Raw genomic sequence first — 574,028 nt, 5'->3', positions numbered from 1 at the left:
AATGGGATATTAAAATAAAGGTACGAAAAATGGTAGCCTTTTCTTGTTTTAGGAAGGGAGTACTCTTGAGTTTTGATTACGTTATAGACAGTCTGACAGCAAGAGCCATTGCAAAATATTAGGAGGAATGATGCATATGTTTATGTAGGCCCTTTGAAAATTGTTTGAGCACTTTATACCCTAGCACCCCACTGACCCCAATGTACATAATTTTAACCTAGTTTTCAAATTTTGATTTTAGTGTCAGTCAGGATGTTGACACTGGCTAAAGCATGTTATTTTTAAAATCCGATTTAAATCTGTATCTGAAAAAAGATGCTCTTGGATGTCAATTGAGGTATGTTAACCCAGGTGCAGTTGGATTATGTTCCACTAGATTATGTTGACACAGTGTCGTAGATGCGGGACTGCCACGGTGATGTGTTACACAAATTACAGAAGGTGAAAAACAATTACTGTTAAAAATAATGCTAAGCTTTCTCATTTTGTCTTAGCCACTTAGCACAAACTCGTTTTGTAAATTTCCCCATATTTGCCAAAAAATCTGTCTGTATATATACTTATATAAATATATATAAAGTTTGTATTTGTAATAATAAAATACTTGAACTACTGTGGTTCCCCATAAACATAAAGAATAAGATTTAAACGCTATTAAAATATGTACTAGTTCATCAAAATATAGCGCAAGGTGGGTTGTTTGTTTTTAGGATTACCATTGGCTTGTTTCTCTTCTCTCTTATGGGGGGTTGCTTATCTAAAGTTAACCAGGCTTTCTGTCTGCCTAAGGTACACTTCTTCCCAGGTCTTTTGTAGACAGTTCATGACATGAATGACTCAATGTACAGGGTGGGAGGGGAACCTAAGTTATGACAATATCCCCAGAGAAACGCCTGCTTAATTGTATTTAAACTTGTGAATGCCTATGCTATCGCTGTGTTAAATTGTGTGCCTTTAATATTAATAGCGTTTTCACACTTCTAGCATACCATTAGCAATACTATGTGCAGACTAGGGCAGTAAGGCAATAAGCCTCATTCTGGGATCGCTGTGTCTATGGGAATAAAGTAGCTCCTCACATTTTAAGCACACGGTGAATACTGAAGATGACCACTGCTGTCATGTGTAAGTCTAACAGCCCTCGTGTCTGAATATTATTTGAACCATCAGAACTTCTGCCTTAGTCTCGTTGGTAAATTGTGCTTGTCTAACCCTTTGCACCCCACGGGGCGCGGGGGGAGCTTGGACCTCGTGCTGGCTGGGCGGGGTGACAGAAACCCCCCCCGAGCCACACGGAAGGGGCTTCTCTTGCCTGGGGCTTTTGTTTGTTTTTTAATAGTAATAATTAAAGATGCCAGTTTTGTAAAACCGCTGCCTCGCGTTGTCCTGCCTCTCTCGGGCTCCCCGCGCCCGGCCCGGCCCGGCTGCCCCGCAGCGCCCCAGGGTGCCGCGTCCCCTCCCGGCCCGCGACCCCCGCAGCCGCCCCGGAGCCCTGCAGCCGGCGGCTCCCGCCCGGGCCCGGCCCCGGCCCCCGCCGCCCAGGAGCCCCGGGGCGGGCCCGCCTCGCGCTCGGGACCCCCCTTCCCCCCGGGCGTGGCCGTTACCCGCCGGCCGCGCGCAGCATGGGGCGGGGGCTGCGCCTGGCGCTGCTGGCGGCCCTGCTCGCCGGGCTCGGTGAGGGGGGGACGGGACCCGCGCTGCCCCCCAGCTACCCCCCCGTCCTGCCCCACGGCCCGTCACCCCCCCCCCGCTGCCCCCCGCCCTGTCACCCGCCCCGCTCCCTGTTACCCCCCGCGCTGCCCCCCAGCTACCCCCCCTCGCCCTGCCCCACGGCCCGTTACCCCCCCGCTGCCCCCCGTCACCCGCCCCGCCCTGCTCCCCGTCACCCCCCCGCTGCCCCCCGCCCCGCTCCTTGTTACCCCCCGCGCTGCCCCCCGTCACCCCCCTGCTGCCCCCGCCCCGCCCTGCTCCCTGTTCCCCCGCGCTGCCCCCGTCACCCCCCGCTGCCCCCCGCCCCATCACCCGCCCCGCCCTGCTCCCTGTTACCCCCCGCGCTGCCCCCCAGCTACCCCCCCTCGCCCTGCCCCACGGCCCGTTACCCCCCCGCTGCCCCCCGTCACCCGCCCCGCCCTGCTCCCCGTCACCCCCCCGCTGCCCCCCGCCCCGCTCCTTGTTACCCCCCGCGCTGCCCCCGTCACCCCCCCGCTGCCCCCGCCCCGCCCTGCTCCCTGTTCCCCCGCGCTGCCCCCGTCACCCCCCGCTGCCCCCCGCCCCATCACCCGCCCCGCCCTGCTCCCTGTTACCCCCCGCGCTGCCCCCCGTCACCCCCCGCTGCCCCCTGCCCTGCCCCATGTCACCCCCAGCTGCCTCCTGCCCCATCACCCCCCCCGACCTGCCCACTGTCAACCCCCCCCCGTGCTGGCCCCCCCGTCACGTCACCCCTGTCCTGCCCCACAGTCCCCTAACCCCCCCCCGCCTCATCACCCCCTTCCCTGACACCCCATCACCTCCTTAGGTAGAGATCCCCCTCCACTGACTGCTCCCTGACCCCCTTCAGCCCCTTGTCACCCGCTCTGTTGACCCCCACAACACCATGACACCCCTATGCTGATCCCCCACAGCCCCATCACACCCTGCACTGACCTGCATCACCTCCCCAAGGGAGAGACCCCCCCAGCCAGCCCTGCACTGCCCCCCACAGCCCTGCACTCCACAGTCCCCTGCACTGATCCCCCATCCCCCCCAACGGAGAGACCCCCCCCGCGCTGACCCCCACAGCTCCTGATCAACTCCTGCATTGCCCCACATTATCCGTTAAGGAAGAGACCCTTCACAGACACACACCACCCTCCAGCCACCCCAAGAGGAAAGACCCCCTCCACAGTCACTGACCCCTGACGTATAGTCACCTGCTTCACTGCCCCTTCTCACAGTCACTCCAAACTGGGAGAGATGCTCCCTAGTTACCTCCAACGGGAGAGAACCCCCGCCTCCCCTAACGTGAGACTACCCCACAGTCGCCCCATCAGGGTTCCCTCCCCACTCTGAACTCTAGGGTACAGATGTGGGGACCCGCATGAAAGACCCCCTAAGCTTATTTCTACCAGCTTAGGATAAAACTTCCCCAAGGCACAAACTCTTTTTCCCTTGGAGGGTAAGCTGCCACCACCAAGTGATTTAACAAAGAATCAGGGAAAGGACCACTTGGAGTTCTTATTCCCCCAAAATATCCCCCCAAGCCCTTACATCCCCTTTCCTGGGAAGGCTTGAGAATAATATCCTAACCAATTGGTTACAAAGTGATCACAGACCCAAACGCCTGGGTCTTAGGACAATAGAGAAATCGTTCAGGCTCTTAAAAGGAACAGAACTTTATTAGAAAGAAAAAAGGTAAAAGAAGCACTTCTGTAAAATTAAAAGGGAAGCTAATGTCACATGTACATGTGCAGCGGTAACGATGCAGCTGCGGTGCTGCAGCACATCTGGCAAAGACACTCTATTCTGATGGGAGAGAGCTCTTCCGTCGGCAGGAAAAAACCACCCCTGCAAGCGGCAGAAGCTGTGTGGACAGGAGAGAAGCTCTCCTGCCACGTTAGTGCTGTGCACACTAGTGCTTATGTCAGTGTAGCTTGTGTCGCTCAGGGGGTGAAATATTCACACCCGTGAGTGACAAATTTTGCCAACATAGGCAGTAGTGTAGACATAGCCTAAAGTGAGGGGCAGTGGAGGATAGATAGCTGTTTACGGAGTTATAGATATACTTTTTCAAAGCAAATATATTTACAAAGTGGATGTATTTGAATGTATCTCTCCCACACCCATCATTTATCTTTTTAGGCCCTGATCCTACCAAAACTTACACGTGCTTAATTTTTGTTAAAGTTAAGCATGCATGTAAATCTTTGCAGGCTGAAAAATTCCTTGGGGGCAGGAATCTATTTATGTCTGTGCTTGTACAGCCCTTAGCACAGTGGAGCTTTGAGTCTGATTCAAATATTTAGGTATGTTTGTAATGGTATTATTACATAAAAATAATAACTAACATATTTCCCTCCTTTAGGTTCTCAAATATTTTTGCACATCACAGATCCACAGAGAATATCCTCAAATATAACTGGAGATCTGGTACTTGTAGTTAAGGAATACAGTTGTTCCTATATATATAATTAGATATTAAATTATATAACCTAAATATGTGCCGATGGAGGTACAGTGAGAATCTGTTAAAATCCTTTAAATGCTACAAGCCTTGTAGCACATTTGTGGCTATAGTGTATAAGGTGTTTCCAATGTTGCAGTGAAACATCCTACAGTCCCTTGTTGGGCCAATGAGTCTTTGAGAAGAGATGTATATTTGGCAAAGTGCTTGGGCACTCAGAGCAGTAACCTTAAAGTGGAACTACAAATGTTTTATAAAATAATTTGGTTGCTAAATCAATAATAAAACATTTGGACTCAAAACTACAAATAAAAGGGCAAGTTATTATAATCTATTGATAAATAAATGTACAATTTAAGGCACCACTCTTGCAAAGACTTAAATGTGTATAACTTTTTGCACATTCTAAAGCCCATTGAAGTCAATGGGAGTCTCTTCACTGACTTGCTTTAGCTCAGGCTTCAAATATGTAACTTGGCAGCATGGGCTACATAAGGTTTGAAAATAGTTTTTTCTTCAAGTTTGTTAAATCTTAAATTTGGGTTTCTGTGTCTTTCCTGTAATGAGTCACAATACCCCAAACGTTATAGGTGGTGATACCTGCAGGCAGGGTGGATTTGATTTCATAGAATCATAGAATATCAGGGTTGGAAGGGACCTCAGGAGGTCATCTAGTCCAACCCCTTGCTCAAAGCAGGACCAATCCCCAACTAAATCATCCCAGCCAGGGCTTTGTCAAGCCTGATCTTAAAAACCTCAAAGAAAGGAGATTCCACCACCTCCCTAGGTAACGCATTCCAGTGCTTCACAGATCTTGGGGGACAGGCCAGTCCTTGCTTCCAGACAGCCCCCCAACCTGAAGCAAATACTCACCAGCAGCCACACACCACACAACAAAACCACTAACCCAAGAAATTATCCTTGCAACAAAGCCCGTTGCCAACTGTGTCCACATATCTATTCACGGGACACCATCATAGGGCCTAATCACATCAGCCACACTATCAGAGGCTCGTTCACCTGCACATCTACCAATGTGATATATGCCATCATTGGCCAGCAATGCCCCTCTGCCATGTACATTGGTCAAACTGGACAGTCTCTGTGTAAAAGAATAAATGGACACAAATCAGATGTCAAGAATTATAACATTCAAAAACCAGCTGGAGAACACTTCAATCTCTTTGGTCACTCGCTTACAGACCTAAAAGTCACAATTCTTCAACAAAAAAACTTCAAAAACAGACTCCAAGGAGAGACTGCTGAATTGGAATTAATTTGCCAACTGGATACAATTAACTTAGGCTTGAATAGAGACTGGGAGTGGATGAGTCATTACACAAAGTAAAACTATTTCCCCATGTTTATTCCCCCCCCCATCCCCCACTTTTCCTCAGACGTTCTTGTCAACTGCTGGAAATGGCCCACCTCGATTATCACTACAAAAGGTCCTCCCTGCCCCCCTCTCCTGCTGGTAATAGTTCACCTTACGTGATCACTCTCTTGTTACAGTGTGTATGGTAACACCCATTGTTTCATGTTCTCTATGTATATAAATCTCCCCACAGTATTTTCCACTGAATGCAACTGATAAAGTGAGCTGTAGCTCACGAAAGTTTATGCTCAAATAAATTTGTTAGTCTCTAAGGTGCCACAAGTACTCCTTTTCTTTTCAAACTCCTAGTGAAATTTTTTTTTTTTAATATGCAACCTAAACCTCCCCCACTGCAACTTGAGACCATTACTCCTCGTTCTGTCATCTGCTACCATTGAGAATAGTCTAGATCCATCCTCTTTGGAACCTCCTTTCAGGTAGTTGAAAGCTATCAAATCCCCCCACATTCTTCTCTTCCACGGACTAAACAATCCCAGTTCCCTCAGCCTCTCCTCATAAGTCCTGTCCCCCCTAATCATTTTTGTTGCCCTCCACTGGATGCTTTCCAATTTTTTCACATCTTTCTTGTAGTGTGGGGCGCAAAACTGGACACAGTACTCCAGATGAGGCCTCACCAATGCCAAATAGAGGGGAACGATCACGTCCCTCGATCTGCTGGCAATGTCCCTACTTATACAGCCCAAAATGCCATTGGCCTTCTTGGCAACAAGGGCACACTGTTGACTCATGTCCAGCTTCTCGTCCACTGTAACCCCTCGGTCATTTTCTGCAGAAAGCAAGTCAGGAAGACTCGATTTAATCATGGATTTCTACATACAAGTGCATTCTTGTTGGTTTTTATAACCTTAATACATATTCTTCACAATTCAGAGATAGATGTAGGTTTCATTTTTAGAAGGTACACACTATACATTTTTAAAGTGATTTATTTTGAGAACCTTTCAGATTAGTTTTACAACTATATAAGAAAATGAATGATTGTTTGGTTATTTCATTTACCAAAGGTAATTGAAGCAGATATTTATGAAGTCATTGGGAGGTGAACTATCTCTAATTCAACAGGGTAATCATTAATATTTGGGGGATTTTCTTGCCATTCTGTATTAGGAGGAGAACATCACCAGACAGACATTTAAATTGTTTTATTTAACTAAAACAACAACGTTATGTATTCTGGATTTTTTTCTTCGACAGCAAACATATAATATTTTAACAAAACAAGCATATGAATTTTTGAATTTAGTTAAACATTCAAGTTTTTCAAAATCAGGTTTGTTTTTGTTAAAATTGTTTTTAACTAAAATAGTTCAATGAATTTAAAAAAAATTAAACCGATTATGTCAGCCAGGTCAATATGAGTAACTTAAAATATTGGCTTTTGAAGCTAACTCAGTCATCTTCACCTTCATTTTCCTGTTTGCTCATAATCTGGAAAAGAAAAACAAGCTTTCCTGCTTTTTCAGGTCCCAAACAATTTCTCAATTTGGAATGAATTAGTCCAAAGAAAGAAAATATTCTTTCTACACCGGCAGAAGAAGCTACTGCTGTTAAAAGTGAGATTATCACTTCAACAGTCTCTGAATCCAAATGCTTAAGTGACTTCCACCAGCTCACTGATATGACTTTCTTTAAAACATCATCAGCAAACCTATTTCTTGAATGGTTCACCCTTAGCTCTGAAGTTCATTATAGTTGGCATTATGGAGGGATGATTGCTGGATGTCCATGTCATAGCCAACTCCTCCTCTTCAGCAGTTAAGGTTTGACCCTGGTACCAAGTATTGAGAATATTTTCAAGAAAATGAGCTGGAGATAGTGTTTGTCCCATTTGTTTTAATGCTTCTAATTTATCTCTGTCGTTGCATATTTCCCTTTTTAAGATCTCACTCAGTTCCTTCCAAATTTCAACAGCATAAGCCATAAAACAGCTATTCCCCTGCATTTTGTTCAAGGCTACAGAAATAGGCTACTGGGTACTCAGCACGTGTTTAAACTTTTCTCTTAAGTCCAGTGTTGAGAACTTTGGCTGTGACGTGCAATCTGTTTTTTCACAATTTTGTTCACAAACTGTCATCAGATTAGGCCAGTTCTTGATATAGTGCTCAAAACAGTCCACTACTGAGTTCCATCGCACATCTTGTGGGAGGGTTATCTTGGTTCCTCCCACTTTTTTCAAAGCAGCTGCTGCAAAGTAGTTGTTACAGAAGTAGTTTGCAATTTCAACAACATTAGCCTTTATTTCTGGAACACCGAAGTCTTTGGCTAGGAGGTGCATCAAATGAGCAATGCAACCGTATGTTATTAGCTTGGGACGCTCTTCACTCTCTTCTAAATAATTTCTTCTCATCTTGGATACATTTGCAGCATTGTCTGTGACCAAGCTGCATACTAGACATTTTAATTTTTTTTCACAGTTTGTTATAGCTTTTACTGCTACTTCTTGTAAGTATTCTGCTGTGTGTGCATTTCCTGATGTGTCAATTGTTTCTGTAAGGAAAACATTCCCTTCTTCTGTTGTCACACAAGCACATACAACAGGATGATTGTGGACATTGCTCCACCCAACAAGACTCAGGTTAACAATTTCATCCTCTACACTTCTTGCACCCTGCTCAGTTTCTCTTTCATACACTTTATCCAGCAATTTGCCTGCGACATCTGCTCTGTTGGGTGGACTGTATCCTGGTCTTAATGACTGAAACATGTTAATAAAGTGTGGGTTCTCAATCATACGGAAAGGAGAGTTTGTTTCATAAACAAACCGGGCAATTTTTTCATCAATTACCTCTTTTTGTAATCTGCTGGTTCTTATCACAAATTTATCTATGGTTCTTTCTGGATGACGGAGTGTTTTTTTTTCTTTTTGCTACAAGTGGTATACTATGGCTATGTGACATACATGATGTGACTGAAACACTGTCATTGGCAGATAACTCTGAAACTACAGAAAATGATGGTGATCTTGAAGGTGGATAGTCTTCAGAATCCTGTATGTTGAGGATGGATTCTCCTAAACAAAATAAGTCAATGCAGTTATTTAATTATTATTACCATACTGCTCATTTAGTATTACTCATTGCATTCACTGACACTCAGTACTACTTTAAAGGTGAAATTGTAAAAGGAAGATCTGCCTATTTCAACTATTTATTTTTTATCACAGCTGCATCTAAAATGATAGTACCAGAGAGTAACAACTATATTTTTTGCTCCAACATGAGAATTCAAGAATAGTCCAGAAGGAAGACAGGCAGTCCTTCGAAAGAAGTATGAAATAAAAAAGTCTTCAGTCACAACCTGAAGATCCTGCATCACCATGTTCAGACATGTTCCCTTCATCATCTTCAGTGCAGCTTCCTCCTGAGAAGGAACACTTCTTATGATGTTGTTTCATTTGGGCAGTCAGGCCTGGCATTTCTTTGTTGCACGGTTTGCATTTTGCATGCATGCTACAGGAAGAGGAACTTCATTAAAATATTCCCAAACTGGGTCTCTTTTACGGCCTGCTGCCTTTATAGGTTTTCCCTTCTAGTGAGAGAATGGTATGGTAGATCTCAAATCAATGAAGGCTACACTCAGAAAGACCTCAAGACTTCTGGAATATGCTGCTCCAACAGTTTCACTTCTGTTTCTACTGCCTGTCCCTCCCTTCTGACATTTATCTCCAGACTTCTTCTTGTCTATTCTGCTCCCAACAATCTTCTATTCATTGAACTTTTTGAAACTTTGCATTTTTAGAGAGAGGTAAGGGATTGACTCTGTCTACACAAATTTGCAGAGGGACAGTAGGGTTGAGGTCTGTTATTTCTCACGTCTATATATTATTTATTTATTTTATTTTAAAACATTTTTGCTGTTAACAAGCATGTTATCTCTGGAGACCCAAATGCACAGTTTGAGAACTGCAAAACTAAGCATTTCTGATGGTATCTTCTAGACTGAGCACTGAGTCCCACTGGGTAGATAGAAAGATTAACCTAAATAATCTATACAGAAGCCCCTGGAACCCCATAAGATTGGGTCCCTAATCCATGAACTATTGGAACTCATTTACAAAACTTTTCTTAGACTTTACTTGAATATATTGTCTCATACTATAGAATCAGAATGTATAATCCCTATTCCATGATGTCTTTGAGCTATAATGTATCTTAATTAAAACTATCTTTAGATAGCTTTTTTCCTCAAAAAGCATTTTATCAAAAAATCTGATCTAAATTAAAAAATCAGATTTTTAATTTTTTTTTTAAAAAATCATTGATTTTTATTCACCCTTCCTGGAGGTCAGAGTAGGAGACAGGCTAGAACTCCCAGGTTCTATTTCTGGCTCTAAATTCTCTTTGTATAGTCTGTTTTGGGGCAAGTCATGTCAACTCTGTGCTTCAGTTTTTCTATTTGAATTTTTATAAACAGTTACGAGATCCTGGGATGAAAGGTTCTGTTGACGTACACCATTTTATTTTTATTAATAACAATAGGAGAGTGGCAATGAAAACTTATATTTACATACATGTCTTGGAGATTTAAGGAAGGGGTCTTAAATCATGTTATACTTGAACAAGAATCTTCAGTAATTCTCCCTCCAAATTAACAAGAGCCTTCAAGTGTTTGTTCACAAAAGTAAGAAGCAGCAGCTGATTCTAAAATGATGAATTCCTTCATGTGACTTCAGAATGATGCTCTTCTGAATTAGATGAAATGTGTTATTTCTACTTCCATCCTATTTGTCCACTGGATTCCAGGTTCTAGATTCCAGCGGTCTATAATACTTTCAGCAAATTCCCTCACCAGTCCAAGCTATGATGTATCAGTTTCCATTTTATTTACTGCAATGTCCATCACCTGGTCACTATCACTGGCATTTTTTGCCTTTGCACACATCTGGCTATCTTGAGATGGAATTGGCTATTAAATTATTTCTCCTGTGTGTTGGACATAAAACACAGACACACATCTTGAACATGTGGAATACAGTGTATGTCAGTCAAAGGAAGAGTGGTGGATGAGCCTTTTTAGGAAACCACAGACAATCATTGCACAGAGTATTGGAACGATACAGGGCAGTTGTTCTGGTAGCTGTCGAGATGTCAAAACTGCGCTGATAACCATGTTACTGTCCATCCATTTCCCGTTAAGAAACATTTGTGGTGCATTTTTAATTTACGTTCATGTTTAATAAATGCAGAATTACTATGCGTTGCAAAATATTGTGTTACTGAATTCTTTTTTTCTCTGTCATTCTGGCTGGTTTAGGACAAAGTGTCCTATGTCATTACAATAGGAGGGACACCGTATACTCTTCACCTGAAGCAACAGTAAGTGATTGACTTTGTTCCTAACCCTTTGGTTCTTATCTGTTATAAGCCAGTCATGTGGCTCAAAAAAGGTTCTAATAAGGTTTATTAAATATTGGATAATTTGTCTTCAACTTCCCTTTCTTTTCCAATCATTGGTTATAATTTTCAGTCTGTAACAGTCCAAGCTGATACTTCTCTATCTTCTTTGCTGTAGCCTCAGTTATTACTAGTATTGTGCACTGACAATGGGAGAATCTAAGATTCTGTAGTAGGAAGTATTTTCAGAGATCCATGTATTCTTCAGTTTCAAGACTTGAGCAGAAGATTGAGAAGCTGACTGGCAAACAGCAGAAGAACTTGGAATCCTCAGAAGGGTTTGTATCTATGTGATCTGAAGGCTGCACATAACTGGCATCTCATCTAGCTCAGCAATTTTCCAGTCTGAAAGAAGCAATAAAACATTAAATTGTAACTCAAGAAACAAAACTAAGGGGTGATACAAATCACTGCAGCATGTTGAAAATAGTGTGGGTGCTCTTTAAACTTGCAGTGATGTGTAATCTTTATTTTTTAATGCAAACATTTTTTATTCTCTTTTTATAGACTATTTTTATCTGATGATTTCAGGGTTTATACTTACAGCAAAGGGGGGGCTGTTCATTCTGATTTCCCACATATTAAGGTAAGATTTAATTACTTTGTTTTGCAGCTTCTTAGCTTTTTCAGAACAGAGTTCCTGTTAGAAATACTCTCTGGGGATTTTACATTTTTTTAAGTATCAGAAAATCTCTCCCTATCTTTACCTATTTATTGCTGACATTCTACTAATCTTGGCATGAGATTTCTTCAAGGAAACATTCTCCATGGAGAATTAACAATAAGATTACTTACTTCAAGTTTATTTTGGTTGGCTAATTATCAAATTTTTCAAAGAAACGACTAGTTAGACTGAAATGTGCTTACAGTAGTTAACTTGCAGAATGGACACTAAAGGAGCAAACATATCACTTGTGCTTAAATTCAGAGGGGAAGGCCAGGACAGGAAAATTGGGGATTTTCTACTGTCCTATACATTTACCTAAGGTAATGTTTAGATCCTCCATCACAAACTGTCCCCCTATAGATTCTCTACTCCAGGATTTAGCTGAGGCTGGTGTCATACTAGTTGCCTTTTCTCCTAATGTAATCCATTGCTTAACTTATTAGGATTTCCTCACACAAGCTAATGTGCTTTTTCTGAAAACAATAGGAGTTGAGGAAGTGCAGCATCTTTCCGGATGGGTCCCTTACTTCCTTCTCTCAGACTGCTTTATTGTGGTCTCCAGGGTAGATCTGTGAAGGATCCCAAGAGGTAGAAAAGAGGGTCACTAGTTGCTCTCCCATTGGGTCATTCCATCTAGATGCACGCCCTTCCCTCACCTCCATTTAATTTTTAAAGTGTTTAATCTTTTTCCTTTCTCCTCACGACTCTTTTGTTTACTGGTTTGGCGTCTCTCCAGAGGTGGGGAGGAGGAGGCCAGGGTGAGTATGAACATGCTGGGGAGCGGTCTGGGGGATCTGCAACGCAGATCTTCCCAACTCCTTTCTCCTGTCCTACCAGGGAAACATGTAAAGGCCTTGCATAGACTACTTTAGCCATTAGGATGAAGTATCCTGTGCAGAACAGCTGCGGAGCCACTCTGTAGCCTTGGGGAAAGGTTCCTCCTCCTATAGTCCCTCACTCATATCTCCAGCTCCCTGCCCAGTTGCTCTGGCGGGCACTGACCTCAGCTTTTGAGTCAGAATAGTGAGATGTGTTCTACCTCCACACTTCTATTTTTAGGTGGTTTCAAGTTCCATATAAGTGTCTTTGGAAGCTCCAAAATGTACTGATAAGTGGAGATGACCTGGTTGGAGAACTATACTTACGGATAAGCAAGCTATTAATTTTTCTTTGATTTTTTAATTTTTTTTATTTAGGATGATTGCTACTACCAAGGATATATTGAAGGCTTTCCCAATTCACTTGTGACACTCAGCACCTGCTCTGGGCTCAAGTAATGAAATATTTTAATATAATTTTAATATAATAATACCTTTAGTAAAATTCAGTATCCCAGACACTAGTGTGGTAGCAGTTGGAAAATGCTGACTTTTTAATGGTGCCCACTATATATAGTATCTAACATTTAAGGTCTCAAGCTGATGGCAGATCATTTTATAACTTTATGTAACCTGCACTGTTTGCTTTTTCAGAGGGCTATTGCAGTTTGAGAATGCCAGCTATGGAATTGAACCCTTGGATTCTTCACCTGGGTTTGAGCACATTATTTATCAAATAAAGAATAAAAACACTGAGAGTCCACTTTTTGCAAACAACTACACTGATATAGGGAGAGAAAAGGTGACAGAAAAGGTGTCTTACAAGCTGCATACAGATATTGAAGTGAGTTCCGCTTTTTATCATAATGATAGAGATTATGTCTAACCTGAAATCCAGGGCACAGGAAATTCACTGTGATGGTCTTGAATCTGGATTTAATTATTAATTATGTGCATGATATACAGAAAGTGGGCATATGAGAGCCATAACTTTGGTAAGAAACAATAGTACTGGAAATAAGTTATTCATAAAGAAGTATGATCCATTAGCCTGAACATGATGCTCTGTGCCACCAAGGTATCTGCAGACACAATGTTACTAATGCTGTCCCATATTCAGGGGAATAGTTCTATCTCAGTCAGGATGGCTTTAACCACACATGCACAGCTCCGGCCTCAGGTGTTTGAATGAGGATAACGCCTGTAAATCTCCCTGAGTAGAGTCTCACTGTCAGCATTAAACTGCAGGTCTAATTTCCACTTGCAAATGTAGACAGTCATGCCTTATTTTTGGCTCCCTACTTCAACTTTAACTACTCACTCTTGATGCCCTTCCACCGTGGCTTGATTAGAGGATGGATTTTCAATCTTGGCCTTCCACAGAAGAAAATCCCAGAACTTCATGTGTAGATCCTATTTGCTGGGTCAAAGAAGGCATTGAGGACCACAGAGACAACAGACAAGATATTGCTGGTGCCAGTGTTGAGAGTGGAGACTGACTGGAGGGACATTTAACTATCTCACCAGAGAACTGGTGGCATTTCAAAGGGCAAAAATAAGACCCAAATGGCATAGGAGGCATAAAGTTCTCCAGAGATGTTTGGGGCTTAAGATCTTGGTCCCCCAGAAGCTTCCATTGGACGAGGGAGACCAATTCATAGAGTGGAGTGGGAGGGGGAAATTATTTTTGATTGAGACTAAAATTTGGCATCAGAATATCCAATTTTTCACTTTTCAAGTATCTGGAAAGTGATGGCATTTGGCTGGTTTGGCCAGCTGTGCATATTACTTCTGCGGCTCCTTGGTTCAGAAGTTTTGGTAATAATGAAGAGTGAGTGTCATTATCAGAGAGGTTATCAGTTGTGTAGTCTGTTTGTTTTATACTCATCTCTATTTTCTTAATATTGTGGTACAGAAATTTTAAGACCAAATTATGCTGAAGTTTTTGGAATGTTATTGTTATTTGCATTACTGAATCTTTTAGTCTAACAAATAATGTACCATATGTTTTTAAGGTTATGATTGTTTTCAGAAATATAGAACTCTTTCCATGAAAGGATGATGGTGGTGGTTTTGAGCAGCACAGCTGAGCATAGGTATTCAAGCTAAAAATCTAGTGTTAAGGAATGTACCTCATCTTCACAGTGTTAATAAGTGATACAAAAGGTAAAATGTTGAAATAATTACAAAATGTTGAAGGCTTTTTTTTCAGTCAATGTCAGATGTCACTAAATCCCCCAGATACCTGGAAATGTATGTCATTTTGGACAAGGGTTTGGTAAGTCCATATCAGTCAAATTTGCTTTACTTCATATATTTCCGCTACTTTTTAAAACATGTCATAAAAATGCATCGTTTTAAGGCTGTCCTTCTAAAGGTCTGGGATGTAATAATCAGTAAAGTTAAGATTTTGTCTTGGGAATTTTTATTAAAAGTCACGGACTGGTCACAGGCAATAAACAAAAATTCACGTAAGCCTGTGACCTGTCCTTGACTTTTACTAAAAATACCCTTCAGGGGGTGGGGAGGACTAACAGTGAAAGCCGCACCGGGGGCTGACTGCTTACCACTGCTCCAACCCCAGCTGCTGCTCCTGCAGTGGGGACTTACCAAGCCTGGTTGCTGCTCCAGCCCTTAAGGGCTACTCCAGACCCAGCTGCTGCTCCTGAGGCCACTGCCCATGCCCCAGGCTGCTGCTCTGGCCTTGGGGACTGCTCCATCCCCAGGCCGCTCTCCTGCCGTTGTTCCTGGGCAGGGGCTGACAGCTACTCCAGCCCTGCTGCTGTGGCGGGCTGAGGCCAAAGAAGTCATGGATGTCGGTTAAAGTAATGGAATCTGGAATGATCAGATATATAGTATCCATTTTGTCAAAGGATCAATGCATATTTTGTTTATGGAATTGGAAGGAAACTGAGAATTAAAATAATTAGACACATTTAAATGCTCAGAATTTGAGGCTCATGTGAACATTCCACTGCTTCATCAGGGAAATGACTGACCAAAAAAATGTTGTTCTGTAATGATTTTTAGCTGTTACTTAAAGAATTGTGTTATTTTCCAGTACAACTATCTGGGTTCAGACAAGGATGTTATAACACAGAAAATAGTCCAGCTTCTTGGATTTGTCAACAGTGTAAGTTACTGCCTTTTTTGTTTCATATTGAAATGAAATCTGGATGTTTTACTTGGATGTTATTAAAGGTCAAAGATTTTCTAGATTTTCTCATTTTCTCCAGGGAGTTGTTTAGTCTTGATTTTAATTCTTGGCTCTCAAGTTTTTGGCTGATGATAGCCAGGAGATCTTTATAGCAATTAGAGAAAAAACATTTAAGTGCTTCACCTCAAGCTTGTGTTGTATTTCTCTGAAGTCTTGTCTAGATTGGTTAAAAAGGTGGGTTTTTTTAAGCTTGTTGCCTCAGACAGATATGTTATGTAACGTTTTAATTCAGTGCTGTTTAAAAACACATTAGCACCTAGTGTGGGCAGGTTTAGCCTCTTTCACAATGTTAGCCAATCATAATCAACCCTAGATTCCACCTACAGACTCTGGTGCTCTCATCCATCTGGGAGTGTAGGAACTCTGCAGGATACCGTCCCCAGTTTTTGTCCATTTGTGTCCCTCAGGAAAGTGAAAATCTGTCTGCCTGTCTACATGGGGCAGTTATACCAATATAAGGTGGCATGTGAATATAAACCACTAAGTTATTTCAGTGTAACCTCCGCAAGTGGACACTCTTATTCTGGTATAAGAGTCCCTTTTTCTGGTTTAGTTTATTAGCAGTTTAAGCTAAACTGAAAAAAGCCGCCCTTACTCCAGCATATGAGTGTCCACACAGGGGTATTATACTGTTAACTATACCAGTATAATTATAACAGTATAACTGGAAAATTTTCCCATGTAGACAAGCCCTAAAACTGTTTTATTCCTCTCTCAGCATTTGTTTTGACTCTTGGTTCTTTTGTTTTTGGTTTATAATTTGTATTTTTCTTTTATAAAGTTTTTTGTCTAGCTTTGTTATCTTTTTTTCTGTTTGCCATAAGTCATCTTGATTCTAGGTGTCTGCTTGTCTCCAGAGATACAAACAGTAACAGATCTCCACTCTGTAATCATTGGTCCAGAGCCCTGATATCACTAAATCTGTTGATACCAGCCAGGGTTGCTCCTCAGTGCTTCCAATTTTCAGTTTCTTCCTTATTTCTCACAAAGGAGGAGGAGCTTCGAAGAGATTGCTGTATTGGTGCATCTCTAGGCTTATTAAACAGCTGCCAATCGGAAAATCCTTCCCCTTCCCCTCCCCCCCCATCATTCAGCCTTTTGTACCAAAAAAAAGGAAAATTTTTGTTTGCCTCTGAAATTGTAGTGTTGTGGACATGATCAGGGTTAGGGCTTAAAATCTGTTATTTATTTGAATATATGCTTTACTTATGAATCCTCTTTTTATTTACAGAAACCCCTCCTCTCAGAACTTGGGTTTGGTCTGCTGGGCAAGCACTATGTATTTTGCTTGCATTTTTCTCTCCCCATTCCCCTTTTAGTTTTACAGGTGTTGGAGAGAAGTGCCCCCGCAACCAAGTGCTGTTGTGTGATGTCCATTTTGCTAAGTTGGGCCTTTAGCTTATTTTTTATAAAATTAAAATACTGCTATGTATAAAACGTAATTGAACATCTGTTTCTTCTGTTGTATTTTCAGATGTTTACACCCCTTAATATTACAATTGTACTGTCTTCCTTGGAGTTTTGGACAGATAATAATAAAATTCGCACAACAGGGGAAGCTGATGAGATACTACAAAGATTTTTACAATGGAAAGAATCTTACCTTGTTCTTCGGCCACATGACATGGCATATTTATTTGTGTAAGAAGAACATTTCTCTATTATTAAAATAAGGCACACTGGAAATCTTTTAGACTGTCATAGCATGGACCAACACAATTCCACATGACCAAGAAACATCTCTTGTAAAAATAATAGAACAGATACTATGAATTATTATAAATATAATTCTAGATGTACTGTGTTTACAAAATATTTTCAGATTTCTCAGAGTGTTTATGTGGTAAACAATAGAAAGTAAAAGTTAAACTATAAGACACAAACAACATTGTCCTTTTAAACACTGCTACGAAGAACATAGTTATATTCAAGAGTCTGTTTTTGTGTTTTAGTTACAGGGACCACCCTAATTATGTAGGGGCAACATTTGCAGGAAGGATTTGTCTCAGAAACTATGCTGGAGGAGTTGCTCTGGTATAGTATTATTGGATCTACATTGCTAGTGAACATTGTAACGCTGGCTTCAGAAGGAGCGGTGGTGGGTGCTCAGCACCTGTGAAAAACAGCTCATTTGTATTTAGATGCCTTAAATATGCATTTGGATGCTTGACTTTAGGCACTTGGTTAGAACAATTTGCAGTAGAACTTTGAATGTTAGGGTTTTACTTGCTCTATAGTCTCCTCCTAGCCCTTTAAAGTACTTTAGAGCTTTACTTTGCACGGTGCTGAGTACTCTGGCACTAATCCAGCAAAACACTTAAGCAATCCCTTTATCTTGGGACTGTTCATGAATTAAGGTTAAGCACAAGTTTAAATGTTTTGCTACATCAAGGCCAGTTAGAACTTTGCAGGATTGAATCTTAAGAACAGTTACCATACGCATATGCATTTCTTTTACCATATGGCATATCAAGTTCTGCACTGTTTTTCACACCCTGGGCATCTTCATTGCTTTCATTTGAGTTTTCCAGAATGTAAGTCAGCATGAACTTCGGCCTTGCATTGAAGACAAGCATCTTGAGGTTCTTTACATAAAAGCACAGACATTTTTATAAAATATGACCTGACTACATTGGCAGGAAACAGAAAGGTTTAGAATTTTATCATAGTTTTTGTTTCTTATTCTGAGTTACTTCGATGATGATTTTCAGTGATTTCTCTTATTTAGTATCAAAGGGCTGTAACACTGGAGACATTTTCAGTCATCATTGCACAGCTGCTGGGGCTTAGTCTGGGAATAGCATATGATGATTCTAGGGACTGTCAGTGTTCTGGATCCATCTGTATAATGAACACCAAAGCAGTGTAAGATTTTTTTATTTATATATCTCATGTAACATGACATTATTATTATTGAGAACTGTTTTCCTGTGGCATGCAAGTTCAATCATTATAAATGACCATGGATTAGTATTTAAGTGTTTGTGTGAGGTGCTGAGTGCCTCCTGTGAAGTGTGAGATTCCTCAAATTAGCCTGTTGTCAATGGAAGTCTTGGGTGCCAGTTATGCATACCAAAAAAATAACTAATTTCTAAAGAACATATCTGAAAATAATTTTTCACATCTGAATGCAAGTATACATTATTCATGTTTATATTGAAAGTTTCATAGTAGGCTTTGATTATAGATTTTTGTTACCTTTTCCTTGTATTAATGAGCTTTGAGTGGAACAGAATTCACTGTTGGCTTGTTCATATTTTTGTAATGCTTTATTTAATTAGTTTTCTGTTTATATGATACTGCATGGAAAGGGTTAATTTTCAAAGTCATAGAATCATAGAATATCAGGGTTGGAAGGGACCTCAGTACGTAATCTAGTCCAACCCCCTGCTCAAAAGCAGGACCCATCCCCAATTAAATCAAAGTCTGGCATGATCATTACAGTTACTAGCAGTCATGTGCTTAATATCCTTTCAACCCTTAAAAGTGGTGGAAAGAGTCTAAACTCTGTTGGACAAAGTCTGCAATAAGGGGGCAATCTCACTGAAATCTGTGGGATTGCATGCATGTAACAATGCAAAATTTGTTCCATGGCATTCACTGGGCATTACTTTGCTCTTTTTCCAGGAAACAGCTTTTAATTATTTTTTGGATAAAACATACAAGGTCATATGACTAAGCCTCAAATTGTATTTTCCATAACATATGTCTTATCAGACATTACTTATATATAGTCAATTCAGATCAGATCAAGACAAGCTAAAAATGAGCTACTCTGTACTGCTCTAGAAAGCTTCTGAAAGTGTTCACAAGCCAATAAGCTAACCAGTGGCTCAAGGGACTCTCAATAGGATCATTTAACCCTGCTGTCACTCAGTCAAATCCAGCCAAAGGGCCCTATGGAAACAGATGCCTGTGACTAACTCAGTGAAACTGTTCACACGCTGAAGTGTTTTCAGTATTGGGGCCTAGGTCAATTGTGACAAATAATCATTAGTAGCTGGTGGCAATTAATTTATATGAAATGAGTTCATAAATCCAAAAGGAGCTATATTATGCTCATCTGTTCTTGCATTCTGCATAACACAGGCCACAGAACCTCACCTGGTAATTTGTTCATCAAATCAATAACTTCTGTTTGAGCTATAGCATATCTTTTCTGGTTTTTAATGGACAGATGCCCGTGTTACAAAAACCATCACCAGAATCTAGCTCTACAATGAGATTGTTCAGCTTCAGTTTATTTTTCTCAGGTACAGGGAGATTTGAGCTGTATATTGATAAAATGGCTCAGGATATTGTAACACTTTATAATTTATGTAATGTTTGTGTATATGTGATTTAAAGGAAACTAAGGCAATTATAAATGATCCAGTGATGTGATTTTGTTAATATTTCACATAAAGTTTTAGTTTATAAGAAAATAAATGAAAATGTATTTCCATTATCCGTTAATAACCCTAATGTATTTAGGTATCCCATGTTTTACCTCTGGAAAGATAAAAGCACAATTAAGTTAGCCAATATCTCTGATAAAGGAATATTAATATCTTTCTCTATAATAAAAAAAAGGATGATGTTCTAGTTGCTAATTTCTGCCAATTTTTACTCTTAAGACATTATTTGAATGCAGATTTACAAAATGAAGTGAAAGACCCTCAGCTGAATATGTTGGAATGTAGCATTAATGATATTAAGTACTCCGGAATCTTTAAATATCCTCAATTGGTATAATTTTTCATGGATAATTTATTTTTAGACATTCCAATGGGGTAAAAGCCTTTAGCAGTTGCAGCATTAGAGACTTCGAAAGTTTTATGAAACATAGGAGAGAAGACTGCCTCTCTAACAGACCCTATTTGAATCTGTCCTACAAGAGGGCAGTCTGTGGCAATGGTATTGTGGAAAGAGGAGAGCAGTGTGACTGTGGCTCAGCAAAGGTTAGTACTCAACACCAGAAAGCCTAAGTAGTGTAAAATTCCACTGTTCTCAGTTTAGAAGAATGGAGCTTTGAGAGTTAGTACCCAGCTGAAATTTAGGAAAGTCACTGAAGATCTTACTTATATTTATAAACAGTTTTCATGTTGGTATTAACCTTGTTGTAGCTTGACACTCATTTTTCTTTGGGGATCTTTCAAGTTGTTATTCTTAGGGGATGAGAATCTTGGACAGACTCTTTAGAGAAGGAAAATTTTAGAATATCTAATGAGTCTATGGTTTATTTTTCAGGAGTGTGCAAAAGATAAATGCTGTACTAACAAATGTAAACTTAAGCCAAGAGCAAAGTGTGGTACTGGATTATGTTGCCAAAACTGTAAGGTAAGGTGTATATTCAGGATTATCAGATGTTTAACACAATTTCTAAATTTTGGAGAGACACTGTTCACTGCATAGTTAAAGATGAAAACCAGCTTTCCATTTGTGTCCACCCATACTCAAACCTTGTGAAAACTGTCCTTCGTACTTGACATTTGCCTGGGTGGTCTTTGGCCAAAGGGAGCATTTTACCGAGCATTTTTAATTTCAGTCCGACAACACTTTTCTGATATGGATGTTCAGGGAAAAATATTATTTTGAAAATTCTTTTATTCCTTTTTTTTAGTCAATGTCTTGGCCTAGAAACTTTCTGGTGAAGTTCATCAGCTTTGTCAAAGCTCAACAAATCTATGGGTTTAGTAGAACTTAAGTGCCACAATGGGCTCCACTGGAGCTCCTGAGTACTGCATGGGTGTGGTGGGGTGAGCACCCTGCTCCGGAGAGAAAGGGGTTAAAACCAGCTCTGGGAAAGGGCTGCCCCGAGGAGCCAATCAGGGGAAGGCAGGTAGCAGCCAATCCAAGCCCGGTAGGGCTGGTATAAAGAGGGCTGTGAGTTAGGAGGCAGGCAGTCTCACTCCAGCCTTAGGGTGGGAAGGACCAAACTGCCTGGGATCACAGGGGTACCTTCAACAGAGCAGTGCTGGGGATGGGGCAGGCTGAGCTGGGGAGCTCAGGCCTGGTGAACTCCCTGGCTGAGGACTGACAGGAAGGCCTAAGGAGGACTGGGGCTGCAGGGAAAGGCAGCAGATCCAACCCCCTAGCCAATTATGAGTGGCCATGGCAGACTGCAGTTTGCCCCTGAGTAAAGGGGCTAGATGAGGACTGGCAGTGGGTCACTGAGGCGAGGTGGGCTCAGGGAAGTGGGGTTCCCTGAGTGAGGGGCAGCACCCCAAGGTAAGGGGCACCGTAGTTCAGGAGGGACGTGGGGCCTACGCGTGGGGGAGATAAAGGGACTGCAGAGGGGTAGGTAACAGAGGGCGAGACACTGGCCCATAGAGGACGCTCTGGGGCTGAGAGAGCTAATTCCTGGATGACCAGCAGGTGGTGCCGCGGTGGTGAGTCAGCACTATGCTATAATGGGCTTGTCTCGTGACACACTATAAACCAGTCAGAGCCAGGATTATAACACAAATCTTCTCAATCGCAGTCTCCTGCATGACACTAAATAATCCTGCCTTCTTTGAAAATGTGAGGTGCTATGCGAATGTTTTTACAACTTAAAGAATAAGAGGACAGTACCGCACAAGGGAGCGCAAACACCTCTGTGTTTATCTTTATTATACAGATTTCTGTACAAAACATAGTTGACAATAGTCTCTTCCCCAGAAAGTTTACAGACTAAATAGACAAGACAGACAAAGGTTGGGAGAGGGAAATATTATTATCACCATATTACACCTGGGGCAACAGAGCACAGAAAGATTAAGTGACTTGCCCATGGTCAAGGCTGTCTGTGGTAGACATGATAATTGAACATAGCTCTCCTGAGTCCCAGTCCAGTGCCTTATCTACAGTTTGTGCTTCTGCTTAGTTCCCTTACTTCACCTATATAAGGGTTCCCTTAGCACTAGGGTTTGATGATCTCTTCCTTTCTTTGAAGTTCAGATTGGTATATATCCCACCTCTGCACCTTCTAGTGGAACAAGTTCTCCAGACAGGGTCAGCGGACTATTCACGTGTGTAAAATTAAGCATGTGCATAATTTTGCAGGATTAGGGCTTTAAAATGAAATATTTCTGAGATTAAGGATCATACTTTTACATGTCATCCAAAAGATGACACCTCTAACAGTATGATATCTCCTGGCATTGTGGTGGGACAGCACCCCACTCTGTACTGCTGTAGGGGAAGAGTGCCATATGCTAAATCACCAGGGCCACTCTGACAGAAGGCTTGGGAGTCTATCAATTTATGTTTCATGACAAGGGAAAAAATGATGAAAATGATTTAAAAGAACCCTGGGTGACCTGGAGTCATACATATAATAGATAAGAATTTTACAAAGAATTCTCTCATTCATCACAGTCAGTGACAACCACATTAAACAGCATATATGTGGTGGTGTTATTTACTTATTTTCTTATTCACTGTAAGTATCTTTTCTTGTGCTTTACATAAATTCTGTTATTTAAACATTATAGACCATAATCTTTGTAAAACATGCACAGTCTCCTTATTCTTACTTTTTTCTAGTTTAAGGCAAAGAATAAGAAATGTAGACCCATGGTTGATAGTCAGTGTGATCTCAGTGAGTACTGCAATGGGTCATCTGCATTCTGTCCAGCTGATCTTTATGTTCAGAATGGACACAGATGCGAACACAATACTGCCTTTTGTTACAAAGGACGTTGCCAGTCTGCTGATAAAGCGTGTCAGAAGATCTATGGAAAAGGTAATGGAGACAATTATGTTCTAATTTGTTCTAAAATCCAGTTCCACTAAATGCTGTAATAATAATAATAATAATTAATAAGAGAGACTTACATGGCCACTTCCATCCATATATCCAAAACACTTTATAGCAGTGATTAACCATGTTTATTCCTTTTTATTGATGATGGGGACATGAGGTACAGAATGGCCAAATTACTTGTCTGAAGTTGTCCAGTGATATTAAATATTGTTATAAAGGCATGGAGGTTACCAGAAGCTCAGATTTTATAGAAGTAAAGTAAAAATGAAGTGGTGACTGTAAATTAAAATTCATTTGTAAAATATGTCTTCTTTTTTGCTAACCAAATAGCAGACTAGAAAACCAATTCCGAACAGATCTCACTGTTTGCTGCAGGGTAGCTTAATTTAAATCATTATTTAAATCAGCAAGCAGGAAACCTTGATCTAAATAATCAAATTTAATCATGTTTTGCATTTGTACTTTTTCACTGTTTTCCTAGAGAAGGGTTGCTTCTCACTGATTTTAACCATTAAAACATGTTGAATTGCAACTAAATGTAGCCTTTACTTTGAATTTTGGTACTACCTGTTGCTAATCAGGAGGATATACAATATATGTACATTTATTTAAGCAGTTATATAACTTAATATACACTTATTCAGATTCTTTATTTTTTGCTTTTTTGTTGTTAGAAAATTTTGAATGATGCATTTAGTTTTTTAAATAAATGGTGATTAATTTTTTATTTCTGATTTGTGTCAAGCTCTATTTGCATGAAAATTGGAATTCAATTAAAACTGCACAAAACCAACATTTACAATTTTTAAAAATTAGTTGAATAAAACAACCCTAAATGTGCTGGATACACAAGAAAATGTATCAAAACATGTTTTACTTTAAAACTAATGGATTTGTTAAACAAAGGAAATATTTTAGTGAATTGAATTGATTGCTTCAGGTCACCATTTCCTTCATGATTTTAGAACCTAGTAGATCTTATCCTCTCACACCTAGTTTTTATTCTTAGATTCAAAGAGGAGAACAAGCTTTTCTGCTTTTTCATCTGCCAATTGGTTTCTCAACTTTGAATGAACTAGTTATGGGACTGAACTAGTTGAATAAACTGAAATGTATAAATTATTCTCTTTGCACCTGAAGAAGAGGCTACTGCTGTCTAAAGCTTGTTTAAGACTTCAGCAAACTCTGGTTCCAGGTGCTTAGTCAGTGACTTCCACAAGTTCAGTGGTTTGACTTTCTTTAAAACTTCAGCAGCAAATGTACTGCTTAATATTATTTTTGTATTTAATTTAAATGATTAGTAGATTATAGTAAATTTAGGCCTTAAGATAGGTTGTTACAATTTGAAATTTAATTTTAAAATAAGTTACTTTTTTTCTTTGTAAAAAAATAATTTAATTTAAATAAAAATACAGTTTGAACAGAAAGATATTTATCTTTCCTGGTTTTCTCTAATCCATGTGTAGCACCTAGGTACGGCAATGATAGGCATGTTAGAAGTACTGATAGATTAATAAATGATTTAGTGTTCCTTTTAATTATACTCAATCTTATCTCAAAACTTACAGGTTCTAAAAATGCTCCTCTTGCATGTTATGAAGAAATCAATAGTCAAACAGATAGGTTTGGACACTGTGGGAATGATCCGAAGAAAGGATTTCAGATCTGTAGTTGGATGTATGTTTTAAGGAAAAAACATATTTCTCTTCTGCTTTCCTCTACTGTATGGTGCAAATGCTTACTATCTGTTCATTAGTAAGGCTGCTTTAATTTCTTTATAAAATTTCCTTCTAGTCTCAGGTGTTCTGTATACATTAGCCTTGGCCGTTCTCAAAGAATGCGCAGTTGGTCAGCATCTAGACCGTGATCCTATAGCATGGAGAGCAAGGATTAGGCGAAGCTGTGCTTGGACCCAAGTAAGGTTATTGACTAGGTGTAATGCTCCACACTGGACAGAATAGACCTCTGTGCCTTGCACACCTGCTTCCTCTTCCACCAGAAGAGCACATGGTACACAAAGGTTGCGGTGTGGGTGTTATACCAATAAAATAAAAACCAGCGGGATCTTATTAAAGGGGAAAAGGCAAAATGCCACATTTATTGTGAATACAGAAAGAATCATAGGGTATGTCTACACTATGAAATTAGGTCAAATTTGTAGAAGTCGTTTTTTTAGAAATCAGTTTTATATATTCGAGTGCGTGTGTCCCCACAGAAAATGCTCTAAGTGCATTAAGTGCATTCACTCGGCGGAGCGCTTCCACAGTACCAGGCTAGAGTCGACTTCCGGAGTGTTTCACTGTGGGTAGCTATCCCACAGTTCCTGCAGTCTCCGCTGCCCATTGGAATTCTGGGTTGAGATCCCAATGGCTGATGGGGCTAAAACATTGCCGCGGGTGGTTCTGGGTACATATCGTCAGGCCCCTGTTCCCTCCCTCCCTCCGTGAAAGCAAGGGCAGACAATCGTTTCGCGCCTTTTTTCCTGAGTTACCTGTGCAGACAACATACCATGGCAAACATGTAACCGTCACCGTATGTCTCCTGGGTGCTGGCAGATGCGGTACTGCATTGCTACACAGTAGCAGCAACCCCTTGCCTTGTGGCAGCAGATGGTACAATATGACTGGTAGCCGTCATCATCATGTCCAAGGTGCTCCTGGCCATGTCGGCCGGGAGCGCCTGGGCAGACATAGGCGCAGGGACTAAATTTGGAGTGACTTGACCAGGTCATTCTCTTTAGTCCTGCAGTCAGTCCTATTGAACCATCTTATGGTGAGCAGGCAGGCGATACGGATTGCTAGCAGTCCTATTGCATCATCTTCTGCCGAGCAGCCATGAGATGTGGATGGCATGCAGTCCTTCTGCACCGTCTGCTGCCAGCCAAAGATGTAAAAGATAGATGGAGTGTATCAAAACAGGAAATAGACCAGATTTGTTTTGTACTCATTTGCTTCCTCCCCCTCCCCCGTCTAGGGGACTCATTCCTCTAGGTCACACTGCAGTCACTCACAGGGAAGGTGCAGCGAGGTAAATCTAGCCACGTACCAATCAGAGGCCAGACTAACCTCCTTGTTCCAATAAGAACAATAACTTAGGTGCACCATTTCTTATTGGAACCCTCCGTGAAGTCCTGCCTGAAATACTCCTTGATGTAAAGCCACTCCCTTTGTTGATTTTAGCTCCCTGAAGCCAACCCTGTAATCCGTGTCGTCAGTTGCCCCTCCCTCCGTCAGAGCAACGGCAGACAATCGTTCCGCGCCTTTTTTCTGAGCAGATGCCATACCAAGGCAAGGATGGAGGCCGCTCAGCTCACTTTGGCAATTAGGAGCACATTAAACACCACATGCATTATCCAGCAGTATATGCAGCACCAGAACCTGGCAGAGTGATACCAGGCGAGTAGGCGACGTCAGCGCGGTCGTGTGAGTGATCAGGACATGGACACAGATTTCTCTGAAAGCATGGGCCCTGCTAATGCATGCATCATGCTGCTAATGGGGCAGGTTCATGCTGAGGAACGCCGATTCTGGGCTCGGGAAACAAGCACAGACTGGTGGGACCGCATAGTGTTGCAGGTCTGGGACGATTCCCAGTGGCTGCGAAACTTTCGCATGCGTAAGGGCACTTTCATGGAACTTTGTGACTTGCTTTCCCCTGCCCTGAAGCGCATGAATACCAAGATGAGAGCAGCCCTCACAGTTGAGAAGAGAGTGGTGATAGCCCTGTGGAAGCTTACAACGCCATACAGAAACCGGTCAGTTGGGAATCAATTTGGAGTGGGCAAATCTCCTGTGGGGGCTGCTGTGATGCAAGTAGCCCACGCAATCAAAGATCTGCTGATATCAAGGGTAGTGACCCTGGGAAATGTGCAGGTCATAGTGGATGGCTTTGCTGCAATGGGATTCCCTAACTGTGGTGGGGCCATAGACGGAACCCATATCCCTATCTTGGCACCGGAGCACCAAGCTGGCAAGTACATAAACCGCAAGGGGTACTTTTCAATAGTGCTGCAAGCTCTGGTGGATCACAAGGGATGTTTCACCAACATCAACGTGGGATGGCGAGGAAAGGTACATGACGCTCGCATCTTCAGGAACTCTAGTCTGTTTCAAAAGCTGCAGGAAGGGACTTTATTCCCAGACCAGAAAATAACTGTTGGGGATGTTGAAATGCCTATAGTTATCCTTAGGGACCCAGCCTACCCCTTAATGCCATGGCTCATGAAGCCATACACAGGCAGCCTGGACAGTAGTAAGGAGCTGTTCAACTACAGGATGAGCAAGTGCAGAATGGTGGTAGAATGTGCATTTGGACGTTTAAAGGCACGCTGGCGCAGTTTACTGACTCGCTTAGACCTCAGCGAAACCAATATTCCCACTGTTATTACTGCTTGCTGTGTGCTCCACAATATCTTTGAGAGTAAGGGGGAGACGTTTATGACGGGGTGGGAGGTTGAGGCAAATCGTCTGGCTGCTGGTTACGTGCAGCCAGACACCAGGGTGGTTAGAAGAGCACAGGAGGGCACAGTATGCATCAGAGAAGCTTTGAAAACCAGTTTCATGACTGGCCAGGCTATGGTGTGAAAGTTCTGTTTGTTTCTCCTTGATGAAACCTCCCGCCCCTTGGTTCACTCTACTTCCCTGTAAGCTAACCACCCTCCCCTCCTCCCTTCGATCACCGCTTGCAGAGGCAATAAAGTAATTGTTGCTTCACATTCATGCATTCTTTATTCATTCATCACACAAATAGGGGGATGACTACCAAGGTAGCCCAGAAGGGGTGGTGGAGGAGGGAAGGAAAATGCCACACAGCACTTTAAGCACAGCACTTTAAAAGTTTACAACTTTGAAATTTATTGAATGCCGGCCTTCTTTTTTTGGGGCAGTCCTCTGTGGTGGAGTGGCTGGTTGGCCAGTGGCCCCCGCACCGCGTTCTTGGGCGTCTGGGTCTGGAGGCTATGGAACTTGGGGAGGAGGGCGGTTGGTTACACAGGGGCTGTAGTGGCAGTCTGTGCTCCAGCTGCCTTTGCTGCAGCTCAACCATACACTGGAGCATACTGGTTTGATCCTCCAGCAGCCCCAGCATTGAATCCTGCCTCCTCTCATCACGCTGATGCCACATTTGAGCTTCAGCCCTGTCTTCAGCCCACCACTTACTCTCTTCAGCCCGCCACCTCTCCTCCCGGTCATTTTGTGCTTTCCTGCACTCTGACATTATTTGCCTCCACGCATTCGTCTGTGCTCTGTCAGTCTGGGAGGATAGCATGAGCTCAGAGAACATTTCATCACGAGTGCGGTTTTTTTCCTTTCTAATCTTCACTAGCCTCTGGGAAGGAGAACATCCTGTGATCATTGAAACACATGCAGCTGGTGGAGGAAAAAAAAGGGACAGCGGTATTTAAAAAGACACATTTTATAAAACAATGGCTACACTGTTTCAGGGTAAACCTTGCTGTTAACATTACATACGTAGCACATGTGCTTTCGTTACAAGGTCGCATTTTGCCTCCCCCCACCGCGTGGCTACCTCCTCAACCCTCCCCCTCCCCATGGCTAACAGCGGGGAACATTTCTGTTCAGCCACAGGCAAACAGCCCAGCAGGAACGGGCTCCTCTGAGTGTCCTCTGAAGAAAAGCACCCTATTTCAACCAGGTGACCATGAATGATATTTCCCTTTCCTGAGGATAACACAGAGAGATAAAGAACGGATGTTGTTTGAACGCCAGCAAACATACACTGCAATGCTTTGTTGTACAATGATTCCCGAGTACGTGTTACTGGCCTGGAGTGGTAAAGTGTCCTACCATGAAGGACACAATAAGGCTGCCCTCCCTAGGAACCTTTTGCAAAGGCTTTGGGAGTACATACAGGAGAACCGCGAATGCCAGGGCAAATTAATCCTTTCGCATGCTTGCTTTTAAACCATGTATAGTATTTTAAAAGGTACACTCACCGTAGGTCCCTTCTCCGCCTGCCGGGTCCAGGAGGCAGCCTTGGATGGGTTGGGGGGGTACTGGCTCCAGGTCCAGGGTGAGAAACAGTTCCTGGCTGTCGGGAAAACCAGTTTCTCCGCTTGCTTGCTGTGAGCTATCTACAACCTCCTCCTCATCTTCTTCTTCATCCCCAAAACCTGCTTCCGTGTTGCCTCCATCTCCATTGAAGGAGTCAAACAACACAGCTGGAGTAGTGATGGCTGAACCCCCTAAAGTGGCATGCAGCTCATCATAGAAACGGCATATTTGGGGCTCTGACCCGGAGCGGCCGTTCGCCTCTCTGGTTTTCTGGTAGGCTTGCCTCAGCTCCTTAAGTTTCACGTGGCACTGCTTCGGATCCCTGTTATGGCCTCTGTCCTTCATGCCCTGGGAGATTTTGACAAAGGTTTTGGCATTTCGAAAACTGGAACGGAGTTCTGATAGCATGGATTCCTCTCCCCATACAGCGATCAGATCCCGTACCTCCCGATCAGTCCATGCTGGAGCTCTTTTGCAATTCTGGGACTCCATCATGGTCACCTCTGCTGATGAGCTCTGCATGGTCACCTGCAGCTTGCCACGCTGGCCAAACAGGAAATGAGATTCAAAAGTTTGCAGTTCTTTTCCTGTCTACCTGGCCAGTGCATCTGAGTTGAGAGTGCTGTCCAGAGCGGTCACAATGGAGCACTCTGGGATAGCTCCCGGAGGCCAATACCGTTGAATTGTGTCCACAGTAGCCCAAATTCGACCCGGCAAGGCCGATTTAAGCACTAATCCACTTGTCAGGGGTGGAGTACGGAAATCGATTTTAAGAGCCCTTTAAGTCGAAATAAAGGGCTTCATCGTGTGGATGGGTGCAGGTTTAGATCGATTTTACTCTGCAAAATTTGACCTAAAGTCCTAGTTTAGACCAGGGCATAGTAAGCAGTTAGTTATAGCTATAACATTCCATTCAATCTCATATTTATTCACTCATTCATACACACACACACGCACACACACACACGTTCTGCAAGGTTGTTATCATAGTTACCAGCCTTAGAGTTGCTTATGCCAAGCCACTGTCCAGGTGGCCTGGACATGAAGAGGGAGCAGGCCCTTGTCAGATGCACATCTGATGCTCCTAGAAGTTGGTTTGCAGAATCAGACCCCAAAGTTCTCACTTTCTAGAGTTCATTTTTATAGGAATTCCTTCCTATGCTAGTCTATGGGAATTGCTTCATCATGCTGTTGCTGAATCAATCAGCAGATGGCACATTTCTGACGGCTCCGTGCTGCCAGATGTTATCTTGTTCTTTGGTTCTCCCATTCTTGAGGCTGTGGGGTGGATTCCAGTCTGCCATCCAGGGTTATTTCCACTTGACACCTTCTTCAGACGATGGACACTGGATTCTTAGGCTGGCACCTCCCTGATCATTCAGTTATTATCCACACCAAGCATCCATCCACATACATCTTCTATCTCTATTTTAATCACAATTGTTAACAAAGCGAGATGAATACAACACAAGGGCGGGGAGCCTCTGGGTGCTGTTGTTACAGAGTATTGCTTTGAGTCTCTCTCTGTGTGAGTAGTTGTTATTACAAAGAATTGCTTTGAGAACCGACTCTGTCTTAGAATGTACTAACACAATTAGCAGCTTGCAAGTTTCACACAGAGAGGGAGAGAAACAGTACCAAAAACCAAGAGACCTCTTAATTAGTAATACCCTGGAATTTAAACTATGGGGAATCAAACTCATTTGTGATTTTAATACAGAACTTCTTTAATATGATCCAACATGGGCCGTGAATGAACATAACTGAAAAAAAACCATGACCTTAAGTGTAATCCTTGCATGTCCATGAAGCACATAACTACTGGGGCAGGGATGGTGTCCCTAGCCTCTGATTGCCAGAAGCTGGGAATGGGCGACAGGGGTTGGATCACTTGATGATTACCTGTTCCGTTCATTCCCTCTGGGGCACCTGGCATTGACCACTGTCGGAAGACAGGCTGCTGGGTTAGATGGACCTTTGGTCTGACCCAGTATGGCCATTCTGAGGTTCTTATGTGTTCCCCACTATGGCCTCATTCTCATTTGCAGGCAAGAGTAATCTGGTGGATGTGCATCAGTTTTCTCCTCATTTCAAAGATCAGTTTTCTGCCTTCCTTGCCCTGCTTATGGCCTTTATATCAATCTAATATGTGCAATACCTCACTCGTTTTCGGCAGTTTTGTTTTTCTAATGTATTGATCAATCAGATGTCACATGTATCATTTTATTTTCCTTTGCTATTGAATTTTATAGGGATGTCACATGTGGAAAGTTAGTTTGTACATATCCAAGTCGCATTCCATTCACTAAAGAAAAAGCTGCTATCATTTATGCTCAAGTGCGAGAGCATGTATGTGTATCTTTAGATTATATGAAGCCACCCACAGAGACTGACCCTCTACTGGTTAAAGAAGGCACAAAGTGTGGGCCTGGTAAAGTAAGGAAATATTTTATAAGCATCTAAAATGTTAGTATGTATGTGGACTTTATAAACTTGTTAAGTTTTAGAAATATTTATCCTTTGGCAACATAGCTCAAGGTTATTCATTACCAATGTTTTATTTACTTACTCTTTTAACACCAGAGGAAAATTTTCAGTCTGGAGTGGTTATGGATGATTATTGTAGACCTTTAGTGTTAGCCGCATGACTAATCCCTGTGCCTTGTTTTAATTCACTATAATGTATTTTAAACTGTGTTAGAGAATTACTTTATTACTACTTAATCATCATTATTATTTGTTTTACAGTAGTGCCTAGAGGTCCTATTCACATTGTGGTCAGTGCTATTCAAACATATATAAAAAAGACAGTCCCTTCCACAAATTGCTTACAATCTAAGTACTTGTCATTAGGGAGCTGCAAAATAGTGTTACCCTAGTTAAGGGTACAACCATGATCATGTTCTAAGCTTGATTTTGGATTCCTCCCTCCACCAACATAAAAAGTAAAATCTAGGTAGAAATGTGGTTTTAGAGTAGAAGATAATTGAAAAACAAATATTTACTAAAATAATAAGCAGTGGTACAACTGGAGGACAGAATTGTGGCCAACAGAGGCACTGAAAGAGGCCTGATTTATGAAGGAGTTCAAGTACAATGTGACTCAATAAAAATTTGCTATCTCTCTCAAAAAACCCCCGCACCGACTAAACCGGAGGATCGGAGAGTAGCAAATGCGGCTTTTAAAGGAGTCTAGGTGTGATCCAGGAAATTGACAGACCTGTAAACTTTACATCTGTACCTGGTAAATTGGCTGAAATTAGATGGAATAGTAAAATATCTGGAAGATCATGAGATGATAGACTCTAACACTGTTTCTGCAAAGGAAAATCATGTCTCACCAACCTGTTAGAATTCTTTGAATGTGTTAATAAAGTAGTGGATAAAGGAGAACTAGCTGACACAATTTATTTAAATTTGACAAAGTGCTTCCCAAGAGACTACTAAAGATAATAAGTAGCCACGGGGTTTGAGGCAAAGTGTTGTCAAAAATCACTCCCACTTATAACAGCTTATAACAGCAAAAGTCTGCTTTTTCAGGCATAGGTTATTCCAACCCTCCTGAGTGAAATATACTTTACTGGCAAAAGTAAACTGGCACAGTTTTGCCAGTACAGGGACTGCATCTACAGCTGGAGCTTTTGCTGGTGTAAGCATGTCTGTCACAAACCAAAGCCTATCACTCTTCTGAACAGAGCTACGTTGAAAAAATGTGTAGTGTACACCTGGCCTAAAAGACAGGAAGCAAAGAGCAGTTTTAATCCCCGCAAAAGATTAACAGTGGGATGCCTCATAGTTCTGTATTAGGTCCAATTTTGTTTAATATATTTATTAATGATATGGGTGAGCAATGAAGTAGCAAATTTGCATATGACACAAAGCGATTTGTGGTAGTCAGGACCAGAGAAGACTATGAGGAACTTCAGAAAGACATAACCAAGCTATGTAAGTGGGCAACACAATGGCAAATAAAGTTCAGTATTGGCAAATGCAAAGTAAAACATATTGGTGGGGAAAATATGTACTTCTGATACACTGTGCATGGTTCTGCATTAACTGTGTCAACTCAGGAAGGGACCTGGGCATCACTGGATAATTTATTGAAGACTTCTGCTTAATGTGCAACTGTGGTCAAAAAACTGAACAAGATGTTAGGATGCATAAAGAATAGGATGGAAAATAATATGGAAAATATTGTAATGCCATTATATGAACTGATGGTAAACCTTTATTTAGAATATTGTGTGAAGCATTGGTCACCCTATCTCATAAAGAATATTACAGAATTAGAGGGAATTCAGAGTAGGGTGATGAGTATTTAGCGGCAAGAAAAACTGTCATATGAAGAGAGATTGAAAAGATTAGGATTGTTTACTTCAGAAACTAAATTAATAAGAGGGGACATGATTAAAAAGGTAGAAATTGAACACAGCCCAGAACAAAGAGTGATGCTAATCCATGCCACTGAGGGGGAGGCTCAGAGTCAGAATTCATGAAGCTCCTGAACGCACATGGGAGCTTCCTGCTACTGTACCCCATTATGGGGTGCAGCATATTCTTCCACACTTTTGCCCTGTGCATAGTCTCTCTCCACAGATCACTGCAGAGGGGGTCTGAGGCCATGGCCCTCTTTCCCTTTTGGGGTGTACCCCAGGATTGCAAGGAGGAGGCAGTCCCTAGACTCTTTGACTCCCTTCCCCAACTCGGCATTGCAGGCAACTGCAGTTGTGTGTGGCCCATACTGGAGCTGTACAACAGAATAAAAAAGGCACCTTTTCTTCCTCCCACATCTCATGCACCCCCCTAAGGGCAAAGCACAAAGTGGCCCTTAGCAATGGACTCAGCAGTCTATGGAATATAAACTATACCAGAAGAGGGAGAGAACACCAGCAGTTACAGTAGTATTCAGTTTAAGAAAACCTATGTATTGACAAATCAAAATGCTTTTGCCTTGTTTTTCAAAGTAGAAACATACATGCCATTTGTAGATGTGGTTATTAACAGTATCTTTCCTGAGCATCCCTTCTTAATCTGCAACTCCTATAGGATACAGGCAGCAACAATGAAACTGGCTTCATTCTGCATTGCCAGTTACCTTTTGGCAAGCATTAGGGTATTTCCATACAGCTGTAATATTTATGGCCTTTCCATCCTAGGCTTCTTTTCAGAGCATGCAGCAGATATACTGAATGCTAAGATTGTCGGACTCATTTGAATTGGAATTTTATGCTGTGGTTTTGTTTGTTGTTTAGGTTTGTATAAACCGCACATGCCAGTTCTATGCAGTCCTGGGATATGATTGTAATCCACAAGTAAAATGCAACGGTCATGGAGTAAGTAACAATACTGTTACTATTCTGGTGTTACTGCTTCTATTAATATTGTTCAGGAAGTTCTTTCTTTATAAAACCCCGTTTTGTAGTATCTGTGGTTTGGCTGTAAAAGCCCTTCTGGGCTTATACTTGGGGTCCAGAATCACTATGCTACTGTCAGTTATTTATGGGAATAATTGAGTAAAATAATTTAAACTATTTTTCTTTCTCAGAACCAGTAACAAAATTAGAATGTGAGAAAGAGATTGTTATGCACAGTATAACTATGAAATGAATTGCTTGGGCAGATTAGTAAAAGGAAAAAAAATCAAATAAGGGCCAAGATCTGTATCTTTGAACAGGAGGGAGCTGCACATGACCAAATTAGTGTAGATTTATAAAAAAAATTAACATGGCTGCAAACAATGGGAGGAACCATGCTGGTGTAGTGGATTGAGGACAGCAGGGAAAACTAGGAAGTCCCTGAGTTCTAATTTCAGTTTTGCCATTACCTTGGTGTTGACCTTGGGCAAGTCAGTCCACCTCTCTGATGCAAGGAATAGTACAGTATAGCATACTTGCCTCACAGGGGTTTGTGCTCTATATTTATACAGCTTTTTGAGGAGCTTAGATGCTGTCTTATTTTCAGCTCATTGTCTGGTGTATTTTCTGAAGTGTCAGACTATTCAGTAATATTTGGGCCTGATCGTATCCCACTAAAGTAAATGCAAAATTCATATTGATATCAGAGCTGATCCTGCTCCCACTAGCAGGTCTAGCTAGAACAAGGAGGTTGACAAGAAAAGTGTAATCTCAGAGCAGTAGTCTTCAACCTGTGATTCGTGGACCCCTGGGAGTCCGCAGACTATGTCTAAGATTTCCAGAGGGCTCTGCGCCTCCATTTGAAATTTTCTAGGAGTCCACAAATGACAAAAGGTTGAAACCCACTGTCTTAGAAGGTACCCAATAGTACTAATCTCTGAGGAAAACTCACTAAATGAGTAATTTTGCTACGTTCCCCTGTTTTTTCAGGTATGCAACAATAAGAAACATTGTCATTGTAATCCTGGCTGGAATCCTCCAGATTGCAAAACGAAAGGCTCTCCAGTGGGGGGAAGTGTTGACAGTGGGCTTCGATTTTTGGACTTTGGTTAGTAATCCAAGTAAATCTGGTAAATCAAATGCCCTACATCTCACTGACCTGAATTCAGAGATCTTCTCTAATGGAAAAAGAGTGGGGATATGATACTCTGGGGATGGGCATCTTAGAGAAGCATACCATCATAATATCCACAAAATCACACCACCAATGATGGGGGTAGCTAAGAGAAAAACCTGTAAATTGAAATTCTATATTTTTGTGAAAAAAGAAAACATTTGTAATATAGGAAATGGGGAATTTGGTATATTTTTTGTGCTATGTGCTTACTAAATATTATTATATTACTACTGACGTTGCTGGGATTTTTTTTTAATTTATTGAATTTTTGAGGTTCACAGAGTGTCCAGATATGTTCTAGTTTTTTTAATAAATACAAATAAATAAATAAATACTACTAGACTTCATTTGCTTAATGACATAGCATCAGATTCTAGTCTCAGTTATTTCTGATTTACACAGACACAGTTGAGAGCAGAGTCTGACCTATACTTATTAATAGGTACTACCATAATACAAATAAATAATAAGAATAGTGTCTGTGTTGAGAAAATGCTGAAGTATTGTATTATCTTATAAACAGATATACAGCCTCTGTTGGCAGATAGATGGCACACTGGGCTAATACACCAGGCTCTGAATCATCTCTCTCAACACACTGCTAGTTTCTCCAATTCAAGTCATATTGTACAATGTTTTTGAGATCTGGAAAGATATCTATCATCTGAGGATCAGACTGCATGGAAAAGCTTTCATAATCCCTGCCTGCACTCTGTCCACTTTAGTTAGCACAATCATTTTCTCTCTTTTGTCATTGTTAAAATTGATCCCTAAATATTTAAACTACAAAATTATACAAATATTCACTTTGTTTTGAAGTTAATTTTAAAATATAATCCATGACTTTGATTTCAAAACTGTTAAGTCTAAAGAAAGTAAAAAAAAAAAACTTTAGGGAATACAATTGCATGGAATTAAAACTTGCAACCAAAACTGAAACAGAAGCTGGATAAAAAAATTCCAGTGTTGGTGGTGAGGAGGGTCTGTGATATCCAAGCTTTCCTGGGTAATCCCCCATTTTACAGATCTTCTTCCTTTTTCTTTTCTGGTTAAGCATTGTCAATGTGCTCAGCCCTGTACAAGGTACATGAATAAAGATAATCTCTGCACTAGAGAGCTTTCAGTCTAGAAGGAGAAATTGGTGCTGCTGTGAATCTAAAACTTTTACCGAAGATGGTTATTGAATTCGACCTAAACCGCAGTATTATTATAATGTCAGGTTTTTTTCTAAACCATATAGTCTCAAATGGGGAGTCAAAATTTCACAAGCTCAATGTTAAAGTTGACCTGCAAAGGTTAAAAAAAAAAGGGGGGGAGGCTTGTGTCCTTAATTCTGCTTTATGATGTATAAAGAAGGTCTGGAATTGAATGTTAGTGTATAGTGGGTCTTTGTTTGATTTGGATTTTTTCCTTTTAATTTATGCCAAAAATTCAGATCTTACCAGCCTTGTTTTTCCTAGAAGACACTATTGATGACCAAGTACATTTGATGTCACAGATGTCAAGGAAGTGAAATATGATTGACTGGTCAGAAGTGACTCTATTCAAACTATTTAAAACTTTACTTCAAACACCTAACAAACATTCACGAGAAAAGCTCTTTTGTTAGTTATTCAACATCCTCCTGAGCTCCCAAATCCACTGCTTTGGGTCCTACAAGTGAAACTTCCAGCAAAAACAAGGGAGAGGGACAGAAGACTTTATATTCCTGATATATCTAAGATAAAAAAAAGCAAGGGAAATATATTTCAGGCCTTTTGAAAGATGAGCTACTTTCTTGAGTTGGGAGCTATGTCAGATGCCCCTTTACGGAGAGCAGTATTACAATTTCCAGTCAGTTGATCCCACCCCATACCCTTTTAATTGGGTAGTAACTGCATGTTAATCTTCCAAGAGCAAGGATGTGCCTATGCAATTTCATGAACAAGAAAGGAAGGTTACTGGAGTTCCTCTGCTCATCCACACTCATGCACCCTACTTCACTGGAGTTTTCAATCAGGCTTACAACTGTATGACTGGAACTAAAGGACGAATGAGTCTGTCAACTTTCAGGAACCTCAGTTCTGAATGCTAGGTCCTGAGGGTGTAGGGTGACCAGATGTCCTGATAAAATTGGGACTGTCCCGATTTTTAGTTCTTTGTCCTGTGTCCCGACCGATGCGCGGTCAGGATGCCATTTGACCCGATATTGCGGCTTTGACCACTCCGGCCGCTTTTTTTTTTTTTTTTTTTTTTTTGCTTCCCCCATGTGTCCTAATATTTTGTCTGTTTCATCTGGTCACCCTATGAGGGTGGTTGTATGTGGTCCCAACAATTTTACTGCTCTAAATATTTATGCCACAGACTGTGGGTTTGCAGAGGCAATATACTCTAAGAACTTCATTCCAGTAAGTAACCCTCATTTATTATTAAGCCATGACTATAAAGAAGATTCAGGAAATGAGTAAACTTGAACACAAAGTTAGCACAATTTTCATTTTTTAACCAAATGGAAACAATATTTTATTCTAGAAAGGACTATATGCTTTTATAATCTCAGATAACTTTCTCTCTCTCTTTCTCCTTATAAACGACACAGAATGATGGGAGTTGAGCAGCTTGGACTTGTGAAATCTGTTATGTGTTTTCCTTTCTAGATATGGTTTTAGAAAGAGCTGCCCAAGACACTTTGAAGAATTGGCTGCTGCTAAGTTTCTGTATCTTTCTGCCTGTCCTTGTTGGTTCTATCATCATGATTGTAAAATGGAATGAATTGAATAGATTCTGCTCAAAGGAGGAGGAGGAGTCACAAGCTGATGAGTAAATAATTTTTTTTACATAATTAACTAATTCCAAGCCTTCATTTACAGATCTGGGATCTCTCTAGGCAGTGGTGGAGGTGATGAGTTCATGAGCAAGATCATGATGAATATGAGATGGTTGAATGTACAGTCAATGGTGTGCATTGGGAACTGTATGCTTTTACTTCTGAGACGGTTTCATAAGCATACACGTGAGCTAGGCAATAATGGACACGCTATGCTAAAATACACTGTTGCAGTAGAAAGGACAGTATCAGAAAAAACTGATTTCAGAAAGTCAGGCTTGTAGCTGTGTAAAAGGAGTTAAAGAAAATTGGTTTGAATTCAGTAATACTGGGGAAAATCACAATGGAAAAGGGAGAAATTAAATATTTAAGATACATACAATTGTGGCTCCATATGCCAGTGAAAACTAAAAAACTTGAAAGGCAACCAAAATCCACCAGTCTAAGTGGAAATGTGAAGAACAGTGTAGGAGACCAACTAAGGGCATTTAAATTGTATGAAGAAAGAGAGAAATGTGCAAATTAGTCTTAGAAAGATGGAGCCAAACTGTGTCTCTCAATCTACTGGCTTGGGCCCATGTGCCTGTGCCTCCCATGTAAATAGGCTTGGAAGGATGAGATTTCCATTGGTGTCAGTAAATGTCAGTTTCACCAAACACACACCAAACAACAACAAAAATTTCCATCAATGGTAATCGACATTTGCCCCTAGGCAAAGTAAGGAAAATGATTGAGAAGTTATTAGACTGTGATTTAAAGGTATTTAATTTGGCTGTTTTGACATGTGATGTTGACAATTTGTTTTAATGATCAGAAAGTTTGAAATTATTGAATCTTAGTGGCTGCTGTCATTAAATAATTATTGCCTGACCTCCACCATAAATTTCTACAACTGTGAAAATGTAAAGGAATTCAGATTGAAAAAAAATTCTTAAAACCCATAATATTGCACAACTGTGAACACTTAAATAGATAAAAGTAAACATTGATATTTTCCATCAGTTATAAAAAATAAAAATTTAATTCTGCCAAGGCTACATGTAAGTCATGGACAAAGGGGTTTGCACGACTGGAACCTGATGCAAGACAGGGGTCAAAATCAATATATGGCATTTTCATAATAAATATTTTTTTTTACAGAAATTGCACTTTAAAAGTCTTCCTGTCCTGCAGGAAAATAATGTATTTTATAGGAACTCTGTATTCGTCAGTAGAATTCATCTTTGATAGCAAGAAATTCTCTTCTGGATTGCTAGAATTTTAAAGAGACAGAATTGAATACACTCTGTAGTTTCGAGACTGTGAAGCATTTAATTTGTTTTAAATAATCTTCTCTCTCTCATTTTTTAACAATCTAAATCTAGATCAGAAGACTTGAGCCTGCCAGATAATCGAAGGTAAGTTTCAAATATGTAGCACACTCTCTCTCTCACTTACCATTTACACAAGTACTACACAAGTATTACACAAGTACTCCAAGACTGTAATCAGGGTTGGATCCTATTGTGTGAAGCACAGTTCAGGAAAGAGGATAAAACACAGATTCTCTGAGAAAGCTGGTCAGAAGTGGTGTCGTTTCAATACACACCAGTTTATTCTTCAAAATACGATCTACTCATTATGCAGTAGGTTTTTCTAAACGTCTGCTCTGGAATATCCATAATTATATTTGTATTGGTGAAAAATATAAACCTCATAATGCTATGGTTGCATATTTTTATAAATAATCAGTGGCATGCAGTGAATTTGATCAAGTCCATTTTGTTAAAACTATTTGTGCTCCTAATGCTAAACTAGACACATTAAGGAAATGCATAAACATAAACAAACAAACAAACAATCCCTTTTGAAGAGTCTAGCCAGGTTGTTCTATTTACTTGTTGTTGCTATATGCAGTGATATGTCTGTTCCCTTCCCCCACCCTCTGCTTTTCTGCCACAGTATGTAGGTAAAGAGCAACAGCTGGCAGAGACCTGAAGACTAAACTGGACCAGGCATAAACCGAAGCTAGGAAAAGAAGGCTGAGGTCCTGGTTCCTGGGGAAGAAAAAATGAGACTAGATTATAGCTGCAGTGACGTATTTTATAAGCTGTTTGCTTTTGGTGAATAAAATCTCGCTTGTCCATAAAGTGCAGTGTAGTTCGTGCCTTCAGGTGGCTCCGGGTGAGTTCTCCTTCCCACATGCACTGCACGGAGGGTGGATGTGTGACAGATTTGCCAACATAATGGGAGCGATGCACGTGTTAGCACTTGGCATCCCAACTTTTACACAGACACCCCTGATGCTGCCCCACGCCTCCCAACCCCCCCCCCCCGTCTCCACCTCCCATACTGCCCCCAACGCCCCTCCACAGTGTCCCCACCTCCCAACATGCTACCACACTGCCCCACAGTCCCCTCCCCACATGGCCCCCAACACCCCTCCATACTGCCCCACGCCTCCAACAACCCCACAGCCCCCTCCACGCTGCCCCACGCCTCCCAACCCTCCCCCCGTTCTCCACCTCCCATACTGCCCCCAATGCCCCTCCACAGTGTCCCCACCTCCCAACATGCTTCCACACTGCCCCACACCTCCCCACATGGCCCCCAACACCCCTCCATACTGCCCCACGCCTCCCAACAACCCCACAGCCCCCTCCACGCTGCCCCACGCCTCCCAACCCCCCCCGTTCTCCACCTCCCATACTGCCCCCAATGCCCCTCCACAGTGTCCCCACCTCCCAACATGCTTCCACACTGCCCCACACCTCCCCACATGGCCCCCAATACCCCTCCATACTGCCCCACGCCTCCCAACAACCCCACAGCCCCCTCCACGCTGCCCCACGCCTCCCAACCCCCCCCCATTCTCCACCTCCCATACTGCCCCCAATGCCCCTCCACAGTGTCCCCACCTCCCAACATGCTTCCACACTGCCCCACACCTCCCCACATGGCCCCCAACACCCCTCCATACTGCCCCACGCCTCCCAACAACCCCACAGCCCCCTCCACGCTGCCCCACGCCTCCCAACCCTCCCCCCGTTCTCCACCTCCCATACTGCCCCCAATGCCCCTCCACAGTGTCCCCACCTCCCAACATGCTTCCACACTGCCCCACACCTCCCCACATGGCCCCCAACACCCCTCCATACTGCCCCACGCCTCCCAACAACCCCACAGCCCCCTCCACGCTGCCCCACGCCTCCCAACCCCCCCCGTTCTCCACCTCCCATACTGCCCCCAATGCCCCTCCACAGTGTCCCCACCTCCCAACATGCTTCCACACTGCCCCACACCTCCCCACATGGCCCCCAATACCCCTCCATACTGCCCCACGCCTCCCAACAACCCCACAGCCCCCTCCACGCTGCCCCACGCCTCCCAACCCCCCCCCATTCTCCACCTCCCATACTGCCCCCAATGCCCCTCCACAGTGTCCCCACCTCCCAACATGCTTCCACACTGCCCCACACCTCCCCACATGGCCCCCAACACCCCTCCACACTGCCCCACGCCTCCCAACAACCCCACAGCCCCCTCCACGCTGCCCCACGCCTCCCAACCCCCCCCCATTCTCCACCTCCCATACTGCCCCCAATGCCCCTCCACAGTGTCCCCACCTCCCAACATGCTTCCACACTGCCCCACACCTCCCCACATGGCCCCCAACACCCCTCCATACTGCCCCACGCCTCCCAACAACCCCACAGCCCCCTCCACGCTGCCCCACGCCTCCCAACCCCCCCCCGTTCTCCACCTCCCATACTGCCCCCAATGCCCCTCCATACTGCCCCACGCCTCCCCACAGCCCCCTCCCCACATGGCCCCCAACACCCCTCCACACTGCCCCCACCTCCCACACGGCCCCGACTGTCCTCCCCTTCCGCCGTGTGTGTGTGGGGCGGGGGGTGGGGGGGTCTCGGTCTCCGTCACGCGCTGCCCGCGGGCTCGAGGCCCCAGGGGTCGTTTCGCCGCCCGACCGTTCCCGGCTCCAACCGGCGCCGCCGGCCCCGCGCCATGGGACCCGTCCTGGCGCTGCTGCTGGCCCGGCTCCTCCCGGCGCTGGGTGAGACCCCCCCCGTCACTGCCCCCCGCCCTCCGGGACCCCCCCCCCGTCACTGCCCCTCCGGGACCCGCCCCCCGCCCGCCGGGACCCCCCCGTCACTGCCCCCCGCCCTCCGGGACCCCCCCCCGTCACTGCCCCTCCGGGACCCGCCCCCCGCCCGCCGGGACCCCCCCGTCACTGCCCCTCCGGGAGACACCCCCCGTCACTGCCCCCCGCCCGCCGGGACCCCCCCGTCACTGCCCGCCAGGGAGAGACCCCCCATGTCACTGCCCCCCACCCCTCCAGGAGGCATGGCTCATGTCACTGCCTCCCTGGGAGAGACACCCCCACCCCTTGTCACATCCCCGGGAGAGACCCCCATGTCACTGCCTCCCCACCAGGGAGAGATCCCTTGTCACTGCCCCTGCCTCTCTGGGAGACATGGCTCATGCCACTGCCCCCCAGGGAGAGACCCCCCATTTAACTCCCCCTCCCGCCAGGGAGACACCCCTTGTATTACTGCCCCCGTCAGGTGAGACCCCCCCCTTGTCACATCCCTCCCAGGAGAGACCCACCCATGTCACTGTCCCCCTGCCAGGGAAACACCCCCCGTTGTCACATCCCCCAGGAGAGACCCCCCCTTGTCACATCCCCCCAGGAGAGACCCCCCTCATGTCACTGCCCCCTTGCCAGGAAGACACCCCTTATATTACTGCCCCTGCCAGGTGAGACCCTCCCCTTGTCACCGCCCCCATCAATGACCCCCTGGGAGAGACCTCCCCCCCACTCAAGGAGAAAGACTCCCCCATGCCAATTCTCCTGCATTGCAGAGACCTATCCTGTATCACTGCCCCCTCCTTCCCGGGAGAGAGATCCCCATTTCACTGCATGGTCTTCTGGCAACTGCCCCTGCTTCAGGGATAAACGCTCCCGCCCCCCCCCCCGTGTCATTCGATATGGGTGGGTGCTGCGAGAGCTCTCCTGATGTCACTGGCTTCCTGGAGACAGACATCTCCATGCCGCTTCACCCACAGAAACATCCAGTCTGTCCCCGTGTCACTGCTCCCTCAAGAGCCACCCTCTGCATTGAGAAGCCCTCTGCTGTCCCTCCTACAGCTCCCCTATCCCTGACCCTCCAGCTAAGAGAAGAAGGGAGGGGCTTGGTGGAGAGCCAGGCCTCTGAGGTAAATTACCCGTACTCAGGGAGTCCTGTGGGTCCCAGGCCCTGGCAGATTTTGTTCTCTCACCCAGGGTTCATCATTATGTGTTCCAGGAAAGATATTTTGTGTTGCATATCTCCAAGCAGTGTAGAGCAACAGGCCTTAAGGGAGGTGACACTGTAGAACTGGGGACAGTGAGACAGGGCATGATGAGCCGAGGGCCTGCAGAAAAGGGGAGAGCTAGAAATCAGGGCATTAATAAAACAATTTCACATTGGACACAAATTCAAGGAAGGGAGCAAGGCATTTAGCTAGGTGAAGGGAAAAGTTTTAAACCTGCATTTGAAGAAGAAACTTGACTGGCTCAGAGGGAGAAAGTGCCTGGTAAACAGGCAGCAAAAACAAAAGAGCTTAAAAGCGCTTCCTCCAGTTTGCTGAATGAAGCGGAAAGAGAGGAAGCCAAGATTAGGGGAGTAGTGTGCGTTTATATGGGGAATAAGGTGGGTGTGGACACAGAGTAGATTGAAGAGAGAGTCAGTCAAGCATGCCAAAGCCAATATGGCAGTTTTATAATGCATTCAGAAATGGAGAGGAAGCCATGGTTGGTGATTGAAACGGGAGGATAGATAGGAAGGAACAGTTTAGGCAGATAGTGAAGGGTGATGTATGACAGGGGGAATATTAATAAATACAGTTAGTGAAGATTTTTTCTTCTCTAGGTTCTCAACGAACATTTATGCAAATCATGGTTCCATGGTCAATGACATCAAATCAAAATGGAAATCGGGTACTAGTGCTTATAATTAAGAAATTTAATTATTAAAAAACTATGGACTGGAATATAATAATTTTGCTTAGCTGAAGGTACAACTAGAAATCCTTCCATGCACAAATTCTTGTGGCTTTTATAATTTCTGTGTACCATCATGAAATATTGTACAGTCAACCATCTTGATATACTAAGCTAGATATGGCCAAGTGCTTGAGCATTTAAACCTTTAGATTTAAAGGGGAGCTGCAAATCTCTTGAACAACATTTTTTTTAAAGTTTCAGATTCCAAAATCTTACAGGTATCGGCTTGAAATGTACTGGCAGTCTTAGTCTTGTCAAATGCAAAGTAATGCTCAATGAACGAATAATTTAAACTATTTGCATGTATTGAAGTGTTTTAAATTAATGTAATGTCTCAGGAGAAAGATCCCCGTGGTTCATTGTGAATATCTCATTGAAATCATTTGCTCAGAGCGCAGCTCCAGTCAAAAAAACAAATAAAGTGTATATAAATAATGGGATAGAAATAATGCTGAAACTATTAGCCAGTTACACAAACTGATATCACACTCTCTCCTGGAATATTGTGTTCAGTTCTAGACACCTTGTCTCTGAAAAATGTTACAGAAATAGAAGAGGTCCAGAGTTGGGCAACAAAACAATTCGATACATGGGAAAATTTCTGTATGAGGAGAGATTAGGAGAGTTCAGTTGAGAAGGAAGATGAACAAGAGGGGACGTGATGATGATATGTATAAAATAAGAGTAAGCACAATGAAATATTCAGTGGAAATGAAAGGCAACGTATGTGTGACTGCTAAAAGGAAACAAAAGTCTTGTTGGATAACATAATTTTTATAAGGGATATAAACCCTCCTTATTCAGGGTATAATCCAAACACTAATGAAAGGGGGCTAGAAATAAACTTAATTTATGAGCAGGTTATTCCATAATGGTCCACTATACTTCTTGTACCTGCCTTTGACATATCTGGTACAGGCTATTACTGGAGATAGGATAATAGACTAGACTACAACTGGTCTGAACCGTTATGGCAATTCTTATGTAAATAATTTGCACATAATGTACTTGTCTTTTAAAATCTAATAATTTTTATTGATGGGTGTATTTAATTATTTTTAAATGGTTTTACAGTCACTTTTGTGATAACTGTACATCATGATATTATGAACCCTGGTGGGTTTGTGCTCACTTGCACAATCAGTATAATTATTTGGCTTCCATGAAAATAACTTTCCATGCTGTATCACTTTGTATGGAAATTATATTGCCACATACAATATTCCTGTAAATTATATAGTGTACACTGATATATGACTTTGTCCCCTGTGGTAATTGGAGCAGGATTTCACACAGTTTATTGATTGTAACTACATTTTCTCCTCCTCCTTAGCTGTGGTTGCTTATAGCCAAGGAGCTTTTAAAAGGAACATATGATTCAGTTTAAGAAATCAAAGATTGAGTCACTCTGCACTGCATAGAGCTTTGGAAGAGCACAACACAATACATTTTGGTAGATGTCAAGAGGGGCTAACCCTAGTCTGGCGTGTTTTAATCTCAATTTGTGTTTTAATCTCTATTTCTCTTGAGAAACACTTGCAGTGTAACAGCCGTGTTAGTCTGTATTCGCAAAAAGAAAAGGAGTACTTGTGGCACCTTAGAGACTAACCAATTTATTTGAGCATGAGCTTTCGTGAGCTACAGCTCACTTCATCTTCATCAAGCACTTTAAATTTATGTTCATGTTTAGTAAATGCAGAATTATTGAGCCAGTTAAAATACTGTGTTAGTAAATCCCTTTTTCTCTGTCATTCTGGATGCATTAGAATCAGGTGTCCTATGTTATTACAATAGAAGAGAGGTCATATACCCTTCTCCTGAAGCAACAGTAAGTTATTGACTTTCTTCCTCACCCTTTGGCTGGGTACTGTGTGATCTGTTACTATAAATGTTTCTAATAAATCCTGTCAGGTATTGGATGACTTGTTTTTAACTTCCCTTTGTGTTCCAGTCTTTAGTTATTATTCTTTGTCTGTAAGAGCCCAAACTTATACTTCTCCATCTTGTTGCTTTAGCCTGTTATTCTTATTAGTATGCACTGACAATTGATGAATCTAAGATTCTTCAGTAGGAAATACTCTCACAGATCCTTGAGTTTCAAGACTTAAGGAGAAGATTGAGAAGCTGACTGGCAAACAAGAAAAGAACTTGGAATCCTCAAAAGGGTTTGTAGCTGTGTACCTTGAAGGCTGAACATTACTGTCACCCCATGTAACTCAACAATTTTCCAATCGGAAAGAAAACATAAAACATTAAATTATCACTCAAGAAACTGAACTAAAGGGTGGAAAAAATCATTGCAGCATGCTGAAATAAGTGTGAGTGCTCTTTAATTTTTCGGGAATGTATAATACTTATTTTGGAATTCAAACTTTTTTCTTTTCTTTTTTTTTAATAGAGTTTTTTTACCCAATAATTTCAGGGTGTATACTTACAGGCAAGAGGGGTCTGTTCATTCTGATTTCCCACGTATTAAGGTAAGATTTATTTACTGTGTCTTGCAGGTTTTGCTTTTTCAAAATAGACTCGCTGTTAGAAATACTCTCTGGGGATTTTACTTGTATTTTTAAGTATTAAAATGACTCTCCTGTTGGAAAGTACCTTAGACTTTTCTTATTTATTGCTAATCCTGGTATGAGCTTCTTCAACGAAAGGTGCAAATATCCATTAGAATTACTAAGATTATTATTTTCAAATTTAGAACTGTATTAAATGGGCAGCCTTATCAAGAAAGTATCTGTGGTAAAGGCACTATAACAGAGTTTTAGAGTGGGATTTTCTAAAGATGTTGGCATTGGCCTAACTTTGTTCCCATTAAAGTTAGTTGGAGTGGAGTTATGCCAATGCTGTGAACATTTTTGAAACTCAAAAAATCAATAGCATAATTGTGAAGATCTCAATTGTATGTAATATTAAAAGAAAAACATAGATGTAAAAGAAATATGGGTTTCTTACAATCCTGAGCATTTCACTATAGATAACATTGGCTTATTATCCATAAACTGTTCTCCCCAGATCCCCAAAGTAGGATTTAATCTGCAGTTAATGGCAATGGCAGATGCTAGTTTCAGAAGAGCGATGCACCCTAACGTTTTCTCTTTAATGTTATCGACAGGCTAGCAGTACCGTCTCAAAGTACTTGCTCATAGTACTGGAATATTGGAGAGGAAGGGTGGTCCAATGATGAGGGCTCTAGTCTAGGACTTGGCAGACCTAGTTTCAAGTCTCTCCTCAGCACAGGCTTCATGTGTGGCTTTGGGCAGGTTACTTAGTCTCTCTGTGCCTCAATTCTCCATCTGTAAAATGAGGATAATAGAACTTCCTTACCTCACATGAGTGTAGGGTGATCAGATAGCTAGTGTGAAAAATCAGGATGGGGTGGGGGATAATAGGCACCTATATAAGGGAAAGCCCCGAATATCGGGACTGTCCCTATAAAGTCGGTACATCCGGTCACCCTACATGAGTGCCACGAAGATAAATACATTGAGGTGCTCAGATACTATGGTGATGGAGGCCATATAAGTACCTAAGATAAATAGAGAATAGTTCCCGAAGAGTGCAGTCCAGTAGAGCAGTGGTCCCCAACCTTTCTTGGGGCACCACGTTGGAGACCCCTGCAGTAGAGGGAACAGTACTGGGTTTACAGTGGCACCCTGGCATCAGGCTCACATTCAGAAGGGGCCCTGGTGCCTGGACTGTGGCCTTGCCCCTGACTCTGTTTGTGCTCCGCCCCTAGGCTCCGCTCCCACTCAGCCTCTTCCCCTGCAAGACCCCTCCCACCGCTTATTCTTCTCTGCCCCACCCCTAACCACTGCTTGTTCCTCTCTGCCCCCCCTCTTTTCTGCTCCCTCCCCTCTCTGTTTGAGGGGTGGGCGGGGCCTTGAGGGAAGATGCAGAGCAGGGGCACGGCCTCGGAGCAGAGAATGGGCTGAGTGCGGTGTGGGGTCCACAAAAGTTAATTTAGCCCTGAGAGGTGTACAAAGACAGAAAAGTTGATCATTCAGAGTTTTCCAATTCACTCGTATCTACTCACATTTATAGACTGTGGTCCCCTTGTCCCCATATACTTTGAATCTTTTCATTGGGAGCATGTCCTTTAAAATTAGGGTGACAGCACAGCCTAAATAATTATCAATGTGCACTTCCTCAACATGTCAATACTGAAATGATTTCCAGCTCTTGGCTGGTGAACTCCCCTTACTGATGAGTAAGCCATTAATTTTTCTTTAATTATTTTTTCTAGCGTGATTGTTTCTACAAAGGATATATTGCAGGTTTTCCAAATTCAGTTGTGACACTCAGCACCTGTTCTGGACTTAGGTAATAACACCACTTTTATTTAAATACAGAAATTAAATAATTCAGAAGGTGTTTTTGCATTTACAGTATCTGTTGCCTTTCAGACTGACTGTGGTTTCATTCAAACTATGTTAGAGCTTCACATAATTTTGGCTTTTTCAGAGGGATACTGCAGTTAAAGAATGTCAGCTATGGAATTGAACCTTTGGACTCTACACCTGGATTTCAACATCTCGTTTATCAAATATGGAATGAAAACATTGAGAGTCTGCTTTTTGTAGAAAATGATTCTGTTATATGGAGTGAAGGGATGACACGGAAGCTGGATACAGGAATAAAAGTAGGTGCTCTCTGGTTTGTTTACTTTGCTGAGAAAATGTTTCATAGGTTAGTATCTGATCTACTTTACAATCTCTACCCTCAGTATTTTTAGCCAAATTCTTTTCTCAGTTACACTTGTACATCCTCAATAAAGTGTGTGGGGTTGCGAGGATGTTACCGAGGGCAGAATTTGTCAGTTTGTGTTTTGTCTGAAAGACAAGGCAAAGCTATTACACGGTGGTAATTTTGGTTTATTCAGTATGTCTGATACTTAGACATTGGACAACTCAGTTGTGGTAAGAACAGTCTTTTGCCTCTTCTGGTTGGGCATTGTGGTAACACACATTATCTTCCTGGACCGTGGATTGAAGCACGGGGCTGCTCCACGGCAAGAAGAAGCCATTACTTTATTAGGAAAGAATGTAGCTGGGAAGCAGTGATTCTTGGATGCTTGTGGGAATGTGATCCAGTGCCCTGAACTGGTTTGAGAGATCATGATGTCCTATGTCACCACCTTGCTCAGAGATGTAATATTACTAAAGGGGACATTCCCATCTCGATGGGGAGGGCTTTTGGCACACAAGCCCAATAACAACTAGTGGGACAGCACTCCTAATTTTTCCTTTGGGTGGGGTGACCAGTCCTTTAGACTCCTAAATATCCTTCCTGGATCCTCACTCTGTTCAGCACCTGACACAGCTCTGGGCACCTGAAAATTGGTAGTTCTAGATGTAAAGTGTGAGTCTAAGTACACATACATATGTAGACAGTCTCCCACTTTCACTTCTCAACATCAATGCCGCTACACGACTGGTTAGGAGAAGGGTTTTCAGCCATGCCCTCAGAGAACAATATAGCTTTATCTCTTCAGACTTTGTGCTGATCCAAATTACTAGGTCAAATTGGGAACTAAGGTGAGAAATTAAATGGTGGTGGTGCCAGTGACTTGCCAGTGCAGTATGCATGGCAGGACACCTAACTATCCCACCAGAGAGAGAGTTTTGGCGACATTCAAAGGTCAAAATATGGATCGAGGGCAGATGGGATGTGTAGATTCTGCACAGATGTTTAGAGTTTGCAGTCTTGACCTCACATAATTTTTCCTTTGGGCAGGGGGGACCAGTTCAAGTAATCTTTGACTGAACAAATTTGGCTCCAAAATGTCAGATTTTTCACTTTTCTAGAGTCTGTGATAGATTTTGGCTGGTCTGAACCAGCTGTACATGTTGCTTCCGCAATTTTGGTTCAGAGGTTTTGCTAATAGTGGAGAGTGAGTGTCATTGTCAAAGGGATTCTCAGCTGTGAGATCACTTATTAATTTAATTTTTCCCATTACTGTTCTCCTTTTTTTAAATTCTAGTAACTAAGAGAAGTCCAACTCTGTTGATGATTTTAGAATCTTGTACATTCCTTAATTTGTGACTTCTCAGAAGTCCAGGGCTATTTCCACAGTTAGATTTAATTGTTTCTGAATAGCACTAATTTAGCTTGGCCATTCGCTCTATCTTATTTTGTGACTTCTGCTCTCTGTGTCTCATTCACACTGCTAGTAATCAGCACAAGAGATATAATGTAGAAGTAATTCCTTAATATACTTTTTTCCTTAAGTCAAAACAGAGTTTCATCAGATACTCCAGATATCTGGAAATGCATGTGATTTTGGACAAGGCTCTGGTAAGTCTAAACTAATTAATCATTTATATTTTCCTATGGTATTGTCTTAATTTTTATTGCAAAAGCTGAGTCCAGCTCTAGAAACTTCCTCTCTGTCTCTACAGCACATAGTAGGAGCATACACACTTTCCAAAATGTAAATGTGGCTTCTCTCTTACCCCCACTGCTGTCTTAAGCATTTTGATTAATCCTATGGCAGGTTCAAAAATTGATGCATATTTGACTGTCTAAGGTTAATGTCCCAAGATTGCCCCCTTTCAGAGAGAGCAGGCACCTCACTTAACTTGTTCTCTGGGCAGCCCCAGCCCTGTGGTCTGGTTCCGGGGTATAGGTACAGCCTTCTGGCTGTGCCTTTAGTGAGTCCATCCCCTTTCAGGGGATACAAAACAATCCAAACAAAGGAAAATATTTACCTGCCTCTCTTCCTTGTGTAAGGGAGAGGGAAGCAGTCTTTCAGGCAGTTTCAGTTCCCAGTCCTCAGTGCAAATAAAGGTCAGGGCCAATGTTTCCTCTGAGTTTTTCCATCCATGTGTGGAATAAATTTTGTTATGTGAAGCAAGGTATGTGGGAATGTGCGCCACCAGTAGAAACAAAAAACCTAGATATAATATATATTTTTTAAAAGTTACCATAGGGATAATTACTCCAGCCAGGACAGGTTAGGCATTTTAGAACTCACCACTCAAAGAATTAAATGTAAGTGTAAGAGAGAAATAAAAAATTATGAAATGCATAGACCAGTCAAAAACTAAAATAACACACTTTGAAAGAATAAAATTACAGAGAATATATGTGCATTGCAGGAAGTACCAAGAAGTAACAACAACAATCATACAAGTATGTGTTGGGAGGGGAGTGTGAAAGACTGTGTGTGTGTGAGAGAGAGAGAGAGAGACACACACACACACACACACACACAGACTGTGTGTGCGCTGGCTGCTGGGGAAGTTTCTGAGAGACACCATGCACTGTGTCTTTAAGGCACTCACTGAAAGGTCTCCTGGCCCTGACTTCCCTCCCCCACTCTGCGGAGATGGACATGGGCAGGAGAGAGACAGAGATAGAAATTGTGTGAGCTGTCTGCTGGAGAAGTCTCAGAGACCATGTGCTGTCCCTTTAAGGCACACTCACTCACCCAGAAAGCTAGTTCAGACCTCCGACCACAGCAGCTCTCTCCTGCTTCAGTCCTGGGCCCTGTCCCCTCTCCCCGGCTCTGTGGAGATGGGGGAAAGAGGGCAGGGACACCCTGACATCAACACCCTCTCCTTTCTCCCCCCCACTTTGCACAGCCGGCAGGAGGGTCATGGGAGCAGCTGCAGGAGCAATGTGGATGCAAAGTAACAGGGAGGAGGGGCACCTGAGCATATGCTGCTGGATGTGCACAGCACTTGAATCACTCCTGGGTGGCTGTCCAACCATGTAGCTTAGAGGGAACAGAAGTCAGGGCTTAATCCTGGTGGGATTTCAACAAGGAAAATCAGCCCAACCTGTCTCCTTTCTCAGTGGGCTTAGGCAAGTAGCATTCACAAACTATAGGTCAGTTAGTGACACAGGGCCTCCAGTCTGGGTGCCTGAGCCAGGGTCTACTTGCTTCTGAGTGCCACTGCAAGGCTTTCAAGGGCTTGTCTCCAGGCCTGACCAGCCTCACAGGTGCAACAGGTTGGGGTTGATTATGACCACAGGAGTTCCTTAACACTTGCTTGGCTTGTGGCCGGGTGTGTATGTCATCTCCTCCACCACAATGCCGCAGTACTTTTAACCCCAGCAACAAACTTTTAATGGCATCGCCATGCTTTAGAGAACAATTGTGTAGTTCCCGTTTTAGAAGTTAAATATTACTGTGGTGGGTTTCTTTGGTGTTTTCCCCCCTATGAGGATGAAACACCACAACAGAGGCTCAAACTCTGTGTATACCCCAAATTAAAAAAAAAAAATCTGTAAGAGGACCAAAAAATACCACCATGGCTAAACAACAGAGTAAGAGATGCCAGGTCACCGGGGCCATTGCTTCTCCCCACTTCTAAAGCATGTGCTGCCATACCCAGTGTTTTCAAGGAGATTTCTTTCTTTAAACAGAGGTTATCAAGCAAACAGAAAATAGTCTTAACTCCATCCTTGGCCCCAGGCTTCAGGGCCACCCTTCCCAGGGGTCTCTGGCACTCCAGCTCCTGGTAGCCTCCCAGCCTCAGTCAGCTCTGCTCCTCTTGAGGAGCAGCAGCTGCAGGGCTGCTTCTCTGAGCCTCTGACCTCTCCCACTCCAGTGTGGCTTTTCCTCCCCAGGGCTCAGCCTGTTTCAGTCCTTCCTCCTTCCAGGTGCCTATTAGCATAGCAGCCCTTTACAGGCCGAGGTGTAGCCCAGCCCTCTTTAACTAGCTGGATTGGGCTCACCGGCTGAAGTCCAGGGGAGCTGGGCTCAGTCTATCCACAGAGACAGGCAGTTACAGACAAAAAGTCATCTTTCAAAAACCGGAAATCAAATCCTACAGAGGAAAATAGAAAAGAACATAAACTCTGGCAGGTCAAGTGTAAAAATATAATTAGCAGGCCAAAAAAGAATTTGAAGAGCAACTAGCAAAAGACAGAGAAACTAACAGCAATTTTTTTTCAAGTACATCAGAAGCAGGAAGCCTGCTCAGTAATCCGTGGGGCCACTGGATGATTGAGGTGCTAACGGAGCACTCAAGGAAGACAAGGCCGTTGCAGAGAAGCTAAATCGATTCTTTACATCGGTCTTCACCGCAGAGGATGTGAGGGAGATTCCCACATCTGAGCCATTCCTTTTAGGGGACAAATAGAGGAGGTTTGGGAACAAATTGATAAATTAAACAGTAATAAGTCACCAGGGCCAGATGATATTCACCCAAGAGTTTTGAAGGAACTCATATATGAAATTGCAGAATTACTAAGTGTGGTATGTAACCTATTGTTTAAATCTGCTTCTGTACCAGATGACTCACAGATAGGCTTACTGGCCTGTAATTGCCTAACTTCAGTATGAGGCAAACTGGCTGAAAGTATTGTTAAGAACAGAATTATTAGACACATAGATGAACACAATACGTTGGGGAAGAGTCAACACTGCTTTTGTAAAGGGAAATCATGCCTCATCAATCTATCAGAATTTTTTGAGGGAGTCAAAATGCATGTGGACATGGGTGATCCAGATTTCAGAAAGTCTTTGACAAGGTCTCTCACCAAAGGCTCTTAAGCAAAGTAGGCAGTGATGGGATAAGAGGGTCCTCTCATGGATCAGTAACTGGTTAAAAGATAGAAAACATAGGTAGGAACAAATGGTCAGTTTTCACAGTGGAGAGAGGTAAATAGTACGCTCCTCCAAGGATCTGTGCTGGGAACAGTGCTGTTCAGCATATTTATAAATGGTCTGGAAAAAGGGGTAAATAGTGAGGTGGCAAAGTTTGCAGACTATATTAAATTACTCGAGATAGTTAAGTCCAAAGCTGACTGTGAAGAGTTACAAATGGATCTCTCAAAACTGGGAGGCTGGGCAACAAAATGGCAGAAGATATTCAGTGCTGATAAATACAAAGTAATGCACATTGGAAAACATAATCCCAACTACACATACAATATGATGGCATCTAAATTAGCTGTTATCACTCAAGAAAGAGAACTTGGAGTCCTTGTGGATAGTGGTCTGATAACATCTGCTAAATGTGCAGCAGCAGTCAAAAAAGCTAACAGAATGTTAGGAAACATTAGAAAAGGGACAATAAGACAGAAAAAATCATAATGCCATTATATAAATCCATGGTATGCCCACACCTGTAATACTGTGTGCAGTTCTGCTCGCCCTGTCTCAAAAAAGATATATTAGAATTGGGAAAAGTACAGAGAAGGGCAACAAAAATGATTAGGGGTATGGAACAGCTTCCATATGCGAGAGATTAAAAAGACTGGAACTCTTCAGCTTGGCAAAGAGAAAACTGAGGGGAGATATAATAGAGATCAATAAAATCATGAATGATCTGGAGAAAGTGAATAAAGAAGTGTTATTTACTCCTTCCATAACACAAGAACACAGGCTTGAATGAAATGAAATGATTAGGCAGTCTATTTAAAACAAATGTAAAGAAGTACTTCACACAATGCACAGTTAATTTGTGGAACTCATTGTGAAGGGATGTTGTGAAGGCCAAAAGTATAACTTGGTAAAAAAAAAGAATTAGGTAAGTTCCTGGAGGATAGGTCCATCAATTAGTCCAGATGGTCACTGACACAACCCCATGCTCCGGATGTCCATAAACCTCAGATTGCCAGAAGCTGGGACTGGATGACAGGGGATGGATCACTCGATAAATTGCTCTGTTCTGTTCATTCCCTCTGAAGCATCTGGCACTGGTCACTGTTGAAATACAAGATAATGGACCAGCTGGACCATTGGCCTGACACATTATGACCATTCTCATGTTCTTATGATGGCTGCTTTGTCCATTCTACCAAATGATCTGGGAGGATATGACATGAAGAAAAACAGATAAAGTTTCTCTGAGAACTGGGAGAGAATATTTTAAGGCAGGTACCACAATCTGGAAATGGCACAAATAGAAAGAACTCATTTGGACACTGCATCAGTTCCTAAGGGAAATGTTACATTCAAAGAAACATTGCACAGCAGTGATATGTTGTTGTAATCTAAAAAGTTGTGTTATTTTTCAGTATGACTATATGGGTTCAGACAAGGATGTTGTAACGGAGAAAATAGTCCAGCTTATTGGCTTTGTCAATAGTGTAAGTTACTGTCTTTTTCTGTTCAATATTCATATGGGAAATGTGGCTGTTCTGAGTCAGTTTGCTGGTAGTCATAGCCTAGCAGGTAGAGCAGGGGGCTGGGATCAGGACTCCTGGGTTCTATTCCTGGTTCTGTCACCGACCTGCTGTGTGACTTTGCTAAGTCACCTCACATTTCTGTGTCTTTTTCTTCTGTAAATTCAATATAATACTTATCTGTGTCCTACATCACAAGGGTTATGTGAGACTTATAATGCTCTGAGAACCTTGGATGAAAGATGCAGTAGGAGAAGAAAATATTATTACCTCATGAAGTCCAAATATTTTATAGATGATATTATTCTCTGGTGATTATTTAATACCAGTTTTCACCCTCAGGATACTCAGTCTGCAGCAATTAGATTAAAAACCATTTTATATTCCTCATCACCAGGATTAGCTCATTCACCCCTGAGAGACATCAGAGACGCCAGGTACTCTGAGCCATCTGAAAATAAAGGGACCTGCAATGTGTCCCCCTTTAGAATTTTTTTATTGTAAAATTACTCTGACTACCTTCATTGTGGGCACTTGTTACTGTTGTTATGATATCCGTGAATCTTTTTCTGTCTTAAACTTCCTTAGGTTATGTTTGTAGTGTATACAGTATTGGTAGGATGATGAGCCTCAATCTTGGCACGAGGATTCCCCAGATGGGCAATTTTCCAAACTCGACTTTTTACGTGGGTTAGCAGTGCAATTTAAAGTGTATAGGGTGATCTGGGGTTGAACTCAGACTGCTAACCTCAGTTGAAAGCCAAATTGCTGTGTCTGCATTGGTATTTTAGCCTGAGTTAACTAACCCGAGTTAAGAATGCACCTGTTGTTTTTTTTTTTTCAGTGTAGACATAATCTTAGTTATTTTAAGTTAACTTGGTCATAAGAAGAACTGTATGCATCATTGTAACTGTGTTGGTCCCAGGATATTAGAGAGACAAGGTGGGTGAGGTAATATCCTTTATTGGACCAGCTTCTGTTGGTGAGAGAGACAAGCTTCTTGAGCTCACACAGAATTGAAGAAAAGCTCTTTGTAAGCTTGAAAGCTTGTCTCTCTCACCAGCAGAAGTTGGTCCAATAAAAGATATTACCTCACTCACCTTGTCTCTCTAATAAAAAGAACTGACAGTTGTGATGCACTAACTGAGAATTTATTTTGATTGACTAGGTTGAAAAGGATTGATATGGACTAAGATGTTGGATTTTAGGATCTTTCAGTACTGTGTTTTCCTTAACATAGATTACAACATTTTATTGTGGGGACATCTGTGGCTATACACTCTGTGACAGTCCAATCCATAGTTTGTTACACTCATGGCCATTGCTTATAGATCTTCCAGTACTACAGTGCATATAATGTAACTGATCTTGTATTTCCTCTGTTACATTTTCAGATGTTTACCTCTCTTAATATGACAATTGTGCTGTCTTCATTGGAGTTCTGGGCAGATAGTAACAAAATTCCTATAACAGGGGAAGCTGATGAATTATTACAAAGGTTTTTACAGTGGAAAAATATCCATCTTATTCTACGGCCACATGACATAGCATATTTATTTGTGTAAGAAGAACATTACTTTATTATTAAAGAAGATGCACTAGAAATCTTTTAGACTGTCATTGTTTTTAGAAAGAATATATTTATGATCAAGAATCTTTTTTGTGCTTTAGTTACAGGGACCAACCAAATTATGTAGGGGCATCTTTTGCAGGAAAGCTGTGTCTGAGAAACTATTCTGGAGGGGTTGCTCTGGTATGATATAATAGAATTTACTTACCTGTACAAGTAATATACTGTATTGGTTACTTACAGTTCTGACCTTTGCTTGTAGGGGCAAATCTTGCACCCACCTCTACAACTAAGAAGAGTCCCCTGGCAACAGAATCAATGCAGCTATGCTGTGCAGGGGGAACACAGAATTTAGCAGGGCCATTCAGAAGTTAAACACCATGAGAAGAGGAGCCTTGTCTCACATGCTGTGGAGCAGCATGCAGGGGATGATGAAATAGAAATGGAGCCAAAGGATATCCTTGTCTGGGGTCCTCTGGTTTTCTGCTCTGGGTGGTGGCTCCAAAAAGGCATCACAGATTATTTGAGCCACTGGGCTCGGTAGCCACTCCATAGGATCAGATGGAAAGATTCTTGCCCCTGCACTTCTACTCTGCACTCAACTTGTCTACTTAGACTAGGCACTGCACAGAGGATTCGGCCTCTGGAGAAAAAGTACGTTAATGAGTGTTTGAATTCAGGATTACACATGTTCTTTGTAACTTCCTTCTAGTCCTGGAAGTGGACAGAGCAGTTTCCTTACAATGGAGTATGCGTTCCGTTCATATATTATGTCTAGTGCAGATATCTTTGTGTATGTTAGGCAGGGCAGAAAACAAAAAATTTAGATTTTTATCACAGTTTGTTTCCACAGTTGAATGAACTTTTAGCACTTTCTTTCTTATTATATTAGTATCAAAGAACAATAACACTGGAGACATTTTCAGTCATCATTGCACAGCTGCTCGGGCTTAGTCTGGGAATAGCATATGATGATTCTAGGGATTGTCAGTGTTCAGGATACACCTGCATAATGCACACCACAGCAGTGTAAGTTTTTTTTTAATTATTATTAATTTATGTACCTCACATAGCATTGCATTATTTATTATATTTAGAACCATTTTAATATGCATACAAGTGCTATCATTCTAAATAATGCCATATTAGGATATATGTAGACTTTTGTACCTCTATATCACTGTTTTAAGTCCATCCCAGTTCATTAGTAGCTAGAAGTTGTCTGTGTGTATGCCTATGTGTGTTGGGATAGTTTGGATATATGGAAACATATCAACAAAGAATAGGACTGTGACCTATAGATGGATGGATGGATATCTAGATAGAATTAGGTTTCAGAGTGATTGCCGTGTTAGATATAGATATAGGTCATATCTAGATAGATATAGGTATAGGTCACAGTCCTCCTCTTTGTTGGTATGTTTCCATATAACCAAACTATCCCAACACAAATGTCATCAGCTGGGAATCTCTGCAGAGGAGCCGACAGACTGACTTACTTTCTCATCCCCGCGATGGCCCACAAGATTTAAAGCAGATTAGTGACAGAGTGCAGGAAAACTTGCACTGTTGCTGCTTGTCATGTGCATAAAGGGAGTAATTCAATCTGAGGCTGCCTGTCAGTCAGGTACTTGCCATGAACACTAATTTGATGTAAAAATCTAAAATAAATAAATAGTACTTTCAGAGATTAACAGTTACAGGAAATATTTCGCTTTTCACTTAAGAACAAAATCTGTCTCCTACCCTCATCTTTTAAGTCCTATTTCTCTATCTAAGCAGTTGTTGATAACTATGTGACTTTTAATGTCTATGTTCCCGCTGAGCTACAGTCTTGAAATTAAATACACTAATTCATTATGTGCCACTGAATACAGGAAAAGCCCTAACTTGGACCTTCAGAGATCATAAGGTCTTTTATTATCAAATTTCAAATGTTCAATCACTCTTAGTTTAAAACTAGTCCACACTTCTCCATTTTCTCCACCCTTTTTTTAAGCTTTCCAGTTTATGTTATGTACAGATGTGTACTCACTATGGGACCAATCATGCAAACTCTTATGGATGTAAGTAACTTTACTCACTTGACTAGTTCTACTATGTAAAATTACTCAAGGGCCTAAATGTTTCTAATATTAGTATAATGTAATGTGTCATTAAAATTAAATTTACTGAGAGTTCCGTCTTCTTGTGAGATGCTTTATTGTCTGTGATGACAAGAGGAGGGAAAGGGGAGACAATTGTACCAGCCCCATAAGCTCGGCCCCACCCCCCAATGTTTGTAACTGGAATGTCTGGAACTGGGGTGAAATGGGAGGGGATGGGGCCACAGCAAACATGATATACTGGGGCTCCAGACTTCTCTCAGTGGGCTTGTAGGTGGTACTACACTCAATTCAATATAACCGCTGATGACAGGAAAGAAAAAAAATCTGGTATTTATATTATAGGTTTCCTAATTGTAGCTGCTAGATTGATTACTATTAAACTAACCTCAATTGCTGTCAAGTTTTCACTGAGGAGAATAAACAAGTGTTCTGGAAGAGACAGAAAAGGTATGGCCTGCAGTATCTTTAGTGGAGAGACTGAGACAATGACAGTTTAGAAAGGTTTTGCTGTTCTGCTTGTGTTTTCCTAATTTAACGAGGGCATCCTCCATTGCATGTTATGCCTTCTTCTTGCCCTCAGTTGGCTGCAGCATGCAGTCTGTCTGGGACCCAAACACCATTCTAGCACAAACTTGCAAAGATATTTTAAAAAATTATATTTATTCCTTCATTGAGGCAGACATGCTGGGTCAGAGGCCTCCAATTTGGAGAAATTATTTTAATTTGAGGTTGCCAGTTCTATTTAATTTATTTCAGCCAAGAAGAATGTTGAAGGCAAGTGAATGCACTTAAGGTGCCAGGTTAATAGCCACATTCACCCACAAGGCAAACAGTTGACATATTTTTAAAAATCCTTAATTTTGCAACCAAAGTCATTTTTGTTTTATTAAAGTATTTCAGTGGCATGAAAGGATATATATTTTACAAAGCATGGAGAATACTTTAATGATGATATTGTACTTTATGTTTTAGACATTCCAGTGGGACAAAGACCTTTAGCAACTGCAGTATAGGAGACTTTCAAAGTTTCATTGCAAGTGGAGAAGGAGAATGCCTTTTGAACAAACCGTATTTGAATGCATCTTATAGGGCTCCCGTCTGTGGCAACAAAATAGTGGAGGAAGGAGAGGACTGTGACTGTGGCACACGAAAGGTTAGGAAATAAATTCCTGAAATTTAATATGAATAAATAATTCACAGTTCCATACCTTGAGACGGAAGAGAAAATTAAAAAAATAAGAGATACCTTATGGGTCCAAGAAGTGCTAACAAGACCTCTGGATGAAAGGCCACCTGGAGCCCTTGAGAAAAAACATTCAACTTGGAAATGCTATGGAGGTGCTTTTTCTCAGCCTCATAGTCAGGGTTGTGTTCTGAAATGGGCTTTAAAATGGAACATAAATTTCTGTTTTTCTCTAAATGTAGATAGACGTTCAATATGAAATTTCTCTTTGAATTTCAAATGTAGCTTTATTTGATTTTTTAAATTTATAATAGAAAGCATTTGAAATTACTGTTGTTAAAATTTGTCCATGGCATTCTGCCTTTTTGATTGTTAAGTGACATCTTCAAAATTGATAAACTTGAAGGAAGCTCGTGCAACAGATGTTATTTGTTTTAACTGACAGTTTATTCACCAACAGGTAGCTGACAGATAAAACCGCCATCATTAACTACGCTTTTATGCCATATTTTATCCCATATCTAAGTATGTTTTATGTGCAGCTTCTGACGGATAAAACCTTTTCCTTTGGCAGCTATACTTCTGTCGCACAGCTCCAGGAACCACCCCTCCAGGCATACCTTTCCTTCACTCATCTGTCTCCTCTCTGAAATGTTAAGACAAGTGTCAATCTCAATGTATCTACAAGGTACTGTGTACTCTAGGTCCAATCCAGGGAAGCATTTAAGCATGTGCTTAACTTTAAAAATATGAAAAAGTCAATGAAACTACTCATGTAATTAAAGTTAAACACTTGGTTAAGTACTTTGTTGGCTCAGATCAGAGAGCTCAGCACCTTTCAGGATCAAGCCCCATAAAAGCCCTACGAAATGAATATATACAAAAAAATTCATTGTGAAAACAGTTAAGAACACTACATGCTGGCTTTCTATCACACCCTTCACCAACCTCCCTCCCAACAAAACATTCCTCCCTCTACAAGCACACACCTTGACTCTACTACAATTAGTATACAGCAGAGACCATCTACCACAATGTTATCTGCCCCTTCTGGGGATGACAGCCTTCCATTACTAATCTACTCCTTCCAAACACAAAAATATACTATATTAGACATTCACAACTAATAGCATTGGGATGGGGACGTTCCGTAAAAGGATGTGCACAGAAGGGGAGGTTGAGGAGATAGAGTTAAGGATGCGATTCATGATCTGTGGTGTATGGCTGTTGTGATGAAGATAAAATGTGTGCCTGTGGGTAGAAGAGTAGAGGATATGTACTGTAAGGTGACTTGACTTTTAATTTCCTTGCTTTTGTGTTTTTGTATTAGGTATGTTATATGTGTAACAACCATAACCGTTTTTATATTCTAATAGTATTTGGTTTGATACTGGTAGGTCAGCAAATGTTCTCCAGTACTAAAGTTTTAAAACAGTGTAGTGACTTTCTGCTTATTTCAGAGACAGTAGCCTCTCTGTAGTTAAGGTTGGAGCTACTGCATGATTCTATTATAAGTGCCTCCTAACTTCACCAGAACTTAAACCAGTGTAGCTGAAATTGCTTGGTAAACTGGGTGCAAGCAAACAATATGTATTTTAATACTGCCAGATGTAAATGTATACATCAAGGAACAAAGAATGTGTAAGCCATACTTATAGTATAGGGGACTCTACCCTGGAAAGCAGTGATTCTGAAAATGATTGGGGGGCTTTGTGAATAATCAGCTGAACATGAACTCCCAGTGCGATGCTGTGGCCAAAAGGGCTAATGTAGTAGTTGAATGCATAAATGGGAATCTCGAGTAGAAGCAGAGAGGTTGTTTTACCTTTGTATTTAGTCCTGGTGTGACCACTACTGGAATACTGTATCTAGTTCTGGTGTTCACAATTCAAGAAGGATGTTGAGAATTGGAGAGTGTTCAGAGAAGAGCCAAGAGAATGATTAAAGGATTGAAAAACATGCCTTATAGCGATAGTCTCAAGGAACTCCATCTATTTAGCTTAACAAAGAGAAGGTTCAAGGGTGACTTGATCACAGCCTATAAGTACCCACATGGGTAACAAATATTTAATAATGGGCTCTTCAGTCTGGAAGACAATGGCTGGAAGTTGGAGCCAGATAAATTCAGATTGGAAATAAGGTGCATATTTTAAACAAAGAGGATAATTAACCATTGGAATATGTACAGGGGCGGTCACCCCTCTCCCGTGGGGCAGGGGTTAAAAACAGTCCTGGGAAAGGGCTGCCCCGGGGAGCCAATTAAGTGCAGGGTTGAGGCAGCCAATCAGGGCCAGGCTGGGAGTATAAGACGGCCTAAGGGAGGAGCTGGGTCACAGTCTCTCTCCAGCCTTGGAGGGAGAAGGACCTAGCTGCCTGGGAGCACAGGGTACCTGATGCAGAGCAGAGCAGTGCTGGGGAAAGGCAAGAGGAGCTGGGGAGCTCCAGGGTGAGGCCTTGGTTAAGGCCTAAGCAGGGACTGGGGTTACAGAGGTGTAGCCCAGGGATAGGCAGAGGCAGCTGGTCCTACCCCCTTGCCAGTGATGAGCGGCCATTACAGACTGCAGCCTGCCCCAGAGAACAGGGGCTAGATGACGACTGGCAGTAGCCACTGAGGCAAGGTGGGCTCAGATGGTTGGGGGTTCCCCTGGGAGGGGAGACCCAGAGTGTGGGGGTACTGCTGGGGCAGAACCCCATGGTAAAGGGGCACCAGGGTATGGGAGGGACACGGAGACCAGAAGCAGGTGAGCCACCGGCTGGCAGAGGGCGCTCCAAGGCTGGAGAAGAGCTAATTCCCAGGGCGACCATCAGGAGACACCACACCGGTGAGTCTCGACCTTGCTACAGAATAACTTACCAAAAATGATGGTGGATTCTCTTATCACTGTCCATTTAAAAATCAATATTGGATGCTTTTCTAAAAGGTTTGCTGTAGTTCAAACAGGAAATATATTGGGAATTTCTATAACCTGTGTTATGCAGGAGGTGTTGTAATAATTGGGCCTACAAATTAAAATTTACCTTATTTGTGGACTCAGCTGTGAGAAGTGAAAGTTCATAAAATGTAATAATGCCTATAACAAAATATTGTTGGAAAAATATGTAAAAGGAGACAGAATGACTAAATTAGTCCAAACAAAAAAGCCTATTAAAGGACTGTGTTAAGATCATGTCTGGCAAATGAGAAGTGTGGAACCAGAAAGTAACGAACAAAAATTGGAGTGTCAGAAACTAGGCCTAATTGGTGTATTGAATAAAGAGAAGATGAGCTATTCTGCCTACCACTCCATTTTGGGGTCCCTAGAAGAAGAGACTTTGGGTGAAGAATCAGGCTGTTTGTCAACCACTACAGGCTGGGAGATGGGAGAACTGGAAGGAGTGAGCTTCACCATGATGGTCAAACACATACAGTATGTGGAGGACTGTTGCACCAGCCAGACTGATCATGGTTGATAGCATCGCACCAGGCATTGTATAATGAAGTTCCCAGATCTGGCTCAGTAATGCGAATCCATGAATTTCTGGGGTGGCCTCATGGATGGCGCCGGGTAGCTCAGGATGTACACCCCTTCATGTATCAATGGAGAGTTTGAGAGCATGCTGTGCTGGGGTGTTTTTGTTCATTCTGATGTCTTGGCTGAAGAGCATGCAATGTTGCTTTTGAATATAATGAGCTATTGAAGGAAGGTCGAATCTCTGTCAGATTGTGACATTTCGCACAAAGTCAAACCACTTTGTACTCAGATTTGGCTCAGACAGCACATATGGAATGCCTCTAGCTGCTCCAAGTCTGCCTGCAAGAGGCTCCAGGTTTCTGACCTATATAGCAATACAGGTAGTACACAGATTTGATAAATCCTGAACTTTGTCTCAGTGCAGTGATATTTTTGCGTTCATAATTGAGACCTGGATTTCATAGAGGAGGTGGCAAGACCTATTTGTCAAATAACGTCTGGTTCGCTGTGGCTGTTTGAACTCTGTTTGTAGTCTAGATAGATGAACGCATCAGCGCTTTCCATGTTGCATGCTTCAGTACAGGGATTAAAATATCACTGTGGCCTCAAGTGCAGATGTTAAAGTGTCAACTTCCACCGCATGCAACCTTTGGAACTGCTACTACTACTGATACTTCCAGAAGCTTAGTGACTTCAGATACCTGGGTCCTTGGCATTATTCAGTAAGCCGTGAGCCGAGGCTTTGGGAACTTCCTCCAAACCGCCCCCTTGAGAATGTTTTTGAAACGCCTCCTGTCAGAAAGGGACTTTTAATTAACTTCTTTCCTTGGGGGGGCGGGAGGGGAGAGACTTCAGTTTCCAGGGCCACCAAACTGGTCTCTTTTGCCAGGATTAAAATGTGGTATATTCTAAAATCTATAATGTTTCTATTGTTTGTTTTTCAGGAATGTCTATGGGATCCGTGTTGCCAACGCACCTGTAAATTTAGACGAGACATCAAATGTATCACTGGAGATTGTTGTTGGAAATGTAGGGTAAGCTATACATTCTGAGTGATCAGAACCTAACACATTTTCTAACTATAACCCACATATCTAACAATAGCCCCGATACTGCAGATACTTAATGCTTAACTTTTAAGTATGTGAATAATCCAGTTCAGTATTTAGGATTGGAGCAAACTGTGCATACTATATATTATTGCTTTCTATACTTATATACAGAAAGAACCAGAGAACAAGTCACTGTTGACATATCGAGTTACCTAAAATATTGTCAAAATGATATTGATAATTCAAGGCAATATTGTAAATGAGACCTGATGGAAGCAGTTGTATAAACATGTACTTAATACTCTGTCTGAGCGTGCACATGCCATAGGAGTTAAGCAGAGGCCAATGACTCAAATGACCAAAAAGGGAGCTGATCTTCACTTTGTTTCATGGGATCAGCTTTTTGTTACTCAAGTCATCAAAGCAAAAACTTGTTTTTAAAAACAAAAAGCTGAAAGACTTTTAGCTTTTTTATATTTAAAAAAAGTGTTTCTAGTTGTTAGGTTTTCTTGTTATGTTGACTAATCAGTATAAATATCAAATATTGTGATTCGCATAAATTCTGTTCCTTAGTAGTTATAATTAGAGCTGATTGGAAAAATGTCAGTGAAACCATTTTCAACCAGAGAGTGCAGTTCTGTCAAAGTCTAAATGCTTTGCAAAATCATGTAAATTTTGTCTAAATTTAAAAAGAAAACAAGGGAAAAGAATTCTGACAATATAATTTCAATTTTGTCTTTAATATTTTTATTTGATATTATATGATATAATATTAAAATAAAAATTGTGAAATCAAAATGAAACATTTAAATCAACTTTAAATGATTTTCCCCATGCGATTTTCTTTCATAGAGAAATTTGAAGTGTAGGGGTGTTGTTCCTAATCAGAAGATAGGTATGAAAATCTTGAAATCCTTTGCAAATTTCTGTCCTCCACACAGCTCTAGTTATAACCTTTCTATATGTCATGCACAGGCCTCCTATTTCTGTTTTTTTCCTACTAGTTTGTGCGAAATGGTACATTATGTCGAAGCACTAGCGAAGATGAGTGTGATCTAATAGAGTATTGCAATGGTTCCTCTGCACACTGTACACCTGACTTCTGGGTCATGGATGGACACCCATGCAACCAGAACACAGCCTATTGTTTCAAAGGAGTGTGCCAAACTGCTGATAAACAGTGTAAAAAACTCTTTGGTCAAGGTAATAATGATAGTTATTTGTTTCCAAAATCTAATTCTAGAGACTGCTGTCTTCAGTGTTTCTGCCTTATGAAGGTGGATAATTATTATTTGTCACAAATGACATAATTAGGCACAGATACTTGAGGCAACTTGCCTGGACGCTCTGTGGTCTGTTGGATAAGACTTGGGTTTATTGCATCAAAGATCTGGGTTTTGTTCACAGCTCAGCCACAAACTTTCTAGGTAACTTTGAGTATTTCCCTTAACCTTTTTATGGTTCAGTGACTACATGGGTAAAATATGGATAACTATATTTTATACCGCTGGTGGTGCTGTGAAGCTTCCTACATAAAATACATGTATGTAGTGCAGAGATTTATTAAGACCAGTCAGTGTAAAGGGTGAGACTAGAACTCATGACTACCTGTATCCTAGCAGCCTGCACATTCCCCTAAGTCCAGATGGCATTTTGGTTGGGGGGAGTAGAGAGGAGATAATGGCAGTGGTATTTTGGTATGAAGAGTTTTTGTTTTTTTTAACCATATCATAGACTTTCTAAAATCATTTAAGTTGCTTTGGTTGGTTTGGAACAATTAGAAGGCCTGGTTAATTCACTCTGAAGCTAATTTAGCTTCAGGTTAGCCTGTAAATTAGAACATTTCCTATTATGTATGTGACTGAACAGAGTTTCTAGTGGCCTTAAGTGTGTTATCTTACACACACATTTTATGAAAATTAGAAAGATGCATATCACACATTAAGGCTATCATGCAAAGTGTTTTGCAAGCATAACTATAGCAGTTGTTGTAAACATTATTATATTAGTAACCCTAATGAGATGATCTGATGGTTCTTTGCCATCCTTGTCCAGGCTGATCTGGTTCATAAAATGCTGTCAACCTGCAGCTGCAAGGCCCCCTGCTCCATCAGGGACAGGTTATTTACTCCTGTTGTATGGAATAAAAGCTGCTTCATGCCAACTCTTGTGATAACGACTGGAGCCCTTTCCTTGTCCCTAACTGGAACACATCACAGGTTCCACATGAAGGCCTGGTTAAATCCCTGTGAAGCTAATTTAGCTTCAGAAACTTGCTGAGGATACTCCAGGTTAGCCTGTAAATTAGAACATTTCCTATTATATATGTGACTGACCAGAGTTTCTAGTGGCCTTAAGTGTGTTATCTTACACCCACATTCTCCATATCTTCTGTTTAATAGGAAATCTCCATACCTATTCCTTTAACTCCAGAAACAACTTACACACATTTTTGACACATTTCCAATGGTTGTCAAACACTCTCAGTACCACACCTGAGACACATACCTTCCTATAGTAGAGCACTGGACTGGCTTGAGGTTCTGCTGATCTAGGTGAATAGATACTTCTACCAATCTATAGTCACCCAAATAAATAAATACTGTACTTTTTTCTGCCACTAATTTTTGCTGCTCTACGCAACTGCCTGTTCTGCCTGTGTCTTGAAGTCAGCCTTGGCAGAGCATTTTGGGACTTATGAAAAAGAGACGGTCACCCACTTGTTCTAGGAGGAGGCCATGACTGAATAGCTGTGAAGGAAGCCCGAGTTTGGCTTGAAGCAGCCCTGTGTCTATGACCTGCAAACTCGACTCGACAGTGCAGAGAACAATTCTGCACTGGCATGTGCTAGGTGTTCCAGCAAAGCATTTTCCAACTCTGACTTCTATAAGTCTATGACGAAGTCTAATCAATGTTATTGTATTTGCAGCTTCAAAAAGTGGCTCTCTCGCATGTTATGAAGAAATTAATGGTCAAAAGGATAGGATGGGACACTGCGGCTTCAATCAGGACGGTTACCAGGCTTGCGAATGGAAGTATGTTTTGAGAAATAGAAATGTCTCCCTATAGGGAGAAGTACAAGATGAAGCATGGCATCTTGGCTGATTGTGTTGAAAGTAACTTGGATTTTGAAAATTTTTATCCGGTTTGTTTCTGAACTTTTACTATATGTAAACAGCTGCTGGCCTGTTTTCCCAGCTCAGAAAGAGTTCACTGCCATGCCCATGTTTTTTTTTCAGGGCACAGCTTTATTCTTTAGCAGAAAACTCAGGCAAAGTATCAAACCAAAACAGTTTCTCTGCCCACCATAGGCTACAGCTCCTACAGGCTTTTTCCCCATTTGGTTCTCTCAGCACTGAAAGGAGGACACACCATGCACTTCAATCCCTCTGCTTCAGGTTCTATTGCAGGAGCCTCTCTCCTACCTGAAGCGCCTCTTCAGCGAAAAATGTCATTCCTAACCAGTGACCCAGAGAGTCCTTGCAAACATAACCACTTTATTTCAAGCAGAAGTCTGAGTAGATTGGTGGACTTTGCAGCATACCCTGAAGAGTCAAGACTAGCAAATTCTACTCCTGGGGAAATTGTGCGCCACTGCGCATGCATAGAATTAATGTCCCCTGCAGATTTGCTTCCCAGCAGAAAAATGACTTTCTGATGGGGAAGCAAAGGGAGCAAAAAAGAGTGGTCATGCAACCCTCCCCAGCTGTATGTTTCAGGGTGCCCAGGGAACTGGTTGAGAGGTATTTCACTGTGGGGCTGGGGAAGACCTGGCTGGTGGCTCCTACCCTGCACCATGCTCCGCTGCTAGTTCCGGCTGGGCTAGTGAGGATGAGACTTCCTCTTCCCCTGCACGATCTGGACCCAGGCCAGACCCACCCCCAGATTTCTCCCCCAGCTGCAGGAAACTCTGCAAATTCCTCCCCCACCACCACCACTTCCTGCACCCATAGCTCCTTAATTGCAGGGGGAGGGATCCCTGTACAGGAAGCTGCTCTCCCATCTGCCCAGCCCCCATGCAGCCAGACCCTCCTGCCAAGCCTCACCCCCCTGCACTCAGAACTCACTCTGATGAGCTTCACTTCCCCTGCACCACCCTGACAAGTCATCTGGACCCCCTCACTGAGCCTCCCCTACCAGGCTCAATCTCCCCCCCCAGACCCCCTCCCCGCTGAGCTCCAACCACCTTCATCTGGACCCCCTGCCAGAGTCCCATTACCACTGCACCCAGAACCCCCCAAGAAGCCCCTGTGCATCCAGATCCTCCCCACACTGAGCCACCCACACCCAGATTGCCCAATGCAGAACCCTCTCAAACCACACCTGGGTCCCCCCACGCTAAGCCCCTCCACACTTGAATCCTGCCTTGTTGAGCCTGCCTGCCCACATGGAAGGGCAGGGCTCTGGGGAAAGCCTGGTCTTTGTGCTGTGTCAGGGTTGGGTGCAGCCTCACTGCTGAGTCCATGTCCCGGGGGGGCTGCACAGTGATCTCCCACCTTTGTGCTGCCAGTGGCCTATGCTCCCCAGTGCCATGCCAGAGCCTCCATATTTATTTGACAAATAAAATTTGCAGAATTTTAAAATATTGTGCATGGCTTTTTTTTTTGCGCAGAATTTTTAATTTTTTTGCGCAGAATGCCCTCAGGAGTAAAATTCACGCTTCATTGGGCCAACACAGGAAACAAATTCCAGCATTGTGGTCCCTCTAGTAAGAACAGCCTGTCCTCAGTCAGTGATATGTAAATCTAGAGACTTCTGGCAAGAAAATATCAGCTATCATTGTCGTATTATGTGGGAAGAAGTGTTCTCTCAGGTGTCCCTCTGGTTTTGCCACAGTATCGGGATGCTTTGGGAAAGTGCTTCACATGGAGGAGGAACCTAGACACTAATTTTTTAAAACCCCTTTTTTTACTGTGCATGGAATATTTCACATGTGCAACAGTCTCTTTGCCTGTGTTTTATATATGTCGTAGCAGTACTTCTTTAAGTAATACATGGGGAATGCAAATTTAATAATAGGCTCTTCAATCTAGCACACAAAGGTGTAACAAAATCCAATAGCTGGAAGTTGAATAGCCAAATTCTGACTGGAAATATGGCACACATTTTTAACAGTAAGGGTAATTAGCCATTGAAATAACTTACCAAGCTTGAGGTGGATTCTCCTGGAGAATCCATTCAAGCTTGGTGTTTTGCTTGGTGTTTTGCATCAAGGAACCAAAGCAAACCTCTGTACAGAGTATAGTTATCCCTTCTCACAGAAATTATGGTATGCTTTAATATCTAATATTTTGAACTGTCAAATGCCAAATATGTAGTTTTAATTTTCTTCTCATATGTTTGTAGAGATCTCCAGTGTGGGAAGTTAGTTTGTCAATATCCAAGTCATAGACCATTCATTAAGGAAAAGGCTGCTGTCATTTATGCTAGGGTGCAGAATTCCTTATGCATAACTTTAGATTATATGAAGGGGCCTCGAGTGAGGGATCCAATGTTGGTGAAGGATGGTACTCTCTGTGGTAAGCAAAAGGTAACAAATCTTTTTTTTTTAAACGGTTAGCAATGTAAATGTTTTCCATGTAAACATACACTTTTTTTAGAAGTTGCTACTAATATTGGAGCAGTGATGAGCTGCACTGGCTTACTGAGTTATAAAATTAACTGTTTTGTCCCCTGGTTTACTCTAAACTAACCAAGAACTATTTCCAAATATTTTGAGGTAAAATAGGATCTGGTAAACAGCTTTCTGCTCTTAAACAGCCTGAAAAAGACCCTTAAACCTAGAGAATTTTTTTTCTATGCTTTCTGTTGACCTTGAACTGTATTTATGTTTGGGTTTTAGATTTGTATGAACCAGAAATGTGGAGATGCTGCTGTCCTGAAATATAATTGTGATGTAAAGAAAAAATGCAATGACCATGGAGTAAGTAACAGCAACATTATTATAATAATACTGTTTGGATTAATAATATTTTGGATTTGCAGATATTTTTCTTATAAATCGTCAACTGAAAAAGCTACTTTAGGCTGACACTTGGCATGCAAAGTCTTCGTGCCATGGCTGATTGGTTTGGTTTTTCCTGATACTTAGAGTCGTATTCATGGTTTTCTTTATAGACAATAGTCTGTGGTACTTTACATTTGATGTATTTTCTGAAACAGACTGGTTAGTTTTTAAGAACTGAGAATGTGGTTATAAAGAAGAGAGATCTCTAAGAGAAACTGTTTCCTGAAAGCATGTATAATGGGATTTCCTCATATTTTGAGACTTCCAACTACAAAGTATAATAAGTAATTAAACAGCATTTTCCCCCTTTTATTTCAGGTGTGCAACAACAGAGGAAATTGTCACTGTAGGTCTGGCTGGCTGCCACCAGATTGCAAAATTTCATCAAAAGGATTTGGAGGGAGTATTGACAGTATTTTCAAAAGTGGTTAGTTATCTTGGAAAATTCTGTACCCTGTGTTGTTGTTTTCCCAGTGCAACATTTAAGAAAATAAGAATGGCCTTTCTGGGTCAGACCAATCGTCCAGCTAGCTCAGTATCCTGTCATCCAGCAGAACAAGAACAATTTATCGAGTGATCCATCCCTGTCGTCCAGTCCCAGCTTCTGGCAATCAGAGGTTTATGGACGCCCAGAGCACGGGGTTGCATCACTGACCATCTTGGCTAATAGCCATTGATGGACCTATTCTCCAGGAATTTATCTAATTCTCTTTTGAACCCAAATATGAGTTCCCCAGGTAGGCTGTGCGTTATGTGAAGAAGTACTTCCTTATATTTGTTTTTAAACCTGATGCTTATTAATTTCATTAGGTGACCTTGGTTCATGTGTTATGTGAAGAGATAAATAACACTCCTTTACTTTCTCCACACCATTCATGATTTTATAGATCTCTATCATAAACTGAACAGTCCCAGTTCTTTTAATCTCTTGTCCTATGGAAACTGTTCCATACCCCGAATCATTTTATTGCCCTTCTCTGTACTTTTCCATTACTAAAAAAAGCAAAAAAATATCTGAAATATATACCATGGAACAGTTAAGAGTTTGAGTCGTAAGGGGAAATACATAAACTGAGGTTCTACATTTTAAATGTGAAAAAGAAGAGAAAAGTTTAATACTATTCTTTCTTTTTATTTTATTACTTTAATAGTATGGATAACAGCATTTTAATAAACAAATTGCTATTGGATACAAGAAAGTGATCATGTATTACACTATCTTGATTACATACAGTCAACTGGCTGTTATAAAGTAACAATGTGGAATCTAAGACTCTTACTATGACAGATCTGATTTAAAATCTAATCTCAATTACATGTTAAGTGACTTTGTTGATCATAGCTGTGCTAATGCATTTCAGTCCTACAATAAAATAGTGTGCTATTCTGGTCCTGAACTACTTTTGAATACCAGCTGGTAATTGTACCATGTTTTGAACATTATTTGCAATCATTCCTTAAAGTATCAAAGTATCTTGCTTGTTCAAAGCATCCTTTTTGAAAGTGTGACAGTTTGGGGAATCTCATGTTTTCAGGTTTCACGTGTCTGCTATGTTCACATTTTTGTTCCATTCCTTTCTATCACTAACAGGTAAATACAGGATAATGTCTCCTCTGGTTGGAGGCCCCACTTCCCAGATCATAAAGATCTGTGATATATTTCTTTCCTTGATAGATGCAATCACTGACGGACTTTACCGGAACACTTTGAAGAACTGGCTTCTGCTAAGTTTCTGTCTCTTTCTGCCTGTCCTTGTTTGTTCTATCATCATGATTATAAAACGAAATGAATTGAATAGATGCTGCACTAAGGAAGAATCACAAGTTGATGAGTAAGTTTATTTTGTTCACCTGTCTAGTTCTAACCTTTCTTTTAGGGATCTGGAATCTTCCTGGGCACTGGGGAAGGTGGTGAGTTCATGAGCAAGACCATAGGAGTGGAATAGTTGAGTGGTGCTGTAATGGGCACACTTGTTGTGATGCCTCCTCATGGCTGGGTCTAGGGATCAGCTCTCATCAGGTCTAGCACCTCCTTCCATTGCTCGTTTGGCCCGTGGCAGCTCCAGCTCTCTATTTGTGAGTCAGCCCTCCTGCTGGGTCACTATAGTCTTCCTCTTCCAGGGGTATCAAAGTCCCACTGGACAAACTGTCTGTCTGAAGTCTCAGGCAGTCTTCTGATCCACTTCTGTGTCACTTTCCCAGTGGCTTATAGGGGAACCTGTGCCTGCCCACTACTTCAGGTCCTAACCCAGGGACTCTATGCCCAGCAACCACAGTCTGCTCAAATGCCAACCCTGTTGCTGTTCCCCTGGATTCCCTCCTACCTCTCTTCTCAATCTTCTGGATCACCTCTTGGTTAACACTAGTACTTCCTACACTCCCCCATGCCTACCTAATCCCTCCTATCTTCTTGCCAAAGTCTGTAGCCCAAGGCAGGATTGAAGGACTAAGATCTTGTCTACGCTACAGGGGAAATTCGATCTAAGTTACGCAATTTGAGTTACCTGAATAGCGTAACTCAAATCGACGTAGCTTAGATCTACTTTCTGCGGGGGTCCACGCTATGCGATGTCGATGGGAGATGCTCTCCCATCGACTCCCCCTGTTCTTCTCGATCCGGTGGAGTACAGAAGTTGACGGGAGAGCGATCTGCAGTCGACTTTAGCGGGTCTTCACTAGACCCACTAAATCGACTGCCGATGTCTACAGTTACTGACGAGCGGCAATGGATGCAAGCCCTTATAGAACTCCTCCTTGTACTTAGCCAACTTACCCTTCTCTAGAGAGTGACTTTAGAGCTCCTCCGTGCAGCCATCTTCTTGTACTTCCAACTTCCTCTCTTTCTAAGGCCTTGTCTACACTGCAAAGTTTTGCTGGCAAAAGTTGTACCGCTGTAATTAAAACCACTGTTGCATGTCCACATTAGCTCCTTGTGTCAGCAGAGTGCATCCCCTCTAACAGCTCTTGCATCACCTGAGAGCAGTGCACTGTGGTAATTATCCCACTATGCAACTGGCTGCAGAGTGCTTTGGGAAGGGTTTGCGGTGCCCCATGGGGCAGGTGCAACATTATGTGTTGCAGGTTTCTCAGTCCCATTGTTCCAGGGGCATCCTAATAGATTGTCAGGCGCTTTCACCCCTGAAGTGTGTGTGGGGGAGGGGGGAAGGGAGGGGAGGAGACTGGGGTGCCTGGGGTCAGGGAGACAGCAGGCTGACCCGCCTATTCTGAGGCGGGGGAGGGGGACCTCCCCACATCAGCCGCAGGCTCTGCACAGCACAGCAGTCTCTCCAGAAGCAGCCCGCTCTGCCTGCCTGTGGTTCTGTGATTCCCTCTGAGTTCTCCCACAATCTCCTCAGCTGCTGGAAGCGGCATCCTGAGCAAGTCTGGGAGCTTTCGGTGCTGAGGAATGTCGAAGCAGCACAGCATTTCCTTCCTTTTTCTCCCTCCCCCCACTTCTCCAGCTCCCTGCAGCAGCAGTCTGCCTGCTACTGTGTTCCTTGTGCAGGGAAGAACAGGACCATTCCACATTCTTGATTTGCTCTTTTTTCCCCAAAGGAAGCAGCAAGCTCAGCTGTCAGATATTTCTGAGTGCTTTGAAAGGTGTGGGGTGCATGCCTGCAGGGCAGCAGAGATCAAAACAGTGAGCAGAGCGGTCACGGCAGGCATTGTGGGATACTGGTGGAAGCCAGTTCTGTTCACAAAACAAACAGTAGTGACTACACTGACACTTTGCCGCAAAGAGCTTTATGCCGTTGTGGGTCACAGCAGAGAATACCAAATTCAGGACAAACTGCTGAGAAATAGGGCAGGCTCACCCCAAACAGGTGGTTCTTCAACTGCTTGTTCATGTCCATTCCAATCAGGTGTGTGCGCGCGCATGTGCACGTTGGCCAGAAGATTTTTTCCCTAGCAGCATCCGTCGGGTCGGCCTGCGCGCCCCCTGGAGTTGCGCCCTCATGGTGCCTAATATAGAGCTCTGGCGACCCTCCACCCCTACAGTTCCTTCTTACTACCAGTGATGGTGGCTGGAACTTCCCTTAGCTCTTGCTCAGCAAGCTCATTCTTTCTCTGGTTGTATACAGTTAGTTAGTTAATGTTCTTAGTATAGAGATTGTTGGGGTTCCCTCCTCCCTGGAACCGTGGTATGCTGCAATCCCCGGGTTTTAAAAACTGTGTGGCCTGCGCGAAGCGCAAGCCGAAGAGTGTTTTGCACTCGTTGTGTTTATGGTGCCTGCGGGAGACCCATCAAAAAGATCACTGTAAGATCTGCGGTGAGTTCTGTCAGAGAACTCTTAAAGAAAGGGAACAGCAGCTCAAGGTGATCCTCGTGGAGGCAGCTCTACACCCCCACTCCGACCTGGGCTCAGGGGACCTGACCCCTAATACGTCATCCTCGACGTAGAGCGCCCCGGCACTGTCGTTGAGCTCGGTGCCGAGAAAGGACCCCTCCCAAGATGCTCGGCAGCAACATGGCTCCTCACGTGGCCCGTCTGATAGTAGGCACCGTTCCCACTTGCCGGTGCCTCTAAAGAAGAAGCTGGACAATTGCTCCTCTCTGGCTAAACCAAGAGACGTGAGACCCCCAGGCAGGCCACTCCTCTGGATCTCCTGCCGGGGCCGTGTCGACTCCTGCCCAAGTGAGGCAGTCGAGTCCGGCCCTGTCTTGGTCGCCGGTGCCTACACAGCAGCTACAGCTCCCTTCGACGCCAGAAGTTTATCAAGCTACTCAGGACCTCCTGCATCTTACGGCGCCGTTCTCGCCCACCAGGAGGGAGGAACCTTCAGCGCTGGCGGACCTGCCCCATTCTCCAGTGCAGTGGAAGGGGAAGCCGGCTATGATGACGAGATGCTCCCCCTCGCCATATTCCTTGGCGCCAACTCACTCGGACAGAGAGCCTACCCGCTCCCCGAGCTCTCGACATTCGAGGCACCGAGGATTGGCTCCTCTGTGGTCTTCAGTCTCAGAGACCTCGGAGTCAGAGTCTGACTCCTATAGCTCTGGGAGGAGCAGAAGTCGCAGATCGAGGTCTGGGAGAGACAGGAGAGAGCCCCAGACATGGCCTCCACAGTGGCAGAACCCACCTCAGTGGCCCTTCTGGACCCCTTGGGCCTTTCACCAAGGACGGAGGAACCCAGGGTCACTGCTCTGCGATGTCTTCCGTGTCCTCAGCCACCTTCGTTCCGCCATCCACTGTGCACCTGCCTTTGGCACCTGCAGTCCCGACACCTCCGCCTCTGGCACTGTCGTCGACTATGGCACCGTGCTTGGCTCTGACCTTGGCATCGCCCTTGGCAGCGTCTTCACACACGTCTCACATGCTGGCACCGTTGTCGACGTTGACCTCGATGCCAGTACCGGCAGCCCCGGTGCCGATGTCAGCACCTGGCCCTCCACTTCCCTTGGCTCCTGTGAGCGTGCAGACACAGCTCCCTCCCGTCATACTGACGGTGGGGCCAATGTGTGCGCCGATGTCTACAGCCCTGGCACTCTCGGTGGCGCCACTATCACCAATGCTTCCCCGAGAGTCTCTTGACCCTTCAGGGGTGGATGACAGGGAGTTTCCACTTCTAGTAAATGTTTCCTCCTCTTCGTCATCGGACGAAGCATTGGCGGGGACAGCCATAGCCCCTGCTTTAGAGGACAACAGGGTGCTGCAGCAGTTGCTGCGTAGGACCGCCCAGGGTCTGGGCATTAAGGCCGAGGAGGTGATAGAGGAGGCTGATCCCATGGTGGACATCCTAGTACCCTCCAGACCCTCGCGTATCGCCCTTCCACTTATAAAGACCATTGTGGATGCCACTAAGACCCTGTGGCAGACGCCAGCTTCCTTGCCACCCACTGCCAAGCACAACGAGAGGCATTATTTCGTGCCCTTCAGGCATTATTTCATGCCTTCGAGCATTTGTACTCTCACCCACCTCCTGACTTGCTGGTGGTCGATGCAGCTAACCAGCGTGAGAGACAGGGCTTCCAAGGACCCTCTGCAAAAAACCGGGATGCTAAGCGACTAGACCTTGTGGGGAGAAAGGTCTACTCTACAGGGGGTTTGCAGCTCCGTATCGCGAACCTACAGGCCATTGTAAGCAGGTATTCGTATAACACCTGTGTGGCAATGGCAAAGTTTACGGCGCTTGTCCCTTCGGACTCCCGGACTGAGTTCACAGCCTTGGTGGAGGAAGGCAAGCTAGTCTCCCGTGCTTCCCTAGAGGCCACATTAGACACTGCAGATGCCACCACTAGGGTTGTGGCGATAGGGGTAGCTATGAGGAGGGGTGCTTGGCTCCAAGTTTTGGGGTTACTCTATGAGGTCCAGCAAACTGTTCAGGACCTTCCATTTGAGGGTGACACCCTTTTTTTTATCTGAATTTTCAGATAAGAGGCTGTACAGCCTGAAAGACTCTGACACCCTCAAGTCCTTGGGCCTGCATACCCCCTCCACGCAGCAGAGACACTTCCGCCCGCAACCTCCTCAGAGATTCCAGCAGCAGAACCGACAGGACGGTTCTCGGCGGAGGAACAGGAGTGGCAGGAGGAGGCAACACCCATCCTCGAGCCAGGGCTCTGGCCAGCCCAAACCGCCCTCTGGCCCTAAACCAGCCTTTTGAAGGTGCGGTCGAGGACGGTGCACCAGATCATGAACTGAATCTAACCTGCCTTACCTTTTCCTCCCGACTATCCCCTTTCTACCATGCATAGTCCCGTATCACCTTGGACCGCTGGGTGCTTTGCACAGTAGAGAGGGGATACTCCATCCAATTCTGTGCCCTCCTGCAGTTCCACCCCCCTTCCCCGTCCCTCTTCAGGGACCTTCTCACAAGCTTCCTCTCATACAGGCGGTGCAGTTGCTCCTGTCACTAGGGGCAGTGGAGGAGGTTCCTCTGGAGCACAGGGGCGAGGGTTTCTATTCCCAGTATTTCCTAATACCAAAAGCCAAAGGCAACCTCAGGCCTATCCTGGACCTGCAAGAGCTCAACAAGTTTGTGAAGAAACTCAAGTTCCGCATGGTCTCCTTGGCCTCCATCGACTTGAAGGACACATATTTTCACATTGCAATCTCTCAACCACAGGAAGTTCCTCAGGTTTGTGGTCAATGGTTTCTCACTACCAATTTACTGTCCTCCCGTTCGGCCTGTCAGCAGCGCCTCAAGTATTCACCAAGTGCAAAGCAGTCGTGTCGCCGTGTTCTTGCGGAGGCATCAGGTACAGGTGTTTCCGTACCTCGACTGGCTGATCAAAGGCCGCTCCAGGATCCAAGTGGAAACTCAGGTCATATTTATCAGAGCTACCTTTGAGAACCTGGGTCTGCTCCTAAACGAAGCAAAATCGACTGTGTCTCCCATCCAGAGGATAGAGTTCATAGGGGCAGTACTGGACTTGACCCAAGCCAGGGCATTCCTCCCACAGGTGAGGCTCCAAGCCCTCAACAACATGATCTGGGGAGTCATGCAGTTTCCCACCACTACGAGAAACTGCCTGAAGCTTCTCTGGCACATGGCAGCCCGTACATACGGGGTATGACATGCCAGACTCAGGCTTCGGCCGCTCCAGTCTTGGCTAGCATCAATTTATCACCCAGCCCGGGACAACTTGGACAGGATCGTGACCCTGCCTCGCCCTATCCTCGATTCGCTCTGGTGGTGTATCGATGCCCAGCAGGTGTGCTCAGGGGTTCCCTTTGCTGCCCCACAGCCATCCCTGTTGTTGGCGACGGACACATTGGACTTGGGCTGGGAAGCTCATTTTGGGGACCGCAGAAATCAAGGCCTCTGGTTGCAAGCAGATCACATCAATGTCAAAGAGCTCAGAGTGGTGTGCCTGGCGTGTCAAACATTCCGCCCTTACCTAACTAGACAATGTGTATCAGTCATGACGGACAATACGACTGCAATGTTCTATATCAACAAACAGGGGTGCACGCTCCTCTCCCATGTGCCAGGAAGCCCTTATGCTCTGGGACTTCTGGGTAGAACATTCAATCCACCTACAGGCGTTGTACCTCCCCGGGATTCAGAATGAGCTAGCAGACCACCTCAGCAGGTTGTTCCACAGCCACGAGTGGTCCCTTCGCCCGGACGTTGCAAATTCAATCTTCCAGAGGTGGGGATTTCCCCTGATGGATTCGCCATGCGACGCAACAGGAAGTGCCAGCAGTTCTGGTCCTTCCAGAATCACAGCACAGGCTCCACCACGGATGCGTTCCTCTTCCATTGGGGAGGGGCTCTCCTGTACGCCTTCCCACCGATACCGCTCGTTCACAAGGTCCTGCTCAAGATCCGCAGAGATCGTGCTCAGGTCATACTGATAGCACCGGCTTGGCCCCGTCAGCGCTGATACACTTCCCTCCTAAACATGTCGGTAGAAGCCCCGATTACCTTGCCGCTCTCCCCGGATCTTCTCACACAAGATCACAGACGTTTCCAACACCCAAACCTTCAGTCGTTCCATCTTACAGCATGGAAGCTCCGTGGTTGAATCCGTCAGAACTTTCCTGTTCAGACCAGGTCAGACAGGTCCTCCTTGGCAGTAGGAAACCCTCGACGAGGGCCACGTACCTTGCGAAGTGGAAGAGATTTTCAGATTGGAAAAGCGCAGCGCGACTTGCCCTCGACGCTAGCCTTGGTGCCGCACATTCTAGACTACCTTCTACATCTGAAGCAGGAAGGTCTCTTGTTGCCTTCTATAAGAGTGCACTTGGCTGCCATCTCGGCCTTCCACCTGGGCATACAGGGCCACTCGGTTTTCGCTAACCCTATGATTGGCCGATTGCTAAAGGGGCTCAACAGGTTGTACCCTCATGTCTGTCAACCAGTCCCTGCCTGGGACCTCAACTTGGTCCTCTCTAGGCTCATGGGGGGGGGGCCCTTTGAGCTTTAGCAACATGCTCTCTGCTCTCTCTACAAGGTTGCGTACCTGGTGGCAATAACCTGGGCCAGGAGGGTGTCTGAGCTCAGGGCCCTGACTTCAGACCCGCTCTACAACGTGTTCTGTAGGCTTGCACAGGCTTCATTGATGGCATTCCCACCCAGGAAATCTGCGGAGGGGCAACATGGTCTTCTATACACACTTTTGCTGCACATTGTGCAATCACCCGGCAGCCAGAGATGATGCGGCCTTCAGAAGAGCAGCACTCCAATCAGTGGACAGCTCTGACCCCACCTCCTAAATTTGGCTTGGGAGTCACCTGATTTGGAATGGACATGAACAAGCACTCAAAGAAGAAAAAACGGTCACTCACTTCTCATAACTGTTCTTCGAGATGTGTTTGTTCATGTCCATTCCAATACCCACTCTCCTACCCCCGTCGGAGTAGCCAGCAAGAAGGAACGGAAGGGGTGGCGGGTCGGCAAGGCTCTATATTGGGCACCATGATGGCACGACTCCAGGAGGCGCCCAGGCCGACCCCCGATGGATGCTGCTAGGGGAAAAATCTTTTGGCCAACGTGCACGTGCGCACGCACGCACCTGATTGGAATGGACATTAACAACACATCTCAAAGAACAACAGTTGCGAGAAGTGAGTAACTGTTTTTTATTCCTCCATAAGATCTACCAAACCAGCAATGAAAGTAAACTTCTGTCTCACCACACTGGCTAACAAGAAATCCGGAAAGCAGTTTCCTTAGGCATTCCAGTCCTTGCATCACCACCAAAAACGCTGGATTTAAAGATGTGTGGTTCTTTAAAACCAGGCTCATCAAACAAAATGTTCTTCTGATCCCAAAGGACCAGCCGCACACCCAGGTCAATATAAACTCAGATCTTACTCAGTCACGCTGTTGCCAATCCTTTAGTATCTAAAATCCTAAAGGTTTATTTACAGAAAGAAAGAAAAGTGAGTTAAAATCGGTTAAATGAGTCAAATACATACATTAATTGCAAAGTTCTTGGTTTAGGCTTGTAGCAGTGAACCAGTGCTGGCTTAAGTCAAGTCTCTGGGTGCTTCCAAGTCATTGGAAGGTCCTCAATTCCTTGGTTAGAATGCCTCCATTTGTATAAGTTCATAGTCCAAGAGGCTTGAGCAAGAAAGAGACTGGAGCAGGATAGAGACAAAATGGAGATGTTTCCAGTGCCTTTTATATCTTCTGCCATGTGAGGGAATCCCATTGTTCTTACTGTGGAAAATTACAGTAACAAGATGGTGTTTGAACTCGCATGGACAAGTCACATGTCCATGCATGATTTTGCCTAGTCACAGCAGGAAAGTCCATTAAGAGTAGATAGGCGTCTTCCATTGTAAGTTAAGTGTTCTTTAATGGGCCATTCTACTTGAATAGTTCCTTCAAGATGTGCAGGCTAAATACCTTGTGGGCGTTACCCCAGGAGCAAACATTTGAAATATAGGGATAGAGCCAATACTCATAACTTCACATACAAAAATGATACATACAAATAGCATAATCATATTCAGCAAATCATAACCTTTCCATAGGCACCTTACTTGACAACCTTTGTACAAGATTTGTTGCAAATATATAACAGTGGTTACAACAATGATCTATACGGTCCTATTTTAATCAGATAATATCACAGCCTCTCATTGAGGTGGTTTTATTTTGTCAAGTGTGTACATCTCCTGTTTTGTCAGCGAAAGGCTTTGTATAGGGAGGTAGACACACAGGTGCATATTGGAAAGTACTTGTTCTTTAAAGTGTGTAGGGCATAATAGATGGAATTTCCAGGCTGACTCTTTCAACAGTGGATGTGAGAGATACACAAAAGGTTGGTCCGGCACCAAGGCAACTTTTTTAAGGTAAAATGAAACCAGTAAAAAAATGTAGAAAAGAGTGAAAGAAGTAAAGGATAAATGTCCTTGCTACAAATGCTAGTAGCATATTGAATGTTTTCAGGAAGTGTGATATAACCAGAATGATAGAGACTTGGTTAAACCAAGATATTCAGTTGGGAGATGAAATTAATAATAAAGAAAGTTTACTGAAGGGGCATAAAAACAAAGCAAGATGAGGGGTTGCAGTACAGGAAACCTTGTTTACAGAAGGAGATGCTATACAACCCTGCTAAATGGAAGCTCAATTATATCCTTGAGGTTTTCAAAGTTGGATGGGATACTTTTACTTTACTGCACTCCAGGGCCAAACCCCTGTTTATACCAACTATTTTTGTGTCTCCCCAAACGTTAGGATACATTTATTTATTCTTGATTAGAGTTTTGGTTACACAGCACAGACCATTTGGATTGAAGAATAAGATAAAAATAGATGATCCTTGGTTGTTCTCTAGATTTCTTGGAGAAATTAGATGGGAGACTAGAAGGTGTTTCTACAGATAACCCGGACCTTGTAAAAATAATGTTGTGAAGAAGTGGCGCGGGCTGCAGGGACATGCTGGCCTTAACACTGCTGTCCTCTCAAGATGGAATCAACCATAATTCCATCAGGTTGTAAATTCTGATGAGTTTCTGTAGAAAGAATTATAACAGCAAAATACTGGACTTCAGAAAATAAAACTCTCTGAGAATGCAAAAGGAGTTAAAGAAAATTGTTTGAATTCAGTAATACCTGCAAAAAGCACTTAAGATACAAACAAAGACTACATGTTCCAATAAAAACTGAAACAGTGTAAAAGGCAACAAAAACCCACAGGGCTAAATAGGAAGGTAAAGAGAAGCATGTAAGGCCATTTTAGCACTGCGGAGAATGAGAGCGTGTCCTCTGGTTAAAGAGAGAGCCACACTACTTGGGTAAAAGTAATCTTCACAATAAATTTACTGTATGCTGAAGAGCTACGAGACTATGTGTATGGTATGCTTTACTCATAGCACTCTGTTTTATAATCTAGATTAGAAGACATGGATCAGTCAGAAAATGTAAGGTAAATTTCACATGTCAGTGCAGTAGAACATGTATCTAGTTTTCTTTTATTTAGAATATGCTTAGTATTTACATGTCAAAATCTGCATTTGATAGTTGCAATGTGACTTTGAAGCACATTTGAACGTTTCATTGCCAACTTGATTTTAAAGTACAGTTTGAAAGAAACAAAATAAGCAATCAAATTCAATGCATTGATACCTTGTGTGGCTAAAACCATGTTCTTTAAATTTACCAACTGTGATTAAGAAAGATAAATTTCATCCCTAAATTATTTAGAAAAGTTAGCAGTCTCTATAAATAGCTCCTCTACCATATTATAGAATAGTGGTGTTGGGCCAGATTTTTAAAGGTATGTAGGTGCCTAAAGATGCAGATACGCACCTAATGCAACGGCTCTCAAACTTTAGCAACCCAAAGACCCCCATTTTGATTTAAAATTTTTCACGGACCCCCAAGCTCCCCACTCAGCCCCAGGCCCCGCCCCCACTCCACCCCTTCCCCCAAGACCCAACCGCCCCTCTTTCCACCCTCTCCCCCAAGTATGCCCTGTCCCCGCTCCTCCCCCTCCCTTCCAGCGTTTCCTGCACACTGCTGGAGTGATAAGGTACACTTCCGCCTTTGAGAGTGGAGCAAGCTGTGTTCACAATACTCTCAAACACTGTCAGTCTGAGAGTTGTCTCCACCCCTATCATTAAAGTAATAATCTAGCCTGTTTCTTGACTATTTGTCTGAAGATATTTACTAAATTATTTCAAAATTAATCTGATCATCAATATTGGTCATCTGTTGCTGTATTTTTAGTGCTGAACTGTATCCTGCTTCAAGTTCACCACCATGTATCTTTTGAATTCAGCCATAATAAATATGTCGATCTGTCAGAGGGTAAACTCAAGCCCAGTTATAACATCAAATATAGTTTGCAGTCTGAAGCTAGACTGGTACTAGTGAAAACTACCTTATGATGGAAGTGGGCTTGAGTCTGCCTTTTGACGGACAACAGACATACTTATTAGGGCTAAATTCCCAGCTAAATAATTTGCTTATGTTACTATGTTTTGTTTTATTCTTGATTCTGTTAACAGCAATATGTTTTCCCCCTTCTTCTGTCTGGCACAGTGTATAGCCAATAACACCAGAAGGCTGGAAATCATTTTAGCAGTCAGTTTAAAGCAGATGGCAAAGTACTTCCCGCATGGAACCTCTGAATGGACAGTGCAACATGTAACGAGCTTTTAATTTGGAGTTGTTTTTTTAATTATTCAGGTTAACTATTTCTGTCCCACCTTAAAGATTGAGTGTTTTGTTGTGTTTTTTTTTAAGAAAAAAAAAGTAATAGTACTGTAAAGCAAAGACTGAACTTAAATTTGTTGTATTTGTACATTTTCCTGTACATAACCATTAAACGTATTTACTGATCTCTATCTAGTGGTCTAAATTCATGCCAGACATAGGGCTTGAAAATTGCACTTTTCCATTTGCTAATGATGGGTTTGAAGCTTTTGGCGGTGAGAGTTACTTCACTTTCTGCAGAATTCAAGCTTTCATTTGAGGGTGGGATGTTTCTAGTCCTAGTTGCAAAGACAGCTCGACAGATATAATCAACATAGTGCTCTCTGAGTCTGTCTCTAGACAGCCTGAAACAATAGCTTGGTGTTAGAGGTTTGAGCTCCCACAATTATCTCAAAAGGGTGTTCAATTAACTGTTCTCTCATAAACCACTTAAGGAGCAAACCCCACAAGATGAGGATTCGGAAGAGGCAGGATCATGTCATCACAAGCACTAGCCAGCAGAGCTGGCAAGCATTTGGGGAGAGTATGCTGCATCCTCCTTTAGGGAATGTAGGAGTTCCCAGTGAGAACTCCATTCTGCCTAATGTAGGCTAGTGCCTAGAAGGCATGTATAAGCCCTTAGGAATTCCTGTAGTTTAAATAATTTAGTTTAAAGGGTAGTAATTTGATTACTCATAATAATTGCTCTAGACTTGAGTAGTTTTTTGACCTGACTTCATTATATTTTTTTCTTTGGGCTATTGCAATGAAAATTGGGGAATATTTTCTCTTCCTGCACCTCAACTGTGAACTTTAATGGATTCTCAATTTGCCTCGGAAATGTTTGTAACCTTTTGATTTTGTTTTGGAGGCGTCTTCTCCTTATGTAATTCTCAATTGGATGTTAATTACAAAATAAATTTTTTTTTTTAAAAAATCTGGAAACAGCTACATATCTTATTTGAGCTGGGTAAATCCAGAAGTTCATGTTACTATTTTGACTTGGATTATTTTTACTGATGTTAAATATTTCTCTAAATGAGGTGAAAGGAGCCTTTTCTGGTGATCTGCAGAATACAATAATTTGAGAACCATGTAGCTGAAGACTGGGCAATTGAACAGAGCATGCTCTCAAACTAGCATAAATTCTACTAATTTAAGCACTTTTAGACTGTCATAATTGCATCCACACTAGAGGGTTTTGTCAGTATAGCTATACTAGTATAAGTACACAGGCAAAACCCTCCTAGCATACACAAGGCCTTACTCGGGGTTTGTCTACACTGGAGCTGGAAGGTGTAACTTCCAGGTAAAGGAGACATACCTGACTAGCTTTGATCTAGCTAGTGCACTAGAAAGAGAAATGTAGCCATAGCAGGACTAGCCACTCCAAGTATGATCCAGTCAGAGACCAAAAGTACATATTCAGGGCAACCAGCCCCTTGCACCACCTTGGCTGCACTTCTGTTTTCAGCATGCTGCTTAATCAGAGCTAGGGCAGAATTCACACGTTCTAGCTCTAGTACAGACATACCTTCTGTGGCCAGCAAAATGAAGAAACCACAGCTGCTCTCTTTATACATTTGATCATGCAAAAAGAAATCTAATACCCTGCCTTTAGAGACATTAAAACCAGTAATAAAACAAACATTGAAAGGGAAACATCAAAGTTTTCAAAATGCCAATAAGGAGCTATCTCACACAATATATGCAGGGCGACATACCCATGAACCCTGGCTAAGAGTACATCTACACCACATAGGGTGACCAGACAGAAAGTGTGAAAAATCGGGAGAGGGGGTGGGGGCTAATAGGCGCCTATCTAAGAAAAAGATCCAAAAACCAGGACTGTCCCTATAAAATCGGGACATCTGGTCACCCTAAGACCACAAACCAAGGTACAATTGTGGCAGGGGTAGGTATACCTGCACGAGCTTTAATCCAGCGAGCGCAGGCAACAGTGGAGTGTAGATCTGGGGGCATGGCGCACTGAGGACCCTGGCTAGGTACTGAGGTTGCTAATCTGCACTGGAACCCGATTCTCTGCAATTGTTACCTGTGCCGCGTAAATTGAAGCTGGGTTGGGTGTGCCGGCCTGCCCCTGCTACAATTACACCTTTAAATCAGCGCTGTGGACGGACCGTCTCTTCCATATGCCAGATGGCAAATGTTAGAGTTTGGGCTGTGGCGTGACCGAGCACTGTGGGGGGAGAGGAGACGGCAGAGGTGGGCCTGTCTCTCCCTTGCACGCTGGGAGAGGGGGGCGAGGGCACCGCCAGCACGCTCTGCTGAGGTGCTGCGGCCTCACCCTCTCGCAGGCTGCCTGGGCCAAGCCAGCCCCCCCTTCCACCGTGGGCTCAGCTGCCTGGGCGGAGGTGGAGGCGACGCGAGGGCAGGGGTCTCTGCCTGGCCCCGAGGGACGCAGCGGGGGCTCCCCGGAGAAGCAGGGGGCGGTTGGCCAGGCACCTGGACCCCACAGCGCGCTTGGTAACAGCGGGCGCTGCCGCCGGCGGGAGGGGGTGCAGGGGGGCTGCAGCCCTTGTAGATGGGGGGGCAGAGGGCCAGGCCCCCCACTTTTTAACAGCTGAGGGGGCAGGAGACAGTGGTACCGTACCCCCCCAACTGATACCGCTGCAAAGGCTCGCCGGTGGAGGGGTCAGGGGTGACCCTGCTCCCCAAAACTATACCCCATCAAAACGTGGGGGGCATGGCTCTCCCCCTTTTACGAATGGGGGGCCCTGACCCCCGGTTCCATCACCGGTGGGTGGGGGCAGTTGAGACAGGGGAAGCTACGGGGAGATGCGGGGGGACGAGAAGGGGAAGCCGCGAGCCGGCACGAGCGGGGGGCGGAGCTCGGGTCGGGGGCGGAGCTCGGGTGGGGCGGCACGAGCGGGGGGCGGAGCTCGGGTGGGGCGGCACGAGCGGGGGGCGGAGCTCGGGTCGGGGGGCGGAGCTCGGGTGAGGCGGCACGAGCGGGGGGCGGAGCTCGGGTCGGGCGGCACGAGCGGGGGGCGGAGCTCGGGTGAGGCGGCACGAGCGGGGGCCGGAGCTCGGGTCGGGGGGCGGAGCTCGGGTGAGGCGGCACGAGCGGGGGGCGGAGCTCGGGTGAGGCGGCACGAGCGGGGGGCGGAGCTCGGGTCGGGGGCGGAGCTCGGGGACCTCAAGCCGCAGGCCGGGCGGCAAGCAGGTGCGGTATGATGAGAGGAGGAGGCACCTGCCCGAGCGGGGAAACGGGCGTCTCCGATTGGGTGGGAATCTGGGTGGGGCTTGTGGGCGGAGGGCGGAGCCTGCAGAAAGGGGCCGGCCCGCGGCCACAACCGGCGGCAGAGAAGCGGCGCGGCGGCCGCTGTCGGGTCTCCCCGAGCGCGGGGCAGACGGGCCCGGCCCGGCCCGCCCGAGGAGCCCCCGCCGCGGCGGGAGTTGCCCCGCTGGGGCAGCTGGACGGAAAGGGCCCCCGCGGGCGGGGCCGGGTGGCAGCCCTTGCCGGGGAGGGCTGGGCCGGGCCGGCCGCCTGCGGGCTCCAGGGGCGGGGCCGGGGCAGGACGCAGCCCTGCGCAGGGCACCGGGAAACGTGGTGCCCCAAATCTCCGGGGGCCCTGCGCGGCCGCGGCTTCCCGGGCTCCGGGAGCGGCTCCCGCCCGCCCCGCTGCGGCGCCGAGCGGCCCCCTGCGCGCAGGGAGGCGCCCCTCTCCTTGGGGCGGGGGGGAGAGCGCCGGCCTGAACCCCGCAGTGCCGTGAGCGGCGGGACCTCCCTGTCCCGAGGGCGCAGGTCCCTCCCCCTCGGCTCCGTTAGCCGCCCGCGGAGAGTGACCGCCCTGTAAGAAGGGGGCAGGAGACGCCCCCGTGCCTCAGTGAGGAGGTCGAGCTCGGTAATCCCCGCGGTCAGCGTAGAGTTCAGTCTCCCCTTTTGCCCTGGTGGGGTTAAGAACCGGTGGCATGCTACTCGGTGACCTCCCTGTAATCGGGGTCCGGCTCACGTCCCTGTGGCTGGTGGGGTTTAGGGCTCGCTTACTAGGCTGGAGGCCAGTGACCTGCCTGTAACTTTGGGTTTTGGTCTTTTCCCCTTTTGGCTTTCTCGGCACTGTGGTGCTCCAGCCAGGCAGTCAGGAAGACCGCTCGCTTCACAAGAGTTCAGGTCTGGATTTTCATTCGCCGAGGATATTGAGCCCCTAAGTACCTTGAGACCGAGTGACCGCCCTGTAAGTAGGGTTCTTGTCTCTCAGCATGTGAGCTCCAGGTGCTAAACCCTGCTGGCTGGCTAGTCAGCATGGCCCACCCTGTATCTAGGGTTCTTGTCTCTCCCCGTGTGAGCTGTAAGTGGGAAACCGTGCTGTCTGGCTAGTCGGCTGAGCGCCCTGTAAGTAGGGTTCTGGTCTCATTCCTCTGGCATGAGCAGGGTGACCTTTTGTGCCTTTTTTGAATACGCTGGGCCCATAGCCTTTCCCAGTTTGTTCTTTTTCTGTTTTGGGAAGTGCTGTTTCATCTGGTATGTCTGTGCTGGAGAGCGAATGTGATGTGCATGGGTGTGGAAGGTCTTTAGTTATTATTTATTTGTAAATTGCTGCAGCTTTTTTGGTTTTTTTTTTTGGTTGGTTTGAATGAGCTCTTCCCAGAACTAGAAAAAGAACTGTTGGTTATTTTGCCCCCCATTTACCCGTATAGTGGCACGATTGATGGTTTGGGTCTCATGCCTTAAGGCTGAAAAGGTGTTTGGGCCCCTTACTTAAGTTCCTCTAGATCGTGTGATCTCCCTGTATCATCCCCCTCTCCCTTCTGGGTGAATGATGGACTTCCAAGAACCTTAGGTCTGCGGGACCTCCCTGTAACCAAGGTTGAGGTCTCTTGGTATTTAGGCTCCATTAAGCCAGCCGTTGAGCATGGCCACCCTGTAAAGACAAGCCCTGGTCACATCCATGGTCCTTGGTGGAAAGGGAGATTAGAGCTTTCTAATACCTTGAGGATATGACCTCCCTATAATTTGGCTTCAGGTCTCTTTTTCCCTTTGGTATGTTAGCTACCTTGTTTAGCCATTTTCCCGCCCCTCTTCCCCCACCCTGTATCGAGGGTTTGGGTCTCATCCCTGACCCTCCCAGCTCTTTTTTAGTACCTTGGCCTTGAGTGGCTGCCCTGTAATTAGGTGGCAGGTCCCATCCCTTGCTTACGGGGGGGTTAGTGAACCCTTTGGGGACCTAGAGCAGCAAGACCTCCCTGCAACTGCAGTTCAGAGGTGTCTCCTTCTTGCTTTCTTGTGACTCTTCTCCTTTTTGGCTTCTGAGTCAGAGTGGCCGTCCTGTAAGAAGGGTGCAGGTCACCCGAGTGGGGATCAGGAACCAGTGGCAGCTAGAGCAGTGAGACCGCCCTGTAACCACAGTTCAGATCGTTCCTCTCTTTTTCTCTTGGGCTTGTGAACCCTTGACAGGCTGCTCGGTGTGACCTCCCTGACTTCTTTCTCGTTTATGTGGGATTAGGGGGCTGTCTTGGTCCCCTGAGAGCTCTCTGTAACTTAGGGTTTTGGTCTCTAGTCATTAAGCTGCTCTTGCAGGCTGGCCAGAGTGACCATTCTGTAATTGGGGCTCAGGTCACGTCCCTCTCGCTTATGGGGGGAATTCAGGTCTTAATCACGCAGGTCTTTGGGACCTCCCTGTAATCAGGGTTGTGTCCTTCTTTTTGCTCTTGTGGGATTATGGCCCTTTAGGCTCAGCAGAGAGATCTCCTCCACAGTTAGGCTGCGAGTCACATTGGCCCCTTTGACGCTCCAGGCACAGTCCTAGTCCTCTGGGGTGAGTTTCAAGCTCGCCCTGGGCTCTGCAGCGACAACTCCTGGGTTCTGGCTTGCTTTTGATCGTCTGAGTCCAGAGAGTCTGCAACAACTGCTGGCGAATTCAAGGTTCCGTTCAACCCTTTACCTGGTTTGTTTATTTTGTTAAACCAGTCAGTACACAGCACCTTGTGTCTGTGAGTCTTGCTGTTTAAAGTGCATTTCTCACTACCCCCTCCCCCACCCCAGGCATAACATGCTGCTGATTTATTTCATAGTGAGGAAGCTGCTGGCTCCACAGTAGGGCATCAGTTGAGTCTTTGGCACTTTGGGAGAGTTGGAGGCCTGGGCATCGAGTGTGCCATCAAAGCACATGATGGAGACAGCTCAGAATTCCCTGCCAGCTATAGGTCGAAGGCTGCCTCTGGAGGCAAGAAGACAAGGTAGCAACTTTAATGCGCACTGTTTATATTTGAAGATCTACAGACTCTCTTAATCCTGTCATAACCTGTCTTGCACACTCCCTCTCTCCATTTCCAGCACGTGAGGAAGAAAATGGGAAGGAGGAAAGAAAAGATGATCCGGAAGATGGAAGAGGAGGAGAAAATACACACCGGGCACAATGACCGTCCTGTAATTAGGGTGGAAGTCCCTCTTCTTTGTGGGGTTGGCGGGGGAGGGGAGAGCACCAGCCTGAATCCAGTAGTACCTTGAGCAGTGAGACCTCCCTATAACTAGGGTGTAGGTCTCTTTCCCCCTCGGCTCCGTTAGCTGGCTGGGGAGTGGTAAGAAGGGTGCAGATGACATCCCTGTGTCTCAGTGATGTCATTGAGCTCTTTAATCCCTATGGGTAATGTAGCCTCCCTGCAAGTAGAGTTCAGTCTCCCCTTTTGCTGTGGTGGGTTTAAGAACCGTTGGCATGCTACTCGGTGACTTCTCTGTAATCGGGGTCTGGCTCACGTCCCTGTGGTTGGTGGGGTTTAGGGCTCACTTACTAGGCTGGACGCCAGTGACCTGCCTGTAACTTTGGGTTTTGGTCTTTTCCCTTTTGGCTTTCTTGGCACTGTGGTGCTTCAGCAAGGCAGTCAGGAAGACTGCTCACTTCACAAGAGTTCAGGTCTTGATTTTCATTCACCGAGGATATTGAGCCCTTAAGTACCTTGAGACCAAGACTGCCCTGTAAGTGGGAAACGGTGCTGTCTGGCTAGCCGGCCTGAGCGCCCAGTAAGTAGGGTTCTGGTCTCGTTTCTCTCTCCTATGGCATAAGCAGGGTGACCTTTTTTTGCCTTTTTAATACGCTGGGCCCTTAGCCTTTCCCAGTTTGCTCTTTTTCTGCTTTGGGAAGTGCTGTGTCATCTGGTATGTCTGTGCTGGAGAGCGAATGTGGTGTGCATGGGGTGAAAGGTCTTTGGTTATTTTATTTTGTAAATTGCTGCAGCTTTTGTGTTTTTGGTTTGGTTTGAATGAGCTCTTCCCAGAACTAGAAAATACTGTTTGTTTGGTTTTTTTATGCCCCCCATTTACCCGTATAGTGGCACGATTGACTGTTTGGGTCTCGTGCCTTAACGCTGAAAAAGCGTTTGGGCCCCTTGCTAAGATCCTCTAGACCGTGTGATCTCCGTGCATCACTTCCCTCTCCCTTCTAGGGGAATGTTGGACTTCCAAGAACCTTAGGTCTGAGGGACCTCCCTGTAACCAAGGTTGAGGTCTCTTGGTATTCTCCATTAAGCCAGCCGGTGAGAGTGGCCACTGTGTAAAGACGAGCACTGGTCACATCCCTGTGCCTTGGTGGAAGGGGAGATTAGAGATTTCTAATACCTTTGGGGATATGACCTGCCTGTAATTTGGCTTCAGGTCTCTCTTTTTTTTTTTTTTTCCTCCCCTTTGGTACGTTAGCCACCTTGTTTTAAGACTTCCCCGCTCTCTTCTCTTCTCTCCTACCCCCCCCCCCCATTCTCAAGGGTACGGGTCTTGTCCCTGGTCCTCTCGGCTCTTTTTAGTACCTTGGCCTTGAGTGGCCTCCCTGTAATTAAGTGGCAGGTCCTATCCCTTGCTTGCGGGGGGTTAGTGAACCCTTTGGGGACCTAGAGCAGCAAGACCTCCCTGCAACTGCAGTTCAGAGGTGTCTCCTTCTTGCTATCTTGTGACTCTTCTCCTTTTTGGCTTCTGAGTCAGAGTGGCCGTCCTGTAAGAAGGGTGCAGGTCACCCGAGTGGGGATCAGGAACCAGTGGCAGCTAGAGCAGTGAGACCGCCCTGTAACCACAGTTCAGATCGTTCCTCTCTTTTTCTTTTGGGCTTGTGAACCCTTGACAGGCTGCTCGGTGTGACCTCCCTGACTTTTCTCGTTTATGTGGGATTAGGAGGCTGTCTTGGTCCCCTGAGAGCTCCTTGTAACTTAGGGTTTTGGTCTCTGGCCAGCCTGCAAGAGCAGCATAATGACTAGAGTGACCATTCTGTAATTGGGGCTCAGGTCACGTCCCTCTTGCTCATGGGGGGCGGGGGGGCAGGGTTCAGGTCTTAATTTTGTGGGACTTCTCTTTTTGCTCTTGTGGGATTATGGCCCTTTAGGCTAAGCAGAGGGACCTCCTCTATAGTTAGGGTACAAGTCACATCAGCCCCTTTGCTGCTGCTGATATGCACTCCAGAGGGCCAGGACTGTGTCCAGCTCATCCTGGGTTCTACAGCGACGCCTCCTGGGTTCTGCCTCTTTTGATCGTCTGAGTCCAGAGAGTCTGCAACAACTGCTGGCGAGTTCAAGGTTCCGTTCAACCCTTTACCTGGTTTGTTTGTTTGTTTTTTTTCTTTCTGTTTTGTTTGTTAAACCAGTTAGTACACAGCACCTTGTGTCTGACTCTTGCTGTTTAAAGTGCATTTCTCACTAACAACCCCCCCCGCCCCGGCATAACATGCTGCTGATTTATTTCATAGTGAGGAAGCTGGAAACCTGGCTCCACAGTAGGGCATCAGTTGAGTCTTTGGCACTTTGGGAGAGTTGGAGGCCTGGGCATCGAGTGTGCCATCAAAGCACATGATGGAGACAGCTCAGAATTCCCTGCCAGCTATAGGTCGAAGGCTGCCTCTGGAGGCAAGAAGACAAGGTAGCAACTTTAATGCGCACTGTTTATATTTGAAGATCTACAGACTCTCTTAATCCTGTCATAACCTGTCTTGCACACTCCCTCTCTCCGTTTCTAGCACGTGAGGAAGAAAATGGGAAGGAGGAAAGAAAAGATGATCCGGAAGATGGAAGAGGAGGAGAAAATACACACCGGGCACAATGACCGTCCTGTAACTAGGGTGGAAGTCCCTCTTCTTTGTGTCGGGGGTTGGGGAGAGAGAGCGCCAGCCTGAACCCAGTAGTACCGTGAGCAGTGAGACCTCCCTATAACTAGGGTGCAGGTCTCTTCCCCCTCTGCTCCGTTAGCCAGCTGGAGAGAGTGACCACCCTGTAAGAAGGGTGCAGGTGACACCCCTGTTACTCAGTGAGGAGGTTGAGCTCTTTAATCCCCATGGTCAGTGTAGCCTCCCTGTAAATAGAGTTCAGGTCTCCCCTTTTGCCGTGGTGGGTTTAAGAACTGGTGGCATGCTACTCGGTGACGTCCCTGTAATCGGGGTCCGGCTCACGTCCCTGTGGCTGGTGGGGTTTAGGGCTCGCTTACTAGGCTGGAGGCCAGTGACCTGCCCGTAACTTTGGGTTTTGGTCTTTCCCCTTTTGGCTTTCTCGGCACTGTGGTGCTCTAGCAAGGCAGTCAGGAAGACCGCTCGCTTCACAAGAGTTCAGGTCTGGATTTTCATTCACCGAGGATATTGAGCCCTTAAGTACCTTGAGACCGAGTGACCGCCCTGTAAGTAGGGTTCTTGTCTCTCTCAGCATGTGAGCTCCAGGTGCTAAACCCTGCTGGCTGGCTAGTCAGCATGGCCCACCCTGTATCTAGGGTTCTTGTCTCTCCCCGTGTGAGCTGTAAGTGGGAAACCGTGCTGTCTGGCTAGTCGGCTGAGCGCCCTGTAAGTAGGGTTCTGGTCTCATTCCTCTGGCATGAGCAGGGTGACCTTTTGTGCCTTTTTTTAATATGCTGGGCCCATAGCCTTTCCCAGTTTGTTCTTTTTCTGTTTTGGGAAGTGCTGTTTCATCTGGTATGTCTGTGCTGGAGAGCGAATGTGATGTGCATGGGTGTGGAAGGTCTTTAGTTATTATTTGTAAATCGCTGCAGCTTTTTTGTTTTTTTTGTATTTTGGTTTGGTTGGTTGGTTTGAATGAGCTGTTCCCAGAACTAGAAAAAGAACTTTTTTTTTATGCCCCTCATTTACTCGTATAGTGGCACAATTGATGGTTTTGGTCTTGTGCCTTAAGCCTGAGAAGGCATTTGGGCCCCTTGCTTAAGTTCCTCTAGACCATGTGATCTCCCTGCATCATCCCCCTCTCCCTTCTGGGGGAATGATGGACTTCAAGAGCCTTAGGTCTGAGGGACCTCCCTGTAACCAAGGTTGAGGTCTCTTGATATTTATGCTCCATTAAGCCAGCCGGTGAGCGTGGCCACTCTGTAAAGACAAACCCTGGTCACATCCATGGTTCTTGGTGGAAAGGGAGATTAGAGCTTTTTAATACCTTGGGGATATGAACTCCCTGTAATTTGGCTTCAGGTCTTTTTCCCTTTGGTACCTTAGCCACCTTGTTTAGCAATTTTCCCTAGAGCAGCAAGACCTGCCTGCAACTGCAGTTCAGAGGTGTCTCCTTCTTGCTTTCTTGTGACTCTTCTCCTTTTTGGTTTGAGTCAGAGTGGCCGTCCTGTAAGAAGGGTGCAGGTCACCCGAGTGGGGGATCAGGAGCCGGTGGCAGCTAGAGCAGCGAGTCCACCCTGTAACCACAGTTCAGATGGTTCCCCTCTCTTTCTCTTGGGCTTATGAACCCTTGACAGGCTGCTCGGTGTGACCTCCCTGACTTCTTTCTCGTTTATGTGGGATTAGGGGGCTGTCTTGGTCCCCTGAGAGCTCCCTGTAACTTAGGGTTTTGGTCTCTAGTCATTATGCTGCTCTTGCAGGCTGGCCAGAGTGACCATTCTGTAATTGGGGCTCAGGTCACGTCCCTCTCGCTTATGGGGGGGAATTCAGGTCTTAATCACGCGGGTCTTTGGGACCTCCCTGTAATCAGGGTTGTGTCCTTCTTCTCTTTTTGCTCTTGTGGGATTATGGCCCTTTAGGCTCAGCAGAGAGATCTCCTCCACAGTTAGGCTGCGAGTCACATTGGCCCCTTTGACGCTCCAGGCACAGTCCTGGCCCTCTGGAGTGAGTTTCAAGCTCGCCCTGGGCTCTGCAGCGACAACTCCTGGGTTCTGCCTCACTTTTGATCGTCTGAGTCCAGGGAGTCTGCAACAACTGCTTGCGAATGTAAGGGTTAGTTCAAGCCTTTACCCCTTTTCCTGTTTTGTGTTTTGTCTATAACAAATGTCTGATATATATCCTCTGTGGACATGCAGATACTATACATTGCTATGATTTATGCTTTATACTACGCAAGTGAAATATTTTGGGTGTTTTTTCTTATTTGCAACACAAGGTATATGGAACCAATTTTTAGATCTCTGGCATTATTACTTTAAGTGAAGGCCTTTGTTTTGTATAGTCGTATTTAAAAAAAATACAGCTATACAAAACAAAGTACCTCTTAGAAAGAGGAGGTTTTTAAATGCTTGCAGTTCTAGTATTCTCTTTCAATTCAAACAGAACTAAAACTCAAGAGGTTTGGAACTAATGTCAAATTTGCTGCTGTTAAATGTTAATAGGAACAAAATGAACTTTAACAGAAGTCATCAGATTTAATAGTAATATTAAAACTATTAAATCAGTCATACTTATCCATATTAAATTTCATAATCTTTTTGGGTTATTAAACATTTGTACACTAAAGTATAGTGTAAAATTATTGTTGCATTTTGGTCAATCTTTTTAAGACACACCCTTTCTAAATCAAATCTCTGACAAAAAGCTATTCCAGACTTACTGTTTTTTTAAGGAACTGAATCTTATTTGACCTTTTAAGTTATTTGTATACTGAAGAAGGTGGTGGGTGTTGTGTTTTTGGTTTTTTTAGGTCTCTCTTAGGTACCATATTTATATTCCCAAGGGAATTCTGCAGATTAAATGTTTAAACTATGGAATTGAACCTGTTAAGACTCTTAAACTTTAACACCTCCTTTATGTAACAGAGGAAGCTGGATGCTCACCCAGGTGATATGGGGTAATACGGTGAAGCAATCCAGCCTGAATTAGTTGAGCTCTTTAGTGTATAGTGTTGCCAACCCCAAATGTTGAATAATCCTGTCAGGCTCACCAAAAATCCTGAGGTTTTCTAAGAATAATAGATGATGATATGTTCTTTGTAGTTGCCTTCTGCTTTTTGAGCTTTTAGGGTGCCCTGGTGACACATTTTTTGTAGCTTTTTGCACAGCCACGGGGGCTAGAAGGTTCCATCTTTAAGAATGGAGGCTGAAATTGTCATCTATTCACTTGACTGTAGGAGCTGGGGCTTTATAGTCTCCAGATCAATATTCTGGGAACAAAGATGAACAAGTTAGTTTAGCGTGCTCTATATCCATTCTGCCTGGATGCAGATAATTATTCTTAAACTGTTTTAAGACTCATGTTCATTATTCAGATTAACTTTTTTTTGTTCGGCCATGGTTTATTCATCCATAGGTTTGGGGGCTACTTCATGGCTTTCCTGCCTAACTGCTGTGAAGGCGGCACCTTTTCAGCGTCCTGGAACTTCTGTGCTCCAGACTCCTCAACTGAGCTGTATTTACTGAAGTCAGAAAGCTAGCTCTTTCCGTTTGCTCTTTTCCCTGCCACCCCAGCAATTTACCCCTCTGTTTCCTAGCTCTCTCACTTACTACTTTCTCCATGGGACAGATCACAAAATAAGTTAGCCAGGAGAATGACAAATAGGTTTGTTTGTTACCTGGCTAGTTGATTTCATGTTCTTGTTTCCGCCTTTTTTTTCTTTTGCTGGCTGCCAGCAAGTCCAGACTGTCTGACTAGGCCTTCAGGTATGGTTCAAATACTGAGAGTATCTTACATTCTTATTTGTACCAGCTGAACTTGGCACTGTTCAGTTCAGAAGCTCAGAATTCAGGGGCTGTGTGCAAGAGTGTGGCTTTGTACCATGAAGCTCTATTTAGTTTTATGTTGCTGCTGCTGCTGCCAGTAAAAGTGCTACTTTGCTGACTCACATGGCATATGGGTGTTCTCATACAGGAGAATGTGGGAGCAGTGCTGAATTTCAGTGATGCTGTAGACAGTTTAATCTCTGGATACATGCCACTTTGCATAACTACCTTATGGTATGTAGTTGTAGCCCTCTTGGTCCCAGGATATTAGAGAGACAAGGTGGGTGAGTTAATATCTTTCATTTAACTAACTGCTGTTGGTGAGCTGAAGCAGTGCTCTGTATGGCTCGAAAGCTTCTCTTTCCAACAGAAGTTGGTCCATAAAAGATCTTGCCTTATCCACCTTGTCTCCCCAAAAAAGGTGTTAGAAATAGTACCCTTAGTACGAAACTGTTTAATCTTAGAAAAATGGTGTCACCCCTGAATATATACCAGATATTAGAGTGCTTGGTTACGTCGATTCCAATCAGGCGTGTGCTGCATGCACTGTTGTCGGAAAGGTTTTCCATTAGCAGCTCCCATCAGGTTGGCGAGGGAGTCCCCTGGACTGGTGCCTCTGTGGTGCTCAAGATATGACCCTGCCGACCTGACCTCCCCCTTCAGTTCCTTCTTGATGGCTGTCGGAACCGTGACTTGCTTGCTTCGCAAGTGTTGCCTTACCATAATTACCTAGTTCTTGTTTTGTAGTTAGTATAGTTAGTCTAGGTGTTTGTGCGTGGGATATTTCCCTATCCCCCTCAAAACCTTGGGCTCATGGCATGTCCCAGCACTCGAGAAGGGGTAAGTCTCGCAGAGCATGTAACAAGCCCATACCAAATACTGACCCCCATGCCTCTTGCCTGAGGGGTCTAGGGGAGGTGCATCAGACCCAGCCCTGAAAAATCTGCAGGGCTTTTAAAAAAGCAGGATTTCCGTGTGAAGCAGCTGCAGCCTGCTCATGGAATCCCCACTTTGTCAAGGATCTACCAAGGATCAGGCGGAGCACTCTGACATTGGTTTGCAACTCTGGGCCGAGGAAGGACTCTAGTGTGAGACTCTCTGCATCGATGATCCCTGGCACCGCAACAAGGAGCAGCAGCCTGGCACCACTCTACTTCCTTGGTGCCCCACAATCACCATAAAAAGACAGAGGGCACTCTCCTCAGAGCTGCGGAACAGCCAGGGGTTGGTTTGCTGCACCCGAGGAAGGCCAGGCTCCCAGACGGCGAGAGTCGGTGCCGTTGACACAGGTTGGGCAGATGCCAAAGGAACTCATGGGTAGTCTGGAAGCCATTGTGCAGGGGGTTACTACTGTGGCTGTTTTTAGACCCCCTAAGCTTACCATCAGGCCCAGGGTACCCCTTCTAGGGGCTCTAGGTCTGTGATCTCAGGACGCCACCCTTCCCAGTCTTCTAGAGGCCTGCCCCTCAGGGAGCTGAAGCTGCCCTCTCCAGGCCACCCCCTCAGAGTGCAGAGGCAGGGCCAAAACCAGCTCAGGACCTGCTGCTAATGCATGGGACAGTCATCCCTGCTGAGCCAGTGGCCAGAGCCTGGTACAGTCCAGGAGCAACCCAGGCAGCTCGAGGGCCGGGAGGCCCTGTACCACCACTTGCCACCTCATCTTCCTTGCCCAATGAGGCGGTAGCAGGGGCGTCAGCCTCAGGGCCCCTACCTGTTGAGCGCAGGGCACACCAAGACCTGCTCTGTCGCATTGCCCGCAACACTGGCCTGTAGGCGGAGGAAGCAGTCGAGGCAGAGGACCCTACGATAGACCTTCTTGCCCCAAAGGTCCCTCCTGGGTGCCGCTACTGGTAATAAAGACCATCCAAAACACTAAACGCCCTGTGGCAAAGTCCAGCCTCCATTCCGCCCACCACTAGGGGCATAGAGAGGAAGTAGTTTGTCCCTTCCAAGGGCTACGAGTACCTCTTCTCACACCTGCACCCTTGCTTCCCGGTTGTCTCAGCAGTAAACAAAAAGGAGCATCAGGGCCGACAGGCACCGGCGCCCAAGTCTATGGAGACTAAAAACATGGACCTCTTCAGCAGAAAGATCTATCCCGCAGGGGACCTCCAGCTGAGGATAGCCAACCAGCAGGCTATCCTCAGCAGGTACAACTGAAATTCTTGAACTTCCATGTCGAAGTATAAGGAGTTCCTTCCAGCGGAATGAAGGGTGGAATTTTCCGCCATAGTCGAGGAGGGGAAGGCAGTAGCAAGGACTTCCCTACAGGCCTCCCTTGATTCAGCTAATTCAGCTGTCCGTCCCTTTCCTCGGTGGTAATGAGAAGAATTTCCTGGCTCCAAGAGTCCAGGTTACTTCCAGAAGTACAACAGTCCTTGCAGGACTGTTCTCAGACCAGACCGACTCAAAGCTGCACAGCCTGAAACACACGAGGGCAATTTCGAAGTCAATGGGGATGCACACGCCAGCTGCCCAGCACAAGCATTTCAAGCCTCAGCCGTAGCATCAGCCCTGCCCTAGACAAGACCCCTGCCACTGAAAGGGGCAGAAATAACAGGCGCAAGCCTTCAAACCATCCGTCAGGGCAGGGACAGGGCCCGACCGAGCCATTGTTGGGCTCCAAACAAGGTTTTTGAAGGGAGGCTCGAGGACGGTGTACCTGCCGCAATGCCAGATCCTTCCCTGTGCTTCATGAATCGTTCGTCCCACTTCTTCCATTCTCGGTCACAAATAACGTCGGACCGCTGGGAGCTCCGCACAGTAGAAGTGGGATATTCTCTCCAGTTCTGCTCCTCCCTTCCCTCCTACCCCCTGTCCTTGTCATGAGCAACTCCTTATCCAGGATGTGCAATCGCTCTATGACATAGGGGCAGTGGAGGAGGTTCCTAAGGGGCAAGGGATTCTATTCCTGATGCTTCCTTTCTTCTCCCCAAGGCAAAGGGGGAGGGGCCTCAGACCCATTCTAGACCTTTGAGGACTCCACCAGTTCATGGTCAAGTTGAAGTTCTCCAGGGTCTCTCTGAGCACGATCATACCTTCCCTGGATCTGGGAGAATGGTATGTCGCCCTCGACATGAAGGATGCATGTGCAGTTATGGTCTCCCATGTTTAAGGATGAATTCAAACTGGAACAGGTACAGAGAAGGGCTACTAGGATGATCCGGGGAACGGAAAACCTGTCTTACAAAAGGAGACTCAAAGAGCTCAGCTTGTTTAGCTTAACCAAAAGAAGGCTGAGGGGAGATATGATTGCTCCCTGTAAATATATCAGAGGGATAAATACCAGGGAGGGAGAAGAATTATTTAAGCTCGGTACCAATGCGGACACAAGAATGAATGGCTATAAGCTGGCCATTGGGAAGTTTAGACTTGAAATTAGATGAAGGTTTCTAACCATCAGAGGAGTAATGCTCTGGAATAGCCTTCCAAAGGGAGCAGTGGAGGCCAAACGACATATCTGGCTTCAAGACTAAGCTCGATCGCCTAATTTTGGCAATTAATTGATCGTTGAATGTTAGTAGTAAATATGCCCAGTGGCCTGTGATGGGATACTAGATAGGGTGGGATCTGAATTACTACAGAGAATTCTTTTCTGGGTGTCTGGCTGATGAGTCTTGCCCACATGCTCAGGGTTTAGCTGATCGCCATGTTTGGGGTCGGGAAGGAATTTTCCTCCAGGGCAGATTGGCAGAGTCCCTGGTGGTTTTTCGCCTTCCCCTGCAGCGTGGGGCACGGGTCACTTGCTGGAGGATTCTCTGCATTTTGAAGTCTTTAAACTATGAGTTGAGGACTTCAGTAGCTCAGACATAGGTCAGGGCTTTGTTACAGGAATGGGTGGGTGAGATTCTGTGGCCCGCCTTGTGCAGGAGGTCAGACTGGATCATAATGGTCCCTTCTGACCTTAAAGTCCTGAGTGTTGAGTCCACATAGCGATTAATCCGGCACACAGGTGCTTCCCGTGCTTTGTGGTCAACCACAAACATTACCGGTTCACAGCCCTTCCCTTTGGCCTTTCCACGGCCCCCCGGGTGTTCAGCAAGCGTATGTCAGTCGTGGCCGCCTTCCTCTGTCGATGGCAGGTGCAAGTATATCCTTACCTGGAAGACTGGCTGCTTTGGGGCCCTCTGCCTGGTCAGGGATACATTCCTTTGGCTGGATCTCTTCCTTAATGTAGCAAAGTCGACCCTGGAACCAACCTAGAGGATAGAGTTCATCAGGGTGGTCCTGGACTCCATTCAGGTGCGGGCCATCCTTCTAGACTCTCATTTCCAAGGTATCGCGGGCCTCATTCAGGGCCTTCAGAGCTTTCCGACCTTGAGAGCAAGAGGTTGCCAGAGTCTCCTCGGCCACGTGGCTTCATGTACATACGTGACCCACCGCACCCGGCTCCGGCTTCGGCCCTTGCACCCCGGGCGGTAGACTGAGGCGAGCCATGCTTGTAACAGCCTGAATTCAGCGGTCACCATCCCGGAGCGGGTCCTCACCTCCCTCGGCTTGTGACTCGATCCCTGGGTGGTGTGCGAGGGAGTCCCCTTTCACAGCCCTTAGCCTTCCTTGTCCCTGGTCATGGATGCATCCGCTCTGGGGTAGGGCACTCATCTGAGAAACCTTTTGGAGTCAGGGGCTGTGGTCTCCATTTGAGCTCTGCCATCAGCTCTCTCATGTTGATATGGAGGGAGTGTGTCTTGCTTGTTAAGACTTCCAGGCGCACCTGTGTAGTTTGTCCGTGAGAACTGCCACACAACACCATGGCCATGTTCTACATCAACAAGCAATGGTGGGGGCCCATTCCTCCCCGTGCCAAGAAGCTGTTCGGCATAGCCCGCTCCATTCACCTGGTAGCATCCTTTCTTCCCGGGATCCAGAATATGCTGGTGGACTGCCTCAGTAGGTCCTTCCAGTCACAGGAGTGGTCCCTCTGGCCAGATGTCATCCACCTCATCTTCCACAGGTGGGGGTTTCCCCAGATTGACTTATTTGCCACCCGCAGCAGTGAGAAGTGCCCAGCGTTCTGCACCTTCCAAGGTTGCAGCCTGGCTTCCCTCACAGATGTGTTCCTGCTTCTCTGGGCAGGCTACCTGCTTTACACCTTTCCTTCGTTCCCCCTCGTGCACGAGGTTGTGCTCAGATCTGCAGGGATGGGGCAAGGGTGACTCCGGTAGCTCCAGTGTGGCCTCGCCAGCATAGGGACAGCAGAGGGTGCTGGTGCGCCTCATTTTGGAGTACCTCCTGCACCTGAAACAGCAAGGCCTGGTGATGTCCTCCATGGAGGTTCACCTTGCTGCCATCTCTGCCTTCCACCCGGGCTCATCTGGCTGCTTGCTCTTCACCAACCCGATGGTCGGTCGCTTTCTCCAGGGCTTGGACCGTCTCTCTCTTCTGATCTGGTAACCTGTCCCTGCATAGGACCTTAACCTTGCCCTTTCAAAGCTCATGGGGGGGGGGGGGGCCCTGTTTGAACCGCTGGCCACGTGCTCCCTCCTGTATCTTTCCTGGAAGACTGCTTTCCCGGTCGCCATTATGTTGGCGAGACTTGTCTCCGAGCTTGGCCTTTCACACCAGCCAGGGTATTTTCCTGCCTGTTTTTTACCCTAAACCTCATGCTGGTCCCGGAGAGCAGTGGCCAGATTCCCTCTATGTCCACAGGGCCCTTGCCCTAAGCTGTTCATTGCAGTGGTGGACCAGATGAAAGGCCTCCCTGTCTCCTCTCAAAAGATTTGTTCCTGGATCATGTCCAGCATCCGCGCTTGCTATGAGCTGGCTGCGTCGTGACCTCGGCTCTCACCGCACACTCCACGAAGGGCCAGGCCTCGGCGGCGGCGTTCCTGGCCCAGGTACCGATCCAAGAAATCTGCAGGGCAGCGACTCGGTCCTCGGTGTGTAGCTTTGCTTCGCACTACACCATCGTCCAGCACAGGAGAGATGACGTGGCTTTCAGTAGAACGGTTCTGCAGTCAACATTCTTTCACTGTGACCCACTGCCTAGGTAAGGCTTGGGAGTCACCTCATCAGAATCACCTGATTGGAATCGATATGAGCAAGCACTCGAAGAAACGGTTACTCAGCTTCGTAACTGTTTGTTCTTTGGGATGTGTTGCATTCCAAATGTGCCCCGCCTTCCCCCTGTCAGAGTAGCTGGCAAGAAGGAACTGAGGGTGCGCTGGGTCGGCAGGCTCATATATAGAGCATCATCTAGGCGCCACTCCAGGGGGCTCTACAGCCAACCCGATGGATGCCGCAAGGGGGGGAAACTTTCCGACGGCCATGCACGCAGCGCGTGCCTGCCTAGTTGGAGTGGACACGAGCAACATGTCTTGAACAGTTAGTTACAAAGGTGAGTAACCGTGTTTTTCCCTCTGATATTGACCCCTTCTTTCAGCTGTTGGAAATGGGCCACATCCATGCTGATTGAATTGGCCTTGTTAGCGCTGACCCCACACTCGGTAAGGCAACTCCCATCTTTTTATGTGCCGTATATTTATACCTGCCTACTGTATTTTAGTTGGGCATAAGCTTTTGTGGGCTATAACCCACTTCATCGGATGCATGGAGTGGAAAATAGTTGTGGCACCTTAGACTAAGAACGCCTCGTTTTTACATTACAAGGTTTGTCATAAAATGTACTGAATGTATTTCTGATTTAATTTCCTTAGCGTGAATAGCTGTTCCAGTGAGAAAATGCTAATGTACCATCAGTGCCTTGTTTGAATGCAAGGGAAGGGGTGTGCACTTTTTTTTTTTCTCAGATGTCAAGGGATCGTGGGTGAGTCTGAGTGTAAGAACTTTGAAAATTTACCCAGTTTTTAGCCTGGCAGAAGATGTGAAATCTCAGATGTGTAGGTTTAACGTTCGGCACAATAAAGAGCGGGGGCGCCGATCAAACTTACAGCGACGGAAGGCCATTTCAGCCCTACCCCTGGAGACGAGCGTGTCTCCATAGTAACAGATTACATTGAGTTAGCTCACTGCCTGAACATCTGCAGAGCATGGTCTTTTGCACGGCGGTGTGCATCGGTTCTGAATGCTGCTGCTCTCACTACCATGCTGTAAACATTTGTGAGCACGAGTGGCATCACGGGACTAAAGACCTGCAGTATGACCAAAGGAAATGCCATAAATACGGTGTTGGGTTCTTAAAATTTTGCCGACTTAAAACCAAATACCCCTGTAAGGAGGGTGAAGTCAGTTTCCTGAAAATCCCCTCCAAAGAAGTAATGTATTTTTTTTTTATTGTTAAAAAGCCAGTGCTCTGTTTTACAGCATTGGTCATGTTGGGAAATTGACAAGTAATAAATAACCTCTGGCTTTCTCTACTTTGTGAATGGACTAAAAAGTTGTAAGGAGAGCTTTATTCCAGGGTAGGCCAACAGGAGACCACCGATGAGGTGGCATCATATTGCGTGCTTGTAGGACTGCCAAAGGGGTCCTTCTTGGCAACCCAATTGTAAATTGAAGCCAGGTGTTGCTTAGACCAAAAAGCATATTGTATTTGTTGTTTCATTAAATAGAATGTTTGGTTAAAAAAAATCACAAAATATTATGTAAACTTTCACTGTTTATATATAAAATGTTTATACACACAAAAGCCAAATAATGCTAAATAGTCAAACTAAAACTGATTCCCTTCGCTATTAATGGCAGAGCCTGCCTTTTTTTTCTAACATTCTTCAGGTAATTCCAGAATAGAAATGGGAGCGTGCTACTCAGGAGAATGAAACAGACTTTTCTATTGTCTTTAAAGTCTCTGGTTCACACTATTGCATGTTTACACTTTAGCCATTTATTTTCAAACACATGCAGAATGTGCTCATAGTTTTGCCTGTACCGAACTATCAAAAGACACAGACTCCTTTATCCTCCACTTGTCACTAGCACATCGGATGCCTTTAAAGCTCATCCTCATATGGCCTGAAGCAGCAAATCCTGAACGATGGCACTGGGAAACAAGCCACCCGTGTAAGGCCCACGTTACAGCAGGGGTCCCCAAAGGCAACCCTTGTTAGGATGTTAAACTACAGCAACCAGGAAATTGACCCCTTCCTCTAGGAACAAGAATTCTCTATCTTGTATGACTTCTACAAGGGAAAGTATGCCAAGCAAGTCTTGATGAATGTGATATTCCAGAATATTGCAATAGATTTTCAGTGTGGTGCCAAGATGATGATGTTTCATCGTACACAGATGTAACTATAGTAATGGCCCTGGCTTTGGCCTGGAGTTCCATCTCCTGTGACGAACGGATACCGCGCGGCTCTTTTGCAAAGGCGAGGCTCACGGTGGGTGTTGGACCAATTATGGCAACAAAAACAGGTTTTGCCAGATGCTGTCCGTCCTGTAGGTACTGTACCACTAACACACTGATTATGGTAGCATTTCTGTTAATGCTACTGTGTCTTATAGTTGCCTATCATCGTATATAGCAGCTGTTTCCATTATATGTACTATTCGTCATTGCGAAGGATCCCAAAGCCCTCGGTGCTTACTGATGTGTTATCTTAGGTAGGGATTTCCACATCCACTGCTGATGTGCAGGTGTGTAATGACATGCAGCAGAACATGTGGGATGGGGAAATAAGAATAATTTTGCGTCCTATGGAAGCTGCAGGGGGAATGTAGGTGTGACGTTATTGATGTGAACTGGGACCGTATAGATCCTTGTCGGTGCGACCGAGATCCTGTAGTGGTGCCGAATCTCGTATAAAAGGTGTCTAAGATAAGGTTATGGTTTGCTGGTTATGATGAAATACAAACATGATACACGCGGACAGCATAAAGTTATAAGTATTGGCTCCATACTGTCTGTATTTCAGACTTGTGCTATGCTTCTGGGTGACACCCCAGACAATGGGCCATCGAGCAGGCTACGCGGTGCTGATGCCAAATTAAGGCCCAATGAATGTCCATTAAGGACCGTGGGCCATACAGTTGACCCTTGTGACTTGGCAAGGTATGCAGCGACCCGCCTATGGACCGAATTCTTAGGGTTTTTCAATGCCTTGCGCTAGATAGCATGTCTTTGAAGACAAGATGGGGGAGATGCATCAGCCTTTTATAGTCTCTTGCCATGTGGTCTCTGCTTTCTTTATCCCAGTCCTGCTTCTTGCCACTTGGGGAACCTTGCTAGAAACTGAAGCTCTGAACAAAGGACCGAATGACCCATCCCAGCTGCGGATGTACTCCGGAGACTTGATTTGAACCTGCAGTTAATTCCATTGCTGCTACAAGCCTGAACCAAGAACTTTGCCATTACTACATGTCATTGATTCCATTTAACCGATTCTAGCTCTCATCTATATCTTTTTCCTTTTCATGAAAAAACCTTCCGATTCTAAAGGATTGGGAACAGCGTGATTAGTATATCAACCTGGGTCTGGGGCTTGGCCCTTTGGGAGCGGGAGAACTTTTTATTTATTTATTTCCTTCCCCTTTGACCGGGGTATTGGTTTTCATAACCATTCATCCCCATAATGAGCGGCACTGGTGGCGATACTGGGAAACTGGAGCGTCTAAGGGAATCGCTTGTGTGACTTATGGTTAGCCAGTGGGGTAAAACCGAGGCCTTCTCTGTTAGGCCGGTTCGGTTTGCCTTCGTCTGCAAAGGAACCCCAGCCTTTGGCTGGAACAGCTCTGCTTTAAGCAGCTTGTCCCGAATCGGCATTCTCCGTTGGGTCCCACCAGAATCGGCATTGGTACAGTAGGCAAATGTCACGTAGGCTTTTTTACTTCCTTGGAGGTGACACCCCTACTCTTACAAAAACACCAAGGGGTCTTTAATGACCAGAAGTAGCCAAGAGCAGGGTGTTGAGTCTCTCTTGGGGAAGTCAGCGTGGATTCTGAAAACAGAATAGACATTGAGCACAGATTTCTGACAGGACCAGCACCCAGGAAGTGGGAGGTGACTAAGCTTTTCTGCAGTTTACCCAAGCTCCTTGTGGCTTATACCGGTGTCAATTAACCTGTACAGCAACAACAGGCACGTCCATATCGAAATAGCACCGGACGGCTCTAGGCTCGGACGATTCCTCGCAGTTGCCGGAAATGACTGGATTAATCGGCGTTCTGAATAACGTGCCCGTTTGTCTCTCCCGTCACTTACGCTTTTGCTTTGCTCCCGCCAGGCACAAACCAAGTTCCCCCGGTTCGCTTCAGAGAAGCGAGCGCTCGAAGGGACCAATTTGGCAACTGCAACGTTACATTTCTGGTATGCACATCTGCTCTCCGTAAACTCAAGTAGGTTTTACATGTTAATAGGTTGGCTCTACTGGAAGGCTGAAGAGCTACTTAATTTAAAGAGTGAATAAATGTTTGTTTATAATTAGGGTCATATGAGGAGAGAATTGTAGTGGCAAGCAGTGAATTGCATCTGTGAAACAGTGTGGGGTCATGAGTGAATGAACGTTTTTGGTAAGGAGGCGTGAATTTGTTCTTAAATGTATGGAAGTTAAGCTTGCGTGCGTGGTGAGATCGCGGCTTTCGTATCCCGTAACAAGAACAGTGGTAGGAATACATCAATAGTGTAGCCTTTCCTCTTCGGGGGACTGAATATTCAAATGGCTGGCCACGGTCTGGAATGTTTAAAAAGCTTACAGCGCTCTGAGGTCCGAACGCTAACTCCGAGATGCAGTTTCTCTTGGCTTAATGTTCAAAGTCAAAAAGGATCAGGAGCCAGAAGGGCTCTCATAGTTGGTAGCGGGTCTCCCTGAACCCTGAAGCAGTGTGAGTTCAGGCCCCTCTTTTGTCCTCCCTCATACTAGGCTTTTAACAGCCAGGAAATTGAGGTTCTACTGTACTTCTCTGTTATCACCAGAGTTACGAACATCTTGGGAATGGAGGTTATCGGAACTGTGGTCAAAACGTTACAGCGGTTGTTGCAAAGGTGTACAAGTGAACATTGACACATTTGAAACTCTACTCTGCTGACGAAAAATGCTGCTTTCCCTTTATAGCACTGGGTAAAACTGACTACTTTTTAAAATGAATTTTTTTTGCGGTGGGGTGTCTCTGCTGCTGCCCGATTGCGTACCTCTGGCTCCCAGTGAGGTGTCGTTGACCGGTCAGTTTCTCACTCCAGAAGCTTGGAGTTATGAGCACCACTGTATTGAAAACTTAGTTATGAGTGGGGAAAAAAATGAGTTTGGTTAAAGCACCCCAAAAAAGGGGTAAATCTATGGCTCCGTTTATCTGTGTGTGTGTAAAGGAGGCCAATTTTAGGAGACACGTGTACCCAAATTTAAGTATATAAGCAGAAAAATGTGAAGAACAAAAGGGGTGATGTGGTCTTGAGAGTGTCTTACTCAATCTTTTCTTCCAACATCCTTTGTATAAGAGAAGATGAGAGTTTTTATTCAGACTTTATTAAATGATTTTAAACTGGATTTATTAGCAGCCTTTTACAAGCATCCTCGCTGCCTTGACGACCGATGTAAGCCACAGACAGGTGGTGAGCTTGGAGGGTTATGACGACGGGGGGGGGGGGGGAAAAGCTGGATGAAGGCTGAATTTCTAACGTAAAATTAAGCATAGTTGAAAATAGTTCTGTAGCCTGAGACTAAGCACAAGTGTGTTTGTTTTCCAGTCAGAGCTCCTGTAGTCATTCAAAATAAAATTGCTTGTCGGAGGTGTTTTTCCCCACCCTCCGATTCAAAATGTCACATGTGTCTGTCTTCTGCAGGCAGCGGTGCCCGTTCCTAAATGGCTTTGGAGTTTCTGGTATCTCCCCTTTATACCCATGTATTGATAAGTAGATCATTCACCCCCCTGGATTTTATGTAGCGGTGCAAATCTGCTGTACGATGCGTAACTACTGTGTAGTAGACATTCAGTCCGTCTTACCTAGTTACGCAACCGTAAGTTTGGAGTAAGACAGTTAGATCGTGACAAACTCTAAGATCTTGGTTTAAGAGGAGAGTCATTTCCATAGGTTGTTCTCTCCTTTAATGGTGGATTGTTTTTAGTTCCTCCTTGTAAACAGATAAGCATCAGCTGATTTTCTAGGGGGAAGAAGTCTAGTAGACCGGTATCTGAGAGCACCCTCCATGTAAAATCGAGAGCAATAGCTGGGGGGGTGGCAAATCACGAGACCTATAGATATGAGCGAGCAACACCCTCTGATAAATCCCACTCCATCTTCGTGTCCTACAATAACCAGAACTAAATTAGTCTTTATCTCCTTGAACTAAAATAATGTGGCTATAGCTGGGGGCAGGGACAGTGAACTTTCTCACAACTGTTAGGTAGTGCATTTGTTTCTTCAAGCACGTCCTTTGTGGCAGAGTGCAATGACAAAAAGTCATCCTATAGTCCCATGTGTAGTGTGCTCTTTCGGGGGGTCGTCTACGGGCCTGATCCTCAGCTAGTGTAAATCAGGAAAACCACATCGATGCCCAAGGGAGTCTGTCAATATACCTCTGTGGTGGTTCTAGCCTGACACACGTGGGTATTCGTACTGCAAGTCTCTGAAAGGGGGACTGTCTAACGGTAGCTGTGACATACGTATCATTTCAGTTTGGTACGATAAAATGCCAGCTGGGAGGGGGAGGAGGTGCTGGGTGTTTGTTTTTGTTTTTTAATTGATTTCTTTTCTTTAGAAAAACGTGTCTCTAATTTTAAATTGCATAATCCAATCACATGCACGGTCACCTCAGGCGTGACTAAAAATCAGTCAGAGAAAGCAGTTTCCTGTTGTACCGACTGGATTTGTTTGTAACACAAGCTTGCCTTTTACTGCTGGTTGGGGTGAAAAAGTATTAAGAAATTTTGGTTTTTATAAGTACTATGTGCAAAGCTTGTTTCAACAAGCCTCTAAAATTTGACTACCGAGCCCTAAATCCTTGGGTTTTCTATATTAATGTATCAATGTACAGAAGTAAAACACATTCAAAACTGTAGCCATTAGAAGGTTGGTGAATGCCACCATTTTTATTATTTGGGGTTTGTTCTGCTACTCATGGACTTTAATTTCCAAGCATTTCAGCAATGCACTGTTGGTTTTGGTTAGAATGAGGTGGTTGGTGGGGAGGGGGAGAGAGACTAGTACAGGAGTCCCGAGTAGCAAAACTTTGCAGTCTTTGCTCCTATTAAGAGAGACAGGTATAAAGGGAAGCTCTTCTTGGGAAAAAGTTCAGACCCTTTTCTTCTGGAAAACAGACAGTAGTAGACCATTGTTTCTTGTCCTTACTCCTGCTTTAATAATAAAAATGTAATAAATACGGTCTATTACTAAAACTTGGACATGTCCTTTAGTTCATGTTAAGTGGACTGGAACTTTGTCGTTTAGTTATGATGGGAGTTAAATGGCATAATCTGTTTTCATTAACAAAGCATTATGGGGTGCAACCTCACAGGCAGCGAGCCAAATTCTTGATTGTTTTTTTTGTTTTCTCCCAGTCAGTCGTACTCAAGAGGATGAATATTCACACTTGTACACAGTTTCATCATGTTTACATGCATATAAATATGACATATTTCTATATATTCATCCTAAAGATACTTTATGCTAGATATTCCAGCTGGCTCGATGAAGTTTGAATGTTCCTAGGAAAGCTCAGATGTGCATTGGTGTGTCCCAAACACTCACGAGCATAATGCTTGTAAGTAACAGTGGACTGTGCTGTAGGAAGCACATATGTTCTCTACATACAAGCGTAGGGTGAAGGGGTTATTCAGGTAATCGTTGACCAAATCTGTCTTGAGTACTCCCAAACTAATAAGTAAGTACACAATGGCGTCTTCTACGAACGATTTGGCTTTTTGCAGGCTGTGTGACTTCTCTAGACAGGTAGAGACTCCATCTTGCGGCCGTGATGTTGCGCACGAGAGAGATTCTAAAAGGCCCCGGAAACCCCTCCATTTGGTCTTCAGCTGGCTCAGAAGATAGCCTCTGCACCCAAAGAGATGCCTGAAAGAAACTGGAACAAAGCACAGTAACTACAGGGGCGATCCAGACCGGGAAGGCGTCTAGTCTATCAAAGAAGCTGATCGGAACATCTCCGTGGGTGAGATTTACTTTTGTTTCATAAGCAGACAATGTACCCCGCTTATTTTGTACAGAACAAACACTACAAGTCTCCTACTGTATTAGGGTTAAAGAAACACTTTTACCTGCATTTACTTTAATCCTTATATATGCACAGTTGTGAGAACCAAATTAAAGCTTTATAACCCACAGCAAGTAATTTTGTATAGAGGGTGGACAAAGGCGTTGAGTGAATTCCTGGGGGAGCACAGAGAATTCGATCAGAGTAGTGTTAAATACTCTAATAAGTAGTAATTGGGGTTTGGAGCCCCCAGGGAGCGGGGTGCGCGTTTTTCCGTTGGGGCTGCGGTTCCGACCCAGGTCAGTTTTGTAGCAGGTGCAACCAGGCAGGGTAGTGACGTCCCAGGCTGCTGAGGAAAATGGGCTTGGGGTAGGCTCAGCACAGCAGGTGGCAGTCCGGAGGGGAGGGGGTCGTCTCTGACCCAACTTGTCGCACTGCCTACCCTGACGCCTGCTTTCCCTTTAAATCGAGCGTCTGAATGGAACTTCAGAGTGTGCGTGCGCCCACAGCCTCGTAATCCATGTTGGGGGGGGTGTAATGTACATTCTGCTGTAACAGCTTTCATAGGCTTGTGCAGTTCCCGTATAAACACACAATGGGAAAGGTGTGAGTAGTGGAAGGTGTAGGAAGTAAAATATTGGGACTTGGTATCAGTGGAAGAGCGGCTCGTTTTATTTAATTTGTTTTTTTGTATGCACAAGAAAACCATTCCTTACTCACTGTCTTGTGGGGGGATTGTCAAACTCTTTGTTTTAAGATTACACCGCTTTCATACCCCATAGCGGACCTCTGTAGTAGTCCATCCAGGCAGGCCCGTGTGTAGAGAAACTTCTTACAGGAAGTTTGGCCACTAGGGTCATTGATCAGTAACATTACTGACCATCTGGTTACTTTATTTTGACTGACTTCTAGTCTGATAATTCATTACTTTAAGGTGGGGGGGGAGCGGCGGTGTGTAAGGTTCCAGTTCATCTACGAGTGGAGGTATTGGGAGACTCCTCTTACCCATTCATCGAGGGGGAGAGGAGTTCAGTGTTCTCCTCGCAGTTGCCTCTAGCTGGACTGAGCTGGCAGAAAGTCTGGTGCGTGTCTTTTTTTGCGTAATGAGGAAATAGTGGCGTCACTGACCCGCCTGCTCCCTGAAGACATGGCTTGTGAAAGGGGAAGTTTCACCCCTTCATCTAAAGGGGGGGGAAATACACCTCTGTGGTGTTCCCACTGTAATCTGTGTTTGTGCATCCTTCCCCCTCCCATATACTGTGGGCATGCAGCAGCAAGAACAGTGATTGTGAGCAGGGCTGGGCCCTCCCAGACTGTAAAATCAGAGGATTGGGAGGCAGTGTTGGCAGTGGACCTCCTCCTCCTCTTCGTCCCCTCACAGATTTCAGTTTTTACAATGCTTCTTACCTGTCAGTGGAGCATGGCACCGCTCAGAAGCTCTCTCCTTGTTGACCCCTGAGAGCAACATGCCTGTTTAGCAAAGAGGCTTTTGCCCTTATCTTGAAGCCCCTTGGCCTGTGGGAGACTTGGTTGTACGCTAAGGAGAGCTAGAACACCTTTGCTGTCTGCAGGGTACGTGTTGAGGAAGATGGCTTTAGTTTTGTACTTTGCCTGTCCCCATTGCAAATACTGGGTAGTGATGTGCTGTTTTTATGACCTACATACTGATATGCCTGTTCTGCAAGGTTCAGCAAACTAGGAGCGGAGGTGTTTCTTCAGGTGTTTAGTTTAAAAAAAAAAATATATGCCCAGAATCACTCAAGCACTTGACCTAGTTGTTTTGTACAAGGATTCAAATGTGTGTGGCACGCAGTGGTATGCAATTAGAGTCCACTTATCAATCTAGAGCTAAATATGGATGTGAAATGTGGCTGTAAAAGATTTTAGGTGGGAGTAGCTGTAATAGGGCCAAGGTGGTAGATAAAAATGATCATAGAAACAGTTACATATTTCAGCCTACTGATGGTCAAACCAGGCCACATTTGGCATACCGGTCCAATGACCAAGGAAATTGCCGCTGTGATACATCTTCCTCAGATCTCGGCGCACGCCATCTTTGTCTGTGTTTCAGGAGGTAGCCTTGGCATTTGCAGCCTCTCTCTTTCTATGTTCCAGATCTTCTACTGGCTCCATGAGGTTGCTTTTTCAGTCATAAAAACACAGTCCATGTGTATTGAGCAAATGACCCAGAAAATCTTATGTACAGTTGCAATTTAATTGCTCATGAATCTATCTTGCTGTGTGAAAGAGGAGAGGTAATTTGTGTATCTGTTTGTATGGTCAGGTTTGACACATGAGATTTAAGTCCGTGTACACACAGATTGACTGACTGTGTATAGATTAGCTATTTTGAGTAAATACCAGGTAGTAGAACGCTATCACACCAACATTTTTATACTTGAGTACCATGTTGTGTTCTTACAGATGAATCTACATTAAAATTTGTCATGCATGGATAATTGGGATGGTTTTCAGAGATAAGAGGGAGTTACTACAATCTGAGTTGACTTTAAGACCGATCTGCGTAAAGCGGATAGTGTAGATGGGATGTTTCAGAGTAGCAGCTGTTAGTCTAAGGTGCCACAAGTCCTCCTTTTCTGTTTAATGAACATAATAAGTTGATAGATTTTTCATGTAGATTGGTTTAGTCTGTATTCACAAACTGGTAGGTGATAAACTACTTGATCAAGTTGAAACTACTCCAACTTCTATCGGAGTAGCAGGTTTGTTAAAAATGCAGGGGTGAACTGTTTAATTGTAAAAGATCTCCATTGTGTAAAGGGACTCAACTTGATAAACCATCCCAAATGGAACCATCAACCTGACTGAGCCAGCATAGTGTGAACAACTACATGGTTATGCTCATTTTACAAATTACAATCATTTTATCCTCTTCATTGTTTGTTCAACTTGCTATCACTTGATTGATACAATTATACCATAGCAAAACTACTACATGCTATCGCTGCACAGCTTTATTAACTAGGTTGTAAACAGTTTAGGTCTTCTGCATCACTATTTCTTTTCTAGTAGTACTCTAGCTTGAGATGTCAAATTAAACAAACTGATTATAGTTAACCATCTATTCGTTCTCTTTAACTGTTTCCTGTGTGGATCGAGTTCACTGCTGTCATCTAAATACCAAGATCTGTTACACAATTTCTTAAGCATGATATGTGGCATAAGCATCTAGACCATAATATGAGATTGTACACTAGTAGTTGAATGAGCAATTAGGAATTGCTCAAACATTATACACTCAACAAGAAGTCACACCAGTAATGTAACAATTGGTCAAACTACAATTAAAGTATGTAATCAACTATCTTGGCAGCTTACAAACCATACTTCAAATACTTGATAACCTAATACCTTACTTTGGGTATGATGACCAGCCTAAACCTAAAGACCTGTGCATGTTAGTAGTTTGATACCAGTTTAAGAATTTGAGTACATGCACAATAGCTGTGTGTAGTTAGTGTGCACTACTCAATTGAAAAAGTATCAACCTACTACCATTTACACTCTAACCCAATTATTCCTAAATAATATACTGTCAAATAAAAGGTCAAGTGATTATAGATACTAGTATCTATAAACTAAAATCAGTTGTTAAATCAGGTTAAGATTAGTCAGACAACAAATCTTACCAATATCTGCTTATCATTTCTGAGATTAGGGTAAAAATGGTCTCAGCAAATTGATTAACTGTCTAACAATGAATAAAGATCAGGTCATGCAGATTACTGAATTCAAACCTGACTTGTCCATTCAGTGAGATTTATGGTTGAGTTTCTAACCAACAGATTAACAAGTAGCTGTAAATTAACAGGGAAATTGTACATCACTCACATTAACTGTCCCACTGTTTCATCGGATTAGTACAGTGGAAAACAAGATCTGTAACAAGGATTACAGATCTAGAGTAGTAGCTGTGTTAGTGTCTACAGTGGTACAAGTGGTCATCCTTTTTGTGGATACAGACTGAACTATTCCTTCTAGTTGTTGATAGAAGTGTTTAACAAATTTGAGCATAAGCTGTTTGATCACCAAGGGGTTTAAAGTCAAGAAACAACACATCCACTGCTTTCCTTTACTTGAACTTGCTGACAAGAATACTTGATACTCAGTAAACACTGTTAATACTTGAGTTACTTTATAAGCAATTGCTTATAAAGTACTTTGTTGAGTTAGTCTAATTCATAAGTAAAGTACTAACTCAGCACAAGTCACTTTGTCTTGAAGGTTAGTTTACAGTACTTAAAAACACAGTAGTACTTAAATAGGAAAGTACAGATACATGTACATTACTAGGTCAACAGTTCCATTTAATGTACATTAATCCAATTAAATGACAGCCTGTACATGTAACATACAAACTGTACTTGTAATCTGTAGTTTAAACATTGTAAATGTTTGTAGTTTCAAGTGATGAAATAGTTAAACCATTAAAACTAAACTAACTATAGTGAAGTATAACTATCATGGTGTACACCATGATAGTTCAGTTTCAACTAATTACATTACACTAGTTGTCATCTAACTTTATAGATGACTAAGTCACCTTTAGTTAAGTTGTGACACTGAAGTTGAAACTTTAAGGTACTGGCAATGTTTAGGGTTAACATGTGAACAGTAACTTGAAGTTTTATGTACAGGTACTGGTGAACAAAGTTTGTACAGTTATGTGAACACTAATGAAATTTTTAATGAAGTGCAACTTAAGCAGCAGTGTTCAAACAAATGAACTTTGTGTAACATAGTTTAACACTGTACACAGTTAGGTGTACTTTTCCTTGTATAGTAACAGTTTGTTAAACAAAGAAAAGTACTGGAGTACATAGTGAGTGAGTTTAATTTCCTTGTAATGTTTATACTCAAACTCAAATTTTACACATTGTGAATAAAAGAAAAGGAGGACTTGTGGCACCTTAGAGACTAACCCATTTATTTGTGAGCTACAGCTCACGCTCAAATAAATGGGTTAGTCTCTAAGGTGCCACAAGTCCTCCTTTTCTTTTATTCATAATGTGTAAAATTTAATTTCCTTTATAAATATATTCTGACACACTCAAATTATACAAGTGGAACATTTCAAACACTTTAAAGCTTGTTCAGGTGTAATTATGTTTGTACTTTAAACTACCAGTTGTACAGTAAGAAGTACCAGTAAACAGTATTATTTGAGTATAAACTCAAACTCAGTTAAAACTAATGAAATGTAATTGTGTTTTGACTTGGTAATTGTGTTTTGACTTTTACATGTACTCTTGGACACAATTACCAAGTACTTCCTTAAGTCAACTGAACACTTTTCAACACTGAGTACAATAGAGTCTCTTTAACATTAAAGAACAGTTAATGTACTTGTAGTTTGACATTCACTCAACTCAAAACAGTACATGGAGTACTGTTTGAACTGAATAACTTTATTTCATTTGGAAACAGTGATTTAACTTTACTAAGATAGACATTTTACTTCAGTTCATATGTAATTGTTTTTGTAGAACACTGAATTGAACACATGGTACTTACAAGAATAAGCTTATTCTTACCAGCTTAGGGGGTCATTTTCTCAATGATCAGTTTCACTTATTGGTTTGTTGTAAACATGTGAGTAAAGCTTAAACTTCCCAAGGTGCAAAATACGCTTAGTGGTGGCAGCATACGGTTCAACAAAACTGGGGGATATTTTGGAGGGAAGACCTCTCCAAGCGGGCTCATTCCCTAAGCCCTACAGCCCCCTTTCCTGAGGAAGGCTTGATTAAGATCCTCACCAATTTGTACAGGTGAACACAGACCCAAACCCTTGGATCTTAACCTTAAGAATCACCTCTGTAGCCTACAACTCTCTTTCTCAACACTCAGGTATAGTCACCATCCTTACTTGATTCTTCATTTACCCTGTAAGAATGATCACATCAGATTCAAAACATCATGAATCCCTATAAGCTACATCTCAACCTACAAAAAGACACACAAATAAGTGTGCTGAATGGAATGTATACTCCTATTTTATCAGCCACTTTAGCTAGATTTTTTCAAACCTGGAGAGGGGGAAACAAAGGATCTTGTCTCAATGGTTCTGGCCAGGAGGGATTTTATAGCACTGTAAAAAGTTTGAAGGGTACAATTTATACTGTACCCGACTACAAACACCAGTGTAGATGTACATGTTCTAACCAAATTACATTTTATGGTTAGTTTGTTACACTTACTTAAACATTTCAGTCTAAAGTATACTAAGTGTCTTCATATAGAGTGAAATGTGAAAAGGTCACTCCACACATTACAGTTTAGTTTGATTACACCAACTTGACAACAGTTTAATGTACACTACTTGACCTTTATAGTTTACACTTTACGCACTTAAATCTGAAGGTAGTTTGTCTTGTACTTTGAATAACTTGAAATATTCACATTGTTAGTTATAAAAACATTACAAACTTGGTAACAACTCTACTTGTTAAAAGCAAACCTTCCTTTATTTGTCACTTAGTACATTAAATATTGATAATGTAGTTTAGGTAGTAATGTTCTGTACAGTTTACAGAAGTGTGTACGTAACATACTTTAGTTTTAATGTACAGTTTTAAGTTACTACTAACGTTTTATGAATAGTAAAACTAGGTAAACCAAATGGTTTAAAGTTACAAGGAAAGTGCACTTTTGTCCTAGAAATGTGTTAACCAAAACACAAGCATAAAATAGTTTACAGCACTTTTTACTAATTTGGTTACACTAGTTCATGTCAGAGTTATATTAGTACTACATACAATTTTAATGTTAAAACCTAAGTGTAGGTTTGGAGTTCAGTAGTTTTGTTTAGTGAAGTCTGTTCTACGCTTTAGGTTTGTGGTTTACATTTGCAGGCTTTTCAATAAAGTTCACTGGTTAGTAAACTGTACAAAATGCTACCACAACCTTCAGTTTCAGTACTGAAACTGAAGTTACTTTGAACACCTTACTGTACTGTTGTCAACAGTGAAGTTGAAGTGACCTAAGGTAATTTGTACATAAATGTATGTTATACTTTGCATTCAAGTATAAACCTTAGACTGTAAAAGTATAAGGACAACTAAACTTTGTTATGTACAAAGAGTGAAGTACCAACACACTGTTCATGTTAGTGAACAGACAGACTAGTGTGTTTAAACTACCATCAACTTCAAACAAAAGTAGATTAAACTGGTGTGTTTAAACCCAGAAACAAGCTTTAGTCTAGAAGTAAACTTTCACTTAAACTTTTTGTACTTAAACTCTGACTACACTTAGTCTGAAGTACAAACTCAAAGGCCAGTAAAAAGTGCAGTTAGAATACTGAACTCAAGCTTCTGTTAGTGAAAGTTTAACAACAACAATGTCTGTTTACAAGTAGTACACTACTTGGAACTAAGGCCAGTCAAAACTACTTTACAACTCAACCAACTACTTAACATCCAGACTTTATTAAACAGAGAACACTTTTAATAAACAGTACGTCCTAACTAGTGGAATGTTCTGTTTAAAGCAAACAAAACTAGGTTCACTGAGTAGTTTGAGACTTGGAACTAACATAAACAAGTCTCAAAGTAGTTGTTTTAACATAACATGTACAAGTTTTAGGACTGTTTTAGTTTTCACTACAATCTGTAAATGTTACTTTAGTCTAAAGTTGTTCTCTAGACATAAGTATGTTAGTTCACTTTAAACATTAAATATGTATAACTGCATAACACAAAACTGAAAAGTTCAAACTTGAAAGTAAACCTTTGCTGAACTGAGACAAGTAAAATACTGTTTAAGCAAACCTGTTGATGTTTAACAACTAAACCTACTGTTGAAGTTTAACTTCGGTTGACATTGTAAGTTAACTGAGACTACTAAGTAAACCTTAAACAGTACACTTACTTTACTTTGTGGTTTACTTGCCATCAGTTCACTTGGTTCTCTGTTCATCAGCCCTAAGTGTCTTACCAGACCATATGTGCTAAGTTAAGTAAACTCTTTAAGTGTAACCTGTAAACACGCAGTTGGTTTGTAGTTAGTTATTAACCGACACAAGGTAACACTAAAGTGTACTCAACTTACTCCTTAGGATGTTCTCAAGTTACCTTTTAAAGAATACATAACGTTTAGTTTACCCTAGTGTCCAAATGAGTATAAACATTGTTCTAAAACAATCAGAACATGTGTACACTGAATAGTATTCAATTACAAAAACAGTTTGAATAATCAGAACATGTAGAAAGTAGTAAACTATATATACGAATGTAGTTTACTATTCAAAGTTACTTCAGTTTAGTTTATATACTACAAACTATACTGTATTGTATAGTTTAAGGTTAAATGTATTAACAAGGGTAAAAGTTTAACCAACTACATAAGATGGTACAAGATTTACCCTTTAAACCACATCAAACTAGTGTACACAGATGATGGGGAAAGTACTTTCCCCAATACTTTACTTGCTTACTTGACATGATCAAATATATGATTATTAATATATCATTGGTCTGGACTGAAATCATCCATGATATAGACAAAATCACTCTCTAAGATCTGATCATTGATGGTATGTAAACTTCATAATCTGATCATGAATCTATAGAGTACTCTGCTCTAGTTTACTCTAGTTGAGAATCACATTTAATTGCTCCTAGTTACTTTCCGTAAGGAGAATCTAATCATGTAATACCTGCTGGAGATAATACAGTAGTTTACAATTTAGATCCTGACAAGTTTACACAATTACTTTGGATCTCTGCAGAGATCCAATCACAAAGTTTAATCTAGATTAGAAATGACATTAGATTAGTTTTTGTAATCATTTATAAAGGTCTAAACAATTTAACATATCTAAACTCATATCTGATTGAGATTTACACAGAGTTAGAAACATCAAGCAGTTGTCAGTAAGTGCTTTCAGACTTCAACATTAGACATGTCTGTCATTCAAAACTAATGATTATGAACTGTAGGCAGAATTTGAAGTCTGTCTTTAATTTATCCTAGAGATCAAAGATTTGAGATAGATAGCTGTTTGAACATGTTACTGGTGTTAACCTTCTACAGTCAATGTGTGACTACAAAACGAGTTGAAAACCTTAGCTGTTTAGTGATATCCAATGACTAGAAAAACTAAAATCAGTTTGAAGATACATTAAAAACTAGTTTTTAGTTTACATTGAGGTAAACGGAAAACTAGTTTAGTTTTCCATTTACAAACTAGCTCCAATGAGTTTGATATCAGAGTTCAAGAGCTGTTGAAGTAGGGTAAATATACACAATCTACACAGTTTAAAATGTAAATGTATAGTTTTACAGTACTAAAACTAGTTTAGGTAAAACTGCTTTCAGTTAAAGTAATGCTACAAACCAAATTAATTTGTAAGTTTACATGCTTTGTAAGGTTTATACTCCAAGCATTTGTACATGAAATGATTAAAACGTGCTTAAGCTAACAAACTATAAACTTTAGCTCTGTATATCTAGTTTCTAACTACAGTGATTAGAAATCTTTGATATCAAATTTGTCATCTAGTTTTTGTAAAGTTTGAGAGACATCTTCCAGAAAACATTATGTAGCGTTAACCAGATTCTCAGAGTTGTAAGTTTCATATTAAACTACAAAAGGGAAACTGAGTTTGTTGTAAGTTACGCAAGAGAACTCTATGAAACAATGAACTCTAATGAAATTGTTTGAGTTGTTTAACTAGATTTAAACATCTTATCAAGTTTATTCAAAGGGTGAAACATTTCTGTACTCACCTAAACAAACTAACAAGATGTGTAAACAAGACTTAGTACTGAATCAAACAGTGTAAACAAACAGTTTTTAATCTGTTCCAACTACCTAACTAACAGTTTAGTTATATGAATGTACAAACTCAGTGTACAAAAACACAAACAATCTAACAAACCTATAAAATTGTAGATGTCTAAAAGACAAATTTAGAGTAAACCAGGAAACTCCTTGTTTTAGACATCTAAATCAGTTGTTTATACAGATTTACTTTAAAACACAATGTATGTGTGAATAGATTAAAAGTTTCTATACTAAACTCCATTGAATGAACAAAACACTGAACTCCTTGAGTAGTTTGAGCCAGAACACCCATTTTTTGGCTGTAACACCCATGTTACAAAACATGGAATGCATGCATCAGGAAAAGTGAAAGCCTTCACAAACAAACAATCTCTCACAGAAATGGGGCTTCAGGCCCTCAACATTTCTCTAATTGAGTGTCCGTCTTTCTTTCTTGGGTTTAGCATTACAGAGGTTTCCTATAACTTAGGATTGTGTCTTGTGAACTAAGTAAATGTTTTGCTAAAACAAAGATTGAGTATATAAGACTTTTTGTAGGATAAAAGTTGTATGGATTATTTCTGTGATGACTTTTAAAAGTCTAAGGCAGGGACCAACCAGAACAATCTTTATGGTCACCCTTTTATTAACTATACAGTTAGTACCTTTTATTCTTGTAGGAGCTACCAATATCTTTGATTCATGTACCAATCTTGTGCTGTACTTTGTGACAAATCAGTTGAAAACTAAATTACTACTGGATGATCAGTTCAACTTTGATTATGGTATTGTTTACTTCAAATTCAACAAGTAGAATCCTAAAGTATTTGTTAGAAATCATACAACTTGTTTGTGTCAGTACCAACTGTATTTCTCAAAACAAACTCTCAAATGTTTACAAGATTCCATCTACACCTCATCCAAATTGATATCTACTCTGGAATCAGAGTGTAAAGTAACTTTATCATCTTCAGTTGTTTGGATGTAAAGGTTTGGGTAATATGAGATGTTTAACTGCAATTGTAGTAAGAATATCAAGATATGTTGAGATTCGTCTGTTCAGAGTTTTTAATCAAATCATCTGAGATTCTCTAGTATTCAGATAGTGTTACTTATGATTGTACCTGTACACTAATCTAAAACTGGATCTCACTGCTTAATTCCAAATTTAAGTGATCAAAATGTTTTCAAAACATTTTGATCCCTACTGACTCACTAGGTGAGTGTAACATTTCTACTTCTTAAGTAACCATATTTGTTTCAGTTTTGAGATTTAACTATGACTGTCAGATAAGTAATATAAAACCTTAGTGACTAGACAACTTATTCAGGTCAAACAGTGACTCAGTTTTTGAGAGAGTTTGTAGTTAAGTAAAAGCCAAATAGTTTAAACTATTAACTAGATTTTAAAAACAAGTAAAACCCAGTCAACCCTGTCCTATAAATGTAATCTAGACACTGAATGCTGCTACTCAAGCATAAACCATGACAGAAGTATGTAAAGGGATGATAGTAAACATCTTTAGCAAAACCATGTTACCAAGATATCCTATCCTTTGTTTTAGTTTACTATTGTTTAAAGAATCTTACAAATGCTTTGAAGACACAGAAGTGGTAAGCATACTCCTCAACAAGACTCTTGACACTGTTTTAGTGTCTATATCACTTGTCATAAGATTTGTTACTTTCCAGATTGGTATACCAACTTGAATGTTGATTTCATGATACTAATTTAAAACTGAGACATGGATATATCCATCTATCTTCTGAAGATTGATAGATATATCCATCTATCTTCTGAAGATTGATATATCCAAGAGACTAATGCACATGACTCTAATGATAACTACAAGAACATCTAGATTTAATCTTTGAATTTGGCTGAACTCAACAAACTTGTTTTCCAAAGTGCACTATAGTTTTGTAAAAGATTGTCAAAAAGAGTTAATTGTTCATGTTTGATTTAGTTTTCACACAAACTCTTATCCAAACTAAAACAATCAGAATCTATGGACAGTGTTTGTCATCTGATTATGATAATAAACTCCATATTAGAAATTCAGCTGAGTTATCATAATCAGTATTTATAGGGAACAAACATCCTAGATTCTCTAGAAAAACACTGTCCATAGATTCTGATGACTGGTAACATCCTAGATCCTGGTGTTTATTCTAATAAACACATAAACATTTTTAAACACATGATTCATTAAATACTGATAAACACATGCCCAAGGTGCCACTGGACTCAGTTAACTACTGGTAGTAACGCAAAATAACTTTTACCCACAAAAGCTTATTGGATCAATACCCTTAAACACACAAACCACTTCAGATGCAATGTTACAACAACAACAGTCTCAACTAGAGTTTAACAATCTCCATATCAAAGTTGAGGATTAGTGAGCAAATTTATCAGTATCTGAACACTGTATTTCCTGATATCTGAGATTGAGGTGCTTTGATAATATACAGATCTGTGAGGTACAAAGTGTTAAAAATAGTTGATCTGTTGAACTTAAGTTTTGATCAATAAGATTAACAACTGACAAGGAAAGAATCAATCGTATCGTGAGACAAAACATCAGTCAAAATCCATTTTAGTTGATATTGTAGGATCTTACTGAAAACAAGATTGCTATATTTAAGTAGGGTGATCTAGTTGTAATATTACCTGATGTTTCATGTTTGTTTATTTTATCACCCTACATAGTTTTAGTTCTCAAGTGTGATCTCAACCAATCAGTTAACAGTAAATCCAGGTAATATTATATCAGGTGACAAACTCATCCATCTAAAACATATGAATTAACAGTTTTACTTCTGAGATTAAAGATCAGACAAATCTACGGTTTTTCACTCTACATCATTCTTGAGAGAGAGAGTCTAAGAAACAAAACATAATCAGTTAACAATCTAGTGTTGATCACAGTCTGCATAACTGGTTGATAACATGGTTGATAAGTGTTTAGTGTTGTTGAAATTTCAACACTTTGGAGATGAGATGTTCTCTAGTGTTTAGTTTTCAGAATATTCTCAACCATCATGTTTCAGTGTAACTGAAACACCCACATGAATAAGGTTGAACCACCCTGATTGTTAATTTCTAACATATTAGTTCATAAAAAGGATTGAGGTAGTAGAAATTAGATTATTACACCAAGATTTGATGTTATCAGACTAGAGTATTAAACATCCTTGTGACAAAAAGTTCCTCTAAACTCAGTTTACTTGGATCTTATTAAACTAACTATTTGTGTTTCTTGTTCTTTAGATAACTACACTAAGTCTGTTTATTATATTATGGATTAAAACTTGTTCTGCAGTGAAATAAATGTTTTAATTTCTAATTGTTTAGTTCATAAATACCACACTTAGATCTCAAACATACAGATTGTGTAATAACATATGAAATGGTTTGTTCCAAACACTTGTAGCACATGCTTGTTTGTATCTTCAAACAGATTGGTATCTACATTTACAAGCTCACAACTAATTGTACATTTATGAATGGTGTTTGTTTGTTGGAAAAAGATAATGTGTAGAGATCTCATTTGTACCATGTGGTTACTTTGATCAACAAACGAACGAACAAAACACACAATCTCTACAAACACATTCTCTACAACTGAATCTCTACAATCTTGTGTGTTTAGACATACAAAAAAAGTCAAGCACTTATGAGATGTACCAATGACTAAATAGGTCTTTGACTTTGTGCATTCCTGTATATGTCAAGCACATCAGACATATATAGCACTCAGCAGCACTCAATGCCTGTCCATGCGAGTGGCAAAAATTCATACGTTATCAAACTATTTAACTTTGTAAAACAGTTGTATCTGTATGTGTGTTAGCATCTGCAAGCAGCCAGATCTGTCCACTGGATTGAACACATATTTAGTCACACCCTATGATACATAAGGTGCACAAAAGTGCACGCAGAACACCATTGCATACATACACATTTGTGATTGTCGACCATGATGCTGCACCAATACAAACATTTTCTCATCTGATCACACATTCAGGCTCTCAAAGAATACACATACATAAACTCAGTCAGTAGCCTGCAGCATCCGGTAACCATACCCCCATAGAGACTTCTTCTAAATGCAGGACACACCCTACAGTAACATGCACCATGGAACTTCCAGTGCAAGGAGGCACAATTAAACACAAAGTGAGGTAATCGACATCTACTTCTGTTGCATTCTTTGCAGCAGCGGCTTGTGGTGTAGACTGACTGACAGTAAATGTGTCTGAGTATACTGTTAGGAACAAGCACTAGTTTGTCATTATACCCATCTCAAACAGTCACAACAAGGGTGAATGAAGAACGGAAACGTGACTGCATGTGTGTGGGTATGGCCTTTGTGCTGTGAAACTCTTCAGATTCTTTGTTTAGTGCACCAGGAGTACGGAATTGAACGATCGCTATGGGGAGGCCCCCGCCGCACTCGCAACTGAAAAGAAAAACAACAACAGGCCCCAAAAGAAGAGCGGTGGCGGTGCAAGCTCTTGGTAGACTGAAATTTCGTGCACGTGTTTGCTTATTGAGGGATGAGAATTGCCCTTCTTGAGATTTACATGCTGCACGTAGGTCTGAATTTAGGGCCTGGCTTTGTACAGGATGGAATTTAATCTTTTCTAGCAAATTGCTGTTTATTGTGAATTGGACCCAGCTCCTTTAATTCCATTACCGTGCCTTATGGCACGTTTACTCAACCGGCACGCAAAGAACTGACCAAGTTACGAGTCGTCCCTGTGGTACACATGTGCTCCATCCACCCAGGACTGGAAATTCCTCCTCCTTTGGAATGGAATCCTCCTATTAGTATGTCTTTTCCTCATCTACTATTTGCAGACTCTGTATTTCTTCTTCCACTCAACATTTACCTGTAAAATATGGAATTAGCTACATATGTTCAGTTTTTGCTTAAACTAAAGTCAGGGGAGAGGGGAGGTTTCTTCCCCCTGACACACAAACTATAAGGCCCTTATCCCAACAGGGCCAGGTGTCAAACCTTGCCTCCCCTTCCCCATGGATCTTCCCAGTGAGTACCCCTTGTGACAGGATCCCCAGGATGCAGCCTGGGACTGTGGGACCGCTGTGCCCCCTTAACTCACAAGCAAAGCATTGAGAGACAGCCCAGGCGAGAGACAAGCAGCAAGCCCCTCGAGGCGCTGTGATCGCTCAGCACAACCGCATTTGGAGCCCCGCACCCTGCTAGATCGCATGAATGCTCCCATAGCCACTTACTTATGAATCACACGGAGAAAAGGCACCACCCAAATCCCTCCAGCTCCCGGCTCTCTACCTCAGGAACGTACCATCTTGTGCTGTTCAAGACAAAGCGGTGAACCAATTAGTATGACATGTCACAAAGATAAGCAGTGCAAATTTATTATTTCCATTGATGAAGGCTGGTGTATATCCAATCATCTCAAACTTTCCAAACTCTCTCTCTAATGATACTTTGCTCAGGTTTGCATACTCTGGAATGACATCACATTCAGGAAATCATATCCATCTTGCAGAAAGATAATATTCCTATGGGTGAGGCCCCTGCTATTTTCAGAACTCTCTCACAAAGTCAAACTACAGACATACAAGTTGGCTCATATACTAGATATGTTACTATTTCTGTATCTGAAGTTAGAATATGATTGTAACACTTCAGGTACAACAATGAAAAAGCCAGACAGCGTTAATGGCCAATCAATCACCAAGAGACAAGGTCTTTTACAGTGGGCCTACAGAGGCATGTGACCATGTCACCCGATACTGGAACCCATCTTGCATTCTGTACTTAGCCTCTTGTGGAAAACAGGTAGGATTTACATTAGGAAACAAGACTCCTGGAAGGGTGGGGGGGGAGGTCTATTTCAGGGTGGGGAATGAGGTAATCCAGGTCATCAGTTCTCCCGTGACCTGACCCAAGATGAAAGTTGTTTTCAGTTCTTTCTTACCCTTCCAACCTGGTTCCAGCAAAGTCTGAACTGGGGGAAGTCTGAAGAAGATCACATGCAAGTTCCCACCCTGAATGTGGTTCTAAAAACCAGTTAGCAGACAGAGCAAGCCAACTCATTTTCTTAGAACAAGGCAATTTATTAAGCTTAATACACTTTCTTATAGGGCAGAAATAATCTGTTTTAAACACACCTTACTTTACTAATACAAACAGAAATCACATGTAAATTACAGTCCAGGTTAAATTCCTCCTAACAGGGGGCAGTGGGAGTGAAGTTGTGCGGACCCTCTTCCGCATTGAGGGAAGAGGTGAATTTCATATACATTGTCGGTTTGTACTCTGAGGGGGGAGAGCAGCACCTGGGTGCTGTGGCAAGCCCTTTAAGCTGAGCCTTCCCAGAGCAGATGTCTGGCACTCAGACAGGGCCACACCCAGCTGCACAATGTGCTTGGCTAGAAAACGCTGGGGAGCCTAGCCCAGCACCACTGGGTAAAAGACTAATCCGCCAGCCTGGGTCCCCTCACGGTGGCCTCCTGGCACCCCAGGGGACGCCCGAGGGGGGGGCCAGCCTGTCACAATCTTTGGTACTGATCTTTTGTAGTAAAGTTTTTACCGGTGTGTTTACTGTTTACGTGTTTATATGTTCTTTTAACCGTTTGCCTGAAGTAAGTATGTGGTAGTCTAAACTCTCAAGCACCATTAGACTGGGCAACATCTAGTTTAACCCCGTCTTAGATGCACTTAGATTTCAAATTAAGCAAAAAGTCAGTTTTTCTCACACACCCCCCCCGCTATGGCAGTCCTTTGGCCCCGGTTGAAGGGACAAACCTGTGTTTTGGCTCCACTGTTGGAGTCTTCGGTCTTCTTCGGAGCATCTGTCTTGCTTGCAGCAGAGGGGGGCGGGAGAAAGGCCCAGCATGTGGCCATTGTGTTGTGTTCTCCAAGCATGTGGACTGAGGGTATAAAACAGAAGTCCAGGCATGTCGTGGGGGCATTGCTGAGTAAGTCCCCAGGCAAGGTTGAGCAATTCCCCTGGGGATATTCACAACAATTATCAAGGTAGGGAAATACATGTGAGTTACAGCTGGCTCCTCAAGAGCCAGTCCCACCAAGAACAGATGGCAGCGAGCACCCTGCTGAGCCTGCGCCAGTCCTTGGGGCCTCAGTGTCACTCTAGTGTGCGTCCGGTAAGCTAACAGCGTGTTCTTTGGAGCAGCTCTGGACTGGACCATGGACAAACCATACTTACCGCCGGACAGGTTTCTACCCTTGAGGAACCTCAGTGTCCAAAGCCATCTCAGCCCTCAAACAATAGTTTGTTCCTTCCCGATGCTGTTGGGTCAATTAGTGGCATGCACCCACGTGACCCCATTTGCCAAACCAATCTTAACCAGGGCTGAACACGTCGCAGGTGCAGTCTCTATCCCAGACAGGGATTCCATAGAGAAGAAAGCCTCCGTTTCAGTTTGGCACAGCTTCCTCCTCCACACGGGGCAAGGGCACAGTCCACAAGGGCACAAACTGCCTCAGTAGCATCGCTTTCAGAGGTTGCTGCCCTCTAAATACCAAGCAAACGTGGAGTTCCATCCACACGTTCACAAGACATTACGCCGTGGGTCCGACGCTTCTCTGCCGAGGCATCCTTTGGAGCGATGGTTCTACAAGCAGCAATCCCGTCAGCATCCTTACTGAGGAAGAGATAGTGAGTTCTGCTAGTCACCCACACTGGAATATACAGTAAGGAAAGAACTGGAGTTCTTTCAGTGCTCGTCCCTGTGTAAAGTTCCCCTTCTTGGAGTGCTGGTCGCTCTGCGTATTCCTGCGTGGGTATGCGTGCCCGAGACAAGAATTCTCGCAAGCGGCGTCCGTTGGTCCATGCTTGCGCCCTGTCCAGTCCGTGCCCCCTCACGCTCTGCATTGAGTTGATCTGCCCCACCCCTGGTAAGCCCTGTCTCTATCACAAATCTTGCCAAGATCTGAAGCAGAAGGGAAGGAGGGCAGCTTGTGAAATACTGAGAGAGGCCATACATCTCAAAGAGCTCCAGTTACGGTAAGGTAGGGAAGTTACTCAAAGGGTGTCCTGCTTTGTCCAATTCAGAATAAATTCCTTTTTTAGCATCACAGCATTGCTGCTAGCAGAACCTGCATGTGTAGAGAAGTGGGCAAAAGTTAAAATACATCAGCTGATCTTTGAGAAGAGGGGGGAAAACAATTGTTGTATCAGACCTAAAAGAGATGGGCAGGGATTATTCACGAGTAGTGAAGGACTGAAATCACAAAAAATCCCCCTGCAACCACAAAGCCAGTTCTTAGATTAAAACAAACATCCAGCACGTGACATACCTTATGAAACATACTGGGGCTGCTTTAACAGCGGTTCCTAAGAGGAAAAGCTATTACCTCTACAAATGCAAAAGAAAGCACAGAAAATACTACTTTGATTTAGTTCCCGTACATAGGCGGGGCATGCAGACTCCCAACTGGAAAGGCCTGTTCAGTGAGGGTAGTAAGTTAAAGTTTAACAACCAATGACAAATCCCTTTGCTGATGTCAAAGAAGTGCAGGCACCCCCCATGCTAGAAGAAGCTGATCCGATAAGGCTGAACAACTCAGGAGGAGACATTCCAGCGCAATCTACATGGCTTCAGCTGCGCATATGGCTCACTGTATTGGTAAAGGGGCTAACAAAGAAAAAAAAAAGTGATAACCCTACTGCTCACCTTCACCTTACTGAAGAGAAAAACAAGTGGGGAGAGAACTTGGTAAAATCTGGGTCACTATAACAAGCAACAAGGTATGGAAACCGCAGCTCTTCCCCCTCACCCTCCGAACAGGTATGTTATATTCTCTGTACCTGGGGCAAAGCGCCATGGAGCTGTGGTTTTGTCCCTGGAACGGTCTGTACTTGGTTATCTGCTGAATTCTTCACAGCAAGCCAGGCAGGGACCTATGTAATCAGGTTAAAAGGAGACCCCCACCCCCCGTCTGTCTGAGGTACTGTTGTCCAGCAGTGCATGGTCATTCCTCCAATAATTGTAGGAGCAGGAGACGCTTTGAGAGATTGGGGGGGGGGGGGGAGGGCAGACACACATGTATGTGCATAATTCATAGATTCCAAGGCCAGAAGGGACCATTGTGATCATGTAGTCTGATCTCCTGTATAACATTGGCTGTAGAATGTCCCCAGAACAATTCCTTATGCCAGATCAAATCTCAAAAACCAAGAGTGGACTTTAAAACTTGCCGGTGATGGAGAATCCGTCACACCACCACTTGATAAATTGTTGCAGCGGTGAATTACCCTCACTGTTACAAATTTACACCTTTTTTCCAGGCTGCGTTTATCTCAATTCAACTTCCAGCCATTACTAGATGGAACAAAATATTTATTTGTTTGGGCCTATACATCAATCTATGGGCTCGTCAAAGTTACAACACCATCCAAAGGTATAACAGTACAAAGGTGTTTAATATTAACATTGGACAGTGATTGGGTTAACAACAAAATTTGGTGTTGGTTACTCAAAGAGGCAAACTGTATACCACTGAGACCTCAGTCTTATGGCATGTTAACTTGCTTTTTATTTACTGAGTACCATTTTATTAATTACCGGTACTTACCTTCTGTTTTCCCTTCTTAACCATCTACAAACTACCTAGACCAAGGAAACTAAGGATTGTTAGAGAAGATAATGTTTTAAATGCTTGAGTCTTATTTTTATAAGTTTCAAGGAAAACCCTCATCTTTGACAGACTTTTCCCCCCACCAAAGTAACAGCTGTTCATTGTGTTGGGCTAAAAACCACACTTCTCTTGTACAAGGTATTAGAGCTGTTGGAACTGTCCTTTGTATAAAATGTTCTTGCTGCTGATGCTGCTAAAGAAAACACTGGGAGCTTATGTTCAGCTGATTATCTTGGGAAGCAGTGACTAAACACAAAAAGGGGGAGTTGTGGTGGATAAAGTCCCCCATTCTGTAAGTATGGCCTACATCCATAGACATGGTAAGCTGAGCTCAAGCAAACACTTGGACATGTGTACATCAATTTGGCCATATTAAAAGTGATCTAGGTCTGTGCTTCTCAAGCTGATGTGGGGGACCGGCATTTCCCCCCCCCCCCCGATGTGCATGCAACCGATTGCTGCCGATTGTTTGTGGAGCGGCACCGGTCCACGGACCACCACTTTGAGTAGCGCTGGTCTAGGTCACTCAGCGATCTGCTCAGAGATTTGTTTTATTCGAGGCCATTGATGCACTTAAAATTTTTTACATCATTGCCACTCATATCTGCAAACTACATACCACCCCCTCAATTTATCATCACAAAAATAGCATGTTTTGGGGCCAAAAACCAATCTCCCACTAGAAAGAAAAAACAACACAACTCACTGGCTGATGACTTCCCATTTCAAGGCAGGTCTACAATTATACAGTAACACTTTAGGCACATAGGACAATTCTGCGGAGACTTTCAGCTTTAACCCTTCGAGGCTATTTCCACGCAACTTTCCTGGCTATAGAAATCAAATGCAGAGAGTGGGGAGAACCGTTTCCCTGAAGGGAATGGCTGGAATTGGTTCCCTCTGGATTCAGAGTAGCAGCCGTGTTAGTCTGTATCCTCAAAAAGAAAAGGAGTACTTGTGGCACCTTAGAGACTTACCAATTTATTTGAGCTTAAGCTTTCATGAGCTACAGCTCACTTCATCGGATGCATTCAGTGGAAAATACAGTGGGGAGATCTATATACACAGAGAACATGAAACAATGGGTGTTACCATACACACTGTAACAAGAGAGTGATCACTTAAGGTGAGCTGTTACCAGCAGGAGGGCGGGGGGAGGAGGGGGAAACCTTTTGTATTGATGATCAAGGTGGGCCATTTCCAGCAGTTGACAAGAATGTCTGAGGAACAGTGGCGGGGGGGGGAGGGAGGTTATTCAAGCCTAAGTTAACTGTATCCAGTTTGCAAATTAATTCCAATTCAGCAGTCTCTCGTTAGTCTGTTTTTGAAGTTTTGTTTGTTGAAGAATTGCAACTTTTAGGTCTGTAATAGAGTGACGAGAGAGATTGAAGTGTTCTCCGACTGGTTTTTAAATGTTATCATTCTTGACATCTGATTTGTGTCCATTTAGTCTTTTACGTAGAGACTGTCCAGTTTGGCCAATGTACATGGCAGAGGGGCACTGCTGGCACATGATGGCATGTATCACATTGGTAGATGCACAGGTGAACGAGCCTCTGATAGTGTGGCTGATGTGATTAGGCCCTCTGATGGTGTCCCCTGAATAGATATGTGGACACGGTTGGCAACGGGCTTTGTTGCAAGGATAGGTGCCTGGGTTAGTGGTTCTGTTGTGTGGTTGCTGGTGAGTATTTGCTTCAGGTTTGGGGGGCTGTCTGTAAGCAAGGACTGCCCTGTCTCCCAAGATCTGAGAGTGTGATGGGTTGTCCTTCAGGATAGGTTGTAGATCCTTGATGATGCATTGGAGAGGTTTTAGTTGGGGGCTGAAGGTGATGGCTAGTGGCGTTCTGTTATTTTCTTTGTTGGGCCTGTCCTGTAGTAGGTGACTTCTGGCTCTCTCAATCTGTTTCTTCACTTCAGCAGGTGGGTATTGTAGTTGTAAGAATGCTTGATAGAGATCTTGTAGGTGTTTGTCTCCGTCTGAGGGGTTGGAGCAAATGCGGTTGTATCGTAGAGCTTGGCTGTAGACGATGGATCGTGTGGTGTGGTCTGGATGAAAGGTGGAGGCATGGAGGTAGGAATAGCGGTCAGTAGGTTTCCGGTATAGGGTGGTGTTTGTGACCATCGCTTGTTAGCACCGTAGTGTCCAGGAAGTGGATCTCTTGTGTGGACTGGTCCAGGCTGAGATTGATGGTGGGATGGAAATTGTTAAAATCATGGTGGAATTCCTCAAGGGCTTCTTTTCCATGGGGCCAGATGATGAAGATATCAGTGTAGCACAAGTAGGGGCGTTAGGGGACGAGAGCTGAGGAAGCGTTGTTCTAAGTCAGCCATAAAAATGTTGGCATACTGTGGGGCCATGCGGGTACCCGTAGCAGTGCCACTGATTTGAAGGTATACACTGTCCCCAAATGTGAAATTATTCTGGGTGAGGATAAAGTTCAGCCACCAGGTTTGCCATGACATTATCGGGGATAGTGTTCTTGACGGCTTGTAGTCCATCTTTGTGTGGGAATGTTAGTGTAGAGGGCTTCTACGTCCACAGGATGGTGTTTTCAGGAAGATCACCGATGGATTGTAGTTTCCTCAGGAAGTCAGTGGTGTCTCGAAGGTAGCTGGGAGTGCTGGTAGCTTAGGGCCTGCGGAGGGAGTCTACATAGCCAGACAATCCTGCTGTCAGGGTGCCAATGCCTGAGATTATGGGGCATCTAGGATTTCCAGGTTTATGGATCTTGGGTAGCAGAATACCCCTGATTGGGGTTCCAGGGGGTGTGTCTATGCGGATTTGTTCATGTGCTTTTTCAGGGAGTTTCTTGAGCAAATGCTGTAGTTTCTTTTGGTAAAACTCAGTGGGATCAGAGGGTAATGGCTTGTAGAAAGTGGTGTTGGAGAGCTGCCAAGCAGCCACTTGTTCGTATTCCGACCTATTTATGACGACGACAGCACCTCCTTTGTCAGCCTTTTTGATTATGATGTCAGAGTTGTTTCTGAGGCTGTGGATGGCATTGTGTTCTGCACGGCTGAGGTTTTGGGGCAAGTGATGCTGCTTTTCCACAATTTCAGCCCGTGCACGTCGGCGGAAGCACTATGTAGACATCCAGTCTGTTGTTTTGACCTTCAGGAGGAGTCCACCCAGAATCCTTCTTTTTGTAGTCTTGGTAGGAAGGTCTCTGTGGGTTAGTATGTTGTTCAGAGGTGTGTTGGAAATATTCCTTGGAGTTGGAGACGTCGAAAATAGGATTCTAGGTCACCACAGAATTGCATCATGTTCGTGGGGGTGGAATGGCAGAAGGAGAGATCCCGAGATAGCCCAGCAGAAGAATCTGTCCTAAGAGTATAGTTGGATAGATTAACAATATTGCTGGGTGGGTTAAGGGAACCACTGTTGTACGTAGACAGTCTCTGCGTAAAAGACTAAATGGACATAAATCAGACGTCAAGAATTATAACATTCAAAAACCAATCGGAGAACACTTCAATCTCTCTCATCACTCGATTACAGACCTAAAAGTTGCAATTCTTCAACAAACAAAACTTCAAAAACAGACTCCAACGAGAGACTGCTGAATTGGAATTAATTTGCAAACTGGATACTGTTAACTTAGGCTTGAAAAGAGACTGGGAGTGGATGGGTCATTACACAAAGTAAAACGATTTCCCCATGTTTATCCCCCCCCCCCAAAGATGTTCTTGTCAACTGCTGGAAATGGTCCACCTTCATCATCACTACAAAAGCTGTCCCCCGCTCTCCTGCTGGTAATATCTCACCTTAAGTGATCACTCTCGTTACAGTGTGTATGGTAACACCCATTGTTTCATGTTCTCTGTGTATATAGATCTCCCCACTGTATTTTCCACTGAATGCATCCGTTGAAGTGAGCTGTAGCTCACGAAAGCTTATGCTCAAATAAATTGGTTAGTCTCTAAGGTGCCACAAGTCCTCCTTTCCCTCTGGATTGCAACGCAATATGACAGGTTTCAGAGTAACAGCCGTATTAGTCTGTATTCACAAAAAGAAAAGGAATACTTGCGAGGTAACCTATTTCCCCTTATTTTTTCCTACCCCCCCCCCAAAAAAGACGTTCTGGTTAAACCCTGGATTTGTGCTGGAAATGGCCCACCTTGATTATCACACACATTGTAAGGAGAGTGGTCACTTTAGATAAGCTATTGCCAGCAGGAGAGTGGGGTGGGGGGAGGTATTTTTTCATGCTTTGTGTGTATAAAAGATCTTCTACACTTTCCACGGCATGCATCCGATGAAGTGAGCTGTAGCTCACGAAAGCTCATGCTCAAATAAATTGGTTAGTCTCTAAGGTGCCACAAGTCCTCCTGTTCTTAACGCAATATGAAATTTCCCCTTCGCTGACGTCCTCTGTTCATTTTGCATGCAGCACTGCCACCCTGTGGCCAAAATGAGCACTGCAGTGAACTACAGACTAACAGCTGCTGCTCTGAAACCTGTCATTTTGGAAGTGTATCGGCAAAAAGAACAGGAGGACTTGTGGCACCTTAGAGACTAACCAATTTATTTGAGCATGAGCTTTCGTGGGCTACAGCCCACTTCATCGGATGCAGTCTGAGACACAAATGGTCAAGCACTTCCTGTGAAGAATCAGATAACATTTGCCCGAAGACGACATCAACACTTGGAAGCGCTGTAGCATTGTGCGTGCACACTCACTACAGCAATGCGAGGGATTCTTCTGTTGCTGCAGTTAATCCACCTCCCCAAGAGGAGGGTGCTAGGTCCACGAAGAAAAATTCTTCCGCTGACCTAGAGCTGCCTACAGCAGGGGTCAGATCAGCATAGGGCTCTCTGGGTTCGTCTACACTACCTCTTAGGGGTGTAGATTTTTCATATCCTTGAAAGTCTGCAACAGAGCTGCTTTTCAAAGCCTGATGTAAAGTGACCTGTTCGCATAGGCAGAGGTGAAAATAGCTCGGAGAGATCTGCTAATCAAGACAAATTGGGTCTGGGTCAGAATTCATATTTAAATGCCAATAGGAACAGCACCTGGAAGGTGTTTGCTCCCCTAACTGTGGGGTGGCTCAGTTATTTGGAAGTAACTCAGCTGAAGTCCCAGGGGGCTGAGGTAAAACCAGGGTCCGGATCACTTGCCCATTAACATGGCTTCTCTTACAAGGCATGTTATGGTACATCAAACATTTTCAACAGTCCTTGAACATAAACGTGCTGTGCCTGCCAGTTGCCAGCCAAATTGAACCCACATTGTCCAAAAGGAATTTGTCCAGGAATTCTGCCTTCCTAAATTCCCTCCCCAACACACACACCCCTTTCTGCCCAGTCTTTTCTTATATTGCTGCACCCTATTTAATAGTTGCCATAGCCCATCTCAGAAACGACTGCTCTTCAGAGATGGTGACTTCACAGGAAGTCTGTTAAGCTTGCAACACCCTGTGACCCTTCAGGATGAAAGGCACCAAGACAACCATTGTTGGGAAATTGTGTCTGGGTGCCATCAAGTTGTTCCATATTTATTAGCCTGGAGAGAAAAACAAACTGACTTTAACCCTGCCCTAAGGAACGAATGCCTTGTGATCAGGACCATTTGCATCGAAAGACTATTACACGCTACATTTGGTAAGGGATCGATTCAGCTCTGTTACTTCTCAAACCTCATGAGTAAAGAGAAGCATTAAGAGGAGGAAGTGATACTATTTTCAATTTGCTGGCTACACAACGGAAAACAGAAAATAAGCCATCAGGTGATTTTGATTGGGGAACAAAAAAGTCCCCCATACATTACAACCTATTTAAACTCCAAAGAGCAGGCAAGTAAATGAAAAAAGACAGGGCAGTTTCTACTCCTGATAGAGCGATAATTTCTCACTGCTCAGGGGCTGATGGGCAGGGAAATTAAGAAGCTACATCACAGGCATGGAACATGAAGACAAAAGTGAGAGTCTGCAGAACCTGGAGAAGTTTCATGTTTCAGAAGAATATGGCTTTGTTCTCCCAAACCCACTGGTAAGAGTTCTAGGATTACAGTGGCAAGTTAAAATTTTACGCAGCACATTTGCCTGGTCTGCTAAACCGATAGAGCAAAATATATTTTGCTCTATATGGCAATATAAAAATATTTGCTATTATTTATTATATAAAGTAACTGCTGCTTAGCAATTATTGCAATTTTATATGCTAATTAAGTGCTCATTACAGTATGTGTAATACACTATTGTTTAAGGAATGGTGTGTGTAAAACATATTTAATGCTATAAGTAATATGTATATTTTAGTAATTCATTTCTAACTAAATTAAACAGATATTTAAGGCTTCAGAGTGACACAGAGAGAGACTTACCTGAGAGCTTGTATGCAAAGTCACAGTGTGAAGCACTGGAAACAACTCCAATAGGGCTGTGAGCTCTTTTTGCTCAGAATATCTCCAGGTTGAATAATCAATGGGTTTTGTTGTCTGCTACTGTCCAATTTTTAAGTTCAGAAATTGTACACAGTTTGTAGCTATGGTCAGGCACGACTCTGTATCACTCCAAGAGTCCTAGACCATTGTGATATCAGAAGTAACAAATTACCACCCTTACTCTTCAGCTACTTTCACGCAGCAGTTTCATTATTTGTACGAGGGAGACCGCACGGATGGTGGATTTCTTGGTTCGGCCGCCAAATCCATGTGACAAATATCCCAAATGCACAGACCCCCTCACCGCAGCGCACAGCCCTCATTCACCACCCATGTAACACCACAACCAGCACATACAGTCACGCAAACGTCACGCTAAAGCTGAGAGTGTTTGAGAGAGTCAGCCTGAAGTGTTGGAAACAGCCTCAAGCCTGGCTGAGTGCTCTTCTTCTTTAGAATGGCGCTAGGTTCCATCATTACTGGGATTCATGGTCTGTTTCAAACATTAGCCAAAACAATGGTTGAGAACTTACAAAAAATAAAAAACCCACACCCAAAAAAACACACCTGACTTTCACATTATACCTTAAACTAGGATCTGAGAGCCTGTCCTGTCATAGGGGTATCATTTGCTATCAGCTACACACTTGCAGTTGGTTTAAGAGACTCAGTGGATGAACTGAATATTCTGTGAAACCCTTTATACATTTAGGGTAGCAGGCACCTACATCCTTTATTTTCAAAAGGCACCTTTGACTTGAATGGGGCCTAAGCATTTCATGTTTCTTGGTCCCTTCTGGCCTTACACTCTAAACTATTAGGTCATCCCACCTGACCGTCTGTATCTCACAAGCCATTATTTTTTAGCCAGATAACCCTATGTTACCCCAAACACTTTAGTCAGACCAGAGAATTTCAGTCCGCAGGAGACTAAATGGTGGACCCCAGGGAAAGGATGGGAGAGACCAAGGTACCACCACTGTCTTAGGGCCTGCAATGGCAGGGAATGGATTAGATATACCCAGATAATCGGAGGAAGCGACCCGCACACCCACACATGGCGGAGGGTTTTTTGCTTTCCAAGGTCCCTGAAAGTCTGACCTGGGAAAAAATTCCTTCCAGACCCCCACATTGGGGCGGGGATCGGTTAGACCCTGAGGTCTGAGCAAGACCCATCAGCCCCTATCTGGAAAGAATTCTTTGTACCACTTCAGACCACCCATCCCCCTTCTCCAGCTAATCTCTGATGCTTCACAAAAAAGGGGAAAGAAAAAAAAAAAGCAGCATACATCTGGCCAATTGGGGTGGGTGCGTGTTCCCTCCTGACCCCTGCAGGGAACCGGCTGAATCCTGAAACATGAGATTTGATTACCACCGTCTTAATGCAGAGCTGTAAGCATTATGAACCCATTGCTGGCAATGCAGGCAATCCCATTCTCCCCATGAGGAAAGGAGATGTATGAATCCCACTGTTCATTCAGATTCCAAGGCCAGAATGGACCAGCCTGACCGCCTGCTCACAGATGCTTTATTCCAGCTGCTGGGAGAAATTCCATGGCCTATCTTTTAACAAGATAGATACTTCAAGGTTGAATTTAAGATGAACTTATTTAATCACCCTCACAACCAGGAAATTACATCTGCTTCCAGCAATGGTGATTCCACCCCCTCCTCTGCTAAGATCTTTCATTATTTAAAGTAAAATTAACTTCCTGCCACTGATTCTTGTTATGCTTGTGTCGGAGAGGTTGAAAAGCCCCTGCTAGGACACTGGTGATCGCTGTGTATAGATACGGTACTTTATCAAAGAGAAGGTAAACTAAATCAATTGAGAGAGGACTTGAGCTCCTTAAGCCTCATTGGGACTGGAAAACCAGCTTTGCAAAGTAAAGCAGACTGATGGGACACTCTACAAATACGTTCACATGGTCATAACAGGCCAGATTCCGATTTCACTCCAGAGGAGGTCAGGAGGCGGCCCCACATCTTGCGCAACATGAGATCTGGCCTCAGAATCTAGCAGCGGACAAGGGGAGCTTGTCACATTTATTTATTGCCATGACAGTCCAGATTTAAAAATTGTGTACATTACATACAGTTCAAATGGCTTGTTTTTAATACTTATCAAGGGAACTTACATGGACTGAAATTTTTGACTTAAAACACCTGTCGTGAATACACGTTGTACCTCAGAGCATCCCTAGAGGCTTGCTGTGATTGTACAGTGAAGTTTCTACAAGATCAAGATGTCCAGCAGAGCAGAGCAGAGCAGAAACTTGGAAAGCTCATGAGCGACATAATTATCAGTAATAGATTGAAGTATCACTTCATCATGGGCTATATGAGAAACATAATTCAACTGGTTTTATTTTCCAACACAATGCCATCTCTGTTCTCTCTGCACTTCCTTTTTATTTGTGCCTGTATCATTTTCAACCCGCCGAAAAAAGGGTTTTCAACATGCCAGTGAGAAGGGAAAAAGCCACCAAACTATTTCTCCTAAATTTATATATTTGAGCACAAATAGTGCAAAAATTCTGTAGAAATAGTGCCTTGCTGTAGTATGACATCAGGCCAAATTTGGGGCTTCACAAACATACAGTGAGAGATCAATAAATAGAAAGACATGCATCTAAGCCTCAGACCTACGTGCAGAGCATGCTAAAAAGCACCATCAGGCCATGGTGGTTTTAAAATGGGAGTTTCCCCATCAATAAGTGAATAAAACCAAAATGTTTGTCTCGCATGATGCTTACGTAGCGTCTGACTGATCCCAAATTAGATGCATCTGTCAAGCATGATTGCTTCATCTGTCTGTTCTCATTACACCGGCCAAACCGAATTGCCCATGCCCAGGGAGCATGGTTGGACAAGCGAATATATTGTCTGCCACTTGATTAAATGGAATTTTGATTTGTAAAAAATAAAAAATTCTTCACAGCTGTCTGTGTTTTACTCTGACAGTTAATCATCATTAGCTGAAAGGGGGAGAGGCTGCAGAGGCCAAATATTCCAACTGTATTTCAAGGCGCACTATTATTCCCTGCTCCCCCCAACATGCCCCTTTGAATGCCCACTGCATGTTCGCTGGCCTCCAAGCTGATATGCTGGAGCTGAGGACTAGTGGCAAGGCACGAAGAGTGTGCCTACGCTGCAATTAAAAACCCCCACGGCTGGCCCATGCCAGCTGACTCAGGCTTGGCCTAAGAGGCTGTTTAATTGCAGTGTAGACTTTTAGGCTCAGGCTGGAGCCCTGGCTCTAGGATCCTGCAAGGTGGGAGGATATCAGAACTTGGGCTAAGCCCGAACATCTCTGCTGAAATTCAACAGCCCCTTACATGTATGGCTGGCCCTTGCCAGCTGTCTTGGGCTCGGGCTAATTGCAATGTAGACATACCCTCAGTCTTCAAAATAGCTGAACTTTGCTGTAGCAAAGACAGAAGCAAGAAGAACTAGCTGCCCATCCAATATTCAGGCCCTAGGCCTCATGAGTGTCTTTTCAGTTATTCTTCCGCTGGCAAGAGAATGAGCAGCACTCCCACATTTTGTGACCAGGTCTGTTCGGGCCACAGCTCCCACGGAGATGCTGGGCAGGGAGAATTGGGAACGGGGTGGGCCCAAGAGGGAAGCGATCGCTATTTCCAGCTCTCCCCTAAACTCAGGTTCTCTTGGCGAGGACATCTCCGGAGGAACGTTCTGCTCTCCAAAGGGCCGGAATTGCCAGAGGGCTCCTGGCCACAGCCAATTGCTCAGCCCCCACAACTGGGGCCAGATTTTCAGCAGCGCTCTGTGCCCAATGGGTATCCAGGATGCCGAGCTCTTTTGAAAACCTGGCCTTCAATGGCCTGCAGCTGAACTCGCACGTCTCCCGCTGGAGTGCCGGGGGAGAGTCAGTGGGAGTTCTGTGCTGATCTGGGAAGGCCTGTGAGCGGGCATGTGGGAGTCTACTTGGTTCAGACCCAGAAGGAAGCTGGGTTGCAGCAGGGAAAACATTGTCATTAAAAGGAACGCCCTAATTTGGATTTCTTTCATACAGACAGAACTGCCAGATTATTACGCTCCCTGGATGGATGTCGCAGCCAACCTGCCCCACCTGATAGAGGGACATCAGCTCCGCAGGGAAGTAGCAAAGGTTCGATATGTAACCTGCTGCGTGCAGCGCCGGTTAGCTAACTCGCACAGCCCCGGGGCTGTGCTAATGCATTAATGCCTTTTCCCCTCGTAGATGCCACTGCTCAGCACACAGTACCTGCGAGGACACAGGCAGCTGCGCCTGGCTCGCCTGGCTCTCGGCTTCATCACAATGGGATACGTGTGGCAAGGAGGCAGCAGACAGACAGTGAAGGTCAGCGCCTTTATTACCCTCTGCTATTCTACATCCTGATCGTGCAGCATCAACGATGCTAAAACTCAGTCCCTGGCTTGGCTCCCATTTCACTAGGGCGGGTCAGAGACTGAGGAGCAAGTGCTGGGGAATGTTACTAGCCCACCTACCTGTAAAGCATGCGATGCTCAATAACATGCAGCTCTCTTCCCCGTGCTGCATGAAGAGCAAGCATCAGGAAGCCCAGCTAACCACCCACCCTCTGTCCCTGAAGACGCACACAAACTGCGGAAAAAAACATGATCGCTGAGCCTGGGGACCACCCTCTTGAACTGGTTTGTCAATATAAAGACAGTTGGTGAAAAGCAGGGACTGACAGTGCCCTCGGTTCACAGTATCCCACTTGGCACTGATCTGCAAAATTGCCTTTGTTAGGAGCAGAGTTTCCATCCCAACATGGTGAATTTCCCCAGGTTCTCCTCTGTTTCGCTGCCCAGCACAGTAACCTTCTGCTGTTATTGTAACACTCTTGTTTAACCTAGATCCTTCCTAGAGTGCTTGCAGTGCCTTACTGCACGATCTCAGAGCTTCTCGACCTGCCGCCCATCCTCGTCTATGCAGACTGTGTTTTGGCAAACTGGAAGAAGAGAGACCCCTGTGGGTATGTAGAGCTCCGGGATGACCTCTGTCAGATGCCACATCGCTTTATATATAGTAGCGCCCCCACCCCCGCCCTGCACCGGTTGGATGTGTACGCCCGCAGGTCTCACTTGTTGGTCACGCCCAGATCAGGTCACCTGAATGCATATAAACGCATTACAGTGACCCCGGTCGGCGCAATCAGACAGGTGCTGTCCAGACGCTTTCACCTGCTGGTGCTACGTTAACTGATCCAGGCATCCTCCTGTCTGGTACAAGCCTCCTCATAGGACATTTCAGTTACCGACTGCTTAGACACTTCGAGCTCTGGCAGTGGCGGGGTGAGACACTGTGTGACCCCAAGTAGGGGCTGCTCTCTTCAGACTGCTGAACCCAGATATAAAGGTAATTTCCCACCCTGAGCCCCCATTTGTGACTGGGTGCTCGACACCCCACGGTCTATGCAGCCCCAGTTAGGGTTCTCTCGTTGGCTGGGTTGTGACCCCTTCCTGTCTAACCCTGACAACCCATGTCATGGCCACTCAACGGCGCTGAGTTGTTCTCACTTACGCAGTTTTAAAATCTTTCCTCCTTCTCACTGCTTTCTTTTTTCTTCCTCAATTGCTGCTCCGCCCCGGCTGTGCCTGGAGACCCCTGAATGTTGAGTAAGTAGATCTGTTTGTCTTGGCGAACGACAGGACTGTAGAGCACTGTACCAGAGTGACCCAAGGAGACGTATGCACTATTTTGAGCATGCTGGGTAACTGCAGCAGGTGGGAGGGGTGGGAGCGGCTAGCCACCCCAAGTACATGGCTAGCTTGTTGGACGGGTCCGTAGTCGGTGCAGCACCCCCACTCCACCATGGCTACATTCTGTTCTTAGCATGCAAACCCGATCAAGCTCGTGTGGGTAGGTCTCCACGAGCTGGAGTCACACCTCCAGCTGGAAGTGCAGACACACCCAGGAAGGTATGGTGAGAGCAAGGAAAGGAAAGAAGGCTTGGTCTTATGGCTACAGCAGCATCCCCAACTCAACCTGTGCAGACTAACAAAGTGCACCACCAACCCCAAACAGGTTGGGGGATCCTCACCTCTGTGTTTCAGCTTTTCCATCATAAAACTGGGATAAAACTACTTTTGGTGGGGAGAGAGGGAGGCAAGGATTGATTAGTTTATGCTCATGGAGTAACTTGTATGAAAGAGTACCAGCGTCATATAAATAGATATGGGAAAGAAACCAACCATTCAATTCTGCAGGGTAGTTTAGCGAGCACGTGCAAATGTGCACACATCACCTTACACAACTGATTTCAGAGCCATTTCTATGTGTCAGCCTCAATGTGTGTTATGGAACCTAGTTCAGATTTGCAAGTGTTTTGCTTTTCTACATGCATCTTTCATCTGAAGAGCTGGCAATCTAGCTGCACACAGAAGTCACTGCATGTTTTCCTTTGGATTCCACACGAGCTTCTGGTTAATGATATTTTTAGATTGCACAGTTCTCCTTGGATACAGTTTCTCAGCATCAGCTACAAATTGCTATTACAATGAGGTCATTTTACTGACCTAGCCCTGGGGAATGTATCTATCTTCCCTTAGGAATCTGGACATCCTGTTTTCATTCCCTGGAGGGGACAGCAACAAAGGTTTCTTCCTAGTCTCTCTTCTTGTTGAAGCAGCAGCTGCAACTGGAATCAAGGTACAGAGTCCTAATGAAACAGTCCAGTTGTGAGCGAGCAAGCCCCTGCCCTGCTAAGTGTTGCTTACAAACTCAATTTAGTTTACCTCACAGGAACATAGCATTCTGTCTAGTAGATTCTAGGGCGGTTTAAAGTGATCAAACACATCTGGGACGTGATGACCAAGTACAAGTGCAGGTTTTTCCACCATCCATCTAAACCCTTATGTTTTAGAATTCACTTTGCACCCTTCACCCAGCAGAGGCTGAGAGCCTTTTCTTCCTCATTTGCCCACAGACGGGAGTCCCCCCTCACAAACAAGAGCAAATGGGTCCCAAACCTCAGTTTGCTGTTAGCGGTGTTATTTTCCACCCTTCCCTGCTGTTGTTGACTACTGGAGTAGCCTCAGCATCCCTCTGCAGGGTTCTAGCTGCAGAGCTGTGGAGAAGGGATTTGGACACCATTCCTTTAAGAGGATGGCATTATTTATGACCCCACTGTAAGTGAACCCCTGCCAAGGAGGCACCGGGCCAAGGAGGCACCAGCTTCATTCCCCGCCAATCCCCGTGATGGCTCCTGCTGGAGAACCCTACAGTATCGCAGCTGGGAGTGACCTGGGACTCTCTGTAGTCTCTTTCCTCAGAAAGTCTGAGCCTGGTGTTCTGGATACCAAGAGTGTTTTTCCCCTGTTCCCTTTAAGGCAATCCCCATGATCATCAATGCCATATTGCACCATGACCGTTGCTCCTTAGAAACGGCACTGCAGGATGTGGCCTTGTCTATATGCAAGATGCGTGAAGCTTTCAAACTAATTCACGGTAAGTGCTTTGACTGGATAGCTGCGCTTGTGAATTCCAACCAAAAATCCCACAACAAAGTTTATATTAATGCAACAATCAATCCCCATTTTATTACTTCCAGATAGAGAGACCCCCCAACAGTTTGTAGTTAGGAGTAAAACATTCAGGCTCCCTGAGTCTGTTGCAGAGTCTCCTTTGTGGTCAGATAGGCTATTAGAACAAGTGTGGAATGGTTCCCAGGGATATATGGAGTTTGGTGCTGATTGAGGAAGCTCCTGCATCCTTCCCACATGTCCAAGACTGGGCATCTGCACAAATTATTTCAGCCAAAGACCTAATTTCCTGTCCCTAAAGACATCCCACAGACAGTGCTCTGCTGAAATGAGATGCACTTTATTCTAAGCTTGTCTCACCAAATACACGTTTTAGCACGTATGCCAGTCAGCATGCCCGTGAGAGGGATCGCAGGGACAAGTAATAGACAGCAACATTGTTACACACGGAAATGAGCAGGAGATGGAAGTTCAGAACTGGATCCACATCACTAAATTCTGTACACGAGTTACCATCCCCGGTGCTAAAGCCATAGCATGAATCCGTCTGGGAATTCTTATGCAAACCACTTTGGCTCACTAAATGAAGCGAACTGCAAGTACCACTAACTGACAGTAGCATTACTTCACTCAAGTTGCCCAAATTTTTTGTGGGCAAGGGATGTCTGCAAACCACTCCCTGTGCATGGCTGGGGCAGAGCCCTGCCTGGCAGGAGGAGAGGGCTGCTGCATGGCACCGCGGAACGACGCACCAATCTTCTGTGCCAGCAGCAGAGCCAGATCCCAGTGGGCCGCCATGGATTGTACTTTGTTCTGTGGAGAGGCCAAGCAAGCAAGGGGCTCCCCTGAATGTGATCACTCAAGTTTGTGCAGTTCAAGAGTAATGGATGTATTTCTAAAATGTCTCATCAGCCAAAACAGATTAAATACTTTAAACCAATCAGGAAGGGACACATGGAATCTCTCCAAACCAAATACTATTGGAAAAGCCAGGATTCTAAGGGTTCGTGTCACACGTTGCTTATGACTCCACTGCGCTCGTTAACCTGAATGAACGTTCCGTCTCTCCACAGAGTGTGTAAATCCAGGAGCTTTTTTCAGATCCCTTCGCATCTACCTCTCAGGGTATGTACTTTCTCTGGGTCACTCTCTCTTATTAGGAACAGAGGCGTCACTAGACTGCATCAGACCAATACCCTGCCTCCCACAGCAGCCAGCACCAGATGGTGTAAGAAACAGCAATTACAGCATAACCTGCCTACTACGGAAAAAATTCTTCCCAGACCGCTCAGTTAGGGGTTGATCCTGCCCCAAAGCAGGGGGTTTGTAATTTCCAATTAGGGATAAGGAGGGAGAATGTATCCACTTGATATAGATAAAAATTTCTTAATGATGATGGCTGTTTTTTCCATAACATTTGCTCCATCATTTTATAAATGCACACTGAGTTCTCACCTCCCAGCAGGAGCTGGTATTTACCCTTCTGCTTCTCCCTTCTGGAGGCTGCTGACACCAGCTCCGTTCCCTTCCTCCTTTGCTTGTCTAAGTCTCGCCCTCTCTGGCGAGTGGTGGCCACTTTACAAAAAACTGGACTAGTGAGCCGAAACGTAGGGGGATCAGATGTGCCGATATTAGGACCCTATTCCCCCCCCACACACACGCACTGATTTTTCACACTTGCTATCTGGTCACCCTACCGTGATACTGCATGAGAAACTTGGCCCATCACATGTTGTATAAAGAACTAAGATGTTCCCAGCCCAGTCCAACAGGCACTGCCTGGAAGCCTGCATTGCAGCGCCAAGTTCCCCTTCCTGCAGGGGGCACAGCGCTTCCATGATGGGATAACTAGAGGGTGGGGTAGGCCTGGGTGGTGCTCAGGTCACTCTGAGTTGACAGGTTTCAGAACAGCCGTGTTAGTTTGTATTCGCAAAAAGAAAAGGAGTACTTGTGGCACCTTAGAGACTAACCAATTTATTGGAGCATAAGCTTTCGTCCGCTGTAGCTCACGAAAGCTTATGCTCCAATAAATTGGTTAGTCTCTAAGGTGCCACAAGTCCTCCTTTTCTTTCCGAGTTAACAGAGCACAGATCTTGCATTGGGCGGCTTTACTGCCGAACCATTGTTTCCAGGAACAGCTGTCTGATCGGAAGTTACCTGTGCTGCAAGGCACTAGTGTCTATCACCGTGGCGAGTCAAGCCACACAGAAACCCCAACAGACAGAACATTCAGGTCATGCTGCTGGTTCTCGCTTCATGTTTTTGGAACTAGCTGGAAGGACAGTTTCCTGATGCCGGAGGGGCTGGTGTACGAGGGGGTGTGGGACAGCCCCAAGCAGTTCTCTGGTGGCAGTGCGGCACAGAGCTCTACGTTACAGTGCTTTGACGTACTGCTAGGAATCCAGCACCGTGCAGCCCAGGGTAAGTGGCAATAGAGGCTGGAAGCTGCGGTTATTCTGGGACTAGTACACAAGCCTTTCACCAAGAGATTCCGTTTCTGGGGCACCAGCCACTAGACGATTATTCAGCAGGTTAGTCCAGAAGACTCATGCCAGACCCGCATGGGCAGGAGACCGGGGTCTCCCCAGAAAGGGATTTCCCCACGGAACAGAACAAAAACAAACCTCACACGGGCCAGAGCCAGAAAACACAGTGGGGCCACCAGCCTCAGCTTAGCAACGTTATTAGAAGCCCTGCGTGCGCACACCCCACTTGCCGGCTGCCTGGCCCACGTAACTCCGAAGGGCCGAACTCTGTCTGAGCCCACTGCTGCTCTAGTTTTCAGGGGGAATCGGTACTTCAGCAATAGTGCAGTCACTTCCCGGGGTAAGAGTTTAGAGCAGGGCACTGGAGTTGGGAGAGTCAGTCACCCATTTACATTAGTTTTTGTAAATGACTCAGAGGAGCGATGTGGGTCACACCGCGTGGAGGCAGAGCAGGGCTGAGCTGGGGAACCACCACCACCGTTTTGGCCCAGCACCTTTTCTTTAGTGGGGGACAGTGCCGAGCTCTCTTTTACTGCATCACCCAAACTAATGCTCTTATCTTGCTGTTGCAGGGTTCTCGGCAGAGTACCTCGGTTGCATGAGGGATTACATGCCAGCAGCTCACAGGGCCTTCATTCAGACCCTAGCTTCTGGCCCGTCCCTCCGGCAGTTTGTCCTGGCAACAGGAGACGCAGGCCTGCATGCAGCTTTCAACAAGTGCGTGTTGGCGCTGGTGGATCTACGGAGCTATCACATACAGATCGCCACCAAGTACATCACCATCCCGGCCGGGAGGTGCCGAGCAGAGCAGCAGCAGCTCGGGGGCTGTGTCCACGAGGGCACGTCAGTGCTCTCAGAAAGGGGAACCGGTGGGACAGGGTTCATGCGCTTTCTCAAAGCTGTCAGAGACACCACCCGAAAGGCACAGCTCACTGAGCAGGATGCAACGGTGTTAACACACTGACTAGGCCATGGTTACGGCACAATCGGATGGGCCCCTTTCCTGTTGCTGTCAGCCTCGTGTTAGCCATGACCCTGAGATGGGATGGGACTGCTGGGGCATGGGGAAGGATTGGGCCTTCTCCTCTAGTGTCAAGGGGAGCAGGAAGGCAGCACCCAGCCTGATCTGTGGACCACTGCAGATGGGTGCATGGAGGGAGCATCCACTGAAGCCACGAGGACCGGCTGGTGCCCCTGAATGGCAACTGCACCCTTTGCAACATGGGTAAGGACAATCCAGACATTACAACCAATATCGAAAGCCATGGATTTGCTGTATTTATATCGATGGTGTAAAGAGCCATGCACACTCATCGCACCGGGGAGTGGCAGGAAAGTGCAGTGCTCTGTACCTCTGTCTTACATATGGCATCTTGGTCGTGGCACATTTCACTCCCCTTCCCACCTGGCAGTTATTAAAGCTCTGTTCTCAGCAACCCCAGCTTGGGGCAGACACGTTGCTTCCAGCTCTAACTTTCCCCGCACTCAGGTGATATTTGTGAATCCCCCAAAAGGAGGAAGTGCAAACAGGCTGAAAAGCCGCAAGGGGAAGAAAGTTATAACGCAAGTTGCTAAATACTTGGTCTGTATCTGGCCTCCGGTTACTCTGGCTTGTAGGGGAGCAGGTTAGTTGCAGGGGTGCACGATGCCCACAACCCCAGGGACCTGCCGCTTGCCCACCAACCTGGTGGGGTGGGGGGAGATAGGGCACTCAGATAGGACCCTAGTCCAGCATGGATCCCAAGGAGCTGCCTAGGGGCTGAGCCCTGCCAGGAAATTAAAGTGGTCCTTAGTCTTCTGGGTGCAGACCCCTCCTCTGCCTGCTTGCCCTCCCCAGGGTATGTATGCCGTCTCAGGATCAGCGCAAGGTGAACCCAGATCATTTGTGAACCACAGAGAAGCAGGGAGGGGATAGGAAAATCCATTTCCTAGCTGTGAAGCTACAGGAGGTTTAGAAACTACCGAAGAGGTGGCCAGAAGTGGCCTGGGGCAAGGAGAACTGCCTCTCAGATCCCCCATCATTCAGCCAGATCTGAGAAACCAACCCTGTCTGGAACATGAGCTGGGAGTGAGCGTGAGGAGGAGATGGAGGCAGTCGAGGCAAAGCCATACGCCAGGGTATTGCATGACAGGAGTGCCTATTCACAGGCCTGGGAAATGGACCGACATTCCCCCAGCAATACCCGACCAGCTTCTGCAAACCGTGTCTCAAAACTCGTCTGCCAGGAACCCCAAGCGGCAGCAGGTGCGATGCACCCTGTTGAGAGCCCATCAGTTGAGGATGCAGCTGCAGCTTAGAGAAATGCCTCCAGGGCAACCAAAAGCCATTGCAGCTGCAGCAAGCTGAACATCCGTCCTGGTTATGAAAAGCCACCAACAGCAGCTCTGGCCACTGCTCGGCAGAGCCTGGAGAACTTCCGGTCTGGGGCAGACATCAGCTGACCTAACCCCCACATTGCCTGTCGGGGCTGTGGAGGCCATTCTCTAACAGGGATAAAGCGCAGTGGATGCTCAGTTCCTCCCCATTGAGGCACAGTTCAGATTTCAGATCAATGCACTTGTACACCCTGTGGCTGTGGGGGCTGGGGAACGACAAGAGGATGTCTGATTCTTAAGGGCAGGAATCACTTCAGGAAATCCCCACCAAAGCATCAAGCAGGTGCTGACTCATGGCCAGAGTCATGATGGTCTTGTGGTTCAGAGCTAGGCGTGGAGCCACAACCCCTGGGTTCTTATTCCACTTTTACCACCAACCTCCTGCAGGACCCTGGACAAGCCACGTAGGGCCAGATTTTCCCAAGAGCTCAGCATCTGGTGTGTACCCTAAGGCCCCCTTTCCAAGGGCAAACTGACTCAGTAAGCTGTGCTGAGATAAGAACCCCAACCAGACCATGGGCTCGTCATGAAACCACATTCTAAGCCAGAGATGGAAGTTACGCTTTCCCTGTGTTTGTTGCATTATCTTTTCACATGAGGAACTTACTTAGCCACCTGAAGTAGATGTGAGGTCTGATGTACTGAGGACTGTGTTGGAATCACAAGCTGTCACTTTAAGAGCCGGGGGAAGCAGAGTTTCTTGGCCTTACTTGCAGGCTGGGGCTCTGTGGGAAAGTGCCCTCAGTCAGTCCACAGGAGGCATATGTAATATTCTCGTTTTGCAGAGGCAGATAGTTTAAAAAATTTGGCCAGAGGCATAAGGACCTGAATAGTCAAACCTGGATAGCCAGCTTTAGGGGCCAAATTGACTCGCCCAGGTCTGTCATGCACAGCGCCACTCCATGGCAGAACCAGCAGAGAACCCCAGGAGTCCTGGCTCCCTGTCCTTTGGTGGCTTTCCATGGAAAGTTTATAGAAATGAGCCCAGTAATGCTGACAAACTCTAGGCGATTCTAAGTGTTCCCAGCAGAGAAGCTATGGAGAAAGAGCTGGGCTGAACTGAGAAGGAAAAGCAGGGACTGAACACAATGAAGGAAGGATTTTAAATGTTTTTGCTCTGAGCTTTCACATTCAGTTAGGACAAGTCCCCAGCCCTACAGGAAAAAGGGTGACTATCCATGGGCGACATGTTGACCAGGACTGCACTTAGGTAGAGAGTTTGCTTGGGCTCTTTATGGTTTACTGGGTCTGGTCTTATTTGCCTAATCAGATAGTAGGCTTAGTCTTGTCTGCATTAACCACCTAGTGGGCAGGGAGTTTTGTTCCCATGTATCACTGAAACAATTAGCCTGGAAATCAACAGAGCCTTATTCTAATGACCCTTCCATAAATACCTGTTTGTTTGGCTGGGTGCCTGCAGTAGGTACAGATGCAGATTGTGCTCAGTGACAAGCATATTAGCAGCATGTAATTTACTAATGCAAATTAAAACAGTCATTAGGATCTTATGCTCTATTTGGCATTGGCAAAATCATAACATTAGCATACATTTAATCATTGGGAAGTTAGCTGGAACCTGAAAGAAATCCTTAATTTCATAATACATGTTTCATGTCACTTATTTTATTCCCTGCTGTGATGTGCTTATTTTTGTGACAGCAGCTTCAGTTTTCGTTTCCATTAACTTATGTGCTAATATCATCCTTGGCACAGCCAAGGTAAATCAGCAGCACCTTGTCAAAGCACAGAGACTAAGATACAGCCTGTGCTTAGTACAGCATACATTGTTCCCTTTGGAGAAGAGAACAAAATTCTTTAGCACTCTTCCTGCCTGGCTGCTGTCAAGGGTTGCTTGAAGGGAACCGTGGGCCTTGCTGGAACAATAGCCAACAGGAATCAGCACAGACAGGATCTGTACCTAGCATCATGGTCACTTCTGGTTTTTCATTCCAGTGCAGTGTCTGAGCTGGATTAAAAGCTCCTGCAACCCGAGGAAAGGCAGCTTGGGTCAGTAGATGGGGGCACCAGGCTAGGAGTCCGGCAACCTAGGTTCATTGACTTCAAGTCCAGTAGGAACTCTTATGATCATCTAGTCTGACCTCCTGTATAAAACCCAGACCAGAGAACCTCACCTGGTAATTTCTGCTTCATGCCCATAACTTCTGTTTAAGTTATTGCAGTGGCTCTGCCCCCGACCTGCTCTGTGACCTCAAACAAGTCACTTCCTCTCTGTGCCTCCATTTCCTCTCCCACCTTTTGTCTGGTTTCTGTATTTACAGTGTGAGCGCTCTTCGGGGCTGGGACTGTCTCACTATGCGTGTGTGCAGTGCACAGCCCAGTGGGCCCCCGATCTCAGTCAGGGCTTCTAGGTGCTACCGCAATACATAATAATAATAAAACAAAACACCCCCACTCTCCCCCAGTGGGGTGTAGATCTCCTTAACAATGCAACAGTTACCACTGGGACCCATCACATTCTAGACAGCAAGAGGAAGCTTGAAGATAAATGGTCCTTTGTTCTACCTTTTTTATTATTATTATTTAAATAAGACAGAACCTGCTCTCCCTTTTCCTATGGGAGATGAACATGGTGTGATGCTAGTTTAGTGTCCTCATGAGTCCATGTAATTCCAATAGCCCAGAACATGCTCAGAGTCCCTGTGGGGTAATTATTTGGGAGTTAAAACGTAGATACCAAGGGCTAGACCCTCGGCTTGTGTAAATCCAGCTAAGCCCATGCAGCAATGCCAATTTACACTCACCAAAGGATCTAGTCCCAAACTTCATGACCCCTACAGGTGCTGTCTGCACAGCCAGAGGAAGAGAGAGTCTTGCTCTGTGGAGTTAGAGCCAAGACCAGTAATAGGACAGACTTGAATATCTAAGGTGCCCAGTTGCAGAGCCACAGGCAACCTATGTGCAATGGAGAAGTGTGCACAGTTTCTCTCGCTAGGACCTCACCTTCTGCATGATGGGCTGAAATAAGCTGGTTCACTGGGGTTGTGGCTCCACGCAGGGGAAGTCCTGCTCTGGCCACAGCAAGCACAAGCGTAGATTTGCTGTGCAGCAGAGGGAAGGCAGGGTTCCCAGATCCTGTATGGGGATGCTGGAGCTCATCTGCGCTGGAGCGTGGGGGATGAAATTGAAGGCAGGGCTGCTGGCCATTCCACTGGCATGTGTGCGTATAGGTAGTGACCACAGCCCTCAGCCAGCAGTAGCAGCTATGTTGACTGCTGTGTGGGAGGAGGAGGAGGGGAAGTATTTGAAACCCCCCTAGGCCATTATCAGAAAGAGCACCCAGGAGACACAGGAAAGGCAGCGCTACAGAACCCGGTTTTGCAGAGCAGACTGCAGGAGCCACATGGGTCAGATTTTCAGAACAGCAGCAGCACAGTGGGGACTGTAACTGACAAGTTAACATGAACAGAGGCCGCAGGGCATGTGGCACTGGCAACAGGGGCGGTTTCCTACAAGGCAGGGGTAGGGTCTAAGTTAAGAGAGGAGCGAGAGGCTTTGCACGCCTTTCCCAGGCAGTTCCCTGAGAACACTCCTACACCCTGAAACTCAGCAGCTGCTGCCCAGCCCAGACCTGCACGACAGCCACTCAAAGGAGGGGAGGGGACTCTTGTATCCAAGGCTGGAGCACAGGGGCATGGCTAGGGAGAAGCAGAACATAGTTGCCTACAATGGAACATGCCTCGGGATCTTACATCAGAGCATGAACGGGTGGACCCTCAGCTGAGGTGACTAACGGGGCAGGCAGGCAGAGCTGACTCAGAGCAGGGAATTGCTTGCCTATTTGATCACCAATATCATTTCCAAAGGAAGTCCAGGGTCCCTCAGGAGGTCTCCCCTGCAACCACTGACCCAGCCTGACCTGCTTATCTTGCCAGCCCTGTGCAGATCACAATGCAACATGGTCTCCCTGCACCACCACTCAGAAGTTCAAGCCAAGGATGTGATCCTTTTTATTCAAGGCCAGATCCTTAAACCACTTTCTGGCGGCCTAGGATGCAGTAAGCAAAGGGCCTGCTTAAAACCGTCTAGTGATTCAAACTTTATGCATTCCCATTCTAGGTCTCCCTCTCTCCTGGCTTCACACCGGCTACCTGTATCACAGTGCTAATGCTCAGCCAGCAGAGATCATCCCCAGGCATTCTTGATATACACACACGCTCCTGGCCTTCCACTCATCCACACAGCACAGAGTGTATGCATCCCCCTATACTGACATAGCTAGGATGGTAACATGCATATATAAGGTGCACTTCTTTATTTATTGGAAACTGCAGTGTCTGGAGACCGCACTGGCTGCAGATCAGAGGATGTGACTTGCAAGTCATTGCCGCCATCAACTACAGGCCATCTTTTACTACAGCATAGGAAACGACAAGCACCTTAGTGCAATGGAGACACGCACCTTCTCTGATGGGTTCATTTTTTGTTACAAATGGACATAGACCTTCTGGAAAAGTCCAATTGGATTTAATTGGAATTAACCCAATAAGGCTTGGTAGATAGCCTCCTCTCCCCCCCATTAAAATCTGTGGGGATTTAGAGTGATATTTTTAATAAGTTTCCCAAGTCAGTCTAGAGCTCTTTATTGAATTCCACAGGAGTATCCAGAAAACACACATCTTAACAGAGGAGAACCTCTCTTTCGGGACTTTTCTGTAAGGGGATGTTGATTAGATTAGAGTTTGCTCTGCACACTGCCTTATCAGCAACCTTTATTCATGTTTACTCAGACCCACTGGCCATTGAGGATTCTACGCCCAGCACAAAGGTTTGCTACCTCTGGATTCCAGGGAAAAATGCTTCACTTACTCAGCACATTACAAGTGTGCTTATTTGATGCTTCCTACGGCAGGGCCAGTGCCCAGATAGAGTCTGAACCCTCTCTTATGCAGTAGGTTCTACTTTCCCAGACTGAGGCAGAGTTCAGCTCTCTAACGATGGAGATTAATAGCGAAAATGAGGAGAAACCACTGCTTTTTACTTTAAGAAGATTTCAGCTCTCTGAAGATTATGGCTTCCTTCTTCCAAATCCTCTGGTAGGGACACTCTCTCTCTCTCTCTCAGAGACATTCATGTCAAGGGAAACGCAACACCTTCAAAGAGAGGGGTTGGTGGGCAGTTGTCTTATTCTGTAGCAATTATTTGTAATTCACTCATTTACTAATATTTATTTATACACAAATACAATTTGTTTTTTGCTTAAATATTTAAAGCAAATTAGATAGAGGATAACATTCTAATTCTTAAAAAGCAATAAAAGTGCCAGGAGCAAGCTGCGAGGAGAGGGGAAAAGACAGACACCAAAGAATTGATCTTGTATTTACAGATTGTTCGTGAGTCTGAGTACAGGGGAGAGTGAGCTTTAGAATACAGACTTTCAGCTTTAATCCTTTTTAAAAAGTGACAGCAACATTATAAATGGCACTCCTTGAGCAGAAGCTTGCAGGGATGCCAAGAAATCAATTCAAGATTATTCAGTAAAATGCTGAGAAACAGGATACAGACTGGGAAGTTAAACACAAGCTATTTGATATTAAGCCACACTTGTTTAAATCACAGTGCCAGCGCTTAAAAGGCCCAATCCTACAAAATTCGAATGCTAATTACTGACAATCCCACTGGCTTCACCTGCTCAGAATCTGGCAGGATCAGGCCTTAAAAGTCATTGTATTTACAGTCATTAGGATGGTAACTGACATTCCAGTTCCTTCCAAGCTGGAAAAAGACCATGCTCCACAGATAGTGAAATGCCAGAACAGCAGGATTGATTGCCTTCTGCACACACTGAGACAGCACATTAGGAAAGACATGGACAAATTGGAGAGAAAAGCAACAGAAGTGATAAAAGGTTTAGAAAACCTGACCTATGAGGAAAGGTTAAAAAACTGGCCATGTTTAGTCTTGAGAAAAGGCAGCTGAGGGGAGACGAGAGAGTCTTAAGATATTTGAAGGGCTGTCAAAGGGGATGGGGATCATCTGTTCTCCATGTCCAAAGAAAAAAGAAAGAACTAATAGGCTTAAACTGCAGCAAGGGAGGAGATGTATTAGAAGGTTATTCCTAATATCTAACCTACGAGGGAAGTTAGGCTCCAATGATGGGGACTGAACAACCTCCCTATTCTAGAGCTTTTTAAGAACAGGTCGGACACACACCTGTTAGAGATGGTCTAGCTTTACTTGGCCCTGCCTCAGCGCAGGGGGCTGGACTTGATGACTTGCCTCAGAGGTCCCTTCCAGCCTTATGTTTCTATGAACACCCACTCCCCTTTGGGGACAGCCTTCTGAAAACCACAAGATTGTTTATTTTGCAGCAAGAACAAAGCACTTAGAGAAAAGGGATTTTAAAGAAAGAGAGAGAGTCTCTACCCGTTTATCTTACCAAAAGGCTTAACTATCCCCGAAGCAGACCTCACTTCTTCAGGCACATCAACTGGTCCTATGTATCAGTCTGGTTCCGCCCAGACAAACAACCACTTCCCCTCTCAGGCTCCCTTTTTAAACTGCCACAGCCCTTTTGATCATCTGGTTTCCAGGCTTTGGCCCTGCTCATCAAAACCCGTTTTGTAAGATGCCTGGAGCCAGGATGTCACTCTTCAAAGTTAATAGTTCAACCATCATCTCTCAAGAACCCACAAGTGTTTACCAAGGGGTGGCTTATCTTGAGCCATTCTGTTTTCTTACAGTCCTCCTCATTAATCTAAGCTGATGTAGTCATTAGTAATATCCCAATAACTAGGTCAACATACATGGTTCAACCATTATTACAGAGCGGCTCCATTTCCCTCACATGCTGTTCTCAGAGACACGTTACTACACAAGAATCTGTCATTAAAAAAACAACAACAGCAACAAAAGCTTTGCAGAGTAAGTCTAAACAAGTGACCCATATAAAAGCCAATAAAACCATGAGATTTCTTAAAATATTGGGTTCTTTTTAAACCACCCGGGGCCTGACTCAGCTTTTGAATGCTTGGCGTTTGTCAATATTGTGTTAGCTGCGACGTTGAATGTGTCACAGCCAAACAGCTCCCAATGCAAGGATTGCTGCCTGCTCGGGCCTGTTCTTTGTCTGCATCTCATGGCGAGTGACTGTTTTAGAGCCAAGCTACAATATGCTGCTATGGTAATGTAATCATAATTATATACGTAATCACTAACAAAGTGGCCCCCTTGGTGAGTGCGTCTCTGCTAGGGAGGAAGTTATATATTCCCCGTGCAGGGACTCTGCTTGTTTCTGTTTGGAAAGTGCTCAGCAATACCAGAAAAACAAACCATTCAATTCAAGCCAGCTCCTCTGCCCCATCTGCTCATTGCAGGCCGCTAATCACCACAAAAGTACTTTCAGAAGTAGCTCATTTTCTCTCCCTTTTGGCACATAAAAGATCATGTAAATATTCCCCACCCATCCCCAGAGAACACACATCCTGAATGTCTTGTGCACCATAATGGCTGGCCAGGCACATCAGAGGGGTTGGATTATGCAGGGAGCTCAGCTGAGCTGAGCGGTAGTTTTCAGAAGCTGGCTAACCTCAGTTCGGTAGTGCAGCCAAATTGTGACTCAGTTTTTCATATGAGTCTCTTTGCTATTCCCAAATAAAGCCTCACTCTCAGGAGAGCAGTGAGAAACTCCATTTGTGCTTTAAAAGAAAAAGCAAGTCTTGATTCTAATTTAATGGCCATGGAAGAGACTGACATTGGGGGAATCCTAAAATAGCCCCATACTCCCCCACTGGCTCCATGGGGAACACCCCTCCCTACCTGCTGGGCACCTCCACAACACACTCCCTACTTTGTGTCTGTGTGTTTTAAATTCCATCAACCGTCCTTGAACGAAGGAGGAAAAGAAGCCAATCTAAACTGATTGCAAGTCAGCTAGTACCACGCTGTCTGGGTCCCCCCTGCAAGGAAGAGGGAAATGCCTTAGAATTCGGGGAAGGCAGAACTAACAGGAGTGACACTGGGCAACATCAGGAAATGAGCCTGTCCTCTCCTTTACCTTGCCTGCAATCACTGGAGGCAAAGGGGTGAGAGAACAAGGGATTTGTTTCTTATCAGTGGGTCATTAAAGTGAAGTTTTTAAAAGCAGAAAAAAAAAAACTCCATTAGACCTTCATCTTGTTCAGATCCCACACAATTAAATAGCCACTTAGTTTACATTGATCCCAGATAAAATATAAAAGCCATGTGGCCCCAAAGGGAATTATTCTTCATGAAAATCAGTGGATACAAAATACCGTGATAGGATCAGGATTCCCCAATGGAAGAAAGGCAGCTTTGTTTCCCCTCAGAAAAATCACACACACACACAGACCCCTCTACCTCACTGCTCTTTTTAAGCACCACAGTATTTAACAAGAAGAAAGAGGACGCAGGCCAGATATTGCCCGGTGAGGCACTTTGCAAGCATCCAGCACAATTCCTCAGATATGCTTCAGTTGCCTGTTACTCCAGTCTTGGACTCCCTCCTGAACATGCAGCTCTACCAGTCATGCCTGTCAATCCCACCCTGCAGTCCTGCCTCCCCGAACTCTGCAAATGCCCCTCATTCCTGCCGCATAGCAGCCATCACTACACCAATCATGAACTTGCCCATCAAATTAGGGCTCGGTGGGGAGATCCAGCCAGTGACTTTTTAATTGTGCCAGCTCCTAACAGACTTGTTTGATGATTTAAGGCCTTTTGTCTGTTCTAGAGTGAACTCCCTGCTCCCTACGGGCCTTGGATGGAGATTGCCAACAACCTGCCTCACCTGATCCAGAGCCATCAGCTCCGTTCACAAGTTTACAAGGTACCTATAGAATTCAAGTAGAGGATTAAAGATTCTTAGGGATTAACCTCAAATTAATGTTAGTGCCAGTCACCTCTGCAGAACTGGAGCTTCATCTTCAAACGAAGCTACACACAAACGTTTAGGAAAACACAGATCCTGACATATAGGGATTCAAAAAACCAAAAGGGGAGAAAAGTTAAATTAAAAAAACAGCTTCTCCTATACAGTGTGTAATACAGAGAGATTTTCTTCAGGTGTCACTAGAGGTAAAGCACAAAGATGGGCCGGAACTCATCATTTCAGCTAGAAAGTACATAGGTTGGGAGTTAATCATAACGTGAAACTATTCCAGATTCCTGCATCTAGAGCTTTGCTACAGCACCTTTAATCTCAAATTAGCTCTCAGTGATTTTTTTTTTTTTTTTTAAAGACTAGATGTGAGAGGGAAAAACACCCTTCTGCAAAGCTTCTCTAAAACAGTGGTTCTCAACCGGGGTATGCAGAGGTCTTCCAGTGGGTACATCAGCTTATCTAGGTAATTGCCTAGTTTAACAACAGGGCTATATAAAAAGCACTAGCTAAGTCAGTACAAACTAAAATTTCAGACAATGACTTGTCTATACTGCTCTATATAGTATACACTGAAATGTAAGTACAATATTTATATTCCAGTTGGTTTATTTTGTAACTATATGGTAAAAACGAGACAAGAAGCAATTTTACAGTAAGTGTGCTGTGACACTTGTCTTTTTATGGCTGATTTTGTAAGCAAGTAGATTTTAAGTGAGGTGAAACTCGGGGTACACAAGAGAAATCAGTCTGGAAAGGTTGAGAGCCGCTGCTCTAAACAGACCAGGGGGGTTACCATATAATAGTGCTACAAATGAGAAGAAGTTCCATCAGTGTAATAAGCCCTGTTCTAAGGCAGAAAGAAGAAAAGCCAGAGCAGAGCAGAGAAGCCGTGTGTGTTGATGGCGGCAAGAATATTTCACAGACGTGACAGAGCACAGGGATGGGCATCAGGATGCCTGGGTCCTGTTCTGAGCTCAGACTGACTTGTTTTGTGATGCAAGGCAAATTACTTTGCGTCGGTGCCTCGCTTTATGGGAGGAGAATATCTCCACAAGGCATTGGGAGTTGGCCAGGTGCACTGAGATCTTTGGTGGTGGTAATTTTTACCACTCAAAAATGCCTTTTTTCACAAGTTTCTTGTTGGCAGATGCCCCAGCTGAGCAGTCAGCATCTAAAAGGGCACAGAGAGCTGCACTTGGCCCACCTGGCACTGAGCTTCATCACAATGGGGTTTGTCTGGCAAGAAGGCGAGGAGGAGACGGTCAAGGTAAAAGCTGCACCAAAACAGATTTGCTCTTTGAAGCCAAGAAGGATTTGCTTTTTTCAGATAAATGCTACCAGAATAGGCAGCAGAATGGCCCCCTTCAGGTAAAATGTTTGTACCTGCAGAGGGCTGGAAAGTCCATGCTGAGCTGGGAACTGCTTGGGATATTGACAGGTACAAAAGTTCTGAGCTTACCTGACATCAGTCAGCATCAATAGCAAAGTGCAGCTCGAGGGTTCGTCTACACTGCAGAAAAAGGAACCTTCTTACCTTGGGTTCCAACAGCAGCAAAGACATGGCAACTTGGCTTTTCATTCAGATTGGCAGCTTGAGTTCAAACCCCAGCTTCCCTGCAGGCTTTAACTTTAACCCAAGTTGCTGCGTCTTCCTTGCTACTTAAACCCAAGTTAAGAACACTCCTTTTTTTGCAGCATAGATGTACTCTTGGGGTCTGAGACCAGAGCATGCTGGTCAGTGTGCCCCTGGCTCCCTGCTGACTAGGAGCCTGCTACATCGAACATTCCAACTGGATCATTTTCAGGAGAAAATGAGTAAGCACAAGTTTGTGTCTTCCAGCTTCTGCCACGAAACCTTGCTGTTCCCTACTGGGAGATCTCACAGATGCTTGGGCTGCCTCCTATCCTGGTCCACGCGGATTTTGTGCTAGTGAACTGGAAGAAAAAGAATCTTAGTGGGTAAATGTAAGAACAATGAAATCTACAGCTGGACAGACTGAAATCGAGTTGTTAAAGTGGTTGTGTTAGGTATCAAATCGGCACAAATGCAACCATTGGTCAATCTAGTAGGAAGATTTGAGACCATTTTTGTCCATTTAGATTTGAGCTCTGACATTTTGATAGTCCTTTAAAATCTTCCCTTTCTTACTCCATTCTGAGCCTTGCTGGCATGAAAGATAAATATTCCCTACAAAGATCTTTTCAGGTTTGGTGTGAGAGTCCAGTTCTTTATCAATCGAGGGGGGAGGTGGTGTGCGCACATGGAAAAACAGGAGCCAGAGCCACATTACTGTTAACATCAGTGTTAGGACAAGATCTCATTCTGAAGTACACATCTTTGGTAATGGATTCCATTTCTATATAGTGATTTGTTATTCCTGTTTCCTTTTCTCGCACTTTTGCTGTCAATACCTGAAACTCCTGTAGCCCTTTGGAAATAGAGTAAGTATCTAATATGCTTATTTATTTTTTAACTGTAGTAGCTTTGTTTCAATTCAATTATTTGCTCCATCACCTCAGGGCTCTTTTTAGTTTACATCTGTCTCCTGCTACATGAGCACAATGTAACAGCTCACTCCTGGGCAGAGGAATGCCAATGCCCCATAGCAGCAGCTGGGTGGCTTCTATGTGACCCCCAGACTTCTGTAAACCAGACTACAGCTGTGATCTTTCACACAGAGGTATGGATTGTGGAGATGGACTCAGCTCATTGGGTGCATGTGGGGTACGGAGCTCCTTTGAAAGAAAATCAGACCCTACATGCCCCATTTTGATCTGAGGGGCTGGGAGTAGGACGTACAAGCCACTTGCAATTTGCATAGGAGGCAGGTGCTGCCTTCTACAATGCAGATGTCTTCCACTCTGAATGCCTAAAGACTTGAAAAATTCAGGTGGGTTCTCAGTGTGTGGCATCCTCTCCCTAATCCTGATGTGGTGGCTGGGGAAAGGGATTAAGAGGAGGAAGGCGTTTTATATCCCCACACTGCTACCTACCCAGCAGCAAGGTTTGTAGTGTACTAGAGCCTGACCAAAGCTAGTGCAAAACACTTGTGTTGCAGGGTCTGGCTAGAACCTGGCTGACTGCACTTCAGAGCAGTGAGGTGGAGGGAGCGTGAAGGGCCAGTTAGTCTTATTCCTAGAATTTGTGTGTTTTAATCTCCACACGTTATGTGATTTCAAAAATCATCATCATCATCCTTAAAGGAATCTGGATACCATCTTTTCCCTGCCCGGAGGGGAGAGTTTGAGAGGATTCATTCTAGTTACCCTCCTTGTTGAGAAGGCAGCAGCGCCGGGGATTAAGGTACAGTACAACTCATATGGTGCCATCCTGGGCAGACAAACATTTCTCTTAATGTTTACAACTCCCGATGCAATTCACTCAGATCTGCAGGCATAGGCAAAGCGGATAGGAGGTCGCTTCAGAGGTATCAATGGAATGGACTATTGTCAAAAAAGAAAAGGAGTATTTGTGGCACCTTAGAGACTAACCAATTTATTTGAGCATGAGCTTTTGTGAGCTACAGCTCACTTCATCGGATGCATGCCGTGGAAACTGCAGCAGACTTTATATATACACAGAGAATATGAAAAAATACCTCCTCCCACCCCACTGTCCAGCTGGTAATAGCTTATCTAAAGTGATCATCAGGTGGGCCATTTCCAGCACAAATCCAGGTTCTCACCCTCCACCCCCCCACACAAATTCACTCTCCTGCTGGTGACAGCCCATCCAAAGTGACAACTCTTTACACAATGTGCATGATAATAAAGTTGGGCCATTTCCTGCACAAATCCAGGTTCTCTCACCCCCTCACAAAAACCACACACACAAACTCACTATCCTGCTGGTAATAGCTCATCCAAAGTGACCACTCTCCCTACAACGTGCATAATTAAGGTGGGCCATTTCCAGCACAAATCCAGGTTCTCACATCCGCCCCACCCCCATACACACACAAACTCACTCTCCTGCTGGTAATAGCTCATCCAAACTGACCACTCTCCAAGTTAAACCAGAACATCTTGGGAGGGGGGGGGTAGGAAAAAACAAGAGGAAATAGGCTACCTTGCATAATGACTTAGCCACTCCCAGTCTCTATTTAAGCCTAAATTAATAGTATCCAATTTGCAAATGAATTCCAATTCAGCAGTTTCTCGCTGGAGTCTGGATTTGAAGTTTTTTTGTTTTAAGATAGCGACCTTCATGTCTGTGATTGCGTGACCAGAGAGATTGAAGTGTTCTCCGACTGGTTTATGAATGGTTATAATTCTTGACATCTGATTTGTGTCCATTTATTCTTTTACGTAGAGACTGTCCAGTTTGACCAATGTACATGGCAGAGGGGCATTGCTGGCACATGATGGCATATCACATTGGTGGATGTGCAGGTATACGAGCCTCTGATAGTGTGGCTGATATTAGGCCTTGTGATGGTGTCCCCTGAATAGATATGTGGGCACAATTGACAACGGGCTTTGTTGCAAGGATAAGTTCCTGGGTTAGTGGTTCTGTTGTGTGGTATGTGGTTGTTGGTGAGTATTTGCTTCAGGTTGCGGGGCTGTCTGTAGGCAAGGACTGGCCTGTCTCCCAAGATTTGTGAGAGTGTTGGGTCATCCTTTAGGATAGGTTGTAGATCCTTAATAATGCGTTGGAGGGGTTTTAGTTGGGGGCTGAAGGTGACGGCTAGTGGCGTTCTGTTATTTTCTTTGTTAGGCCTGTCCTGTAGTAGGTAACTTCTGGGAACTCTTCTGGCTCTATCAATCTGTTTCTTCACTTCCGCAGGTGGGTATTGTAGTTGTAAGAAAGCTTGATAGAGATCTTGTAGGTGTTTGTCTCTGTCTGAGGGGTTGGAGCAAATGCGGTTGTATTGCAGAGCTTGGCTGTAGACGATGGATCGTGTGGTGTGGTCAGGGTGAAAGCTGGAGGCATGGAGGTAGGAATAGTGGTCAGTAGGTTTCCGGTATAGGGTGGTGTTTATGTGACCATTGTTTATTAGCACTGTAGTGTCCAGGAAGTGGATCTCTTGTGTGGACTGGACCAGGCTGAGGTTGGTGGTGGGATGGAAATTGTTGAAATCATGGTGGAATTCCTCAAGGGCTTCTTTTCCATGGGGCCAGATGATGAAGATGTCATCAATGTAGCGCAAGTAGAGTAGGGGCTTTAGGGGACGAGAGCTGAGGAAGCATTGTTCTAAATCAGCCATAAAAAATGTTGGCATACTGTGGGGCCATGCGGGTACCCATAGCAGTGCCGCTGATCTGAAGGTACACATTGTCCCCAAATGTGAAATAGTTATGGGTAAGGACAAAGTCACAAAGTTCAGCCACCAGGTTAGCCGTGACATTATCGGGGATAGTGTTCTTGACGGCTTGTAGTCCATCTTTGTGTGGAATGTTGGTGTAGAGGGCTTCTACATCCATAGTGGCCAGGATGGTGTTATCAGGAAGATCACCGATGGATTGAAGTTTCCTTAGGAAGTCAGTGGTGTCTCGAAGGTAGCTGGGAGTGCTGGTAGCATAGGGCCTGAGGAGGGAGTCTACATAGCCAGACAATCCTGCTGTCAGGGTGTCAATGCCTGAGATGATGGGGCGCCCAGGATTTCCAGGTTTATGGATCTTGGGTAGTACATAGAATATCCCAGGTCGGGGTTCCAGGGGTGTGTCTGTGCGGATTTGATCTTGTGCTTTTTCAGGAAGTTTGAGCAAATGCTGTAGTTGCTTTTGGTAACTCTCAGTGGGATCATAGGGTAATGGCTTGTAGAAACTCGTGTTGGAGAGCTGCCGAGCAGCCTCTTGTTCATATTCCGACCTATTCATGATGACAACAGCACCTCCTTTTTCAGCCTTTTTGATTATGATGTCAGAGTTGTTTCTGAGACAACCTATCCTAAAGGATGACCCAACACTCTCACAAATCTTGGGAGACAGGCCAGTCCTTGCCTACAGACAGCCCCGCAACCTGAAGCAAACACTCACCAACAACCACATACCACACAACAGAACCACTAACCCAGGAACCTATCCTTGCAACAAAGCCCGTTGCCAATTGTGCCCACATATCTATTCAGGGGACACCATCACAGGGCCTAATAACATCAGCCACACTATCAGAAGCTCGTATACCTGCACATCCACCAATGTGATATATGCCATCATGTGCCAGCAATGCCCCTCTGCCATGTACATTGGTCAAACTGGACAGTCTCTACGTAAAAGAAAAGAATTATAACCATTCATAAACCAGTCGGAGAACACTTCAATCTCTCTGGTCACGCAATCACAGACATGAAGGTCGCTATCTTAAAACAAAAAAACTTCAAATCCAGACTCCAGCGAGAAACTGCTGAATTGGAATTCATTTGCAAATTGGATACTATTAATTTAGGCTTAAATAGAGACTGGGAGTGGCTAAGTCATTATGCAAGGTAGCCTATTTCCTCTTGTTTTTTCCTACCCCCCCCCTCCCAAGATGTTCTGGTTTAACTTGGATTTAAACTTGGAGAGTGGTCAGTTTGGATGAGCTATTACCAGCAGGAGAGTGAGTTTGTGTGTGTATGGGGGTGGGGGGGATGTGAAAAAACCTGGATTTGTGCTGGAAAATGGCCCACCTTAATTATGCACATTGTAGGGAGAATGGTCACTTTGGATGGGCTATCACCAGCAGGAGAGTGAATTTGTGGAGGGTGAGAAAACCTGGATTTGTGCTGGAAATGGCCCACCTGATGATCACTTTAGATAAGCTATTACCAGCTGGACAGTGGGGTGGGAGGAGGTATTTTTTCATATTCTCTGTGTATATATAAAGTCTGCTGCAGTTTCCACAGTACGCATCCGATGAAATGAGCTGTAGCTCACGAAAGCTCATGCTCAAATAAATTGGTTAGTCTCTAAGGTGCCACAAGTACTCCTTTTCTTTTTGCGAATACAGACTAACACGGCTGTTACTCTGAAACCTGTCAAAAAAAGAGTCTGTTGAACAAAGGTGGTCTGGCCTGCAGTCAACACAATCCAATCAGAGTCAGATTTATTAGGAATTAAACAGAAGATAAAGATGAAGGGCCCAGATCTGTAGTACCGCAGCCTGACAAATGGCTGCTCACCTGGAAGAGGAGGGGTGGCTGTTCTCAGAAGACATAGGCCACTTTGTTAGCAGTCTCGGCAAACAGCTGAATGGGATATGTAGAATACACTTGCCTAGCAGGTATTCCCCCAGGGGAAGGTTCTCTCTGTGTTAGTGTAGAACGGATGCTTGCACTGCTACTGCCCACGTTCCCCTGTGCTGTTGATAAACAGAGAATGTCGCAAACGCAGCCATGGAGACCAATGCCTGCCACTGGTCGGGAAGTCACATCTGGAGTTATTGTGCAATCCTGTGTTGGGGGCACAGATGGGCACAGAACCATCATCTCTCCTGTGCTTTGCTTTGGGAGATCCTGTCCCAGCATCTGCCAGTGTTTCAGGGGTCAGAATTTAGAACAATCTGCACCTTCTAGCATGGTGGCAGTTTGCTTCGGTTTTTCTTACCATGGCTAGGTGAGAAAGCCCTGCCAGGTGAGCTCAGGATGAGCCAATAAGATAAGGAGAGCCTGTCCCAATGAAAGAGAGGGGGCAGCGTGCCCAGAGGCACACCGAGGGCACATAAACCCAAGTTGCTCCAATACATCACAGCTCTTCCACTGTTCTCTTACAGGCAGTTGTTCAGGCAGGTAATGCCATCCTGCAGCCTGACAAAGAGGCCCTGCATAAGGCCCTGCAAGAGCTGGCCAAGGCCATTAAAGAGATGAGCGACGCTTTGAAACGGATGCACGGTAATGCTACTGCTTCACACTTAGCTGTCTTTAGATCACGGCACAAACATTAATTCATTGGGATACAGGAGTGGAAACATTTGCACACAGAGTAGAAAGACTCTAGGCATGGACGGGGCTGCAGGTGTCACGGCTTGGAGAAAATCAAATGCAAGACAGATATTCCCAGGACAGTGCAGGGATGTGTGTATGTCTGTATTGCTCAGCAAGAGTCCCGAATGAAAAAATCGAGGGAGTTTTGTGAGACAATCAGAGCAGCAACACTGAAAAGCCTCTCACTGCTCTTCAACTCCCCTCTGATTCCAGAACTGCTGTGACCAGCCTTGCTTAACCAGAGTGAACGGTTAGTCTGGCGTCTGTCCCCTGGTATGGAAATAGGGAATTCCAGAGGAGTGAATGCTTAATAACATGGTACTTTCTACCCAGGGATCTCAAATCATGTCCCTACACATTTTTTTGTGAAGCAGAAGACTTTTACAGAAAGGAACACACAGCTACTGTTAGTTGTCTGAGATACAGCAGCCAGTTAGGGCCCAAACCAGGATTAGAACCCAGCTTTCACATCCCCATGATGGACAACGTGGCGCTCTTCATGGGAGTTCCATTGGTCTCAGTGTGGGAGGAGTTCAGACTGCACCTCTGTTATTCCACATCCGTATAAATGACCAGTTTTTTAATACAACAGCTCCTGGCTTTACCAGACGCTCATGCCCCCTCCTCTCCATTACTGAGATACAAGTACAGTGGGGAGTAATGTTAGCTGCACTGACCTCTGAACCCTCTGTGATTCTCCACCGTCACGCTGTAATCAGACTTTGCCAGCAGCAGCAGCGTGATCCTGCATCAACAAGGAACACAGACAGGCCATAGACGCTGCAATGCATTTGTTTCAAGTGAAGTTACCATGACGTGCTTAGGTGGGGAGAGCACGTTTTCTGCGCGAAGCGTGTTTGCAATGTGCACAGGCAGCCACGGTGACAGAACTAAATGGGTCCATATGGGGGAAACCTGCCCTTGAGAGCATTTCCAGCTCTCAGCCAGTGGGGGCCAAGGCAGAGGGATGGTACCGAGGTCTCAGCAAGATGGCAGAGCCAACATCAGAGCACTCAGGGAAGAATCCATATAACAATATGAGCAACAGCCTAAGCTGCTGAGGTCTTGGCCAGAGACAGCCTAATTTTGCTACATCAGCCAGTCACGTGGTGTAACAGCTCCCAGTACCTGGAGTTCCTTTATTTCAAGTGAACATTAAGTACCACGAATGAAGCTCACGGGAGCATTAAAGGGCCAGGTCACATTTGGGAGGGGGATGGTGGCAGGGCACAGCATTCCAGCCTCCTCTGCAAGTTGTTTTTCTAAAGATTCAGGGCATTTCTTGCTCAGACTGAGAAGGAAGAGATGGGGGAAGGCTGATGCAGAAGTAACTGCCATTGGCTTGGAGTAACACCACACTTTGATTTCTTTCCTAGACCATGTGGATCCAGCAATATTTTATGCCGTGATTCGGATCTTTTTGTCTGGGTAAGTACGTGGTGCGCATTTCCCTCTGGAACAATCATGTCAGCAATTCCCAAGGGTAGAGAGGAGGCTGTTGGAGGAAGGCAGCCCTAATGTAGGTACATCATGTGCCATAGTCTCTCTTGTGCAGCAGGGATAACGCAGGTTATAGTTAGTGACACCCTTGTGCCTAGACATGAGGCAGTAAAATTATTTGTACTGCCTCAGAGCCCTCTTTTGGGAAGGGAATTTTTTGTTTAACTTTATCCACGCTGGGCCAGCCGAACGCACAGGATGAAGAGGTCCCCGGACTCAGGTGTGTTCCACCCTGCCCCAATCCTAAACTTCTCATATATGGAGACACAGGCTCCTGTGACCACTATCAGCAAGAGAGCACAGCACAACACAGCGCCTGGTCAGAATTCCTCCTCTACCTTTCCCAGGATCTGTCCCTGCCTTTCAAAAGACCAGCCCACCCCCAGGTGTTTTCTGCACCATGAACATTGTTAGTATCAATCATATGGAAATGGATCATGAAAAGTTCTTGACCCAGCTAGCAACCCTGGGAGATGGGTGTTTATTTGTTGGACACATTGTTAAATTATTTGTACCGTGTCAGAGCCCTAGTCACAGAACAGGGCCCCATTGTCCTTCTGAACAAAACAGCAGTCCCTGCCCCAAAGAGATTACAATCTACACACTTTCAGTTCTCTCTTCCTGACCTTGTGCTATATAGTCTCTCTCTATACAATGTCTCTGTAGACATTGCTGGAAGGTCAGTAGGTCTCTTCTGCTGTTCTCCATCGAATCACAACAAATTACTTTGCCACTGTTTTAACAGGATGCCGCTCATTAATGAACACAGACACACCCCCATCACCACTCAGGTGTGTAAAGCAACAACAACAACAAAAATCTCAGGAATAACTGAAGTCTCATTCAAAACGCCTTTGTCATGCCAGATCCTCACTTGGAGAGCTCAGAACCCCCAAAGTTATTCTAATATCAGTGTTATTTGGGGGTTTCGAATTTTAAAACAGGTGTCAGTGTTCCCGAGTGTAAAGGCCTGCTGCATCTTAAATTTTCTTCAGTTTTCCATCTAAACTGACCTGGTCTTGAACAGAGTTTAAAGCAGGCTGACAACCTTCTGTTATAAACTTCACAGGACTGGAGGTTACTATAAAATGTATTTCTGGGAGAGCTAAAATAACTGAAAGTTTGATGATAAAACTAGTTTCCCTCTTAGATTTGTATAACAGCTGCTCCTGGAAGTTAACGTCAGGGGGACGGTCAGCCTCAGACACCTAACTGAAACCCCAAAATTGCAACATTTTAATAGTATAAACAGCTAAATATATCCACTCTTCAGAAGCCAGGAGACATTTTCAGGGCAGGGCACAGTTATTTCCAGAATCCTGATTCCTGCCCCTACCCCTTTCCATTCATTCAGAGCTTTTAGCATTTGTAAACATGCAATGCATAAAACAAACACTGCAGGGTTTGGAGGAGTGGTGGAAAAAAGCATGTCAGATCAGGAAAAAAAAAAAAGACTGGCCAGTTTATTGGTTTGCTGAAGACTAGTGTTTTTTGTGAGGGTAGGAGAATTACATTACATAAAGGTAAAACCCTGCACTCCATTTCAGGAAACGAAAGTTGTCCCTACTCTGTATCCAGAGGAATCATTATGCTAAAGGAAAGGTGACAAAAAGAACAGAACAGAACTTTTAGGACTTCGGAATATCTGCCTCAAATGCTCTCCTAACCCAGCAGATCTGAGAATAATACAGCAATGTTGTTTTGCTATTATTTTCCTTTTAGCAAAACCAAACACAAGTTTCCCAGCAACGGTGATGGGGCTTGGGATGGTACCACTACAATTTTGTTTTCAGGCAACAGAGCCTGTATGCTTTCCACTACCATGGTTCACACTATCGCATAGTCAGTGTTTATAGGAAACACTGGTGCTTTATAGGAAAGCAAGACAAGTCCCTGTTACAAGGAACGAAGAAGGAGGTTTCCAGCTCCCCATTGAAAGTCAGGGGCAGGGGGGTTAGTCAGGAGCCTAACTGCCCTTTGTATCTTGTAATACTTGACCCTTGCCGCCTAGTCTAGCGGGCATGACGACATTTCAAGATTCAGTGCTGAGGTAGAGTCATTTAGAAAATTTTAGCTCATAGCAAAGCTGTAAGCTCTGCACTGTAAATGAAAAGGAGAAATAGAGAGATTACCAGGGAGAGAGGTTGGTTTCAAAACCATGGAATGGATCGATCACGATTATGCAGCAGTCCAGTGGGCTACTACAATGAACAAGGACGCTCTTGGTATCTGAGACAATTAAGGTTACATTTTAAGACCACTACACAGCCATTTCAGAGTAACCGCCCCAGAGGTTAATGAGAATTGAGTGCCCAATCCCTGCCTATTACCTTGAGAGCTTGCTCCTTGCAATTATATGTTCTGTTGCTAAGGAATACACACACACCCCCTTTAAAAAGCCATACCCCTTTTAATTCCTAAAGAACTATACAGAATGGAATTAAAATCTTAGGAGCCAAGAGTTTATCTTGCTAAAATGCTTACCACCATACTGATCACTGCCAAAATATTATTTTATAGAAATCCTGTTTCATTAGAGACCCTTCTCCCCCCCACACTGTAGCCTTGCGCAAGTTTGATGCTTCTCCTGAGTATTCCAGGCAGCTGAGAAAATCTGAGCGGTCGTCATTCTGCTTCATGCAATTGTTAACAAACGGCTTAAAATAGGCATTGCTGCTCTCATGAGCATCTCCAGCATCTGGCTACCGAAGGTTCTAAAGGACGGTTTCCAAACAAGCGCACAGCAGGAGCGTCAGCAGACGCTCACACGGCGCTCTTCTAGCCAGAGGGCGTTTTCTGCGGCATTTAACCCAGACGACGACGACAGCTCTGGATGGTGTACAAGGATTATGCAGCGGTCTTGGATGGCTTATCCTCAGTACCATCACCTATTTCTCCTGCTGAATTGTCTTGAGAGGGGATGGATGGGTTATATTTTTAATCAGTATTGCTGCTGTTGGTTTGTTGTATTCATTTCTCATGCAGCACAGTCGTGCATATCACTTTACAGGGAAATGACAGGTCCCTAATCTGAGACACTGCAATCTGTGTTACACTTGCCATGGTACGGGATGACCACACACACACAGGATGGGGAAGGGAAGTATCGAAGGATGAAGCATGAGAAGAACTTGTTACACACACATCTTATGTTCAGTTTCTTCCCGTGTAATATATTAACATTTGAGAACTTGACTTGAAAAGAGGGTTAGCCCCAAGATGATGATGTAGGAGGCAGACCTAGGAGGATTTACTCCATCTGGCCTGTGTAGGGTCAGCATTTTGAAGTCTTGCCCTGTTTATCGAACGCAGCGTTCTTAGCTCACTGAAGCACCATTTCTTACTGCCTTGCACTCTCATTAAAGGTGGAAAGATAACCCAGCAATGCCAGGAGGGCTGATATATGAAGGAGTTTCTGATGAGCCCATGTCATATTCTGGAGGGAGCGCAGCACAGAGCACAGTACTTCATGTCTTCGATGAGTTATTAGCAATTCATCATAGCAAGGAAAGCAGTAAGTCAAACAAAACTTTGCTTATTTGTTTAAGCAGATGGGTGTGGCTCTGTATCAGGTATATTTACAAATGGATAAAGCCATGTGTCAATCAGACTGTCTCAAAATCCACCTGCTTCTGTGTCAGCTGGGAAGAAGTTCCCTTCAATACATTGTGGGAGGATGTCTATTAAACCCAGGTTCTGGCAGCCCCATTACCAAATCCCAAAGGCATGCCCTAATGAATAGACTAATTCAAACCAAACAGGTCTGTCTAGGTTATAGATGGACACAGCACCGGCAGGAAGCGCAAGAGTGCAGATGCTGTCAGTAACATCAACTCACCCCCCCCCCCATGTACACGTTATAATTAGCCTAACTAGGAACTGAAATGGGGACACGTGGGCTAGGAGTGCCCAATGGCTTTGGGGTTAAATATGTAACCCTAGTGGTGCGCTGCAGTATTGGGGTTAGGGGGGGTGGTTCTTTTCACATTCCAGTTAGTCCTATTCTCTTGCGAGGGGAAGTAAAGCTTCCTGTACATGTTGTGAATAAAGGGCTTGATGCACGACTTGATGGCCCTGCCTCATGGAGATAAACAGGATGCATGAGGAATGAGAAGCAGCAAAGATGGAAAAGTATTTTACACATATGCTGGAGGTTTGTGCTGCACTGGTTTCAGTGAGACATGAACACCGTCTCAGCACCAGCAACTCTTCAGCCTCTGAAGGCAGGCTGGGAAATGCACACTGGGTGGAATTCACCCCTTCCAGAGTTCCAGCACCAATCCAACACCCCCCTTAAGTTGGCTTTAAGCCCTCCTTTGAGGAGGGCAGTGGCGCATTGGCCTTGGGCTGAATTTCACCCACAGGACCTGAAACTCTTGGATTCGTTTTCTAGCTCTGTAACCAAATGACAGTGTGCCCCGGCCTCAGTTTCCCCATGTGTAGAATAGAGATGCTGAGGCTCTCCAACCGTGCAAAGCACTATGAAGCATGCTACCAGAGTGAAGTATTAAAGAGCAGAGTTTTACTAGAGACTTTTCTAAAATCTGAGCAGATTTGAGCTGAACATACTCAAAGTGATTTTTCATTTGCTTATCTGAACTATAAAGAGGGTCCCTTACAAATATGCTCATGCTGAAAACAGCAATTTATGTTTATCAGTTTTTTAAAGGCACTTAAATGTTTTTAATTCGCTTTATTATTTTCCCCCATTTACACAGATATACCTTGAAAGAACATAAAGAATGGAAAGCGACAGTGCTTTAGTCTTAAGCAAGGCTAAATGAACTACAGGATCTCTCCAGATTTATTGCATGCACTTGGTTTATTAGGGATATATTTCTTGGTATAAGAGCCAATATTACTCACTGGGGATATTTAGCCACATGCATTTGTAAAGAGAGACCATACTACATTACGGGTCTCTAGTGTGCTCTGTAATTTGAGTAGAGTTGCAACAGGATCAATAGGATGAATACTGTAAGGTGCCACTGATTAAGAGCCTCCAGGCCCGGAAAAAAAAGAGTGGTCACCAGTTGCCCTCTTAGGCTATAGAGCAAGTCACCATCACTACTACTGTCAAGGGGCAGACAGAGACTCCGACACAACCTTCCCTACCAAGATCTGTGGCTACTGGGAAGCCATGGATGGGAGTTCTGGGTGCAGCTGGGAATATGGGCCTGTTTTCTATGCTTGGGATCTGCAGACAAATCTGACTTAGGTCACAAATGCAAAAGTGCTGGGTGGGTTTCAAGCTAGTCCCTTATTGATCCATGTCAATTCTACACAGCTGGCATTCTCTGCTCGGACACATCAGCAAGCGCTTGGCAGGTCAGGGTTGAGACCCGCTGGCAGGGTATTTTGGGGAAGATCAGGAGAGCACCTGTCGGAAGCACTCTAGAACGAATCATAGCAGGTTAGATGTTACGCAGGTCCCGATATTAAAGTATTCCCTGGGAATTGTCAAGATTAGCTTTAATAATTAATACCTCCCCCTCCTATCTTTGGCCAAGTGATTCACCTCTTCCTTTCTTGGTCTTTTCCAGCTGCATTTCTACACAGGATGAGGGACTACATGCCACCCCACCACAGGGCCTTCATAGAAGAAATCCATTCTGCCCCTTCACTGAAGCAACATATACTGTCTGCTGGAAATGAAAAGCTACGCATAGCTTACAACCAGTGTGTGTCCGCCCTGGTGGACTTGAGAACCTATCACATTGCTATTGTCACCAAGTACATCACCACAGCAGCTGCTAATGCCAAAGCCAAGAAAGGAAAACCAAGCCACTGGGCGGGTAGCCTTCAGATTAACCCGCCTTCGTCGTTACAAGAGAGGGGCACTGGTGGCTCAGGCATCCTGAGCTTCTTGAAGAGTGTCAGGGACACAACGAGAGCAGGGATAATCCAGGGTTAAACGCTGTCATGCCACATGCGTTTCACTAGGGACAAGAGGCATGAGCAAGCTTAAGACCGAAAGAGCTTTTTGTTTAATAGTTGCACGTAGCGCATGTGCCAGGATCTGGCTGGGATCGCCCTAGTTGAAAGGTCCATCTTAGGTAGAGCATCCTATGAACACAAAAAGCATTCAATGTTGGGAATAAGTGAACCCTGGGGTGATTTACTGGAAGAAAACCATTGCCCATCTGACACACAGGGTATGCCTTCAGGGGGGTAAAAGACCTGCAGCACGGCACAGCTGGTGCTTGCAAGGCTAAACTGCTGTGTAAACATTCAGGCTTGGGACTGAGCCCAAATGTCTGCACAGCAATTGTTAGCCCCGTGAGCCTGAGTCAGCTGACCTGGGCCAGCCACAGGTTTTTTATCCCTGTGTGGACTTACCCTTCGCTTCGCCTTCATTCAGACAGGAAGCTGCATAACTTTCCTGCCTCTCAGCAGCCTGGAAGTTCCCGAGATAAGAAGTCCCTTCCCCGATGACCCCGTTGTGACATGAGTCACAGGTGGCCAGAGGCAGCTGCTGGTGGGGGCTAAGAGAGGGAGACTCAAAAATTCCAGCCAGTTATTTAGGAGTTTGAATACAGATTAAGGGATCCAAGTATTAGGCACCCAGTTTTGAGAAGTGTAGTCAGTATTCCAAACTGACATTGATCCTGAATGTTTTCTTAATACTAGCAAGTACTTGAGCAGGTCGGAATCTTTTCTACCCACTCTCAGGCTGCCAGCAACATTTACTTTCCACCCCGTGGCTCAGCAGGAGCTTCAACAACACTGATTGTAATAATAATAAAAACAGATCCACGTCCTCGTTTGCTGGGGGAAGTCATTCCAGACTGCGAGGCTCAGAAAAAGAAGGGGAGCATCTCTGGCCTTAAACTCTGTGCATCTCTAAATTCTTCCCTGCCTCTTCCCTGCTCCCGCAGTTGTAGTTAAAGCTCAGTTGCAGTCTATTTTTTTAAAATCCTGATTTTTATTAAGCATTTTTCCTTCAGGCTCCTCATTTATTTACTGTTACTGCAAAGAAGGGCAGTAAATATAAGAGAAGCAGTAAGTCCAAAAGGTACCCCTGTCGCTTGTGAAGTCACTGAGAAACCCAAGTCTGCCACAAGAGGCGAGGGTACTCAGTTCTCCTTGATAAAGGAGCTTGGCAATTCTCTCTGGGGGCCTTGCAAAGTCTGACTTCAGTGGAAGCTGGACACAGAATCTGAAAGTCTTGACTCCATGGACATATAGTCTCATTTGCTAATTTCAGCCCTGGTCCAGCAAATGGATTCTTGCATCCATGAAACAGCCCACTAGCTTTGCTGGGCTTTCCACAGGACAACAGAGTCAAGTCGCATGGGTCTGTCTGGACTGTCTACTGCCCCAGGGACGTCATCATCGGTCACCCTCCATCATTCAGATAGAGTTTAGTGTTTAACGTATCCTTTCTCTGCCCACCATGCCAGGCTCAGCCCCTTTGCTTTCCTTCTCCAGCTGCCACGTTTGTGCCATCTTCCACACACAGAGCAATCACCCTGTCTCCTCGTCCAAATCCCTCCTAAACACTCACTTCTTGCACCAGGTAGCAAGCACTAACCCATGTCAGTCGAACGCTGCCTTCTCCACCCAACAGAGCGCAGATAAGGGGGGGGAGCAGAGAAATGTCAAATTCAACCCATCCTCTTACTCTCCCATGCATCTTATCTGTGTTTGAGTCATAAATCCCCTGGGGTCAAGACCCACAATGTAGAGGGTGAGCAGATTGTCAGTACTTAAGTATCATCACTACCAATGTGGCAGTTTCCACGATATGCATCTGAAGAAGTGAGCTGTAGCTCACGAAAGCTTATGCTCTAATAAATTGGTTAGTCTCTAAGGTGCCACAAGTCCTCCTTTTCTTTTTAATGTGTTCCTAGAGCTTCTGGATGTCAGGGTGAGGGGCACGTCACAACGAGGTCCCAGATCATGTTTAGAGCTCACAGGGTAGCAGGACTTGTTTGGAAACCAGCCAGGAAAACACATTTTGTGGGACAGACAAATCAATAATCTGAACATGTGCAGTCCACAGCTTTGAAGTCTGCAAACCCAGGACCTGACCTGTCAAACTCCCATACAGACCTCACAAAAGAGGAAACAGCAGACAAAAGGGTTCCCCTCGGGGCCTGGTTATTTTATCTTGCCACAAGTGCCTTCCACGTCACTGCAAGTGCTGTACACCTGTCTCCATGTATTTCATTTGTAACCTAAAGAGACAGTAACTCCCTTAGGACTTGATTCTCTGGTGCCTTGCCCCATGTGTGCACAGTTATCTCAGCCAGGGCAAGATGGGTGTTAAAAGGCTGCAATTTCACAGTCACTTTGCACGAGTGTAAATGATGGCACAAGAAACATGGCAGTGGAGACACTGGCCCCTGATGCTGCCAGGACTATTGGATCCACAGAATAGTTTTCAGATGTAAAATATAAATCAGAATACATTTGTGACGAATCATTAAAAGGGGTGGGGAGGAAGCCGCTGCAATTCTGGCACATTCAGTAGATTTCAGAACAAGAGATATTTCCCACTTTATAGGTAGTTGTCTTAGCTACAACAATCTAGTGAAACACTGGAATGCGTTACCTAGGGAGGTGGTGGAATCTCCTTCCTTTGAGGTTTTTAAGGTCAGGCTTGACAAAGCCCTGGCTGGGATGATTTAGTTGGGGATTGGTCCTATTTTGAGCAGGGGGTTGGACTAGACGACCTCCTGAGGTCCCTTCCAACTCTGATATTCTATGAATCTGCAATATAAACTGTACTGGGGCAGCAATGGTTGTTGAAAGGAGAGAAAGATCAGATCTTTTGGAAAGAGCTCTGAATAACCCTCCTGTTATCAGGAATTTAAAAAAAATATAAACTAAAATTTTATTAAATTCTATTTTTCCCCACATACCCTTTTAAAGTTTTATGATCAGCTCCATGCCTTCACAAGGGAAGTCTTTAAAGTATGCAGTATGCAGAGAATTTCCATTATAATTCAGTGTTTCTTGCAGGTCTGGTCTCTGCTTCTCAGGAGTTGCTTTAAACACTGCTAAAAGGCTCCAGTTGTAGATGGGACCTTTAAGGGGATGGAAATATTTTTTACTCCTTGGATCAATATGCTGAGATGCCAACTTTATCTTCTGTGGTGTTGTCTAGATTTGTGAGCGTGCACACAGGATTTAGGAGAAAGTGGCAAAAATCAGGACAATTCTCTGTGGGAATCGTTAAATGTAGCTGCTAGGGGGCTGTAATGAGGGAATTCCCCCTACCCTCCCCATTAGGGTACTTAGTTTCTCATTTTGTTTTTGTAAGTCTTAGGACACAGCAGGCTAGGAAGAGATTTCTCTTGTGGGTATTCTGCACAGATGTGCTGTTTACATTACTTTCAGAAGATGGCTATTACAGCACTGGAGTGTTCATTGTACACTAATTACAACTAATGAGGAAAGCCAGTGTAATTGCTAAAGTAATTTGTCTAGTTTAGCACCTGCTTTCAAGCAATATTAACAAAGCCTCATCAAGGTCAATGAAGAGGGAAGATGCCTATTCGATCACCCAGTCCCAGTGGAGAATCGCTTCCTACAGTACATAGCCTAGTGCTTTGTTCAGGCTACATCAGCCTGTTCTGATGGAACGTATCGGTTCTGTTTCCTCGGAAAGCTGTAAGTCAGGCAATCAGTTTTTTAAGTAAATTACTCACAACCAGCTACTTAAAAGGTAAAAAGCAGATATCAAACTAATGTAAACCACTATATTAGGAATTTTTAAAGAATAATCACCTTAATCTTAATTCAAAGCATAAACCCAGTGAGTAAGTCGGTCAGTCCGGCATACAGGCCGCTTCAAAACAGCATTTACCATTGCATTAAAAAAGTGCTTTGCTGTTTCAAGCTGCAAATCTGATGCAGTGATACCTGTGGTACTTCCTGCTCCCCCAGGTCCTCCGAGCAAATAGCACTTTGCAACCTTTTCTTATTCTATCACCAGATGGCAGCAGCAGCTTGTGGTTTTTTTAAATTGAGGGTGAAAAGCTGCTTGATTCCAAGCCGTGCAAATGCGTTTAGGGATCGTTCATGGCATGAATTAAAAATGAACACCAAAAAAATTAAAGCATTTCATATATATATTACACACACACGTGTGCGCACAAAAGGAAATTCCTTGCTAAGGAAGAGAAGCTGATCATGGAAGTAGGATCTTCCATGCTTGTGTTCCAATTAATCCGGGCAAGCTATCAAAGGACAACATTCTTCCAGGGAAAATCACCAGGTCAAGTCAAGTCTTTCAGACTAGACCCTGTACTTGTGCTGGGACCAGCAGCAATCCAGTCTGAACACAGAGGTTTCCTTGTTGCTCTGCATTTTATTATGTGCTGCTGATGGACAATTTTATCTAGTGATTACCTATCTAAGCCTATGTAAATAGATGTTACATCTGCAACTGGGCCATAATTACTCACAGCTTTCTCCAGCTTACAAACACTGTAATTATTCCGTCACTAGAATTATGCTCAAGTCTTTCAAAACTGTCCTGAGAGAGGACAGTGGATGATGACAGAGAAGAGAAATGAGTAGACCATGTGGGAAGAAGCTAAAACAATTGACTAGTTGTCAGGGAGTCTGGTATTAGTTTTTAAATGGTCCATTAAGCACCTGAATGTACTTGCACCCTCCCTCCAGTCTGAACTGCGTTGATTAAATAAGCATTAAGATCTTAGCAGGACAACCATAAAACCCCAAGTTATTCTTGTCACACATTGGTAAGGATGGAGTTCTGGGAATGTGTCATTTCACTAGGACAGATGCCCTAGAACAAGGAGGAAAACTGCGCTATCTACTGCATCTCCTCTGGGGCCTTCCCCTTGGACATTCTGTACCAGCTCACACTGAGTCACGTTGGCAGGTGCTACACTGCCCATCATCACGGACAGTCACAGCATCAGTGCAGGTAGCTGCTGTCCTTCGGCTTTGAGACTTGCACTGCATGCAGCAAAGGGTGATGATTTCACAGCTGAATGAGAGTTTAAGACTGTGGTCCCCTGCTACAGGGGAACTTTTAAGCAGGAAAGAGATCCCTTGCAGGCTAGCTCCCTGCATGGAGGTCAGTTCTACCCCACAATATTTCTCCTTTAAAATGTCTCCTGCACCCCTGGCAGAGGCCTGAGAATTCCAGCCCCCTTGTACCACCAAAGCCCTGCCTGCCACCTCCTGGGTTTAGAACTCAGCTGATCTCCCCTTTGAAGCCGATCCACTGAAAGGAGGTCACAGCCTGAATGGAAATGCAGAGCGTCCACCTCTGGCCCATTGGAATGGCTTCTGTGAATGCCTCTTTGTACGAGCTGACCATAAAGTAGCCTGTGATTGACAGAATCATTAAGGAATATTCTCTGTGCAAAGATAAGAGCGAAGGTCCTTTCATGGATTGGTAACTGGTTAAAAGATAGGTTTCAGAGTAACAGCCATGTTAGTCTGTATTCGCAAAAAGAAAAGGAGTACTTGTGGCACTCAAGTACTTATGCTCAAATAAATTGGTTAGTCTCTAAGGTTAAAAGATAGGAAACAAAGGTAGGAATAAATGGTCAGTTTTCAGAATGGAGAGAGATAAATAGTGGTGTCCCCCAGGGGTCTGTATTGGGACCAGTCCTAGTCAACATATTAATAAATGATCTGGAAAAAGGGGTAAACTGTGAGGTGGCAAAATTTGCGGATGATACAAAACTACTTAAGACAGTTAATTCCAATGCTGACTGTGAACAGTTACAAAGGGACCTTACAAAACATGGGAACTGGGCAACAAAATGGCAGATTAAATTTAATGTTGATAAATGCAAAGTAATGCACATTGGAAATCATCCTAACTATACATATAAAATGATGGGGTCTAAATTAGCTGTTGCCACTCAAGAAAGAGCTTGGAGTCACTGTGGATAGGTCTGTGAAAACATCCACTCAATGTGCAGCAGCTGTCAAAAAAGCGACCGGAATGTTGGGAATCATTAAGAAAGGGATAGAGAATAAGACAGAGAATATCACATTGCCTTGGTATAAATCCATGGTACGCCCACATCTGGAATACTGCATGCAGATGTGGTCGCCCCATCTCAAAAAAGATATATTGGAATTGGAAAAGGTTCGGAAAAGGGCAACAAAAATTATTAGGGATATGGAATGGCTTCCAGATGAGGAGAGATTAATGAGACTGGGACTTCTCAGCTTGGAAAAGAGACGACTAAGGGGGGATATGATTGAGGTCTATAAAATCATGACTGGTTTGGAGAAAGTAAATAAGGAAGTGTTACTTACTCCTTCTCATAACACAAGAACAGGGGTCACAAAAGGAAATTAATAGGCAGCAGGTTTAAAACAAACAGAAGGAAGTATTTCTTCACACAAAGCACAGTCAGTCTGTGGAACTCCTTGCCAGAGAATGTTGAAGACCAAGACCATAACTGGGTTAAAAAAAAAAAGAGCTAAATGTGTTCATGGAGGATCGGTCCATCAGTGGCTATTAGCCAGGATGGGCAGGGATGGTGTCCCTAGCCTGTTTGCCAGAAACTGGGAACGGGCAACAGGATGGATCACTTGGTGATTCCCTGTGCTGTTCATTCCCTCTGGGGCACCTGGCATTGGCCGATGTTGGAAGACAGGACACTGGGCTAGATGGACCTTGGGTCTGATCCAGTAGGACCGTTCCTATGTTGTTCTTAAAGAATTTCTGCCTGAGTTTCTAACAGCTCGATTTGCAGAGCCGCTGAGCACCCTACATGTCTCACTGAAGTGAATGGGTGCTGCAGATGATCAGCACCTTTAGGGAAAAAAAAAAAACCACCTGACATCAGCGCCCCCTTGTTCCATTTGCCCAGCGTTTGCTGGCATTGCCACCCACGAGATCTTCACCCCCAGCCAACTTCTCCATGCCACAACAGCTTTGGCAGGGCCACCTTTCCTGCCGCGTAAGGAGAGAGTCAGGGTCCTTTGAAATCGAGGCTTTATTCCCATAAGGGCAGCCAAGAGATCAGCACAAGGCAGCTTGAATTATTACAGCTCCTTGATAAGTTTCATTTTGTGCCCTCTTTTGCCTTATAACTGCGGCTTAGGAGAAGAGGACATCTCTATAGACTGTTTACAGACAACTGCTTTCAGTCGCTGTCAGCCAAACCTCATTCAGCTAGATCTCAGGCCAAGACTAGCTGCTGCATGTTTTATGTATGAAATATTTCATATTGATGATTGTCTCGGTCTATTAGATTTCAGCCCCTTTCAGAAAGCCAGCATGAACGAGAGAGAGAGAGAGAGAGAGAGAATGAATCACTCCAGCTAAATGAAAACCTATAATAAGTATTCTAAGGGCACTCATGCAGATTGGCACTGCAAGCAAGATGTATAGGGCTGTCAGCCTCATCCACATGTACTGCAAAACTGTGGAACAAACAGCAGATTAACAGCAATCACAGTGTCAGGAAAGAATCCCAAGACTGGAATAAGAGAGAGCATACTGGTGCTGTTGAATGTATTCACTACAGCTCCAAAGTGCCCCACGGTCTTTAATGCATTTATCCTCACCCCCTCCCCTGTGAGGTAAGGCAGTGCTAATATCCCTGTTGTACAGATGGGGAACTGAGGCACAGAGAGACTACATAGCTTGCCCAGGGTCACACATGGAATTAGTCTGGGGCTTGGGAGACACAAATTGGTTAGTCTCTAAGGTGCCACAAGTACTCCTTTTCTTTTTGAGGATTGACACCATAACCACTCAATAATCCTTGGTTTCAGAGTAACAGCCGTGTTAGTCTGTATTCGCAAAAAGAAAAGGAGGACTTGTGGCACCTTAGAGGCTAACCAATTTATTTGAGCATAAGCTTTCAGGAGCTACAGCTCACTTCATCTTCCTTTCTAGACTAGGAAAGCTCAGACACATCCTGATATGGGGATACCCATTTCCCTTGCTCCCCAAAAACATCAGGCATTTCTCCACCAGCTGCCCATCTCCAATAAGGAGGGAAACTGGACTACATCCTCACTAACTCTTTATAAAGGCCTCCCTCCTCCGGCCTCAGGAGCCTTTGAATTCAAGCAATGCTGCCAGCAGCTCTACCTCAAAGTGCCTTCTCAGACAGCTCTGTGCTTACAGCATCCAGGGAAGGGAACAAAAGCCCTCCCAAAAGAGCAATACAGAAAGTTACTTCAGAAAGTATTTTTCCAGTTCAGAAAGGGAGGTGGGTGTATTGGGAAAGTGTCTCTGGAGCCTGCAAGAGAGAAGGAGAAGGCAGATAGAGAAACTTGAAAAGGTGGGAGAAAACTAAAGCCATTTATTCAAAGGGCCTGAGGTTTTTGTTTTGTTTTGCTTTTAAAAAGAGGGGAAAAAAATGGACCTGATCCCAACCCAGAACAGCCCATTAGTTTTTGCCAACTTCACAACTCTTCGCAATAAGTTTTTTTTTTTTTTTTTTTTTAATTACTGCTTCTGAGCTAAGCTGTGTACGGGCATGCAGAGTTTGCCTTGTAACATGTTATTTTATTGGGGAGAATGGCTAAAATCTCTCCACCTTCTCTGCAAATTGTTCTCCCCCTCCCCCCCCCACAAACTCCATGTGTCTCTGCTGTGTACACAAGCCAGAGTGGTTACTGAATTTGGCTCTTGTTTACCAAGTACATAGAAGAGAGATTCCTTCAACTACACACAGACAATTCAATCATCAGACTCAGTTCCTGCAAAGAGACTCACCAGCTGCTGAGATTTTGATAACATCTTCAAACAAGGAAGATTTGCACAGACCTCACCTAGCTTTCTTTCATGGCATTTTGGGACAGCTACTTCACTAGAGCTTTGATTCATTTTTATCTTGTATTCAAACCACTGATCTCTCTCATTGATCACAAGATCCAGACATCACAAGGCCTCAGCTGAGCTGTGATTGAAGGTACATACACAGTGGTAAATTATTTAAGGGGCCCTATACCTAAAAATACAATGAAACAAAGTATTTTAAACTTTAACAAAGACACTATGCTTTGTCTATGGTGCATTAGCCATTTCGCAAACTACCGTATAAGATTTTCATTTAGGTCAACTGTAAATGATCTCTCTCACACACACCCACACACAAACTGGTCTCAACCACACTTGATGCCTGAGGCCTTTTTAATGTTGCATATTGGTCACAAAGGACTAATACTTCATATGAAGGACTCTGGGCCAAGCAATCCCCTCTCACACATAGTGAAAGATTTAAGAGCTGAATACATGCTAACTAGAGAGCAAGGCATTGTGTAGGTGTGACCGGAGAGAGGAATTGCCCTTTTCTTTGTGGCATTCCACCTGGAGAATCAGGTGCGTGGGTGGCTATCACATAACCACTCCCCAGTGGTGCTTCTGACACGCATTGGGATTATTCAACCAGATTCATTTCTGTACTTGCTATGCCAGCCAGCTCCTCACAATCCCTTCACTTCTTTTCTACCTTACTCTGCCTAGTATAGGGATAGGAAGTTTCTCAGCAAGCAACAGCACTCCCCCATTCTCCCCACCAACTGGAGGCGGAAGTTGAGCAGAATTTCAATCATGAAGCAAATGAGCAATAACAGAATGTGTCACGCTTCAACTTTAAAGCAGCTGCGGCACCAGACCAGCTCCTCTAGTGCCCAGTGCCACAGAGCAGAGTGGCCAGGAGCAGCAGCGGCACTGTGACTGTTACACTGGGTAGCATTTTGCCTCTTTAATTAAGATGGGCTGGGATTCCTGCCGGAGGACAAAGACTAACAACCATCTCGGTGTCATCCCTGGTGGAGGATGACGACAACCGAGTGGAAAGCAGGCTAGAACATTAACTCCTTGCTACAGAAAGCAGAGAAGTGATTTCAGTTTGGAACAAGCGTCCTTGTGAGTCTCAGGCCAGCAGCATGATTAACATCACATTTCCAGCAGACAGTCACAAAGGGGCCTGGGAGACAACTTTGCTGAGAGGCTGGTGGAAAATGACTGGCGGTGAAGTCAGTTACGATCCCTTTTTCATACATAATCACCAAGTTCAATTCTTTCCAGCCTGAAAATCCCCTCCATACAATATATTTCCACATCTGCAATATACCACATTCTGTTCAACTTTGAAAGGGGCTGTACTGAGGGTCATAGAATCCTAAAAGATCAGGGTTGAAAGGGACCTCAGGAGGTCATCTAGTCCAACCCCCTGCCCAAAGCTGGGCCAACACCTACTAAATCATCCTAGCCAGGGCTTTGTCTTGCTGGGCCTTAAAAACCTCCAAGGATGGAGGTTCTACCACCTCCGTAGGGAGCCCATTCCAGTGCTTCACCACCCTCCTAGTGGGATAGTGTTTCCCGATCAAACCCTGGGCACTGCTCAGAGCCTTTCCCCCATAAAGCTACACTTCGTCAGTGCACTGGATGCAGAAAAGACACAAGCCACAGCATCTCCCAGTTTAACTTTCCCTGGCTGTTGAGTACATGACCGTTCTAGACAGGCACTGCTACCTTCACATCTGCACTGCGTTGGAAAGTAGACTCCCAGCTCCCTCAAGAGATTAGGGTAATTAAAAGGGCTGCTGCCCATGCATCTATTTGTAGTGCCCCAAATTTCATGGAATGCATTATAGTACGAGTGATGCTCACAGCCACACCCCTTCAATAAAGTGGTTCCCCACCTTATCCAAAACAGAGAACACCAGAAATACCAGGAAGAAGGTAAGGGGTGTTGTTCAAAAGCACCTTTTACCAGCTAGTAAAAACACTTGCTTGGAAATTGATTTTATTCTCCTCCAATTGCTGGTCCCTCCAGAAGAATCACACATGGCAGCATAGAATGGCCACATGCATTACAGCCCCTTTGCTTCTTCAGTGCATCATTTGAGTCTCCAACCTTCCTAGTAGCCTTTGCACCATTCTTCACAGAATGGCCCTGCCCTTACGTGATCGGCAGCAGTTCAGAGAATAAAGAAAGGGAAATATTCCGCAGCTACACTGCCCCAATGAGCCGTGCTCCAAAGCACATCATGCTGCCCAGGACCTGACACACCAGGGCTTTGGCCATTTGGAGACTGAAGTTTATGCCAAGCTGCCCTGGAACATCCCTTCCCAGCATTGGGATAGGAGGCAAACGCCTTTGCTTTAAAATCCATGTGCGTAGCACTCTAGTAATATACAACACATCCATATTAAAGTAAGTTTGACTCAAGAGAGGGCAAACAGCGGAGGACCAGCTTTGTCTGAACATTACCGAAAGCGAAGGAGCGTCCCTAGCTGGCAGCCTCAACCAGAAGCTGCATCACATTAACAACAATCCCAGCACAGCACCACTCTCACCCTCCCTAGGTCCCACCATATTGTCAAACACCGATACAAACATAGGGCCTGATCCTGCAGAGATTTACATAGACCCTTCCCTTAGCTTCCAGTTGCAAATCTGCAGGATCAGAGCCATGTCACATTAACACAGCAGCCCCAGCACTGTGATTTGAATCGCTGTTTTGGATGGGGAGTGGGGGGTAGATACACTGAGCATGTCTTTCTTTGGAGAACTTTTGTCCTTCACATCCGTGTGTGTTTTATGGCTAGAAAGAGCTTAGAACTACTGGAGAGGACCCCTCAGAGCAAGGTTAGAATAACTCAGTCATTTATTTTGTGTTGATGCAGTTCAGCACCTTTACGTGGGCGAGTGGGGGCTTGCTCTATGAAGCCTGACCACCCTGTATGTTTTAGATCAGGCATATAACACAAGCACACACCTAAAGAACAAACCTAGGCCCCAGCTCTGCAACAAGCTCCACACAGATGGTCTCCCCCAAACCCACCTGATTCCCCATTGACTTCAGTAGGGGTCCAGGCAGGCTCAGCAGTCTGCACACGCAGAGTTCAGTGCAGGGGCAGGGCTTAGCTGATTAACCCTGGGTAAGAAACATTTCCCAGTGAGGAAGGCACCATCTCCACCCAACAGCAGCAGGCTGACCTATGGAGGCAGTAAAACCACAACTATTCATAGATTAAAACAGTTCCTACCAGTCACTTGCTCCCACAAGGTCAGAGTCCTTAGAGAATCCTTTGCTCCCTCCAGACTTCAGACAACAGCCAGCCTGGGATCCAGTACATAACCCCTGAAAAGGAAAAGGAAGCGGTATCAGGCTAATGAGCCCCAGTGAGAAAGTGCTCTTCCTCCAGCTGAGAGCAATCCCAGCCCCCTCTAACTCTGCTGAATACCCAAACCATAAAGTTGTATTCACCTCTCCCAGGAGACCAAACCCACCAATAAAAAGACCACAAATCCTGTAATTTCACCCGAGCCTCCTTGCCTGGCCGCCCACATCAGCTCACGCTGACCAGCTGTTGCACTCTCACAGCTGGGGGCAGTTCTGCTCTGATAGCAGGGAGGGGCTGGGAAAGACTCCCCAGAGCTGCACCAAACAGGGGAGCAGTTTTCCCTCCCTCTCACAGAACTCACCCTCCTCTTGGGAACTGCTAAACCTGTCCCACCAGACATGCTTATCCCAGAAACACAATGCATTTAAGGATCAAATTATTTGCTTTTGGGATGCACCAGATGTAAGGTACAGAAAGGAAGAAAGAACAATCCTAGCAGTGGATACTCTTTAGCTGCTCTAAAAGGCTTTTGTACGCCCCCAGGCCTCCTTTCACATGACACCAGCCAAACACGCTGCTCGGCTCTTCATGCACGCAGCATATTCCCCAGGAGCCAAGTACTAGCATTTACACGGGAGTGCCCCAGGATAGTTTGCCTCCCTCTTGAGTTTGAGGCATGGGGGGAGTTTTGTTAAACAAATTAGTAGGTTTTCTGCACCCTCACCTCAAGCCTTCCCAGGACACAGGGCTTGCCACAGCCCGAGGCCCCAGTCCTGCAATGTGCTCATTATGGAGCTGGAGGGAAAGAAAGTTGGCAGGGGGCCCCCAGTTACAATGTTGGGGGACAGCTACTGGTGACCTCCAGAACTAAAAGCATAAGTGGTCACAGCCTGAGCTAAGAGCTGTAACACACCCAGAGCTTCTGTGGGCTGGGGATCGCTAGTCCACACTGCCCACGGGGTTACCTGCTTTCTCAGGGCTGGGGAAGCTCAACTCATACACGTGTGGCCCACAACAGTTTGAATCCCAGATGAGCCACCGCATATGGGTGGCTGCCATTTTGGCCCACACTAGGCCAAGGGGATTGAACTGGGGACCTCTTCAGCTGCACACAGGAATCTCTATAACCCAGACACTCAAACTAAGAACTGTACCAGACCCATATCTCTGTGGGTTGGGCCCAGAGGGGGACAGGTTACACTGGTAGCAAATCAAGCGCGTCTCAGCCCTAGCTTCATCCTCCATCCTTTTCATCAAGCACAGTCCTGGTCACACTTAGCCAGCCAGGGTTTTGTGCCGCACTGACACACAGGCCTGCCATCAGCTCCACTTTCTTTGCTGTGACTCTATGGCAAGCAGCCGCTGGCAACAGGTGTGTGTGTAAACAGCCTCACTAAATCCACGCTCTGGCAAATGGCCCCTGGGAGAACTCACTGGATACTATTATTTTACTGGGCCCTGTGTAATTTAGCCCCCTCGTTAAGCTCCCCTAAGCCCCGAATTGTTTCTATTATTTTTCCTTGCAAATAAAATAGAAGAAAATTCAGGGGAGCCTAATGAGGGGACCTAAATTACACAGAGCTTCCTGCTGCTTTGGGCTGAGGAATGCAGGCAAATCCACCAGCAGCTTGCTGTTTCCAGGGACTGGCCGTAGAAAAGACTGAAGCTTCTCCCCAACACGCCTCCTTCTCCCCAGAGGGATGAGCCCTGAGCCTCCAGCAGCCTCGACAACAAACAGCCTGTGGCCGTCACCCCCTCAGGAAAAAGGCAGGCTGGTGTAGTGGTTGGGGCTGTAGCTGGAGAGCTGTGTTCAGTTCCCTGATGCATCAAGAGATTTTCTACAAATCTCTGCAACAGTCCCTGAAATATTTCCCACCATTTGCAGCCTTTCCTCCTCGTGGTGGAATCCCAGCCTCAGTCCCTGAGGGCACCTCATACTTCCTCACAGGCAGCCCCGTAAAACCAGAAGCTTTGCGGCTACCTCCTTTAGCGCTTTGATTCTCATGGATATTTGAAATTGAACAATGTTGTAAACATTTGGATTCCAGATGCCTCCCGACTGTATTTATCATACTCGGCTCATTTCCTGGCACTGGGGCCAGCACAGGCTTCAGACTACTCAGGTGAGTTAACACACTGTGTATGGATCGAGCCTGCGCTCCCCTCCAGCAGCCGGTTTCCTTTTGGGGTTTTCGGCACAGTTATTTTGTCCGTCAGTATCAGCGTAATTAAAACCCCCCATTATCCAGGCCCTGGCTGCCTTACAAACTTCTCATAGCCATAAAAACATCCCCTGATCAACTTTCCTCAAGTGCCCACTGGGGTTGTAGCAACACCCAAGAATCCTTTGACTACTTTTAGGGACCTTAAAACCAAACTGTGCCCAGGCCAAAACATGTGTATCGTTCCCCTCTGCATATTCTCATCCCACACCAGAATTGTCACCTTTTGTCCCGATTTCTCTCTTTTATCTGGCAAGCTCATTTTAAAAAAAGCCTCTCTGTGGCCTGCTTAACTGCTAAACCAGGAGGCCAGTGCCTTGTCCCGTCAGTTTGATCCTTCTTACAGAAATGCCCAGAGGCGTCAAGTGTCTGGTTACTCTTATGCTGGATTCCAACCTGCTGCACAGTCTCTTTGCTCATTCTGTCCTGAAAACTGTCTGCGTACCAGAAGTCTGTCAGAGTCTGTGACTTCATCCATCCCTTTATTGCCCAGGTCTGCTCCTCCCTTGCTGTGCTCTGAGGAGTCTGTGACAGTTCGGGGAGGGGGCCCTGCAGGAGATGCATTCAGTAACTCAGCTGGTCAAACTCTTCCCCTTCGCTGCTGAGTCTGAAATGGCCCAGAGGCCACCAGCAAGCCTCTTTGATTCTGGATTTCGGAAAGCCTTAACTGGCTCATTTCTTACTCTCTCCTCTCCATTGTTCTGGGCGTACATCACACACAGTGCAGTGCAGTCATTCCCTCATTTTGGATTATACTCAGCTGACCTTTATTTGTGTATTATTTATTTGCTCCTCCTTTGGAATAAGTGGGCCTGGGGATCTGGTCACCTGCAAAGTGAGATCACATACTTGTGCTCAGTTTGCAAAGTGGCTTGGAGCTGAGGGATTGTTTGTTTTTTTGAGGGAGATGGGGATTTTTTAAAAATATGTATTTGGGACAGCAGAAGGTGGGAGTGCTGGGGGCTGGAGCCATGTAGCTATAATTCCATCTCCTTCCCCTCACAACTTTTCCTAAACCCCAGCAAATGGAGATTTACTGCAGGATGCATCATTATGACAAAACTGCAATGCATTACATCTCCCACTCTTAAACAGTTGTGGCTTTCCCATCTCCAGCATCTCTCATCAGAGGACCTCAAAAGACTTAAATAATGAAAACTAATTACTCACAACATCCCTGTGAGGTAGGTCAGTATTATCACCCCCATTTTACAGAGGGGAAGACAGAGGAGGGAAGGTGACTTGCCCAAGGTTATGCAGCAGGTCAGTGGCAGAGGAGGCAACAGACCCCATCAATGTGCTCTGACTGCCACAGCCTATAAGGCATCCCCCGAGCTCTATTTCAGCTCTTGAAAAATGCAAGGGCCTCATTTGGTCCATGTGTGACTCTCAGAAATGTAGAGGCCTTCATCTTCGATATCTGAATTACTGGCCTCACTGGGAACCAATAATCCATTCCAAACCCATTCATCCTTCTGGGATGTGTCAGCAGGAGGTGGTGGAATCCCCATCATTTGAGGATTTTAAGAACAGGTTAGACAAACACCTGTCAGGCATGGTCTAGATAATACTTAGTCCTGCCATGAGTGTAGGGGACCAGATCAGATGACCTCTCAAGGTCCCTTCCAGTCCTACACTTCTATGATTTATGAATTAAAGGACATGGTCAGGCCAAAAAGTATTAATTACAGCATGGGAGCAGTGATGGAGGAATGCAAGAATTACTAGATGCCTGAAGTGGAAGGGGAAGAAAAAAACCAACAGAAGAGCTGTCTCTGCACATACAATTAGTATAAGGATTTCTCAGCAATTAGCATGGCCAGTGACTCCTCCGATGTAAAGCCTCTGACGCAGTAGCAGAAGGACAGCTGTCTCTTTTGTTCTGTTCCTTCAGCTGTGCAGGGGTGATGTAGCTTTGGAGAGAGCAGCATCACAAAAGAGTAGCTTCCAGCTGCCTTGCTGTGAAGGGAAGGGCCATTCCAGGCAGGAGGTGGATTGCACAGCACCAGAACTGCCATTGCAACTGGCAGAGAGGATTTGTTCTCTTCAGTCTGTTCTTGTTCTCTGCACTTATAAGTAGGATCTGAGGCACGCACTGTACAGCAATGGGCATTGTTGCACCTTGCTGAGCATCATGAGAACATTTCAAGGAACATAGATTCAGATGCTGAATAATCAGTGCAATGGAAACGAGGAGAAAGAGTCAGACACACTCCTTCCTGCTAGATTAAAGAATCTAAACTACTCCATCACTGAGATAATTAACCCTGTCAGCACCCTCAGACCCCAGAGATTAGGCAAGCCCCTCACTCAATGGCTGAGTTCCATTATGGTCAAATACAGCAGGGAGCATTTCACCACCATTTTGTTGTTTTGTAATGTTACAAATCCTGCTTAATGTTAAACTCCCCATTGTTGTATCTTCTCCCAGCTGGGAGGGTCCCTGGGAACTTGCCCTTCAGGGGTTCTTCAGAATCCTGCCAGATCCCTGTGCTGAGGTTGAGGTAGGATGGTTTAGTGGACAGGGCACTGGACTGAGACCCGGTTTCAGTTCCTAGTGCAGACACAGATTCCTTGGGTCAGTCACTTACTCTACCTCGGGCCTTAGTTCCCCATCTGTAAAATGGGGATAAGACTTCCCTACTCTACCCTTTAATGACTGAGGTCTGAGATACTATGGTGATGAAGACCATATAAGTTCTCAGATACAGAGAACCCATGCTTTGTGTGCAGTTTGCACAAGTCACTCTATGGTGTCCTGTCTGTTTTGCTGCTGATTATTGACTCCTAGTGGGAAGAAATACCTGCTCTGTTCACGTTTTTTTGGTGTGTTTATGCAATGTCTGAAGATGCAGGAATAGTGCGGTAGAGTGACAGGCAGACGTGCAGCACTCAGGCTGCTTTAGGGGAGTGAGCACAGTAATAATCTTACGAGATAGATTCTCTTAGCATTTTATATTTTCAAAGGCTGGGAAGTTAAAATGATAGGCTGGCCTGTGCTGAAAAACCATTCTGTGTTGCTCTACCTCTTGTATATGGTCTGTACTAGAAACAACTGCACCAGTTTAAAGGTGATTTATCAGATGGAAAGCACTACCCAGAAGGATCTTTGGATATGGGCTATATTGCAGTCAGTGAAATCTCTGATGTGGAAAAATTTCAAACAATACACTGTGGCTGATATGTCACTGTTAAAGTTGTTGGAGAAAGAAGGGAACTAGAGACTGAAATTTAGTGGGGGGGTTGGAATAAAAATTACTTCATGCAGGGAAAAAACGTGATTTGGAAAAACAACTGGAGCTAGAAATCAGCAAGTCTTAGTGAAAGTCTGTTCTTCTTTTAGCAAGTGCAGCCAATTACCCTCCTAAAGTGATGTAAGTTGCTTGGTATCTTTGAAACCTGCATTTCCCAATGCCCTGCACTAAACCCTCATATGAATGACTTAGTTGGCAGTAACAAGACATTCTGCTGCTGGCAGCTAATGTTTTACAGGGTTCTGGGGCACAGCAGGAATTGCTTTCCTGCATGTGCAGAGACGGATTTAGTGTATAACAGGAAACAGGACTGTGTTTGCAGCTTCATTGCTGGAAAATGCGTAACCCAATGGAAGGAAGATATTTTGCTCCCTGTATTTTCTCCTCCAATGACCTGATTGCCTTTAAATAAACTATAGGAATCATGGTTAGAAACATGGTTGCAGGTTCTGGGGATGGCCAGTTCTTTCGTGGGGTTGGGGCTGTGGGCCCAGAGCATCTCTTAATTCCACCTGTCAGCCACTCCTGCAGCTGGGGAGGAGCAGATGGAGGGTGCATCCCTTTGGAGCTCACTAGAACTTCCCCTGCAGGGGTCAGTGTAGAGCCAAGTGTTGAAACTCCACTCCCAGCTAAGAAGGTTGACACCAAAGTTGCTTTTCATAGATTCATAGATATTTAGGTCAGAAGGGACCATTATGATCATCTTGTCTGACCTCCTGCACAACGCAGGCCACAGAATCTCACCCACCCCTCCTGCGAAAAACCTCTCATCTTTTGTCCCATGGGGTCAGTTTCTCACACCACTGCTCCTCCTGAGAGTGGCCACATCTGCCATGCTGACTCAGTGGCACTCTCTGCTGGACCTCTCCAGCCATCCTGCATTTTTAGCTGGCCTTCCTAGTGCACTGGGACATGGCAACACCATTCTAAGTATAAGCTCACAAAAAACATCCCTGGTACTGGCGTCTAGCACAGAGGGGCTGGAAAGCCATCTGAACTGGCCCCTGGGAAATTCCCTTCGCATAGGGGAATGCCTTAACTAGTGTAAAGAGGAGGAGACAGCTTTATTCCACCCCCAGGGTGGCTGCATGTTGGAGGAATAGCAGAAGGGGAGGAGGTATGGTCAAAGCACCAGTGTGCTGGCTGTGGAGTGGCTCCCTAGTGGCCACGTAGCACAGCGTAGCATGAAGCAGCTCTTGGGCTACGGTAGCTGACGATGGGGACTGCGCAGCGTTCCAGACACCCCCAGATTCAGGAAGCTACAAAACCAGCACCCAACCGTTTTGCTCATTCCCCTTTCTGAACGGAACCGAGCACAGCTGGCCTGCATCCCTGGTTGATGTTGATGTTGGCCTGGATCAACATCAAAACATCCTACATCATTTAGCAGGACCTGCTTGTGCCATTCACAACGACGACGCACCTTGTCATCTAGACGCACTTCACATGCTGTGTGCACATGTGCAGGAGTATAAACCAGAGGTCTGCAATCTATGGGGCAAGCCCCCCTAGGGGGACACGGAGTAACATTCCGGGGGGGTATGGCTGGGGCCCGGACCAGCCCCCACAGGGGGTGGGGAGGAAGCGCCACCTAGCTCCGCTCCTGGTCCTGGCCGCCTGTCTTATGCCCAAGGTCTTGGTTGCCGCCCCGTGCCTGTCCTGCACCTAGGGTTCCGGCTGCCTACCCCGCCCCGCACGCACCTACAGGCTTCAGCCCCTGGCCAAGGGTCCACTCCCACCCACAGCTGTGGCCCCAGCCTCGGCCCCATTACCCCTGTCTGCGTCCCCCCCCTCCCGGAGCCGCAGCCCCAATCCTGGATCCATGGGTGGGGGGAGAGGCACAGACAGCACTAAGGGGCAGTGCAAGGTAAAAAGTTTGGGGATCACTGGTATAAACACACTCACAGGAAGCACTTCTCCCATCACAAACATGCAAGCACCTCTGCAGCAGAACACAGCAGCTGTTTAATAGTTTGCAACAACACGCATGGCAATTTCCAGGTATGCCGCTACGTACTGTAGTGTAGACCTATTCCTAGACAGGCAGTGAAGAAATACCTTCACTTAGTTCGTAATCTCCTTGGGGCAGGGACTGTCTTTTTGTTCGGTTTGTACAGTACCTAGCACAATGGGAGCCTGGTCCATGGGGTTATGGTAATACAAATAACAAATATCAATAAGAGAGGACAGAGATATGAAAGACAGATTTTCCGTAAATAAGTTCTTAGTCTGCTTGCATACTACTGTGGTAATGCTTTTAGAACAGTCTAAGCTTTACTCATAGTTCGCAACTGATACCAGGATTTAAACTAAATCCATGAACATGCCCCATTCTTATGACACCCAAGCAGATGCGACTCCAGTTCTTTCCTGTTTTAGGTTCGCAGCCAGGGCCTGACTGCCTGTCTGCAGACACTCCCTGATGTGGCATCGCTTTCTTTCCACATTGTTGCTCCGCATTTGCAGTTCAACATCTCTGGTGTGATTACATAAGGGGTGCCAGCTCCATAGAGTCTGTATTGTGCTCTGATTGCTCTGTATGAAACAAGCCCTTCTCTGGTAGCAAAAGCCCGCCCCAAATTGTGTGGGCATCTCACCTCAACTGAACAATCAGCAATTGTTTGGGAACTTTAACTACATGAAATCTGTGGTACATACATTAAATTTAATGAAGGGAGAGTGGGTGGATGACTGGAAATTATTTATCTAAACATTTGGAATGCCCTTTTTTGTCATGAGCTGGAGTTTTAATCATCATCTGGACTACAAGCATTTTAATTCTGCCATTTGGAGAAAGCTCCAGATATGCAGTAGCTTTAACACCTGTTCGTAAAGTTAGTCACTCAAAACTAATAGTCACTAGATAAGGGCCAACAAGCCATCTAAGGCTATTTCAGGCAGACATGCAGATTCTATGAGGTAATTCATACCAGGGTTCCCAAGGGTACAGATGTCAGACTGATTACTTAAAAAGAAAGCCACTCAGCTATCATCCGCACTCAAAGAATGTGTCGTACATACTAGGCTCTGCTTCTAAATATATTCTGTATTTACTGTATGCAAGAACAACAGGAAACCTTCAGGAAATACAGAGGAATTACTCAGATTTTCACCATCAACCAGTGATTCCAAACTGAGCCATTTTCGGTCTGGCAAAAATGGAATATGTTCATGGTTTTAACTTCTACAGATCAAAGAATCTTTACCTCCACAGACAGCAGCCCGACAGCCGCTGGTGTAAGACAAGTTTCAGAATGAGCTGTTGTATCAAGGAAGGAGGACAACACCTGTTCATCATTGGATGCACCTGCTTAAGGCAATAATCAGCAGGGCCACTTGTGCTCTCCATTTCCAAACTATATGCTTGCCAAGAGTTGATCATTATTCACCTGCATTTTGGACACGAACTCTATGAGCGTATACAAAGAACAGAGCACTGATTGCTAAATAACGCCTCCAGAAGCACAAAGAATGGCAGCTTTAACAAGGCTGACGTCAGCAGCTGATCAAATTTACTGGCAACGGGCGAGGAAGCATGTTTATGCCAGCCAGACTGGGCTGTCCTCATACCGGTCTCCAGTCATCATTCCTCACCTCTGTCTTATTACTCAGCTCTCACATTTATTAGTGTCTAAATTGCTAGCTGCATTTAGCTGCGGTAACAGATTAACCTTTCCTGAAGCAGTAGAGTGAATAAACAGGTCCCGGAAGCAGTAATTTACTTACTCTTCCAGCACTTGCCAAAGCAAGATTCTCTGTCTATGCTTCTATGCCCTTCCCCATAGTATCTGAGGGGGGCTGTGTTTTAGGGAGATCAGAGACTTTTGTCTGGGTCTGTTCCTAAGAAGAACCTCCTTGTAGCCTCTCTTTTAGAGACCTCTGTACTCAGAGAAAGCCTGCAGCTGCCTGCGGCCAGTGATATGAAAGAGCCTAGTAAACTGGGGGTATCATCAAAAAGCTTCCAACTCCAGATTACAGCCAGCTCAGTATTAACCAGTCCAGAGAGATTTTGAGCAGATGGCCACTGTCAAATTCTTGGGACGTGTCATAGGCCGTGCTGGAGAAGGCTAAAAAGAGGGAGGCGCTCATCTAGCAGCAGATGACATTACCTTTCAGGCACTTCAGCAGCCTCTGTAGAGAGGTTGCGACAGGAAGCTTGCTACGAAGCCGTGGCTCGAGCCCTGCCACACAGCAGTGAGATGCGAGTGCTGGGGAAAGCTGTAGAGCAGTCGATGGACGTTTTAGATTCTTGCCGTCTTCGTTCAAGGCTCCATGTTAAGTGATAGGACGAGGCCGGCAACGAGGATATCCATAGCTGAACCCAGAAATTGCCTCCACTGGCACTGGTTCACATCCAGGGACTTTCCTGGTACAGATATAGTAGGATGGAAGACGATGAACTGCGAACCGTGCTTGCCAAGGAATGCCCCGGCTTGTCTGGCAATCGCATGGGCATCAGAGATCACTAAGATCACCAGTGACTGACAAAGCCTGAACATTCAGCCAGACCATCGTAAAGACCTGGCTAGAGATCGATCTGGGTGATGCATGAGCTGCAAGGATTCTATGTCTCTTTGGGATTTGCCTCGATTGTGATCATGACGATGGTGTTCTGGGGGTGTAGCTCAGAGCAGGAGAAATAGACGAGTTGCAGACTCAGGGCCCACTGCAGCATCCTGTGACTGCCTCCTATTCTAATCTCTTCTACCCTGTTCTCTCTGCTGGCTATGGAGTAGCACACTGTTTCCTCGCAAAATCTGAACCTTGTAAACACTGTCTTTGTGACGGGCACGTTTCTTTGTTGTTTCTCCCCAGTGCAGACAGGAAGAGAGAGATTTGCCGAGGGGCAGGCTTTGTTGGGATTAGATATTAATCAGGAACCCTCTGCGTTCCCCACTGGCTTTTCCTAAATAAAAAGCTGCTTTAGCAAATGTTTTTAAAATGTATCTCTGTGTTGTTGGGGTGGACTCGCTTTCCGCACTATGGTATCTTTCCAAATATCTCACGTAACTCATTAACCTCCAATCATCCTCTGTATTCTCTTCTCCACTGATAGGAGCATTTTACTGTGTTATTTTATTTAATTTCTGCATCGGGTCATGGAATCAGAGATTTTTACACACCGTGCCTATGCCTGGATTTGGGAGTTGTTTCTGTCGGTGCAGTTAAGCTCGAGCCGGTTTCCCCACAGAACTCTGACAGCGTCCCTACGCAAGCAACATGAATTCTTCTCAAGCGGCGTTTAGAGTAGTGAAGAGGTTCCAGGCATGTGTCGCTTATCTCAGGAATGTGACAGAGCAGCTGGCACTGCTGGAGAAATGTAAACTACGCAGCACGGAGCTGTCCTGCCCATCCCCGTCATGGGCCTAGCTAGTTGGCTGGTCTCCCCTCCCTGGCTACGGTGCCAGAACAGCAGTAGATCCCATAATGGCATGTGGCTGCTGCTTATGCATGTAGCGTGGTGATGTGATGCTCCCGAGTGCATTGTGCCACTCTCTCAACCTCAGGCCGTTGTGAACTTCAGACTGCATGTGAGCGTCTTGGCTGCCTGAAGTTGGGAGCAAGGCATAATCCACCCAGCTGCGCCACAAAGCCAAGCGACATGCACAAGCATCTGCCTCAGCACGGCACACAGCGATAGAGGTGCCCAGGGACAGAGGGAAGTGGTGGACATTAAATGTGGGTTGTCAGGTTTCAGTGAGGCCCCTATTACTCCAGCAGGTGCTTCCTCCTACCCTGCTGGAGTAATAGGGGCCTACCCTGCGTGTGTGTGCGCGTGTTGTTATTGACTCCCTGTGCAGGGGGGTTTTGTGAATTGCACAGAACAGCACAAATTAGAGAGGGAAACGCCTGGTTAAGTCCCCTCCAGTCCTTCCCCCGAGGCAATGCAGGATTGCTCCCTACAACACATTCCCTAACATTTTGTCCAGCCTGGTTTTAAAATCTGGTTTAAAATCCCATCTCTTCTCTGAGATGATGATGCCACAAGCTAGCAGATCTCACTGCCAGCAAGTTTGTCCTGCTATCCAGCCTAAACTATCCTGTTTCTTACCACACTGGGGCTACAACTTGGATGATATCACTGGTGATGAAACTGATAAGGTAGGAATGGATAGGGGAGGTTAGAATAGGAACAGGTCACAGACATTATTCTGTATGGGTGTAGACTATTCTGCCAGGCCAGACTCCATGGGGACAGGTGAGGTATAAATGACTAGGCAGGGGAGGCATAAATGCCTACAGTAGCCTCTGTGGTCCAGAACACAATGCGTTTTTTGGTGGAGGGAGAGGTACCTGTCCCTTTTCCATGCAGCCCAATAAGTACACACAGGCTCAGTCTACACTACAAACTTATGTTGGTATAATAAAGTTGCTCAGGGCTGTGGAAAATCCACACAGGGCTTCTCTGTTGACATAGCTACTGCCTCTCAGGGAGGTGGAGTACCTACGTGGACAGGAGAAGCTCTCCTGGCCTGTCAGCAAGGATAGCTTCTTCACAAAGTGTTGGTGCTGCACTGGTGTAAGTGTAGACGAGCCCAGAGTCATAGAGTATCAGGGTTGAAAGGGACCTCAGGAGGTCATCTAGTCCAACCCCCTGCTCAAAGCAGGACCGATCCCCAGTTTTTGCCCCAGATCCCTAAATGGCCCCCTCAAGGATTGAACTCACAACCCTGGGTTTAGCAGGCCAATGCTCAAACCACTGAGAGATCAATGCTGCTTTGCAAAGGCTGAGGCTAGCGAAGAAAAGGAGTGAACACCCAGGAGGCCGTAGGTTTAATATTTCCAACTTTTTATTCCTTATCTATTTGTGATTTCCCCAATCGTAACAGAGTCTCCTACCCTCTTCAAAGAACATCACCTCCCAGGTCCACAGGGAATTCTACATTACAAAGTGGCCCACAGGCCTTGCGAGTTGCTTGGCTCACATAGCTCACTATGCACAGCTGGATGTGGAGTGAATTCCTTTCACTGTTGTCATTAGCATTTCTGCCCGAGTGTTTTCTTTGGAAAGTTGCTATCTGGGGATATTAAGTTCCCAAGAATCTTGTTCTCCAGCAACAGACTTTTGCTGCCTGCTGGGGGATGATGCTTTCAGTTCTTTCCTGTGCAGGTCAAAGTGAAGAAAGGACTCTACAAACGTGCAGGAATTTCTTTTCTGAGGACTCCCAGGCTGCAGGTGGTTGAAGGCTGCTCACCAGCTGGGGCTGTGCGGTAGATAGAGGATTTATGTGCACACACCAGAAAAGCTTGATCAGCCCTCACCCATTTACATGGGAGATTTACTTGAAGAGGACTTGATGCATTCCACAATAAAAAAAGGAAAAAAAAAAGACCTCTTATTAAGATTTTTGTCATCGTTAACCACTTGGGGGTTTGAAAAGGAAATTTAATTATTTCCTTGCAGCTTTTTCCTCCATTGCTACCCATACTAGCGTGTTATAGGGTCTCTCACAAGTGCTGGATTGTGGCAGGGAGGTGATGGACTCTCTCTATACTGAGAGACTGCTGAGACTGAACCTAGAACAGTGGTTCTCAAAGCCGGTCCACCACTTGTTCAGGGAAAGCCTCTGGTGGGCCGGACCGGTTTATTTACCTGCCGCGTCCGCAGGTTTGGCCGATCGCGGCTCCCACTGGCTGTGGTTCGCTGCTCCAGGCCAATGTGGGCTGTGGGAAGGGTGGCCAGCATGTCTCTTGGCCCGCGCCACTTCTGGAAGCCTCTTGCCTGCTGCCGTGTGGGGTTCTTGAGGGTCACTGCATGTCTGATTCCAAACCCAGGCCATCCAGGAACTCAGCGGGTTTGAGAATGCTTGTTTTGACCCATTTTTCTTTTGGGCCCTCTATGCAAACAAGAGTAGCAAGGAGCATGACAACTTCCCTGTCCTGCTCTAAATCCCTTTTATATGGCTGACCAAACTATTAAATCTCCTGACCTTAGTTGTGATCTGGCCCACATCTAAACCACTAACCAGTGAATCTGATGAAGCCCAAGAGCAGGCTATGAACTTATACATGGTAGAAGCGTCTTTAACCACAGAGATCACATGTCTGTAGTGAAACCACAAGTCCAGTTGCTGACTGGTTCTGTAATAATGCTGCAGTAATGGCCTGTGGAATTTAAGCCATTGAAAGACATAAATGCTTTCATCAGATTTTATGTCTAAACCATTTGGACCAAATTCTGTCCTGTTTTACACCCCAACCCATCTCTCCTGACATCATTAGGACTGAGCTGGCTATATGTGCCGAAATGGGCCCTGTATTTATACGTCTGAATAAAGCTTTTTAACCTATAAAGATCAGAGTAATGGTAGCAAATTGTAGTAGACAATACCCAACCCAGGGTGTAATTATGATCCTACCCAGCCTGTTTGTAAGTTGTAGAGGGAGCGTATACAGTTCCTGTCTCTCTGCCTTTGCTAGATGACAATCTTAAGTCCACTATACATATATTTGCACTGGGCGACTTTCTATTCAAACAGCAGGTGTAAAAGCAAATTCTAGTCTGATTAATTTTTTTAGGCAGCTGCTGCTAACTTCAGAGCACTAATGGAAGACAGGTTGTTTTTCTACTTTGTTTCTGAAGGGCTCACAAATCAGAATCAAAGTATTAGAAGTAAAACTTCGTACAGCTGCTTAGCAGTTTGCTTTCCCAGGGGTGACATGTCTACAAGCGTGTTCGCAGTTTTTGGAAAATCGTTCGGTATAAGCAACTTTTTTTGTTCCTTTCATCAGAATTACCGGCTTTTTCTTTCAACTGTTTGTTTTTTGTTTGAACTGTGACAGCATAAATAAACCGCCCTAGCCGGAGACAAAATATCCATAAATTAGAGCCACCACTTAGTTATGATTCCAGAGCAGAGCTTTACAATGAAGTCATGACTTCCCGGTGAACAATGTATCAATCTGAATATATAATAATTAAGTGAAAGTACACGTTGCTGTAAACTTCTGGAAAGTACCAGTTGCTATGGTTGGTTGGTACAGGCACTTCTGGTACATTGCCATTTTGAAAGTGTCAATTAAAAAAAAATAATTCACATCAGGGTCATTGTTTTTAAGCCACGCTTCAAATAGCTCCATCCCTCTAGGCTGGTGCATTGGTGTGAAGTGCAGCCAAGTTCATAGAATCATAGAATATCAGGGTTGGAAGGGACCCCAGAAGGTCATCTAGTCCAACCCCCTGCTCAAAGCAGGACCAATCCCCAACTAAATCATCCCAGCCAGGGCTTTGTCAAGCCTGACCTTAAAAACTTCTAAGGAAGGAGATTCCACCACCTCCCTAGGTAATGCATTCCAGTGTTTCACCACCCTCCCAGTGAAAAAGTTTTTCCTAATATCCAACCTAAACCTCCCCCACTGCAACTTGAGACCATTACTCCTTGTTCTGTCATCAGCTACCACTAAGAACAGTCTAGAGCCATCCTCTTTGGAACCCCCTTTCAGGTAGTTGAAAGCAGTTATCAAATCCCCCCTCATTCTTCCCTTCCGCAAACTAAACAATCCCAGTTCCCTCAGCCTTTCCTCATAAGTCATGTGTTCCAGTCCCCTAATCATTTTTGTTGCCCTCCGCGGGACGTTTTCCAATTTTTCCACATCCTTCTTGTAGTGTGGGGCCCAAAACTGGACACAGTACTCCAGATGAGGCCTCACCAATGTTGAATAGAGGAGAATGATCACGTCCCTCGATGCCATTGGCCTTCTTGGCAACAAGGGCACACTGTTGACTCATATCCAGCTTCTCATCCACTGTAACCCCTAGGTCCTTTTCTGCCGAACTGCTGCTGAGCCATTCGGTCCCTAGTCTGTAGCAGTGCATGGGATTCTTCCATCCTAAGTGCAGGACTCTGCACTTGTCCTTGTTGAACCTCATCAGATTTCTTTTGGCCCAATCCCCTAATTTGTCTAGGTCCCTCTGTATCCTATCCCTACCCTCCAGCATAACTACCTCTCCTCCCAGTTTCATGTCATCTGCAAACTTGCTGAGGGTGCAATCCACACCATCCTCCAGATCATTTATGAAGATATTGAACAAAACCGGCCCCAGGACCGACCCTTGGGGCACTCCACTCGATACCGGCTGCCAGCTAGACATGGAGCCATTGATCACTACCCGTTGAGCCCGACAATCTAGCCAGCTTTCTATCCACCTCACAGTCCATTCATCCAGCCCATACTTCTTTAACTTGCTGGCAAGAATACTGTGGGAGACCGTGTCAAAAGCTTTGCTAAAGTCAAGGAACAACACGTCCACTGCTTTCCCTTCATCCACAGAGCCAGTTATCTCGTCATAGAAGGCAATTAGATTAGTCAGGCATGACTTGCCCTTGATGAATCCATGCTGACTGTTCCTGATCACTTTCCTCTCCTCTAAGTGCTTCAGAATTGATTCCTTGAGGACCTGCTCCATGATTTTTCCAGGGACTGAGGTGAGACTAACTGGCCTGTAGTTCCCAGGATCCTCCTTCTTCCATTTTTTAAAGATGGGCACTACATTAGCCTTTTTCCAGTCGTCCGGGACCTCCCCTGATCACCATGAGTTTTCAAAGATAATGGCCAATGGCTCTGCAATCACATCCACCAACTCCTTTAGCACTCTTGGATGCAGCGCATCCGGCGCCATGGACTTTTGCTCGTCCAGCTTTTCTAAATAGTCCCGAACCGCTTCTTTCTCCACAGAGGGCTGGTCACCTCCTCCCCATGCTGTGTTGCCCAGTGCAGCAGTCTGGGAGCTGACCTTGTTCGTGAAGACAGACAGAGGCAAAAAAAGCATTGAGTACATTAGCTTTTTCCACATCCTCTGTCACTAGGTTGCCTCCCTCATTCAATAAGGGGCCCACACTTTCCTTGACTTTCTTCTTGTTGCTAACATACCTGAAGAAACCCTTCTTGTTACTCTTAACATTTCTTGCTAGCTGCAACTCCAGGTGTGATTTGGCCTTCCTGATTTCACTCCTGCATCCCTGAGCAATATTTTTATACTCTTCCCTGGTCATTTGTCCAATCTTCCACTTCTTGTAAGCTTCTTTTTTGTATTTAAGATCAGCTAGGATTTCACTGTTAAGCCAAGCTGGTCGCCTGCCATATTTACTATTCTTTCTACACATGGTTTGTCCCTGTAAACTCAATAAGGATTCTTGAAAATACAGCCAGCTCTCCTGGACTCCTTTCCCTCTCATGTTATTCTCCCTGAGGATCCTGCCCATCAGTTCCCTGAGGGAGTCAAAGTCTGCTTTTCTGAAGTCCAGGGTCCATATTCTGCTGCTCTCCTTTCTTCCCTGTGTCAGGATCCTGAACTCAACCATCTCATGGTCACTGCCTCCCAGGTCCCCATCCACTTTAGCTTCCCTTACTAATTCTTCCTGGTTTGTGAGCAGCAGGTCAAGAAGAGCTCTGCCCCTAGTTGGTTCCTCCAGCACTTGCACCAGGAAATTGTCCCCTACACTTTCCAAAAACTTCTTGGATTGTCCGTGCACCGCTGTATTGCTCTCCCAGCAGATATCAGGGTGATTGAAGTCTTCCATGAGAACCAGGGCCTTCGATCTAGTAACTTCTCTGAGTTGCCGGAAGAAAGCCTCGTCCACTTTATCCCCCTGATCCGGTGGTCTATAGCAGACTCCCACCACGACATCACCCTTGTTGCTCACACTTCTAAACTTAATCCAGAGACACTCAGGTTTTTCTGCAGTTTCATACTTGAGCTCTGAGCAGCTTCCTTACATGCAGTGCAACTCCCCCATCTTTTCTGCCCTGCCTGTCCTTCCTGAACAGTTTATATCCATCCATGACAGTACTCCAGTCATGTGAGTTATCCCACCAAGTCTCTGTTATTCCAATCACATCATAATTCCTTGACTGTGCCAGGACTTCCAGTTCTCCCTGCTTGTTTCCCAGGCTTCTTGCATTTGTGTATAGGCACTTGAGATAACCCGCTGATCGTCCCTCTTTCTCAGTATGAGGCAGGAGCCCTGCCCTCTCGCGCACTCCTGCTTCCTCCCGGTATCCCACTTCCCCACTTATCTCAGGGCTTTGGTCTCCTTCCCCCGGTGAACCCATTTTATAGCCCTCCTCACTACGTTAGCCAGCCTGCTTGTGAAGATGCTCTTCCCTCTCTTCGTTAGGTGGAGCCCATCTCTGCCTAGCACTCCTCCTTCTTGGAACACCATCCCATGGTCAAAGAATCCAAAGCCTTCTCTCCGACACCACCTGCGTAACCATTTGTTGACTTCCACAATTCGACGGTCTCTACCCAGGCCTTTTCCTTCCACTGCTGAGCTATTCAGCACTCAGGAGTTCTATGTTCATTTGCAGGGGCCATAATCATTGGCTTCCCTTCTGTTCTAGGGCATCAAGATGCCACCACCTCTTTAAAACTGGTATGGCTCCTCTGTGCAGAAGCCGATATAAATCAAAGATTACAATTTACTGGGCAAAATTACAATTTACAAAAATTCAGGCTGACCATCTGGCCCCACAACAATGACAGGGGATCTGTAAAAAGCCTCAGCCAGATTCCTGTTCTATAGGATTTTAGGGATAGGCCAGGAATGAGGGGAGGGAGCAATGCTGGGAGGAGGGGATGAAGGAAGCAGAGTAGTGTTTGGTAGTGGAGGGCCTGCCCTTGAGCAAGACACCTTGGTGTCATTTTCAGGACTAGATTTCTCCTCCCACACAGGAACCCTGCTGTTTCTCTACCCGTTCCAAGCCCCACAGAACTAACTACCTAAAGGGACCGAGTGCTTGGAATTGCTGCAATCTGACCCCCCTGGGGTCTATGGCCTACTCTGCTTCCAACAGAATCAGCAATGGGGTAGTGGCCTGACTGGCTTTTGTGGCATGACTATAAGCAAGAGAAGATGCTGTAGGACTGCAGTGCCCAGAGCTCTATGTGCCAGTCACCTTCGTCTGCAAGTGGGTTCAGGAGACTTTAATCATCATGGCTCACGCTCAAGGGAGGTTAACGGCGGACATCACAGAAAAGGAGAGTAAATATCATACAAAATACAAATGCGCACTTACACTGAGGTATGTCTTCACACGACACACAGCCAACCTGTGGAACTTGTTCCCAGGGGATGTTGTGAAGGCCAAAAATATCACTGACTTCAAAAAGAATTAGATAAGTTCTTGGCAGATAGGTCCCTCATTAGCTATTAGTGCAGGTAGTCAGGGATGCAACCCCCTGCTTTGTGTGTCCCTAAACCTCTGACTGCTAGAAACTGGGACTGGATGACAGGGGATGGATCACTCCATAAATTGATCTGTTCTGATCACTCACTCTGAAGCATCTGGCACTGGCCACTGCCAGAAGATGGGATCCTGGGCTAGATGGACCTTTGATCTGACCCAGTATGGCTGTACTTACAAGCATGTGCAAGCCAGGGACAGATCAATAACCATGTATCAGCATGGGGCTGAAACATTCAATCTCCGATCAGGGATCCATAGCAAGGAAGACAGACCTATCACCCTGCCAAGGGTCATGCCTGAGGAGATAAGGACAATAGCGGGAGACAGAGGAGTTTAAAACAGTGAGGGAATCATTTCAGTAGCAAACAACATTTTCCGTGGCCTGGTCTATGCTACAAAGTGAGGCTGATGTAAGCCGTCTTGTGCCGACCTAGTTGTGCGTGTGTCTATGGTGAAATTGGTCTCTCATTGATATGTGCCCTGTTACAGCCACGCAGTAACACCACGTCTCTGAGCAGCGTTGAGCCATGGTCGACGTACTGAGGTGGAAGCAGTGCAAGTATAGACACCTCAGTTAATTATGGGAACCCTAACAGTCCTCCAGCAGCTGTCCCACAATGCCCGACACTGACCGCTCTCGCCACACTTGTGAACTCCATGGCTCGGGGTCATGGAGACTGGAAGGTGAGCACACCTCACTGCTCTCCATTGTTGAGTGCAACTGCTCAGCTGATCAGGCCAGCGACGCGCTCCAGACGCTCTCTGGCTTGGAGTACACTGGAGAGATTAGATCTCCTGGGCCTATGGAGAGAAGAGGCTGTGCAAGAACAGCTACGGACCAGCTGTAGAAACATGGACATCTTCTAGCAGATTGCATGGGGGTGCAGGAGAAGAGGTATGACAGGGACCAGCAGCAGGAATCATGCCAGGCCTGGGAGGCCAACAGTGGATCTTGTGCCAAGCCACAGACCCGCCTCTTTTACACAAAGCTGCCTGCCATACTTGGCAGAGTCTCTACCACCACCCTGTGCACCGCTGTGGAGACCTCTGAGGACCCCGAGCCACAGGCCCCTGGTGAGAACAGTGAGGAGGGGGAGGATGGGTGACATGCGACCGGGGGTCCAGCTATGCTACGAGCCAGGACTTGTTTGAGACTTCACCGCAGTCCAGTCAGTCCCTGCAGTCAAGCACAGGCCAGCCCCATGCAGGGGAACAAACCTCAGGAAAGTGTTTAATTTTTTTTCCATTACAATGATGTACTGATAGCACCCCCAACTTGAGAGGACACCGCTATCGACTTTTCATTACTTTACTTGTTCTAGAACAGACAGCGGTACAACAAAGAGAGGTAGCACTGTTATCTGTTTTTCATTCCCCTGTGGAGTTAGGTGGGGGGCCATGCGGAGCAGTTTGTTTATGTACCCAAAGGTGTTCCTTGAATCTTCCTGAGAGATTTTGACAAAATGTTCATGGAGGTACTCTGCAATCCTCTCCTGAAGGTTTCTAGGGATGGCAGCATTACTTGTTCCTCTGCAGTAGGACACTTTCCCACACCCGTCAGCGATAACTTCTGCAGGCACCATTGCAGTGTGCAGGCTAGCAGCCCAGGAGGCTTCAGGACACCAACACCAGCTGCGCTCTCTGCCTTTGTTACCCTCAGGAGTAAGAGATCAGCTAAAATCACCACTGTCTGTGGAAAGTGGTGGCAGTATTCAGCGCCATTCCCCATTGTTTCATGCAACCAAGCAATTCCTGCCTCATTTCCCTTAGCCCTGGCAGGCCGTACTCACCATGGCTGGGGTGTGAGTGGTGCCGTGCACAAGCAGAAGTGTTGATAAGCATGTCTTGTTTAAAATTTTAGGGGAGCAAGGGAAGGGAGCTCTGAATCTTCTGTTGTGACTACACGGACAATGATACCTTTGCATGTTTTATCTGCAGCTGCTGCCTCCGGGAGGGGTTCCGCCTCCTGGAGGGGTTCCCCCTCCACACCCGCAGAACTCCTGAACCAGATAAGGAGGAAAAAGAACAGAACTCGGATGACATGTTCAGTGAAATCCTGAAAGCCCGTGCTGCGTCAGACTGTTAGCACAGGGCCTGGAAGGAGAACACTGCAGTCTGGAGAAGGAAAGAACAGACAGGAGAAAGACCCAGGAGTCCCAGCACTAAAAGGAGAGAGCGATGCACCAGGACATAATGGGGCTTCTCTGGCAGCAAACACAGATGCTGCAGACTCTTGTGGACCTACAGGTTCAACAGTCATAGGCTTGTCTCCCTTTGCAGTCCAGGGAGAACTCTATTACAGCATCCCCCTACACCCCTCTCAACATTCCACGTGATATCAAGGGCCACATCTATACCCCTACTGCTCCATCCTGGGGGGATATAAAAGTCAACCACAGCTTCACATACACTAGCCTCTGAAAGCCACGGCTGCTGTATGTGTAGGTAAAATGGATGTGAATGTTCTTTCCCCTTGTTAAGGTCTGTCTTATTAATATATTAAGATTTAATGTATTTGCTTTTAAATTGCACAGATTTTTCTTTGCACTGGTTTTGTTACTGAATAAAATTCTATTATCTGGAAAATAATGCATCTATCTTAGTTCATAACATATGCTACAGAGTGCCTAGCAGTTCTGAAAACACCCACTTACTTGTTGCTGTACAGTGTGACACATAGGATCAGTGACAAGCACACTGTAATACTCAGAAATGCACAGCAAACACCACAAAATTAATAGGTGCATTGACAGTGTTATATTCATGGATGCACACCAAACACCATGCAATTTTTAACAGGCCCAAAACAGCTGGGGAGAGCACAGTACACCACAATGCATTACTGTGTCTCACTGTTAAAGTGCTCTTAAGCTTCCCTGAGCTGTATACCTCCGCCTTGAGCTCTTCTGATAGCCTTTGTGTCTGGCTGCTTAAACTCAATAGGCAGCAGCTCCACCCTGCCCTCCCTCAGCAACTTTTCCACCTTTGCTTCACAGATATTATGCAGGATACAGCAGGCAGCTATAACTATTGGGATGTTTTTTTCACTGAGGTCCAATCTTCTGAGAAAACAATGCCAACATCCCTTCAATCTACCGAAAGCTCATTCTACCATCATTCTGCATCTGCTGAGCCAGTGTTTGAATCTTTCCTTGGTGCTGTCAAGGTAGCCGGGGTTAGGGGTACAGTTTCAGGAGCCAGGGGAACAAATGTTAGCAACAAGAAGAAAGTCAAGGAAAGTGTGGACCCTTACTGAAGGAGGGAGGCAACCTAATGACAGAGGATGAGGAAAAAGCTAATACACTCAATGCTTTTTTTGCCTCTGTCTGTCTTCACGAACAAGGTCAGCTCCCAGACTGCTGCACTGGGCAGCACAGCATGGGGAGGAGGGAACCAGCCCTCTGTGAAGAAAGGAGTGGTTCGGGACTATTTAGAAAAGCTGGACGAGCAAAAGTCCATGGCGCCGGATGCGCTGCATCTGAGAGTGCTAAAGGAGTTGGTTGATGTGATTGCAGAGCCATTGGCCATTATCTTTGAAAACTCATGGTGATCAGGGGAGGTCCCGGACGACTAGAAAAAGGCTAATGTAGTGCCCATCTTTAAAAAAGGGAAGGAGGAGGATCCTGAGAACTACAGGCCAGTCAGCCTCACCTCAGTCCCTGGAAAAATCATGGAGCAGGTCCTCAAGGAATCAATTCTGAAGCACTTAGAGGAGAGGAAAGTGATCAGGAACCGTCAGCATGGATTCATCAAGGGCAAGTCATGCCTGACTAATCTAATTGCCTTCTATGACGAGATAACTGGCTCTGTGGATGAAGGGAAAGCAGTGGACGTGTTGTTCCTTGACTTTAGCAAAGCTTTTGACACGGTCTCCCACAGTATTCTTGCCAGCAAGTTAAAGAAGTATGGGCTGGATGAATGGACTGTGAGGTGGATAGAAAGCTGGCTAGATTGTCGGGCTCAACGGGTAGTGATCAATGGCTCCATGTCTAGTTGGCAGCCGGTATCAAGTGGAGTGCCCCAAAGGTCGGTCCTGGGGCCGGTTTTGTTCAGTATCTTCATAAATGATCTGGAGGATGGTGTGGATTGCACCCTCAGCAAGTTTGCAGATGACACTAAATTGGGAGGAGAGGTAGATATGCTGGAGGGTAGGGATAGGATACAGAGGGCCCTAGACAAATTGGAGGATTGGGCCAAAAGAAATCTGATGAGGTTCAACAAGGACAAGTGCAGAGTCCTGCACTTAGGACGGAAGAATCCCATGCAGCGCTGCAGACTAGGGACCGAATGGCTCGGCAGCAGTTCTGCAGCAAAGGACCTAGGGGTTATAGTGGACGAGAAGCTGGATATGAGTCAACAGTGTGCCCTTGTTGCCAAGAAGGCCAATGGCATTTTGGGTTGTATACGTAGGGGATTGCCAGCAGATCGAGGGACGTGATCGTTCCCCTCTATTCGACACTGGTGAGGCCTCATCTGGAGTACTGTGTCCAGTTTTGGGCCCCACACTACAAGAAGGATGTGGAAAAATTGGAAAGAGTCCAGCGGAGGGCAACAAAAATGATTAGGGGACTGGAACACATAAGCTATGAGGAGAGGCTGAGGGAACTGGGGATGTTTAGTCTAAGGAAGAGAAGAATGAGGGGGGATTTGATAGCTGTTTTTAACTACCTGAAAGGTGGATCCAAAGAGGATGGATCTAGACTATTCTCAGTGATAGCAGATGACAGGACAAGGAGTAATGGTCTCAGGTTGCAGTGGGGGAGATTTAGGTTGGATATTAGGAAAAACTTTTTCACTGGGAGGGTGGTGACACACTGGAATGCGTTACCTAGGGAGGTGGTGGAATCTCCTTCCTTAGAAGTTTTTAAGGTCAGGCTTGACAAAGCCCTGGCTGGGATGATTTAATTGGGGATCGGTCCTGCTTTGAGCAGGGGGTTGGACTAGATGACCTCCTGCGGTCCCTTCCAACCCTGATATTCTATGATTCTATGAAAGGGTAGGCTGGGTCCTCCAGGATCACTATTGGCATTTCAATGTCGCCAGTGGTAATCCCCCAGTTTGGAAAGAAAGTCCCTGCTTGTAGCTTTCTGAACAGTTGTGTGTTCTTAAAGATGCAAGCATCATGCCCCTTCCCTGACCAGCCAACACCAGTGTCAGTGAAGCATCACCGGTGGTCCACCAATGCTTGCATAACCATAAAAAAGTAGCCCTTTCTTTGATGTACTCTGTGGCAAGGTGGTCTGGTGCTAAAATTGAGATGCCTGCCATCTATTGCCCCACCAAGTTTGGGAACACCATTGCTGCAAATCTGTCCACTGTCTCCTGCACATTGCTGGGAGTCACAGTCCTGCATAGCAGGAGGTGATTAATGGCCCTGCACATGCTAATGTCTTACAGGATACAAGCCTGTAAGTTCCTTGCATTACTGTTGAATATTATAAAGGCAGAATATTATGAAGGCAAGCTAGCGCAATGGGCTACACACACTTGCATGACAACAGCCTCCACAGTGGATTTTCCAACTCCAAGTTGATTTCCCACTGACCGGTAGCAATCTGGCATTGCAAGTTTCCCCAGTGCAATCACCACTTGCTTCTTTGTTGTGCCTGTGAAGGACTGCTGGGGCGAACTTAGCATGCGGATCCAGGACTGTGGCCCTGCACATCTGAAAGTTCTGCAGCCACAGCTCATCATCCCAAACCTGAATGATGATGAGGTTCCACCAGTCAGTGCTTGTTTCTTGGTCCCAGAAGCAGTGCTCCACCAACAACCTTGAATTGATTCTTGCTAATCTCACAGCAGTCCGTCCCTCAAGCAATTGTCATGTTACCCACTGATTAGGTTCTTCTTACGGTTTTGCAAATACCAGAAGATGGTTCATCCTTGCAACACTTATGAATTAGTGCAGAACTGTGCAGGCTTCCTGGTTCCATCAGAGATGGCGGACAGTGAAGAAGGCTGTGCAGGTTCATGAGATTTTTTTTTAAAGCTTGTAAGTTATGGTATAATTTATGGTATAATTATGGTATAATTTATGGAATATAGATGACATTCGGGGATGGAGATAGTTGTTCGCTAGGAAGTTGATCCCTGGCTCCCAGGCACTCCTATGCAACTTGCCAAAACTTCCCAAAAGACAGCGTGCTGGATGGTGGCGTGTTACATACTGGGATACCGTCCCATGGTGCAACACACTGTGCACCGACATGAGCACTCCTGGTGAGTCTGCGCAGCACTGACGCAAGGAGCCAAGCGTGCGTGAGCACAAGCGAGACACTAACTCCAGCGGCTTTAAGCCAACGTCACTTGCATTGACCAAAGTTTGTAGTGTAGCCATGGCCTACAAATTCACTTTCCTCTTTGGAGGCTTGTGATGTGAACGCATCACAATGACTGCGGTGTGAGTGAGAGATACTGAATGTTGCAGGGGGCAGAGAGGTCTATGGGCTGCAAACAGAGTCCCTAGGAATGAGGAACATGTGGGATTTGTGGTGGAAGGAGGGAAATCGCTCTCACTCTGTAGGTGTTTTGTTGTTATAGGGATGACAGTGGTTTAGGGGTGACAGTGGACGAGAAGCTGGATATGAGTCAGCAGTGTGACCTTGTTGCCAAGAAGGCCAATGGCATTTTGGGATGTATAAGTAGGGGCATAGCGAGCAGATCGAGGGACGTGATCGTTCCCCTCTATTCGACATTGGTGAGGCCTCATCTGGAGTACTGTGTCCAGTTTTGGGCCCCACACTTCAAGAAGGATGTGGATAAATTGGAGAGAGTCCAGCGAAGGGCAACAAAAATGATTAGGGGTCTGGAACACATGAGTTATGAGGAGAGGCTGAGGGAGCTGGGATTGTTTAGCCTGCAGAAGAGAAGAATGAGGGGGGATTTGATAGCTGCTTTCAACTACCTGAAACGGGGTTCCAAAGAGGATGGCTCTAGACTGTTCTCAATGGTAGCAGATGACAGAACGAGGAGTAATGGTCTCAAGTTGCAGTGGGGGAGGTTTAGATTGGATATTAGGAAAAACTTTTTCACTATGAGGGTGGTGAAACACTGGAATGCGTTACCTAGGGAGGTGGTAGAATCTCCTTCCTTAGAGGTTTTTAAGGTCAGGCTTGACAAAGCCCTGGCTGGGATGATTTAACTGGGAATTGGTCCTGCTTTGAGCAGGGGGTTGGACTAGATGACCTTCTGGGGTCCCTTCCAACCCTGATATTCTATGATTCTATGATTCTATGAAATACAAGGTTGCTAACACTGTTCTTTCACATAATCTCCCACATGAATTAGGTATCAGTTGATTCTGTGAGCAATCCCCATGTGGCACAATTGGGTGTTTTCCTGAGCTCTGATTAGATTTCTTTACTCAGATACATACTTTCCAATCTGTGTGCTTACTGCTACTGTATACATACACTCAGCTTTTCTGCAATCACAAATGCATCACGAATACCAAAAAAAAAAAAAAAAATCTCTCTCGAGTGTCTAGTGATTAGAACAGGAAACTGAGAATTAAAACTCCAAGGTTCTATACTAGTCTCTGCCACTGGTTTTCTGCGGGCAAGCCATTTAACTTTTCTATAACTCAGGTTCCAATCTGTAAAGAGAGGTGGAATTCTACTTATCTACCTCACAAGGGAAATTGGAGCAATCCAAGCAGAAGGCAATTAATTGTGTACAATTTTTTTTTTTTACATCTTGGGTGGAGAAAGTGGGGAGCGGATTATGTATCCTAGCAATACCCCATTCATGGAAATCACAGTACTGTTACAGTTAAGGAGGGATGCTTATCAAATGACAAATGAGAGTCAGCCACTCTTCCCCGTGCCAGGCTCTGAATCCTGGGAAACAGTGCCACATAATGCAACACCGAAATCAGTAAAATGAGCAAGGTGAGTGAAGAGCACAAGGAAAAAATGCTCCCACACTCAGCAAACAGCCAGAGACTCCAGTGTGAATGTAATGAGATGAAAATGTTGTGGTTTCCACTGGCTGTATTTTGATTACTTTATGATAATAAAAAAGAGGCAGCCCTGGTGCAGATTTCTGCTCGTTCGTTCCACTGATAGAATTGCTCAGACATTTATATACGTCAAGCATGAAAGCAGGATGTTACTGAAAATTATATTGAGGGCTAAACAAACTAGAAGGTTTTTTGAAGCTTTCATATTATGGCGATGCTAAAAAGCTCCAGTCATAAGCAGGGTCTCATGGTGCTAGGCATTGTACAAACATAGAATGAGAGACACTCCCTGTCCTTATGAGCTTGCAATACAACTAGGTCAGAGACAATAGGTGGGAGGAGAAACAGACTCAGAGAAAGAAAGGGACTTGCCCAAGTCACTGCTAGGAACAGAACCCAGCTCTCCTGATTCCTAGCCCAGTGCTCCATCCACTGGACCAGGCTGCCTCTCAAATGCATTCATCGTTCACCCTCAGTGTCTTGTTTACTCACCAGTGCTGGGTTCTTCTGCTTAGTTTCTCATAAGGAGATTTGATTTGATTTGTCCATAGTAAAGTACCTCCTTGTAGCAGGAATCCTAGAGTCTCCCACACAAGAGTTGCATTTACATCTGCAATCCAGGGCACTGAGGCAGACAATCTACAGACAATGTCTAACATGTACATTCGGAAGTTTTTATTGACTGAGCAAACTCTGGTGGCCAAAACTTGGATCACTCAATACTGGATAATATTGGATACTCAATAATGAAAGTCCCTAATTAATCTCTTAATAGAAAGATTGTCTTCCGGCCAGCTTCTTTGGATGTGGAATTATGGAGACTAGCTCCCTTCCCACTGATGATCACATAGCATCCCTGGGGCAGTTACAGGAACTGCCTAGATAGAAGGAAAGTGTTTAGTGAATTTTTAAGCTGTCTCTAACATGCGGTAACAGCTGGAAACAAGTAGCAGAGCCAGCTCTCTATTAGCAGCCAGCTCTCTGCAGGTCACCAGCAGATTATCTAGGGAACATGGTCTTGGAACTGGTGTTTTCAATACGTTCATAGCAGTGGAAGCAGACTATCTGCATTGCTAACATACTCCGCATTTAGTTTTCCTAGGCATAAGGGAAAACGAGCATGGGAGAGGAAGGCGGAGAAGACGTTACATGAGGGAACAGCTTTCGCTAGATAGGGAACAATGGGGAGCATTGGGGCTTGGAAGCTGCTAGAAGTTAGCTGGCCCCCTGCATGGAGAGCGGTCAGGGGGTGTGCCATAGAGAGAAATACAGTACTGGGCTGTCATAGAAAAAAATCTGCTGTTAAACTTGAACTCACACGTTGATGCTGAACGATATTTTCTAACTAGAGACCTAGGTCATGTGATTAATGAGTGTGTTGGAAAATAAGAGAGCAACGGACTCTATCTAATTGAAGTGTAGGCCTGTCACATGGCAGCTTTCTTTCCTGTGCTCTACTTCTCTTGTAAAAGGTTGCTGCTTAGGGAGGGAGTAGGTATAAGGAATAAGGAAGTGTTATTTACTCCTTCTCATAACATAAGAACCATAGGTCACCAAATGAAATTAATAGGCAGCAGGTTTAAAACAACAAAAGGAAGTATTTTTTCACACGATGCCCAGTCAACCTGTGGAACTCCTTGCCAGGGGATGTTGTGAAGGCCAAGACTATAACAGGTTCAAAAAATAACTAGATAAGTTCATGGAGGATTGGTCCATCAATGGCTATTAGCCAGGATGGGCAGGGATGGTGTCCCTAGCCTCTGTTTGCCAGAAGCTGGGAATGGGTGATGGGGTGGATCACGTGATGATTACCTATTATGTTCATTCCCTCTGGGGCACTTGGCATTGGCCACTGTTGGAAGACAGGCTACTGGGCTAGACCCAGTCTGGCCGCTTTTATGTTCTCGTGTATAGGCAGTTCTGGGAAACCCAGATGAGCCTGACAGAACTGCTTGCTTTCTTCAGGGGTTCAACAGAATTACAGCTATTTGCTAAATATGGTCTATGGTAAGTTCTCCTTGGCTGTCAGCACAATGAAGGCTCATCAGAATTCTCTGTATTAAGGCCTGGGTTATAGCATTTTTGGCTTCCAGAGGAAGATTAAAGAAAAAGGGCTGCCTTGCTCTTAATGGCCAAATGGACATAAATTGCACAGTCTGTGCACTCCTAGGGTGGGCTGGTGATATAGGGAAGGAAGCCGTTTCGCAGCGATGTGACCTGACTTATGGGGACACTTGAGACCTGGTCTCTGTCTCTGGTGCAGTTGCACGTGGGCTGTGCTTCAAGAATGCAATAGCTACCCGCTCTATAGCAATGTCCAAAGCAGAAAAAAGGATTTCCTGTGCGTCTGTCTCCCCTACACCAGACAATGGGCAGTCTGACAACTGGAGACATTTCTGCCTTTCCCTTTTTGCAGGGAAGAATACACAGAAACCGCCAGGAAGGTCATAGAGGAAATTCAACATGAAAGATAGGAAAAAGTGTGTGTTCACTTCTAACGTTACGTCGCATTCGCCATGCCCAGCCTTTGCTGACCTGCATGGAAAGGGTCAATGAAAGCACATGGTTTAACATAAGCTTTTCCTGGTGCTTATGGAAATAGCATTACACTGCTGAAGGGGCAGGCAAAGATTGTCTGCCGTGTCTATTTTGGGGGGGGAGTTTCAAAAAGCACCTAAGGGAGTTAATGGGGCTTCCCCTGGGAGGGGATGCCTAATGCCCTTAGGCATTCTGAAAATCGCTCCCTTAGTCTGTGAACTATGTGTTTATACAACTGTTACAATGGTGAAGGCCTAGGATTGGTTGGGGCCCCTGAACACGACTGTAATGCAAATAGTAATATGGAGATGGGGGCTGAACACAACCCTAATACAGTTAGGGCCTGAAGGGGAAAACACAGAGTATCAGCTAGAGGAGGGTCTGCTGCACAGATGGGACTGAGATGTGAGGTTCTTTATTTCAGGACCAGAGGATGCTCCATCTAGAGAATGGTCAACAACTCTCTCTTTCCTTCTAGAAGGTGCACCTGCATGAAGTTATTGTAAGGAATATTCTTCGAGACACTTGTTCTTAACATTCAGACCTGGGATGAGTTCCTTGCTAGAAACGTTTGCAACAGAGCAGAATGCCACAAACATTTCAGGGGTTGTTATGGTCACTCATGTACAAGTTGCTTGAGAGACCCTCTTTCCCCCTGTGTCCCACATGGCACTTGAGACTGACTGGACAGCCTTGCTCTTCAGCCTCAGCTTCCATCTAGAATGGGGTAGAACTGAACTTTTCCAATTCAGTTCCAATTCCCATCTGCAGCTTGCCCTCCTGCAAGATCTTCATCATCGTCTTGCTCCATGCAAAGCTCACTTTAAAGCCTTCCTCTTCAGGTTAGTCCATCTTCAACCATCTTATAACCTCCCAAGGAAAGTCCCTGAAAAGGGGAGGCCTTCTCTTTTATTTCATTATTTTTGTTGAAGGTAAGAAAGGTTGGTTTCTCTGGACTGTTGGAGCCAGAATTGTTTAAATTATTGTATATTGTATGCAGCATCTCAGCAGTTCTTAGGATGGACACTTCATTCAGTTCTAAAATAGTCTCTCTCTCTCTCAATTGCTCTCTGTGTAGGTGTGCATATATGATATTATATAGCACTGTATGTTCTGCCATTGCACATTCAGCAGTGTTAAAACCCAGGAAAGTTGGGAAAGAAAACACCGTGAGAACAGCTCCTCTTCCATACTCAGCATACTCTCCAATGTAGGCTTCTCTCTCTTTTCCTGAGTTTGAGTCTATGCTCTGCCTCTGTCTCTTGCAAATCATAAACACAACATTTTTTCCAAGAAGAGAAGAATCTAATGCAACACAAACATGCAATGGAGATACCTCCAGGCTGGATATAGCTTTGCATTTTATTTTTTATCCCACAGTGCATTCCCTGTGTGGTCAGAGCCAGACCCATTGCCCTGGACTGATATTGTTTTACCTGATACTTATTCCAAAGTGGATATTATTTACTCAAGTGTGCAGAATGACAAAGCAAGTTTTCTTTGGTATTTTGAAGGACATGAAGCTTCAGAGGACAGAAAGCAAATGGAGAATCTATCTATACAGATATTTATACAGCCCCCATCACCAGAGCGTCTATGAAAACGAGCACTCTGTTCTGAAGGCAGATTCGAGACTGCTGTTTTCTTCAGGCTTTAATTAGATCTGTTGCATGCAGGGCTGATGTGTGTGAGCGAGTGTGTTAACATTCTTAAAATATCATAAGTTTCTGTTCAGTTTCTCAACCTGGAAACTGAGCATAATTTACTTACAGTAACTGGCCATTCATCATGTCATGTACTGCATTATTAACTCACAATGACAGGACAGTTAACAGAGAATATATGGGAACTGAAGAACTATTAATTCTCAGTGAGACCCCAAATGTCCCTCTGATATGCTCTGCTTTTCTCATTGCTTTATTACATGATTAACTCCTGTGGTTAAACAAAAGCCTTAAGAAAGAAAACAAACTAAATTTCATGGTTTATTCTGATTACTCAAGGAGGAAGGTATACTGCAAAGCTTCCATCTCCTCTTCATCCATGCAAATAGGCCTCTCATTAAAGGACGTATGTCTTATATGCACCCCTGTAATATCACACACCAGCTCCTGACTTGCATGCAAAGCCACTGGAAGCCAAAATCCAGAATCACTGCAGGGCTTGACAGCAAGGGCAGCATCTCACATTAGAATTCTGGCATCTACAATCATAGAGCCTGGGCACTTCTATAGGCTTCCTATCCATCCTTTGGTTTGTTTCTTTCATTATTCTCTGTAATCAGGATGCAAAGTGCAGCATGCATATAACATGCCTAGGGCCACAAGGTTCTTCTGCAAGTTGCTAGGATGTCAGACTCTGGGTACATCTTAAAAGTCTCCTCCTTTAGAAAGCTTAATTTCCTGCCTTACATGGGAGACCCAATCATTCACTGTCCATGAGCTGTCCAAGGGCCCGATCCTACAAACACCACATGAGTAAATCTAGTTCCGCTGATTTAAGAAGCATTGATCTCAATGGGACTAATCGTGCAGGTAAAAGGACATGGCCCCGAACCTCAAATCTACTCATGGCCAAGATCCTCAAAGGTAAAGCCGTTAAGTAGAAGCTGAACTGCATAGAGGCATCTATACCTTCGCTGTGCTACTGGCACAAAAACACCTTTAATTCATGTTGCTTTTCTTTTGCCTTCCTTTTTTGCTGTGACTGCTTTTTAGAGAAAATGAGAATCCAGCTTTTGAGTCACTCAAAGAGGCTGTTGCTGAATTAGAATTTGCGTAATATTTGGAGGGGCTGTGATTAAAGGCTCTAAGTGCCAACCGCTCCACGGACAATGTTAAGTGGAGAAAATGAGGCTCAGGTCAGACACTGACTGAGTCAATGGCAGCACTAGCAAAGGCATCCCCTGCTCAAGCCACTGAACTACATCGTGACTAAGTTAACAAATCACTCTTTTCTTTTTAATTGTGAGATGACATCACAGAGCAAAATTAATAGGGCAGAATATAATGGTTATAACAATAGCTGTCTTAGCAGCTAGTCTCTATTTAATTTATGTTTTCATAGGTGGTAGAAAGGACAAAAAGTTCTGAACGGGGACTCATGGTAGCAGTTTTTTTTTCTATTAAGCTATTTTTTTAAATTGAAGTTGTCAAGGTTCCTTCCCCACTCTGCACTCTAGGGTACAGACATGGGGACCTGCATGAAAGACCCCCTAAGCTTATTCTTACCAGCTTAGGTTAAAAACTTCCTCAAGGTATAAACTTTGCTTTGTCCTTGAACCCTATGCTGCCACCACCAAGCGTGTTAAACAAAGAACAGGGAAAGAGCCCACTTGGAGACATCTTCTCCCAAAATATCCCCCCAAGCCCTACACCCCTTTTCCAGGGGAAGGCTTGATAAAAATCCTCACCAATTTGCATGGGTGAACACAGACCCAAACCCTTGGATCTTAAGAACAATGAAAAAGCAATCAGGATCTCAAAAGAAGAATTTTAATTGAAGAAAAAGTAAAAGAATCACCTCTGTAAAATCAGGATGGTAAATACCTTACAGGGTAATCAGATTCAAAACAGAGAGAATCCCTCTAGGCAAAACCTTAAGTTACAAAAAGACACAAATACAGGAATATCCATTCCATTCAGCACAGCTATTTTACCAGCCATTAAAAAAAAGAAAATCTAACGCATTTCTAGCTACATTGCTTACTAACTTTTTACAGGAGTTCTGAAGAGCATTCCTGACCTGGTCCCAGCAAAAGCATCACACAGACAGACCCTTTGTTTCCCCCCACTCCAGCTTTGAAAGTAACTTGTCTCCTCATTGGTCATTTTGGTCAGGTGCCAGCGAGGTTATCCTAGCTTCTTAACCCTTTACAGGTGAAAGGATTTTGCCTCTGGCCAGGAGGGATTTTATAGTTCTGTATACAGAAAGGTGGTTCCCCTTCCCTTTATATTTATGACAGAAGGGTTGAAATTTAATCATATCTTCCCATGACTGAACGTACTAGTTTTTCATTCTGGCTCTCATTTCAAATCAGTTGTGTGAACGGTACCGTCTGTGGAACTGAGCTGATAAATCATTCATTTTCTAGAAATTGGGCTAGTGCAAAACTACAATTAAGATAAGCCACCTTATTGCTGTGCATCTAAACTAGAACCTCTTCAGAAGCTTAGTCAACTGGGGTCAGGAGCCAGCTCAGCCCACCCGGAGTTAGCCTGGCAAAACAAGTCACTGAAAAGATATATAACTCTTTGCACTTTGGTACTTTGCCTCTTTCACCAAGGTTCCTTCCACCTGCCGGAGAGTCTCAGACAGCAGAACGCTTCGCCCAAAGTCAAACTCTCTCACTTCTGTTTTTGGATGAATGTTTTGCTCCTGAAAGGCGCTGACTTGACAGCCCTAGAGACTCAAATCCTCCCTTTACTCCTCCTGGTGAATAAACCATAGACACTTACAATGCTCAAAGGAGCCCCATCTCCCTGGGATGGAGACCAGGGGGCATGCAAGGAAGGATTATTCATGTTGGTATCCCTGCTGGGTTCAGTCTGAGACTGTGGCTACACTACGGAATTTACAGCATCTCCACTGCACTAGTGCAAACACGCTAAGCTGACGGGAAAGAGCTCTCCCATCAACTTAATCACTCAGGCCCCTGCGAGTGGCGGTAGCCATGTCCTTGGGAGCAGCTCTCCTGCTGACATAGTGCTGTCCAACCCCGGGGCTTAGGTCAGTGTAATTTACGTCACTCAATGGCGTGGTTTATTCACACCTCTGAGCTACATAACTTACACTGAAGTCAGTTGTCATGTGTAGCCTGAGTGCTAGTATATTATGGCATGCGCTGCTAATAATATATGCCACGTGGTTGGGAAATCTGCACAATCACAATAGGGAACTCTCTGGATAACTGGTTGTGCACCCCAGATACCACCAACCCCTTTGTGTTTCTTAGTAATCTTACCTCTCATTCTAAGAGTCCCCCTGATGAAGGTGACTGACTGCATGCCAGACCCTAGTCTAGTCAGACACTATACTCAGCTGCTAGAAATATTCTGGTGTCTTGTTGCTTTTCCCTTATTTCTCTGGCTCACCAACTTTTTTTAGGCAAAAAGCAGGAAACACACCTTCTGAGGCTGCAGACATGACCTCTCAGAAGATAAGATAAGATGACCTCTCAAATCAGGTAAGGCCTGTACTGTAAAAGGTGAGGTCATTTAGCAAACATTGCACTAGCCTTGTGCCAGAGGTCAGAAGTACTAGGTGGAAGGTGAAAAGTCAGGTCAGGTACAGCTATTCACATGACTTAGACATTTCACTAATTCTCAGGGATTAAGATTCTGAGAGGAACATTATGAGCTGGCTCCTCTTTAACCGTACTGTAATCTCACAGCTGTTTCTGTGCTGGAGAGAATCACCTTTTTAATTCACTCCCCAGACTGAGAGCAAACAAGCATATTGAGAGCTGTATTCATTGTACCCTAACCAGTGCAAGGATCCTCCAGCCCACAGGAGAGGAGGAAGCTGAAGAAAAAAATCTGTAAGTGACTCTGAGGTTAAACAAATATCAAGGTGCACATAAGCTTGCAATGGGAAAAAGCAAGAAATGGCTCAAATGGCTAAAGCACCAGCAATTTTGCAAATATTCGTAATGCTTTCTATTAATAAAAGTTACTGAATGAAGATCCTTTGTGTGTTTTCCATGAGAAACTGAACATAGTTAAAATGTACTTTTAAAACTGCATCGACTATTCTTCGTTTTGCAGCATGAAAAATACATAAACCGAACAGCTGCTTTGGGCAAGTGGAGGCCAGGAAGACTCAGGGGAGTGGCAATGGGACATGGAACCTTTCATTGCCAGAGCACTGCTTTACAGCTGACCTAGGTCCATAGAGACCAAAATAATTAGCCATCTGACATCCATTTGATGATCCCTGGGAAATGTGGGAGTCAGTTCTTAAAACAACCAAAAGCGCAATCACAGTGAATCTTAATTGGTACCCTTGTTGGCAGTCCATGCACAGAGGCATAGGCTCTGATTCAACAAGGTATGGGAGCACTTTTGAGTATGTGGTTAAGTTTGACCCCTCTTCAGAAAGCACTTCTGCACATGCTTACGTATTTTGCTGAACCAGAGCCTAGGCCAGAAGAATGCGGCTTGCCGCACCTGTTCTGAGGATAAATAAGGAAGTTCATTCTCTACAAGCTGTAGCTCCAGTACCTTTCATTACATTATAATTCACTGCCATACATCTATGCACACACACATATCGTCAAGGTTCTCTTCCATGCACACACTTCAAACACATAATAGCTTCAGAAGGTCCTTGGGTACCCATTTCTCACAACAGAGAAACTTTTAATTATTCTCCGGTATATCTCAGGAGAAGAAGAGAGGGGAATCCTTCTGGCTAAATCACAATAATTTATGAGAAAATAAAAAATATCAGCCATTGTATGGTAAATATGTATAAATTCCTCGTCTTCATTTCCTGGTCATAAACACGTTTCTTTTATGATCACGGTTGTTTTCTTTTTTTAAAGAAACTCTAAATGCCCAAGGCTCAGTTTCCGAATGTTTAAGATATGACTCACCAATTAAAAATTAAAAAGAGAACAGTTTATCTTTGGTTCTTTTTTGGGTAATATTTTAAAGACAGAGGGTTTGTTAAACAAAGGCAGCTGGTGTCGAGTGTTAAAACTTCATTTTTAAAGAAGCTCTTTTTGAAAAATTGACCATAGCAGGATATTTCTGTGGGAGAAGAAACGGATAAAAATTTAATGTGTATTTTTAAGAAATCTGTGATTACAATTCACGCTGGGAGCTCTGAAGCATGGAAAGTGTCCTGATTTGGTTTCTCATTTTGCATTTTTATTGGCTAGGAATTAATAGGAATATTCATATTCCTACTGCCAAAAGACAGCCCAGCATTGCCACCGCTCCTGATGTTATCATGAGCCTCGCAATGTGTGCTGTTTTACTGAAAGCTCCAGCTCCTGGGGATAAGTGAGATTTTGTGACAATCTTGGCTTTCATTAACACAAAAAAAAAAGGGCGGGGGAGGGTTCCTAGCCCCCATGGTGGCTTCAGAATTTCACCAAGCATCCTAAAGGCTCAGAAACAAGATTAAAAGGAACCTAAAATTATTATTTGTAAATCTCTTGATTTCTGGAGGCCTGACTTACGATTTTTCAGCTTTTGGGGTTGGCAGTACAGACAGCAGTGCCAAGGTTCTCTAATAGGGCTGCAATATCTTACAGTAATAACCACAGAATCATAGACATGTAGGCTTGGAAGGGACCTTGAGAAGCCATCAAGTCCATCCCTCTGCACAGTTGTAGGACCAAGTAAACCTAGCCCATCTCTGACAGGTGTTTGTCCAACCTGTTGTCAAAATCCTCCAAGGATGTGGATTCCACAACCTCCCTTGGAGGCCTGTTCCAGAGCGTATCTACCCTTATAGGTAGAAAGTTTTTCCTAATATCTAACCTCAGTCTCCCTTGCTGCAGATTAAGGCCATTACTTCTTGTCCTACCTTCAGGGGACATGGAGAACAACTGATCCCCATCCTCTTTATAACAGCCCTTAACATATTTGAAGACTTTGTTAACCTTTTTTCATTTTTGTTGCTTTCCTCTGGACTCACTCCAATTTGTCCACATATTTCCTAAAGTGGGGCTCCTGGCACAGTACTCCAGCTGTGGTCTCACCAGTACTGAGCAGAGTAGTACATAGAGTAGTTAATTCATCCCAGAGTGATATTAGCCTTTTTCACAGCTGCATCCAAGTGCTGACGTATTCAGTTTGTGATCTGCTATAAGTCACAGATCCTTTTACTACCACATTGCCAGTTATTCCCCACTTTGCAGTTGTGCCTTTGATTTTTTCTTCCAAAGTGAAGTACTTTGTACTTGTCTTTATTTAATTTAATCTTGTTCAATTCAGGCTAATTCTCCCATTTGTCAAGATCGTTTTGAATTCTAATCCTGTGCCCCAAAGTGCTTGCAACCACACACCCCCAGCTCTGTGTCATCTGCAAATTTTATAAGCCTACTTTCTACTCCATTATCCAAGTCATTACAGAAATATTGAATAGTATTGGACCCAGGACTGACCCCTTCAAGAACCCAGTAGATACCACCTCTCAGTGTGACAACGAACCATTGATAACTACTCTTTGCATCTGGTCTCTCTATCAGTTGTGCACCCACTTACAGTAATTTCATCTACACTGCATTTCCCCAATTTGCTTATGAGAATGCCATGTAGGAAGGACTGTGTCAAAAGCCTGACTAAAATCAAAATATATTATCTCTACTTCCTCTCCCCAATCCACTAGACCAGTAACCCTGTCAAAGAAGGAGATTAGGTTAGTTTGGCATGATTTGTTCTTGAGAAATTCATGCTGGCTATTCCTTATAACCCTATTGTCCTCTAGGTGCTGAGAAACTGATTGTTTAATAGCGGCAAAGAGTCCTGTGGCACCTGACAGACTAACAGACGTATTGGAGCATAAGCTTTCGTGGGTGAATACCCACTTCGTCGGATGCATGTGTTTAATTGATTGATTGTTTAATAATTTGTTCCAGTATCTTTCCAGGTATCAAAGTTAGGCTGACTGGTGTATAAGTCCCTGGATCCTCTTTGTTCCCCTTTTTAAAGACAGGTACTATGTTTCCCTTCTCTAACTCCCTGTAACTTCTCAACATCCTCCAGGAGTTCTCAAAGACCATTGCTAACGGTTCCAAGATTGCTTCAGCTAGTCCCTTAAGTATAATAGATCACAAATTGCCTAGGCTTTAGCAGACTGATGATGAAGGAAAGCTGTGCAAAATGTTCCTTACAAAATTCAAAGCTCCTCCAAAGTTACCTGCCTTTTTATAAAAAAACAAACACAGGCCTAGTTCATCCGAAGAATCATTAAGGTATGGGAAGAGCACAGGCTGCATACGGCACATGTGTAGAGGTGAATGCATAGCAGGTTTTATTTCATCTTTCTGTCCCCTCCAATCCTGGGAGCTACTCTATCTTGTGCCAGCAGATAATAGTCTGCAAAAGGCTCTTCCAATGGCCTTGATCTCTGGAGGAACATCATACTCTGGTCCAGCCCTTATCTGTCCTTCTCTACCACGCCTCCATCCCAGAATGCCCCTTTTCCTGAGATAGGGGCCAAAGGGATTCAAGTGGTACTCCTATGTCAGCTCAGGATCCTCTACATTAGGGGCATCCCCAGCTGCTGCCTTAGGCCAGCTTTACTGGAGCAGTGCAACGGGATCTAGCCCTTTGAGTCACGATTCCCTCCAGGAGCTACTCCTGGGGCTGCCCAGCTATGCCCTGCCCTATATTCCAGGGGCTGAGCCTGGCGGCTCAATCTGGCCCATAATAAGTGACAACAAGCACCTCAGCCCTCAAGGCCCTGATCTGGGTCCTGGGACACTACAGGATGAGTTATAGGAGCTGAACTTTCAATTTCTAACATGTAGGGTTCATTTTGTGGGGCTAAGGACAAACTTGACTGCTCCTTAGGCAAGACAAATTACGATAACTAGAATGCCAAGAGTTTTAAAGGCATGATGGAATCAGGGATGCGACTGAGCTATTTATTCTGCAAGGACAGAGAGAATATGAATTAGAAACCAGACTCCTTTTAATATGTAAAGCAGCAGGATGTCTAATAATTTCAAGACTTAATTGTACCATGAGTATCATGAGCAGCACTATAGAAATCACATCTTTTCCAGAGAATCCCCCAAATTCACGAGAAAAGAATTACTAATTCATGAGGAAGGAAGTATTTCATAAATTATATAACAGAAAAAAATTAATCAAAGAGCATTTCAGGAGTGCTATATGGTTGCATGCCACATGTCCTAAAGCAACCAAACATAATCACTGTTCTAAGTAGGAACAAAAGCTCTAAGGGGGCTGAGGTATGTTTGACACTGCTCACAGCAAAATTATTTCACAAGAAAATGCGTGTGTGTGCCTGGCAGCTGCTGATGTCTTACTTCCTATGCATCAGTTTTGTTCTTCGTTTCCACAGCAGACACTTTCCTGAGCCTGTCTGGCACCAGTCTCCGTGCACAAGACTGTGTATCTTCAACAGTTTTATGAAATTAATACCATCAGCCACTTCACTGTAAACACATGCAGGGAAGTGATAGAAGGTGCTAAAAAAGAAGGGTCCTGCATGAATGTACCATAGCTGTTACCCTGGCAAAAGAGCAATGCTGCATCTCAACAGGAGGGCTCATTATAGATACAGCTGGGAGACAGATAACCATTTGTTCGGCACAATTTATGCTATTTCCAGATAGTTTGGTAACTTATTTATCTGTCCAGTGAAGCAAAGTATATTTAATATTTTACAATGAAATATACTTTTAACATTACCCAAAACTTTTCCTACTGTGTTCCAGAGACAGCATCTTGCATCTGAGCTGGAAATGTGCAGTTCAGGAGTTGGGAATTTCCTCCCCTCCCAATCTCTCCCCCCAGTGTCCCCATCTATTACTCCTTGGTGAATATTTGCAGTATAGTTGTAGCCATGTTGGTCCTAGGATATGAGAGCGACAAGGTGGGTGAGGTCATATCTTTTATTGGGCCAACTTCTCTTGGGGAAAGAGACAAACTATTGAACTTGCATAGAGCTCTTCTTCAGCTCTGGGTTCTTCAGGTACCAGGCCTGAAGAAGAGCTCTGTGTAAGCCGGAAAGCTTGTCTCTTTCACCAAGGTAAGTTGGTCCAATAAAAGATATTACCCCACTTACCTTGACTCTCTGTTTTGTGAATAGCAATTGATAATTAAACATGAGGCTTTTCCCTTTCATGGGGGAAACACCCTCCCCCCCAAACCCCAAAACAAAACCAAGAACCGGCAACATTAATATCCACATGCTGAGAAGGGTGCGTAACCAATAGAAACTCTCTCATGGACCTATTCAACAGCAAGAGGAACAAATTAACCCCAGGTGATGATAATGCTAAAGGATAATAGTGCTGCAATACGTATTCAGGCAAAATCCATCTGATTCAGCAGGATGTTGGCTGAATAAGAGTTATGGGACTGGACCTAGGGCATGCCCAAACATTTATTTACAACCTGTTAATAATATACAGATATGGAAGTGTTCATATGGCTAAATGGCATCCCCTCCCTCCTCCTGAGATAAGAGCTGTGGCAAGCTAGAACCAGCATAAAGCACATAGGCGGAATTGTTATCTAAATACCATCCTCTGATGACTGCCTCTCTCTTTTCTGTTCATGAATCAGTCACAGAACAATCTCACTTGCTCCTTATTGTATTTTTCACAAGTAATTTAATAAAAAGATACACTATTTATATGTAAGGCCCTACCAAATTCACGGCCATGAGAAACGTGTCACGGACTGTGAAATCTGATCTTTTGTGTGCTTTTACCCTATACTATACAGATTTCATGGAGGGAGACCAGCGTTTCTCTGACAAGGGGTCCTGACCCAAAATGGAGATGCAGGGGGGTTGCAAGGTTATTTTGGGGGGTTTGCGGTATTGCCACACGTACTTCTGCACTGCCTTCAGAGCCGGGAGGCCGGAGAGCGGCGGCTGTTGGCCGGCTGCCCAGCCCCGAAGGCAGTGCCAGCAGCAGGGCAGAAGTCAGGGTAGCAGTACTGTAAACCCCCCCCCCCCAATAACTTGTGACCCCCAGCCCAACATCTCCTTTTTGGGTCAGGATCCCTACAATTACAGCATCCTAATATTTCACATTTAGATAGCTTAAATAATTAAATTTATTATTTTTAAAATCCTATGACCATGACATTGACCAAAATGGACCATGAATTTGGTAGGGCCCCCTAGTTATATGTAACATTCTTTGGGACAGGAACCATCTTTTTGTGCTAGTACAATGGAGTCCTGGTCCCCCACTGGGGCTCCTAGGAGCTGCCATAATACAGAAAATAAACAACAATAAGATGTTCACTGGATAATCTGGACAGAATCATTTCAGATAATTTGTTATTCCTTGTTACAAACCTTTTACTTCAGATATTCCCTATCCATTATTTGTGGTGTTTGGCCGGTCACATAGAGAGGCTTTGGCTCTCTGACTGGACAGATAAAACTTTTAAAATAGGAGAATAAAGCATATGGATTGGCAAGTGACCAACAGTGCTAAAGAAATCATACGTAAATAGTCAGCAGCAAATCCTGATGTTCACATATGAGCAGCCTTGTTCTCCTGTGGATCAGGGCATTCTCACAAAGAAGAGCCAAAGACATCTCACAAAGACTGAACAATCTCACAAAGACTGGTATGAGCACATTCAAACCAAACCAATTGTGTGAATTCAAACAGATGTTCATGAACATTGCATCTGCAGAGTTTGACCCGTTCTAAATCAGACCATCAAGCAAAAGAAATAGGACCTTTTGTAAAGCATTAACAGCCTAGACGTAAAGACCACAGGACATTGAGCCATTGCAAATTATTGCGTGACTACTACCTATTGAGATAACTAAAAAAAAATTCTGTGACCAAACACAAGTATATTAGGCTCATGACAGGGGAACCTGGATGAAGTTCTATGGTCTGTGTTATACAGGTCAGACTAGATGATTTAATGGCCCCTTCTGGCTATGAAATCTATGAAACTATGTAGCTCTGAAATTAATTAAAGCAAATGTTCAGAGTCAAGTAAATGTGCATATATTTGATGTGACTTTAAATTGGTGGCTGTACTGGGTGCTTTTATCTTTCATGGCAGCTCTTCAACATGCCTTAAAAGCTTTTTTCTTTTTTATTCTCTTTTCTGCTATTACTAAAAATTAAAAAGGGGAAGTGAGCTGCAATAGCATTATGGGCTAACCAGGGTGTCTAGGGTCTAGTGTTCCAGAAACACTGTCACAGCTCTCTGCTACTGTCAAAATGTGAAAAGCAGGAAGCAGAAGTGAGTTTTGACCACAGATTATCTGCCCGTCAGCTGGCATTATCTGTCTCCCTCTCTACTCATAAAGCACCCCACCACTGTGGCAGCTAAGAATTTTGAATTAACCCGAGCTGCCATAATTAATCATAGGCAGTGCCCAGGGTTGTATGGAAGCCGTGATCAGGATAACATGGAGCAGCATGTTGGCTGAACAAAAACGACCTCTCCTGACTTCTGGCTGAAGTGTCATGGGATAAGGAAGCAAACGGTAGGATCTTTACATCTGCAATGCCCCCAGCCATTGCGCTGTCCTGGAGGGGGTGGAGGGTGAGGGAAGTGGCACCTGGCGGTGCTCTCTAGTGAACCCCATAGGCCCAAACAACAAATACTGACCCTCCTTAAGTAGCTATATCCAGCCCTCATCTCCTGGAGTGACAGTTCTTGGAATGTGGGGTCTTTGGGGCATGGAGTGTAGGGTGGAAATCAGGAGCTTTCTCAGAGTGGGGGAAGTAACACGATGAGTCCAAATTAAACCCACCCAAGCAGGACAATCCAGCTCCACTCTGTGCTGACTTTGTTCTGGCTCATTGCTGAGGGGCTTTCCAGAGAGTGGGTGATTTACATGCCTCCATGTGCTCCCAGAGGCGAGATGTCCTGGCAGGCATGAAGAATGTAGCTCTGGCTTTGGTGGGGATATGAACGTAGCGTGTAATGAAATCTGAGGCGATAGTAACAATATCTGCCTCACAGGGATGCTGTGAGGAGTAAATAATGTTTGTAAACCACCTTGAAAATGCAAAGCTCTGTATGAGCACTAAATATTGTTCTCATCATGGAGTAATCAGCCCCAAACGTTCCGTAATCAGCCTCAAGTGTGTGTCGCTGCTTTATTACACTTTCCTTCGGCTGGGCTAGAAACAATTCACAGAGAACTATACAAAGAGCACAGTGGCTCAGACCTGCTCCCAGCAAACAGTTTTAGTAGCATAGTAATAAGCTAGGACAGAAGTTTATTCCTCAGATGGATTAACAACCTCTCTCTTGCAAATGAGTCTGTTTACTTGGCAAAAATTTCTGAATGTGTTCTCCTTCTCTGAGCATACCAACCAAAGGCTGTGTGTGTAAAGTCTATTCTTCACATGAGTAAAGGAAAACTTTTGCTCTCATTTTTACAAACAAGGAAATCTGGCATCTTAACTGTTAAATCCGACTATAATTATTCTGTGTTGAGATTGCTCTGATGTCATTGCTGTAACTTGATCCTTCCAGGGTTTTTTTTGCTCTGGATGCCTTTAAATAGCAGTTCTGTGAATATGTTTTGTACTGATCTCTCTGATGAGTCCTAGAAGGCAAATACCAGTGCATCTGATATAGATGAAAGCAAAGAGAAGCAATCAAATTTCAACCATGTCTACATCCTTAAGAGTGAGCCCATCAGTCCATGGCTATCGGTTTGACACAGCCTTGCGAAAGAAAGCTGTGGCCAATATCTATGAAAGCACAGATCAAGAATCTCTTCAAAAGCTCTTCAAAAACTCTGGAGACAAGAAAGCAGAGGAAAGAGCCAGGATCATACTTGACGCTGATCAGGACTTGGAGGAGAAAACACGAGCATTAATGGCACTAAAGCAGAGAACAAAAGACAAACTTTTCCAGTTTCTGAAACTTCGGAAATATTCCATTAAAGTTCATTGAACTATCTAAGGGAAAGGAGATCGAAGAAAAGCTATATTTAAAGAACAAAACTGAGTTTGTGAAATCTTAAGAAATATGATATTCTCCACAACCATGGAAGCTTCTGGCCAGACAAGTGAACCTGAAAACTGGCTATAAGCATTCAATCCAATTTTACACACTGCAGAAAGCTTCCAGGAGTGATTGAAAACTCTCCAAATGCGAAAGAACCGGTATCAGCAACAGGAGAACCAGAAAAGCCTACGTACGAGTGAAAGAAACCAGCATGTTTGGCAAGAAACATACCCAGCAAGCTTCCAGGCATAGAACTATGGGACAATGACACAAGCATCCAGTCAGACTCAATTTTCTCAGTAAATCTGAGGTGAAAGCAGAATAGAACATTTTCTTCTACTTGTTTACTGGTTTCATCTTTTTTTTAAACCTGTTTTTACTGAATCTTTAAATGATTTCTAAGCCTCACTGTTGTCTACTGGGATGGAGGGTTGTAGTGACTGATCAGCTATTGATCATTTATTTTGCATTTGTTAAAATGCATTAAAAATACACCACATGGGTGTAACAAGTTCAACCTTCAGGGAGTGCATTTTCTTTAGAAACACTATGCAATTGTATCTCTTTTCTCATTGTTATGTGGTATACTCGTATCATGAAATTTTTGCACAAAAGCAAAAATAATGAAGTTCCTCTCCTGAACTGAATTTACTGTGAAAGTCTTTTTAAAGATATTTTGTTCATTTCTCATTGATATTAATATACCATAATTACAGAGCTTACTTGTAGATAGTGTGTTAGATATTAGAAATACTCCATGGTAGTGTTTTATGACAATGCTATAATTACGTTGACTATAATTTATTGCATATGGTGAGCTACAAACCTAATAAATTATAATGATACTATATAACCACTTTTGTCTGCAATGCTTGATTCTAAAAGAACGTGGGTTTCTATGTTCTTGGCTTTTTACTTTTTAAATATATCCTTTTGTGGGGATGTGGTGAAATATGAGATCTCTTTCCTTAACTGCCAATCAATCCATTTGGAAGCAGATTCTTAAAACTCCTGGGTTTAAAATCCTGGCCCCACTGAAATCAATGGGAGATTTGCTATATTGACTTCACAGGAGCTGGGATTTCATTCCTTGTTACTAAACTCTGACTTTGGTGCATCCAGGAAGCTGCTCTGATAGAGCTTAAATGGAAATCATCAGACTCTTAACTGCTGATTCTCTTAGGCTGAATTAGGCTAATGGTTAATATTAACTCAATGGGTATATTTTGCATTTTCTCCCTGAAGCCTCCAATATAAATTATTTAGAAAATAAATAGTAGCAAACAAAAATAAACAATCTGGTTCCTCCAGGCTCCCATCTTTCCTGCAAACAAGGGGATTTATGGAAAATCCACTGAAATCAATGGAATTTTATAATTGACTTCAATGGCAGCAGAATCAGGAATTTACAATCTCTCTAGCTGTTTATATTGCAGCACTCACCATGTTGCTTATGTGCAAAGTCATTAAACACAGCTACAGAATAGCTATTTATAAACATATCCTCTAATAATCTGCCAGCTGAAAAAAATAAATTCCCATGACCCTGCTTACTCCACTGAAAGTTAAAATGATTCAGAGTAATAGGCCAGCTTCTGCTTTCTTACAGTGAAAAAATACAAATGGGCTATAAATCAGGTAGGCTAGAAATAGCCCCTTTAAATTACTTAGTAGAGCAGGTAATTGTATTTATTTATAGATTTATAAAGCTCAACCACACATTCCCAAGGAGCAGGAGCAAGTTTAGAAATGCCATAGCCCACTGATCAATATCAGTTCTAAGTAAATTCCCTCCAGGATAAGGCAGGCACGGCCCAAAGATCGCGCAGGCTAAAGCCTGAGAAATTATGTGAGTCTTAGACCATACCATGAAGATCAAAAGACTTGGAGTCTGTCAGACCAACAGCGGAAGTGAGTTCCAGAGCTGAATGCCCTCCAAGCTAATCTGGGGGTCAATAGCAAAAGCCAACTGCATATAGAATGGGCTTATTTATGCAGCAGTTTGGGCTGCTATATAACTGATCTAGTCGTCCCCCCTGCCAGAGGCAGAGCTGGAAAGAATTGGGTGCAAGACTGCATACTGGAACCACCAGTCTCCAGAGAGCTGGTCAAAAAAATATTTGACTGAACAATTTTCCCGGAGAAAAGGCTATTTCATCAAAATCTAAATATTTCACGAGACCATGTAGATTCTGACAACATGTTTTATGGCAAAGTTTTGAAACGATTCATTTAGACTTTCTCATTTCATTTAGATAACATAGAAATGTTTCTTTTAGACTTGTTTGGTTTCACTTCATTTTACTCTGATATTATTAATTTTATAATATTTTACTGTTTCAACATAATCTACATGGAAGCTGTTGAAAACATAATTTTGATGTTTTTGAATCAAAATATTTCAGCATTTCAGTTCCATGATTTTGATATTTTGTCCCACTTCAGGGCAAAGACAAACATAGAAATATCTGAATTTCCCATGGGATGGAAGTTCCATTTTCTGCACCTCTGTATTAAAGATACAGGTGAGCAATCTGCTCCATTTTATACAAATTAGTTGCAGCCCTCAGGATTGTAGCTCAGTGGCTCTGGCATGGGTGCCGGCCCCCGCTATAAACTGCTAAGTGCAGATGTGCAAACATTGGTAATGGCTCCCTTGACCTATCTGCACTCACTTTTAAACTGGAAACACCAGGATTTGTGGACTGGGGAAGAACACCCGTGGCGTGAGGCCGTGCAATATCTCCTGGCTTGAATAAAATGAGACAACAACATAACACATGAATATAGATCCTGATCCTGCATTCTGATCCACGCAGGCAGACTCCTGTGCCTGGTCAGAGCCTCTTTCAGGGACTCTGGACTGGCACAAGCCTTTATCCCATTGCACAGTTGGGACCATACTAAATGTCTTACGTGATGTGTGTGTCTAAGGTGTCAGCTCCAAGAACTTTCCTAGCGCCGGGCCTGATCCAAAGCCCACTGAAATGAATGGAAATACTTCCAATGACCTCATTTAAACGTGTGTAGCCATCTGTGGTGGGACAACACAGTGTGTGTGCAGATCCCCTTGACAACTTCAAGGAAGTCACTCAGGGGATTTGTGTTGCAGAGTTTTTTCCATGTGATTTACACAAAAAATGGGCTCATGTGGGAGACAGAAATGCTCTAAGAATAGAATCCCCGGGGGTGATATACCCATGGAAGTCCACATTGCTTTGGTTAGTATTATATACTGGGAATGGAGGGGCTTTCTCGGAAATCATACTGCAGGAAGATGCTTTAAAAATACAGAAACAGCTGGTACCGACGAATGTACGTGCTCGCCTCCTTTGCTTATCTGAAATCAACAGCTGTCACTCCCCCTAATATGGTTAAGCGTCCCACAGTCCATCTCCGATCTTCACCCTCTCTCCCCCTGTATTCTTGGTTATCAGGCTTGATACAGTTTGCATTTCCCATGTGAAATGAATGTGTTGCTGTCAATCCAGTCACTCATTCCCATAGCCCCAAACCGCCACACAGCTGTGCTTAGCTGGTAATCTGTGCTCAAGACACACAGAGCAGAGGAGGCTGCAAGTCAGGACCAAGGCGCATGCAGAGCTGTTTGTGTGGGCCCAGAGGTAGAGTACCAAGGGCAGCATGTGGTCAGGAGTGAAGCGCCCTGGTAGTGCTTTGGAAGCGGAGCCAGTGGCAGGACTGGACTAGCGAGTGTGAGGACTCAGGTGTGCAGAAATGTGTATTTTATAGCCTGTGGTTTTTTAAGCTGTACTTGTCAGACTTATTTAAAAACAATATTGCTGCCTATTGCCAAGGCACTTCCATGCCTCACATCTCGAATAATAACCTGTCATAAATCAACCACCTATCGCAGAGCCCTGTGACTTGCTCTATGCCTGCAGGGAAATGCAAGTTTGCACCTTTGGGGACATTATGTATGAATCCACCGTGCAGAGTAATGGCCATGCAATTCCTGCCAGTGACAATGGGTGCTGGGAAGCTACAGTCCCCAGGTAACTATCTTCTGTGCAATAGAATAGTATGGCAAGTATAGCTATCTTCTGTGCTACACATTACCTCTAACCTTTCCCCGCCCAGTGCGAACCAGTACGCTGGAGAAGCTAGATACGGTGGCTGCCAGCTCCTTCCCTTGTAGGATGGGGATCCGAAAGAAGCCGCAGCAACACCAATTAAAGCATTTGCTGCTGATGCTTCTTAATACAGCTAAGATGGTCACGGTAATAGCAATTTGCATAGCATGACTGATAACATCCTACGATTTAAGAGTTTATAGTCTCCCTTATCTAATGACATTGAAATCATTAGCCCACATGGGTTCCCTGAAGAATAAAGACTGTGCTCAAAAAAGTCACTTGCTTATTCATTTTCTGTGGTTATAATCTGCATTTCTGCATCTCATTCCTGCAATCTTGACCTTCATTCCGTTTCAGCTCGGTTTATATTTGATGCATGGTAAAGCAGCTCATGTTTCTGTCATTGCTACTCTTTAGGCTAGCTCTCATGATATAACTGCAAGGAAAGTGTTTACAAGTCACACTGTTTGTAACACAAGTTTCATCAAGCTCTAGAAATGGTTTCTCTCTGTCAGGTTGATGTTGCTCACTTGCTTTCCTTCCTGCCATTGGAAACACCACCCAGGACACAAATCTGAACCTATGAAATGCAGTGCTCATGATGCCCCATCTACATGGACGGGTCCTGCTGGCGGGAGCTGATGCTCTTTCTGACGTTTGCACTACGCTATTGATATAATTCACACAGAATAGATGTGTTGGGGCAGGTCATCCGCATTGTGCTGGGCCCTTCCTGAGCACTTTTTGGTGCAGACTGTGTGTCTGTTGGAGTAAATATGCTGCAGTCATCAGACAGTGCAGAAACGCAGCTGCAAGATACAGAATCTATTGTCAGTGCTCCCCTTGCAACAAAAAGAGGAAAAGGCCTGTTCAAGGTATTTCCTGCCTTCAGGAGCCATGCATTTCCATTAATTCTTTTCACTGAGTCAAACTGGCTATACTAGATATCCCTGTGTCCTAGAGTCCTCAGGAACATGCGTCTCACCAGCTAATTTTAAACTGCTCCACAAGTGACACTGTAAAGAAGACTATGACCAAATGATTCTGCACATCTGTTCTATCTATCTCAACAAGTAACACTAGAACACAGCAAGGAAAGAGACTCCGGAGGTTCACAGTAAGTGAAATGAGAAATATAGGTACTTCCCTGGCTGGAAGAAAAGCTGTTACAAGTGGAGGTTTCAAAGAAGATTATGTTTTATTCAACACCTAACTAAAAGCATCACTCTGTGCAACATCCCAGTGTGCCAAACTCAGAGCATCTTCAGGAGAAAGGAAGGCATATTCAGAATAACTGGGTGCAATGTATAAGGAGCCCAAAGGAGGCAATCCTGAGGACAATGACAGTAGTAACATAATCACAGAGTAGCATCTGAGGCCTTCTTCCTTGCTAACCAACCAGATCCCAGCATCATCAGGTTTCCATTAGAAAGATCATTCTTATTGTCTGTCCTTATAGGAAGATGGCATTTGGAATATGTAAATATTCTCTGGTTCCAGCTGTGTAAAGAACAGGGTTTGAGATGTTCCCTGATGGCAGAATATGAGGTCCTGTCGTGTTTAACCTCTTGTGGAAGGTACACGGGGTTTTGCAAATAGAGCTGATTATGATGGTGCATGTCAGCATCTGCATTACTTCTAAAAGGACAGGCTGCTTGGGTCAGTGGCAGCATTTACTGATACAATGTCCCTTGCACTACACTGGGGGGATGAGACAGATTAAAGTTTCACCCTCAGCTGGATGTAACTGTCAGTCTTGTGATTTTTTTTCTCAAAAGTCCAAAGAACAAACTCTTTCCATAAGTAATGGATGTGCAGAATTCAGCAGCATAAATATACCAAAAAATGCTATACTGCCTACTGCTGTCACAAGCCGGGTTGGCACCTTTCAGCAATAAATAGCTGAACACTGAGTACATTCTCGCCCAAGGGCCTGTGCAGCGGCAATTATTCTCTGTAGGTAACCATATGGCTCCCATCTGCGTGGTATCTGAACGCATTGGTGTATTGTATATTATAAACCTGGCATCACAGAAACAGGATAATACACAGGAGGCTTTTGCTTCCTGCCTTAAAAAGTGGAGCTGCAAAAGCTATGGAAAGAATGTCAGGACCCCAGGCTAAAACTACAGTGAGAGCATAGATGTCTGCTGGTTCTCCACAAGCAGCTCACAAAAGAACAAGAAAAGAAACAGCTGTGACAAACATCTACTGTTTGGGAACTACGTATTCTATAGGTCTTTCCAACCTGGCCATCTGAAATAGGTACTGAGCTGCAGAGAGAGCTGCTCCTGCATAGGGCCCTGAAACAGGTCAAGAGTGATCCATTGGCTAAGGGGGTGATGGGCTCAAGATTGCAAGGTGTTGAGCATTCTGGCCCCAATTCAGCCACTAGGACAAGCAGTGAGCCAATGAAGAGAACTCCAAATCCCCTCTCCGCCATGCAACCTGACAGGAACCTAGAGCTGTGACAGAGATTCAACTTTACCATCAGCTGGAGGCTCTAAGCAGTGGCTTGTGGCCACACGGAATCGTCACCTTTTACTGAGGTAAATGAAGACACCAAAAGAGATTAAGAACATAACTAAATACAGTGATACCCAGGCACATGAAGGCAGCTTAGTATCCAAGTTTTAAAATAGTTTGGCTCTGTGCATTATTACCAGCGTTTTCTCTTTAAGCACAGAAAGCATACTTCATCTAAGGGTGCGCAGAGAGGATTTTATTTTCACTTTTAACATGACCCTATCACCAGTGCTGTAAAGTGGTGCAGACGTATAGCTGTGCGTGTGCGGTTATCACACACAATTGGCCTGAGGGGTGTCAATGTAAAAATGCCCTGTGTGAAGCGGTATGATGTCACAGCACAATTTCCCAGAGGCTAGACATGGCTCTGGTTATGATAAGCAATGCTGTTATCTTTGCATGCTGTGAAACATAGTTATCAAGATAAGGTGGAAGATAGACATACAAGATCCCATGTATCTTTGCAACAGCTGAAAAATAAAGCTATAAGACATGAAAACTGACATTTTCCTGCAAACAAGCACATCTGCTGCCCTCCAACCCCCCAAAGTCTCCAGTGAATTCTCCCCGGAGCATGCTCAGCAAGATACTTCTTTTTAACATTTTCATCAGGAAAACCTGGAATTTTTGGTGAAAATGTTGAAAAAAATCCACCCTGGATGAACTCCCCAAGAGTTCACAAAAGAAAAGCTGATCATTTTCAACCAGCAAATTCAAAGAAAGAATGAAAAATGTTTTGCTTATTTACAAAATCACTAAGTGCAAATTTCCCTGGTTTTGCTGGTGCTGATAGTTTTTATTTTTTCTTGTTGTTCAGCTTTAGCTAGACTAAACTAGCTCCTGTCTGCCTAAATTTCACTTGGAGATAGGGTTGCCAACTTTCTAATGGCACAAAACTGAACATCCTAGTCCTGCCGCTTCCCTGAGGCCCTACTCCTTCCCTGAGGCCTCGACCCCCTCTCACTACTGTTGCCCTCCCTTGGTGGCTCATAAGAACATAAGAATGGCCATACTGGGTCAGACCAAAGGTCCATCCAGCCCAGTATCCTGTCTTTCGACAGTGGCCAATGCCAGGTGCCCCAGAGGGAATGAACCTAACAGATAATGATGAAGTGATCTCTCTCCTGCCATCCATCTCCACCCTCTGACAAACAGAGGCTAGGGACACCATTCCTTGCCTATCCTGGCTTATAGCCATTAATGGACTTAACCTCCATGAATTTATCTAGTTCTCTTTTATCTAGTTCTCTTTCACTTCATCGATGAAGTGAGCTGTAGCTCACAAAAGCTTATGCTCAAATAAATTGGTTAGTCTCTAAGGTGCCACAAGTCCTCCTTTTCTTTTTGCGAATACAGACTAACACGGCTGTTACTCTGAAATCTTCAGAGAACTATCCACGATGACTCCAAGATTTCTTTCCTGATTAGTTGTAGCTAAATTAGCCCCCATCTTATTGTATGTATACTTGGGGTTATTTTTTCCAATGTGCATTACTTTACATTTATCCACATTCAATTTCATTTGCCATTTTGTTGCCCAATGAGTTAGTTTTGTGAGATCTTTTTGAAGTTCTTCACAGTCTGCTTTGGTCTTAACTATCTTGAGCAGTTTAGTATCGTCTGCAAACTTTGCCACCTCACTGTTTACCCATTTCTCTAGATCATTTATGAATAAGTTGAATAAGATTGGTCCTAGGACTGACCCTTGGGAAACGCCACTAGTTACCCCTCTCCATTCTGAAAATTTACCATTTATTCCTACCGTTTGTTCCCTGTCTTTTAACCAGTTCTCAATCCATGAAAGGATCTTCCCTCTTATCCCATGGCAACTTAATTTATAAAAAGAAAAGGAGTACTTGTGGCACCTTAGAGACTAACAAATTTATCTGAGCATAAGCTTTCGTGAGCTACAGCTGTAGCATAGCTGTAGCTCACGAAAGCTTATGCTCAAATAAATTTGTTAGTTTCTAAGGTGCCACAAGTACTCCTTTTCTTTTTGCGAATACAGACTAACACGGCTGCTACTCTGAAACTTAATTTATGTAAGAGCCTTTGGTGAGGGACCCTGTCAAAGGCTTTCTGGAAATCTAAGTACACTATGTCCACTGGATTCCCCTTGTCCCCTCCCTCACTCGCTCTCCCTCACCCTTACTCACTTTCACAGGGCTGGGGCAGGGAATTAGGGTCTGGAAGGGGGTGAAGGCTCTGACAGGGGGTGCGGGCTCTCGGAGGGGCCGGGGATGAGGGCTTTGCGTTGCAGGAGTGGGGCTCCAGGTTGGACGGGGCCTCAGGACTGGGGCAGGGACTTGGGGCCTGGACTTACCTCAGGCGTCTCCTGGTCAGAGGTGCAGTGGGGCTAAGGCAGGCTGCCTATCTGTCTTGACACTGCGTTGTGCGTGCCCCGGAAGTGGCCAACAGGTCTGACGCTAGTAGGTGGGGCTCGGGCAGAAGGCTCCGCGTGCTGTTCTTGCCCACTGCAGGCACTGGCCAATGGGAGTGCGGAGCCAGTGCTCGAGGCAGGACAGTGCATGGAGCCCCTGGCCCCCCCACCTAGGAGCTGGACCTGCTGGCTGCTTCCAGGGCACAGCGCGATGCCAGGACAGGTAGGGACTAGCCTGCCTTAGCCCCCAGCACTGCTAACCGGACCTTTAATGGCCCAGTTGGCGGCATCGAAAACCAGACACCTGGCCACCCTACTTGGAGAAGCAGTAATAATGAAATCACAATCTAGCTAGAAGATTCACCTCTCTTCTGATTTGAAATGGCCTTTTATTACAAAACCCTCTTTCCTCTCAGATAACAAACTTCTTACATGATTTTGTTGTTCAGTAAACACATGTATGCCACCGCATAGTTTGTGAGGAAGAGCTGTTGCAGATATCAGTGATCGCTCACTTTCCTCCTTTGCTTTAGTGAACAACATAAAGTCCCTCTATCTAACAATAAGCAGTTTAAAATCACCTTTCATACAATAAACCTCAGGGTAATGGGATACTTTCAAAGCATTCCAGTGAATAATGCACTTGCAAATCACAGAATACTTAGCAAATAAGAGAAGAAAAGGCCAGAAGTACTAATGCCACCATCTACAGAATTGCAAGGCTGCTTATTACACACAAAAAATTATGTTAAAAAACAATGTTTGTAAAGTTAAACATTCAAAAGTTAGGAAATGGCAGAATTAAGGGGGTCCAAAAAAAACCTAATTCAACCCCTTTGTGCATATGCATTATGATTTCCCCTTTAATTATAGGATCACATACTAATTTTTCCACTAAACGCTTACCCCCTTCAGTGCACAGGAAGGAGTGTGCTCTGGGGATTAATTTGGAAGGAGACTGTTGTGTGTAGGTGCCCTGATTCCCTCCCTACCACTCCCGGTATAAAAGCTGCCACCCATTTGCAGCTTACGCCACTTATAAGTCAATATTCAAGTAACCAAGCAACAGTGTGGACTATGAACCCTACCGCCATGTAATTAAGAAACACATAAAGCCCTGTTTACTCCTTAGAAGGGAAAGGTCTCCAAATGACCAAATATGGAACCCTGAGTGGGTGCAGTTCAAATGAGTCATTTGTCTGACCAGTTCTTCTATCACTAATCATCATGGAAACAATGTAATAGAGCCTCAGGGTTCATGATTCTTGGTGTTGACCTCTTCCTTAGCACTGTTTATACGACAAACAACTGTGCTTACATTGCTAAACTCTACCTATTTCCTGCCCTACTCCCACTGAAAGCTGAACAAACTCCAGTCAGTCTGAGGCTTGTGGCAATCTTTTTACATGTGCTGAAAGACTGAGGATGCCATTCCATTCACCCCCAAGCTTAAAGATTGCATCTCCATGTCTCAAGGGCAGGTGACCCCTTCCTTGTTTATCAGCTCCCCCTTTCCAGAGAGAACATGTTCCCTTATGGTAGCAAAAAATCATGCACATGGGAAGAGAGTTAAATCTCTCTGACTGATTCTGTTCAGGACTGGGGAGAATATCTGGTGACAATTTGGTGCAGCTGAAAGGTCAGCCTGTCTAAATCTCAGCCACGAATGGCCTTTCCTTCAGGCTTCACCGTGGTGCTAGAAAAGAATCTGATTTTCTACAGCAGTGGTAACCAGCTTTCCAGGGCACTGGGTGCACCATCCCATCCAATCTGGATCAAATAAGAAAAAACTGAAGTTTTCTGTTGTTGAAGTCTCTGTGTAACAGCATGCCTGCTGGGCAGAGTCTCCTGAGGGAACATACACAGTAGTAAATCTTTGCTGCCAGTGTCTGCTCACCTGTGTCCAGAACTAGCTCAAAAGTGACACCATTTTCTGCTTGTGGGGGAGCGAGGGGTTACAAACCTCTCCATCCATCTAACTTATGTCTTCTTAAGGCACCTGTCACTGAAGTATCTGAGTGCCAGGGTTATGTTGCTATTCTAGTTTCCCTTGTTCATTGCTATTCTAATTTTATTGTTGCTCTCAGATATTGCAGGGTGCTGTATACTTTCTGCTTACCGTGATAGTTTTATTTTTGTGGGGAAGAAGGCTGGTGATGAGGAGGAGGAGGAATTGATTTTTATTGCTTTTCTAATCAAAGTTTGGAAAATAGAGCGGCAGGTTTTAAGCATCAGGAAAGGGCCAAAAATCCATAAAAACCTCTTACTATGCTAGAAAATAAAATCAAGGCAATTATCTTCTCCCTGGGGGGCTGAGAGAATTCTGATGTTCTGAGGCTGCATATTCAGTGGAGTTAAGGAAGTAGGAGACATCTGCAATTAATTAATAAGTGCTGGTTCTTTTTATGTCCTATATAATGTGATTAAAAGCAGTGTTTCTGAGTATGTGCTTGTGGGGTCTGAGATCTGTGCAGACTAGAGAGATGCCTGAACTGGGACACCAGACTGAAAACTTGTCCACTGTCAGGAATGTTGAATCCAGATCTATATCTCCCACTGAATTTTGGAAGGAGGCCCAATTTTCAGTGGGCCAAATTGTAATGCTGAACCAGAACACACACGCCCCCTGCCCCCCCAACATGTACTCCCAGCTTAGAAATCCTGATCTGGCCTTGCTGGTTTAAGCCCATCTTTAGAGTTACCACACAGAACTTGCCAAAGAGTTAGTAGCATCAAGCAGCAGAGTGTCGTGCCAATACTCGGGATACACCTAAAACGCCCATGTCCAAGATATAAATGCTCATTCAAAGAGCACTAGATTTCATGGAAATCAATGATCAGCAAAGTCAGCTTAAAGTAAGTTATTCACCTTGAGACAACTTAGCCTTTAGCTCCAAGAATGGTCATTGGACCAGTTTAGGACCTGGAATGAAATCCTGGCTCTGTTGAAGTCAATGGCAAAATTCCCATTAAGAACAGAAGAACGGCCATACTGGGTCAGACCAATAGTCCATTTAGCCCAGTATCCTGTCTTCTGACAGTGGCTGGTGACAGATGCTTCAAAGGGAATGAACAGAACAGGGAAATTTACTGAGTGATCTATCCCATTGTCTAGTCCCAGCTTCTGGCAGTCAGAGTTTTAGGGACACCCAGAGTACGGAGTTGCAGTGTTGGTTATCTTGGCTAATAGCCAATGATGGACCTATCCTCTGTGAATGTATCTAACTCTTCTTTTAACCCACTTATACTCTTGGCCTTCACAACATCCCCTGGCAATGAGTTCCACAGGTTGACTGTATTGTGTGAAGAAGTAGTTTTTTATTTTTGTTTTAAAACTGATGCCTATTAATTTCACTGGGTGACCCCTGGTTCTTGTATTAGGTGAAGGGGTAAATAACACTTCCCCGTTCACTCTCTCCCCACCAGTCACGATTGTATAGACGTCGACCATATCTCTCCTTAATTGTCTCTTTTCTAGGCTGACCAGTCCCAGTCTTTTTAATCTCTCTTATACGGAGGCTGTTCCATCCCCTTAATAATTTTTGTTGCCCTTTTCTGTACTTTCCCCCATTCGAATCTATCTTTTTTGAGATGGGGTGACCAAAACTGCAGACAGTATTCAAAGTGGGGGTGTACCACAGATTTATATATTGGTATTATGATTTTTGACATATTATCCACCCCTTTCCTAATGGTTCCCAACATTCGGTACGCTTTTTTGATGGCCTCTGCACATTCAGTGGATGCTGTCAGAGAACTATCCACAAGGACTCCAAGATCTCTTTCTTGAGTGATAACAGCTACTTTAGACCCTCCTCATTTTGTATGTATAGTTGGCATTATGTTTGCCAATGTGCATTACTTTGCATTTATTAACATTGAATTTCATCTGCCATTTTGTTGCCCACTCACCCAGTTTTGTTAGATGCCTTTGTAACTCTTCCCAGTCAGCTTTGAACTTAACTATCCTGAGTAATTTTGAATTGTCTGTGAACTTTGCCACCTCACTGTTTTCCCCTTTTCCCAGATCATTTATGCATATATTGAATGGCACTGGTCCCCGGACAGATTCTTGGTGGACCCCGCTATTCATATCTCTCCATTGTGAAAACTGACCATTTATTCCTACCCTTTGTTTTCTGGTCTTCTAACCAGAGGTTATCCATGAGAGGACCTTCTCCCTTACCCCATGACTGCTTACTTAGCTTAAGAGCCTTTGGTGTGGGACCTTGTCAAGGTTTTCTGAAAGCCTTGACTTCAACAGAGCCAGGATTTCACCTCAGGTGTATAAAGGCTTTTAACATATAACTGATGCCAAACATGCTATTTTTATTTTTAGATTATCTAAGGCCTGTGCGTACTTTCCTATAAATTGGGTGTTTTAATTTGGGCACAATCTCCACGGAAATGTGTTTAATGAATTATGGGGGGGGAAACACATTGACTTGAAGCCAAGCACATAGAGACTCTTTGGGTTTTCCCTGTCTACTAAACAAGTTATAAATGATTTCATAAAGAAAAGTGAACAATAAAGTGTCCACCATGTGAAATTAGTTATCTGCAGCTCAGTTAAAAAGAATGACCTACATGTTGTGGCTAACCAAAAAAATATTCTTTGGGGGGGGGAAATATTAAATTTCTGCTAGCTGAATTATTTTACTGTCTTTTGGGCACATGTTTTTCAGCATAGAAAACTTATGTTATCATCAAGTTGAACTATCAAATCTAGGAGTAGAACAACTCAGAAGCTCACTAATAATTCATACACAGACACACCTGGCCTGTGACTGGAATAGAACAAACTGAATGGAATGTGGGTCACAAAACAATACTTCGCAGCTTCATTTTAGCTGGAGAAATCCACAACTGAACCACCTTTCCAAGGTAAGTATAAGCATAAGCATCTCTCTCTCTAAGGTTCTTTTATAATTGATTTTTACTGGGATTTTATATACATGTACTGGTGCACACAGAGGTTTATGAATCATTAACACACAACATACAATATCAGTTTATGAACACAAGAGACCAAGGAAGTAAACATTCCGGGCCAGTGTCTTAGCTGGTGCAAATTGGTGTAGCTCTGTTAAAAGTCAACAGAGCTATGCTGATTTACACCAGCTGAGGATCTGACCTATTATGTACGCACAGATATTCCATTCTCCAAGCCAATCCCATCTACACCCAAAAATAGTTACCTTTCACACACAGGGTAACTAAAACAGACAAGACCCCCAACTACATGGGACAGTCTCTCCAGCCTCCTTTCTCTTAGAAGAAGTTTATACTGTATTGCAGACAGTTTGAACCACTCAGAGAAATGTTGCTTTTTCTCTCTACCAGGGTAGCTCTAACTTCAGCTCCCAGGGCATCAGAACTGGGGGTCCTTTCAACTGATCTACAATGTTGAGTGATTGGATAAAGTAGTTCCCGGAGAGAGCCATTTAAACCAGTCCATCCCCAAGTAAACTCTATATTCCACAAAGAGCAGGACACTGGTCTACTCTCCTTCTGTTCAGATCCCTCTCCTGGAAATAGAGATTAAGCAACATAGGGCTGGATCCGGTACCCTACAGTCAATAGGGAAACCAAGCCCATAGTTGAGATGTTAAAAGAACAGAAAATCCGTCTCTCATCTCTAGAGTACACATCCCTATTTAGACTAACAAATTTATTTGAGCATAAGCTTTCATGAGCTACAACTCACTTCATTGGATGCATGCAGTGGAAAATACAGTGGGGAGATTTTATATACACAGAGAACATGAATCAATGGGTGTTACCATACACACTGTAACGAGAGGAGAGGTAGATACGCTGGAGGGTAGGGACAGGATACAGAGGGACCTAGACAAATTAGAGGATTGGGCCAAAAGAAATCTGATGAGGTTCAACAAGGACAAGTGCAGAGTCCTGCACTTAGGACGGAAGAATCCCATGCTCTGCTACAGACTAGGGACCGAACGGCTCAGCAACAGTTCTGCAGAAAAGGACCTAGGGGTGACAGTGGACAAGAAGCTGGATATGAGTCAACAGTGTGCCCTTGTTGCCAAGAAGGCCAATGGCATTTTGGGATGTATATGTAGGGGCATTGCCAGCAGATCGAGAGACGTGATTGTTCCCCTCTATTTGACATTGGTGAGGCCTCATCTGGAGTACTGTGTCCAGTTTTGGGCCCCCCGCTACAAGAAGGATGTGGAAACATTGGAAAGAGTCCAGTGGAGGGCAACAAAAATGATTCGGGGACTGGAACACATGACTTATGAGGAGAGGCTGAGGGAACTGGGATTGTTTAGTCTACAGAAGAGAAGAATGAGGGGGGATTTGATAGCTGCTTTCAATTACCTGAAAGGGGGTTCCAAAGAGGATGGATCTAGACTGTTCAGTGGTAGCAGATGACAGAACGAGGAGTAATGGTCTCAAGTGGTCACCACCACTCCCAAGAGGAGAAGGCGGGTGGTGGTGGTCGGGGACTCTCTCCTCCGGGGGATTGAGTCATCTATCTGCCGCCCTGACCGGGAAAACCGAGAAGTCTGCTGCTTGCCAGGGGCTAAGATTCGCGATGTGACGGAGAGACTGCCGAGACTCATCAAGCCCTCGGATCGCTACCCCTTCCTGCTTCTCCACGTGGGCACCAATGATACTGCCAAGAATGACCTTGAGCGGATCACTGCGGACTACGTGGCTCTGGGAAGAAGGATAAAGGAGTTGGAGGCGCAAGTGGTGTTCTCATCCATCCTTCCCGTGGAAGGAAAAGGCCTGGGTAGGGACCGTCGAATCGTCGAAGTCAACGAATGGCTACGCTGGTGGTGTCGGAGAGAAGGCTTTGGATTCTTTGACCATGGGATGGTGTTCCATGAAGGAGGAGTGCTGGGCACAGACGGGCTCCATCTTACGAAGAGAGGGAAGAGCATCTTTGCCAGCAGGCTGGCTAACCTAGTGAGGAGGGCTTTAAACTAGGTTCACCGGGGGAAGGAGACCAAAGCCCTGAGGTAAGTGGGAAAGCGGGATACCGCGAGGAAGCACAGGCAGGAATGTCTGTAAGGGGAGGGCTCCTGCCTCATACTGGGAATGAGGGGCGATCAACAGGTTATCTCAAGTGCTTATATACGAATGCACAAAGCCTTGGAAACAAGCAGGGAGAACTAGAGGTCCTGGTGATGTCAAGGAACTATGACGTGATTGGAATAACAGAGACTTGGTGGGATAACTCACATGACTGGAGTACTGTCATGGATGGTTATAAACTGTTCAGGAAGGACAGGCAGGGCAGAAAAGGTGGGGGAGTAGCACTGTATGTAAGGGAGCAGTATGACTGCTCAGAGCTCCGGTACGAAACTGCAGAAAAACCTGAGTGTCTCTGGATTAAGTTTAGAAGTGTGTGCAACAAGAGTGATGTAGTGGTGGGAGTCTGCTATAGACCACCGGACCAGGGGGATGAGGTAGATGGGGCTTTCTTCCGGCAGCTCACGGAAGCTACTAGATCGCATGCCCTGATTCTCATGGGTGACTTTAATTTTCCTGATATCTGCTGGGAGAGCAATACAGCAGTGCATAGACAATCCAGGAAGTTTTTGGAAAGCGTAGGGGACAATTTCCTGGCGCAAGTGCTAGAGGAGCCAACTAGGGGGGGCGCTTTTCTTGACCTGCTGCTCACAAACCGGGTAGAATTAGTGGGGGAAGCAAAAGTGGATGGGAATCTGGGAGGCAGTGACCATGAGTTGGTTGAGTTCAGGATCCTGACGCAGGGAAGAAAGGTAAGCAGCAGGATACGGACCCTGGACTTAGAATCATAGAATCATAGAATATCAGGGTTGGAAGGGACCCCAGAAGGTCATCCAGTCCAACCCCCTGCTCAAAGCAGGACCAATTCCCAGTTAAATCATCCCAGCCAGGGCTTTGTCAAGCCTGACCTTAAAAACCTCTAAGGAAGGAGATTCTACCACCTCCCTAGGTAACGCATTCCAGTGTTTCACCACCCTCTTAGTGAAAAAGTTTTTCCTAATATCCAATCTAAACCTCCCCCACTGCAACTTGAGACCATTACTCCTCGTTCTGTCATCTGCTACCATTGAGAACAGTCTAGAGCCATCCTCTTTGGAACCCCCTTTCAGGTAGTTGAAAGCAGCTATCAAATCCCCCCTCATTCTTCTCTTCTGCAGGCTAAACAATCCCAGCTCCCTCAGCCTCTCCTCATAACTCATGTGTTCCAGTCCCCTAATCATTTTTGTTGCCCTTCGCTGGACTCTCTCCAATTTATCCACATCCTTCTTGAAGTGTGGGGCCCAAAACTGGACACAGTACTCCAGATGAGGCCTCACCAATGTCGAATAGAGGGGAACGATCACGTCCCTCGATCTGCTCGCTATGCCCCTACTTATACATCCCAAAATGCCATTGGCCTTCTTGGCAACAAGGGCACACTGCTGACTCATATCCATCTTCTCGTCCACTGTCACCCCTAGGTCCTTTTCTGCAGAACTGCTGCCTAGCCATTCGGTCCCTAGTCTGTAGCTGTGCATTGGGTTCTTCCGTCCTAAGTGCAGGACCCTGCACTTATCCTTATTGAACCTCATCAGATTCCTTTTGGCCCAATCTTCCAATTGGTCTAGGTCCTTCTGTATCCTATCCCTCCCCTCCAGCGTATCTACCACTCCTCCCAGTTTAGTATCATCCGCAAATTTGCTGAGAGTGCAATCCACACCATCCTCCAGATCATTTATGAAGATATTGAATAAAACCGGCCCCAGGACCGACCCCTGGGGCACTCCACTTGATACCGGCTGCCAACTAGACATGGAGCCATTGATCACTACCCGTTGAGCCCGACAATTTAGCCAGCTTTCTACCCACCTTATGGTGCATTCATCCAGCCCATACTTCCTTAACTTGCTGACAAGAATACTATGGGAGACCGTGTCAAAAGCTTTGCTAAAGTCAAGAAACAATACATCCACTGCTTTCCCTTCATCCACAGAACCAGTAATCTCATCATAAAAGGCGATTAGATTAGTCAGGCATGACCTTCCCTTGGTGAATCCATGCTGGCTGTTCCTGATCACTTTCCTCTCATGCAAGTGCTTCAGGATTGATTCTTTGAGGACCTGCTCCATGATTTTTCCAGGGACTGAGGTGAGGCTGACTGGCCTGTAGTTCCCAGGATCTTCCTTCTTCCCTTTTTTAAAGATTGGCACTACATTAGCCTTTTTCCAGTCATCCGGGACTTCCCCGGTTCACCACGAGTTTTCAAAGATAATGGCCAGTGGCTCTGCAATCACAGCCGCCAATTCCTTCAGCACTCTCGGATGCAACTCGTCCGGCCCCATGGACTTGTGCACGTCCAGCTTTTCTAAATAGTCCCTAACCGCCTCTATCTCCACAGAGGGCTGGCCATCTCTTCCGCATTTTGTGATGCCCAGCGCAGCAGTCTGGGAGCTGACCTTGTTAGTGAAAACAGAGGCAAAAAAAGCATTGAGTACATTAGCTTTTTCCACATCCTCTGTCACTAGGTTGCCTCCCTCATTCAGTAAGGGGCCCACACATTCCTTGGCTTTCTTCTTGTTGCCAACATACCTGAAGAAACCCTTCTTGTTACTCTTGACATCTCTGGCTAGCTGCAGCTCCAGGTGCGATTTGGCCCTCCTGATAACATTCCTACATGCCCGAGCAATATTTTTATACTCTTCCCTGGTCATATGTCCAACCTTCCACTTCTTGTAAGCTTCTTTTTTATGTTTAAGATCCGCTAGGATTTCACCATTAAGCCAAGTTGGTCGCCTGCCATATTTACTATTCTTTCGACTCATCGGGATGGTTTGTCCCTGTAACCTCAACAGGGATTCCTTGAAATACAGCCAGCTCTCCTGGACTCCTTTCCCCTTCAAGTTAGTCCCCCAGGGGATCCTGGCCATCCGTTCCCTGAGGGAGTCGAAATCTGCTTTCCTGAAGTCCAGGGTCCGTATCCTGCTGCTTACCTTTGTTCCCTGCGTCAGGATCCTGAACTCAACCAACTCATGGTCACTGCCTCCCAGATTCCCATCCACTTTTGCTTCCCCCACTAATTCTACCCGGTTTGTGAGCAGCAGGTCAAGAAAAGCACCCCCCCCTAGTTGGCTCCTCTAGCACTTGCGCCAGGAAATTGTCCCCTACGCTTTCCAAAAACTTCCTGGATTGTCTATGCACCGCTGTATTGCTCTCCCAGCAGATATCAGGAAAATTAAAGTCACCCATGAGAATCAGGGCATGCGATCTAGTAGCTTCCGTGAGCTGCCGGAAGAAAGCCTCATCCACCTCATCCCCCTGGTCCGGTGGTCTATAGCAGACTCCCACCACTACATCACTCTTGTTGCACACACTTCTAAACTTAATCCAGAGACACTCAGGTTTTTCTGCAGTTTCGTACCGGAGCTCTGAGCAGTCATACTGCTCCCTTACATACAGTGCTACTCCCCCACCTTTTCTGCCCTGCCTGTCCTTCCTGAACAGTTTATAACCATCCATGACAGTACTCCAGTCATATGAGTTATCCCACCAAGTCTCTGTTATTCCGATCACGTCATAGTTCCTTGACATCACCAGGACCTCCAGTTCTCCCTGCTTGTTTCCAAGGCTTTGTGCATTTGTATATAAGCACTTGAGATAACCTGTTGATCGCCCCTCATTGCCAGTATGAGGCAGGAGCCCTCCCCTCACAGACATTCCTGCCTGTGCTTCCTCCCGGTATCCCGCTTTCCCACTTACCTCAGGGCTTTGGTCTCCTTCCCCCGGTGAACCTAGTTTAAAGCCCTCCTCACTAGGTTAGCCAGCCTGCTGGCAAAGATGCTCTTCCCTCTCTTCGTAAGATGGAGCCCGTCTCTACCCAGCACTCCTCCTTCATGGAACACCATCCCATGGTCAAAGAAACCAAAGCCTTCTCTCCAACACCATCTGCGTAGCCAGACTTCAGGAAAGCAGACTTCGACTCCCTCAGGGAACAGATGGCCAGGATCCCCTGGGGGACTAACATGAAGGGGAAAGGAGTCCAGGAGAGCTGGCTGTATTTCAAGGAATCCCTGTTGAGGTTACAGGGACAAACCATCCCGATGAGTCGAAAGAATAGTAAATATGGCAGGCGACCAGCTTGGCTTAATGGTGAAATCCTAGCGGATCTTAAACATAAAAAAGAAGCTTACAAGAAGTGGAAGGTTGGACATATGACAAGGGAAGAGTATAAAAATATTGCTCGGGCATGTAGGAATGATATCAGGAGGGCCAAATCGCACATGGAGCTGCAGCTAGCAAGAGATGTCGAGAGTAACAAGAAGGGTTTCTTCAGGTATGTTGGCAACAAGAAGAAAGCCAAGGAAAGTGTGGGCCCCTTACTGAATGAGGGAGGCAACCTAGTGACAGAGGATGTGGAAAAAGCTAATGTACTCAATGCTTTTTGTGCCTCTGTCTTCACTAACAAGGTCAGCTCCCAGACTGCTGGGCCAAAAGAAATCTGATGAGGTTCAATAAGGATAAGTGCAGGGTCCTGCACTTAGGACGGAAGAATCCAATGCACCGCTACAGACTAGGGGCCGAATGGCTAGGCAGCAGTTCTGCGGAAAAGGACCTAGGGGTGACAGTGGATGAGAAGCTGGATATGAGTCAGCAGTGTGCCCTTGTTGCCAAGAAGGCCAATGGCATTTGGGGATGTATAAGTAGGGGCATAGCGAGCAGATCGAGGGACGTGATCATTTCCCTCTATTCGACATTGGTGAGGCCTCATCTGGAGTACTGTGTCCAGTTTTGGGCTCCACACTACAAGAAGGATGTGGATAAATTGGAGAGAGTCCAGCGAAGGGCAACAAAAATGATTAGGGGTCTAGAACACATGACTTATGAGGAGAGGCTGAGGGAGCTGGGATTGTTTAGTCTGCAGAAGAGAAGAATGAGGGGGGATTTGATAGCTGCTTTCAACTACCTGAAAGGGGGTTCCAAAGAGGATGGCTCTAGACTGTTCTCAATGGTAGCAGATGACAGAACGAGGAGTAATGGTCTCAAGTTGCAGTGGGGGAGGTTTAGATTGGATATTAGGAAAAACTTTTTCACTATGAGGGTGGTGAAACACTGGAATGCGTTACCTAGGGAGGTGGTAGAATCTCCTTCCTTAGATATTTTTAAGGTCAGGCTTGACAAAGCCCTGGCTGGGATGATTTAACTGGGAATTGGTCCTGCTTCGAGCAGGGGGTTGGACTAGATGACTTTCTGGGGTCCCTTCCAACCCTGATATTCTATGATTCTATGATTTAAGTTGCAGTGGGGGAGGTTTAGGTTGGATATTAGGAAAAACTTTTTCACTAGGAGGGTGGTGAAACACTGGAATGTGTTACCTAGGGAGGTGGTAGAATCTCCTTCCTTAGAAGTTTTTAAGGTCAGGCTTGACAAAGCCTTGACAAAGCCTTGGCTGGGATGATTTAGTTGGGGATTGATCGTGCTTTGAGCAGGGGGTTGGACTAGATGACCTACTGAGGTCCCTTCCAACCCTGATATTCTATGATTCTATGAGAGTGATCAGGTAAGATGAGCTACTACCAGCAGGAGGGAAAAAAAAAACGTTAATGGTGTCCAGTTTGCAAATTAATTCCAATTCACCAGAGACTTAGGCTTGAATAGAGACTGGGAGCGGATGTATCATTACACAAAGTAAAACTATTTCCCCATGTTGCCCCATACTGTTCCTCACATGTTCTTGTCAACTGATGGAAATGGCCCACCTTGATTATCACTACAAAAGGTTGGAGTTTTTTGTTTTGTTTTTCTCTCCTGCTGGTAATAGCTCATCTTACCTGATCACTCTCGTTACAGTGTTTCATGTTCTCTGTGTATATAAATCTCCCCACTGTATTTTCCACTGAAGTGAGCTGTAGCTCCTGAAAGCTTATGCTCAAATAAATTTGTTAGTCTCTAAGATGCCACAAGTACTCCTGTTCTTTTTGCAGATACAGACTAACATGGCTGCTACTCTGAAACACATCCCTATTTGTGACCCTAAAAACCGGGTGTAATGTGGAAAGGCCTGAAATGGCTGCATACAAGCCATCAGGAGTGCAGCCTCCAGTGCATAGCTCCATAGACCTTGGCAGAGCTCTAGAAGTCTGCATGGTCCGATCTCCACACTTTATCAAGCACAACCTATTCAGATACACACACCTCTGGGAGCAGGGTGCTCTGCATTGCAGTAGACCAGAACCCTCTCTTATTTCCTTTAAGGACCATTAATTTTTGTATTCCTTTTTTGTTTTTAAAGCCCTTCCTATTAGGCCACTCGCTGGTGGTCACTCTCCCTTTGCAAGGATTACTGGGCGCACACTTGTAGAAGAAAGACAAAAGTGACTTTCTTGTTCATTTATTTTCTGCAAGATAGGATGTCCAGCAGGTATTAGGGCATATCTATCAAAATAATTACTGGGAACTAGTAACATGGCATTTTAATAATCTAGTCACCCCCAGCTGCCTGCAGAGACTCTGATATGCATTTCATTCCTGCTCAGAAAGGTTTCAATGGAATTTATAGCCGTTTTATATTTACAAAATCCTTCTTCTAGGGGAATAAGTCATGTTGGATTGCATGTTCCAGCACACCAGATATTGAAATCACATTCTCTACAAAATCAAACACGTGATGTAGAACAAAACAGATACTGCATAGGATGAAGCACACACTGTATCTGTCAAACAGGCACACGTTACAGTGGGAATGTCTGAAATGTACACTATGCTGGGTGAATTCTTGGAATCTGTGGGACTTGGAAGGATTTCTGTAGCACTATACAGAGCCTATGATACTGTATCGTCATCAGATGCAGCAGATAATTTAATTTTTAATGAAGCTTCTTAAACATTTAAAAAACCTTATTTACTTTACATACAACAATAGTTTAGTTCTACATTATAGACTTATAGAAAGAGGCCTTCTAAAAACGTTAAAATGTATCACTGGCATGCAAAACCTTAAATTAGAGTGAATAAATGAAGACTTGGCCCACCGCTTCTGAAAGGTTGCTGACCCCTGCACTAATACCTCTGCCATCATGGATATCTCTAGGCAGGGGACATCAAGATTTGTTCCTACTGTTTTTACAATGCCCTTTTGTTCTAGATCTTTACACACTTGATTGCAGGGTTATTGTTCTCTCTGTCATGAGTAAATAAATTAGGTGTAATTTAATACTTGATTATAAGATTTACAATTCTGTTCTTTACAGCTTCTCAGGTGAGTGCTCTGTAATTGAACTGAGTGAACAGCTCCATTCATTCTTTTCACAGTATGAAGGGCTTGTCTATGGCAAGTGTAAGAAGGCAGCGCTAAGTCAGGTGCAGAATAGGAGAGTTGTTTAAAGAAACAGTGTTCTCCCTTCTCTTTCTCCTCCTCCAAGCCTCTTCTTGTCGATCCTCTTCTCCTTATGCAGGATAGCAAAGGAAGTTGGAAGTCACCCTTCCTCTTTTAAAGGAAGGAGACATATCAATAACTAATCTTGCCTCAAATGAATACATTTGTGTGTGGTTATATGTAGTTACACACACACACACACACTCACACACACACACTATTTCTAGTGGAGATAGCAGTCCAAAGAATGAGCATACTAAGAAAGCCCAAATTATTGTGTGATAAAAGTCATAGATAAAGTATGATATCTTATTAGATATCCAGGGAAAATATTCTTTCCATTGTCATAGGTCACAACCCTTACTTCCAAATAGCCTATGCCACTATTCAAACAAATATTCAAATGCCGTACATTCTTTCATGTGCTTTAATGGTCCCCAGGTATAAAGCTGGGTCAAATATATGCAGAGAATAGTTTACTCGCTGATTTTACCCCGTCTTTCTGTTTGCAAATTATCCACAATAGACTTCGATTTCAACTAATTTGATCATTGTACAAAATGAATTGATGAATGGTTTTATGTGCACACATTTCAGACCAGGGGCTACTCTCAAACTATTTGCCATAATTATCGTTTAAAGTATTTTCTGTTCACAATTCCCTATTTGCACTGTGTGATTCACTACCTAAGTCAGGAGGTATTATTTTCTGCTACTTGATGAGATGGCTCTTAAACCTAAAGCTTTCAAAATGGCCCCCAAAAACTCCTGCTGTGAATTATTGCATAAGTTCATATTTTGAACAATTATGTGTGACACTCTTTGTTTCTGGGAACATTGCTGTAAACAAATATTTGCTCATGCCAATATCTATGGTAAGTGAATAAAACAATTCACAAATAATATTGAAGTGAATTCCAGATTTTTGCTTGGTTGCTCATGTGGTATTTAACCAACTCAACCTGGATGTCAGCTGATCTCGTTCCTTATTCTGGTACCACTAGTTCTTGAAGGAATGGATGTCTTACACCTAGACAAGTTACCTTGAAGCAGGAGACAAAGGAATCAGATTTGAGCCTTGTGCTTCTAATGCTTTCCCCTCCTCCCCGACCCATAGCAGAGTCACTCTGATAACGCGAGTGTACAATAGCAAAGGGCTTGGCTACACTTGTGAGTTACAGCGCATTAAAGGAGCCCCGGGTGCACTAGCTCACTCTCTGTCCACACTGGCAAGGCACGTAGACTGCTCTGACTCTGCAGCTAGAGTGCTCCTGGTGCTCCGCCTCGGCGAGTGGAATAACGTTTTGTGCGCCCCCGCTGGAGCACTGCAGTGCCAGTGTGGACGCTCTGGTCCTATAGTGCGCTCGGATCGGCCTCCAGAAGTGTCCCACAATGCCTATTCTAGCCACTCTGGTCAACACTTTGAGCTCTACTGCCCTGCCCTCAGGTGACCAACCACCAGACCCGCCCCTTAAATTCTCTGGGAATTTTGAAAATCCCCTTCTGTTTGCTCAGCCAGGCATGGAGTGCTCTCAGCGAATCTTTCCAGGTGACCATGCCTCCACGCGCCAGGCAAGCCCCAGTATGGAGCAATGGCGAGGTGCTGGACCTCTTCGGTGTTTGGGGGAGGAAGCTGTCCAGTCCCAGCTGCGCTCCAGCCGTAGGAATTATGATACCTTCGGGCAGATATCAAGGGACATGATGGAAAGGGGCCATGGCCGGGATGCTGTGCAGTGCAGGGTTAAAGTTAAGGAGCTGCGAATGCCTACCACAAAGCCTGCGAGGCGATCTGCCATTTCTACAAAGAGCTGGATGCGATACTTGGGGGCGACCCCACCTCCACTCCAAGGACTACCATGGACACTTCAGAGCACAGTCCAACAAGGCAGGAGGAGGAGGAGAAGCAAAGCGGGAGTGATGGTGCTGAGGAAGAAGACGACACCCCAGCATCCCTAGATTTATGCAGCCGGGAGCTGTTCTCAAGCCAGGAGGAAGGTAGCCAGTCGCGGTGGCCGGTGCTTGGGGAAGGACAAACACCAGAGGAGGTTCCCGGTAAGTGGCTTTTATTTTGGGCTTTTATTTTATTTTTATTTTATTCGGTGCTGACTCTTGGGGTGAGGAGGCTTAGGGCTACTTGCATGCCTAGATGCAGAATAGGGCGTTGATGTGCTCTCTCACATCTCGGTAATTGGCCTCAGTGATTTCTTCAAAGGTCTCATCCAGAACTTGGGCAATGCACTTGCGCAGGTTTCTCGGGAGAGCCACTGTGTTCCTTGTCCCAGTCAGGCTAACATGTCTGCGTCACTGTGCCATGAGGGGCGGGGGGACCATTGCTGCACACAGGCAAGCTGCATATGGGCCAGGGTGGAAGCCGCATTGTAGTAGACGACACTGCCTTGCTTCCCAGGTCACCCTCAGCAGCGAGATCTCTTCCAGGACAAACTCCTGTGGAAAATGTGGGGACAGTGATCAGTATAGGGGTCCCCTGCAGCTGTTGGCTCTCCCAAGGCACAGAACCCCAGAGGACAGTACAGCTGTGAAACAATTAGTCACGCTTGACCCTGTGCTTACTCACCATTTTGGGGCTCCCATGGGTTATGTGCGCTCGCTCTGGGATGGGCAAATTATGCGATTGTGTAGACTATGCTTGCCCTTAAGTACGGGGGAATCATTGCAATGTCTCTATCATTGCTCTGTCTGGTGTGAACAATGCTGCCTCTGTTAAGTGTTGCATTTTGCCTTTACAGATGCAACCTTGAGATCTCAGCCTTCCGTTTTATCACCGGCTGAGAGGCTGGAAAGAATCAGGGAGAGGCCACGTAGAAGCAAAGAGGACATGCTGCATGAAGTCATGCAGCACTCCCTTAATGAAAATCAAAAAGTGCAGGAGTGGCGGGAGAGTGAAAGGAGGGTCCGCCAGCAGAATGTGGATCGCTGGCACCAAAGCACAGAGTGGCTGATAAGCAGCGTGGAGCGCCAAGTGGACTCAATCCAGGCGCTCGTAGCCATGCAGGCAGAGCACTCCCGCGCCCACCTCCCTCTGCAGACCTTGTCCCAAAACTCTTTCTCTTCTGCCCCCATGTCACCTCCAACCCACTTTCCCCAACATATGGGTTCTTACCACCACCAGCTGCCTCCAACACCTGTATCTTCACCACCCAGCCCTGAAAACTATGACCCTTACCCACTGCACTCAACCCCTATCACCATGCAGTGCGGCACTCATTGCACAGCACTCCGGACAGGAAGGCTCAGTACGATAACGGGACATATGCAAACCTGTGGTTGTACCGTTCCCCACCTCACCCCCTTGCCCTTTCTGTTTCCCAAGCAGTTGTGTTTCTTTTCAATAAATGGATTTTTTGGCTTTGAAAATATTCTTTATTATTTATTGAATAAAGTAAAAGATACCTTAATCCAGGAAAGAAACAGGCACTGCAAGTCAGTGTAGCAAACACAGATTCCTACTAACATTGGAACCACTTCACTTCACCCCCGTGCAGGGCACCAAACATCTCATCCCGCAAGGCATCCCTAATCCTTGCAGCCCCGCGCTGGGCTCCTCTAATAGGCCTGCTCTCTGGCTGTTCAAATTCAGCCTCCAGGTGTTGAACCTCTGAGTTCCATGCCCGAGTGAATCGTTCACCCTTCCCTTCACAAATGTTATGGAGGGTACAGCACGTGGATATAATTGTGGGGATGCTGTCATCAGCCAGGTCCAGCTTCCCACACAGAGAGCACCAGCGGCCCTTTAAACAGCCAAAAGCTGAACCACTCCTTGCTGCTGTGAAGGCTCCCTGTGGAGGGTTTCATGAGCCTCGGCATTAAAGGGTAAGCGGGGTCTCCAAGGATTACAGTGGGCATTTCGACTTCCCCTTCGGTGATCGTCTGGTCTGGGAAAAAAGTCCCGGCTTGCAGCTTCCTGAACAGGCCAGTATTCCGAAAGATGCGTGCATCATGCACCTTTCTGGGCCAGCCTGCATTAATGTCAATGAAACACCCACGGTGATCCACAAGTGCCTGAAGAACCATAGAGAAATACCCCTTCCAATTAACGTACTTGGAGGCTAGGTGGGCTGGTGCCAGAATTGGAATATGTGTGCCATCTATTGCCCCGCCGCAGTTAGGGAAACCCATTTGTGCAAAGCCATCCACAATGTCCTGCATGTTACCCAGAGTCACGGTTCTTCTGAGCAGGATGCAATTAATGGCCCTGCAAACTTGCATCAACACGATTCCAACGGTTGACTTTCCCACACCAAACTGGTTAGCAACCGATTGGTAGCTGTCTGGAGTTGCCAGCTTCCAGATTGCAATAGTCACCCACTTCTCCTCCGTCAGGGCAGCTCTCAATTTTGTGTCCTTGCACTGCAGGGTGGGGGCGAGCTCCTCACACAGTCCCATGAAAGTGGCTTTTCTCATCCAAACGTTCTGCAGCCACTGCTTGTCATCCCAGACTTGCATGACGATGTGATCCTACCACTCAGTGCTTGTTTCCTGAGCCCAAAAGCGGTGTTCCATGGTGGTGAGCATGTCCGTGAATGCCACAAGCAAACTCGTGTCATATGCGTTACTCGAGTCGATATCACCGTCGGAGCCCTCGCTGTCACTTTGGATCATAAGGAATAACTCGACTGCCAAACATGACATGCTGGTGAGACTCATCAGCATACTCCTCAGCAGTTCGAACTCCATTCCCGCAGACTGAAAGGGAAGACAGAGCACGCAGTACAAAAAATGTTGAAAGATGGCGCCAAATGTGGACGGAAGCACAGGGATTGCTGGGATGCAAACCGATGCATCACAGGGTGTTGGGACAGGACCCAGAATGCCCCATCCCTCCCGCCCCCTTCCACAAGCCACAGTGCCAGAATGGGAAGAGATGCTCTGTGGGATAGCTGCCCATAATGCACCGCTCCCAATGCCATTGCAAGTGCTGCAAATGTGGGCATGCCAGTGCGCTTGCAGCTGTCAATGTGGACAGACTGCAGCACTTTCCCTACTGCGCTCTCCGAAGGCGGGTTTAACTCAAAGCGCTCTACATCTGCAAGTGTAGCCATGCCCCAAATGTCTGTGCCTGAGCTAAACAGCAGGGGAGAGCAGTTTAAACTAGTGGGTCACACCCAGGCTGTTGAGAAATACATGGAAATACTAAGGCACTGCTTTGTTTGCTCATGGAGTTGCTGGTCTTTGACAAATGTGACCAAAGCTTTTCCTCATGCAATACTGGAACCCTCATACTAACAAGAAGTTATGGGGAAATTTATCAGAAGAGTCAGATTTAAACAAACTGGACGAGCTTTCTTTGAAGATAATGCCCCTGCTTTTTGCCAACAGATTTGATTAAACAGATAACTTTAATCTTTAGCAGTGGAAAACCTGCCACATTACCAAGTCGGTCTTAACATTGTCAATTGACGCTATGTCAGGTAATCACACACATTTACGGAATGTTCATCGTTTATTTGAATACTCACTAATGTAAAACTTATTGGTCACAATCTCACATTTTTTAATACGCACTATGGAGGCTGCTTCTTTTTCTATTGCTAACGTCTCTTCACACACACGCCAACAGGAAAGTGGCCTCTCACAGAACCACAGAGGGATCCACTACCCTGAAGACCAAGCTCCGGATTTCAAAGCCACCCACCCAGGGGATTTAGAGACCTAGCTTCCACTAATTTCAACGGGAGATAGGTGCCTAATGCCCCTTGGGTGATTTGAAACTCTCAACCCAGGTATGCAAGAATACAAGAATACATATGCAAGAATACAAACATTGCACAGTGTTTCCTCCAAAGCTGACATTTAGAACAGGGAAGTCAAAACTAATTCAGGTGTTTAACTTTAGCCATTTTAGAAAGCAGGAGTTGAGTAATTTTGCAACATTACTCTCAATAAAAAACATTGCTAACACATCACTATCTGGCATATGATAAAATTGTGTGTCACAAAAGGAGACTTACGTTATAAACCTCACAGGGAGTACTACAGCTCCAAGGTATGGTGTTTTGCTAGAATTTGCTAGACATATGCAGATTATGGTGATTTGAGGGGTCCAGAGATCCCCCATGTCAAACATTGAGCATAACAGGACTCTCGAATGACTGACCCTAAAATGTGTCTGACTTTGTATTTCCTATAATTGGCCTGATTTGTTGACTGCCTTTGCTCTAGGGAGATCATTACCAATTGCTTCTAACCTTCCTTCATTTCCAGTAAAATTTTATTTACTCGGTGTGTCAAAACAAAAAACAAACAAACAAACCCACAAACCCACCCCTTCCTTCCATAGAAAGCATATTCCAAGCACAGCCCACACAACCCACTAACTGCAGAAAATGCTGAATTAGTCCCTTACAGTTTACCTTCAGGGACAGCTTTGCCATTAAAGGGAGCCACCTTGGAATAACTTAAAATAAGCCTCTTCACCGTGCCCAGTGCAGCAGCTCCATGAATGATTGCAGGAAAGGCTTAAAAATAATATTTTAACAAAAGATCAGCGTGCTGAGTTGTGGAACGTCTGCTATTTATAAGTGATGGCGCCAAGATTTGCCGACTGTTGTTCCTGACTGGTTTGGACAGTCCTTACAGCTGTTCAGCTACGCTGCTGACAAACTGCTGCTCAGGTCTGCTTTGGGGTGGCTAGAAATAGTGACTAACTACTCGGCGTGCGTGCGTGCGTGTGGGCTAGGACAATGGAGTGCCCGTTCCTCACTGGAGCTTTTAGGCATTGCTACTATATAAATAAGTAATAATATTAATAAATCACATGAACATATAAGTAACACTCAACGGCTGAGGGGTCCCTCAGAATTGTAGACATATATTTAAAGCACAGATGGGCCTAGGCTAGCGCTCTGGATCTGAACTGTTTGTGCACTGGAATCTGAACCCAGATCCATCTCTTAGTGTACAACCAACATTTAGAGGTGTCTGAAATCTAGATCTGGATTTCCTCTTTCAGACCTACTCCTAGCCAGAACCTTAATACCCAATAATAAATGTGAACTTGCCCTAGGGCCAACAACTGTCTCCCAGATAGCAAGGCAATCACAAGAATTAGGGGGAAGCGTGAAAAGGCGTTATTTGTACTTTGATAGTGCCTAGGGGCCAGGGCTGCACTCTGCGAGGCCCTGAGTCCCTGACTTGAGCAGCTTGAACCTATTAGCTTTAATCAGACGTACCGGTCAGTTCACGGAACAGGTTTTGATTTTTAAACATCAGAGTAAAACTCCTAAATTCCTCCACAGAAATGCGAAGGGATCCCACATGCCTGAGACGTCCACATGAGCTGTGCACCTGGAAGTGGAGCACACAAGCAGGCTGGCTCTTTCTCTTCTGGGAGATTACATTGAATTTAGCTCCTCCTGGCATTAATTTTCCTCCACAAACTCTCTTGGGCCCAGATCATCTCCTTCTGCTTCACTGGAGCCATGCTATCAGTGAGTTCCCCTGGCTGGAGCTGCCCTTGAGACTCCCGAGAGGACCCCCCCCCCCAGAAAGAGAACAACACATCCTTAGGCTGTATTATTCTCTCACCTCAGTGTGGACCTGGGACTCTTTTAATGTTCTCTGTGGGCTCTGGAGGAGAGTGCTTGGAAGGGAAAGATTATAGGTATATGTCACCTCTGTGCAGAGAGCTTGAAGGGATGAACTAGGTCTTGGAAAATCAGAAAACCCATTTCATATATGTTTATGCAGCACCTAGTTCAATGAGGCTCCTAACCTTGACTGGGGCTTCTGCTCTGACAATACCAATAAGTAATAAAGAAGACACATCTTGTGCAGCTCTGTAGAGGTGAGTCAGAGTCTGCACCAAGAAGAACTGCATATTGCTCCATCTCCCATCAGTGGTGAGTCACAATGTAATTGTTTCCCATGCATAAAACTCTCTCTCAATATTTAATTGTACCCCTTTGCATTGGATACTGCATATATTGTACCTATGCTTCCCTTTGTTAGTAGGACTTCCAAATCACTTCGACCTCATGCATTCATTGCTTTGCATTGCCTGTTTGTCTGAGGTAATAGAGATATATTCAGGTGCTTTGTTTAATAATAAAGGCCATAAGCATTCTCCATTTATTTAAATATCAATTAATTTTCTTATCACTCCTCTTCTTCTGTGGCTCTGGGAACATTACTGGGTTCAGCAACTTGTGCAAGTGTTGTGAAATTCTCATCAGAATCTAGGTCTGGCAGCATGTGATGGAGAATGGGTTTGCGTAAAACCAATTAATATCAATATTAACTTTTAAAATATTTTTAAATAAATCAGACCTATATAAAGCACACAGTACAAGCTTATATAATGTATGTGTATGGAATGGTGTGGTCAGGCAGATTTCACTTAATTAAAAGAAATTTCCTTTAAACAATTTTATTTTCTAACAAAACCAGCAATTTGAAGAAGCTAAGAACAGAGTTTTAAAATCTGCAGCACCATCACCCTCTAGTGGTTAAAGTAACAATAAAGTCATAGGTTTCAGAGTAACAGCCGTGTTAGTCTGTGTATGCATCCGATGAAGTGAGCTGTAGCTCACGAAAGCTCATGCTCAAATAAATTGGTTAGTCTCTAAGGTGCCACAAGTCCTCCTTTTCTTTTTGCGAATAAAGTCATAGGTTTCAGAGTAGCAGCTGTGTTAGTCTGTATCCGCAAAAAGAAAAGGAGGACTTGTGGCACCTTAGAGACTAACAAGAAAGCTTATACTCAAATAAATTTGTTAGTCTCTAAGGTGCCACAAGTCCTCCTTTTCTTTTTAATAAAGTCATAATAATCAACATTACATCTATAAAGAAGTGATATTGTAACATAACCCTAGAACTAATATCACCAGACTAAAGTCATAGTTGTAAATACTTTAGTTTGCCATCTGAGTGTAGGACAGTACAATAGTCCTTGTAAGAAACAATATAAAAGCTAACAGGAAACAATGTAAAATCTAATTGAGGGTTCATCCCCAATTATAGAATCATAGAATCATAGAATATCAGGGTTGGAAGGGACCTCAGTAGGTCATCTAGTCCAACCCCCTGCTCAAAGCAGGACCAATCCCCAACTAAATCATCCAGCTAAATCCCCAACTAAATCATCAGCCAGCGCTTTGTCAAGCCTGACCTTAAAAACTTCTAAGGAAGGAGATTCCACCACCTCCCTAGGTAACGCATTCCAGTGTTTCACCATCCTCCTAGTGAAAAAGTTTTTCCTAATATCCAACCTAAACCTCCGCCACTGCAACTTGAGACCATTACTCCTTGTTCTGTCATCTGCTACCACTGAGAACAGTCTAGATCCATCCTCTTTGGAACCCCCTTTCAGGTAGTTGAAAGCAGCTATCAAATCCCCCCTCATTCTTCTCTTCCGCAGACTAAACAATCCCAGTTCCCTCAGCTTCTCCTCATAAGTCATGTGTTCCAGTCCCCGAATCATTTTTGTTGCCGTCCGCTGGACACTTTCCCATTTTTCACATCTTTCTTTTAGTGTGGGGCCCAAAACTGGACACAGTACTCCAGATGAGGCCTCACCAATGTCAAATAGAGGGGAACGATCACGTCCCTCGATCTGCTGGCAATGCCCCTACATATACATCCCAAAATGCCATTGGCCTTCTTGGCAACAAGGGCACACTATTGACTCATATCCAGCTTCTTGTCCACTGTAACCCCTAGGTCCTTTTCTGCAGAACTGCTGCCGAGACATTCGGTCCCTAGTCTATAGCGGTGCATGGGATTCTTCCATCCTAAGTGCAGGACTCTGCACTTGTCCTTGTTGAACCTCATCAGATTTCTTTTGGCCCAATCCTCCAATTTGTCTAGGTCCCTCTGTATCCTATCCCCACCCTCCAGCGTATCTACCTCTCCTCCCAGTTTCATGTCATCTGCAAACTTGCTGAGGGTGCAATCCACACCATCCTCCAGATCATTTATGAAGATATTGAACAAAACCGGCCCAAGGACCGACCCTTGGGGCACTCCACTTGATACCGGCTGCCAACTAGACGTGGAGCCATTGATCACTACCCGTTGAGCCCGACAATCTAGCCAACTTTCTATCCACCTTATAGTCCAATTATTGCAATGATCTTGAAGTCAAGAACATGATATTGTCTTATATATTCTGTGAACTACTGTTGAAGAAAGAGTTAGCCTTAAGAGGAAAGATATGTAGAAGAGAGATAGCTCAACAAGTTTTATTTGTTACTCTTAGGAGCGGGTTTATTTTGGAATTTTACCTATTGTCGGTTGTTGTGGTTTTGTGTTGCTATGGTGAAATTTAAGGTTCTGAATAATAAAAAAACCAACCCACTCAAAGCTCTTACTGTTAACAAATAAATATGTTTTCTATAATTTCCCTGTTAAGATGCCACACTGATGACATGACATCCATCAACATAGCTTAGTGACCAAGACAGACCAGTCGGATTCCCACCATGGCAGACAAGCTCACAAGTAACAAAACAAGACCCAAGGCCAAATCCAGAAGTGCTGTGCCAAGCAGTGTTACTTATGCATCAGCAAGTGGGTTCCAAAGAGCCTGAGTGAGTGTAAGCAATTCTAAGTTACATGTGTGATTGACATGCTGAGATGCTGGATGGAAGAAGGTGTAAGTTATAGCAGAGAGTGACCTGGCTATACCTTACACATTCTCACATGCTTCCCCCAGCAGCCTTTCCTGCTATCTTCCTGCCTCTCCTGGGCATGGGAGACTTGGCATTAGCCTCCTTTCTGAGGGAATGAGATGTATGGTTAGAGGAGGGGACTGGGAGTCAGGACACCTGGCTAGATTCCACTGCTCCATGCTTCACTTCGGCAATCTGTATAAGAGACACTGCCTGGGTTTATTGTGGTGGATGTTTGAAAGGCACTGTGAGATTCACAGAGGAAAGGTGCTAAATATCATCACTCATTATTTGGAAAGTAATTTGCCTTTAGAGAGTATTTAAAATATTTTCAGTCCATTAACAACTGAGTCCTTCAGCCTATCGGTGCGGGCCAGACTCAGCAGCAAGTGGATGACAATCTGTGTACTAAACACTGGCCAGACCAGCTGTATTCGCCATACCAAGGAATTAATAATCCTTGTTATTTCTATCCCATTTACATTCGTGTCTCCCTCTTGCATCAAATGTGTGCTTCACTTCAAGCCTCTGGGAGCCTCATCTCTGACTCTGAGCCCTTTCGGGCCATGTCATTGCTGAGTCTGCTAAAGCAAGCCCCAGGGTGTGCGGGACTGGGGCGGTCTAGGAGACATCTCAGAGCAATGACCCTTTGTGGGGAGTGCCTTGCGCACGGTCTGTCTTCGCACCCTTGTTGCTATCACATGCTGTAAGGCCACAGACCCTTACTCCTCTTCAGCCGGACAGCGGCACTGCCCGGAGGCTGCGGCAGATCCACTCCTGCCAACAACAGGGAGACGAGAGCGCCTTGTGCACCCACCGGGAAGTCACTGCAGAGCGAGTCCAGCTGGAGGGGAAGTAGGGCAGGCGGGCTCCCTGAAGCTGTGCAAGAAGCCAGCTGTGAGGCAGTCAGTGCACTGGGCATCTGGTTTCCTGTCAGGCCAGGAAAGCACTGAGGGTTCGGGGAGACAATGGGGTTTGACCCTCTTTTCAGCTATGAATCTCCCAGGCCTTTCCCCACGTTTTATCCATTCACACTGTCACTGTGCGAGGGACTGTGTGCTGGGGGCTCAGAGAGGGACTTCGGACTGGCTGGGGTAAATCCACCCCAGCCCTGCTCTAGGCAGCCCAGAGCAGTCTCCTGAGCGGGAGCTGCTGGCAGGGCCATTCTCCCCTCTGCTGCCCAGGGCCGCTTGTTTGGCACAACAGCCCCAGGCAAATTCCCCAATTCCCTGCTGGGACGGGAGCCCATGTCACTGGGGAGAGCTCTGGGCACTCTCGGAGAAATCCTGAGGTAAAATTTTAAGGGGGATATTCCCTCACCCTACCTGCACACGGAGCTAAAGGGCCAGTCTGCCAGCTCCTGTCTCACTCACACCCTTGAGTCTGCAGTGGGACAGTGATTCTGTGCAGATGGGCTTTGTTAAAAGTCAAACCCACCTGCTCAACCCTTGCTGGTGCTGGTTATACCACTGTAGTAGAGGCATGCAGAGCTGGGTTTCCTCCCAGGGACCAGCCTGGGACAGGGGATGATGGCTGAGAAGTTTTTCCCACTGAGCTCCCAACAACCATTTCACCCTGTTGTTGACTAGGCATTCATACTACAAGTGATGGAGTGGCATATAAGTCGATAAAACCAGGAAGAAGGGCTGGAAGAATGCAAGGCATATAGACACAGAAAGACACCCATTCGACTGTATTGTGAGGAAACAGCTGGAAACATAGGAAACAGACACCAAGTAACGTCTGCAACATTAACAACTATAAGCCAAGATATTTACAGAACCCTTGCTGATCACATGTGGGCGTTAGCACAGGGTGCACCTACTGTCCCAACTCCATCAGATTTGACCTTGAAAATAAACAAAGCCTGATCTATTGCAGGCTTCCCAATGACTTGCCCCAGTTCTGCAAACGCTGAAAGATGTGCACAGCTTTATTCACCCGCGCAGTCCTATTGCACTTCTGTTTGCTTCTATCTATGAATCAATGGGGCTGCTTCTGTGAGTAAAGCTATGCACCTGCTTATGTGTTGCAGGATCAGAGCAGTTATCTTCATTACAATGAAAGTTGCTTCACCTCAGTGACTCAATGGCTTGCACAACATGCTTCTTGTTTCCAAATGTGTGCTATGGCAACAGAGAGGAATAACAGCCATTTTTGGACGGTGTTTCGCACAGTGGCCTTCACTGCTGTAACTAGAGCATGCTGTAATTTGAGAAGGAAACTGTAAATGCAAGATATATAAAACAAGAGTGTTTTATGGATTGTACAGCAGGGTTATACAACCAGCAGCTGCACCTGGCTGCTAATACCTGAAGGGTTCTGCAGACTAACATCTGTCTTGGAATTACATGCTTTAAAATCAAATATATTTTGTAAAGCAGTTGGCAGGACTGCTGAGATCTGGGTGCAGCACCTTCCCTGCACAGTGTGTGTTGATCTGAGGCCTCTGACATTGGCAAAGCGATTCTTGATTGTAAAAGAAAAATTGTCCTTAGAGCCAGGGCAGAGTTTGGGAGGCCAAATGAGCTAAGTGTGACAAGGACACTGGGAAACCCATTTTATTACCTCTCTTTGATAGTGTTATCAGAGACTTATGGTACTTCACATCTGAGAGTCTTCCAGAAATCTGCTGAATTCCTGATGCCTAGGCTCACTGGGTGTGGACCCAGACTAACCGCACTCTCTGGGCTCATGGGTTGTTTTGGATGAACTTGAGAGAACTTAAAAACAATGGAGGCCAAACATGGGCAGGAAACACTGATATGGAAACAGGAGCTCAGGAGTTAGCCTACAGAGATGGTCAGCAAGATGCATAAACTTCCCCATCTCTGGATTCACTTTATCTACTGTGGGATGGGAAGTGGCAGCAGTCAAGAATAGGCATCTTCAGGGACAGGGATACTGCGTGGTAGCCTGCAGTCCGATTTGTTTCCACTAGAGATTTTTTAAAAACTATATTTCCTAAAAATCTTCAAAACAAAAAAACATTTACTCTTTGGATCAAAAAGTTCTGTGAATTCTTTTGTTTTTCCACAGAAAGTTTTCAATGGGAAATTCTTCATCAAAACCAACAAATTTCAAGCAAAGTGGACACTCTTCATTAAAACTTTGTGGAAAAAAAGTTTTGACAGAAATGTTTCAGCTAGCTCTAGTTTCCTGCCTAGTGGATAAATGTGCAGCTGCTATGCAGCTTTGGGTGAAACCTGAACAAACCTTTTCGCTTCGAAGGGAACTGGAAATGGGGGGAGGGTATAACTGGCTGGATAACAGAATTTGCTGTTATCCTGGTTCCTGATATACCTACTGTCAAACTAGAAGGGAAATTTAATGCTGCCAGTGGATTTGTTTTCAGGCAAAGAATGCTATTCAACAAAGAAAAAAAAGTTACGCAGCATGTCCCTCCCTCAAAAATGCATCTGGATTACAAATTTCCTTTTGGTCGTGGGAAGGTTTAAGCAAATGGGTCCTTTTGTTTAATAAGGAACAAAACCCTCTAGGATTCCCTGAGCCTGACCTTCCCTCTCACTCCAGATTTACACCAGTGTAATTCCATTGCTTTAAGTGGAGATACTCACTTACCCAGTGACAGTGGGAGAGGGGAGCAAGCCCTGTATCTTGGCTGTGATATAATCTGAGCTGTCCTTGGGAATGGACAGAATTTTGGGCAGAAGGGGACAAGATCAGCGTGGGGTCTTTTTTGGAGCTCCATAGACATATTAGCAATGTGGGTACAGTAGTAATTTTATGGGGAGTTCACAATCTGCAGCAGGGAACACTTAACACTGCATTTTTAAAACAAATTGTTCTGGTTTTGTTTTGCTCTTTGAAAAGGAATATCTATAAATGTAATCAGCCTAAAGTAAATAAGCCTAAAGTAAATAGCTAAACTGATGAGCTTGTCATCCTACAAAAAATGTGGAGCAAAGAACTTCTTAGTAAATGGCAATGCCACAAATATTTAAAGCTAAAAGGTTTCAATCAAATTTTGGAAATGAAAAATCTCCCTGCTGCTCGCTTGGTGATTCTGACACTGGGTCTCCAACAGCCTGTATCCAATACCATGACTTCTATTTCTAGAGCAGGTCTTAGTTTACCTGATTGTTCTTGGGAAGAGAAATGGAAAGTGACATCTCTACTTTCTTTGGCTCTCACTTTAGCCTGGTTTTCAATGACTTACACCACCCCTCTAGTGTTCTCATGAGGGTGAGCCAAAGCTATCCCCAGGAATAAAAACCAGAGACGGTAAAGACCAATGTGCTATCTAGATAATATGCCTGCCAGTATAGGATTGATCCCTACAGTACATACTCTACTGCACTGCCTACTCATTCTTGTAAATATCTGAAGCGGTAGAGACCTTCCACTCCTGTGGAGACATTGTGCCACAGCTCACACATCTCACAACCGGGAAAGTATTTTTCTCATTCTTTTTTCAAAGTTTCCCTTTCTGCAAGAGTCTTAGGGGAGATGGATGAAGTGTGACTGCAGAAAGCAGCAGACTAACCTACTGCCAATGACTGCTGAGAATAAGAATACGGACTCCTAAGTTACTTCCAAGGCAACCGACAGGTTGGGAGGGGAAGGTGATGAATGCCAGAGGAGGCAGGTGGCTGTTACCAACTTTACAGCACATCTCTTTTCTCTATAGCATAGATTAACTTTTTCAGTACCTGTTCTGTCACTGGCCAATAACAGTTCTTCAAAATATGTCACAGAGTTCTGATTATTAAGTGATGGTCCTTGTTTCTTTTTCGCATTCCAGTCAACAATACAACATGGGTATCCAATTCCCCAGTAGCCTGATAGATAGTGCTCACTGCTTTGTCCTTCTGTATACATTTATTCATCATAAACATGCTTCATTAGTTTCCCAAAGACTAAAGATTAGCAAGTTCCCTCTGCAGTGAGCGCTGCTAGAAGCAATAAAAATTATGCAACCACTGTTCAAGAACGTGTATCTTTTATGAGCATAATAAATTAGATGTGAATTGCATCACATCAACAAAACCCGGCATAGATCCCAAGTTAAAAGCACAATGTGTTTACTGAAAGCAGTGTGTCAAAGCTTCCCTTAATTGCAATAAATTCTACTCCCTCATCTGAGAAGGTGATATTTCATGGCAAATAAGCCCAAGAAATCAACTGGAACAAGGAACAATTTCCAGTTTTGTAAGTGGTTTCCTAATGAACAAAACACAGCATGAAAGTGGTAGGCTGCATGTCTGGTGCATCGTTCAAAGGGCTTTGTTAATCCAAATCAAGCTGGTGGAATTCAGTGCAAGAAGCTAACCAGGGTTTCTGAGACCCGATTGAATGTCACAGGGAGAAGATATAAATATATGAGGCTAATAGAGAACCTGTTTCTCAAAAACTATTGCTCTGTACTTTCAAGATCATTCCACATCCAAACGACTTTGCTAAAGCCAATAGAATGAGATGTTCATAGGGCTCCTGCATGTGTTTGCGTGTGGCTTTCTTAGGGTCTATTCCTCGTACCAGTGAAGTCAAAGGCAGTTTTGACTTTCTGGCAGTCAAGAAAGCTCAGGGCTTCAAAATGGAGCATGAGTGTTTTGACCAATAATATTTTTATTGACGGGTGCTCCATCTGCACTTCTGAATGCTGTGAAGCCAGCAAGCCCTCTCTAGTGTTTTGTTTAGGGTTGGATGCGATAATTCCCCTCCCCCCCAAAGGGGAAACTTGACTAGGCCCATGTAGCCTTCAGGGATTCCATGTACAGCTCACAGAATCAGCCAAACTGCTCCAGCAGGAAACGTGTTTCAGAGCCCTGCCACCCCCCACCCCCCAAGTGTCTGAGCAGAAATTCACTTTAAACAGGCTTTCATAAAAAAAGAAGGAAAACAACAGATATTTTAAAAGAAACTTCAAGACCCTGCTTGAGTATAACAGAACCCAGGCCCCCAGTCCTGCCACCACCTCCTAGACTCATGGACTAGCCTCCTTCCTGCTAACCTCAGTTCTTCCCCTTTGGCTTAGCAGCTCCTCCAAGTCAGCCTCCTTACTCAACCCTTTCTAACTGTGTGGGAGCAGGGCCAACAGTGATAGCTCCCCATCTAATACATCCAAGGACCCTTACACATGAATTCGATGTGTAAAAGGCTGAAAGGTGGGGAGGGGGGCATCCTGGTACATGTCAGACTCCCCCCACCATGCCCCTTTTCTGTTCCTTTACATAGCTGTTTTCCTGCCTCTCGTGCACTGGATGTTGTAGAGAAACAGAGTTCCTAGTGCCTCCTCCAAGTATAAACTGAATAGCTGAGAGTCTTTTGCAAGATTTGGTTTGAGTTCTTGAATAGATTAGCACCTGGATTTCTCTGGGTTCTCACTGAACCATGAGCCGCATCACAAACCCATCCAGCCAAGTCTGAGCAGGCAGATGCTCAGTGGAAGCCCAGAGGCTGGGAACATGGCCTAGGAAGGTGCACAGAAGTGAGCAGGAACTATACTTGTCTCTCCCCCACATGCAAAGTCTTTTATTAAAGTGTTTCAAGGAGTTGCCTTGTTTGCTGCTGCTGCAGGGACACAAAGCAGGGCCCTGCAAATATATTCAGCCTTAAATGCCAGTTAGAGCGTAAAGGCCTGATCGAAAGCTCAATGAAGTCAGTGAAAAGACTCCCACTGATTCCAATGGACTTTGGACCAGACCCTAAAAGGGGAGCAGTTGAAGAAAGCTCCATCGGTGAGTGCCAACCATGGGTGTTGGAAACTCAGGGGGCTCCCTGCCCACAATTACTGCCTCTTAATTTTGAAGTCTGAATCATTCCCAGAATCTGCTTGGCAAAAAGTTACCTTCCCCACATCGCCATACGTCATTAATAATGTCTGGAGAAAAATAAATGAGAAGGCCTGGGGTGTTGGAGGGTTCTAGGAAGTGTGGAAGTACCATGGGCAGTTTCAGCGCTAACAGTCATGCAGAACATGTCATTTCATGGACTCTCTCGGTAAATGTGTGTTGTTGAAATATCAGAGAAAAGCAAGCACAACAACTCACAGCCAAAAGGAGTTTGCTTAAAAATTCAAACAAAACTTCACAACAATTTTTCTCGTGTGCAATAGTTTCCCAGTTCTGGGTGTAATTCAGCCTGTTCCAGAGATGAAGCAGAGTCCACCAGAGGCTGGGACCTCACTCCAATTCTCCGCTGAGCTAGATGGAGGAACCCACCGTGCCCATCACCCTCCCCTAACTCAGACTGGTCTAGCACACATCTCATGATGCTTTCCTTTAGGAAGGGCTGGCTCCGGGCTGTGGGAAAGGAGGTCTGTGGGATTTTGGTTACAGGGAAATTCTGGGGAACTTTTTTCTGAGCTTGCTTTGCAGCTTCCTGTCTTATGAAATTTCCATACGCCCCTGCTGGATGGAATCATAAACAGGAAAGTGTGGAGCCAGCTGGGGACGAGACATTCTCCTCCTCTCAGGCCTCCCTTCCAGAAATATTTTAATTCCAGTTCAAACTGACAAATAATGAGCTTCTTAAATAGCAGAGTTTGGGAGGAAGGGCAACTCCTGCTTCTGACATGGAGATTAAAGCGGAGTGTCCTTGCTCCTGCCTCTGTTGCTGAAGTCACTTTACAAATGTCCTTCCACCCTTCCTTCCTGTCTCCTGCAGCTCCTAGCAAAGGGTGTGTGCGAATTTCAGGGTGATGGTCAAACTGCCACTCCCGCCATTGATACAAGTATACAAGCGACTCCCTTCGCCCCATCCTGGCGCTCCCCAGAGGTTATCTCCTAAAAGAACTGAAATGCACTGAGCACGTGAACCTTTCGAACCCTGGCTCCTGAAGAGAAGGGTGAGTGAAAAGCCCCATGGGGCACCGGCAGCCCTGGCATGTTGGTGCACAAATTCTTGGGGCTTCAGCAGAGCACTGCCTGGTTGCACTAGGGCTGATGTTATCCCCATTTATTCTGGGGTGTCTACAACAGCAGGACTCCAAGCTCATTTCGTTAATACCCAGAAGGGGTAACATGAGCAGCTCAGGCCTGTATTCTCAATATGGCCACAAACAGAGGAGACAAGCTTTTTGTGGCAGGGACTGGGCACTAGTCTATGTTGCTACAGTGCCTAGCACAATGGGGCCCTGTTTTCGGTTGGCCCTAGGCATTACCCTAATAAGCACAATAAATAATAAAAATAAATAATAATAAAGGCACTAACTCTGAAGTGAGCTTTCCTCCCCCAAAACTATTACAAACTTTTGTTTAGAAACAAATGCCCTCTTTCTTTAGGATCACCGATCTGGGGAGGTCTGAGAGTTACCCCAGTTTATGCCCTTACAGAAAATACGATCTTCTTTGTCAACGTACATTTCCAGATAGAAGAAAACAAGCTGCTCCAATTATGCTTTGCCATTTGTCTGACATTTTCATTATCCCTGACACAGGACCCATTGAATATTATCTTTTACTCAAAGCCATTTCTGTCAAATTAAGTTAGAAGGAAGTAGTGGAAAACTAAAAGCGCCACAGCTAATCCTGCCACCTGGAAAATCAGCCGAGAAATATAATTTTATAGTCTTTCAAATTAAATCAGATTCTGTACTCTCTGCTGATGAGTTAATCCAATACTGAACGGAATATTTCCACTCAACCATGACTCTGCTTGGATGGGTTTGATTCATGGCAAAGCAGTTCCAGCTCACAGAGATGCTGCTTTTAATTGTATTCTGTAGTGATTTCTGTTAATTTTACACTTTGCCTCAACAGTTATCCATTAAGAAGCCATCAGCAGGAACTGGTCTTTAATTGGGGAACCTGTAGTTCACACAAGAAGGATTGTGGCAATGGAGCAAGCATGTGCGCCTCCATTTGTGGGCATTTTAACTCGGGTTTCAATCTCATTTTCACAGCAGCGTGCTGAGTTTGAAGTTTAGAGCCTGGCTTTGCAATGGGATCCACGTGGGTGGTTTTCTGTCCCCATGTGGCATCCAGCTGATATCGGAGGGGCTCTGCGCAGGTGCAGGGATCAGTCTGCATGGATCCGATTGCAGAATCATGGCCTAGCAGTACCTCCTAACACCCAGTGAAGCTGCAGTGATTCTGGTTCAGATTCACTAGTTCCCACACCTCCCTCCTGACAGAATGGGAGCATATCATGGGTGAAGAGAAGGGTGAGAATAGCAGGTAGGTACTATTGCCAGCTGGAATCAAGATTGAGCAGCCCCAAAGTTGCTCTAGGCAGAGCCAGGGACCAGAGCTGGGGCAGAGATTCAGGGAGCTGTAACCAACTTCCCGACAGCTCTCTTTCTCTGCTGCACCAGCAGAGATCTGGTCCTCAATGCATTCAAAAAATGCAGTTTTACCTAAAGATGACCTGGAAAGGATGGGTTTGTTCAACTCCTCAGTCCCTTCAATATAAATATTAGTACTCACCACAAACACAGCCTGAGAGATCCCCCAGAGAAATCCGGGGAGACCAGACCTGACATTTCTAAGGTTAAAAATAAGGAGCGGGGGGGGGCAATTAAAATTCTTGCAGGCCCTTTAACTATATTATGAAGAGGTGGTAAAGGGCAGAAACCCAATTTTTAAAAAGTCCTTTGCCCTTATCTGTTTACAGACATGGAGCAAAGTCAATATGGACTCTGGTCTAGATTAGAGTATTGGGCCATACCTTTACAGTTTCTTACTTGATGCAAATGGCTGGTGTCTCTCTCACTGCCTCACTTACCCATCTCCCACACTTAACACAAGATTTTCAGAAGAGCTCAGCATGCTATGTGCATCTTTGAAAAATTGGCCATATGGAAACTGCTTGGTGCTGAGCTCTTTTGAAAATCTGGGTGCAAGTGGAGCGGGACTGGTGAAAGAATTTAGGTTTGTGCTTTCTATAAAGCTAGACTACCTGGGATCTGCACGCCACTAGCAATATATTCTTTTCAGACCTTCTTTGTACATCATAAAGAAGCAAAAAAGAGCAAAAGCCCACAACTTTCCCCTTTCAGAGAAGCATAGAACTCAGGAGGTCATCTAGTCCAACCCACTGCTCAAAGCAGGACCAATCATAGCAGGTGGTGTCGGAGAGAAGGCTTTGGATTCTTTGACCATGGGATCGTGTTCCAAGAAGGAGTGCTAGGCAGAGATGGGCTCCACCTAACAAAGAGAGGGAAGAGCATCTTGGCAAGCAGGCTAGCTAACCTAGTGAGGAGGGCTTTAAACTAGGTTCACCGGGGGAAGGAAACCAAAGCCCTGAGGGAAGTGGGGAAGTGGGATACCGGGAGGAAGCAGGAGCAGGAGCGCGCGAGAGGGCAGGGCTCCTGCCTCATACTGAGAAAGAGGGACGATCAGCGAGTTATCTCAAGTGCCTATATACAAATGCAAGAAGCCTGGGAAACAAGCAGGGAGAACTGGAAGTCCTGGCACAGTCAAGGAATTATGATGTGATTGGAATAACAGAGACTTGGTGGGATAACTCATATGACTGGAGTACTGTCGTGGATGGATATAAACTATTCAGGAAGGACAGGTGGGGCAGAAAAGGTGGGGGAGCTGTACTGTACTGTATGTAAGGGAGCAGTATGCCTGCTCAGAGCTCCCATATGAAACTGCAGAAAAACCTGAGAGTCTCTGGATTAAGTTTAGAAGCGTGAGCAACAAGGGTGATGTTGTGGTGGGAGACTGCTGTAGACCACCGGACCAGGGGGATGAGGTGGACGAGATTTTCTTCCGGCAACTCACGGAAGTTACTAGATCGCAGGCCCTGGTTCTCATGGGAGACTTCAATCACCCTGATATCTGCTGGGAGAGCAATACAGCGGTGCACAGACAATCCAGGAAGTTTTTGGAAAGTATAGGGGACAATTTCCTGGTGCAAGTGCTGGAGGAACCAACTAGGGGCAGAGCTCTTCTTGACCTGCTGCTCACAAACCGGGAAAAATTAGTAGGGGAAGCAAAAGGGGATGGGAACCTGGGCGGCAGTGACCATGAGATGGTCGAGTTCAGGATCCTGACACAGGGAAGAAAGGAGAGCAGCAGAATACGGACCCTGGACTTCAGAAAAGCAGACTTTGACTCCCTCAGGGAACTGATGGGCAGGATCCCCTGGGAGAATAACATGAGGGGGAAAGGAGTCCAGGAGAGCTGGCTGTATTTTCAAGAATCCTTATTGAGGTTACAGGGACAAACCATCCCGATGCGTAGAAAGAATAGTAAATATGGCAGGCGACCAGCTTGGCTTAACAGTGAAATCCTTGCTGATCTTAAACACAAAAAAGAGGCTTACAAGAAGTGGAAGATTAGACAAATGACCAGGGATGAGTATAAAAATATTGCTCGGGCATGCAGGAGTGAAATCAGGAAGGCCAAATCACACCTGGAGTTGCAGCTAGTAGGAGATGTTAAGAGTAACAAGAAGGGTTTCTTCAGATATGTTAGCAACAAGAAGAGAGTCAAGGAAAGTGTGGGCCCCTTACTGAATGAGGGAGGCAACCTAGTGACAGAAGATGTGGAAAAAGCTAATGTACTCAATGCTTTTTTTGCCTCTGTCTTCACGAACAAAGTCAGCTCCCAGACTGCTGCACTGGGCAGCACAGCATGGGGAGGAGGTGACCAACCCTCTGTGGAGAGAGAAGTGGTTCGGGACTATTTAGAAAAGCTGGATGAGCACAAGTCCATGGGGCCGAATGCGCTGCATCCGAGAGTGCTAAAGGAGTTGGTGGATGTGATTGCAGAGCCATTGGCCATTATCTCTGAAAACTCATGGCGATTGGGGGAAGTCCCGGACGACTGGAAAAAGGCTAATGTAGTGCCCATCTTTAAAAAAGGGAAGAAGGAGGATCCTGGGAACTACAGGCCAGTCAGCCTCACCTCAGTCCCTGGAAAAATCATGGAGCAGGTCCTCAAGGAATCCATTCTGAAGCACTTAGAGGAGAGGAAAGTGATCAGGAACAGTCAGCATGGATTCACCAAGGGCAAGTCATGCCTGACTAATCTAATTGCCTTCTATGATGAGATAACTGGCTCTGTGGATGAGGGGAAAGCAGTGGATGTGTTGTTCCTTGACTTTAGCAAAGCTTTTGACATGGTCTCCCACAGTATTCTTGCCAGCAAGTTAAAAAAGTATGGGCCGGATGAATGGACGATAAGGTGGATAGAAAGCTGGCTAGATTGTCGGGCTCAACGGGTAGTGATCAATGGCTCCATGTCTAGTTGGCAGCCGGTATCAAGTGGAGTGCCCCAAGGGTCGGTCCTGGGGCCGGTTTTGTTCAATATCTTCATAAATGATCTGGAGGATGGTGTGGATTGCACCCTCAGCAAGTTTGCAGATGATACTAAACTGGGAGGAGTGGTAGATACGCTGGAGGGGAGGGATAGGATACAGAGGGACCTAGACAAATTAGGGGATTGGGCCAAAAGAAATCTGATGAGGTTCAACAAGGACAAGTGCAGAGTCCTGCACTTAGGACGGAAGAATCCCATGCACCGCTACAGACTAGGGACCGAATGGCTCGGCAACAGTTCGGCACAAAAGGACCTAGGGGTTACAGTGAATGAGGAGCTGGATATGAGTCAGCAGTGTGCCCTTGTTGCCAAGAAGGTCAATGGCATTTTGGGATGTATAAGTAGGGGCATTGCCAGCAGATCGAGGGACGTGATCGTTCCCCTCTATTTGACATTGGTGAGGCCTCATCTGAAGTACAGTGTTCAGTTTTGGGCCCCACACTACAAGAAGGATGTGGAAAAATTGGAAAGAGTTCAGTGGAGGGCAACAAAAATGATTAGGGGTCTGGAACACATGACTTATGAGGAGAGGCTGAGGAAACTGGGATTGTTTAGTCTGCGGAAGAGAAGAATGAGGTGGGATTTGATAGCTGCTTTCAACTACCTGAAAGGGGGTTCCAAAGAGGATGGATCTAGACTGTTCCCAGTGGTAGTAGATGACAGAATGAGGAGTAATGGTCTCAAATTGCAATGGGGGAGGTTTAGGTTGGATATTAGGAAAAACTTTTTCACTAGGAGGGTGGTGAAGCACTGGAATGCGTTACCTAGGGAGGTGGTGGAATCTCCTTCCTTAGAAGTTTTTAAGGTCAGGCTTGACAAAGCCCTGGTTGGGATGATTTAGTTGGGTATTGGTTCTGCTTTGAGCAGCGGGTTGGACTAGATGACCTCCTGAGGTACCTTCAAACCCTGATATTCTATGATTCTATGATTCAATCCCCCAACTAACTAAACTTTGCATCCGCTGAAGTGAGCTGTAGCTCACGAAAGCTTATGCTCAAATAAATTAGTTAGTCTCTAAGGTGCCACAAGCACTCCTTTTCTTTTTGTAAACTTTGCAAGTCACTTTTAAACTACACACAGACAGGTACTGATGGTGCCATAATTACCTAGTTAAATATGTGAATGAGGATGTTGTGACACTGGTAAGCCAAGTGCCAGCTCTGGCCAAAGCCTACGTGTCAGCTGAGAACTGACAAACTCACAGCTGGAAGCCAGGCCAATTCACTTGTGTATTAGTATAGCTCAAAGGGATTGTTAAATGTATAAGAATGTATTTGGTGCTTAAACTTCATGAAAACTAACGGGGTGCTGCATGCATTGTTTTCATTTATCTGTATCCTGTTATAAAATAAAAAGAAAGGAGTACTTGTGGCACCTTAGAGACTAACCAATTTATTTGAGCATGAGCTTTCGTGAGCTACAGCCCACTTCATCGGATGCAAAGTTTAGTTAGTTGGGGGATGGAGCTGTCGCTCACGAAAGCTTATGCTCAAATAAATTGGTTAGTCTCTAAGGTGCCACAAGTCCTCTTTTTCTTTTTGCGAATACAGACGAACACGGCTGTTACTCTGAAACCTGTTATAATGTGTTAGCAAACATTTACATTGTATATACCCCTATAACTAAGTAACCTGTCAAACCAGAAAGAAGCCCTGTGTAATGCAAATGAAGAACATTAGCAGGAAAGTGCTAATTTTTGCACATTTGAAGGCAAGTGGTCACTGTGTGTGAGAATCAGAGATCAAAGACTCTAAATCAGTGGTGCAATGCAGCCCATCAGGGTATAGAATCATAGAATCATAGAATATCAGGGTTGGAAGGGACCCCAGAAGGTCATCTAGTCCAACCCCCTGCTCAAAGCAGGACCAATCAGGTAATCTGATTGCTGGCTGCAAGACATTTTGGTGATGTTGATCATCTGCAAGCACAGTCCCCCGCAGCTTCCAGTGGCCGCGATTCGCTGTTCCCGGCCAATGGGAGCTGCGGGCTGCAGGGACATGCTGGCCGCTGCTTCCTGAAGCTCCCATTGGCCGGGAACGGCAAACTGTGGCTACCGGGGGGGCCATGCCCGCGGACAGTCAATGTCAGTAAAATGTCCCATGGCCTGCAATCAAATTACCGTGATGGGCCACGTGCATCCCATGGGCCGCAGGTTGCCCATCACTGCTCTAAATGAACTCCTCTCTCCATCAACCAAAAAAAGAGCCCACATGGGTAGTGACCCTGTCAGCTTCTTTTCTGTGAGAAGAAGCTATAAGTATGGACACAAGTTAAAATTCTTCATCTCTGGACTGTTTGGATTCTAACAGGGCATACTAACCGAACGAGAAGATGGAACTCCCCAAAGTTATTCTGTGTAGTCCTAAAAGACTTTTGGGAAACTGGCAGATTACTGTATCTCTGATGCTACCTTTTGAAAGAATAGATTGACTCACCTGTACTTATATTTTTACCTGCTTTAACCACTCAATAACTCTCATTCCCTTCTCTTACCTAATAAACCTTTAATTAGTTTACTATAGCATTGGCTACTAGCATTGTCTTTGTGTGAGATGTAGGATTCAGATTGACCTGGGTGAGGGGCTGTTCATAATGTGAATTTGTTGCAATATTTTCTGTAAGTGACCATCTATCACATAGTCCACCTTGCCTAGGTGGCAAGATAGACCGGAGTGTCTAAGGGGACTGTCGGTGACTCCGTTATAAGGCTATTGTAGTATTTTGGGAATTCACATTTGATCCTGGGTTGGTGAAATATAATTATAGAACACAGCACCCGTTTGGGGTGTCAGCCCAGCTTTTGACAGTCTGCCCCGAAGTAGACACTCATGGTCGTGTGCCACTCCAGTCAGCATGGCAATTGATGTCCTATCCAGCTTCTTGGTTGACCTCCCAAATTTACCTTAATAATTATGAAATGGAAGTCTCCATCTTTAAGCCTGTATTCTCTGTAGAAAAATACTGAAGTTTGCTGAAGAGCTTTAGCTGGGGTTTCTCTGATTTACTTGAGAATCTATTTAAGTCCCAAACTTAACAAGTTTAAGGGTCATGAAACACTGGGTATTTTCCAGTATGTCGCAATTACAGAAACACCTGCACTAAATGAGATTGTGATAAACTACTGTGAAAATCAGCATAGGGTTCAAAAATCCTCAAAATTTATCAGCCCTTCTCTGTGGGGTGCTCCAATGATTGCTCAGTGCTGGGCTGTTTTATGCTACCTGCAAGATCCGCTTGTTTCTTTCCTACTCGTTTCGGCACTGATGTTTAACACATCACAATAGTTACTGCACAGGTGCACTGGCAGAATTCTAATAGCCCACTGGAGTCACAGAAAAAAGGGATGCAAGAAAACATGATAGAAGATGAACTTTGCAGCTAGAATCGCTGCATCTGGAGACAGTATCTATATGAGGAGCGAGGATTATGGACCCAGATCATAGAATCATAGAATATCAGGGTTGGAAGGGACCTCAGGAGGTCATCTAGTCCAACCCCCTGCTCAAAGCAGGACCAATCCCCAATTAAATCATCCCAGCCAGGGCTTTGTCTAGCCTGACCTTAAAAACTTCTAAGGAAGGAGATTCTACCACCTCCCTAGGTAACGCATTCCAGTGTTTCACCCCCTCCTAGTGAAAAAGTTTTTCCTAATATCCAACCTAAACCTCCCCCACTGCAACTTGAGACCATTACTCCTTGTCCTGTCCTCTTCTACCACTGAGAATAGTCTAGATTGTTTGCAGACTAAACAATCCCAGTTCCCTCAGCCTCTCCTTATAAGTCATGTGTTCCAGACCCCTAATCATTTTTGTTGCCCTTCGCTGGACTCTCTCCAATTTATCCACATCCTTCTTGTAGTGTGGGGCCCAAAACTGGACACAGTACTCCAGATGAGGCCTCACCAATGTCGAATAGAGGGGGACGATCACGTCCCTCGATCTGCTCGCTATGCCCCTACTTATACATCCCAAAATGCCATTGGCCTTCTTGGCAACAAGGGCACACTGCTGACTCATATCCAGTTTCTCGTCCACTGTCACCCCTCGGTCCTTTTCTGCAGAACTGCTGCCTAGCCATTCGGTCCCTAGTCTGTAGCTGTGCATTGGGTTCTTCCGTCCTAAGTGCAGGACCCTGCACTTATCCTTATTGAACCTCATCAGATTTCTTTTGGCCCAATCCTCCAATTTGTCTAGGTCCCTCTGTATCCTATCCCTGCCCTTCAGCGTATCTAACACTCCTCCTAGTTTAGTATCATCCGCAAATTTGCTGAGAGTGCAATCCACACCATCCTCCAGATCATTTATGAAGATATTGAACAAAACCGGCCCCAGGACCGACCCCTCGGGCACTCCACTTGACACCGGCTGCCAACTAGACATGGAGCCATTGATCACTACCTGTTGAGCCCGACAATCTAGCCAACTTTCTACCCACCTTATAGTGCATTCATCCAGCCCATACTTTTTTAACTTGCTGGCAAGAATACTGTGGGAGACCGTGTCAAAAGCTTTGCTAAAGTCAAGAAACAAGATCCTGAATATATCCTCCCCCCCACCACCCCCGAGATGGTTAGAAGGCTGACAGATAAACAAAACCGCACATCTATAGTGACATCTGAGCACTGGGGAGGTGCAGTTTATTTACACCATGGTCTGTGTTTTCAAAAGTGACTGATGATTTTGGGTGCCTCAGTTGTTGGATGCTCACCATGAGATACCTCAAAGGGGCCTTATTTCAGAGGGAGGGTGCTCAGCTCTGACAATTAGACCCTTTCAAGCTAGCACCCTTTAGAAAATTCAGGACCATTTATGTGAGGATACCAAAGATATCTGATTCCTTTAGTCCAAAGCACAAACCCAGGGTCTGAATTCAAAGTATAAGGAAAATAGCTTTCTTCATCTGTTGGCCCCCCAGATAGAGAAGAGTTATGAGGCTCAGGGCTCTCTGGGAGACCCTCCCTATTCCTGCATGAACCAGGGCGTGGCTCACATTCCTCCAGCTTGATCCTGCAGATCCTGTAGTTGAGTCAGCAGATGGTTGCCTACTAGCTGTTAAGGGCATCTGGCTCCTTGGGGCAGAATTTTTACCCCATCCTGCCGGATGTTCCATTGCTGGGTCCATTCCCTCCTTCATAAGCATCTTTAGGTAGCAGTTGTACAGTATAGCTATAGGTCTACATTTAAGGAGGGATTTGCAACCTCACACAGACAAAGTGATATCATCAATAAAAGTCACTACTGGGATAGAAATGAATTGCTCGCGTTGGAGGGAAATGAAAGGATAAATATTAAAGTAGTTGTTGATTCTGAGGCGCTTTCCTAGTCACAAGAGAAGACGTCCTTATGACAACATAGCCTTTATGGTTTGGATTTTTATTTTCATTTGCTAGGTTACAATATTTTTATCCATTAGGCTGCAAATGGCAGCAAGGCGAGAGATTGTGATTTCCGACCAGCGAAAATGTTTTCTTGCAACTTTTGTTCACACTCTTTGCAGATTTTGAGTTTCTTGTATAATAAAGAACATGCTAAAACCAAGTTCAAAGTCCCATCCCCCTCTGAATTGCAGACCTTCTTAGATGAGTTTATTCAATGGCAGAGGAATTGTCTTTTAGATGTGCATGTGTGGACTAATGCTGTCATCTAGTGGCCGGTGGCATTTTTCCTATAAATGTCTCATGGCATTTGCCAGGAATTTTCTCCCATTTAAAGGGGCTTCTCACTTTGAATTGGAAGATTAACTGCTTTTCAAGCTAAAAGGGTGGGAGAGGGAAAGAGAGAATTTTTCTTCTTGGAAGTATCAGCCCCAAAGTGCTTATATACTACAGCATGAAACATACTGAATAGACTCTTTATCCAGCAAAAACCCAACCTCTTGGCTGCTAACCTTAACCACTGCAGATTCAAAGGGTCTGTGATACTACATTGAAATATTAACCCTCTGTGTGTCACATCTTTCTGATTAGCTGAAGGAATTCTGCCTATTAAGGCAGGATTCATTTCTGCTAATGGAATTTGTCAAGTCACACTGCATGTGTCAATGAGGACATACAAATACCATTTCAATGGACATATGGTGCCGTTCCACCAAATTAATGACTCATTAAGATAAACTAATCTAAAGCAAAGGATGGAGAGAAAGCAGGAGATACAGCTGTGATGTTTGGCATAAATTAACACCATGAAGGGAAACAGTCAGTGGGAGAGGAGCCATGATTCAGATTAATCGTGACAGACTGGGAAGGAAAATCTGAAAGCACTTGCTCCTTCAACCTGAGCTTAGCTCTGTTCCAAATGCAGAAGTTGTTGGCACTGCCATTCCTTTTATAATTACAATAGATGTTTGAAACAAGGGGAAGAATTTATCCTTCTTCTCTGGGCAGCTGGTGACAGATTATCTGAGGAGCTGTGGAATTTTCCAAGGCCCCATATAAAATCACTATCTTTGTTAGTCTCTAAGGTGCCACAAATACTCCTTTTTTCTCAGAAATGTTTAATTGATCATATTTACAGCTCTTTGGACTTCACAAGGTCCTCTGTTGGTAGCTGCTTTACCTGTAAGTGTCTGGGCCGCAAAGTTTTAATTGGCTTCCCCTAAGGAGACTCAGGAGAATCATAAAAGGCAATTTTCAGGGATTCAAAGCAGACTGTAGAGTTTGATCTCCTTGCATGGCCCTGTGTGTAATCACTGGCTAGGAAAGGGGAAGCAGGACTGACAGACAAGGATGCAGAGAGACTCAAAATAATATGGAAACAAGACATTATTCAAAACCAGAGGCCTGATAGGCACCTTTGCTGACATCTGGGGGCTTGACTTGGGCAGGGGGCAGGTGTCACTTGGCATTCTGGATGCAGGGCTCCTTATCTCAATAGCTTCTTTGGGACTAGATTCTTCAGAGGGGCACATGTAGGTACAGAACCCTTCTGCATGTGTCCAGTGATGGGGAGGGAGAATAATAGTCAAGCAAACTGCAGTTCCTGTGCCCAGACCTGCCTCCATAAATCACCCCTGGGGCATACTTCGGGGGGGTGGGGGGGTCACTGCTGCAGGAATATGCTGCCCTCTCTTAAGCCTGGGGCTCCGCATGACCCCAAAGGCACAGTCTAGCTCGTAGTATGCACCAGCCATTTGCAAACCCTGAGAGCCACTTTCATTGTTTCCCCTTTCCCCTCACTCTTGTGTCAGCAGCAGCAAGCTGGCATTCTCTCACGGCCCAGCCTCTTGGTTTGTGAGGCCCTGGGGAAGCTGGGATTGTTATTTTCAGTTTTCAAGGACTGTGTATTTTAAATTCCATTTAAGTCCCCATATCTTGGGTTAGGTGTAGGGTGACCAAATGTCCCATTTTGGCTGGGACAGTCCCTTTTTTAAGCCCAGTTCCAGCTGTCCCAACTTTTTTGGCAAAACTGGGCACTTGTCCTGTTTGCTCTCACCAACTTGATCAGTTGTGAAAAGCAAATGGGACAAATGCCCACTTTTTTAAAAATAGTGGTGTGCAGAGGAACATGGGGCATGGGTGAGCGGCGATGCCAGCCCCACACAAGTGGGGAGGCAGGACTTGAGTGGGGGGAGGCAGGGCTCAGGTAAGCAGCGATGCCAGCCCAGCACGGGGGGGGAGGGCTCCATCGAGTGACTTGGGCCAGCCCCACAGGGGAGGAGGGGTGTGTACACATGCACACACACAGAGTCTAGGCCAAGGGCCAACCTAACCCTTCCTCTCTCAGACAGCCCCCGATGTATCAGAGGAAGGTGCTAGGAGTCCCATAATGGAAGGTTATGAAATAACCTGCCCACAAGGGGAATTTCCTTCCTGTCCCCCATCAGCTAGTGATTGAATCTATGCTGAAGCAGGAAGGTTTACAGCCCTGGTACATTTTTCTTCCTTCCTTATGTGATTGTGGCTCTTCTCACTGTCCATATAAATGTCTAATCCAGTTTTGAATCCTATAGGTCTTCTGGAAGTGACTGCTGCATGCTGATTATGATTCATCTATAAAGGTGTTGAATCTCATTAGCTTTAAACTTGTTACCTTTCAATTTCATTGTGTGTCCCCTTGTAATATGAGCGAGATTAAATATTTATTAATTCTTCTTGTTATTATTATTAATCATGTGAATTGAGGCATCACCTAGGAGCCCCACTCATGACAAGGACCCAAGCTGGGCCTGGTGCTGTACAAACACAGGACAAAAAATGATCCCTGCCCCTAAAGGGCTTAAAACCTATGTGATGATTTAATAATCAAAATAGGAGTACCCTAGTCACCTTCTCTGTACTGTTCATTCTTTTACATCCCCTGTTTCTTCAGCTTTTCTCTACATGAAATGGCCCAAATCAGTGTGTTATTAACTCATTGAGGCCCCACTTCTCCTGTAGCTTCACTTGACCCCAACTCTAAGAACTGCTCTTTTCTTTCTCCAAATCTGTTTTAATTCATCCCAGTAGCTTTTCCTTCAGATGGTGAAGGTCAGGCTGCTTTTGTGTGATGCAGTTTCACGAGCTCTTTGAAAATCTGGACAAATGATAGTCACAGCTCTGCTGCTAATTCTGAAAGTTCTGTGTCTCAGGAAAGGTTGCCCGGGGCCATGCAGGATCTGTCCGAAACAAATGACACCATTCTGAACATTTAGAGATGGGACCTGCAATCAGTGCATGAAGTACATTCCCCACAACTGAATTTACCCTGGGGACTCTGAGGTACCAGGAATGTCCCTCGTTGGTGATGAGCACTGATGGTATTATGGGCATCACAGTAGCACCTAGAGGCCTCCTCTGAGATGAGGGCCTTGTGGTGCTGCACATGCATAATAGCAGACAGTCCCTGCCCCACAGAGCTTCCTGCATCTCCAAGGCCACAGCCCTGAAAACACTGAAGCGTGTGATTAACATTTATAAGCATGAGAGATCTCACTGAAGTTAAACATGTGCATAAGTGTTGGTAGTTCTGAGATGCTGATAGACAAGACAAAGAGGGAGAGAAAGGAAGGATCATTGCCTTTATTCTACAGATGGAGAATCAAGGCACAGACAGACTGACGCCCAGACTGGCAATGGTATTAAGGCATCTAACGCCCCTTAATGTCAATGGGAGAAAGGCACCTAAATACCTTTGAGGATCTGGACTTAAGGGAGTTGGCTAAGGTCAAAGAGGGGTGTAACACAGTTGTGGACTGAACCCAAATTTCCGGGGTCCTGACCCAGTGCCTTAGCCAAAAGACTGTCCTTTCCTGCTTGAATCCCTGAATGCTAAGTAAAAGATCTCTTGCTATCAGCACAGAAGAGTCTAGTTCCCTGAGGGAGAGTTTCCTTCCACTTCTGGAGGAAGTGGAATAGCCTCACTAAATTGCTCGTGCAGAAAGCAGGGACTTGTGTTATGATTCACTGAGTAGTGCTGTGGAAGAATGTGAAGAGGGAGCCTTAGGAGAGTCGCAACCTGCAGAGAACGCTGCTGAGTGAACAGCACAGCGTCTGCTCTGTTAGGGCATGGATGAGGCATAAACAGCCATGCACCTAGGGGTCCCCGTCATGTACTTACACTGAAACTAGGGAACTTTTCCAAACCCCGTCAGTTCCCAATTCAAGGAAGGTCAAGTGAGACTGAGCAAACAGACAAACGGTATGAGGGGGTCACATTTCTGCCACAGGTGAGAAGTAGAATCAAAACAGGTTCTTTATGTCCCTTCCATTTGCCTTGTTTAGTCTGGGAGGCGATTTCTCTGCATCAAAACTGCACCATCTGCTAATGATCCTAATTCTAAAGCTACCTCGTCCAGGCGGGCTATAAAGCCTTTGAGGTGGTTTCTCTCCTTGTCTAAGGGCTCGTCTACCCTGGAATCGCTACAGCCACGTGACTGTACCTACCGAGCTGCACCCCTGTAGCGCTGCTCGTGCAGACGCTCAATAGGAGAGAGCTCTCCCGCCAGCGTCCTTACTCCACCTCCCCAAGCGGCGGGATCTGTGTTGGAGGAGGAGCTTCTTTGGCTGACAGCTCCTGGCCAATGGGAGCTGCGGAGTCAGCGCTCAGGGCAGGGGCAGCGCGTGGAGACCCCCTTCACCCACTCCCCTCCCCTCCCTGGGGCTACAGGGACATGCCAGCCACTTCCAGGAGTGGTGTGGAGCGAGGGCGGGCAGGAAGCCTGCCTTAGCCTTGCTGTGCAGCCCCCGGGCCCTTTTAAATCACCCAGGACCCTGGGCAATTGTTCCCTTGTCCCCTCCCCCCCCATTGGTGGGCCTGCTTTTCACCGTCACCGTGATATTTTATTTTTCCAATAAACTGAGTAATTCTATTACCCTAATCCCAAGACTCCTGTTAAAAGCTTGGGTGTGCAGTCTGGTGAAAGGAGTCTCAATTTAAACCTGTCAGTCAAACACAGTTTTAATCCTTATGCTGAAATTGTTTCATGGAAAGGAAAGCCGGCTTTGGATTTGGCTTTACAGCCTGAAAATGCCAGGGAACCATCTTGAGCTTTCTAGAGTGTGGTTGTCTTATACACAGTATGCTGAAGAATCGCAGAATAAGCTAGATTTCAGACAAATCTGATAGCCATCACAACTCAGGCCAAGGTGCAATAACACAGAGTGCTAGGAGTCCTACTCTCAGAGTGATGGCTGTGATCCACTAGCTCAGAATGATCCATGCCAGATTCTTTACCTCATTAACTTACTGATTATGCAGATAGAATATAGTGAAGCAGAGCAGAATCCCCCTTTTCTCTTGATGAACTGCAGACTGATTTGTTGGACTGATATTCCATCTATCTAGACAGGGGTAGTCAATAGGTGGGCCGCGGGGCAAATCCAGACAGCCAGACACTTTTGAATGGACCCAAAATCTTTCTATTTATTTATTTATTTATCATTATTGTTATGATTTTTCTATTTTCTCTGGAGTCTGGACCCTGACTATACCGTGACTCAGAAATTTGGACCTTGACAAAAAATAATTGATTACCCCGACCTAGACACTTACACCAAGCTCATCCCTCTGATGTCTTAATGCCATCAGGGAACAGTGCAGTGCAGTGGATTTCAGGGATTGCAAACACTGGATAAATAGAAAAGGAGTACTTGTGTCACCTTAGAGACTAACCAATTTATTTGAGCATGAGCTTTCGTGAGCTACAGCTCACTTCATATGCATCTGATGAAGTGAGCTGTAGCTCACGAAAGCTTATGCTCAAATAAATTGGTTAGTCTCTAAGGTGCCACAAGTCCTCCTTTTCTTTTTGTGGATACAGACTAACATGGCTGTTACTCTGAAAACTGGATAAATAGATGTTGCAGTGGGTCCATTTATATACCCCACCCATTGCGAGAAGTGCTATGAATTGGTTCTTTTCAGCGTAAGTACCCTGCCGGTGTGGCTCTCTGCACACTCACGGCTGTTTCCCTGCTCTACTGCTGGGGTACACAAGTCAGCCTTACCTTATTATGTATGCGTTATGATATACAAAAGACTCTCTGATTTTTTAACAGCAATTCAAGGGCTAAAAGACATCTCCCTCCACACTGCAGCATAGTCCTGGGACTCAGACCATTACGCCTTGCGACGGAGGCTCCATTGTGCTAGATGTTGTCCAAACACATAACAGGAGATAGTCCCTGCCCTGAAGAGCTCCCAATCTAAATAGACAAGACAAAGGGTGTGAAGGGAAATTGAGGCACAGAGAGGGGAAGTGACTTGGCCAAGGTCTCACAGACCCAGCAAAAGACCCAGAACCTAACAGCACAATTTTTTAAAGTACATCAGACGCAGGAAGTCAGCCAAACAATCCATGGGGTCACTGGACGATGGAGGTGCTGAAGAATCACTCACAGAAGATCAGGCCGTTGCAGAGAAGCTAAATGGATTCTTTGCATTAGTCTTCACTGCAGAGGATGTGAGGAAGAATCCCACACCTGAGCTGTTCTTTTTAAGTGACAAACCTGAAGGACTGTCCCAGGTTGGGGTGTCAAAACAGGAGGATTTGGAACAAATTGATAATAAGTCACCAGGGCCAGACGCTATTCACGCAAGAAACACTGAAATTGCAGAACTACTAAGTGTGGTATAAAGAAAAGGAGGACTTGTGGCACCTTAGAGACTAACAAATTTATTTGAGCATAAGCTTTCGTGAGTTACAGCTCACTTCATCAGAGTCTACGAGTGTGCCAGATATTATTCAATGTGGTTGACCTGGTTGTGGCACTTCCTAGGTGATTTTTCTGAGGTGTTGAAGTCTCTCTCTCTTTTCCATTGGCTTTCCTGGTCATCTGCTCTGAGGAGTATTTTCATATACCTGGGTCTTTTGAAAAGCTGTAGCTCACGAAAGCTCATGCTCAAATAAATTTGTTAGTCTCTGAGGTGCCACAAGTCCTCCTGTTCTTTTTGCAAATACAGACTAACACGGCTGCTACTCTGATAAGTGTGGTATGTAACCGATCACTTTAATCAGACTCTGTACCAAATGACTGGAGGATAGCTAATGTAACACCGACTTTTCAAAAGACCCCACAGGCAATCCTGGCAGGTACCGGCTGGTGAGTGTAACTACAAGGCAAATTGGTTGAAACTATAGTAGAGACCAGAATTTTCAGATGAACACAATATGTTGAACACACAGATGAACACAATATGTTGGGGGAAGAGTCAAGGCAGCTTTTGTAAAGGGAAATCATGCCTCAATCTATTAGAATTCTCATATCTCCCACAGAAGCCCCACAAAGACAGTATCAGCAACAGGAATCCAAAGAACCCAGGTATATGAAAATACTCCTCAGAGCAGATGACCAGGAAAGCCAATGGAAAAGAGAGAGAGACTTCAACACCTCAGAAAAATCACCTAGGAAGTGCCACAACCAGGTCAACCACATTGAATAATATCTGGCACATTCATAGACTCAGCTTCCAGACAGGGAATGACTGGGGACTGAGCAGTGATGGATGCCAGCATATCCTTGCAGGAGTGGAAAGGGCAGTTGGACATTGGATGTAGTCTCAGAACGGAGCACGCTCTTGAAATCTAACCTTAAGTTGAACCTTTCCTTTCCCAACAGTTGACAAGAAGTTGTGAGTAGTTGATACTCACTTGTCAACTGTTGGGAATGGGCCACATCCACCCTGATTGAATTGGCCTTGTTAGCACTGACCCCCCCACTTGGTAAGGTAACTCCCATCTTTTCATGTGCTCTATATTTATACCTGCCTACTGTATTTTTCACTCCATGCATCTGATGAAGTGGGTTTTAGCCCATGAAAGCTTATGCTCAAATAAATTTGTTAGTCTCTAAGGTGCCACAAGGACTCCTCGTTGTTTTTGCTGATACAGACTAACACAGCTGCCCCTCTGAAACCTGTGTAAGATGTGAGCTTCTTAAACCAATCTGTGTGAGACAAAGCAGTTAATTACTGTACAAGTACACTGTACACTTTTCAATCTAAATTCCCAAATCCCCTGTGATTACAGACACAGAAAGAATTTTTAGACTGTTCGGGGATGTATTGGTTTGATAGTCTGCAGCAGGCTTTACAAACCAGCTTGGCACATCTGAAAGCGCTCCTGGGAGAAATGAGAAGACACACGTCAAACAGGAGGAACCAGCTGTGTGAATCCACAGAGCTGTCTCCATGGAATAAGGTTCTTCCAGGAATGTAATACCATCGGTATCCAAGTTATGCATGGACCTAAGATTTGGGTTGGGTTAATCTCTAATTGTCCTCTACCACCAGATCCTTAGTAAAATAAAACTAAAAATAAGGTAAAGAGAAGCCTTAAACACAAATGCTAATTACTTGGTAAGAGGGAACTCCCCCGTGCCTCCCTCTAGGTGCTTATCCCTGATTTACATTTCCCCAGTTTCACTCAGACTTGGATATTTTCCTGTAATGCAAATGGCGTGAAATATTTTCACCTAAAAAATAAAATGCCGGCCAAGATTTTTAAAGATTACTGCCTAGAGACAGGGTCCAATTCTTAGTTAGGTTCCTAAATAGGGCCTTCTACACTGGGAACAAAGGTGCATTTTGACAAGACAGTCAAGTCTCGAGGAGAGACTACAATTTGCCCTGTCCACACTAAGATTCTACTATGTGTTAGCTTGCTCAGGGTAAAAACATACCTTCTTCCTAGTGTAAACAGGTCCTTTGTGGCCTGATTTTCAAAAATGCTATTTGCCCATTTCTATTAGATTCTGAATGAAGTCAAAGGGGGATGCCCAAGTGCTCAGCAGTTCTGAAAATTAGATTACTTATTTAGGTGTTTATATATGGACTTAGGAACCTAATTTTAGGCATCTATTTTTGAAACTTTGGAATCCTATAACTGTTTTCTCCCATCAGATTGAAATAATAAACTGCAGAAATCTACCCATGGTGAATTATACCACTCCATCCACCTTCCACGCATGAGTTCAAAGGCTGAAAAAATTGGATATGCCACTAAAAGGCTTACAGTGTGAAAAGAAACGATCATACTCAAAGCATCTAGTATTATATTATTGTACTTCACCCAGGAGATAAACTGTATAACTGATCTGCCGTTCATCATACATAATTAAGGAGCTCATAAAATATTTACAAACACCTGGATACTGAAAGGATGAATGAAGGTTCCTGGCTATTTGCAAGGCTAGCAGCAGCAGAGTAAATGGCACAAGCACAAAATAAATACACAGCACTGGATCATGAGTCCAAACACAGAGTGTGTGAAGCCCTTGTTATTTGTTATAACCTTTCCGTTAAACATCCTATCCTGGTCTCAGCAGATGCGGAAGCCACTGGCCTTGAGGGTAGAATGTGGTCCGAAGAATTCCTCGTTCTGGAATGAACAGGAGCAACTGAGTAGTTCTCAACCTAATTTAATTTCTCACTCACAAGGTGGGTGAGGTAATATATTTTATTGGAACAACTCCTGTTGGTGAGACAGACAATCAGAGAGCTCTGTCGGTCCAATAAAGGACATGACCTCACGCACCGTGTCTCTCTAATATCCTGGGACCAACATGACACAATTTCCACAGCTAGTCATTACTGACTATTGGAGAGATGCTCTGAACAAGATGTATAAAAATTCCCAGTAAGGAGTTACTAGTTGATTTTCACCGGTATTAGAGTACACCAAGTCTCTGAAGACCAATCATTGTATAGTCCATTACAGTAAACAATCTGGCCATTCAAGAATGAGAGCAATTTAGCAGGTAAGTATTCTGGCCCCAGTATCTGACTACACTGCAGTTAGTTGAGAGAAAAGAGCCTATCCTATCATAGTCTCAGTGTTAGATTGTATTACGCTCAGGAAAATAGAATTGAAGAACACTACAAGAGGCACCTTATAGGTACTAAATAAAAATACTAATTATAATAACCCAGCACAAATTGGAGATGTCATCACTATTGTATGAAGCTTCTGCTATTCATTCCTGCTGAGTTCTACCCAACTGTGAATAAGACATTTGTCAAATGTGAGGCAGCCCTGTTTTGTGTGTAAATAATGGTGTCCTCCAGGGGTCTGTACTGGGCCCAGTCCTATTCAACATATTCATAAATGATCTGGGAAAAGGGGTAAACAATGAGGTGGCAAAATTTGCAGATAATACAAAACTACTCAAGATAGTTAAGTCCAAAGCAGACTGCAAAGAGCTACAAACGGATCTCACAAAACTGCGTGCCTGGGCAACAAAATGGCAGATGAAATTTAATGTTGATAAATGCAAAGTAATGCACATTGGAAAACATCATCCCAACTATACATATAAAATGATGGGGTCTAAATTAGCTGTTGCCACTCAAGAAAGAGAACTTGGAGTCACTGTGGATAGGTCTGTGAAAACATCCACTCAGTGTGCAGCGGCCGTCAAAAAAGCAACCAGAATGTTGGGAATCATTAAGAAAGGGACAGAGAATAAGACAGAAAATATCTTATGGCCTCTGTATAAATCCATGGTACGCCCACACCTTGAATACTGAGTGCAGATGTAGTCACCCCATCTCAAAAAAGATATATTGGACTTGGAAAAGGTTCAGAAAAGGGCATCAAAAATGATATGGGCTATGAAACAGCTTCCGTATGAGGAGAGATTAATAAGACTGGGACTTTTCAGACTGGAAAAGAGACAACTAAGGTGGGAATATGATAGAGGTCTATAAAATCATGACAGGGTGTGGAGAAAGTAAATAAGAAAGTATTATTTACTCCTTCTCATAACATAAGAACTAGGGGTCACAAAAGGAAATTAATAGGCAGCAGGTTTAAAACAAATAAAAGGAAGTATTTCTTCACACAATGCCCAGTCAACCTGTGGAACTCCTTGCCAACGGGATGTTGTGAAGGCAAGACTATAACAGGGTTCAAAAAAGAACTAGGTAACTAGGAGGATCAGTCCATCAATGGCTATTAGCCAGGATGGGCAGGGATGGTGTCCCTAGCCTTTGTTTGCCAGAAGCTGGGAATGGGCGATGGGATGGATTACTTGTTGATTCCCTGCTCTGTTCACTTCCTCTGGGGCACCTGTCACTGGCCACTGTGGGAAGACAGGACACTGGGCTAGATGGATCTTTGGTCTGTCACAGTATGGCCATTATTATGAAGACACAAAGGTTTCTGTATGAAAGTTCACACTGATGTGACACCTAATGGCCTGATGGAACTGTTTTATATTAAGTGCATTACAGACCAAATGATAGCTTTTTCCACCTTTTCAGAATAATTGCATCTTCCAAGATGTAAGTGACAGACACCTGGAAGCTTCTGCCTCCCTCTCTCCCTCAGTTAACATGTTTCTAATTACACTGATGTAAGAAGCCCCTCCACCCCACCCCCGGTCTAATTCCATGGCTTCTCATAACAAGAAGATAAACCCTTTGATGCCCAGCAGAAGGCAAAGCTCATGGGAATAGAGAATGCCTTCTGTGACCCTCATGATGCAGGGCTCTTGAATTCTGGGCTGCCACATCATACCCCAGATGTGGTGTGGGATAACCCCACTTTGCAAACAGCTGGCTGAGAACAAGGGTTTACAAACAGGATACGAAGTGTAATAGCAACGTGGAGACCTGCAGAGCACTGACCACATCATTTGTCATGCCGTTAGCACAGTGTGGTGCCTTTGCACTGGTGCCTGTCCCCTTTGCTCCACCAACGTACCCAACCATATCCATTTGTCTGCCAGGCAGCTTCTTACAGTTATCTCCATGCTGCGTCCGGCTTCTCTGTGTTTAAATCCCTCTAAAAAGCTCCCTTCTGCCACACTGCTCACCATGAATCAAGGCGATTTGTAAATCAATTGCCTACTATTGTCCCCTTTTCTCTGTCCACTGGCTCTCTCCCGTCAGAATGTGAGCCACTCGAACTGGGGCTGTTTGGAAAGTGTTGAGTGCACAGTGGGTGCTACTCTAAATAAGCAATAAGTAATAGCACCACAGATCGACCGTCACTGATTGTTATGTGTTTAAAAGTAAGATTAGCGATCGTAATGAATCTTCTGTGTGTTTGGCTGCGTACCTCCTATGAACTGGAAGTCTGACAGGGGGAGTTACCCCAAGGAAAATACCCCTATGTTCATTCAGTCCTGGGGAATTCCTATTTGATCTCATTGCTTTCGGGGCAGGGACTGTCTATACAGCATTCATCATAATGGAGCCAGTCACCACTAAGGTCTATCGCCTTAGTTCAGCAAACCCCTCAAGCATGAGCTTCACCTGAAGGGTGTACGTTAATTGGATTTAAGTCAATTGGACTTAAGCATGTACTTAAATAATAAGACGCTTTATTGTTATAGTATACCAGATTCTCCATGACAATGAGTGATTGATCACTCACCTGTATTGTTACCCCAGCCCAGAAGATTGGGTTCTATCCCAGAAGCACAGAGAATCACCATAATTCCACTGTTAATGACTGAAAGCCCCAGGTCAAGGGCAGAAGAATGGCCCTGAAAGTGAGCAATATGAAGAAAGAACTTTGACAATAAAAAAAAGTCAGATCAATCTGACAATGTACAGTACTCTTCTGCCTGTTCCGCTCCGGACCTGGAGTGGAGATTAGTTTGGTATAAGCAGAGGAACATTTAATAGATGTAAGGAAATTCACCTTTGCTCCACCTTGAAATAAAAACATAAATTTAATGGATGTTCTGGTTCTTTGTAATGTCTTTCCCATAAAACTTCTCCTAAAAAGACCCAGTCTCAAAAGGATAGCTAATAAAAGCACTTCATGTGGTTATCTGAAACAAGCAGAATGCTAAAGGATTGAACAATTACCTGCAATGACTGTTTGGAAGTGGCTGTGAGCGAAAATCAGTTAGTTTCCCAAGTACAAATCCATGATCGGGATTTACTTGATGCCCCAAATTGCTCAGGATGAGGCTCATAGAAGCATGATGAGCAAAACATGAAATAAAATGCAACTGGTTAATGCTGAAAAATGTGGAAACCTGAATGACTGTTGCAGAGGGTGGGAGCTCAGAGGCAGATGAGAGCATTAAATAGTGGAGGTGACCCCTGATCTAAGGGATGGGGTTGAACATGGGCATTGTGTTTTATGACAGAATCATACTGGAGATTGCCGGCTGCCTAATTTGCATAATTACTCCCCCCTCCCCACCCCTTGTGTCACCGTGTGAGCGGGAGAGAGCATAGCACCTTGTCCTGCTGCCAACCCTGCACAGAGGAAACAGAGTGTCAGAAATGCTGAATGCCACAGGAGGGACTACCATTATGGAGGGCGAACCTCACACACACATTAAGTGCTGCCTTTATATGGGGCAGGCTAATTTATCTGCTGCCAACACTCCTCATTGAGCAGCATTCCTACCCCCTGGGGATGCTGCCATAACCCAAGGAAAGGCTACCTTCCACAGGTTGCTGTTTAGAATAGAAACCCCTGTGGAGGTGCTGTCATTTCCCTAGTTCCCCAGGGACACAGCTGTGTTCGCTCACTAGAAAGAGACAAATGGACCTGATTCTTCACCGCCTTGTGCAGCCCTTTGTACCTATTCAGGCTGGAAAGGATTGGGCTGCTCAAGCTATAATCCTGCCAGGATGCAGGCGCATGGATCATCCGACCCCACACAATCCTCTCAATCTTAAAGTTTCTGCAGTTCTATAAGATTCCACTAATTGCCTTCCCATGGAGGACCCCTGTTTAAAAATACTCTGGAAACCTAAGCTCCATGGGCACAGTAATTGAAAAGAACTTTAAACACCGCATTAACTACTGCTGTTAAATTTGAAACCTTAATTCATTTCACCACAACTGCTACCCATGAAGCAAGAGTTGTTTCCTGGGAGAAAAACAATAAACCTTGAAAGCGTTTCAACTTCTGAATGCTGCTATTTGTCTCAGTTGGGGATGAATGACATTTCCAGCAGGGTGAATAGAACCTTGGGAACTCTCCAGTATCCCTGGTTGAAATTCAACCCGCTAGCAAATTTTATTTTCCAACTACACACTGAAAGCAAAAAGAAAAGGAGTACTAGTGGCACCTTAGAGACTAACCAATTTATTTGAGCATAAGCTTTCGTGAGCTACAGCTCACTTCATCGGATGCATAGTTCACTAGTGTCTGTCTTTCTAAATGACTCCAGATCACACAGGCAACCTTGTTCCATTCTCTCTAACACTGTTTTCTTATCTCACTCTCCTTCGTTCAATGAATGACCACCAGCAACAAATCTTTGTAAGGAGTGGAAGGGAAGGTAATATACCTTTGCATATGGGACAATTAGGAAAATGTCTCCAGCTTTTGTTAAAGAGTATTTGGCAATGTTGGGACAGTTGCTGGAAATGAATGGAAAACCGTTGTACATAAAACTGTTCCTCCCGGCTAACTGCCTTCGTATGGTACTGCATCATTGACAGTCGTGGACAAAAGGACCCAGTGTGGTGAATCTTGGTACCTGTTACAGAGTGGCTGTGTTCTAATGGTGCAAACTAACACCCTTTTCAATGGTCAAAGAGAGGGAAAACCTGGGAACACTTGTCTTGCACAAACACAAGGAAAATACAGAGGCATGTCCTGCTAAATAACCGACAAATACTTGGGCTTTCACTTCTCTAGTGAGCCACAAGATTATCCTCTGAGGCATTGAGAGTGCTTTGAAACTGAATCAAATGTAAATTGTGTAAAGCTAAAACCACCCTTCCTACTGTACTGGAAAGTGACAGTTGGGTTGCTAACATTCCTGCTGATTACATACTAGTGAATTGACTCACATTAAACCAAAATGTTATTCCAGGTTTGATGGTCACAGCCTGCCTGCCTGTCAACTACTAGGAACAATGATATTCCCACTTCTGTGAAATATGGAAAACTGTCACTAGAAGAAGCAGAATAAGAAGAGAAATTGTATTCCCTGTGAAAGGCGATGGCCATGCAGTCAGCCCCCGTTCTCAAGTTCTAGCCATGGCAAATATTTAAAATCAATCTAGGCAAATGCAATAATTTGAGAAGTAGAACAGATTAGGGTGAGGGCGTATATTTATGGGAAGCAATTCGGGGGGAAATGTGTTCAGAGTCTCCTGCGTTTGCGATCCACTTTATTTTCTGCTGAAACCCTTGGCAGTTTCCTACCAGAGCAAACAGGAATTCTGTTGATGCTACAGAAAATGAAGTCCTGCACAGCAGTCAATAGAAAATAATGGATATCAATTACACCGCTGGAACTGCTGACTTGATCAGATTTTATAACTCTTTAGGGGTCTGGTTAATAAACCCACTGAGAGAAGTGTTATGCCTTTTATGGGAATATGTTCCACTGCTTTATTTTCTATGAAGAAACAAGTGGCAGTTACACACAGCGCTGCTTAGTCTGCCATAGACTCCTGAAGAATTCAGAAGTGATGGGAGATGGACATGAGTTATTTGTTCTCTAATGGAGGGATCACTGCCCACAATGGGAGGTACTTGCTACTGAAAACCAGAGTTATTCCTTTCACTCCATTTCAATCCTGTTTATGAGTTTAGGGAATAAACTTGCCATGAGTGATGTAGCAAGAGCTCCCTTGTAGGGAGATACAAGACCAGACAAGTTTGGGCAACCCAGCCAATTCATCAGCCCTTAGCTTTTGCTGTTTTTTTGGTTTTTGCATTGTCAAGATGACACCTTCCCGTGCACAAGAGCTCTTCTAAGGAATCCTCAATCTTCATAAAAGCCCACTGGGAACAACAGCCACCTCCAACAGGATACATTAGCCAGAAGTCAGAGGGGACAAGCTCAGCCAACTAGCACACAGCCTGTACTTGGCTGTACCTTGGAAGCAGCTACAAGACTGGTGACCTCATGGTGGCATGAAATTACCTCTCTCCCTTTCTAGTTTCAGAGTGATCTGGGTGTTAGACTTCTGCAAATAAGCCAGCTTTCACAGAATCCTCCTTGATGATACACTACCAGTGAACTGGAAGATGCTTAAACATGCTGTTCCTTCATTTCCTATGATGCTTTAGATCAGCTTGAGTTTGGATACAACCTTCTTTGTTTGCTGAGAGCTGCCTTATTTCTATGAAAGGGTGCCTGAAGACAACAAAAGGTCAGGCCCGTAAGTGTTTGGGCTTGATACTGGAATCACTGCGTGAAATTCTATGGCCTGCATTGTGCAGGTCAGGCTTGCTCGGTATTTCTCAATCTTTTCAGATTGGTGACCATGCATTTGAAGTAAAAAAATCCCGCCCCCCCCTACTTTTACTATAAAAGTCAGAGTAAAAATATATTGATGATAACAACAATAAGCTTGTATAATTTATTTCCATGTCTGTTTCAAGGTGTTAAAAGAGAATACTTGACTGTGAAGAGTAAAGGCATGTGGGGAGTGGGGGAGCAAGATTTTCTTTGCTTTAGACTTTTCAGCAATTCACAACTCCCCTGATTGCCTTTCATAACCCCCTTGGAGGCCACGACCCACCCATTGAGAAACAAAGGACTAGATGATCATAACAGTCCCTTCTGTCCTTAAACTCTATGAGATCTATGAAATTCTATACAAGACATGTGATCTGCCTATAACATGATATTCATGGCAAAAGTGGTCCCTGTGCTGAAACCCTTAGTATATAGGCCTTGTACTGCTGGCAAAGGGTTGAATTTCATCCTATTCCCTCACTCTGCTTCCCTTATTAAGAGCAGTTACATATTTGCAAAGGGATGACAACGGAGCCATTCATTTAAAGTGCAATGAAAAGTGGGGTTGAGAACACAGGGTGATTTAGCTTTCGTCTGTTCTTTTCAATATTTTATTTGTGTTGCATTTTCATTTATTCCTATCATCTTGAGCTCTAAAATTAGGAATGCAGCTTTCTTACGTGGCATCTTCCCTGTGGTAAATCTAATTAAAGAGCCATTAAAGTGCCGGTGAGCTCTATTATATGAAGGTGACCTGAGCTCCTGCTAAATGTTACCAGCATTCCCTGCTGACTGGCACTGAGTGAGGAACATGCACTAGTGGTTTTATTGATGGAGCTTTTAAATTAATATAGTTATTAAAGTGCCTTGTGTGTTACAGAATACTGAATAAACATGTATCGTTCTCTGGTCGCCAAAGTGTGTCATATGCTCCTTCAGCGCTCTCTACAGAGGATGACAAACACACACTGGCACCGTTCATACTTGTGAGGCATGAAGAATACCAATGATTGTGGAAGAAGCAGGTAAGGGGAAAAATACACAAGCAGCCTCAACAAAAGTTTGGCCACCTGAAAAGTGCTAAAATGCAATGAAGAGTGGGAGGAAGATCAGGCTGTTCCCAGGGACACTGCAAGGAATAACGGGCCTCATCCAAAGCCCACTGAAGTCATCAGAAATCTTTCTATTTAGTTCAGTGAGCTTTGGATCAGGCTCCCAACATATCACAGCTCTTCCACATGCCTCCTCTTCCCCGGTAAATGGAGAGTTCTTCAGCACAGAGCAGGCATCTAACTAGGTCCATGGTAGCAATGCTAGACTACATGATCATGAGGCATGGACAGCGTGTGAGAGCAGAGGGCTTGCTGGATAACCACAGGAAAGGAGCTAAAGCCATTTCAATGCAGAACATGCTTTGTCTTGCAGATGCACTGGGCCTAGGCCCGTTTGGTGTGAAAGTATAATCCTGTCAAATTATTCAGTGCATGGACAGCATCAGATAAGGCAATTCTGGGCTCTTCCTCCAGCGCACATGGTAGCTGTAGAAAGTCTAAGCAAACCAGACCTTGTAACCCATGCATGCCATTACCAGTTTCCTAGCCAAGGGATATTGGCCAACATTTTTAAAACTCTAGGACCAAAACCTGCTCACAGTTACTCTGATACAAACCTGGAATAACTCCTTTGATTTTACTAGATTTACTACAGTATAAGTGAGAGCACAATTTGACCCTGAATGTTCACATTTGGAAAACAATTGGGCCACCTCCAACAGTTCTGTTCTGACTACACGGATTGCCACATCCCCACACAGAGCAAAACCAGCTGACAGCTCACGCTGAAATATCTCTTTTACGAGTAGGCAATTTGTCCGAAGTAGGTTAACAACAGCAAAATGCTAATGATCAGAATAATAACAGAGCAGCACCCATCCATTATTGCACTTTTCAGACACACTCCCTAGGAAGTATCGTTATGTTAAATGAAATCTGCACCCCGTGCTACATCAAAGTCAGGGAGATTTGCATCCCCAAAACGCTTTCCTTCTGGTAGTTGCCTTATGGTTGACTTGGGAGTTCACAAATCATTGAAATACTTTAACTCTTTTAGCCTGGCAAGTAACTATTGCTAAGTACGATAGAAATCCCTGGGGAAAGATGAGACCTTAAAGCTAAAGCAAATGAAGCTTTCATAAAAAGCTGTTACTATCCAGGAAGATGAAATGCAACTAAGGCTGGACAGAAAACAAGAATTCCATATCGTTAAAACCCAGGGAGGGCACTGAAATTTGTTTGAAAGACACCCCCCCTACACCCCAGAATAGCCAATAGCCCAGAGATGAGGACAATCATCTGGGATGTGAAAGTCACTACTGTGCACAGACTTAAACCTAGGTTTCCATATCTCAGGTGAGTGCTTTACCCATTGAGCTACTGGCAACTCTGGGAGATTATATATATATGTGTATAATATATATATAATTTCCCAGAATATATACATATATATCTACACAGAAAATCTCCCAGAATAGTCAGTAGCCCAGTGGGTAAAGCACTCACCTCATGTATGGAAACCCAGGTTTAAGTCTCTGCATATATATACATATCCATTATTGCACTTCATCTATATATCTCCCTCTCTCCCCAGAGATTCCCTCCTGAATGTGAGAAACATTCTCAATGGAAGTTAAATCAAAACTGATATTTTTCTTCAAAAGCATTTTGTAGAAATCTTTTCAATGAGTTCCAATTGCAATATATTTATTGCAGTGCTTTAAAACAAAAGGCATCTTCTGAGGCATGTTAGCAAAAAGAAAAAGCTCAGGGAAAGTGTGGGACCCTTAATGAATGGGGGAGGCAACCTAGTGACAGATGATGTGGAAAAAGCTAAAGCACTCAATGCTTTTTTTGCGCCTCGGTTTTAACAGACAAGTTCAGCTCTCAGACTGCTGCACTGGGCAACACAGCATGGGGAGGAGGTGAGCAGCCCTCAGTGGTGAAAGAACAGGTTAAGGACTATTTAGAAAAGCTGGACATGCACAAGTCCATGGGTCCAGATCTAATGCATCCGAGGGTGCTGAGGGAATTGGCTGATGTGATTGTAGAGCTATTGGCCATTATCTTTGAAAACTTGTGGCGATTGGGGGAGGTCCCAGGCGACTGGAAAAATATAGTGCCTATCTTTAAAAAAGGGAAGAAGGAGAACCTGGGGAACTACAGACCGGTCAGCCTCACCTCAGTCCCTGGAAAAATTATGGAGCAGGTCCTCAAGGAAACCATTTTGAAGCACTTGGAGGAGAGGAAGGTGATCAGGAACAGTCACCATGGATTCACCAAGGGCAAGTCATGCCTGACCAACCTGATTGCCTTCTATGATGAAATAACTGGGTCTGTGGATATGGGGAAAGCAGTGGATGTGACATATCTTGACTTTAGCAAAGCTTTTGATACGGTCTCCCACAGTATTCTTGCCAGCAAGTTAAAAAAGTATGGATTGGATGAATGGACTATAAGGTGAATAGAAAGCTGGCTAGATTGTTGGGCTCAATGGGTAATGATCAACGGCTTGATGTCTAGTTGGCAGCCAGTATCAAGCGGAGTGCCCCAGGGATCAGTCCTGGGGCTGGTTTTGTTCAACATCTTTATTAATGATCTGGAGGATGGTGTGGATTGCACCCTCAGCAAGTTCACAGATGACACGAAGCTGGGGGGAGAGGCAGATATGCTGGAGGGTAGGGATAGGATACAGAGGGACCTAGACAAATTGGAGGATCGAGCCAAAAGAAATCTGATGAGGGTCAACAAGGACAAATGCACATACTTAAAGGTCCTTTTACACCACTGAAGTCATATAAAGGGGCCTTAGTATAAATGGAAACCAGGGCCATTCTGTTCAAAAACTGCAGAATCCATAGGCAATGTGTTTTTAGTGCATGACAGCCAGGACCACTACACAAAGGAAGATTCCCTGCTCCTCCTTAAAATCCACAGAGTCACCATCTTATCCTGCTTATGCCTTCCTGTAACTGGTCTATAGGAACAGGGCTTGGTTCATAAACTACACCGCATAGAAAGAGGGGTGCTGTTGAATGCTAGCGAGGAGCTGACACATCACCCCCGTAACAGGACACAGCCTGTGTCAGAGGCTGCAGATTTCAGGAGTCCTGTGGGCTGCAGAGGAGAAAGCTGCCCAGGTAGAGATCAGTACAGGTGCAAGTAGCTGAACAAGTGGAACATGTTCCTCTGATCTCCCTTTTCATTTGTTTCAGTCTGGTTGGACTGAACAACTCCATTCAGCAGGTAGGAAAATCCCCCGTCTACAGGTTAACAACGAAGGAATTAATTTACAAGCATTTTCTTCCATTTAGTAGCCTCAGACTGACGTACGAAAAGGCCACTAAGGCTCGGCAAGAGGATAATTACTGTTTTCAAAATCTCCTCAACCAACCTGACATTTCATGCTTGCAGCTGATCATAACCAGTGTGACGATCGGGCTGCTGTACATGCCCCATAACGAAAGCAATGACTCAGGCCTGGTTCTCCTAGTGCAGACATTAACACTCTGAGAACAGTGAGTGTAAAAACACCAGCAACCCTGAATTCTCCCCTCACACCAGTGGCAGGATTTTATAGCCACTCAGCTTGCAGGTTCCTGTTCAAGAAAGCACTTAAGTGTATGCTGGAAATCAGTGGAACTTAAGTGGGTGCTTAAGTATTTTTTTGAACTGGGGCCTTCTTTTGCACCACAAAGAATGGTTAGCAGGTTTCTTCAGTTCAATTGTGGCCTTTTAAAATTAGTATCCCATGTGAATCCTGCAGGTGGGCTATTCCTGGGTGCAAGTGTTCTAAGATGAGTATCTTCTCTGGAAACAAAACAATAGAAATCCTTAGATTAAATGACATTTGGTGACGGCAGCAGTAGGGGCAAATATATTTACTCTTATTGCTTCTTTGAAGAAGAGAGATTTGTTTGATAATTAGGCAAACAATCTTCCATGCTGACAACTCCAGAGACAGGCAAATCTGTTAGAACAACACTAAAGGCTAGAATGTGGTGTTAATGAATGAGTCTGGGTTTAGATTTAATACAGTGTTACCAGCAACATTTAACAATGGATAGAAAATGTCCTATAATGTGATTTATCGGGGACGTTGTTCTTCCTCTGAGATACATGTTCTTGAGGAGCAGGGAGTTCAGCTTTGCTGGCTCCGGAACTTACATGCACTTAGGAAGAATCTGTAATACCCACTTTCTATGGTTTAAGAAGACATCTAGCTGGTGTCAATTTCTATTCCTCCCAGCCACCCCCTGCCACCCACCATTTCCTGTACAAAAAGGAGAACATTTGACCCACAGAGGTTACTTACTAATGAATTCTTTCACATTCTCCTGGAGCATTAACTGCATGCAGCATTGGCAGCTGGCCCAGTGGAAAGGGAGAATGCTTGATCCCAACCAGCCCCTTGGAATGAGTCTTGTTCTGAGCTCCTTTTTGACACCCTATGCAAGATGTGGAACCTGCCTTGGCCTCTGCGTCTGTATTTTCAGGTTTAATTTGCCAGTATTCACATGCACTGCTTAAAGCACAAGGAGGAGTGGCTAATACAGAGTAACCATTATTGTGAAAATGTCTGTGAACTGTTGTGTTTCACTGGGCTACAGCTAATGCCTATTGTGTCAGGGTTTGAACAATGATTTGATTGTCTTTCAAATGTTCCCCTCTCTTCCCTTTTGGATTTTGTTGTGTAGGTTTTAAAGGGCAGTGCAGCCAAGAGATCAGAGCCCCTTGGGATGTGATTCACAAGCAGTACAACAACTGGTACTTTGGGGTGCAACCCCCATCTATAGGAATACATGCTACGAAATACTCAGGACAGAGAAACCGGAAAGAATGAAGAGAATGAAAAGTTCTCCTAAAGCAGGAGCTGGAATAAAAGACAAGCTGGCTGTGTTCATTTGGCCTTAGCCCTCTTTACAAAGAGCTTGGACAAACATGTAATCTCTCTCTTCAGTTTTCAGGATCTGTACACCAGATATGCATTGCATCTGAACAGTCCAGTAAGGAATTCCTTTTCCTTTACAAGGTTCCATGTGCTGGGTAGAGTGTAAACTCCTTGCAGCAGGGACCATGTCTTCCTCAGCCTTTAGTGCAGCTCTGAGCATACTGCTGAATCTTGAAGAAATAATAAATAATAATAGTCCTAACAGTTGTGTGCCTTGATGTCACAATAAGCATTTCCTAACCAGTCTTCCTCCTTTCTGGGGCAGCTTTGCACTTCTTTAATGCCCTTCCCAATGTCACTCAAATGAGTCTTTATTCTCCCTCTGAAGGATTACATCCACAATCCAGCATTAGCGGAATCTGAGTTACGACTTGTTGGGTGAGCATAACGTTAATGTTCCTTTTCAATTGGAGCATTGTGCATCCATTGCACTGTGGCATTATCCCTGCAATTTTTCAAGTTGTATTCATTTTCTGATGTGTTTTCTTCTTTATTTGTTAGTTTATATTTCTTTTTAATGGATCCTTTTGTAATAATCCTTCTGCTGTTGAGATATATCTCTGCTGAGTGCAGAAGCCACAAGAAAACCAATTAAGCTACATCCAGAGGTCTTAGAGCTCCCATTTATTACTATTAGAGAAATATGTTAACCTGTGAATAACTGTTCTTTAAGAACCATTGCACGAAGTGTGCAGTTGGCCATTTTAACATACGATGAAGTGTTTGTCTATAAATTCAAGAAGCAAGTCAAAGAAGAGAGGTAGGCCATGAAAATTAGACATACACAGCCTGGCTAGCTGACAACTAAGACTAGGAGATGGCAGAGGTCTTACAAAATACAGTATCTGAAGCATGGAAGCAGTAAGGAAGAAAAGGAATTGTTTAGTGTGGTCCAAGAGTATATAACTACTGTAGAAGTAATTGGTGCCCTGTGTGCTGCATAGGTACTGTTCGCCTCAATTGTAGCAAGAGCAATGGAAGAAGAATGTAATAAACAGAGCCCTCAGGATGAGAGCTGCCCACCTAGGGAGCTTGCCAGAAAGCTGGACTTGACAATATTCTGATTGGTCTTTCAATTCAGAGCATAAAACTTTACAAGCTCCTCCTCTAGCCTTATTCAGCTGGGCTCCAACCGCCCTAATCAAACTGCTTTGTCATTATTAACTACAGATCTTCTGAGAAACCAAAAAAAGATAAAAAAGGAGAGGGGGGCTAGTGGTGAGAGGGGCATATGTGATCTAAATGAGCTGTTTATATTTAGGAGCCTGCTAAATTTCAAATAGGATAATGAATTAAATGAAATAGAAAGCATAGTATGACCTGGAAATGTCCTGTAGTGACTAAAGCAATTAATCTCTACTGAAATAACTTAAGCCTTTTAATTTGTGCTGCGTGACCAGTGTAACCAAAGGGCGCAGGTATGAACTAAGCCCTTTGCACTCGGAGAGCACACGCCCACCAGGCCACGAATTGCCAGCATTCCGGTTGTCCTCCCTCCGGTGCATGCTAGGCTTTAATGCACACAGCATGTTCATCCTCAGCTACTTACCTGCCACAGAGTGACAGCCAATGTGGCATTTGTCGTTTTTATGACAGATTTGTTTTGAAGAGCAAACTGGCTTGTAAATCAATTTGTGGCACCTAGGTGGAACCCAGCACATAGACACCATGCTGCTGAAGGCAGGGCAAGCATCGCAAGAGAAAAGAATAGCACAGCTGAGCACAGCAGTAGCTGCTGTGCTATTTAATGAAGTTTTGCATTTAAGAAACATCCCTTCCCTTTTGAGTATCAATGTCCAGCCCAACTTCACAATTACATTGTAACAAAAGGCTTAAGGCATATGGAGTGAGCACCCTGCAGAATGGTTTGTTCACTCATTGGACTTCAAGAGACACCAGTGCTGCAGGTTTGAGACCAGATGGGACCCCCTGGCTTGTGAAGTGGGGAGAGGAATTTCTTTCCAGGTTTGAGAGTAGCAGCCGTGTTAGTCTGTATCCGCAAAAAGAAAAGGAGGACATGTGGCACCTTAGAGACTAACCAATTTATTGGAGCATAAGCTTTCGTGAGCATCCGATGAAGTGAGCTGTAGCTCACGAAAGCTTATGCTCCAATAAATTGGTTAGTCTCTAAGGTGCCACAAGTCCTCCTTTTCTTTTTCCAGGTTTGATTTGCTGAGCTCCAAAGGCATCTCCCTGTCTATCCCTCCCTGCTTTATCTTTATGCTTCCCCTACTCATTGCCCACAACTTCCTCATCGTAAGGGTCTAGAAAACATCTTAGGCCTGGAGCAGTGGATGCTGAAGGCAGCTGTGGAAAGAACCAAGCTTTTGGCCTCCTTTTGGGAATGCGTTAGAAGAGAGATGCTGTTGGCGACTTCTTAATATCAGCCACCACGATGCATCAACTAAACAGGACTCTGGACTTAGTAGTTACAGCCCTGTCTGCTGGTATTAAGGTCAAGAAACTTCTTTCCAGTTTTATCAAGCCCCTGAGCCCCTAGTGGATCCAGAAAAGAAAAATCTGTCATGCTCTTCCCAGCCTTAACCCAGTGAGTCTCTTATGCCAGTTATTGGAGCAGGTGATTATTGTCTCTAATTATTATTTTACTTTTATTAGGCCTGACACCTTTCCCCATTTTATTACCAAAAAATTCCACAACTGCAACTACTTTCTCTAAAGGTCAGACATAAACATTTGATTTTTCCAACTGCACACCACGGAGAAGCCAAGAGCTTTTCCCTGCCTGCCTCTTTGTAACTTTTCTGCCTACCAGGCTCAGCATTCTGTTCTGCTGCCTCCCTTTCCTTTATTTGTGTCACGGGGTTTTTCAGATTGCAGCTCAAATAGATTGTGGTCAAGTCTGCTTAGAGGACACCACCTGTTTGATGGAAGCAGTGGAATTGCATTTTTTGTTTTTGAAATGCCAGTAATCCCTGTTCCGAGATAAGTGGGTCATCAAGTAGAGGGCCAAGGGGTATCTGTTGGTACCTTATGGGAATCTAACTGCAATGCCCTGCTGCTATACATTGTCATTCTTGTTATTTTATATTAAATAACTTCACTGCAACATAAATTACATTTACAATGATATTCAACAATTGTCACAAGCAGAATTAAAATTAAATTAAGCAGGAAAAAAAGGGGTAGGGAAGACTGTAAATGGGAAAAAATGCCCTCTGTAGTATATCAGTACTGCCTGGGCCTCCCTTCCTGACTCTGCATTGACTGTCAATTGGGTGACTGTCAATTCTGCTGCAGGCAGAGCCGGAGTTCTATAGAGGCATCTTAAAAACCTGTCTCTTCACTGACTGGGAGGGGGACTGTGTGATGTATATTTGGAGCAGTTATCCTACTATCCCTGGCATTAATTTCCCACAGCAGAATATTTGCTGAGCATCTGCTTTAAAACAACGGAGTGAGATAGCGAAACCAAAACAAGACGACATATATTTTAGCCCATGACATACAGCCACAATGAGGACTATAATGAATGTGCAGGGGAATCAATGCAAGAGGCTACACTTGTTAGACAACCTCCTGCCTCAGCAGAATGCCACAAAGCACCTGCAAATCCCAGGTAAAATTCATCCCTGTGCTGAGAGGGGCCAGCACCAGAGCTAGGCGCACTATTGCGCTACATGGAATGTAGGTGGGGCACAGGCCGAGGGACAGGGTTGGATTCCATCCACTCTGAGCACAGCCTGAGCCACCCTTGTTAGCAAACCATCTCTGTGAAGCACATGTGTTTTCTCCATTGCTTAAGGATTCAACACATACAGTCCATGCGGTGTACATAACGTATGCAATGCAAGATGAAATTCAATGAAGATAAGTGCAAAGTACTACACGTATAAAGAAAAATCAAATGTGCAGCTCCCAAATGGGGACGACCTGGGTAGGTGGTAACACTGCTGGAAGGATCCCGGGGGTTATTCAATTTGTTACTCACTATATGAGTCAACAATGTGATGCAGCTGCTAAAAAGGCTAAATATTGTTCTTGGGAGTATTAACAGGAGTGTCATATGTAAGACATGGGAGGTAACTGTCCTGCTCTACTGGGTACTAGTGGGGCCTCAGCTGGAGTACTGTGCCCAATTCTGGGAGCCCCACTTCAGGGAAGATGTGGACAAATTGCTACGAGTCCAGAGGAGAGCAACAAAAATGGAAAAAGGGTTTAGAAAACCTGACATGAAAAAAGGTTAAAAAAACCCTAGGCCTGCTTAGTCTTGAGAAAAGAAGACAGAGGGAACCTGATATTGCCTCAGATATGTTAAGGGCCTTTATAAAGATGATGGGGATCAATTGTTCGCCATGTCCACTGAAGGTAGGACAAGAAGTAATGGGCTGAATCTGCAGTTTTGGCGATTTAGTTTAAAACGTTATAAGAACATAAGATCAGCCATACTGGATCAGAACAATGGTCCCTCTAGCCCAGTAGCTTGTCTTCTGTCAGTGGCCAATGCCAGGTGCCCCCAGAGAGAATGAACAGAACAGGTAATCATCAAGTGATCCATCCCCTGTCGCCCATTCCCAGATTCTGGTAAACTAACTAACTACAAAGATAGTTAAGTACTGGAATAGGCTTTGAAGGGAAGTTATGGAAATCCCATTAATGAAAGTCTTTAAGAACAGGTTATCATAAAAAAAAAGCCCTGTGAGGGATGGTCTAGTTTTACTTGGTCCTGCCTCGGCACAGGAGGCTGGACTAGATGATCTCTCAAGGTTCCTTCCACTCCTACATTTCTCTGATTCTGAGTATTACAATACAATAAAATAACTCAACATATTAAAATTTAGACTTTTAGGCTCCCAAACCTTCTAAATCTCAGATATCCCTTTTTACTATATGTACGTCTCTGTTTTCTTTAACATCAAAGACCAATTCATCCCACGAGGAGTTAAGAATCTTCCCTGGTCTCATTTACTGCACACACAGGTTCTGCAACAGGCTAGAGATGACATATGCAAATGCAGCATATTATTGATTAGATTTGTTTTATTGTTTGTTTGATTTCAGCCTCGAATTAATCTTTCCACCTTAGTAAAGAAACTCTAAAATGGGCCTTATACACACCAGTGGGACCTATACAAGTGCTCAAGGTCTGCCTTATGCAAAAGTTATTTGCTGAACCAGACCATGGAATCTAGGAAAACCTGGGAGAGACTGAGCTTCAGCAGGGAACACTTGGATACTCAATGTAGTTGGGTATTGAGACATTAGAGAGACAAGGTGGGGTTAAATCTTTTACTGGACCAACTTCTGTTGGTGAGAGAGACAAGTTTTCGAGCTTACACAGAGCTCTTCTTCAGGTCTAGACAGCAACTGGCAGCTAGGAGACATGTCCGTCCAAAGGAAGTGTAGGAGCTGGCAGTCTGTCTTACACATGTCAACCAGCTCCCCAAATTCAATTAACAAAAACATCAACACTTGCCTCGAAAGAATTATACTGCGTTTGATCTGTGTTGTTTCTTTGAAACTTAAGTCTGAGCTCCAGTCTCCAAGATGGTGAAAGGGCCATAAGATTCAGTCTTCTGCTGTTGATTTTTCTGCTCATCCAGGCAGGTTAATTTATTTGACAAGGTGCTTGTTTTAATGGGAATGGATGTCACATCTCATAGCTATTCTGCCTTTGAGTTGGTTGCTTAGAAGTCAGTTATTTTTTCTTTGGTTTTTGTTTTCTCAAGATTAAAACCTGGCAGTCAGCTACTTGCAATTAGGCAACCCCTGTTTTGATAGGCAATGGAAACCTGGCAAAGGCTGAGTGATGAATCAAACAGGGCTGGGTGCTGCGGAACATATAGGGGTAGATGTTCACCTCCATTAGCATCTCTGTAGCTTCTGAACTGGTTAAAAACAAAAACCACCACTACCTAAATATGCAACAGATGCACAGTTGCTCTGGGGAGCAATGCATTATGGACACACAGCCAGCCTCGCACCCTTCACAAGCAGATGTTCTCTTCACGTAGATGGCAAGTTCAAAGACAGTCTGGCATTTTTATTCCATCATGATTTTTTTTTGAGAGAGAGAGTTCCTAGAGTTTTTACTTCTTCTTTTTTAATCCCTGCCCTTTAAATGTGGTAAGTCCTTACATAGAACAAAGAAGCATACATTGAGAATTAAAACAGAACTAGGTGCCACTTGGAGGTGGGATGCAGGGGAAAACATTATACAAGAGTTCTTAATGAATTAGACAGTGAATCGCAGCCTGGCAAGCAGGTGTGCAGGAAGGAGCAAAGACAGCAGTTCAGGGGGTGACACGTTTCCCTCTCACTCAGCACCAAACCGCTGCTCCAGCACCAGGCTACAGAGGTCTGTGCTGCTGAAGGGGTGTGAAGAAAGTTCTTCTCCATTCTCCCAAGGGGATTCCCATGTAGCCAGGAGTTTTTCTGCTAATTTTTCTAAGCGGCTAGAACATCTTTTGAAGGCTTTAGGATGGGGGGAAATGCCAAAGCTTCAAGGGGATGGATGGGGATGGGGGGAGCCAGCCTGCTCCTCTGTTATACACACAGCACTGACTGTTATGGGAGTCTGTACATTGATTCATAATAATTAACAACACTGCCCACTTAGTTATTTGGATTTCTATAGAACATAAAATGCTCCTGTCCTAAAACTGTGGGTATTCTTGACAGGTATTAAAAACACAAACCACCTTAGACAACAGCAATAAGGACAGCAGCTTCCCCAAAGCAGAGAGAGGACCAAACAAAACCAAAACAGTTTCCTGATCCTAGCTCACAGGTACACACAGTTCAGCCCACAATTCCGCCAAGGAAAAGAGGATTTATGGTGCCCCCTGAAGACTGGCAGAGCTCTGTTTAGTGTCTTTCAGCCACAGATCTCAAAATAGATGGACAGCAATAGCATCCTCATTTTACAGATGGGGAAACGGAGGCACAGAGTGGCGGCATGGCCTACCCAAGACATATCGCCACACAATGGCCATACCAGAAAGAGAACCAACATCTGTCAATGTACAGCTCTGCCCACTGCCTCCCAACAGACATTCCAGGGGTTGGTATTGCAGTTGGCCGGAAAACCGTCTATTTCTCACCAAAAAACCTGGTGGAAAATTCCCTTTTGAAGTTTTCCTGTCCAGAAATTCTGATTTTCTTGTAGGAAACTTAAAATATATTGGACAATATTTATTTCCCAAGCTTCCTTACTGTTTCCCATCTTTTCCCACAAAACAGTACGAAAGTCTGGGGGAAAAGAATCACTTTTCACATTTAAAAGTAACACGCTCCCTCTTAAGTGTTCAACAAATTTTAAAAAAAAATTGTTCCCCTCCCCCACCCCCCAAAAACATTTTTCATTTTGAAAAAAATTTGGAAAAACAAAAAATGTTAAAAGTTAAAAATTTCATTTTTGGCAAAACCCATTTTCTGATAGAGAAAAGTCGTTGGAAAACTGTGACCAGCTCTAGTTAGAATGTTTCTCACTCCCACACTAATTACAAATGCATTGTACTGTAACTGATGGTATCCCAATATTTTTGGGACTCCAGATTGATTTGATTACTCGGTCCCCATCTGGGGTTTCAGGAGGAAGGAAGTTTCAGTGGGAAGGTTTCACTGAAGGACACTTGACTGGATTAGGTCCTGCAGATTACACTTTTTGCCCATTATTGATAGCAACTTTTAACGCACGAAAAAAGATTCCTGAGAAAAGCCTCAGCGGACCGAGCTAAATGCCAGGCAGTGAGAAGCCGGGCAGCGGCATCTGCCACTGGGTGGTATTTAAAGCTCGGGATACTCATTAATCACTAATCCTACCTTTTACTGCCCTGTCATTTCCCAGTCTGTGACATTCCACTAAGGTATGCAAGACAGAAAATTAGAAACAAGAAAACAAGGGTTAGTTCAGCTCATTTGGAAAAATGCTTTTGCCAAACTGGGAAATGATCCTTCACTTGAATGTGGTTTGTGATATGGAAATAAAATATTCAGATTTTATTAGCTCTTTGTAGCAGAGCCTCATCTGAGCCAGAGATTTCACAGGGTCCTTATAATCTCCTTTAATCCTGGTAGAATAACTAACCTGTCAGCTGTAGCTGGCATTTTTCAATTTCAGAGCACCAAAGTGTACAGGCAATGAAGTTTGCAGAGTTCAATGTGAGGAGTTTAGCAGCATGAAATTTCTGACGGGGGAAGGAATTTTTCAAGGGATGTTATTAATATGGGCCTTCCAGTGAAAATATGAGACTCTTACTGGTGCACCGGATGTTTTGTCACTCATCTATTTCACATTCCAACTCCCTGGCTTGTTGGTCATGGGCTGTGGTCATGGTCCTGCCACAACTCATTAACTCTACGTCATGGGTAGGCAAGCTTTTTGGCCCGAGGGCCACATCGGGGTTGCGAAACTGTATGGAGGGCCAGGTAGGGAAGGTTGTTTGTCCCCAAACAGCCTGGCCCCCACCCCCTCCCACTTCCCACCCCCGACTGCCCCCCTCAGAACTCCCGACCCATCCAACCCCCCCTGGTCCTTGTCCCTTGACTGCCCCCTCCCAGGACCGCCAGCCCCTAACCAACCCCCCCTGCTCCCTGTCCCCTCACTGCCCCAACCCCATCCACACCCCTGCCCCTAACCTCCCCCCAGGACCCCTCCCATCCAAACCCCCTGCTCCCTGTCTCCTGACTTTCCCGACCCCTATCCACACCCCCTGCCCCCTGACAGGCCCCCCGGGACTCCCACCCACTATCCAACCCCCCCATTCCCCATCCCCTGACCGCCCCTCCCCGAACCTCTGCCTCATCCAACCGCCCCCTGCTCCCTGTCCCCTGACTGCCCCCCAGGACCCCCTGCCCCTTATCATGCCGCTCAGAGCAGCAGGAGCTCGCAGCCCTGTCGCCCGGCCGGAGCCAGCCACGCTGCCCAGAGCGCTGCACGGCAGGAGCGGCAGGCCAGAGCACCAGCAAGGCAAACTGAGGCTGCGGGGGGGAGGGGACAGCAACAGGGCGGCCGGGGGCTGGCTTCCCTGGCAGGGAGTTCAGGGGCCAGGCACGACAGTCCCACGGGCCGGATGTTGCCCACGGGCCATAGTTTGCCCAGCTCTGCTCTACATTCTAGTCATGATTCAGGAGCTCTAAGATCCGTAGCATTCGCTGCACAGAAACTGGAATTTAAACTCTGTCTCCCACCCATTCGTACACGCTCATAATTAATCCTCTGCCCAGATTTCTGTGATACAGGATAGCTAACTCCACAGACACCTACAACACATGACTGGGAAGAAAGAGATGATTTCCCAAGGAAGCCAGTGAGACATCGAATTTCTTATAAGATATGTTTCAGAGTAACAGCCGTGTTAGTCTGTGTTCGCAAAAAGAAAAGGAGTACTTGTGGCAACTTAGAGACTAACCAATTTATTTGAGCATGAGCTTTCGTGAGCTACAGCTCACTTCATCGGATGCATGCCATGGAAACTGCAGCAGACTTTATTTATACACAGAGAATATGAAAAAATACCTCCTCCCACCCCACTGTCCTGCTGGTAATAGCTTATCTAAAGTGATCATCAGGTGGGCCATTTCCAGCACAAATCCAGGTTTTCTCACCCTCCGCCCCCCCACACAAATTCACTCTCCTGCTGGTGATAGCCCATCCAAAGTGACCATTCTCCCTACAATGTGCATAATTAAGGTGGGCCATTTCCAGCACAAATTATAACATTCATAAACCAGTCGGAGAACACTTCAATCTCTCTGGTCACGCAATCACAGACATGAAGGTCGCTATCTTAAAACAAAAAAACTTCAAATCCAGACTCCAGCGAGAAACTGCTGAATTGGAATTCATTTGCAAATTGGATACTATTAATTTAGGCTTAAATAGAGACTGGGAGTGGCTAAGTCATTATGCAAGGTAGCCTATTTCCTCTTGTTTTTTCCTCCCCCCCCCCCCCCCAGATGTTCTGGTTTAACTTGGATTTAAACTTGGAGACTGGTCAGTTTGGATGAGCTATTACCAGCAGGAGAGTGAGTTTGTGTGTGTATGGGGGTGGGGGGATGTGAGAAAACCTGGCTTTGTGCTGGAAATGGCCCACCTGATGATCACTTTAGATAAGCTATTACCAGCAGGACAGTGGGGTGGGAGGAGGTATTTTTTCATATTCTCTGTGTATAAATAAAGTCTGCTGCAGTTTCCATGGTATGCATCCGATGAAGTGAGCTGTAGCTCACGAAAGCTCATGCTCAAATAAATTGGTTAGTCTCTAAGGTGCCACAAGTCCTCCTTTTCTTTATAAGATATGCTGTCTTTTGCAGAACTTAACAAATGAGAGTTGTTGGTCCAGAGCAAGTTGTCCTTGATCACCAGAGGAGGAGATTGCTGGCCAACAACCCGGCATGAAACAGAACAGCCAGTTTTGCCAGCTGCAGAATAGCTTCCAGCTGGCTCGCAGTGCACTCAGAGGCAGCTACTCCTTTGCTCGTCTGAAAAGAGGTTCTATCAAGCCTGGGAAGAGCCTGGGACGTGTGGGAAAGAGAGGAGTGGGAAGAGGCAGTCGCTCACTTCTATTACCAGCCAGCCCCTGGGGCTCAGTTGCAGAGAGTAAGGAACAAAGGCCTGGATAGAAACATAGCGAACAGGCTGAGAGGACAACAAAGTGACCAGTCAAGGATGAAGATGTTTCCTAGTGGACAGAGCTAAAGTAATTTGCAATTCCCATTCCGAGCAGAACGGCTGCGCTGTGAGCCTCGGAGGCTGGGGGGATAGCATGTGGCAATGAGTAGCTGGCTAGATAATACAAGTTCTTTCTGGAAACAATTTAACTCTTTCCCCCCGAAACTATTACAAGAACATGCCCACACATTTCCTCCCTCCACTGTAACATTTCTAAATCTAAGTGAGGCTTGCAGCGTCGTTGTAAATAAGTCAAAGCTCCATGGGGCAGATAAGTCTCTCACAGAGCTGCTGAAGTCATGACTGGGGATTTTAAACTTTTCTTCCTCCCTAGGAAAGTGTCAGGATCTTATAAAGCATTTATATGGAACTGTCATTGCTCCAAATGCAATTACACTTGACTGAGTGCATTAACACGTTCACCATTTTTTATTAAAGTCTATCAGTTTTGTTCAAGTTTGACTCTAAATCTGACCGTGCCTCACTGAGTTTCATTCCTATAGATCCTCTGTCCTTCAATCCATCCGTCCCTGGGGGTTTTGGCTGCTGCTCTGGCTGGTTGTCCTTTGCCTCCTCAAACTGTTCTTGGTTCTCAGGGAAATCCCATGACAAAACAAACCTCGCAAAGCTGTGTCTATAGTTGGGAAGCACTGGGAGCTGAGTTCAGTCTAAAGAGGCTGCGACAGAGGACCTGTTATTTGCTGATAATGTATATGCCATGGAGGGCATTTGGAGGGAGGTGAGAGAACCTGGATTTGTGCAGGAAATGGCCCACCTTGATTATCATATATATTGTGAAAAGAGTGGTCACTTTGGATGGGCTATTACCAGCAGGAGAGTGAGTTTGTGTGTGGGGGGGGGGGAGGGTGAGAAAACCTGGATTTGTGCTGGAAATGGCCCAACTTGATGATCACTTTAGATAAGCTATTACCAGCAGGAGAGTGAGTTTGTGTGTGTATGGGGGTGGGGGGGAGAAAACCTGGATTTGTGCTGGAAATGGCCCACCTTGATTATCATGCACATTGTAGGGAGAGTGGTCACTTTTGATAAGCTATTACCAGCAGGAGAGTGAGTTTGTGTGTGTGGTTTTTGGAGGGGGGTGAGGGAGTGAGAGAACCTGGATTTGTGCTGTAAATGGCCCACCTTGATTATCATACACATTGTGAAGAGAGTGGTCACTTTGGATGGGCTATTACCAGCAGGAGAGTGAGTTTGTGGGGGGGGGGGGGGTGGAGGATGAGAAAACCTGGATTTGTGCTGGAAATGGCCCAACTTGATGATCACTTTTGATAAGCTATTACCAGCAGGACAGTGGGGTGGGAGGGGGTATTGTTTCATGGTCTCTGTGTGTATATAACGTCTTCTGCAGTTTCCACGGTATGCATCCGATGAAGTGAGCTGAAGTGAGCTGTAGCTCACGAAAGCTCATGCTCAAATAAATTGGTTAGTCTCTAAGGTGCCACAAGTACTCCTTTTCTTTTTGTATATGCTATGATAAGCACAAGCCTTGGTAAGCGGGTTTAATAATGATGGGAAGGAGGCAGAGAATACATCCTGCCTTGGTAAGAGAGAGTGCGTTAGTTTCAAAGTTAGTGCTATGTTGAAAAATTGGAGAGGGTTCAGAGAAGGGCTCCAGCAATGATCCATAAGATGCAAAAGTGGTCAGGAGAGTCCAGTACAAAGGGGATAAATATCTGATTGACGTTGCAATGAACATTTGAACAGGATGGACACTCAGTCCCCCCAGATAAGGACAAAGTACACTGCACACAAGATGCAGATAACTCCCGCACAAGTGAGCACTGCTCTCTGGAGGAAAATGGGCAGATTCTCAAAAGAGCTTGTGGGATATTCAGCTCTTTCAAAAGCCTGGCTCCTTCTGTTGGTCTGAGCACTTGGAAATCCGCCCATGTGTGTTTCTGGGGGCTTGGCACGGCTTAACAGCCCAGCCAAACCCATCTATACACAACTTCCCCCTCATTCTTCCTTTGGTTTGGTGACTCTTCTGGTTTCACTCTATTGCTTTTGGCCATCTCTCACCTATGACTGCTACGTCGCGATAAAACCTCCCAGAAATAAACCCATTTTGCTTCACCCCCCCTTTCTCCCTGCTTCACCCCTTGTGGGTGTTATTGCCAGGCTTTTCAATCAGCAGATTTTTGTTTCTTTGCTTTTGCAAGTGATAGTGTTTGTCAGTTAAGTGATTTACTTCAGTGAGCAGAAGGACACTCTATACCGTCACTGGGCACAAAACACCAATGACGGGGTAGATTAAAAGGCTGCATTACCATCTAATCAGTCTTTGTTAAGAAACTGGAGTGGGACAACCCATGTCACGGAGCTTTCTAGTGTCTCCTTGCTATTGTGATCAATAAACAGTTACCAAAGAGGATGTCAGGAGAGGGGAAGGCCAGTATAAATGTTTGAAAATGAAAAATGAGATTGATGATCAGTGTTCTGTATCAGACGCAGCTCTTACTCCACGTGATCTGGGGCAGCCAAGCAGCTCTGAGTCCATTTCACTGTATGTCCACTTGACATACCAGAGAGGAAGGTTGTCTCATCCTTGTTGTGGCTGACCCCCTTCGGACACTTTCCCTGCAGCTTATCTGTTCATAACTCTGCGGGAAGTTAGTTACAATTCACACCTTTCTTTGATCTGTAGTGTAGTAAGAGGATGCCCTGAAACATAAACTCTTGTATCAGAGACCCAGTCTGAGGCCCGAAGCCTGAACCAAAGTACTTCCAGGCAGTGTTAAGCAAAGCTGGGCTGCGAGCCAGAGGCAGGTCCCACTCACAGAAGTTGTCAAGAAAAGGTTGTTAGAAGCATGTGTGCACACACATAAGTGCTAATGAGAGGAACCTGCGCCACGACGGCATCCGAACACTCCACAGAGGCAGGTGCATATAAAGACAGGGTCAAAAGGACAACATGATGGATAGATTTGTTTGAAGTATGATGAGTAATCTGTCCTGCAACGGTATAAAAGCAGGTCCAGGAGCTCACATCTTTGCCCCTAGGTGGCAGTGGAGTGTCCTGCCATTGACTGAGCTGTGTCCATTGCCGGGGAAGGCACAAATTCATAGTTTGCCCTGTAGAGTCTATAGGGAACTATTCCCGTGCTTCGTTTGACAATAAACCTGGCTGGGTGCCTTTGTACCTTACTAGAGTCTGTGGTCTTTGGGGGCTCTCTCGGGGTCTGCTGTGTCAGCGATCTGCGCAGAGCCGGGGCAGCACACAGAGGGAACACGCACGCAGCCGACTGTTATCATCATCAAACCAGAGCAGAGCACCACACCGGTAGCTACCGACAACATGTAGGTATAATGGGGCCTTCCCATGCTACTCCAATTATATGCTGGATAAGGTCAAAAGGCCCGCATTCTTGTGATTTGACCTTTATTACTAACTCTGCTAACAGTAACATCATAATAGTCTCAATACCAGAGACAGCATGATCCCATGGATAAGAAATTGGGCTGAAACCTCTGAAGACTTGGAGTCTAGTCCCAGCTCTGCTACTCCTGACCTAAGGTCCATCACTTCCCTCCAAGCCTCTGTCCTCTCTCTGTCTATTTAGAGAGTGAGCAACTTGGGGCTGGGACTGTCCCTCACTACATGTCTGTGCAGTGCCCAGAGCAATGAGGCTCTAATCTTTGGTCACTCCTGTCGTACAGACGACAACAAAAACCGCAGCCTGGTCTTTGTCCCCAAGTCTGGCTGTTCCTACGCTTTCCTGCATCCACGTCTCTTGCAGCTCTGGAATTCAGAAGCTGCACCTGCCCCAGTGAGCCAGTAATTTATACAGGGTCCAAACTCCTGCCAACAGGTGGATGACTAGAGGAGCCCTGCGGGTCCCGCTATCCAGATAGATACACACAGTGGAAAGCGCTTCAGGCCCTAGTGAGCTCAGCTCCTTCTTCTCTAACAAAACCCATTTGTGGCACAGCTGCCTTAGAACAGGAGGTGGCTGGTTCTGTGGCCAGACACATTAAAGGACCTAGGGAAACGCCTCCATTCAGACACTTCAGAGCCGAGCTCATTTGTCAACAAGAAAAGGAAGCTGAAGTCGCTGAGATAGCTGCTTTCAAATTCCAAACTTGTCTGGTCCTCAGGGCTGAAAACTGGGGAGCCTGATGCAAATGGATTCAAATGGACAGAGAGCCGCATTCTGAAGGGTGTGTCCCAGGTCTGCCTGGCAAAAGCACGAGTAGAGCCTGTGGCTACACCACTGAAATTCCTAGAGGCCAGGTACCTTATTCCCGCACCAGCCCATTCCAATACTGGATTGTTAATGTATAACACACAGTGCTCTGACAAATGCAAAGTGTAAACCCACTGGCTGTTTCAAATCCACCCAGGGCCAGGAAAGGACGAGTTTAATGATCTGTCCCAGAGGCAGGGAACTAAATTGGTCTTGTCCAACACCACCCACCAGACGGATCAAGCCTAGAGGAATGTTCTGTTCTATTCTGTTCCTTATCCTGTGCTAGACAGACTGATGGCAGGATTCTCCAACAGCGTGCATGTGTGAGAGAGAGAGACATGCAGAGAGAGAGAAAGTGCGCCGCTTCTGGGACTCTGCGTGTGCTTGCACACACGTGTGAATGAAAGCGAGATACACTCTCATCTGGAACTCTAGTGACCTAACACTTGCCCACTGTCATTTAGCATTTCACTTCCACAGTATGATTGCGATGTCCAATCTGATGCAAAGGGGGATTTGCCAATTAGTGTTTTTTAAAATCACCTGGTTCTCAGGAGAAAGCGTTTGCAGGCGAATCCTCCTTTACTTATATAACAGCACATGCGATGAGCTTGGGCTGTTTAAATCTTTGGTAGCAGCAATCATCAACATTTGTCACTTTTGGCAATCATTGTTAAGCTCTTTAAGGCCGATATCTCTTATGTAAATCCCTCAGCATTGGCCTCAGCAAAAACAAATCATAAATTCAGGGTTCTGGCCCCGTAAAGGAGATTAGTACGGCCAAAAGGCAACTGCAAGAGAAAGTCACAAGCAAAATGTGTAGCCTCACAAGGATAGTTATTTGTTTTAATCTGGGAAGGACATAAACCTGAATTTATTACAGCAATTCTCTTGAGATGCAGCTCAGTGCAGCTCCTGAACCAATCATTTGTCTTGCATCTTCTGAGGAACTTGATTTTCTACCTTAGTAACAGGAATCATGCTGAGAGGGTGTCTCTGTTAAAAGGTGCCAGTGAATATTCACAATTACAAAGTGGCATCCTTTGAGCATCTCCTCAGGGGCCAGGGATCTTGCGTTTAAGCACCAAGGAGCTAGGCTACCACTGGGCCTGCTGTTGTTTCTGCTGTGTGGTCAGCACACACAAATGTTTGCACATACGCAAGTGTGTAAAACAATCCTTTCCTCTCATTTGCTCTGTTTCCAGCTTGCCCAGTGGAAGAAGCCCGTACTAGACATATCCAACAGGCACAAAAACACTTTCTTCTGGTCACTCCTTCATTTGTGTTCAGAGTATATGAGACTGTGGACACTGTACTGGGTGACTCCACAAGGCAGTCGTTTTCAACCTTTTTTCCTTTGCAGACCCCTAAAATTTTCAAATGGAGGTGTGGACCCCTTTGGAAATCTTAGCCATAGTCTGCGGACCCCAAGAGGTCCACGGACTAGAGCTTGAAAACCACTGCTACAGCGAAATGGGAGAGAAATACAAAGGCAGTGCAGACAGACTATCTATGTATGGTACCTAATACTTAAATAATAAAAGCAAGTCAAACAGTTGCTGGCCAGGTATAACCTCTCTCTGGACATGCCTGGCCAGGCAGCCTGCACTATGCGGTATGTGAACCGCATGTCAACGCTTCCTCAGCTCTCGTCCCCTAAAGCCCCTACTCTACTTGCGCTATATTGATGACATCTTCATCATCTGGCCCCATGGAAAAGAAGCCCTTGAGGAATTCCACCATGATTTCAACAATTTCCATCCCACCACCAACCTCAGCCTGGTCCAGTCCACACAAGAGATCCACTTCCTGGACACTACAGTGCTAATAAACAATGGTCACATAAACACCACCCTATACCGGAAACCTACTGACCGCTATTCCTACCTGCATGCCTCCAGCTTTCACCCTGACCACACCACACGATCCATCGTCTACAGCCAAGCTCTGCGATACAACCGCATTTGCTCCAACCCCTCAGACAGAGACAAACACCTACAAGATCTCTGTCAAGCTTTCTTACAACTACAATACCCACCTGCAGAAGTAAAGAAACAGATTGATAGAGCCAGAAGAGTTCCCAGAAGTTACCTACTACAGGACAGGCCTAACAAAGAAAATAACAGAACTCCACTAGCCGTCACCTTCAGCCCCCAACTAAAACCCCTCCAACGCATTATTAAGGATCTACAACCTATCCTGAAGGATGACCCAACACTCTCACAAATCTTGGGAGACAGGCCAGTCCTTGCCTACAGACAGCCCCGCAACCTGAAGCAAATACTCACCAACAACCACATACCACACAACAGAACCACTAACCCAGGAACTTATCCTTGCAACAAAGCCCATTGCCAATTGTGCCCACATATCTATTCAGGGGACACCATCACAGGGCCTAATAACATCAGCCACACTATCAGAGGCTCGTTCACCTGCACATCCACCAATGTGATATATGCCATCATGTGCCAGCAATGCCCCTCTGCCATGTACATTGGTCAAACTGGACAGTCTCTACGTAGAAGAATAAATGGACACAAATCAGATGTCAAGAATTATAACATTCATAAACCAGTCGGAGAACACTTCAATCTCTCTGGTCACGCAATCACAGACATGAAGGTCGCTATCTTAAAACAAAAAAACTTCAAATCCAGACTCCAGCGAGAAACTGCTGAATTGGAATTCATTTGCAAATTGGATACTATTAATTTAGGCTTAAATAGAGACTTGGAGTGGCTAAGTCATTATGCAAGGTAGCCTGTTTCCTCTTGTTTTTTCCTACCCCCCCCCCCCCAGATGTTCTGGTTTAACTTGGATTTAAACTTGAAGAGTGGTCAGTCTGGATGAGCTATTACCAGCAGGAGAGTGAGTTTGTGTGTGTATGGGGGTGGGGGGGATGTGAGAAAACCTGGATTTGTGCAGGAAATAGCCCAACTTGATTGTCATGCACATTGTGTAAAGAGTTGTCACTTTGGATGGGCTATCACCAGCAGGAGAGTGAATTTGTGTGGGGGGGTGGAGGGTGAGAAAACCTGGATTTGTGCTGGAAATGGCCCACCTGATGATCATTTTAGATAAGCTATTACCAGCAGGACAGTGGGGTGGGAGGAGGTATTGGTTCATATTCTCTGTGTATATATAAAGTCTGCAGCAGTTTCCACGATATGCATCTGATGAAGTGAGCTGTAGCTCACGAAAGCTTATGCTCTAATAAATTGGTTAGTCTCTAAGGTGCCACACGCCCTCCTTTTCTTTTTGCGAATACAGACTAACACGGCTGTTACTCTGAAACCTGGTATGTGAACAGTGGCTCAGGTGGGAAACTTTGAGCTTTAAGGGGAACTCTGGAAACCTTAGAGAAGGTCATCCTGCAGGGAGGGAATACCTGGGTGGAATCTCTGGGCTAGGCTATGCAAGGGCTCAGGTTACCTGGTCAGAGTGCGCCCTATGGAATAACATAGGCTTGAAATGCTGTTTCCAGACGAGAGGAGGGATTGTGCACAAAGGAAGTTTCAGCACTGGACTCCACAAAGCAGAATGGGTGACAGAGAGCTCCACTGGCCTCCCCCAAAACTGGTTACCCAGCCTGAACCCCCTCTGCTGATCACCAGCCAGTCAGTGTGGTTCTCTCCCCTGCTCCCCGCAGCCAGTTCCTGTCACCAACATGAGCTACACATCTCTGTCCTTGGATCCTGCTTAGCTGAGGTTAAAAGGCTCAGGTCCAGATTAACATGCTAAAGTCATCTTGATTAAAGGGACAATTACTCTTGGCTAACTAAAGAAACAGCTAGGCAAGCAGAGATCTGAGATATCTCTGCTGTTCTGCTAGACTCGGTGCATGTTCTTGTTATCTCATCCCCTGACCTCCCCCTGGCACATTTCATCTACCTGTCTCATCCTGCCTGACTCCTAGACTGCGAGCTCTCTGGGGCAGGGACTGTTGGCTTGGATATTTGTCTGTTTAGCATGTAGCACAGTGGGATTCTGATCCTTCACTGACATTCCTAGGTGCTACCAGAATATAAACAGCAATAACCAAAAGGCAGGGGAGGGAGGGTGTTCAGTGCAGTGCAAGAAGCCCGGACATTTCTTAACCTATTTGGCCAATGGTCTGATATTTACTGGGACAATTATACTATGAATAATTCAGCAAAATTATAAAAGTGGGAGAGCATAAGCTGAGTAATTATGTGGAAATGTCAGAGGCAGTATAATGCACAATATGCATTGCAAAGTATAAAGCTCAAGCCCAAACCAGAACAAGCACCAATGTGCTTTTGTTGAAAAATTAGGAAAGTATGATGTGTTATACAATATAAGAATTAATTTAGAGCAATGGCTCATTTATCATGTTTATATTCTGGTCAAGTACTGCAACAATAATCCTGAGAACGTTTAATGAATGCATGTGAATGCATCTCTACTGTATAATCTGTTTTAGTGTGGCTAACATAACTACCATGTTTTCCTCTTGTCTCTTAATAAGAAGCTTTCGCATAATTCATTTGTGTAAGAACAAAACACAGAGTGTATTATTAATACTTTTTCTCCCCTCACATATGCTTAGGGCATTTATTGCGTAATAAACCTGACTAAATAGGTTCCATCCGGGAATTTAAAATGGGGGTAGAGCAAACAAAGTGCAGGTGCTGGTATCTGTGTAATTCTGGTGTATTTAAAACAATCAGTTCCACACAAATATTGAAATTCGTGAGGATGCAGATACACAAATTAAAAATGAATGACTTCTAGGTTCCTGTGCTGTGGGAATGCCTGCCCCAGGCAGATCATGCTGAGCAATCTGACATTCATTTTAGAGTGAAATTCACCTGCGTTGTTGGCAAGGACGAGGTCCCCACACCACCTAGAGCCCCGATCCTGAAACTAATGGGGGCCTACAGAGAGCATCCTCACGCAGTCAGAAGCTGATGAAGGAGGAACAGTTACACCCACCTACAGTTCAACAGAGCCTTAAAGTGGATGGAGGTATAGTAATCATTTCACTGTCCTCCCTTGGTTTGTCTCCCCACCACAGCAGGGGCCCATTCCAGCTTCTCTCCAGATACAAAACATACAATATTTCATAGCATGAAAGTTTTGCTTCTTCCAGGTTTCTACTGAGCAGCTCCTTCCAGCAGGGTTTCAAGGAGGCAAGCGGTGGTACCGGACCAGGGTTCTCAGTATCTGTGCATGGATGTGGTTTGGCATAGGAATCTTCTTTAAAATGTTAGGTTCTAATCTTGCAAACACTTATGCACAAGATTACTCACATGAGTAAAGGCAATCTTTTAAAACAATGGATTACTCACGAGTAAAGTTATATGTATATATATTTAATTTTCTAAGTGTAACTGTATTTGTATGTAGCAGTACAAAAGATCTGTCCTTTTTGTTATGTCTGAACAGTGCCTAGCACAATCATGCCCTGATTCTTGCCAGGGTTCCTAAGCATTACCATAATACCCACAACAAATAGTAACACCATATGTTCATTTTTGCACTATTGGCCCATTGTTCACAGGGGTTTCTGAACACCTAATCACTGCAAATAGCTAACTGCAACTCTGGGCATTCATCTCCCTGTTCTCTTTTATGTGTTAGAAAATATGAACTAGTAAAAAGTGAATTAATACTTGCTGGCAGCCATTAGCTTTTTTCTTTTGCTGTCACACAAGAACTGAGAACTTCACTCAAGAGCAAACACCAGTTACAACAGACCATTTTATTCCCTTTAGCTATGAAATGTTGATCTTTCTGGGATTAGATATAATAGGAGATCACTGAAAAGAATTTTTTTTTACTCTAGTCTGGCACTTTAAGTTTTTTGTGATTCTTTCCTAATTAAAATACCGATAACAGCCCCAGTGGCAGTATGTCATGCTTCTGTGGGGAACGTAATGATGCTTTGGAGGACAATAATGCTGGAACCACTTATTTTTAACTACTCCTTTTTTGCCTGTTTAGAAGAAGAAAATACAATGAGATGCTATGAATACATACGTTTTCCTGAACAGGAACATAAAAGACCAGGAGCCCACAATAAGAAGCTATTTGTTGTGGGGAATGACAAGGGGAACTATTCAAGATGATGGATGAATCTGTACCTTTTCCATTACCATTTCACAGAATGGGTTCTGGGTCACTATTTGAGCTTTTGTGTTTTTCTCCTCGCTCCTTGGAGAAGAAAAAGGAAAGTTACAGCAAAAAATTGAACAATTTCTCGCCCTTTTGATATCAACTTTTCTGTTTGTTTAATGCATTAAAACGTTAGATGCTCTGGAAAAGCATTAATCAATTTTCCCATTTTTTATTTCAGGATATTTTCTTTGTACAGTTAAGAACATAAGAACGGCCCTACTGGGTCAGACCAAAGGTCCATCTAGCCCAGTATCCTGTCTTCCGACAGTGGTCAATGGCAGGTGCCCCCAAGGGAATGAACAGAACAGGGAATCACCAACTGATCCATCCCCTGTTGCCCATTCCCAGCTTCTGGCAAACAGAGGCTAGAGACACCATCCCTGCCCATCTTGGCTAATAGCCATTGATGGACTTATCCTCCATGAACTTATCTAGTTCTTTTTTTGAACCCAGTTATGGTCTTGGCCTTCACATCATCTTCTGGTTGCTGTTGTATTCTCTTTGTACTCTGGGTAATGTTGTTCCGAGCTGATTTCTGGCCCTTGAAGGAGTAGAAACTGGTTACTAAAGGTGATGCACTGAGCTGGCAGTGGCAAATGTGTGTCAATACAATATTTGAACTTCAATAAAATATTAGTTAAAATGATGAAATGCCTATAGTTTTAGCAATGGGAACATGATTCTGACATCAGCTAGGTGGACAGGTAAAGTTTCCTATTAACTTTTACATGCTCTTCATAACCCAGAGGGCAGTGGTTCTTCAGAACAGAAACAGCTTGTCTGTGATTTTAAAAACTGTACACAGTTTGTTTAAATACTATGAACTTGTTAAATGATAAATTTTCTACTAATAAAAGAAAATACTGAGTTCTGGAAAGATAAAAATTATACCTAGGAAATAGTGCTTTATTATTCTAATGCATTCTTCTACTTTAGTAGGACGGCAATTGTTTCAGGTTGTGCTTTCCTTGTTCTTTTTTGGTAGTTGACAGGTTTCAGAGTAACAGCCGTGTTAGTCTGTCTTTGCAAAAAGAAAAGGAGTACTTGTGGCACCTTAGAGACTAACCAATTTATTTGAGCATGAGCTTTCCTGAGCTACAGCTCACTTCATCGGATGCATAGTGTGGAAAGTACAGAAGATGTTTTTATACACACAAACCATGAAAAAAATTGGTGATTATTGTAAGAAGAGTGATCACTTTAGATAAGCTATTACCAACAGGAGAGTGTTTGTTGGGGTGGGGAGGGGAGGGGAGATAACCTGGATTTGTACTGGAAATGGCCCACCTTGATTATCATACACATTGTAAGGAGAGTGATCACTTTACATAAGCTATTACCAGCAGGAGAGTGGGGTGGGGGGAGAGAAAACCTTTTGTAGTGATAATCACCCATTTTTTTCATGGTTTGTGTGTATAAAAAAAATCTTCTGTACTTTCCACAGTATGCATCCGATGAAGTGAGCTGTAGCTCACGAAAGCTCATGCTCAAATAAATTGGTTAGTCTCTAAGGTGCCACAAGTACTCCTTTTCTTTCTGGTAGTTGAGTTGCCAAATCATGCCTTGTGGATATGTTTAATAGGCTTATAAAAAAAGGAAACTTTATTAGCTTGGTGCAACTTCATCTTTCTTCTGCATCATCATACTGCAGGTCGCATGAAATCAGCGTTCCCACTAGAGTATCTCTTGGAGCACTAGCCTCAGCCGAAAGGTGTGAGATCCTTCCTGGAAGCAGTTACAGTATATGTATGTTTTTAAAGGTCTCAAGATCTCATGGCTGTAAAAGCCCTTGAAAATTGAACTTTCTAAACCTTTTCATAACTCTGGAATGAGAGAGAGGCTGTGCTCATGTGAGGGACTGACATTTAGCTTCAAGCTAAAATGGAACTATGCACTGAACTGACTCCACTAAGGATACGGAGGGAACAACATTCCAACGTGGGGGTCACAGTTCTACCTATCTTTATAATCTATTAGGAAGATGCTCAGCCAGATTCTGGACTCTGTCTGCCAGATACAGATCAGAGAGCGGATTTAACCTCTCAGTGCCGTTTTCCTCTTCCTAGTCCCACTGTAATAAGCACGTTTTTTGGTGAATAGTTTATTTGCTGAAAATGGGGTCAACAAACTGTTCTCCAATTCAGATCAAAGCTGGTGAATAGTTCTGGCAAAAAGAGAGAAAATACGTTTCCAAAACACGTAAAATGGTTTCATTTAGACATTCCACTCCTTGCTAGTCTAGGTGGCTCCTCACTCAGCTGGCCAGGTTCTGAAAATGCAGATCATACACTGCTGTGCAGTTGGGTATCGCCTGGGTGGCAGCAGCAGAATGCGAAGAGGGAGCCCCAATGTGGTAAGTAGGGGGCGATGGGAGAGGGAACAAGGTGAACGTTGAGCTCGGTAACTGGAAATAAAGACAAACTTTATTTTGCTCATCTGCATGGCAGCCTTTGCTATTCAAGTGGGCAAGAATCATTCACGTTGCTGTACTGCAGGCAGTTCTAGAGTTGCTCAGGAAGCTTCTGTCCACATTTCTGACTTCCACTGGTAAGGAACAAGCATCTCCATCAGTCCCTTAACTGGCAGCCAGGCAATTACAGGACAGCTTCCTGGGAAACATTTTATCAGGGTTGGAAATGATGGCTTACGATGCTATGGCCTGACTCATCTTGCAAGATCTGACAAGGGGCAGCAAGGACAATCTGTGACAAATGGAAGTCTCTACCCAACACCCCTGTGCTGAATCTAGTCTGTGCCACATCCATAATTCTGTGACATCTCTCCTGGGCTGCACTCCTTTGCAAACAGGCATGAGAACGAAGACAAGGGAGGAGGCAGCAGAGGAGCAACGTGTTCCTATGAAAATGATCGTGTCTGAATATCAATTAGAGCAGTAAAAAAGTTTTGTCACTAATAAAAGTAAGTGCTGAAGCTTCCAGCTTCAAATTCCTGTAATTATCCAGCCAATTATGAGTAATTTTCATGCACTTCATTTGAAAAGGAAGCTGGAGTACCTTTCCCAGTTTAGCATATTTTAGGATTAACCACTTTATCTCCCCTGGCGTGGGGACACCACTTGGTCTCATGGACGGGGCCAAATGTTGCCAAACAGCAGGTGATAAAGGGCCATGCCAATTTATAACGTATGCACCAAAAACAAGAGGCCAAGTCTACTTTTCCAGCCACGGCTGGCAGCGTCTCCTTCTGGGCAGCACCAACTGGAGTGAATTTTTTTTTTTTTTTAAATTTCATTCTTGGCTAAAAGTTGTATGCAATGTATATCGAGGTGAGGTGTCCAACTTTTCGGAAAGTCTGGTCAGACATTGGTACATACCTGAGACAAGACTTAAGAACAAATGTATAACAGAGAGAGGGAGAGGTAGCCACTTTATGAACACAAATCTGCTTTCTGGTAGGGTCAGAAATAATCATGGATGTACCAGGGATAATATCTACTTAGCTTCTCTGAATGACTTTATATCTGTCTTTGCTGTAACCATGTATTTAAATAGCATTATGAGGTTTTTCTAGGAAGCGGAGTAATGTTTTATAGAAAAACATCACTCACTCTGAAGTTCGGTTTGCAGCTGAGTTTCTGATCTGAACACTTCACCCTTATGAATGGTGGTCTCTTATGGGTTTCGATAAACCTGCGAACACCAAAGGATAGATTTCCAAAGAGTTGATAAAGAGCCTCTTGCTTCCTGTCATTTCTACAGCTGTGGGTGCAGCCAGAATTTCTTAGTGCATTATAATGTTTGCAAGTACGGGCTCTTTTTCAAATTTAGCCCTGTCTCTGAATCAGCGTTGGATCCAAGTGCATCGAGGATTGCCCAGGCATTGTCCTGCACTGCCGCTGCAAGGCCTTCGCTACCTCTGGAGCCCTGGTCTTGTGGGCCCATATTTTTCTCTAAAACCCCTTAAGTTGTGCTGTACCGGCGCATGTTGCAAAAACAACTCTTCAAAAATTGAACCCAGAATGCTTTTTTCCCCCCATTAAAAGTCTCCTGTAACTACCCTGAAAGCATTTAGAGAGGCCTGGGGGGAAACACCAGAAACCAGCCCGTCTCTGCAAAACTCATCACAATGAAACAAAAACAGGGTGAGTAAAAAGACTGGCTTTAATGAAACCACTAACCTGTCTCTTCTTTCAGCAATGGCTTTGCTGTCAGAGAGCCTATCCGGGGACAGTAGGCCATGGGGACATTCCTTTTACTAATAACCCGTCTCACTGAGGTGCAGTGACGTAACCAGTGGGTTTGGCATTAACTAAATCATTTCAAACAAGAGTCTCCTTGTATCACCCCTCACAGGAGCCTGCCCTGTTCATTCTTCACATACTGCACTTGGCGTTTATGTGTACTACATGAGGTCTAATTGTGTTGGGAGTACAAATGGTTACTGGTGGAAGGAGCCCAGTGGTCTTGGAATGCGATGTTACCAGTAATATCAAGGAGTCTAGTACTTAAATACTCCCAAAATTTAATTAATTATAATGAATCTACAATTAATGAGTGAACCAGAAAGCTGGCTCAGGGGAAGGTAATTTCCAAGGTGTCTCAGCTCTAATTGAAATTCTTTGCATTGTTTTCAAAATAATGCATCAACCTATTTAAAGAGTAGGTCCTAAAAGCCACTTCTTTTCCAATACCTTTAGACATTGGCACAGAGAAGGAGTCCTTAGCATAAGTGGCTATAATGCATTTATCTTTATAAACCTCCATGCTAGATACAAGAGAGGAAGCAACTCCATGGTCTAGAACGTCTAGGCTCCATTGTTCTCATAACTTATTAGTATGCAAACAGTGCAGATTAATACTGCTAAAAGCCTATATTAATTTGAGCGCTCAGTAAAATGAAATTAGAAACTCTGTTTTTAAAAGGTGAGACACAGTGGATACAGCCGGCCTGCCTACTGTACTGGAGGAGACGAAGTGAACAAAGGAAATGTTTATTGGGCAGAAAAAGTGACAAAACATGCCAGGTTGAGTATCCATCCTCTAAGTGATTTCAGATATTGATAGAACAATTCTGTTGGCTGTTATTCTACTTGTAATATTAATACAATGAAACATCCAAAGCCTTACTCCCTCATTCAAATAAATATAGATTTTATCTGTCGATAGGGGAAGCGATGATGTTGGACAAACTAGTTTGTATTGTGTTTAGTGCAGAGATCACCTCTCTTAGTGTGCTCTTTCCTTTGAGATTTCATGCAACTCATGCCCCAGCAGTTGCTGCTGGAGGTGCTGTAAAACAAATACCTGGGTCCTGTGTGGTCATTACAGCTCTCCTGGGAAGGAGTGGTACCCTGGATAACCTCGCTCATGCTTAGTGTGCATCGTCACGGTGTACTTATGTGATATCCTCCCATTGGTTTAAACTGGGATGCAGCATTCTTCACTCTCTCTTCTAAACTGCTTGGTAGCAGTGCTGAGTGCTGTGAAACAGCTGGATGTATTCGGGAGAGGAAAGGCTGCCTCTCACTAGTAGAAGTGATCCTACAAACCTTCTAGGCATGGTGCTCATAGTGACTTCAGCCATAGTGCCAGGTGCACAGTGTTTCTCAAACTTTTGTACCTTTCACTTAGCAAGCCTCTGAGCGCGACCCCCCCTTATACACTAAAACCACTTATTTAATATATTTAACACCATTATAAATGCTGGAGGCAAAGCAGGATTTGGGGTAGAGGCTGACAGCTCGTGACCCCCATGTAATAACATCGTGCCCCCTGGGGGTCCCAACCCCCACTTTGAGAACCCCTGATGTAGCACTTCTAGTGTAGACCTGCCCTATAAGTCTCCCTCTACTTCACCCACAAGGTGAAATCCTGGCTCCATTGAGGTCAATGGGATTTTTTTGACTAACTTCAACACGGCCAAGTTTTCATGGTCCTGCAGATACAGAGACACCTCTGCAGGACGGAGAGCACTATATTACATACACACTGGTGCAGATTGTATATATATATATATATCTCTGCATAAAGATACGTGGAGAGCATTGTTTCCCTTAGATAAGAAACACATTACATTCATTCCATTCCCCCCCCCCCACAGCCCTCCAAGATTTGCTCTTTTCATTTGTTCAGAGCATGAAAATGGAAAGCTGGAATTATAATGGACTCCAGATTAGAAAACAGGCAATTTGTGAACTGTGAGGTGAATTTTTTTTTTTTTAATATTATGAGTTACAGTTCGTGCACCACAATTTAATTGCATTTGCCCTCCAGCCTTCCAATTAAAAATAATGCAGAAAGCAGCACTTTCAGGGTAGAAATGAGAGAGAGCAAATTCACATAAAAGGGAAAATAGTGTGTTTGGAGAGCAAGAATAATTATTGCCAAAGCAATAATGAGGAGGAAAGGAGCATTGTTCACCATTGTATTCAGGGGCAGAAAATGAGTCATTTGAACCTTGCAAAAGAAGGTCAATTCATATCCAGGGAAAGAAAAATATGCCTGTAAACTGTTGGAGAGTCGGGTGACTAGCAGCGTTTTACCTGTGTCTCCGAACAGAACAACTGGAAATATTTAGCCAGCAGGAATATTTAAAAAAAAATGCAATTTTTCAGGAATTTTGCTGTACTCTATCATTTTAATATTAAACAAAAGAAACATTCAGAGGGATGTCTCACTCCATCTGCTAATTGCCTTTCCCGTGACTCCCGTGCTCTATCATTTTCAATGCAGATCTCATGTTGATGTCTATTCTTCAGCTGATGCACAAAGAACTTCCACAGTATCAGACTGCCCAGCCCACCAAACACCTTGGACAGACACAGAGAATGCAAGCTCTGATTTTATGAGGTATTCTTTTCTAACTTTTTGCTTTAGGACACAGAAAGGAAAGGGGTGAATAATGCATTTGTGCTACTAGGTAAACACCTGTGAATATTCAAGGGGAATATTCAGCAAGACAAACCATCCTGAGATAGATCAACAGAATTACCTACTTGCCTGTATCTATCTTATCAAATGTGTCCGTTTGTATCTATCTTGCCACCTACCTATCCATATCTCCTATGTCCACCTGTCTATTTACCTGTCTGCATTTCCAACTCAACGGTCACCATACCAAAATACAACAATTACAGGAGGAACTTTTTGTCTGGGAACAATTTCCTCTGCACCTCCTTGTATTTCTAAGATAATTATGGTGAAAGATACCTAAGGGGAAAGGGACCACCTTGCAGTCTCCTTTGTTGGGTGAATCCCCTAGAAAGTAGTGTGTTTAACATCATACTGTAGAGGAGCTCATTCCAATCTACACCAGTAGGGAGCGCCAGCATCCAAGGACCCTTCATTGCAAATGCTCTGTCCCTATCTCCAAAGAATCCTGCCCTGGACCCTATTATTTGTGATGTCCCTGTAGGACCATAGCATTTGTAGAGTGAGAGGGGCACTCCTGAGGCCAGGACCTTGAAATGAATCCAGAATTGAACAAAGTGCCAATGTAGAATGCAGAACACTTGCGTTCTAAGCTTTCATCCCTCTGCCCCAGGCAGATAAGCTACAGCATGTTGGATCAAATTTTTGAACAAGACGTTTTAAGTTGTTAGTTCTTCTTTATTGGGGTAGGCAGCAGAGCAGTACCATGAGAGGAGTAGAGCAGGAAGAAGGCAGAATTGAGACCTTTCAAAGTTTTGGCACAAGCAAGGGGGCATAGAGGTATCATTTGAGCTCTCCGCCTCAGGTGCCAAAATGTTGTGGGTAGGCCCTGGGCGAGGTGGACATTGAGCACACCCTGGCAAGATGAGAAGTTAGCACCTATGGTCCTGATGGTGCCCCAAATTTTCGGGTACCCTATGCAGCTGCGTATGCCTAAGGACGGCCCTGATCCCACAGTCCCCATCCTCAAAAGGAAACCTGTGTTGGATCCTATTAAAGAAGTTCTGTATTAATCACAAATGAGTTTGATTCTCCATAGTTTAAATTCCTTGGTATTACCTATTAAGAGGTCTCTTGGTTTTTGGTACTGTTTCTCTCCCTCTCTGTGTGAAACTTGCAAGCTGCTAACTGCGTTAGTACATTCTAAGAGAGTCTGTTCTCAAAGCAATTCACACAGAGAAACTCAAAGCAATACTCTGTAACAACAGAAACAGCACCCAGAGACTCCCCACCCTTTTGTTGTATTAACAATTGTGATTAAAATAGAGATAGAGGATGTATGTGGATGGATGCTTGGTGTGGATAACAACTGAATGATCAGGGAGGTGCCAGCCTAAGAATCCGGTGTCCATCGACTGAAGGCGGCGTCAAGTGTAAATAACCAGAGGACCCCCGGAGGGCAGACTGGAATCCATCCAACAGCCTCAAGAATGGGAGAACCAAAGAACAAGATAACATCTGGCAACACGGGGCTGTCAGGAATGTGCCGTCTGCCGATTGATTCGGCAACAGCATGATGAAGTAATTCCCACAGACTGGCATAGGAAGAAATTCCTATAAAAATGGACTCTAGAAAGTGAGAACTTTGGGGTCTGATTCTGCAAACCAACTTCCAGGAGCATCAGATGTGCATTTGACGAGGCCCTGCTCCCTCCTCATGTCCAGGCCACCTGGCCAGTGGCTTGGCATGAGCAAGTCTAGGGCTGGTAACTATGATAACAACCTTGCAGAACCTGTGTCTGTGTGAATGAATGTGTGAATAAATGAGATTAAATGGAATGTTATAGCTATAACTAACTGCTTACTATGATTCTTTCTATATTCACAATAAATGTAGCATTTTGCCTTTTCCCCTTTAATAAGATCCTGCTGGTTTTTATTTTATTGGTATAACACCTGCACACCACCTTCAAAAGAGGAGCCTGTGAGCTTGAATTCATAGCTTTGCTAGACACCAAAAATCAGGGACTCAATTAGAGACACTGGTTTTATGTCTCATTACAACAGTCTGTAACCCACTAATTCGCCTTTGTCCTATGACTGCAGAGGTGTTAAATTGCTCACTTCATTTTGAAGGGTTTCTTGCAAAATGTCAAATCCTTATGCTTAGAGCCCTGCAAATCTGCAGCTACCAGCTTTATATCCATGGACCATGTTTGCAGATTGGATGTGGATACAAATTTTGTATCTGTGCAGGGCTCTACTTACGCTTAACAATCTGTTCCACCTTGCATGTGGCTGTGACACTTTATCACCTTTCCCGGACCTGAAGAACTACTCTGTGGAGCTCACAAGATTGTGTTTTTCCCACCACCAAAAGTCCCTGTCCCCCCGCACCCTGAAAAAGATTCCCTCATCCATCGTATCCCTGGCCAAGGCGCTGTTCCTTAGAATGATGCTCTCTCACAGGAAGGACAATGGGCAGTGTCGGTAGCTGGCCTTTCAGAGGCAGAGAGTCATCCTCTTTCACCAAGCTGTTTTTCTTGTTGTCCTTGATTTGACTCCCACACAATCACTGTTCAACTCCTCTCTGTCGTTTATGGACATGGCCCTCGGTCTGACATTATTAGATGTTTCTCAGCCTTCAGGAATCTACGCTAGTTTCAATTCATGCTTTTTTCTCCCTCAATACCATATTGGATATTTGTTGTCTGTTTTTCACGCTTTGTCTGCTTTAAGAAGGGGCCTCCCCCCAACCCCCAGGTATTTTGACCATTAATTGCAGATTTTCTAACTACTTCTTAAAGCCAATGTGTGGGATATTTTTCCCCTTACATTTTGAAGAGAGATGTAAAATAATTGCTTAGCATCACTGCTATGTTCCTGTTATTTGCCTCTAATGTCCTAGCATTAGTCTTGAGAGCAGGTATTTTTTTCCTCTTGAATGTTACCTTTCCTTATATGGGGGAATTAAAAAAAAAAAAGCAACCACCCCAAAACTAGTCCTTTGTGCTTCGATGAGTTGCGTTTTTGACAGAGCCCTTTCTAAAACTTGCCTGAGTCATCCTAGCCATAGAATTCATCACTAATGGTGATTGCTTCCTTGTGTCAGCATTTCTGAGAAATTCTCATACAATATTGTATCTAACTTTTCCCCATTTGTTACTAGTGATCAAAGTTGTGGGGCTAAGGAACCAAGGCTCTTGGGTTCTGGCGCTAACTTTGCCAGAGGTTCACAGTGTTACCTTTGGCTAGTCATTAATCCTTTTTCTGTCTCAGCATATCCCCCTGCGAAACAGGAACATAACACTCATTAGCTTCGATAGGAGGGGCTGTCTGGATCGTGGAGATGAAAGGACATGGTAGCCAAGGTGAAGTTATGGCAAGAAAAGGAAAAGGAAAAAGAGCAGCAGCAGCGTGGCAACAGCGAGAGGAGCTTTTGCCATGTTCACAAGGGTCACGTCTTGCTGCGAAGGCAAGGTCTGTCTTTCGGGTGACCGCGAAGTGGACCGTATCGTTTTGTTAGAAGCCTTTTAACCCCTGGAACGTACCATCAGCTGAAGCGGTAACTGAACGTATCGGAGATGGCTCGACAGCGCCACCGATTTTACTTTTATCTGCTTCTCTCCGTTGCTTGTTTTTGGTTTTGGTTTTTTTAATACACTTCCTTCTCATTCCCTTGGGCTTTTCCTCTTTTCCTGTTACACCCTCTTGTAGCTAGAGATTTAAAGTACCGAGTCCAGTCTTGGACTGTGCTCAGCAAGCAAGAAAGGGTCACATACTCCGGTTTAAAGATCCAAGGGGGGAGGTGAGAAAATAGGCCCTGTTCAGAGCACTTGAAAAGCTGCTGCCTGATCTACTGAAGTGCGATTAATTAACACAAGAGGCTGAATTAGTTAACGTTTGTAAGAAGCTTCAAGAGCGCGAGATGAAAGTGCAATGTGCTATTCTATTTCAAAAGAAAGAGTTTATTGCAATTAACTCTCTACATTGCCTCCCTCATCCCGACCTCCTGCTGCTACAATTATCAGCTGATCGCCAGGGAGAGAGAAATGAAAGCTCTGGGTCACAGGGGCATGGATCTCAGAAACCCGGACACTTTCTTTTCACATCCAAAAGCTCTGTAGCCACGGCTCTTCATCCCACACCTGCATGACAATACAGTCCCACCATTCAGTGCTTGTTTCCTGGAGCCCAAAAGCGATGGTCTACCCTATGCAGCTGTTCTGTGAATGCCAAAAGCAAAGTAAAGCTGCTCCTATTTATGTCACACAATGTTGGGCGCCTGCGAGTCTTCTTCAGTTAAGAACTTTATGATTAACTGCACTGCCATTCGCATGTCATGACAGTTAACAGAGCATAGGACAGCAGTGTGGGATCCATCCCTTCTCACAAAGATGGCAAGGTGCACAGCAAAGAAGGGCCATTGCAAAAATGCCACAAAAGCAAGCCACAAGCCCATGGAGTGCTGGGACAGAAAGCAATGCATCACAGGACATGGAGACTGGTCCCAAGATGCGCCACGATCTGCTCTGCCTTCCCTTAACACCGAGCAACACAAGGTGTTGAGTTGGACTGTAGGATGGGTATCCAAACTGCATTGTTCACACTATCGATGATGGTGCCCCCACTGTAGACACGATCTGCCAACAGAGGGAGCAAGTGTGAACATGAGATTCTGATTTTTATGATGTTGACTTTTGGGTGTCAACATCATTTTTGTTGACAAAAATTGGTAGTGCCATGCAAAAACCTGTTCTCACTTTCAGGTGACATTGTAAACAAGAAGCGAGCAGTATTATCTCCCGTAAACGTAAACAAACTTGTTTGGCTTAGCGATTGGCTGAACAAGTAGGAGGACTGAGTGGACTTGTAGGGTCTAAAGTTTTATATTGTTTTGTTTTTGAGTGCAGTTATGTAACAAAAAACAAATAAAAATCTAGATTTGTAAGTTGCACTGTTACCAGAAAGAGAGATTGCACAGCAATACTTGTCTAAGGTTAATTGAAAAATACTATTTCTTTTGTTTGTCATTTTTACAATGCAAATATTTGTAATAAAAACAATATAAAGGGAGCTCTGTCTACTTTGTATACTGTGTTGTAATTGAAATCATATATTTGAAAATATAAAAAAACATCCAAAATATTTAATTTTTTAATCAGTTTTAATCACACTGTTAAATAGAATTCCAATTGAAATTTATTAATCGGGATTAATTTTTTTGAGTTAATCATGTGAGTTATCTGTGATTAAACCGACATCCTACCTATTACCTCATCCATCTGGTGTCTCTAATATCCTACTACAACTGCACTACAAAATTGCAAATTATGTATTTTCAACCAACAATGGACAATACAGCTCTTTATCTCAGCTGAAATCAAACTGGTAATTTCCTCCCTAATTCTTAGGTAACAGGATATTTCTACAGGTTTTGAGAGTGTTAAAGCTAAACTTTTTGATTAGATTGCTCACTGAGTCAGCATAGGATGCTTCACAGAGTGGAACACCAGCCTCTTTTCCCGAGAGAATGGTGGATTACAATGATACTGTAAATAGAACAGGAGGACTTGTGGCACCTTAGAGACTAACAAATTTATTTGAGCAGAAGCTTTCGTGAGCTACAGCTCACTTCATCGGATGCATTCAGTGGAAAATACTGTAAATGTTGATTATCATGAGAAGATTTGCATTTTTTCTCTGGTTAGCATAATCAGGATTTGCACTCCAGTAACTCAGATTTTAGACATGGTGGGAGGTTTGGGGCGGGGAGGGAGGGCTTCCATTAATATGTGCTTAAACCACAGGAAGCTTCTTAAGACAAACTAACTCAGTTTCTGGTTGTGACATGGAACATTTGTTAAACACACACATTTCCTTTACCCCTGACTTCCCACCCAGTGGGGGCAGCTGTAGTATTAGCAGCCATATGGTATTAGTTTCAGACCACTTATCTGTAAAGGATGTACCAGACCTGATAAGAGAACTACAGACGGCAGCAGCTTTCTGCACAGTGGGATAAACCAATTTGGAAGCATAAAGGGGGATGGGAAGCATTAGTTTTAATGGGGCACAGCCCAAACCATGCTGCAAAACCTAATTTTGCTGTGGGCACAAGATTTTAGCCACAGCAGGTTTTCAAACTTTGATGCTCAATAATCAATAAGCAGTAATCTAGCTTTCCTGAAGCTCCTGGTTCAGTTTAAATGAAATAAAATAACCAGTAACTTTCACTTTATGAAGATAATCAGACACACACAATTTATATATATTTTCATATTCTAGTTTCATATAGCATTGGAGGCACTGTTTAAATATCAGAGATACTGCTAGAAACAAAAAACGAAGGGAAAAAATAAAAAGCCTCCACATACATGCTAAAAACAGCCTGCCTGAAGCAAAAGCCCTGATCCCTTAGAGCAGAGCAGCAAGTGTTAGCAAACTAGATCCATTTCAAAAGGAAAACAAATGAGATAATTTAGCAAACATTAAAGAGATCGCAACACAGCGCTTCTAATGACAAATGAGAGGCCAGAAGGAGAAACAGGCATGGAGGAGCTTGTTGCAAATAGGAAATTTTAAACCTTGTGCAGATTTCCCATTTAAAATAGGTCTTTTCCTGTAATGTATTTGGGGTGGGACTCAGGGCCTAAAGTGGCTCGGATCATGTGTTTGCTTTTCAGGAGCATTTATACAAGTAGAGTCATGAAAGGGGCACGCAGGCTCTTCATGGCATACAGCAATGAAAAACAAAACTATAAAAATATAGTTATACTAACACCTATATCTCATAGCACTTTACAAAGGCAATCGGTATCATCCCCACTGACACTGGGGAAACTGAGGCATAGAGGTGCAGTGATTGGTTAGAGGTCACTGGCCTGCTGGGTGACCTCTAACCAGAGCCAGGAATAGAACCCAGGTTGTCCAAGTTCCAGTCCCAAGTTCTCATCCACTAGGACACACTGCTGCCTTTAATGTACAAAAAACTGTAATGTTTAACATACACGTTATTTAACACCTCCGCAAAAGCTGTTCTCAACCCCGGTACCTCAGTCTGCTGCAAAACTCATATTTAGCAAAACAACTAAACGAAAAACCCCACAAGAATGTTTGAGTTAAGATCAGGCCCAAGGAAATAGACCTCCACACACACTTCAGAGTCCTGCTATGGGCCTCCTCTTGGAAGTGCTAAGATGCAGAAATACACCTTCTTCCCCCACATTCTCCTAACCCCTCTGTCCTGTCCACCGGAGGGGCAGGTCCCAAGGGGTGGGATGTAGGAGGATATAGATCTTGTTCACAGAACTAGAGGAAATGGCAGATGGGGAGCTCCTGCTAAGCTGAAGAAGAAGCTGGTGATGAGCCCCAGCCAGAACTGCAGTAGATAGGGTATTGACCTTATTTCCCAGGGACTCTAGTTATCCCTGCAGAGTGCTCTGGCAGCATGCAGCAGAATGAATGTCAACGTACTAGGTTGAAAGGCTCCAGCCTCTGGAAGCCGGTGGTCGGCTATTCAGAAGTGCTTGGCCCCCATAATTCCCAGTGATGCCAGTAAGAGGAACAGGTGTGCTGCAGCCCTGATCAGAGCACAGTCTGGCCCCAATTCAAGTGCATATTTGGATGCAATCCAGAAATTGAAGAGACAGGGTGCATTGTCTGAGCCCATGCAAGTCATGCAGCAATGAGGCAGACTCACAGATCATGTAAGTAGAACCATCAGGATAGCCTTACTAGCTTGCCACAGTCACTGCAACTGGCTCCTGGTCTCCCACTTTGCTTGCTGAGCAGAGATGGGATTGACAGCTACGCGGTCACGCAATGCTCCCTGCCTCTCACCAACTCAGTCCCCTTGTGCGTGTCAGTTTTTCCTCTGAAACAGCATCACTGGTTCAATTGGCTGCACTGGGCATCTTTAGTCCCTCAAATGCACCCTGCAATCTTTTGCACTGGTGCTTCACATGCCACCCAGGTTCACAGCACATGAGTAGTAAAGCCAAGAACAGAACCCAGGTCTGCAGACTCCCAGGCCTGTACCCAGACTTTGTTACCTGTCTAGCTTGGTTCCAGGGCATTGGTAAAGCCTTATTGCTGGGTAGTAACAACTCAGTTTGGGATACCAAAGGAAGAGTCCAGCAAACATTGCTGGCTCACTACCTCTTAAACCAGGAGTCAGCTTGCTGAGGATATTCTATCTACTACCCAAGATCCATAAACCTGGAAATCCTGGGCGCCCCATCATCTCAGGCATTGGCACCCTGACAGCAGGATTGTCTGGCTATGTAGACTCCCTCCTCAGGCCCTACGCTACCAGCACTCCCAGCTACCTTCGAGACACCACTGACTTCCTGAGGAAACTACAGTCTATCGGTGATCTTCCTGATAACACCATCCTGGCCACTATGGATGTAGAAGCCCTCTACACCAACATTCCACACAAAGATGGACTACAAGCCGTCAAGAACACTATCCCCGATAATGTCACAGCTAACCTGGTGGCTGAACTTTGTCCTCACCCATAACTATTTCACATTTTTCAGAGTAACAGCCGTGTTAGTTTGTATTCGCAAAAAGAAAAGGAGTACTTGTGGCACCTTAAAGACTAACCAATTTATTTGAGCATAAGCTTTCGTGAGCTACAGCTCACTTCATCAGATGCATACTGTGGAAACTGCAGAAGACATTATATACACAGAGACCATGAAACAATACCTCCTCCCACCCCACTCTCCTGCTGGTAATAGCTTATCTAAAGTGATCATTCTCCTTACAATGTGTATGATAATCAAGTTGGGCCATTTCCAGCACAAATCCAGGTTTTCTCACCCTCCGCCCCCCACAAATTCACTGTATACCTTCAGATCAGCGGCACTGCTATGGGTACCCGCATAGCCCCACAGTATGCCAACATTTTTATGGCTGACTTAGAACAACGCTTCCTCAGCTCTCATCCCCTAACGCCCCTACTCTACTTGCGCTATATTGATGACATCATCATCTGGACCCATGGAAAAGAAGCCCTTGAGGAATTCCACCATGATTTCAACAATTTCCATCCCACCATCAAACTCAGCCTGGTCCAGTCCACACAAGAGATCCACTTCCTGGACACTACAGCGCTAATAAACAATGGTCACATAAACACCACCCTATACCGGAAACCTACTGACCGCTATTCCTACCTGCATGCCTCCAGCTTTCACCCTGACCACACCACACGATCCATCGTCTACAGCCAAGCTCTGCGATACAACCGCATTTGCTCCAACCCCTCAGACAGAGACAAACACCTACAAGATCTCTGTCAAGCTTTCTTACAACTACAATACCCACCTGCAGAAGTAAAGAAACAGATTGATAGAGCCAGAAGAGTTCCCAGAAGTTACCTACTACAGGACAGGCCTAACAAAGAAAATAACAGAACGCCACTAGCTGTCACTTTCAGCCCCCAACTAAATCCCCTCCAATGCATTATTAAGGATCTACAACTGATCCTGAAGGATGACCCAACACTCTCACAAATCTTGGGAGACAGGCCAGTCCTTGCCTAAAGACAGCCCCCCAACCTGAAGCAAATACTCACCAGCAACCACATACAACACAACAGAACCACTAACCCAGGAACCTATCCTTGCAACAAAGCCCGTTGCCTACTGTGCCCACATATCTATTCAGGGGACACCATCACAGGGCCTAATAACATCAGCCACACTATCAGAGGCTCGTTCACCTGCACATCCACCAATGTGATATATGCCATCATGTGCCAGCAATGCCCCTCTGCCATGTACATTGGTCAAACTGGACAGTCTCTACGTAAAAGAATAAATGGACACAAATCAGATGTCAAGAATTATAACATTCATAAACCAGTCGGAGAACACTTCAATCTCTCTGGTCACGCGATTACAGACATGAAAGTTGCTATATTACAACAAAAAAACTTCAAATCCAGACTCCAGCGAGAAACTGTTCAATTGGAATTCATTTGCAAATTGGATACAATTAACTTAGTCTTGAATAGAGACTGGGAATGGCTAAGTCATTATGCAAGGTAGCCTATTTCCCCTTGTTTTTTCCTACCCCCCCCCCCCCGACGTTCTTGTTAAACCCTGAATTTGTGCTGGAAATGGCCCACCTTGATTATCATACACATTGTAAGGAGAGTGGTCACTTTAGATAAGCTATTACCAGCAGGAGAGTGGGGTGGGAGGAGGTATTTTTTCATGCTTTGTGTGTATAAAAGATCTTCTACACTTTCCACAGTATGCATCCGATGAAGTGAGCTGTAGCTCATGAAAGCCTATGCTCAAATAAATTGGTTAGTCTCTAGGGTGCCACAAGTACTCCTTTTCTTCTTGCTGAGGAACAGACTAAACAGAAGGAGCAGGAGAAGGAAGAGCAATAAGTTGGTATTCTGCTTTTTAATAGGATTTCCCTAGCCATGATTCAGCCTTAACTAACTGCCCCATTTGCTTTTGGTGTCATTGGTGCATCACTCCTGACTATACCAGGAAACTCGTCTGAGATTTTGCAGTGAATCTGAGAGGGTGAAGAGGGGAAAAACAAACAAACAAACAAACAAACCCCAAATAAACATCCTTAGATTATACAGAGTTTCCAAAAGTGCTTAGTCTTGGTGCGTCTCTGGAAACACTGATGCTTCCCATAGCAGCTCACCTGGCAGGATCACCTGTGCCAACCTAAGAGTGAGCTAGAAAACAATCTGTTTGGAGCTCTCAGTTGAGATGGTCAGCAAGTTAATGAACATTTCTCTTTGCAGATACAACTGGCTGTAGGAATCCCTGATAAACTGTGTCTCCTGCCTTCTCCCCCCCCCCCCCGTAATAAAAGGTCAGTTTGTTTTTAAACACTGCCATTTCCATGGTTTCTTGCAGAGATTCCAGCTGATTGGGATTGCAGACACTGTTGGGGCTGTTATAGCACCACTGAATATTCAAAATAATATGTGCCGTCATAAAACAAGAGCCTCTGCAGTTTGGAAAATGTTATGTTTGTGCATGGTTTATTCCTTGCAATGAAATTGGCAGGCTATAGGGCACTATAAAGATGAAGTCACAGCAGAATGTACCCACCACTTCAAAAATTATATCAAGTCAACATAAGCATCTCTGGAAAAGTGAAGAGGATCTTCCTTATGGTCTCATCTCATGCACTGGCCACGGACCTCAAGTCCCACAGGCAGTGCCTATCCTGAGGTCTGAACTTTTGGAGGGGAAGTGGCTAGCGTGATGATATGTTATGCAGAAACAAAGGAATAATTGTGGAAATAAGGGAGTGCTGGCACTATTCAGGTACTTGCAATCTCCTTGGGAGATGGAACAGAAAGACCGTTCCTCTTTACAGAGGGCCTGGCACAAAGGGGTCCTGGTCCAGGACCAGGGGGTTCCTAGGTGCTGACACAATGCAAAAATAATTATGTGGCCCTCATCACTGTAGTATCTGACCCCTCTCAGTCATTAACGGAGTTTGTCCTCTCAGTACCCTCATGCAACAGGGAAGTTCCATTAAGCCCATTTTACAGATGGGAAATTAAAACCCGCAGTCTCTCAGTGCATGTCTACCCTGCAATCAGAGGTGTGGTGGCAGCTCACGAATAGCAGGGAAGATGGGGCGGCAGAGAGTGCGCTAGCCTTCCTGGAACCCTGGGTACATACTCACGCTGCTAGCCAGCATTGAGATCTGCGCTTCCATAGCTTCACTGGCTTTAGATACCAAGATGGTTTAAAAAAAGCCACAAAGAGTACATGTAAAACCAAAAATGGTTAGTTTAGAAGATCGTTAAATTTCACTGAAGTCCTGACAGTGTTATTTACTGTTGATCTCACCTGATAGTTCTGCATGAGCAGCTCACATGCCTGCGACATAGTGTTTAGCTATTCTATAGCATCAAATAACTGTGTTCCTGTCAGACCCAATCCCTTTCCATCACAGTGTTCTGTCTGTCTGCCCTTTCCCACTGCAAACATGGCTCCTGTAAGTAATGATTTTACATACACATATCAATACAAGCTGCTTCCTTTTGTTTTCATCCATCCAAGATTGTTTCCCCAGTGCTTATTCATCCCGTTTGATTTCCTGTAGGTTCTTTGCATTGCATCTTCATCACAGAACAAGGGAGATTGCTTGCTCCTTAGCATTTCCATCAACTCATAATAAATGCTGCATGACATTACCAACCCCCTCTTCCCTGCTCCAAAAACATCTGACTTAGATGGTCAGGGCTGTTTTTCTATTTGCTGCATTAGAGCTTAGTACATCCTGCTCAACAACCATCATTTACAAGCTGCAGCCCATCTCTGCTGCTGCAGAGTAGAGCTGTACACACAATATTTGCAGACAGAGAGAAACTACCTAGTGAGATTTCTTTTCTGCAAAGGAGAAGGAGGTGGGGGGGGATCACTTTTTGCCAGTGTAGTTTTGTGTATTTGCATGAGAAGGATCCTTTAGTGAGAACTGTTTGATTTGTGAACACTAAAGCAGTGTTTCACATTGCAGGAGTGCACATTTGCATATATTTGTTTACGAGCCTCAATAGTGAATTTTTAATTTGGGTTTTCCTCAAAGCAACCCCTCATGAACACAGCTGTAAGGGAGCAGAAAAAAATACCATTGTGCCTTCTGTGAAGAATCATGACTATGCACTACAGCCTGGATTTCAGATTGTGTGTAGCAAGCCACAGAATAAACCAAATGTGCAAAAAAAATGGTGCCGAGTATTCTGAATAATCAGTGAAGGATTATAGGCTGCATGGAGACATTCCACAAACAGCAAGTGGGAATGCCAAGCTACCTGTTATGCATCATTCACTCAGCTCTAGTCATGGCCATTACATGTGTTATCAGTCCACATCCCCTCATCCCTCCACTCTCCAAATCTCCAGGAAGCTTCTGGCTCCCTCTCTGTATCCCCCTCTACTTTGAAGATCCCCAGGGCACACGTAGCCATCCCCAGTCCTGTCAGCACGTGCAGGTCAGAGTCTGTGCTGAACCCCAGCACCATTTGGTTGAAGTCATTTACATGTGGGTCACTCATTGCTTCCAGCCTTAAAGCATTTGGCTGCATCACCTAGAATTTTGTTACGTTAACCTGGGAGTCCTCACTTAAAGAATTGTTTGCAGCACGAATCCCATCAAGGACAGTACAACTGCTGGTTTCAGAAGGAAGCTGCATACTGCTGGCTCGTGAATGAGCCCTTGGAACCACGATTCCAGTTCATTCATCCAGGACAGTTTTACTGGCATAAAAACTATTAGTTTTGATGGAAATTATGCCTCCCCTCCAGAAGACCGAGCAATAGTTATTGGGGCCCAGAGACACTGCACTATGTGGGGAAGGGGTGTTCCTCCAGAACAGTCTAAGCCAGTGGTTCTCAATCTATTTACCACTGTGGACCGCAGATGCAGCTCTGTGCGTATTATGTGGGCTGCATCCACACTACCTGTATGGTCCAGAGGATGTCACATGGGCCAAACCTGTGCACTGATTGGGCTGCAAGCGGCTCACTGGTCTAAGCTGAGCTCCCAGTGAAAATTACAAAAATGCTTTTAATCAAGAAGTAGGCAAATCAGATGGGAAAGAGTCCTTATCGGAGTCACTTGATAGCCCCAGCAGGATTAAAAACACATCTTATACTCATTATCACAACCTAGGCATAAACCCTGACCGTCTATTAGGCAAGGTCAGCCTTTGGCAGGGGCCACAGATGTTAATGCTCCCCTCAGAGGACGTTGTTCAGAGCACAGGTGTGAGCCCAAAAGACTCCCACTGATTTTGCAAACTTTCAGATCAGAGTGCCCATATGTGGCACCAAACCTCAACTAGAGGCTGGGCAGCCCAAAGCCTTCACTTTAAGCTGGGCTAGATGCTGCAACTGCACTTAAGAAAAAAATATTTTCTTGCATGTTATTGTCCTAACTGTGGGCTTAAAAGTCACCCTAGGTAATGCTACACCATATATAAGCTCCAAGGACCTGGTCCTTTGAGACCTCGGTCTCATATGCAAAGGTGACAACACCACCTTGAATTTCTGCACTGCATGTCATTGCAAAAAGAAAAGGAGGACTTGTGGCACCTTAGAGACTAACCAATTTATTTGAGCATGAGCTTTCATGAACTTCGAAGTGAGCTGTAGCTCACGAAAGCTCATGCTCAAATAAATTGGCTAGTCTCTAAGGTGCCACAAGTCCTCCTTTTCTTTTTGCGAATACAGACCAACACGGCTGTTACTCTGAAACCTGTCATTGCAAAGACTCCCAGTCTCTTGACAAACTTCATAAATGGATACACCACTCCACTACATGTGAAGGTATCTGAAAGTTACAGTAGAACCTCAGAGTTACAAACTGATTGATTAAATGCATATCGTGGAAACTGCAGCAGACTTTATATATACACAGAGAATATGAACCAATAGTTCCTCCCACCCCACTGTCCTGCTGGTAATAGCTTATCTAAAGTGATCATCAGGTGGGCCATTTCCAGCACAAATCCAGGTTTTCTCACCCTCCACCCCCCCCCCCCACAAATTCACTCTCCTGCTGGTGATAGCCCATCCAAAGTGACAACTCTTTACACAATGTGCATGACAATCAAGTTGGGCTATTTCCTGCACAAATCCAGGTTCTCACATCCCCCCCACCCCCATACACACACAAACTCACTCTACTGCTGGTAATAGCGCATCCAAACTGACCACTCTTCAAGTTTAAATCCAAGTTAAACCAGAACATCGGGGGGGAGGGGGGAGGAAAAAACAAGAGGAAACAGGCTATCTTGCATAATGACTTAGCCACTCCAAGTCTCTATTTAAGGAGACTCTATCTTTCCATCCCACCACCAACCTCAGCCTGGTCCAGTCCACGCAAGAGATCCACTTCCTGGACACTACAGCGCTAATAAACAATGGTCACATAAACACCACCCTATACCGGAAACCTACTGACCGCTATTCCTACCTCCATGCCTCCAGCTTTCACCCTGACCACACCACACGATCCATCGTCTACAGCCAAGCTCTGCGATACAACCGCATTTGCTCCAACCCCTCAGACAGAGACAAACACCTACAAGATCTCTGTCAAGCTTTCTTACAACTACAATACCCACCTGCAGAAGTAAAGAAACAGATTGATAGCGCCAGAAGAGTTCCCAGAAGTTACCTACTACAGGACAGGCCTAACAAAGAAAATAACAGAACTCCACTAGCCGTCACCTTCAGCCCCCAACTAAAACCCCTCCAACGCATTATTAAGGATCTACAACCTATCCTGAAGGATGACCCAACACTCTCACAAATCTTGGGAGACAGGCCAGTCCTTGCCTACAGACAGCCCCGCAACCTGAAGCAAATACTCACCAACAACCACATACCACACAACAGAACCACTAACCCAGGAACTTATCCTTGCAACAAAGCCCGTTGCCAATTGTGCCCACATATCTATTCAGGGGACACCATCACAGGGCCTAATAACACCAGCCACACTATCAGAGGCTCGTTCACCTGCACATCCACCAATGTGATATATGCCATCATGTGCCAGCAATGCCCCTCTGCCATGTACATTGGTCAAACTGGACAGTCTCTACGTAAAAGAATAAATGGACACAAATCAGATGTCAAGAATTATAACATTCATAAACCAGTCGGAGAACACTTCAATCTCTCTGGTCACGCAATCACAGACATGAAGGTCGCTATCTTAAAACAAAAAAACTTCAAATCCAGACTCCAGCGAGAAACTGCTGAATTGGAATTCATTTGCAAATTGGATACTATTAATTTAGGCTTAAATAGAGACTTGGAGTGGCTAAGTCATTATGCAAGGTAGCCCTGTTTCCTCTTGTTTTTTCCTACCCCCCCCCCCCCAGATGTTCTGGTTTAACTTGGATTTAAACTTGAAGAGTGGTCAGTTTGGATGAGCTATTACCAGCAGGAGAGTGAGTTTGTGTGTGTATGGGGGTGGGAGGGATGTGAGAAAACCTGGATTTGTGCAGGAAATAGCCCAACTTGATTGTCATGCACATTGTGTAAAGATAGGTTTCAGAGTACCAGCCGTGTTAGTCTGTATTCGCAAAAAGAAAAGGAGTACTTGTGGCACCTTAGAGACTAACCAATTTATTAGAGCATAAGCTTTCGTGAGCTACAGCTCACTTCCTCAGATGCAGGAAGTGAGCTGTAGCTCACGAAAGCTTATGCTCTAATAAATTGGTTAGTCTCTAAGGTGCCACAAGTACTCCTTTTCTTATTGTGTAAAGAGTTGTCACTTTGGATGGGCTATCACCAGCAGGAGAGTGAATTTGTGTGTGGGGGGGTGGAGGATGAGAAAACCTGGATTTGTGCTGGAAATGGCCCACCTGATGATCACTTTAGATAAGCTATTACCAGCAGGACAGTGGGGTGGGAGGAGGTATTGGTTCATATTCTCTGTGTATATATAAAGTCTGCTGCAGTTTCCACGATATGCATCTGAGGAAGTGAGCTGTAGCTCACGAAAGCTTATGCTCTAATAAATTGGTTAGTCTCTAAGGTGCCACAAGTACTCCTTTTCTTTTTGCGAATACAGACTAACACGGCTGTTACTCTGAAAACTGATTGATTGCTTACTTTCAGTTCCAAATGAAGTGTGTGGTTGACCAGTCAGGCAGCAGCAGAGGCCAAAAAGGCAAATACAGTACAATGTTCAATGTAAACTACTAAAAAAAAAAGTTTACAAAAAGATTTGACGAGGAAAGGAAACTGTTTCTGTGCTCGTTTCATTTAAATTAAGATGGTTAAAAGCAGCACTTAACAGTATTATTTAATCACTGGGATTTCACAGTGCTGCATTCCCTGCAGCATCTTTCCCATTCATAGCCACACACAACCCGGTGATTTCTTCTACTGCTCTGTCTCCCTTGCGAAGTAATTTTGAGGAGTGATTATATTGGCAAGGTTTAGACTGGCAGGGTTTTAGAACTCCGGGGTACTGGATGTGACCTCACTGAGTGACAAGAGCTCCACTGCTTTTGCTTATCACTGGTAGGCAGGAGTCTGCTGGGTCTGGAAAACCAGGAGGTCAGCAAACACTGTAATCAACAGCTCAAGGAGTGACGTGAGCATAAGGGCAGAGGAGCATCATGGAGCAGGTCCTCAAGGAATCCATTCTGAAGCACTTAGCATGGATTCATCAAGGGCGAGTCATGCCTGACTAATGTAATTGCCTTCTATGATGGGATAACTGGTTCTGTGGATGAGGGGAAAGCAGTGGACGTGTAGTTCCTTGACTTTATCAAAGCTTTTGACATGGTCTCCCACAGTATTCTTGCCAGCAAGTTAAAGAAGTATGGGCTGGATGGATGCACTACAAGGTGGGTAGAAAGTTGGCTAGATTGTCGGTCTCAACGAGTAGTGATCAATGGCTCCATGTCTAGTTGACAGCCAGTATCAAGTGGAGTGCCCCAAGGGTCTGTTCTGGGGCCGGTTTTGTTCAATATCTTCATAAATGATCTGGAGGATGGTGTGGATTGCACCCTCAGCAAGTTTGCAGATGACACTAAACTGGGAGGAGAGGTAAATACGCTGAAGGGTAGGGATAGGATACAGAGGGACCTAGACAAATTAGAGGATTGGGCCAAAAGAAATCTGATGAGGTTCAACAAGGACAAGTGCAGAGTCCTGCACTTAGGACAGAAGAATCCCATGCACCGCTACAGACTAGGGACCGAGTGGCTAGGCAGCAGTTCTGCGGAAAAGGACCTAGGGGTGACAGTGGACGAGAAGCTGGATATGAGTCAACAGTGTGCCCTTGTTGCCAAGAAGGCCAATGGCATTTTGGGATGTATATGTAGGGGCATTGCCAGCAGATTGAGGGACGTGATCGTCCCCTTCTATTCGACATTGGTGAGGCCTCATCTGGAGTACTGTGTCCAGTTTTGGGCCCCACACTACAAGGATGTGGAGAAATTGGAGAGAGTCCAGCAAAGGGCAACAAAAATGATTAGGGGTCTGGAACACATGACCTATGAGGAGAGGCTGAGGGAACTGGGATTGTTTAATCTGCGGAAGAGAAGAATGAGGGGGAATTTGATAGCTGCTTTTAACTACCTGAAAGGTGGAGCCAAAGAGGATGGATCTAGACTATTCTCAGTGATAGCAGATGACAGGACAAGGAGTAATGGTCTCAAGTTGCAGTGGGGGAGATTTAGGTTGGATATTAGGAAAATCTTTTTCACTAGGAGGGTGGTGAAACACTGGAATGTGTTACCTAGGGAGGTGGTGGAATCCCCTTCCTTAGAAGTTTTTAAGGCCAGGCTTGACATAGCCCTGGCTGGGATGATTTAGTTGGGATTGGTCCTGCTCTGGGCGGGGGGTTGGACTAGATGACCTCCAGAGGTCCCTTCCAACTCTGATATTCTATGATTCTATGAGCCAGACACTTACAAATGAGCATTTCCTGCTACTGACCACACATGCCAATCTACGTCTGGTATGTGAGCTGGGGAGGAGAGCTCTTGCTCCCGGCTGCTGGGACCTGGCCAAGCTTGAGGTTACTGGACACAAGAATCACCCCAAAACACACTGTGGAAGTACTATTTCCCCTAACTCCAAGAGGTGAAAAACCAGAAGTCAGCATTGTTCTTAGGAGGCCAGTCACCCGGACTCAGTAACAGCATCTCCCTACAGGAAGGCTGTAGAGACAATATATTGGGCTCAGTTCCTTCTACTGTGCAAATGGCTGAACCCAGCCTTACTTTATGTCTCCAGCCTTGAAGTGATAAAGAATTGGGTGCGCACACAGGATCAGAAGCATAATCTGATTTTCATTTTAGGCTAATGAGCTCTAGTGACTAGCATGGGACCCCAGGAGCTCATGTCCTCTGTGAGCATAGATGGATTGGAGTCCATTCATTTTCTCGGGCAATACACTAGTCCCAGACATGAAGCCCATGAAGTGCCATCTTCATCCCAGATAACTCAGAGCGACCCTTGCGTTGAGTGATCCAGAGACTTTTTCCCTTCAGAGTTACCAGACACGTGTTAACGTTTCCTATCAGGATTAGCTTGGTGACATTGTAACATGTCATTTACCTGCCCACTCTTGAGATGGAGATCTTGTTAAGTCATGCACATGCTGTAACATACAGATATTGCACCATAAAAGGCTACATCTTAAGGTAACTGTGCAGGAGAAGATTTGCTGGATGCACTTGCAAACTATCACCGTTAAGGATCACCATGGTGCCCGTGCAATTGCAGCTGGTTAGAAGGCTCTTGCTGCTGGTCCCTTGGACTGAACCTCGATATTCAAGAGGAGGCGTGAGCCGCACTGCTCTCAGATGTGCTGCATATGGAGAAGCCCCTGCCTGGCCACACAACGGGCGTGGGGACAGGTGTTTCTTGTTGGCAGGGCTCTCAGTTCTGCAAGATGATTGTGGTAGACGTGACACAGCGGTCAGAGCCACTTCAGATTCTGAATACACACTGCACTGCCCCATAGCGAGGACAGACTTTTCACCCATTGGATAACGGGATCCTAACAGTCCTTGTTAGTACAGAACTAACTGAGGGCCACATCATGTGCCCCCTGCAGATCCACACATCGAAGGCCTTCTCTGCAAGGCGGGACTGAGCTAAGGTGGTCACTCACACATTCCCAGAAAACCGGAGATGCTCTGCCCCCACCAGTGTGGCCCGGTGGGTGAGGTCCCACCAGCAGGGGTGGAGCAGCACATTCTTCAAAATGGAGCTCCCTGTCCAATACCAGAGAGAACCTCATCCAGCTCCGTCTGAGTCCCGGTCAGCAGACATGGGACGAACCCTGGAAAAGCAGGGCTGTTGGGTTTAACCCCAGACGAGTGGCCTGCCTAGGTTCAGCCCTCAGTGCAGCACCACCACCCCCTGCCTATGTGATGTTCAGGATCCCTCATGGGGTACAGGGGGAGCTAGAGATGCACATTCCCTTGCCCCCTCCAGCTCTGCAGAAATTAGTCAAAGAGACTGCCGTCCCAGCGTGTTCTAGCCTTTCAGCATAGCCTCCTTCTCCCCCTACCCCAGCGTTGTGGGGGCCGCAGGGAGTAGGGACCCGGCTGTGGGGGGGTGGGAAGTTCTAGGAACCATAGCCAGTTGCATCTGCATGACTAGGGAACAGGCTTCAGAGCCTTTACCCTGGGGGAGCGGGATGTTCACACATGCGTGTATGCAACTCCGCCCCCTTGTTGGGCCATGTCAGGGGTCCTACATGCAGGGATCCTCACAGAGTTCTTCTCCCCTGCAGGCCCTCCTGGCTATTCTCTCAGCGGGGATGAGATGGGCCTTAATCATTTAAATGGTCTAACTACAAAACCAGAAGTCTGGGTCTGGTCTTGCACTTGAAGCCTAGATATCCAGCCAACACAGAGCCTGGCGCTCTGCTGCTGTGACAAACCCCAGAGCTCCATATCTGAAAGGCCACTTATGCACAAATGGGTGAATAGGACTTGCAGGAATGGGGGAATCCTTAAACGTTGCAGCAGCTGCACAAGAGCTAGAAGGGGTAAGGGCCTCTCAGCGTTTCCATTACAACCCTGAGGGCACAATCTAGAACAGCTCCGTGCTCACACATCCCAACCATGCATGATTTTTTAAACACACAAGTTTTCAAAATGAAAACGCCAACTTAGCTGTTTCTAAGCCACAGGCCTGCCTGGAACTCTTGACAAAATGCAGGTTCCACAGCCCGGGCCCCTCTGCCTCAGTACTACCCCAGAGCCGTGGGCGGGGTGGGAAAGGAACCTCTCTGCCCTTTTCCGAATGCCCCCTCTAGACTCACTGATCCCGCCACATACACCTTCCCTACAGCCTTCACCACCACCACCAGCTCTCGTCTCAGTGGGGACTTTCTGCAGCTTCCCTGGGGCTGGGCACGCTGGAAAGGAAAGAAAAAGCCATTAACATTCTCAGTCGGAGATTCTGGTGGTCTCCTGAAATGCCCTTGACATTCATTTTTGATTGTAGATCATTAATATTTACATCAATAATAATGGGAACAGGGATATTGATTGGGTCATTAAAATAGTCAGTTACTGTATCAATTATAAATTCATGTATTTTTTCCTCAAGTACCATATGAGGGCTAAGAGCGAAAGGCAGGTTCCATGTAGAATCTGCATCAAGCACTCTCTCCATGACTGCTCCAGTGGGGGAACTGGAGACTAAGACACCATCCTATCGTTCGGGTAGTATGAACGAGAAGCACCTCCTCTTCACACCTGTGTCTCATGGATGGATAGGAAGCACAAAGAACACTCTCTATCCCTCCAAGCAGGTACAGCACCTCATCCTTCTCCACAGCTGCTCTGTTTGTAGATAGCATTAAAGACACAATGGGTCACAGTTTGATTGCTGCTAGGCTGATGGCTCCTCAATCTGCCCTTGTCTTAAGCCACTGAGCAAAAATCTCCCTGTTTCTGATGAAGGTGATGAGGAAGGAGTGGTGATTACCACCCCAGAGAGAATGCTGAAGTGGCAAAGTTAGCTAGATAAGTTTATTATGCACAGTAAGGCACACATGGGAGGGTCAAATAGAACTGTCCGGGAAGAAACAAAGAGCCAACTTACCAATGCTAGGACACAGGGGGGGCGTGGCCATCTTCTGCCTCAGTGCAGCCCAGCAGAAGCATCATCCCAGGAAACACTTCCCCAATTAGAATATGGTGTGAAGGTATCGCTTTCTGGGCACAGCAGCAGGGCACGGACTTGCCCCTCTGCAGCATCATCTGGGAAGGTATCAGAATTATGCACTAGGAAAAGCTGGTGCTAGGGACACATTACACACTGAATAAGTGTACTGCTTCCCCCTTTAGAGGCTGAACCCCAGGGGGATAAGAGCCCGGAACTGTTGCCAGCTAATGGAGTGAATCCTTTAGCACATGTGGCAGTGACCTGTGTGTTTGGTGCTGAGCTGCAGCCCACAGCACTGGGCTTTTGTTAGACGTCACCCAGCACTTGCTTCCCAGAGTGGCTTCCCAGAGTGACCTCTGTGCATCTCCGGGAGAAGGATTCAGTGGTTGGAACTAGTGTTGGTTGACTCGGAGACTTGCTCCTAAGGACCAGGAGGATACACTCCAATCTTCTGCCCCCGCAGTCCTGTGAAGGCACCGAGAGTCCTGTGCATGCGAATGTGTCCAGGAAGATCATCAATCAGGAGGGCGTTAGGACTTGGGCTAAGAGAAGAGGACGTTTGGTGTTGATATTGGGTCCCTTCCTCACAATGGGGTGCATTAGGGAAGGAGCGGTACAGATCTGTTTACCCTGGGTCTCCAGTCATGCTTTAGCAATGCCTAGTTGCAATCCCCATAAAGTGGGCTGAGCCTGGGACTGGGTGTTGGAAAATTTTTTAAAAAGTGTAAAATTAATGGAATAAAATAAACAAGATACGATAATGGGGTGACCAAGTACACCCTGTATTCACACCCTACTGTAATGATCTTTGTACAAACGTATGCCTTGTAAGAGACCACTTGAGAACTCAGTTTGCTGGTCAATATTGTCTTGATAAAATGTGTAGCAACACTGCATGTCAAGCTAAGATTTTCCTTGTAACCATTTCTGACATGCCTGGTTACTTCAGCAGGTCATGGTAAGGCACCCCTGGTTTCAGGGCAGGGGTGACACAGCAGCGCACTAGTCTGGATTATACCACAGTATGTCACAAATAGACATGGTATAAAAACCTCAATAGAATAGAGCAGAATGCAGTCACCCTTCTTATACAATTGAGAGCACCAAATATGGAGTCAAATATAGTAAAAATTTTAAGCGAACCAAATATACTGCAGAATCATTAGAGATTTCACGCTTGAATAATAAGAGTATAGCAGCAAGAATATACTACAAGCCACCTGACCAGTATAGTGATGATTGTGAAATGCTCAAGGAGATTAGAGAGGCTTTAAAAATAAAAAACAAAAAACCACCCCCACACACACACACCATCCCCCCTCCCCTCCCCCCCCCACACAAGAAAACCCAATAATGGAGGATTTCAGCTATCCCTATGTTGACTGGGAACACGTCACCTCAGGACGGGATGGAGAAATAAATTTTCTAGACACCATTAGTGACTGCTTCTTGGAGCAACTAGCCCTGGAAAGCACAAGAGGGAAGGCAAGTCTTGATTCAGTCCTAAGTGATATACAGGATCTGATACGAAAGGGGAACACAGCTGAACTGCTTATAAATCCTGTCCAGCAGGCACCTAATATATTCCCTGTATGAAAGTTTATACAGAATATTTAGCATTGAAGTTACTGACGTTACTTCCCAATGTTAGTTACTTAACACGCAACAGAGAACAATACCCTGGTGTTCTAGTAGCGGAGAGGAAAGCCACTGAGTATCACTCTTAGCGTTGTAAATATTTCTTAACACTACATCTTATTAAATAGGATATATGTTCTTTATATTAAAACCACATCAACTGATTATTAAAAACATATATTGGGGTCTACCAGCTGCGGAATGGCTCCAGGCCTTTATGTAGCTAAACTTTCCATGGCAAGCTCTGTCTGGAGTGCTTTGAGGCCTTTCCAAATGAACCTCCTGAGACAGGTGTACTGATCTGGATATCCAGTTTCACTTTGCATGTCAAGATTTCCCTTGCCTTCCCCCTTTTTTTTTTTTTTTTTTTTTTAAATATGAAAATTAAGACTTCATTTTCCACCTAGAATGTACTGAAGCCACTGGCTAAAAAGGCAGAGACAGGCAGACATGAAAGACTGTCATTGTCCCAGGGCCTAATGCCCATCCTCTCGGGTAGGATGACATTGGTCTCTGAAGGCCACTTATTACCTTCACTCCTTTTTCTTTTCCACTTCCCTGGCACTTTTCATCTGAGAATCTCAGAGAGCTTTACAAACAAAAACACTCCTTAGACTGAGCTCTCCAGAGCAGGGACAGTCTGCTGTGTTACTTTTCTGAACTGTGCCCAGGAAAATGGCATCTTGATCTTTGACCGGAGTTCCTTGGCACTATAATAAATAGTATCTCACAACCCTCCTCCTGGGAGTTTTAGAGGAGTAATTTCATCCCCATTGTACAGACAGGAAAACGGACTGAAGTTATGGGATTTGGCCAGCTTCATCTAGTACGTTGCAGGCAGAACTGGGAATAAAACACAAGGCCTCACCCCCAAACTGTGCTCTAACTAGTGCAGGTCAACATTTTTCCATTATAATGATTTTTGATAGAAGATTTGCATTTTTCCAACAATGCTATCAAAAAAGGCCATGTTTTCACAAATTTGGGTGTTTTCATCAAAAGACAGAACCTCAAACTTTTCAGTTTTCCACGCTTGGGGTGTTTTTTGTCCACAAAAAAAAGTAACTAGTTTTAACTGGATATATTCCCCCATTCTTTGTGCTGCTTCTGCAAAGAAAATATTTGATTAGCATTTAAGAGAAGAAACCCCTTGATGGTGCCCAATAGCAAAGCATCTGTTTTTCTCCATGATTACCTACCGTTCTGGCTCATTGAGGGTTACAGCATGTACATTGCTGATCTGAAATTGAATAGCAATACATCTTCAGGCTCAGTGAACTGAAAACTTAACTTCTCTCATAACCGGGGGAAACACAATGCAAGCTGCACCTGCTACCACGAAGGCTGAATGGTGCCTGTAAAAACTACGTGCTGAATATGTACAAGACTGTGTGACAGTATGTCAAGAATGGGTGAGAGTCCAAGTTTGCTCCATCACGGGAGAAGGTTGCATTTACCTCTTCAGTGTGTGAGAGTGAGAGCGAGAGAGACAGACAGTGTTTGCATGCATGGAGTGGAGTCATGGCTGAGCCATGCTGAGAACATACCCATTGGTCTCAGGCAGATTTGTACCCTGCATGGCTCAGCTGGGCCTCCACTGCTGCTATCTGTACTGCTGTGGCCACACCGTTATTTATTCTTGCACTAGCTCTCATCAAGTTAGTACAAGTACGTGTACACAAACAGGGAAGATCAGCCTGAGTGTGTTTAATCCCGCCTGTGCTAAGCAGTTGTGTTAATAACTAAAAGTTGCATAAAGTTTCTATGCTACATATGTGTTTGCTAAAGCAATTTTTAAATTGCTTATAATTTTATCCCAGATTTACCAGTATCTAACCCTCATTGAAGTCTTATAGAATCGTAGACTTCAAGGTCAGAAGGGACCATTACGATTGACAATTCAGGAGGTCAGACTAGACTAAGTGCAGCCTTTTTAAAGTGCACGAGAACATAGTGCAAAAAGCTTAAGACATTTCTGAGTTAGAAGGAAAGTATCTGAGTGACCTTTTCTTGTACTGTCCAAAAAGAAATCACCTTTCTGCTGAGACCAGACAAAGAAAGTTTTAGTCCAAAAGGGAGTGTTTTGAGGAAGCTGTGGAGTTATGAGTGAGTGAAAATAGAGGACAGTAATGGAAGTTGAGTGGCAGCCATTTCTCCTTGGGCATTAAGAGTCTTGTGAAATGACAGATATTGGGGACAGTGTGTCCTTCCCATACTCCAGCTGGAATTCATGCTGAGGTTGTAACAGTTAAATTGCAAAGATAATTACGTTCCATAAGAGATCATAGCACAGCTTCTGTCACAGTTACTAGCACCTCAGCCACTGAAGCTGTCTCATGTAAAAGCAGGAGGGGTATGTTAACTTGAACCAGGAAAGAATACAAGACAAGGAGTATGCACCCTCTATCCACCTAAATAAAGGTTAGTTCATTAATAATAGCAAGAGGGACCCAGTGACAAAGCCAGAATACTAAATCCTCAGCAAGGTGAAAAGATCCAAATGTAAATGCTGTTGCCAAGATCAGGTTGTTCTGAAGTCTGTGTGCTGGGGTTTCCCATTATTAATAGGTGGTAAACAGTGGTGTTTGTTGGCAAAGAATCAATGAACGTTGTTTGCTTCCTGTTCTGCATTAGCCTCAAATTTTTTATAAAAATGTTACTTTTTTGCCCTTTTTTTTTTTAAAAGCTGTATATTTATTTGGTGGGAAAGAAGCCAACATCCTCAGAATGGCTGTAATTATGACAGAGATATTTAATCGTAGGGGTCTATTGCCCTCTGCACTGAGCTATTGCCGGAGACAGCGAGCACGTGTGGGGGCTGGGAATAGTCAGGGACCACAAACACACTGCCATGTTATCCATACCAGGAGCTGGTGGGTTCCTAGGCACAACCACAAGGAGAGCAGTGAAATCAGATCACTGATTCAGCCAGGGGAGAGGGGGGCAGAAGGTAGAGGAGTGGTGGTCGTGTCACACTGGAGAATTGGCCACGTGACTTCCTTGCACATAGCTGGACATTGAGAATGAGTGAGTGAAGGCCAAACCCCTGGCGTGAATGACACCCAAGGAGCTGGCAGCCTTATTAAGCAGACTGGGAGTCCTGCCAGCCGGATAGGGCTCAAGGAGAAGAACTCTGGGAACTGAATTCTCCACTCGGTTTTACTTTCTTCATCTTGTAAGACACTGTCATCATATTACAGGACGTGCTTTGCCTCAGACCCTTCGGCTATCCCTCTGGGAGCATCTTCTCGGTAACAGCTCCTGGGCCTCCACTTTGCTCAAAGGGTGGGGGGTCCTGTTGCTCTGCTACTCCGTGACTGGGCCCATGGGGTCAGCACCCGTTTCTCGCTGTGACTCCTGCAAGAGGTCCGAAGGAGCTTGAACTCTGTAGGAGACTTCCCTTCCTGGGAACTACGCAATCAGCAGACACACAGAACAGCCTTTTCTAAACAAGACAGCATCTATTAGTCAGCAGGAATAGGGCGTACAGGGATATGTGGCTATAATGGTAAAGAAAAGCCGAGACACAACTGTCACCTATCCGGTCAGCTTCCCCTTGCTTGGTTAGGAGAGTCCATCTTACTCCTGGCATGGAAGACAGACTGGAAGTCTGCAGCCAGCCTTCCTGGCCCTGGCCAATAGTCCTGGATTGGAATATCCTTTCCCACTGAGAGAGCAATTTTTTTTATTTATTTATTTTTTTTAATACAAGCCCCATAACACTTGGGTTCATTGTTTCAATTCCCAGTCACACTGTGCCCCCTTCCACTGTACTGCCCCCCACCTCAGATTCCCCTGTCGCACCCTCTATCTGAGCTGATGGGTAATCACCCATCCATATTCCAAAAAGTCCTCTTGGCCAGCAGTCATTCCAAGTTAACGGTCTGATCATTGGTCTCCATAGTCAATAGTTACCTTGGAGATACATGTTCATAGAATATTAGGGTTGGAAGGGACCTCAGGAAATCATCTAGTCCAACCCCCTGCTCAAAGCAGGACCAATCCCCAATTTTTGCCCCAGATCCCTAAATGGCCCCTTCAAGGATTGAACTCACAACCCTGGGTTTAGCAGGCCAATGCTCAAACCACTGAGCTATCCCTCCCCCCATAAACTTCCCTTCCCTCCTTCTCCCTGGTCACAGCTCCCCTGGTCAGTCTCTGCGCTTGATGCTGTACAGATCATGGCTGAGACAGAACACACTTCAGTCCAAAGAGGCTCCAGGACAGTCCTTGATAGCTCATTCATACTGATCTTGACATTAGTGGAGGATTGGTCCTGCTTTGAGCAGGGGGGTTGGACTAGATGATCTCTTGAGGTCCCTTGCAACCTTGATATTCTAGGATTCCCAGCGAGTGTCTCTAGATCCAGTAGGTGGCAATGTACAAAGTAAGCAGGTAAACTGAGTCACACTCAATTTTCATAACTATAGTGCAGAAGTTTCCTCACATGTGTCACACAAATCAACACTTTGTTGGTAGGTAAATGATGGGCTGCAGATTTTCTTTTGTGTTTCTTTCTGCTTCACAAGCATCCCATGCTAAACCTTGGGTTCTTCAGTAGAAAGTGCATGTGTGCACTCCAACACAGCAGAATTATACAGGAACCACACAGAAGAAAACGAGAGGGAGGCAATTACTCCTCTGTAATTGATTGAAATCCGCCCTGGGCTAGTGTAACTGAGCCAAAGTGATACTGAACCACAAACTCTGCTTACAGCAACACACGCCAATTACCCATAAATTGTGTAGGTACCACTGCCCGTACCAGCACAGCTGGAAGAAACACTGTACTGGACAGAGGGCTGGTATGTCGAGGTGAATGCAAAGGCTCTATTTGGGTGAGTCACGGGAAGTTGAAGTCTGTGCCGCCTTGGAAATGACAGACCTCCGTAATACATGGGAGCTGGGACATGGAATTCATTTCCTTCACGGGGACAAATCAAATAGAAGTTCATTTCTTTACTGGCCAGGGAGCCCGCAGTTATGGATCTTTCTGGGTCAATTTCTTTTAGCTGTTAGGCTGAAATCCATATTTGTGACCCCTACAATGGAACCACTTCCAGGACCCCAGGTAACCTGTGCACTTCTAAGGAGAACCCTCTAAGAAAGCTTGAAGACAAGGAAGTCAAATGTAGTAGGGTTTTGCAGGGGCTGTGGTACTCTGCAATATTTTTATTCATGACTTGATAATGGAATGGAGACTGTGCGTATAAAACTTGCAGATGATGCCAAGCTGAGAGGGCTTGCAAGTGCTTTAGAGGACAGGATTAGAATTCAAAGTGACCTAGACAAATTAGATAACTGGTCTGAAATGAACAAGGTGAAATTCAGTAAGGACAAGTACTACACTTGGGAAGGGGAAAAAAATCAAATGCACAACGAGAAACTGGCTGGTTGGTAGTAGGGCTGAAAGATCTGGGGGTTATCGTGGATCATAAATTGAATCAGAGTCAATCGGATGCACTTGCTAAAAAAGCCTGCTATATATTCTGAGATGTATTAACAGGAATATCATATGTAAGATATGGGAGATAATTGTCCAGGTCTGCTCAGCAATGGTGAGGCCGCAGCTGGATTACTGTATCCAATTCTGGATGCTCCACTTTAGGAGAGATTTGGATACATTGGAGAGTCTAAAGGAGAGCAATAAAAATGATAAAAATGTTTAAAAAACCTCACCTGTGCGGAAAGGTTAAAAAACAGGCCTATTTAGTCTTGAGAAAAGATGTCCGGGGGGCAGGACAGGACTACGGTTGCCAGTTTTGGTTGGATGTATTCCTGGAGATTTCATCATGACAATCTTTAATTAAAAATTAATCTTTAATTCCTGGAGACTTGGCAACCCTGGGGGTGGGGGTGGGGAGCTGGTACCTCATAACAGTCTTCAATATGTTAAGGACTGTTATAAAGAGGTTGGGGATCAATTGTTCTCCATGTTCACTGAAGGTAGGACAAGAAGCGATGGGCTGAATCTGCAGCAAGGGAGACTGAGGTTAGATATTAGGAAAAACTTTCTACCTATAAAGGTAGTTAAGATGTGGAATAAGCTTCCAAGGGAGGTGGTGGAATCCCCATCATTGGGGTTTTTTAAAAGAATAGGCTAGACAAACCCCTGTCAGGGATGGTCTAGGTTTACTTGGTCCTGGCTCAGCACAGGAGGATGGACTGGAGGATTTCTTGAGGCCCCTTCCAGGCCTACATGTCTATGAAAACACCCATAATAACTAAGTACAGGGTCTTCCTACCTAGACACTTCTACGGCTCCATTAGTATAGCATCCAACACCGGATCACCACCAGTGAATCCAGGAAATGCTTTTTAAGGCTGCAATACTGGCCTTAGGTGCTTTTCTTCCATGGTTTGGTGAACCAATTATCTCCTTTCCCAAGCAGCTTGAATGTTGGCACTATTGGGCAAGCCCAATGCTTCCAAACAGGAGTCAGAAAATATTTGCCTGTGCCCAGACTGACCTGGCAGGGAGCTTTACAAGTCTCATAAGAGCATTCTAGCCAGTCAGTATAGCGTATGAGTCATATGACTACATGGCAGCCATTTTTGTTACTCCTTACTCATTCCCTATATAAAATATACCCTGATAATCAAAGCAGTCTCCGTTCTCATCCATCCAGGCTGCCACACCATACTCATCACCACAGCATCCAAGTGTCCCTCTGCATATTCCTGTGACTATGCAGCTCTCCCCCCCAGACTCAGGTCCCCTTTTGTGCCTCTCCATTTCTATACTGGATCCTGAGTATTTTGCATCAGCCACATAAGAGGCTCCTGAAGAAGACTAGAATTAGGATTCCGATGCTGGGGATTCACCAATCCCTTCTTTTTTCCACACTGATCTGAGCAAAGAGTGAGTCTCTGTCTGAGGCTGGAAATTCCAAGCATGTGTCAGTTTCAGAGACTTAGGAGCCTGTTGGCCCCTGGGTGGGGAAAGCTTAGCCTTGCATCCCCGCTCCTTCCCCATGAGTGAAGACATCCTTTTTGTCATCATAATGAATTCATTACAGAAAGGATTGTTGAGAGTAGAGCTTGAACGCTCTCCCTGGGCTGGGACTTGGCAGGCGTGGTTACTCAATACCTATGAAGTGAGCTGTAACTCACGAAAGCTTATGCTCAAATAAATTTTAGTCTCTAAGGTGCCACAAGTCCTCCTTTTCTTTTTGCGGATACAGACTAACACGGCTGCTACTCTGAAACCTGTCAATACCTATAATTCTTATGCTGGTTGTAGACCACAGCGGCATTCCTGGCATTGATTCTATCGTTTCTTATTCCTTACACACTTTGTCTGTGATTAAATGCAACACTCAGCCTCCATTGTAAGGATAAGAGATTTAGATTTTTGTCCTGGTAACCAGGTACAATGCTATGATTTGTAGGTTACCTTTACAGGGGATAGGGGCATGTACATTGCAAAGGACAATAGATTTGTATGGAGGAAAGGGGCGTTATTTGCCTAAACAAACAGACTAGTCCTCCCATCTCCCAAACAGATCCTTCACATGCATTGTGTGGCCTACTGTAACTGACAACACAAACCCCAAAGAAGTCAGATTTCAAGATGGTTTATTTCTAGCACTGCTAATGCTTTTAAATATACTCACATTACAAATGGCACATACACAAGCGAGCTGTGCTTAAAAGAGAGGTTACTGGGCTGGGCATTTTCACATACAGAATGCAACCACTGCGGCTTGCATGAAAAATCGGAACAGTGATTGCAAGGTGGATAATACATATCTATGTAATGCAGCATCAACATGCCCAGCATACACAGTGGGGTTGTTTTTGTTTAATGCAAAGCAATATATTTAGATATTTCAAATACTGTAAAGATAGATTGGTTTTAGTAACTTTTAAAAACTCTCCAATTTCAGATATAGAACACTGGTTCAGCTATTGAAAAAAACAAAGTCACAAACACATTATTTATAAGTAGAAGGGAAAAACCACCATTTGCCAGGGTGGCATTCATGCTGATCCCCAAGTAGAGCTAACTTATTCCCGAAACATGTTGCTAGAATGGGGGACAGTGGTGACATCTTTCTCTATGCTAGTTTTGGACCAGAGGAAGGTTTACTGTGGGTTTGGATCTGCCCTTTGCTGAGGATGCAGCTTTCTGACAGTTTGTTTGAATTCCTCAGAGGGATTTTTAGTCTGCTAACACTTGGTCTAGTACAAAAGAGGGCAGATTTGATCTACAGCTATTAATAAGCAGCTGGGGCTTTGCAAGCTTCCCCAATACCAATCCATGCTTGGCCTTTTAATAGGAGAGGAGGTGGCTCTCTTCACATCGCATCCAATTTGGGAAAACATCATGCCACAGATATGAGTAATCCCCAGACAGTGTGTGTCTAGCCACGGGCACCCAAGGGCTAGGCTGTTTGATTCATAGAAACATGGTGGGTTGAGAGGTTTCAGAGTAACAGCCGTGTTAGTCTGTATTCGCAAAAAGAAAAGGAGTACTTGTGGCACCTTAGAGACTAACCAATTTATTAGAGCATAAGCTTTCGTGAGCTACAGCTCACTTCATCAGATGCATATCGTGGAAACTGCAGCAGACTTTATATATACACAGAGAATATGAAACAATACCTCCTCCCACCCCACTGTCCTGCTGGTAATAGCTTATCTAAAGTGATCATCAGGTGGGCCATTTCCAGCACAAATCCACAAATCCAGCACAAATTCACTCTCCTGCTGGTGAATTTGTGTGGGGGGGTGGAGGGTGAGAAAACCTGGATTTGTGCTGGAAATGGCCCACCTGATGATCACTTTAGATAAGCTATTACCAGCAGGACAGTGGGGTGGGAGGAGGTATTGTTTCATATTCTCTGTGTATATATAAAGTCTGCTGCAGTTTCCACGATATGCATCTGATGAAGTGAGCTGTAGCTCACGAAAGCTTATGCTCTAATAAATTGGTTAGTCTCTAAGGTGCCACAAGTACTCCTTTTCTTTTTATGGTGGGTTGAGTCACTCCAGGGATCTAGCAGTAGGTAGCATTACTCAGTGCCTGTCTCATGAAGAATCTGACTGTGCCTAGCTTCTGGTGGGAGAAGTCACCCATCAAACTTCCAGTTGTCATGAGCAGAAAGACTCTGCCCTATGCAGCCGAACCATGCTGATCCCAAGGGCTCTCCCAGGTTTAGAAGCTTTAGCCCACCCTGAGAAGAAACGCTCACTCCCTGACATGCCTCTTTTGTTTCAGAGAAGAGACTTCCAGGCATTCTGGAACGTGCTGTCTGTCTTGGCACAAGAGCAAGGGCACCATATTAAATTATAAAACTGGGATTTATGAGGAGTGGAGCCCAGAGCGGTTGGGGCAAGTCTATCAATCCCAGTGAAATGAACAAAGACGACAAATCCTGGGGGAGATGGCTTCTGACCCACCTGGCTTGTTAGTTCATTGGCCTAGTAGATACAACAAGGAAATGGCAGTCATGAGGAACCTCTTGGTTCTAATTCCAGCTCTGCCATGGTCTGATCTGCATCAGGTCAATTCACTGCTCTGTGCCTCAATTTCCCCATCTGTAGAATAGGATAGGACAGGGCACTCCTTCACCTTTATGTTGGGAGGCCTTGAATTGTTCATATTTGTAAAACACTGACACCTTCAAATGGAAAGTGCTACAAAATTGCCAAGTCATCTCTTTATTGTCATCATCCTGGGGGTCATATTGCAGGTGTACTTCTACAGCTGTTTGAGGCTAGGAATGCCCTACAGCAGGGGTGGCCAGCTTGAGAAGGAGCCAGAATTTACCAGTGTACATTGTCAAAGAGCCACAGTAATACATCAGCAGCCTCCTACCCCCCCCCACCACTCCCAGTGCCTCCCCACCCACCGGCAGCCCCGCCAATCAGCGCCTCCCCCTCCCTCCCCACACCTTCCAATCAGCTGTTTCGTGGTGTGCAGGAGGCTCTGGATGGGAAGGGGGAGGAGCAAGGGCACGACAGGCTATGGGGAAGGGGGGGGAGGGGTGGAGTGGGGGCAGGGCCTGGGGCAGAGCCGGGGGTTGAGCCGTGAGCATCCCCCGGCACATTGGAAAGTTGGAGCCTGTAGCTCCAGCCCTCGACTCGCATATACAAGGAGCTGCATATTGACTTCCGAAGAGCCGCACGGGGCTCCGGAGCCACAGGTTGGCCACTCCGGCCCTACAGGGTCAATTCTCTAGCTTTACCTCATTTTAAATGTTGTGAGCAATTAATTGACTGTCAGCTGGGGTGTGGTAACGGGCGAGCCTCTCTGCCGATAACAGGCTTCTGTAGACCTGCACTGACTGCCCATCATATCCTTTGAGCTCTAGAGTTCATGGTTAGAAGTATAGTTGCTGAGTCCTAAGCAAGAAGTGGAGGGGAAAAGCCAAAGCTAGGTTATTTGACGTATGAAATCAGCAAATCTTTAGTAAGGACAGCATGACACCTGTGTGACTTTGCCTCCTTTGCTGTTTTCAGAGCTCGCAAGCACTTATTATTAGGCCACCATATGGCAACATCGACAGGAGACTAGTTTTAAGGAAGAGCAGATTTGTGATTTTTAGGAGATTGATTTGTTCTCTGTGCAAACATAAGAGCATAAGAACGGCCGTACGGGGTCAGACCAAAGGTCCATCCAGCCCAGTATCCTGTCTACCAACAGCGGCCAATGCCAGGTGCCCCAGAGGGAGTGAACCTAACAGGTAATGATCTAGTGATCTTTCTCCTGCCATTCATCTCAACCCTCTGACAAACAGAGGCTAGGGACACCATTCCTTACCTATCCTGGCTAATAGCCATTAATGGACTTAACCTCCATGATTTTATCTAGTTCTCTTTTAAATCCTGTTATAGTCCTAGCCTGCACAACCTCCTCAGGCAAGGAGTTCTACAGGCTGACTGTGTGCTGAGTGAAGAAGAACTTCCTTTTATTTGTTTTAAACCTGCTGCCCATTGATTTCATTTGGTGGCCCCTAGTTCTTATATTATGGGAACAAGTAAATAACTTCCTTATTCACTTTCTCCACACCACTCATGATTTTATAGACCTCTAGCATATCCCCCCTTAGTCTCCTCTTTTCCGAGCTGAAAAGTCCTAGCCTCTTTAATCTCTCCTCATATGGGACCCCTTCCAAACCCCTAATCATTTTAGTTGCTCTTTTCTGAACCTTTTCTAATGCCAGTGTATCTTTTTTGAGATGAGGGGACCACATCTGTACGCAGTATTCAAGATGTGGCTGTACCATGGATTTATATAAGGGCAATAAGATATTCTCCGTCTTATTCTCTATCCCTTTAATGATTCCTAACATCCCGTTTCCTTTTTTAACTGCCGCTGCGCACTGCATGGACGTCTCCAGAGAACTATCCACAATGACTCCAAGATCTTTCTACTGATTAGTTGTAGCTAAATTAGCCCCCCATCACGTTGTATGTATAGTTGGGATTATTTAATAGTTTGGTTTAGGGAACTAAAGGTTACATCAGCACATGCTGGAATACTTCACAGACCTGCTGATTAATACTGCCCTGCTCATCAACTGTGCTTCACTGTCCAATGGGCACAATCAGCTGAAAAGCCATCCTTTAGCCCTGTCCTGACTGAGTAAATATAGATGGCCTCTCTCGTGGGAGCTGCCCTCTGCTATACTTCTAACCACCCTTCCTGCCAGTACTTTATACAAAAGGACTAGGGCCCAGTCCTGCCATTTGTTCTGCACAGGTGTGCCTCTGTGTACAGAAGCTGCTCATCTTGTATGCCTTAGGAATGTGAAATAAAGGAAGAGGAAAGTTACACAAGTGCTGTAAACAGATATACTTTCTGCATCCACCAGTACAAATTCTAGCTTACTTGATTGGCATAAGTGCATGTTACTCCATAAACAGAAAAGAGAATTAAGGCTCTTTGGCTGGCAGCACCTGAACTGTGACCCCAGCGCTGCCTTCACTTAAGAGTGAGAGAAAGATGGAGGAGGATGTCTTTCTGAACTTTGGATGGGCTATCACCAGCAGGAGAGTGAATTTGTGTGTGGGGGGGTGGAGGGTGAGAAAACCTGGATTTGTGCTGGAAATGGCCCACCTGATGATCACTTTAGATAAGCTATTACCAGCAGGACAGTGGGGTGGGAGGAGGTATTGGTTCATATTCTCTGTGTATATATAAAGTCTGCTGCAGTTTCCACGATATGCATCTGATGAAGTGAGCTGTAGCTCAGGAAAGCTCATGCTCTAATAAATTGGTTAGTCTCTACGCCCTCCTTTTCTTTCTGAACTAGATTTTCACCTTTTCTGTTCTTCAGGATGGAAATGCTTGAAAAGAAGCCCTAAAATAATTTTAATACCAGCTAAAGAAACACACAAACAGGGAGATTTTCAAAGGTATGAGGGGCTTGACTGTCCATCATAATGGCTCCTCCGCCAGCCCCCTCTCCTAGCACAAGGGCATGATCAGAACACAGGGGGCACGACCATGGGTTCCTTATGCTTAGGTGATCCCTGGTTGTCAAATTGCCTCTTGAGGCTGTTGGCAGGCTCTGATCAATGCAGAGGGGTCAGCCTCACACAGCCTACTATGGATCAAAGGATTGCAAAGATAACATTCAAAAACCGGTAGGAAAACACTGCAACCTCTGTGGCCACTCAGTAAAAGATTTAAGGGTGGCAATTTTGCAATAGAAAAGCTTCAAAAACAGACTCCAATGAGAAACTGCTGAGCTTGAATTAATATGCAAACTAGATCCCATTAACTTGGGTTGAAAAGAGACTGGGAGTGGCTGGGTCATTACACATATTGCATCTATTTCCTTAAGTTAAGTATCCTCACACCTTCTTGTCAACGGTCTAAATGGGCCATCTTGATTATCATTACAAAAGTTTTTTTTCTCCTGCTGATAATAGCTCATCTTAACTAATTACCCTCTCAGTTTGTATGGTAACTTCCAACTTCTGTGTGTGTGTGTGTGTGTGTGTCTGTGTGTGTGTGTATCTTATTATATGTTCCATTCTATGCATCCGATGAAGTGAGCTGTAGCTCACAAAAGCTTATGCTCTAATAAATTTGTTCGTCTCCAAGGTGCCGCATGGCCCCACAGTATGCCAACATTTTTATGGCTGATTTAGAACAACGCTTCCTCAGCTCTCGTCCCCTAAAGCCCCTACTCTACTTGCGCTATATTGATGACATCATCATCATCTGGACCCATGGAAAAGAAGCCCTTGAGGAATTCCACCATGATTTCAACAATTTCCATCCCACCATCAAACTCAGCCTGGTCCAGTCCATACAAGAGATCCACTTCCTGGACACTACAGTGATAATAAACAATGGTCACATAAACACCACCCTATACCGGAAACCTACTGACCGCTATTCCTACCTGCATACCTCCAGCTTTCACCCTGACCACACCACACGATCCATCGTCTACAGCCAAGCTCTGCGATACAACCGCATTTGCTCCAACCCCTCAGACAGAGACAAACACCTACAAGATCTCTATCAAGCTTTCTTACAACTACAATACCCACCTGCAGAAGTAAAGAAACAGATTGATAGAGCCAGAAGAGTTCCCAGAAGTCACCTACTATAGGACAGGCCTAACAAAGAAAATAACAGAACGCCACTAGCCGTCACTTTCAGCCCCCAACTAAATCCCCTCCAATGCATTATTAAGGATCTACAACCGATCCTGAAGGATGACCCAACACTCTCACAAATCTTGGGAGACAGGCCAGTCCTTGCCTACAGACAGCCTCGCAACCTGAAGCAAATACTCACCAACAACCACATACCACACAACAGAACCACTAACCCAGGAACTTATCCTTGCAACAAAGCCCGTTGCCAACTGTGCCCACATATCTATTCAGGGGACACCATCACAGGGCCTAATAACACCAGCCACACTATCAGAGGCTCGTTCACCTGCACATCCACCAATGTGATATATGCCATCATGTGCCAGCAGTGCCCCTCTGCCATTTACATTGGTCAAACTGGACAGTCTCTACGTAAAAGAATAAATGGACACAAATCAGACGTCAAGAATTATAACATTCATAAACCAGTCGGAGAACACTTCAATCTCTCTGGTCACGCAATCACAGACATGAAGGTCGCTATCTTAAAACAAAAAAACTTCAAATCCAGACTCCAGGGAGAAACTGCTGAATTGGAATTCATTTGCAAATTGGATACTATTAATTTAGGCTTAAATAGAGACTGGGAGTGGCTAAGTCATTATGCAAGGTAGCCTATTTCCCCTTGCTTTTTCCTACCCCCCCCCCCCCAGAAGTTCTGGTTAAACTTGGATTTAAACTTGGAGAGTGGTCAGTTTGGATGAGCTATTGCCAGCAGGAGAGTGAGTTTGTGTGTGTGTGTGTGTGTGTGTTCCCCCGGGCGGTGGGGTGGGGTGAGAAAGCCTGGATCTGTGCTGGAAATGACCCACCTTGATTACCATGCACATTGTAGGGAGAGTGGTCACTTTGGATGGGCTATTACCAGCAAGAGAGTGAGTTTGTGTGTGCGGGGGGGGGGGGGCGGCAGAGGGTGAGAAAACCTGGATTTGTGCTGGAAATGGCCCAACTTGATGATCACTTTAGATAAGCTATTACCAGCAGGACAGTGGGGTGGGAGGGGGTATTGTTTCATGGTCTCTGTGTGTATATAATGTCTACTGCAGTTTCCACAGTATGCATCCGATGAAGTGAGCTGTAGCTCACGAAAGCTCATGCTCAAATAAATTGGTTAGTCTCAAAGGTGCCACAAGTACTCCTGTTCTTTTTGCAGATACAGACTAACACGGCTGCTACTCTGAATTCTTCCCATGCTGTGTGATAGTTGTACATAGCACAGAAGAGGCTCATATGGGGAATTTGAACACCTGTATAACTCAGGATAAGCTTTGCCTCACTCAGTGTGCTGCATCTTACTGTAGAGACTTCTCCTATTCCAGGATTACAGCCTACCACTGCTACCAGCTAAGGCTGCTGTTAGCTCAAGTAGTAAAGGACTGCATTTAAGGTACTAGGCTCTGATACCACTGTGGGGTTGGCATTACACACCATACATGATAATTGTGTCATCTTGTATCAAAGGGGTGGGATACAACTTCATAATATTGTCTCTTCAACGTTACTGCTGAATATGCCAATGTGATAATGGGCAGGTTGCCAAACTTCTCAATTTTGTAGAAAATTGTCTCAAGTAATCACCCATAACCAACTTGTAAGGGGTTTTTGCTTAGATGGATGTAGTCTTCACCTCCAGCAGCGAGGAACAGATAAAATATTGTCCCGACTGAAAGAGTTATTTGAAATATTGTTATATCTCCTGATGAAATAAGGGCTTTTTGCAAGAATCCAGTAAACCTCACTGTTGTAAAATATTTAAACTCACCCAGATACTTACATTTTCTATGCTAACAGCTATGATTATATAAATGCATTTTAATTCTGGAGCAAAACATACATCCTACATCTTTGCTTTCTGCTATTACTCCAGCCACTTTCTTTATAATGAATGTTCATGGGTTTATTTCTTTTTAAATTTAATCTTATATTCCTCTTTGTCCCATAAACAGTACATAGAAGGCAGTTTCAGGAGCTGCAGACTATGATTTAAGTTAGCTACAGTGAGTCTATTCTTATGGAGCTGATGTGATTGAAAGCCCATAATTCACCACACTGGGTGTCTCTGCTCATGGAGTTGTGAGCAGTTCGGTTTTTTAAGTCTTGTCACTTTTAATATTTATGAATTAGATACATGAACAATGCCTTACCCTGGCTTTCAGCTCACTCCCCTGCTGCAAGCAACTTACACAGCAAATGAGGTTTTGGGGTAGACAGTTAACACTGACTTCCTTTACATTCTTATCCAGTGTGCTCTTTCTGAGTGGAATGTGGGGTAATGCTGACCAATGGTTACTTTTTTCCAGTACAGTAACTGGGATCCTGTTGGAAAGGTTGGCTGCCCCTTCACTAATTCTACCTTCCCCTGGGCTGATCACTCCTTAAGGGGAACAGCACTACCTGCTTTGTTCACAGCATGGAATTAAGAAAAGAGAAACACCTTTGTTCCATCTCCATACGTGCATTATTAACTATGTTCTTTGGTCTCATGGTAGGAGAGCACATTTAAAATTTACTTACACTTGTCTAAAGAGTGGAGTAGGTTTAGCGCTAAGACAAACACTGGGAGTGCTAATTTGCTCCACGTCCTCCAAGCCCCTGCTAGCCCAGAGACGCTGCTTTTCCTGTGAGCTCTAGCTCACGAAAGCTCATGCTCAAATAAATTGGTTAGTCTCTAAGGTGCCACAAGTCCTCCTTTTCTTTTTGCGAATACAGACTAACACAGCTGCTACTCTGAAACCTGTCCTTTTCTACCGGAGAAATACAATAGCACTCAGAAGAATCACAATGGTGCTGGAATGAACACGCTCTCCCCCCACCCCCACTTCCGTATTCTCTCCTTTCATCTCTTCTTTTGGCTGCCTATAATTTTTCTGCTGAGCAGTGTAGCATGGAAGTTTATATAGGAAGAGAGAAGGCCAGCCAGTGTATATCAGCTCACCCTCCAGGCCTCAGGGCCTGATTACAGGACTGGGAGCTCCACAGCCCTAATCCCAGCTCTGATTCTGTCTGTAGCTTTGGCTAACACTTCATTAATGATTTCAGAGGTTATGGTAATAAACAGTATCCGTGGCAAAGTACATAAAGCCATTCTCAATTAGCTTCTTGTGTAAGCAGCCTTGCTGGCAATACACTAAATCTCAGGGTAGAAAGTTCTCACAGAAGAGAAAACAAATAATAAACCCAACCTTCTTAAACCACCGATCACATTTCAGACCTAATGGCTCTAACACAACTAGCCCGGACATTAGAACAGGCCAAAGAGAGAGGGTCACCCATTCATACACCAACAAAGCACAATATCCTTTAGTGAGAAAAGTTATGGTCTATGCACAGGACTGGGAGCCAGGATCTCTGCAGAGAAATACTTACACAGCCTCCTTCACTGTAATATGGGGGTGGCTTACCAACATTAATGAATGTATTCTTCCAATTCTTTCCCATCAAGGTAGGAAAGCACAACTATTCCCATTTTACAGAAGAGGAAATGGAGTCAGTCTATGACAGAGACGAGAACTGAACCCAGCTTTCTTGTGTCCCAGGGTCCAGTGCCTTAACCCCAAGACCATCCTTCACAAGAGCTAATCCCTTACCTCAAGCTACAAAGGCAGAGAGAGCTAAGATATTAACTTTGTATAGAATTTTCAAGAATGCCTAAGTCTCATTAAAATGAGATCATTTGCCTCAATTCCTCCATTCCCCTCATCAGAAAAGCAGGGATAATAATATTGGATTATGTCACAGGGTGTTTATGAAGTGATGTTTGGGACAGACAATCAGTGCTAAGTATTTTTAAACAGGGCCTCTCTCTGTACTTTCCTGAGCCCTCACTTGTCAAACTCCTGGCCATGTACCCTTTGATATGGAAACACCAGTATGCAGCACAGACATGCACGGCTCTCTGCAAGCATGTCAGGTTCTGAGTTACACACCAGACGCCACTGTTCAGTTTTATCATAAAACATGCTTTATGAGAAACCCCACAAGTATTTTATCCTCATGAGAAATTACAGAAGTCAGGCTGATTAGACCTTAACTACACTGAGGGGAAACTTTAAAATACCAGCAACCAGGGGAGTGAACTGCACCATTCTATTTTTCTATTTACTGTGGTCACTTTCAATTATTTTGGTGGGGCCAGGTGCAGCAAGTTGCTACTTCCATCAGGTCAGACTAGGTCTTTGGTATTTTATGACTCACAACTGCCCACTGAAAACGTGACAATAGCTGCTTAGACATATCCCAACAGTCATAAGTCATGTCTCATTCTGCACGTAAATTGTCCCTGTTTCAAAAAGAAACAAAAACAAAAGACTAATGGCTGTATTATTTTATGCGTTATCAAGATGGGACTAAAATGATGGTGATAGACACCATCAGGCCTTGTAGAAGAGATGCAACTCCTGCTATTTCTTACTTCTAGCAGCTCTCTTTTCTTTTTCTGTCTGAACTAGCTACATAAACATGATGATAACCAGCTCCTCAGCATCACCTTCTGACAGTGCCTCACTGCCATTAATATGCAAATTAGAAGCCCACACATTGATTAAAAACATATTAGACAAAGGCTATTGGCAAGATCTATGAGCTTGTTACAAAGTTTGATTAGCGAGCAGCGGACTGTGTAGAAAGACTATGTTTAAACTGCTTCCCTTCAAGCACCTGCACTGATTGGTATGACAAACCCATCTCTGCTATTCAGAGAAATGAGCTCTTGCTACCACATATACTAAACTAACATAAGCAAAGCCAGTAGGTACTTAATTCCAAATGAAAGGCTTTCCATCTTTAGTCCATTAAAAAAAAAAAGCAGCTCTGTATTCCCCAGCACTACCAGGGGAGCAGGGAAATGTATGGCTTTGAATGAGAACAATTACAAGACAAGTGAAACAAACAGTCGTTCTTCTAAAGGCAGGGGTGTCCGAGAGAAGATAGTTCTGTTGCACATCAGCCTTCAGAGGAGCCTGAGCTTATAGATGGGATGTAGCACCAGCTTATAGATGCAGTCGGGACAATGCAAAGGAAATATTGTGGCACTGGCTCTGATGATAGCACCCATTTGCCAAGGGGATGGCGTACCGCGCAACACATGCCAGCAGCCAGACACAAAGCATCTCATCAATCAGAAAAAGAAAGGAAGGACAACAGGATTCCATACTCAACCATATCAAGAGCTGTGCAGAAGCCTAGCAATAGGAGCATATATGGATGTTGTGACTGACTCACCATCCTGGAGCAACTCCTCGTAGCAAGACTCAGCACTGGGACACTTCTGCCTCCTCTCATCCTTGGGCTGCTGTGGTCTGGTGAATGGGGCCTCGGGCCAGATCCCACTAAAGTCCCCCCTTTGGGGTCATCACACTCGCATGCAATACTGGTCACCAAATAACATCCAGCCCTCTTGAGCTGCTCTTCAACCCCACTTTTCTTTCAGAGAACTGGCTGCTTCGCCCCAGCAGAAATCAACCCCCCAAATGAAACCAAACAACTTCTGCTGCTCCTGCCTGTCCTGGGCTCGACGTGTTAGTCCCTCTGATCTCTTCTCAGCTGTCTGTTCCTCTTCTAGAACACCAACCCACAGGTCTGCCTCAGCGGAGTTTAGCCCCTGTATCAGTCCCACCGCAGGACTAGCTCCCCACAGGGTTTTCCCCCTGCGGGAGGAAATCCTATACCCCTTCTCCCCTAGCTCACCTCCCTGCTGACACGCTCCTTCCACTGCTCTGAGCTCCAGCTGCATCTGGTAACTAATTGTGCCTAATGCCACTCTAGGTGCGACCAGGTGGGCTAATTGAGCACGCAAGCTCCTGTTAACCCTTTCTCTGCCAGGGTAAGGTATATAAACAGCATGGCCAGGTTAGCCTGTGTACCTGCTCCATACTCTCTGTTCCATGTCCTAAGTGGAGTGGCCCCTTGGCAAGCTTCTCTGTTAGCATGCTAAGCAATGTAAGGCTGGATCCTGGTTAGTCAAAGAGGTCGGTTGTATCAAGTGCTGCTTTTGTGGAGCGCTAACAGGGTCGTGGTTTGCATGAAAGTGTCAGGGAAATGGCCTGGGAACTGCTATAGTGGAGGCATTTTATAGAACTTCTGAACCAAGATACAGTAACACAGGAGAATGAGATGAGAAAAGCAGTGCGTTCTGCATTCTTAACAGCGCTGCGGCGCCTCCAGGGCTAGCTCTTGAAGGCTAGATCAACACAAACCTCACTTTGTCAGTGTAAATGGTTCCATCATCATTTCTGACCTGACATTCTGTCCTCTGAAGAAGGAAATTAGAGTAGAATATTTACCCTGCAGCGTAGAAATTGAGCTTATGGCAGTTATGCAAATGGGGGACACACTAGAGCAGTGGTCCCCCTATAGGAGCATGGACGAACATTGGGGGTCCCCTGGCTCCCAGCCCGGCCACAGCTCTGCACCCACCCATGGCCCTGGCTGGTGGCCCCAACCACGGCCTGGCTGCGGCTCCACTCTCAGCCCCAGCCTTCAGCCTTGGTTCCTGGCCTCGGCCCCGGCCCCGCTCCCAGCCCCGGCCCCGGCCCCGCCCCCGGCCCCGGCCCCGCTCCCAGCCCTGGCCCCGCTCCCAGCCCCGGCCCCGGCCCTGCTCCCGGCCCCGGCCCTGCTCCCAGCCCCAGCCTTCAGCCTTGGTTCCTGGCCTCGGCCCCGGCCCCGCTCCCAGCCCCGGCCCCGGCCCCGCTCCCAGCCCCGGCCCCGGCCCCGCCCCCGGCCCCGCTCCCGGCCCCGGCCCCGGCCCCGCTCCCAGCCCCGGCCCCGGCCCCGCTCCCAGCCCTGGCCCCGCTCCCAGCCCCGGCCCCGGCCCTGCTCCCGGCCCCGGCCCTGCTCCCAGCCCCAGCCTTCAGCCTTGGTTCCTGGCCTCGGCCCCGGCCCCGCTCCCAGCCCCGGCCCCGGCCCTGCTCCCAGCCCCAGCCACGGCCTTGGCTCCTGGCCTGTCCACAGCTCCGGCCCCAGTCCCACTCCCACTCCCAGCTGCAGCAGCCCCAGTCCCTACCATGGCCCCACTTCCAGCCCCAGCTTCCAACTGTGGCTGGGGAGCACAGATGGGGCAAGGGGGGGCGCAACATTAAAAGTTTGGGGGCCACTACACTAGAGAGAGAAACATTTACCAGCCAACCTGTATATTGTCCTTATCTTACAACACAATGGCCCTGGATCTTCCTAGTGACATTTTATGGGGGGGTGAGTGGACTTTCAGCTGGACTTAGCAGTACAGTCGCATTTTATGAGCTGTCATCAGCTGATTCAGAATGAACCCAGAGAATGGCAGAAGACAGCTAGTTATAGCCCGAAGGGGAGACAAAAATAGATTTTTGCATACATAATTTGGAGATTATAGAATGGGGTTTTTAAAGGTCAGGAGTTGCTAATTAAGTTGATGCAATGGGAAAATAACAAAGAAAGCAGTGCCTGAAATCGTTGTAAAAGAGAAATTAATCCTAAGAAAAGAATGCCATCATAATGTACCTAGGAGCAGAAGTGCTTCATACATTGTTGTCATAGAGTTTCATCTATGAAGCCAGTTGATAAGAACGTGTATTAGATCTGCCATATAATACCTTCGCTTAAAAACACCACAAAACAACAGCAGTGTTTTGCTTTGCTAGAGCTTTCCCTCCAGTAGCCGTCCCATTGTCTAAACAGGTGTGTTAGTACATGCCACAAAGTTCTCTTAGAGTGCTTCTCGAAAGGATGAAGGTTTCATATTTTATAATTAAACTTCTAGGTAGCTACTGGTGCCAACTATGTTCCAATTTAGATTCAGATCTTCAGTAACTGCATACATGGCAAGAGATAAATGAACAAAATGACACTGAATTACTGAAATCTGTTATCTTTACAGCATGTCACATAGAACTTTAAGTTGGAAAAATGCTTGACCTTAAAAGAGATGAAATTTACTTACATAATCTATAGAAGTTCCACATGAAAAATGCAGAGTATATTTTTTTAATGAGGAAAATAAATGTAAATGTCTTCACCCTTCAGTCTAATGTAACCATAGGGGATGCAATTTTTGTGAGCTGTAGCTCATGAAAGCTTATGCTCTAATAAATGCGTTAGTCTCTAAGGTGCCACAAGTACTCCTTCTCTTTTTATTGTTTTATTGCGTTCCATTTCAAAAGGGCACTAATGTATCTATACACAACGTTTAAGCCTAGTGTAGGGCAGTGATCTACTTGATTCAGAAAACACAAACACATCAGAAAGTGCACAGCCTGGAAGGAAGTTCTGTAGGGATCCTTGAGTTCCCACTAGGAGATTTGTCTTTTTATGCCTCTCTTTGAAAGCCTAATAAACTCAGCAAAAGCAAGAGATTAGAAGGATTTGGAGACAGAAGCCTGCCTGACTGGCCCAGGACAATACAGACAACTAAAAGGCAAATTTTGTGCAACAGGCGATAAAGCTGGGGAACGTGCCAGGGTATCTCGATCTCATCACAAACCTCCTGCTTTCTAGAGCACAGCAGCCTGGCCTGATGCACCAGTCACTATACAAGCTTCCCACTAATCTCTGAGAGCTTGCCTGCACTACCAAGTTTTGTTGACAAAATTTATGTCGCCACCCAAAAGTCGACAAAACAAAAATTGCCAAAGGGTGTTCGCACTTGCTCCCTCTGTCGACAGATCGTGTCCACACTGGGGACACCATCATCGACAGGGTGAGCAATGCACGATGGGTATGTATCCCACAGTGCCCCGTTGTGGGAAGCAAGAGCCGATCGCGGTGCATCTTGGGATTCTCTCTGAGTTCTCCCACAGCCCCCTCAGCTGCCCAGAGCAGCATCATGCGTAGCTCTGTGAAAGCAGCACAGCAGTCTGTGTTCCCAGTGCAGTGCAGGGCAGGACAGGAGCATTCCCAAGATTTGCTCTTTCTTTGTTCCCTCAAGGGAGCGGCACACAGATACTTCCCGGAGCTTTGAAAGGGGAGGGGCGCATGCCTGCAGGGCAGCAGAGATCAAACCACTGAGCAGAGCAATCAGGGCAGGCATTGTGGGATACTGGCGGAAGCCAGTTCTGTGGATAAAACAATCAGCAGGGTCTACACTGGCTGTTTGTCGACAATAAAGGGAGGGGAAAAGACAAAAGTCTCTTGTAGGGGTGGAAGTTTTTTGTCCCCAAAACTGGGCGTTTTTTGCAACAAAGGTCCCATTGTAGTGTGTACCCATTGTAGTGTGTACGCTCTTCTTGTTTTGTTGCCAAAAGGCAGTTTTTAGCAACAAAACTTGCCAGTGCAGACAGGCTCTGAGCCTGATTGTCCTTTACACAAAGACCACTTCACAGCACCCTGGCAGTGTAAAGGGGTGACTTACGCCCACTGGAAGGCTGCCAGAGTGGCGTAAATGAGAATCAGGCCTTCTGGCTTTTGGCCAGGCCGTTTGAGCCCAGTTAATGGTCCACTCCATGCACATTAGTGCTCCTGGGGAGAAGGGTGAACAGATGCCTCTGGGAATGGCTATAACTAGGGCCTTACCACATTCATGGTCCATTTTGGTCAATTTCATGGTCATAGGATTTTAAAAATTGTAAATTTCATGATTTCAAATATTTAAATCTGAAATTTCAGGGTGCCGTAATTGTCAGGGTCCTGACCCAAAAAGGAGTTGTGTGGGTGGGCGGGTGGGTGGGTGGGGGTCGCAAGGTTATTGTGGGGGGGGGGGTTTGCGGTACTGCTACCCTTGCTTCTTCACCGTTGCTGGTGGCGGCGGCTGCTGTCCGGGAGCCCAGCTCTGAAGGCAGCAGAGAAATAAGACTGGCCATACTGAGACCCGCCCCTGCAACTCCCTTTTGGGTCAGGACCCCCAATTTGAGAAACTCTGGTCTCCCCCGTGAAATCGGTATAGTATAGCGTAAAAGCACATAAAAGACCAGATTTCATGGTCCGTGACGTGTTTTTCATGGCCATGAAAAACGGTGGGGCCCTAGCAATAAGCAGCTAATCTCATTGCAGCAGAATGAGCTGTCTGGATTGTGAGTCTCTCTCTCTGAAAACACCAAATACAGAAACTACAATGGCTTGTAATGTGGTTCTTTCGGGAAAAAAACGGTTTGTGTTATAATTAATTTATTGTGATTAGCTGTCAGAGATCACCAGCATACAGGCCCTGAAGTTATTGGGGATGAATTTTTCTCCATGGCAAATCACCTGTGTAACAAGCTGCATGGAACTTGGCGGGAGAAGCATAGGCTGGAGGCACCGTTGCTAACTTTCACACGGTAAATAAGCACCCTGATTTTCACAATAAGCCAAAAATCAAGCTAATCCCATTTCAAAACAAGGCCAAAATAAGCCAATCCCTAAGAAGCCCAACACTCTATGTGACTAGATCCCTGCAGCGTGCAGTCTGGGACTATGGTGGGCCTGCTGTGCACCCTGACTCTCTTCCCCCTTGCCCCTGCTTGCCGGGAGCCGTTCAAAAAAAAAAGAAGCAACAAGCTACAAGCCAAAAAAGCAACACGCTACAGGCCAAAAACTAGCCAACAAGCAACTCACAAGCCAATTAAGCCAAAAACAAGCCCAATTTCTGCATTTTTTTCGCAGGTTTGGCATGTCTGGTTGGAGGTCGAAAGAGTTTGAAGGAGGCATCAGGAAATCAGTCTGTGTGCACATGGGTGCACAGGATCTCTTTGTGCCAACTAGCAGAGGGCACGGGGTGCATGAGAGTTATAGGGATCACCTGGGTCTGGGATCTACATACTAGTTTGCCAAGGAATGTCATGTAAGGTCTCTAATGAAAGCCTGTGTCACACTGGTCATCATAATCATTCCAAGATGTATGTATGGAAAATATGTGAGGAATTATGCATCTATCCCAAAAATTCTGTTCTCTAGGTTTGTGAGTTAAGGCAGGTCACCAAGAGTTGATCCACATATAAGGCAGGGAGAAGAGATGCATCTCTCTCTCTGGCTGGTTGTGTACAAATTGAGTATTGTATGGTTCACAATGGATATCCATTTACAGTCTGAGCAAAATGCCAATCCAAGGATTGCAGAGACTGCAGGAAAAAAACAAACACAACAGGAGTTATCCTGTTTACAAAAAAGACAGTGAACTTTTGGAACTATATCTGGGATGCAGATGAACCCTCACTTATCCATCCTCAAGGGGAGACAAGTTGCCAGCAAGCCTGGTCTCATGAAAGAAGGGTCTCTGCCATCCTGGTTGAAAAACACTGTGGGAAAGACTTTGGGATAAGTAGTACCTTATCAGACAAGAGGGCGTCTTGTTAGTTGAGTTTAGGCTCTAGAATGCAAGTTATGATTTTATTGTATATGTAACCCTTTGGTTCCAGTACTTTTGTTTGCAATCACATGACTCTCTGTCCTTTGTTAAATACCCTTATATTTGTTATTAGAGGAAACAAGTATAAGTGCTGTGAGTTCAGCAGAGCTGTGTTCTAAGGCGTAACTACTAAGCTGTGGGGTACTGTTCCTTTGGGAACAGCAGGCCTGGTATTTCTATGAGTATCCAGTGGATAAGAGGCTGGACAGCGCTGGGGGATGCTCAGAGGACTCAGGGGTTGGAGTGTGTCTATCACTAGCCTGCATGAGGGACAGTAAAGCCCATGTGGGCTGAGACAAGACCTTGTGTTGCCTGTGGCTGGGAGAGTCAGGGACCTGACTCCTGGCAGGCACAGACAAAGGTTCCTCATGCTAAGGGCAGGTGATAGTGAGGTGCCTCACAGCCTGGCTGACCCTGGGAAGCATCACAGAAGAGTAGGGTGACCAGATGTCCCGATTTTATAGGGACAGTCCCGATTTTTGGGTCTTTTTCTTATACAGACTCCTATTACCCCCCACCCCCATCCCAATTTTTCACACTTGCTGTCTGGTCACCCTGTAGAAGAGTTTGGAGGAGGCATCAGGAAGTCCATCTGTGTGCACATGGCTGGAATGCTAGCTTCAGTTGTAGCACCTCTGCAGATAGTTCTTTAATAAAGAGCCAATTTAGCTTTAGAAACATGAAGTCCTCCAATGTTATTACGCAGAAAACAGTACATGAAACCACACAATGAGCAGCGCACTCATCTTTGAACACTCCTCCCTCAACCACATGAACGCCTTAATACTGGAGCATGAATTAATTATGTAGGGGTTGCTCTGTATGTTTACTATCCTCAGAGAATAATTTGCTTCTGCAATGCACCCAGCCCTTTCCTTCTGCAGGACGGTTTCACATCTGCAGTTCACTGAACCCTCAGTGGCCTATGTCCCACTAGGAAAGGGCTCCTGCCAACTTTCGTCTTGCATTGGGCAGTGTGACCAGATGCAGCCACATCCTCAGCTGTGCTCTGAAATCTTTCTGATTAGAAGCAGGTAAGACCCTTAGGAAATATATGTTTTATGCCATTTCTGTACAACAGGAGGAATTAGTTTAGATAAATCTTAAAATGAACAGATCTGAAAGCAGTTCTTCAATGTAGACCTTCCTAGGTATGAGCTACAGGTTGGCTAAAGAAACAGGACAGTTTGGCTAGAAGAACCATCTAATGCTGAGAAAACTTGGTCTCCTGTTCTCACCAGCTTCCCCCAACTCCACTGCCCCAGTGAGCACACTTGTTGCAGGAAGCCTTGCTCTTAGAGTGAGATGTGTTATTTAAGGAGGCTTAAAAGCCCATAGGCTTGAAATTAGGTGAAGGTTTCTAACCACCACAGGAGTGAAGTTCAGGAACAACATTCCAAGGGAGCTGTGGGGGAAAAAAACCTAACTGGCTTCAAGACTGAGCTTGGTAAGTTTGTGGAGGGGATGGTGTGATGGGGCTGCCTACAATGGCATGTAGTTGATTTGCGACTGCTAGCAGCAAATATCTGGCTGATGGGTCTTGCCCACATGCTCAGGGTCCAGCTGATTGCCAGAGTTGTGTTTGGGAAGGAATTTTCCCCCAGGGCAGATTGGCAGAGACCCTGAAGGTTTCTCACCTTCCCTTTCAGTGTGGAGCATGTCACTTGCAGGTTTAAACTAGAATAAATGGTGGATTCTCTGTAACTTGAAGTCTTTAAACCGTGATTTGAGGACTTCAGTAACTCAGCCAGAGGTTAGGGACAGGGTGGGTGATGTTCTGTGACCAGCAATGTGCAGGAGGTCAGATTAGATGATCATGATGGTCCCTCCTGGCCTTAAAGTCTATGAGTCTATAAGGGATTAGGCCCATGACTTTGAAGCTCATCTCCTACTGTCCCAGCACTCCCAAAACAATCTATTTATGGCCGTTTGTGTTGCTAAGCAAGCATTCTGCTCCATTCAAGCCAGCTACTGCTTTTCAGTGACACTGTGAATTGCAGTAGCCTAGCCTAGCCAAGCCTGGAGTGATGAATGTGCTTATCACTGTGGCCAAACCCTCCTGGCCAGCTGCAGAGCAGTACCTAGGACTATCCAGGTATACAGGAGCAATAAGGAGTCTAAGGTTGCAGTCTAGCTTGACAATGAGGGGTCAGATGCCCCTCAGAGGAGAGAATGATGCAGCCCAGTAATATTTCCCTCGTCTCACAGACGCATCTGTCAGGCTCCTGCTGCTCATCCCTGCCCTGGGGCAGCACGAGATGGCTCTGCCTCCATCAGATATGAAGGAGACGCAGAGCTTCTGGCATCTGTTGTTTCAGGGTCTCTCTCAGTGGTTTTACTTAGATTTTAGACAGCAACTGCCACCAGTGCCTAAGCCTCCCCTCCTCCTCGTTCTTCAGCGCCTGAGATAGAGACTGACAATGGGCATCTGCACGGCCACATGCAGCGATCTGGCCCGTAGAGTGCCGCAGCGCCCAGAAACTGGTCTGGGCTAGTTCAGAGCCATTCTCTGGGCCCTGGTGGGTCTGTGGGGCATCTCTGAGGGACAGGGAGGAGTCTGCCCCAGCACAGACAATAACATTTCTGTGCCCTAGCCAGGATTCAAAACAACAGGAAGGGCCTTTCATAACAGCAAAGGTGAGGGTGGTTCTCTGCTCGTTTTCAGATTACCTTGCTCAGGAAGAGGGAATTAGACACCGGTTGGAGGCACTGGCTGCGGCAAGTGATGTTTTTTGGCCCATGTTGAGAGGCAAGTGTAAATTTGCATCCACATGTGCAATTCAGGCATGTGTACGTGGGAAAGGCTGCAACTTCCTTTGTCTGTAGTGAGGATAAACTCTGTGGGGCAAGGCCTGTCTCTGTGGTTATACCCACAGTGCCTAGCACAAGGCAGTCCCAACTTCCATTGGAGTCGAAATACTACTGCGACTAAGTGCTACTGAACTAGTAACCTGTGCATCACATACCATTTCATCTACACGTCTATACCTAGCCCATTACTATAGTTGCCTAGGAACTACTATTTAAAACATGTAAAGCGAAAGTGACATCAGTTAGTAAAGAGGTCAAAGCACTGAAGAAATTGATTTCTTCCTGACAACACAGTATGCTGGCACCTCCTTCCTTCTATGATATGAGGGAATGAGGCTCATTTGTGACTTTGATGTTGAGATTTTCACACAAGGTGGAGCACTGTGTTAGTACAGAGACTTTCGCAATTATTACTCCTACCTGAACACCCAGAAGAGAGATTCATCTAAGATCTACTTGCTGTTAAATCGTATTTTCCTCCACCAGACATTTCCCCATCTAATATAAACAAAGTGATGAAAGAAAAATCAGTTCCAGAAAGACTGTAATTAAGAAGTACTTGTAACTTATTGCATCTGTCCATTTCAAAGGCAGTATACGTTCTGCAGCTATCGAACAGCGCATGCGTTTCAGGCAAAGAACTTAATATCCCCTCTCCATAGGTAGCGACAGCTGTGGGATGACGGAAATATTTTGTGCCCAGCTTCAATCAAGAATTATTTGAGCAAAGCTATTGTGCTCTCTCTCAGTCAGTCTTTGCTTTTACTCACCTCACTCCAGGAGCAGAGAGAACTTTTTAAAAACATGTGTGCTAATTATAAACAAGCAAGATCATGTATTTCTCTCGATCTCCTTCTTTGCTTCATTAAGCCTTTCAACAAAACTAAATACAGGCCAAATGTAAAGGGTGAGATTTTCAAAGTGGACAAAGGCATTTAGAGACACAACACACTAAATTTTAAAGCTAATTGTGTCTAAATGCCCTAGTCAATTTTGAATATCTCAACTGTGATTTGAAGGGGATGGTCCCCCGACGTTTCAATTTCTATTTTTATTTACTGAGACATGAATGTAGCCAATAGTGACTCTTTCTTAGTAGGTTTCAGAGTAACAGCCGTGTTAGTCTGTATTCTCAAAAAGAAAAGGAGTACTTGTGGCACCTTAGAGACTAACCAATTTATTTGAGCATAAGCTTTCGTGAGCTACAGCTCACTTCATCGGATGCATACGGTGGAAAATGCTTTTTCCACAGTATGCATCCGATGAAGTGAGCTGTAGCTCACGAAAGCTTATGCTCAAATAAACTGGTTAGTCTCTAAGGTGCCACAAGTACTCCTTTTCTTTCTTAGTATTTGTCAAGCCAGTTACTCCAACTATTAATTGAAGGAACCTTAATAAATCTGTTTAAATGCTAAGTTAAAATAGTGGTATATTCCCCCCCCCCAAAAAAAATATTGGTGCTTTTCCATTAAGTAGAGCATTTTGCCATCAGATTTCATTTGAGTTATGCCAAAGAATTGTATAATTCAAATAGCAGCCTGACTTCTTAGCCTGGAAGGGGTCTAGTTAGTCTTCATTGCTGGCAGGAGAAACTCTGCAGGATTCCACAGAACAGCATCTATTATTGATCTTAATCCTAATTTAGGAGATAATCACCTCACTTCTCTCCCACAGTACTGAAAAAAATGCTCATGTAAAAATGAAACTGGTGAGTTTTGACTTTTAATGTTTTTTTGCAAGAGAAAGAAAAAATTTCCACTGGTACACATTTGCTTGTTTTCATCATAAGGGCAAAGCAGGTGGTAATATGGTAGAGCATTTGCAATTCTCGGTGAGAGAATCCAAAAGCCAGAGGGAAAATAAAATATTACTGGCAAGAGATAAAGCTAAAGAGCTCCTTCCCTGTATAATCATTTTTTTGAAGGGCATGAAGGAGAAGCTGCAACAGAAGTCACTACGTGCCCTCTGCTTGGCTGTGGTTAGATCTAAGACTCTAAAGAGAAAAAAGAAGCTAAACCACCATCCTAATCACAAAACGCCTATGTTAGCAGTAGATTAAGGCCTATTTCTTTCCCTTTGTAGCTTAGCTGGAGCCATAGGATCCATGATCCTGAAATCCATGCCTTGCTTCAGCCCACGAACTAGATTAATCGATTCCAAGGCCAGAAGGGACCATTGTGATCTAGATTTGGGAACAGGATTGCCTCTAGTGATGGAATTCTGGAGGTATAAGCACCTGCTTGACCTTGTAAGACAAGAAGGCATTCATTTCAGCAAAGCCGGCCAGTAGCGTCTAGTAGATTTACTACTTACTATCTCCTCATGACTTAATAATGACCAATTGTTGAGCCTGATTCTTACATTTGTCAAGAATAAGGTTTAATACATGGTTTACAATGAAACTGACTCAAACTCACTTATCCATTATCCAAAGACTCGGCCACTGTAAAAACCATTGTGTACTCACAAAAGCTTATGCTCAAATAAATTTGTTAGTCTCTAAGGTGCCACAAGTCCTCCTTTTCTTTTTAAGGATACAGACTAACATGGCTGCTACTCTGATACCTTCCCTTTGAGAGAGGTATAAATCAAAGGTAACGAGCAGCACTTAATGCATCCATTGCTGGGTTTTTTCTGAATTTTATTTATTTGGAATGTGATAGTGAATTTAGCACTAGCATTTCAGTGCTACGAATAAAAAAATAAATCAAGTTAGTGTCTGGACTACAGTTTTCCAGATAATTACCCACATTTAGATATAAAATGCTTGAAAGGAACACAGTGCTGCCTAGCACTTAAGTGCCAGAAGAAATACCTTATTTGTTTGTTTAATTAAGTTGCAGCCAGGTGGACAAAGATTAATGAACTGTACATAATTTGTTCGCCTCTCTATCATACACACAAATCTGCAGGGCATTGTGGTGGCCTGTGGATTCAATTAGAAGTATCCCTGATCCTGTGTCAGGCTAATTTCCAGTAGCTGCAGGCCAGTGTCCTTGCAGTGTCCATTTGCACCTTGCTGCAACTTCTCCTGGTAAAGGAACTGATGAATCATTGTTCACTTCAAAGGTGTGAAGCAGCCTCTAGTTGAGTGTGCACAGAAAGGAAATGTCAAAGCCTATTATTTCCAGAGGTGGCAGAAAGCAAGGACAGAAGCAGCCCAGGGAGAATCACACTATTGCACATGCATAAAACAACCAGGAACATTCCCCTACAGAGAAGGTTTATATTTATGTTGGAATCCATAGGATCTCAAAGTCCTCAGAACCTTTTAAATGCAGATGTGTTTTATAGCTCATACAATCCACATTTGTTCTGCATGGTCTCTAGCACCCTCTTGGAACTTGATAACATTTAGTTCCGTTCCTAACAAGCAGACCTATACTAAAAAACAAACAAACAAAGAAAAAAATGGGTTAGGTAATTAACTTGAAAAAAGAAAAGGAGTATTTGTGGCACCTTAGAGACTAACACATTTATTGGAGCATAAGCTTTCGTGAGCTACCACTCACTTCATCAGATCTGTAGCTCATGAAAGCTTATGCTCCAATAAATGGGTTAGTCTCTAAGGTGCCACAAGTACTCCTTTTCTTTTTGCGGATACAGACTAACACGGCTGCTACTCTGAAACCTATAATTAACTTGGGCTCCCTCTGCTGGCTGCATGATTTTGCAGCAGAAAAATTAAAATACTGCAGGATATGGCTTGCCAGTGGCTCCAGTTATTTTTGTTACCAATCTACCACCAAGTCAGTGAAAAATAAATGCTTTCCCTGTGGATGAACCACCAAAGTCTACAAAGGGGTACCTGTCAGGGACTCTGGATAAATGGCTTTTATCTTCGGAATTCAGATCTTTTCTTGAGCTGAACCCTCCCTCCCTATAAACCCTGTTGTGTTTGCTCCTGGTGCGTGACACCAGTTCAGCATGCACACTCTGCCACTGGGACCCATGACAGTGGCAGGTTGTAGGTAGCAATTAGTGAATGAATATTGCACATAGTTTGACGGGATACCACCCCAGAACACCAAAGGACCATCCTTGAAGGGTTTAAAAATCGATGCTCCAGAACTCCTGGACAGGTATTATCCCATTGAACTCATTCACTTTCAAAGCATAAATATCATTGCTATGAACAGTGGATTATGTGATACAGGATAACTACTTAGGCCCAAATCCTTTGCTTAAGAGCCATTGCTAGTATCTGGGTTGGGTGCTGAGCAGAAACATGGGAGAAATGAGGATTAGGTGAGGTGCTCTTCCTGCCTGATCTTAATAAGCAGCAGTGGAGACCCTATTGTGTCCCAAGAGCATAGGCCCCAGTTCAGCAAAGCATTTAAGTCTGTGCTTAAGTCGATCTCCGCTCGGCCCAGCGTGTGCTTAACTGCAAGCGTGTACAAGCAGACGCTCAGCGCTTTCCTGACCAGCGATGGCCTGCTGAATCAGGGCCTGAATAGCAGCGTGCATCCCTCCCGCAGCAGTGGGTTGCACAGACAAGCTCTGGATGAGCTGCATAGGAGTGATCCCGATGCCCCCGCCCTCACTCCCATTTGGCACTAGGCCTCTACATGCATGGAGAAGGGGCCAGGACTTGTGCCTTGGTGTCAAGTTCCCCAGTGCAATGTTAATACGTAACTGTCTCAAAGACAAGGCAGGCACTGGGGTCAAATTCAGCAAGTCTAGCGGAGTCCGGAAGGAGTCTTAGTTGGCCTAATTTACACCCATCTGTCCTTCCCACCCCTCGCCTTCTTGCACCCGCTTCCCACTCATCAGTACATGTGCCACATTAATAGAGTCCTTTCTACTTCAGTAGGTGGGATTAAGTAGGTGTAAGGGGAGCATAAGGGAATCCAGCTTTCACATCATGAACCTCACCTTGAGTTGAGCTCCTTTTCCTTTATTTTCACAATTTTCCCTCTGTCTTCATTTACTTTCTATAGAAGCACCTGGTGCACTGGGTAAAATATCTGTTTTATAGAGGAAACATCAATTCACCTAATCACAGTGTGCCACTAGCATGGCATCGGTGGTGTTGTTCCTTCCACTGCCTTGAAACATTCCAAATAGGCAATTTGCTTCCTAGGAACATCATGTGGACAGACTAATGTCTTTTGTAAGTTAGCATTCAGCAAAGTCGATAGTGGGGGTAGCGTCCATGTAGCCTGTAGGAATCAAACTTGAATGGCAGGAAAAGGATTTTATTCTTTAATTTTAGCTTTCATTGTTCTGTGACCCATAATGTATTTTTTCTGAAGACAAACAGGAAAGGAAAAGATTCATCCATTATACATACCCCGTGATTCATTTTTTTTCTTTATATGTTGACACAAATCATGCCGAAGAAGGTGAAGAAATCATGTTTATTTCTGGTTGAAGACTGATTACATCACAATCATGGATAATTTAATAGAGCAATTTTATATTCTCAGAAGAAATCTAAGAATAAATATGAAAAAAAATAAAATATTTTATTTCCACTGTCTTTGAGGATGAGTGATGTTTAGATGCTGTTTCTTAAAGGATATTTATCATACTTTAGACTGTGTGCTGAATATATTATCTTGAAAGGGTAAAAAAAAAAATCCATCCAAATATTTTAACTCACCACAAAATTAAAAAAGAAAATCCATGTATTTGTCCAAAGTAAAGATTTAGTTATACGTTAATTAATGAATCCACATAGGAAATGCTCATTGTCCAAGAAAGCATCCTTTCTATTGGTTAATAGACTCTTCTCTGCAGAAAAAATCTTGATGTTTTTTCCTTCTTTGGACTGATGAATCACTATTGATTCTTCAGGCTGTAATACAAAAAGGAAGCAGAGATAAGTTTCTTTCTTGTTTTTCCTAGTTTTTGTTTTTGCTTGTTTGCTGCTGCTTTATAAGATTCTCTCTGTCCACCTGTTTCCATCATTTACCCATGTAACCCTGAATACAGCCTATGTAGCTGACTGCTTATTCAATTATATACCATCTTGTAATTGTTCCTAGGAGACAAAGGTATACCGAGATACAGCTGCTAGAAGTTGAAGCTAGATAAATTAGGAGTAGAAATAAGGCACACATTTTTAACAGTGAGGGTGATTAACCATCAGAACTTACCAAGGTTTGTGGTGGATTCTCCATCACAGGAAACTTTTACATCAAGTTTTTCTAAGAGAGATGCTCTAATTCATCCACAGCTATTGACATGTAGCAGAAATTAATTCAGAGAAGTCCTATGACCTGTGCTATGCAGCAAGTCAGAGTAGATGATCACAATGGTTTCTTTTGGCCTTAATATCTCTGAACCTATCAATCAAAATACCACTGTAGTATCTGAGCACTTCACAAGCAGCTTTATCCTCACAAACACTTCCAGGAAGTAAAGAAATATTAGCATCCTCATATTACAGATGGGGAATTGAGGCATAGAGTAATTAGGATCTTTGCTCATAGTCATGGAGAACGTCTGTTTCAGAGTCTGGAGTTGAACCCACATCCTAGACCAGTGTCTTCACAGCAGCACCACCCTTCTTTTTACATACTTATTACACTATACCAGAGGGTTAAACACAGTCATCTTCCTTTAAGTCCTCAGTATAAACCTAGAGTTTTTGCACACAAGGCAATATATTTTTGACAACTGAGAACATGTCCAGGCAGTAAAATAACATGATCTAATATTGATAATTTGAGAGATGGGCTGTTTACTTTTTAAAATCAAAGTAATTTCTCCATACACCAAACACCAAGAAAACAAACAAAAACACAAAATGCACAAGCCAATCAGTGGCTTTCAAATTATGATCAAAGCATCAGAGGATATCAGAGACATCTTTATTTTCACTTATATTAAAAGGGAATGGAGAGAATTTAATATTGAGGGAAAATATTACACATTTGCTTTTTATAGGCAGTGTAATTATTCAGATTATCTCTGGAAGAAGCAAAATAATGACAAATTAAAATGCCTTTGAATCCCATCTACCTTTATAATTGTTCATCTGCTAGAGTTGTTATTGCTCTAAACTTCTCTGTATTTTAGTCAGCATCCTGCACAATACCAAAAGCACATGGAGAATTTCATCGCTATTAATAAATGTTGCAGCCATCAAGATAAAAAAACATTTTAAATTTGAGACAGATGTGCTGTGTAGCTCAGGTATTTAAAAATATTTCCTGAAATGTAATGGAAATATTGCCTGAGAGAGAGAGAGAGAGAGAGAGATATCATTCCTGAAGGATAAATTTAATTTAGTCTATAGCTTTCTTAGGGTGGAATCTACTTGTAGAACAGAATAAAAACAAATACAGCATAATAAAATATCACCCCTCTAAAATGCAACCACATAAAACCAAAATGACGGGGTCGAATTTAGAAGTTGTTTGCAAAAATGTTTTTATAGGGCGGAAAAAACCCCTAAAGGTTTATGGTGGTTTTTGAAAGTGCTGAGGGATGATATGAGAAGGTTTCTGTGATTGGGATGGAGTTCCACACCGCAACAAAGTGAATATACTATTGCCTGACAGCTTGAAAGACAATGGTGGGATCCCAAGATGGTGGTAATTTGTATGAGCAGTCAATGTGAGGTTCAAGGAGCAGGATTCAAATGAAGCCAGTGCCAGGAGCTTGTAGGACTTGGAAAACCAGCAGTGCCAATTTAAAGTAATCTGCCACTTTTACTTTGCTGATTCTGGACAAGTCCATGTGCAATGGACCTGCCAAACATCTTATCTTTTTATGTTTAAATTTTATGTTTGAGGCTAACACGGGATGGGTTTGAGGCATCACAGGTGAAAGAAGAGAACAATCTGATGAACTTTGGAATAAAATGAAAACTGTCATGCTCAAATCTGCCAAAGCACATGTTCCAAAATGTCAGCACTGGACCACACTATGGTTAACAGAAAAGGTGTTTGGACTGGCAAAAATGATGCAGAATGACACAGAATGGCTTGAAGACTGAAGCACCTAGGAGAGAATACGAAGAACTGAGCAGGCAGACTAGACCAGACAAGAGTGAATACATCAGGGCAAAGTGTGAGGAACTTGAGAGTCACAAAAAGCGTATTACAGGTTTCAGAGTAGCAGCCGTGTTAGTCTGTATTCGCAAAAAGAACAGGAGGACTTGTGGCACCTTAGAGACTAACCAATTTATTTGAGCATAAGCTTTCATGAGCTACAGCTCACTTCATCGGAATGCATATGGATGCATTCCGATGGAGTGAGCTGTAGCTCACGAAAGCTCATGCTCAAATAAATCGGTTAGTCTCCAAGGTGCCACAAGTCCTCCTGTTCTTTTTGCGAATACAGACTAACACGGCTGTTACTCTGAAACCTTACAATACAGGACGACACAAAGGAGCCCAAGAGCCAGATTCATGAATCTGGTGAGTGGAACTGGTGCATAGTATTTTGAAAACGAAGCCTGGGAAAACACCAGTGGTAGATAACATACCAGTAGAATTGTTAAAAGAAATTAGTGACTTCGGTACTGATCTCAAGGAAAATTTGCAGCGACGTACGGATGTCTAGAAATTGACTGGTGAAGGGAATCTTTCTGTTCTTACCAACAAAAGGAGACATAACAGAGTGTAGTAACAAGTGTATTATCTCCCTTTTATTGCACACGAGCAAAGTTCTGCTCTGCATAATCCACGATCACATTAAGTGAATGATAGAAGTACAGCTACCACTTCAATAAGCTGGTTTCAGAGAGGGATGAGGCACATGTGATCAAATTGCAAATATCTATCACATCATTGAAAAATGCAGGGAGTACAATCACCCATTGATCACGTATTTCGTTGACTATTCAAAAGCATTCAGTACTATCAGACATGATCATTTTTGGAGGATACTGGCAGACGTGGGGATTCCAAAACACATTATTGACCTCATCGCAAGACTCTACCATCAACAACCACCACAATGCAGACGACAGCAAGTGGTTTTCCAGGGGGCAGGACGTGAAACAAGGGTGTATTCTGTCTCCAAGCCTTGCCAGCATGTACTCAGAATTTATTATATGACAGAGTGGGAAGAGCTGGGATTTCCATTGGTGAACATGTCTTAACGGACCCCACATACTCCGATGACATGATGCTCTTTGCTATAACCACTGATACAAAGCAACAAATGTTGGAGTTTGTAAAAACACGTAGTGAGGAATATGGACTACACCTGAATGAGGTATGAAATGAAATGCATGCACATTGACGTGATTAATAGGATGGCAAGAATGTCTTGCTCAGCAGTGGCCTCCCTCAGGAAAGACTGGAAAAACAATTGCATCTCAAAATGTGCAAAGGCTCAATTGGTGACAAGCTTTTTTTTCCCCCACAGCAACTTACAGATGTGAATTGTGGGGAAATAATGCTGCTGACAAGAAGAAAACTGAAGCTTTTGAGATGTGCTGTTGGTAAAGACTTTTGCATATATCCAGGAAAGAAAAAAATACTTGAAATATTGGAGAGAAGCAGACCCTGCAATAAGAAAATATTAGGTGCAAGCTTATATATTTTGGTCACATCAGGAATAGAGATGGAAATAACCTCAAGAAAGTTACCATGGAAGGAATGGTAGTGGGGCACTCTAGTAGGGGACAACCAGTGAGGAGATGGAGAGATGATGTGTGGCAGGTCACTGGAAGGTTAGCTGCTGACTACTTGAAGCTATTAATGGATTGAGAAGGCTTCCAAATATTCTGCTACTACGTCACCAATATTAAGACAAGAATAAATAGATTTGACCTAATTTACTTACTGCCACTTTCTAGGCAGCCAGTGTAATGGATGCAAGACAGGCCTAATGTGATCACAAGCATTCAAAGTAGTAAGCAATTCTGCCACTGAATTCTAAATAAGCTGTAGGCAATGGAGCAACCTCCCCAAGTGCCCTGTACAGGAAATTATTATACCTCGTGGTTGCAAGGGCATGTGCATTGCTGGTGGGAAGTCACCATGAGATAAGGTACAGCCAGTACAAACTGCACAATTGCAGACGGAGTAAAAAATGCACTTTTGCATGGCAGCCAACATATGAGAACTCGGATTGGAATGCCCCTCATCCATTTACTGCTTTTCCCCATCTCTTGCATCCTGGACTACAACGAGATTCTTTGGGGCAGGAGCTGTCTTTGCAACCCTTGTCTGTACAGAATCTAGCACAATGGGACCCTAATCAGTGCCTCTAGATGCCTTCGTAATACAAATGGAATGTAATAATAATAATAACAACAATAATAATAGCATGGTGTAGAGTCACGCCAAAAACCTGTCTCACAACACATCCCGTGCACAAGGGATAGAAGATGGAGGGGGTGGTGGGGGAATCCTCCTTCTACGTCCAGGTAAGGAGGGAAGCAACAAGATGGGGCGTGAACACTAGACTGAGAAGACAATTCTGTGGTGTTCAAATACGACTGTGATTAGAAGCACATAAGTGCAGACAGATATGGAAATGCAATCATGGTGAAGAGTGACATTTCTCCAGGCACGGTATTTACAATATTTTGATTAGCTCAGATTTCTGAATGGCAAAGCAGCTTATGTTAATAAATACCCAACTTCAATTAGACATCTGCATTCACAGTCTAAATAAAGCCAATAGCCACCAAGCATGTCATTTGCTTCCCAGTGGGCTATAAATCCCCTGGGCTTTCACAAGAAGATGCACAATGATTAGGTGAACAGCAATGGGTAAATATCTGTCATGTGTTCAAGATCTTCAGAACACTCTTTTCCTAGATGACATGGCAACTGCCAATCTCCAGTTATTCATTTGAGCACCATCCTGCGCTCCTCATTCAGGAACAATCTCCCGTTGACTCAGTGGGAACTTTACTGTAGTAACAACTACAGCGTTGGGCCCATCTTCTCTCATTTGATTTCCCCCCCTGAAACCCTGGTTTTGGGTATGTCTACGCTGCAGCCGGGGGTGTGAATGGCAGTTCATGTAGACCAACCTGCGCTAGCTGTAATCTAGCCTGCTAACAGTAGAAATGAGGACGCCACGGCTTGGCCTTCAGAGCTAGCAATATAAGCCCCCCAGACTCCTCATGGCACGTACTCACTTATGCCGCCAGCACCGAAGCATCCTCATTGCTATTTTTAGCAAGCTAGCTGGAGCACAGCTAATTACTCCTGAGGGAATTCTGCAGCAAAAAATTAAAAATTCTATGCACAATATTTTGAAATTCTGCAAAATTCTATAAATTTTGTTTGTTAATAAATAAATGTGGAGGCTCCAGCATGGCAGTGGGCAGCAGAGGTCACTGGCTGCATGGGACAGGGAGTTGGTGGTGAGGCTGCACCCAACCCCAATACAGCACAAGGACTGGGCCTGCCCCAGAAATGCCCCAGGGCCCTGCCCCTCCATGCCAGCCGCACCAAGTGTGGGCAGGCAAGCAGGATCCCAGTGTGGGGGGAGAGTTCTGTGTGGGGCAGTCTGGGTATGGGTGGCTCAGTGAGGGGTCTGGGTGTGTGTGGGGGGGATCTGGATGCACAGGGGCTCGTTGCGAGGTTCCAGGTACAGGAGCAATGGGACTCTGCAGGGGGTCCAGGTGGGGTGGAATCTGGGTGCAGCTGGTTGGGGGTCTGGGTGCAGGGGACTCATCAGGGTAGGGGGCTCACCAGGGGGGTGATATGGGTGAAGGGGGGTGAGATTCAGTGGGGGGTCCGACTGTAGGAGGTGAGGCTCAGCGGGGTGAGGGTTGGGGTGTGGGGGGCTTGATGGGGGGTTGGAGGTTCAGGGATTGGATGAACGGTGGAACAGCTCCCCATACAATGATCCTTCCCCACATGGTTGAAGAGCAATGGGGGTAGGTAGGGCGGAGGTTTCTGCAGCCTGTAAGGGGGGGGAGGGCTCTGGGGGTGGGTCTGACCTGGCCCAGGCTGCTCCTTTCAAAGGAAGAGCAAGTCCCATCCTTCCTAGCCCAGCCGGGACTAGTAGCTGAGCAGGATAGGAGCCACCAGCTGAGGCATCCCCAGCCCCACATTCCTCCCACTCCCTGCAGTGATTTACCTCCCTGCCAGCTGCTCCAGATACCCAAAACGATGGGCCCACATTGCTGGGGAGGGGCACGTGACCACTCTTGAGGCCTCCCTTTGCTTCCCCTTCAGAAAGTTATTTTTCTGCAGGGAAGCAAAGAAATCTGCAGGGGACATGAATTGTGCGCACGCACAGTGGTACAGAATTCCCCCAGGAGTAGCTAGTGCAGGTGTGTCTACACGAACTGCCAGTCTTACCCCTGGCTGCAACACAACGGAACCCTTTGAGAAAGGAATTATAATTATGTGGGGTGCATGAATGGCACCTAGGAATGGATAAATGACTGGTTATAAAAATACAGAGAGCATGTGAGAGCTCCAGCAGATAAGAGGGAAGTTTTGCTGGTAAAAGAAAATAAACTGAAAAGAGGGAAGATGAAGTTCCTTTTCATGGAAGTTGATGTCATGATCAGCTACATCATAAGACACTAACTACTAGGGGCTGAGGTGAATCTGATGTCACTGCCCCTCATCACCCACAGCCAGGAGGATAGCAGATACATCTCAAGCTCTCAATGCTGCATGCAATGTTGGTTATATCATTGTGACATTTGATACAGGGCCAGATCCTCAGCTGGTGTAAATCAGCACAGCTCCACAACAGACAATGCAGCTACACCAAATTACAACAGCTGAGGATTTGGCCCCCAATGGTCTATTAGTTACAGATTGACGTGAGGCCCAAGAGAGCGGACGAAATCTGAATGCAACAAATACAGAGGACAGATTTTGAAAGTTTTACCACAAAATGGGTGTGTGTTGTGGTCTGTCTGGCAGTGAAAGGGAGATGGGAAATGCTGCAGAGACCAATGAGACACACAGCATTGCAATGATGGAACTAGGGGACCGTTTCTCTCTCTCAGTCTCTTCTTATCATTATTAGCAGTATTACAGTTACACTGAGAGGCCTGCACTGAGATCAGGGCTCCCCTGGGCTAGGCACTGTACTTACACAGAGCTAGAGACAGTCCCTGCCCCAAAGCGCTCGTAATCTAAACGGACAAAGTGTGGAGGGGAAACTGAGGCACAGAAAGGGGCAGTAGCTTGCTCGAGGTCACCCGGCCGGTCGGTAACTAAGCCAGGACCGGAACCCAGGGCCCTGACCCCCAATCCACTCCCCTATCCTCAGATTGGGGGACTGGGGCACAGGGAGCTTGAAGGGCAGATTTTTCATAAGTACTTTGCACCCATAACTTCAGCTGAAGCCAAAGGGAGCTGCAGCCTGAGTAACTCATCCCAGGTCACACAGGGACACAGACTGAATCCCAGCGCAGTGCCTTCACCAAAAAAATTCTTCCGCTTGGCATGAAAGTCAATGGGATTGTGCTTGTAAGTCACTTAGCCAATGGGAGTTAGGCACCTAGGTGCTTTTGAGAATCATACCAGGAGCCTGCCTGCATCTTTACGCATCTAAATACCTTTAAAGTTCTGGTCCACTGGCATTTTTTAAACTCCCACCCTGCAACCTTATTTCTACCTGCAAAACCCCTGAGAATTGCTCTGGAGCTGCAACAGGGCCCATGAGTTCATTTATCCAGAGCTATTTTCAACATGGTGATGAATGCAGTGTATTTTACCTTCTTTACTGTATGTGCATGCTAATAAATAAGGAATAATTTTTACAAATTAATATGCAATGCTAAGATTTCTTCACATCCAGAATCCGTAGGTATGGCATGTTCTTACTCACCTAACTGGGGGTTATTTTTAGAAACATTTTTATTGGATCTTTCCAGACTATATGAAATAAACCAGAAAAGAGCCAAGAGTTTTGTCACTTACTGTTTGTCACCAACAATGAAGAGCGAGATCAATATGTGACAGTCTTCAAATGTTTCCCAGTTAACGTGACCCCTCCCCCTGTTACTGCAGCCCTGCACAAATCCTGCCTTCCATTTGCCATCGGTCCCCATGGAAACTAGGCTGCTTACAGTGAGTGTGATCCAGTGCAAGAGGATACTCACAATCACACACCATGCCATGCCTCCTGCTTCATGAACCATTCTGTTTGCTTGTTGTTTATTTTGCAGGGGTGGGGGTGTAAAAAGAACACGTTTATTTTTGGAAAGCAAGTCAGACAATGACTCAATTACCTTGGCACTGTTTACAAATCCCTGATTAAAGGGTTCGTTCTCCTCCCCCACTGCAGATGTTCCAGAGTCCAGCCTCATTTCAGAATGTTTGTGTATTTGCAGGTGTGTTTGTGCACACACACACACAAGAACTATGAATCTGAGCTGTAGATTCACACGGCAAATTTTTAAAAAGTAGCTCTCACTCACCAGCCTTGCCCATGAATGTGTAACTCTCACCAAACCTGCAAGGAAGGCTACACAACCTCCCGGGTAAGCATATTCTGCAGCGTCGTACATTTTTGCTGCTTATATAAGAAACCCTCTTCTGGGTCTGGTTCTAACCCCTTAAATCCCAAGGTTCATTACAAGATCTCAAGTGGAGCTGTATTTTCTTCTTTTTTTAATATATAAAACTTAAAATATTTATGTTTTTGAAAGAAAAAAAAGGCTCTTAGATGTAGCTTTGCATATTCACTGGCTAATGGAAAAGCAGAGCTGACAATGCTAGCTGCATCCCTCTACATCTCTTATTAAACACTGAAATATCAGCCTAGTCAATTTCAGCAATTCGTTTCCTCTGCCACTTCTTCCCATCTTTGGTCAACCAAGTTCAGCAGACAGGCACCCAGGATTCAGATCTGACTTTGAAACTCCTGTAAAGAAAGGTGGGGGGGGGGGGAGGGAGGGGCAGGGAATGTGAACAGTCAGTTAGATGGACTTTGAGTCCCAGCTTTGCTGACTGAGTTCCAATACGATCAGCTCTGATGCTGAGAAATGAAGGAAGGTCAGAATAACATGGCCCGCTAAGCCGCACCTCAAGGGCTGCTATTCAGTGAGTTATTTAAAGCATAATTTGGGGATGGATTGGCTGTGTGTTATACTCTGGAACGCTTTCAGTAGCTGTAATATAAATTTATTGTTTGGTTCACTCTTGTTTTATATGACTCTTGTCTTACAGCTGCTCTCCAGAAGCCTAATATGCTGGGTAATTTTGGGGTGCGATCATCTTTCCATAACCAATCTGTCCCAAAAGGGCATGTCTTTCCTTTATAAAACATTTTTGAAAGTGTGCCAGGTTCATGAAGTGTTTTTTGTTGCCTTGGATACAGCAGTTCACTAGCAAACCCTTTGTGTTGAAAGGATAAGGGGAAAGTATCATCATTAACCAAAGATAACAGGAATGTTAAAAGGGATACAGAATACAGGAATAGGTGTTGGCTAGGTAAAACATAGGTATAAGTTAAGGCAATAATGCAAAGAATCTACAAGCCTCAAGGCCTGTAAGACAACAGCTTAGTTAAACTAATCAAGGCCTAAGGCCCCAAAAGCCTTAGCATAAGTAGCTAATCAGGAGTAAACCCTAGATTATAAAATATCACAAGAATAGAATGCTGTAATAGACAGGTGTGTTTATTGCTGAAAGAATGGATGTGTCTTGAATCACTGTAGTTGACTGGCTGAGAAATGGTTTAGAACAACATTTGCCGGTGCTATTCACTTATGACAAAGATCTTTTAAATAGAAACATCTCCATCTGCACTGATTTCATAGCCATGGACAGAGAATCATAGAAGATTAGGGTTGGAAGAGACCTCAGGAGGTCATCTAGCCCAACCCCCTGCATCATCTGTATTAGGGCAGACCTGCATAATGCTTGAACTTTCTAAAATCTTTTACCCCTTACTGCTGTAATATCCATACTGCACACTGATCCAAGCCCCAGATAAACGCTTGCTTCAGTTTAGTTGCCTGCTTGCTATAAATAGAAGGGACTCCTACATGAAGCAATGTGCCAGACTTATTCTGGGGTCAGATTTGGTCCAGATGAGCTTGGTGCTGGACTGGAGGAATTGGGGGGAAAAGGTAATTGTTGAGAACCCCTTATCTTATCACTAATTCTGTGCTGGCTTGGTAGTTTATCTTAGAACAGACCCTTCTAGAGCACCATCCCCCATCAATCCCATCTAAAAGAGGACACAGCCCCAAGAATTTCTTCAAATGAGCGAGTAAAATCTGTTCCAGACCAATTATAAAAATGAAGTTTTTATTTTGGGTAAATCCAAACTGCCAACCCTATTCTGTCTTACACATCTGCACTTCACTATAGGAGATGAAGAATTCTATATTCATCTGCTGAGTCACTTAGCCTCAAAGAAAATGGTATAAGAATGAACAATGAATAGAGGAAATAGAATAATCAAAGCAATTTCCCATAGAAATTGGTCAGATGAACATCTCTAATTGGCATTCTATTATTACATTTGTAACATACTTTCCTATGAATTTAATAGTAGGTTTCCTCTCTTATTAAATGCCCATGAAGAACTGTGAGATGTTTCCAGATTTAAATAATTATGAGTAAGTGATAAGACACTATATTTAGAAGAAGCGATAGGAATATTAATTTGTGAAACAGCAGAAGGTCCCTTTTAAAAAAAAAAAAAACTGTCCAAGTCCTGCAAGGCCTGTGAGTGATACTGTGATCTTCATGCAGGCATCCTCACTTTTTGCCAAAATGAAAGTGACAGGGACCTCCTGCTCAATAATTCATGCTTTTTTCAAAGCTCTAGAAAGCTTTGGGAGTATTTGAAAATTCCACTGGGTCTTGACACTAAAAAGGTATAATGCTACTTGCCCCTTTGGTGCCCAGATGTGGTAATGAACCATTAGAAGCCTTCTAGGCCCAAACTACTAACTGTAATAAACTTCCGACAGGGTTACTTCAGCCAAAATAATAGGAGGATTTAAAGGTCCCAAGTCTCCCTCCTCTCTGGGGGATGTGGAAGGAATTGCAGGTAGCAGCCATTTTCTCTCACACCTTACGTCCCTTTGATGTTCTGTACAATATTTTCCTCCATCCTGATGTCCTTTGGCCCAGTTCCCTGTTTTGCCAGTATGTCAGAGCTGCTCTTGTGAACAAATGAAGCCCTTGAGTTTGAATAACTCTGAGAAGTACTTTTGTCAAACACAATCTTGGCACAAAGTAGGATTTTTCCAACTTCTCCAAACTTTAATCTGAGTTCCATTCAAACCCTTCCATCTCTTTGCTTGGTTTTCTTCTCGCTAGTCGAAGACATAAAAGGATCGGGAAGAGTTACCAGCTAGTGAGTTTTCAGCTGAATGTTGGAAATTCTTTACCCAGATCTTAAGCACTGGCTGAGGAAATTCCAAAGCTCTGCAGTGGAAACATTCTGCATTAGGTTTCTTGTACAGTCCAAGAGGCTAGGTGACAGATTCTCTCTCTCCCCCACTCTCTCTCTCAAATTTTCATCAGAGCAGGTTGGGAGGAAGAATTCAGAAAAACAACACTGGGATACAGAGGAAATCATCCTTCTACAAGGACCAATCCTCTAAGATTTGAAGAGGACACCTTGCTAATTGCAGAGGATTAAAAATATGCAACTGGTGATTGAAGAGCTGAATAAAGTATGAGAAGTGGATACAAAATAAAAATGTGAGGTTACATACGTAATTGTGCAGAAGGCAACCTTGCTGATGTTGCCAGAATGAGAGACCGCTTCTTTGGCGGATCTCAGTTTACCATCCAATTTATTTCAAATTACATCCATGAGGCTATTCTGGTATGCAAATGATTTGCTTTAGCCTTTGCTGTCTGAACAGTAAAAAAAAAAAGTCTACTGAAAATAACCCTTGCCTCTGAAAGTAGTGCTGGGTGGTAGCCTCTGGGTGGGATGGGTGGTAAAGCTGTTCTAGATTTTCCCCATGTAGGACCAGACTCAGGAAGACTGGCACCGGCAGGGAGAGGGTAAATGACAGCTCTCTGCGTCAGAGAGCAGGGGCTAATCCCAGCACAAGACTACAGCTGTTGTTCCTCTGGGATTCTGCTGGTAAAGACAGGCAGCTCTGTCTTCTGGCAGATAGAGCTCTGCTTATACAGCTCCTGTCTGCATAATAGCTGAGTGCCACACAAACCCTAAGCCTCACAGTGCCACTGTGGGTCCAGGACATATCATCCAGCTTTACAGATGGAGAACTGAGGCACAAGACATTATGCGGCTCCCCCACAGTCACACAAGGGCTCTGCGGCAGAAGCTGGAACTGAACAGAGATCTCCTCAATCCCAGTCACTTTAGCCATGAGATCACCCATCCTCGCTTACTAGGAGGTCCTATGGGGAAGTCACTGCTAAATCAACCAGCTGCCTTGCAGTGACCTCTGTGCCACACCGCTCGGTTTTCTGAGCTGAGCATTGGTCACTACAGGAAACAAAGGGTAGGAATAAATGCTCAGTTTTCAGAATGGAGAGAGGTAAGTAACGGGGTCCTCCAAGGATCTGTGCTGGGACCAGGGCTATTCAACATATTAATAAATGATCTGGAAAAGGGGTAAACAGGGAGGTGGCTAAGTTTGCAGATGATACAAAACTACTTAAGATAGTTAAGTCCAAAGCAGACTGTGAAGAGTACAAAGGGATCTCACTAAGCTAGGCGACTGGACAACGATAGGACAGATGAAATACAATGATGATAAATGCAAAGTAATGCACATTGGAAATCATAATCCCAATTATACATACAAAAAATGATGGGGTCTAAATTAGCTGTTACCAGTCAAGAAAGATCTTGGAGTCACTGTGGATAGTTCTCTGAAAACATCTGCTTGATGTGCACAAAAAAGTGAACAGAATGTTAGGAACCGTTAGGAAAGGGATTGTTAATAAGACCCTAAATATCATCATGCCACTCTATAAATCTCTGGTATGCCAACACCTTGAATATTGCATGCAGTTCTGGTTGCTCCATCTCAAAAAAGATTTATTAGAAATGAAAAAGGTACAGAGAAGGGCAACAAAAATGATTAAGGGTATGGAACAGCTTCTGTATGAGGAGTGACTAAGATGACCAGGACTCTCCAGTTTGGAAGAGAGACAACTGAAGGGGGATATGATAGAGGTCTATAAACTTATGGATGTTGTGGAGAAAGTAAATAAGGAAGTGTTATTTAACAGTCACATAATATAAGAACTAGGGATCACCCAATGAAATTAATAGGCATCAGGTTTAAATAGCCATTAATGACTATCAGCCAAAATTGTCAGGGATGCAACCTCATGCTCTGGGTATCCCTAAGCCTCTGACGGTCAGATGCTGGGATTGGACAACAGGGGATGGATCACGTGATGATTGCCCTGTTCTATTCATTCCCTTTGAAGCATCTGGCACTGGCCACTGTCGGAAGGTATACCATTGGTCTAACCCAGTATTGCTGTTTTTACGTTCTTACAGCTACCCTTTGGCATCACAGATGTCACAATTCTTTTGTGCTCCTACACCTCCCCTTCCCACTGGATTATCAGCGACTGGCGATATAGGCCAGGGCTCATGCTAATATAGGGCTTGTCTACCCTGGCACTTTACCGTGCTGCAACTTTCTTGCCCAGGGGTGTGAAAAAACACCCCCCTGAGCGCTGCAAGTTTCAGCGCTGTGAAGTGCCAGGGTAGACCGTGCCCCAGCGCTGGGCGCTGTTCTCCTCGTGGAGGTGGGTTTTTTTATAGCGCTGGGAGACCTCTCACTACACAAGCCACGTTACAGCGCTGCTGCCTTCCGCTTTAACACGGCTAGTGAAGACGTGCCCCTAACGTAATGGACTTCATGCAAACCAGGTCAACCTTGGGTGTGTCAGGTTCCTCAGGCAGAAAATCCTACAGCAATGCAGTGACTATGCTAAGCTAAGCAAGTCTAAACTAGTGACTGGAGAATGAGAACGTGCAACAAATGGATGTTAGGCTCGGCCAATGGATTTAGCCTAAATTTATGGAATATAAAAAAATTACCCTAATTTGGGGGCCATTCAAACACATAATGAATAAATAAGATCACAGGAAACATGATTCACACTAGGCACCTTGGAAGGGCTCACATCAGCTGTGGGCATTTTAGGGGGGAAAGGCTGGGCTTGCTCTTTGAGGGAAAAAAAAACAAAGCTCAGAAATTACCTCTCACTGCTGGTTTGGCCTGGCCCTGATTTATCCTCCTGAAAACTTCTGAGTCCCCTTAAGCCACCTGAAATGTCTCAGAAACTAAGGACACCTTTTATATCCTGCATGCTGGAGTAATATTGAATACTTGTGCTTGGAACAGTTCCCGAAGCTCAAAGTATATTGAGAGATTAGTTCATTACTCTACTCTTTGGAACTCTGTACCTTTATAATTTTATTTTAATAATTTATACAAATTGGCAGAGCAGATCCCCTTCAAGTCTTGGAAAGTTGGCTAACAGGCAATTGCTTTACACCATAGAACAAACATATTCACTTGGAATCCCATGACAGACTCAATGTCCTTCCTGTAGTGAGTGCACAAGAGAAGCTCCAAACTCAATGCCTTTAAGCTGGACTGGTGGTGGCATCTGTACAAGGACTGGAAGTTGTTGGCACGTCAGCTCGGTGGGTTACTGCTGTCCATTTGCTTTTCACATGAAAGGATGAATCTTTCAGTCTGAAGGAGCGGATGGACAGGCAAAGTGGCCTCATAGCTGTTCCCTGGCTTGTCTCAAATACAGAATATTTCAGTGTTTAAGGAGAGAGAACGTTTCAACAGGGTTATGTGACCGAGTCCAGACCCCCATTTCAGCCCTAATCTCATGCAATGGCTTTTGTTTTAGTTTTGAAAAACTTCTTCCTGAATCCACACAAGGCTCTCAGTTCTCACACTGGGTATTTCCTTTCTTCTTTAAAGAAAGTCATAAAATCTACTCAATAGCTGCTTTTGCTTTCTGGCAAAACAATGCTACTCTGTTGGTCAGGTTCCATAATTTTGTCCTGCAGCCTGCCATCCCCTGTGCATCACATCTGTACTCTGTGTCCTATGAATATTAAGGAACCTGCCTGGGATTAGGAACTTTTCTTTGCATTATCTATTGTTTTTAATTTTTGGCCTTTTCCCCCTGCCGAGCTGAAGACACAGATACTGTTTTATTAAGGAGGGATGATATATTTATTCAGAAGGATACTGCAGACCATCTAAGTCACTTAAAGTGTCAAATATTCTTTATAAATTAAAGCACAGACTGCACAGGGCAAAATGCAGACCAGGGTAAATTATGAGAAGTGAAAGTTATGAGTATAAAACACTCAAGCTGTGCTGTAAATTTACACAGCACTTTAGAGAACAGAGATAAGAAACATTCCCTGCCCAAGGAGCTTACAATCTAAAGATGAGATAAATATAAAGCAAGTCATAGGCTAACAGCTCAGGAGAGGGATGGTCTGATGGATACAAATGAAGGAAGGAGGGATTTTCTACAGAGGTGTGACTTCAAGTGAGTACTGACTGGAGAAGTGGAAGTTGTTTAGTAGATGAGGTCAATGGGAGTATTCCATTCCTTTTAATTGTTGTAATATGCTAACCTCCAAACAACCATCGTTACACAAATTCCTCAAACCCAGTTTACCTGGCAGGATTGTCACACTCCTCAGAGCTAGAACTGAAATGCACAAAATCAGCTCAAGTGTCCGGCATCAAAGCATAGCTGGTTTCCTAGAAACCATGATGGTCTGAAAGCAGATTTACACCTGGGTGGAGCCATGAGCATGCATCAGGTTACCATGCGTCTCGTGAGCCAGACCAAATCAACCACCACTAATAAAATCTCAGTGAAAGCAGAGATTGAAGTAGAAAACACAGCACAAGATTCTCCATGCAGCTGAAGAAGTGGTTTTTTACCCACGAAAGCTTATGCCCCAAAAAATCGGTTATTCTTTAAGGTGCCCCCGGACTCCTTGTTGTCTGTGGATACAACTTAACATGGCTACCCCCTGATACTTAGCACAAGATTCATTGTCTGTATTTTCAGCTAATTTCATTCTTTGTTTGAATTTTCTCACAGCTCTGCATGCTGGTTTTGGCTAAGCAGAGAAGCATAAGTGCCAAATATACCACCTCTTCCCAAAGTATTTGTGACCTATCTGAAAACAGGACATGCTCAAAACTTGTGAGAAAGCCTGTTCTCATCAGACTTCCATGCCAAAAAGTGATATCCAGAATGCTTTGTCACAACAAAGCTCTAGAGGAACAGGTAAACAAAGAACAAACATTGCATTTCAGGTTCAAAGAATGCAGTCAAACTGATCTATATTCAGCTCTGCCTCTCTCTCCAGGTACCTACCAATATCTTTGTGTCTATGTTTGTAAATCACTTTGGGATCCTTGGATGAAAGGCATTATGGGAGTGCATAGTGTTTTTCTTATATTTACATCTATCACCCACACCAGACAGACAGACAAGTACTAATAGGAAAAGTACTCACTTGGTCTGATGTTTGGAGCCTTTCAGATGAGCGTGATACTGTTCTATTGAGTTTAGAGTGACATTACAGATGTTACAAGTGTAACTACGCTTCAGACCTGTGAACAAAACCCAACATGGTTAGTTGCTATGTTAACAACAACAGAAACCAATAGTTATTAGAAAAAAGCTGTGCATTTTTGTGACCTAAAATGGGAGATACAGCAAACAAGGCTGACCGAGAAGAGAAATCTGTTGTAGAAGAGGCCTGGCTCATTTAAGAATAATCTCTTTTGTAAGTTCTAATACAGGAAGAGCTCTCTCTTGTCCTGCCAACAACTAACCACTTGGGTGGGAAAACACAACAATACCCAAGAAATAATGCATATATGCTCAACTGAACTAAGGATTTATGCCCCAGTTTTTTCAGTTGCAATTTGCTATTCTTCTTTCACTCTGCCTGTCTGTACTCTGTGCACAGTGTCTTAGACAGCCATCACCATTCTATACATGGCTTGATCATCATCTTTATATAAATGGCCTGATCTTTTAATTGCTAAATACTTCCTAATGCAGATGAAGCCAGAGAGAACATGGAACAGAGGGAGAAAAGAATCCTTTTCCTTTCAGACTGTTAGATTAACTACTGCTGGCTCTATGGCCTACCATGTTTTGAATCAAAATGGCAGCTGGATAATATAAGCAAGTATGAAATTCACCCCAAAGAGAATAAGGTTGAAAATAAGAAGGATGGTTTTAAAAAATCCAGCATAATTCTCATTAATTAGAATACACTCAACCCATACATGTCTCTTACCATTTCCAATTTCTTCTCAACAAAACAATTCCCTCCCTGCCAGCTTATGTTCTTATATAATGTCCAGCATTCTGGACTGTAAACAGCAGTGGAGTCTGAGCAATAAGGGAGATCATCACTGCAGCCCATGAAGTAGAGTAAATACCAGTCTCCTGTCTATTACTATTATTAGACTAGCCATCTCCCTCCCCCATGATTATGCCACAAAAGTGACTGTATGTTAACTGGTGGGTATGAGAAGTTCCGCCTCTCTCTCTTTTGCTCTCTCATTTTGTTTGGTAGTTGGCACAGTTCAGCGTGACTCATTATTATTATAGCGACAGACAAAATGTTCAGAAGAGCTCAACACACACAATCAGGGACAGATCTTCCAAAGGGACCAGCTATCCCATAACCGACCAGATTCGTGGGGTGCAGGTTGACTACTGAGCCCCTTTGAAAATCTGCCCCACATTGGGTGAGCTGATTACTTGAGTATTGGATCCATGTTGCAGGGTGGCCTATCAAAACCAGAGCTATGCGCTAAGATACATTTATAGTTGGTTGAAATATCTGTCTAGGGCTCTTGATGATGGTGTTCTACTCTTCCACACAAAGCAGTTCCTGACATACTAATTTTAGCTTTCCTGTTCACTGTTGCAATAACAAACAGTAATTGCTATTTATATAGGTGCTACCTGGCTGCCGGTCAACTGAATACCCCTGAACAAGAAACAACATCTCAGTGGGCTCACCAGGGTAAATGTTTTCATGTAGCATGTGTTTTTAAAAAAAACAACACTAACTGATGCCTTTTGCTTTCCATTGTATTGTTTATTCAATTGTTACAGTTAAATGGGGTTTCTTAAGTAAACGTTTAGCATTTTCTCATGATGTAAAACTCCGCAAGTGCAGCAGATCAGTTAAATGAGCAAGTAAAGGCAAGAGGAGATAATGCATAGGAATGTGCCACTGTATACATGCTGCCACTTCACTGAACTAACTGCTCATCTTTTAAAATACAGCACTCATTATGGTCTGTATTTCCTCCTGTAACAAAGTTGTTCCTCTTCAGGGCACGTGCTTAGCTTAAACTGCACTGTTTACCTAATTCACATTTCTGCCTCCAGGTTTAGACTGCAGAGCAGGGAACAGGCAATTAAACAGACAGATATACATTTTCAAAAATAGGAAATGCACAAAGATTTATGAGCAAAATTGCAAAGAGAATTTCTCTGCATCTTCATGTGAAAGTCTCCGACCTAAAGAACTAACTAAAATCCAGGAAGTCAACATGTGGCCTGGCCTGGCTGTTCGAAGTGGGCTAAATTGCAATTTGGGCATATAAAATTCCTCTGAGGTCTCAGATGCTCACCATAGAGAAGACGAACTTATTTATTCAAAGAGTACATGCACACACTCCTGTGAGTATGCACAATTTCATAAACGTTATGATGCAAAGTGCAATGCAAAGAGGAGAAAGGTAATAAGGGATGTGCTCTACAGTTACATCTTACTGCAATTTATTTCTGAAGACATGTCTGACAGTAAATAACTTGTCAACTAATGTACAATACAAACACAAACAGGCAGGTTCAGAAGGTGGAGGCTCATCTATGCACCCCATAAAAGGTTACTTCACTGTGAAAAATTGAAATAGCTGTAAGGTTAATATAGAAATTTAATCCTGCAACAGCATCTTGATATTTTGAGTGGCAGGCTACTGCGGATTCCCTTCCAATACTGTCCTTTCCAGTCAATATTGTTCCAAGTTGTCTTCTAAAGTTAATGGGCTCAAATGGTTCATGAGTAACATGTAAGCTTCCAGAGCTGTTTAAGGAAAATAGATAATGAGTAGGAACAAAGCTTGAAAACCAGAGCCATCCTGTATCTTCTTGGAGATCCCAGAGTAACCTGTACCCAAAGCTTTGCTCTGAAAGTGAATTTATTTTATTTTTTTGGCCTGGTAAAAATCTCTGTTGCCAAAAATCATTATTTAATTATTTAATTTGGAGAGGGTGCTCACTGCTGTGCAATACATAGAAATAAAGACTGCCCCTGCCCTGAAAAGCTGAAAATCTTCAAATAGGCCCCTAGAAGACAAATTGCACTGGTAAGTTGAGAGGTGGTGATAAAATACACTTTCCTAGAATAGCATCATGCTGTCTGTGGTCTTTCCAGAGTGCCCTACATTAAATTTTTTATTTGCAACAGAATGGAAAACCTGTGCTTTGTATTCCAAACCCCATGTATTCAGACATAGTGTCTTGGAGTGCTCCTCCTTTGCCTGGAGAAGATGTTAGGCTGCTTAGTGCATAGCAGATCAAGTAGTTATTAACGTACTAATGTTCTCATTTCGTCTGATTGGACAGGTTTTCATCCCAAAACATTCTTTAATGATTTTCTACAACCATGGAATAAAACGATATTGTTGGAGAAGTTTCAGAGCAGCAGCCGTGTTAGTCTATATTCGCAAAAGAAAAGGAGGACTTGTGGCACCTTAGAGACTAACAAAAGCTTATGCTCAAATAAATGTGTTAGTCTCTAAGGTGCCACAAGTCCTCCTTTTCTATTGTTGGAGAAGTTTCCTTAGATCTGCAGAAGGTTACTGACCATGTAGAGCTCAATTAATTTTTGGTCTTTTTCTGTTTTCATAAATGAGTGATCTGGGTCAGGAAATAGGGGGTTAACTTGGCTCATAATTTTTTTTCATGACAGAAACCAAAAGGTTATGTTATAGAATAAGCATAAGCACGGCAATAACTCTTTGCACCTACAGAATACCTTTCACTGGAGGATTTCAAAGCACTTCAACAAACATTATCTATGCCTCACAACACCCCTTAGTACACCTGTTTTACACCTGGATAAGCTGAGACACAGAGCGGTTGCGTGGCTTGTCACAGAACACATCATTGGTAAAACCAGGACGAGAACCCAGAAGTCCGAACTCCCAGTTCTGTGCTCTACTACTCAACAATGTCTCCTTGTAGCAGAATGAGGAAGCTCTTGCAGCTGATCATCATTGTGGGCACATCCCCAAGGATGAAACTGGGCTACCTTTCATTCTCTCTATGAATATCCCTTGTAGGCAACATTATCCTTGGAAAGTGCTAATGCACATGAATAGGCAGTCGCCTGTGAGAGTGGCAATTCAGTTGCAACTATTCAAGTTGACGTGGACAAAAAGACTTGGATAAATTGCAATCCAGGTTTTGTTTAAAGGCTTACTGAATATGCCACCACCGAGGATAGGCCATTTAGGATACAAGGGAGATATCACATAAAGCTTCAAGTTGCAACAGTAACGAATGAGACCGCACAAAGCACAGACATGTACGTGTCTGAATAATAATTAAAGCATCCTGGGCCCATCCATAAGAAAGCTGAAGAGCGCCGCTGTTCTGCCCCATCCGTCGTGGTGCAGTGTTTCACAGCGGCCCTTGCTGGAATGGTTTAGGTACAGCGGTGGGCAGAGCGAGTAAAAGAACGCGGCACAGCCCCAGGTCTAGAGACAAGGGAGTGGGGAGAAGACTGGATCCCTTGCTGCCGGGCCACAGAATGCTGCCAACCATGGGCTTGATCCTGTTCCCATGGAAGTCAGAGTAGAACTGTGAGCACACTGCTCAGGACAGGCAGGAGAAGCTCAGGTGAGGAAAAGGGCAGGATGATTGGCAGCAGCCCTTTTACATCAGCCTAATTGGCTACGGCCTGGCCCTCTCCGCCCTCCCTCACTATAAAGAGACAAAGCAGCGGCCAGATTCCTTCACTATCTCTGGGGTCTGGCTACTGTCCACCCTTGCAGCCAGAAGGAAGACTGGAGACAGGAGCCCAGTAAGGAGAGATTCATGCTCCTATAGTAATGCTGACCACTGCCCAGCGGCAAGAAGGAATTTCTCACCCCTCTTTGGCCTACAGTGCTGAGGTGCTTTTCCCTTAAAGCCTGGGACTGCTCTGAATAGTTACTGGGTAATAATGGCACCTTCTTACTCAACAGATCTGCTCCCTCTGCATAGAGTCCAGTCTGACTCAGGTGCTCAGTCAACATAGGTAGGAGACTGAGCTGGATCCTGCTCCCTCTTGTGCATCGATGTCAAAAATATTGTTTCCTACGGTATAAGCAGTTTCAACCTGTGCAAAGCTTCTGAAGGAAACTGGGCCACTCAGGTGTTGCTGTAAAGGAATCACACGCAGGAGTATTGGCAAGAAAGTGCTCTTTACTTCATGGTACCAGTCAGTTGGCATTGGTCAAGTTTACAGCCCTTTTACATGGCAAGGGTCAGTATCCCCCGACTCTTAGTGGCTACTCTTACAGTCACTGAGATTATAATTTGGCTAACAGAGCCCTTATTACTGATTTATGAGAAGGAAAGGACTCGACTTGCTTTCAGCTCCTACACAGGGCTAAAAAGAAAAAACTTTCAGTTTGTATGAAAGGAGCAAATTAGGCATGGAGACGATGAGACACAATATAATTCTTAACATGCCTGTGTCCCAGAAGGAAGGTTCCTTTCTCTTTAAAAAGTACACACAACTCGACTCCATTATTCTTCTCTTTGGAAAAACAGCAGGCAGGTTTCAAAAAGGCATTACAGAAAGTCACTTATGTGAGTCATTTAACATATTTTCATTGAAAAGGCAGGGAGGAACTGATTATTATATTAAATGCTTGTATCCCTTGTGGACATCCTTGAAAAGGAGATGGTAATCCTAAAGCTCTTTTTCCTATAAGAAAAATTCTACGTAAATGAAATACTTAACTACAGATCCTCATGCTTACAATTTCCCTATTTTGTGGCCTCCTTTAGTATTCTGTGTGTAAGAGGGGCTTTTTCTAGGATTAATCTCTCCCCTCCCTTTAAAAATACTGTATATTTTAAGGTTTCAGAGTAGCAGCCGTGTTAGTCTGTATCCGCAAAAAGAAAAGGAGGACTTGTATATTTTAACCATCTAATAATTTCCCTGGTATCTCAGACTGTATTATCATTGATGGTCTTATTATATTATACAATGGTCTTATAGCAAACTGCTAATGCTACAGTAACGTCACTTATATTCCTCAAACAAGAAAATGAAATTGCAGAGTTCGGAAAGGCTCTGTGGTTGGATTTCTGTTTTGCAGCGATTCACTTGTGTGAAGGTCTGAATAGAACATTTTAAGCTTAATTGAAGAGCTCTGTTTTGAAATGCCAGAGTTGTGGAATTTTTAGCTATGGACTGCTGAACTTTGTAAACCCTGTAATAGTCTCTCTGGACTTTCCACACTATTTTTTCCCCAAAGACATAGAATCATAGAATCATAGAATATCAGGGTTGGAAGGGACCCCTGAAGGTCATCTAGTCCAACCCCCTGCTCGAAGCAGGACCAATTCCTAGTTAAATCATCCCAGCCAGGGCTTTGTCAAGCCTGACCTTAAAAACCTCTAAGGAAGGAGATTCTACCACCTCCCTAGGTAACGCATTCCAGTGTTTCACCACCCTCTTAGTGAAAAAGTTTTTCCTAATATCCAATCTAAACCTCCCCCACTGCAACTTGAGACCCTTACCCCTTTCAGGTAGTTGAAAGCAGCTATCAAATCCCCCCTCATTCTTCTCTTCTGCAGGCTAAACAATCCCAGCTCCCTCAGCCTCTCCTCATAAGTCATGTGTTCTAGACCCCTAATCATTTTTGTTGCCCTTCGCTGGACTCTCTCCAATTTATCCACATCCTTCTTGTAGTGTGGGGCCCAAAACTGGACACAGTACTCCAGATGAGGCCTCACCAATGTCGAATAGAGGGGAACGATCACGTCCCTCGATCTGCTCGCTATGCCCCTACTTATACATCCCAAAATGCCATTGGCCTTCTTGGCAACAAGGGCACACTGCTGACTCATATCCAGCTTCTCGTCCACTGTCACCCCTAGGTCCTTTTCCGCAGAACTGCTGCCTAGCCATTCGGTCCCTAGTCTGTAGCGGTGCATTGGATTCTTCCATCCTAAGTGCAGGACCCTGCACTTATCCTTATTGAACCTCATCAGATTTCTTTTGGCCCAATCCTCCAATTTGTCTAGGTCCTTCTGTATCCTATCCCTCCCCTCCAGCGTATCTACCACTCCTCCCAGTTTAGTATCATCCGCAAATTTGCTGAGAGTGCAATCCACACCATCCTCCAGACCATTTATGAAGATATTGAACAAAACTGGCCCCAGGACCGACCCTTGGGGCACTCCACTTGATACCGGCTGCCAACTAGACATGGAGCCATTGATCACTACCCGTTGAGCCCGACAATCTAGCCAGCTTTCTACCCACCTTATAGTGCATTCATCCAGCCCATACTTCCTTAACTTGCTGACAAGAATACTGTGGGAGACCGTGTCAAAAGCTTTGCTAAAGTCAAGAAACAATACATCCACTAAAAGAAAAGGAGTACTTGTGGCACCTTAGAGACTAACCAATACATCCACTGCTTTCCCTTCATCCACAGAACCAGTAATCTCATCATAAAAGGCAATTAGATTAGTCAGGCATGGCCTTCCCTTGGTGAATCCATGCTGACTGTTCCTGATCACTTTCCTCTCATGCAAGTGCTTCAGGATTGATTCTTTGAGGACCTGCTCCATGGTTTTTGCAGGGACTGAGGTGAGGCTGACTGGCCTGTAGTTCCCAGGATCCTCCTTCTTCCCTTTTTTAAAGATTGGCACTACATTAGCCTTTTTCCAGTCATCTGGGACTTCCCCGGTTCGCCACGAGTTTTCAAAGATAATGGACAATGGCTCTGCAATCACAGCCGCCAATTCCTTCAGCACTCTCGGATGCAACTCGTCCGGCCCCATGGACTTGTGCACGTCCAGCTTTTCTAAATAGTCCCTAACCACCTCTATCTCCACAGAGGGCTGGCCATCTCTTCCCCATTTTGTGATGCCCAGCGCAGCAGTCTGGGAGCTGACCTTGTTAGTGAAGACAGAGGCAAAAAAAGCATTGAGTACATTAGCTTTTTCCACATCCTCCGTCACTAGGTTGCCTCCCTCATTCAGTAAGGGGCCCACACTGTCCTTGGCTTTCTTCTTGTTGCCAACATACCTGAAGAAACCCTTCTTGTTACTCTTGACATCTCTCGCTAGCTGCAGCTCCAGGTGCGATTTGGCCCTCCTGATATCATTCCTACATGCCCGAGCAATATTTTTATACTCTTCCCTGGTCATATGTCCAACCTTCCACTTCTTGTAAGCTTCTTTTTTATGTTTAAGATCCGCTAGGATTTCACCATTAAGCCAAGCTGGTCGCCTGCCATATTTACTATTCTTTCGACTCATTGGGATGGTTTGTCCCTGTAACCTCAACAGGGATTCCTTGAAATACAGCCAGCTCTCCTGGACTCCTTTCCCCTTCAAGTTAGTCCCCCAGGGGATCCTGGCCATCCGTTCCCTGAGGGAGTCGAAGTCTGCTTTCCTGAAGTCCAGGGTCCGTATCCTGCTGCTTACCTTTCTTCCCTACGTCAGGATCCTGAACTCAACCAACTCATGGTCACTGCCTCCCAGATTCCCATCCACTTTTGCTTCCCCCACTAATTCTACCCGGTTTGTGAGCAGCAGGTCAAGAAAAGCGCCCCCCCCTACTTGGCTCCTCTAGCACTTGCGCCAGGAAATTGTCCCCTACGCTTTCCAAAAACTTCCTGGATTGTCTATGCACAGCTGTATTGCTCTCCCAGCAGATATCAGGAAAATTAAAGTCACCCATGAGAATCAGGGCATGCGATCTAGTAGCTTCCGTGAGCTGCCGGAAGAAAGCCTCATCTACCTCATCCCCCTGGTCCGGTGGTCTATAGCAGACTCCCACCACTACATCACTCTTGTTGCACACACTTCTAAACTTAATCCAGAGACACTCAGGTTTTTCTACAGTTTCGTACCGGAGCTCTGAGCAGTCATACTGCTCCCTTACATACAGTGCTACTCCCCCACCTTTTCTGCCCTGCCTGTCCTTCCTGAGCAGTTTATAACCATCCATGACAGTACTCCAGTCATGTGAGTTATCCCACCAAGTCTCTATTATTCCAATCACGTAGGTATACAAGTATGCACTTCAAATATTTAAAACTATACAAAATAATTTTTAAAAGTTGCAGTAATTCAGTCAGAATATGTAATATATGGCACCCTTAAATTTGATCTATTTATGTCTAATATATAATTATATAGGGCTTCCCCCCCACTCTGCAGTGAGCCCTATAAAATCACCAGTTCTAACAAAAAAATTCATTTTTGTCTATTACATGTTCATAACAATGTTCCGATTTTCTCTAGTATTTATTATTTTATTGATATGGCTTCTAGTCACTGTGATATCTAGGGATGATGTTGGTAGACATACAACTGAGAGTATTATTTCAGATTAGAAAACAAGTAGTAGTAGGGATAAGAATCGGAATATTCCAAACGTTAACAGAATTTACTGAACACATGGCTATTTCTTATGGGATTTTAAATTGGTCATGATTTCACTTGGAAATGGGTCAATTTTTGTGCAAAAAATAGTCTCAAAATATGGCTATCTGGCAAAACAGGCCCATTTTTGAATTTGGAATAAAATGCAAACTCAAATGTCAAGTACTTGAATCATCTCTAATTTCAACACTGGAATGATATGGGAGTATGAATTTGGCAGGTTGGCTTTGGATTTTACTCAGGATATGAAAAACAGAGTGGAAATGAAAAGTCCACCACAGAATCAGATTGAATGAATGCTGAGAAATAAGGCTATTTTTGCTCCCAAGTGGACAACAAATCAAGGTAGAAGATTTTACTGATTCAACTTTCTATCCTGAACTTCAAAAGTTAAAAATTTCTGCCATGTGTGATAATTTAGACTTAATGTTTTGCTATTTTTCTCAAGTAGCTTTTCTCCTCTTATTTCTGTCTATATAAAATTAATAACACGTTAAGATCTTCTCTACAAATATTTAAAGGATATTTCATTAGAAATTCATGGTATTTTTAAAAACACTCAGATGACACTGATACTGCCAAATGATCACTGCAGTTCTCAACCAGGGTTCCGAGTTTAGCTACATGGGGCCCACTGTGGTGTGGGGCCCTGAGCAATTGCCCTGCTTGCTGCCCCTTAATGCCAGCCCTTGTTTTTATAAGCAGAAAAACAGTTGTGGCAGAAGTTTGCTCCCAGCACAATAGCAAAACCAAGCAATGTTCTGCATTTATAGCGCAACACTCCCTCCAGAGCTATTAGTATCTATTTCTCCACATCACTGCCAATGGAAGCAAAGAGACCAACATAGCCTTGTGTCAGTGACGGGGGAACAACAAGATTGAATAGTCCCTGCTGACACCAAATGCTCTTTGTTAATCTGTATCCACAAAAAGAACAGGAGGGCTTGTGGCACCTTAGAGATTAACCAATTTATTTGAGCATAAGCTTTCATGAGCTACAGCAATGCATCCGAAGAAGTGAGCTGTAGCTCACGAAAGCTTATGCTCAAATAAATTTGTTAGCTTCTAAGGTGCCACAAGTCCTCCTGTTCTTTTAGCATATACTAACAGTCTTACTGAATTGTAATTACTTGTGTAGGTGAAAGCATTGCCAGCAATTACAGCTCTTAACTTGGGACACAAAGCTTTTTTCCCCCAGAAGGAAAAGTCCTGTGTCAAAGTTATAGAGTATGATTAATAGCAGAATCCTGTCCTACACATCAGTCAACCAACATGCAGAAGTTTCCAAAGTCCTAAGGCATTCTTAATTTACCTAGGTCATCTCATCCTATGCTGAGATTTACAGCTGGGGTGTCATGTTTTCCTCCTGCTAGAATGTTTGATTGTAGAAAGAGTATATTGGTTTATATTAATATACATATTCATTTCAGCATTATATATATGCACACACACACACCCCCCTCTTTTAGATATACTGCTATAAAAAACAAAATTTGCTTGGTGGAAAACAAATAATTGGAATGACATTATGTCATTGGGCAAATTTCATATTAAGTGTGCTCCTTGTGTTCATGCTGTGAGTGTCAGAGCCTTTCACTTTACAAATTTCTCTCCCTCTCACTCATGAAGCAGCACACTCATACCATGAATCAGAGCCCTGGTAGTGCATGTGTGCAAAATACAAACCACAGGCCTGCTGCTGTCTCCCACGGAAGTACATCATAGAATCGACTAGTCCAACCCTCAAAGCAGGGCCAACCCCCAGCTAAATCACCCCAGCCAGAGCTTTGCCAAGCCTGACTTAAAAACCTCTGAGGAAGGAGATTCCACCACCTGCCTAGGTAACCCATTCCGGTGCTTCACCACCCTCCCAGTGGTTGTCTTCACTGGGAGCAAGATCACTGCAGAGTCTTTGGCAGTTCTGAGATTATAAATTTGCTGCCAACATAACAACGTTAACACTTTTTGGCCAAATATAACTCTATTCACCTCTTTTCCTTATTGCTACAACTCAATGACCATTTATTAAAAAGGCAGCATGCCACCGTTTCACGATATCACCCAGAACCATCTAAGTGTGAAAACTGGTGAACAGAGAGAGAATGGCAACTGAAACAAGCAACCTTTCTCAAAGGCAAGAAGACCCTTCTAGAATATTTAAAGGGGTTAAAATAATAAGGAATTCCATCTGACTATTCAAATTGCTTCTTCTATAGATGGAAATAAGAAATTATGTGGATACTAAGAGGCAGAAGAGTCAAGCTTTCCTTTTATTGCAGTCTGATTCAAAAATGGAAATGCACAAAAAAAGGAACCCTTGGCCTGTTCGTTTAACTGGAAGCCCCTTGGTCATTGGTAATTTAAATGACAAAAGGAACTTGATAACTTTTGCAGAGTTAACAAATCAGAGCTTTCCCAGCCTACATAATTGCATTAGTCTGGGGCAAGTTCAGCAAGTGTGTGTATCTTTGTCCTCAACACTGGATGAAATGACAGTTTCAAGGACATAAAAGCAAACAGGTGAATCCAAAGGTCCAGATTTATTTCCCAGTGACTCCAGCTATGTCAGAACATTTAGTAAAAGTTGCTGTAAAGAACGCTGAGTCAATCAGCATTTGAGGTTATGTGACTGCAGCAGACAACTCAAAAGAGCACAACACGCTCATTGTGCCATCTAAGCCATTCAATCTTGTCCTGTGCCTCATTTTAGGATTATCTCCTTTGGAGACAGACTGTAGTTTAAGTGCTGAAGGTAATTGGCAAGATCCAACAGATGTCAAATCAGATTTCTCCGCAAAAATCTTTTCAGAAATCCAACTCTTAAAGCAAGCAAAAATGGGAAGAGAGAAATGCTCCAATCTTTAAATGTGGGATAATTGCTTGTATGTACTGTGTGGCAAATGAATAGAGTAGTACTGACCCTCAAGTAAAAGTGAAGAGAAGCAATGAGACGCTGCTTATTGGACCAGCCCAAGTCCCTCCCTTTCTCAGATGTTGACTGGTTACAGGGACTAGTAATGGATGGATGGACTGATCCTCTATGGCAATTCCTGTGTTGCTAAGAAGCATCTTCAGACCTCGAGAGATTCTTCAGGAGCTTGCATAATCATAGTGACGGAATGACTATACTTCTACTCCTATAAAATTCTGCCTGGAAGCTGCCCTTACCAATAACTTATTCACTGTAAACCATGTTTAAAGCCATTTGGGAGGGAAATGTACCTCCTATATTAAGTTAGGGCCTGGTTTTTTTAAATTTGTGCGTTACACACAGGAGTAGACCTCTCTCCTGTGAGTGAGCAGCCAACTTAAAAATCAACGAGGCTACTGTACTCAGGTGAATAAGGGACTTTCTGATGTTTGCAACTTTAAGTCCCCCAATATGGTGCATATATTACTAGAGAACCATTCAAATTCCTTATTAATATTTCCCGCTCCATACATCACCAAAGATTAATGAATGACAGGTTTCTAAGTTTTCTGCTTTAGCTGACTATTTACTTGGACCAATCATATCCCCTGTCTTCTCTTACTACACAGTCTTCAGCCATCTTGTGGCACCTAAATTTCCATTTGTAACTTTACTATTCTGCAGTCTACATTAGCACAAGTCAGAGACACTGTATTTGTCACAGATATTCTCAAATACACCTCATTGTGGCTCAAGCTCCTTTCTGGTCTGTTGTACATTTATTTCTCTGTAGGGACATATGTGATTATACACACCCTGCTGCTTATTCTTTTTAAACATATCCCTGATAATATGGGTTCAAAGGGGATCATATCTTCTCTAGCACATGATTTACAGCTGTGGATTAGGCAAATATTGGAACCGCATAGGATTTTATTATAGCACCAGATAGTCTCTGACAATAATAAGAGCCCAACAAATAGACATGACACACTGAGGTCCTTTCCTAAAACTGGAAATATTGCCTAAGCGGTTATTCTGACCAAGAAAACAATGACATTGGACAGGGAGAGCAAGATTGCACCATTATTGGGATCCTGCTAGGATGTTACAGACACAGTCAGACGTGTTAAATGCACAGCTTTTTAGTGTAATTCTTCATCTCATGGGCAGCATCATGCTGAAGATGCTGATCAGATAACAATGCCTAGCATGCTAGCTAAAATGCTAACAAACAGATTTGTTTTCCACAATGCTGGAATTTTTAAATCAAGCCAATGTATTTACTAGAAATGGCAAGGTCTAATACAAAGGAAGAGTGATGCAAAGATTCTCCCTTCTTCTTAAATATCATTTAGAGGCCTCATCCTGCCTTGATTTTCACTAGATACTTTAAGAGTCATTGCTAGTGGACATAGTGTCCTGGACAAATACTTGTGTGTCCTCTATTACTCCATTCTGCTTCTCCTCTTGAGGAAGCAGACAGTGGACTGGAATGCAAACTCTACTTCTCTACCTATGCTTTAGGCTTGAGATGCTTACATTCCTAGCAGTGTGTTATCCCTCATTTGCTAATCTCTCATAATGATAAGTTTATTGTGCAGAAATTTTCACTACATAACAATTTTTTTAAAAAACCCTTAATTCTAATTTAATCCAGCCAAGAATTTTGCCACACACAGTCTGCAGCAATATTGTACATTTAGCTGCTACTGTGTATGCACCAAATGATTCCAAGATCCATTACTCCTCGTTATTTAGTGTGTTCACTTGTATGCATGCAACCGTATAATTGAAGACATTCATTTAGCATGGTTGCATTGCACAAAGGTAATTGCAGCGCAAGACAACCACCATTTTTACACATAAAAATTCAGTGTCAGTGATGTCACATAACTCATCCTCCTGTAAAAGCTTCCCAAGTACTTGTCGATGATACGGGCAGTCATGCTGGAAAGGGCACTGCTTGATTTATTCTGCAGTCTAGTTCCATAAAGATGAATCTCACTTATGTTTTCAAAATTTGTTCCTCCACCTGCCAACCCTCATGCTGAGTCTAAGTTCTACACTTTGAAGTGTTTTGGAAGGTCCTCCTGGACTATAATAGGTTACTTCTCTGTTTTTGAAGTAATGAGTAAGTCTTCCTGTGAACCTGATGAATTACATATTCAAGCTGTTTGTGCACATAAATCCAGCTATTCCTTGTGATTATCAGGTGCTCCTGAACAGTTTTCTGCTACTTTTAAGATCTGAGCAATAATGCCAGGAGAGTGCTGTTTATGTAAAGCTGGGGAGAAATACTGTCTCTTTGGAAGGAAGGGTCGCAATCAGCTTACTGATTGTCACTGAAAACAGATGCTGTTGCACAGCAGGAGGACAAGTGCTCAAGAATGTCAAGCATACGACCGATCAGATGTTTTTATGTAAAGTCAAAAGTAAAACTTCCTAAACCAGTAGGTGGAACCCAAAGGTGAAATTCACCCCTCTGTAGAGGGTCAGCACAGAACCTATGCACCATTTAAGTTGCCTTAATGCCCTGGTAAATTCAATTGTACATCCATAACTTGTTCCAGATTCCACAGTGGCCATTCCTGAGTCTCTTCACTTAGATTACCTTCATTAATAATAATACTGCAAGAACATGGCATATAAAATCCAGTGGAAACTGTTTACACAGACAGCACGGACCCAAATATTGAAAATGTGTTTCATATCAGTTATTTGCACATTCCTTAATAGGCAAAAATTAAAATTTTACTCTGTTTTTTTTGCCAGCAACTAAGGAATCCAATGATAAAGCCCTTGTGGATAAAATTGTGAGTCATATATTGCTTGGAGAAACTTCTACTTGTCTCTCTCCAAAGCAGTAAACTTGAACCTGATTTTAACACGGGCTGAGGATTTTGTTCATTTTCATTCATTTTAATTTCATGCCACTCATAAAAAGCTTGTAGCCAAATTTGTACGACGACCTTTGATTAGCAAAAGTAGTTTATCAACAGACTCATCAATGACAGGTTTCAGAGTAGCAGCCGGGTTAGTCTCTATCCGCAAAAAGAAAAGGAGGACTTGTAGCACCTTAGAGACTTTGTTAGTCTTTAGCAGACTCATCAATGTTGAGTGAGCTTCCAGGTGAGGTGCACTGGCTGTGTAGCTCAAAAAATGGATATTAGATCAGCATCTGTATGCACTATAAAGGATTCTTTGCTAGCTGGCATTTGAGATTAAAATCAGGAGTCATGTACTGAAACTATCATGAGGCACCGTGCTGGATTTCAACAAAATGCTAAACTATTGTTAAGCAAGGGAAAGGCTTACAAGGAATGATAAGGATCAAAAAGATCAATGTAACCAGCTCAGAAACAACACACTTCCCCAATCAGCTAAGCACAGTGGGCCAAATCCCTAGCTGGAATAAATTAGTTCAACTGAAATAGTGTACCAATAATTACATTGGTACAGACCAATTCACGGACGCACCTCACTTTCCATCAGCTGAGGATCTGGCTCAGCAGTAGCATATTAGTTGCACTGTTGCATCTTTTGTCTGTTACCAAGGCACCTCTAGCCAGCAGGAACACAGCAATTTACAGGGATTCCATTTTAGCCTCTTGACCAATATATGCTGGCTAGTACATTATGTTCTATATATCAATGTATCATATCAATAAAATGTATTCTCTGCAGCATATATACATTAGTATGCATGAAGCAGAAAAGCTGGCCTGTATCTTTACTTATCCCATTCTCCTATGCTAAATATCCCATAACACCTTGCATTAAATGAAGTAAGCTTTGGCTTAAATAGATAGGAAAGTTGTCAGGTTTTACCATAACAACAGGCAGGGAATTACTCTCACAGGCCAGTACTGGAATGTCCCAAAGGAAGAGGACAAGACATAGGATTGTTCTACCCTAGTACAGGCCTACAAGGTGCCTTCACACTTGGTATCTGGAGTGCAGCAGACATTCAGAATAAAGAGATAAGGGGTACACCCCGGTATCAGCAAAACAAAGCAGAAAGTTGACTGGTTGAACTCTAGTTTCGGACGACAGCGTGTACCTTTTACCGGTAAACAGGTAGGGTAGAAAAAGATGGCGTTAGGGTTGCAACGGTGGGAGCATGTCTTCTGTGTGAGGTGAATGTAACAATGCTGCATGAGACAGGCTCCCAGAGACTGGTACCAGAGAGAACCTTTTTCCTGTACTACATTGTTATTGACTTAAAGCAATAAACCTGACAGATTCTGATTATTTGGTCTCTTTTTACTATATTTCATAAAGAACCAAAGTGTGGTTGCATACACACAGAGATAATTAACCCCTTCTTTGCTTGACTAGAATATAACAGTGCAGAAAAGCATCACTCATGGCATACAGCATCAGCAGCCCTTTTCGTGACAGCATCCACGAAGCTAAGTGAGAACAATACAATTCCTGCAGCGGGGAGAGAGGCTGCAAAATCTCTGAACTAAAATATGTATTCAGACTGACTTTCATATTTAAAATATTAAAAAGTGTGAAATTAAAGGAAAATGGCAAAGAAATAAAATTAGCTCTGGATAATCTACAAAATGGAACATCTTAAAACAGAGAATAAAGGACAACAGTTAACAGAACTGCAGGACACAAGATCAAAATTAATGATATTCTGGCTGACTTATGCTTATAAACACTGCCAGCCTAAAAGGGTGACGTTGTAAAATACAGGTCTTCTAATCAACTGAGGTCTGGACAAAGTGACGTAGAATCCAGTATGAGCAAGGAAGGCCTTTTTGCCACTCAAACAGAGACGTGCTCACATCAGTAAGAGCAGCACAAGTTGGGAGTTTTTGTGCTAGTCCCCAAAAGCTCGGTTTAAATAATACTAAGACTGTGACCCAAACTGACAGTGGCGAGGAAATCCCAGTCAAGGCTGATCCTGATCCTTTGATTTTTACTCTATGCACTGAGCTGGATCTAAGAAGTGCGGCTCTAACACCAAGGCTAAACAAAATTTTTCATTTCACATCCAATTTTTTCGTTGAAAAATCAGTTTTCCACAAAAAAATTGTAACGAAATTGTTTTGTTCAAAGTTTTTTTTTATGGAAGAAAAGTTGCATTTTTCAGCTAGCTCTACACAGGGGTCACATTTGGTTTAAATTATTTACAGACATATATCTGCTTAAAGAGAGAAGGTGTCATTAACTGTGTCACAAATTCAGCGTTAGGTGCCTTCAGACACCAGCTGACTTTCATGCTTAGGTTCATGCAGAATGTTCATGGCTAGATTTCAAAAGAGCTCAATACTTATCAGGTGCATGATGGATACTGAGCTTTTCTGAAGATCTGGCTCTCATTTTGGTGCCTGAATGGAAGCTGGGATCTTTTGAAACTCTTGCTTTAAATCTGCCATGAGCTGCCAGCTGCTAAGGCCATGGCATTGCATAATTGGCAGTATGACTATCTATCTGACCTGGGTATCTGAGCATTTTTGCACAAGACATCCTAATAAAATCCAAAACTCTAATGCACCAATATCTCCACCAAGTACAAGTGCACTGCTAATACTGACATGTGACAAAGGAGGACTCTTATCTCTGAACCTAAAATCTACCAAGATGTGCAAACCTCAAATGCCAAAAGACATGCCACCTGTTTTCAAAACTGTTGGCTTTTCCTGCCCTACCTCTTTGCCAGAGAGCACAGGTGTCGGAGCATCGGCATAGAACTTCACAGGATTGGTGAAGACAATTGGAATAGATGGGATTTGGAAAAGACAAAATGCTTTCTAAAGGGAAGTGAGCCCAGTTTGATAGTGGTTTTTGTTTCAGTTATACAGGTGAGAAGTAATGAGTTAGAATTAGGAAGAACTTAAAGATTAGTGTTCTTTCTGCACTTGTGTGTACCTTTGCACTATCGTAACACATCAGAGTTCCCCCCCATGAAACCTGACATGTATTCATATAAAACTGAATGCACGCCTATATCCTGCAAATAAAATATTAATGACTTTATTTATTAATGTCATTCTGCATAAAGTGCATTAAAACACATTCCACAGGAACACTTGTTAAATTCTTTTTCACTAAATGAAAGTGACAGCACAGAACCAAAAGTACTTATACTGCATATAGCGAAATTATGGGCTGAGGACACACAATAAATCCAACTCTGCTATAATTTTTCAAGATATATCTGCATCTAATCACTATTGGTTTTTGTTGCTATGGAAATATAGGAGAGTTTTCCAGTGATGACATTCCTGCATAGCCATCTCCATTCTGAAGTCTGGAGACCAGACACACCAAATAGCACCATATTTTATTCTAAAGAACCACTGTTGTAATTCCCTTTTTGAGGCAGTATCCCATCACCTCTCCTTGCGCCTTTGCATTCCTCCTCCATGAGGAAGCTGAATGGTCTCTGGCAGAAAGCTCCTGTTCCAAGGTGCTAGCTATAGAATTCCATTTTCCCAGCACAAGAAATTCAAGACCATCTCTGAATTTACGTCCCCATTTTTTCTATTTAAAAAAATAAATAAAATCAGGGTTTTTACTGCTTGCCAGTCAGAGAAATCCAAAGGAAAGACCAGAACAGATGGGTGTCTCGGGAGCACATGGAGAGCTCTACTGGTTCTGGTGCACTATGGCATCTGGTGGTGTTAGTTGTTAGTCTGCCTGAACTTTTAAAATACTTGAATTGGGAAGTTCTCACTCCCAGCAGCCTAGACCTCTTGGTACACTGGTATTAGAGTACATTGGCACAGCAGTCCCATCCGGAGCTGTTTGGCTGTTCTTCTGGGATGCTGGACCCTACTGAGCAGTTTCCTAAATTGTGTTTGAGACTTGCGTGTACCTTTCGCAAGACCTCAGCTGAGGCTCTTCTTGCAGACCTTATGGGCAGGGTTAAATAATTTCCCAGAATGTGCTGAGCATTCTCATTGTGAAACAACCTATTCCCTCAAAGGTAAAATAAATAAGGAATTGGTAACAGTGGGCTAGAGAGACAATTCTGCCTGATTTCATGCTTTATAGAAATCTCGTTTTCTTTTTTAGTATCTAGGTCTGGTATCATACCAAGTGAGATATATAGGCAGCTAATTTGTCATTGTACAGAAGTACATAGAAGTTAAGGTTATAAATACCGACAAGATAAAGTCTTTATATTAAATTATTAGCTCACTCTCTCCATTCAAAGTATACACAGGACATAGCAAAGGAAAAGACGCACAACTCACACAGTGAAACACAGACCTTTCACAAACTGGACGAGCTGTCAAAGTGAAAGGATTTTGACATATACTTTCAGCTCATTGCTAGCAATAAGCAGAACCCATAATTAAATTGCCCATAAAAACCCTTTCAAAGACCTGTCAATTTCTCTGCATGGCCTTTGCCCATGCAGTGGCCACCTACTTTATAGGAGGAACAAGAGAGATCAGTGAGAAAAAATGCCAAATGAGAAGCAAAACTGGTGAAACGTGACCTGATGGAGCAGAAAGCAATTTGTTTTATGCTTGGTGCAGTTTGGGGAAAGTTTAAAACGGCCAAACTGGAACGCAATATACCTAATGCAGCAGCTTACATTCACTATTGTCGAATAGTCTCATATGTTGGACAGGAAGATTCCAAACTTTATATTCTTGTTATTATATTTGTAAACAGTGGAACCATAAAAGGATACAAAAAAGTGTTAGCTCTCTCCATTGCAGTTCAATCAGGGTCAGACTGGCATGCAAATCGTGCTCAGCAATGTCAACATTGATTGTGCCTTAGCACACAACAGGAAAGACTACAAGAAGGTTGTTGTTACCAACCACGAAGTGAAGTCCTAGCACCAATCCCAGCTCCCTATCCTGACATGGGGAGCTGATGCAAAACTCTATGGACCTCTTCACTGGCTTTTGTGCACTCTATTACAGAATACTGCTCACCTGTTTAAGCACATAGCTCTCACACATCACTTGTCAATCTCAACTTAACATAGTCATGTGGATTCTTACTGATGCAATAAAACCAGGAACACAACCATAGCTTCCCATACTGGCACATATCCACCCATCTCACATGCATCATGACACAAGACTTTCAGATTTTCCATCATATTTGTCCTGGAAGGCCTTGTTCCCCACAGGAAGACCCAAATAACATACTGACTCAAATCCAGAAAAACCTTTATTTGCTTGCAGCAAAGAACTCAAAACTCAATAGCGAGCAAGGTGGAAGGATGCCAACATGCCGAACACACACCTCATTAAGGGGGAGGAAAGTGCTTTTAATTTCTCTCTTCCATGGTATGTTTTCCGATTCAATGTATGGAATGGGACCCGCCTCACTTTCCCCCAATCTCCTCTCACTTCTTTTCCTTAGTTTTTCCGGGTCATAACTGGAAGACAGGATAAACCACTAGCTGTGCTAAGACCGCACACCAACCTCTGGAAGCACCCGCTGCAATGTATAGGTAATTCGAGTGACCGAAATCTTCTCTCAAGTTTGCAGGAAGATAACCTACTCAGACAGATAAAGTCCTCATACACGCAGAAAAACTGGTATGCAACTTCACATATGGCTAAACATAACCAGGGCTGCAAACATCACTCAAATGCAGCAAATCATTACGGGAAAAACAAAAATCCATAAAAAGAAAAGGAGTATTAGTGGCACCTTCGAGACTAACCAATTTATTTGAGCATGAGCTTTCGTGAGCTACAGCTCACTTCATTGGATGCTTCATCGGAGCTGTAGCTCATGAAAGCTCATGCTCAAATAAATTGGTTAGTCTCTAAGGTGCCACAAGTACTCCTTTCCTTTTTGCGAATACAGACTAACATGGCTGCTACTCTGAAACAAAAATCCATGTTCTTGTAGTGCTCATGGAAAGAACATTACAAAGGTTTGAAGCTTGTCACAAGGTTGAAAAGGCAGTCAGATGACAGCATTAGCTTTTTTGGACCTGCTAACATGAAAAGCTTCCTCTGCTCAGGCAAAGCATCAGATTTCCAGGGCTATGCAGTCATGATCCCACATACCTCAGATTAGAGCTGAGCACAGAGAGTAGAGAAATAATGCCATTTAGGAGGCTTTTTTATGTGTTTGTTTATTTATTACTTTGGAAAAGAAAATAAGACTTCAAAGTTTCAGAACAAACACTTGGCCAACAAAAAAAAAAGAAAAGTTGAAGCTTTAGCTTTCTATAAATCTCTTTTGTCCAGAGCTACAGCTCCACATTTATTTTTCCAAATACAGGTTCATATTTAGCAACATACATTTTATTATAACCATTATTAGAAAATCAAGATTGCTGGAATTTTGTACTTCAAGCTACACTGCTCACCAATACTATAAAATGCATCAAACATTAGGTTCCCAGTGTAGTCAAAACAGAATTAATATTTAAAACATGATGTTGCAAGCCACCTGGGATCACTTGAAATGGAAATGAGTTTACCATCCAGTGAATACTGAGAAAATAGAACCCATAGGGAATGGAAAGCATGGGAGAGTACAGTCTGCAAGCTTATTGACAAATACAAAAATATGAGAGAGAGAGTAAACTGGGCAATTTCGCACTGATTAAAGCAAGTTACAGTCCAGAGGTCTGCCTTCATCTCTTTTCCTGTCTAACAGAAGACACCGTTAGCTTCCCAGCTAACAACATGGAGGAAAAGGTCCTGCAGTCAGCCTTTAATAAAAAATAAAAAAAAAAATGTGAAAAAGACCATTTTCTGGCTACACCGTTATTCTGAGCGTCGGGGCACATTTTGTAGAACAGTCTTAAATCCCTTCCATCTGCATCAGGACAGGGCATTAACGCTGATGCCGAATTTGCATCTCTGAAGAAGGAGCCAGATAAAGTGAATGTGGCCCATCAGCCAGACATGTAACTATTTAGAAGTCGAAGTAAATGATGTAAATGGCTCCATGTCTAGTTGGCAGCCGGTATCAAGTGGAGTGCCCCAAGGGTCGGTCCTGGGGCCGGTTTTATTCAATATCTTCATAAATGATCTGGAGGATGGTGTGGATTGCACTCTCAGCAAATTTGCGGATGATACTAAACTGGGAGGAGTGGTAGATACGCTGGAGGGGAGGGATAGGATACAGAAGGACCTAGACCAATTGGAAGATTGGGCCAAAAGGAATCTGATGAGGTTCAATAAGGATAAGTGCAGGGTCCTGCACTTAGGACGGAAGAACCCAATGCACAGCTACAGACTAGGGACCGAATGGCTAGGCAGCAGTTCTGCGGAAAAGGACCTAGGGGTGACAGTGGACGAGAAGCTGGATATGAGTCAGCAGTGTGCCCTTGTTGCCAAGAAGGCCAATGGCATTTTGGGATGTATAAGTAGGGGCATAGCGAGCAGATCGAGGGACGTGATCGTTCCCCTCTATTCGACATTGGTGAGGCCTCATCTGGAGTACTGTGTCCAGTTTTGGGCCCCACACTTCAAGAAGGATGTGGATAAATTGGAGAGAGTCCAGCGAAGGGCAACAAAAATGATTAGGGGACTGGAACACATGAGTTATGAGGAGAGGCTGAGGGAGCTGGGATTGTTTAGTCTGCAGAAGAGAAGAATGAGGGGGGATTTGATAGCTGCTTTCAACTACCTGAAAGGGGGTTCCAAAGAGGATGGCTCTAGACTGTTCTCAATGGTAGCAGATGACAGAACGAGGAGTAATGGTCTCAAGTTGCAGTGGGGGAGGTTTAGATTGGATATTAGGAAAAACTTTTTCACTAAGAGGGTGGTGAAACACTGGAATGCGTTACCTAGGGAGGTGGTAGAATCTCCTTCCTTAGAGGTTTTTAAGGTCAGGCTTGACAAAGCCCTGGCTGGGATTATTTAACTGGGAATTGGTCCTGCTTTGAGCAGGGGGTTGGACTAGATGACCTTCTGGGGTCCCTTCCAACCCTGATATTCTATGATTCTATGATTCTATGATGTATATATCCCTAAAACCCAGTGAAAGATTCTGCACTTTCCTTTTAGGAAGTAGGACATGAGCTCTTTAGTTTCCACAGAACATTAGGCATTTTCAATCAAGCCACACAAAGAGCCTTGGAGAGTTGCATAAGTCTAACCTGATGCAGCTTTTCCTTATTAGATGCAGAAGTGCAGACACAGGAGTGGAAGGGTGCTTTTCCCTATCTGCGCTGCCAGCACTCTTCAGAGGATTTGTCTGATGGCTTTTAGTCACAGATACTGTACTAGGCTGACAGCCTCAAGTATCTGAATAGAATAAATCACTTGGCTTCACTTCTCCTTGCCGAGGGGAAACTGTGAGTCCATGAGGCTCTCACTTCCTACCAGCGGGGCTGAAGAGACAGGGCTGGTTACGTACCTGCAACCTAGATTCAGAGCTATCCTTCTGCCTCCAAAAGTTTCTTTGAACTTCTCAAACAGGGACTTCATCCTGGGACAAAGGCTAGAGTCCTGGCAGACAAGACCGCCTAGACTGCCACCCACCGGCATGGACAGCCAGCAGCTAAGAAATCCTCATGAGCAAGAGCAGGGAGAGCGCCACAACAGCAGGGTGGATTTGTCTCCAAAGGGCTCAGGCCATCACCAGCATTCTTTTGCCAGCTTCACACTCTGAGGGCAGTACTATCCCACACCGCGGCACAATGCAGTATCTGCTGAGTCACTGATCCAAACACAGCTGTTTTGCTGCCTTTGCCACTATCTGTAGCAGCTCCGACATGTTATTCCTAGGAAGGACATTGCAGTCCCTGCAGTGCTGCTTTGCACTCACTGGACTGTTATGCATTCAGTGTAATTTCTGCAAAGACTGGGTGATTTTATGCCCAGTAGCTCAACACTTATCACTTATGCATAGTAGGATCTCAACTGTAAAATCTCATGTGTCAGGGCATAAACTGATCACTGCAGGGGTCAGGAAGGAGTCCTTTTTCCCCAAGTATAGCAACACTCAGCTGGTCCAGGGAATTATGGAGAGTGACAGATAACTCAGGTGTCTAAATACAGAATAGGCACAATTTTCAAAAGCCCCTAAATGACTTCGGAGGCCATCTCCCTCTGAAGCATGAAGTGTTTGCCACTTCCACAGGCAAAATATGAAACTTAGCAGGCAGGTCAGTGATCTGATCCATTATGGAAAGTCCTACATTCCAGCGATTTTACAGAGCTGGGGATGTCCGTAGAAAGAGTGGGGTTATAATCAAGAATGGGCCTTTTTTCTATCCATGCATAGAGATATACATGCATGCCTGCAGCCCTTCTTTTCATGTTCTAGAGCGTGAGGTCTGAGAAGGGAATTTATAAACAATTCTCCTCTTTTGAAAGAGGACTTTGTTAATACAACACCAGTGGAGAAAACATGTTGTAAGTGGATTCTGACATTTTCAGCAACAAAAGATTAATCTAGTTTACTAGGATGGCTGTTGTTGGCTTAATTGCTAGCAGTATCTGGTACACCTGGTTGGGAATTTTTTATCAAAATATTTTTTTCATCAAAAATGCTGATTCCCTTGCAAGAAAATGTTGGTTTTGATGAATTTTCTGTTTTGAAACATTTTTGAAATGAAACATTTGAAATTGTTGAAACATCCCATTTCAACATTTTCAAAAAGGAAAAATATGTTTTTCAGGTGAAAATGACTGTTTAGAAATTAAGTTAAATTTAATTTATACTTAAATTTAAAAAGGTCAAAATCTAAAAAAAAATGTTTTAAAATTACTGTTTGGATTGATCCAATCTAAAGTTTTTCTGGATTTTCAGTTTGTGAAAATTTTGAGATTGACCTTTTGTCCCAAATTGGGACAGGAAACATTTAAAATTTTGAAAATTCTTGTAGTATGAGAAAACAAACAATCTCTGCAGTACTATGTGGATATTGGGGATAGCAAGGCCCAACGGGGATACTAGAAGGGAGCAAATTTTAATTCTCTAAATTTCCGTCCTGGACTTCGGAAGAGAAAAACATTCTGCCTCATTTTTATTTCAAGCTCGTGTGTGAGCTATGGGCATTTCCAAAAAGTGGCTGTGAAATCCCTGGACTCTTCGCAGCTATTCCACTTCACTGAACGCAGCACAAGAAGCTGCAAATGTAAACAGGGCCGAGAGCTCTTGCTGAAGTCCACCCTGCGAGTTATGCAGGAATTAAACTCTGTGCTTGTTCTGGACAGGGACTGACAAATTGGGACAAAACACCTGCCCCTGGCAAACATCAAGCAACATACAAACAATTGCCAAATTCTAATTTATTATGGGCACCATTTCCTCCTGCAGGAGAGACATGTGACCACAAAACTAACTGCACCTAGCCATGTAACTACTGTGACAGGGTCGGGCCAGATGGCTATAGGAGAGTAATAGAAGGCAGATATATTAGCCCCAGGCTAAGTAGGTCCCTTTTCCCTGGGTAAGGTAACAGGGAAGGTTCCAGAACAATCACAAACCTTCTGGAGACAATTAAGACAGGCTGATTTGAACACCTGCAGCCAATCAAGAAGCTGCTAGAATCAATTAAGGCAGGCTAATCATGGCAACTGGGTTTTAAAAAGGCGCTCACTTCAGTTTGTGCTGTGTGTGTGAGGAGCTGGGAGCAAGAGGCACTAGGAGCTGAGAGTGAGAATGCGGACTGTTGGAGGACTGAGGTGTACAAGCATTATCAGACACCAGGAGGAAGGTCCTATGGTGAGGATAAAGAAGGTGTTGGGAGGAGGCCATGGGGAAGTAGCCCAGGGAGTTGTAGCTGTCGCACAGCTGATCCCGGAGGCACTCTAGACAGCTGCATTTCACAGGGCCCTGGGCTGGAACCCGGAGTAGAGGGCGGGCCCGGGTTCCCCCCAAATCCTCCCAACTCCTGGTCAGACACAGGAGGAGTCGACCTGGACTGTGGGTTCAGAAAAACGGCCAAGCTGAGGGCTGCTGTGAAGCTCCAAGGCGAGCAAATCTGCCGATAAGCGCAAGACCCACCAAGGCAGAGCAGAAACTTTGTCACACTATCCAGCAAGTAGGTGAAGGTGGGAGGACAAATGCAATAACTCAGGTGTCTAAATACAAAATAGGTACAATTTTCAAAAGCCCCTAAATGATTTCGGAGGCCAAGACTCACTGAAAGTTACTAGGACTAGGGATCCTAAGGCGCTAAGTCACTTTTGAAATTGGGGATTTAGGTGATTAAATAACTTAGGTGCTTTTGAAAAACTGATTCATTGTATTAATAATGGTAATTCTGATGTATTAATAATATTAATTTTGTTTGTTACACAAAAATTAACTGTAGATGATACAAAGTTAGAATCTGGATTCACACCCAATCTCCCCAAAGCTCAAGGAGATCTGAGGTTTTGATTCAAGAGCAGCTCCAACCAAAACAGAACGCAGACTTGCATCTGATGAAGTGAGCTGTAGCTCACGAAAGCTTATGCTCTAATAAATTGGTTAGTCTCTAAGGTGCCACAAGTACTCCTTTTCTTTTTGCGAATACAGACTAACACGGCTGTTACTCTGAAACCTGGAATGGGCTTGAGTCTCAATTTCTCTGAATGAACCTAAATCAGGAATAATTCCACGGAAGCTAAATTACACTGGCATTAATACGGTTTTAAGATCAGAACCAAGCCCTGTTTCCTTTTCCAATAACTCCTAAAATCAACCAATCTGTTCTGATTGTGATGTGGATTCAAATGATGTTCTGCAATTATTATACCAGCTAAACAGATCTGTTCCCCACTGGATTGAGTCTATAAATGGAAATCACAGACAGGAACTGAAAGTTATGATTAGCAAATGAGGAATTTCTGTTTGTGGTTAGACCCTTTGGGTGTTATGATCATATGTCACGTTTATCAAATAGTATGTCAAGCCTCTGACATGTAGAAAATGATGTGAAATCACTTGAAATTACATGATTGCTGAATGCCTGAGAGAATAATGAATAGTGAATAACATGCCTCATGTGTGAGCAGCCACTAATGTTAAACAAATGTCATCTCTTTTCCATTCAGAAGATTGTGAAATACTAATTTCACAAGAGAAAGAATTGCAACAAAAACTATGTTTAATAGCAATAACAGTGCAATTTTACTCAACCAAAATAAGGGAATTAAACAGTAAAATGATGATGTTACTGGAGGAGGCTTGGAGCAGGGTCTTATCCTAAGAGTGCATAGGCTTTGCTTAACAGCATGGTCCTGACTGCACACATTTTTTAGATGAAATCTCTGATAACATTTCTGTTAGCAGATTGCTAGAAGATGGCCAGAGGTGGGCAGATTGACTTTGATGGTATATGGAAGTTTACGTCAATATTGGACCAGATTCTCCTGGCCAGCTATGCTATGCTCAGTGCAAGTCCAGAGAAATGAGCAAAGCACTGCTCCCCACTCTCAGAGAGAACGGACACCAGCCCAATCCCAAAATCCAGGTGGAGCAGCCTTTAGCCCACTCTAACATACACCAGGTAGAAGTGGGAGGAGTCACCTGGATTGAAGAATGGGCCAATAATATCCCCTTTTCTCCTGCGCCAGGAGCCAGCAAAGGGCTGGTGGAGTAGCTACCACAATGGCCCTGTACTTCTGGAGCCTTCTCTGAGGCAGGGGAATCCTTCTGGGGCCACTGAAGCTGCAGAACTGGGTCCATTAGCTGTACATTCAGGAGAGGCATGGCATTTTCTCCTCCAAAATGAAAAGTTTGATCACTGAAAATAGGAAAAAGTACCCCTCAAAATGTCAAATACTAGCAGCAAGGTGCCCTCTCTTCCTCTCTCACAGAAGTCTGCGTGCATCTGTGTATACACATTTATGTTTCCTTCTCTCCTATAAATTGCACTGTCCATTAATGCATGATTTACTGATACTAGATTATCTGCAAATCCAAAATATGTCATGGAGTTCAGAACAGCAGAACATTTTCAGAAACACAGTATGGACCAGTAGGTACCTTAAACGCCTTCATTTCTAACTCCCCTAGACAATAACTATGTGAATAAAACATTCCACAATTGATTTATTTACTGCTACTAATGTTCCCATCCACACATGAGTTCAGCATAGTTCAAGGTAGTAAGCACTTACATATTACTGTCCCAGTTTATTCTTCACTGCATATGTTCAGCAGGGGGCAGTGAGTCAGCCAATGAATCATATTTATGGTATTGTGAGCCACACTGGCTCTCCCTGTGTAGCACACATAGAATCTGAGAAAGCAGAAGTTTTATTTGAAGCTTAGAAATTCATAATCTACAGTATGTCTATTAGTAATTGAAGGGAGATTTTTAAATTTGTTAGTCTCTAAGGTGCCACAAGTACTCCTTTTCTTTTTGCGAATACAGACTAACACGGCTGCTACTCTGAAACCTGAAGGGAGATAGTAATTTCCTTCAAAAGGAACAAAACTGAAAATGATATGGAATGTCCTGCTGCGAAACCAAATCCCTGCACTGGTTTGAAAATCTCAACTAGTACCTCTTCCTTTGTCTATTTCAATTAATTATTCCTGTAGACACATATTGGGCCATATTACATCAAAATGAAACTTGTGCCTTAAAAGGAGCTCCATAGTTTTCCCTTTTTAGGCATTTTCACACTTTAATGATATAGTCTTCTCAGCATTTGGGCCACATCCTCCATTGGTGTAAATTGGCACAGCTCTATTAAATGAAGCTACACTGATTTACACCAACAGAGAATCTGAGTCAAACTCTCATACATATTTATGCAGAGTATTTATCAAGCACAGGACCAATTATAGTTAAGCCCTGAGCGTATCGCTACTAAGCAAGAATTTCCAGGTGAGGCTCACACCTTTGACTGATGCAAAGGTAAGACTCAAGGTCAATGTTGAGAGCTAATAGCCTTACATGGGCTGCTGAGCAAGTCACTTTCAGTTACCACATGGGGACAGCCCCTTTGTCTTTTATTTAAAAGACAGGCCATTCAAACACTAAAGAATTTAGAGGTCAAGTCATTAAGATGTGTATTTCTGTAAGAGCTGAAGTGCTGATAACTCAGGCTGAGGCAGCAAACAACATTTGCTCTCTAAGCAAACATCAGACATAAAAGAGACAGGTTGTGACTTGTCTCCTTTGGTGCCCTGACATGGTCTGATGTTGTGCATGCTGTTTAAGCAAGTGGAGCCGGGTCAAGGAAGGTCCATTAGCTGATCATAGAGAGTTGCCCAGCATACCTTCTGAGAGAAGGCAAGAAACCTCCACAAAACAGTCACAACACATCGAATGTGATACATGTTATGCTCATTTTACAAATGCCTCAATGGAGGCACAGGACGTCCTTTGCCTAAGGCTACACAGCAAGTCAGTGGCAGAAATGGGAATAGACCCCTGGAGTCCAACTCCCAGTCACACTGCACCAAGTACTAGACTATCGTTCTCTCTGTAACGTGGCTCCTAGAAGAGCGATCCTGTGTTTGCCAGGGAATTGCGACATGCACTGACCTCTAAGATCCTCCTTCTTTGAAAGAGGAACAAGATATCCTAGAGGACCAACTTCTGAATGATGCTGCTATGACTGCAGAGTGTTATCCCACAGAAATGTATTCAGGTTGTCACCCTATTTGCCTTATCGACCACAAAAACAAGAAAAAGGAAGGCTCCTTATAACCTAAATGAAATAATGTATATACTTGTTACCATGTTTTTGAATATTGACTCAGGGGTTGTGGTTTTAAGGGTGTAACTGAGCCTGGTGGAAGGCCTGAGTTAATGTTTTACAATTTTTAAAAATTAGTATTCATCTTACTGAGCTGTGCTGGTTTTAAAACACATATTTACTGTATTGTGTGCTATGCCTTAAGGCTCAGACACTACATTAATAAATGGTTTCAGAGTAGCAGCTGTGTTAGTCTGTATCCGCAAAAAGAAAAGGAGTACTTGTGGCACCTTAGAGACTAACCAATTTATTTGAGCATAAGCTTTCGTGAGCTACAGCCCACTTCATTGGATGCATGCATGTATCTCACGAAAGCTTATGCTCAAATAAATTGGTTAGTCTCTAAGGTGCCACAAGTACTCCTTGTTCTTTTTACATTAATAAACTATCCTAGAAAAAGGAAAGTCATGAAGAGCTGCATATGAGCAGCATTAGCCAAACACTGCATCCTTTTCTTCTATAACCAGACAAGACTGGAATCTGCTAACTGCTAAGAGAAATGACTAAGGTGAACAGAGAGACACTAGGCTGCAAACACATTACAACCTACAGAGGATGAATCTTCCTTCTCAAAGCACAGATTCTTTATGTTCAAGACAGGCTCTTACCTTTCAACTCTCCTAGATCCAAGGTCTTCCCTAGTTGTTCTAATAAGTCGGCCCTGGCTGCGTTCTTTTTGTGCTTTTTGCCATCATAATGTTGTTGTGCCATCATGGGGTTATTGAACCAGGCTGCACAGAGCTGACAGTACCTGTCTGAGTCTCTTCTTTGGTGAGGTGAAGACACCACAGGAGAACTATCCGCATGCGGCTGCTTTAGTGAACTCAGAGTGGTTTCTGTAAAAGAAAACAATCAGACATGGAGTCTTCCCAGCCCAACCACTATTCATACTACACCAGAACCTTGAATAGACAGTCCCCATGTTTGACACAAAGAAGAATTAGCAGCGGTTAGCACCTTCCATTGCAAAGACTGCTGCTCTACATATTTTGAATGGTATGGCTTAGAAATCTACCATCTCCCTTAAAACAGAAATGTTAGTGTGCTTAGGTAGCATGAAACTATTCCTAAATTATTTGCATTTACACCAGCTCAGGAAGTAAAGCTTCTTTTAGTTATAGTTACATGCTTTATTATTAAACTTTACCTGTTAACATTTTCTTGTTAAAACTGCTACTTATAATATAAACATACTGGTGAAGAATAATCAAAAATAGTAATCAAAGAGCATAACCTTATGTATGACATTACATGTATAAAACCAAACATTTCTCAGAGTAGGAAAACTGTTAGATTTATAATCATCTGAACATTCTTGTTTTCAGTTTGTTTGTTTTTAGAAAAGAATAGGAAAAAAAACAGAAGAATTTTAAAATGCCACAGATAAAGACCGTATTCAGTAGTCAATCCCCTCGCTCAAATATCTTAATACACTATTAATAGGTGCCACCAACATGTAAACCTTCTGGTTTAGCCCCTCAGCCCTCTTCAAAATTGCCAGAAGGCTCTAGCAGTCTACTTTTAAAAAAGTGATCCTGATTCAAAAGGTTTTAAAAGAAAAATGGATCATTAGTCATAATGCAAAACAAGAGCCGCATGTGTTTGCTGTGATCTCTGCTGAATATAGTACAGCTGATAAAAGAAAAATTAATTTATAATAAAAAGGTAAAAATTGTGATGCTATTGGAATACCAGAATACACACTTATTAGTACTTAATTGGCACACCTAGCTCATGTGGTTTTCCATTTTTAGATTTTAAATAAAATGTTTAATATCAAAATAATTACTTAAAACTATGCTTTCAGGAAATATGCTTCTTGGGATAAGAGTAGGAAAATTTGCACTCTAAAAATCAGTTTGAGAGCTCTTCTGATCCAAAGGTTTCACCGCTATTGTAGCTCAGCTCTAATGAAATTGCAGCTGGAGGGACTGACAAAGTGATGAAAGAACTTCATTATTTGATTCTGCAAAGTTCCTCAGTGAGCAAAATAACGATAGATTTAGGCACATAATTATGACCTGAACCCTCTGTGATCTCCCTCATGGTTCAAGAGTGTTAATACAAGTTACAAATCTTCAGCTGACCGGTATATGAAAGGATCTCTATTAGCTTTCATTAAGGAAATTGTATCTTGCCTCTAATGTTACTTACGACCTTATCAATTTTCAGGGTTTTTGTAAGAGTCTATTGGCAATGGATTGGATTTTCATTGGAATATTGGAAAGCTATTGGATTTTCATTGCCTGAATTACAGTTGGTTCTGAAACATAGTTCTCCTACTTCCTAAGCCCTGATCGGGGAACCATTTAGGAAGAGAAAAATATCCTAGACGGATACCTCATATGTGCTGGCAAGATTGATACACTACAGAGTATTAACAAAATGAGCTCCTTTGGGTATTAGTTAACAAAATTATTATATAATTGACTCTTCTGTGGAGACATTTATTCTCCTCTTTGTATTGGCTAATGGACTTTCCACTTACCCTGGTTGAATTTATTTAATTCCACAAAGTGACGGTGTTGTCTATTCACTGTATAGCTATTGGTTTGAGAGTAGCCGCCATGTTAGTCTGTATCTGCAAAAAGAAAAGGAGTACTTGTGGCACCTTAGAGACTAACCCATTTATTGGAGCATAAGCTTTCGTGAGCTACAGCTCACTTCATCAGATGCTTCATCAGAGCTGTAGCTCACGAAAGCTTATGCTCCAATAAATGGGTTAGTCTCTAAGGTGCCACAAGTCCTCCTTTTCTTTTTGTATAGCTGTTGTTTCACTGGTATAGTTAGAAACAAAAAGAAGAGTAGTTCTGCTAAATAAGACTGTCTCCCGTTCGCACATCCATTGCTGCCTTAGACTGTATGCCCTCTGGGGCAAAGTCCGTGTGCTTGAAGACTCCTAGCACAATGGAGCCCTAATCCTGACTGCGGCTTTTAGGTGCTTCTCCAGTACAAAGAATAAATAGGAACCCTAGCTACCCTTACTCTCAAGCTAATGCAGCTCACTGATTTTACTCTGTGTTGTTATTGTTCCTTCCCCACATTTTATCCATTCACACTGCCACTGCGTGAGGGACTGTGTGCTGGGGGCTCAGAGAGGGACTTGGGACTGGCTGGGGTAAATCCACCCCAACCCCACTCCGGGTGGGCTGTGAAGGAGTCTGCAGCCCAGAGCAGCCTCCTAATGGGGAGCTGCCGGCAGGGCCACTTGTTTGGCACAACAGCCCCAAGCAAATTCCCCAATTCTCTGCTGGGGCGGGAGCCCACGTCATTGGGGAGAGCTCTGGGCACTCTAGGGAGAAATCCTGAGGTAAAATCCTGGGGCAAGGCAGCCTCTGCCTCAAGCACCATCTTGGAACAGGCTGTGCCACAACAGGGCGCCTGCCTCACTGCCCTCTTCACTCACCCATGAAAAGGAGCATGGTCTCGCTGTAGCAAACGCAAAGCCTTTTATTCACATGATTCGCCACAGTCTGCGGATGCCTCCTGCTAAACACACTTCCTCCCAGAGCCAAACAAGGTTACAGCAGCTCCTCACTCCCACGCCAAGGTCACCATTCCCGGGTCACCCACCCGAGAGCCATTAGCCAGCTCTTTCTGAGCCAGGTCCAGGGCCCCTCTCCAGGCCCCCACCCTGATCGTGCCAAGACCCACTTCTTTCCCACAAGCGTTCTCCAGTAGCCCCAGTCAGGTCTCCTCACCTAGGAGTCCTCCTACCTGTCGCACTGTCTATTCAGGACCACAGGACCATTGCTGAAAGGGGGCACCCTGGCCACCCTGCCTGAGAGTCCTAGCTCTGCTCCTAGGATCCTCCTGCCTCCTCAACTCCCCTTGCTTCCGGGCCCAGCTTACGCTGACCAGGCTGGTCCTTTCCCGGTTTCCTGGGAGCCTCTGCACAAGCCTTCCTCACTCCCCACAACTTGGCAGGATTCCCCAGCTCCAGCCAGCCCTCCCAACACCTTTCCACAGAAAACATCATGAGCAGTTCGGTTACTGAGTACCTTCAGCTTTTGTCCCTTCAGCAGCTCTCTGCTGTCCTCCCTCTCTCGCCCTGTTCTCAGACAACTCTCACCCACCCCTTCCTGCAGCGCTTGGTCTCTCCTTTATATGGCCCAGCTGCCTACTCTGAAGCACATTTGGGAGGCAGCTAATCAGCCACAGATGCACCAGACCCTGCTCCCACTTAAAGGGGCCAGTCACCCTGTGACAGGGACACATCCTCTCCACAGCCACACAGGGAGCTGATGGGCCAGTCTGCCAGCTCCTGTCTCAACAACGCCCCAGAGCAGACAAAGATTCCCTCCCTATTCCTGTGCTGCCCAGACATCTGGTTTGGATGGGAGCCAGCTGAGAGGGACCATGCAGAGAGACCCTCAGAATCCATGTCTCTCCCTTCAAAGTCCTTCACTTTCGAGTGGTTTGGCTAAGACCACATAAGGAAATAGTGTCACACCCACACCTACTCACCCACCCACCACTGGGTTACAATCACAGAGCTTGGCAAACACAGAGAGCTTCATACATGGCTTCGTGTCAGTCACGGAGCAAAGCCTTTGGATACGACAGCCCGAGTGTCCCCCTCCGACCACATCCTGCTCTTTTATTTGCGTCTCTAATAATGGTGTTAGAAGCAGGAAAGCTGTCCGAGACTGATCTCCATTTCCTGGTCCCTGTCATATGGGTTACTAAGATCACACACCCTCCGTCTCACAGCAGGCGTCAGGGCAGCGGCTACTGACTCCAGTAACTACTGTTAGTGTCCTGTCCATCAGCAAACAGAGGGGGTCACATACACAAGTGTAACTGAACTTTATGACTCTCACTCAGAGGTAAAAAGAAAAGGAGTACTCGTGGCACCTTAGAGACTAACCAGTTTATAGCTCACTTCATCGGATGCATTCCTTTATATGGCCCAGCTGCCTTCTCTGAAGCACATGGAATGCATCCGATGAAGTGAGCTGTAGCTCACGAAAGCTTATGCTCAAATAAATTGGTTAGTCTCTAAGGTGCCACAAGTACTCCTTTTCTTTTTGCAAATACAGACTAACACAGCTGCTACTCTGAAACCTGTCATTCAGAGGTGAAGTTTTAGTTGCTTCTGGCAGCTCTTCCTAGGCAAGAGCTTTCTGCATGTCACCAGGAGCCTCATCTTGGTCTCCAATTCAGAGGGTGCAGAATTCTCTGTGCAAAAGCTAATAATTCCCAGCTTTGTAAACACAGTCATGTAGTTAGTTGTTTAATATCCAATATTTATGCCCACCTTCATTTGCATCTAAATTAGCTGAGGGTATGACCTTTCCCAACCCACCCACCCTCATATGCTTTGCATGGACTGGGCACAATATGCCCCCCTAAGCCTTGCTGGAGGCATGCCACACTACACACACTGTACTGTTCTGTACATTTCTTGCTAACTCCGTATATACAGTGCTGAGATGTTTCCAGCTCAGGTCCTAGACACTTTGGTGCTTTCTCCCACAGAAATATAGTATCGAGCTCTGCTCTCTCTTTTGAGCCTCACACAGTTTTTATTATGCAAGTAAAGGACAAAATTACTTCTCCAAAAAAACTCACAAGCAGGAGGCAGCGCTCAGGAGAGGCCAGATGGCATTTTCCTCATAAAATCACTTGTTTCTCAACAAATAAAAGCAATCTGTCTAAAAATTCAGTGCCTTGCATTCCAAAAGGACAAATAAACCTGTATAGGCACTGAACACAATCCAGATAAATGGCAGGAAAACAGTATGTGATCATGTAATTCAAGACTGCATTGTAATGCATACACACAAGAGGGCAGAGTTAAGGCCGCGAAGTGAAGCAATCAAAAATCAGGAAATGGGTTGCCTAATACGCTTAAGATTCTTTTAATGCAGTATTTTTGTTTGGAATTTTAATTAAATGAAGTGTAGCTTTCCTTGTGTATTATTGCCATACTAATAGTTTACCAGCTCACAATCCTCCCCTACTCTTAATAATCAGTGTCAATTACTGTCCAATGCCTTGAACATAGAATCATAGAACTGGAAGGGACCTCGAGAGGTCATCTAGTCCAGTCCCCCGCACTCAAGGCAGGACTAAGTATTATATAGAACATCCCTGACAGGTGTTTGTCCAACCTGCTCTTAAAAATCCCCGATGATGGAGATTCCACCACCTCCCTGGGCAATTTATTCCAGTGCTTAACCACTCTGACAGGAAGTTTTTCCTCATGTCCAACCTAAACCGCCCTTGCTGCAATTTAAGCCCATTGCTTTTTGTCCTGTCCTCAGAGGTTAAGAACAATTCTTCTCTCTCCTCCTTGTAACAACCTTTTATGTACTCTCAGTCTTCTCTTCTCCAGACTAAAGAAACCCAACTTTTTCAATCTTCCCTCATAGGACATGTTTTCTAGGCCTTTAATCATTTTTGTTGCTCTTCTCTGGACTTTTTCCAATTTGTCCACATCTTTCCTGAAATGTGGCACCCAGAGCTGGACACAATACTCCAACTGAGGCCTTATCAGCACGGAGTACAGCAGAAGAATTACTTCCATGTATAGCCTTAATTAAGTGCTAAGTACACGCTGGCCCTGCCTGCAGGGAAGCAGGTGCAGTTTGGAAAACCTTCTGCTCTCCATTCACTGGAACTCCTCCTTACTGCATTGTGCAAAGTTCAGGTAAAAAGTACTCCCTGTACAAATTGCTCTGTCTACTTACTGTACTCACACACTATATGCTCCACTAAAACCCTGATTATTCGTAGTATGTCCCAATCAAGGAGAATGGACTAAATGACACACAAGGCTAACCCAAAAGCAGAAGCCCATTCAGTTTTACACTATTTTGATGTTCGATGCTCTCCAGTGCAGAAGGTGGTGTGTGCACGTCTCAAAGATTCCAAGCTGTGTGGCTGTAAATTGCGGTGTCTGGGTGATTATTCCAATTCAGCCAAATCTTGGAGAGGTGTTTCATGCTTTCCCCACTCTAGCCCCATACACAAACTGTATCGGGAGAGTTGTTAGTGACTGACTTTTTTTTTTTTTTTTTTAAAGGGGAGTGCAAGTCTAAAACCTTCACCCATAAAATTATCCTCTATAGACTTATAAGATGAAATCTTTCTATTCTTATCCTTATTTTTGACCACTGGGATTATCCGCAATAACTGTAGAAGCATTTGGGCATCTGGCACTTTATAATAAAGAGTTATTACATGTCGAGATCCAGGAGTTCGAGTTATGAGGTATATTGGACATGCTCCCTGCCTAGGCCCCAGCTATAAAGTTAAATATGTCGGCTCCTTTGGCCAGGTTTGTCCTTGTTTATATGTTAGCTGCTGCCTTGAGGGGACTGGGGTGGCATAAGTTCACATAGCTGGTGGTGTCCTCAGGATTTATGTCTGCTCCACACTCAAGAATTATGACTGGAGCATACTATTCCCTTTGCTGCTGTGTTAGCTAAATGGGAGAGAACTCCAGATTGCATGTCAGAGCCTGTCTCACAAACTCTTCCTTCACTGATTTGCAGCGCATGCCAGTCAAAACATAATTAATGGGGAGTGGGCATTAGTGGGACTCGAATTTAGGCCTTTGTCTTTTCCATGAAGTGATCTTAGTAGTTAGGGATAAAGCAGCAATCACGCTCCCTCAAGCCACCACGTATTCTGTGCTACCAAAGCCCATAATCTCCATGGTATTAAGAGTTTAGTGTGGAATGTTCTACTCATTCCAAGAGCCGTTGGCTGCATCAGATGTGGAAGGAAAAGTTGTGAAGCCCAAAGGATTTCCCTCTGAGCTGCATTTTTAAATAGCGCTTTGTTTCTGTGTGAAGGGAGCATACTGAGCTACCAAACCAGAACTCCTCTAGCTCACTAGTGGTAGTGTTTTACCCTAGTCTGTGCTCACTTTGCATAGGTGTTCATGATTTCACCAGGTACATAGTGGTGAAGCATTAGTCCTCCTCTTAGTGATGCATTTGTAATGCAAAATCTATTTTTGTATTGTTGCATCACTTAGACCTAGTTTACAACTACAGCTAGGCCTGAACTATTGCCATATTTAACCACTAATTAATGAAACACATCCCCTATCTACTGGAACTCAGGATCTTCCTGAACAGAAATAAATGACAGCTGACTTCACTCCAAATGGGAATTTATCTTTTTAACGTACAGTACCTTCTAGCCAGAAACAGGACAAAATGTCATTCCCACAGTAGCAACATGAAAATAATTAACCCTAGCAAAAACTTCCTTCCTTTGACTTTGGTTCTACCGGTGCAACGTGTTATGTAGCTTATAACAGTCTGTCTTGCATTGTTTTTTGGTATTGGAGGGGCGTGAGGCAACATTTACAGTTAAACACTTCAGCACACTGGTGATGGACAACTGTTTCACTTATTTCTTGTGTACAACACTTTCTAATCACAGGACTACCTGCAAAGGCACTGAACTCCTCACCCTATCCAAGAGGAACTCAGGATAACAATACTAAGAAAGTAAGCACTCAGCTGCCCCATTACAAAAGGGAATTGTGGAAATACAGTTTCCCTCAGAAAAGAAGAAATTCCACAGATAAGGTTGACACTGAGAGCCTGTCTTCACTAATCGCTCCGGTGCTGCCGTACCATGCCGACGGAAGAGCTTCTCCCCTTAGCAGGTTTCAGAGTAACAGCCGTGTTAGTCTGTATTCGCAAAAAGAAAAGGAGTACTTGTGGCACCTTAGAGACTAACCAATTTATTTGAGCATGAGCTTTCGTGAGCTACAGCTCACTTCATCGGATCCCCTTAGCGTAGTCAATCCACCTCCCGGAGAGGCGGTCACTATGTCAACGGGAGAAGCTCTCCCATCAACATGGTGCTATCTAAGCGGGGAGGGGGAGAGGGGGGGTAGGTCGGTTATAACTACGTTGCCCAGGGGTGTGGATTTTTCACATCCCTGACCAACGTAGTTATACCGCTATAGGTCTGTAGCGTAGGCTTGGCCTGACTTTATAGTCACAACCAAATTCTGAGAGTTATTTTATTCCATCACTTTTAACAGATCTGAGACTGAAAACCTGAATCAGGCACCAATGGAGTGAAATGCCAAGGAAATTCTGTTCACGGTGGTTCCTGATGGGAGCGGAGTGCAGATCACGGCATCTCTAAAAATATGGGTGCCTTTGACGTTTTGCTGCATAGTATCATTTCTTACCCAGAATGGTGACGCTAGGTCCTCTACTGCACACCAACCATCACCTGCGGAGCCACTGCTCCGGAGACATGGCACTTCCTCAAACTATGATTCATCACCCACTATCCTACTCTGCTGGTGCCGGTGTGCCATTTTCCACCTTCCTGAAATAGCAGGTCCCAGCACTGGAATAAATGAGGGCAGCAGCTATTATTTTACCCACAATTCTCTGTTTTATAATTTGCACTGATGACTGAATGCAAGTTGACAGAAGATGCCAGAAATGACTAGAGAAATTAATCAGTAGTGTTGGTGACATGAAGCCTCTGAGGGCACCAGCATAACACAGCAAAAATGGGAAAGGATCAGGAATAGGAAAGGATCAGAAATATTTCACCACAGTGATAAGACATCACTTTTTCCAGTAATAAAAAAGCTTATTGTCAAATCACTCCTCAATCTTCTAACTGCTCCAACTGGGAAATGATATAAGATCAGCATTTTGTTAACTCTGAGATGATAAAATTCAGAAATATAATATTTCTGAAATACATTGAAAACTGACCCAAATTTTCTGTGATACTGAGTACACAGGAAAACCAGAATATCAAGTAGCAGTTAGCTCTCAAATCCAAGATACAATATGAGTTTGTGCAGAGACGCAGAATACATTGAAATGTATCTGCATTATTCCCATGGTCAGACAGGAAGATTGCTGTGTAATGAGTAATTGTTATTTAAAGCTATCAAGAAAAGCATCTAGATTACCAGATAGGAGTACCAGGATAATCCTTCTTTGCTGATAAAGCTGCTATGGCAAAGAATATTATACATGTAAGTGTGCTCACTGCTTGAACTATATAGGGCATACATTAGTCAAAATTGAGAATTTATGTAACTTCACACTGATCCAGAAGATCCTTACTAATTCAATAGAGAGCTCAAACAAGTCTGGATCTAGCATGAAAATCCATGCAAAAGGACTAAACCTCTCTCAGCTGTATTAAACAGCAGCGAAGAAAACAAGCTGGGCCCTAACACTACCTCGTTCACAAGGAAAAGTACTCACACTCATACGTAAGTCAGATTCATAGGGTCAAGACGGGCAAGTACTTGGATGGGAGGAGTCCAGGAGGGGAGGGGAGGGGAGGGGAGGGAGGGAGGGCAAAAACAAAGACCAGAAGTGGGTGTTAGAATACAGTAGGTGCACTTTGCCCTCGGAGTCAGTGCAGACCCAAAAGGCCAGGTCCGGAGGACCTCTCTTTCAGAAAAGAAGTCAAACAGAGCTTCTGATCATTAAAGCTCCCAAGATAATTTTTGAAAGAGCAGGGATATTACTTTGGTGTTCCAGCCAGTGTTCACAACAGGTGATGAGGAACAGAACTTTGGTAGCAGAGCTGGTAGAAAAAAATTCAGATTTTGGTGAAATGGTACACACTTTCAATTCTATTTTTTTTTTTTATAAATTGCCGTTGTTTTTCAACCAGCTCTAGAATCATCTCTCTGTAAATTTCCCTGACGTTTCGGCTGCACACATTAGTGTTCATTTTTGCCTCTAAACTTTGTTGTTGTTACTGAATGATTTAAACAGCTGCTACCTTCAATCCAGAGGTGGCTCCACATCTGAAGTGACTTATGTATAGCCAGATGTAGTTTATAAATTCTTTCATCTCTCAAGCATATCAACAATGCTAATTAAATTCTCATTATAGATATTTACATACAATGGTCCTATCAGTAGGACAAAAAGTAAGATTGCTTAATCTTAGCCCAAATGAAAAATTTTGGGGAAGTTTCATAATTTTTGGAGCATTTCTTAATGAGGGGACTATGAACAGTTTACCTATTTGTGGAGATTTTGTATTTTTATTTTTTTGTCCTATAAATTAAAAAAAGACTTTCATGCTAAAAGTTCAGTCTTGCAGTACACCAGACTCCAGCATGGACAAGTGCACACAATACATCTACATGTTAAAACAAAGAATTAGAACATTATGAATAGATTCATAGATTTTAAGGCATTGTGATCATCTAATCTGACCTCCTGTATAACACAGACCAAAGAATTATGTACAGGTACTCCAGTACCGAACCCATTAACCTTTGTTTGAGTACAGCATATCTACCAGGCAGGCATCCAGTCGTGATGTGAAGATACCAAGGGTTGGAGAATCCACCACCTCCCTTGGTATTTTGTTCCTATAGTACATTTAGTAGAGATGGCCCATATAGCAGCAGATATTATTATGGTGTGCTCCAGGTGACTGCAAATGTTTTCATGTGTACATGCTGCACTGTGCATTGCCATCCCTGTAGTTCCTAACTTTGCAGACCAAAAGATTTCATCAATCTCATGGCTGGAGGGAAGAAGTTTAATGAGACAGTCTCTTTTAACCCCTCCATTTATATGCCTGTAAAGAACTTGCAATTTTTAAACTTGAGAGAGTTCTGTTCAGCACACTTTGATTTTCCATGTTTATATTCATCCCAGGATGAAAAGTCTAGTCACAGTGGGATGAAAGCGAAGGAGAAGCAACTGATGCATATAAACAAGTACGCTTACTGGTCTGAAGAGTGCTAATGTTGATGAATTTTTAAGGCTAAGCAGTTTTGGGCCTGGTTAATAGTTAGACGGGTGCCCAAAGGAGAATACTTGGTGTTTTAGACTTGCAAGAGCAATGGCTGTGCTCACCAATCTGGGGTCAGGGTGGCTGAGTCCCTACAACGCCAGCTGAAAGTCAATGGGGCCTGCAGGTGCTCAACACCTCTAAAATTGTACCTATTATATCTCTTCTTAATAACATTATACTTTGAAAGGGTTTCTATTTGATGTTTCCCCCCAGGAATCAGTGACTGGGCTGTGCAGATATGTGCAGTTGTGGGGGTGGGGGACTTGGGTTTCATTCAATCGTTCTCATCTTCCCTCTTTGGTGGAGAGTCTAGTGCTGTGGCTCTCAACCCTTCCAGGCTACTGTACCCCTTTCAGGAGTCTGATTTCAAGTTCCATCTCACTTAAAATACGAAAGTGTCAGAGCTCGCTATTACTGAAAACTTTCTTTCTTTCTCATTTTTACCATATAATTATAAAATACATCAATTTGAATATAAATATCGTACTTACATTTCAGTGTGATACTTCAGCCTGTTTTTCACTTGTGAGCCTTTTCTGAAGCCCAAGCCCCATGTAACTTTGTGGGGCCTCCTGTGGCATGGGGTCCCGGGCAATTGCCCTGCTTGCCACCCCCAATGACAACCCTGCACTTGCAATTCCCCCTAAACCTGGCCCGTGATCCACCTCGGGGCTGCAACCCCCAGGCTGAGAAACACTCATCTAGATGAGTTGAGTACCCCCGGAAGACCTCTGCATGCCCCCTGCGTAGACCCCTGGCTGAAAACCACTGGTCTAATGGACATATGCTCTGATTCAATCTGCAACCTGAGCTTTTTTGTTTAAAGAACGATCACTGCTTGAATTGTTACAAGCCAATGATTTACTTCTGAGTGGATTAAAATAATCCTACTATTAAATGCTCTTTTGCTTTCTATTTTCTTTCTCTCACAAAACATTTCAACTAAGATTCATCCCAGGATAGAATATATGGAAAAAGCCACTGGATCCTGGAGCATCCTCCAAGGCTGAGAGACACTCCTAAGTATCACTGAATAAAAGGGACCTACTGTCTAGAGAAAGGAGCAGAAAATAGGTGTCTGGAGCCAGTAATTCCACCATCAGAGTCAGAGGTAGCAGTTTCAATAGGAAGGTTGAGATGCGCGTAGGTTAAGTCTTCCTGGAACCACCTAAATCTTCCATAAAAATAGAGAAAAGTCTCTGGGGGAGCTCTTCCTGGAGCTGTTATAGGAAAACTCCAAGGCCAAGTCTCAGTTATGTATTTGTGCCCTAGAACTTGGGGCCACCCACTCCACAGAGCACACAGTTACCAGCAGATTTTTCTGTAAGCCTGCACTGAAATCACATTTGTTAATGCAATGTGAGTAATGCTTGGCAAATAGGCCTTGAGATGCTACTTCACACAACTGCCACACTCACAGCTGTCTATACGTGTCTCCTAGGACTCTTGAAAGCAGAATCTTTGAAGCAGCAGTCTGGAGTATGAGAGAGAGCCTCTGTTACATGGAGCACAAAGGAGCTGATCTCCATTCCAGCAGAGAAATCTCAAAAGAAACTGGTTCTGCAGGGAGCCCACATAAAAGCTGTTTTTAAAGGGGAGTGCTTGAGAACTCCTGGAGAAGGATGGCCACTGCTGATTAATATATTCCTATTGCTTAGATTCATCAGATCAAGTATCAAGAAGACTTAATGAATACTTGAGTTATTCTTTCCTAGTGATTACTACAACTGAAGAGCTCGTTACACAGAGAGATATGCAGCAAGGGGTGTGGGTGTAGTCCAGACTCAGCTCACTTGATTCAGATTAACAAAATTAAATGAAAACACAAAGTGAAATCAGGGCTCTTTACAGTGCTGCTTGAGACAGTGTTGTGGGTAATGTTTTCTCTTTACATAGGAGAGGTGCAGCATGGACAATACCACTGCAAGTTTCCACTACACAACCTCTGACCCCATTCTGGTAAGGTACTGTCAGTCTGGAGAAGTAACATCAGTCTCCATGTCCATTCAGTCCTTGACTAGTTAATTTATGGTGTGGGGGTTTCAGGTTTTTAAATACGAACATATGTTCATTAGGAACTGAAAAGACATCATGATTAGGCAGTTGGTGAGCTGAGACCATCGTCTATCATGCTGACCAATATTGTCACGTTGTTTCCTTCTCCTCATTGGTCTCCAGCTGTTGTTTCTTGTCTTATGCATCAGTTGGAAGTTCTTTGGGGCAAGAGCCATCTTTTTGTTCTGTGTTTGTAGAGCGCCTAGCGCAACGGGGACCTGGTCCATGACAAGGACTCCTAGGTGCTACTGTAATACAAATAATGAACAACAACAACTAATTTCACATTGGCCAGAAAACAGCTTATGGATTTGAACAGTTGACCTACATGTGAAGCACTCACATGGCTCAGAGAACAGATATTCACTCATTTATTTGAGGCTTGAGCCAAAGCTCATTGAGCTCAATGGGCTTTGTATCCAGCCCTTCAGGCTTACATCCTGGAGAACAAACCTGTGGAAGCTTGGAAAGTTCAAATATTTTCCCTACGAAGGCGTTTGATCTTTAAAAAGAAATTCTCACAGTCTAAAATATAAACAAAGGTATTCTTTCCACTGGTGCCTTTCTTAGCGTTACCCATAATTTGAGTCAAACTGCGATGCATGTCCTGAGGACAAAGGCCTGATACTGGCCTTCCAAGCAAGAAAGCAACTTTAAATCGAGTCATTATGCCATCTCATATCAGTTCTCTTAGCATTGGTAAGGGGTTAGAAGTCGTGGCACCCAAAGCTTGGGCAGAAACATAACAAGGTTGCAAATAACTTCCATGCCCAGTCTGAGTTCCCATATTCGGGTCCCAAACTACTCAGCAAAATTTTCAAAAGCACTTAAGTTACTTAGGAGCCTAAGTCCTATTGAAAAGGAATTGGACTTAGTCTCTGGAGCCACTTAGGTGCTTTTGAAATTTTTACCCATAGTGTCTTCTGACAGAAAGCTGCACCAGTTGGTCACCAAATGCCCACTGTATCTATTATATTTCTGTAATTTAATTGATGATGACCTGTAATGACTCCCTTCAGGAAGATATTCTTTAGTTAAAACAATGAGTAAGCCATAGTTTAAAAGTGATTCCCTGCTATTCCCCCAGGTAAAAGGAGTGACCATTCTTAAGCACAACAAGGAAGAGGATAAAAGACAAGTGCTATTTTATACTTCACCATCTACAGTCTGTAAAGCAAGAAAAATCTTATTTAATTATACCTAGGATTTACATCGGACCCATTAGATAGGGATATAAAATGCACAGCTAAATTTAAATTCCTTTCTAAAGGAACTGCTGCTGGTAGTAACAGTGAAATACATGACAGGTTTCAGAGTAGCAGCCGTGTTAGTCTGTATTCGCAAAAAGAAAAGGAGTACTTGTGGCACCTTAGAGACTAACCAATTTATCTGAGCATAAGCTTTCGTGAGCTACAGCTCACTTCACTGAATACATCCGATGAAGTGAGCTGTAGCTCACGAAAGCTTATGCTCAAATAAATTGGTTAGTCTCTAAGGTGCTACTAGTACTCCTTTTCTTTTAGTGAAATACATTGCACCTATCTCTAAGATTACAGCCCAACGTTAATGCCCGTTTAGTATCCAGTATCCTCTATCCGGATTGAATAGCAGTGGAAGTTCAGGTTCAAAGATTGTTAGAAGTTGAAAGGATTTTATGGATAGGAAAACAACAAGATGGCTAAATGATCTGATTCCAACATTTGTCTTTTCTGAATGTAAAAGTGAATGAGCCTGCATTATTGGAATCGCTGCAGAGAATGGCATGAATGCCATGTAGGCAAAAATCAAGAGGCCAGTGATCCAAAATGTTTTAAAGTCTAGATTTTCCTCTACAGTGAGAGCCGATTATATTCTGCTGTGTGCAGTAACTATAAGGGGTTAAACATATTAGCTGAGTTGACAAATAATTTCTGATAATGAAAGTGAATCTTGTCATTGGTTATGCATGCCTGGAGGAGACATTGTCTTCCGACGTGCAGACGATTTGCAGAAACATGGAAGCAGAGATAACACTAATATAAGGGCCAATGGTGTCTGATAAACTACTAATCTACGTGAACCAGACAGGCAATAATGGCATCAGCAGGTTTTTTTAAAAGGTTATTATGACAGCAAGAAAAATGAATAGCTGCTTCTGCTGATCTTTATTCGTTAGCTATCCCTTTACGTTCTCAATCGGCAGAGTCATTCGAGCTGCAGTGCACCCCAATCCTGCTTTGGTGCAGTGAATAGTCATAAAGCTGAATGGACAGCAGGTTCTGCTTTCTAATATCTCCTCATATTCATGGTCTCTGGACCTACCTGTGGCCTTTAGTGCTGGCTGTTCACCTAGCAACAGTTTTAACCTTTTGGCATGGATTTTGCCTTGGTAATGTGACTCGGCCACCACTGCCGAGGTGAAGGACATGTTACAGAGCGTGCAGCATTTGTTCTTGTCCACTGAGTCAGCGTCACTGCCCTGGATGGAGACAAAAGAAACAGAGATGTCAAGTAAAACTGGACAGACCTTTGCAGAGAAAGGGAAGAGCGAAATCCAGTTCTGTGATGTCACTGCAAAGCCACAACCACCCCAGAAATCCAGAGGGACTTTTCCCTTCCTTCGTTATCTGAAACGCACCCCCGTTTGCGGCCCAAGCATTAATTCTGCTTAATGAATTACTCCCCACTTCTGATGCTCCCTACCCCCGAGTGTTCCTGGAATGGATGACAGCACATCGCCTGCTTTAATACGAGTCCCAGTAGGCATGAGGCCTTGGATGCCCAAGGAGACCGTGGTATTACATGGTATATAAAACCATTCAGGCAACCGCTTAGCAGGCTCAAATGGTGGCTCAAAAAGGACGTGGATAGAATCTGTTCATCACCTCAGCCCTATCCAACCGTGGCCTCAAAGAAAGGCGACGCTGACAATTAAGTACATGCTCCGATGCCAGTTGCTTTGGGGCTCTCCCCATTGCTCCTTTGCTGTGGTAAGTCTCACGGGGTGTAACTCACTCCCTGCCAGTTATCAGGTCTCCTTCCCCCGCATACTTTCAAATGATCCCTCAAGAGGTTCCCTTTGTTGCTGGCTCCGTATTTGCTTTCACTGGCTATGGGGGACTGGGAAATAAGACAGATGGGTTGTTATAACAGAAGTTGCTTATTGGTCAAAGGGGCAGTCTCTTTTATAATGATTTTTAAGATGTGCCAAGGAGCAGCTAGAATGGGACAGGCCCCTCTTTAGAGGATGGGGGCAGAAAAATCAATCAGGCTAGGGGTTTCACCAGAGCCAATCCACCACATTCTAATGGGATTCGGGCACTTCACTCCTGCAGGCACCTCTGGAAATCACAGCCTAAATGTTTAGATTATTGCCCCCCTTTCTTTGGTGTGCTAGAGCCTGGGGCTGGGTGTAGGGGCACTAAAGGGGTTCCATTTAGCACCCCTTGCCTTTCTCCTTGCAGGGGGAGAGCTGCTGCAGACAGGAGAAGAATGCCTGCAGGAAGGCTGAGTGCTCTTCCCCCAGGCTCCTTTTGCTGATGGTTCCTTCTTTAGCCTGTGTTTATGAGGACTCTCTCCTGCCAGGTTTCAGAGTAACAGCCATGTTAGTCTGTATTCGCAAAAAGAAAAGGAGTACTTGTGGCACCTTAGAGACTAACCAATTTATTTGAGCATAAGCTTTGCTGTAGCCACAAGTACTCCTTTTCTCTCTCCTGCCAGTGGCTCGGCTTGGTTTCTGCCCAGCCTGCCCAGCAATGAACAGAGCCCCTCGGATCATCTGCTGGAAAATCACTAGAAGGTTCATTGTAATTTTAAATCTCCTCTGTTTTAATGCTGTGGCATACCGTGCCAAGCATTTCAGGCACAGGCCAGAGAGGGGATGGGGAAAAGACGGCTTTATAAAGGTGTCAGAGTAGCAGCCGTGTTAGTCTGTATTCGCAAAAAGAAAAGGAGGACTTGTGGCACCTTAGAGACTAACCAATTTATTTGAGCATAAGTTTTGCTGTAGCTCTCGAAAGCTTATGATCCAATAAACCGGTTCGTCTCTAAGGTGCCACAAGTCCTCCTGTTCTTTTTATAAATAAAATGACTACTGAACAATCAGATGGATGGCCGGCCACGTCTGCAGCAGTGGGTCTGCCAGGCAAAAGCACTGCCAGGCAAAGCAACACCTGGTAACTCTCATTACATTCTGTACGTACCAGAGATCAGACAGGGCCTTCAATTATTAATCAGAGATTAGTAAATTGGTAATTCAGGCTGGACTAAAAGTGAAGTCTTCTGTAGGGCCCCTACTGGACAGGCTAGAGCTAGGACAGTTTCCTTAACTAACCCAATGCTGGGAATAATATCGGAGATGCTCCAGAACAATTTCTCTGCTCTTTCCAGGTGCACAAAGGCAAACTCTTAGTTATCAACAGATGGGGAAATTCAGGAACTAGGATCTAGCTACGCGAGTCCCTCCACCCCCATTCCCAATAGACCATGTAGAGCCTGAGTTAGTGGCCGAACACATTCCGTTCCTGGGGTTTGGCTTATTGGTCACTCAAAAACAACAACACACACACCTCCTTGGCCATTTCCCTTCCAAAATCCCCAGTGCGCCTTAGTGCAAAGAATCATTTGCACCCTCTTCAGATCCTTGCTGAATCTAACTGACTGCACCATTGGCCAGCATTGCACGACACAGCACTAGCTCCCCTGACTCGTCCCGGAGAGCTCTGTTCAGTACATGAGCCATGGGCAACAAGCCCAGCAGGCCCATACAGCACTTATATTTTAAAAGGTGCTTTGGGGAAGTGCCAGGGCCTAGTCAGGGGTTCACAGACTGGCCTCATTTGTCCTCCAGCATCTCAGCTTTTTTAAAGAAATCTCTCATCTTGTGGCTGCAAAGAAACCCACACTAACGTGATCAGAGTGGGACCAATGCAGTGACGCCTGCTCAAGTTCACAGAGAGCCAGAAAAAACAGCTCTGAGTCACAAACTGCCCCATTCATCTCAATGGGGGCTAACTCAGATGCTCAATGATGATACTTTAAATGCCAACACTGATAACTATTTCACTGCTCAAAAGTCTAAGATTGAAGAGGAAGGATCATGTTATGAGGGACAATGGTTCTCCTGGCTTGTGGTGTGCTTGGAAAATATTAAATAATAATGTGGCATGATGAAGAAACATTTATAGTCCACTACTAATTGTGTCTGGGAATTTTGAGCTCCCATTCTGGTTGGCATTTGCAGAGAGAATTCCTGCAAAGAGTGTTGGACCATCCCCAGCATTTCATCTGTTGACAAGTACTGTAGAACCAGACTCGTATCTTCCAACAATTACCTACTACCAACTGCTAACAAGATAAACCTGAAGGCAAGACCAGCCTAATGGCACCTACTAAAGACTGGAATAACTGCAACAAAGCTTGCCCAGCAGGCCAACTACCAGCCAGGAAAAATCTGCTACTTTCTGCTTCTTCCCTTGTGGAAGGCGAACTTTTGAACTCTGCCTTGTGACTACTCAGATATGAAAAAGGATAACCACAAAGAGATGGGCTTTTTGCATGTGGTATGAAAAACATGCCTAGTAAACTGATGCTGCCAGAGACTCTTCTTCTAATACAGTGGGTTCTCAAACTGTGATCGGCTGCTCTGCCTGGAGGGGCCGGGGTGGTGGTGTCTATGGAACGAAACATATTTCTGCAAGAGTGATGCCTTGTGAGTGCTGTGGCAACAACCACGTGAGTCTGACACCCAGACTAAAAGTCACTTGCTCTTGCATAGGAGGTCCCCGTGCGTGCACAGCATTTCCATTATTTTTTCCAGAGTTGGTAATCTCTGTATTTTCATGAAATTGGGGAACAACAGATTCAGGTAAATGACTGTTTCAGACAAGCAGAAGACTCCATCAGGTTGGGGGATATATTTTCTAACGGATGGAGAGTTATTCTGCTACGCATCCAGAGGACTACTGCAGCCCTCAGGTCCTAAGAGCTGCACAGGACCCTGGGCTGTATGAAATAAGAGCACGTTGGAAGTGCGGTGGATCCTGGCTGCCGATTATCTGGTGTAGAGATCATCTCTGAAGTAATGCTCTACACTGGTGTAACTGGCCAGTGTCACTCAACGTACAGAAGCCATGCTGCCCCTTGGATGGAATGCCAGAGCTGAAAGATGTGTATAACTGCAGCTCCCCGCAATGGGCTCACCTACAAACAATATGAGCACCAATATACTGCTCCACAGGGGTGAATGCTCCATAAGTTACTGCTAATGATCTATAATCACTTCTGATTCAGCTCACTCTGTCCCTCTCAACCTACAGATGCAAGCTGTGTTTCCATGGCCAGCAGCCATGCAAATAACATTTTTGCTAAATTGAGCCCTTTAAAACAGAAATGTGCTTCTGGCCACCTTTTAGAATATAAGTGATAATTTATCCCAGGAATGTGATTTTTTTTCAGTGTGCTCTTTTTTAAAAAAAAAAATAATACCCCCCCCCCACACACACACACATATCACAGTGAAATGCATACATGTGCTGGGCCCCTACTGCTCTGAGCCAGTAAAGGTCTGTAGGACAAGTGCATCCAGAAGGCCTAATTTGTATTTCATGAATAATTAGGAAGCCACATCAAGAAGATTTGAGAGATTATAAACATGCATTGTAAATACAAACTGCTGAAATTCCTGCAGGACACAGAGACAATCTAACCTTGCTGGAGATCCCCGTCCATTCGCTGCATTCAGCGCTCCTCTTTCCTTATATTCCTGTCCCCTGAGAGTTTCCCCCTGCCCCAGCCATGTGCCCCTTACAGCTGCAGCCAGTGCCTCTGGCCGTGATTATGGAAGAGTCCCTACAACAGAATAGCCTAATGGGGGACAACGCCAGGTCCGAAGCAAACATTGAAAAAAACTGCTTTAGTTTCTGTTGCGGGAGCTTTTAGAGTAACAGCCGTGTTAGTCTGTATTCGCAAAAAGAAAAGGAGGACTTGTGGCACCTTAGAGACTAACCAATTTATTAGAGCATAAGCTTTCGTGAGCTACAGCTCACTTCATCGGATGCATTCAGTGGAAAATACAGTGGGAAGATTTATGTACACAGAGAACATGAAACAATGGGTGTTGCCATATACACTGTAACAAGAGTGATCACTTAAGGTGACCTATTACCAGCAGGAGAGCGGGGGAGGAGGGGGTGAGAACCTTTTGTAGTGATAATCAAGGTGGGCCATCATGGCAGTGACCATGAGATGGTCGAGTACAGGATCCTGACACAAGAAAGAAAGGAAAGCAGCAGAATACAGACCCTGGACTTCAGAAAAGCAGACTTTGACTCCCTCCGGGAACTGATGGGCAGGATCCCCTGGGAGAATAACATGAGGGGGAAAAAGAAAAGGAGGACTTGTGGCACCTTAGAGACTAACCAATTTATTAGAGCATAAGCTTTTGTGAGCTACAGCTCACTTCTTCAGATGCGTTGCTCCTTTTACGCTCCCCAAGGTGTCTCATCCCACTGTGCCTGAGGTGAGAGGAATAAGCAGTGTGGTGATGCACACAGCAGCTCTTAGTGCTGGATGCAGACCATTTAGCAGGGAGCAGACCACTCTGATTGGAGAGGAAAGGTACCAGAGGCAAACGGCTGCTCTGAAGGACAGCAAGCAGCAGGCCCTACAAGAGAGGGATGAGCCAGCCTTGGGTACGCGGGGTGTGGAGTGGCAAACTGATATGCTGGAGGATGAGAGGGACAGGCTTCAGTTCCGGGTGACTGAGAGGAAGGGAGCTCGGGGAAGAGAGAGAGCGAGCAAGCCGTTTTTCTTGGACAGCAGCCTGAGGAATGGAGAGCCAGAGAGGCCGTCAGAAAAGCAGACTGGCAAGGGGTGATGGAAGAAATAAAGGTTCTAAAGGGGCATGAAGTGGGAACCCAGATGATGCCTGCCGGGAGGTGGGCACCCAGACGATGAGCACTGGGCAAACAAGGACAGCGTGGTGGGTAGCTTCATCTCCTTCTCAAGGTGCATGGAAGATGGCCAGCCCTGGGGAGGGGGAGAGAAAAAATAGTACTCCCTCAGCTAGAACTTGCCCTGGAGCGACCAAGGCTTTTTTTGGTGAGAGGAGTGTAACAGGGAGGCTTGCTCCTCGAGAGCTGATTAGTGTTTGCTGAGTTCCAGTTATCGCCAATACTTTTGTGCTGATTATACAGTGTCTCCATTATACTTTCAGAATTCTTCTGTAACACTGTACTTTGAAGGATTGTAGTTTCTTTACTTCAATGTCCGTGTTTCACCGTCATAATTTAACATAGCTCAAATGTAAATTTAAGAGTCAGAATTTAGTCTTCAGTTTTGTGTCCCTTCTAATCAAAAATGTATACTTCCAAAATGTCTCTTTCACGCTCTCTGTTCTGGTTCTGATTTCAGCACCCAATCTTCCATCATGATGCTTCTTAAGTAGCAATAATTTCTCACTTGCTGTACAGCTATGTGGTTCACTGGAATCTTGCATACCACCATAGTTTTGTCTTGTCCACATTCAACATGAGAGGATATATAATCTCCACTAACTTCATCAGGCCTTCTTCTGAATCAGCTGACAACAGTGTCATCTGCATAGTGAATGTTATTCCCCTATTTTCCATTCATCTTAATATAGTCTTCTGTTTCTTCGATTAATCACTCACTATAAATGTTGAATAAAGTGACATTATACAACCTTATCTCACTTCTCTCTTGATCTCTATTAGATTTTCATTTTCATCTCCCATTATAATCACCTTCTGATTGCAGAATAATTGTTTTTTCACTTGGAGTTTGTATCCACCAGTCCCTACAGATCTTAATATATTAAGCAATTTGTAATTGTGGATTCTGGCAAATGCTTTTTGAAGTCAATGAACAGAAATATATTGTTTTCCTCATTTCAATTGATCTTTCTAATATGAGCTTCAAGTTCATAATGGTATTTATTTTGCCCTTTCTTTGTTTGAAGCTATATTGTTTTTCGCTTATTTTCTTATCAGTCTTTCCGGGTAGTCAGTCTTGAACAACTTGCAAAAATATCGGAGAGTCATGCAATACCAGGCTGATTATGAATTGTAAAGACTGCAGAAGTGTTCTTTTTTGGGGGATTGGGATAGCGTGGGGTTGTAAAATATTCTCGCAAATCTCCCGTCTCAAACATATGCTTTTTTTGCCTCTGTTTTCACTAACAAGGTCAGCTCCCAGACTGCTGCGCTGGGCATCACAAAATGCGGAAGAGATGGCCAGCCCTCTGTGGAGATAGAGGCGGTTAGGGACTATTTAGAAAAGCTGGACGTGCACAAGTCCATGGGGCCGGACGAGTTGCATCCGAGAGTGCTGAAGGAATTGGCGGCTGTGATTGCAGAGCCACTGGCCATTATCTTTGAAAACTCGTGGCGAACCGGGGAAGTCCCGGATGACTGGAAAAAGGCTAATGTAGTGCCAATCTTTAAAAAAGGGAAGAAGGAAGATCCTGGGAACTACAGGCCAGTCAGCCTCACCTCAGTCCCTGGAAAAATCATGGAGCAGGTCCTCAAAGAATCAATCCTGAAGCACTTGCATGAGAGGAAAGTGATCAGGAACAGCCAGCATGGATTCACCAAGGGAAGGTCATGCCTGACTAATCTAATCGCCTTTTACGATGAGATTACTGGTTCTGTGGATGAAGGGAAAGCAGTGGATGTATTGTTTCTTGACTTTAGCAAAGCTTTTGACACGGTCTCCCATAGTATTCTTGTCAGCAAGTTAAGGAAGTATGGGCTGGATGAATGCACTATAAGGTGGGTAGAAAGCTGGCTAGATTGTCAGGCTCAACGGGTAGTGATCAATGGCTCCATGTCTAGTTGGCAGCCGGTATCAAGTGGAGTGCCCCAAGGGTCGGTCCTGGGGCCGGTTTTATTCAATATCTTCATAAATGATCTGGAGGATGGTGTGGATTGCACTCTCAGCAAATTTGCGGATGATACTAAACTGGGAGGAGTGGTAGATACGCTGGAGGGGAGGGATAGGATACAGAAGGACCTAGACCAATTGGAAGATTGGGCCAAAAGGAATCTGATGAGGTTCAATAAGGATAAGTGCAGGGTCCTGCACTTAGGACGGAAGAACCCAATGCACAGCTACAGACTAGGGACCGAATGGCTAGGCAGCAGTTCTGCGGAAAAGGACCTAGGGGTGACAGTGGACGAGAAGCTGGATATGAGTCAGCAGTGTGCCCTTGTTGCCAAGAAGGCCAATGGCATTTTGGGATGTATAAGTAGGGGCATAGCGAGCAGATCGAGAGACGTGATCGTTCCCCTCTATTCGACATTGGTGAGGCCTCATCTGGAGTACTGTGTGCAGTTTTGGGCCCCGCACTTCAAGAAGGATGTGGATAAATTGGAGAGAGTCCAGCGAAGGGCAACAAAAATGATTAGGGGACTGGAACACATGAGTTATGAGGAGAGGCTGAGGGAGCTGGGATTGTTTAGCCTGCAGAAGAGAAGAATGAGGGGGGATTTGATAGCTGCTTTCAACTACCTGAAAGGGGGTTCCAAAGAGGATGGCTCTAGACTGTTCTCAATGGTAGCAGATGACAGAACGAGGAGTAATGGTCTCAAGTTGCAGTGGGGGAGGTTTAGATTGGATATTAGGAAAAACTTTTTCACTAAGAGGGTGGTGAAACACTGGAATGCGTTACCTAGGGAGGTGGTAGAATCTCCTTCCTTAGAGGTTTTTAAGGTCAGGCTTGACAAAGCCCTGGCTGGGATGATTTAACTGGGAATTGGTCCTGCTTTGAGCAGGGGGTTGGACTAGATGACCTTCTGGGGTCCCTTCCAACCCTGATATTCTATGATTCTATGATTCTATATTCTTCATTACCTCTAACAGGGCTTTCAAGCCTTCATCCTCTATGCTTTTTAACAATTCAGCCAGTATTCAAACACAATCTAGCACTTTTCTATTCGGAAGTCACTGCTGCCTTGATTTCTTTATCCATTATTGGCAGGTTTACTTGACCGATCTCTAAATTGAGATTTTTCAGGCCTACCACCATATAGTTCCTTGATATATTCTCCCTATCGTTCATTCTTGTCTTTAGGATCCATCAAACATTGCACATTTTTGTCCTTAAGTGTTGTATCGATCACCTTTTTTCTGTAATTAAAAGTTTCTTACCTCACTTGTTCCTTCTCTTTAGTCAATTGTTCAATGTCTTTACATTTCTCATTCAACCATTCGAACTTTGCTAATCTGCATTTTTTCTTTATCATTCTATTTAGTCTTCAATGTTCTTCTCTTTCCATTATTGATCTTTGTGCTTTTACTTTCCTTCTTTTGTCCATCAGAGCAATAATTTCATGTGGTATCCAAGGGGGTTTTCTTAGCTAGTAACTTCTTCCCACACATTTATCTGCAGCTTCTCTGATAGCATCTTTCAGATGTACTCAAGTCACTGGGTCTTTGTTTTCATGAATGATATGCAACACTTCTTCTTGGTAATGACTTTGTATCTCCTGATTCCTCAGAGCTTCAAGGTTCCAACCTAGATAATGTTTAGCTTTCCGTACATTTTTTCAGGTTGATATTCAGTCTCATCAATACCAATCTATAATCTGATCCACAATTTGCACTTGGCATAACCTTAACCTTCCTAACCCCATTTCTATAACTATGGTTGATTGTGATAGATTCTCTTCAAGATGAGTATTGCAAATAATGAGGTCATCTTTCTCACAAAATTCCATTAATCTTTCTCCTCTGTCATTTGTTCCACTAAAACCAAATGTGCCAACTGTCACAGATATCCTACCCCTTCCTACTTTTGTGTTCCAGTCTCCCATAAGAATTACCACTCTGTCTTTTTTTCCCCCATCACTCATTTCCATTGCTTTTTCTATGTTTTCACAGAATTGTTGGCCATCATCATCAGAATCTGCAGTTCTTGCGGCATACACTTCAATATCATCTTTTGGATGTGCTTTTATCATAATCATCATTACTGTTTGATAGATTCACTTATTCAATCCTTCCAGCTACAGTCCTACTTACTATAATTACCATTCCTTTCCTACTTTGCCATCCACCTGCACTAATAACTCTGTATTCTTTGCCACTCGTAATGCTTATGACAAAGTCATCTTGACCTCTCCAGAACATCTCACTCACTTAGTCCCATTATTCTGATGTCTAGCCTTTGCATTTCTCTACATATATTGGCTAGCTTCCCAGGTTAAGCCAAGCTCTTCGCTTTCCACCTGGAGACCCCTGCAGTCACCAAATTTCACACATCTGGCCATGCAGGGCACCAGCTGGTGCTGAGGGCCAGTCAGATTGCATGGCAATTGAGGAATACTCGCATTCCTCAATGCCATATAGACTTTAGGGTGCTGTGAATGTTTACCATTATAAAACAATTACATAATCATCTGTGCCAAGAATCTTTTGCTTATATACAGTGAGAATTAAGCATTTAACAGTTCCCAAACATCCATCTCTATCCATATGGTTTCTTATTCAGGCACTGACCACCAGGATCTCTCTCAACACCTATTTTTATTTTTTCGTCCTACGGTTCTGAGCAGGCTGCACCTGAAGCCTCCACAGAGAGTGTGTCCTGACTTGTATTATGGCTGCATCACTTTTCAGGTGCAGTACCCGCCTACTCTCATTTTTCGGTCTCTCAATTGATATTTCACACTATTTGTCTTCGGTGTATTTAAAGGAGACAGTAGGTTTAACAGCAGGGAGCAGAGCCAATACCATGCAAGTTGAGGGTAGGGAATAATTGTCCATCACTACTGGTGAATGGGTGGAGAAAAATGTTCCCAAACAACCCAAAGGCTAAACTTCGCTCACACAACCAATTTGGCAGATACTTAAGAACAAACACACACTTTCATAGCTATTGGGTTTGCTGTCAACAATTTACGAACAGGGCTGCATTTGTCGTATTAGTCATAACGAATATTTGAGTCAGCACCATAAGGAAACGTGAGGAGTGCATTTAGAGCTATACACAGTTGGCCAGATTTTCAGAAAAGCTCAGCATGCTGGGTTGGCTGCTTATTTAAATGCCTAAATAGGATCAGAACTCTATTGAAAATCTGGCCCTATTTGGAGCAAGAACTTTCCAACAGCCAGGGAATCTGCCTCTTTCTTTTGTTTATCCCACCTGAAATCAGTGGAAAGCCATTATTTAAACTGCACTTCTCTTCCAGCTACCCTGTGTTCCTGCGAGTATGCATGCACAGCTGTTCACAGTGAAGTCATAACAAAACAGGGTGCCCAGAATCAAGCCATATACAAACCTGGATTCTTTCACCCCATGAATCATTAGGCAATGCTGCCAGTGCAGTAATATGTTAGGAGACGTGTGCCAAGCTCTCCAGACACCTCATGAGCTTAGGTCTCTCTTGCACTAAGTGGCATTTTTATTCCCTGTGATTATACAGAAACTGAACATGAACAGATACTTTGACAAAAACTAATGGTTGCTATCTAGATCACTGAAATGTTGGGCGCCAAGACAAGAGCAGTTCAAACACACGAAGTGGGACAGAGACAGATAAATAAGGCTGCTTGACAATAAAAGATCTGAACGAGGCATGAAATATACTAAAGCCACTTATTAGTATTCCTAAAGAAAACAACGTTTCTTGACTGTGATCTGCATTGACTATAATGTAATCTTTTCATTTATTTAAAATGAAGACTGTCTGATTAGAACTTGGAAGACTTACAGCTTTAGCCTGCTCCTGGAGGCAACTTGACCGATTGCCCCCTAGAATATGCAGTTTTCCAAATGTGTGTATGTGTATTTATTGTCTAGGCTCATTCACTCTGCAAACTGGTCCAGTTTGGCCCCCAACCCACAGTAAATATCCCTCTAGCAGTGAGCCATCTGGAGACAGCATTGTGCACTTCTTTACTCTACTGTTCCTTCAGCAGATGGTACATACTCACCATTGACAAGAGTTTCACTTATGAGCTGCAGTGAAACAGTCTGGATTTTAGCAATTGCTGTCCTGGGGAGTGTGTTGGATGGGTTCATTAAAAAGGAGGAAGGTTTCCGCCACTGTCCTTATCTTCTTTTATTAGAGAACTCCTAATATAGCAGCACAGTCAAGGTGGTGACCAAGGTCCCGCTGCCTGCCCTACTTTCAAACCCACTCCAACATTGCCAAAGAAAAGCCCAACAATAGCATTTAATTTGGATGCACCATCACTCTTCTTGTATGCAAAAATAAGGGACAGCCAGTCCCCACAACTAAACTCTTGGCTTCCTTTATGCTGTGGAGTGTAATCATTATAGAACTACATGGAAGTGTTTATTATCCCCAAATTTTAAACTTACAGTGTGATATTCACACCGGTGCAGAGGGCCAGAGCAAGACCCATATACCATTCTAGTTCCAGTTCAATCTGTGGGTTGAATGAGATTTAACTGGTGTATTAGCCTTGTGCTGATCATTTGCATAGGGGTGATTTTTATCGAAATTGCTCCTTTATATGCAGAAAAAGCCATTTGTGGCTTCAAGTGTTGACTACTCTTGGGAGGGTGGGAAGCGGGGAGAGAGGAGAGGTTTTCAAAGGCTTAAGGGGCAGTTAGAAGCCAACTGAAAATCAGTGGGAGTTGCGTTCCTAATTCGCCTTTGTGACTTTGAAAATCTCCTCCTTATATACTGTCTAAGGAATACAAAGCCCACATTTGTTAACTGCATCAAGCCACTGCATTAAATAATTGTAATGGAGGGTGAAATTAAGGAAAAGAAAAATTCAGGCTGAATATCTGGAAATATTGGGGGCTGCAGATTAGTCTTCCACGGAAAGTGGCAGAAGTCCAATTGTTTTTGATATTTAATACTATCGGGGACAGCCCTGCAGGAGGATACATTACAGCAACAGCAGCCAAATAAGATTTTTCCATCTCCAATCTAGATGATCTTGTGCTGCTCCAAGGGGCACAGACTGGAATAGCATTAACAGAAGAAAGAGTGACTGCAGCATTCAATAAGAGAGTTATTTTTAAGTTGCTATGTTCCCACTGGGTGTAGTTCTCTTGCCTGGCAGAAATATTTACTGCTGCAAGTACACCACAATGACCCATTAATAGTATTGTTAAAGGCATGAGAATGTGCAGAGTTTATTAATTAACCTAAATAGGGATCCCAGTGCTTTTCAAAAGGGTTTAATGGGAGACCTCTCCATTTCTGTCCCAGCCAGCATGCCCCTCCACACAACACATCTTGCTAGACTAGCTTCTAGCTCACTTCTTGTCAAGCAAAGCGTGACCAAAATATAAATCAGTCATTTTCAAGAGCCATGCAGTTCTGTTCTATCCAGACCTACTGGCATTATGCACTGATTAAATTCAGATGATGAATTCCTCCTTGCAATATCTTTGCCATGCAGTGCTGGTGGTTTTGCTAGAATATTTAAGTTTGTGTTGTAGGGAAACTCGGGATGTTGGACACCTACTGTAAATGACTACGTTTCCATCTACAGCCAGTAAGCCAGCAGCATGTGCATTTTGTCACAACCAGCTACAACAGCAAAAAAGCATGTCCATTTTCAACACTAGAAACGTTCACTGTCCATCCAGACACTTGTGAATCAGGTAAGAGGAACGACAGCAGCAGGGAACAGCAATGTGTTTGTGCAGCTCACACCTAGACCATCTATCAGCTTCCTTTTCATCACAAAGAGCCATTGGGAAAGGGACTATGTCCACACTACAGCCCTTACTGGGGCACAGCTGTACCGCTGCAGCTCCGCGGCTGGAAGGTCTGCTGTGCGGCCGCTCTGTGCCGACAAGAGTGCGCTCTCCTGTCGGCATAATTAAACCACCACCTCTGCGGGGCGGTAGCTATATCAGCAGGCGAGCATCTCCCTCCTGCAGGTTTCGGAGGAGCAGCCATGTTAGTCTGTATCCGCAAAAAGAACAGGAGGACTTGTGGCACCGTAGAGACTAACAAATTTATTTGAGCATAAACTTTCGTGAGCTCCAGCTCACTTCATCACTTCACTTTAATTAATCTAAATCAGTTGTAGCCCCTAGGGGAAATCCCACAGAAGTATATTTTCTACTCTGAGTGCAATTCACACTTCTGTTAAGTGGGATTCAAGATATTTTACATGTATTCGAAGAGGAATTACTTGAAAGTCAAGTGCACAGTGAAAAATGCTCAGAATTCATTGATCATCAGTGGCTGCAATAGATAAAGAACCACCCCTTGAGCTCTTGTCTGACAACCTTATACACTGAGGTGTTTATGAACTTGGGTCTGTGTGCATGTGTGTCTGCCCTATGCTTTAAGTTGTTTGCAGTGTTGTTGTAGGCGTGTTGGTCCCGGCATATTAGAGACAAGGTTGGGGAGGGAATATCTTTTATTGGACCAACTTCTGTTGGTGAAAGAGAAGCTTTTGAGCCACACAGAGCTTCAGGTCTGGAGAAGGTACTCAAAGTGTCACACCTAAATAGGAGGTGGAAAAGATAGTTTAGCACAAGTAGTTAACACATTCTAAAGGACCAAAAGTGGTCCATTAACACCTCTGCAGTCACAGGACCAAAAAAAGGGGGCTTAGTGTGTTACAGATTGTTGTAATAAACCATAAATCCAGTATCTTTATTAAGACCACAATTTTTAGCTTCTAGCGAAGTTATGAATTTAAGTTTCCAGGCTCGTCTTTTCATGGCGTTGTGCCATTTTCCTTTGAGGATGAGGACTGAGAGATAAGATATGGAGTAAATGTTCTGTGAAAAGTGTTTGCCCAGGGGTGATATGGTGTCCAATAAAAGATAGTACCTGGCCGAGCTTGCCTCTGTGCTTCAGTGACATTGTTTCATTTCAACCCGCTTTCACAAATGGCATGGAGTTTAAAAAACCACCTCAAACTGTAGGCATCTAACTTACACTGTATTCACAACGTCAGCGCTTTCTTTTTCATGGATTCTCAGATCACAAACTTTTTTTTTTTTTTTAAACTGGCCACTAAAGTTTTTGGTTGAGAGTTTCAAAGCCTACTGGGGAATTCAGTCACACAGCTCCCATTAATTTCAAATGGGAGTTGTATAGCTAAATCCCTAGTTGACTTTGAAAGTCTCAACATCCATGCATAATGTAAACACACCTTCCCTGTTAATTTCCTCTATCCATTTTTCTTATGTTTATAATGCTAATAAGCACCAGCAGTAGGGGAAATGTTTTGGCTAAAGCATTATTAATTAAATATACAAGTCTGCAGCATTTTGTCAGTAGCATTGCCTTCTTTATTTCCTCCATAAGGGTAAATTCCCTGCACAAAAAAAGTGTCCAGATGCTCAGAGGCTTGCTCTAACCCTGAGGGATAATTATTCCTTTTGTCACTTTGTCAGGAGATGGTTGTGTGTGTAAACAGATGGGCTAGACGGACCTGATCCAGGTTCCTTTCACCATTGGTTCAGTGACATGAAGATGATATGCTGGAGGGTAGGGATAGGATACAGAGGGACCTAGACAAATTAGAGGATTGGGCCAAAAGAAATCTGATGAGGTTCAACAAGGACAAGTGCAGAGTCCTGCACTTAGGACGGAAGAATCCAATGCACCGCTACAGATAGGGACCGAATGGCTCGGCAGCAGTTCTGCAGAAAAGGACCTAGGGGTGACAGTGGACGAGAAGCTGGATATGAGTCAGCAGTGTGCCCTTGTTGCCAAGAAGGCCAATGGCATTTTGGGATGTATAAGTAGGGGCACAGCGAGCAGATCAAGGGACGTAATCGTCCCCCTCTATTCGACATTGGTGAGGCCTCATCTGGAGTACTGTGTCCAGTTTTGGGCCCCACACTACAAGAAGGATGTGGATAAATTGGAGAGAGTCCAGCGAAGGGCAACAAAAATGATTAGGGGTCTGGAACTCATGACTTACGAGGAGAGGCTGAGGGAACTGGGATTGTTTAGTCTGTGGAAGAGAAGAATGAGGGGGGATTTGATAGCTGCTTTCAACTACCTGAAAGGGCGTTCCAAAGAGGATGGATCTAGACTATTCTCAGTGGTGGCAGATGACAGAACGAGGAGTAATGGTCTCAAGTTGCAGTGAGGGAGGTTTAGGTTGGATATTAGAAAAAACTTTTTCACTAGGAGGGTGGTGACGCACTGGAATGCGTTACCTAGGGATGTGGTGGAATCTCCTTCCTTTGAGGTTTTTAAGGTCAGGCTTGACAAAGCCCTGGCTGGGGTGATTTAGTTGGGGATTGGTCCTGCTTTGAGCATGGGGTTGGACTAGATGACCTCCTGAGGTCCCTTCCAACCCTGATATTCGAGGATTCTATGATAGGATTATGTTTATTCCCCCACCCCCCACTGCTCCTCGGACATTCCTGTTAACTGCTGGAAATTGCCCACCTTGATTATCACTACAAAAGGTTTCTCCCCCAGCCCCCCCACTCCGCTCTCCAGCTGGTAATAGCAAATCTTAAGTGATGACTCTCCTTACAGTGTGTATGATAACACCCATTTTTTCATGTTCTCTGTGTATATAAATCTCCTCACTGTATTTTCCACTGAATGCATCCGATGAAGTGAGCTGTATCTCACGAAAGCTTATGCTCAAATAAATTGGTTAGTCTCTAAGGTGCCAAAAGTACTCCTTTTCTTTTTGTGGATACAGACTAACACGACTGCTACTCTGAAACCTATGATAGGATTGTGTATCCAACTGGTAAAATAACATTCCTTGTATATCAAGACAACCTGGACAAATGCTATGAATAAGCCAGTCTGGGATTTTGGCAACGTTCCAATGGACTGCCTTGCCAGAGGCTGGGTTTAGGAAGGAATGCAGGCCAGGGGAGTTTAGGTGCTCTGCAGAGGTGACATCCTGCTTCAGGAAAGGCAGCCTGCCCCTTCCAGGATGTACAAAAAGAAAAGGAGTACTTGTGGCACCTTAGAGACTAACCAATTTATTTGAGCATGAGCTTTCGTGAGCTACAGCTCACTTCATCGGATGCATACCGTGGAAACTGCAGCAGACTTTATATACACACAGAGAATATGAAACAATACCTCCTCCCACCCCACTGTCCTGCTGGTAATAGCTTATCTAAAGTGATCATCAAGTTGGGCCATTTCCAGCACAAAGTGAATTTGTGTGTGGGGTGGGTGGAGGGTGAGAAAACCTGGATTTGTGCTGGAAATGGCCCAACTTGATGATCACTTTAGATAAGCTATTACCAGCAGGACAGTGGGGTGGGAGGAGGTATTGTTTCATGGTCTCTGTGTGTATATAAAGTCTGCTGCAGTTTCCACGGTATGCATCCGATGAAGTGAGCTGTAGCTCACGAAAGCTCATGCTCCAATAAATGGGCTAGTTTCTAAGGTGCCACAAGTCCTCCTGTTCTTTTTGTGAATACAGACTAACAGGGCTGCTCCTCTGATTCCAGGATGTACAACTCACATCAGCAAGGGTGAAACACACCCACATCCACACAGACACGTGCACCCCCCACACTGGCTGGTCTGCTCACAGTAAGGCACCGCCACTGTTCCGGAGACCGTCTTCTGAGAATGAAGGCAGAGGAGAGACCAGCACCACTGTTTGGGTATATTGAAACACCCATCTAGTGTCTTGTCTACACAGAGAGTTGCAGTGCTTCAAACTAAGGTGTGAGTTTAAACCAATTCTGCTGAACAGGAACAAACCTTTGTGTGGACACACTGGATTTCACTTTATGTGGCTTATTGCAGTTTAGCATAAGTCAATTGGGGACAAAGTTAAGCTGAACTGCAGTAAACTACTCTTAAACCCAAATGTCGTCTACACAAGGGGTGGAACCAGCTTAACTAAAATCAGTTTATTTAACTGGTACACGTTTTGTGCAAATAAGGCCTTGTATTATTTTTCCTCACTTCTTCCTTTACTCCTCCCATTTCTTTTCACAGCCTCAGTTGATAAATACTGGAATAGGTGGATTTCACAGCCTTGGGAGGAGATACCTATTGGCTCCCTAGCTTTTCCTAACAGGAGGTTGCTGGATTTATAATTTTAGAATTTTGTCCCTGCAGCAATTCCACATGCTGCAAGAGTGGGAGTGGAGAAAGAAAGCTCTTTGGGGGCCCTGCCGTTTACCCCTTCATCTGCTGCTCTCAGATGAGTCTCCTTAGTGATACTCTGTGCTAACAGAGACTACTTCCGTCCTCCAGGTTCTCAAGGACTCCATTTCACCATTCTCCACATCACTGGTTTTAGAGATCCCATCACTCCAGCTGCTTGACTCTGGCCTGCAAATTCAACGCTACATCAGCATGCTGTCTACTCCAGTTTCTGCTGCTTAGCCCTTTCCTCAAAGTCAACGACATCTCCCATTATGGGCAGTAGCTTAGAGCCAATACCAGTTCTGAAAGGCGCTGGGCTCTGTTGGAAGCTGTCATGCCAGCCTTGGTAGCAGGAAGGGTCTTCCCTCTAGGCAGCTATCTTGTCTCCTTGACAACCTCTTGAGTTTCTAGGCTGCCATACTTCTTTGTAAAGTGGTTTTAAAAACATGGATTCCTGTGAGGGTCCAGTCATTGGACCCTCTCTGGAAGACGTTGTGTTGTACTATAGCCAACCCGTACTGTTAAAAAATCTCAAGTCAGGCCCCAAAATCTTGAAATTGGCTTAAAGATTGTGAGATTTAGAAACTTGTGGTTCATTTGTCCTTGCTTTCTGGGTTTTGAACCTTTGGGGTACTCAGGGTCACATTTTCCAGCTTTTCTCTACAACCATGAAGACTAGAAGCTTAGTTTACCTGAATCTGAGATTCTCATGTCACAACATTTCCAGGAGCTGGGGCTTCAAGAAAAAAACCTTATATATTGTAAGATTGGTGATAAAATCATGAGAGTTTGCAGCTCTGGGTGGGGCCCAATGGAGGTGGATTCTGTAACTTCTCACTCGAAGCTGAAAGTTCAACCCACCAATGAGTGCCTTTACTTGTATTTTCACTGGCCCTGTCTGAAACACCATCAGTGCTCACGGCTGTCTTCTGGATCCCCACTGAAATAAAAATGCAAAGCAAAAAGCCAGCAATGCAAAATGGGACTGAGCAAGTACCCAGAATAGGAGCCTAATTATTATATACATGTTGCAACACAGACCTGAGCCATCTTAAAAGGAATATTTTCACCCTTTAATTTGAAAAAAATTTCAAGGTGTACACTCCCCCTAAGTGACAGATTTCAGAGTGTACACCCCTCTGCCCGAGTCCTGATGGGTAAGACCTGCAAAGCTCTGACATGATGAGCAGAGTTTAACGTGACCTTCAGCTACTGACCCTGAAAATATCCCCCTTTCCAGAGGGAGCCATACTTTGCTGTTTCACGAAATCCAAATTGGTTTTGCCAGCCCAAAGATTAAATAATCCCACCAGAAAGGAACTCATCACAAAGTGCTTTGTCTCCATGCATGAGCCCTGTCACCCTTGCATAAATTGAGAGCAGAATGTATTTTATTTCTAACCCCGGAAAGATTACTTGAGATTTCATTCTGTTACACTTTCCCCAATGACAAGACCATTCATCTTCCTGTGATTTTGTATTCATGCCTAGCCACAGTGCTAATTCATAAGCCTTCTTTTAATAACATTATAAACTTCAAAATGAATCTTGTACATCCAACAGAATTAATTTTAGTTATTCAGAAGCCTGTTAACAAGTTGCTAAATGGTACAATCCTTACAAGAGACTATGCAGCTGCAGGCCTTTGCCGGACGTCCCTTAAGCAATGTTAGGGAAAAAACAAAGAAGTTTATTCAATCAATGTGAACCTCCTGTCTTCATTTCTGGGTTTCACTAAGAATAAAAGATAATATGACTCCATGAAATATAACAATACAAAACATAGCACCAAAAGCAACGAGAAGTGTCTTAAATAGGCGTTCATTTCTGTGTATCAAGAAAGCGCTGCTGGTAAAAAGCTATTTTCCATAATGCTAAGTGTAAGGGTTGGATCGCCTTCGTTTCAGCCTGTGCTTCGATCATCATCTAAGCAAAATGCAAGTGCTGATTTATGGTGATTTGTATCTGGTGCTGAAAGATGTGTTGCACCTCAGAATCTCTTACAGCCAGCACGTTACTTGGAACAAACAATCTTAAACTAAGGGCCAAAGTCCACAAAATAAAATAATCCAAGTTCCACAGCTCGGACAGTGGCACAGCTCACTCCCAATTCAGGAGGGAAATAATGGATTTGCCCTTAGGCTCAGAGCTTGGAGCCCCACTTTTGGTTTCAGTCAAAGACGTAGCTTCCAGGCTTCCCACAAAGCACTGGAGAATATACTGAAAGGAACGAGTCTTTTCAATGTCTCTGTTTCTTTGTTTCATGGCTTGAAAGGCGAACAGAGATGATGGAGCTTGTGGGAATTATTCCTTGATTCCCCCAGCTAGGAAAGGTGCAGCCGGGAAATCAGCTTTCAAATTGGTAGCCAGCTTTTGGCTCACTCATAGGCTTTTCGCTCTTCATTCCAGACGGCCAGTTTTTTCCACTTTCAGTCCCCTCCCTTGCCTCCAGAATCAAAGTCGCACACCTGAAACAGCTCAGAACCTTCTCCAAGTTTATCGTACCACCTGCTAGAAGGGCCAACACGCCATGCAGGGAGACTGAACTCTGCACTTGCCGATCCTAGAACATCGGTGTGTGAGACCCATGTGGACCCATGACTTTGCTATGGCTGAACCTCTATGTCCAACTTCCAAGCCACAGGTCAGGTCACCGTATTCTCTAGGAGCAAGGGAATGCACAGCAGCAAGAATCTCACACAGAGACCACGCCCCTGGTGCAAAAGGGTCAGTTACCAAATGAGAGTAAACTCAGATCTAGTTAGCACTATTGTAGCACTGGAACTGTAGCAGGGCAGCCTCACCTTGAGTGGATCCCTGTGACAGGCCATGGCACCACCAGTATGCCTGCCTCAGTTTCCCCTTCACAGTCTGTGTCCATTTGAAACCCCACTCTTGGGCATAATTTATTCAGGTACACAGGAAATAATCTGCAGAACCCTCAGGATAAAACCAGTCTTCCACAAACCCTAAAGGACAACAGACTCGCAACAGTTATCCCTACCCCTGGCAGGGACATCATTTCCAGCTCAGCCTCCCAAGAATCTGTCTCCAGCCTGGTGCCACTCTTGGACCCTGTTCCAGGGCCTCGCTCTCTCTGCCATCCACGTGAGCGTTCCCAGATCCACTTCTTTCCCATAGCTCCTCTTCTCCCATGGCCCAGGTCAGGTCCCCTGAACAAGGGCTCCCTGCACTGATCCACCCCATAGGCCTCCTCACCTGAGAGTCCTACTCCTGCTCAGGGAAACCTCCCTCCAGGACCAACCCCTTCTCCTTAGGCTCCGTTTCCCACAACCCTCCACTTAGGCCTGCTGCAAGGGGGCTTCCCACAGCACTCTACATACCCAGGCATCGCTGGCTGTGAATCCAACCCCTGCTGCTGGTAGCCACCCTCCAGCATCAACCCTCTTGTTTTGGACTCAGCTTTCCTTAACTAGGCTGGCTCTTCATGTCCCCAGGAGCCTCTGCATGAGCTCTCCTAGGACTCAGTGGGTTTCCCCAGCCGGGGCCAGTCCTCACCAATAACATGCTTCACCTTTTGTTCTCCCCAGCAGCTCTCTGATCCAGCTCTTCTGTATGGCTCCTGCCTCTCTCCTCTCCTCATCCGGCAGCCCCCCACCCTTCTCTGTCTCCAGCAGCTCTCCCCCGCCGCTTTCCTGTCTCCAAGTCTCTCCTCTCCTCCTTAGGCAGCTCTCCCCTGACATTATCTGTCTCCTTTTCATACAGCCCAGGTGCCTCCTCTTAAACCCAGTTGGGACTGGGAGGCAGCTGATGAATCTCATGTACACCAGACCCTGCTCCCTGTTAAATGGGTAAATCACCCTATGCCAGGAACCAACAGACCTGTCCTACCTTATGGACTAACGAACTGGGACCTAGAATTCTGAGTGTGCCGGTCTCCCTTTCCCAAAGCAGCATCACGGAGGAACATGGTGTCAACTGCAATGTCCATTATCAGAACAGGACACTTGAGCATGTTCTGAGGCTGTGTCCATAGCTGCTTTATTTACAAGCTGATATTGTTCAGGCTAAAACAGAAAGGGCTGCTACAGACAGTCTGGGTAGTTTTCCATGGACAGAGTACAAAACCCAGAGAGTGATGAGGAAGGGGGCATTGGTCACTGCCTTTAATTGGCTTCTCTTCTCCCCCCCCCCAACAAGTTGTGGGTCTCCTGGGTGTAAAGCCTGTTGACTCTCAGGTCAACACTTCTTGGATTTAATAATGTTCCCAGTCCTGGGTTAGTCTTTGTCTGCTCATCTGATGCCATCCACGCTGGCTCCCACCACCAGGAGAGAGACAGAAACTTCCTCTGACAACTGGACCCGGGTTCCAGCCCAGCCTTCTACCCTGACCTCTGAACTCTTCCTGTGAGAGGATGGATCCACAGCTTGAGCCTGAAGCTGACAACTACCAGCACCTACCCACTGTTAAAATAAAAGTTTATTAAGTCATTTTCCCACAGACAAACCAGCAGTTTTGTAAGTCAGCTGAGTATGGTTGGTTGCCACCCAAATAATATTTTCATCATCATTTAAGAAAAGAATTCTAGAAGGAAAGCTGATTTTGTAACATGCAATCCTACCCCATCCCCCCTCATGTGTTCAGGAGAGAGAGAGAGACTTTTTGTCCCTCCCCCCAAAAATGCCTAAGTAATGTAGGGACACAACTGAAAGTCAATACAACTTATTATTATTATTTATATTATTGTAGTGTAAGTGCCCCAGTCATGGCCCAAGACCCCACAGTGCTAGGCACTGTTCAAAGACAGAACAAAAAAACAAAAACAGAACAAAAAGGCAATGCTTAAGTATAAGCTTCATGCTAATATGTCACTTAAGTACTTTTGTAAACCCCATGCAGAAAGTTTATATCACATGTGTGATTATTAAGGAGTCCAACCATGAGAAAGAACCCTGGACCTCTTAGCAATATCCATGAGATGCATCTAATCATCACAGCTAGGACACCAACCAGGCACCAGTTCATTTGGACATTTTATCATTTAACGACACGGGTGTGTGTTTTCAAGAGTATGATGGGATCATGCCTTAGCCATGTCCAAGCACAATTGCAGGTTTCAGGGACTTTCTTGCCTCCAGTTATGGAGGTAGCAGCCCGACAGCTCACAACTGCAGTAGACTAACCTCAAAAATGACAACCCCTATGAGGGATGCATTATGCATGACTACTTTGTGCCATGTGATGAACTAACAAGAGGATTCCGCTCAGACAGGAATGGAGGGGGATACACACAGGGACCTTGCTTTAGAAACCCTGTAGAGTGTGGTAACTCAGGATGGCAACATCTCTGCTCTTCCTGTCTCTATTGCTGCTAAAGAAGAAATTGTAGTCACCCAACACTAATTCCTTTACGCCAAGCAGTTTATAGCTAGATGGAAATTTCAGTTAAAAGCGTTGCACAAGATATGCACATTATTAGAAGTATTTAGGCTTTCAAACAGAGCATTTTTCTTTAATTTCTGTGTAATTATTCCACATGAGTTAAAGCATATATTAAAGCTTTCACCAGGAACTATAAAAAATATGTAGAATACAAAAAAGTGATGTACTGATAAGTTATCTGCTAGTTCACAATCTGAGCTTCAAAAAAAAAAAAAAAAAAAAAAGCAGCCTCTATCCTTTATGCTTCTTTCATAGATACCAACCATTTCAGCTCCCTTGTTTCACTGTCTGTAACATTCCTTACAAGGCATATGGTGCTCTTTGCAATATGTTTTGATCTCATTTCTTATGCTTCCTCAGGCAATTCATGTCTTAATAGCATCTCTCCGCCCCTTCAATAAGCGTAGTCGCCGACTAGGGCTGCCTGCCATACTTCTTAACTGTACCTAATAGTACAAACGGGACCAGGAAGAAAGTACGAATGGATTTCTCCCCATCCCAACTTCTGCCCCAAAGCATACAAAAAGTTTCCATCGTCTCTGTCAGTCTTAAACGGGGCCCATTCCCTATTTACAGGTGACGGGGAAATCCGGATGAAAACTAAATTTGCCAAGTCAAGTCATGATTGACTTTAAATTTCAGAGCCTGTGACCTTCTCAAATTGTGACCTAGTCCCAGCCTGCGACCTTCTCGAATTACTTTCAGCTGAAATGTGAAGCGCACATTTAAAAGAAAAGGTCAATGACCACTCAGTATGCCAAAGACACCAGGTTTGTTTTACAAAAAAAATTAAAACAAAAGGCTGCCTAATAATTGGGTTGTGTAAATTCAGTGCTTTTTCGGATGAAGGTTTAATGGCTGCTTAAGGAATGGAGCATATTTTCATAAGCATCAGATAATGGCAAATATTATCCTCCACATTATTTAAAGGTCAGCTGGAAAATGATGTTGATCATGTACAGTTGGAAAGGCCTATGTCATCAGAGATGTAAAGCTGAAACAGACGTTGCTTCCTTGAAACCTTTTCCCTTCGTATCATCTGGAAGACCAAGCATTTACTTTCATAATTACAAGAGGTAGGATACACTCCAGGAAGTTTTTGGAAAATGTAGGGGACAATTTCCTGGTGCAAGTGCTGGAGGAACCAACTTGGGGCAGAGCTCTTCTTGACCTGCTGCTCACAAACCAGGAAGAATTAGTAGGGTAAGCCAAAGTGGATGGGAACCTGGGCGGCAGTGACCATGAGATGGTCGAGTTCAGGATCCTGACACAGGGAAGAAAGGAGAGCAGCACAATACGGACCCTGGACTTCAGAAAAGCAGACTTTGACTGCTTCAGGGAACTGATGGGCAGGGTCCCCTAGGAGAATAACATGAGGGGGAAAGGAGTCCAGGAGAGCTGGCTGTATTTTCAAGAATCCTTATTGAGGTTACAGGGACAAACCATCCCGATGTGTAGAAAGAACAGTAAATATGGCAGGCGACCAGCTTGGCTTAACAGTGAAATCCTTGCTGATCTCAAATACAAAAAAGAAGCTTACAAGAAGTGGAAGATTGGACATATGACCAGGGATGAGTATAAAAATATTGCTCGGGCATGCAGGAGTGAAATCAGGAAGGCCAAATCACACCTGGAGTTGCAGCTAGCCAGAGATGTTAAGAGTAACAAGAAGAGTTTCTTCAGGTATGTTAGCAACAAGAAGGAAGTCAAGGAAAGTGTGGACCCCTTATTGAATGAGGGAGGCAACCTAGTGACAGAGGATGTGGAAAAAGCTAATGTACTCAATGCTGTTTTTGACTCTGTCTGTCTTCACGAACAAGGTCAGCTCCCCGACTACTGCACTGGGCAGCACAGCATGGGGAGGAGGTGACCAGCCCTCTGTGGAGAAAGAAGCGGTTCGGGACAATTTAGAAAAGCTGGACGTGCACAAGTCCATGGGGCCGGATGCGCTGCATCCGAGAGTGCAAAAGGAGTTGGTAATGTGATTGCAGAGCCATTGGCCATTATCTTTGAAAACTCATGGCAATCAGGGGAAGTCCCGGACAACTGGAGAAAGGCTAACGTAGTGCCCATCTTTGAAAAAGGGAAGGAGGATGATCCTGGGAACTACAGGCCAGTCAGCCTCACCTCAGGCCCTGGAAAAATCATGGAGCAGGTCCTCAAGGAATCAATTCTGAAGCACTTAGAGGAGAGGAAAGTGATCAGGAACCGTCAGCATGGATTCACCAAGGGCAAGTCATGCCTGACTAATCTAATTGCCTTCTATGACGAGATAACTGGCTCTGTGGATGAGGGGAAAGCGGTGGATGTGTTGTTCCTTGACTTTAGCAAAGCTTTTGACACGGTCTCCCACAGTATTCTTGTCAGCAAGTTAAAGAAGTATGGGCTGGATGAATGGACTTTAAAGTGGATAGAAAGCTGGCTAGATTGTTGGGCTCAACGGGTAGTGATCAATGGCTCCATGTCTAGTTGGCAGTCGGTATTGAGCGGAGTGCCCCAAAGGTCGGTCCTGAGGCCGGTTTTGTTCAATATCTTCATAAATGATCTGGAGGATGGTGTGGATTGCACCCTCAGCAAGTTTGCAGATGACACTAAACTGGGAGGAGTGGTAGATACGCTGGAGGGTAGGGATAGGATACAGAGGGACCTAGACAAATTGGAGGATTGGGCCAAAAGAAATCTAATGAGGTTCAACAAGGACAAGTGCAGAGTCCTGCACTTAGGACGGAAGAATCCAATGCACCGCTACAGACTAGGGACCGAATGGCTCGGCAGCAGTTCTGCAGAAAAGGACCTAGGGGTTACAGTGGGCGAGAAGCTGGATATGAGTCAACAGTGTGCCCTTGTTGCCAAGAAGGCCAATGGCATTTTGGGATGTATAAGTAGGGGCATTGCCAGCAGATCGAGGGACGTGATCGTTCCCCTCTATTTGACATTGGTGAGGCCTCATCTGGAGTACTGTGTCCAGTTTTGGTCCCCACATTACAAGAAGGATGTGGAAAAATTGGAAAGAGTCCAGCGGAGGGCAACAAAAATGATTAGGGGACTGGAACACATGACTTATGAGGAGAGGCTGAGGGAACTGGGATTGTTTAGTCTGCATAAGAGAAGAATGAGGGGGGATTTGATAGCTGCTTTCAACTACCTGAAAGGGGGTCCCAAAAAGGATGGATCTAGACTGTTCAGTGGTAGCAGATGACAGAACAAGGAGTAATGGTCTCAAGTTGCAGTGGGGGAGGTGTAGGTTGAATATTAGGAAAAACTTTTTCACTAGGAGGGTGGTGAAACACTGGAATGCGTTACCTAGGGAGGTGGTGGAATCTCCTTCCTTTGAGGTTTTTAAGGTGAGGCTTGACAAAGCCCTGGCTGGGATGATTTAATAGGGGACTGGTCCTGCTTTTAGCAGGGGGTTGGACTAGATGACCTCCTGAGGTCCCTTCCAACCCTGATATTCTATGATTCTCTAGAGTCACACAAATAGACCATTTTCTCTGCAAGGAGGCCAAGGTACCCTTTTTGGTAACGTATGTTTTTACAGAGAAACATAACTGGGCTCCAGTAATATCATACTCAAATAACTGCATTTTTAATATTCATTAAAGTTGTTATACCAATAAAATAAAAACCAGCAGGATCTTATTAAAGGGAAAAAGGCAAAATACCACATTTATTGTGAATACAGAAAGAATCATAGTAAGCAGTTAGTTATAGCTATAACATTCCATTCAATCTCATATTTATTCACACATTCATTCATACAAACACACACACACAGGTTCTGCAAGGTTGTTATCATAGTTACCAGCCTTAGAGTTGCTCATGCCAAGCCACTGGCCAGGTGGCCTGGACATGAGGAGGGAGCAGGGCCTTGTCAGATGCTCATCTGATGCTCCTGGAAGTTGGTTTGCAGAATCAGACCCCAAAGTTCTCACTTTCTAGAGTCCATTTTTATAGGAATTTCTTCCTATGCCAGTCTATGGGAATTGCTTCATCATGCTGTTGCTGAATCAATCAGCAGATAGCACATTCCTGATGGCTCCGTGCTGCTAGATGTTATCTTGTTCTTTGGTTCTCCCATCGTTGAGGCTGTTGGGTGGATTCCAGTCTGCCCTCGGGGGGGGGGGGGGGGTTTCCTCTGGTTATTTCCACTTGACCCCTTCTTCAGCCGATGGACACTGGATTCTTAGGCTGGCACCTCCCTGATCATTCAGTTATTATCCACACCAAGCATCCATCCACATACATCTCTATCTCTATTTTAATCACAATTGTTAATACAACAAAAGGGCAGGGAGTCTCTGGGTGCTGTTTCTGTTGTTACAGAGTATTGCTTTGAGTCTCTCTCTGTGAATTGCTTGGAGAACAGACTCTGCCTTAGAATGTACTAACACAATTAGCAGCTTGCAAGTTTCACACAGAGAGGGAGAGAAACAGTACCAAAAACCAAGAGACCTCTTAATTAGTAATACCCTGGAATTTAAACTCTGGGGAACCAAACTCATTTGTGATTTTAATACAGAACTTCTTTAATATGATCCAACAAAGTCACTATGCCGTGACATCAGTAACACTACCATCAAGCTGAAATGAGCGGGATACAGCTGTGTCCTCGACACGGTAATGATGTTATCAAGCTGCCTTCAAGAGACGGTCTAAATATCTCAACTCTGTGGTTACACATGGATACAAAGGACTGGATAATATCTGAGCAGGGACAAGCATATTCCTCCTTGGAAGGCCTGGGAGAGGACAATCATAACAGACTGAAACAAGTTCGGTTGTGCAGGAACAACACTCTGAGCTTAGAAGAGCCAAAGGATACATAAGGGAAGCAAAATTATCACATGGCGATCACCTAATGGACAGATGGGGGATATGATGTATTACATAGACACAGAGCATATAGACTTACGGGGTGTGTAGGACAAGGGCAGGCACAGAGCTGTCAGAGCAAAGTCAGGCTGGTTTCTTATGAGCAGGAGAAAACAGGCAGTCAAATGGGCTTCAGAAGCAAAAAGGGTGAGCACCTGGATGCTGAGCAATGTGCAGGGAAGGGTTAGGATGGAATCAGAAAGCAGGTTGGAGGCACCAAGGGATGATGTGAGAGACCCCAGGAGGGTGCTTTCAACAAGACCCAGATCTGAAGAACGGATTGTTTCACAGGAAGAAATATTTTTAGTGTGATGTCCATGGCTTTTGCTGCCCAGCTCCCATGAATATTAAATCTCCCACACCGAACTGTTTGTGCCCAGTGATCTAAACTAGAAAGAGAGAGATAGCAATGAGGGCAAATCAAAATGGACCTAAGTGAAAGGATCTTGAGATGGGCAAAGAGAGAAGCTGTCACAGCCAAGTACGCAGAGAATTGCCAAGAAACTGAAGTTCATCCATTCAAAGGCCATAAGGGAGAGTGGAATAAGGGTTACAGGACACACTAGAATGGAAATTGCTCACTGACGTGTATTTCTTCCTTCCTCGTTTTCATTTGACTAGTTACTCTCCCCCATGAATCTCTCTCTAGCTGCCTCTCTCACACAGTGCTTCCCTCTGCTATCACTTGTTCTCTCCCTGATGTTTTTTCCCCTGGCGTGAGAAAGTTGTACACAAATATCATCTGAATGTATGGAACCCGAAAGGACTTCAATCCAGACGGACGGTGGAACAGTTACAGAACTTTAACCATCACAATTAAAGAGCAGGTTTTACTACCCTAAATTCAAAGGGAACTAGACTGAAAGTGCCATCATCCACGTAGTCATCATCCTTTCAGTCGTTTCCACTGCAGTTCACCAGCCAACAAGCTAAAGGTGTCAGGCAGCGTGATCTGGCTCTGAATGCACACTATAGGTGTGTTGTGAGGTCTCTCTGTTTTAGAAACGACCAAGTAAAAACTAAAAGTTCAATTACTGGCAGGTCATATTTTCTGTATCATTTATGGAAAATTGTTTCAAGTAACTCAGCATTTCAGCTACCCCAACTCTTACCTCTGAAGCTGTTACAGAAGTACATGCCTTTGCACAGGGGCACCAATTCACAAAGCAGCGCAGAATAAGGCTCTGAAACATACTCACGTTTTCTGATCGGAGCTTCTTGGCCGGGCAGCCTCCGTCTATGGGATGTAGCATGTAGTAAAGTCTGACTTTGCTCGCGTGTTTCCGACTCTGTGAAGGAAGAGCAAAACCTGGTGAGGCAACAATCAAAACATTCTTACTGGACAGCAGAGAGAACCAAAACTTGAATGAGATTTATCAGTCCCCTTGATAAACATCAATCATGGGATGCGAGAGGAGGAAACCCTTAGTAAATAACTCATTCAGAGAACATTTCACAGGGCTTTCACCAAGGCTGAGGAACAGAGTTTAATCCTGGAAATATTGTAAAGCCATCAGATACAGAGATAAATGGTACAATTTCATCTTGAATGCTGCATTCAGTCCTGGTTGCCCAGCTCCATGAAGATAGAGCAGAAATGGAAAAGGTTCAGAGAATGGCAACACAAACTATTAAAGGGAAAGAAAGATTTCCATCCCAGGGGAGATTTAATAACAAAGGATTAGACATTTATATGAACAACTGGAACATCCATAATTGCTGTACTTAAGATAGGATAAAAATGTATACGGGATATAAAACCTAATGCTCCAGGAAATAAGTAAACCAATAACTGCTTAGGGTTAGGGCAAAACTTCCTCTATGGGCAAAAAGAAAAGGAGTACTTGTGGCACCTTAGAGACTAACCAATTTATTAGTCTCTAAGGTGCCACAAGTCCTCCTTTTCTTTTTGCGAATACAGACTAACATGGCTGCTACTCTGAAACCTATGGGCAAATTAGCAGATAATTGTGCATTAGAGCTTTTATGCCTTCCTCTGAAGCATCTGGTGCTGTCCACTGCCAGAAACAGCATACTGGACTAGATGGACCTTGGTCTGAGCTAGCATAGGAATTCTGATTCTCCTTCTCTCCTTTTTTTAGTGGTAGTCTCAGATAAACCTTGCCCAATACTCTGAAAATCTGGGAGGTTGACTGTTCCTGGAACTAAGCTCCACTGGCAGGGAAAAGGCCCAAATTAGTTCCATAGGTGTTAAAAAAACAACCCCCCCCCAAACCAATCCAAACATACTGCTTTCAAGTGCAAACGCTCTGTTTTGTTTGATAACAGCCCTCAACCTCTCAGGAAGTGGCAATAAAAGATTTGTGGACTTAAAGAAGAGAGACCCCAGTCACCCACAGGCCCAAGTTCCATGTGAGGCACTAACTGCTCCACAATACAATACGCTTCCCAGGTATGAACTCTTCCCGGGTTAGCAACTTAAGGGCTGTTTCCCCTCCCCCAAGAATATTTAGGACAGTGTTGAAGGGTGAAGGACCTGCTAGGTCCTCAGGTCAGTCAAATGCAAGTGAACAATACAGTACACGTGCCAGTGGCACCAGGAAACCAGCATGCTGACCAGCTATGACACAGACCGGCAGTGACATGGTGCCTAAATACTCTGATAATGGGCACGTGACAAAGGTGAGATGGTTAGAGAGAGAGAGAATAACGATTAGTCACTGTGACAGCATCTCTGCCAACTGTCTTAGGATAGCTTAGGAACAGAGCGAATAGCATCGACATTCTGTAATATATACAACAAACAACAACCTCTGATGGCAAGAATTTAGCAGTATAAATATTCCAGTTTTTAATGGCCGAAAACAAACAACACTTAGAAATAGGCTGAGAGCAGTTAAACTCCAGACCTGGTTATTTTAGTTTCAGTTACAAGAAAAAAGAAAAGGAGGACTTGTGGCACCTTAGAGACTAACCAATTTATTTGAGCATGAGTTTTCATGAGCTACAGCTCACTTCATTGGATGCATACCGTGGAAATACAGACCAACACGACTAACACGGCTGTTACTCTGAAACCAGTTACAAGAAAAGTGCCATTGAGGCAAAAAGAAACCTGAAAACAACAATTACTTTAAATTGCATCGAGGGTCAGTTTCATGGTATTTCTTGCATTAATAATTTTCCATTTTATGCAAAGTCATTACTTTGATTCAAACCGCATTTGTTTCATGCTTCTAGGAGTGGCTAGTACCAACCTCCCTCCTGGTTAATTAAACCCCTTGCCCCTTAGTGCTCCCAATTCTGCTAGAGACAAGACTCCTTCCCACATTTATTTTTATGTCTGACAGAACCCCAAGGCCTTCAAAGAGAAATACTCTACAGCAGGGATGCAGAAGAGTTGTCTAATTTGTGACAGAGAGCACACTTTGTGTAATGCTTTAATAAATCTCCTACATTATCAAGTTCTTCTGGCAAAGTCATACATCCATCAAATATGTGTCTCCTTGAAATCATGTGTTAACCCAGAGCAAGGAACATAGGTCCACCCCAGCAGGATCTGCTGAACAGACACCTAAGCATTCCCAAATTATTCATACTGCAGGAAAGTTTCCAAAGGGCTCGTTTCTGTGCAGAAGGGACAGAAAACGTTTGGAGGGGCCTAGGTGGGATCATTCTTTTTCCAAGCTCATAGGAGGGAGCTCGTAAGTGCTAGTTCCACACTGCGGTCTGGACAGCTGAAAAGGGAAAATGAAATGTGCTCCTCACATTAGTAAAAATCCTGTGATTTTTAATATATCAAAGAGGGATTAAAGCTTCCACAGCAACAGCCCTAAGTTGCTGCAGACAAGTTTTCAGGGCCTCACTTAATCAGAATCCTTGTCTTCCTGTAGATCTAAGGGAAGAAATCTGCAGCTAACAGACACACATACAAAATCCAGACATGCACAGCAGCTGCTATTATGCAAACAAGTTTGCTCTGAGTCTCCATTTTTGAGTGCCCTGCAGAACAACTGCACCACTATATTATAATTTCAGATCACAGATTTGCAATTTTAAAAAATTAAATTACCATTAATGAGTGGCGGAAGAGTTTTTCCATGGTGCGAACGTGGAGCTAAATTTGTATGCGTAAATGTGACTCTGCATTTTAAGCAGGATCATGCAATAAATTAAAATAAACAAATAAAAAGATGGAACAAATCCATGAAGATAGTGGATAAATAAATATAGATAAATAGTGGAATGTATCTTTCCCCACCTTTTCTTCTTATAAGGTTTGAGAATATGGATTTTCCCTGACAGACCTCAAATCTGTCTGTGGGCAGAGCTAAATAGAGGAAAATTCAAATGCCTGCATTATCAAAGATTAAAAGTCAAGACAAGTGATTAAGTAATTTAAAAATGACAGAGTAAATCCACTTGAATTTTAAAGGATTGAGCTGTGCAAGTAAGTCCCATATGTCACTGGTCCCACCGAGTTTCTTCCTCGAACTTGTCGCAATAGCATATGAACTTTTCTTTGTGTTTCACTCACTAGAGATTTGCACGACTGGAAACCTGGGGCCTGATCCAGCACCCAGTAAAGTCAGTGCAAAGGCTCTCATTGATTTCAGTGGGCTTTGGATTGGGCCCGAACTGGGCAGGAAGTATTGACAAGTGACATTGATACTGCGCATTTGGACGCAGTACATAGCACTGAACGGGCCTTGTTCTCAGCTGCACTGTGGGGCATGGGTGCTTTGTACTGCACCAGTTGTGTAAAAGGGGGCTGCCAGTGAGCACAGCCCACTGACAGACCCCTTTGCACTGACAGAATGGTACCAACAAAAGAGAATCAGGCCCAGTGTTGTTATGATGCTCTGAAGATATTGAGTAATGGAAAGCTGAGAGTGCAAAGCATTATCACTAGGACAACGTTGCTTTTCTTTTTTGGTCTGTTTAGTTCTGTGCTTTGTGCAGTCTGGCAGTATGTAGCTATACTCTGCTATCTAGCTGAGTTTATATGCAGTTCAGAAAGATTATTTTTAAAGATTAAAAGACAAGATTTTAGTAATCATTTTAAGTGTTCTTTTCTGGATGAGACAAAGTGCTGTACAATAAGTGATCTCAAAACACCATCATTAAAAGGCAACCAAAGTGCCATCTCTATGTAAAACAGCTCTCGCCTTTATTAGATGTTTAGATTTACATGTGCTGAAAATGGGAGAGTATATGTTCTAGGCATAACTTCAAAATCGAGTTCAATAAGATCCCTCACATAAATGAACTGCGGTTCATATTATCCAACAGAGATTTGCTGCTAGACTAGAGCTCAGGACCTATCCCAAACCTTTGCAGGTATTTAGTAAGCCTCTCATTTACTGTAAGGGGTAGGAGATAGTGGGGCAGATTTGTCAACCCACTTTATCAGTGATACTTCCTGCATTTACATGTGTATTTATCACCTTAATAACTTGTCAAGAGCAAAGTGATTATTTACAACATCCTGCTTGCAAACAGTCCTGCTGGTCCCTCCAAGTTGCAGACTTGAAATCTGCAGCTTGGAGGTGTTGGAAAGGGTAAGTGTTGAGAGGTAGTGATATGACACGGCTGACAGCTTCTCTGCTGCACTGTGCTCTGCAAAGAACTTAAAATGCCACTGAGCAGAACGAAAAGGAGTACTTGTGGCACCTTAGAGACTAACCAATTTATTTGAGCATGAGCTTTCGTGAGCTACAGCTCACTTCATCTCACGAAAGCTTATGCTCAAATAAATTGGTTAGTCTCTAAGGTGCCACAAGTACTCCTTTTCTTTTTGCGAATACAGACTAACACGGCTGTTACTCTGAAACCTGTCACTGAGCAGAACAAATTTCTTCAGGAGAGAAAAGTGTTTTGAATCGAACTTGGGGGCCCAGTTGAACAGTTTCTATCCCTTCGCCATGTTTCAGAGAACAGAGGGGCATGAAGACATTTAGATACTACAGCAGTGAGTATTGTTGATGCTAATACATACATACAAAGTGCCCCATTTCCTCCTCGTTACATGCTTTGAGTCAGTTCTGTGTACAAAGATGCCATAGGAGATTCCTCCAAACTAAATGAGAGCCATGGTAGGTTGGTATAACTCTCCATCTACTGACAGTTTGCAACCATATTCTTGTAGATGTCAGGGGAAAAAAGCCTACACCAGAACCATTTACCTGAATTCGGAGGTATTTGGATAAAATGGGACCTAGGCCTGGACCCCTGATTTTCCCCATCTCTTTATCTGAAATAGTTCCTGAAAAATAAAAAGACCTGATTTACAGTTTAAAGACAAAAACAGGCACATCTATAAGACTGCCAGCTCTGGAACAAGAATCCTCGTCCAGAAGAAACCTACTGATTCATCTGCTGTAGCCCCAAAAGTTGTCCTCAGAGTGTGCTGTGTTTCTCTGAGTCTGAGTACTTCTTTAGTGGCTGAATCAAGTGCTATGCACTTGACATTTTTACTTCTAGTCTCTGTACTAAAGGAACTATCTTCAAATGGGAAAAAATTCCGCTTAATGTAATGCAGTTTAAAGACAACTTTCTCCAATGAAAAGAGCAAGGAAAGGGGCTGTTTTCCTTCTGCAACAACAGAGATCTGCGATGTCAGAGTTTAGGTACTATGGCAATAAGAGCCATAGAACCAAATAGATTAGATAAAATAACTACCTGTCCAGACAGATAGATAGATAGATAGGTAATCTATCTACTTACCTACTTTGAATTTCTTTAATACAGCAAAGGTGATATAGAAGCAAAACAGCAGTGATTTAATGTAGGACAAACAGGAGTCAAACTTGCAGCATAAAGCCAGATTCATCCTCTTGAGGCTGGCGTTATAAATCACAGTTCTGCAACAGGCTTTTATTTAGAGAGAGAGTGCAGCACTGTAGGTGAGATTATACAATTACATTCTCTGCTGGATAATAGCAGCAAGCAGGTCCCAGGAAATTAAAGACAATGGTAGTTTCAGGCAGAGTAGCTCTGCTTATTCAGATAGGAAACATTTGGTCTCTGGCACTGGGAGGGACCAGGGACAGGAGCTATTTTGCTTTTTATTAACAAAAGCTCTATCGATTGATCTTTCTTAGCGTTTTATCCTGCCGCCCTTCATCATAGTATCTGGGTACCTTCTGTGCAAAATCAGTAGCAACAGCCATGCCCTTACTGGATTTCATTGAGCCTCTCGCATGTCAGACCTCTGTTTGGGATACTGGTTTGTTTGGTTTATATGTGGGGAGCGGGGACTGATGGGAGCGATGTTCTTGTACATTTAAAAAAATCCCCTTTCTCTAGTCTAATTGGTTGCAGCACACAAGCAGCTTTCTTCCAGCCAATCGGCACGCCAAAGGCCAGGAACAGGAATGTGTCCATTGCTACTTTATTCCACTAATTTAAGATGACCTGGCAATATGAAATATCTCCCAATCCTGCAAGGGATTTCTTGAACACCCGAATGGGACACAGGGTTCCAGAAGTGGCCACATCAAGTGCCAAATACAGAGGTAAAATGATGTCCTTACTCCTACTTGAGACTCCCCTGTAAATACATCCAAGGATCACATCACCCCTTTAGGCAACAGCATCAAAGATCTATTTTCCATAAACCCATGTTGACTGGCATAAATTATATTACCCTCCTTCAATTCTTTACTAAATCGAGTCCCATATCAGCCATTCCATTAAGTTATCTGGGATCTGTGTCCGCCTAGTATCCGTATAATTACCTGGGTTGTCCAGTTTAGCCATATTAAATACTGGCACAACATTAGTTTCTCCAAGACCTCTGGACCTTCCCCAGTGTTTCAAGACTTTTATTGAACATCAATATTAATAATCCACAAGGCACCTGAGTCAGTCAGCTCCTTTAAAATTCTTGGATGCAAGTTATCCAGACCTGATTATTTAAAAAATGTCTAACTTGAGAAGATGCTGTGTAACATCATACTGAATTACTGTTGGAATGGAAAGTATTTCATCAGCATCATATGACGAATATATCATCTGGCTTTTTCTCAAATGCAGAACAGAAATATGTATTGAACAGTCCTGCCTTTTCAGCATTGTTATTGACAATTCTACCATTCCCATCTAGGAACAGACTCATACCATTATTAGGGTTCCTTTTGTTCCTACTACACTTAAAGAATTAATAGATTTATACATTCATGGATTCCAAAGACAGAAGGGACCACTGTGACTATCTAGTATATACAAAGCAGGACACAGAACTTCCCCAAAATAATTCCTAGAGCATATATCTTTTAGAAAAACATTCAATTTTAATTTAAAATTTATCAGTGATGGAGAATCCACCATGATCCTTGGTAAATGGAAATTGTTTCTTATTGTCCTTAACAATACGAGCTATAGATTTCTCCTGGTATCCTTTTGGCATCAGTTCCTAGATTCTAGTTTATATTCACTGCTATCAACTTTTTTCCCCACATTTTACTTGTATATCTATACATTTTATAGCTGCTTTCATTTCCTCGCTAAGCCAGGTGGCTATTTTAACCACCATAGCCTTTTCTCAATTGTGGCTTTTTGAGCAGGTAGGGAAATATTCTTAAACAATTCCCAATTTTCTTTCACTTTCAATTCCTTCTCCCAGCTCATTTTGCTTGTAATGGTTTTCAGCATGGTGAAATTGGTTCTTTCAAAGCACCAAGTGTATTTTAACAAATGTAAAGTCCAGACCAGTAATGTGCAAACAGAATAGTTCAGTCATGAACACTTGCATGTACACAATCACTAATTTTTAGTTCTACGACCAATCCCTCCTTATCTGTCACGACAGGGTCCAATACAGGGTTCCCTGTGGTGGATGCAACACTTCTGGAGTTAGGAAATGATCCTCTACAGTTTTTAGAAATTTCAAGGATGTTTTAATTCTGGCAGCATGAGACCTTCAGCATGTTGCTCAGAACGAAGTCCCCCAGGACACAGTGGCTTTTCCCCCTACACACAATATATAAGGATGACACTGCACAGAGACTGAGGCACTTCCTACCCTGGCAGAGTTCATTCTGTGCCTCCAGCTAAGAAGCGGCATCTGGTGGACCCCACGTGCAACCCAGGAATAACGGAGTTCTGCTCCTAACTGTGTCAACTTGGGCCAGTCATAGAATCATAGAATCATAGAATATCAGGGTTGGAAGGGACCCCAGAAGGTCATCTAGTCCAACCCCCTGCTCAAAGCAGGACCAATTCCCAGTTAAATCATCCCAGCCAGGGCTTTGTCAAGCCTGACCTTAAAAACCTCTAAGGAAGGAGATTCTACCACCTCCCTAGGTAATGCATTCCAGTGTTTCACCACCCTCTTAGTGAAAAAGTTTTTCCTAATATCCAATCTAAACCTCCCCCACTGCAACTTGAGACCATTACTCCTCGTTCTGTCATCTGCTACCATTGAGAACAGTCTAGAGCCATCCTCTTTGGAACCCCCTTTCAGGTAGTTGAAAGCAGCTATCAAATCCCCCCTCATTCTTCTCTTCTGCAGGCTAAACAATCCCAGCTCCCTCAGCCTCTCCTCATAACTCATGTGTTCCAGTCCCCTAATCATTTTTGTTGCCCTTCGCTGGACTCTCTCCAATTTATCCACATCCTTCTTGAAGTGTGGGGCCCAAAACTGGACACAGTACTCCAGATGAGGCCTCACCAATGTCGAATAGAGGGGAACGATCACGTCCCTCGATCTGCTCGCTATGCCCCTACTTATACATCCCAAAATGCCATTGGCCTTCTTGGCAACAAGGGCACACTGCTGACTCATATCCAGCTTCTCGTCCACTGTCACCCCTAGGTCCTTTTCCGCAGAACTGCTGCCTAGCCATTCGGTCCCTAGTCTGTAGCTGTGCATTGGGTTCTTCCGTCCTAAGTGCAGGACTCTGCACTTATCCTTATTGAACCTCATCAGATTCCTTTTGGCCCAATCTTCCAATTGGTCTAGGTCCTTCTGTATCCTATCCCTCCCCTCCAGCGTATCTACCACTCCTCCCAGTTTAGTATCATCCGCAAATTTGCTGAGAGTGCAATCCACACCATCCTCCAGATCATTTATGAAGATATTGAATAAAACCGGCCCCAGGACCGACCCTTGGGGCACTCCACTTGATACCGGCTGCCAACTAGACATGGAGCCATTGATCACTACCCGTTGAGCCCGACAATCTAGCCAGCTTTCTACCCACCTTATAGTGCATTCATCCAGCCCATACTTCCTTAACTTGGTGACAAGAATACTATGGGAGACCGTGTCAAAAGCTTTGCTAAAGTCAAGAAACAATACATCCACTGCTTTCCCTTCATCCACAGAACCAGTAATCTCATCATAAAAGGTGATTAGATTAGTCAGGCATGACCTTCCCTTGGTGAATCCATGCTGGCTGTTCCTGATCACTTTCCTCTCATGCAAGTGCTTCAGGATTGATTCTTTGAGGACCTGCTCCATGATTTTTCCAGGAACTGAGGTGAGGCTGACTGGCCTGTAGTTCCCAGGATCTTCCTTCTTCCCTTTTTTAAAGATTGGCACTACATTAGCCTTTTTCCAGTCATCCGGGACTTCCCCGGTTCGCCACGAGTTTTCAAAGATAATGGCCAGTGGCTCTGCAATCACAGCCGCCAATTCCTTCAGCACTCTCGGATGCAACTCGTCCGGCCCCATGGACTTGTGCATGTCCAGCTTTTCTAAATAGTCCCTAACCGCCTCTATCTCCACAGAGGGCTGGCCATCTCTTCCGCATTTTGTGATGCCCAGCGCAGCAGTCTGAGAGCTGACCTTGTTAGTGAAAACAGAGGCAAAAAAAGCATTGAGTACATTAGCTTTTTCCACATCCTCTGTCACTAGGTTGCCTCCCTCATTCAGTAAGGGGCCCACACATTCCTTGGCTTTCTTCTTGTTGCCAACATACCTGAAGAAACCCTTCTTGTTACTCTTGACATCTCTGGCTAGCTGCAGCTCCAGGTGCGATTTGGCCCTCCTGATAACATTCCTACATGCCCGAGCAATATTTTTATACTCTTCCCTGGTCATATGTCCAACCTTCCACTTCTTGTAAGCTTCTTTTTTATGTTTAAGATCCGCTAGGATTTCACCATTAAGCCAAGTTGGTCGCCTGCCATATTTACTATTCTTTCGACTCATCGGGATGGTTTGTCCCTGTAACCTCAACAGGGATTCCTTGAAATACAGCCAGCTCTCCTGGACTCCTTTCCCCTTCAAGTTAGTCCCCCAGGGGATCCTGGCCATCCGTTCCCTGAGGGAGTCGGTCTGCTTTCCTGAAGTCCAGGGTCCGTATCCTGCTGCTTACCTTTGTTCCCTGCGTCAGGATCCTGAACTCAACCAACTCATGGTCACTGCCTCCCAGATTCCCATCCACTTTTGCTTCCCCCACTAATTCTACCCGGTTTGTGAGCAGCAGGTCAAGAAAAGCACCCCCCCTAGTTGGCTCCTCTAGCACTTGCGCCAGGAAATTGTCCCCTACGCTTTCCAAAAACTTCCTGGATTGTCTATGCACCGCTGTATTGCTCTCCCAGCAGATATCAGGAAAATTAAAGTCACCCATGAGAATCAGGGCATGCGATCTAGTAGCTTCCGTGAGCTGCCGGAAGAAAGCCTCATCCACCTCATCCCCCTGGTCCGGTGGTCTATAGCAGACTCCCACCACTACATCACTCTTGTTGCACACACTTCTAAACTTAATCCAGAGACACTCAGGTTTTTCTGCAGTTTCGTACCGGAGCTCTGAGCAGTCATACTGCTCCCTTACATACAGTGCTACTCCCCCACCTTTTCTGCCCTGCCTGTCCTTCCTGAACAGTTTATAACCATCCATGACAGTACTCCAGTCATACGAGTTATCCCACCAAGTCTCTGTTATTCCGATCACGTCATAGTTCCTTGACATCACCAGGACCTCCAGTTCTCCCTGCTTGTTTCCAAGGCTTTGTGCATTTGTATATAAGCACTTGAGATAACCTGTTGATCGCCCCTCATTGCCAGTATGAGGCAGGAGCCCTCCCCTCACAGACATTGCTGCCTGTGCTTCCTCCCGGTATCCCGCTTTCCCAGGCTTTTTTTTTTTCCCAGTCACCTAACCACTTTGTGCTTCTGTTTCCCTGTCGGTACAAAGTGATACTCATTTGTACCATTGTGTGAGGATTCATGGTCTTTATAGTATTTTGACTACTGTCCATCAATTCTAGTGTCAGCATTCTTGTGGTCAGTCCCCACTATGCCCTTTTGACATCCCTCTGCCTGGATAGTAGCTATGTATGCAAGAAGACACACGCACACACAGACACCCCCTTCTCCTCATGCCAATGAAAGTTATGAACAAGTTCAGGCAAGACCGGATCGCCTAACCTTTGCAGGAGCGGTCTGGTTACGTGGTTCTGGCTGGGAACATTTTGCAAACCCTAGCAGCTTTTCCTCTTTCTTGAATGCTGCAATTTAAAAAAGGAAGGAGAAAACTAAGCTTGAGAAACATTTCTAAGTAAAACAAATGGCTGAGGAAAAGCCATGACTGCTGCACGCAGAGCTGCTGGCTTGTGAGTAATGAAAGGAGCTGTTTCATCTAGGTCTCCTTCTCAGCCCAGGAATCACCTGAGGTCAGCGCAGCCAAAGCCTGACAACTTTAATTAAAAACAACACTGCTGTTCTTCGAGTCACCTTCATAAGAGAAATCTAAACACTGGAACCAACTCTCCAGTTCTGGACACCAAGGAATTCCTGGAGCAGGGGAATGAGTTTTAAATGCCAGGATCCCATTCCCTCCAAACACCTCATTCACTAGAAAGAATAGAAGCTTCACTCCCTAGATCTCCTTCTGCTGCGCTCTGGAAAATTAAACCTTCAAGATAACGGAAGCGAAGCCAATGCAGAATAAACTCTCAAAACTGACCTGATGCAGGTACAGTCTCGTCACAGGAAGAGTTTCAAATTGTGCTTCTGCCATGACAGGAAAAATGCCACTTCAGGGTGCTGGCTCTCCCCTTCGTGCAGGAGCACAGCTCCCCATCGCCAGTGAGAAACATGACACATCCCCATCAGTGGGGAGGATTAAGAACTGGTACAGAGAGCTGCACTGCAGAAGCTATTTGCAGGGCACAAGTTCCCTTGGCTCGACAGCACCTAGGAACTATGCTACGTATTCTTGAGCACTATCCCCTGGCACCTGTTCTGTGAACTCAACTATTTACGTAGCTACACAGACAGCACAGTCTTGTAACGGGGAATAGAGCCCTGGGTGCTACGATGGGCTGTGCTTTTCCAACCAAGGGGCAAACTGGAGACCTCTCAGAAACTAACAGAGTTTGAAATTGGGTAAATTATGAATTAGGAAATAGTTTAAAGTTAGCGTATAAACAAAAGGGTTTTCACTCCTTATATATGTGGCAGTGATCGGCCGGGCTATCTCTGGGTTATCTGTGCAACAACAATGCCTATTTTTAAAATTCTTCTGGAGCTGTGGGGGGGGGGCAGTAGGGGGGTGTTTGGATTCTGTGTCTCCTTTTTCCTTCTTTTCTCCTTAAAGTTTCCAAATTCTGAGCCTAATTCTGCTTTCACTTCACTAGTGTAAATCAGAATTAGGGGCAAAGAAGGCCAGCGTGTCCAGTGGTGGGAGAGGGGAATGAGGCTCTCAGGAATCCATGCTGTTCTTGTTTCTCTATAGGATTTCTTCCATATTTAGAATATCTACACTATGGTCCAAATCCTGGTCCCAGTGAAGCCAAAAGCAGAACACCCATTGGAGTTAAAAGGGAGCAGCTTTGGCCCAATGTGCGCTGGGTACTGATTTACAGGTTGGAAAATTTGGAACCCCAAGGTATGAACTGTCTGTCTTCGGAGTCACACATTCTAAGATCAGTTTCAGAGGAGCAGCCGTGTTAGTCTGTATCCGCAAAAAGAAAAGGAGGACTTGGGGCACCTTAGAGACTAACACATTTATTTGAGCATAAGCTCACGAAAGCTTATTGTTAGTCTCTAAGGTGCCACAAGTCCTCCTTTTCTTTTTACATTCTAAGATGAAATCTTTAACCTTAGCGTTACCTGCAGTCCAAGTATCTCCTATCTAACACCACAAACTGAACATATCCTGCAAGGAGGGAAATGTTTTACTCTACACTCCATAATGCTTGAACATAGTTATATTACCAGAGAGACCAAGCACTGTGACTGGTTCTAAATGTTAGTTCAAACAGAGGAAAATGAGAAAACAGATATTTCAGACTCTGTTCCCAGCTACATTTATTGATGGGAGTCTGGGTGCAGACCAGAGGATTTTTTGGCTATAAGACTGAGCACATTTAAAGACCTCTTTCCCCTTCAGACCTTCTTTGGTCTCTTGCTCCAGGCAAATCTTGCACATGGGTTGATATTAAAAATGGGAAGTTTGCTCTTCAATCTGTATTTCAGGATGATTTGCTGTGCAGTTCCAAGCACAGGGAGAAAATCACTTAGAGCAGGGAAGAGTCCCTGTGGAATATCTGCTTCTCACAGCAACTTTTATAGTTGTTGTCAGCCACAAACTTTTTGATTGCACACAAACACTTTATCAACGTTGCAGTGGCATATTAAATTCTTTAAGCCTGCAGACCTACAGTTCTGCTATTTATTATTTTTTGAATTAGAAGTTTTAGCCTCACGGCAGCTGCTACTATCAGCACTCAAGAGAGGAGCAATCCTGCACTGCTTCTGTGCATATCATATTCTGTGTACCATGCCCTTTTAAATATTTCTTCCCTTAAAAAGCCAATGTAGCTTTCTTTCACCATTCTACTCATTTGATCTCTCTGCTCTGTAGTGCTCATCAAAGGTGCCACATTGACAGCCCCACCCTACATACTGAAGGCTTCTGTCTATCCACAACAGGTCGGCATTGCACAAGCTTCCCTATGCCACCTGCTAGCAACATACCTCATTAGAGCATGCAGGGAGTGCTCCTAGGAGGGAAAGGAGAGCTTCTCCCTGTGGGCCATTCTACGCTGCCTGCAAATTTCAGCAAGGTGTGCCACAGGGAAAGTGCATTAACAAACATATACTATTTGTTCCTTGTCAGACACAATGCTACATCAGGTTTCAGAGGAGCAGCCGTGTTAGTCTATATCCGCAAAAAGAACAGGAGGACTTGTGGCACCATCTAGACTAACCCATTTATGTGAGCATGAGCTTCCGTGAGCTGCAGCTCACTCCATCGGATGCATGCCTGTAGCTCACAAAAGCTTATGCTCACATAAATTTGTTAGTCTAGATGATGCCACAAGTCCTCCTTTTTTTAATACTTCATCACTAGCTCTACCCACGAGCCCTGTGGGCAATGGCAGCCAACCCAGGGAGCATGACGACAATCCTTCATCTCACGAATACCTGAAATCTAAATCAAAAGTGAAAATTGCAAGGTTAAAATAAAACCTTCCTGAAAAGCAACAATGAAGACTTTGAAAGAAACGAATGTCCCCTCACGCCTCACTGGATCTGTCCGGACTAACTGATTTATTATCTTAATTATGCTCACTGTTATTTCAAGAGCAAGATACACGTATTGCTGTTAACAATGCCAGCGTCCCCACGGACTTTCAATCACTGTTAATGTCAGGGGACCATGAACTTCAGGGTCTCACCCTTGGTGTATTTCTCTGGTTTTCTGAAAGAAGCCTCTATAGTTTAAACTATTTTCGTCCAGAAATGTGATGTTGTTTGAAGGGAGCCCTGGCATGAAGTCAAATTAGATCAGGCTCTATCTAGTCTGCTGTTGCTGCTACTTCTCCTCAACAGTAGATTTTAGCACTGGGAGTGCATTAGAAATTATGTTTGGCCATTAATGTTGACAACAATGTGCTAATAAGTAGCCTCGTAAAGAACCAGTTTAATCTAAATTGGTTTTTATAAAGAGCAACGTGATCTAGTGGTTAATGCTATCCTGGGGACTCCGCTTACTGTATGCAGAAAATGGGGAAAAGGTAGGTAGTAACCATCTCATCATAAAATATTTGTCAGTGTGTTTCTTTAGTACAACAGACAAGGCCATATCTACCTAGACCAATTTTACCTCCTGCTGTTAAATTGTACTTTAGGAAGTGGCTGTTTTGTTGTGGTATCTGAGCACAATACACACAGACACATACACAAAGGCTGATGCAGGACCACTCATGCATTCTCATGCGCATCAGTTTATTTTTCTTTACTGCTCCTTGTAACATTAACACAAAAAAATATTCAAAATATTCAGAAGTGTTGAATTTTCCCTCCCACGCTCAGTCCCGGCTGCAGGGATCTGCACCCGTGGGATATAGCAGTAGTAAGGTCAATGCATTAGGTATGGCTCTGCCGCTGAAAATGACTTGTAGTTAGTACAGCACAACTGCTCAGGGGCCTTCAGTCTGTTGAGATGAGGTGGTGGTTTGGGACTATACAGTCTCTGGGTCTGTATGACACAGTCATTTCAGATTATTCTGCAGTCAATATTTCCTGCTCAACTGTGCCCACTCTACTCCACAGTTTGATCAGTAATTTGTCCCTCATATTGTGCAATCTTTCAAGAGGACTCTTTTATTGCCATAAAATTTTCCAAATCTCTGCTGTGTTGCCACATATTCGCTCCCTAGGAATGGAAGCTAAAGACCCATTTGGAGCCTTTAGCAAGAAGCATGCCTAGCGTAGCAAAAACTTCATCCGCCCGTGAAAGACTGCTTTGGGGACAAAAAGAAAAGGAGTACTTGTGGCACCTTAGAGACTAACCAATTTATTTGAGCATAAGCTTTCGTGAGCTACAGCTGAATGAAGTGAGCTGAAGCTCACGAAAGCTTATGCTCAAATAAATTGGTTAGTCTCTAAGGTGCCACGAGTCCTCCTTTTCTTTTTGCGAATACAGACTAACACAGCTGTTACTCTGAAACCTTTGGGGACAGATGCTCGATGATATGTCAACGGAAAATTATCCCATGGAGAAAATCAGAAGCACAGGGCATTTCATGGATGACTTCCCTGCTATGGATTGGAAGTCAAGGAACAGGCAGCAGGAGGGAGAAAAAAAGATTTTGCAGGTATACATTCTAGCCTGTAGCAACACATATAGGAGCTCTCTTCTGATGCTCAAAGACTATCCTAGCACCTTTGGCTCCAGCATTTATTGAATGGCATGTGTGCTCTTCCTCCACATTAATATTTCAGATACTGGATTGCTTTTCTGGGCAAACACATTGTGATCTTTTACTGTACTGACAGTAAACAATGCCTATTATTCCTTCAGACAGGCGACATTTGGCACAAAATTCCCTACACCTGGACAGCCTGAGCGATAGCAGATAACATCAGAAGCATCCAATCTATCCACGGAAAAAGAATATGGATGAGGCTGTCAATACTGTTCACGAGAATCACTTGTCTCTGACAAGGCAAGAGATTCCAAAGAGCCCTCCGTTCCTAGAGACCAAGCCAAAGGACATGGTACTTCCTTTCTTTCCCTTAGTTTTCTCAACATCAGAATTTTAATCCACTTGTCTCTGCTATTCCCCACATTTCAGTTATTCATTGCCTTGTTTATGAGGGGAGCCAACACCACCACATTCCAACTGCACCTTCCTGAGCTTCTCTTAAAAACCCAACATCTCTCTTTATTCTAGATCAAAACAATAAACTATTCTTCAAGCACCTGAAGTCTACACTGAAGAAAAGCGTTCTAGCCGCTTCCGAAGCACATGCGGTAATGAATATGCAGCTCAAGGCAAAACCTGGATAATAATAATTTTAATTTTACTGCAGGATTTTCAAGGAGAAACTTAGAAAGACATTCGCATTTATTTTCAATGGCTGCAAGTGCTTCACTCACTAGGACTTCCTGAGAAAGCCGATATTTAATTTACAGTGTAAATCCCCCAAAGGAACTGCTGCAGCTCTCTGCATGGAGACAGCTGTAAGGAAGAGCTGCATTACAGATGGGAGCTGTGAGAGCTAGCAGCTATCGAAGAGCAAATGGGCTCATTACTCAGAGGGAAGGTGAGACATAGAACCAGAGAGAGAGCACCTGCTCTAAATACGGATTTAAATGACATTGGAGCCATTTACAACACACACTTTGCTTCTCTACAAAAGAAAAAGGACACTAAACTTTCTAAACTACTACATGCCACAAGGGGCCACAGCAATGGTTCCCTCAACCCACCCAGCAATATTGTTAACCTATCCAACTATACTCTCAGCCCAGCAGACGCAGCTGTCCTATCTTGGGGCCTCTCCTTCTGCCCCTCCACCCCCACGAACATGATACAGTTCTGTGGTGATTTAGAATCCTATTTTTGACATCTCCGACTCAAGGAATATTTCCAACACACCTCTGAACAACATACTAATCCACAGAGACCTCCCTACCAATACTACAAAAAGAAGGATTCTAGGTGGACTCCTCCTGAAGGTCGAGACAGCAGACTGGACTTCTACATAGAGTGCTTCCGCCAACGTGCACGGGCTGAAACTGTGGAAAAGCAGCATCACTTGCCCCACAACCTCAGCCGTGCAGAACACAATGCCATCCACAGCCTCAGAAACAACTCTGACATCATAATCAAAAAGGCTGACAAAGGAGGTGCTGTTGTCATCATGAATAGGTCGGAATGTGAACAAGAGGCTGCTTGGCAACTCTCCAACTCTACAAGCCATTACCCTCTGATCCCACTAAGAGTTACCGAAAGAAACTACAGCATTTACTCAAGAAACTCCCTGAAAAAGCACAAGATCAAATCCGCACAGACACACCCCTGGAACCCCGACCTGGGATATTCTATCTACTACCCAAGATCCATAAACCTGGAAATCCTGGACGCCCCATCATCTCAGGCATTGGCACCCTGACAGCAGGATTGTCTGGCTATGTAGACTCCCTCCTCAGGCCCTACGCTACCAGCACTCCCAGCTACCTTCGAGACACCACTGACTTCCTGAGGAAACGACAATCCATCGGTGAACTTCCTGATAGCACCATCCTGGCCACTATGGATGTAGAAGCCCTCTACACCAACATTCCACACAAAGATGGACTACAACATCAAGAACACTATCCCCGATTATGTCACGGCTAACCCGGTGCCTGGACTTTGTCCTTACCCATAACTATTTTACATTTGGGGACAATGTATACCTTCAGATCAGCGGCACTGCTATGGGTACCCGCATGGCCCCACAGCATGCCAACATTTTTATGGCTGACTTAGAACAACGCTTCCTCAGCTCTTATCCCCTAATGCCCCTACTCTACTTGCGCTATATTGATGACATCTTCATCATCTGGACCCATGGAAAAGAAGCCCTTGAGGAATTCCACCATGATTTCAACAATTTCCATCCCACCATCAAACTCAGCCTGGTCCAGTCCACACAAGAGATCCACTTCCTGGACACTACAGTGCTAATAAACAATGGTCACATAAACACCACCCTATACCGGAAACCTACTGACCGCTATTCCTACCTGCATGCCTCCAGCTTTCACCCTGACCACACCACACAATCCATTGTCTACAGCCAAGCTCTGCGATACAACCGCATTTGCTCCAACCCCTCAGACAGAGACAAACACCTACAAGATCTCTATCAAGCATTCTTACAACTACAATACCCACCTGCGGAAGTGAAGAAACAGATTGATAGAGCCAGAAGAGTTCCCAGAAGTCTTCTACTACAGGACAGGCCTAACAAAGGAAATAACAGAACGCCACTAACCGTAACCTTCAGCCCCCAACTAAAACCCCTCCAACGCATTATTAAGGATCTACAACCTATCCTGAAGGATGACCCAACACTCTCACAAATCCTGGAAGACAGGCCAGTCCTTGCCAAAAGACAGCCCCCCAACCTGAAGCAAATACTCACCAGCAACCACATACCACACAACAGAACCACTAACCCAGGAACCTATCCTTGCAACAAAGCCCGTTGCCAACTGTGCCCACATATCTATTCAGGGGACACCATCACAGGGCCTAATCACATCAGCCACACTATCAGAGGCTCGTTCACCTGCACATCCACCAATGTGATATATGCATCATGTGCCAGCAATGCCCCTCTGCCATGTACATTGGTCAAACTGGACAGTCTCTACGTAAAAGAATAAATGGACACAAATCAGATGTCAAGAATTATAACATTCATAAACCAGTCGGAGAACACTTCAATCTCTCTGGTCACGCAATCACAGACATGAAAGTTGCTATATTACAACAAAAAAACTTCAAATCCAGACTCCAGCGAGAAACTGTTGAATTGGAATTCATTTGCAAATTGGATACAATTAACTGAGGCTTAAATAGAGACTGGGAGTGGCTAAGTCATTATGCAAGGTAACCTATTTCCCCTTGTTTTTTCCTAACCCACCTCCCCCCCCGCCCCGATGTTCTTGTTAAACCCTGGATTTGTGCTGGAAATGGCCCACCTTGATTATCATACACATTGTAAGGAGAGTGATCACTTTAGATAAGCTATTGCCAGCAGGAGAGTGGGGTGGGGGGGGAGGTATTTTTTCATGCTTTGTGTGTATAAAAGATCTTCTACACTTTCCACAGTATGCATCCGATGAAGTGAGCTGTAGCTCACGAAAGCTTATGCTCAAATAAATTGGTTAGTCTCTAAGGTGCCACAAGTCCTCCTTTTCTTTTTGCGAATACAGACTAACACGGCTGTTACTCTGAAACTGTCATTGGAGGAGAAGACTCCAAGAGATTCATTCAGGTAAGCCAGTGTTCATCTGCATTTATCCCAAACTCTTTGGTCTGGAAATCACATGAGAAGAGTTTCTCTGAGATTTCCAGTTCCTCTAGCTTTGAGATGGGTCTGACTCAGGAGCACACAAGGAGACTTCATCCAGGATTATTACTACTGTTTGTCTTGCTGTAGCACCTAGAGGCCAGGGCCCTGTGATGTCATGTCCTCTACAAACATACAACAGGGATGCTGCTTGTCAAGTTTGTCATGTAAGTAGCACAGCTGAGCAGCAGAAGCACACAAAGGCGGCGGGGTGGGGGTGGGGGGGACACACACAAACAAACAGCTTTTCTGACCCTTGCATCAGCTTTGAGTCACTTCTTGCTTCCTCCAAGCCCTGGTAGCCATGTTCCGCTGAACAATGCATAAATCTAGGTACTTACATGCCCCTCATCCCCACAGTATCTCTCCATGGGTGGGCCATGACTACTCTGCATGCAGAGGTTTCACCTGGATCCCGGTGCCACATTTGTTCAGGGAGCTCAGCTAAAAACACCCATCTCCAACTGCTATCCCCACATCCTTCCAGCATCATTCTCCAGGCTCATGGTAAAAACCTCTCCCCTCCCCTCGGCCTCCCTTCCAGGGTGGTGTATGTTTTGTATTCACCCCTCACTAGATACATTGCAGTGACCTCTGTGTGCATTAACCAGAGAATCAAGTGACCCCATAACTGCAATGGACTTCATTTACAGGCGAGTTTCACAAGGATTTCCCTGCAAAGCGCTTTCTGGCACAGAGGAAAAAGCAATTGCACCTTTGAAGGGAGAAAGGCATTTTAATAGCGAAGCTTTGTTGACAAAAGCCTAGGGAATACAATTTAGCACATTGTTCACGTAGCACAGTTCTTCTAATCTGAATCCCCAGGCTCTCCGCGGGGCAGAGCCAGGTCTTGCAAAGGGCACTGTGCTCAGGGTTACCTACTCAGGCCACCGACTTATGCATTTTCCCCCCCACCCACAGATTTTATATTTATATAAAAATAAATCAGTCCCACCATTTCAAATTGTGTTTGAAGGACACTGAGCATTCAATGCAGTGAGAGCTGGATGAAAAGGTCACTTGCCTTTAGAAGTCACTTGGCTTTACGTCCAGCCGAGAAACATGCCCAGTGAAAAAAGGTGCCCTTAGAACATGCCGTTGAAAACCCACTGCGTCTTAAAAGACTTTCCAAATCTCTCTGACATTCCATTACCTAAATGCCATACAGAGTAGGAGCTCTGCACTGGGTGGGTGCTCAGCACTTGCACTTCACATCAGAGTTAGGAACACAGGAGCAGATCCATGGCCCCTCTAGCCCAGTGTCCTATCTCCAATATTGTCCAGCACCCAATGCTTCAGAGGAAGGTGCAAGAAAATCCTAATCCCTAGAATTAGTTAGAAGGATGACAGGTTTCAGAGTGGTAGTCATGTTAGTCTGTATCAGCAAAAACAACGAGGAGTCCTTGTGGCACCTTAGAGACTAACAAACAAAATTTAGAATCATAGAATCATAGAATATCAGGGTTGGAAGGGACCCCAGAAGGTCATCTAGTCCAACCCCCTGCTCAAAGCAGGACCAATTCCCAGTTAAATCATCCCAGCCAGGGCTTTGTCAAGCCTGACCTTAAAAACCTCTAAGGAAGGAGATTCTACCACCTCCCTAGGTAACGCATTCCAGTGTTTCACCACCCTCTTAGTGAAAAAGTTTTTCCTAATATCCAATCTAAACCTCCCCCACTGCAACTTGAGACCATTACTCCTCGTTCTGTCATCTGCTACCATTGAGAACAGTCTAGGGCATAAGCTTTTATTTATTTGGGCATAAGCTTTCATGGGCTAAAACCCACTTCATCAGATGCATGGAGTGGAAAATACAGTAGGCAGAGGTGTGTGTGTGTGTGTGTTATATATAAAAAAAATATAATACACACACACACACACACACACTACATGAAAAGATGGGAGTTGCCTTACCAAGTGAGGGGGTCAGTGCTAATGAGACAATTCAGTTAAAGTGGAAGATGGCTATTCTCAATAGTAGAATACCAAGGGAGGAAAAATCACTTTTGTAGTGGTAATGAGGCCAATGTCATCAGGGTGGCCCATTTCAAACAATTGACAAGAAGGTGTGAATATCAGCAGGAGGAAATTAGTTTTTGTAGTGACCCATCCATTCCCAGTCTTTGTTCAGGCTTAATTTGAGGGTGTCCAGTTTGCAAATTAATTCTAGTTCTGCAGTTTTTCATTTGAGTCTCTTTTTGTAGTTTTTTTGTTGAAGAATTGCCACTTGTCTGTTACTGAGTGTCCAGGGAGATTGAGGTGTTCTCCGACTGGTTTTCGAAAGTTATAATTCTTGATGTCTGATTTGTGTCCATTTATTCTTTTGCGTAGAGACTGTCCAGTTTAGCCAATGTACATGGCAGAGCGGCATCCTGTAGGTGTTTGTCTCTGTCTGAGGGATTGGAGCAAATGTGGTTATATCGTAGAGCTTGGCTGTAGACAATGGATCGTGTGATGGGTTCTGGATGAAAGCTGGAGGCATGTAAGTAAGTATAGCAGTCAGCAGGTTTCCGGCATAGGGTGATGTTTATGTGACCATCGCTTATTTGCACTGTAGTGTCCAGGAAGTGGACCTCTTGTGTGGACTGGTCCAGGCTCAGTTGATGGTGCGGTGGAACTTGTTGAAATCCTGGTGGAATTCCTCTAGGGCCTCCTTCCCTGGGTCCAGATGAAGAAGAGTCTCAATGTAGCACAAGTAGAGTAGGGGCGTTAGGGGACGAGAGCTGAGGTGGTGTTGTTCTAAGTCAGCCATAAAAATGTTGGCATACTGTGGGGCCATGTGGGTACCCATAGCAGTCCCACTGACTTGAAGGTATAAATTGTCCCCAAATCTGAAATAGTTGTGAATGAGGACAAAGTCACAAAGTTCAGCCACCAGGTTTGCCGTGACATTATCGGGAATACTGTTCCTGACGGATATATTCAATATATATCCAACATGATATATGCCATCATGTGCCAGCAATGCCCCTCTGCCATATACATTGGCCAAACCAGACAGTCTCTACGCAAAAGAATAAATGGACACAAATCAGACATCAAGAATCATAACATTCAAAAACCAGTCAGAGAACACTTCAATCTCCCTGGACACTCAATAACAGACTTAAAAGTGGCAATTCTTCAACAACAACAAAAAACTTCAAAAACAGACTCCAGCGAGAAACTGCAGAATTGGAATTAATTTGCAAACTGGACACCCTCAAATTAGGCCTGAATAAAGACTGGGGGTGGATGGGTCACTACAAAAACTAATTTCCCCCTACTGATATTCACACCTTCTTGTCAACTGTTTGAAATGGGCCACCCTGATGACATTGGCCTCATTACTACTACAAAAGTGATTTTTCCTCCCTTGGTATTCTACTGTTGAGAATAGCCCGCTTCCACTTTAACTGAATTGTCTCATTAGCACTGACCACACACTTGGTAAGGCAACTCCCATCTTTTCATGTACTCTCTCTCTCTCGCTCTGTGTGTGTGTGTGTGTGTGTGTGTATGTGTACTCACTCTCTCACACACACACACACACCTGCCTGCCTACTGTATTTTCCACTCCATGCGTCTGAAGAAGTGGGTTTTAGCCCACAAAAGCTTATGCCCAAATAAATTTGTTAGTCTTTAAGGTGCCACAAGGACTCCTCATTGTTTTAGGAGGAGGAGGGCTGAACCCCATGCATGTCTGTGAGCCGGACTGGTTTTATCCAAAACCAACCCAGAATACACCCCACGTGCATAATGATTTTAGTGAACATGAGGTTTATATCCTTTTTACTCGCATCCCCTTTCTCCAGGAATTTTGCTTTCTATTTTCCCCATGTGCATGGGCTCCTTTGTCACCACATGCTGCAGACAGCCTGAAACATCTGACGTGCACTGGACTACTTTGTCCTATTCAGTGTTTCTTCATCTGCTCATTCAGTTTCTTCCTTTATTCTCCCACAGGGAGAAAAAACAGGTGAGCCAGCCACAACACAGAATGTCAAATCAAAGTAGTGCAACATGTTGTTACCTAGCAGTGAATTTATCAGGCATCCAGATTTGGATACTTCATTGCAGTGGTATAAACGGTAACAATAACAGAAAATAGAAGAGAACAGATTTCTCTGATTAAGTATTGTAATGGAAACAGTTCATACAAGTGCCCCTAAAACTCTCATCTTGGGGTTACAATTCTAGTTGTGTTTCAAATGCTTGGTCTTCCTCAGTTTTGTAAGTGGTATTCAAATCACACATCACATAAAGAAAAGGAGGACTTGTGGCACCTTAGAGACTAACCAATTTATTTGAGCATAAGCTTTCGTGAGCTACAGCTCACTTCATCGGATGCATGCCGTGGAAACTGCAGCAGACTTTATTTATACACAGAGAATATGAAAAAATACCTCCTCCCACCCCACTGTCCTGCTGGTAATAGCTTATCTAAAGTGATCATCAGGTGGGCCATTTCCAGCACAAATCCAGGTTTTCTCACCCTCCACCCCCACACACAAATTCACTCTCCTGCTGGTGATAGCCCATCCAAAGTGACAACTCTTTACACAATGTGCATGATAATAAAGTTGGGCCATTTCCTGCACAAATCCAGGTTCTGTCACCCCCTCACCCCCCTCCCAAAAACCACACACACAAACTCACTATCCTGCTGGTAATAGCTCATCCAAAGTGACCATTCTCCCTACAATGTGCATAATTAAGGTGGGCCAGCTAAGGCTGTAGCTCACGAAAGCTCATGCTCAAATAAATTGGTTAGTCTCTAAGGTGCCACAAGTACTCCTTTTCTTTTTGCGAATACAGACTATGGCTGTTACTCTGAAACACATCACATACTTATCAATCATAGAATATCAGGGTTCAAAGGGACCTCAGGAGGTCATCTAGTCCAACCCCCTGCTCAAAGCAGGAACAATCCCCAATAAAATCATCCCAGCCAGGGCTTTGTCAATCCTGACTTTAAAAACTTCTAAGGAAGGAGATTCTACCACCTCCCTAGGTAACGCATTCCAGTGTTTCACCACCCTCCTAGTGAAAAAGTTTTTCCTAATATCCAACCTAAACCTCCCCCACTGCAACTTAAGACCATTACTCCTTGTCCTGTCATCTTCTAACACTGAGAATAGTCTAGAACCATCCTCTCTGGAACCACCTCTCAGGTAGTTGAAAGCAGCTATCAAATCCCCCCTCATTCTTCTCTTCTGCAGACTAAACAATCCCAGTTCCCTCAGCCTCTCCTCGTAAGTCATGTGTTCCAGACCCCTAAACATTTTTGTTGCCCTTCGCTGGACTCTCTCCAATTTTTCCACATCCTTCTTGTAGTGTGGGGCCCAAAACTGGACACAGTACTCCAGATGAGGCCTCACCAATGTCGAATAGAGGGGAATGATTACGTCCCTCAATCTGCTGGCTATGCCCCCACTTATACATCCCAAAATGCCATTGGCCTTCTTGGCAACAAGGGCACACTGCTGACTCATATCCAGCTTCTCGTCCACTGTCACCCCTAGGTCCTTCTCTGCAGAACTGCTGCCTAGCCATTCAGTCCCTAGTCTGTAGCGGTGCATTGGATTCTTCCGTCCTAAGTGCAGGACCCTGCACTTATCCTTGTTGAACCTCATCAGATTTCTTTTGGCCCAATCCTCTAATTTGTCTAGGTCCCTCTGTATCCTATCCCTACCTGCCACCATATCTACCACTCCTCCTAGTGTAGTATCATCTGCAAATTTGCTGAGAGTGCAATCCACACCATCCTCCAGATCATTTATGAAGATATTGAACAAAACCGGCCCCAGGACCGACCCTTGGGACACTCCACTTGATACCGGCTGCCATCTAGACATGGAGCCATTGATCACTACCCGTTGAGCCCGACAATCTAGCCAACTTTCTACCCACCTTATAGTGCATTCATCCAGCCCATACTTCCTTAACTTGCTGACAAGAATACTGTGGGAGACCGTGTCAAAAGCTTTGCTAAAGTCAAGAAACAATACATCCACTGCTTTCCCCTCATCCACAGAACCAGTAATCTCATCATAGAAGGCGATTAGATTAGTCAGGCATGACCTTCCCTTGGTGAATCCATGCTGACTGTTCCTGATCACTTTCCTCTCATGCAAGTGCTCCTCTTCAAGAACTTCAAGAACAGGAGTACTAGTGGCACCTTAGAGACTAACCAATTTATTTGAGCATAAGCTTTCATGAGCTACAGCTCACTTCATCGGATGCATTCAAGAAGCGAGCTGCAGCTCATGAAAGCTTATGCTCAAATAAACTGGTTAGTCTCTAAGGTGCCACAAGTCCTCCTGTTCTTTTTGTGGATACAGACTAACACGGTTGCTCCTCTGAAACCTGTCTCCACTTGTAAGCTAACTGACACCTCTAAAGCAACATCCTGTGCAGCTCAATGCCACAATGTGAATGGACCTTGCTAGTGTATTTTCTGCATTTGGATAGATGCAGCTTCATTGCAAGCAAATACCCCAAGTCCAGCTACACACATCAGTGCACTCATGAGCTGCATCCTGGACTAAAAGCAGTGTTGGAGAAAGGGCACAGTACAGGGGGAAGTATTTGTGGATTTTAATGCAGATGAGAGCTGAGGTACAGTAGCTGTATATAGGAGAGACAGAGCAGAGGAGGGGAATGGAGAGAGTTGTTACAAAGACAAAATGAGCGCAGTGTTTGCTGCATGTCTAGTTGCAAGTGAAGATACGCTGCAAACATTCAGATTCTTTTGTCATTTTTCCTGCTACTCTTGCCCTTGGGAATAAGATTGCTTAGTATCTGCAGAACCATCAACGAATTGTGTGGTTTTTTTTTTATTCCCTGGCAAAATAGTGCGAAGGAAAGCAAGAAATAAAGGGGTTATTACTGATGGCTCAGAGATGGAGAAGAGAAACTAAGTGAAACTGACTATTCCTGTTTGGCAAGATTAAAACCTCCTCATTTTATATGCCTTTCCTCTCTCCCCCACTTTCTCACACAGAAATGTCTAATTTTATATGCAGAGTGGAGCTGAGATTTCACTCCATGGCCTAGAGGTGCAGACTATTCCCACTGCACTAAAATCAGTGCTCAAGGAGAGATCATACAGTAGTAGTTTCAAGGTTTCTCTCTCTCTCCCCACATATAATCTATATCTTTGCATGGAAGAGGCCACTCAGAATAAATTGTAATGTGTTTGTGGCTATAAGCCAAACCATCAGATGTGTGGATATATCTTGGGGGTGTGATATATGCAGAATTACATGCCCAGAACCTGATCTTGCACTATTGAAGACAATGGCTGTCATCCCATTGATTTAAATTGGAGAAGGATCAAGCCCCCAAATATCAGGAGCTGTGAAGTCATCCTGCCATGCTTCCAAGTGGTGAGTGTGTGGTTGTGATTATTAAGGCACAGACAGCTTGTGAAATGAACAATTGGATTATTTTTATTTGAACATTACATAACAACAATGGAAGCCAGCTGTAAAATGCAGCCTGCCCCAGTCTGTTCTACCTTCCCCTGCAATCACCCGGTCTTCCAAAACAAACCACCACCTTTGGCCGCTGCAGCCACACCCACACTGCATTGCAACGGCAGCTGATCCACACGGCCTCAAAACAAAAGGACAGAGCAGCACGAGACCACTCTATGTGCCAGTGCTTCAGGACAGCCCAAGGCCCTTCAGGGTCCCTAATCCTATTACAGAGCTAGAGGAGACTGCAGGATGCCACTAGCCCTACATAAAGAACAGGAGGACTTGTGGCACCTTAGAGACTAACCAATTTATTTGAGCATAAGCTTTTGTGAGCTACAGCTCACTTCATCGGATGATGCATCATGCATCCGATGAAGTGAGCTGTAGCTCACGAAAGCTTATGCTCAAATAAATTGGTTAGTCTCTAAGGTGCCACAAGTCCTCCTGTTCTTTTTGCGAATATAGCCCTGCATAGCTCTCCAAGGAGCCAGATGTAGCTTTGGTCCAAATCTCTTTTCTGCATGTTGGCATCCAGGCCTAGACATTATCATCCCCTGCAGAGAAGTACATATGGTTATAAACAACCTTGTCTCATGATTGTGCAGGGACCCTGTTCCTATAAGTCCTGACACAAAGACAGACAAATGAAATTTAGTTTGGGCACAGAAAATTCAGTGCTGTGTCCATTTAAGGCCCTTCCTGGGTATTTCCACTGAGAAACTGAGCTTGGTGCACGCCTCGGAAAATCCTGCAAATATTCCCTCCGTTGACCATTTGAGTGCGCAATGGCGGCGTTCAGACCCCTGCTGTTTCTGTTAATTTCTGCTGCAGTCAGACCCAAAAGAGCCCAGTGAGAATCAGGGCTAGGGGAAGATTTGATCCCCTACCCAAATTGATTATAATCTAAGAAACCCCCGTGTGTGTTTTCTCTGAACATTTTAGTGAACAAATTTATTTCTAGAACTGGTTAGAAAAATAGGATTTTTTTCCCCCCTGGGAGAAGTTTTTTGGGGGGATGGAAGGGAGATCATCATAGAAATTGAAATCAGCTGGAAAAAAAAAAACTCATTTTTTCTTCAGGAAGTTTCAGATCAAATTTGAAATGAACATTTGTTTCAAATGGACAATTCAAAATGAAACTATCATCATTTCCATTTCATTTTGAATAATGCTTTAGAAAGACATCATATCAAAATGTCATTTTATTTCTGATTTTTAAAAATCAAAAACAAAGCATCATTTGAAGTTGAAATGAAACAAATTTTAGTTTCAACGTTTCCTGTAGGAATTTTTTTTGGTCTGAATTGACATTTTTCTGTGAAAAGTTTCAGTTTTGACCAAACAATATTTGACCAGCTTTATTTATTGGTTGTAGGAGACCGTGAACTTTACATGTAATTATCATTTATTTTGCAGCAGCATCTAGAGGGTTCAGCAAGGATAGGGCTCCATTGTGTTAGCTGCTGAACATACATATTAGAGAATATTTATGGAAAGCAAATTTTGAACTTGTAAAGGGCAAAGATTCTCACTGGAAACCGGATTTGTTCATCTAGCCAGAGAACAAACACCTTGTGACTCCAGTGTCCAGTTAAAACTAACCATCCCAGCTCAACTATCAGAAACTCAGAATTATTCACAGAAATGATGTGTTCAATCATTCTGAATTACTAATCTATCTGGGTAAGTCACACATGGCTCACTCCATCTCAGAACAGAAAAAAGAAGCTAAATTCATCCAATAAATTATTCACTACAAATTATTTGCTCAGGTTTCATTCAACCACATCCATTGTATATTGGGAAAGAGATGTATGAAGGTGTCCTATTGATGTCTGGGATAGAGGCAGTTCTCAGTTGCATCTGTTTTCCAAAGAATCAAACTCCACAGAAAGCAAGTTAACTCTGCGAAGATCAGTGCTACATTGACACATAGGCAAGTTCAAGAGTTGCAAAAAAAGTCTACAATACAGAGAGAAAAATATTCAGCTAGAGCGAGAGCAAACTATCCAATCTCCAAAGCCCAGAAACACGTGCAAGTTCTACCCTGGACTCTCTGCAGTACAAGACAGCCAGATTTTCAGAAGTGCTCAGCCTCCACAATTGGGGCTTGATTTACAAATGGGCTCAGCTCCCATTATTGGAGCTGCTGGGTGTTGAGCACTTACAAAAATCTGGCTCACTAGTGTCACATATGGTACCTTAAAGGGGACAGGGATGAGCCCTGGAAAGCTCATAACCCGTTTTTGCACAATTAATCCTTTCTTATGGGGCTGAAATATGAGACTTTAGTGACAAACGGCCGGCTATTTCCACAGGAAAAGAGGGGTTTTCTTTACAAATACCAGCTCTGTAGGGAGTATGCTCGTGGAGCAAAGGCTGTTTTTGGAGTTTCTTCTAAATTGGGACATAAATGGTGTTTGTTCAACAGCTACAAATGTAGGAGAAAAAGTAAAATCTGTCCCAGAAAATTCTTTCCAAAATTTTGCATCAAAGAATCAGAGACCACAGCAGGGGTACATGCGCCGCACTTCACAGCGTACAGAATCCAAGAACTGGAGATTGATTTGTAAGTGGGTTGGGGTTTTTTTTGTTTTTAAACAAAAGACAAATGCAAGATACAAACAGAAGGTAAAAGTCAAATAAAATGAATCAATTGCACAGCTATGCCCCTTCCCCCTGCTGCTTCCGTTCCCTGTAGCAACATTCCTGGAAGAGCCATCTGTGCAAGCATTGCTTCTTCTAAAATATCGTGTCTCAAGCCTGGAGGTATCACCAAGAGCTGCACTACAGGGCTTATGTCCTCCCCTCTGCATTCAGCAGTAGGTTAATCCAGGGAATAGAACTGTCTGTGGACCAGTCATGGTTGCTCCCATATTCAAAAGCACCCAAATACCTGGGAGGCATTGGGTTTTATAGGGGCTTTGTCAGAAGGAAACATTCTACTCTGGAGCACAAAGAAACCAAGACAGTAGGGGCCTGGCCTGGCCTGCCAGGAGAACAAACACTGCTGCAGCTGCTGGAAGAGCCACTCAGAGCCAGCTGAAGAGGAACAAATACCGAGATGGATGGAGGGGAACGTGCCGGCTCCGATACACTGCTGCTGGCACCATCAGCGCAGCAGCTCAACATCTTCGCTGTATCGGAAGGAAAGCTCCGGGCTGGGTCTTTGCCACTCCAATTCCTTGAGGTGGGTGGGCATGTTTGGCTTGTCCCTTCAGATTTCCAGCTCCCTGCGCTCATTGCGTCGCAGAGCCTGGTAGGCCCGGTTACATAATGGAGCTGCTGCACCTGATGTCAGCAGTGTCTGCTGGGATTGCACAGGTATGACAAACTAGCCTGACACATCGCTCCAGATAAACACAACACAAAACCAGGTTGGTTTCCCCATTTCCAAAACATTAACAACTCAGCTGGCACCAGCAATTACACGGGCAGACGAAACCAGGCTGCTAGCGTACCCCATTGCTCACAGGTAGCAGTTCCTATTTTCTGCACTCGTGCCTCCGTCTCCTGGGCGCTGAATATTGGCTTCCTCTTGCAGCATTATCAAGAGCTGGAAGGTTGCTGCCTTAGAGTTGGCAGTAGCTGCTGGGGATGTCCGTTTCAGTCTCTAGGGAAGCCAGGGCAGGATATACAGGGCAAGGCTGTTGTGACAAGTTCCTTATTTATTAAGGACAACATGTCCTCCTCTACAATGCACCAGTCAAGGCTGTTGTCAGTTTCCACTGCCAACGGTGGGACAAATTCTCCCGCAAACGTACACCCAGGGCAAAACATTCACGTAAACCGGAGCTGAGGTTTGAGCAAACCAATCTGTGCCGAGGAACCCTGAGAACAGAATTGTCATTTGGTTGACAACAATGCAAACCTTGGTGGCATCAGCAGAGTTTTGCATTGAGTTTCATGTTCACCAAGTCATAAAACCCATGCACAAAAGAGGCCCCACCCTCAAGCTGCCCGTAAAAACTCCCTTCCCCTAGAGCTTGCCAGTGTTCTAGGTTGGGAAAGACAGGTCCCATTTCAGACTCACCCCTGTCACTGATTACTAAAAGCACAGCCAGGGTGGATATGAGAGTGACTGAAGTCCCATTGTGATTAATATTCCACAGCCTGTCCGCTTGTGCTAATGCGTTCACCTTCCATTTATCCCAACACAGCCCCACACAGTGGCCAAATCCGCAATCTGAGTGCAGTATTCATTTCTGACTGACACAAAGCCAGCATCACATTTACAACCATTTACACCTTTCCTCCCGAACTCCATGCAGCGTGTTCCCTACAGCTCAAAGAGTGTACGCTCCGGTATCCCATGTCAAGGCGGGGTATGTACTGTATTATTTTCCTCTTACTAGCATTATACAATGGGATATCCTTCTGCGATTGCCTCCCTGTTTAATGGGAATTTATTTAATTTTGTTTTGATGATGTGCAGTGCTGTTAATTGCTGTTCTAACACATCTCTAATGATATATCCTTTCTAATTGTTTATAGCTTGCCTACCTCTTAAGTGCTTAAATACATTCAAATACTAATCTATTCTCTGCAAAATTAGAAATTTCTTCTCAGCAATGGATAGCACAGCACATTTAATATGAAAACTTGAGTTCAAATTGCTGAACTCTTACCGGATCTCACTAACTACTTGCTTTTTGAAACCTAGTTTTTCAATACAGTCTTCAAATTGCAGAACTGACTTTGCAAGTTTAGGCAGCAGCAAGAAGAGATGCAGCAGGGAATGTTACAATGGCATTATTTAAACAATTAGAGAACAATATAACCAGCAATAAAATTACTTTTAATTTAAACAGCGTCGTTCTGCATTTACGTTTTTGATTGCATTGTCCTGTTTAAAATACTACTAGGCCAGTTACGAAATCAGCTGCAAAGATATCTTCTTTTCATGCATTTCCTTTCTATAATGGATAGGTTCAATGATCTTATAAAGGAGAAGTTTTATCCACAAGGTATTAACAGAATGAGACCAAGCAGAACAACAAGTATTCCATACATTGGGGTAGCATTGCCAGACATTCCTAAGTGCCAAAGAAAAACTTAGAAAATCAAGTCCAGGCCATATATTGAGTGGATGTAGCTCAGGGACTTGTTTTACTGTTCTCTAAGCATGGGAATTTTAAAGAATAGTCTCTACATTTCTGCATCAAGATTCAATGATGGCCCAAAAAGCGATTCCACCAAAGCAGAAGAACTCTGCAGTTTCCAGCAATGGATTATAGCCATTGCAAAACGTCATTCTAACAAATTTAAGCTCTGAGTAACAAAAGCTCTTACCTCATAATGTGCCACCCGCTGAGATTCTGAGATTAGCTGAGCACTGCACACTTTGCAATAGCTTTCCGTGAATAGTTCCTGGTCAATATCAGACGACTTCATCTGCGTACAGTGATACAGACAGACAACAGAACAGAAGGAATGATTATTTTCAGTGCTAGCACATACCACGGACAATAGAGAACAGTCACATTTCACAATGATCCACGAAGAGCGGAGCAAACCAACGTTCTGAAGAAGTTGGATGCTCTCCAAAATTTCATTACAAGTGAACGAAGCTGTAGCATCTTAAATTCCGTAAGCGCACAGGTAAGTATGGAGAATATTGGCAACCCCAGCTAGATAGCGTTGTATGCAATTCTCACATAAATGGTGAGTTGTGCATCCAGTAGGGACAGCTGATGATCTATTGATCTCTGTTCTTGAATGATTTGGAACCATCAAGTTATGCACACAACTAGCCTATGTAAATGTGCTTTCTTATTGCTGATACCCGCCCTTCTCTGCCTTCTTACTGTCTGTTACATTTACTTGCTGTGTCTTTCTTAAATTGGATCATAAATAAACTTTAGGACAAGAACCAGGATACCCTGTAATACAATGGGGTCCCAATATGGGCTTGGCCTTCTGGTTTCCATTACAATATAATAAATAAAATAATAATAAGGGACTCAAAGGAAACAGAAGAGAGCAAATGAAATGTTCTCAGCCTGCAAAAGAAAATCCAGACCTAAAAACATTTACCTTTTTAATAAACATAAGTCATTAGTGCTGGTATGATTTCCAGATTTCCACAATGAAAAGCCAGACCCAGAATTAGTTATGAAACACCCACCCCCCAAACACACACCCCTTGCTCTGCCGTGACACTGTTCGCTGCAGTGTATGGCGACATGTCTCAGTCCGAGGACCAGAAGTGCTGTGAAAACATTTCTAAGAAACACCTAGAGAACACACTCCTCCTGTATTGTTGTGTCAAGACCTATGGATCACTACTCAGGACTGATGGATCATTTAAGTGATCCAAAGTCCTTTTGACTTGGGGCAGGAGCAGGACTTGAACATGTGTCTGCAAAGTCAGGATAAGACATGGTATTGACCCACTGCACCTCCCATTTTTACATATATGAATTTTTACCATGTGTCATCATGCCTCTCAAATCCAGACTGCCTCCTAGTGGCCAGGTACAAAATTACAGGGATTTTCTCAGCACAGCACAGCACCGCCTCCAATTATCCTAGTGCCACAAAAGTCCACTGAGGGGTGCGGCCTCTCCCTCCAGCCAGCTCACCACTCCGTCCATTCCCCTTCTGGGGTTAACTCAATCTAGTTTATTTCAAGCCCATCTCCCAGCCTCTATCTGGCCCTTTCTGTTCTTCACGGTCTTTCTCCTTTTGGCCTGGGGCAGGGCTGCTCCTACCCCATTGGGAGCCCTATGCAAGAATATTTCCCCCCCCCCATGACACTGCACCCCATATTCTCCATAGCGATATTATATGATAATGGCATAATTATGATGCATTTTATGCAAGATGGGTCATGTAAGATGTCATTGGAAAAGCTTTGATTTGCTGAATACGATTATCCTATTCGTGTGCACGGATCATTTGTGTGTCTGAAGTTATGACTATTGACTCTGTATTTCACATGTAGTTACACCTGGGTGTTGCTTACTAGGCAAGATGCTTCCAGTCTAGATTGTGAGTGGGGAAGGGCCTATTTGAGGTAATGAGGCCCTCAGGGGGAACAACAGGCCTAAGGAGAAGTTTATCCCCCACCTGGTGAGCCGTCCTGCGAACGCTCCAGACAGCTCATAAGTAATGGCTGCTTTGACTCAGCAAGGTGTGCAAGGGCCGGTGACCAGATCATCAGACTCTGGACTCCATCTTGGGACGTCAGCGTTTTTCCACAAACGGAGGGTTTGAGACAAAGGGTCAGGACCGCCTGAGCCACCTGTAGGGCTTCGGGCATCAATGGCACCTGAAGCTGGCAGAGGCCTGCACCGCTATCCAAAGTTACAGGCAAGGTATGGGATGGGCTGCTCTGCACCGCTCAAACTTGAGCTGGGGCCTGACTTCCCAAAGGGGGCGTTGAGCTGCCCGGCGTGGATCTTGGCTCAGCCCCAGCCCTCTCCTTTCCCTTGCAGGAGGTAGGGGATCTTCCCCTCGCTGTCTTCTTCGGCTCCCGGCTGGAGCCGTGGAGGGGGATCGGTGCTGAGTGGGGGCCGGCACTGGTGGAGCACTGTGCAGCGATGCCGCCGTGCTCCGTGCGGAGTTGGACCCTCGCCCGGTGCTGGAGCGAGCGCCGACTCCACCAGAAGTGCGTTCAGGCGGTTGCCACGCTCCTTTTCCATCCTGAGTTTGAAGCACTTATAAAATACGACACTTGTCACTTACGTGCCCTTCGCCCAAGTGCATCGGGCAGCTACTACGTGGATCGCTGATGGGCATAGGCCATTTGCGAGGATCATAGGGCTTAAATCCTGGGGACCAGGCCATGCCTGGCGGAGTCCCGTTCAGGACTAATGAAGACTTTAAGAACTAATTCAACTACTAACTATATACAACTGTATTACAGGTTTTATAATGTTCGCAAGAATGGAGAACAAAACCAATGTAAGCCAGAGCAGCAAACGGTCCAGCACTGGCGGTAAGAAGGAGCTGAGGGAGGGGGGAGCTGGCAGTGCCCCATATACCGCGGCATGCGCGCACCACTCCAAAGGGCCCCAGCACCGGGCCCCTACCGATGCCCCGGAGGGGGAAAACTTCCGGCACCGGCGCCTGTGGTGAGCGCACACCCACGCACACCCCCTAATACGGAGTGGACATGAGCAAGCACTTGAAGAACTGCTAATTCATAGGCAAACTAGTGTGAAGCCTAGTTTGTGTTTTTGTTTATTTGCTGGGTAATCTGCTTTGATCTGTTTGCTACCCCTTAAAATCTCTCTTTTGTAGTTAATAAACTTGTTTTTGCTTTATCTAAACCAGTGGATTTGACTGAAATGCCTGGGAAATCGTAGCTCCAGGGGAAAAGGCTGTGGCATATTCCTCCCTACATTGGGGTGGGGGGGGGGCAACTCTGTGAGCTTACACTGTACAAATCCCTGTGCAGTGCAAGACAGTATAATTTTGGGTTTATGATCCAGAGGGAATGCAACCTGGGGAGCCGCGTTACCTCGGCTGCAGCCTTTCTACTGTTGGTTCATGCAGTGGCTGGTCAGAGAGCCTGCATGTTACTACAACCGGGTGTGTCCCTACCTGCGAGAGTGCTGGAGGAAGTGTAGGACTGGGAGCGGAAGTGCAGCTTGTCACAGCAGCACTGTGAGAGACAGCCCAGGCTGGTGGGTGAGAGGGCTCAGTGGTACCCCAGTTCCAGGTGGCAAACGGTCCAGGGGAACTCGTCACCCCCTGACAAACACACACTAATAATTAATGGGGGACCCCCTTGAACTGCTTGGGGCCCTAAGCAAACGCTTAGGGCCCGTCTTCACTAGCAATGCTAAAGCGCTGCTGTGGCAGCCCTTTACCGTGGTGTGTGTGTCTCCCAGCACCCTAAAAACCCCACCTCCAGGAGGGGGGTGGCTCCCAGCGCTGGGGCACGGTCTACCCGGGCACATTACAGTGCTGAAGCGTGCAGCGCCCGGGGGTGGTGTTTTACACCCGAGTGAGAAAGTTGCAGCGCTGTAACGTGCCCGCATAGACAAGCCCTAAGTCTGCTTATGCCTGGCACAGCTCTGCCGGGGGGGGGTGGGGTGGTAGAGGGGCCCACGCCCAGCATTCTGTCCCCTGGGTTCCAGCCCAGGGACCCTGTTTAGGCAGCTCAGGACATTCCTTCCATCCTTCCCCAGTTTTCTCTGGGCTGCCCCTACCTGTACCTCAGTCACCAGCATCTTCACAAGATCTGCAGATTCTGCAGCCCCTACCTTGAACTGGTGGTTCCTCAGCTTCTCCTAGGACCAACTACAGAAGCGTTTCCTAAAAACCAGTCTCAGCTCTTCCCTGTGGCAGCTGGATTGTACTGCAAGTCAGTAGCTCTCTCCTTTAAACAGGTGTTCCCCCTCAGCGCTCTCTCTGGGACTGGGTTTGTATCCTGTTACTTTGCCTTGGCTTAATCAGTTGCAAGGCTTTAGCCTGCTCTCTTCAGCTGAGCACCCTCCCCAGTTAGCCTTCCAATCTGAAGGGGTCAGCAGCCCAGCCTTCTCCTCTCACTCCGTCTGCTGGTGGGAGGAGACAGCACCCGTTTTTATGCTGCTCCGCTTCTACTAACATTTTTCCAATGGGTTGGGAGACGGAGGAGCCCGGCCCTGCCTTCTCTGCAAGGTTTTATGCCCTTAAAGTTCCAGTCTCAGATTCCTTCCCCAATCACCATTCGGTCTCCAAATGTACTTATGGGACCTTCCAAACCCTTAAAAGTCAAAGCCAGGCACCAGGGCGGGCTGCCCATTAGGCACTACTGCCCTCAGTGGCAGACTACCTCCTCACAGCACTGTTTTACTATTTTAAGTGTATGAATTAAGATTGCGAACTGCTTTCCATCTTAATTATCCTCCAGATATATAAATACTGATGTGCATAACCATTTATAACATGTATTATCTCGACCTGAAACATGCTTGTAACACCTGCTAGTTTATAAAGAGTTAATAAAGGATTATCTAAACATGTAACTTTATTATAAAATGTGATGGACACGTCAAACTGCATGACAGCGTTTTGCAACTGTATTCCAGACCCCAAGGGAAACAGCCCTGGAGATTTACTAGGTTTTGCTGTTCTCAGTGAGCTATTTAAATATTTTTGTCTTCCCTGCAATTTCCTATAAGGAAATTCACAAAAATACATTAAATGAGCGACCTGGCTAATAGGAATCTCTAAATCCACTGCACACTCCTTCGTCATTATGCAAGTGACTGCAGAAATCAAACATTATGAAAAGATTTCCAAGGTACAAGTCAGGAAGAGCAAGGCTGGTAGGAACACGAACCCTAGCAAAGCAACTGAGCAGCAGAAATCGCTTTAGAAGCAGCATATAAAAATCTGTGTCCTGATCAAGATCCATTTTCTATTTGTACATCAGTCACAACAACCCCATGTGCAGTCTAAGGTGGTAAACAATACAGCTTCTTTAGCACTGATCTGAGTCAACTGATTGTGATGGAAAATAAGTAATGTGGAAAATAAAAGGCTACAGAACAGTGTAGGCAGAAAAATTACCATGTGCAGAAAGCACTGTTTCTGATAGCTAATTACTGGCTTTGAAGATATGCTCACTCACTTTTGCTACTTGCTCTAGGTTTAGCCTCCATTTGTATTCTCTGGCAAATGATGTATGGGGAAACTATTCCCCAATATTCCAGCGGGTATTTCAGGCACCCAGAAATTTCATTGTGAAATCCTGTCAAGCACAGACTGAAAATGCAGGAAAATAGTCTCACTTAAATCTAACAGAAAAGGAGTACTTGTGGCACCTTAGAGACTAACCAATTTATTTGAGCATGAGCTTTCGTGAGCTACAGCTCACTTCATCGGATGCATGCTGTGGAAACTGTAGCAGACTTTATATATACACAGAGAATATGAAAAAATACCTCCTCCCACCCCACTGTCCAGCTGGTAATAGCTTATCTAAAGTGATCATCAGGTGGGCATTTCCAGCACAAATCCAGGTTTTCTCACCCTCCACCCCCCCACACAAATTCACTCTCCTGCTGGTGATAGCCCATCCAAAGTGACAACTCTTTACACAATGTGCATGATAATAAAGTTGGGCCATTTCCTGCACAAATCCAGGTTCTCTCACCCCCCTCCCAAAAACCACACACACAAACTCACTATCCTGCTGGTAATAGCTCATCCAAAGTGACCATTCTCCCTACAATGTGCATAATTAAGGTGGGCCATTTCCAGCACAAATCCAGGTTTTCTCACATCCCCCCCACCCCCATACACACACATATTTTTTCATATTCTCTGTGTATATATAAAGTCTGCTACAGTTTCCACAGTATGCATCCGATGAAGTGAGCTGTAGCTCACGAAAGCTCATGCTCAAATAAATTGGTTAGTCTCTAAGGTGCCACAAGTACTCCTTTTCTTTTTGCGAATACAGACTAACACGGCTGTTACTCTGAAACCTGTCATTAAATCTAACAGATTAGCTTTGCATCAAATTTACGGATCTCAAGCCAGAAATCAAGTAGCTAAGGGTGTTAATTCTACTTTGCTTGCCAATGGTACGTACTCTAACATCATAGGAACCCTGCAACAGCTAACCACTGTAGGGCACATGAGGTGGAGCCGCAGCATTAGCTCATCCCTTTACATTATGAAAAACAGATCCTGAGCCTATTCTCCCTCTGTTGCGTGTGCACCACCCCAGTCCTTTATGGATAAACCTGTAGGATTCCCATTAAAGGAAGAGAACCTGATGTTTTCCATATCTGCAGAGGCTCTCTGGGTATGGACTCCGCGGGCCTGAGACCCAAAGAGGTGGGAGTAAGATTGTTACAGGTCAATTGTTACCATCCGCTAGCTACATTTCACGTGCTACGGTTACCGCACATTGATGGAATACATCTCACTGGGGGGACCCAGTTCTTATGCTGTCAATTCCTAAGCAGAATGTTACATATTACGAGTATCATGGAAAGATTCATGTGTGGTCCTGTTCAAATTAACTAATAGGGCCACTTCTCATCACGTGGGACATAGCTACAGACATGCACAACCAAAGCATTTCCAACGTGTTGTGAGCCTTTGTAACACCATCGGGATCTGCTGGCACCGAAGTGCACATGCAAACTAACTGAAAATGTGCATTTTCTATACAGGGACCACTTCACCAGCCATGAATGTGCAGCCGCTCCTGGAGTGAAATACGGCAATTGTTTAACATCACACAGGGATGCTATGTTAACAGGTTAGCGCAGGAAAGGCCCAGTCCTGCGACACCCCAAGGACCACTGGTCCCAAAACAAACAACTTCTCCAATTGAAATGCCACAGGGATTTCAGTCATCATATTTTGCCTCCCTACATCAGGCCATGCGAGCTAACACCCCTGCTCTGGTCAGGTGTGCCATGGGATCCTTATTGACCTTGGGTGTACAAAGGCCAGGACCTTGAGCAACGCTGCATTGCGGAGCACTCCCGCCTGGGCGCTGACTCAGGGGCACGAGTGCCCCCACTGCAGCACGCAGCACACCTGCAAGACCCTGGATTTCCCCGAGAGAACTCCCCTCCGCACACTGACTCAGCCCAGCCTCACTCAGCGTGGGAGAGCTCCTCACTGCCAGCTGGATGTGGCTGAGCTGAAGACATTAAATCTGTGGGGACTATTAGAAGAGGCTTCATATCTCTTTTACTGATTAGCCCCAATTCATTAATGAAAAACTGAACACCTGTCGCTTACTGATACCACTTCTCTCATGGAGGGTGACCAGACAGCCACTGTGAAAAGCAGGGCGGGGTGGGAGGTGATGGGCACCTATACAAGATGAAGCCCCGAATATTGGGACTGTCCCAATAAAAGCAGGACATGTGGTCACCCTATTCACTTGCAGAGCAAGCCCCTGGGAGGCACAGTTGCATTCGGTACATTTTCCTGCTCCAATTGCTCACAGGACCAGCCTCCCCACACACTCCTGGGGAACATTTAATCCAAATAATTCTTGTCCTGGCTTCCCCTCCTGCAGGAATCGCAATGCACTCTGCCCAAGCCTGCACACTTCCAGCCTCCCAGCCCGTAGCTTCTAAGGACTTGCCCACTCTTCGCTTCCAACAGCGGAGCAGAGGGACACCAAATTGCTCTGACCTCTTTCAGTAGCATGGATGGGGCCTGCCATTGTCCCTCTAATTAGCATTGTTCTCCCTACGTTACCATTAGAGGTGTGGGGCTATTCGCCTCTCCCCAGGTGCAATTCAGGGCTCTACCCTGGTTCAGTCCTGGATGTGCAGTTGCGTCTCTCTAACGGTGGGAAGCGGGTGGCTGTAGATGCAGTCACATGAAAACACTATCCACAGCGAAGGCTCCCACCTGGGAGGCGAGTCCACAGCTATTCTGCGCGCTGACAGGCAAAGCCGGGTGCAGGCTCTCAAGGCTGGTTGCTGAGTTTACACAATGACAGGAGCAGAGAGAACCCAGTGCCCTAATCACACGAAGAATGCTGCCCCGAGGGCTCGCTGACTGCCTTTGCATTTTAAAGGGTTTTATTGCTTTTTAATAGAGACACAGCGACAAAGAGGAAGAAGAGTGAGGGACAGAGAGATTAGAGGGTAAAGGAGAAAAAATGGAACCAAAGCCTCCTTTATGCCATCTCTTGAAGTCTTTGTATTAGACTAAAGCATGCAGAGGTCTCAGTCATACATAAAGCCTGTGCAGTTAAAAAAAATTCAGAAGCTTTTGGCAACAATAACTGTTTAGGGTGCAATTTATTACCAAGTGTCTGAGAAAAAAACAAACAAACAGTCATCTCAGCAAAGGGGTGTTCTGTATTAGAATGTGAGCTACCTCCATTAAAGGAAGATTTCCATATAAAACCTGTACCCGTTTATATAAATCATCCTCACAACAACACCACTATGAAGCCAGACAGATTGAGGACAGATTTAAATTCAAGTATCAAGCACTGACAAGGAGAAAACAGAGTTTTTTACCAATCCCACATAGTTCTTGCAAAAAATGGTCAATAGCTAAAAGGTACCTAGAGCAACAGCTGCAGACAAAGTATCACTTTATTTCTGTTGTACTTTGCCGAATGACAGCCGAAATAAACATTCATTTCAACGGGCTTTCTCCTCAGCAACAAACTACGGCATAAATGCAAATTTCACTTGGTGCTAAGGCAGTATTTTGATTGAGCTTTCTTTTGTATATTACAATACACTAGACACCCACCACTCACCTGTTCAGCAACAGCATACAGACCCAAGCAGAGAGTACTAGAAATACAGGTTGTCAGAATAGGCAAGGGAGAATACGAGGAAGGGGAGAGGGAAGATAATTAGATTGTCCAGGATGTCTCTCTCCTCGACAAGAGACTCTATTGCTCCTGAAACATCGGTAAGTATTTCCCCAAGCCTGGGTGAATACTCTCCCTTTCTGGGCTCTGAATCATGCAAGACAAACTCCTTCACAGGGCCACATCCTTGCTCTGAATGGGCTGAGAACACCTCCCAAGCTGTCTCTCCAGCAGCAGGTCAGATATTTCCGTTTCTGGCTGACACAAGGGTGGCAGAGGTAACTCAGTAGTCAAAGAATTAAAACACACTTTTTAGGGGACCGCAACAAACATCTGGGGTGCGTCTAACTTGAGAGACTAGTGTGACGGTGGCTTCTATTTCCACCAGAACCAGTCCGCACACCCATCCCCAAGCAAGAATGTGGCTCCTGTCCAGCATCAAAGCATCATTCTACCTGTCCTAGAGATTTCCCTTTACAAACCCATAACAGACCGGTCCCTGTGCTTCCCAAGCAGACAGGCAAGATCCTACAGCCAGTGCATGCTGCATTTTGGAGTATAAGGGACTGGACTCGGGTCCAGAATGGTCCTATTGGCAGGTGCTGTGCTGGGCATGCATATAGGATCATAGGATTAGATGGTAAATGGATGTGTACTCAGTAAGATCTGCCATCACTCCTACTCCAAGCTGGATTCACTTTCACATCCCCTCCTAAACAAACACACACATTACATAAAAGGCCTGATTCTCCTTTCACTTACACCTATGTAAATCAGGAGTAACTTCACTTAAGTCAATAGATTGATATAAAACAGGTGTGAGACCATAATCACACTCAGGGCATTTATTTCAGCTCAAATCAATCAGGATTTAGTATTCCACAGGGTGATAAGAAAAGTAATAGAATGAATGACACACCAGCCAACGCTGGGTGCTCCCTGTGGAGGGCCACCCATGACTCCGGAAACACTTCTGCCATCTGACAACTTCTCATTCTGAATCATTGGTCTGGGTGCAAAAGCTAAACAGAGGAATACTGAAGCTTTGCTACTAAACAGAACTTTGATCTTCAAGGAAAACTAGATTCAAGTTCTCCTTTTTATGACTGGCTATATGTACAATGAAAAAAAATAATATTTTCTTTTCTGTTAGATTAAAGCTAAAGCCAGACTGGTGATGGGAACTGGAGGCAACAATTGCAAAGAGCTGGGGACGCTGATCCAGTCATTCCAGGTTACTGTGTTTTCAACTCCTATATGAGAACATTGGGTCCTATGGCAATAGGACCCCAGATCATGGAGATGTAAGAGTCAGCATAAACAGTAACATTTAAAAGTTCTTGCCTTCCACCTAATGCGTCCTGGAAGTAATAATACTGACAGACAGCACTGGCCACTCCTTAATACAACTTAAGATAATAGGATGATCACAAGGTTTGATGGGCTATGAATTGTTTACTGGGAACCTCTCTGGCTGCCCATGCACCGCAGGGATCTGGCGGCTGCTTCCAGGACCCGTATGGAGCCTGCCTTAGCCCTGGATCCCCACGGCACCGCCAACCAGACTTTTAAAAGGGTCCCTTTTTGACCGGGCACCTGACAACCCTATCTGGAGGGGACGGGCCACAGGGAATACATGGGGTGGGGCCGAGGGGATATCTAGACAAGGCAACAATTCAGAGCCTCCCTCTCAGGTGCTTCTGCTGGCAGAACTCCTGCTGAGTTTCAAAGCACTGTGTGTGCTCTGGACCGGTTCCCTCCTGCTTACTGCCGGGCTCAGCTGCCTCACGGGGGTATAATATACCCTTTAGATCTATCGTTTGACCCTGTGTTTCCCTAGGCAATGAAGGCAGAGACTCGCCTTGGCTGCAGTTATGCACCGGGACTCCCAGGGAGCAGGGTAGGGGCAGGGACATGGGGTTTGGTTTGTTTTTTAAATGAGCACTGACTTTTGAGAAGTCTCCATGCTGCTAAAATGAATCTGCCTCCAAATTTTGCACCCTGAAGTTCCCAGTGCGGCTCCCTAAACCCAGCAATGATTATTTTTGTGCTCGTGTCGTGACCACAGGCCCCAACTGGGCTGGGTCCTAGACACACACTATAGGGCAGTCAGTCTATCACCCTCAGGTATTTGGAAAGCTTTTAGGCTCTGCCATGATGCATAGAACCAAGAGGGGAAGCTTCCTGCAGCCTTCTAGAAGGGAGGATCACTAAGCAGTTGTATCATTGCAGATATCCCCATCACAGCATCTGTAGATAATTTACAAGGTCTTTAATCTTTAACAAAGGGGATCTTCTAGGTACAAATCCCAAGAACAGAGCAAGTAACTTCATTGTTTAAGCAATAAGAAGAGGTTCTTTAAATACAATAGGAGCAAAAGAAAGGCGAAGGACAGTATAGGTTCTCTTCTTAGCAGGGAAGGAGAGCTAATAACTGATGACAACAAAAAGGCGAGGTGTTCTTTGCCTATTTTGCTTCAGTCTTCACTAAAAAGGTGAAGGTGACCAGATACTCAAGACATATAAGATTAACAAGGGGGAAGGAATGCAAGCCAAAATAGGGAAAGAAGAGGTTAAAGGATATTTAGATAAGTTATATGTATTCCATTCAGCATGGCCTAACGAAATTCATCCTAGAGTGCTTAAGGAACTAGATGAGGAAATCTCAGAACCATTAGCAATTATCTTAGAGAACTCCTGGAGGACTGGTGAGGTTCCAGAAGACTGGAGAAGAGGAACAAAGAGGACCTGAGGAATTATAGACCAGTCAGCCTAACTTCAATACCTGGAAAGATACTAGAACAAATTATTAAACAATTAATTTGTAAGCACCTGGAGGATAATAGCGTTATAAGGAATAGCCAGCAGGGATTTGTCAAGAACAAATCATGTCAAACCAACCTCATTTCCTTCTTTGACAGGGTCACTGGCCTAGTGGATGGGGGGAAGCTGTAGATGTGATATATCTTGATTTTAGTAAGGTTTTCAACATAGTCCCACATGACCATCTCATAAGCAAACTAGGGTAATGCAGTCTATGTGTTTTGAGAAAAGGTGGCTGTGGGGGGACTTGATAACAGCCCTTTCCGCCTCCCAACAGCTGTTTGGCAGCGCTTAGGACTTTCCGGGAGGGAGGGAGAGGAGCAGGGATGCGGCGCGCACTGGGGAGGAGGCGGAGAAGAGGCAGGGCAGGGATGGAGACTTGGAGGAAGGGAGTGGAATGCGGGTGGGAAGGGGGCAGGGACTTTGGGGAAGGGGTGGAATCGGGGTGGGGCAAGGACAGTGCAGGGGTGAGAAGAGGCAGGGCAGGGGTGGGGCTGAGGCAAGACAGGGCCGTGGGGTCGGTCACCCACTAGGCAGGGAGGAAGTCAGCGCCTATGGTCCTGGCTCAGCGCCAGGGGCTGGACTTGATCACTTCTTCCTTTCAGCCCTAGAGTTCTACGATTCTATTCAACCCTAATCCAAACTCCTTTTCTGAATTCCACTTTAACTCTCTCTGTCTGGAAAAATCTACGGATATGCCTGCACCAGGAAAAAAAAAACAAATTCATGGCTGGCCTGGGTCAGCTGACTTGGGCTTGGGTTCAGGGGCTGAAAAAAAATCACTGTGTAGACATTTGGGCTCAGGCATCAATCCGAGCACTGGGTGGGTGGAGGGTCCCAGAACTCAGGCTTCAGTCCAAGTCCAAATGTCTACACCGGGATTTTTAGCCCCGCAACCCGAGGTCAGCTGACCCAAGCCAGCCACTGCCATGCCACAGGTCTGCTATCCTTGTGTAGATGTACCCTAGTAATTATTGAGCCTACAGTTGGTTAGTCCTTGGCTCATCTTCAGTAGCTAACCTGAATTTTTTAAAAAAATACCTTCCTAAAGCAATTCTGCAGCCATGTATCTCAGAGCCTACTGTCAAGAACCATGCAAAAAGTAAGCTGGACATTCCCTCTTACACCACTGCCAGCAAACAGTCAGCCTCCTTGATAATATTGTTGCAAAACAACATTTGTACTTTAGGTGGTTGATAAGAAATGCAGAAGCGGAGACACAAAGGGATTCAATTTCTGCACCTACTTACAGGGCTTTCTTCTAGGGAGCTGAAGAATTAATGCACAGCCACAGTCTCTGCCAGTTGGACTCAAACCATTCAGCTGAGCGCAAGAGTGCACTTAGAGTGCGCTGCAAGTTCTAAATATTTCAAACTCTTCGTTCTCTTTCCCCATCTCCACTGCAAACAATGGTCATTGTCTGCTGCTGTTTCACAGAGGTTTATTATTTATTGAAGATTTCCTTTTTTCAGTGCTAAACCTCCCCTTTCCGGATCAGTATCCTCTCTGCATGTCAGTTCAGCATCCTCAGCAATAGTAAATTGTGTCATGAGAGACTATTTTAAATATCTTGTGCCATATGGCGACCAGTCTTCCCACCAGCTTCGGCAAGTATACACCTCCAGAAACGGTTTTCATACACATTCTCTCTTTTATTTTACAGTTCACATTTTGGGTTTCACAATTTGTTGTTTCTACGTTTTGGCAGACAACAATCAGCAGAAAACAATTAACGTGATAGGAATTTTAAAAATACTTACCAACTTTAGTACAAAGATCTGCCTGCTTTCAGAGACAGTTTGTGGCCTTGCTATTTCAGAAAGCTACTTTTACACTCTGTCTGATAATGCCCACAAAACGTACATCCAAATGCACTTAGAACACTGCCCGAGGGTGCGGGGGGGGGGGGGAGAGTAGTAGGTGGAAACTGAAAATGAAAGATACACATTTTTGAGATCAAAGCTGAGTCCCTTAGCAACTGTCATCCAAATCCTAGAACACACTGCACAGGTACAAGTATAAAAGCTACAGCGAACACCACAAAAGAGAGAATACACCTGTGATGTGTGACTGCAGACCAGCTAACTGTACATGCAAAACTGTTTCATCATCCAGATAAAGAGATGAAAAATCACAGATCAGTGGGACAGCAGGGATCGGTTTGATTGGCTAGCCCCAGCCCCAGACCTCATGCCTGTGGACATCAGCTCTGGAAGGCTAAGTAGTTCTGAGCTACATGTTTATTCTCTCCACTCAAAGTGAACAATGCTTTTCTAATCGCAATTGTCTAAGCCTGGAAGGACGGGCAGCAGTTCAGACTTGGCACACACTTTGGGACCTGTTTTTTCTCAAAACCAGCACACATCATGCTGCTCATAGTTACTTACAGGTGGCACTGGCCACGGCTGCATTCAGCTGGAATTCAGAAAGCCATATATTGCTAGCACATTTCCAGGCCTCATAATTAGAGTCACCTGCTTGATCACCTGCTCGAGGCCATGTACTTAGAACTGCTGCACTGACGGATTTTTTCATCTCCTCTGATCAATGACAAAGAGCATTAACAAGATAAAGCACAAAGTTGTACCTTCTTGTGTTTGCTCCAGTTGGGGGATGGGGGGAGGGAGGAATCCTCACTTTTCAGTCCCTGATCCAATTTATTCTCAGACACCTTACCCACCTTTTCCAGAATTAAAGGCCCGAGATATTCAATGGTTAAATTCAAAAGATAGGTGACAAGTGAGCATTGGGGTGAATGCCAAATGGGAGCAAGAATCCAGAAATTAAGGTCCAGGATTCTGATCAGTGTTAAGAATTATCTGTGTTCTTTTGTGACTCGGGATCGTGAGTAACACTGCCAGCTTTCTCAAGTTGTTTAATTCATTTTGCAATCAAGAGTAAAAAATTCCTTTATTAATAATTAATGTGCTTTCAGCAATTGTCTGCATATGCTACAGTTACAACAAGGCATTTGAAGAAATGCAAACAATTGCCTTTTGAAGTGGCTCCTTTCACAGACTAGTCAGCGTGATGGATGGCTGGGCCCATTTCATGAGTTAACGTTTTTTGTATGTTTTTATTGCCATGGGGTAGGTGGTGCTTCAGCCGTGCACGGGGAACAACGGGTGTTCGTGCGTGTGGAGATCACATGGAGCAGAGAGGTCACTAGCATAAAAAAGGGGGGGGGGAAGGACCAAATAAGCAGAAGGAAACGGAGAGCAGAGAAACGTCCGACCTTACGTTGCTAATGAGAGCGCCAGCACCCCCTGCTGGCAGTAGGACAATATTAATAGAGTTAGCAGGCTTGCAGTACAGACTGCAGCAGGCTCTCAGAACTCCAGGCTGATGCATGCTGCAGAGGAGAAGGGGTTTGTTGGGTGGAGCCCTGGGCAGTGGATTGCCACTCCCCAACAAACTGTAGGAAACCAACATTACAAGGAATAAAGCAAAACTAGGATCCTACTGATAAGAGGAGTTCAGGGGAAAGGGTGCAAAAAGCAGAGGGGTGGTTGCTGAAGTGAGGCCTTCTTGCCTGACACAGAGAGCAAGACTGCAGCTGGGACTCAATTTCTCCTATGAACTGCATGGCCTGACCCCCACGATGGGCAGTGCTGGTGTAAATCCAGCTCAGGGTCACCATCTCCAAGAGGGGCTGGTTTGACCCCAATCTATGGAAAATTGGATGGCAGTGGTTCCAAACCTGCAGGGCTTTGCCATTACAGAAACCCCCTGATCATAGGGTGTTGACTTTCCAGAAACTAAATGGGGAATATGTTCACTTGTTCCCTTTTCCTAAGGGACTCTGAGCAGAGAGTCTGGGCTCAGAGCTGCCTAGAACTGCACTGCCTAGAGTGCCACCTAGCCATTGTCTGGAAGGCTAATGCTTCCAGTGAACGCTGGCCATGGTAAGGAGAGTGGTAAAACCATTCTTATGGCCAGCGTTGGAAATCGTATATTCCTACAACAGCAGTACCCCCTGGCACACTGACAGGGCAGGGCCTGCAACCGTCACTACTGCACAAAGGAAACCGGCCAAGAGCCATAATTGCAGTATTTTATTTTTTATGGTTCAGATTCAGCTGTCACACAACGCAGCCCACCCTGGGTCAAGACATCAGCTAAGGCTGGTAGGGGAGCCCTTGTGGCTGGGGCAGACACAGCTTGATGGGCAGAGAGCTTCCTGCTGTTTGAGGATCTACATGCTGTAAGCCAGAGGATTTGAGGCAATCACGCCAGCTGGCCACCCTGCAGAATCTCTTTGCTGCTGCTGAGCTGTGACGGGAGTAATGGCTCTTTTTGCATGTACAGTGCCCAAAAGCATGCTAGGCACCTGACAGCGCCAAGAAGGTGGCCCAGTCCCTGCCTTGGAGCTTTCAGCCTAGCAGCACAGCAAAGCAGCTGGGCAGAGGGGTCAGGAGCGACGTGGTGAGCTTGCAGTAACAGATCAGTCACTTGCTATCTAGGGTGCTACATGGTTGAGTGACTCTTTGCATCAGTTTTGATAAAAGCATTTAAATGAAATCTTTAAAAAGTCTTCCGCAAATAGACAGGTCTGGGCTGCTTGTAGCCCTCAAGGAGAAGCTGGCCTCGAGGAGAGGAGGCACCCACAAATCTGGTGGAGAAGGCATTCCTGAAAACCCTTCGCTTAACAGGCAAGTAAAGGCTCAGCCAGTCTCAGGCCAGGCAGGACTCGCCTCAGTATATCTCAGCAGTGCACAGCCAGCCAGGTGAATTTCCTCTGAAGCACCAGCCACCAGCCGCAGCCAGGACCCTAGCCTCTCTGGACCAGCGATGTGATTCACTATGGCTAAGCCCACACCACCCTGCTCATTGCTGAAGTGCTGCATTGCAGACGCCTCCTCCTAGGCGAGGAGCTCCTAGTCAGACTCGCTCTCAGAGCCAGTAAATGCTGCTGGGAGCAGGGAGGACTTCCTCAGGCTCTGAAGCTGGCCCCCCCCTCCACTCCAGGGCAGGGTGGTCTCCCTCTGCCAGCCTTTGCCTCTCATTTCCTTGGTTGCTCTGCCATCCAGACTGGGGTTTGTCCCCCTGTCCATGAACCATCACAGTCTCTTCAGACTCAGTTGGCTTCACTCCTGTTTTCAGCTTTTTGACAAATATTCACAGACTTCTGAGCTGAGCGTGTGGCACAAGCCAGGGAGCAGGAGGGATTCTGCATGCGGCTTCCGCACAGCTGAGCTGCATGTGTCAAAACATCTCAGAAGCTGAGACGGGAATGCAGCAGAGTGGGAGCGGATGAAGTTCAATATTTACAATGGGCTTGTACTGAACTTCCAAAAATATTGAATCCTGGACAAACTGTCTAACACAAGCCACCAAACTACTCCTTTGCACCAAGTCACTGCTGCATGCTTATCAACATTCAGCAAGGGACTGGATAGTTACATAGATATCCAGTCATAATTAACAATGACAAAAAATTTTAAGGAATATTGAACTTCCTGCTTTGGGGTTTAAACCAATCTATAAATATTAGAGACAAGGACTGGCGTGTGGGAAGGAAAGAAGAATTATCCCATAGCTGCGACTGTCGGGTTCTCACACCCTTCCTCTGAAGCATCTGTCATGGGTCACTGTCACAGACAGGATACCCAGCAACATGGGCCACAGATCTGATCCAATCTGGCAATTCCTGTGTTCCTCTTCTTTGTGGGGGAGCAGAGACCAAGTGTCCCCTCTTGTAACTTCTCCACCTTTGATGGAGTCACACATGGGATGGGTCTGGCTCATTGTGCATGAAGAGTTGCTAGGAGAACATCTCACTGAGTGCAGGATGAGGAATGCCATGTCAGACAGTGAGGGGGCACAATTATTATGCAAGATCACCAGAGAAAGTGACTGGTTTAACATGGTACTGTACTGAGAGTGGGGGTTGGCCAAGCAGGCGATTTGTCAGCCTCCCACTAAATTGCAGTGATGCTAATAAATGAGGATTTAGGATAATGGCCAAATGCACCTTCCTACCTTTCACCTGCTTCTACAAAGAGCAAGAACCAAGGAAGCAACAATTTGTGTATGTAAAAAAAGATGCACAGTGCCTGAGCCAAAAAGGAGCAGGAGTCGCTCTCTGTAGATTATGCCTTTCAGGCAGAATAGGAGTGAAACCAACAGCTCAGAGAGAGACAGAGAGAGTGTCCCCTAAATAGCAATGTGTGATGCAGCATGGCCAAAGGTTGACATAGTGAGTGCATGACTGAGACACACACGGTTACGAAGGGTAGTAAAAACTGAGTAGTGCCTCCTTTACTCACTGCCCCATAGAATACAGGAACAAAGGGTCAATTGATAAAATTAGAGGCAGGTAAATTTAGAACACACTGGATAAAGGAAAGAACTGTTCACACAGAGCAGATTGCCAGGCTGTGACATTCATTTCCATGCAAGGTCATAGAGGTCAAATACTATAGCTGACAAACTTCCAGGGAATCCAGTTCCTTTTAAAGTGGCACAATCTCATTTTATTTATAAATACGTGTGTGTGTGCACGTGCGTCACACATACACAAGATAGCACCAAAGTGTGTCCAATTAACGGACATTTAAATAATCTATACAGCGCATGTCAAATCTTAATTGCAAACTTTTGCTATCTTGAATAAAAATATATTTTGAATAGTGGCCTAATAATTTTATGGCTATTGTACTGAAGTTTGGGTTATGGAATGAAGGATAATCAGACTCCATGTCTCAGGAAATAAACTAATCCCTGTAGGGGACAGGAAGGAATCCCAGGCACCTGCCCCAGAGCAGAATTGTGCACCTGGCCAAGTGGGAAGATCTGTCTTCCTTGCAAGCAGTGGATATTGCCCAGAGCCAAAAGCAAGATACCAGATTTGATGAACCAATGGTCTGTTTGGGTTTGGCAAGTCACTCCACTGAATTTAATAGCATATTGTTGCTCCACAGTCGGAGCTTAACCTAAAGTTACCACAGTTCTTTCCCTCTCAATGTGACTATTCAGGATTTCCACTAGGAAGGCAAACATTTGGCTCCCTGTGGTATCTCATGCATGGTTCCATTGCACTCAAAAAGATTGAGCTTCCCACAACCACAATGCCCTGTGAAGTGCGCCAAACATCTGTCAGCTCTGCAGCTAACCGAATCGCAGCCATTGCCATTGGTACAGCAGTGGTGGGTCAGCAAACACGCATAGCTCATAGCCCGGCCACTAACTAACAGCATGTTCAGCAACACCCAGCCGCTCCCACTGGGGTACCTGTGACCACAAACTGACCCATTCCAAGCGATTTCTGACCACTGCCCATTTGCAGTTCAACTCTCTCACTGGGCGTTTGTTTTACTTGTGTCAGTGGTACCAGGAGGGATGGGGCCCATGCACTACAGCTGCCTACCCCTCTTCCTGACTCTAAATGCATCTCGCCAGGCAGTGGGAGGAGCTTGTCTCAGAGGAATCTCTGCCACCAGGGCGCTGGGACACAAACTCCAAAAGAATGCAACTGTAACACTGGCAAAAACATGTGACCGAGGCATGTATTTTACTTTGCTTCCCACCACTGTGGCTAATATTATTGTTGGTTTTGTTGTAAACAACAAGGATGGATGTTGGGAGGCAACCAACAATTCCCTAGATCTAGAAGAAACCCCACCATGGAAATGCCAGTATTAAGAGTAAAAGAAAAAAAGAGGGATGGTCAATTGCACCTCCATGCAGAGAGAAAGTACAAGTTCTGTGCACTACTTAAAAAAGTCACACTTGAGTCCTCAAACTAGGGCTGATGCCTCAGCCTCATGTTGGCTGTCTGCACAGGAATGGATTTTCCCAGCAGGTTCATCAGACATGTGAATTAAAAATCTGTGGCTATCCATGTTAAATCCTCAGGAAAATTATCACTGATCTCTCCCCCCTCCCCCCGCATTTACCAGGGTGTATTTGCAATACAAGAGCCCCTCTGCACTCCAAGGCGGGTGTTTTGTGATATATGAACCTAGCTAATAGAGTCCAATCTGCACATGCAGCTAACCAGACATGATATAATAATAAAGCAGTCCTTGGCTATGAGAGATTTACAAGCTCACTGGGAGCAACGTCAGTGCATAAAACACACTCCCAGACTCATGCTGAAATCCCCACTGATGCCTCATGCATGTATTGTCCAAGCAGGAAAGAATGGAGATGCTTTTGACTAAGAGGAGCAAACATCAAACAGCCCAAGGCTGAGAGAGACGACGCGCTCTGGTTAGGATTTGGCTTGATGTAGTTAAATGGCAGAGGAAAGGAACACAGACACACAGGTACATTTAAAGTGCTGGGAAAGGAGGACTGATTAGTAGAAGGAAAGGATATTGCGGTTTGTGAATTCCGGCGCAGCTCATGGCTCTGTCCCTGCAGTAATGCATTCTGCTTGTACTGAAACCTGGCAAGTCACCCACCCCTTGGGAAGACAAGCTGATCTGACACCCTAGTAATGAAACCATGATAGAAAGTCCTTGCCCTTTATTTCCCCCCACTCCTCCCTTTCTCGCCTTTTCACTTGCATCCTCTTTCATACCACCCTCTTCATTAAGGGCAGCCTCCCGCTGCCTCTGCCCCAAAGGCCAGATTTCCCAGCAGTTCCCACTGTGACCCTTGTGGACAGATTTTTCAAGACAGCTCAGCACCCACCATGCACCAATGTGCTGAGCTCTACTGAAAATCCGGCCACGTGCCTCCACCTTTCTCTGCTGCCAGTCTCTCCCCAATGACGCCGTGGAGGCCAGCGTGAAGCCCTGGCACCCACTGGGAAAGGGACACCACGGTTCTGAAGGAACCGAACCAAAGTTCTCCACTTGCGGGGAACGTGCTCTTACAGCGTGAAGGGGCTTTGTAGTTTAGCTACAGCCAAACTACGCTTGTCATGTGACGTATCCATTACTATGGTAACAGTGGTTTCTCATGAATAGAGGCATAAATAGTCTTGTGAAAGCCTCCCTGGAATTTGAGTTCCTTGCTGCCAGGCTGCAGTAACCAGAACACCTTCCTCTTCATGCTGTCTGGCCCTCGCCCTTTGTGGCTGCCCCACGCCCTAGAATCTCACCTGTCCCAGGTAGGGCATACAGGACAGGTTCTCCCTGCTGCAAAGAACATACGTTAAAAGGAAATGTCTGTAAATATTTAATGTGTGTCAATTTCAGTGCCATTACCCTCAGGATGCAAGGTTTATTTCTGGAGAAACAGGACCTACTTTTTCCTGTGGATCCCTAATAATGTATAAAACAGTAGGAAGTGACTCAAGCTGAATTCTGTGCCTACCATTAAAACACAACTCAGCCTCTGGTAGTTTGCATAATCAGAGCTTGTCATCCCCGATCAGCATCAGTTCAGAAACCCAAGAGGCAAAGCCATGTTAGGTGGCAATGAGCTCAGATGAAGAATCCTCTGGAGAACGAACGTGACTATCAGTGTTTGGGAGATTATTTTAATACTGGATTCCTGGATAAAAATCTCCCATGTAGGCCTAGCTGGATAAACCAAAAGCATTTCTTTAGGAAAACACCCTCAGCACCTGGTCACTTGGGCAGATGTACAATTGAGAGATGAGCCCTGTTTATTTAAATATTTTAGCTGGTTTATTGTGTCAGCAAAAACTCCATCGCCAGGGGAGTTCACAAGACCAGCAAAGGGACTGTTGAAGGGCTCTAGCTACAGCAAGAATTGAATGGTGCTCAAAGAGTGGCCAACTTTTCCCTCCCCTCACTGGAGCGAATGGCCCTGCTTATTTCAGTGAGACTTCTGCTGATCATTCATTTAGAAGATGCTCTCCATGTCCCGCTGCTTGCAGCTGGTAGGAGAGATGAGGGCTCACAGATGCATGGATGGTAGGTACAAGTACACAACACACTCAGAAATTATCTGTGGATCCACAGACACCAGACTAATAGTCCATTTTACATTATACTGTTCACCAGCTGCAACCACAAGGGTTACTACCAAAACTTTGGATTTGCCCATTGTTTAGATGCCGTCCAGGGAAGAGAAAGCCTGTATCCATGATGTTTTATTTTAGAAGGGGTCTTGTGTCTGATTTCCTTCTCTTCCTGCTTTAAGCAAATTGCAGAGAGAATTCCCTTCTATTCTGTGTTTGGTAATGAAAACTGGGTTTGCTTACGGGTTATTTCCATTATTATATCTCCTCTGCCATGATCTGTTTTACTTCATTCCTATTACAGTAAATCCCGAGGAGTCAGCTGCTTAGTTAGCGATACAGATCAAAGAGAAAGCTCAGTTTATGTCGGCTTCTTTTTTCTTTGCCTGTAACGAGTCACAGTCTATTACAAACCCTGCAGGTAAGGGCCAACTCAGTCCTTGTGCGGAGAAGAGCTATGTGCCACCCCAACCCACAGACAGGTAAGTTCTCCATATGCACATAGCTCGTCCCCCTTCCTTATTTAACATTTGTATTCCCGTCAAACCCAGAGGCCTCAACCAGGTTGGGGGCCCCTGTGCTAGGTGCTGTACAAACTTACAGTAAATGGAAATCCCTGTCCCAAAGACCTTACATTCTAAAAACAAGACCAAGCAGGATGAGACACCAGCAGGCTAGGGGGTGCTGGGAGGAGGGAGAACAGTGTAACAAAGACAGCAGGCTGTTTCTGCCTAGACTAGCTGCATGTGTAATTCAGAGCCCGTCAGCAGCAACCATCACAGTGATCTTCTTCCCCCAAACGCGCTACCCTGCGCAGCTGAGGTGCTCTAGCCACCAACTGGCCGACAGCCAGACATGGGGGACAGTTGGGTCCGGGGCACTGGAATAATGGGGTGCTGAGAGCCATTGAACCCAACTGCAAATCCAGCATATGATGGAAGCCGCTTCTGCTGCCATACCCCCAGCACCCCTAGTTCCAGCAGCTATGTTTGGTTGACCACCCCATAACCATAAATGGCATCAGAGCACATAGCATTCACCAGTGCTACGAGTAAAGCCTGCATTGGCCATCATCCAGTGACCCCTTGTAACAGACCAATCCAATTTTGTACCACACAAAATTAAAAGGGTGAACACCTGATTTACAGTAATATTTAAAAAAAAAATCCCTAGATACCCTGGCCACCCCATACAGAAATACAGTGAAGTTTCTTTCATCATTCCATACATGGAGGACTAGCTCAGCCGCTACCATAAACCGGCCCCGCTCCATTCCAGTTAATGGCACCAGGATTATTTATGCCACCTGAAGATCTGCACTCCCACCCCCCAGCGTTTCGTGGAGGGTGTCGAGTTTTCTCTCCTCCTCACAAAAGGCTGGATGGAGTCGCACATCACAGCCCTCTCTGATGGACTGTGCTGGCTACAGAGCAGTGTCGGCCAGGGGGATCCAAAATACAGAGTCACATCACGACCCCCCCATACGTTATGAGAATGGGACAAGTTAACAAGTTAATCTCTGCACTTTATGACTCACCAAAAACACATATTTATACATGAGAAGAGAGATTTAACCCCATTCCATCTAGGATTATGAAGGAGCACGACCAGGAAACGCTCAGAATGAAAAGCTCCCTCGAGCCTTTATTCCTTAAATATGAATGCATTAGCCATGACGTGCACGGCCCTGCTAGGCTGTCAGGTGAGTGCCAAATAGCCCATGAGTGTTGCAGAGGCCTTGTGCGGTCACTCTGCCCGGGCGAATTCCACTCACAGATGGCACCAGACGCATGGGGCTGCTCGGGAAGGCGAGGGGGCTGCTCTCTCTCCTGTATAGTTCCAAGTTACCCTGGTCCCTGCTCCAGAAGAGCGACGGGGATGGTCTTTGTGGCTGAGGCACTGGACAGACCTGGGATCGGTTGCTGGCTCCTCCATACGTCTTCTGTGACCTTGGTGAGTCACTTAACCTTTCAGGGCCCCAGTTCCTCTTTGTAAGCTAGGGAGCATCATTCTCCTTTTCTCCCCTCCTCTGTCTTGGCTGTTTAGACTGGAAGTGCCACGTTTGTGCAGCACCCAACACAACGGGGCCCTGATCTCCGTGGGGAGAGGGGGTCCCTCGTGCAACTGTAACACCAACAGGGATAGCAAGGCCTTGCTGTAGAATTGTACAGCAATCAAATTCTTTCGTCCTCAAATAGAGAGAAAAGGTCAAATCCTGCTTGCTCTGTTCAGGCAATCAACGGTACTGGAATCAGGTTGGGTACATTAGGAAGGAGGATCTGGCCCACAGTGTGAACCATATCAGTGAGAGCCCGCTGGGAATTTTCTCTCTTCCCACCCTGCAGAGCAGATCATTGCAGATCACAGTCACCCTTCTCAGTACATCGTGATTCCCTCTTGTCCCTTTTCACGAGGATCAGAACAATTCAGCTCCCACTTCTCTACTGGGAGGCAGTTTGAGATGCTGACAGTGTGTGTGGGGGGGGGGGTGCTCTGGCCCCATACAGCAGTATAGGACAGGTAACTTTCCCAGCCTTCACTACACAGCAGAACCTTAAAGGTTATAGCTGAGATTTTCAGAGCTGTCCAAAGGATTTAGAGAAAGAACCCCCATTACCACTACTGCTGTGTGCCTAAATCTCTTAGTCAGCTTTGAGCATCTCAGTCTTTGTGCTTTTAATATAATTCCATGTGCTGACTCCACGTGGTCTAAAAGGGGTCAGCAGATTTCATTAAACCTCTCTATGTTATCATGTAATCTGTATATTCGTCTCATCAGCAACAGCAGGCAACAAGATGCTTTCCCAGAAACAAAACATAAGGCGCTTACATCCCAGCAGCCCCTTCTTTCCAAACATTGTCCTTTGATTATTGCTCTTTTTAAAAATCATTCATTTTTATTTCCTGCATCGGTGGGTCAGAGAGGCAGCAGTTGTCTTCTGTGCTTAGATACGAGGCTACTGGGTTCTATTCCACCCCTGCCATGATTGATGGTTGCACATGGCCTTTCCATGCTTGTTTCCCTAGGATAACACTACCATCCTGTCCCACTACCAGTGGACGGGTCAGGAGTCTCGTTCATTAATTCTTATGATGTTATTTGAGTTCCTCGGGTGAAAGGTGCTACCAAGGTGCAAAGTATTAGACTTCCCTCGATAAGTTGTAAAATGCCCAGCACCATGCCCACACCATGCTGAGTACCAAGCGTGCCCCTGAGAGGTCACCTCTGTGACACTAGAATTTCTTTACACAGCCTGATTCAGTTTATCGCCATTACACTGTTTGAGACATCCCTGCCCAAGTGCTTGAGGATGGTGGGAAGGGAATTAAAAACTAAAGCTACAGCAAGATACAACATCTGTTTTCAACAGGTCATAGAGGGTTGTACTCACTCAGATGAGAGCAGGGGATCTTGGTGCTGTGGTAAAAAAAAAAGCCGAGAAGCCCTGAGATCTAGAATACCCCCCACACAAGTTCTAATAAAAACCCAAACTAAGGAATTTCTCAAGCACCATCGCATCTGCAGAACAAAGGCGCCTTTAATGTTTTAAGACCAAAATGGAATGACAAGGACAAGCGGCAAGGAGTAGCGGATGGTGACCCTCTTGAGTTGGCAGCCATTGGGCAAACAGCCAGAGAAAGAAGGGGCTCAATTTAAAGCAACACCAAATGGAAGACTAGTAAAGCAGCCTTGTAAATTTCAAAGGCTATATCCTTAATTGACATTACTTGGTTTCCATTACAGGAAGAGAGATGTTACAAGAGCACCTGAGGTGTCTGGTATATAGGAAAATAGTTAAGTTGCCAGCAGATGCTGCTCGAGAATACATAGCATAGTTACTGCCCAGGTTTTGCGTTGTAAGACCAATAAAATTTGTCAGCATTGTGCACTGTTTGCATGCCGCTCTCGTCACAGAGCTCCCAACAGCCTTATCCATATTCTGGAGCCCCATTGCAAGTGCATGCTTTACTGGCAATGTAAGGCAGCCAATGGTACCATGCAACAGGGGTTGGAGAATGAGTGGGAGGTCCAGTGAGGCGAGTAAATCAGCCGCAAGTGGGGCCTTCAGAGGGCAGTTTCCTAGACTGTTAAAGGCTTTAAAATGTCAGCAAAGTGGTTAGAATTGCAACAAAGATACCCAAAAATTAAAAAGAAAAAAACAAAAACAAATAAACAGCCAAGAGAAACAACAGTTCCATCGTCAACGCAACTTAAAGCTCTTCAGATTTGAGCTACAGCTGCCGGCACATTTGAGAATTAGAATGATTAACTGTTATTATAATTAGCAGTATCTTGCAGCATCTCTAGTGGCCGGAAATAATGTCATAAAATTGTCTTAATTGCTTGATATTTTCCAATAGTCAGATCTACAATAACTAACTTTATGCCTTTGTAGGCCTATTTTTGAAACAGCTGCCATTTCTTCATTCTCCATGGTGAGCAGGTGAAGGGTTAGGAGAGTTCACAACCATATGTCAGTTTTAGACCAGGGGATTGTTTGGGTTAAGTGAAGTTTGTTATCCAGGACACTTCAAGTTCCCAGCTGTGTTACTTCCTCAGAAAATCCCTGAGCGAGTGGGAAATGCTTTTCAGCATCCACAACTGGATCAAAATCTTCTCCTAAGGTGTAAACTAAATGCAAGCCTGAGAAAAAATGTGTTTGGGAGAAGTTACAAGAGGAGGCTTACAGACGCCACGGACTTGGACTGGCTGAACATTGTCCATGACAATGTTTTTTGACAGAAAATTAAGTAAAACTGGACACCTTATTGAAGGCCTCTGCTCAATGTGCAGTGAGGTTATATTTACAAAAAGCAAACAAGATGTTAGGATGCGTAAGGAATAAGATGGAGGGTAAGAGAGAATCTTATAATGCCATTATATAAGTCAACTGGGCGGCCTTTCGGAAATACTGTGTGCTGTATTGTTCACCCTGCCTCAGAAAATATATTGCAGTAATGGGGAGCAGGGGGGCCAGTGGAAGGCAGCAAGAATTATTAGGACATGGACAAACTCACATGGAGAGATTGAAAAGACTGGGATTGTTTACCTCAGAAATTAGATAAATAAGTGGAGACATGAATGATAAAAGAATGAATGGGATAGAAAAGGGAGATTGGGGGCTTCTTTTCTCCGTGTCTCATAACACAAGAAGAAGGGGCAATTCAGTGAAATTATCAGTTTTGAATTTGTTGCCTCTTAAAAGAAAATTCTTTTTTACCCAAAGTGTAATTAAATGTTGGAACTCGCTGCCACATGATGTTTGTTGAGGCCAAGAGCCAGCCAGATTTAAAGAGGGACTGAATATTTATATGGGAAACACAAATATGCAGAGTTAGAAGAGTTGATGCTAACATAAAATTTACAAAGGAGATAAAACCAGGTATTTCAGACTCAAGCTAGACTAACCATTGGGGATAAGACTTTGATGCAGAGCCGGTTAATGCATGTCTGCGCACTGCCATCTTCCTCTGACATTGCTGGGGCTGGTCAGAGAGGACACTGGAATAGATGAATGGATCTGGGTTTTGACACTATATGGCAATTCCCATAGTCCACAACTCGACAGTGGAGCTCTTTCCACCATAAAATATTTCAAAGTACACACACACACCCCCAGAGAGTTCTTCCTATTTTAGAGGATCCTCTGACATTCTGTCTCCCTTTTGTTTTCACACAGCTCAGAGATACGCAGAACCCCTTAGAGCAGCCGGTCCTCAGAAAAGATTGCAAGGTAACATTAAACCCGATGCTGCCTGTGCCCGCTACAATCTCCCTCCCCTCAGTTCTTCTTCACAGCATCACACAGCCCAGGCTGGCTGGTCGGGCTGTGCCAGGCTGAACATACTGCTCATCATACCAAGCTCCTTCCAAAAATCCTGTCAGTTGGTGTTTTGTTTACTAGTGCGCAGTCTGTTCACATGTGCTTGGTGTATTTCAAATGATGGAGGGTTTGAAGCAGCCTATACAGCAGGATTTTAATTGGTTGATTAATTTACTGCTTTAAAAGTGGTGGGTGTTAGTTTCCGTTCTATTTCTGGGGTTTCTGACAAGCTGCTCTGGGTGTAGAATATGCACTATTCAGAGCTTTTCCATTTCCTTTCATTTTAACATTGCAGAGCTGGGAGCCAGGAGACAATTGCTGGTTTTTGGATCTGTTGTTGCATTTTTCAGGGTGTTTTTAAACATCCCTGTGTTGGCCTTTCCCATCAACTCCAAAGCGTCCAGTGTTCTTTGGGGCCAAATCAGACTTTTGCAATACCTGGGAGCAGCAGCTTCTGCCAGTTGCTGCCAGCAGAGCTCCCAATTCACTAGGAATTTGCAGCCCTGAACCCATAGCTGCCCTTCAATAACAGAAAGGCCTGTAAAAGCAAACATCAGAGAGAGGGGAGATGACACCTCCACAGCTTCAAGTGAAGCTACTGATATAAACCAGAATGGCTCATTCACTCTCCTCTGCATCCAGGAATCATTCCACCAATAAATGCTTATTGGCAAAGAGCAGGGCCTGGCTTAACCACATTTAATGCCCCATTTCCCTATTAAGAAGTCAGACTAATCTATCTTTGTTTTGGAAAAAAAAATTTTTTTAAAACAACCTAATATTTCTCTCTCTGCGCTTTAAGGGTCTTTAAAATCCTTTTTGAAGCCTCTTGTGTGAATTTCCAGACCTGCTCTCCATCAGTTTACGGGTGAAATGGATTAAAACAAGTCCTTTGAAGTGTCAGCATTTGCGAACTGTTTGGAGACTGGCTCAGCTCTGCACTTTGTCAAGTACTGGAGGGAGGATAAATGCCATTTCCCTCTTGATTTCCCGGTCATCTATTCTTCTCCCTGCAGACGTAAAAGCCATAATAAAAGCTGGAGTCATAGAGTACATCCCCTGGTTTGAAATACAGGCCTCTCTCAACTTCCACATGACATGACTGCCTTATATCTTTGCTGGGAGGGCTGCCTCAGGGCTTCCATGTATCCTGTAGATGTATACATACCCTGCAGCCATCATATCCTGTACATGGATCCTGCACCATTTTATCACTTTAGTAGAAAGGCCTGGCTTGCCAGCTCCTTTAAAATTAGCACAAGGGCTATGCTGGGCAAAGGATGCACTAACAGAAGAGCTGGGGCTCCTGGATTGGATCATGTGCCTTTGCTTATGCCACAAAGCTCAAGGTTATCAGGCAGCATCCTCATAATATAAGGTATATCCTCAGCCCACATGGAGTACCAGTGATGTCTCATCTTTTTGAGGGAGCTATCAAGCATATGGAAAAAAGAGTGATCCAGCGGATACAGTGTACTTGGACTTTGGGAAATCCTTTGACAGGGTCCCTCACCAAAGGCTCTTAAGCAAAGCAAGCCATCATAGGATAAGAGGGAAGGTCTTCTCATGGATCAGGAATTGGTTAAAAGATGGTGTCACTTAATCATGAAAATGAAGGACCAATGACATTGAATAGGACCAAGCACAGAATGACAATAGGCTTCCCACACTCAGTTTTGCCCACTCACTTGAGTCTGGACGTGCAGTATTTCTGGATCTCTTGAGCAGGACAGTCAGCTCCTTAGAGTGCAGGGATTATCTTTACGTTGTGTGCTTAGACAGTGCCTGACACAATGGGGCTGCTACAATAAAATCATAACATGTGCAACATTTTTAAAAGTGCCAGGCTCCTAAATGACTTCAGTGCTTTTGAAAATGTTCCCCAATGTTTAGCTGCGTGGCAGGCTTAGTGATATGTAACCACTAGGAACCAGCCTTCGAGCAACAGACATGGAAGGTAAATTGTGGGATTTGCACCCAGGTCTCGCAAACAGTTTGGACAGTTCTGAAACCCCCCGTGACACTCTATACCTCGGGGGAGCATCCTGTAAACCCAATATTCCTCATCTATATATAATTGTGATACTGCATCTAAAGCATGCCATGTGAGGTACCAGGGGAGAGGTTATGCCTCTGTTCCATATGAATGGGTGTATCATTAGTGCACAGGAAGTTATGAGAATTGTGTTGTATGATGGTCACTAAAATATGCTGTGAGTTGGGGAATCTCTCAGATATGAGATCCCCAGAGACAAGGACAAGGGAGGTGACCAGCCCCAGGCAGGTGTCAAACCACCATCAACAGCCGTTGTCCAGCCAGGGAGCTAGGATGCAAGGACTCACTTGCACAAGGTCACAATTCCCCAGGGAATTGCTCAACCTTGCCTGAGGACTCAGCAATGCCCACCAGACATGTCTGGATTGTGTTCTCCAAGCACAGGGTACTAAGGGTATAAAACAGAACACAGGGGCCCCATGCTTGGCCTTTCTCTTCCCTCCACCTGTGCAGCAAGCAATAAGGGTGCTAAGAAGACTGGTGATTTCATCAGAGGAGAGTGGCCCAGGTTTAAGGGAGAACCCTGTATCTTAAGGACTGTAAGATCCAATGCGGTGAGAACATTCCTTGATCTAAATACTGTCTAGTGTGATAAGGGTTACAGTTTAGACTGCAAACTTATATTTTATTTTGGTAACCACTCTGACTTTGCCTGTCACTTATAATCACTTATACAGTAAAACAAGTATCTTTACCAGTGAGTTTGCCTGAAGTGTCTGGTAAATCTGCTGAGGTTTACAAAGGTCAGTGTAGATCCACTTTCCATTGATGCAGTGGTAAACCAATTAATAAACTTGCATTGCTCAAGAAAGGGTCTTGAGCAGTGCAAGACAGTATATATATACAAAGCTGGGAGCTGGGGGGGATTTGGCTGGTGCCTTTCTCTGAGATTCATGAGTAGCTCTGGGAGCTCCACATGAGGTTGTACTGAGTGGCAACAGCACCTGAGGTTTTGCCGATTGCCACTAGTAAAAAAACCCAGATAGGGCGAGAGAAAACCCAGAATAGGGAGTAAAGAGGGCACAGTGGTCCCACAGTCCCAGGTTGCACCCAGGGGTCCTGTGACACACCCCTCATTAAGGTCTGACATACAGGAGTGCTGGCCAGGAGTCGATGGCTGGATCCTGAGCTGGTAGGAAACCAATTGCATTTCAATGGAGCTAGGCTGATTTACAGCAGGAAAGGATCTGGCTTTGACACTTTGTGTTTCCTGGCTCCAGTCATATGATGTGGCTTAAGGCAAAGGTGGCTGTACTAAGACAGCAATCAGCACCTGTCGTCTCTCGTGGCTGCTGTTACCGAGCTCTCTGTGCCACTCAGTCCCTAGATCTTTGTACCACGCTGTTAGTTCTGTACTTAGCTCCCTGGGCCCTCTGTGTCACGCAGCCACCGCTGGAAATACAGACTTTCTACGGCACTGATCCTGCAGCGCACTGTGGGAGCAGCCCCTGAGCCCCTGCAAAGGTCAGGGCGAAATGCTGGCACTGGCTACCGCGTAGGGGGAGCGCTGCACCACACACACGAATTTGCAGGCACTCCACATGGAGAGCACAAGAGCCAGACCAGGCTGAGCCTGCTTCTTCTCCTGCCCGCACATTAAGCATCTTCAAGATGTTAATATTACACAACAGGAAAGTGTTAATATCAAGAATATTCATTTCCAACCATCTCTAGTTAATGAAACAAAACAAACTATCTGGAAAAATGAGAACATTACAGTAACAACAACAAATTAAACACCAATACAATTAGGGAGAGATTAGGCATCGCTCCTCTGGGAGCATTTCAGAGCCCAAGGTCTTTCTCAAAATTTGATCATTCCCAGCAACTTTATTTCCTTCTAATTAATAAATGGGTAAGTAAACGGCGTGGTTTCTAGAAGGGAGATGGCTCCCCCGGTCCTCTCTGAACAAGAGCTTTCCATCTGTGTTCAATAACACAGAAGGGCAGAGCTGGTGGCAGGTAGAAGCGCGCACACCTTCAGCTCAGAGAGAAATCCCACTGTCAGCAGAATGAACGGCAAAGGCTGCGAAAACAGAAGTTCCTGCATGAGTGTCTGTTACAAGGTGACTGAAGGGGGAAGGCGTCTCGTGCTAACATGCAAGAACTTAACAAAGAGAAGGTCAAGGGGTGATGTGATCACAGTCTAAGTCCCTAAGTGGGGAACAAATATTCAACAACGGGCTCTTCAGAGACTGGTGTGACACGATCCAAGGGCTGGAAGCTGAAGCTATACAAGTTCAGCGTAAGTTTTTAACAGGGAGAGTAATTAACCGTGGGAACAATTTACCAAGGGCAGCAGTGGATTCTTCATCACTGGACATTTTTAACTTAAGACTGGCAGTTTTTCTGACCAATCTGCTCTAGCAATTGTTGTGGGGAAGCTCAGTGGCCCATGCGGACAGACCGGGTGCAATGTCTGCTCTTTCTAACCCGCCTTTCCTTGAGCAGGTGAAATACTTTGATCAGAGACTGGCTGTCCCGGACCAGCAGCTACGTACAAGTGAGGAGACAGCGGCTTCAGTGGCCAAGTTAATTAAGCAAGGCTCATTTGGGGCTAACCCCACTGGCCAGGGCTTGACAATCCACCCAGGGAAGCTCTACCTGGGAGAAGAGGGAGCAGGAGACCCTGAATTCAGTGAGGCTTGACTGGCCTGACAAGCTAGACAAGTGTTGCCAAAAAGGCAGAGTCTGTCGGTGGGTCAGAGCTGCCCCGACAGTGGGGACCCACCATGAGCTGGAGGAGTGACCCCTGTGACTGTTTGTCATTACTGACCATTGTGCATCCAGAAGCAGGTTCCCACATAGCATGATGCTGTTTCTGCTCACCTCCCCTCTTAGGGCCCTTGCAGTATTCGTGTTCACCAGCACTACCCGGAAGGCAGAGTGCTGACATCACCAGCTGGGCCTGAGGCTGCCTGGCCTCCACTCCTGAGTGACCACATGCAAGACACACATTGATTATGGAGTCAGAGTCCTGGGTTCAACATTACCCTTGGAAAACCAGCTCTACTCCAGTCTTAAAAATGCTGAAACAAACTTGCTCCTACCAAGTGGCACAGACTAGAAGCAACAAGTCCCCTTCCAGGTGGATGCAGTCTGAACTCATGTTACGGCTCAGGAAAGTAACGACAGTGTGGTACCCAGCTGTGTGCTCTGAAGATGTCCCTTCACCACCGCTTGTGACAGCCAGGCAATGCTCAATGCTTTGGTACAATCACACGTCGTAACCTCAGGAAACTCACTTCCCTCTTATTTGCTTCTATACATATGCTTAAAGTTAAGCACCTCCTGAACTGCTCTCCTGGTTTGTGACCATAATGCAGAAACCCGTTATAGAAAGACATCTAAGCAGGGGAAGGGTTGGCAGGTCCAGTAGGTCTTTGGGAACAAGTGCTTGCTCCCATTTTATACCAGTATCCCTAGTACTCAACCAGTGCTAGACAGGTGCAGGATGTTTCCAGGTGTATTCAGCTCCCAGAGGTACATTTCAGGAGCGCTGCCTGACACAGCTGCCCTTGGTCACTGGAGCTGTCTCCATGTTGAGAATAACTGCAGACAAAAATCACTTTGTGCGATCGATGATGAGAACGAGTCCTCTCCTGATCTCAGGGTCGTTTCTCTGACATGTGACTTGCATGGCCAGTGCATTTTGTTACTGCACGATGCCTGGAAATCCCTGGATCAAGGCCTCCTAAAGTCCTCTCTCTCCACAAACTAGCCGCATCCCTCCATTACAGCAGCATGAAGCCCTTTGAATAGGGAGAATCTGGTTTAGAGCCTCCAAAAGCCATCTGAATCCTACTGAGTTTCCTGGGGAACCAAGGAGATGCCCTGAAAAGCCCTCAAGAAAACTTAAATGAAGGGGACAAAGATACTAAGTTACATGGAGCCAAAGCATCTCCTGAGCTGCAACCACGCTCTGCCCAAAAGTCCTGGCATAAGGCTGGGTCCTCTTCAACTTCCCTTAGTCGATGATAAAGGATAAAAAGGAATAAAATAAATACTCAGGTGAGAGAAAAAGATTCTCTACCCCGGGTGAGAAAACGTCAGCCTTCTGTTTGTTAGGCTGCGGCCCTACCTTTCAGTAATCTGCATGCCTGTTAATCAATGTGCACAGCCATTGCACCTGTCAGCAAAGGGGGTCTTCACACTTTGCAAATGTTAATTAAGCCTCCATCCCCTACCCCCTCCCCCGCCCCCGGTTAGATAGCACCATGTGTAGAACTCAACCCATTACACAGAAGGGGAAATTGAGACACTGCAAGGTTAGGACCAAAAAGTCTTCAAACTTGGCTACTTCTAGTCAGGCCTTTAAATCCTTAATTAGGCACACAGTAAGTGGGCTGATTTGCACAGGTGCTGAGCACTCATGACACAGCTGGATCTCAGGCCTCACTTTTATTTAGACGAGCCTGCAATGGGGTTTCCACTCATCACCAGGGCACCTCCTTGGGTCTAGGTTTGGGAAAGTAGCTCTCACGACACCAGGTGCCCCCTTCTGCTGTCTGCTCCCTCTGTGACCATCTCTCTTCTGGAAACTTGGCTTTATAGTGCTGGCCCAGCCCCTCCCCAACTGGGCTTCACTCTCAGTTAACCCTGGCCTTCCTCTCAGGTGACTCAAGATGCCCACTTGGCCTCGTTAATCCTGTCAGGGCTCTGTGGGGTGCACATCCCATCCCAGAGTTTAACTATCAGAGTTTTGGTACCAAATGTTGGACACCTAAGTGTGACAGTCTGGGACATGGTGGCCACAGGCAAAAATAGAACCCAGGAGTCCCAATACCCTAACCCCTGGACCATACACACTGTCCTCAGAAGAACTCCTGGACAGTTTAAATTAAATACCCTGCCTTCCTGGAGTCCTCCTGACCCTGAAAGTATTTCATAATGGAAACAAAACCCAATTAGAAATTAATGGACTACAAAAGCTCCAGTTTGCTTGTTACACTAGGACAAACCTTTAAAAAAATTATGTTTATTATCTACATTTGACCATTGTACTTTGGTTGGGGGGTTTGGGGGGGTAAATTTAAATCAACCAGAGTCCTGCAGGAAGGGATGACAAGTTCACAGCGGGTTCACAGAGAGATTGGTAGTGGGTACAGAGGAATGAGGGGCCATTAATCTTTCCAGGTGAATCTCTGGGGACAGCAGGCAGGATGGAAGGCATTTAGCATAACACAGTGCTGTAAAACCATCCTGAGAGAACACTGGTGGTGGTGATGGTAGGATGCTAAGTTAGCAGGGTCCATCTGGCTGGGCCAATTCCGTTACTAGCTGGAAGCAGCAAATTACACCTGATCCCAGTAAGTATTAACAACACTCCTGTTTGTAGACAACTCAGCTCCCTTTTCAGGTGGGCTAATCAACAGAGCACAATCAGCTACAAATAAACAGGATCAGGAGAAATTATCAGGACTAGTTCTCTTCTCCCATGGGGCAGACAAGTGCTGGGGGGGGGGGGAGCACGCTGCGTTCAGTACACTCATGAGACCGTACCCGCAATACGGTGTCATATCCGGCCACTGTGTTATTCCGGAGTCCAGGGAAGGCCAGAAATGACCAAGGGGTGGGACGGTTTGAGTTGAGGAAATATTAGACATAATATATCTATAGCTAAGCCAAGTGACCGCTGAGTTGGAGGAAGGTGTGTGCAGTGGTGCGGTGCAAATATCTGAGCAGGAGGGATTGAAAGGCGACTAGGACTGATCACATGAGACTAAGAGGAGGGAAATACAAGTCTGATTACCAGGACCAGCTCCCTGATGGTGAAAGAGCTCAGACCGCAGGGATGTCTCCCAAGGGAAGCGGTGGAAGCCCTGCTGCCCAGGACACCGAACACAGACCTGGAGAGAGCCCTAGAACATGCACTGCAGGGACTGCTGCAGGGGATAGCTTTCCAGCTCAGCTTTCTATGACCCTGCCCTGCTATTTACTATTTTTAAACAATGATTTATTGTTTTTACTATTTCCAATAAAATGAGGGAGAGATCCATTTTTCACTTTCAGAGGCTCCTCATTTCCCCCTCCCCCATCCCCTTGCTCTAGAGAATGAGTCATTGTCTGCGAACCTTTTTCAAAACAGCTCTTCTAAAATTCTGTATCAAATCACAAGCATCTCTAGTCCACGAGCCAGCACAGGGAGCAGAAGCCCTCGGATGCTGTTGATCTGCTGCATGAAAACAAAGAGCCGTAAAGCAGGAATCCTTCTGCTTGGCACAAATCTTTTGCCCCACTGTACCTTGTCTAGCAACTCATTTAGTGCCCATCAGGTGGGGACACAGGGGGCCTGTGAGCTCACTGTGTGCTTTGAAGCCCGGTCTGTGTCTGGAATTGTGTTTCAGGGCTGGCTGTTTTGTTTTGCGGACAGATAACACGTGTTCATGGGAGAGTCAGCTGCACAGTCACACACGGAAAGGGCAAACAGCAGATTTTTATCTGCCACAGCACAGCTTTACGAAACACTCTCCTACCGGACACCACGCGCACGGTCACTCCAGCATCGGAGAAGGGGGCAACGGCCTGTGAGTAAGGGTGAGAACACATTTACACGCAGGGGCTGACTGGCCATGGGTCAGGCCGGGTATTTTCATTCCGTGGAGACAGATCAACAATTCCAGTGGCTCATCGGAATCAATTATTTTGCTCAGCCTGAACCAATGATATCCCAGCTTGTACTACCCAAGGAGCTGGCTTTTGTTTCATACTCTCACATACAGATTAATACAATGAAAGGCGTGTGGTCAGCCCCAATGAACCATTCATTCAGCTAGCATGACAACCTGTCAAGACCTGGAGTTGCTTTCACAACACTGGTCTTTGCAACCAGAGCTGCTGTGATGAGTTTGGTGAGAGCTACCTCATAGAAAGGTGACTCCAATCTATACAGGAACAACAGGATTTCCAGAAATCTGCCTTCACTTTATCGCACCAGCTCCAGGTTGGAAAGTTTTCCAGACTTGCCTGCGGTGGGGAGAACTAAGTTATTTTTCTACAGGTACCAGCATTGGCTCTCAAGACTCACGGCCCTCCGAACGTAACTTCCCGTGGTGTTTGGGTCAACCTAGAGGCGTTAATCTGGTGAAAGCCTCTGCAGCCGGTAGGCTGGTCTGACTCTGAGGCCTTTGAAGACTTTGGCCCCCGATTAACCAACAAAATGAGATGCTTAACAACAATACCGGAGGAAGTATTTTAAAGGCTGACATGGAGAAGTGAGGTGGGTAATACTGATAATGTATTCTGGTCCCCTGCCATCCCCTCCTGCTGGTGTGATGGCGTATGTATTACCTACACACACCTGGCACAGAATCCTCAGCAGTCCAATGGCTGGTTCAAGAATCCTTGCCCCATTTTTATATATACACACACACCCTGCAGCTCTCCATGCAATGGATACTGTGGCACTGGTACACACAAGGTCCCTGAAATAACAGCAACATAAACAAACCTGATTCCTGAGCTGAGAAGTTTATGAAACCATCTTCCTCCCTTCACACAAACAAACATTCTGCTATTTAATAGCTCTGATTTCCCTATAAACTTTTCTAACGACAAGCTAGACAGATTCAAACAACAAGCAAAACAAGGAGGGATGCGGGCAGTACCTTTCTGTTGCTGGCTGGGCTGGCGCTAGAGGATAACAGAGCTGTCCCAGTGATGCTGCTGAGACAGAAGCACTCTGGAGTTACGATTACAGCTTTCCCCGCTCCGCGACCAGATCTCTCAGCAGCCCAGACCCACTGTGCTGGAAATGCACTTAGTAATTATCTGCAAGAGACCAGGCTCCGCCCCCAACAGCTCTGATTGGTCCTCTGGCCCTGTGCAAGTCTGCATTGGTTTCAGTCAGTCAATCTACTATTTTCCAGAGCCTCAAAACAACTGAATTCTGTGTCCCATGGATAAGGGGTATTGGGGTGAGCGTGACGGGGCAGGGTGGGGGGTGTGAACAGACTGACTCGCACAGAGCAGAGACTAAGTCAAAAACACCTTGAAATTATATTTCTTATGGTGTTAGTAAAAGGATGTATGAGTCTGATTTAAAGGATACAGACTGGGATGGGTATCATAGAATCATAGACGTGTAGGACTGGAAGGGACCTGGAGAAGTCATCTAGTCCCATCCCCTGCACTCATAGCAGGACTAAGTATTATCTAGACCATCCCTAACCTGCTCTTAACCACCCTGACAGTTTAGGGTGGTTATCAAAGGCTCGGAAAGGAGGAGCAGAGTTACTTTCAGCTGCAGACATTACAGAGGACGCACTTATTCTGATAGATGGAGTTTACTGTAAAAAGCATGTCTTATATCCTAGCAGCGCCCAGCTGCCAGCAAGGTCAAGACCCTGTTGTGCTAAGCACATACAGTAAGTGACGGTCCCCACCCCAGAGAGCCTCCAGTCTAACAGACGCAAACCATTTGGCCGGACTGGCAGTGGGGAGAGATGGGATAACAAAAGTAATAGGACGTGCACCATGCTTTGCCAGGTGGGAGCAGCAATCACAATTCATTACATGGCTAATCATCATCAGCTGGCTGCTTACCATATGCATCATGGTTGCAGTGAGATTTGAGGAGTTGCGTGGAAAATAGGGTGGTGGCTTTATGGATTATACACACAGAAAATTAGTTACAGGCTGTGTTATTATAATAGATTCATAAATACTTAGGTCAGAAGGGACCATTATGATCATCTAGTCCAACCTCCTGCACAACGCAGTCCACAGAATCTCACCCACCCACTCCTGCGAAAAACCTCTCACCTATGTCTGAGCTATTGAAGTCCTCAAATCGTGGTTTAAAGACTTCAAGGAGCAGAGAATCCTCTAGCAAGTGACCCGTGCCCCATGCTACAGAGGAAGGCGAAAAACCTCCAGGGCCTCTTCCAATCTGCCCTGGAGGAAAATTCCTTCCCGACCCCAAATATGGTGATCAGCTAAACCCTGAGCATATGGGCAAGATTCACCAGCCAGATACTACAGAAAATTCTTTCCTGGGTAACTCAGATCCCACCCCATCTAACATCCCATCACAGGCCATTGGGCCTATTTACCATGAATATTTAAAGATCAGTTAATTACCAAAATCATGTTATCCCATCATACCATCTCCTCCATAAACTTATCGAGTTTAATCTTAAAGCCAGATAGGTCTTTTGCTCCCACTACTTCCCTTGGAAGGCTATTCCAGAACTTCACTCCTCTGATGGTTAGAAACCTTCGTCTAATTTCAAGTCTAAACTTCCCAAAGACCAGTTTATATCCATTTGTTCTTGTGTCCACATTGGTACTAAGCTTAAATAATTCCTCTCCCTCTCCGGTATTTATCCCTTTGATATATTTATAGAGAGCAATCATATCTCCCCTCAACCTTCTTTTAATTAGGCTAAACAAGCCAAGTTCCTTGAGTCTCCTTTCATAAGACAGGTTTTCCATTCCTCGGATCATCCTAGTAGCCCTTCTCTGTACCCGTTCCAGTTTGAATTCATCCTTCTTACACATGGGAGACCAGAACTGCACACAGTATTCCAGGTGAGGTCTCACCAGTGCCTTGTATAACGGTACTAAAACCTCACCTGACGCATCCCAAGACCGCATTAGCTTTTTTCACGGCCATATCACATTGGCAGCCCATAGTCATCCTATGATCAACCAATACTCCAAGGTCCTTCTCCTCCTCCGTTACTTCTAATTGATGCGTCCCCAGCTTATAACTAAAATTCTTGTTATTAATCCCTAAATGCATAACCTTACACTTCTCACTATTAAATTTCATCCTATTACTATTACTTCAGTTTACAAGGTCATCCAAATCTTCCTGTATGATATCCCAGTCCTTCTCTAAATTGGCAATACCTCCCAGCTTTGTATCATCCACAAACTTTATTAGCACACTCCCACTTTTTGTGCCGAGGTCAGTAATAAAAAGATTAAATAAGATTGGTCCCAAAACTGATCCCTGAGGAACTCCACTGGTAACCTCCCTCCAGCCTGACAGCTCACCTTTCAGTAGGACCCGCTGTAGTCTCCCTGTTAATCAATTCCTTATCCACCTTTCAATTTTCATATTGATCCCCACCTTTTACCAATTTAATGAATAATTCCCCATGTGGCACCATATCAAATGCCTTACTGAAATCTAGGTAAATTAGTTCCCCTGCATTTCCTTTGTCTAAAAAAATCTGTTACTTTCTCAAAAAAGGAGAACAGGTTGGTTTGACATGATCTACCTTTTGTAAAACCATGTTGTATTTTGTCCCATTTACCATTGAATTCAATGTCCTTAACTACTTTCTCCTTCAAAATGTTTTCCAAGACCTTGCATACTACAGATGTCAAACTAACAGGCCTGTAGTTACCAGGATCACCTTTTTTTCCTTTCTTAAAAATAGGAACTATGTTAGCAATTCTCCAATCATACGGTACAACCCCTGAGTTTACAGATTCATTAAAAATTCTTGCTAATGGGCTTGCAATTTCATGTGCCAATTCCTTTAATATTCTTGGATGAAGATTATCTGGGCCCCCTGATTGAGTCCCATTAAGCTGTTCAAGTTTCGCTTCTACCTCAGATATGGTAATGTCTACCTCCACATCCTCATTCCCATTTGTCATGCTACCATTATCCCTAAGATCCTCATGAGCCTTAATAAAGACTGAGGCAAAGTATTTGTTTAGATATTGGGCCATGCCTACATTATCCTTGACCTCCCCTCCAATGTATAAGGTTGTCTGAAAGCTGTTCACATATGGTGTATATCTGCATTATACACCCACACTGTGCATATAAACAGAGAAAGAAAAGATACTAGTACACCGAAAATAACCCTACCATAGCGTGTGAAGGACACTACTGGGAATGGGAGGAGTCTGCCGTAGCACCCACGGGCCCCACACTTCTCAATTCTATGAGGAGAGTTGCCACTCAAGGAGCTCACGCCCCAAGGAGAGACAGCCAAACAGACAGAGGCTGGGGGATAACAGCAGGCAATTTAAATACAAGACAATGTCTCACTGTAGGCAGCATGGCAGAAGTGGGTCACTATGGGCAGTGTTGGGGCTGCCAGGACACGGTTAGGGAACTCGTACCATGCCTAGAGGGGCATGTGGAAGAAGACAGATGATTGTGCAAGAATGATTGTGACAAACAGGCACATCAGGCTGGGAGCACTGGCAGGACAATGGACATTTGAAGCTTGACGGAGGATGGATAGGTAGGGTGGTGCAGAGCTCTGCAGAACTTGCTCAGGGTGAGGTTATCAATATGCCATTGCACATGTGTGCACCACTGGGCAAACAACCCAGAACATGCTAAACCAAAAAAAAAAAAAAAAAAAAGCCTCTAAGAGCAATTAACAATTTGTTAAAGGAAAAATATTTTTGTCATCTACGTCCAGAAATGAGGGCAGCATGACTCTGTGGCACGATCCAGTGATTTTACAAAAATTCCTGAACCCAAATGCTTACAACACAGTAAGAAAAGAGAACTCCGATTTGTCATTTCTCTGCCATAATGGTCTCCCCCCACCCTGCCCCAGGAGAAGCTGAGGAGAGAGATTCACTTCGGGAATGCCTCCAAAACTTCAGGTGTTCACATGATGCTTTGCTGGACCAATTGGTTTGGAAACGGGGATCGGTATCTCTCCACTCAGGATTTCCTCTGGCCACGCTGGCATACTCTGACCAAAGCTTCCCAGGGGGGAATGTGGCATTTCCTCTACCATGTGAATCGAGGGCAGGCAGAGAGCTATAAAACCGGAAAGCAACAAAAGGTGACAGGAACTTTACAGACCCTGGCAACAGCTTTAGGATCATGCTGCATTTAGAGTCACAATTTGGGCCAGGTCTTTGTTTACCTGGACTGGTTCACCCTGCCCCATAAGCCCTGCTATTCCTTGCTCCAGAATCTCAGGGACATGGTGGCTCAGGGAGTCCAGCCTAGGAAGCCCTTTCCAACCTCTGTCCTTCTGGCTTGCAGAGCAGTAGCTTTCCCAGAAGCACCAGGAAGGGGCTCATCTCAGGGGCTATATTATTCATTGACGAGGCTGACAGGATGCAAACACTTACCTCAGTCCCATTACATGCTAACATGTAGGGAACAGAAAGTTTTTATTCTCTGTGATTCCCTTGCTGCTGTAACTGTGAGGCAGCTGGTGTTTGTCTCTATTTACCCTCACACAAGGGCAGCGGCTTTAGAGTGCCCATTCAGGGGGGTACTGTAATATATTGACAAATTAACCAAACAGAAACAAAACTAAAGCACTAGCCAAAAGCCAGAAAGCCTCTCGTGCCGTTTTGCAGCTCACTACGTTCTGGCTATTATGGATTGCCTTGGGTAGCAGCACTCCCCGCCCCAGAAGCTCTGCTGTCAGACATATAGCACTGACCGACAGCAAGAGCCTCTACACGGATCTTAGCTGCCATGATGGAGCACATGGAGTGGCGCAGGGCGGGTCCCAGAGCACTCAGCACTTGCCGCCAGCTGCACTTGGGAGCACACAGGAAGCCAGGGCACGGACTGGAGCACAAGTGTCATGCTTAAGGCAGCTTTCCTCACTCAGGAGATGGGCAGATGCTGAAGCTTCCAGCCTGCCCTGAAGTACTGTGCATTGCTATAGACTAGTCTGAAGCAGAAACAGCCCTGGCCGGCAATCATAGAATACCAGGGTTGGAAGGGACCTCAGGAGGTCATCTAGTCCAACCCCCTGCTCAAAGCAGGACCAACCCCAACTAAATCATCCCAGCCAGGGCTTTGTCAAGCTGGGCCTTAAAAACCTCTAAGGATGGAGATTCCACCACCTCCCTAGTTAACCCATTCCAGTGTTTCACCACCCTCCTAGTGAAATAGCATTTCCTAATATCCAACCTAGACCTCCCCACTGCAACTTGAGACAGTTGCTTCTTGTTCTGCCAAATCCCCATAAGAGAGGAATGGCTGCAGCCCTGGTTGGCTCTCATCTGAGAACCCACGACCAGCAATGAGTCCAGTAGGATCCAGGTCCCACAGACACCCTCATCTGAGGGTGCAAAGAAGGCAGTGCTTGCTCCTCTTTCAGCGAGTATCATTCCCATCTTCTCTGGGCTGAGTTGCAGCCAGTTTGCTGCTTTTCATGCCTACCTGGCACCAGAAGAGAGAGAATGTGCTTTGCCTTCAAGATAAACTGAGGTCATGCCGAATCACACAGCCCAGAAATGCAGTTAGGAGAGTGGATACAAAATCCTTGGTCTCCCTGCACTTCAGAGTTGAAGACACAGAGCTGTAGCTCCTTGAAATTGGAAGGTTTTAAGAACAGCAACATCCACCATTCCTGGGACAGCAGATGGTTCCCCAAACAGGTGACCAAATAGGGGAGCATTTCAAACTCCTTCCCCTGCTGCAGCCTCATCTGCTTTAATCAGACACTGCATGTGTTTGGTTTTGTGATGAGGATTACAGAGGTGAGGATGGGTCCTCTAAACTGTTTATTCTAGCACCTTCTCAGATGCTCATAAATATTCTCTTTGATGGCATAATAATTCCTTGTGTTCCATAGACACATTACTTTGGTGAGTTCAAAAATACATTCTTTGAAGTATTGAAATTCCACTACTGTTTTGATTTGTATTTTAAATGAGAGCTCTCCAGATAGTCACTATTAATAAGATTATTTACTTGAAGAGCATCATCATTCATTTCTGTATGAACTGTGCTTTGTAAATTACCACTTCTGCTAGCAGGGCTAGACAAAGTAATCCATTACGGCTGAACAGAGGCTTGTTAGCTCGCCTATTTTAGAGGATTTAGGGACTGGAGGAATTCTACGCTGTTTGGATGAATTCATGCACTCGGTTTAAAAGTGCTATTTCTGAATCGTATACAACAGGGGTCTCAAACACGCAGTCTACAGAGTTTGCTCTGGGGCTGGAGCACCCATGGGGAAAAATTAGTGGCCACCGGCAGCCAAGCTCTCCCCCACTCCCCGCCCCAGCGCACTGCGTCCCTGCTGCTCCGCCTACCTCACAGCGCTTACTGCTGCCAAACAGCTGTTTGGTGGCGCTTAGGACTTTCCAGGAGGGAGGGGGGAGGAGTGGGGATGCGGCACGCTCAGGGGAGGAGGCGGAGAAGAGGCTGGGTCAGGGACAGAGATTTGGGGAAGGGGTTGGACAGGGGCAGGCCTCATGGAAGGGGTGAAGTGAGGGTTTTGCAGTCTATTACCAACCCATTTTGAAGTTCTCAGCTATTTTGACTTGACATTTCAAGTACAACTACAGAAAAGGTGTGTATCTGTGCTGTGCCAAGAGTACTAGAACATTGTGATATCAGAGATAACTCAACCAATCACCACCCTTACTCAATAGGGAATCTGCATGCTACGGTGACATTGGTTGTATGAGGGAGACTTCACAGATGGTGGATTAGTTGGCCTGACTGCCACACCCTTGTGCCTAGCTGCCACCTCACATATCAGCACAACCATCTACACAACAACACAACCCGCAAGTCCAAATTTAGAGAGCCCCTCACCCCAGCACACACCCCTTATTTGCCACCAACACAAATCAACCAAAATCTCCCAGCACAGCACAACACAACCCAGGCACAAATCAAACACACATTTGCCCACCCTCACTCATACTTACTAGCAAACGACTTGCCACTTTAGCCACTCAAGTTTATGGTAAGCATATATTGGACTACGGTGACAACCCAGTAAAAGTCAGTAGAAAAAAATCACTGAGATGCTATACAATTTAAGGGTGTAGAAAAAAAGATATATATTATATGAGAAACAGTACGTGACCCTGTCATTAACAGATACACGATAACACAGTCTCAAAGGGGCAGAGAAATAGTTGTGTGTGCTACGTGGCCAAAAATGAAACGACTGTCAAAATTAGCACCGACTTTTCACATTACAGTTTTTAAAAAGTTAATACATTGACTTTTAATAGCTTACTATATTACTCTTCATTTGTTTCATTTTTGACTATACTTTTGTATCATTGTATGAAAAGTGGTCAGTGATACAGCCCTCGGGCCAATGTACTAGTCCTCATGTGGCCCTCATGGTGATTGGCGTTTGAGATCCCTGAAATACAATATTGTTGTCAGTAACATCAGATATCACCTTCTTGGGATCCCTGCTAACCACGGTTACTACATAACTTAATAAATTGGTGTTTTGGATTATTTTACTGTTTATGCATCTCTTTCCACTACGCTTTGATGAGTCTTTATTAAACCCCAACTGGTTTCCTGTCCAGGGAGCAAGAGACATGGGATGTGACAAGGAACAAGGCATTGATTAAAAATAAGAAATAATGAAAGGAGTGTCTGGGGCATCTCTGAGGAAGACAGGATGTCAGTACCAGTGTGGCAAAAAGCCTTTGTTAGCAGCATTCACTGGAGCCATCACCTGGTGGCTGACAGATCTTTTCAGAAGCCCTCACTCAGCCATGTTGCCTTGACAGGGCAGTGACGTGGAAAAGTCCCATTAATATAGGGCTGAAAAACTAATGAAGTTGTATTGTATCTCAAGAAAGGACTGACACATGAGTTAGGTGCAACCCCTTTGACCATAGGGGGAAGGTTAGAAATGTCACAGGTGAAGGAAGAGACAATGGATAACAGCGCAATAGCTCAGGGGCCAATGCACCAGGGTGTTGCTGCTGTACTTGTTCTCGCTTTGGGGGGAGTTAATTAAGTGGGTAGCTGGAGTAGGTGAGAGGGGGCAGGGTGTTCCTAGGTGACATTTACTGCCTGCAATAGATTTGATCGAAACTCCCAGGAGAAAGTCCGTTCATCTGGGTCGTTCTCTTCTCCATCAGACCTGCTGAGGGCATCTCCTGCTTCCCTTCCTTTAAAGAGGGGCCGGGTGGTGGTCTTGGACAGGAGTTCTCAACCTTTTCCTTTCTGAGCCCCCCCACCATAAAAACTCCACTGCCCAGCTGTGCCACAACAAGGGTTTTTCTGCATATAAAAGCCAGGGCCGGCGTTAAGGGGTTGCAAGCTGGGCAGTTGCCCGGGGGCCCTATGCCACAGGGGGCACCACAAAGCTAAGTTGCTCAGGCTTCGGCGTCAGCCCTGAGTGGTGGGGCTCGGGGCCCTGGGCTGTGGTCCTGTGTGGCGAGGCTTTGGCTTTCTGCCCTGGGCCCTAGCGATTCTAATGCCAGCCATGCTTGACAGACCCCCTGAAACCTGCTTGCAGCCCCCTCAGGGGACCCAGACCCCTGGTTGAGAACCACTGGTCTAGGACAGCTCTTTTTAAAGGTGCTCATTGCTACTAAAGCCAATAAAGCGACATAGCCCCTAGGGAAGCTGGAGGATATTTAGCAGTATTTTCAGTTTTCATACTGGAATGGACAAATAAGCCTTTACTCCTGCCCTCTCACTGCCAAGTAAATCTGTAGCTGCTTCATTCCCTGCCCCCCTAAAGCACTTGAATAATCAAGGTTAACCTACAGCCCCCACCTGTATTCTGGCGAACAGGCTCATCGGTCATGGAGTAGGAGAGAAATGTCTATCAGCAATCTCTCCTCTTACAAACATAAATAAGTGAGTAATAGCAAATTACTGACTGGGAAGCTCGGTTTGAAGCTTTCCAAGGATTCATGGCTGAGCTGTGACTGACGGTTATGACAACGTGGGAGCACTTAGGTTTCCTAACAAAAAGTGAATCTAGGAACTTCAAGTTTATTTAATGTAATTGGTTTCTATTAAATATGCCTCACTGACCATTAAGAGACCTTGGCCGAGGCAAGAGCAGCTGTCTGCTCCTGTCTCCTGTACCTGCTTGTTAACTACGTTCACACTGCTATCCTTAGATACTTTTTTGGGCGGGGCTGGGGGGGGAAGGTAGGGAAAGAAAAGTGCAGAAATCTCTTTAAAAGCACAGCCCTCCCCCCAAACACTGGGAAAAGAAAGACTGTCTGAAATGGAAAGACTGGTGGCAGGCTGCTTGACAGCAGTTTTATAAAACTATTTGAGCTGTTCTACTTCCTGATCCAGCCTGGCTCTTTGGCTGTAAACCCTTAAAGAGTATTTAAGCCATGCACTTAAGCCTTAGAAATTGACACAAGCTCTTTAGAACTGCCTCCTACGGCCTCAGATACTTAAGTGCTGAGGCCTTAGACAGGCACATCAGACAAAATATTTGTAATGATGCAGCTACCATCCAAGAGGAGGTGGCAGCAGGGGAGACATTAAAGCTCTACCCAATGTTTAACTATTTCTAGGGTTACATAACTCACAGCAACGATAGATGTCTTCAGCTCTCAGATTTACTCCTGCAATGGGAGCATCTAAGCAAAACGTTTTACAAATAACTTACAAATAATAAATCTTTAAAACTCTTTCAAGGTGTTTTATTTGCGCTTTCCTAAGAGTTATTTATAGTCTCCCTGAACATTAGTTTCACTGCAAGTCAAAAGCCAAACAAGAGGATGGATGGAAGGTCTGGTTTGGTCTCCAAATTGCAGCACAGCAGACTTTCCACAGGCAGCTTCCTCCCTTCCCTGCCTGCCACAGAAGTCTGGAACGGTGCCCGTAAACATCACAGGCAAAAGATGGAGCGGGGATGTTCCTTTGGTAGCAATGAACGATGGACCTGCCAAGAGGCCAGTGAGGTTTGGCGCACTGACATGGCTGCAGGTCTGTGACTGGCAGAGGCCTTTCTAAGCCATCTATTGCCTTGGGTTCCAAGAAGCAAATGGCAGCTGGAGATAGAGCAGCACGGCACTGCCCATATCTCCATGGTCTCTTTGTCTCTTCTGCCCTGGATCCCATGGCAAGGAGAGATGGCAGTAATCCCTCTGGTGAAGACATGTCTATATGTGGCCGGGTTTGGGGCTTAGTCTGACCTCTAAACATTTCTGCCACTGGGAAATCTCTACCTCTTTTTCCCATGAGAGCATTCCCCTGCACCTGCCTAGCTGCTGCAGCCCTGTGCAATATGGCACAGACGGGGCATGGATGGAGAAGTACGAGGACTCTGAATTCAGAATGGAAGCAGGTAGGGGGCTGGTGGAGTTCCTGGTGCATGTGTTTGGCCTCAGTGTGCTGCCCAGCCATGGGATGGAGAGAAGTCGGGTCCCACATGAAAGCATCAGAATCCCAAGCGTTCTCCAGTGGCTGTAGGAGCCGCTCTGACTTGTAAACCAGCATTAATCAGTTCATGGAGCAATGGGTTTACCTGAGTGTTTAACTGTCATGGTTTTTAACTTAACTTCGTCTTCCAGCAATCTGAACTCTGATTTCAGGCCTTCAGGGTAACCAAAACCTGCCCCAGCAGAGAGGAGGAGCCAAGCTAAAATACCTCTGTTCTGGATTTCAAGTCCCCTCCACAAATGGTAGCGCTTTGATCCAGGGGTTTGGCTCGGCGTTACGCACAGCTGGAGAAAGATGTGAAGCCTCCCCAGAGTTCCTGATTGTGGAGCAGGGGATTTGGTTCCAGCCATCTCTAGCTCCAGGCGGTTCAAATGGCAGCTCCCGGATTAATTGTTAACCCTGATTTCTTATTACAGCTAAGACTTTAAATTTTTCCTTTTAAATGAATTACCTTCCCTGTAATGGGCTCTTATATTGCACTGGGGTTTGCTTTTAAACATTAATTCACCAGTAGCAGCAACAGACACACACACAGCTCAGCAAAACAGAGCTCCCTCTTCCAAGGGGAAGCCACAGCGCAGGGGGCTGCAGGAGGAGCCGGCTCTGTCAGGGAATCTCCGCTAACTCACGAGTCAGGAGCCCGCATTCTCAGAACGTTTTCATAAAATTCTTCAGCTCAATTAGCATTTAAATAGTCGGCATGCTTTGTTCTCGCAAAAACGAGTCATGGCATTGCAATCAGGGAACGCCAGCAGCCAGGCTACGCTGGCGCCCTGGAAATGTCAGCAGAGTTTATTTGACACTGTGTAGTGCTTTTGGTATTTAGTAACATTTGGAAAGGGCTGAGGATTCGGTTTGTCCTCCCAGAGGGGCTTCCCCCAAAGAGGCAGAGGGCACTCACCCGCCTTAGCTTGTCGCAGCAAGTGAAGCGGAAAGGGCGTTTCATGTAACTTTGCCCAGGAGTGGAGCTTACAACTCCTGGGACAGACCCCTGCACCTGTGCGGCGGAGCCCTCTGCTCCACGGAGATTGGGACTCTCTCTTTGAGAGGAGGCAGCCAGTGTCTGAGCACACACGTACCCAGGTGCACACACACACCCTGGCCTCCAACTCCCCCTTTAAAGCTCCGATATGTGTAACTCCGAGCACAAAGGAAGTAAAGAAATGTCCATTTGGTTCATCGGGAACTGGGGGAAAGGGGGCCATTTAAGAGGAGGGAATAGCTACGTTTTATAAAATGCCCCTCACAGCTGTAAGAGCTTCCCAACACATGACAAGGTGCCTCTTCAGCCAGGTGCAGGCCCAGCAAGCCCCAGGCACCTGAGCAGAGAGGGGAAAGCAAAACTAGAAGCAATGTGCTGATTGGTTTGTTCACCCCATGGGGCTCGTTTGCACTGCCAAAGCCATTTAATCAGACCCTGCAGAGCACTGGCCAAATCTGTCAGAGGCTCCTGCCGCCGTCAGATGTTCGGAGCATTCTAGGAGCTGCCCAGGAGTCACACTGCCTGTAAACTCCATGCCAACACGCCTGGTACCACTGCCCAAAGGGGTCAGCCCCAGATCACGCCCCATAAGGGTGTCCTCTCCCACCCCACAGTTTCATTGGAGAACGAACACCTGCTTGTATCTGTGCCAGAACGCCCAAGCGGTGGGACTTTGCATCTGGCCCTTGGATGATCACAGCTGCCATGGTGGGCCCCCAAAGGGCAGGAGGTTTCTGAGCCTGCCCCATTAAAGCTTCGTAGATTGTTCCAGCCCTCACTTTGAGGGTCTGGTGCCAATGTGTGTAGTGGGGGTGCTGAGGGCCATTGAACCAAACTGCGAACGCTTTGAGCCAGGGGGTGCTGCTGCACCCCCTGCACCCCCAGTCCCAGGACCCCTGCTTGAAGCAAATCCAGTCACGAGGAAGACGTCGATGCAGGTTGCAGTGCACCAGCATGCTATGGCATGATTGTTGGGACAGCCAGCTTAGGAGACGTGCCAGCACCTGGGGGAGCAGCTGAATCTTCTTCTGGAATGTCTTGTCTTATCTTGGCCCAGGCCGTGTAAGTTACAATAATGGAGGACAAAGACTGCCGCCAGACCATGGAGAGGAGTGAGTGCAATGCAGATGGCAGAAGGCTCTTTTGGTGCTTGAGTAGCCAGTGATAAGTCCAGCATCATCCCAAGGCCAGGAACTGTCTGAATGACTGGAGGGGCAAGTGTGCTCAGTGATTGTTACTTATATGACAGTAGAGTCTGGAGACCCCAGTCAGTCTCAGGGCCCCAGCATGCGGGGCACTCTACACCCCTAGAACAAGACAGTCCCTTCCTCAAAGGGCGTACGCTTGGATCTGGGTGGTGCCTTTCCCTAGCTCACGTCATTTCATCCCTTCCTGGATTCAGCCTAGCTGGGCAGAGAGAGAGCTGGGAGTCTGTTAGAGGGGTGTGGTCGGTGCATCACACTTTGTGCCACAGCATGATGGACCCTAGAGGTTGTGCATAGATGGGGTCAGGGTGGACCCCATGCTGCCAAGCTCTGGGGGAGACTCAGCTATCGCCCATGAGGTTGACGAAATTCCCAGGATGCCGGGGAGGGGAGCAGCTGATCTCATGCTCGGCAACATGTTACATTTTCATTTAGGAAATCATTACAATGAAGCCAGGAAAATGCAGTTAGATGGATACACATTTCCTGTGGGGCTGAAAAGGAGTCTGCCTGGCAGCCTAAAAACCCACAGTTTGTGTATCACCAGACAAGAACCTGAAAACAATTCAGCATCTTATTACATTAGCAGTTTTGTTAAGCAACACCAGCGCAATTGGGCCTCAGAGCCATGGCACAGAGCCCCCAGATCGCCTAGGAGCAGCCTTCTACAAAGCACCAGAAAACTGCTTTTTTCTGAACCGGCCTCAACAACTCTCCCTTTGCATCAATACATTTCACTGGGAATTTTCTCCATGACTGTGCTGTATAGGTTCCTCTTGCAAGATTTATCACCCGCAGCTATTTCTCCTCACCTCATCATTGGGCAGCTTTAGAAAATTCAATCCTCACCCCCCCCAAAAAGCACTCTCATTTCTACTGTAAAAAGAACTATTGTGAGGGAAGCAGTTAGGTGGCCAGAGTCAGCCCAAGTCTGGCCCAGAGCGGGGAAACCCAAACATTAAGGAGATAGTGTAGGTATGGGATGTAACAAGCAATTCAGAAAGCCTGCTGGATCGTGTGAGCTTTAGCCCACTCCTGAAAGCATCTCTCCTTGCTTTGCTTTAACAGTGTCCTCCACACAGCACATGCTTATTTAATTAAATTGCCTCCAAGACTAAGGTCCTGCTTTCCTCTACCTCACTTAGAGAAATGGGAAGCTGCGTGGCTAGACGACAAAGATGAGCTATTCACAGAGCACAGTTTGAGAAGAAAGGGGCTCAGGCTGCGGCAGGAAGCATCCCAAGTAACTAGTAGGGACAATTTTGTAAGCCCAGGAAGAATTCAGCAATGGAGCAAAGGGAGTCATGACATCAGTCAGGAATAGCTGTAGCAGTGGGGATACCAGACCTTGATCTGCCTGCAATATGATCAGGAGAAAGTCTACCGCCTAGGAGAGGTAATTTTTCACAGTGGTATAAATCTAAACTAATATCAGAATGATATACATCCTGTATCAGCACTGGGGGAATAGGACAGATGCAAAAAGAAACAAATTATTACCTACCTTTTCAATAAACCTGGACAAATGAGTAATTTATGCAATGCATTCTGGTCCTTCCTGAACACTTGCCTCAGTTGTGGTACCTGCAAGAAGCTTGTTCATTGTGATTCTACAATGTACATATCCTACCACCTCCCCTGGGTAGCTGTTGCAGTTTTCCCCTGCCTGCTCTCTACTTGTTCATGTATCTGTCTTTAGACAAGGAGCTCTGTAGGGCAGGGACTGTGTTGTCTCCTCTGGGAAGTGCCTAGGCAGTGAGAGTAAAATAGAATAGAGTCACTCACTCTGCTGGCTGGGTGTCCGTGACCAGGCTGTGAATTTCTCAGATGCATTCATAATTATATGGTGCATTAAGTCTTCTGCAATGCATTAGTCTCTGTGCACTGAGTGCAAGGTGTCCTATGTGATTATTGCTGGCTGAACAGTCACTCTGCACCCTGGGTTTGTTAGTTGTGAGTGGCGAGATCAGTGACAAGACTTTATGGGCCCATCTCCCCGTCTGTAAGATGCAGATAGTGCTGCTTACCGACCTGCGTCAGGCATTTTGGGATCTAGAGATGAAAAGCTCCGTAGGAGTTTTGTTATTGATTGAAAGAGCAAGTGCCCACACACTCAAAAGCTGGGTTCCAGGTACATGTGGCTTGTGCTTTCTGGGGACACTGGCATGCACTAGCAACCACAAGTTGCTGGACTTGAGGCGGCAATCAATGAGTGAAATCCTGTGTGATGCAACTCAGAGGATTATGATGATTCCCAAGGTTAAAAAAAAAAAAAAAATCTATGAATCAGCACCACCAAAACTCAGCCTCTTGAATCTTCATGGGGACTATGAACACTAAGGGGAGCAACTGAGCTCACCCAAAGTGAAGTCACTTCCAATTTCAAGTGACTATCCCCAAAGGGGACAGAGGGCTTCAGCATGACTTGCAGTTACGGCAGGGTGAATAAGGCACTGCTCTGACGCGGAGCAGGATGTGGCAGGGAAGAGAGGGGAAGCCTCTGGCTAACCAAAGGGGAGATCCTCTGCCTTTGACCCGAGGGCTTCCTGTTGCGTAAGAAGCAGCTGAGAGGCAGGAGAACAGGCCTGCTGGCTGGGGCACAGCCCCAGAGAGAGGGCGGGTTTGTCATTAAATTGGGGTGGCAATCATGATGTGACAGCTGGGCGTGAAGCCTATGCACCTCCAGCAGGAAAGGAGCACTAGAGAGCCAGGTGAGTGCCTGGCTTTCCGTGCAGCCCAGCTGGCAGCTCACACTTCGCTTTTGTACCACAGCTCCTGAAAGGGCCCCCGGGGCCTCCACTGTGCAGCCTGAAGGGGGACAGCATGATGCAGCGGTGCCCTCATTAGCCCCTGAAAGGCCACACCCTGGGTATGTGAAGGCTCATGCCCCTGCAGCAGACGGGCTGCCATACAACTCAGTAGCTACTTGCAGTCACTCCACAGCTACCATTCAGTCTGGGATTGTCCCAGGAGCCGAAGGGAGCTGGCACAGAAGCTCTGCTTTCTCCTCCTGAACATGGCCTGCTGGGGCCAGCCAGTCACCCACCAGCACAGCTCCTTGACCTCAGCGAAGATGGCCACAAACCTGCTGGCAGCGCAAGCCCCACATGCACAAACAGCTGCACTGCCTGGCCCGGTGTCTGTGGACCAGTAATAGCCCTACAGGTCATGAGCCCATCGCTGCCGGCTCACTGTGCAGGGAAACATTGCTGCTGGCACAGCTCCAGAAACATGAGGAATAAACCCAGCAGGATTAGTCACACACCGATGAGAGCAGATGCATGGGCTGCGCTGCTGACCTGCCCTGGGTGTTTGAGGCATAAAAGAAGGGTGGGCCCAGGCCCAGCCCAAGCTCAGATGTGAATTATTCAAATGGGGCTCTGCTAGGCTATAGAACTAGTGAGAATAGCATCAGTCCTGCTAAAGGGGCCAGCCACAGGGACTGCAATAGGACCAGCACAGGCAGGCTGCTTTTCAGGAGAAAGGCCCTAATTCCAAGCCCCTCTCCTGCATGGGAAGGAGAAGTGTAGCACTTTGCATGCTGGGGGGCTCAGTGGAAGTACTGTTTTTACTGGACTGACTCAGGGAAGTCTCTTGGAACAAGGGAGAGAGTACAGCCCCACCATAACCAGCCTCGGTCTGCAACACCCAGCTGGTGTCTTCAATAACTTGTGGCACATGCTGGATGGCTATTTGACTGTTTAATCCAGTGGATCAAGGCTTCCTAGATCCGTGGAGAAGAGATTAACATGCAATAGCCTATAACCATCCTTCCCATCCCACCTTTCCCCCCTATGACTGGGGGGGGGGGTGTTTCTGGGAGCCACTTCATCTTGAAAAGTCCCTTGACATGTGTTAACTACTTATGCTAAACAATCTGTTCCACCTTGTATTTAGCTGTCACACTGAGTATATGTCTCAGACCTGAAGAAGAGCTCCATGTAGCTCAAAAATTTGTCTCTCACCAACAGAAGTTGGTCCAACAAAAAGATATTCCTGCCCCCACCTTGTGTCTCTTATAACCAGCCTTGTCCCAGAATCCGAACAGCAGCAGGGGCTGACTGTTACCAAGAGCCCCCTCTCATTGGCCTGAGTACCCTTATCAAGGGACATTAGAGAAAGGGAGAGGTGAGAGCTGGGTCATTTAATTATTACACAACCAAAACCTGGTAAACTATGGTGCTGTGTCAGTCTTCAGGATTGTGAGTAAAGCATTCTGGTTTTATGGCTGTTACCCACGCAGTTGGCTGGATTTTTTTTTTTTTTTCAGAAAACAAAAAGTGAAGCCTAAATATTTTGCAGATGTGTCTGTTGTGCCCAATTGTTTTGGTTGGAAAAAACCCAACATTTTGGGAAAAACAAAAAAATATTGACTTTTTACACTCTAAACACCTGTTTCAAAATTTCCTTCCCTCTTAAAAAGCAATCAAAAAAGTGTTTTGGATGGTCAAACCAGAGGCACAAAAGTCAACTTTTCAATTCATAAAAGTTTATTAAAAATTTGTTTTCAGTTTGTCCCAAAACAGTTTATTTTTCCAAATTGACATTGAAGCAAGAAAATCCATTATTTGCCTCACTCTAGTTATCTGCACTGTTATATTAGCAACATCAGTCATTTATTCATGTTGCCAAAAAGCTCCATTCGGGGATCAGGGCCCAATGTGCTGGGCACTGCACAGACTCCGAGTAAAGCAAAGAGACTCGGACCCAAAAGAGCTCTCAGTCCGGTTATGACAGGGTGCAACAGATACATCCAAAGACATACAAGAAGTGGCAAGACAAGGTGACAATTAAGATGTTTGCATGAATGAGTAGTCAGAGCAGTCCGCGTGTTTCTGTCTATGGTACAACTGCAGTTAGTTTCTCTGTCCAAGGCAACAAGTAACTTTTTTGTGGGTTCTGTACTGTGGCCATAGGGTACAAATCAGTAGCAGAAAGATTTTTATTTAGCATCTTCCAAACTAACTGCCTCCCAGAATGCAACATGCTATTTGTCTGCTTTGATATAAATCACATGATGTTTACAGTAACACTGAGCAAGGATTAATGGCTTTGCTAATTTTATCACTATCAGTTGGCTACCAAGAGGACTGGTTATTGCTCAGCTATATCTAAGCCCATTCACCTGGCATGCTGCTGAATTACCATGTGCAGTATATTAGATGTGCCTCATTTTACAGCTTCAAGGACCTTCAAGCCTGCAAGTGTAGTAAGAAAAAAAAAATGTGCTTATTAACATCAAATGAGTAAAGCCTGGAATGCCTATTTATTCCAAGAATGCCAGAAACTAATCCTATCAATTCCAGGGGGCATCTCCTGGAACAGCATTTCCAGATAAATACCAGCTATGATTTGCATTAACTCAGGCTCAATTGATTTCTCCTCCTGAGCTCATGAAAGCCCAGTTTCAGATCAGCCTCCCATTTAGTCCTCTCTGCTCAGTTGGCTTGCCTTGTTTGCTAGGTATGTGTTTGCTTGACCTACAAGTCATCTGTTTTAATTTGCCTGAGTAAATAGAGGAAGCATTTTTCACATTTTTGCACTGATTGATCTGCAGTGAGATTGAGCTTCGCATCTTCTTCACTCACCCACCTGCCTTCCGCCAGCTTCTTACACACAAGAGCTGTAAAACCTAATTGTCCTTTGTCAAATGTCTGCATTTCTTTTCCGTATGCCTCGCTAATAGCGCACTAAAGAATTTCTGTAGCAGAGACTAATTTTAAAATGCTATTAGCAGGGATGTAGCACTGGAAACACTCAGCTGGTAACAATATCCCAACTGCCTTTTGCATTTTTTCAGTTTTGCTATTTATGACAAGCACAGATAAGATGCAGTTTCAGAGGAAAGTCAAGTATAGTATTTTGGTGCCAAAATAATTCTCCATCTAATGAATGGCCTATGGCTATGACAACAAATGTTTTGTACCGAGAAGACGGCAGCTGTGTCATTCGCCTGGGAACTTACTGCAAAGCTGAAAAGTGGCGAAGGAATGTTTGGTTCAGTGACTGGCTGTACTGCAAACCTGAGTCTGCAGGTTATCCAGTTACGCTGCAGAGACAGACAATGTAAACTGCCTTATACTGCCCTGGTGCCTTTCCAATCTTGATTTCCAAGAATGAATCTCTGTCTATTGCACTAAGCAGTACCCATTAGACTTTCCTGGAGTTGCAGAATAATTTGTCTCAGGCAAAAACTTTTCTTTCTGGTTTTATTGCAAAAGCAAACAGAACAATAGACATTGGAGATCGTCCCTTTATATAGATCACGCTTTGTCCACCCCAGAGAGGGCAGTATAGGATTGCTTCCTACAGCACATCTAGTGCTTTGTCTGGTTTAACTGTAGGTCTCTCAAGTGATAAAGACTCCACCACCTCTGTAGAAGATTGCTAAGCAAGGTTTTAGCTCTGTCAGGGACATAAGAATTGCTGTGGATCAGGATCAGAACAGTCAATCCAGTTCAGTATCCTGTCTCCAGCTATGGCTAGTATGAGGTAAAATGATCAAAATGGACAGTTATACAATGACAAGGCTAAGAGGAAAGTCTTTTTTAACCCCAGGCAATGAGTGGTTGGATTCTCTTGTGGTTTTCTTTGTATTCTGCCTAAAATGTTCCCTTTCTTAATTCCATCTGACAGCTTCATGTACCTCCCTAAATAATTTCTCTTCATCCCGACATTTCCACTTATCAAATGTTTGCTTTTAAAAAGTTTTACTTACACCATGATAAATACATTGTTTGATGACAGATCTTGATGACAGATCTTGGAACAAGTTGCACAATTTAAGATGTGCAAAGAGAGGAGATTAAGAGTCCTCAGGCCAATTCAGGATTTATAGCTGAACAGAATAGGACCTTTTGCCTCAGATGCTTGGAGACAGCAGCTACTGGCAAATAAGTCTGCTTATTTTAGCCAAGACCTTATGGGTCCTAGGCCTCTTTCTGTTCCTGTGTCCTCCAAGGACGTTATGTCCAAGCTAGCATGGACCTATCTATGGATAAGAAGAACAGCCACAGTTACATTAGACAGGCTGTATACAGTTGGGAAGGAATGCCTCGTGCTTCAGAGGATATGATCTTTAGAAAGAAATTCCATAGGGGCAGGGTCTTCCCTAATTGCCCACTTCAGGGTGTCTTGAACCTTCCATTGAAGCACCTAGTACTAGCCATGGTCATGAGCCAGGTTCCTGGCCTAGATGACCCCAGTCTGATCCCATATAGCAGTTCCCACCACCACACCCGTATATAGCACGTCATAAGTAAATCTCAAAGCGCTTCCCAAAGGAGGTCTGCATCCTTAGCCCCGCTTTACAGATAGGAAAATTGAGGCACAAGGGAGGGAAGGAGCTCCTCCATGGTGACCTACGTAGAACCCAGGCCTCCTAAGTACGAGTATAGTGTACTGCCTAGCCTAGCCTATGTTCCCCATGTAAAGTTTAGCTTACATTTCCATTCCATTGAACCCTTGACTTTTCCCAGTGCCTCGTAAGCTGCCATAACTATTTTTAAGAGCTAATAAGTGGCCCCAGGAAAGGTAATTAAATGCAGCATGATCCCCCTTCAGTAGCACTGCCCAGCAGTACACAGCTACCGACTCAGGTACTAGTGCAAATCACAGTAGCCATAGAACGGAGATACCAGCAGACAAACTACCGTTCCCCAGCTGCTCCACGGTGAACAAACAGCTCAACTCCCATTTGGTTTCCAAGGTTTCTCATTTTGATGTTTAACTCTGTATATTTATAGTGCCCCTTGCAACTGAACATGAGCAGTAAGACAGCCAGGCAGAAGTGTTCCTGAACAGAATGTTTTTCTGTTTTCCACGAGGCGTCAGCAGCTCTTTAAAGTCTCCTCATTACCTTCCATGTTTGATGCAAAGGCAGATTTCAAAGACACTTCAGCTGTGACAAAAAAAATGCAGGTTCTGTACTGAGCCACCTGCAAAGTAGAGCAACATGACCCAGATGAGAAGGGAACTTTGAAAGGATCGTGTTTGGGGAACGAGGCTTGCCATTAAAATACCCAAAACCAGGATGGGTCACAGGGAATGTACTCCCTTCCGAATTAGACTCGTAACTTCAGCATTAGGATGCCATGGATCAGGTTGCTAATTTAGACTGTCATTAAGCAATACTTAAATGAATGTGGGTAGGATAATTTCTTCTTTTGCAGAAAGCAGGTTAAGAACTCATTTATATCAGAGACAGGGTAAATGGAAACAGTGCATTGGAGCCAACTGATAATCAAGATCACAGCCCACCTCAGGAGCCAGCCTTCCTCATGGGTAATTAGATCTTCCTATATTTTATTAGGAGTCTTGCTTTTTCTCCAACTAGCTGTCGCTCAGGCTGCCCCATGGGCCTGAGAAAGGGCATTGCTGCTCTGGGAAGAACCTCAGGCAAGCTGGCTTTGAATTATGATGCAAAGGGCCCTGCAGCCGGCCCCAGTTATGTGTCTGCACAATTCTCTGAAATGCACAGGAGTCTGAACTGACAGGGGCCCTCCCCCATGGTCAGACACAGAGCTTTGAGCACAAATGTACTGAGTCAACTTTATCCTTACAGGCTGGACAATGAGAGCAGCTGAGAGAACACTGAGCATCAGAAGGGGCCCAGGAATTACATAGAAGTAATTTGTGACCAGCTCCTTGCTTCGTGCGCTGCCCGTTGCAGGTCTTCACCAGCAGGGTCATGTCAGCATCTCAGGTGGAGAGAGAATGAGCAGGCTTCAATTCCAGCTGCTGCTTTCACTCAGTTAGGTGGCTTTTAGCTATGCAGATCAGAGCACCACCATCAGAAAATGAAGCAACACAAACAGCCCCTTGCCTGAATCACACCCTAATTATCCTGCCAGTCCCTCTCAGGACACGGGGAAATACCTGGGTCTGGCAGGAGCCCACTCCCAACTCCCTTGTGGGCACTGAAGGGCCCTTGGAGATCAGCACATTCAGCAATAACCACTGAGGATATTTGAGGAAATAGCCTAGTTAGGCATCAAAACCCCATTCCAATCTAGAACGCATGTCACAACTACTGATCAGAACTGAGCTGTCCTGCAGCGGCTCAAGAGCACAAGGACCAACCTCAGGGCAGACTGCAAGGAACCCGGGCACAAACCCCACACTGGCTGTGGGTTCTGTACTTAGATTTCACCAGCCAGTAACAGCCTTAACATGGAGTCAGATATGGGGTATTCCTCACAGGGAGCCTGCCTCTGTAACAGATGTTCCCAGGCACCATGGATCACAGCAATATTCAGGTCACTCCCAGTCCCAAAGGGTCAGTCACTTACCCTTTAGAGCTCACACCGAATACAACCAGAGTGTTATTTAAAAAGTTAAAGCAGGTAAACACACAGTTTTATATAGAATATATGCACGCGCACACACACACGTTCCAATTTCAAAAGTAACAGATGCTTCTATAATATACATCCTTTAGGGCAAACCCAGGGTATACACTGGGGATCTTTTGCTTATGCCTGGTAATCCTTGCTCCCCAGCGCCCAAGCAGCATAAAGATCCAGTTTCTTCTTGTTAGGGGTTTTATTCCCTTTCCCCCCATGCTCTGAGCTGCTAACACAGCTGACAAGAGGAATTCATCAGGAAAACTGGGTGGGGGAGGGGGCAGTAAGCAAAATCTTTTGTCCCTTTTAACCTTCTACTCTGTCTGGTGTCGATGGGCCTTCCTTGTGGGGCAGGATGTATGCTCTGCTGGAGAGCAGCATTTCCTGCTGGTTAATATATATCTCCTGTCTGGGGATTTACTTAGTTAGAGGCTCACAACACGGACGCTCAAGTATTCTCTTATAATGGAGATAGAGACGTTATAAGTGAGATCAATGCCAGCAGCAACTCACAAGCATTCAACAAACACTAAGCACATTCTTATAACGCTAATCCCTATTTTAACAATAGTAACACCCAGGTGAGCCAGACAGATTCCAGCCATGTATTTGTCAGTGTTCCACTGAGCCACAGGGACCTTGGCATAAGCTGGCACCTGCTCTGCCAGTGTCACAGTAACTTTATGAAGGAGAAACCTGTAGACTCAAATAGATGGTACCAGTTTCCTCCTTACACTTCTAAGTAGAATTGAAACCATAAAATGGAATGTTGCTTGCTGGATAATTGCAGCTGCTACACACCGTTCCCTTGGAAGCCTCCCTGGGAACTTCTAAATCATTAAGCAAACCAATCCACGAGTTGGCATGGCTGCAGGATAGAAACACAAGGAGGTGGCTCAAGGCACTCTCTGCAAGGAGACGGATGGGGTATTCCAGGGTAACACTGACCTGGGAATTCATTTACAGCCAATGATCAGGGTATTCTTTAATGACTGTATACGTTAGTCCAGGCAAGTTACAAATAGAACAGCATCAGGCTATCCGCCCAAGAGGTGCTGAATGTCGCCTTCTCAACAGCATCCCAACCCTTCTCAGGCATGCTGCGCTGCCATGCCACCTCAACATTACAGAAACATCTTGGCAACTTTTATCTACAGCGCACCCAGCGCAGCTAGGCAGTTAGCAGACACAAAGGCAGGTCCCTGTTCCTAGAAGCCTCCCAGCCATGCAAAGTCTCCTAGAGCACGGGGCAGGGCATTTTAGCTGCACTGTCAGTTAGGCGCCAATACGCAAAGCGCCTTCGGCCAGCCTGCCCATCTGCAAGATTAAAGCCCTTGAAGCCTCCAGCAAGCCATGCGCCCAACCAAGGCAAGGCCTCGGATACCATTTCAAACCACCTTGAAATCAGAAGGGAAGTACTCAGAGATGCTGGGAACCAGTCTCTGGGGAAGTAGTTAGCAAAGAACGTCAGCTTAAAGCTACAGCAATGTAAGACTTTAGACAAAGCGTACACAGCCCCAAAGCGGGTGCTGTGACTAGGTCAGAATTAAGAGAAAGGGCCTGATTCTCTCCTCAGTGAGACCAGTGTACAGCAGGAGTGACCCACCATCAACAGTGAACTGCAGCACTAACATTAGTGTAAGGTGTGAGCAGAATCAGGCCAGGAACTTTCCTGGAGAGTTGTTGGAGCTCTCACTTGCCTTGTGAGAGATAGCACCTCACCTAGCCCTCGATTGGCCAGGCCAGTCGAGTATCTGTAGTGCCTATCGCAGCCGTGGTAGTACTTCCCTGGTGGCTAGGCCTGTAGGGCACAAGGTCTCCAGGGCAGGGACTCTGTGTGTGTGTGTTGAAGCGGGACTGTTCTTAATGTTTTCTCTGAATATTGGGGGGTGCCTCAGTTTCCCTATGCAGTTCTTAAGTATCTAGGGGGTGGGGTAAGGGTGTATGATCGTTGCAGAGCCCTAGAGGGTAGGTGTGTGCAGGGGTCTGGACACAGAGAATGGCCAACACCCTGTTTCCTGGCAACGGATGGCCTTGGCCCTTCCCCCCTGCAAGGTGAGAGCTAAAGGGTTGGAGAACAAAGGAATCCAGCGACCTCCTGGCCCGGGGAAAGGGACAAAGCCCAGAGGAGGGGGGGCTGGAGAGAGTTTCAGTTTGGGGCTGGGGACGAGGAGTGAAGTGCAGATGTGGTTGTCTAGCTCACTGCCCCCCAAAATGGACCCGGCTGAGGGGTCCGGTTCTCTGCACCTACAAGCTCTGTTTTAGACCATGTTCCTGTCATCTAATAAACCTCTGTTTTACTGGCTGGCTGAGAGTCCCATTTGACTGCGGAGTTGGGGTGCAGGACCCTCTGGCTGCCCCAGGACCCTGCCTGGGCGGACTCGCTGTGGAAAGCGCCCGGAGGGGTAGAGGATGCTGAATGCTCCGAGGTCAGACCCAGGAAGGTGGAAGCTGTGTGAGCTTTTTTTCCTGCAGACAGTCTGCTCACAAAGAGGAGACTTCACCAGAGTCCTGCCTGGCTTCTTAGGGAGCAGTTCCAGAGCATCGCCCGGGGACTCCGTGACAGGAGGTACCTCAAGCACTCAAGAGCCGTAAAACGATAAACGACAATAACCTCGGTGCGTCCATATACGTGAGCAAGGCCCTTCTCTCTGCTAAGCAAATAACCACGAGGCCCTAGGAGAAGGGATGGCATGAGGCGTCTCTCCACTGCATAAGAGGTAGCGAAGTACCGACTGCAGAGCAGACCCTCGTACAGACATTATAGTAAAAAAAAAAAAAAAAAAAAAAAGGAACTTTCCATGGTGTTTACCATTTTATCTAATTAAAACTTGCCCTAAAATTCCAGCTTCAGGCTTTCCCCTCAGCCCTTCTCTCTGTAAGTTTACA

General features: G+C 44.7%; 6 protein-coding genes and 1 long non-coding RNA gene across 25 annotated transcripts; 6 read left to right on the top strand and 1 right to left on the bottom strand.

Moving 5' to 3' along the window:
* The first annotated feature begins 4,201 nt into the window (after positions 1–4,201).
* LOC140903442 (disintegrin and metalloproteinase domain-containing protein 32-like) lies at positions 4,202–40,788 on the top strand. The gene is made up of 19 exons (XM_073324741.1): positions 4,202–4,207; positions 10,809–10,870; positions 11,456–11,534; positions 12,812–12,888; positions 13,088–13,277; positions 14,646–14,711; positions 15,495–15,566; positions 17,125–17,291; positions 17,603–17,684; positions 18,379–18,515; positions 20,410–20,590; positions 23,160–23,358; positions 24,948–25,056; positions 31,643–31,826; positions 34,643–34,723; positions 35,735–35,852; positions 38,558–38,720; positions 40,092–40,124; positions 40,669–40,788. The coding sequence occupies exons 1-19, from the start codon at positions 4,202–4,204 to the stop codon at positions 40,673–40,675; spliced, it is 2,013 nt and encodes a 670-aa protein (XP_073180842.1). The 3' UTR covers positions 40,676–40,788.
* A 1,907-nt stretch (positions 40,789–42,695) lies between these two features.
* LOC140903508 (disintegrin and metalloproteinase domain-containing protein 18-like) lies at positions 42,696–84,351 on the top strand. The gene is made up of 21 exons (XM_073324869.1): positions 42,696–42,778; positions 44,637–44,704; positions 46,537–46,598; positions 47,169–47,247; positions 49,017–49,093; positions 49,235–49,412; positions 51,002–51,067; positions 55,745–55,816; positions 57,247–57,413; positions 57,524–57,605; positions 58,315–58,451; positions 60,503–60,683; positions 65,110–65,199; positions 66,222–66,420; positions 68,147–68,252; positions 70,564–70,747; positions 71,060–71,140; positions 71,543–71,651; positions 72,900–73,056; positions 83,022–83,054; positions 84,173–84,351. Exons 1-21 carry the CDS (start codon positions 42,730–42,732, stop codon positions 84,177–84,179), a joined length of 2,184 nt encoding a protein of 727 aa, XP_073180970.1. The 5' UTR covers positions 42,696–42,729; the 3' UTR covers positions 84,180–84,351.
* Positions 84,352–87,456: 3,105 nt separating this feature from the next.
* On the top strand, positions 87,457–148,474 carry IDO1 (indoleamine 2,3-dioxygenase 1). Of its 15 annotated transcripts, none has more exons than XM_073325294.1 (15): positions 87,457–87,512; positions 90,362–90,526; positions 90,624–92,864; positions 93,013–93,182; positions 93,280–93,372; positions 95,347–95,469; positions 141,095–141,190; positions 141,284–141,403; positions 141,925–142,043; positions 142,672–142,686; positions 143,620–143,719; positions 144,400–144,517; positions 145,626–145,677; positions 146,636–146,973; positions 147,611–148,474. In XM_073325294.1, exons 5-15 carry the CDS (start codon positions 93,295–93,297, stop codon positions 148,000–148,002), a joined length of 1,551 nt encoding a protein of 516 aa, XP_073181395.1. In that variant the 5' UTR covers positions 87,457–87,512; positions 90,362–90,526; positions 90,624–92,864; positions 93,013–93,182; positions 93,280–93,294; the 3' UTR covers positions 148,003–148,474. The 15 variants fall into 15 exon arrangements, with proteins under 15 accessions (XP_073181395.1, XP_073181397.1, XP_073181396.1 ...); XM_073325296.1 differs by lacking the exon at positions 87,457–87,512 and adding an exon at positions 88,015–90,234 and having other exon boundaries at positions 95,283–95,469; XM_073325295.1 differs by lacking the exon at positions 87,457–87,512 and adding an exon at positions 88,017–90,212.
* On the bottom strand, positions 124,851–549,254 carry ZMAT4 (zinc finger matrin-type 4). 5 transcript variants are annotated; one of them, XM_073325310.1, is made up of 13 exons: positions 549,131–549,254; positions 511,981–512,082; positions 479,652–479,741; positions 450,433–450,589; positions 434,907–435,134; positions 404,573–404,669; positions 387,071–387,995; positions 382,616–382,693; positions 185,644–185,738; positions 128,238–129,130; positions 127,817–127,941; positions 126,277–126,356; positions 124,851–125,912 (listed from the first exon to the last, which is right to left on the bottom strand). In XM_073325310.1, exons 2-7 carry the CDS (start codon positions 512,080–512,082, stop codon positions 387,980–387,982), a joined length of 690 nt encoding a protein of 229 aa, XP_073181411.1. In that variant the 5' UTR covers positions 549,131–549,254; the 3' UTR covers positions 124,851–125,912; positions 126,277–126,356; positions 127,817–127,941; positions 128,238–129,130; positions 185,644–185,738; positions 382,616–382,693; positions 387,071–387,979. The 5 variants fall into 5 exon arrangements, with proteins under 5 accessions (XP_073181411.1, XP_073181412.1, XP_073181409.1 ...); XM_073325311.1 differs by having other exon boundaries at positions 127,817–129,130; positions 387,071–387,631; positions 387,801–387,995; XM_073325308.1 differs by having other exon boundaries at positions 127,817–129,130.
* Positions 151,022–175,481, top strand: IDO2 (indoleamine 2,3-dioxygenase 2). The gene is made up of 10 exons (XM_073325313.1): positions 151,022–154,468; positions 158,125–158,220; positions 159,422–159,541; positions 160,115–160,233; positions 160,702–160,716; positions 161,479–161,578; positions 165,968–166,085; positions 167,555–167,606; positions 171,044–171,192; positions 173,222–175,481. Exons 1-10 carry the CDS (start codon positions 154,370–154,372, stop codon positions 173,590–173,592), a joined length of 1,239 nt encoding a protein of 412 aa, XP_073181414.1. The 5' UTR covers positions 151,022–154,369; the 3' UTR covers positions 173,593–175,481.
* On the top strand, positions 229,130–230,396 carry TCIM (transcriptional and immune response regulator). Its single transcript, XM_073325064.1, has one exon. The coding sequence runs from the start codon at positions 229,169–229,171 to the stop codon at positions 229,487–229,489; it is 321 nt and encodes a 106-aa protein (XP_073181165.1). The 5' UTR covers positions 229,130–229,168; the 3' UTR covers positions 229,490–230,396.
* On the top strand, positions 243,240–265,462 carry LOC140903690 (uncharacterized). Its single transcript, XR_012156331.1, has 3 exons — positions 243,240–243,427; positions 263,263–263,440; positions 265,111–265,462. It is a non-coding gene; the product is annotated as an uncharacterized lncRNA (long non-coding RNA).
* Positions 549,255–574,028: the final 24,774 nt, after the last annotated feature.

This window comes from Lepidochelys kempii, chromosome 26, assembly GCF_965140265.1.
Source record: "Lepidochelys kempii isolate rLepKem1 chromosome 26, rLepKem1.hap2, whole genome shotgun sequence".
NCBI classification, from domain to species: domain Eukaryota; kingdom Metazoa; phylum Chordata; order Testudines; family Cheloniidae; genus Lepidochelys; species Lepidochelys kempii.
This window is presented reverse-complemented; position numbering and strand designations above follow the sequence as displayed.

Excerpts from the sequence above, each read along its gene's own strand:
- LOC140903442 (XM_073324741.1), top strand. Across the intron at positions 18,516-20,409 it reads ATAATGAACACCAAAGCAGT|ACATTCCAATGGGGTAAAAG; the intron begins GTAAGATTTTTT and ends ATTTATTTTTAG. Across the intron at positions 38,721-40,091 it reads GAGGAGTCACAAGCTGATGA|ATCAGAAGACTTGAGCCTGC; the intron begins GTAAATAATTTT and ends ATCTAAATCTAG.
- LOC140903508 (XM_073324869.1), top strand. The coding sequence starts at position 42,730 with ATGGGACCCGTCCTGGCGCTGCTGCTGGCCCGGCTCCTCCCGGCGCTG. Across the intron at positions 49,094-49,234 it reads AGCACCTGTTCTGGACTTAG|AGGGATACTGCAGTTAAAGA; the intron begins GTAATAACACCA and ends TGGCTTTTTCAG. Across the intron at positions 66,421-68,146 it reads TAAAAAACTCTTTGGTCAAG|CTTCAAAAAGTGGCTCTCTC; the intron begins GTAATAATGATA and ends TTGTATTTGCAG.
- IDO1 (XM_073325294.1), top strand. The coding sequence starts at position 93,295 with ATGGGAAGGAGGAAAGAAAAGATGATCCGGAAGATGGAAGAGGAGGAG. Across the intron at positions 141,404-141,924 it reads GCAGCAGACAGACAGTGAAG|ATCCTTCCTAGAGTGCTTGC; the intron begins GTCAGCGCCTTT and ends TGTTTAACCTAG. Across the intron at positions 145,678-146,635 it reads CTTCGCATCTACCTCTCAGG|AGCACAGATCTTGCATTGGG; the intron begins GTATGTACTTTC and ends CCGAGTTAACAG.
- IDO2 (XM_073325313.1), top strand. The coding sequence starts at position 154,370 with ATGGAGATTAATAGCGAAAATGAGGAGAAACCACTGCTTTTTACTTTA. Across the intron at positions 158,221-159,421 it reads TCCGTTCACAAGTTTACAAG|ATGCCCCAGCTGAGCAGTCA; the intron begins GTACCTATAGAA and ends TCTTGTTGGCAG. Across the intron at positions 159,542-160,114 it reads GCGAGGAGGAGACGGTCAAG|CTTCTGCCACGAAACCTTGC; the intron begins GTAAAAGCTGCA and ends TGTGTCTTCCAG.
- TCIM (XM_073325064.1), top strand. The coding sequence starts at position 229,169 with ATGAAAGCAAAGAGAAGCAATCAAATTTCAACCATGTCTACATCCTTA.
- ZMAT4 (XM_073325308.1), bottom strand. The coding sequence starts at position 512,082 with ATGAAGTCGTCTGATATTGACCAGGAACTATTCACGGAAAGCTATTGC. Across the intron at positions 479,742-511,980 it reads AGCGGGTGGCACATTATGAG|AGTCGGAAACACGCGAGCAA; the intron begins GTAAGAGCTTTT and ends CTTCCTTCACAG. Across the intron at positions 450,590-479,651 it reads AGAAGCTCCGATCAGAAAAC|GGCAGTGACGCTGACTCAGT; the intron begins GTGAGTATGTTT and ends GTCTCCATCCAG.